The sequence below is a fragment of the Lipophrys pholis genome (assembly GCF_963383615.2).
Source record: "Lipophrys pholis genome assembly, chromosome: 9".
NCBI classification, from domain to species: domain Eukaryota; kingdom Metazoa; phylum Chordata; class Actinopteri; order Blenniiformes; family Blenniidae; genus Lipophrys; species Lipophrys pholis.
In genome coordinates, this window is record NC_137639.1 from 15,256,858 (window position 1) to 15,791,118 (window position 534,261).

Sequence of the window (534,261 nt, forward strand, 5' to 3'; positions counted from 1 at the left end):
GAAATGTAACTCTTTTTTGGAGTAACATATTTGGTAACTGTGTCGTTACAATCACAGAAGGTATGAACAAAATGTTGCGAGACACATTCAGATCAGTGCTGCTTAGGTCGAACTTTTAAAATGTGTGTAAATAATGACAAAATAAGATGTTTTTTTGCTGGAAACATTTAGCATAAGCACTGATGTGTTTTTAACCCTCTGCCTTGGAATAGAACCTCTGCCTCACAGTTACTGCACGAGGTAATCTGATTGATGCTTTAATGTTGAAAATCTAAATAAATAGGGAAAGTAGTAATACCAGTACCGATCATACAGGTTTTTGACCAATCTTTGTTTGCAAATATCACATTACATTGTAGGATTATAGTACAGAATAAAATGTGGGTAAACTGATTTTATAACCTCACTTTACAGGAATCCATTGAGAAATGTGTTTCATTAGGACACATTTCTAAGCAGTGCATCATGAAATTTTGCCATTTTATTCAGTTTTACTCTCTTCCAACCAATTTCACAATATATAAATAGTCATTAATGGACATTTTGAATTGCCCTTTAAAATGTCCCAGAGGTTGACATTTTACTTTTTCAAAGATTTTAGTGCCTTAGGGGTGAGAAAGTAAATTGAATTTTCGTTCGTGGATTACAAACTAAATAATCACAGTCTAACTAATACTTACTTTCAGATCTAAGAATGCCAACATTTACGATAACTGTAATCTGCTTTGGGTAACTGCTTTCACATACATTGTGTGTTTCCAGTGATGCCAACGATTGTTTCTGTGTATATCAAAACAAGAAGGTAATGCTGTGATTTAAGGAAGCATGTTCTTTAAGGTAGTTGTGACAATTAGACTTAAACCTTTCTGTGTGCTCATTATTGAGGTATCTCCAGCAGCCGGTGACTTCGGGTTTACATTTCTCTGAATCTGTTCAGAGGTTTCAAGATCACCAACCAATAGATTCTGTCCAGTTTGATTCATTTGTGCAAAATCTAAAGTGCTAAAAGGGCAAGTTGTGTTTACTGGAATGAGTTCACCATTTGCAGGATGCTGCATTATGTTTAAAGCATGCACAAATTTAAGTCTTAAGCCGCAATGTCTTGAATATTGAGCTATTCCTTTAGGAGAAGGGAATATGTTGGAGGGTACAAAACTGAAATATTAATCTGTTTGACTTGTTTCCTCTGGAGTGAGCAGAGCCAGATGTACAGTATATTGAGCAGCCCTTCACTTAAATCCTTGAGGGTGCTCACATTGGCCCTCCCTGCATCAGCACACACACACACACACACACACACACACACACACACACACACACACACACACACACACACACACACACACACACACACACACACACATTCGTCACACGAACCCCCTCATCTCACCGTTGGTCTTGATAGCCTCAGATGTGATTTGTGTATTTCAGTGTCAACACAGATGGATGAGGCACCTCACCAAGGCTGTCAGTCTCAGTCAGTGGGGGACATTAAATTATCACATCCAAGGCTGTGCTCTTCACGAAAGGGAGGAACACTCAAACGCAGCGTTGGTTCACACAGCTGCAAATGTTCCTGTGTGTGTGTGTGTGTGTGTGTGTGTGTGTGTGTGTGTGTGTGTGTGTGCGCATGCTCGTTTGTCGCCATGCAAATGCTTGCGTGGCTCATGCACACATACCAGCTTCATATGTTACAAGTGAGAATGTGACAGGAATTTCAATATTAGATTGGTAATAGTGTTATTAACTAATGAACTCAAAATGTAGTCAGAAGGAAATGATAGATCTCCATTCGGCTGTTTAGTTGCTTGGCTGCCCGACTTGTGGGCTGGCTGGGAAAACTATGCTGACCTGGGCGCATCCAAATTAGATATTGGCATGGTTGTGTTTATTACACAGTGGGAGAGCTGCTCTGGCTCAGCCACCCTGCTGCTCTAAATCTGGCCAGCGCTCGGCTCAGCAAACACAATGCAACAGCAGGGAGACAGCGTCTACACATTCCCATTAAGCTGCAGATAATAGTGAGACAAAAGTTCAACCCCCACATTTGTATGCAATTTTCAAATCTGGAATCGAGTAGTATGTTGGGTTTATTGTGTGGATTTGCTCGTACTCTGTTAGATTGTTGGTTTTGATGTGCGGTATCAATATTTGGTACGCAGAGTGCAGAAATCATTCCCAGATTGCAAAGTGGGGCACTGTCATGGTTCCACATAAAAAGACCACTTAAAAGAGCTGGAATCAAAATTCAGTGACTTGTGAACAAAGCACATGTGATCATTCTTTTTAAATATATATATATATATATATATATATATATATATATATATATATATATATATATATATATATATATATAAAACAGAGAAAAATCTGACTAGTCACATCAGTCACCAGCAGCACTCCTCATAAATCATTAATAGGGATGAAAGAGAGCAGAGATGGAAAGAATGCCAGAAAGCAGCAGAAGGGACGATAGGGTGGGTAAAAGAGGGAAAAGTGGGGTAGGATGGACAGAGAGAGAAGACACAAAAAGAAAGGGGAGGTAGAGAATGAGGATGTCGCCATCATTCCCCCTCCCGGTCTTTGATCAGTGGTCCATGGGGCACCGAGGCAGTCCTGATAGCTGGTCCAGGGCTCCTGAGGAACGCAGCTTCACATTCCTCATTGCTCTTTCCCGGCTTCTGCAAAATCACTTTTGGTCTTTCAGACACACCAGCTGTGAAAACACATCATGGCTTACGACAAGCCAGAAAAGACCTGGCTAACGCACTGCAGTGCCATTGTCTCACAGGTCCTCATTCCCCGCTGCAGTTCCTCTGGGAGCGAAAGCTATTTCATCCTCATGTAATGTTTTCTGTTATATTCTAAAATGAAATTCTTCTATTGCTCTGTTGTTTAACTCCCACAGGAGAAATCAGCCGTTAGGTTCAGCTGTGGGGGAGCAGTCTCTGTAGAGTCGTCAGCAGGACCTGATTTTGAATCAAATATCACATTTATCCCAGACACACTAATATTAAATCTGACAAAACCAATTTCTCGCAGATAGAATCCGCGGTCGAGACAAAGACCTGAACCCAAACTCCAAGCATCAATCCTGCATAACAGGATGGTTGAAGATTACTGGTACAAGGAACTGTAGTTGTGTAACTATAGTGTTTTTAGTGCTACAGTTGTGTTTGGTTGACATTTTTATTAGAAGCATCATATAACTAATAGTTCACACAAAACAAGCATCTCGAAGCTATGAAATGAGAGCATGATATGAGCAAAATCAGAGTCTGATTAGACATAAGAATCAACAAGCAGTGCATATGGAGGGTGTCATCTTTCATCTTGCATGATTTTCATTCTGAATGTGTGACTGTCAGCTGTCCTGCATTATTTAGATTATAAAACACTAGTATTTGATGAGTTTCTCATTCTGCCGCGAAATACCATTTCACGGCAGAATCAGGATCATTAATGGAGGGAGATTGATTTTCATCCCCCTTGTAATACAAAATATGTCAGGAGAAGAGGAGATGATTTAACCAGATCCCACCAAATTACTTCTTTCAAATCACAATTGTGCTTTTAATTTGTTCCCCTTTGTAGATTTTCTATCACCAAATGCAGAAAAAGCTCGATCTCACTATGCTGAGCCTTCTACCTTGTATACGACAAGCATTAGCCTGTGACTTGGACCTCCGCGGTGACCTTTAACAGGCCGTGTGAACTGACAGGAGTGTCTGTGTGGATGAAGCAGTTCAGATAAGATCAGAGTGGAAAGCTGATTTAGTTGCTGCCTTATAAGTGAGTTTGAAGCCTTTGAATTTCATGCAACGGAACAACTGGGAGCCAATGAAAGGATGCGAGCAGCAGGGTGATGGAGTCTTTCGGGCTGGTTAAAGACCAGAAGCCGTGTTGCACCACCTGCAGGGGTCTGAAACTGCAACTACTTTCAAAGACTTCAAAACAAACCGCATAGAGCATCTTCCATCTTGCCAACTTTAATGTTTCAAAGTGCAGCTACATCTGCTGTATTTTGATCGTGTTTTTATTTTGAACTTCCGAACAATCCCACATCGTACATGCGGGTTTATTTATCCTATTAGACATATTAATATTGAATAATTAGAAATAACATAACAGTGCTTATAATAACATATAGAATATTTTATATATACTATATATAATAGAATTCACTATTTGCCTGGGAAACAATTGTGCAATGCATTTATCTCTAATGTCAACATGGATAGGATTGTATTAAATATCTAATTTACAGAAGAATTACAATGTCTACACTGTTCATTCCAAATGAGTGCAGCAAAGAACGTGTTAAGATAAGCAGCTTGAGGATCCTCATTAAATAATCATTTAAGTGTGATATTATTATCAGTGTTCCTAAAATGCTGAACTTTAAAAGTGTCAGTCATACATGTTATTTTCTCTCTAACTCTGCCCTTAGAGTAGCGTTACCCAGCATGTTTCAAATGAGGCCCTGCTCCAAAACATATGATATGAATGAATGTATCATATCAGGACCTGCAGAGGCAAAGTTTGATGATAACCTTCTCATTTCAATTGTGTACATATTTACAATAATAAGAATGCAGAGTTTGCAGGTTTTTTTTCTATTGACGCTTTATTGAACTGGTCAACATCTTTTTTTCAAGGATCAGAGCGTTGCCCTCAAACAGCATTGCAGGATTCTTACAGAAAGGAGTAGAACAAACAGACTCTGCAGCACTTCAACAACAACTTCCCTCTCAATGTGGAAAAAAACCTCAGAATGTGGGTCTTGCTCTACCACAACCTCTGAGCTGGCCGATCAACATTACAACTCTAAGAAGGTCTGACAAAGACTTAATTTAATATAAATGCTGAGAAAAGCAAACACCCCCAGACATGCAGCCATCATGACAATGTTTAACAGAGGAATGACCGAGAGCTTCCTGACAACTGCACTTCATTCTGGATGGTATCTGGAAAGCAGCTGACCTTATGTCCCCGCAGAGCACTCTTATAACCCTTAATGTCTCTTTCCCAAACATTGCTGACATATACAAAATTGATATGTTACTAAGACCTCAAAAATAATAGTACGCCCCTGACCCCCTCCTTATATTTTGCCAGAGCTTTAATGCACAATTTCTCAGACTCTGCACAGACTTCCTCTTCAAAGCCATCAGGATTTCAAACTTCTTCAGGAAAATGTCTCCTCTACATTACGTAATGCTTCTGGCCGCCTGACGACAGAAAACAGTGTCTCTCTTTCTACGCGGGGTCAATGAGAAATTTTAAATCAAATGTAAATGAAATCAATTAGTTTGGAGGTTGCAGCTTGAAGCTCTAAGTGTATAGCATTCATACTTGTACACCAAGAAAAAGGTCGGTGAAACAGCCCTCAGTGATGTCGACCTCAGCCATCACACAAGCAGCAAGCCTCCATGACCCTAAAGGACTCTTTAACTCCTGGACGTGCCCTCAGACAGGCTGGGAACACCCTGAATCAAAACACCTCATATAAAAACATGGAATAAACTGAATCTTGGTAAGACACACGTTGACATGTAGGACAACTGCGTAGAAGTTATAGCTCAGTGATCCACAGTGATCCTACATCTTCCTGAGGGAGGCCTATGAAGATGTAGGATCCACAGTGATCCTACATCTTCATAGGCCTCCCTCAGGAAAATTCCTTTCCCACCCCTGATCTGAATATTGAGTTTGTAGATTGGTAAGAGCATTGAACATGTGACTATAGTTGCAGGTTAGAGCCCCATCAGGGGTCAAGAAGGTTTACCTGGATCAGAGGTTTGCAACCTTTATGACCAAAAGAGCTGTTTTTGTCACTTTCCACCAAATCAAGCAGAACTGGAGCTGCAAAACATGTTTAACTTCTAAAATCGGACTAAAAGCTTCTAGGTAGGTTTTTTTTTTTTTGTTTGTTTTTTACATGGTTTTAATAAATGTACAAAAATTGTATCTTACATTGCATTTATGAAGTCTCAATAACAATTTAGGATAGTGAATATTTTCTTACATTTTTAGCACCAAATTCCACCCTTAGTTTTCAGACAATTTAGCCATTTTAGGAGTCGTAACAATTCTTTTCGATAACTTTTGTGAAGTAGTTTTGCCTGTATTCTTTTTCAATTTCAGACTTTTTTCTTTTAAAAGTTCTAGTCTTTTTTTTTTCAAGCGATTTAAGAAGTTTTTCCTCATTTCTTATGGCTTTAGTTTTTTTTCTCCCCCATTTTACTTGTTGTGCCTTTTTCAAACTCTTTTTGTTTTAGCTAAGAGATAAAAGGTGATCTTAACCTAAGTTAATTTGAACTAAAAGCCTTTATTTTTTATTTTTTTTTTTAAAGCCGCGAGTGTTGATCTTTACCATCTTTACCATCACATCTGATACGGCTCACCATAGACTCAGTACCCTACAGAAACGCTACACTCGTGGGTCTGCTTGGTTAACTCAGCAGAGAGAATTCAGACCTCCCCTAATCTCTGGGTGTGAATGGGTGCACTTGGAAACCCCGCCCGGCTGGGAGGTGACAGGAGCCAGTGGGAGCGCACCGTGCGCCGTGGAGGAGCGAGCCGGAGCGTCACTTCATCATCAGCCGTCGTCCTGGTGGGACGGCCGCAGCTCGGCTCCGCTCCGCCTGCCTGGATCGCCGTCTCTCTTCCAGGCACCACTCTTGTTTTGGAAGCCGCTCGTGTTCCAACGCTTCGGACGACTGGAGGAATCGTCCGGTGGACTGCGTGTTAAAGCGGGAGGCCGGGACTGATGGAGAGTCGTGGATTTTCCGGGGGAGAAGAGACACTTTGAAGACAGCGGCGCTAAAGCTAACGGGCTAACTGAATGTTTTCACTAACTAGCATGCTATAGCTAGCCCATTCCGAGGCTCTTTTTTGTTGTTGTGTCGGCTAAACGAACAGTCGTAAAAAAAAAAAACTAATTGAAAAAACAACTACAAATGTCCACACGGGGCTTGAAGTAAGAGCTTCTTGGCGGCTTTTCGAAGCGGATTTGTTAGAAATGTTTGGACATCTGTGTCCCTTTGGGTCCTAATTTCCAGAGTCGGGACAATAGTGAAGTGTCCAGGCAACAAGTCTGGCACACTCCGTTACTTTAACATCAAGTTTGGAGCCATGTTGGGCAGTGTTATTATCTGTATGTGTTTGGTTAAAGCCGAACAGTCCGTGGTTTGAGGGTTGTTAAAGTAAAGGGAGGAGCGTACAAAGGAAAGTGTGATTTGAGATGCACAGATTTGAGCGCACCGGGTCCCTCCACTAACCTGGAAAACCTGTTGTCAGCTAGTCGATACCATTATTGACGAGGAGACGAAGTGGGTGAACATTATAAGTCGCCCACATGCGTTGGATCAGTTCCCGGACTCGTGAAAGGCATCTGAAGCAGAAGGAGGGAGACGTGAGCGCACAGCCCTTGCAGCCCGGGGGAAGATGGCGGAGCGATCCCGCAGGAGGTGGTGAAGCCAAAACTTCAGGACTTCTCGGATTTATCGCCAGACATCTTATCACAGATCTTAGGACACATGCAGGCCAAAAAACGATACCTAATCCTGTTCTCCGCCGGTGCCTGTCTCGTCCTGTTGTTTTGCTTCGGGGGGATCCAGGTCCCGCTGTCCAGACGGGGTCCCAGCCGGCGTGATGACCGCAGCCTCGGCGGCTTCCAGCACGGGGCGCGGTGGCGCCGCTACCCGGGCTCCCTGCAGCCCTTCAGCTCCTGGGAGCAGGGCCGGAGCGACGAGCTCACCGAGCACATATCTCCCCGGCAGAAGAGGGACACCAACTCAGGCATCTACACGGGCAGACGCTGCCGGATGGACTCCTGCTTCGACTTCTCCCTGTGTGAGAGGAATGGATTTAAAGTTTACGTGTACCCCCAGCAGAAAGGGGAGAAGCTGTCAGAGAGTTATCAGAACATCTTGTCCTCCATCGAAGGCTCCAGGTTATACACACCGGACCCGGGACAGGCATGCCTGTTTGTCCTTAGCCTGGACACCCTGGACCGGGACCAGTTGTCGCCCCAATATGTGCACAACTTGAAAGCTAAAGTCCAGAGCCTTCCTCTGTGGAACGGAGGCAGAAACCACATCATCTTTAACTTATACTCCGGCACTTGGCCGGACTACACAGAGGATCTTGGCTTTGACATTGGCCTTGCTATGTTGGCCAAGGCCAGCATTAGCACGGAGAACTTCAGGCCTAAGTTTGATGTTTCCATCCCTCTCTTCTCTAAAGACCACCCAAGGACAGGAGGGGAAAGGGGCTATCTGAAGCACAACACAATCCCCCCTTATAGGAAGTACATGCTTGTTTTTAAGGGGAAGAGGTACCTAACAGGAATAGGTTCAGACACTAGGAACGCTTTATATCATGTCCATAACTCTGAGGACGTGGTCCTCCTCACCACTTGTAAACATGGGAAGGACTGGCAGAAGCACAAGGACGCACGCTGCGATAAAGACAACGCCGAATATGACAAGTGAGTAATTTCTTTCCATTCAGTGGTTGGCCAAACTATTTCAGACATTTCATTCACTCCGCACAAACTGTAGGTAGCTGAGGATACGCACTCTACTTTTAATGTTTGTTACATTCATTTGATTTACATTGAACTCAGTTCCAGTTATAAGAAAACAAAGATTGTATGAGGTTCTTTCTCTTGTTCCTATTTAACCTCAACTGTTACTGAGCTACTGTTTTTGGTTTTCCTGTCACATGAGCGACTGTAGTTCCGCCCAGCAGTACCTCAGAAGCAATTTATTGACTTTTGCCGTTTCTAGTATTTTTTTCCCTTGGACTTTATGTGCTTCTGCCTTCTCCCCTGTCGCCACCATTTTTGAAACAGTTAAGATTGTCATTTAATTAAAGCCTTTAAATTAGCTAATTGCACAGGCTTTGTGAATTGTTTGCCATTCATCGCACTTTTCCTTAATCTAAAAGTCTGCCATTTTGGATGTGCAGAGCACGAACGCACAGTGAATGGAAACCCAATTTGTTGCAGTTCAGTCACACTTTAACAATTTGTATGTCGCTTTATGCCAATGTCGCAATAACGATAAACGTGATATATTGCGCAGCCCTGTTCTTATCAGTGATAGGGTGTTTGATTTGGTTTGGTTATGGCTTAATGTTATCGCCTTAGAAATGATCGTGTGTGAAGAAAGTGTCATTATGCCTTCCACAGACTAGAAAGTGTGATCATTGTGTGAGTATTTCCTCGTCTGAAATCTGTTGAGCGCTCACATTTCTCGGATTTGATTACCTCCCATTTCGCAGTTTCTAATTTAGTCGACCACAACTTTTTAGTAGACGGTAGTAATTTTTCAGTCTAATATTTCTCAATAACTGACTGCACTGACCAAATGTGACATAACAAGGCTCAGATAAGTGGTTTTTCTTCACAAGAGCTATTGTAATGTCATTCAGTTGATATCACTGTCTCTGGACAACTTGCTATTCAGCGGTGGAGTCATCTCCTCCTTTTCCTTCACTTTGACAGCTCCACCATTCTGGCGGTAATTATACTAATCTCAGTACTGTCTCAAGTCTTTAGGTTGTCCTAATGTAGAGACACATGCCTGTCCCTGCAGTTACTTTGATGCTCGGTTAACAGTGATATTCTCCCAGACTATCCCCCATCACTTTCAAATGCATTACTGCATCCGAAAGCTTCTCTGATCATCACCGATCATACTGCAGTGCCGTTCTGTTTGCTGCGCTTAAATCTGATGAGCAAACTGGCGTCGGTCTCCCAACACTGGCCAGTGGGATTGGTTCTGTGTCCCCTCAGACTGCCGTGTTGTTACTGGTGACTGTGTGACGCTGGCTGTTTGACTGTGGCTCTTTGGAGTGGATTAGTCGGGACAAAGCTCTGGTGCCAGTGAGGGGAAGCCACTCTGGTCCCTGTTTGCTCAGTCATTTCCCAGACTAACCCGGCTGCATCAGCCAGGAATGCCTTGGCCCCCCAACCCGTGTCCTGCGTGACCCCCTTGTTGTATAGGGCTCTTGTTGCGATTGACCCCCCCACCCCCCTTCATGTCAACTCGCGTCAACTGTCAACCATGTTGTTTAAGTCGCAGATATTTCCGCAGAATATCTAAGTGTCAGTTATGACAGCTGCCTGCAGAGATCATCCTTCCATGGAAGTCACAAGCGGCTTCGGATGCGATTTCAGATCAGGATGTCTGAAATATTTGTTTGCCTCGGTTCCGTACAAAGTTGACATGTTTGATGTCGCACTGGAAACTGAATGCGCTGTGTGCTCGCTCACCTAATACCAACTTACCTAATTCAACATATCATTCATACGGCGTGAATTATCTGCTCTCTCTACAACTCTTTGCCAGCTTGCCGCCTGCTGCCAAGAAGCGATTTCACATGGTGAGATGAGTGGCACCAGAGCCATAACCCAAAAGGAAAATTAATCCTCCTGTCATTAAGTAGCATTGGTGGAGGATTGGGCTTTGAGTATATCTATCCCTTACCAGCTTGGCCCCATTGCATGCTTGCAGTCTGCTCAGGAGTTCTCAGTTAATATTTGCCAGTAAGCCACACTGCTATCAATCAGCAGATTTTGACTTTATCCCCGGTCCACAGTTGAATTCCGGTTATGTTAAGCAAAATTAATTCACTGATCCTAGCATCACCCTGTCCTTGTGCAGGCTTAGCTACATCCATCAAGGAAATATGCATGTCGGTGAAACGACTAGAGCCAAAACGTAGGTATTTGCGATACGTGAGCACTTTCCAACCTTTGTGGTTTATAAATGGTGAATTTTCTCATGTTTAACTGGATAAGTTGGTCTGGGTTAGGATTTAAGATTTGTGTTCAGTATTTAAATACACCATTTCTTGTTTGTGATAATATTAAACAGTTATTAAAATCACTGCAGAGTCAGAAAATGTGAATATGCCGACTCTGCGAATTAAGATCAACCTTTTATTTATTGTCTTTTTTCCCTCATTGCCAATACTTTGCTTCCTTTTTTCCCCACTTTGTTTCTAACTGTACTCCATAGGTCGTTTTTCTGGTAAATGTTCAATACATACTATGGAGGTCTGTAATTACTCAACACGTACTTATAATTTTTGCAGACTTGTTTTAACGGATATAAATAAAAACAAGTTTTCCGTGTATAATTACGATGACAAGCACATGACAAATTGAGGAATTGAGACGGACTTGTTTGAACAGTCATTCATTCCCACGATGTCTCTTTCATCACATGCTTTGCTTTTTATTTAAACTGAGTTTGTGTTTATCAAAGCTATTCATAATTGTTTACACAATTTTCAGTCTCAACTGGTCTCTTTAGTAGTAGATTGTGGGATATGTGATGCGACGTCCTGTCTTAGCCAATACGTGCAGACTTAGTTATTTAATTGTGACTACATCATTTTACAGAATGAGATTGAAATGCATATTAATGTCTCCAGTAATACTGGGACATCAACAACATTGACATGTGCGCAGAGTGACGGGACTAGTTGGAGGAAATGCGTCCCCCATGCAGCGCTTTCTTTGTGGTTTGTGTTCATGAAGGAGGAAAAGTGCATTAGTGCATTTCTCAGCCAGATATCATCCATTTTTTATTAGAAGTTTGTTTGTACCGGACCTGATAAAAATATCTTGCAGTGCACAGGGATTTTCCACAACACTGTTTGAGGCTGTTAAGACTGCGGTGTGCTGTCTTGTAATTAAGATAACAAGGATAGTTTTAAGTATTGTGCGTGTTATCTTTAAAGTTTGTGACGGGGTGAATTTAATGATGTCGCTCAAAACAAGGTCTGAAGCACTGAATTTAGTATTTTTGTAGATAACCATCCAGCGTATGTTTAACACCATCGTATTGGCACATGTAGGCTTCATATTCATTCTAACCTTTGCAAAATGTCTTTTGTGTTTTTATCAGTTAATTGCTTTCTGGGCTTTACTAACCGGTACTGGAGTGATTCAGAAGTGGTGAAAAGCTGAACGTAGACCTGCCCCATAACGGCAGCCTGGCACCCAGCTGTACACGCCTTTCCAAAAGAAGTTCGACTTGGCACAGTTGCTTGTGTGGGTGGGACAGTCATGAAAGAAGCCAGTTTCCAGGGAGATCTGTGTTTGTTTTTAGGTCATAATTCAATTTGAAAGTGAAGAATGTCACTGACTTGTACTGGTGCTGTAAACAACTCACTAGTTGGCGAGTAAGCTGCTTGGAAGATGCTGCAAATTGGGTGGGGTGGGGGCATAAGCTGAGCTCTTCAAACCAGTTGCCTAGATTAAGCAGCTGCCTATCAGGCAGATTGAGACTGCAGTTAAGACATTAAGACATTGTTTTCAACACTTGAATCTTTTGTCTGTCAGTGAAGTTTGGTGTTTCACTGTAACTGAGAGCCATTGACGTGTTGGGATAGTGTTGTGGGTGAGAGGGTGTAGTCTGTGCTCGAACAAGATGGAAGTGATAGTTTCTATGCCTGGCTGTGGCTCTTTGTGCAACAAATGCCTCTTAGCCTTTCCCACTGACAACAAGGAAGTTGTGACAGACTGAATGCAGCCCCTCACCATAATTACCATGTAATAGCCATGCCATTTTTATGTAATCGTTGGGACTTCAGCCTCCAGATGTTGGCTAAGAATGGATAGCGGTATTTGAAGCAATGTATACCCGTTTATTGTGCATCTGGAAACCAAATGACATTTCAATTTGCCCAATTTAATGGCTTGTCATTTTGTGTTTTTACTGACACATTTTATTAATTATTACCAGCCTGAGATTTTGTGATTAATAGTTGAACAATGTGCTGCAGTAAATATAATATCAGTTTGTAATCACTGAAGTGTTTTGTTTGTGGCAATAGAGCTCTGCTTTGTAGGAAAATCTGGGAAGAAATGTCATTGAGATTTTTGATTTCCTTCTGTCCTTGATTGATAATTGCTTCTGCTGTTCTCATGTCAGAATGCTGTTGACAGTTCAACTGCAAATAGAAAAATGTCATGCTGGTTTTTTTTGTTTGCAAAAGAAGAAAAAAGAAATCGGTGCCTCAAACAAATACACCAGCACAGACTGTTATTTCATATTTGGCCTGAACAGGCAGGAAAAAAATATAGTACTTATTCAGAAGGTCTATCTCCTCAATTATAGATACCCTGTCCTTGTGCATGAGAATAACTGCACCCTGTTGCCGATTGGCTCTTTAAAAAAAGTGTTTCTACTTTTCAGAGCCAGGTCTGTGTATGGACACCAAATTTTCCTGTGTGTATACAAAAATTTGATTTTTTTTTGAGTTCTTGGAATGAAATATTTATCATGTACCTGCTATCTACTGGCCATTGGTGAGACTGCTTTTTGTTTCTCCCTCCCCAACTCTGTCCTTCGGATATCTGCACTCAGTCACTGTGCACGGGCTTGTGAAACAGCCAGAGGAGAGAAGAAAAGCTACAGCAGGAGGCAGGTCAGATGCAATTTTAACCTCAGACTGAAAGCCCTCTCACAGCTTGTTTCCAATTAAGAGGCCCTGCCAAGTGAAAGAGTATGAGCAGGATGGAGCGAGAGGTGAGGGGAGAGTCGCAGCAGTGGGAAACAAACTGAGAGGAAGTTTGGGGGGGGGGGGATAAGACACAACCACAAAGAGAACACAGCGAGACTCATAGAAGCGCCGAGATTGAAGGAGAAAGTGAAAGAGAGTGGCAGACAGAGGAGAGAAAAACACATGCCAGATATCCAGCAGTAAGAGGTGAGCGCAGTAGCTGGCTGGATGCTGACGTTGGCCTGTTAGGTGTATTTATAGACTTGCACGGTTTTAATCCTCAGTATTGGCCAAAGCCCCCGGCAGAGGGCTGCTAGCCAACTTGATGCAGGCTTTACAGAGCTTGGGGGGGAAATGATAATGGTTGGGGGAGGATGGTCGATCTGAGTTCCTACACAACAACTATAAATGTCTTTTGCCACCGTGTTATCAACACCTTGTATAAATTGCTTGTCTTTCCTTGAAATAAGCTCGTTGTGTGTTTTGTTTGGAGGAGCAGTGCTAATTTTGTTGGTCTCTTTGGTATGTCTCCATCTTTTAAATAAATAATTGGAATCATGTCGTTGCATAAATTTTGAATGAGGTAAACATAAGGTTCTTCGTGTACCTTCAAAGCTTTTATGGCCTCCTGATATAGCATCATAAATCTTGGTTTAGGTAGTTGACCTCGGCAGATGAAGACTTAAACTTTTGTCAAGTCATACTTTCAGTCAAATGTTCAATTGAGAGAAACACAGATGACGCTCAGTGACAGGATGACATGTCACGTCGACATTCTCGTTCTATATTAAAAAAATACCAAGCAACACAGATAAGGAAACACTTAGCCAGCTTATCTCATTTGTTTGTCAGCCTTGAAAAGAAAAATGCAGTTTTGTCCTCGAATAATTTAACTGTACACAAAAGAGAAAAATCTACCATAACGTCGTGACTAATAGTACTTAGGTTGCCAATTTTACTACCTTGACCTTTTAAAGTGTGGCCACTGAAGACCCCTGAATGTATGTTGTTGTTTTGCACCAAGATGTTAACAGCAAATCATTAAAGTACCTGGAAGTTTGTTGTGGGGCCTCCATGGATCAGACTTGTATGTCTCGCACTTGCCACAGATGCTTGATTGGATTAAGGTTTGAGGACCTTGAAGTCTAAGAAAATGCCTTCAAAGTGATTGGTGTGTTCCTCAACCCTCTCCTTAACCATTTTGCATTGTGACAGGGAACATTTCCCGGCTATACATGAACGGCTATAAGTGCTCTGCAGTAATACTTGGGTGCGTAGCAGATGTCAAAGTGACAAAAACATGGATGACAGAGTGTGGATGGCCAGGTAAGCATTCACACGTGGCCAACCACATGCTTCCTCATGCCAGGCCATATTTTCCATTGCTCTGCTCTCTAGTCCAGATGTTGACGTGCTAATTGGTGGTGCTTTGTGATAGACTGGTGTCAGTATGGACACCCTGTTTGGTCTGTCCCGATGCAGCTGTACACAAAATAGTTTTCTGATACCTTTGCAAAACCAACCAGTATTAATTTCTATGATTATCAGAGCGACTGTAGCTCATTGGTTGTATAGTGTGTTCCATCACCCTGTCACCAGTTTATCTTTTTTTTTTTTTTTGTCATCAGTATTTGGACCTTGTCAAACTGAAATCCTCATACATTTTGGCTATAAAACATAATTATATTTATATATATATAAGTGAAATCGGTAATATTGATAATAATTACTGAAGGTGCTGCTGACCACGACATCGTAGGGCATTAAACTTCATCACAGAGCTGCAATGTTATGGTTTATTATGTGATTTAATTCTCAGAACGGATCCCTTCTTCCTGGAGGGTTCCTGTTGTTACCATCCTCTGTGAGTCAGCTCTGCCACCAAAGTATAACTGTAAGAACCTGTTCTGTCGGAGAGAGCAAAATGATACCCAGGGCTGTGAAGACGGTTGGTAAGAGCAACAACTGTTCTGACTCCAGAAGGCTCTCAATCACATAATATTGTTTGCCCAAGCTGCCGAACAAGACAAGGGCGAGTAGAAGAAAAAAAAAAAAAAAAAGAAGACGGTTGGTAAACCACAAAACCACTCAGCACAGATCACATGTCCAGTCTTCACTGGCAGGGACCTGGAAAGGGCATATCCATGACCACACAACCACTTTGGAATTGCCTGTGTTTAAAACGTCATCTCTGGTATGTTGTCCTTGGCCTATGGCGTAAGAGAGAGTGCAGAGGTCGTAAGACAGGTTGCAAACCCTTGGATATCAACACGGTACGCTTCATGAGAGTCAACAGTAAATTTTCCTTGTTCATTGAACTGAAGTCAGACATACGGTTTTTCAGTTTAGTTTCTCTTGGCTTCTGCTGTGGCTTATCGTTGTGAACTTTTGTCTGTAAAGGCTTGTGTTGCAGTATATTTACAGGATAGACTTTGCTAATACACTGTTGCACTAGATTACCATATTGTAGCCCACCACCCAATACAGTAATGGCAGTTGCACTAAATGTATGTGGCTCTTGTCTATTGTGTTGTCAGTTTGTCCTGCATGACAACAGCATTTGTTCTCCTCACTGGTTATTCTCCAATGTACCTGTGGCTCTGTGAAGTTATTAGCCGGATGGATATCAGAGAAAAATGCTGCCACCCTCAAACCCTGACAACAATGGGGAGATGAGCTCTTCTGACTGCTGTGACTAAAATCAGGCTGCATATCTTTATCTGCTGATGTTCATCTTCCTGAAGGATGACGGACAATAGAACAGGAAATGTGTCGCTATGATGCACTGAGATTTCCTCATGCCTCTGTTCTCCATTTATCTGAGGATCAACAATATTTAAATTTTTGCTGATAAATGTTGTACTCATATTTTCCAGTGCTTTTGGCTGATGACCATTGCCGATATCAAAAGCACATTTTGTAGCCTTTTTGAAATTGTAATGATCCACTGTAGCATGGAGACATTAAAGACACAAAATGTCTTTACCCTGCTATGATCTTGTATCTATATTTATGATATTCTAAAGGGACATTACAAGTTTTTCCTAACAACTTTCTCAGACTTTTTCTTTCAATTGCTTTGAAGAATTTATCCATGCAGTGCCAAACACCATGTATGTGCCGATATCCTGTTAATGATTACTACATGCAGGTGAATTTATTTAGGTCATACTCCCCGTGGATCATAGTCCTCTGTTAGGGGGAGTGAAGGGCACCACAAGATGGATGATATACAATTTCCTCTCGACCTTAGGGATCAGATATTGCTCATCACGCTTATAGCCATGGAAGCAAATGATAGATAGTGGATAACTGAGCAGCCAAGCTATTGCATAACCTGTGTTGTTCTTCTACATCATCAGATCATGTTATGAAAAAATGACTGTTGTGACTCTGACTCCAGATAGAGGCCTTTGGTATGTGAAACTAACATAACAGCATGTATTACTTGTTCGTGAAATGTTATCATATTTGAGTGAGGCTGAGAACCGATGCCGAGTTGAATCACCTTCTCTCTATCACCTTCCTTTTTTTTTTTAGTACTTTTTAAGGACGAGCTCTATAAACGACCAGTTCTGTGTGTCCATATATGCATACACGTGTGAGTTTAAACAGGAAACCTCAAGAACTGTTTTCCAGATGAGTTCAGACTTCTTGCTTTTCAGTTTATTGCCATGTCATTTACCACCAGGGTTTATAGTTTTGGGTTCAAGGGTGAACAGAGGGAATAACTATCAAAGTTCACAACAATTGCCCATTAATTGTTGCCTGTGTGCAGAAAGTACACGTAGGCAAAGAAACCTCTGTTTTTATCTTGCCTTATGGAGTGTAACTTTTGATGCCGAATTAAAGATTAGGCAAATTGTGCAATTAGTGGTGGCCATCTTGGTGTTGTATGTTTAAGTACTTTAGTGGTTCTTCTGTTTTCCGCTCACAGGCAAAGAAACCTCTTTCATCTTGCCTTATAGAGAAAGTGGCAGTCATCTTAGTCTTGTATGTTTGATGTGTTTGAGAACTTTAGTGGTTCCCTTTGTTTGGTCTCTCTGTTTTCCTTTCACAGGCACTCTCTGATTCAAATTCAAATTTGGTGTATTTGCCTGAATGGGTTTTAGCTGCACTCTCACTCTCTATTGAGACCACTCGTCCAGGACACAGGGCAGTGCCATTTGTTTGCCATGCGTTCCTCTCTGTTAGCTCTCGTTCTGACGGGATGATGTATGTCTCGTCCTTGGTAGCCATGTGCAGGTGATGTATTCCACTTGGAATCCCGAGAGAGTGAAATGAGGAAAGGGGTGTCCACATGCCAGGAGCAGTCTGTGACCTATTCATTCCATAATAAGGCAGAAAGTAGGAGGTGATGCCAGACCAGCTTGGATGTGATGGGGTCAGCGTGTGGAGAAAAACGAAGCCGAAATGGTAATGAAATGTAGATGTCCCTTGACGGAGATGCAGATGAACACTGTGACATTTGTTAAGGGTGATAACGGTTCCATTTCCATCTTAATGGTGGCACTTTCTACACTTGGGGCAGATTAGGGAGGTCTGCAGAAGTTGCTGATGTACCATTGTGCAGAAAAGGGCTGTTGCCTGCTGATGTGAATAATGTGGTGGGGCTGGTGGTGTCAGGAAAATTTTGGCTCCATCTGTGCATACCTTCACTGACACACAATAGGATGTTTAAGCAAGAAATGATGCAGTGTGTTTTGTTTTAATATTTGACATGTTTTAGTAAAGCTATGTGAAGTGCTGCTGGTGGGACATTTAAGGACAAAGATGGAACTGACTCATCAGTCAGCAAGCAAGTGTTTGCGTGACCGGTGAGGCACATTTAAGTCCTTTCAAACACTCAGATAAGTTGCTTGCTGGGTTTGACGAGGGCTTTCTCAATTATCCCTCATGTACAATGAAATATGTTGTGAGAGCTACATGCAGAATTAAGTACCAGTGCCAGTCAAATCCTGTGGGCTTTTAATCCCTCGGTCAGAGGAGAGAGGAGACCTGCAAAGCCACAGACGTCACGTCTGTCATTGTTTGACTCCTCACCACATAGTATTTTATGTGGTGGCATGTGCCTTTTTTGGAGTGTAGTTGAATGATGTATTTACTGTCTTTACCATTTCTGTGCTGCCAGACTGGTCAAATTGATTTTGTTGTGTTTTCTCAGCTGTAGAACCCCATCATTATGTCAGGCCAAGGTGTGCTCTGTTAATGCAGTCACTCTTGGCCCCATCAGAAAATTACCAGCCACTGTGTTGCAGTGTTGGATCTGTAGTGACTTGGCTCATCAGATAAAAGTGACACAAACACACTCACAGACACACACAGATATGCTATCTCTCGCTTTCCTCTTTGGACTGCACTCTGTCAGATAAGAGCTTTAGCGCAGCACTGTGAGGGGATGGGAAGCTCTAGTGCAGCTGATGATAACCCTGAGTATGCGATCGTCTCAAAACTCGTGTGAAATGATGGCCTTAGTCAACCTGTGCTTTGTCGCAGTCCCAAGCAGACTAAGCGACCGTCTAAACCTACTATATTGTGAAATTAGGGGAATTCTATCAAGATCAAAGCCAACAAAATAGCTGGAAGATAAAAAAAAAAAAAGAAAAGAAGGGAATATCCAAAGTTATTTGCTTACTCAAACCCAGTGCAGCTGTTTCCTTTATAAACCATTTTCTGATGTCTTACTAAATGGGCAAGTATGAAAAGTTCAAACTGAACTGAAGATTATGATTTGGAGCCCACTGGCTGAGCTTTGTGCAACATCTTTCGTTGAAATCTGTGACTTCCCCTTGTGAGGTCACAACTTGTGGGCGAGACGGGAAGTGTTGTCTTTGATCTTTCCTGCTGCTCAAACTAATTACCTGCCTGGGGCAGCAAGCACTGCTGGCCATGGAATTCATTACCAGATGATAAAGCTTTGTTCTGGGCCGGCGTCTCAGCAAAAATCCAGAGGAATTCAGCCGCCTCACAGAGTACTCCAAGTTCCCTTCTGAGATCAGGTTAACGATTGTCTAGCACTGAGAGTCTGGTGATGTGCCGAGGATATTTGTCTTGCTATCCATGTCCGCCTTAATAAAATATGTTGACAGGGACGGAGCAGGGCTGAGCTTTAAGTGACTTACAGTAACTATGAACCTTGCCGCCCCATCTTGTCTTCTCTCTGTCCTTTTGACCTCGGAAAGTTTTAGACAGCACTTTCACGTCGACTCTTTACGACTGTCATTCTCTGAAAAATAACCGAAGGTCTGCATAGCTTTTCACAGTGAAATTTGTTCTAATTTGACTGGCCTTATTTTTTTCCAACTGCATGAAAGCATTTGCAAGATGAGAAAGGAAATTAGAACCTGTCAGCTGCATAAAATATTGTATCTTTGCCGACATAACTAGCACATTAAAAAATATTTTATCAGTAATATTTTGGCTCACGGCGCTTATATTTTAAATGTATCGTAATTGGCAACTTACGTGAAAAGGCATAGTTTTACACTTTTTGAATCGTAAAAAATATAATTGGTCATTTTTCCCCAGCGTAGATTATGTGATAGTTTCTTTCACCCTGTTGAAGTCAAAGGCTGCTAACGGAGAGGACGCACTCGTTTTTTTTTCTTTCTATAGTTGGCAGTTGTCGAATAACAAAAATCGTAATTTGGGTAATGTTTGACAATACCCATCTTGGTCAGGATGGTTTGTTCGGTTTTGCCTCTTTTAGCGAACTCGTAGCCAAAGGACAGATGCACGAAACGTCGATTGGATTGGATTTTGATCAGCAGCACTTAAATACTGCTATTCGGTTAAATTTTTACAAAACGCCTCGCTGGTCAATACAGCTAGCAAATGTCATGCATTACACACGCTATAATAGTTAAACTGCTTCATATATATGCAGGAATATTGGTTGCCATGTTTGAATGGCGTCAGCCGGAATGAGACCTTAAAAAAGAAAATCGCATAAATTGCTGTACTGCCAGTAAACTCAACAGCAGACATGCAATACTGAGACATCCCCTTCTTTATCTTTCATCTTGAAAAGCATTACCAGTGTGTTAGCCAAATGCCACAAATTTCTGCTCGTTGCAGCAATTTTGTATCTCCTCTGGTAAAAACTGTGGTATTTTTCACTTTTTTTCCGATCATTACCACTGCCGTCACCCTGTAATCTCGCTCTCTCTCTCTCTCTCTCACTGAGGCAATGGGCCTTCGCTCTCCTCTGCGGTCTCGTAATTGTGAGGTAATCATCTTTTCCCACTTGAGAGCTAAAAGACTGTGTTTACACTCCGCTTTTTTGGCGGCGCGTCTTGGCGAGACACTAATTTACTCTCAGCAGCAGAATGAAGTCGCTCTTCTCATTACTTCACACTGGCTTTGCACTCGCAGCCCTTCAATTCCCAGAGCACTTGACGCTGGTCGTCATCATCAGCAGGTTGGATAAACCACTTGGTTTCTCCTTTTTATGAGTTGTTGGTAAACTGCATCTGCTCTCAGATGTTGGTTGTCAGAAATCGGATGCCATCTTCAATGTTTGAATAATAAGAGCCAGTGGGATTAACTACCTCTGGTTCCGACCTTTTTTTTAATAAGCTATTAACCTTGCTCTGTGAGATCTACAGGAAACACTCCACCTCTGATTCAGAGGTCATGCTAACTTGATATTTTCTGTCATTCACCGAGTTTGTTTTATTTTTTTTATATTTTTAAATCAATGACAGAAGACCTGAAAAGCTGTCTGTCATTTTGAAGGATTAGATTACTGAGGCGGGTACATTCACTGTGACTCCGTCTGTCAAAATGACAAAGTAGAAAGTCTAGTGCAGCGACTGCTGTTCTGTGTGACGGTGTGATTCACTCACACCTCATAACAACTCCAACAACCAAACTCGGTAACGGAAAATGTTTATTCTTAGGGGGTCTTGAAACGTTGAAGAAGAAAATGTAGTGAAAGCTCCACACTGCAAGAAAACCCATTCGATACTCAACTTTTGTGTTCTTTCTTGCTACTGTAAAGGTTTTTTTTTTTTTTTAAATATAAACATCAAGCTCTCTGCTTTTATTTTTTTACCCTTTGAAAATCACCCTTTTTATTGCTTTCACAGTTAAAATCACTAGATCATTATGATAATTAATGCCTTAAAATACATTCTCCTGTGGATTCACATTCATACATGCACATGTTAGTAGTGTACATGGCCCAGGATCTCAGCTGTTACATTACCCTTTAAATACTGTCCAAAATCACACCCACACATACGCGAACAGAAAAATGCTTCAAAACAGATTTGCAGCCAGGCCTTATCTAAATCCCTTTCCCTGCGTGATGGGTATTGGATCAGATCCGATACCGCCCACACGTCCATTTGATGTTTTGCTGATAGCAGACTCATGTTCTTAACTGAGATGGGTATTACAAAGACCCCTTCTCCCTATAATGGTGATTGTCAAAATTGGTTTACTATGAATGAGAAAAGCCAAGAGTAAAGTTACGTTTTTTTTCTTTTTTTTGGGTTTTCTTTACTGTTTTGTTATAAAAAATTATGAAACTGATCAAATGTTTTTAATACACTGATATTGCCACACACAAGCCACCTAATTTAAACATTCTTTTTATTCCTGGTTGCTATTAAATTTCCATCTATTGTCCTTCCATATCCCTATGTATATGTTATCCTCCCATTTCCCAACATCCAACTCCTCCTTTCATCACATTCCCTCTTGCTCTGCTGCCCACCCTCCCTTTCACGTCTCGGGTCCCATCTATTCGTCACTTTTTCCTTTCCCGTTTCCTTCTGGCTCTCCCTCCTTTTTTTTGTCATGCAACCCCTCTCGCCTGCACTATCTGCGGTTTCACATTTTCCTATCTCTCCCTCCCTCCCTCCAGCCATTCATCCACCCTGCTTGGCCCGTGAACAGAGACATTCCTGATCAGGACTTATCTCTGTTGCAGAACAGCCTCTGCCTCAGCATCACCATCTCTGCAACTGTCTCCTATGCAGCACCGTCGCGCGCATTACTCAACTACATTCCTTATGCTCAGATATGGTTTAGATCAATCTCCTTGACTTCCGTCTTGTTTGATGGGGGTTTTTCCTTCATCTGTGTATGCAAGCATTCAGTCAGTCAGACATGTATATGAATTTATTTCTTTTATCCGTTTGCCTGCCAATCAGTTCTTAAAATAGTTTTGATGCAGCCGAGTTGGATCCATGTGTGCTTGTTCAGTGAAATGTGGTTTGGCTTTTCGGGTTACTTGATTGGTCTACATCATTCAGGCCTCCCGCCATGTTTGGATACATGATGAAGACCTCATGATTTTATATCCCTCTTAAACATTCTCAACTATCACCAGAGGTCAGTCAACTTTACAAGCCGGCACTGACATTCTTACACTAATGGTCGTTACATTAACAAGTCCTTTCATTATCTTAAGTTTTCCCAGTTGTGGCGCTGGTATCCAGAGAGCAGTTCAAAGCATCGCTCACATCAGCCTTGTCAAGCTGATAGATGGCTGATAAGAGATATGGAAAACATCTTTAAGAAATCAGTCAAACTCAGCCGCTTTCTTGTAGTAAAAACATCTTTTAGATAAATATGATTCATTTGGTCATCTTGTTTGTTCAGTTTAAATTGTGTTAGTTGATGGTTTGTATTGACGCAGTTTGGAGAAACACTTTTTTACAGATGACATTTCTGCTTTTAATTTTTTTCCCCAAAGGAAAGGGTGCATAAGATGGATGCAGTGTATGCTCGGGGGGTTGGGGTGATAGAGTGCTTATTGTAATTATGTGAATTAACCTGGGGTCATGTAATGTGGTGGGGCTCGAGATCCTCCTCTGTGTGCCTGTAAATGTTTTATGAAGCTGTCTTTGAACTCATTAACTGAAGGAAGATGGTTCAGCCCAGGGTGCCTTGAGGAAATGAGGACAGGCTTTGTCTTGTTTTTTGGGGGGGGGTTTGGGGGGGGAGACATATTTATGTTAACTTTCCCTTAAACCATTGACTCCGAGGGAACCGAATAATGCTTCTAGAACCCCACTGTGAAACAATAGGGGTTTTCTTTTCCTGAAAAATGATCAAGTTTAACAGCCAGAAAGTTTGATTTCTTCAGCATATTTACTGCAAATGAACACATGCAGCGATTGTAGTCGAGCTAGATAGAAACTTTTATTGCAGTTCAGTTAATATCTTTGATTGTCGGAAAGAAGGCTCATATAAAACTAAATTGAAGTTTCTGTTTCTTCCAACAGTCCAGTTTATTTTCTGATCGAACTATAAACTGAAATTACAGCGATGTGGACCGCTCCGCTTAACAAATGATGGTGAGAGGAGATGCAATGCCCTGGCGTGCTATAATTTCCTTGGGTCTCTTAGTATAGACTGAGAGTTGGTGTCCCTCCTCAGTAATAGTTTTCAGAAGTGTGGGACACACTATGATGTGACATGGTCTCCTTTCATTAGGAAAGCTTAGAGTAAAAGACACATTTGAATCTTCTGCTTCAGGTGCTCCGGCACATCCACACCTGGGTGACGATGTCAACTTGTTTTCTCATCATCAGCACTTCTGAACAGGTTTATTTCAATTACGTTCTTGTTTTCCCTGAAGCTCATCTGCCATCTGCTTTTTTTGGTTCTACTGTTATACTTATTTATCCCTGCTTTAGGCTGTGTTTGCCTGTGCCAGTGCTTCAAAAAAGTTTCACATCAGTCATGGCTTCAGGTAAAACAGTCAAGATTAACTATGTCATTAAATACAGGGTAGCGCAGTGAATCCCATTCATAATGGTCTAAGCTGTTAATCTGTAATGTCTCATCCGGAGGCTGCTTGAGTATTTTAAGCTCTCGTAACTTTAGGCAAGTTGGTGTAGCACTCTGTATAGTCATTCTGTCCACCAAATGGTTTGCCTTTAGCTCTGGAATCTACTGAATGTCTTACTGGAATAGGTATTGCAGTGTAAATTGAACCCAGAGCCACATACACAAAAATACTACTTTTTCAGTGGGTGGATTGGTGCATTGGATTGGTGTACCCTTTTTGCTGCAAGCTCAATAAAACCACAACTATCATATAATGTTTCCACATTCCTCAGGGATTCGTTTCTATGGAGGTCTATTACATTTTTCCGATACTAGAAGCCAGCTTGCTTTCACATTGGAGTGTGTGGGATGCTGTTGTATTCAATATCAAGACCATGTGTTTGAGTGGCTTGTAATTTTGCCTTTGCTTGTCTGAAAATATGAGGTGTGTGAAATTATAAAGGGAAAGACTTGGAGCGTTTTTTTTTTTCTTCAGTTTTTGCATGACAAAGTAAAGGGTCTTATTTTTTCCTCCCGCCTGTCACTGTGTGTTGAACATGTTTTTTGTTTTTTTTTACCCAGTGTGCAATCTTGCCAGGGAAGAAAGCAGCTGGCTCTACGAGCCACAGCTCGTGTCTCAAACTGATCTGATGTGTGTCATGATCAAATTAAAGCTTTATGTGTGTGTTTGTTTAGTGTGTGCCATTCTTGACATGGGTGGCTCTGGCTGTGTGGGGCTTGGATATAGGATGCAGTTGTCAGCTGCAGCGTCCCCCCTCCTCTTTCCCCTTTCTCATCCGATGACACTCACTTTCACTCAGGGCCTTTCAGGCTGAAATTCCTCTGGCTTGAACTCACGATCCTGGCAACAGCCAACTGCCTATCAACTTGGCTGAACTGTGACAGAAAGGGAGGAAGCAGAAAATTAGATATGAGGTTCGTATGGAGTGGGAAGCGGATTGTGAAAGCGAGATTGTACCAGAGTTGCCTTCAGAATCAGCTCTGAAGTTCTTGGTTGGGGATGGTTGAAATCCCTGTTGTGGCAGAGAGTGCATTTGGCAAAAAATCTAGCCAAGCCTGCTGTACAAGTCGCAATGACCTGCTGTTGCAACCCCTTAGAAATATGGCACTTTGTTAGACACTTCTGTCCTGGACAAAAGTAAGACCGCTTACCTGCCTTTGTTGAAAATCGGTCATCATGTTGCTTTCTTGGCCTATCATTAAATATCGAGTGTGAATTAAATCATCGAACAATATGAGTGAAAATCACATTGTGTGAATTACTTTTCTGATTTTTGGGATCATGTTAGGATTGTAAGACCTTTGACCCTCATTAATTCAATAGAGCACCCCAATGTGGCTGCAGCCCTGCATCCTCGGAATAGGATGGATCAATGCTTTTCTCAAGGGGATTAATAAAGTATGAGTTAATATAGTTGTTAAATTAGTCTTTTGGAATCACATACCAAGCTATATGTATTGAGACACTAAATGAAAAACCTCACTCTCACATTGCTATGAAGCCCCTGCCTTCTGCACCAGGAAATATGCAGCACATGCAGGGATTCAAGCAAAATCCAAGCCTAATCTTTGATGACAACAGACTAAATGAAATGAGTATCCTGACTGTACTGTACATATATTGTCACTTTAAATCTCTTCAGCATTTTTAACCTAAATGCTGGCACAGCTACTCGCTCATTCACTCTCATATGCAGTTTAGTGTACAGAAATACCCACTGCTCTTACAACACACTCCTTTCACCTCTTTTTATCTTTAAAACAGATGTGAATACTGATGAATATGAGAATCCCACTGCTTCCTTCACCAATAGATCATAAAAAAGTACATTTTGTACAATACATTCAGAAATGACAATAAAGACTTGAATTTTGCCGTTTCATTGCTTCTGACTTTCAATCCAGGATTACATTCTAAAGTGATTTTCACGGTACAATGCAGAACATAACTAGCAAAGTTAAACTCGAAGATGATTCCTCTTGTTTTGCTTCATCTCTCAAAATTTAATAAAAGAAAAGCTGGATTTGTTCGGTATGAGTTGATCACCTGATGCTGTTTGCATTCTGGAAAAGTTCCAGTACCAGTTCTTCTCCAGACGTTTTTGGGATAAAAATGTTATCTCCATCCATCTTTCCGTCGGTATTCATGTAAAGATTACTACTGCGCGACTACAAGGTGGCGACTACTTCAGCACAATACTAAATAGTCTGACGGTGTGCGGTTGCTGGTTCGTTCCCGTCACACCACTTGAAAGTGTCACCGGTGGCTGCGCCGCCCCAGGGCAGAGGGCAGTTTGGGGGGCGGAGGGGGGCAACCCACATGAGCAGTTTGACTTGCCACAGGGCAGCTGAAGCGAAGCCTCCGTTGACGGCAGTCCTCGCTGTGAGTTGTTATGTTGTAAATGTGTGTGGTCTCTTGCACAGATTATGAGAGACAAAAACATTGGCTGTTCTTCTGAGTCTCCTCCAGCACTTGACAAAGTGAGCCGTGCATTTCTTCTTCTCGCCATCCACTCCTTGTTGCTAGGAAACTGCTTGATCTTTTTTTTTTCTTGACCCAGCTCACTTCTTGCTATTCTTTTCTCCTTCTGAATCACACTGTGTTGCTTTCCTGCAATAATAATAAATGACATTTAATTAAATCCATGAATTAATAGATTTAGATGGAGGTGGCATATCAGTAGGTCCCTTGAAGCTTTAAAACTGAAGACGTGCCATTTTACTGCCAAGTGCTTTCAAATTTATATTATTTTCCTTTTCTTTTTTTTCCCCCCTACAAGAGACCAGGAAAATTGAGACATGTACTCGGAGTGGGCTATTTCATTATTGATCTCAGCAGTGATGTTAAAATAATGATGCCGCATTAGTACGGTTCACTCATCTCTCTCCTCTTGTGGATGCAGAGAAGTGTTTGCATCTAGAGTGAAACTTTGGAAGGAGTTCATGCCAAACGGCACTGCTGCAGCTCTCAGTTTTCATGTTGGTCTTGAACCTCAACACCTGAAGTTAATTTTATTTTTTTTCCTAATCCATTACAATTTGCATGGATGCAACACTAGCACTTCACGTATACTAATTACCATGGTGTTACTCTAGTTTTGGCCGTGTGGGTTGCAGACCTTAAATGTCAGCTATGCACCTGATCTCTTCCCTTCCTCCCACATTACACCCACTGTGTTCAGTTGGTATATAAAGGCAACAACGGCTGAGGAAGTGGCACCCACTTGGAGCTGAAACTGAAACATTACAAGTCATTCCACAATACTTGGATGTTTTTATTTACTTGAATCCACTCGGTTCTCGTCCGCTCTCTGTCACTCAAGGGTACAAAGTGGTCACACGACATAACTGCCAGTTCAGAAAATCTGGTGTTTTCTGACCAAGAGGAACTGCATGGTCAGGAAATGTCAACATTGTGGCCGCCCTGATTGAGCAGTTGGTCGAGTTTAAATCCTCAGTGAATTCTGCAGCCACCACATGCATTCGGTCAGTGTGTGTGCAGCTTTACAGACGCATTATCTGCTTTTGTTTGAGGGGATTTTTTCCCCGTTGTATATTATCTTCAGCATAAACTGCATCAGGCAAAACATGTTTTAATATACCTGTGATTTCACTCACAAATCAGTTGGTTTTCGATGTAGATTGACAGGATTCAGTTTAAGCTCTTTATGTTGATATAGCCTTTTGCTATCTTTCCATCATACTATTTTTAATATACCGTAAGTAAAACATCAGTTTTAAATTAAATCAGGATGTTGCAAGAAAGATCAAGCTAAGCATTATATTTTAACTGTTCTATTACTCTGACCAGTCATTTATTTTTCTCACCAGCAGCCATCTGCATGTTGGAGCACTGAAAATATGGGACAAAGCAGGATTTGCCTCATATCATGCACAGTTAATTGCTGACAGTGCCGCGAGATACAGAATGGGACTAACTCTTCGCTGACATATATCCACTTTTTTTCTCTCTCTCCCTTTTTTCTCTCACAATAAGCTCTGTCTGTTGTGAGCTGACATGCGGTGCACTTGAAAACCGTGCAGAAAATGCTCTCCAAGACACAAGTTGGTTCAAGAGGAAGATGTTTTTGAACACTCATCCTTAACGTCTCCAATGACATGCAGTAGCATACTGTGAAAATGCTCCTCCCCACAGGCAGCCATCTGGAAGAGTAGGGAAGAATGGAGGTATGTGGGGAGAGGAACATCTGGTCTTCTCAGAGATTGCAGTGACAGGAAATATGATTAATGGGAGATTTACACCCAGCCAGACCCAGATACTGCACCTATACTTTGGTTTTTATATAGGCCTGTAAAGCAGTCAGTTATTACATGTCTGTTTGGATTATTTGTTTGTTGTCCTTAACGATGGCCATGTGATGGAGCCAGATTGATGAATTAGTTAATGGAGCTGGAGATAAGAGTAACATCTGTGATGTTACCGAGTTCATAATACGGTTTTAAAGTATGCAGACTTTAAAACCGTTGTAATACTCTGGTCTACTAATGTATCCTGTGTTAATAATGGATTTCACTCTGCATCATAGTGCTACATCTGCTATATCGGGCTTAACTATTATTCATGTGCTTTTTGTGGCTGTTAAGCTCATCCAAAGTCACGGTGTCTAGCTGTTAATTGAACATAGTATGGGGGATTGTCCAGATGGGAATTTCAACGTCACCCAAAACTGATTGAACAAGGTGCTCGTTTGTGTCTCATATACAATAAGGGGCAGGCTTACGTGATTTTGCACTAAATTACTCGAAGAAAGAAAATACTTGCGATGTATAACAACAACATTTTTAGTGTGCAGATTATTGGATTGCATCAGGAAGAATTGATAAGTAGTAACACTCGAATATCTACACCGAAATTGGCACAAACCGAAGTACTGTACACGAAGTGGTCAGTAAACCAGTAGTGACTGAACTTAATAAATGTGTTTACAGAGTTTCCACAATAGACTTTGATAATTTAAGGCCTGAATGGCTCGTTTAACGTAAACATGCGGAATGGTCACAATAACATGGAAGGATATTTATGGCTTCACTTATTTCCAGAAAACTAATAATATTCCATAACACTGCAAAATGAAGTATTTGCTCATGTGAAAATATTTACATCGTGATTTGACGATACTGATGTGCTTTTATGTGCTTCACATGCTTATCTTTTTTTAATTCTCACATTGGATTATTTCGTTTATTGTAATTGCTTCAGAAAAACGTCTATCGAAACTAAGTGCAAACAGCAACATTGATAATGCCGGAAACTCAATGAGCAATAGATTTTAACAAAGCATTGGCAGAAGAAAAGCATTGGTTTTACCTTTGTGCATTCGACATTGCATTAAAAAAATAAAAAAATCTGAGTACAACCATCCATTAGTACTTGACAAATCCCCCAAATACTCTTCCATATAACGCAACTACTTTCAAGCAGCTCTAATTGAGTGCTTGGCAGAAAAGTTCGATAATACCCGGTCGTGGGTTTGATGATTTACCTGTAAATGGTTATTGCAGTGGATCGGCCAAATGGTCATTTGTATGGTAATTTCTAAAGACAGCCCAAAGCCTTAAATTGACCTTCTCTCCTTTGCTCAGCTTAGTGGCTTGATTAAAAAGAGCCCACATAAATATCAAAGTCCTTTCAAGGGCTATTTTATGTTGCTTGGAATGCAGTTCGTGTTTCTGCTCATGCCCCAATCTGCTCGTGCTCCGCTTTTCTCAGTTACACTTTAAGTGTGTGTCTTGGCTGTATAGAGACCCGAAGAGTTGAAGTGGTTGAGTTGATGATCAGGCCTGTACAGGACTACACCTTTTTTTTTTATCGACACTTAGCTGCACTCTTAATGGAGCACCCCGGAGTTAAGCCTCAGGCATAATAAATCAGTTCACACGCACGCAATACAGGAGGGTCTTGGAAAATAGCCTCAGGCACCGGCGGTATACAGTTTCATAAGTTTTCATGAGCCACTCCAGCCTTGTTTTAATTCTCATGCGAATGTTAGTCGGACTGCAAAATGTCCCCCCAAAACATCGAGCAAAAGACACTTTTCTCGTCCTCCGTGAAACCCAACCGAGCGAACAAGAAGAAAAAAGGCACACATTTTCGCACTCTCTCCAGCACTCACGTAACATTGACACCGAAGGAATTCCAAGCAGCTCCTTAATCCAAGCAAGTGCTGACTGAAGCTTAGATTGGATGGAGGTAAAGCGAGTGATGTTTAGATGTACGGGTGAGAGGGCGCGGGGGTTTAAATATAGGTGGTGAGAGGGAAAGGGAGGGGGGGGAAAAAAAAAAGCTTACATCAAAGGACAGGATTTTATTTTTTTTTTCCCCTGAAATTACAGACACTTTCCAGGTATTTCATTGTGAAAGAGGTTATTTTATGTTTCTGCTGCTTTCCAGGGAATGTTTAACAGAAATCTTGGGGTTGTCTCCTCAAAGCTAAAGACATTTATGAGATATTAATTTATAGATCTGTTGTAACAATATCAATGCTTTGTGTTTCTGTTGACATCTTCTGTTTGTTATATGTATACGCTTATGATGGGTTTCTGATTTCTTCTATTTTCTTTTGCTGTTTCCTCTTCTTCTACAGATATGACTACAGAGAGATGCTGTACAACTCCACATTCTGCCTGGTTCCTCGAGGACGACGACTGGGGTCTTTTCGCTTTTTAGAGGCTTTGCAGGTCAGTGACTCTTACAGGTGTTATTTATTGCTGCTAATCGCAAATATTTTTAGTTCTTAGTCTTTTACACTGCTTGTACTATCGTATTTAGTCAATGCAGAGCAAATCATTCATATTCTTGAAGAGTTTGTGCGTCATTTAGATCCAGTCAGATGCTGGCCGACAAAATTGTATATCTAAAAGTACCTCAGTTCTCCGGTTGCTCACTTGGTTTAATAAGAGACGCATGCAGGAAACTGCCAGGAGCAGCCGGACATAAAACTTCGGGTACAAGTTGGACCACGAGGAGAAATTTGTAAGTCTTGAAACTGTGTGTCTGGTCATCAATCAGTGCTTGAAAATGGGACAATTGAATGACTGAGGTGCTTCCTGTGGCTTATACTCATCCACTTCCAGTCAGTTTAGCGCTGTGCAGCTGGTAATACTTAAGCTTCCTCTGACTCAGTGCAATCACTGCTGTTCCTGCTGTCTTGTTTCCCTTTTTGTTTGCGTCTTTCTCGACCCTCATTCTCCTTTTTTCCATTCCTTTCACTTTCTACACCCACGTGCTTCAATAATGTATGTGTGTTTGAGCACTGATAGATTTCCTGTGCTCTTCCTCATTTTCCTAGCTGTTTGTACTCTCCTCACATTTATGATCTAACTTTGAATCTTTTATTGGTAGAAGTTTTCAGGTCTTAAACATAAATATTTAAATTCATTTTTTCATACACAGTATGTGAACAAGTCCCCATGTTGTTGCTATTTAACCAATTGGCTACAGTGGCCGTTCAAATATATAATAAACATTTAATGGTAGTGGTTATTTTATAGTTTAATAGAAGCAATTACTTCTTCCCTTGTGGCGCCCTGTAGCGGCAACACAGCAGGTGAAAAGAAGCCCATTTTTATGTCATGATGAAATGAAAATCAGCCATCAGCTGGACTATTTCCTTTTTGTGAGTGACATTCGTGTCAGACTCAAGCAAACAGAGGTGATGGTAAAACCAACAGAGGAACAGGGATGGTTTTTTTTGAAGAAGATTGATGGCTTCAGAGTTTACAGCAGGAGACGGGCAGCGCCGCAGTAGGGAATAAAAAAACAAAATAATTACACCACAGGGGAGCAAGGAGTGAGCCAAAGTGAAACAGTGGACTGATGACCAGATCGACACAGGAAGCAGTGTGGCTGGGCTTGAGTTAGTATGCGGAGGTTTACTGCCGAGTACGGCTGCTACATGGCCGAGAGGCAAGAGCGTGTCCGTCAACTCACCAGGCAACAGATCTGAGAGAAGACGCGAACAATGAATACAGTCAGTCTGTGATTATTCCCAATGGCCAAATGGGATTCATTGCTGTGAACCAGTGTGCAATGAAGTACAGACGTTACGCAACAAGGCAAAGGGTTATTACTTCTGCATTTGCAAACGTTGTTAACCAGAGTGTTGTCAAGTTGATTGCTCTGTGTGAATACAGAGGTAAAGCACAGCAGCCTTTCAGCAGATTGCTGCCTTCACTAATGACACCGAAGAGATTAGACGAGCTCTGCAGCACTGATGCAGGAATGTTTGTGCCTGGACATACGTGTTTGTACAGTGTGTGTTGCGACCAACGGGGGAATGGTACCCTGCTTAAAAGATTATGGGGTCCTTCACTGGAGGTAGGGTTCTGTGTTGCCCAGCTTCACACAGGCAAACACATCCATTGTTCTGCCTACACTCAGAGACGAATGGGTGAGTAGGCACACAAGGACACATAAACTCTTTAGTGCAATTTCCACACCACTTATTATATTGATAATTTTTATGAAGCTGTGCTGCCTCATCAATTTGAGTTGTTCATCCAGGTGCTGCCGTAACTGACTGCGTTCATCCTGTTGTCCAAACTGCTTGATTTGATTGGACGATAATTTCGTCTATTTTTCTTTTTGATATTGAGTGTATCATTACTGATTGTGACTAAAGATTTATTCAACTTCTGCATACCACTGACTATAAACTGTTATTGGTATGAGTCCCGTCGGTTATTGTCTTCAGTTTGCCTTGTTAGCCAGACACACATGTTGTCCCTCTATATGCTGTCACTTTCGCAGGCTGCTTGTGTGCCAGTGATGCTTAGTAACGGCTGGGAGCTTCCCTTCTCGGAGATCATCGACTGGAACACAGCAGCTGTGATCGGGGATGAAAGGCTGCTATTACAGGTGGGCCACGTTGAAACATGAATCAAGAGACCTAACGTAGTTTCATCAGCAAAATCTGTCCGTACTAAACTGACACATTACCAGTTCTATTTCTCGCTCTCTCTCTCTTTTTTTCCCCCTCAATATCCATGCTTGATAGACCACAGAAAGTTTTCAATCGTGGTCAAATACACTCGACATTATTTATGTAAAAGTGCAGATATTTGCATAAAAGGCTTTGGTGATAAGTAAAGAAGTTGAATTGATACTTTTACAAAGTTAAAAGAAATATATATATACTCAAATACTAAAATAAAATGTTTTCTTTGCCTATTTATGCACACACAGCTCTACATATTTGCACACCCTTATTGTAACTATTGTTATAGTAATACTGTGTATGTTGGTATGTATACAGAAGCTTCATATCATCAGCAATGACACAGATCTTGATTTAAGCCATCATACCATAATGCTTTTATGGCATTCATAGTATTTTATGTAATAAAAATATTTTTAAAGGAGTCTGTGTATATAATCAATATTAATGTAACATAATCTCTCATAAATTTGTCAATTCAGCTTAAATGTTGATAACTTGTGATCTTTTTACTGTAACACTGTAGTAACAAGGCCCTTTTTTGATTGGAAGTGAGATTAAGTACATATGTTTGTGATTAATAAAGAGTGGGCTCAGAGTTAAAATGGCCAGAGAAAAGTAAAACCTCAAGTAATGCTGATAAAAATCTACTTGAGCCTAATAAAATGAAAATACCATGTTGTTGCCAAATCTGTTAATGAGGCAGATGGATCTTCCTTCTCATTTGTACAAATGAGCGTCACTTCTATCCGAAAAACATTAAATCACACATTTTCTTTTCATTGTTAGGCAGCATTTGTTTAAGTCTTGACTTAATTTGAACTGTAAAACTTTTAGATTTAATTAAACAATAGCTGACACTCAAGTATGGTATAAACTTGATCCTGTTGTTCTTTTGTCTGGACCACATGAATAAATAAGTTAACCCGTGTTACATGTTGTTGCAGATCCCCTCAACAGTACGCTCCATCCACCAGGATAAGATCCTGTCCCTGAGACAGCAGACACAGTTCCTGTGGGAGGCTTACTTCAACTCTGTCGAGAAGATAGTACTGACCACATTGGAGGTACACACACACACACACACACACACACACACACACACACACACACACACACACACACACACACACACACACACACACAAAAGACCATGAAATATCTTTTCCCAGGCTGCGTAATGAGGCTAATTCTACCCAAAACGATGCATGAAATGTTTTCTTTTGGGTTGATCAATAGAAATCTGTTGGAAGACACCTCACATAATTTCCGTTGTCCTTGTTGTCTTCTTAATGCTGGGATATTTTCAAGGGCAGACTGCGTGTGTGCAGACTTTACTATCATTATTTACAGTGACTCTATTCCAGACCAGAGTGAAAAAGGAGAGGGATGATCTATATTGTCGTGCACTGCTGTCATGTTCTTTTGGCTGCATCCTGCCGTGGCTCAGCTATCAATCATTTTAGTAGTTTGCTCCTGTCAGAGTCCATTTATGTGTATTCTTCCTGTAGCAGGCCGTCACACTGCTCCTGGGCTAGAATTACAAACAGGCGAGACGAGAGCAGAAAGGAATGGAAAAGGAGACGCAGACAAAAACCTGCCTCGTCGATTTCTAAGCAAGGCAGCTTTTTTTTTTCTTTTTTTTTTTTTTTCTTTTTAATGCAGTTTAAAATATGGTCAAAAATTTACTCGTCTTCAAATTTGCTTGCGAGCTTTGCTACCATGTCCACATTTGTCAAAATAACTATCTGAATCACAAATGGAGAACACGCGCTTATCAAATCACTTCCTCCTTTTTTATTCTATGGAAGCCTTATCGCTGACTGCAGCGGACACCGTTAGCAGCTCTCCTGAGATGAGGTAGGGAGTCTGAGCGCAGGAAGGCAGAGCTGGAATTTCTCTGTCAGCGCGGTTGAGTTACCGCTGCGAGAAGCTGATCTCAGATGTGTTTACACTCGGTATCAGTATACTATACTACAGCATGTGGCCAGTTGCATTTCGGCTCCAGCTGAACTCTCCCAGTGAGCTTCCGCGGTCTGTACGTTGAAGATATTTTCCTGCAAACATGGGAAAAGGTGAACCCCAGGCATCGGTCTGTGACTCCGTGCTGTAAAAGAAGTAAACATGGCACTCTTTGATCTGTCTTCACCATAGACCGTGGCGAAGAAGAAAAAATGGGCTGAATATTTTAACGAGTTGTCTTCTCACTGTGTAGGAGTCGTCTTAGTATTCTAGTGGGAGGCAGATAAAAAGGTACCTGTTGTTAATGTTATATTATAAAACGAAAAAAAAGATAACTTAAATTTTTTTTGTTTTGTTTTGTTTTTTTGATGGCATGAACAATGATTTTGTTTAAAAGTACCCTTAACTTGGCCTGTCACCACTTCCAAATGGGTAAAAACACATTAAGTCCAAACTATTATGCTCTAAAATGTGATTTAAAGACTCTTCTCAAATATACAGATGCTTCTCTATTTCAAAGCTCAGGTTCCACTGAAGATTTTATCAAGTCAAGCTTGCAAATGGAGTCTTAGAATTTCCCAAATGTATTTATTCATTTAAGTATAAAGGACCTGTTTTCACTTTGCCGTTTCATGCATGTTGTATCCATAATCAATCATAATTAAAAATTGGAGTCACCAAAGTCTTGACGGTTTCTAACTAATAAACTTGGTTAAGCAGCCGCTGTTTCTAAGGGCCTATGGCACTTGAGCTCTTATAAATGCAACCCTTGCTGAATCCAACAGTTGCATCGAGAAATAACACACTTTATTTAATACGTGCAACACTGAAGCGATGTGAATTTTGCATTGGTCTAATTTAAACAGGCAGATTATAGACGGCAATGTTTGTAACACAACCCTAAATAGGCTATCGTGAAGAATGCAATGAAATAGAGAATAAATAATGGGATCAAAGAAATCGGTTGTTTCTGAAAAGACATGACGTGAGAGCGTAAACTGTTTTTGTTTGGGTTTTTTCTTTTTCTTTTCTTTTTTTGAATCGTCCCACAGCAGTAGGTAGCTGTCTGTTTGAAATGTGCTCAAGATAATTGGAATCTTGTGACCCCCTTTTCTTCTCCGAGTTGAGTAGAAATAAAAGATTATTGCTCAAGTGGGTTTAATCAACTAGCAAAATGTAGTGAAACTTTAATCTTGTCCTCTCCCCTCCCAGATCATCCAGGACCGGGTACTTCTGCACACTTCAAGGAGCAGCCTGATGTGGAACAGTCTTCCTGGAGGTCTTTTTACGCTGCCTCAGTACTCCACATGCCTGAGAGACTTTCCCTTCTTCTACTCGAAGCTCGGTCAGTAAATGAATCATGCACATGCTAAGAAACATGTTCGTGACACACCCTTAGGTCTCTTTAAGTCATTTCTATTTCTGAATAACCCGGCAAACAGCTGGTGTGCAGCAGCTGTTAAACACTTATAAACCTGTAAATTACTGACAAGCTTTGTGATCTGTGTTTATTTTTTCCCGCCTTGATTTGTCACTAAAAGGCACCAATTAGACCTGCCTTGTCAAACTTCTGCTTGTTTAATTTGACACGCATGTGACTTGTTGACACTGGGATTCAGTGCGCTGTCACTTTTATCCTTTGCAAACGCAATTAGACGTATTCACCTAAGATGTGTTTCACGTAAACACCGCTTAAACTAATCACAGATGCATTAACCTGCCAAATGTGTTGCAGATTAACATTTCATTTTGGTTTGGAAGATCTGGTTATACTGATCAAACTTGTAATTGCTAGACAAGAGCGATTATTAAACCCTGAATATAAGCCTGTTTTCTAACCAATATAAGTATCTGGTACAAGGTGATTCTCATAGTTGAATGCCTTATTGATAGATTTGGATGGTTTATTAACCTTTGTATGTTGTATTGTGTTGTTTTTTTGTTTGTTTTGGGTTTTTTTCAGGTGTGAAGCCATACCCTAAATTTACGGCGATAATTCATGTGGTCACCCCACTTGTCTCTCAGTCCCAGCCAGTGATGAAGCTGCTTGTGGCCGTGGCCAAATCCCAGTACTGTGCTCAGGTAATTTAAAAGTTCTACACAGAACAATGAACGACACACTTGATGTTCATCTGATAGGGGGGGGCTCCGTGGAGCAAGTTTATGAAACTGGGAAAAAGGATTCACATCTGAAAACGGAAAGTTCCTAACGCTGCAAAGGGAGAAAAGTTTCTTTCGAAGGAAGCAGAGTTGGTTTTTAGCTCAGTGCTTGAAGACGGCAGTGTGTGTGTAGGGTTGAGTCTTCTTCAGGACGTCTTCAGGATTAACTTGTCTAATAATTTCCTGGAAAGACGGGACCGTGTCATCTCTGATGGTGCGGGGGAAGGTTGCTCACTGGTGCTTGGAAGACACAACAGCTGTGACCCTCACTTCAACGGCTTTGGTTACTCCTGCTACCATTTTACTAAGGTGCCTGAGGCATATTGATGGAGGTGTTTGAGGAGGGAGGCAACCAGAAATCCTGCAGGACTTTAGGAATCGCGTCCATCACCAGCTTTCTGGGCTTCAGCTGGGAGCTTCCCGCAGCTGCTTGGGCGATGTTCCAGCAGTCTGTTCATAATAAGGCATGTCAAGCAGCACTCGTGATAAATATACTTTTCCTTTTAATGTTTTATTTCCATCAAACAAGTTTGCAAAGTAACGTGACGACTCTTCATACCGTCATGGACTCAGAGCCCCATGCGTCCGTCAGCAGACTCCATGGATGTTTTGCTTTTGTAGGTCTTCGCGCAGAACAGACTCGGCGGGCGAGTAGTGATGAAACGTCACGGGAAACTCAACAGTGGGCTTGAGAGCAAGAATATTATTTGTTGAAGGTGAAGAGTCGGAGTCCAATGGTCAACATTCTTTCAAAAACATTTTCAAATTAAACATGCTTTGGATACCGAATGGTTACCATGGTTACCCAATATCGAGTCTTGACCTTTATTTTGACCTTCTGCAGACATGCTGAAATTGTGGAGTTTTTCCACCAACACTTGTGGGAGATGGAAATGTTCCAAATGTTCCACACATTAAATACATCACATAACTGACTGAAATGTTGCCTTTCAAAACTTTCACTCCCGTTGTTATAAAAGCAATAGTGTTCAATTTGTCTTATGTTATACTGTGGGCTTCATTAGCCTCCCAGGCGGGAAGGGATCGGCTCAGAGACCTTATGTTGGACAGCCCTTGCCAACAGTATTAAGAAACGCTTTCAATGGCCTGTAAATAAAAACCTGCATGAATGCACCAAATGTGGGGACAATTTATTTTTCATATCTCATTGTGGTGGGACATGAGCTTTTGACATCCGCTTCTCCTCCCACAAAAAAAAAACAAAAAATCACAATGAAAAAGTAATTTCCCGAGCTTTTCGAGCCAGACAAACACTTAGTTACTTCAGGTTATAGTAACAGAGAATGTCGCTTATGTCTTTTGCTTTTTGTGTTGTCTGTCTTGAGAGTTATAATGTTCACTATTGCAGTACTATTGAGGGCCTGAGGTTTGCAGCTTGTTGACTCAAACTGAACATTTTGCAACCATGTGTAATATGCAGTATGCATTTAGCCACAGTAATTGCTTACATGATGTGTTTTGGAGATACTCATTTTTAAAAAGACAACCTTTTAGCCTTGACTTGCATCATTTGTTGTGCAACATTTTTGTGAAATCATACAAGAACACTGCAAAATACTGAACTGGAAATCAATGGTTTCATACAATTTTGCCGAGACTGCCGAAACATGTGAAGCTCGTCTGAATCTGAGTTCAGAATCATCACTAAGGTTTTACCCATTTTCCCTTTTCGCAGGTGATGGTGCTGTGGAACTGTGACAAGCCTCTTCCTGCCAAGCACCGCTGGCCTGCCACCTCAGTCCCTGTTATTGTCATTGAAGGTGAAAGCAAGGTAAAAAAACCTCAGCCGTATACCGGAGCCTTGTAACATTACTGTTGGAGTAGTGTGTCCTTCCCCAGGAAGCTTAACTTTGAGATAGAGATGATAAAACAGCAAGTGTTGGATTCCTAATCATTAGATCAGTGCAAAAATGCAACTGTGCATGCTTTCATGTTCCTCTTTTGATTGAGGACTGAACCGTCTGTAAATGTGAGCAAGCAAGAAACACAAATGCACACCCTGATTTGCAGTATAAAGTGTTCTGGTATCACAGAGGTTGTTGCTGCAGATAAAAATCCACATGCTACCTCCATTTCAAACTTGTGTTTACATCAATATGCATACATTTCTAGAATCTAAAACCACCCCGTGAGAATTTGTCATTCAGTTATTAGCATAAATACATGCCAAAAAACCAAGGCAGCGGAGCTCATCTGGGAGGGAAAACACTCCACTGCCTGTAGATTTTCTATCAGTAGTTTGAAGCTCATCAGTTAAATGCCGTATTTGTACCGTCATTGGCGTCGTGTCTGACTCCTGATGTTACCGCGGCAAGATCAAACAACTTCGCACAAGCCGATATGAAGAAACTATTAGCGCTGGTTGTCAGGCAGCTGCATATCACTTGTGCTCAAGTGGGTTCTGTTTATACCGCGATAGTTGGTGTTGGACTGCATGGTAAATACTGTTTACTCACTTCCAGCTCCCAGTCCCATTGTTTGTGTGTTTTGCAAATCCCACCAGGTGATAAGCAGCCGCTTTCTGCCCTACAACACCATCCCCACTGATGCTGTGCTCAGTCTGGATGAGGACACTGTACTTTCTACCACAGAGGTAAATGCAACAAAACGTTCAGGGATATTTCAACATTATTTGATCTAGAAGTTCTTAAAAAAAAAAAAAATTATTCTTCTGGATCCAGGTGGACTTCGCCTTCACCGTGTGGCAGAGTTTCCCTGACCGCATCGTTGGTTATCCGGCCCGGAGCCACTTCTGGGACAGCAACAAGGAGCGGTGGGGCTACACTTCCAAATGGACCAATGACTACTCCATGGTGCTGACAGGAGCCGCCATCTATCATAAGTACGACCGCTCTTGTTTTCAATTTGAATTGATAATGACACGCTTGGTTTTGTAGTTGTCTGTCCCCTCCTCTCACGCTCACTCCTCTCCCTTAGATACTACCACCACCTGTATACCACCTACCTTCCAGCCAGTCTGACGACCATGGTCGACCAGATGTCAAACTGTGAGGACATTTTGATGAATTTTCTGGTGTCGTCCGTGTCCAAACTACCACCCATCAAAGTGACGCAAAAGAAACAGTACAAGGAGACCATGATGACACAGGTAAGCCTCATTTACCTTGCCCTTTTAGAAGAGATGCAGCATGGTACCCCTGACAAACCGAGCACTTTTCTTTAGTCTTCCAATAGAGCCTGTTGTTTGAAGTCGTTATAATCATTTTCAAGGAGTCTGAAAGTTCAATATGCTCACTGAAGCGTCATTCATTTTGTTGATCTCTTTTCTCCCTCACCCTGTCTCCATTCCAACCGTCCCCTCTCCCTCTCCCTCTCCCATCACCGCCCACCACTTCCCGTCTCCAGAGCTCCCGTGCGTCTCGCTGGGCCGACCCGGACCATTTTGCCCAGCGTCAGACCTGCATGAACAAGTTTGCCAACTGGTTTGGCACCATGCCGTTGGTCCACTCTCAGATGAGGCTGGACCCTGTCCTGTTTAAAGACCAGGTGTCAATACTACGAAAGAAATACAGGGACATAGAGAGGCTATAACCCTCCTGAGCCCCCCCGCTCTCTGGACACGACAATGAAAGAGTGAGGGGGCGGACCTATAAGGAAGTGCAGAGCCTGTCCATAATCGTGTGGCTGGCTCAGTGCAGAAGCAAATTGGATTAGGTACAGAGAAAGAAAGAGAGAGAACAAAGCAGAACAGATTTTGAGACCACATTTTTTCTGTCTCCGTCACTGTCCATCAGCTTCTCCTGTCTGTTCCTGCTCTTACGTTGACTGAGCACACACACACTCTACTTTATACACAATGACGAGGGACACCTGAGGACTCGGGGACGGCTCCACATTGAACTGAAGAGGTCGTGGGAGTGTCCAAGCACTGGCCAACCACTCCCAAGTCCAACCTGCTGACTGTTGTGCTCGCTACACTACGCACAGGTTCTTGAAAGTTTTTTGCTGACAGAATATTATTGATAATTGTGAAGAGGATAACACTATTTTGGATTGTGTTTAGCTATTTTTTTATACAGTGAGTGAATGGCCAGCACTACTCTCGATATAATGTCTTAACTCAAACGAACTGGGGTGGACACAGAGACCATGGAGCCGTGTTGGGGTTGTTAATCTGACATTCACAGTGCCTCGCAGTTTAATCTCGTGATGTTGGGATCTGGAGTCTGAGAGAAAAGACATGGTGCGCAACCAGCACCGTGGTCTCGCTGCTTTTTAGATATGATTTGGGATTAACTTCACTCTTAACGTTGCCGAGTTTTGTAGTAAACTCTCCAGGTCAATGGTCATATTTTTTGAATCGAAATGTAATAAAGCAGTTTATATTGAGTTGAATGAAAAAGAAAAAAATGATCCCCATGTGCCAACGATCTTCAGGAGAGCTCTTTATAAAATGAAATAAATGCAGGATTGAACGAGTAATTACTTTACTAAAACTTGGACTTCCACGGTTCAAACGAGTTATAGGGCCGCACCATAAGTGTAACAACAGTTGGGGAGTATCCATAATTCAAATCAACTCCTGGAGGTCCTACATCTTGAGAACGCCTGCTACAAGTCCTGATTTCATGCTGTCCTGTGACAATTTCACTGATGACTGACACGTACTCGGAGGTTTTCACCGAGCAAAACTTACCATTTCATTCCAATTTTCATTTGCAGCTGTGATCCAACTCACGGCTCCCACCAAGTATTTTATTACGCTGCTTAAAAGCTCCATGTCACTCATGTGGTTTTGTGCTTCCACCATCTCTCTCTCACGTGTGGTCATCAGAACGTCACATTGGTGTCGTGCCACGGCCCTTGAGCCACCTGCAGTCGGCTGATGAAAAAGAGGGATGGCAAGAAGTGTTTTCCAGAAGTGACGTCTCCGTCGCTCCCTTTGAATTGGTCTTAACTCGGAGAGACATATCTCGTGCGCTGCGTTGACTGGAGAATGTCTGTGGAACAGGAAGTTGGGTTTTTAAACATTCAAGCTCTGTTTCTGTCATTTTTTTTATTTTGGTGTCATATCATGTTTTGTTTTGTTTTGTTTTTCCCCCTTCAAGAATCTCAAGTCCAAGATGGTTTCAAAACGTAAACATTGAGTGAGCTTTCCCTGCCATTTAAATCTTGGAAGAACTTCTATACAAATATAACATCTTTTTCTTTCTTTTTATTCCACACTGCTGGGTTACAACTGTACTTTGATTCAAGGAATGCCACGCGTTCTCCAATTCATTTTGTCCACCAAACATTTCTGTTCCATGTCGAAAAATTGAGATGGAGAGGAGGGGAGCGCTTTACGCAGGAGAGAAATCTGCAGAGACGGCCGCGGCTCTGTGTTTTCACTTTTTGAGAATGTGCTATCAGCTTGACAGCAAATAAACAATCCTTGTATAAGTAAACACAGTGCTATCAAGACAGCTGTGTATAGTCGTAAACAGAACCACATTTCAGAGAAGGACTTGGTGCAATATTTAAGATGACACTTTCCTCTATCTTGTTTCTTTTCTTCTCTCGAGGTGGCGATGCAGAGGGCAGGGGGGGGGGGGGGGCTTTAGATTGATGTGCCTTCAGAAGAAAAACTTTTTTCATTTATCTGCCTTGTGCAAGTAACGGGTCCCTTTTTCTTTTCTTTTTTCCTTTTTTCTTTATCAGCATCCAGCAACACATAACAGCAACCCTAAATGATACTGTGTACCACTGGAATGCTACTAAGACTCACGACCGCACAGCTGAAACTAACATTCCTGCCTTTTCTGTTAAAGAAGCGTCTTTCAAGGTCTCGTTAGACTCAACCCCAACACACACGGCCTCGTATTAATACACACGCGAGGTCCCAAAACCCCACCTCCACCCGTTCCTCACACTCATAGTAACACATGTAATCCACATAATTCACATGCACGCAGTACTTTTCAGACAGGACTGTGTCTCAAAGAATTCTCTGCCTGCTTCCTTCGCTCTCTCCCATGACTGCAGATCTTATTTTAGAGAGATAAAAAATGGAAGAATCGAGGAAACACCTGATTTTTGTAAATGAATTTTATAAAAACAAATGAGGGGGGGGGTGGGAATCAACAAATAAACTTTTTGACATAAAAGGACGTCTTTATGTTTCTTCACATGTTTGAATGTTTCATGACTGCAGTGTGGTGTGACTGATATGCTCCCAGACATATCTGCAACCTATTTACCGTAAACACATTTTGTGTGTTTGGTTCATACCTCCGTGTGCGTGTATGAACTTTGTCCCTTGCCAAGAAACTGCAGTGTTTACATAAATCTGTGTGAGGATGATTGGTTTAGACACGCTGCATAAATAACAGCATCTATCCAGGATGATCCCGTGGTGCATGAGAGCTGCCAACTCAGCTGGAGCAACAGCTACAGAGGAGATTGCAGCCCCAAACGCACACACATATATAATATATATATATATATATACACGTACACCAAACTCTCAGAGATCCGCCCGATGCGAAAGCTGGACGAGTGCCCACTCAGGATGAATTATCTTGCGTCACGCCAAAAGGAAACCATTTGGACAGTCACACAAACAGGACATCCACTCTGTGTGCTGTGGTCTAAATCAGGAGAGGGGGGACAACAACAACAAAAAAAGCACACGATCCAGATGTGTAGTGACTGAAAATGCTCCATTTTAGGGGGAATAAAATCCCTTCACAGATCTTGCCGCTTGAGAGTTTCGCTGCACCCTGGGGGCCCCGTCCACCGCCAAAGTCTTCTGGTGTAATTTAATGGTATGCAAATTAGTGCAGACTTTCTTAATCCTGTTGGTGAGATGTGCATCTGCAGTGGAGATGGAACTCCGTTTTGCATGCAGGACTCCTCGCTGCTGTTGGATTGACTGGGGCGAATCCGAGCCAAACCGGAGTTGCTCCCCTCTGCTCCTGTCAGCCGTGCTTTAGATATCGCTGAAACATGTTAACTCAAACCTTGGAAAGGGAAGAAAGATTATTCTCTGCCGCTTTTGGATTCTTTTGATTGTATCCAAACCGTCTATCTTGGTATGTGGGGGATTTTTCCATCATGGCGGCGTCTGTCTTCGAGCGAATTAAAGTTTCTTTTAAAAACACACACCGTGCATTATGAATTCTTTTATCTTGTACTTTGGAAGTTTGAATTAGTTCTGCAGATTCTTTACCGTCTGGTTGGTTTAGCTTTGAACAGTGGTTTCATTGTGAGCATTTGGGCTCTGTAAACCAAAACAATGGATTTGAAATGAAACAATCAAGACTCTGCTTTAACTTTACGCCCCAAATCAGGTGAATGACGTAGGGATTTCAACTGCCCTTCACATTTGTCAGTGGCCAAAGGTTATTAGACAGACCAATATAGTGGAAGTGTGTGTATGGTGACTTTCTCTTATGGAGGTTGACACAGGACGTCTTTGCAACCTCCAGTCTTGAATAGACCTCGTCAGATGCTGCTGGATGGACGTGTTGTTTTTCCTCAAAGTTGAAAGTCTGGATCTTGACTGATTGGCTTCAAATTCACTGCAGTGGTGTAAAGAGCCAAAATGCAGAACATGTGTTCAGCGTTTCAACAGTCGGTGGATTGACTGTATATTTGGGAGAGAAATATTTTGCTTGTTCACTATTTCAACTCAAAGATGAAATTGCTCCCTGATTGTGTCGGATTTAATTCAAAGGCGCATATGCTTCACAAGATGTAAATATGCACTTTTGAGTGGAACCGTTGCATTACTGATCACCCCAAGGGTCTCCCTGCGGCAACGTAATTGAATCCATAAAGATTAGGAGCATTACGGCACACTGATAGCCAGAAACGATGCGTTTGGCAGGATTCAAAGAATCCAATGCTTCATTATACACCCTGATAAAAATCTGCCTCTCCAAACAGTCATATCCTCTGATTAAGTTCTGCCTGTTTGTCTGCATAACCATGTACATATGAGCGCATCCAAAGGACAAGACGTTTTACTCCATGCAGCTGGGTGGATAATAACACGCTCCTGTCTCGGTATGTCGGGATAATCAGATGTTCAGGCTTTGTGACTCACACCTTGCACATCAAACAAAGCAGCTCATCGGGACCGAGGCTCGGCACAGAAGAGGCTGCTTTCTCTGAGGCTGTTGAGACGTGTTTGCCACATCACAACGCCAGACAGCAATCAACTACTATCTGGATGAAATGATCTTGTTAAACAGATGGGAGCCAAAAGCCGCGTCACCACACAGACATGGCAGTGTCAGAATGTGTTCTACCACCACTTTCCTCGCGTGCTGCGGGAGGCAATCTCAACGGCGAATCGTGCTTTGGTCTCTCCTAAATCCATTTGCAAGCATAGAGTCATATTTGGTTGTTTTTCTTGGATGAGAAATGAATAAACTGTGAAATATCCAATAAATGTCTCATATAACATGATTCTGCATTCCATTTGTACAAATATATGGTCACACTGAGGGAATGACCTCTCTCTCCCAGAGGATAGTCACTGCCATTATCAGAATTATCGAGCCTATCGAATGTCACTTGTCCTCCATTCAGACACGGACCTTCGCCTCATGCAGCTTAAGATTATTGTTCAAATTGAGTCTTAAACAATGCTAATAAGTCGAACTCGGTACAACAATGATGTGAAGCTCAGCTGCTGGTAAATCATAAACATGCCCAACTGGCAGCAGCTTTTCTGCAACAGCTGCTGTTGCCTATGAAACAAATCCGCTTTAGTGCATTTCACAATTTGATTGTAGACAAATCAGTTTGTCTGTCGGGCATGTTCCTCATCTCTCTATCTAATATACCGTTGGGAAATTGGTTTTCCAGTCTGCATGGATGACCGGCTCGCAGCTAGGATTGTTTTTGTGTGTGTGTGTGTTGTTTTTTTTTTCATATTGGATGTGTTAAGCTTTGGTAGGGGTGTTTAAAACTGTTTCCTCCTGCTTTAAACTTCTTTTCTGTCTTGACATTTTCTTTAAGTTGACCTGACTTCATTGATTCTTTCATCCATTTAACAATAATTTAATTAATGAATTAGTACTCTAAGATAGCTGAGCTCCGGAAAAAATGGGGCAGCGTGAGTGACACCGAAGGCAGAAAACTGGGGCACTGAAATTAAATGAAGTAATTATTAATGGCATAATCAATTATAATACTCTAATTAATAATTTGCCGCTGCCTGTGTGTGTGTCTCCTGATATGTCTTGTCAAACTGTCATTGAAAAGACATCAACACAGAATAGACATGAAGAGTATGATGGGATTGGAAATGCATCCATGTGTAAATGTATATACTATATGTAATATAGACTCCTTGAAACAATGATTGATCAATATATACATAGAGAGAGAGAGAGAGAGAGAGAGAGAGAGAGAGAGAGAGAGAATAATTATGCTCGTGACAAAAATCTTGACTAAAATCTGGTGTGGGGAATTTATTAGATTTGGATGTATACTCAATGAGTGAATTTACTTGTGTATTTTGCGTCCACAATGTCATTACCAGTGGCTGCGGTGATGGTGTGTGTGCCACAGCGCCCTCTATCTGCACTCCGGGCTCACAGCAGGCAGTGAGTGTGCGCCACAGCGCCCTCTACCTGCACTGTGTGCTCACAGCAAGCAGGGTCTCGGCGTCAGACTCCTCCTCCGCCATGTTTGACTGTAAACATCCTGCCGTTTTTAAAAGGACAGCGCTGAGCGGGAGGAAGGCGACTGGCGCCATCTTGGCTGTTTTAATGAGTACAACAGGGGGGCATTCACTGGGAGATATAACATAATAATTGGGATTTCACTCTAGGAGGGGTACAGTCGGTAAGTGTGTTTGCAGCGGAATTGTTTGTGCGTAGTTTTCTGTATTTTACGAGGCGAAGTGAGCATGCATGTTTGAGTTTATTCGCCGCGGCCTTTACTGTACGAAGAGCCGTTAGCCAACAGCTAACGACAGCCTCGTACTGGCACTGAGGGGGAAAAAAAGTATTAGCGAGCTTGAGAGCGCGTTCTTTCCCTGCGCTTCACTTTGTTTTCCTGACTCCAATATTACTACTCTTCCGCTACGAAATATTTTAACTTAATCTTAATTAATTTGCCTTAAACGTACGTGTGGACCGCCGACGCATTCATAGCTCCTTTTGTAGTTAGCTGGCGGCTAATTTAGTTCATCCCACTTCATGGCGCCGACTACTTACTGGCGTCGACCAGCCTTTGGCGCTTTTTACGTTACAAGCTTCGCGAAGGCCAATTTCACTAAAGTCTAATCAAAAGAGCTGCGAAAATCTGAGTTGATTGTGTTTCCTAAAAGTTGAAAGGATCTTTCGTAGGAAAACGTGCGTTTGTAGTGTTTGCCTCCAGGAGTGGGAAAAAAGGCGGAACTTGAATGAAGTCAACGCTTGTTTTGATCGCGACAGAATAATCTGTTTCTCTGGATTCGTACATGAATATGTGGATTTCTTCCAATTTACCATCACCGGATAGCATGTAGTGGTTATTTAGTTATATTTGAAGGATGTATGTTTACTGGAGCTCGTATGGCACCTCCACCCCTTTTATAAGCTCTACCAAGTTACTGTTAATTTTCTGTACAGTAGTTCAAATTCTGCTCATTTATCTGCCTTAAAGGGTTTTTCAATATACGGGACAGCTAACTAAATAAGCGGTGTGCGATTATTAGAAATTCAATTGACTGCGTTTTTGAATAAAATTGACTTGCTTGTCTCTTATCAGGTGTCAATCCACTAATCAACCAAGAATAATACAATTAAGTTTTTGTTACTTGCCTCAGTTCAAGTTGTACCACTTGAATCCATTGAAGATAATCACTGGCTTGTTTGAACTTGATATTCAGGGTATGGAGCAAGTATTCAGGGTATGGAGCAAGTTATGTTTTCTAACATGTGGTCCAGGAAGCCTATTGTGAATCACAAGTTCGTATTCTGGGTAGTTTGTAAAATAATTTCTACTAAATTAACCGCGGCATATTTTTTTGGACACCTGTTGTTATATTTTGTTCAAGTTAGTTGAAAATGGTGTCCTGTGTAGTTTAAATCACTGTTTTGTTTTGCTCAATTGACATGTGAAAGGTTTTCACACACTTTTCAATCATGCTTTCCAGGTACACCATATCAGTGTGTGTGTGTGACCCAGGGGAGCCAGGGCAATGTTCTACGCCCACTTTGTCCTCAGCAAACGTGGGCCGCTGGCCAAGATCTGGCTGGCGGCCCATTGGGACAAGAAGCTTACCAAGGCCCATGTCTTTGAATGCAACCTGGAGAGCAGTGTGGAGAGCATCATCTCGCCAAAGGTAATGGGTCAAGTATATGTCTTTGTGTACACTTTGTATTTTAGGGGCAGTGTTGTTGGTTGTGGGAAGTGGTGTCCATCCTATTTATCAAACACTCTCCAACTTGCTTTTTACTTGTGTCATTTCTTTAATGTTATTTTTATTAAATTTTTTCTTGTAGGTGAAGATGGCTTTGCGTACATCAGGCCATTTGCTCCTTGGGGTGGTGAGAATCTACCACAGGAAGGCCAAGTACCTGCTTGCCGACTGTAATGAAGCCTTCATTAAGATCAAAATGGCTTTCAGACCAGGTGAGGAGAAGTGAAAGTGCTGCTGAAAACCAGTTGTGGTTTTTTTTTTTCATGGAAGGCCACAGAGTTATTTTTTTTTATAAATTTGTACTGGATCGGGTGGTTACTTTTCATGAGTCACCACACAGTGGACGACGGTATGTGCCATCATCATGTTACTTTGTGCTCAGGTGTGGTGGATCTACCGGAGGAAAACCGAGAGGCGGCATACAATGCCATCACTTTGCCGGAGGAGTTCCATGACTTTGACCAGCCACTACCTGACCTGGAGTGAGTTAATTACTTTTACTACTATCATTTTACTGGTCTCTCTTTTCCGTTTGTATTGATGTTGTTTATGCGCTTGTTTGTTTCACCTGTCATGTTTTGTCCGGTGCATTTCTGCATGCTGTCCCCCCCAGAGCTTTTCACTAACTGTGTCTAATCCAGTCACAGTATTCTTGTTTGAATCAGAATTCTTTGCTTGCTTTCCACAAGTAAATTTATATTTTGCTGCTAGTTTAGATGCCTTTTGTATTTGAATGTGTTAACCATATGTACATCTAGTTTTATCTGCCATCATTCCTCCTAAAAGCCGGCTAACACAACTTACAACTCCACAGTACCTTTCTTTTTGAAAACAAGCATCTCTGGGTACATAATGTCTATGCTTGATATTGATAATTGGTGAAGCCCTTCCACTCATCCGTCATGCATCTTTTCATTGTTATGTGTCTTTTTGAACAGTGACATCGACGTGGCCCAGCAGTTCACCCTGAACCAGAGCAGAGTAGAGGAAATCACAATGCGGGAAGACGTCGGCAACCTCAGTCTCTTGCAAGACAATGACTTTGGTACGACACAACTGACATGCCGATATCTTTCACCACATCAGCTTCATATGAAAACATCACGCTGCATCTGTGGAGTTATGAATTAAACGTGTTTTAAATTACGTACATTTTTGATAGAAGATAATATCAAGGTTATGTGAAAGAGGCAAAGTACGACTGTTCACATGCTGTATTGATGTGATGAACTGCTGTGCTCTTCAGCTGACTTTGGTATGGACGACAGAGAGATGATGCGTGACGCGAGCACGTTCGAGGAGGATATCATGCATGGAACGACGGCCTCTAACCTTCTGCTTGAGACTGAGCCTGGACCGGCCAATCTCCCCGATAAATCCAACCACATGGAGTATGATGACTTTGGGGATGGTTCACTGGGCAACACTGATGGGGGAATGCTAGGTGAGTGCAATGTGACAGAGATGTTATTTTCACTCAGCAGGACTACTGTGAAAGTTGAAGATTTCATATAACAATTTTTCTCTTATTTATCAGTCGACAAGCTTCTGAGCTCTGAAGATGGAGGTGGAATCTTTGATGATCCTCCAGTGATCACAGAAAGCGTCATGATGCCTCCAGATCATGGAGATGATGAAGATGACTTTGACAACCTCCAGTCACGTAAGTAAAACTGAATTAGGAAATCTGCGCGTTATATTGGCAATCAGAAATAGCAAGGAACGCAGAGAAATGACATAAGAATAAAATAATGAAAGATTAGAACGGGACCAACCAGAAAACTAAATGGTGAATGCACAACAAGAGTAAATAAAGATACAGTGCAGCTCCAATGAGTGATTGCATTACAAAAAGGCAGAAACAAGCAGGTATTCATCTTTTTTTTCCAAAAAGTAACTGATAAAAACCTACATGGTCGGGTGTCATTAGTTGTGTGATGTGTAATGAGCTGCTGCTTCAATTTGAATTGTATTTCTTTGTCCATCCAGCGGGTCCAGACAGCCCAGATTCTTGTCCAGCAGAGACTCTGCCAGCAATGGCTGACCACACCGAGCAGACCACTCTGGTTCACAATGAGGAGGAGGCCTTCGCGCTGGAGCCGATTGACATCACTGGTAAGAGCCTTTGCTGGAGGGAATGTAAAGTTGTGTTCTTGTGTCAAAGTTTTCATTTGTTATTTCTTTTGCTACACATTGATTAAGAATTGATCTGGTGGAAATACTGATATATTCTGTTCTGTGTAAACATGGTGCTACACTTCCTGCCAACAGTCCTATAATCGTTTCAGAGTGATTGCCTGCAATGTTATGAATGAATGACATGTTGAAGAAACAGCATTTAGCAGTACATTAGCAAAGCACTTGAGTCCAGCGTGCCGTTATTCTTCTTGTCACAACTGAGTTGATTGTACATGAAACATGACTGTTTTGTTTAATGAACAAAAGAAACAACTTGTGGAACTCCCTCTCGAGCAGGTTTGTGAAAACTCGGTCCTGGAGGGCCGGTGTCCTGCATGTTTTAGTTCTCCCTGCTTCAGCATACCTGAATCTAATGATGATGTCATCACCAAGGTTGTGAAAAAGCCCAATAACGAGCCCTGCATTGCAATTAGGTGTGTTGCAACTGGGGGAGCGCTAAACCCTGTAGGACGCTGGCCCCCCCAGGACCGAGTTTGGACACCCCTGCTCTAGAGCCACAGCTTTGGTGAAGTGACAACCCATGTGTTTTTCTTCTTGTTTGCAGTGAAAGAGACAAAGGCCAAGCGCAAGAGGAAACTGATTGTCGACAGTGTGAAAGAGTTGGACAGTAAGACCATCAGGGCCCAGCTGTCCGACTACTCAGACATTGTAACCACCTTGGACCTCGCCCCCCCCACCAAGAAGCTCATGATGTGGAAGGAGACAGGCGGAGTGGAGAAGCTCTTCTCTCTCCCTGCTCAGCCCCTCTGGAACGCCAGACTGCTCAAGGTATCAAACCGCTGCCATACCTTTTGATGTATTGCAGAATAAATGCCTATATGCATTCTGAAGTGTTTAAAAAAAAATTAAGTATAGGTGTCGGCTGTCTGACTGGAATCACTCTCAAACACTTCAGTCTGCTGCTCCAAATAGGTCAGCCGGAGTCATGAAAGAGGAGAGAAGAGTTGTAACATTGTCTTTAGCATTGACATTCTGATCGTGTTTTACAAATTGGAGCAAGAAAAGGAGGTGGAGGAAATGATGGTGTTTCTTTTTTCTGTCTCTATTCCCTGTTCCTTCACGCCCTCATCTCACCCATCCTGAATACTGAAAGGGAAACGTGTCGATGCATATTTTATTAATTTTTTAGTTTTTTCTTTGTTCTTATGTGAGTTCTCTAAAAACTGAATAAAGTCTAACTGTTAAATATCTGTCAGATGTTCACGCGCTGCCTGACACCTCTGGTGCCAGATGAGATGAGGAAGAGGAGGAAGGGCGGCGAGGCAGACAGCCTGGACGAGTTCCTCAAAGAGCTGGAGAACCCAGAGGTTCCTCGGGACGACGTCATGAGTCAGCATAGAGACGTAATTGGTAAGTCAGGCTGGAGCTGGTGTGAAGGTGTAATCAGTCGGAAGGTCCTAACGGACACCTTCGTATCGCCTGCACGCGTTTTGACATCTCATTAAGTTTCGTGTCTCTTTTCAGACCAAACCATCATGGAGGAGCCCAGCATCCTGGCAGCCTCCACGATGGAGGGAAGCAGGACAAGCTTGGATGAAACTGCCATGCCCCCTCCTTCCACTCCCCGCGGTGTCAAACGCAAAACCCTTGACAAAGAGAGCACCCTTCCAGTGAGTGCTCATCATCTACGTTTTATTTGTCTTGTCTGGGAATGAAATTTGCCAGTATTCTTAGTATGGAAGTCTTCAAAATGGTTAAACTCCCAACAGTTGTTCAAGTTATTACTGATAACACAGCAAATTAACTCCTAATTAGTTGCTGCTTTTCTGAATCTGTAAGTTCAACATGCTTGATGACTTCTATTTCACACTAGATTTTATACGCTTGATGCCACATTTCCTTTCCCTCTTTCAGATGGCTTCGTTGGAGCAGCAGCAGGTGGTGGACCGCTCTGTCCTGTCCCAGAGGTTAGACATGCCTCAGGTGGATCTGCCCCCAGAGGAGACCAGTGTCAACCTCACACAGCTTGTACCCGAGCTTGACCTTCTTGGTGAGAAAGAAAAAGACAAGAAAGGCGACAGCGACGAGGAAGAGGTAAGGCCGGGGGGAAACTGGTTCTTATGTCCTGATGCGAGTCCTGACAAGTTGGTCCTGATTACTTTTCCTCTGGTTCTCAGGATGAGGAAGGCCAGGCTGGAGACCAGGATCAGGAGGAGAAGAGATGGAACAAGAGAACCCAGCAAATGCTACATGGTCTCCAGGTGAGGAGCTGTTATTTGCAATGTCCAGGAACCAGATTTGACTTCGTCTGAAATGGTCATCTTTGTAAATCTATTTGAATAATTGAATTGCTTCTTTAAGAATTTTATGAGCAGTGTTTATTTTTTCCTTTTGGGATGATTTATTTAAAAAGAAAAAAAAGGAGTGCACCAACTGGCTCCGAGCTCTTTTTTTTGTCTCGATAGAGGAATTTTAATCACTAATTAAACTTGAGTGCCTGTCCTTTGTCCCACCAGCGCGTCATGGCCAAGACTGGTGCTGACTCAGTCAGCCTGCTCGACTTGTGCCGGAACAACAACAAAAAGCAAGCAGCTGCAAAGTTTTACAGTTTCCTGGTCCTGAAGAAGCAGCAAGCCATCGAAGTGACCCAGACGGAGCCCTACAGCGACATCATCGCCACCGCTGGACCAAGATTCCACCTTATTTAGACATCGGAAGAACAGACAAACACTGCTTGCAACAGACATACCTTTTTTTTAAATTACTCGACTTTTTTGCCTTTTTATTGTGTTTTCCTGTCGACCCTTGTTCTGTTATTTTTTTTTTTTCTTCTTTTTCCCTGGGGAAGGGGGAGGATCTAGTGGGGGAAGGGGGACAGAAATCTAAAAAAAATAAAATAAAAGAAAGGATTTTACTGTACTACAAATGGAATTATGCAGTGTTCTCGGTTCAAAAGGAGGAAGAAGAATGTTAAACAAGTATATTTATAAAGCAACCTTTTACAGTCACCAGTTTAAAAACTTTGCTTCATTATGTTTTGTAAGTAAAATTTCTGTTGTCTGCTCATTCCATACGTTTTGTACCTTTTTCCCCTCAATCAACCGAAACGTTTCAGATTTTAGATAAAGGCCCCTGTATTTCACGTTGAATAATGAACGGACTCTACATGTTCTGGAAAGGTACTGTTCCTTTACTCCAAAGTGTAACTTCTCCCACCGTCTCCTCGTTGCACTGATTCCTCGATTCAATCAATCCGACAACAAAAATTCGTAAATCTCATGATCAATATCATGTCTCAGATGTATAATTCAAGCAGTTTTTCAACTTTATGTAAATTTTTTTTTGTACCTTTTTACGTTTATGCTTATTCACCTTTTTGCATTATGTAACTAGGTAATGTACTTGTTACACGATCCCACCTTTTTAGTCTTGGGGTCACTTCTAGTTGTGATACATCTGTAAAGATTTGAAATAAAGTGTTTTAAGTACTTGGATAAGTAATGTGTTTTTTTTGTTTTTTTTTATTTGAAGACAACTTGAATGAAAATATAAATTTGGTTTTCATGACTCGATTTGTCAGGAGCAGTGGTTGACTTCGTTGTATTTTGGGATTGTTAAAGTTGCAGTACTTCATTGAACAACTGCAGATTTTAAGCCAGTGGGCTTCTTGACGAAGAAGTCTTACATAATTAAACATGAATTAGCTGGTGGTATTATGTGTTCACTGTGGTAAGAAACGAAAGGAATGTTCTAACATCACATGCTAATCTACTGGGTGTTTTAATCCAGCACAAAAAAACCTAAACATGACATGTTTCAAAATCAAGGCTGAATCTGTCCCCGATGTCAATGACACGGCACTCGAGAACTTGAAATTTGACAGAAGTAATGATAAACTACATTTATTGAAATACAAGCTGACTTTGTGCCCATCAAAATGACACGATCCTTGTACTGTTTCCATCATTATATTTAACTTTAGTTTTAGTCGAAATAGAGCAGCAACAAATACCAACATGCCTGAGATGAAAAATTCATGCAGAGGGAAGAATATCAAATGAGAGATGTTGAAAATAATGTTGGTGTTAAGATTTAATCTGAAAACATCTGAGTGAGGTGTGCTAAATTTTGCCTCCAAGAAATGCATTACATTCTCCCACAATCAAAATCCAGACTGCAGTCAGTGGAATAGATCTTTTTTTTTCCTGATCTTTGATAGTCACGTGGTGCTCACAATCTTTGTAAATAGTTCAATAACAAATGTATTTTACACAATTAAAAAGGTTAATTGTTGAGACTCATTTACCTCTGTGTTATTCTGTTACTTAACTTCAAAATTACAACCGGCCTTTTAAGAAAAACTATCATGACAATGTTGCTGTCCTACCAGTTGCACGTCAGTGTTTTTTGAGGTGGGATAGGAATTAACAATTATGGAAAAAAAAAAAGAATACATAATTTGAGTATTAAAACCTGACTTTTTTCATTGTGCAATTACTTTCTAGTGGTGCAATTGTTTTTGTTAAATCAAAATTCCGGAATGCTTCATATTTTTAAGGCCCCTGCGAGCTTGTTTCCACACGGACAGAAAAACTGGACGTGCATTCACCGGAAGCGTCCGTTACTAAGACGTTCCTCCCTTTTCCGCGTGCGGCGGCTCAGATAGCTTCTCGTTCACACCCCGGAGCAGACATCACCACAGACATGGCTGCTACAGGCGGGACTCTGGACTCTCCGGTCAAACAGATCCAGATCGAGGGGCTGGTAAGTGGCAGGGTTATGTTGTGGGGCTCTGTGTTGTTTTTCGCGGAGTTTAAAGGCCGCGGCAGGAGCTGATGTGTGAATGCTAACGTGTGAGCATCATCATGGCGGACTGAGGCCGTTTCACACCACTATTGATGCCTTTGTTTATTTTCGTTTACTCAGTTAAAATAAATCACACATTTGTAATTTCAGCTTAGCTGATCAACCGATGAACCGGTCAGCTGATTTAATACGGCTATGGTCGACATCGACCTAAAGTTAACTGTTGTTGAGTTCGCATTCAGCCACTTGGGCTATTTATTTATCTAACAGTGGATTTCAGACCTTGTTTTTTCTTCCCTCTCACGTTTGCTATCATTTATATACTTTTGGGAAGAAAAAAAAAGGCTCTGCTTTTTAACAAAAGTGAACTGGTATTAAGGCTACAGAACCATGTGTTCTGTCCCAGGCTGAACAAAGGCTCTGTGCACCCCTACTTGACCGAATGAATGCGTGTAATGTACGTGTAATTACCACATGAGTATTTTGGTATAATTAATACATCTTTCATCACACACGAGTGTATATAGCATTGTGCTTATTTATATCGTGTTCTATCCAGTGAATTTCAATATAGAGTTCTATAGAGGTCCTGATTGATTTGCTGTTTCTTTAGACAGCTTCATCTTCTATACCACTTTATCCAGTCTGGAGTCACAGGAGCCAAGCTCACCTAACTATGGGTGAAGGCAGGACACACCCTGGATAGGTCACCGGACCATCACACACACACACACACACACACACACACACACACACACACACACACACACACACACACACACACACACACACACACACACACACACACACACACACACACACACACACACACACACACACACACACACACACACACACACACACACACACACACACACACACACACACACACACACACACACACACACACAGAGAGAGAGGCCCGTACAAAATTGCAACTTCTTACAGTTCATTTGCCTCAATCAGCATTAATGCATTTCATCTCCTGTGCACTCACAAGGTTATGAAACTGAGCTGTTACAGCTTTTGCAACATTGAGCTTGCCTTAGGATCAAGTTCAGATCAGGCGCAGCTGTTTAAACATGGTTGAGGCTTTTGTTTGTGTTTGGTTAGTGTTGCTCTGTGAAGACCCCTGCCACACGCGCACACACACACGTTTATATTAAACCTTAGTAACTTGTCCTATTGCACTGTTCTAATAACTTTCAACAACTCATCTCCTTTTTCATATTGTGTAGTACCTCGGTTCAAACAGCAGAGGACAAACTTACTTCACCAGGGTCCAGCTCCATCCTCTCGCTTCCTGCCCTCAACTGTACTGGACACAAAGTGGCTCATTTTGCTGGTGTGCCTGAACACAGCAGCAGCACTTTGACTTGCCAGCTGCTACTGTGTTTCCTTTCATCTTGCTCATTAAAGTTGCCCTCAAGTCTTGGGCTCTAATTTCAAATCAAAATATTTCACCTCGCTGGATGTTGTTTAGACCACAATTTTTTTTTTAACAAGCCTTTACAAATAAACATGTTAATTTGCTACACCCAAAGACAGCCATGAACCGTTTAATCTGCAACCTCATTTGGGTTGTGACATCTGAAGGATGGGTGCCTGTTTCAGGTAGAGTTGTGAAATACGTTTCACCTGAATGCATTGATATGCTGCAGTTGCCGCTCAGTTGCGTCATGGCCCGCCTGTCAGAGGTTTAGCTGGAGGCTTGCCTGTAGATCACTGCTGCTGTGTAGTAGTATTGGATTGTTTCTTGCTTTTGAAAAGATTTCGGTATTAGATGTTGCCACAGGAGTGGAGTGCAGAACAGCAATGGGCTCTATTAAACACCCACCGAGATCACACAATTGCTATTATGTCTGAAAAATACCCTATTCATGTACTCTGACGTACAGTGCGAGTCAGGCACGGGGCTGATTTTGTGTTTCGGATAAGAGAGAAAGTCTCGACTCGTTCCGGAGGATATTTTTTTGCCGTTGTGATTCTTAAAGCTTTATGGGATTATTAAAATCCAGAAACGTGTCAACATTAGATTTAACTTTATGTAAATAGTAGGAGTCTTTTTCTATGCCGTCTTTCCGCTGAGGTTTTTAAATGGGCCTCAGGTCTCGGGGGGGGGGGGGGGGGGGGGGGGGGACTTTGTTGCGAAAGCGCCGCCTGGGTGAATAACAAGGATCTCAGGTGGTAACTTCCCCGTCAGTGTAGAAAATCGAACTATTTGCTCTCGATTATCTCGATTATTCTTCTCGGTAGTTCAAATCTGCATTTTACTGGGTTATGTACTTGATGTCTTTTTTTTAGTCGGCATGTTGTCCATTGAACGTCGTCAAGAGTTTAGGTCAAAGAACAATTGGAGCGAGTTTTTATAAAATGTAATTATAAATTCTTGTCATTATTAGTACCATTCAGAACATTTAGCCTATCAAGTTTGATGTATCCAAATGCTCTCTAGATGATGATGAACTTCATTGCCGACAAAATGGCAATAGTTTAAAGTACTTTACGAGATGATTCTATAACGCTCATGTTCATGGCTGCTACGGGTCTCAGCACAGGATTATCTTGAGACAAAAGCTCATTTGAAAATTGCACACGCTGCACCCGAAACTGCACATTTACTATATTGAGTGCAAGCTTGCGGGCAGCGGCCCAGATGTGAGCGCAGAACAATACAATTGGATGCGATATTGGTGCTGATCAAGTGGCTGTCGTGTGCAGATGAAGTTTGGTTCATCACTTCACATTCGTTGCAGCCTCTCTCTCTCTCGTCGTTCTTTCTGCAAGAGTCATCCAAAGCACACGTGAACAGAAGTTACAACCATCAGTGTAACAGTTTGGTTTTTCTACTGATTGTAATAGTAGAAACCACTGCAAGGCCCGTGCAGTGGTTATTTCTTTCTTCAACTGGATGCTCTTTGTTACCAGGACTGGCTCAGCCTTCCATTGACTCTATGCATACAAACAAGCCTCTGCCTCTGCCTCTGCCTCGCTCCATTCTACTCTCTCTGCAGGTTGAGGTTTTGTTTTACTTTGTTTCAGTCAGCCAGCATTGACAGAGCTCTGAAGGTAAAGTTTAGGGCCCAGCAACATGGCGAGTGACGCATAAATTGCGCAACAAAACAAATCGATAATGAAATTCGATGCCAACACTTTTAATAATCGAATTTTGTCGAGTCGATGTTGCAGCCCTATGTGACATACTGACCAGCTGATCCAGATATTTTTTTTCACATCACACGGCAGTTACTCCGGGTAATATCTGAGTAAATTCGGCAACGCGAGTGTGAACGCAGCATCACTCGAAACAGATATAACTCTGTTAACACTCTTTTAACCCCCCCCCCCCCCCCCCCCCCCCGCCTTTCACAGAGGCTTTAGCTGCCGGCTGCTCCGAGTCAAACACATCTCCAGTCCTGACCAGCTCCCACTGAGTGTGTGTGTCTGCTGAGCTGTACCACTCTCCCCAGGGGTATTTTCAGACAGACTGGTGACATTAAAATGCCCCCCAAATCTCTTAACGGTGTGGTGACTCACTTGAGTGAAATAATCCTGCTTTCAGGGGATGTTCAAAAGTATGTTTAGGATTTATTTTTTTTTTTTTTGAAAGCAAATGTCTGGCTGGCCGAATTTCAGGCGATCTGGAGTGACCACTGAAAATGTTTACACTTGAAGAGCATTTGGTTGCTCTGTGAAGAATGGGGAGGGGGGGTTATGCACACCAACAATAACCTCTCTATATTTCAAATAAGTGAATTTTAATTTGAAAGAATAATGTTGGCATTTAAAAAAATATGATTGCTGCAAATTGCATTTGGCGGCAGCTAATAAACAGCAGAGTAGGCGTCATGATTTCGGCTCCATTTTCTTTAAAATTTTTATTATTATATTTCTTTACCCACATTGCAGTAACACCTCCCACTGGCTGTTACCAGGGTCACTGGCTGTCATATCTCTGTCTTGGACTACTCCACAATAGAAGCCAGACTTGGCCTAACAAAATCAAACATGTTAGAGACGGAGCCCTCCAAGGCAGCAGGCGAAGGCTGGCAGATGAAGTGGGAGTCTGCGGTGGCCTTCATCCATGGCTTAACCCAGCAGATGACTCACGCCACACACACACACACACACACGCACACAAAAAAGTACTTTTCTGTCAAGTATATCACAACGTGCCACATAAGAGTTTGTCTACACTTGACGCAAAGAAACAACAACAAAAAACGACCTCATTACGCAATCGTCTCCCGCATTGTACTTTCTCATAACTTGAGACCCATCGTTGTGGGAATATAAGCCCCTTTTGTGTGCGCAAGAAAGAAGATTTATGATAAGAATTAAAGGCAGCCAACAGGGGATTTGGACCACAATTGGTTTTGCACAATTCAATTTTAAGCTTGTTGATTTATAATACGCTGTCCACATATCAATCTTGAACCTCTCCACATGAGGTGAGCTCACTGGGCTAGTTGTCGCTGAACTCGATCAATAAAATCATATGTGCGTGTGTGAAAGACTGAGACAGTCGTGTGTGTGTGTGTGTTTGTGATTGTAGGTTTGCAGAAACCTGCTGCTTTCCGGGCTTTGCGTACAATGCCTGATGGAATTTACTCCACACCAGGAAGCCAGCTTTCCAAATCCACTGAAACCTCCGTGCTTCCTTTCTACGGAGTCACCAGTTTCCTTGAAATCCTCTCCGAATTTAGCTCTATTTGTTTGACCTCGCTGTGGTTTTTCTGGCCCTTTTGGCCAATTGTCCATCTCTCACCACCTCCATTTCCAGATGGACACTATTTTTGTGTGCGATGAACAGATTGCGAAGAGTTAGATAGCTGAAAGCATTGTGTATCTGTGCTATCTGCTCTCACTGATGGAGGGAGACTAGAAAAGCTATTTGCTGGCAGAAAAAGGAGCCAAAGCTCAAAGGGGAGCAGGGGGGGTTTGTAAAGCAGCCAGGGCTGCTGATCCCGAGGACTTCTACTGTAGCCCTGTTCTCCCCCTGCTGTATCCCTCCTCAGTCTCCCTCGCCATCCTGACTACTCGCCCGGCTATTGTCCTCGCCTTCACCTCATCTCTTCCTGCTCTCTTTTGTCATCATTTTCTTCTTTCTCTCTAGTTTCCATGTTGCACATTTCCACTGTTGCATTCCCGACTTCCTTCTCTCATTTGGCCCCACTCTGCCACCTCCTCTCATCGAGTTTTCACCCTCACATTTTTCTCACTCCCTCTCCGCACCCTCCTCCCCTTCCCTCCACCGACCTATTGCGCAGACCTTCCTCCCCTCTCACTCAGCAAAGCCAGTACGGGCAGGCAGGAATGAGATTTGTTTTTCCCCCCACTCCACCCCATGTCGTCTCTTTTCTCTTGCCCCAAGCTCTTTTACTTGTTGCATGACAGGCCCAGCGCTCCATTGAAATAAATCATCTCCCAGGACAACGTGTGTGTGTCTGTGTGTCTGCGTGCATCTGAGACCAGTAAGGACTCCCTTATGATGGTGTTTTGTTGCGTGTGTGACTCCATGGCTGCCACCCTGTGTGTGTGTGTGTGTGTGTGTGTGTGTGTGTGTGTGTGTGTGTGTGTGTGTGTGTGTGTGTGTGTGTGTGTGTGTGTGTGTGTGTGTGTGTGTGTGTGTGTGTGTGTGTGTGTGTGTGTGTGTGTGTGTGTGTGTGTGTGTGTGTGTGTGTGTGTGTGTGTGTGTGTGTGTGTGTGTGTGTGTGTGTGTGTGTGTGTGTGTGTGTGTGTGTGTGTGTGTGTGTGTGTGTGTGTGTGTGTGTGTTATTAATGCCTCTGGCTGTGACCTACCCACACTGTTATCAGCATGATTTATGCTCTCTCCCTCCACACTATGCTTCGCAGCTTTTTGTCCTTTTTCTGATCATTTAGAGGCTTTGCTTCATTCTCCACTTTGTGCTATTGCTTTTTTTTTTTTTCCTGGTTGGTGCTTCTTATGATAGGCTCAAATCACATCTAAGTATTGTGTGTATGTCTGTGTCAAAATGCACAGTAGTCTTTCCTTGGCATCCTTGATATCCATTTTAGTTACATGGCATCATAGAGCTTAAACCAGCTCTTAAATCAATTGTGAGTTTGTAATATTTGCCCAATTTTGTTTGGTATTAATAATTGAATTCATACTCTGATTCATGGACACGGAGCACAATATCCTTCAAGTCCAAATACATCCTCCAAAAATTGGTTTGTACTGCTGCTTCTTCTCTCGTCGGTGCAAATTGCTAAGCTGTATTAAATACTAACTTGCTTTTTGTGCACACCCAAGAACAGCGACGCACCAGTGCCGGGGCCTGCTGGTGGAGCTTCCACTGCGGGCTCCAGCGCTCCACCACAGCCAGTTATTGTCTGGGCAACTTATCCCACAATTTCCTCTTAACATAAAGAGGGTTTTGGGCAATTTTGCACTTTTATGTAAGAGCTTAGTGGCTGGTGAAGAGTACAGAGCAGTTGTTTTTTTCCTCTCTCCTCTCCATGCAGTTCAGTTCATTTCAACGCGGTGGGAGATGTTCTGGGACACTCCCCGCCTGCTCTGACTGCCTCAAGTCAGATGGAAATTTCAATTTGTACTTTTTCAGATAAGTAAAAGAAACAGTTTTCAGAATATTTGAGGAAATGTTTTCGAAGCTTTGGGCCTTGGTGGGTGGCTCCCTTGGCTGTGGGTGAATCAGAAGTTGCTAGGTAACCCGCCGTTAATTTTTGCGCCGTGCTATGAGCTGGATCACTGCAGCCGATAAGTTTTAAAACCAGTTTCTAACCTCTTTTTTTTTTCTTCGTTTTTTCAACAAAGCCACATAGGAATTGTTTAGACTCTGTAGCGTTGTTAACTTTCTGCCCGGAAAGTGAAAACTAGTACGGATGGAGTGGGACCGGTTAATCAGCCAGGGCACTATGCCCCTCTGGCTCAGTGAATTTTGACAGGAACCGGGGAATCACAGTGCACAAATGATAAACAGTTTTGAATGATACCACAAAGACGGATAAACCCCTTGATGGATATTGAGAGCATTTGGATGTTGAATGGAGCCAGTGAGCCAGCTATGGGTGGGCTAACCTTTTTAAGTGCCGTCCCTTCTAAAAGGCTGCAAATCGGGCCAGCGGCAAGCGCTCGTTTCCACGACAAATTGAATCACTTCCAATGTGGTACAGCAGTATTTATGTAACTTCTGCAGCACACCCAGTTCATCCTTATGATCCATCACAGCAAAGGATATTCACTACATGATTAATCTGTGTGCTGCAGGGAGCACAGTGTGTGTGTGCGCGCGTGTGCGCACCGACCATATCACCTTGATTTCAGATGATCAGAATGGATTCGGGCTCCGTCATCGTTGTACTTTCAAATTATAGTCAAGACATTCCTAGATCACACTACAGGTTTTAATGATCAATTAAAATAAAATTAATGTTTGTGTGGTTGTTCAGGTTATGGGGCCACCTGTGGGGGCCACATGCGCAGGCGTGACATCATGCACAGTTTGCCTCGTCCACAGAAGTATCGTGAATAGATGTAAGCCTGGTTGTTAAATGTTGAAGTTGTGCGATTGGAGCCATCAGATCAGATGATTAGCGGGAAAGAACTGTGTACAGGTTTTACCAGCGGTTTTTATGTAGCCTTATTAATGACATAAGCATGCATGTAATTTATCCGTCTTCCATTCTATACCGCTTTATCTTAAGGTTTTTGCAGAAATATTTAGCACATGCTGTTAAAAATGTTTAGTGCTGCATGTTTGCGCTTAATTAAAAATTTCTTTACCTTAAATAAAACAATATATCGATTTTACTTCCCCGTAATTTTCTGTACATTGATGTGAGCTTAATGTCCACTGTGAAGGTGATAACTTATTATCAGTAAGTTTAAACTTAACTTCGGACATTAATTGGAGTGTGTAGGAAAGCAATAGCAGAAGAAATGAATAAATCTGTAAAAGAAGTCATCTGTCTTTAAAAGAAGGCGCTCTACCTAAATAACTAATTGAGTTGGATAACATAAATCAAATAACAGGGAAATGCACAAACAATGGGCTCGAAAATCGATGAGCTCTGGGTCAGAGCAGGAAATCACTTCTGGGAAGCCGTTAGTGAAAATAGTTTAAAGCTTGGACGACTCCCCCTCTGCTGGCTTTTCTTTTGCGGTGATGCTACTCCTGTCTGATTTCACAGGTGGTGCTGAAGATCATCAAGCACTACCAGGAAGAAGGCCAGGGCAGCGAGGTGGTCCAGGGCGTTCTGCTGGGGCTGGTGGTGGAAGACCGGCTGGAGATCACCAACTGCTTCCCCTTCCCCCAGCACACCGAGGACGATGCTGACTTCGATGAAGGTAACTCGGAGTGGTGCCTGCACGTCCTGTTTTTGTATTCCTCTCCTCCTGCACACTCGCAGCATAACATCGCAGCCGCGTCTGAAATGAATACTCGTCAATGCCACTAGAACCGTTGTTGAAGTGGTTGCTAAATATATGAAAGCGGGTATTCGAATGCATCAGTAACTTGGGGGCAAATTCTAAAGCTTCACCAGATAAGAGCTCCTTTGTCATTTAAATTCAACTGCATGTCAATATGAATTGCAAATTTGGATGATTGAGTTTTTGATTAGAACAGAGTTCTTCAGTTGGTGGACCAGATGGCACCGCAAATATTAACTAAAGTCATTACGCTGACAAATGTGAGCTGCTCTTGGGTGGAAATATTGTATAGCTTGCTGCTATTTCTTTCAGTCGTGTCCTTTTCTCTTGAGGCAGAAAGTTAAATTGGATACTGGTTGAGTTGTTTCATTAAAGACAGCAGAAAAGCGTGTGAACACAGTCCAGAAACCCTTCTGGTAGTTTGAAGTCCAGCAAAACTGAGAGCAAACCATCCACAAAGAAAGAAGCGGCAAAAAAAAAATTTGCCTCTTAACTTACGGATAAAAAAAAAAAAAAAAAAGCACTCTTACAGACATCCGCTCTAATGTGCTAACTCACCTGAGAACACCTTTCACGCTGCCTGCTCATTGACCGTACCTGATCCAGAATGAACAGATTCTTTTCTGCGGTTTGTTGGCTGCGTATGGAGAAATACTACAGCGGTACAGAAAGGTTATTGAAGACATTTGTTCAACTATGCTGATAATGAGCTTCAGATGTTGCCTAATTCATAAGTCTTCATGACGGTTAAAAACAATTAAAAAAGATACACTGGAAGTTATCCAAAGGCGAACCCAGAAAAGTGTCCATGAGCGAAACCTAAAAAGTGTAAATGTCTGTGGTCGAGCTGTCCCTGTCCTGTTCCTGTGACTGATTAGACCCAGTCAGCAATCGGGAGTGTGTGTGTGGGTGTGTGTGTGTGTCAGTGTGTCATCCTTTTCAAAAACCTCTGTTGCCAATAAAAATACATTCCTGTCAACAGCTCGGTAGAAGTCGATGTCTTTTCTCTTGGATGTGTGTATGTGATGTCCCCAGGATCCGTCTTTAAACACAATGCCAACATCTAACTAAGCTAACTAGCTGTCAGGTGTCCTGCGATGGCGCTGCCTTGGTTGATGTGTGAGGTCATCGGTGCAGGGCTGCAGTCCCATAGTCTTTGTGTTATAGGTAGGGCGGTTCAAGTATGTATGTGTTTACCTTTTTTTCTTTTTCTCTTATCAAACACATATACCTTTTTCCCCTCCTTCTTTCTCCTTTCAATGTTTGGTATCAAAGGATGCCATGTCCTTCGTCCTCTGCCCATTCCCCTATCACGCCTTGGCGTAACCCGCTCCTTGTTAGAGCAACACAATTAACTACAAGCCACACATGCTGTGGGATGGCTGGGTGGATGGAGAACGGGTGTGGTGGACGAAGGAAGGGGAGGACATCCCGATTTTAACAATCCTTGACCACTAACGAGCAACTCTCAGAAATTCAGCAGGATACACGAGCACCAAAGGTGGCTGAAGGTTATTAGTGTCAGGTGTGTGTGTGTGTGTGTGTGTGTGTGTGTGTGTGTGTGTGTGTGTGTGTGTGTGTCATGGCTTGTTTTCTTGTTGACTTTTGATGTGCTGTCATTTCCCTTACAGTTAACAAGGGCTGAGGTGAGTTGCACCTCGCTGTGAACCTTGGAAATTCAGAGCTACAATCGAACTCCTCACCGCAGGGATTGTGATCGAGCCGCAAACGGTGACAGGCTTCACATCATCTGACAGTACAGAACCAAATTAAAAAGGAAAATTTGATAGAAGTTATTTATGTTCGGCGCACTGTTTGTTGTCGACTCCTACTCTTTTGGACTGCACCACAAAGTAGCTGACCGTGTAAACTGACAACCCTCCTGTCTGACATCCTGTTTCTGTCTTTGCCACAAGAAATTCACGCTAAATTTGATCCACTGATTGAAATCCGCGGAAAGACAATTACTGGGATACGTAATAATGTTAGACAAAACATGAAACAGGATGTTATGCTTCTACATTTGGACATTTTGTTCTAATTCCCCCCCAGTCTGAATCATCTACCCACACACATAGCTGACCAGCCAAGTCTCCACTTCAATTGCTCTCACCCCATCAGACTCAGCAAGTGGACCGCTCCAGTACCTCTCAGTGATGTCTTTGCAGGACTTTTACAATCTGTTTAAATTAAAAAAAAAAAATTCTTCAGCTGGAATAACATTAGTAACGGCGAGTGACCACCTTAAACTAGCAGGTTAAACTGTCGTGGGGGATGTAATGTCGGTTGTTGCTCAGTGTTGCTTTGGCTGAGTTGATTGTTCCTGGAAGTAATGTTTCAGTCAGAACTCCATTATTCTCTACAATGCAGTCTCTTTTTTTTTTTTCTTCTTCCTCCAGAGAACTTGGCAGGAGACATGAAGGTCACACACACACACGCACACACACACACACGACTCCAGAGGCACAGTAGGAAAAACAGTTTTTTGACAGCTGTATAAATTTTTGATGCGCTTCCAACCGATTATGTTTTGAACCTGTGTCTTTTGTATCTGTAACCCAATCTCTGACTATTGTATTGACTCTCTGGAACATGTCAGCTAATCGTTACACCCTTAGATAAAGAGTTTGAGACTTTGGCTGTGGAAAACTCTCTCACACACACACACACACACACACACACACACACACACACACACACACACACACACACACACACACACACACACACACACACACACACACACACACACACACACACACACACACACACACACACACTCAACATTATCAGTCAGTCGGGGTACATGTTGCCTCCTGGATCTGCTTGTGTGGATGTGTTGGTCTCTCTCCCGTTTGAATCTGAGTAGATTTGGCTTCTCTGACGTGTTAAGCATACATGGCGTGGTCCTGTTACACTGACTCACTGGCTGCCGAAGAGCTCTCTGATCAGAATGACTCCTCCACCCTGTCAGTGATGCGAAGACAGTCGGGATTGTCAGCTTTCTGACAACGGGTCTTTTCCGTGAGTTTGTGGGCAAGCCTTTTCCCGTCCGTGTCGGTGTGTGTGTGTGCGTGTGTGTGCTATGCTGTGTTTCCATCAACAGGTGCCAGTGTGGAGCTGTACAAGCAGGCCACTCAGTGGCAGCAAATGTGACCAAATCGAGTAGGGTAGGGGGGGTAAAGGTAGAGAAAGAGTAATTGAGTGCGCACAGTAGAATCTGCTGCAGATTAAAAAAAAGAAATAACCTTGGCTGAACCCCAAATCCTCCCATCTCATGTGTCCTTGCACACTCCGTCCTTGTATCATTGATAAAATGTATAGTGATAGATGTGTAGAACTGCAGGCAGTTACTCTTGGCAATTTTGTGAAATAGTTGCACTCAAGGAACATGTTAATGGTGCATGTGGGTCCCCTTCTTTTGTTGGTGATGTCAGCAATAATACAAAGAGAGCCATCCCGGTTGAGGGATTATTATAGATGTGGGCATACAGAAGATTTACATCAGACCATGCACAATAACAATTGTGAATCTGCTATCCTGACATGCACACGCACACAAAAAAAACCACCCCATGATTTTACAAGAGGATTTGCATTTATCAGGTGCAACAAGAATTTTAAATCACTTTTTCTTTCCGATGTTGGATAACACTACATAAACTGATGATATGATGGTTAAGCAGAATGCCACAGTCATGGTAATCCCACAGAGTATCGGCAGTGCTCATTTGAAGGTGCTCGTGTGTTTAGTTCACAATATGGATTTTCTTCACCTCTGCCCTCTTGTCACCACATTCGCAGTGTCACCTTATTGAAATGTCAGTGCGTTTCACATTTTGACAGCGTGTGGGCGTTTTGTTTTTTGCCTTCCTTGCCTGTTTTGCTATGCACCTGTCTATTCGTGTACAAGTTTACAAAGACCGGTTTTCAATTTTTTAGACTCCCACCAACTGCTTCTACAAAACCTGCAGGCAGATTCTCTCAATCCCGAGTTTGAAGCGCAAATGCAAACAAAGTTCGCTGCCCTTTTTCACAACGTACAGAAGTGACACAAGTGAAGTGATGCAGCAGGATTTCTTGCTGGCTCAGCACAAACACAGATATGAAGAAAAGTAGCGCAAAACAAGTCAAAAGGGGAGTTATTTCCTGACAATGGAAGCAAGAAGTAATATCGTATGGTCCAGCATCTCTTTGTTTATCCCCTTTGGATTAGTCTTCTGCATTATCCTCATATTCATATTTTAGCCTTAATTCCACACACTATGGGCAGAACACTGCTGCACCGTAACTCCTGGCCAGAATTCTGGAGTTTAGGTTTCTTGCCCACTGGTTTTGATGAGGGTGGGGGCAAGGGGTGGCTTTCACTATCCCCACCTCAATCTCTTGCTGGTTCCAGGGATTTAGACCACTGATCACGAGCTCACTTCTCTAACCGCCTGATGAGCCACACATGCGCGAATGGTCGTGTATCGGCTAAAATGAAGCTGCCACAAAACCCAAACCTTTATTTTCTTCTGTGTGTGTAATCCACCCAGGGCAGCTAGTGTTGCTGCTCCTCTCCAGCTAAATGACAGCCGGCCTGCGAGCATTACTCTGCATTTGAGACTGAAAGTTACAATGTGTGAAAGATTATTTGGACACATTGGCGATTGACTCTCCTAACACATGATTTGGCAACAAATTGCCAAGCTGCTTAGTTTAACAAAACCATTATTTCTCAGTCTTTATTCACAAAATAAAGTTGAGTTTACAAAACACTCAGGAACCAATCATGATTTTTGCCATTTACAATGACGAATGTCGCCCGTGGCTGATCATATCAGCACCCGCTAATTAAAAGTGATTCTGACTAACTTGACGATAGGCCAGAATAAACCAGGCTGTTGGCGGGTTTGTGTGCTCTCCACAGTCTATAGTCTGCCAAAGATCGTTTGAGGTTAAAGAAGCTTCATGTGGCTGTACCACTATACATCCAGCAGTCAACAAATCGTGCCTGGAGTCAAGCCTATAGAAGCTGACGTGTCTTCTGCGGCTGACAAACATGCAAGTTGTTTATTTTAAATTTAAGATGAAAGTTGAGTAGCTTGCCACAATTAAAATGCACCTGCTGACATTTGAGCGTGTCTGGAACATTCTCAATTAGTCTTGAGGTAAATCAGGTATGGCTTGGACTTTGGTTCCGTCGATACCTGATCTATATAGACTTTTAGTGGTGTCAGCCTCACTGAGATGGCATTCTGAATACAGACGTTAAAAAAAGGGGGGGGGGGGGGCTCACTCGGCCTCATTGTTAATATCAGTTGGTTAGACAGCGGGTGAAGTTTGTCTTTAGTTTACGGAGCTTGATAGGGTTACTTTTTTTGGCTTGTAAGAAGGGACAGTATGAAACTAACCGCTGCTCGGTACCACTTCTGTTAGGAATGTTTGCTATTCAACCCATGTCACTAGTATTCAGCAGCAGGAGGAGGTATCCTGAAGGTAGAACAAAATTAGACTGCTCTTTCTCCCTCCCTTCACTCCCCAATAGCTCTCCTTTTCTCTCCTCCCTTCTTTTCCTTGTTCCCTCACTCTCACTGCAGGTTAGCGGTGCCCCCGCCCTCCTCTACCGCCAGTTCCCCTCTTCGTCTTCGGCAATCACTGGCTCGGTTTCCTTCCTGTTGTGGTACTCTTCATCCACCCTTTTATCTTTTATCCTCTCCTCCATGCCTGCCATAACAATGGGAAGATTAATTAAGAAATAAACTGTTTTGAAGAGAAATTATGAAAGCTCCCAACAAATGTCCTGTTGGGCTAATTATGCCCCAGAACTAGAGCATTTTATTTTTCGGGAAATTATGTCCTCAAATAGTAGGCAGTGATTTATTATTTTTATTTTTGGTTTTCTTTTTATGGATAACTGCGCTGGTGCCAAACAAGGTGAATATTTGAGATAATCCCTGCGTGATTTGAAGAAAGTGATCACAGGCTGACAGTAGTTGTTGTCAAATCCTCACAACTTTCTGAGTTTAATGCAGGTATGTTTTTGTATTTGATAAATTGAACTGTCATGTGTGTGCAGGGCAGTATATGTAGGTGTTATAAGAAGTTATTCACCCTTGAAACTAATTCTGAAATACCCCGGCCTCTCCTTCTGGCTGTCCTGCTGCCCCATGCCAAGTAACCAGCTCTGTGCCCAACACAGGTGGTAGGGGCTGCCAGGCCCCCTATCTGGCCTTGCATCGTGCTTTTGTTTGGCCCGGAAGATGGCAACAGTCGTCAGGCCTGTGAGACAAACAAGTTTTTAAGGGTGCCTTTTTTGCAAAATGGCCTTTATTCAGTAATTGGAGGCATGTTTATTTTTTTCTTCTTTCAATTTATTTATTTATTTATTTGCATTTTTAGTGACGTGAAGGCCGAGCCAAGGAAGTTTTTATTTGGACTTTTGACATGAGACTAGATTACAAGGTTGTAACTATTCCAGGTCTAATGAGACACTTAATTAAAAAAAGACCATGAAAAGTTCTCTTGATGTACAAACAACCTGTAGTCATTAACAAGGTTGATTTTTGCTGATTGGCACCCTCTTTTCAGCTTGTTGTTTTGTTGTTTATGTCACTCCCGCTGATACTGTTTGAATTACTCAGCAAACCAATTAGCTACATAACTTCAGATGGGAGGGAAGATGATTGGAATGCGAGATAAAGAAAAAAGCCTCCCTGCAAATCTGGCTGCTCAGACGAGAGCACTAAAATGAACTCAAGATGTCGAGCAGGCCCTTCCAAAATCTCCCTTATTTTTCTGTCATCATGAGCCACCACGACTTGTCACATGCTAGAGTATGGTCATACTATCAGTCATTATGTTTACGTTACACATAAACGAAATTGTGTTCATCCGACTAAAACCACATTTTGAAATTACACGTAAAAATGGAGCGCAACTGCAAGCCCACATTTCGAAGTTTGACTTGTGCACCCTGATGCCACAATCGCAAGTTGAATCACTCCTGCTTTTGTTCCGAGCAGTCAGACATTAACGTGGCGTTAAAGCTCTGCGCCAAATCACCGGTCTGATCAGAAGCTTGTGGCTCGGCTACTGCAGTCTGCACTGGCATAGGTCAAATGTAAATGGACCGATACTCACTGCTGAAGAGTGTACATTACCACCGACCTGAGTCCATAGTGGCTACGTGATTTTAATAATAAACCAATTATATTTTCTCCATGTACACCGCGACATAGGCAACAGTGTGAGATTAAACAGCTTAATGAAGCTACAGCCATCCCATGTAAATGTATTGAACGTCTGTTGTTTACACCTGTGGTGATGTGTACGGTCGAGGAGCCTTAATAAAATACATCAAACGCTCTGTGTGTGTCTACACTCCTGCAACTTCCAGAGAACCTGAAGACAGCTGCATTTATATTCCCTACACACCAGTCGCTTCATGTGGCTGCTTGATTGACATCTTGGAAACTCTGCTGAGTTTTTAGGGTGGGACAAATTGCATTTTTACCATTTATATTACCATACAGATTGAGGTGACCTGACATCACTCCAAGCGAAGATTCACTCAACTTCAACTTGAGCTGATGTCTGATCAAACAGAATAAGTGAAATATCTGTGTTTGTGCCGGCGATGTGAGAACAATATTTATTTTCCCTTTTTTTATTGCAATTGATCTGCTCCACCAACACCCGGTGGCACACACCTTCTGCAGGAAGGAAGAGGCATAAGCAAATTTTGCTTAATTCACTCTTAATTGGCTTGTTTTTATTAACTTGTTTGGAAAAGTGATGTAAACAAATTACGGCTTTTGCGTCCTGCAGCCTCAGAACCCTTTGTGTTTCCACTTTAGAATTAAACTTCACAGTGGCTTGTAAAACATTAAGTCTCGGCATAGACAAAGTGACACACTGAGCTCGCTGCAAGTACCTGATGGTGCCTCTAATCATTCTACTTGTCTTGGTTCGTGTCTTGCATGAGTATAAAAGATGCATTAGTGCAGCTCACACAAATGATCTAAATTTTAAATTATGCCGTTGTGACACAAAAAAATGGTTCAAGTTAATTACATAGAACAATTTTTCTTTTGTATTAACCAAACTTCTGTTTTAGCCCACTATATTTAACTCAAACATACAAGCATTGTCTATCAAAACCACCACCGGGTGCTACACAGCATAATCATGATCAAATACTCACCATATTATTATTTTGTGTATATACACAGTTGGCTTAAAGATTAAATGTCTAGATCCTCACTGGTTGACACCAGAAATAAAACTTTTTTTTTTTTTTTTTTAAACCAGTTGGCATTTTGTTCACGTACAATGCCACTTGCCCATATTCGGGTCTGCAGAGCCAACCCCCCCCCCCCCTTGGGAGTGCAGTTTTACAACCGTACTGTGGGGAGTTGGTGGAACATCCTCTAACAAAGTACAAGGTAGCATTGAGGCTGCGTTAGGAAAAAGATGGCTTATAATCATTCCGCTGGAGCAAAGAACAAACCAATCAACTCAAGCATTTGGATGATATTATGGATGAACCATTTGCTGCTAACTAGCTGCGGTCAGAAACAATTGATGTTGGCCAGTGAGAAATGTGACTGGGTTAATGAAGTATATTACCCCTGAGTACACAGTGCTACATTTGGACTGCGTTCAGAACATTTTCCTCTCTCACCTAGTGTTACTGTTTCATTTAAAAATATATATATATATTTTTATAATTGACAAGTTAATACAAAGTACCATCCCTGTCATAGCTGTCAGATGTCATAGCATTTGTTCTCTATTACAGGGTAGACATGCCCCTTCAGTGTGCTGAGAATCTTCTGCGCTGCCTTGTTGCTGCTTGGCAGCAAATCTGCATCATCTGGCTCTTCTCCATCCGTCATTGTCCATCCAATGGTGCTTGACACCTCCACTGAATATTCGCCATCTCCTGAAATGTTAGATGACTGCAGTCTCCTTGTCTCTTTTCTGCACCCCCCCCCCCCCCCCCCCCCCCCTTCATTTTCCTATGGCCTCTTTGGTCTGCAGCAGGTGTTCTGTTATTTATGAGATAGCTACCTTGCTCTTTGTAATACGGAAGGAACCAAATTTGAAATGGATGCAGAGCCAGACTGGAGTAGCAGCCAGCTCCTGGCCCTGCTTCAGACCCAGCAATGCTGTGAGCAGATTTGTAAAGTGCTCACCAGGATGATGTAGGAAGATGTTTTCTGAAGTGGAGCACCCACATCATAAGGTGTGATTAATGTTAATGCGCACCTGTCGGTGCAGGGAAGTTCCTGTAAGTCAAATTCCCGCTGAAGGATAATGATACGGTGATCACCAAACAAAATTAATCATCTTCATAAAATGTAGCTCAGGCATGTTGTAGTTTCAAAAGATTCAAAGTTAGATTTAGTCTTTGCTCAAATGTTCTGCTCAGTGTGATTTTTTTTTATTTTCTTTTTTGGTGGGGGGGGGGTTGTTAACTGCATCAAGACGGTGCAGAAATGACTAGTGTCTACAGAAGGTGGTGTTTGTAAAAACAAAAAACAAAGTTAATCTTCTTAAACTCTGGCTAAGTGAAGGAAGTGAAAACACAAACAGAACTAATTAAGGCCAATTATATCAGCATTTTCCTCCAGTCGGGGCTGCCGGGTTAGTCCTCACTTTTCGGAGCTTTAATTGTCGTCAGTGGCAGACATGTTCTCAGTGGGTTAATTGAAGTCAGGGGGATTAAAAATGCCTCTGCCATGATCTTTTTGGTCTTTCCTGTAAATATACTGCTTGGTATGCGGTGAGGTGTGCACATATTGTGTTTAAGAATCCGTGTGCTCTCATTCTGATAAGGTCTACCTTGGGGTTAGCCCTTCAATAGATCACTCTACCTGCCCCAAATAGGAAATTGATTTCCTCCTTTTTTCCTTGCCCCCTCCCCCCTCAGTGAGGCTAATTACAAATCACTTGGCACGCCACCTTTAAGGGAAATCTCTAAACATTAAAGATAATATGTGTACTGTACGAGGATTTTGGGGGGCACCTTGGTTTTTTTTTTTTCCCTGAAAGATTCTCCCTCATTGTTTTTCTCCCGTTTGTCCCCAGCCTCTCACTTTTCTTCAGTGCTCATATCTATCTCTCCATCGTAGCTCTCCGGCTCTCTCCAACTGTAGTGTAGATCTGAGACTGGCTGTTAGCGGCGAGCTAGGCCTGTATCTGCTTTTGAATGCTCACCTGGCGTTATAAATCAAATGTGTGAGTCCCTCGGGTGCCGTCGCCATTGCCATCAGTTCCACTGTTTTATTCATCTGCTCCTTTGTCTCATCACGATTCTGCCCCCACATTATATTTTGTGCGTGTCTGTGTGCGGATAGAGAGGGGTGGGGGGGGTCAGAATGCATTACTGCAGACTGCTTTTAAACCAGGTGGGCTGTAGGGAGCAGAGGGATGGGGGGGTAAGAAGGATGTGACAAGAAGGAGCGAAATGGGGGAGGAGGGTTAGAAAGGCTGAGTATGACAGGAGCCAGAGGAAAGGAGGACTGGGAGGGCAGGTATGTGAGGAGGTGATGGAGAAGAGTGAAACCAGAAAATGAGAGCAACCGAGTAAATGATTGAGAGTTGGAGCACAAGAAAAGGGACATAGAAGATGGACAACCAAAGTAAACAGTGGAGAGATAGTGGCAGAAAGTAACAGGTAAAGATGAGGGGTGCTTCAGTTGACTGTCACCCAGGATGGTGTAAGCACAAGATGAAGAGGATTTTCATTTTCATTTTCATAAGATTGAATGTGTGAAATATTTCCCTGCTCCGAGCTGCTCTGATGGGCTGTGTTAATCACAGATGGGCCTATGTTTTCTCATGCAAGTTTTATTGTAGCAAAGTTTTTTTTTTGGCTGTTTTGACACAGGGGATGTCACATGGGAGACAAGGGATGTGTGTGTTGGTGCAGTTAATTGCCCCTGCATAGATACTCCATCCTGTATGAAAGTGGTTATCTGTGAGTACATGAAGCGAGTGCATTTGTTGAACCTCGTGTAACCAGCGGGCAAATAACTCATAGTATTTTATGAGCTGACATGCAGAGTTTAACAGGAATGGTTAAGAAGAAGGTCATTTCTGTTTACAGCTGTTAACATTTCTGAGAAAACTCAACACGGCACATTGGAACATTTTAAATTATTTACACGTTTTATTGATTTGAATGTTTTGTTGTTTCTTGGCTTTTCGGGACCGGATAACCTGCAGTCGACAGTGAATTGCAACGGCTCTGTGGCCTTTATACAACACACGCAAACACCTCATTTCCCATACAAGCTGATAAATCCAGCATTGATGTGGGGACTTCCATTTTGTTCCATTCAAAAAAGATGAACCAGGGTTTGCATTGATGGGGGCAAACACGTAAGGTTTCCACTGCCATAATTGTTTCCTTGTACTCGCTGGGGGAAAAAATAACAAAACCCTGTGTCAAGTGGTGCTGTCAAATGTGCACATAGTGAACTTGTCAGTGTGTTATGCACACAAAGCAGCTGCCTCACCATGCTCTTGCTGTCTCTGGTGCATCGGCGCCTCACTGTTTGTGTTTGTGCGCCTGTTTGTAAGGCGGTTTGTGTGCCAGTCTGTACACACACACGTGCAAAACGGAGGCAGCTCTCCGCGGGGCTTGCTTAACTAAGATTAATTGCACCAAATCCACTGTGCCAGGTGGAACACGGACCGCGGTGGGTGCACTCTTACAGACACTCACAAAACAGGCACACACATCCCATTATAGCCTCGCTGCTGAAAATTAGCCTCGCGCCTCTCCTGACACCCGGGACCAGACCACAACTCGATACCACCATTTACTCGCCAACAAGTCGCACATTTATCACCGCTCCCTCCTTCCAACGGATGAATGAGCAGACGGACAAAATGCCACTTCAGAAGGACAGGCTACCTGCTCTCTCACATCAGCACCGGTTGACCTCAACAGTGTTGGGAGAGAGAGAGCGAGAGAGAGCTTCTTTTCTGTACGGACATAGTGCGTCTGCAGTTGTAGCGGCTCTGCAGGATCACGTGGACTGTGACATATGATACAATTTCTCTGAATTAGTGGGAATTAAAGGTCAGTGCAGCCAAGGTCGGTGATATATTTACTGCACTCTTAAGCACAGGGATGATTAGCCGTAAAAATGAACAGCAATGTTGATTAATTTCCTGTTAGCATGGCCGTCCACATGGAGAACCCCCCCCCCGAATGAAAGCCGGCTCATTGCCACGCTTTTGAGAAATGCTGATTGCCCTGTCGGGTTACACCTGTCCTCGTTGACAGTGCCATTAAAATTGTTCCGACGGAGTCAGCGTGCCGGAAATGATGATTTGAGAGTGAAATACGGTGTAGAAACAACCTATGTGTCACATTTTGACAGCAAACGTGAATCAGACTCGCGCTTCCTCCGGCTGTCCCTCGAGCAGAAGATGTTTAACTACTTCAAGGACATGATGATGATCATTTGGGTGTTATTATTCACTTATTAATTTATATCAATTTAGACTTTAATAGGCAAGGTCGGCCCCTGACTCATCACTTTACGGTACACACACACACACACACACACTGCGGTGTGCTCACTTAGCAAATTGCATTCCTTGATGAAAGACTGGTGGTCCACCTCCTTCCCCTGCTTGTACCTTTTGCACCTTTCTCCTTTCTTCCTGAGCATCTCCATTACAGCCTCTCGTGTAGCTCGTGGTGATGTTGAGCTGTCGTCCTCATTAATCCTGTGGCTGTGTTGATATGCAGATACAGTATTTACAATATTTCTTATCTGTACCTCTCAGCACTGTAAGATCAACTTGAGTACACTTTCATCATCTTAAGAATTCACCCCATTATTGTTATCGCTCCCTGCTTCTGCTGCTCCTGCTTTATATAGTTTTTACCAGCAATTTGAGTAAAACGACAGACCTGATGTATTGCAGCTCTTAGTGACACGTCCAACCAGAAATATACAGTACCTGTTCCGGAACGTCACAATATTTACAAAAGAGCAAAATAGAACCTCTGTACAGTTGACTAGACACTGTTATTCTGGAGTCATTCTGTATGATAATATACCATTTAATAGACTTTTTTTTTTCTATTGAAGACACACTTGAAAACTGCAGCTTGAGAAATAGCCTAAAGCTAGACCGTCTCATATTCTTATTATACTAAAAAAGAAAAAGAAGAAAGAAAAAGATTTCAGGTTTTGTGTGCTCAATAAATGATAATTTAAGCAAGTTATATAAACAAATGGAAATTAACTGATGCTGTTTTATAGCATATCATGAATTCTATTTAACTTGAACCATTGCATTTGTACCTATATGTGTTGGCTGTTGTAGGAAGAGTGTGGAATTTTGAAATAGGCTCTGTCACCATTTATGATTAGATAGATTACATTTGAAAATATGCCGTCTGTAAATATTTTAGTGATTCCCCACTTCTCGAGTATTTATTCTTGTATGCCCACGGTTCAGGTTTTTGTTTTTGTTTTGTTTTTGTGCGAAACTAGTTCACCAACTCTTTCAAGGTTTACCTATTATCCGTCTTGGCTGGTTTCATCCTTCAAACTATATTTTTGTGAATATCACGCAAGACAATGCTCATTCTGTTTAGCTGTTTCAGAGGAGGAGTTGAGGGGTAAAAGGATTTTATGCAAGATTGAATTGTGTCCTCTGATTTGCCGTACCTTCTGTAGCTGCTGGCTGACGAGCACTAACCTGCTCAAAGAGGTGGTTGTATGTATGAGCCGTGGTGGTAAGGTTTTATTATTATAGGTATGCACGAGAGACAGAGATGGTAAAAGAGCAATTGAGGGCAAATAAATCAATTCCAGGCTGGAGCACGCAGCAGTATAGCTCGCCCTGGGCCGATGTTTGTTAGCTCAAGGCCTAATTGGTGTATTGTAGTGTATTGTGCCAGTGGGACAAAAGAAGTGAGCCCAAACTATTGTGACTTCACTCTTCACCTGGCAACCTGTTCAAATTTTCAGTTAATGGCCTCTCATAGAAGAAATGAATTTACCCTTTTAAGAGTTTGTTCATAAATGAAAACAGATATGGATTATTTGTCAGTCGCACCTAATATGCTGCTGCGTCCTTGAGAGAATTCAGTCGGCTCTTTGCCCTACTAGTTATTATGTAGATACAATTTCCACTTTTCAATCTGATTACGTCACAGCTCAGGAGGATTAATTATATTGACCCGAAAGGCACAGGCTACCAATGAAACATTGGGTCTTCCGCTATTTGGGAGTTGATAGATCACCAGTGATTTGTAATGAACTCCAGCGGAGGAGAAAGGTGCATTAAAATCATCAGGCATTCTCTGTTTCCGCTTAGGGAATCTTAGCGAGTAGCGAGGTTAAAGGAGAATGGGTAAAGAGGAAGGCAGCACACGAACAACAAGGCAGAACAGGCACCTAATTTCAAGGCCTTCTAACATTCAGATTTTCTTAGTTTTTTTGGAGTCAAGAATGGCACGCTGATTTTTGCTCGGCTGCATATGGTGTTAAGTCTGATGTATTTCTAGAACACTTCATGCTTGTCACTGAGGCTTTTAAACAAAACGGCAAAACAAATGTGTAAACATGGAGAAGGTGAGGAACCACTCTTTTCGGAGACTGCCGCCGAGTAAATGACTGTCAGAATAGAGTGCAGGGTAAAAGTGGGTTGTCAGCTGTGTTGAATGAATGGGTCAAGAGTGTGGACTCATTAAATTAGGGTTTGTGTGAGTCCCGGGGCTAAGGAGAGAAAAGAAAAAAAAAATAGAAACAGCTGTGGTGCTGCACCCTCAGTCAGCACGAACACCGGTAGAATAAAGACCCAAAGATTTGTTTGGTTTTTGTCTGGCCTCTGCAAGTATTCATGGCATGGCGAGATGAGCATGATTCACTGTCAGCACGGAGTGAGGAATTAGCCATTTAGTCCAGTCAGTGAAACGAGCGTCCATATCAGTCATCTGAAGTCACTTTTCCTCTGTTTTAGTGTCAATTCTAAGAAGACAGCGATGGCTGACAACAAAGTAAAGCTCTACATTGCATATAAAGATGAAATACGATAAGAAGCCAAACAACACACTTGACTTTGACCACCGATGCGGAACATCACTTTTAAGAAAAATCTCACCTTTTTTTTCTTTTCTTTTTTCCCCTGAAGCCTCAAAAGCTTAAACTACCCTTGATCAGCCTTTTTCCACATTTTAACTTCAATGCAGCAATTTAGAGATTTTTTTTTTTTCTCTTATTCAAAGGATAATCAGTGTATTTTTTTTTAGGACGGTCTGATTGGCCCATCCATTCTCATTTGAAACTATACAGATTCCTTGTTCACTGAAATCAGGTTAGGCCAGCGGAAATAAAAAGGTAGCTCTCCGAGCATCAACCATTCAACGTCATTTAATTTTTTTACTCATCTACTTGACTTTAATAGGTAATAATGGAACAGTGTGCTTGCATGTTTGTGAGTGCGAATTAGTTAAACCACAGAGACTTTCCAGGCAAGACCCCCCCCCCCCCCCCCCCCCCGACATCCCGTCAGTGTGGTGATTAGAATGTGTTGTGACACACAGATACATTCATCCCCACATTCGAAGACACACACTCGCACACATCCCACTGCCCGCACTGTGAAGTTGTGGCCTGCAGCATCATGCAGGGTCTAATGCAGTTCACCTCTTGTGTCATTGAGTATTAGAGTACGGGCAATCTATCTGGTTCACGGCAGACACACATGCACACACACATGCATGCACACACTTGAACTGCCTTGTTGATTATGGCTCTTACTATTACTGCCCAAGGTGAGGAGACTTGCTCCCAGCTGATAAATACATCCACTCCTCGCACGCGCTCATGTACGCAGTCACACGCTGTCGCTTTACAGCGTGCAGTACACGATGTCCCCATGTCCCTAAGCAGCACACATCTTTTCTTTTCCGGCAAGTTTTCCGCACATTTGAGCACACACCTGCTCGCAAACAAAAAGCGCGGCCACATTTTGCTGTGCCAAGCTCTTGCGCTTTACCATCACGTTTGGTTTTCTTCTCCCAATTCTCTGTTTCCCTAAAGTGAACTCATGGTTTCACACACTCTGCTTTATACACACACATACATTTTGTCCCCGTTGAAGGCATACACATCAACCACGCTCTTTTTCCTGTCACACACACACACACGCACACACTAAGGGAATGGGCAGACTCATTCCCCGTCTGGCCCCGGGACCCAGATTGATTGATCGGATAGGCGGCAGGGCAGCAGAAATGAGTAAGGAATAGCAAGCGGGTGGTGCACGCTCCAACCTCCACGCCTTGATGATATTGTTAAATTGGCTGTTCTCAGCCTAATGCTGCAGTTATGTCGGCAGAACTTTATTAGCTGCCCTGGTACTGCAACATCGAAGAAGGAGTGCTGTTTCTACCTTTTTATTTTTTTTAGGGCTCCCATTAAAGGTGTCAGACTTTTCTCCCATGGTGTGACCTACTCAAAGCTACTGTTGAATTTCATGGACCTGCAACCTGCTGTGGCTTCTAGCGTTGTTTGAAAAACAAGAGAAGAGGAGCAGAGATATCCATTATGCATCAGCATCTTTTTTTTTTTTTTTTTTTCCATCCTCGTTGATTAATTCGTTGACTATTTCTCAGCATGTGGGGTCACACTGGTCCCATGTGAGTGGGATGTTCTTTCATTCAGTCAGTCATCCGGGTAACTCTGTGGAGGCTAGAGGCTTACGGTCGCCTCCTCCCCAGTGTTCGTTGAAGAAACATTAACGCATTTATCACTCTTCCGATTGCCTTTGCCCAAACACTGATCTCTCTATCTTCAGCCAAGCAATGAAATTGCAGCTCCCTTCGCTTATTGGCACCAGAAATATAAGTCGGTTAGTGTTTTATTCGTGTAAGGTTTTGCTTAACTGTCATGTCTGGCACAGTTTACCTGTTATGATCGTGCCTGGTTTAAGAAGACAAGGCAGCTTATCACAACAATGACCTTAACTTAGTTTAAGGTAATCCATTCAGGAAGTTGACAAGCCTGAAAACACCATGCCAGGACGATAAACCATAACCTCAGAGTACTTCAGCAGCATTTAAAATCTCTCAAAGTTGTGGAAGATTGTGATGAGACTCTTCCAAGGACTCTTAAAACACAAAATATTTACAATACATACCTATATAATTTGCTAAGTTTTTACCGTTTTGGCAACGTTTTTGCTTGTCACACTAGTTGACTATACCGACTTAAAATATTCATTAGTTTTGTTCCTGGCAACACATTTCTAGGGTAACTTAATACAGAAGGAATAAAGGTTTCTCTTCGGCTTCATTATTTCATATTTCACTTTAAAGTATCAGCGAGTCTTTGTGATGCTTACACAATCATTGAATAATTAATTGGCCACTCATTAATGTGAACGCATCAGGCATTTTTGTTTTGACAGACTAACTTGAGAGCGACTTCTCTATTTGTTTTTACCACGGTAGTTTTTTTTCCCAGATTCTTATCTATAAAGAAGATTTGAAAAGATTTTTGTTACCAGTGAGGGATTAGGCGGCAATAAAAATAATTGTCTTTTTACACCTACCTTTTATTCCACAGATTGCGAGATATCCAGAGGCTTTACTACTTCAATATATTGCGGAGTATACACATCTGAGATGGTCACACAGTTTGTTTTTCTTCCGCTTTTCTTTTCCCCACAGCCGTAATTCATGGTTTTACGAACAAACAAGGTAGTGATCCTGTGGCATTTACAAGGCTCTGTGCTTTGTATTAGATCTGTGGTGGATGAGCTGGCTGAACTGCCACTGGCCTGTTGTCTCACTCAGCCGTCTGAATCTCAGCCTGAAAGTGCATGTGTCTCTTTCCTTTTGACCTGACTGCAGCGCGTAGTCGTCACTAAGTCAGCTAGTCGGCCGCAGTTTGTTGTGGAAGCACAGTGTCCTCCAGACAAGTATGGGATGTTATTATTTATTATTTTGGTGCAAATGAGTTAGAAGGGTTGTGCAGTATATTTCATATTCACGTGCGCATGGGAATCATTCACATGTGTTAGTCCACCGGTATTAAACTCATGCATGTAAATATATAAACGATACTTAATTTGAATGCAAATACCTTTTGATACGTATTGCTAATATGATCATCCATTATAATAAGTACATGAAAGTTATGTATTGTCTAAAGTCCTTAAGATTTCTTTGACTCAGACATTGTCTGAGTAACACACACATTCTCAAAGCCAGAGCTCAAATAAAACTTAAACAACTGTAAAATGTATTCTCTGCAAATGAACCTCAACTTTTTAGCTTCATTAGCTCCGTACTGAAAAGTGGTTTCTGAACATGTTGCTGTTCGTGCAGAATCGACTCTTAATTCCTGCCAACAGCTGCACTCTGTGCATGTGCCCTGTGCTCAGTTGCTTTGTGGCTCTCAGTTGCTCAGTTGACCCACCAGCTTCAGAAAAGCACTGCAGAGACCAGTGCTCTTAAACCTTTTTGGAGCCCTCTCTGTGCTTTTGAAATTCTCAGCACTTGAAAAAGTCATTTCATAACCTTCCCCAGATCCGCGTCTTTTCACAGCCGAGTCTTCAGATTCTGGTCGTCAGTTGAAAAGAGCCTGGCTATATAAATGCATCTTGAGGATGCTCGGAGAGATTTTGACCCAGTTCCCCCCTCCCCCCCCCCCCACATTTTAAAGTGTGTCTAAAAGAAATCACTGATGATTATGTAGCTAAGCCATAATGTCAGACGAAGGCAAAGTCTGCGACTTTGAAGTCCTCCCGAACACACTACACATTAGCAGGCTAATCGAAAAGCAAAACAAGGTGTGGTGAGTTTTATCGGTTATAGTGAGGTGTGTTGGTGTAAAATGATACAGGTTGAGGGAGTGGGTTAGTTTTCAGGAGACACTGTCAGTTTTTAGTGGTATCACATGAAAACATGCTCAGCTGTTCAATGCATTTCCTGATCTCGCTGTCGTCTTATCTAAAGCTCCTCACTTCCTTTGACCACCGGAGCATTACTGGAGAAAATACCCTTGCATTTACTTTTCTTTTGTCGGGGGCTGCTTGTATTTTGCTCTAGTGTTCATCAATTTGTATAGAGTGAATACACTCCTATTTACCACATCCACATCATTGAAAATGTTCACGTCGTCTCGTGGCATCATTTGTGTTTGAATCGAGCAGAAAACCTTGCCTAAATCAGAGAGCCACCTAAAATGTGACTTTAATATAATCTTATAAAACAAGCTGTTTTGACTCGGCCTGTCAAGATAGTGCACACACAAGGGTTATAAAGAGCTGTGGAGAGTTGTCGATCAGATAAGGGAGGAGAAATGGCTGATTAGTTTTGCTGCCTCTGTTGTCAATCCTCCAGCTTTTGCTTCAGAGACAGATCACTTTGTGCACAATTTCCCTGCTAATGATAGGGTGTAGGGGCAGGTATACGCATCAGTGGAGACTGAGAGGTAAGCACCCATACTGATGGGCAAGTGCAGAGACAGATGCAGTAGTTAGTTGCCAGGCTGCATTGCCTCTCCATTGAGCGTGGTGTATTTTGGAGTCTGCTGCTAGCCTGCCCCTGGGCAGAGCCACTCTCTAACATACCTATTTCCCGTCTGTCACTCCTTCTCCCTCTGTCTTGTCTTCACGCTGTGCGTTTTGCATCCAGGGTTACCAGTCTCCTGTCCCTCCCCCTCTACTTTAGTTCCCACACACCTCTCATTCATCACTGTAAAGTCACATTAACATGCTCGATTCTTTCCCCCACCTGCCTTTACCGCCAGCTATCTTTTTTTCTTAATGAAGTTTGACATGCACGCACGCGCACACACACCTCTTGTGATCCTGCCTCTATGGTTAAGAATCACAGCTTAAGAGACAAACACACACGGTGTCGGGGCACCACCTGACACCACCACCATTTCTTCTTCCCGTGAATTACTCCTGCCCACCCCCATATACCGTATCTTCGACAATTCTTCTCCTACTCTCTCATCCGTATTCCCTTCTCCATTTAATCAACTTGCTTTTGTCTCACTGACCATGTCAATCACAAAATAAAGGGGCTAGATTAAAGGGGAAGATTGGTACATCTACCGCGTCCCTGCAGGACAGGCTGTGAATAGGACCTCTGTGTCTTTCTGCCCCATTCAGGGTTTCTATCCAGATGTTCTTGAAATCCGGGGGTATGTTATCAGAAAAGAGGATAAGCTCCTCTTGGTGCACTCCTGCAGGTGTCTAAAGTCTGATGGTGAGATAGTTTTCAATCTCTTGTGCAGCATGGGGCATAGTTGTCTGTGTGTTGGTGGTTTGCTCTGAGACATGTTCATGGTGATTATTCGGCATCGTTATTCATGACACAGATTGCTTCAGATTCCACGGCCGATATTAACATAGCCCCGTCTTTGTGAAATTGCAGCATGAACTCTGCAAGGTCAAAAGCCTACAAGTGACCAAATAAAATGTTAATACATTCCGACTGAAGTTGCTCCCTGCTTTACATAACATCACCACCAGGGGTCGAATTCAGGCCATTAAAAAGAAGCCAAAGGAGAAATGTCATCCTTGTAATAAGTGGCATTACATTTTTCTTCCCTCGCTCCCCTTTCTTTCTCTTCTCTGCCTCTGCCCTTTTATTCTTCCTCCTCCTCCTCACATTCACACCTTGCGCCTGTCTTTCCGACAGTCTTCACCTTTCCATCTTCATTTTTTTCCCCTCTTTCTATCTTCCCCCCCTTCCCTCTTTTCCACTTCCCCAGTTTGTTCTTTTTAACAGCCCCAGCAGGAGAGGGATGCGCTCTACAGTCCGGGGTCTAGGGGGCCACAGCTGCCCAATCACAACCTGATTTATCAACCTCCTCCAGCTAGCCTGCATACAGATACAGTTTTGTTCACTTGCTTGAGCTGTTACTTACAGCCAGCAAGGCAGGTTGTTTGTATTTCTGGCTGTGCATCCTTAGGATGTGTCTGCTGTAATGAAATGGCTCCTCCTGTAATGTATCTCGCCTCCTCTGCAGTAAGCGAAGCCTGTCTGTATCCATCCAGCTGCTTTTTTTCCCTACCAGGATATATTTACTGACATAAGGAATGAAAGGCTGACTGGTGATCCCGGCTGATATTTGTTTTAGAAATCTCAACCACAGGCACATGATAACAGAAGATTAAACCTTTGTTTTTCTTAGTTTCAGTGCATTTGTCCTTCACATATCTCTTGCTCATTGTTTCACTGTATTTTTCATGTCCCCACATACTGCTTGTGTTCATACAGCTTGTCCAGGTCCAGATGGAGACTAGATAATGTGCAAATCCAAACAACAACAAAAAAAGAGAGAGAGGAAACTGGTTTAATTGGAATTCATTCTGAATTAATGTTTCTTTTTTGTCCTCTTTCTCTCCCCCTCCCTGTTTTTTCTACCTCTTCCTGCCTCTAGTTCAGTACCAGATGGAGATGATGCGTTCTCTGCGTCATGTCAACATTGACCATCTGCATGTGGGCTGGTACCAGTCCACCTTCTATGGCTCCTTTGTCAGCCGAGCACTTCTTGACTCTCAATTCAGCTACCAGCATGCCATTGAAGAGTCAGTTGTACTCATCTATGGTAAGTAGTACTGCACATGATGACGCTTTTTCTTTTTTTTTTTTAAACTCCCAATGAGGGCATTTTCATCCAACATTTACTTAAAATGTTTGTGACAAATCATCCAAACAAAGTTTATTACAAATAATTGGAATCAGCACAAAGTAACTGACATAAATCAAAATGATTTCACGAGAAATCTTGTTGATGTAACTAAACTTTTAATGTAATCAAGATAGTGGTCACCTGATATGTAGCCCCACTTAAATTTAGTGTATTTTGGGGTTGTCCAAAGTTCTGATTCAGAACTGTGAAGAGAGCTCAATCCAACTGGGTGACGACTTTCAAAGTGTAAAACAAACAAAAAGGAACATTTTACTGTGGAAAGTAACTCCTGTTCTGAACTAATCCACTAAGGGGGAGCACTTTATGAGTAAGAGTAGAAGACATGACTGATAACACTGAGCCCAAGATGGATGTATATGAGAGGTCATTAATGCAGCAGTGAAACCTCGCTAGCTTCTTTAAAGGGAGTCATATTATACATCTTTTCAACAATTTCACGTGTGTGTCGTTGGACCAAAAATGTTGTATTCAAAGTTTATTGTACAGCAAATCCAGCTGTTCCTTGATTTTCAAACATTTCAATATTTGATAATATGAGCTTCATTCAGAATCTGCTGTGTCTGTGTGAGCTCGACTGGCTCCGTCCACACATGCCCATCTTGAGAAGAAGAGGAAGTACTTCCTCTTGTGGTGCCATGTCCTAGACCAGAGCTGCCTAATTGTGGGAGGGCCTTCCTTGATTGGGAATGGCTCAACCCCCAATGGCATTATATATGGTGTGATATTTGATTCTCTCATTGGAGCACACACTTTTTAAAAATTTAAACAAGCCAGGGAGAGAGATGATAGATTTTCTTCACTTCTGGGGTGTCATTCCAGGTATGGTGACCCATATTACTTTTGGAAAACCATAAGAAAATGATTAGGACCACTTTAAGGCTGCAAAAATGGTCAAGATGTTTCTGCAGTGAAACTCGTATTTTTCATATTTTCTTCCTTCGTGCCCAGCTGAGATCAGATTGGGCTGGATGTGGCCCCTGAACTCAAATGAGTTTAAAACCCTTGGCTTCAACGGACTACACGGGAATATTTTTTTTTCACCATGTTTTTGATAAGACTAAAGAGGAGATGCACTGCTATATTGTTTACCTGTCACACAAGCATTCAGCCTTTCACAGACCAGCACTAATAAAAGAGGCTCAGGCCAGTTGGATGGTGTTTCAGGAAAGAAGGACAATACCTGCTAATATCTGAACTAATACCCCCCAAAAGAAACGAAGCTAACCTTGCACTTGAAACAAAAAAATAAACTGTTCTGCTTTACGTCGTCCCCACTGGGGAAAAAACCCCACTTCTGCAGTGTTGTTGTTAATCTGCCATTTAGGGTTCTTTGTCATTCACATTTCAGACCTGATTAAAGTGAATAACTTTGACTTGTGGCTGTTTAATCAAGAAGTATCCAAGAATAGGACTGCCATCGAGAAGTCTTAAGATATTCTGCTGAGGTTCACATTGGAAGTGTCTGAGCAGTAAATCAGTCTGACAGATGTAGGGAAGGATTAGTTGAGGTAAGCACAGATGTTTTAAAAACAGTCTAAATCTAAACATCAAGATGGTTAGAATTAGATTTTCATTTTAAGATGAATTCCTGTAACGTCATCGAGCACACTTCAAATAGACTGAAGGGCTTGAGAAATGTTTGAGTACAGATCTGCCGTAATGCCATTTCACACAGCTGAAATGTCGATGTGGATGACCTTCCATCAAACCGCATTGTGGCGGAGAAGATCAGCGTTCATACGCTGACAATAAATCCCGTTGATGTCGATGCACAGATAGCAGAAAAGGAGGAGTGGATGGGATTAAAAGGTAGCTGGGACACTGATGGGACATGAACGGACGTGATACCACAGCCTGTTTCACAATAAAACCTTTAAGAGCTGCCCATGATTGCAGCAACACCAATGCCAACCCAGATGGTGTAAGCTTTCAAGTGAGAGTGACATTAACATCTACGTGAAAGAAAATTAAAAACCTGTCGCCACCAAAAAGTGTTCATTTTTACACCTCGATGTGTAAATAAATGATCATTCATGACCACCCCAAGTGGTCATTTAGCTTGGAAGCACTCTGACCCAGTTTTTTTTATTTCCAAGGGTAGAAAAGGTTTGCAATTCTGTAAATGGCAGCAATTTTCACTTGCCTTTTTTTTTTTTTTTTTAGTTTCTGTCTTGACTCTTGATACTCCAACACGAACACACATGTGAGACTTTCTCCATCTGAAGAGATGCAATCAAGCACAGACAATGTCAAAGTGACAGATTCTATCATGGCAGTATTTTCTGCTCATACGGCACACTTCATAATACGCTGAGTTTTCTCCACTCAGATTTATGAGCCGAAAAATAAGAGTGAAAATGAACACGGGTGACACAAGAAGACTTACAGGCTCACTGACCTGAAACCACAATCTTTCATTAAAATGGCTCAGTTTATCCACTCACTTTAAGGCATAAGAGGGAGGCAGCAAACAGAGTAGATATTTAAAAAAAAAAAAAATAAATAAAAATCCTGGAAATAAAATGCTTGAAGTATTCAAGAGTGTGAAGAAACTCCCCCTACCCTGTCTCATCACTCAAAACTCACCCCGGGCTGTACAAGCTGTGGCTACATAGATTGGCTTTAACCCGTTTTACATATGTAACCCTGTGATCTAGCGCTGCTACTCAGGCAGGCAATCAGTCAGCCTGTTCTCATTCTAAACGGTGGGCTCCTGTTAATGTCAATCAATAATGCAGCGCTTAACGGATCAAAGCACCTCAAAGGAATTGGCATTATCTCTGTCTGAAGTCAAAGGGAAAGAAAATTGATTTCTTTTTTGTTCACTTTGTCATTAGCTCACTGGTCATTTTATGCCAATGAATGAATCAATCGAGCGCTCAACTGGCGGGTTAATAGCTTCCATCCAGTGACAGCTTAGAGGTTGAGTTAGAGTGGGTTGTTAAGTCAGTTAGTTAAATGTGTTTGCCACAACAGCAGATTTCTTACATTGGCTGAACAGTTGAAGTGGCACGGACACGGCTTTGCTTAGACCCTTATTGAAAGCAAACCGTTTCGTGATGCCATATCTGTATTGGTGAAAGACTTGTGCAGTTACGTATAAGGTTTGCTTTTCAGTCACAGCTTTCCTGAAGCAAGTCACCTTTTATAAGCATTCGTACATTGTGAGCAACAACGTATAAAAGTAGCAAGGCAGCAATTGCATCGAACAAAAATTTTCTGTCATGAATTAAAAAATGATTTTCCAACAGTGATGAGAATTTTGAAATACGATTGCAGAGGGTCGATCTTTTCAGTCACCAGCATCACACCATTTAATCGATCAGTAAATAAGAATTTAAGGTCAAGAAAGCAAAAAGACAAAATAGAAATACATTTTTGCAACAAATACAAAAAAAAAAAAACCCAGATACATTTTACAATACAAAGGAAAACCTCTAAATGACCCCCTAAAATATTGTGCAGAATGTTAACATAAAAATATACAAATGATAAGCCTCTCCCCAGTCAAACCTGAATAAGTTTTGCAATGAAATGAAGCTGTTGCATAGTATATTTTCAGGAATCTATCCATTCAGCTGCTCTACAGCTTTACCACAAATCTCCTCTGACTGTGGGTGAAGGCAGGTTACACTCTGGACTGATCTGTAGTCCATCACTGGAGAAAAACAAAGACAAACAACCACATACACACATTCAAACCTACGTACAATTAAAGGTCACCAATTAGCCTCAAATGCATGGTTTTGAACATCAGGAGGAAACTGGAGTACCTGAGAAAACCCCATGGGCGCGCACACACAGAATATATAAACTCCACACAGAAAGGTGAAGTCTCAACTCAAACCCACAATATTCTTATGATAAAGCAAGAGCGATAAGCATCTCATCACTTTACTGGAAGATTAATTTTTATATCATTGTGTGCCAGCGTTTTACAATAATATGTGCTAACTAATTATCTCTCCATCATGGCCCCTGTTATTGGGTGAGATATATCAGAACGGTTTGTGCTAAAATTTAATGTGGAAGCAGAAAAAATGCAAAAGTTGTAAGAATTTGGGAGACTTTTGACAAACGGCTGGAGCGTGATGGGTCGGACCATCTCCAATAAATATTTATGGATAATAGTCATTATCAAAAGTGGTTGCTCGTGACTGTTTATGAGCAACCGTTGTTGATGCGTGTGTTCCCAAAGAAGTCTTTCCTCAAAACTTCTAGGATCTGTTGACAACATCTTAGTTTGGATCTTGGAATGGTTTGTCGGTGTATTACCACATTCAAGTGTGATGCTAGTTCACTCTTTTGTTGGCTCTCAACTCAACTCAAATTTTTTTTAACTGTGAAATTATCATGTTATATTTGTCAAACTTAACAATTGACAAAAAACAATATTTTTACGACCATGCTCGTCACAATGACAGTCGATGGGAAAAGTGCAGAACAGCCTCTGCTACTAAGGTTTTTGTACACCTGATGATTTGGTCCTTGTTAATTAGAGCTTTCTCTGGGGACTATTGAATATCTAGTCAATTTAGCTTCTTTTATTCCCAAGTGTACTAAAACAGAGATATTTAATCCCCACGGGTTTTGCTTTGTTCACCTGCTCACCCAATCGTCTAACAAACCTGCCTTGTTTGCGAGAATCCTCTTTTGCAGCAATCTCCACAACTGAACTAATCTACAGTGAAAATGTGTGCATCTTAGGGTCAAGACATTTTCAGCTTAGGACTTCAAGCCTGAGCATTCAGAATTCGGTTAGCGGCCTTCCAAATGCATGTAAGGCATATCTATCGTAAAGTATTGGCATCAGCAGCCACCCTGTAGTGATTGTCTACATTTAGTCTTGTATGAGCCTTGATCAGCCGCAGGAAAATAACCCATCACAGTGAGCTGTTTAGGAAAGGACTAAGCTACAGTAAACTCTGTGGTGGACTGCAGTTTGGTGGCGTTTGGCTTGTGCCGGTGATTTCTCTCTGCAGGTAGTTTAAACGCGAAGTGTAACTGAGCTGCTCTAGATATTTTTTAGTAAATTTTTTATTTTTTTTTTTTTGAAATGCTACGTAAACCCGACACATTGATTTCACAAACAAGTATGTTGAGTTGCTTTTTTATATGTAGCAGCAGTTCCTCTTCTCCCATCTCTCCTGCTCAGAAGTGTTTTGAGCCTGCACTGGAGTGCAGTTTTTCAGACTAAAATAGAGAGATGATATTAACTGAGGGTATCAATCAAACGCAAGGTCTGATGGGAGGCACTGTATACTCCCCGATTGATATTTATGGTATCTCTAGTGAGCGCTCAACATTTTCTTTCCTGTTTCTTTTAGGGTCTTCAGATCAGTTCGGTTTGTTTTTGTTTTTGAAAATGTTTTCACATGTTCTGTAAACAATTGCCACACAGTTGCTGCTGTATTTGATACCCAATTGTGATTATGTTGAATTTAGTTTTAGCGTTTGTCAGAAATGATAGTTAAAGTTGCTGAGTTTTGTTAGAAAAGGATTTTGCATACAGTTTGGGGCTTCTCTGTATCCATCATTAGGTGGCGCAACATATTAGGAAATGTTGTTATATATATATATATATATATATGAAATCAGACAGTGCTCCCCTTTCCCAATATGCCTGTTCACACCCACATCTTACATAGAAATATAAACAAGATAAACAGGTGATTGTTGGTAGAGTGTTTTCCTGACATAAATGTGAGTGAACACCCAATCGAAAATTGAGATCCTGCTCTGGACTCGGATAAAAGTTGAAACATGACTCAAACATTCAAAGGGCTGCCTGAACCCAAACGAGGAACACTGTTAACTACACCTTCTAACCCAGTGACCCCCAATATTTACCCCGTGGATGTCTCTTCATGATTGTTTTTAAGGCTGTGGACCCCTTCAATTTTTTATTAGCCAAAACATGAGAATAAAGCCAACTGCTGGCAGGCACAGGAACCTTCAAAATCACAATAATGGGCACTTGGCTAGGTCAGCGCTAAATCCTTAAAGGCTGTTATTTTCACTGGCCCGTGCAAATCTAAGATTGACAACCTCAAAGCAGACATATGCTTGATGCCCCTTTTCCTTGGACCCCATAGTGGGAACCACTGCGCCAAACCACGAGGCCCATGGTGCTAAAACAACATTTATTCTTCCCCGAGCTCACGTGAACTGAGAGAAAGAACAGCATAATAGCAGATAATGGGAAAATTTTTACACAGCACTGATTGCATGGGACCAACAAGACACAGCCAAGAAAATGTTCCACTTTTCTCCACAAAGCTTGATTATAAAAAAATGGGAGAAAAACATTGCTATGGCTTTGTAAATCGGGGATTTAGGTTTATGCTGATTTGAAAGTATGAGATTCAAATGACAGGTTTGATTGTTTGAACTTTGTTTTTGTTTCTCATTGTAGATCCCATCAAGACGGCTCAAGGCTCCTTGTCTCTGAAAGCCTACAGACTTACCCCGAAACTCATGGAGATCTGCAAAGAGAAGGATTTCACACCGGAGGCGTGAGTAGTTCGATGGCAAAACACACAGTCACTACTTCTTTGTACACTGATAGCATGCAGAATCACAAATAAACTTTAATCAAAGAGGCAGTGGTGGCCCAGAAATTAGAGAAGGGACTTGGCAGTTGGGATCCCACTGCTGACAGGTCACCACTCTGGGTCCCTGAGCAGGACCCCTGACCCCCAACCGCTCCCCAGAGCGCCATAATCAGGCTGCACCACTGCATCGTAGAAATAGGATGAGTGAATGTGGAAAAAACTAATTCCCCCAATAGGATTAATGAAGTATGACTAGTTAAGTTCAGTTTTTAGGTTACCCATGTACAAACACACAGGCTTGTGTTGCTCGTAGGAATATCGAGCATCAATTTTGTGCCTTTTCACTCGTCCAACCTTTGTTTATTCATCGGATGCAAATACGGCCCGACACGTCCACAGGGGAGGCATTTAGTAGCAGTTGGAGATGGATGCTGATGATGATGATTTATCAGCTCGCCCTTGCCCATCAACCAAATGTACCATGTTTACGCTCTTTCTGACCCCAAGGCTTATCCTAATTGCTTTTAAATAGCGGCTAAAAATGAACGTAATGAGGGGTCTTTTTACCAGGCATTTCAGGGTAGTCCTTGTTCACCTACTCATACATGCATAAACACATGCATGAGGGTACAACCTACATGCTCCCACAAATACAGAACAGCCCAATAGAGAAATCCCAGAGGCTGTCAGAAGCTCCAGCTATACATTTTAAATCCACTAACAGGAAGCGTACAGCCGGGATGAGGGCATTTTAACAGTACAATATCATTTCTCTCATCCATTTCCTGAACATTTCTCCACCTTATGTGTGTCTGTTGCCAGCTGCTCTGATATTGACCCACTGTGTTTGGCCCACAGTCAGGATCCTTCTCATTTCTGCAGCTTTTCATTAGTTCCTATGATTTATTATGGCTACAATCTGTGGCTATCAGTGTTCCCAATAAGGCCATGATTGAAAGAGGGTGGCTCAGGGCAGGAAAGGGCAATGTCACCACATTACAAAAAAATCTTGTTTCTATCCTATTACTTTCAGAATTCACCAGAAATATGAAGAACAACTGTTCCCCCCCCCTTTAAGATGCAAAACTTCAAAAGTGTATTATTGTTTTATACACACACACACACACACACACACACACACACACACACACACACACACACACACACACACACACACACACACACACACACTACAATATGAAAGAAAAAAAGAGCACTCTCTTTCATGTTGGTGTATTTGATGTTTCGTAAGCTTGCATATATTGTGCACCTTTTAGAAATGAAAGGCGTGGATAGATGAGCGTTGAATAGACCTATCCCTTTGAACTGCTCTCCAAGTCCGCTGGGCTATAGAGGCTGTGGTCAATAGAGTCCACTTCAGCACACAATCTGAAGCATCAAATTAGTCTGCCTGTGGAGTCAACCTTTGGCTCCGTCCAGCGGGGCCCAACTTGGAAAGAGCATGGCATTAAGTGTGCCAAAGTCCAGTATGGTTGAGCAATTTGTCCCGCCTAGAATGTACTGTCCTTCTGTTTCCTCGCGGACACCTTTTTATTTCACTCCGCAGGCCATTGAAAAGGTCACAGTATGCAGGAAATATTTTAATGCACTCCAGATTGATAATTGTGCCAAAATCTTTAACAAACAGTATTTATATCATTATGGATTTTCCTTATAGACTGCTCCTACCCATACTGATTTTATTCCTCCACGTTGAGAGGTCGAGGCAGCATTATCTTCTTGCATTGTCTGAGAGTCACTGCTTAAAGTTTGCCTCAGGTGAGCCTTAATTTAGAATTCCAAGCATCACTTATCAAAAATAACTCTTCAAGAATCAAACTATTCTCCATGTACCCATTTATCACACAGAGGAGCATCATATAAACATCTCTGGTTCTGGTACAGTGCACATTGCAGATTAATGCAGTGAATATATTGATCCCATAACAAGCAAGGCACATCTAACAAGCTGACGTTAGACACTCACAGGCATTAGTTTGTAGCTCGTGCACAATGCCCGACTGACGGGCTGAAACAAAAGCAGTCAGTCAATGTTATTAGATTTATGGGAGACATTAAGCAAAGTTTGAAGTTTCATTCTTGTTAACAGGCCGCTGTCAAAGAGAGAGCGAGCGAGAGAGAAAGAGGTGTAGTTTTTAGCTCCTAAAAAGGAGAGAGAGAAAAAAAAAAAGGTGGTTTAAAATTGTCACCACTGATTCAGACTGGCTGTCATGTGTTGTGTCATGCCAGCTGTCCTCTTTAAACCACTTGATGTCTCAGAAAGAAAATAATAATTTTCCCTCCGGTTATAGCTGAGGCTTTCCGTCATCTTTCTACACATTAAAAAAAAATGTAATGTTAGCTTTGGCTGTCCAGTAAGTAGTCCATCAATATCCTCATGACATTCTTCCAATAATACAAGAATTCCAAACAATTCCATAGAAAAGTGGAATATCCACATGCTGCTCAGTGAAAACTGCTGTTGATGTTGATGTTCATGGATATAATTCTGGAAATGCAGCAATCATGTTGTCTGTTATTCATTCTGACTATGACAAATTTTAATTGCCTCCTCTGTCTCTCTTGCTTTGATCCCCCTCCCTCTCACCAGCTTGAAGAAGGCTAACATTGGCTTTGAGCATATGTTTGAGGAGGTGCCGATTGTCATCAAAAACTCACACCTCATCAACGTAGTGCTGTGGGAGCTGGAGGACAAGTCCACGGTCGCTGACAAGCATGAACTGCTCAACCTCTCAAGCAGGTTAGTCATGAGCTCATGCAACCATTTACCCAGAAGGCCCAAGGCCAGGAACCTTGGTCATGAAAAAGGTGAATGCTATCCGGATAAGTTATTTCAAACAGGCTTTTCCTCCAGAGATGAGGCATTTACAAGAGGTTTCTGCATGGTCTGCTGGGAAACTGTGTGGGTTTATCAACATCTGTCCTCCAACCTTCAGCACCGCTGTAAATTTTTAATCTAATACTGACATTGCAGGGAGCCGGTGGGTGATCGAGCAGATTTATTTGCTGTGGTTTCAGAGGTGATCTGGGTTCTTCCCCCACGCTGTATGTAATCCTGGTACTTCACGCCCTGATTTAAATCTGATGATACTGTAGCTCATTACTTTACGTGCAAATAAGTAGTCCCTCTGTACTGGAAATGCTTTGTGTTAAATCATATTGGTGGGCAGCCTTTGAATCTTTTCATTTAATGACTCAATAAGGTCAATAACACACCCTACTGTGTGGTCGGCTTGTGAATGGAACCAGTAATCTCATCCTGGAAAACAGTTTGAGGGAAATAAGCTCATATTGTACAATTCAAATTGCTTTTCTAACTAACTATTTATAGAATGAAGACACTTTTCAAAAGCATCTTACCAGCTCAAAAACGCATCATTGTATCTCTTTAAGCCCACAGGCTCCTTTTACAGACATGACTTAAAGCTACTGCTAAATTAAAATTGATTTGACATTAGGGAACTCGCAGGCATTAATCTGTGTCTTACATGGTTCTAAAAGGTACCGGATCGGAAGAAAGAATAAGCTTTGTATTGATGTATTCAGGTTTATGCTTACCTCGCACAGCCCACACATCCCCACCACCCCACTCTACTCTTGTACTTGGCTATATGACTGTTTACAGGTTCTTCTCAAGAAGGCCAGTGTTTTGATTTTATTTTGTCCCTCAAAGGACCAAATCCAAGAATGAATTTATTAAGTGGCAATTGTTTTCCCATCGAAAGATCACACTTCTGTGCAGTTGTCTCCTAAACACTATTAGAAACGAATAAAAGAGCCATATTATTACTTTGGATGACATATTTCTTCATTATAATGAAGCCCAAGCACAGTTTACTTTGAAACAACAAATAATAACAGCAACTGCAATTTTGATCTGTGGGATGTTTATGCTCACGGACCCAGTTGCGTGCTCTCGCTGCTTCGTTAGCTCGCGCTACCATTTGTCATTAGCCCCAGAAATGACCATTAGAAATGTACATTGTCCGGGTCAGACGCACATCATTTTCACACGATTGAATATGCAGAAAATAATCATGAGCACAGGGTCACATTTGGTGCTTTTATAAGCTGCTGGAGAAAGGACAACAACAAGCTGTGCGGCATAATTTTCACTGCCTGTGTTTGCTATAATGAAGGAATATGTCGTGCAGTGAAACACTATGACCCTTTGTGTGTTTTCGTAGTTTTTAGAGGCTAATGAAGTTTTTTGGTAGACAAACACAAGTTTTACGAGACCAGAGCTCCACAGAAAATACTTGGATATAGCATAAATGCTTTGTTGATTTTGGTGTTTTCAGTGGATTTATCGATAATAATAAAACGATTAAAATAACACCAGTCTTATCCCTTCAAGCTTATTTAAAAAGATTAGACTGTTGCACCAGATGGGCAGGCGATAGGCTACAGTATCAGTGCATCTCAAAATGTGTCTGCTTTGCTCGCTGTGAAAACTTTTCCGTACCACAATTGAAAGTGCCTTGTTGCGCCACGCATCTCTGAGGGATTAAAAACAAACTCAAGCCAGTGTTTATTGTTTGGGCAATTGCCCACCAACACATGCCACAACGCGGACATGTTTTGACCACTTGTGTGATTTCACAAACTTGTGCCTTTGGGATAGCATTGTGCGTTCTATTGGGATATCCAGTCTAAAACTCGGCGCAGCAAATGTCACGCCTAAATGTCAGAGCATATACATTCATAAATGTCTTCAAAAAAAACGGGGTCTGCCATCTAACTTGGTCTGCTATCGCTAATGAGCACAATATGAACAAATATCACCCCACCACATCAACTCGCTGCCTGGCTCTTTTAGTGTTGCATTTATATCTCCGAGGCTCTTAGCATCAGTCTCAGGAGAATTTATCAGCAATCATTTATGGAGATAAACCGCTGCAAGTGGAGCAACAGCTGTGAAGCTGCTAATCAAAAAGCTTCCCAGGGGCAGGTGTGAGAAATTAGCACAATAACGACTCAAAGTGCTGATTTACACACTGTTGGCGCGCAAAAAACTCACCGCGCTGACTTGTACACTGCAACGAAGCACGTCGGGAGTTTGTTGTGAGTCTTCTCGTCTGTGTCAACTTCAACACTAGTGAGCCACAACATAAACGAGGCCCTGAATGTACACGGCTCTGTAAAATGCATACGCTCTGCCAACTAACCTTGGCACCAACACGAGTGATTTGTCACAAAATTCCAATAGACGAGGCAATCGCCTCACCTTTCTTGCATATTGTTCCATTTTCCAAATGACTGGCCTGGAGTTGAAGTATTGCTTCTGATATCGCCCGAAATGGGGCAGGAGAGGAGCGGCCCTCCCCACGGGTTCCCTGACATCATGCCAGTGAGATGGCTGGCAAGATGAAATTGTTTCCTGAAGTTGTCAAAGTGCTGCACCGCTCCGTCCTTGTGTTGGATTGTCCCGTCCATCTCTCTACATCTTCCACTGACAGCCCTACCCTCTTCTCCTCATTTCCACCCCTTTCAAAAAAAGTAAACGATAATGGCTTTTATTTAATGTTTTTCCTTTTGTCTCATTTTCCAATCTGCAGCCCCATTTGTCAATGTCATCTGTGTCTAAGGCTGAGTGAGTGCGGTTTCACTCCAGCAAACAGGGTTGTTCTTACCACAGATGATGATGTTGATCGTAGTGATGGATTGCATGAATGTAAATTCATCGGTGTAGCCCTTTCCCCCCTCAAACACCCTTGAAACGCCTCAGTATTTGCAGTGTCACAGGCAAGACTATATTTATGTCAGGCCAGAGTTTCATGCGCGGTCTTCACTCTTGTTGAAATCCCCACCGTGGCGTAACCCAGATAGTGCATTATAAATCAACATCCTTTAAACCTCATGTTTACTTTCGTTTTGTCTGTATTCACTCCATTATCTTTGGTCCCTGTCGGATGTAATTGGTCTTCTGTATTGTAAAATTGGACACTGGAAGTTGGAGTGTGTAAACATATCTTTCACCACTACCGGGTTGCTTTGTTAATATTTATTCAATAAGTGGAAAGGAAGTGAGCGCCAGGCAGAGCAGGGAAAAGAACTGTGAGACTTTGGGTGCTGTGGTGGACCGGAGGTTAGGCCAGTGATGCCAATGAAGAGAAATGACTGGAAACCGTGTCACAAGGGAGGTGGCGGTGATAGAAATGCTGCTGGGAATGAAAAGCTCTTTGGGGGGACAAAATGACCCCTGAAATGAACTTTTAGAAAATATATTTTTTGGGGGGGGGAATTCCAATAGTTCTGTCTTCTTTTGCCACTGAAGTAATGATAATGTGCAGGAAGCAAGAAGAAATGGATTGATATTGAAAATGAGTGCTGCTATAGGGGTTTCAGCCACATAGGGTCTGGAAATTTATGTTAAACCAAAGCAAAGACACATCTGTCTGGAAATATAAATTTGTATGTGTTTTTTTTTCTTAGTATTTTGCCCAGATAATGCTATACCACTTACATAGGGGCAGTTTTCAATATTGGAGATTTAACGTCCTCTTTAAAACAAATTATTCTACCACAGATGCAAGCCAGCAATCCATATTGTGCCCTAGTCCATCAGTTAAAAAGACTCCATCAGAATAAAACGCTCGTTCGAAGAATGGAAGTCATTTCCTTGGCAGCTTTGTTCAACAACTCCCCTCTGAACTTTCAATTTACTGAATGTCAGCCAATTTTGTTCACGCATCAATACAATTTTAAAGTTTGTCCTCTATTGTCCTCATCGGATATGAGCATGTAGGCACAAGCACACCTACAGTGCGCTGTGCGGGTTGCCATTGAACTTGACCTTAAAACGGAATTTGTGATGATAGGAAATCTCTTGATAGACTTTGATTTCTGATTCAGTATTGATCGGAAAGCTTGCTGACCTGCCTGAATAATTTAACCCTTTGGACTGGACACTGTGAGGAGAGGACTGAATTATTCAAAGTGTAACTTTAACAACCATGTACAACACACAGTGATGACGAAACATGCTTACACCTGCTAAAGAACTGAACATATTCCAATTTTCTCATGCATACCATGAGACCTGACGAAACATTTGTATGTGTAACACATTATAAAAAAAAGAAAATCTGAAGAAAACTGCGTAATTTTTTTTGTTTTCAGTACAAGTTTTCAGTCTTATCTGAAAATAATACATTAAAGTATTCTTTTAATAAACGTGATTTCCTACACAAACTAAAAATAACAAAAGAAAATACAATCAGCTACAAAAGAAATCAAATCTGATAAGAGAATACCACCAAACCTAGCGCGTTGAATCAAACCCCACACACACACACACCCTAGCTCAAACATTTGACACATCCATAAACGACAGATGTTTTGAAGGATCCCACTCTGAGTTAACGATTTCCTTTGCATACATTATACATGCACACCACACAAATTAGCCTCCATATCGCTTGATGAAATAGTTTTAAATGGGCTTTCGTCAGCGAGAATCAATTCTGACACAGTCAGAGAGACACAGTGGGGAAGTGTTATGCTGAGATTTGGTCCTGAGCCATCAGTTCTCATGTTTACAATGGAGGGTTGACATACTGATCACAGAACAGCCCTCACAGGCAAACATGACTGTACTGCAAATAGTTCAGACAGACTAGAATATGGAGATAGCTGTATGAGTTCCAAAATATTAGTTTTCTCTTCTTTTTTTCTTTTTTTTTGAAAAGCAAAAACATTGTAAGTATTAAACTAATGACAATATCTATTAAGTAACATTTTGTGCATACATCACCACAATTGTGCAGTTATTTAATCACTGAATAAACACTGAATTAGAATTTTGAGACTAAAACACTGACAGTGACACAGATTGCCAGCGTCACTGGAGATACTACTATAAATCATCATCAGCAGTGTGTTCCTGCGGTTACCTGTATGTTCCACTAACCACTGCGAGGTGCGTGCCTGTGTGCCCGCATGTGTGCATGTAAATGTAATTAAGTCGTGTGCAGATTATTCACCAACTAATCATTTTATCGTACTGTTGGTGTGTTCTTGCAATAGTAAAGTGGGATGATCAAAAGTCTTAAAGATGTGCATATATTTTACACATATACAAGCATTTAATTTTATGCACATGGTTATAGGCCTTTAGTTTTCTGTGGGGAAAGAAATGCATCCACATATTATTTTTGGCATCTTGTTTATGGTTTGACATTATAACTACAAGCGGTAATGCAAATGAGGTAGCACAGTATGTTTAAATGGTAAAAACCAATAAGGTAAAAATATGTAAAGTGCAAGAGTCAGAACTGCAGGGCTCTTGGTGTAGGAATATGATTTTAATCGAAGCTTTTCCATTGCAGTTAGCAAGTCATTATTTTGACAATTCAGTTTTTAGTTAGATTTTTAAATGCCATCTTAGCTCAGAAAACTAAATGCTTAGCCGATCAAATTAACTTCACGAGTCATTGGGGGGGCACTTTACGTCTTAGGGTAGATTCACACCAGTTGGAGTGAACCAGAGACCAAATGCCTCATTTATGCCACAAGTTTGAGTTCTGTAGCTAAAAATAAATAAATAGCCTTTTGCAGAGAGTAAAACATGTGAGAGGCTGAACTGCTAATTCTTATGCCGCACTGTTAATGTGCATTTGGTTAGTTATCCGAGGTTCAGTGAAGAAATTGGATACAACAACTGCTATTATTATTGGCCAGAAGCCTGTCAGTCGCATTGTTACCATGGCAAAATTTAGGCACACCTGTGATTGGCCGAGAGCGGAAAAGAGGCGGGCTCTCCAGGTTAATATTTATGATGAATGGCTTTAATAGCAGATATCAACAGATCCTGGTTCTAATAAACCTCAACAGCAACACAAACATGTAGAATAAAGAGACCAGTGCCACTAGAAACTGGTGTGTACTAATTTCCCTCAGGAGTGTTTTAGCTTTTTATTCTATTCCAGTGGGAAATGTCACTTTAATGAACGGATGAAGCTGACAATGTTTAGAGTTTTAAAAAGTTTTTAACGTTCCCTTGTTAATTCTATTTAAAAATTCCCATCCCAGTTAATTATTTGCACTTTTTTCTCTGTTCTGAGACTCACACAGACTGAGCAGTCTTGTTTAAATGTTTCAAAATGAGTTGATTTTTAAGTGATTGCAGATTTCACCTCAGCTCATTTTATTAACCTGTTTTGATAATCAGGTGATTGTATGCTGAATGCTGTTGCCAGGAACTCAGACTGTGGTTTATAGAAATAAATCAATATTTTCAGGGTCTCAATAGTATTTCAATTCAAAATTTCTGTCCCCTGGGGCGTGACAGAAAATAATTGATAACCAGTGCTATATGGCAACCGCAAAGGCACCTATAGACAGTGCAAAACCTTTTTCATTTGCAGTAATCGCATCATAAAGTCATTCAGCTCAGTTTCTCTCGCTGTGAAGCCATATATAGATGCTTTGGTGTGACTCTAAAACCGGGTCAGATGCAATCATTTTTGCTCAAATAATCTAAGCGCTATATATATATATATATATATATATATATATATATATATATATATACACACAAGTTCAACAATCCCATGGATAATTGAAAGTACTGAACATAAGTGTGAGGTAGGTAAGAGGAAAAGATCTGCTGTGGCCATCCTCTAACATTTTTTTAAAGCGATTTAAAAGGTAAAGCATTCTCGATACCCTTTCAGAGTGCTTCGGTTCATAAAGTCTTGGTTATATCAGTTCAGTGTCCTGTTTCCAACTGTGGTGGTGACAGCATCATGGTACGGGCTGCTTCTCAGCAGCAGACAGAGTTATTGGAACTAAAAGCTCAAGCTGAATATGTAGAACTCAAACAATTATAGAGAATCAAGGCAATTTTTCTGTTATCGACTGACCTTGCAAAAGCCCAGATACAAAGTGCAAATAGCAAACGAAGGCATTTCAAGGTCTCTTAGCACACTGTTAAAAGAAGCCTGATGGGATTTTCCAAGAAATGAAATTGCTCAAATCTAGTTGTGACAAGCAGTATCAACGTCAACAATCGCAACTATTGTTGTGATCGCTCTTAGTGGGCCTCATACAGCATGCTCGTTTAACAGTGTAAATATGTACTGAAAATTCCATAGGTGAATTTAAATAAAACTGCAAAAAGTTCTTCAAAAATCCAGTTTGTTGTTGTGGGTCACCAAATATATATAAAGTATATGCCCGTTTGAATAATTACCAGAGAAAAATCTGATACAAACAGTACCCACACATGGCTTCGACAGATTCTGGCATACACCGACTGTTGTTTGACAGTGATGCTAAAGCAGCTGTGGGGTAGCTTAGTGTTTTCTATTTCAGTTTACTTGGTAGAATATTTGTTTGCAAGAAACTGCAGAAGTTATGTGGAGCCAGAAGAGGATAACAAAGAAGGATATTGATTTTTGAAATTAACTGAAAAACGTGACGACAGAGTGAAGTAACTGAAATCACAGGAAAGTCATTCCACTTGTCCTCCACATATTTACACAAGCAGTATAACACACTGTTACATCAGCATGAGTGTGTACACATCCAAAGTATACTCGGGGCTGGCTGTTTTGGCGGGTATAGTTGTCGTTAAAATAAACAACACAGACCTGTTTTTTCGCCCCAAAACAGGTTGCATTATGTAGCATCCAGACATTCGGAAATGAAGCCATGTAATCCCACAGAGGGAAGCTGGAGAGGGACACAACTTGAAGTAGTGCACTGCTGCCTTGTCAAGGGTGAACTTAAGTCTGTAGTGGAAGAACCTGTTAAAATGAGGCTCAGGGGAGCGCGGAGAAGTGGAATTCTGCGAGCCTGACGTTGTCAGCATGGCACTGTTTAGAAAAGATGAGCGGTGTGATGCCAGATGCTGAAGTAGAGGGGCAAGAGGAAAGGTCTTCAGCACCAATGCTGCAAGATCCCAAGAGAGGAGTGTGACTGCACATGTCCTCCAGAAGGCAGAGAGTAACATGACCGGTTGAAGGTGATTTCAGAGAGTAGGTTAGACTAGATGGGAGCGTCAGACTGTTTTTTTTTTTTGTTTTTTTTTAAAGCAACGACAAGTCTCTGAAGGGACATCTTCAAGCTGGAAATGTTTTCATTTCATTGCCGTAGCTGCCTGACGGATAGGAACATTTTGTGCTTTTCTCAATATTCAAGATGGGCAAAGATTTTTGAAAAGGAGAAAAGTGGCTCCACAATCATTGGAATTATTGTGGTAGTCATGGTATTATTGCGTGATTGCGAAGATTTTCATGTAACATATGCTTGTGTGTTTAAATCTGGTACCAGCGAGTGTCATTTGTAATTACAGAGTGCAAATCGGCTACACTAAGCTGCTGACAGAAACTGCATAGTTTGGCAGGCTTTGCCACGAGAACCATGCATTAGGCTTTTCAGCCCCAATTCTGCTAATATCATAGGAAACACTGAGAGGGGCTCCGTGTGGCTGTTGCTCTGGCACCAGGGCAGGTCATATGCTTGCATTCAATCTCCTTCTAGTCCTTCTCACATGTCCAAGTGTCCTTGAGCAAGAAGCTGAAAGGACAATGTGTTGCATGGTTGCAGGTGGTACATGATCAAGTGTGTGGATGAACGGGAGCTTTGTGCTTTGAATGAAATTGCTGTGCAAACGCTATCTGCTTTGTTTCAAGCAATCTTAAGTGGCATTAAAGTGAAATTAGGATGAGTCCAAGATGTTAATCTAGGCTTACTGGTTTGTAAATTGCATGAATAATGTATACCATTGCAGCACGAAAAACTTTTTGAATGACACTCCCAACAATTCTATTCCAGCAACCACTTGGAGAAGAGCCTCCAGCTTCTGATGGACAGAGTGGATGACATGAGCCAAGACATTGTCAAATACAACACCTACAGCCGCAACCTGAGCAAGCAGCAGCAGCAGAAGCACCAGGTAACTCTCGTGCACATTCACGCACACACTCGCTTTCGTGAACCAAAGTGCACACGCCACCTACACTGCAAGCTGGCACCACGGCAACCGCGCAGAAATCAGCTCAGCGGCGTGCATGAAAGGGAAATGGAGACATGCGCGCACACACGCGGGGGCACTCGCAAACAGATGCACCTACAGCCACAGTCCCAGCATGAAAACAGCATGTATATCTCAGTCAGACATGGACACAAGCAATTGTCGCTGTAATCACAGCAGGCAGGCAGCAGAAGCACCAGGTAGCACAAACACACAGACATGCACGCCCCCACACAAAAGCACAAAAATATGATCCTCCAGGCTCATACATTAATGGACATGCATCCACTGAGAACACACAGCAGTATCTGCAGTATACTACCGGTAGTAAATATACTATGAATATACTACATAAACATTTACTAACATCTCGATTTCTCTGCTGTAGCGAGAGGACGGAACAAGTTTAGTAGCAAATGCATTGGTGTCACACACACACACAGACACACACACACACACACACACACACACACACACACACACACACACACACACACACACACACACACGTGTGCACACACAAGTAATGTACACACTTGTTTGGTTATCTGTCGTTTACTGCTCAGTTTTTATATCCATAAAATGTTTTTAGGGTTCAGGTACACCAGAAGTTTTACACGTTTTTATGAGCTTCTCTCTAAAGCTTCCCAACACAAACCTGTTTTTTGTCTTTGTTTGGAGGTGCTTCTTTGGCGTTTTCCGACGCGCAGCATTTTCTTAATGTATTCTTTGGTCAGTGATTTGTTTTATACCAACTTGCTATTGTATTTTTTTTTCCTTTTTGGAGTGATTGACAGTGCAAGTGTTATATTAACGTACCCAAAAAATTACTGGGGTCCAAAAGGCTTATTTGAAAGTACAGTGGTTAAATTGAGTCTCTGCTGTTGTTCTTGGACAAACATGAATTGATGGAAAATGTCTTGTTTTGAGTGGTATGCCATCTTTATAGATGAAACCATTATAATGCCACTGTGCAGCTGGAAACTTGTAAAAGTTGCTCACTTCTGAATTGGGAATAATGGCAGAGCAGCAATAAACAGCTACACGGTCAACTTCTGCCTGATGTCCCAGAAAATGTCCGGTCAAATTGTATAAGCTCACAGACAGATAAAATTGTCCTTTAAGGGTCAATATAAGTTTGTTTCTTGTTGTAATTATATTGCTATTATAATTCATATTGCTATTACTGATGATGGTAATGGTAATAATCATTCAGATGTGAAAATGCTGCAAGTTTTGGAACTTTTCTGGAACTTTCCCAGCATTTTAGGTGTATTTCTTGCACTTGTTGTGATGGACGACACTATCAGGGGACAGCATGCTGGTCTGAGATTCGGGGAAAAGGACAAAATAGGATAACATATTTATGTTCATTAATGACTACAGGTATTTTCATAAGATGTTGAAACTGTGTGAGATTGAATAAGAAATTATTAATAAGGCGAGTTTAAGCGGGCTGCCTCTCTACTTAACCTTTAAAGCCTTTAAAATCAGCACGATCTAGGATTTAGGAATATTACATGATTAGAACCTTAAATTCTTCAACTAATCTTACATTTCATAATGCAATATTGATTTATTGGCACTACAGTGTTGATTCCTACTGGGGTTTCAGTTATTTTTAAATTGATCGGTTCATCTTAATTGGTGTGTGTGCTGTGGCTCTCAGCTCTGTGTGTCAAAATATCCAAAGTTTGGTCCAAACTTGACTTCTGCCCATCATGGAAAAAAAACCTCCCATTTCAATAGATGGAAGCCAGTTGGATTTCCCAAAAAAAGGCAAGTTGGTTCAAAAAAGAAAAAGGTGAACCTCGCTTGTCGTTTTTCCTGACCAGATAAGCATTGCCGTGACATCTTCCCAGAGAAAACAAATCTCTGCAGTGCTTTAACAACACAAGCTGCATTAACTTGAGAAATGTAAATTAGAACAAGCAAATCACCACACCCACTAACATCAGCTTTGAGCAAAGACACTGAGGCAGGCTTAAAAGGCTTTTCCGTTAAGTTTACACTAATGAGATCAGAAATGACTGACTGTGTAATCTGTCAGTGTTTTCATCCCTCACTTCACTGGAGTTGCTGATGTGTGCCCACAGCGGATCAGCATCACCTCCATTTCAGACATGATTTTCCATCTGCTACTCCAGTTTTTTTTCTGTCTAGGAAAATGCAATTTCCATCACTACATGAGATGACTGTATGATATAGGCGCTGCAGTGTTTATCTTTGTGAAGAAGAGCAGGATCAGAAGGTTAAATGCCAGTGGTCATGCACAGAGTGTCTTTGAATATACCCTTGACACAGGCCGCAAGACTGATACATGTGATCTGAAAGCTGGTGTTTGGAAATAGTCTTCAGTTTCTAGCTCCTGTTTCATACCAGTATGAAAGATGAAAACTCTTGACGTCGCCCTGAGACCAAATCTAATGAAAATCAACTGTGTCACATTGCTATTATGTCTTCGATGGACGAGGGTCTAATTGCTTCATTGTTGGTTAAGGATGGACTGATAACATGGATCAAGATGGAAAACACAACATCCTCCCTTGTCTGCACAAGATTACATTATAGTGAGTTTGGTTAGGAGGTTAGGTTATGTCCAATTATTGTCCGAGATCAAGAGAAACAAACTTATTGACTCTTGCTTGAGCAGAGATGTCAACCACACACAGATGTTAGACATAAGCCACAAACTTAAATTAATAGTATAGATTCAATAGTATAGATATTGGACTGCCAGACTAGTCTATAAGTAACTAAGTAAGCTTTTTGGAGGGTTATAATATCTCCAAAACAAGTCTCTTTGGCTATGATGCAATACTTGGATGAATCCAAATATATTGTTGTGGTTTCGCAATGAGATTTCAAGGTCACAATGACATGCTGATTTGCCGCCAGTGTAGAATGAAGCAGTGGCATTATAACGGGATAGGTACGCTAATAATGAGCTTTCCCACAAGAGAGATACGTTTTTCAAGCTCTCTTTGGTTCACCTCTCAACTCTTTTGTAATGGTTTCTCAGAGAAAACAAGGCATTTTCAACCATAAGTGACTAAAGAGGGCTTAATGGTTTCAAAACAGTCACCTTAAACTTTGTTAATGTATTGCCTAACAGTTGCAATCCATTTCTTATACGAGCCTGGACCGACATTGATGTCATCAGCAAACTTGCTGGTTCGAAGAAACACACATTCATGAGGCAATAATTCTAGTTTATATACCGAGGACGTGTCCTGAGTGAAATAAACAATCACTGTATTGGCTGAGGATTCTTACTGGAGTGTATCAGTAACAGTCTCCAAACACAAAGTCAGACAACCGAGGTTTTAAATGTCTCACCCTCGAGCAATCTATGTCATTTGCTCTCAGGGTGAGTTTCTTTGACCGGAGGCTTGTGTAATCTCGCACAGTAATGCTTCTAAAATCGGAATGAGTGATTAAATGAAATGAATTACCCACTCTGATACCTCAACCACAGGTAACCTTAAGCAGCAGTTGAGCCGTGGAGATAGAAGCAGAGTCAATTTGCATATTCATGGATCTGCATGCACCCAGTGAAGGCATCCGTGCAGAGTTGCACTGAGCCCAGTTCAAGGTGTTGGAATTATTTTGTTTTTGAGTTAGGAGGGAAAACTTCTAAATATGTGTTTTTCATCAGGAGAAAAGTCTTTTTAGGGTATAATCAATTCCGGGAGAAGAACTTTAATAACAGAGGCTGTGGCATTTTGCAAGCAGAGTATATCTGTGACCATGTTTTTGTGTTTTGCAAGGACACGGAGAGTCACACACCACCTACGAGCACGGAGTCTGGCTGAAACACTAAACCTGAACAAAACGTACACAAAATAGTGAGCCACATACCATCTGCATCTTCTACAGCCCCGGTAACGCATGCAAACAGTCACGTTGATACACGTTATTCAGGAAAATGGAAGTGTAGAGACACAAGGTGACTCACTGGTGCATGCGCACATGTACGCCTACCTTAAAACAACCGTGCTCAGTCATTATTCCCAGCAAATAGAAATGAGAAAATGTCTTGAGTATTAATGTTGATCTGGGCCGAGTCATCATTATCTCGACAGACGGGAGCCAAGTTCACACACATTAAGCAGTCGTACAACAAATGTACATCATTGGCCACAGGTACACCGCTGTGTACACTCTAAGAAGAAACGCACACGCCTACGCTTCTGCACAAGCCTGGGCCAGTCACCCACACTCCTGCCATTATGATCTATCGTTTTCCCCCATACTGTCCTCCTCATCAACACAGACCCTCCAGCCTTACCTCGACACATGAACAGGTACTCAGGCTCATGTCATACACTGCTTCATGTAGACAGCCCCTTTTAATGGTGTCAGTGTTTTTTACTTTTCACATGATTCTCTGTGATGAGCAAACAGGGCGTGCAAAGGAAAGTGAGCCTCTATTAAACCTTTCAGACATCCGCAGTACTTGCTCCATGTAATCTTGTGCTATTGACCCTGCTGCTTCCCGGACAAATGGAACCTTATTAATCATCATAGAAAGTTGCAAAATGGCACTGTGCTGCAAGGGCTCCATTTTTCACTTGCAGCCCTCTGGATTTCATATATAGCTGGTTCCCAAGCAAAATCTATAGCCAAGTTATTCATTGTAACCGGAAATGTACGTCTCACTCCCTGACTCGTTCACGCTGTGTTTCTTTTTCTTTTCACATCCGCAAAGCCAGACAGCTCAGAACAATGTGTTCATCCCCAGAAACGAGGAGTCAGGATTTTTACTTTGGACGAGATTTCCGCCACAATTACAAGGTTCAACGCCCCATTTCAGGGCCTTAATTTATATTTGCTTTGAACTGTAAATAAACACATTAATTGAAAACAAAGTCATGGCTGAAGCCGGCACCCTAAATGGCAAAACCAACACAAAATTCACAGGGAGAAAGGTCATCACTCAAAAACTTGTGCCGCGTTTAGGTTGGCATGCCAAAAGGCAGAGGCAAGAGACCAAGCAAAATGCTCTGATGTTGTTGGCCTCAATCTAAAAAAAAATAACAGACCGATAGAAAAGCATGGAAAAATTAATTTTTTAAAAAGCAAGACCTGAGCCCTGAGGGGACCCGGGGATAATTAGACCGAATCCAAAATGTGGTCGACACAAGCAGACCCTCAGAGAGAACGGCGAGCCGAGCTGCAGCACGCGATTCTTCCTGAATTAACAAGCAACTGTGGTTAAAACAAAACCCAAAACAAAACAAAGAAAAAAGCTCAAAGATGATCATATTCTCTCAATACTAATATGAAGTGATTGAAACTAAATCCCAGAATATATTTAAATCCTTCAGATTACATTTTTAGAAACAATTGTTGGTATAAAAAATTCTGCACCCAACTCAACCTCACATTTTATTATTCATTTGATCTCTATATAGCAAAATTAAACTGTCATTTATGTATATAGTTGCACCATTGTGATAACTGAATTTTCCCATGTGGGATGACTACAGTCTTATCTCAACATTGGCTCATATCTATAGATCATCACACAGTTGGAGCTGTTGGTGTGTCAGTTTGGATGTATCGTGTATTTACACACAAAGACCTGTGAAAGTGAAACAAGCAAACTGCTGTAATAGCATAATGCAAATTCTAACGTGTTTTTTTTTTTTTTTTTACATGGTGCGTTAGACAACATTTTGGAGATAGTCTATCTCTGATAAAGACTCTGCTTCTGATAATATCTTTAAGCCATCAATCTGAGACTTTCCTGTAGATGAGCCAAGTGCTAAGTAAACCCATTTCCTTCAGCAAGAAAAGACAGGAGAGTTTGTGGAGAAAGAAGTAAAATGAATCCAATAACATAGAGAGGTCTGGCTCCAAGGAAACAGGATTATATTCTTCGAAGCCAGAGCTACATGACGTCCTCACAGCAATCCGACTCGGACTTTATGGCAGGAGCTGATATACTGCTGTTCTCATAGAAGAGACTGAGATTATCAGATTCAGCCGCTAAAGGTGTTTTGGGATCACTGACTCGTACATGTGCTCATGTTCGACCCTAAAACAAAAGGTTGCATTTGTGTTATATGTTTGGAGGCCAACGTTGTTTTTTTTGTTTTGATTTCTTTTATTACACATGTCTATGGTAAAATGATTAGTGAAGTGTTTGTCCTTTCACCATTCTGAGTGTTTTACACACCCAGCCAGTCTGATCGGAAGCCATCACTGTTGTTGCAGCACAAGTCACGAGGTGTTTGACATTGTTTTACTGAGAGAAAAGAAAAGAAGGTAATTCCTAATGAAAATGCTTGAAAAATAAACAGTTATTTGGCACTGATTAAGGGATAAATTAACAAGTACCTCGTATTCACAAGAAGGAAGTGAGAGGATGTTTTTCTCCTTTTAAGCTTTTTAGATAAAAGTATGAATACCTGGAGTAATGTTTCAGAGTACTGCAAGGTGGATTTGTATGTTGAAATGTTTGATACACCCGAAATTAATATAAATATTCATATATTCAGTGTTATAATTTCTTGATTTCATTAATTTCATTGCAAAGCTGGCCTCGAACCTTACTTACTCTGTATAACCTTCTTTGCTGATGACCTTGGCCTTATTGCAGGCATTAAGAGTAAACTCAAGAAGATTCATGTTTACTAAATCAGCTCTGAAAATATCATAAACATCATCCTTAAAGAAACGCTCGACCATCAGCATTTTTAAATACATGGTGCTGTAATTACAGTATCTCAAAAAAAAAAAAGTCGGATCAAGAATCGTCTAATGTTTTTGGTATGGCAGGAGCAGATAAACCAGCTGGGAAGTTAAAGTCAAACTGTTTATTTCTCTGATATTTACATCTCTCCTCTACAGCCTCAAAGCAAATTCTGTCAGGCTTTGGACAACCAGCGTTACTTAAGACCTCTGAATATCAGCTACAAAAAGCACACAGTAAAAGAATTTGTACATCAGAAAACCATCATAGGAACAGCACAACAAAACGTCCTTTATGCATTGTCAACCCACTTGAATTGAGATGGTCCTGGCAACTTTATTGCCGTAATTTATTACCAAAGATATCGTCCTAGAAGGAACTGTGGAAGCAAGACGAGGAAGAAGCCAGCCAAGGAAAGACCCGTTGTCTTTGTCCGACCTGAACGGCGCCCCGAAAGGCTGAAACATGCTCTACAGGAAATATACGGACTGATACGGACGCAGCTTTCTGGCCGTCTTCTGCATTGATTATGTGCGTAATTTGATTTGTTGCTGCGGAGCTTTTGGCTGTTCAGCAATTGGAGTTATATCACTGATAACCTGTGGGGGCAGTGTTGTGCATAACAACTCATGTGCGACCAGTACTTTGATACGCACATATCAATCATTGACGTGGGTCGAGCAAATTCCTTTACAGAGAAGGTGAGCAAAAAACTCAATTCATTAAGTTTTAAGTGAAACCTATAAGGAAGTTTTAACAGATGTACAGGGATATTTTAGAGTTATTGGATTATAAAAAATAAAATAAAAATGTACTTGCCAACCCATTTATGATTGATGTGAGATTGTTTCTGGTACAGGATGATAAATCAGACAGTGATGACACGATGCTCTGTTGTACCTTTATATATGAGCTTTTTTCCTGCCAAAATGTTTTTGTGCCAGTCAGGCGAGCTGAGCTAATATTGCCTCAAGAAAATCCATTAGTTAAGAAAGGTTTAAGGTGCCACTGGCCTGTTCTGTACAGAGAAGTTAGTGCATAGTTGAAAAGGGCTTTTTCAAAGTATGGTACAGTACAACGGGAGCATTTTGATCGGGCACGCTGTGACACATTGACAAAGGAATATAAAGACTACGACAAGTTGATTTGAACAAATAGTGTTTTCAGTTTCACATTGTTTAGCTGAGCAGTTCCTGTCAACTTCAGTCACCCGTGCAGGTGCGTTGTGGGATGTTTGGTTGAAAGCGCTCAGAGTCGCTCCCACGCGGTTCTTCTCCCTCGTCTGCTGCAACCTCCTAGTCTGCTGGTCTGTGTCAGCCTCTGCTCCATCTTGCCAAATTAACAAGGCATTTAGGATCTCGAGAGACCCGGCACCTCACTGATTTACCGACTGTCAGCCTTCCACAAATCACTCCATCCCTGGCAGCACTTATAACTTGCGTCTTTCTCCCGGAATCCACTATCTCCTCTTTCATCACTGTGGTTCTCAACATTTCACTTCCTTCATCTTCTTGCCAGTCTTTCCCTTTTGTTTTTTTTACCCCCCCCTATGGCAGCTGCGACTCGGTGCTCTCTTCATTACCTTCCTATACAGTATCTCTTTCGTCCTATCAGTTTGCCTTTTCAGATACCCCACTTCCTGACTTTGTATTGGTTTTCACTTTCATCACACCAGCTCTCTTGTTGTGTTTTATCTTTACATTCTCACTTTGTCTGAGCCCCATTTTTTCCCCTGCCTTTCCTTTCCACTGTTATTGTCTTTTAACCCATGCTTTTTGTTTGTCTGCTTGTTGCTATATGATTCCACCGCCACTAAATGTCCCCTCCTCTCTCCTGTGCCCCCTCACAGTACCTGCAGCGGAGACAGCAGGAGAACGTCCAGCGGCAAAGCAGGGGGGAACCCCCGCTGCCCGAGGAGGACATCAGCAAAATGTTCAAGCCTCCCCAGCCCCCACCACGCATGGACACGCTGCTCATTGCAGGTAGGCACCACCACCACCTCAGAGACCCTCTCCGCCCCTTCTCCCCACGAACCCCATCAGCCGCCTCTGCTCCCCTCGCAGGAGCTCCAGTCCTGTTTTGTAATTATCTCTGTCATTATCTTGAAATTCCATTAATCTAAAGTTTATTGACTCAATCGCCAACTCCTCCGCCCCTTTCCTGCCGCCTCATGCTGTTCCGCACTCCTCCGCCTCCCGACAGGGTCCCAATCCCTTCGCTCTTTCTGTTCGCCACTAATTCGATGTTTAGTCGCGCCGGTGTTTCCATTTTCCACCACCTCCGCCTGCTCACATTGGGCACAGATGCAGACGCGTTTTGTTTTCCCCCATGTTCGTACTCACATACGTATGTTGTTCGTGGGCGAGTGTTTCTCTTTGTGTGCTGATCCATGTGGTGATCTTCCAACAGGGCAAGTTAACAACTACTGCCAAAACGTGAAGGAATTCACCTCGCAGAACCTGGGGAAGCTGTTCATGGCGGAGGCTCTGCAAGGCCACAACTAAAGCAAACGTCGGGCGGCACAGACCAGAGGGGGAAAATATCTGAGATGCGAAACTACCAGAAAACAACTGGAGGAGCCATCCGACATTGTGCTTTTGAAAAATATTTCATTCATTATTGTTGTTCCTGTGATCAGTTTGAGTTGAATAAAAGACTTTCCATCTCTTCATCGTCTCCGGCTCCTTGCATGCTCTCACGGTGCAACAGTCCTCTGCTTTTGATGATAATGTTTGCAGCATTTTGTCCCTCACAGGATGAGCATTGTTTCCTATTTGACTATACAGAAGGACCTGGTTTTGTTCATGGTAATGATATGCAGAAAGCGAGCTTAGAACATAATCACAGAGGACAATAGTACTTTTGTTACTTGGTGCCCTTCGTCGTGCAGTTCAAACATCAAACAGGTGGAACCAATTATCAGGGAATTTGTGCGTCGGTTCGCATGGTGGGAACAATGATTGCCTTGTAAGAACAACTGTGAAGTATGAGAGAAAGTTGAGCATTAAATGAAATGCCAGTGACATGCACCCCCCCCCTCCCCCCCATGTCTCATTACACTAAATAGATTTCTAATTGGGGTTTTTTTCCTCCTCCCTCAAAAATGACACACAAACATCTTATTCAACTGGATTATACGTTCCTGCCAGAGTTGTATCAAGTAGCACCTGTTTATTTTTAAGATTTCATTTCGAGAAAATTGGCTTGATACAAAGAGTCATTCTTTATTTTTTATTTTTTGTTTATCTTTGAGTTGTTGAGATAAAACTGCAGGTGTGCGAAATAACACGGCGTCTTATGGGGGTGGGTGGCATTCTGTATCAAGTGATTGAGTGTGCATTAACCAAAACAGCATAAATTACTTCCAAATGAAAAGTCAGATAAATCAACAGATGGAAATGTTTTTGAAATGTATTTTGGAGGAAAATAAGACTTATCGAATGCACTTTTTTTTTTTTTTTAAAGGAATAACTGAACTTTTCAGTGACTATAAATGTGAGTAGTTTAAAGAAATGTTTTAATCTTCAGTGGATCTTTACAAAATGATAATACTAATCACTGAACAAACAGATCACTCAGAAATACTGAAATAATTGACTTTTGTATAAATTTGGAACCAGTTGTTTGTGCCACTTCCCCTGTTTAGAGCGATCCTGATGGGGGATAGGCATCGGCTTGTCTGCTTTCGAGGCTGCGTCTGTCTGTCATAACATGTTTTAGATTAATGTGTTACTTTAAAAAAATGTATCTGGAGTTTTCCTCTTCTCACAAACATTAGGCTCATTTTTGAAAAGTGGGCAGAATTCTAGCATAGTTAAGCCTTTGTATGCCTTGTGAGGGATGTACTAATGATCACAATGCTATGAGTGTTGTATTTGCCTTTCCACGTGTACTTTTCAATTTGCGTTCTGTTACCCTTCAGTTGTGGGGGTCTGGGTTTGAATCCTTATGCAGCAGGAAGAGCAAACCATGGAGCCAATGTGCAGAGAATTGCTGTACTGATCTTTGAAAGAGATACTAATACTCTATTGTTCCTCTACTGAAAGGATAGATTTGACATGACGGCAGGATTTGGGGTTTTTTTTTGGTACTTTTTAAGACTGTTGGCACAAAAAGAAGTCTTTTCCCTAAATTTTAGGAGGTGGAGGCTACTCCTCATGCTTACGGTAATAACATGTGACCACCGAGACAAAAGCAATGATATTGCTGTTTGCATTTTTTTGTTTTGGTTTTCGATTGTGCTGTACCTCCTCTGATAAGCTAGTAAACAGTAATAGCTGAAGTCGCACAGATGGACATGAGTTGTTGTCATGAGAAGCGAATCACAAGGATATCAGTGATTTTATTGAACCTACCCAACCACGTCGCACAAATCCAATTCTCCTCTGCCGCCTTTGGGATGCCGGTCCTCTCGACCTGAACAGAAACGCAATTTGTAGTTGTATGTTTGAGCAAGATAAACCACTTGATATCACTGCGCCTTTCCAGGGAGTCCTGGGTAAATATATTCATTAATTAAAAGTGAGTCTCGCAGATCTACGAGGCCGTACTCGGCCCTAGTAATCCTATTGAGCTAAATGTTAATGTCATGGTAAGAACACGCTGCCTACGTCCTGCTATTTAGCACTGTGCCGTGTTTGCCACCTTCCGCTACCAGCGAATTGTCATTGAAGACCGACTCAAGAATCATGAACGGCTCACGGCTTAAAATTGTTGAAATTGCTGCAGTAAGGCACACCTAATTTCAGCTTTGTTGCTAAAAAAAAAAAATTTAAATAAGTCACTGGCAGTTTTTTATATAAAGCACAATACTAAAATCAACCAACTCATGAAATTCTACACATAAGAATGAATGTATGAAGCCAATAGGAGATATTCAGGCAGTATGTGGTGTTCAGATGTGCAGGTTTTTGACAGTGCATTACAGCAGATAGCAGAAAACAGGCAGCTTCACTCAATCTATGTAATGCACTGCTGTGGACAGGGTCAGAAATAAAGCACTCAAAAGCAAGTCCTATGTAGGCTGCTATATTTAGAACAGTTTCCGTTTAGAACAGCACTCCGGTCTGACAGGAAACTGTGGCACCATATAAGTATTTAAAGCGAGCAGATCCTATTAACCAAAACAGAGAACACAGGACGAGCTACTGATTCATTTGAATGTGACTTTTAAGAGACACGAGACTGGATGCTTTGGTGACACAAAACCAAAGTGCACAAGACTAAACTGATCAAGGCAGCAATAGACCAGCAACGCTCCCATTTCCTGACAAGTAAAATCAGTGTTTGTCAAAAGGGTTTTGTGCTTTGAAGAGTCGATGGTGCTCTTTGGAAAGGGTTCTCTGCAGGCGAGCTGATTGGGTTTCTAAGTAGGGTGTAAATCTGAGATAGTCATTTTAAAAGTGCATTTTGTTACTGAACTAGTGAACGGTGCAATGTTTCCCTTTCAATTGATTGACTCTATAAACCTGGGGTCAAACGGATTTCAGTTGAGGGGCCACACACAGACCCAGTTGATCTCTGGACCAGACCAGAACAAATATGATTCTAATAACATCGAAATAATGCAAAGGTTTCTCTTTTTATTATGGCACAAGCAACTGTGAGTACATTCTTAAAATGTTAACATTTTATACACTTTATTGCACAGTTTCTAGAAAAAAAAGAGCAATCTGTATTCCTATTGACCACTGAGATTATACAATTTATGTTATGATTTCTATATCGGTCACAAAACCAGGATAGATTCGATGACAATGTGATTGTGCTGATAAACGTAGATTTCATACAGCATTTTCTTGCAATCCTAAATTGTGATTCCCTCTCAACAAAAAATTGAATAAAAGCAATAACCCTTCCCTTTGCAATGGCTACACCGTGCAGTTTCATCATACTGGACCCTCTAAGGCGACGTTCACACCGCAGGTCTTGATGCTCAATTCCGATTTCTTGCTGGTATCCAATTCTTTTTTGGGCGATCATTTCAAACGCGACCCGCCATATGAACGTGATCGGACCGAATGTTTTTGAGCCCCAGGGTGCGCACGCAGAAGACGACGGGTTGACAGATGCGACTCACTGTTTCCAGCCCAAACAACATAAAACCCACACACCTCAATAAAAACCAGCCCAAACCTCAGCCTGTTTGGGAATCATGTTAAAACCCTAAAATCATTATTCGTGTAATAATGAACACGCCATGAACACACAAATGCACAAAATAAACACAGTTAAAAGGAAAGAGAGTTTGGCTTCCCCAGAACGAGGCCTAAGGCTGGTAATAAACATGTTTGACACCCTGCTGTGAACTGTGCTTATGCACTCAGTCTTAACAGGCGCATCATACAATCCTAATTTAAATTAGAGGCAACCTTTTGAAACATATATATATACATACACTTCTTATAGTTCCTTTCAGAACTATAAGAATATGTATTCTTCAGTATATTCTTTATTGTGCTCAATAAGCACATCTTCACAGCAGCTGCTGTTGTAAAATCCTGGCTTGATGGTTTATTCGCGGTGTCAGTACACGGTCCTGCAGCTGGTTTCAGTCAGTCATGAGCTGTTCCCACCAGCAGCGTCGCAAAAGCAGAGCTGCTGTTTACAGTGAAATTTTATTTTCACGTCAGGATTTTTGATTCTCCACCTCCTTCCTTTTGCCGCCTCCAGGCATGTGGACCGCTTTCCTGAGGGGTAAAAAATAAAAGTTAACTACCGTTAACGATATATCAATTAAGGGAAAAATGTAATTTAAAATCATGTAAAAAAATTAAACCTGAAAGCACATTTCCTATGAATATTAATGAATTTATGAAGCAACAAAATAATGAGTCAAGTTTCCAGTGTTATTCATTGTGATCCGTTGGTGGAACCTACAAAAAAAATGATTTGAAATGTTTCTGCTTGCTCGTCCATCTGTGACAGTGGTATTTACGCTATTTCGCTCATCAGATGACTTTTAGACTTCTTTTGTTCTTTTTCCGATCGTCACCAGTGCGAGGCTGACGCGGCGCCTTGCAGTCTGTCACCAGTCACGTCCTTGAGCAAAACTTTAAAACCAGCCCCCTCCTCCTAAATCCCTCTCTGCGTGAGAGCGTCGGCTAAATACCTCGCATGTAACCATAAGCTGTTTGGGTGTTGATCCTCTTCACAGTGTCATATATCTTTAAACTCCTCTTGAAGCCATGAAAACCCTGCTCATTTGCTTAACGTGTCAACAGTGCCCACTCCACCCTGTGACAGGTAGCGGGGCGACGCTTCCTCGTGCTTCATTTAATAAAGGATCTGCCAGTACACGGTCTAATAATTACACGGTGGTTCTCTCTTGCTGCGTGCGCCGCTGCTCTACCTCGACCTGTGGTTAAACAGCATCATCTAATTCAGCGGATGATGTTATTTAACTTGTCATGAGCTTCGTCTAGTCGAGTAATAACTTGTAGTGCTTTTTCTTGTCATCAGCACAATGTCATTAACAATAATTACAAGTCAACCAACATGATAAACGCTTATTGGAACAGCGACACTCGAGCCGGAAATGATTTCTTCCCCAAATCATAACATGTTTCCCCGACATGCCGGCAGGATGGGAAATATTAATTCACCACGGAGGGCTCAGTTGATATTTATTAATTAAGGGATGTGCCACTTTGACAGGCACACCTGTGCGTGTGATTGATGTTTCCTATGATGTGAGGCATTTCCACCTAGCAGGTATTGATTGCCTTTTGAGTAGTGGCTTCTGAACCTGCGATGTTTGTGATTCTGAAGCTGCGCTGTAGGCTGGCGCTGCCCTTGAGGGCTGACTGGGGCACAGCCTCCACTGTCCCTAATCCTGAGGTGTGTGAGGAATTACAAACCATATAAAAAAAAAACCCCAACAACAACAACATCCTGAACAGAACCCAGAGCGTTGCGTGAAGCCGGCGAGACACCGCTCACCCCTGCAGAGGCGCAGACACGGTGACAGGGGTTCGGATGGTATTTAAAGTGACACTGTTTTGATTGTAGTGGAAAACAGTTTGGACCGAATCATGTAGTCAAGGCAGGGCTCAAGGGCAACGGAGTCCAGCGCCTCCGAATTACACCTCAGTAATATAAATCATGACATTAGCCGCTAACTGTACGTAAGTAAATGTACAGATGGCGGAATGCCACAACATTATGACCACGGACAGATGATTATCTATCATGGCACCATTTAGTAGGTGGGGTAAAATCTGACAGCAAGGGGACATTTGGTCCTCAAAGCTGATGTGTTCCCGCAAAGACCTCAGAGAGTTTGACAAAATTGTGATAGCGAGACAACTGGGTCAGATCATCTCCAAAACTGCAGCTCTTGTGTGGTGAGCCCGGCCTGCAGTGGTCAGTGTCTATCAGAGGTGGTCCAGTGAAGGAGAAGCGGTGAACCAGCAGTTAGGGTCGTGGGCGACGAGGCTCATTTGGTGTTCCCAGTTTGTTCCCGGGGCGCAGAGAAGGTCCAAATATTACAGACAATGAAGAAGTTAAAGCTGGTTCTTACAGAAGGTTAGTGGACACCATGTCATGATGGGTCAGAGCGGCTCTGGAAGCAGACTGAAGATGGCCGTAATGTTTTGGTTGATCGGGGTGCGCACCTTCATGACATTAAATCAAAAGTTAGGGAGGCGGACACAGTCTTTACATTTAAGACCAGACTCAAGACTTTTCTATTTACTAAAGCTTACCACCACCACCACCACCTCTCTCGCTACCCCAACCTCTCCTGTTGCCCCTTCTTTCTACCTCTACCTCTCTGTACCTCTCAGCCTCTCTAACTCTACCCCTCTCTCGAACACCCTCTCCCTATCCATCGCTCTCTACCTTTCAGCCTCTCTCCTTCTACCTTTCTCTCATCAGCCCCTCTGTACTTCTACCCCCTCCCTCTTCCTGAACCAGGGTCAGTCGCCTCTGAGTCTAGTTTCTGCAAAGGTTTCTTCCTGTTCGAGGGAGTTTTTCCTTTCCACAGTCGCAAACCAAAAAAAGGAAAAATCTGCTTGTGGAATTGTTGGGTTTTTCTCTGGTTAAAGCACCGAGAAATGACTGTGTTGTATTTGATGCTATATAAATAAAGTTGAATTGAATTGAAGGTTATTATCATAGCTTGTACTTGGTCACCCTTAAAGTAAATAGGTAATGCTTTGATACATTATCGGTCTCAGCATCTGGATTATTATGAAAATAATTATAAATGCTGCGTTTATGAGAACGATGGAAATATGTTTTCTGAGGCCAACCACAAAGTTGGCACCGCAGTGTGACATTATATTTTTGGGGATTTTTTTTTTGGGGGGGGGGGGGGGGTTCTTACCTAAAATAAGTTTTCTCATATATATATATTTATAATATGTAATAGTTTTTTTTAAGCAACATAGTGATTAAATCAGTGTTTGAAGTCCAGACGTTGGCAGTGAGTTATTAGTTAAAAAGGTGATCATCATTGACATTTCCACACCTCCTCTACTAAACTTCACATTTTGTTTTCTAAATGGATCTACTAAAGTCTCCTCTCTCCTAGTGTGACCTCAAAAATATTGTTAACCAGTTTTTGTCAACGTGTGCGTGGAGCCACTCTGTGACGATGCCGGAGAGCTTCAGCAGAGGTGTAGCCTTGGGAAAAATAAAAGATCCTGTAGTTTGCTAATTTCAGCAATGCTTGGGGCAAAAAGCATCATTTATAGTACCTACAGTGAGAGGATAAAGAGGCGGATCGCTCGATGGTTAATGGAGGGCAACACTTTGAAAACCCCTGCTGTAAACTGATGAGTCTGCAAGTCTGAAAGTTTGACTTGCAATAGTTTAGAAGAGGGTACAACAGGGCTGGAAAGGAAAGGTGAATTTGTCCATCTTGAAGCCGATGTTCCAATATCTCCCCGCGTACTCATTTAAACACTTATCAGCCTTCACCTTCTTGAAGGCCTCAGGAAAGCTACGGAATCAGTGTTGAACTCAATCATGTTTTATGTTGTAGAACGAAACACTCAGGATGGCCACATGGTGTACAAGCCACTCAAAATAAATAGGCCTAATTGATTACAGTTCCTAATTACTTCACTGATCACTGCTAATAAATAGTACCTATAGTTAGTGAAGTTGGTGCCATGTCTACCATTATCTTGATCTCACAAGTTCAGGAAAGAAATAGATTTGAAAACTGAGAATGAAAAGAAGCAGCAACCAAACAGTTGACATGCAATTACAGACATTCAATACATGACATTTAAAGATAAAGTTATTCATTTATTTTTTGTCATTCAAATTATTTTTTTCAACATAATGTCTGAACAAACATTTTCACACGTCACAGATGTAGCCTAAGCATGTTATTAGCCTGTTTAAGGGAGTAAAAAGAGTCAACAAATTGGTAGGACACAAGGGAAAAAAGTGAAAACAAAACATGAAAATAATATAACATCGATTACATTTTTTTTTTTTTTTAAATAAGACACAGCTTAAAGGCAGCCCCAATCCCTGGCACCCCTCATGAATCATACATAATCAAAGCGTTCATAAATCAATCACATATATAAACAATACCTATCCTTCCCACAATGCATTGCATGCCTTATGTAGTCCACAGAGACGTCCCATATCTGACTCGTTTTATTTTAAACATTATAAACCCTGGCAATCATTTTTTCAAAAGCAACTCTACCTGTTATGATTTCAAACCAAGATAAGGTTATTTAGTCATTTCAGCTTATGACATACTGTCGACAGCCTATAGAGACGTTATTGTTATAGTTCTCATGTCGCGAGGAATACAGCTTTGGGATATTGCTCATGTTCAGGATAACAACTGAGTGAACAGGAGAGAGAGAGAGAGAGAGAGAGAGACAGCAGCTTTGTATTGTTTGTTTCCAATACAAGATAGATCATTTACTACTAATCAGCAGTAACTAATACATCACTACAGAAAAGGGCTGTATTAACACGTCTGTGTGCAGTTATGATTTTTTAGGAGAGGCAGGATATATTAAAAGAAATGCAAACTAAAAATCACTGTGAACCTTTTCTATCTACAAGAAGGCCATTGTACTACATACTGCAGCACCAGACACCAGGTAAAGCAAACACTGGCTCTAGATGTGGCCTTTTGCGTTGTTCCAGCGGTCATCGGTGATTTTAAAGGGAACGTGTGGGGCAGCTGTGCTCAGACGGCCACCATCTGCAGCTCCACCTCGTGCCCGACGTTCACTGCTGTTCATTATTGAAGTCCATTCCACACCATACCTCTGCAAGCTTCATATCAAACCAGTTTGTGTTGAAGGCTGATGCAGAGTCATAAAAACGTATAATTAGATGGCATATAGGCAAAAGCACGGATATTCAAATGGTATTTACGTGTCAGCTTAAAGTGGCACATGAATTATTCTGCACATTGGAGACATGCTTCACTGGATAAAACACATGTTTGTGTGCTGTGGGAGATAAACATTCAAAAAATGGTAATGTCCTCGCAAATGCAAAATCAGGTTAAAATAAAATCGTACCTACTTATTTTGCGCACGGTCTTAATCACGTCAGCTGCCATTCACTCGAAGTTAATGAGCAATCCTTTGGTGCGCATTCATTATGAAATCTCGAGTGTGTGCTGCGTGACACTCAAAGATTGTGTTGGAAGGCTCTTGCAGCCGTCCATATGTCGTCACGCTTCACCTTTTGTTCACACTCGAGACGTTCACGTGGATTTGGAAGTGCAGACTGTCTAAGTTTCGTTGTCCCACTTGTTTTGAAATGTTAAGTGTTTGGTAGAAAGAGATACACAGAAAGTCACAACAGCAGCAGCTGTATTTGTGATTCTCTCTCTCTCTCTCTCTCTCTCCCTCTCTCTCTCATTCCAATGCTATCCTGCTCAATTGACCGTGAGACTGCTGTGAGTCGGTGGAAACGAGGATGACATCCTCAAATTCCAGGCGAAAATGTTTCACCAGCAAAGACTGCGCAGAGAATGAGCCCTCTGCTGATGCAATCCTTGTGCTTAAAGCTTCACCTTTTAAATCCAAAGTGATTTCATTTGCTTTCCCTGCATAGGTGGGGAGACAGGGGGTCAGATCTCCCCCCCCCCCCCTTCCTGGAATATCCACTACTGTGAAAAAGTTTCAAACTGCTGTGTGTGATGTGTTAATAGTTTGGACATCAGTGTGCTTTGAAAGGAGCTTCTCGGCACTCTTGGACACAGTTTCTTTTTTCAGGGGACTTGAACAAAGGTTATTTTGAAACGTCTTGAAGAAGTGAACAGCTCTTCTGTTGTAGTGTCTTTCAGACCTCTTCATGTAACCCTGGACAGACTGGATTGTGCTAAGATCAGGGCTCTGTGGGGGCCCCGCCGTCACTTACGGGATCACTTGCTCGTCTCTACCCTGAAAGTGGCTCTGAATAAACCCTGGGTGTGTTTTGGCAGGCCCATTGTGCAGTGGTGGTTAGTACTCCCACCTCAGAAGAATACCCCTGTTTCAAGTTATAGCTTCAGGCCCCTTTCCATGTGGCGTTTACCTGTTGTTCTTTTGCGTGTGTTGGTTTCTTACACATATTGTGCCACAAACAAAGCAAAGAGTTAATTGATGACATTAAAATGCCATGCTTGCCCTGTGATGGGCTGGCGACCTCTCCAGGATCTCATCTGCCTTCGCCCTTATAGCTGGGATTGGCTCCAATGCTCCACAAGTGCTATGAAAAATTGATGAGACACCTGTTTGCTTGGGATTTGTTTTGTTCTTCGGTTGTAGAATACATCAATAACCAATCAGACACCTGCTTGCATGACATGATTACATGAGAAGAAGGTTTTGTCTTTAATGTTGTTACTATGGTTGTTGTTTTTTCAAATAAAATGTATTATTATATTGAACAAAAATATAAATGCTTTACATTTTAGAGCGTCCTTCCTTTTATTGTGACACACCTGTGCAATAATCCTGCTGTCTAATCAGCATCTTGATATGACACACCTGTGAGGTGGAAGGATTATCCACAGGAGAAAATGCCCACCAACACAGATTTAGTCACATTTGTGAACAATATGACAGAAATGGACCTTTTGTGTTCATAGAAAAAAGTCGTACATCTTTTAATTCGGCTCATGAAAAATGGGAGCAATAAACATAAATTATGCATTTTTATTAAGTGTATTTTTCTTTTAGTTTTTTTACATCAGCATATTTTTTTTCTAAAAATAGTATCGTATATGATAAATTTACAAACTCTCTTACTGATAATATCCAATGGTTGTATTTTCAAAGCTTCAAATCTCTGGGAACCTTCACAGTGACCGTCTGTTACCAGTTTTAAAAAGCAACTTAAAATGTTTTTATTTAAACATTATCTTAAACTGTTATCTTGACATTTTTGCATGTTTTTCTTGTCTGTTTTAAAAAAAGTGTCTTATCTTATATTATTGAACTGATAGTATTAAATCTTAGGCATTTTTAAATAATGAATTATTATTATTATTATTATTATTATTAATAATAATAATGATAATAATAATAATAATAATAATAAAAATAATAAAAAAAAAAATAATAATAATTTTATTATTATTATTATTATTATTATCATTATTGTTTTTTTTATTAATTATTATTATTATTTGTGGGAACTTTCTGTTCTGAAATCCCACCCTTATGTTTTCTTTCTTTTGATTCAGTATATCCCCAGGCATTACCTGAACTGCATGTATGAGCTGAGCATGGGAACCCAAAAAGGAACGTGGGCTTTAGCTGCGCAAACAGCGGGGCGTTTTGCATGCTGCAATAGGAGAAAATACTTAATTAGGATTATGGGATTTGTCTCTGCACCTTCAGATTCCTGAGGAGGAGGCTGGGAGATGTCAGAGGGATATAACTTTGGTCTCATTTAATCAGTGAGCATGGCCCGCACAGCTCTGACCCCAGCAGTAATTTATTACTGCTCAAACAGAAACACAAGCTCTTTCACCGGGCCTGCCGCCGCCCTGTCACTGGTGATAGAGAGAATCAGTTGGCTGAATATAATGAAACCAGTTATTTCCCTGTCAACTGTGAATACTTTCTCTTTTTTCCCCTTTTTGCTTTCTCTCTCTCTGCCTTTTTTTCATGCCACGAATATCGCCATGGCAACAGTGGATCATGTATGGAGTAGCTGTTGAGGATGTAAAGTAGTTCCTGTGGAAAAATAATCTTGCAAATCCTCCAAACAAGAGCAGAAGAAGGCCGTTGCAGCTGTAAGAAGAGGTGCGGGCACGGTTAGGGAATTCAGCATTTATGGGATTATTCACACAAGTTCAACACCATCGGCATTTGAATGCATCTTTTTTGCATAACTCTGCTCTCTACCTGTCATTGCAGTAGCTCTATATTTGCCTTATCTCTCTTTTCTAACCTCATGGTCAATAGATCTCCACCATGATTGGCAACTGTATAGATTGAGAGCTGTGTTCTAGTTGCAATTTGTCTCTGCCTGCCACCCAATTCGACGGCTGTCACCCGGCAGTGGCACAAATCCCACAGGCCATTATGAGGCTGGTTTAATCCCCAGAACAGCAGCAACAGAAGCCTTTCAAGGAGGGTTTCAGAGCATGATACCCTGTCTGTCACATGCATCTGTGGGCTTCAGGCAAGGCTACAGTGCCTTGTTGTGATCTCACTCCATCACTAATGTCTTGTCTCATCCCCAAGCCACAAAGACAAATGCAGTGGTTAATGTCCTGCTGATGATCAATCGCACGTTGCATGTAATTTTCTGTTGGGGTTTATCTCTGTGCTCTTGCTACTTAACTTTGGTATTGGTTGTTGCACATAATAAAATGGTGTTGTTTTTTAGTATCCTGGTTGTTGAGGTTAAGGTGGTAAAGAAATGCCAATGGCTGTATTCATCTATTATGTTTGTTTGTGTAAGTTCCTTTCTTTTTTTCCTGATTTGCTGCTTCTAACTACCATGTGCTTTTGAGTGTTGAGGTATTTTTAGGATGTGTTTTCCTAACTGGATTGGGGTTTTGGCAAATGAAAAGCTTTGTGCCAAATTTGCTTAACGTGAACTTAGAAATGAGCCGAGGTTAAGAAAATGGTAAGAAGGGATATTAAAATCAACCAAAAAGTTCACAAACAACCAAACTATGTTTCAAGTGTGACAGTTGTCATTGTAATGAGACTTGAAGAAATTTGAACATCTTCTTTGTCTATGCATCCAGCCACCGAGACGCAACATGGCTTTGGGATGAGTGACAGATGTTATTGATGAAACGTCTGCTAGGCTAAGCTAAAATAATAAACTGCTGGCTCCTGCTACACAATTAGCATACAGATATGAGACTGCTATAGATCTTCTCATTCAAATCTCAGCAGGAATGTGAATGACAGCGTGTTTCTTAAATGTCATTCAGTTCTTTTAAAGCAGCAATAACCTTTGATGATGAAAACTTTGCATTGTGCACGTCGCTGTGCCAGGACCGCTGATTTTAAAAGCCTCATTACGTTAGGTATCCTCACAGCCTGTACTCAGGTTATCCTCATCCCACTCTCAAATTACATTTTAACAAGTGTGCAGGCTTCAAAATGTATTATTCTAACCAGGAACTATTATATGTGGAGTTAAAAAGTCCAAGAGAAAAGCATGTCGAAAATTGTATTTTTAATTTTTTTGGTGGAAATGTAGAAAGAGACGGGCCAACTTCAGGCTACCTTTTTTTTCCCGAGGACAAGGTGTTTGGTTGAAGCTGTATTCATGCTCATGGAAATAAAATGTATACTGTAAATACATTATATAAAATATATCTTTTTAAAGAAAGAGAACACAATGGGGTACCTCGAGCAAGCAAGATGTCTTCCAATTGCAAGGTTGGTGGCTCAATTACCCATCACCTCCTAACCATATGTCACAGAGTCCTTGAGAAAGACACTGAAAAGCACAGTGCTTCCAATGGAGTTGGAGCACATTACATGGCAGCCATTGTCATCGGTGTGTAAGTGTGTGGGTGAATGGGTGAATGTGCAGGGCTTTGAGGATTCTGGAGCTTTAGAATGTCTCATATGAGTAAAGTACATGTACTAAGTCCACATTTCTTTCGGACTAAATGCATTAATGAAAAATCCCGTCACAATAAAGCCATTAAAAAAGCTTACATGCATTTGTTACTGCAAGTGAGAATAAACAAATGATTTTATCGAAAGTGATATAGTGCTACTTAAATTGTGCAAATAAAACTTTTTATTATTGGGAGGCCATTGCTCCCCCATGTTTTGACGTTTGTTTGTTTTTTTGTTTTTTCATGAAGCCCTGAACCCCTCTGGAATTGGTCCCTATGTTTAGACAGACCTCTCCTTTATGTATCAGACATGGTTTAATCCTCTTTAAAACAGTACCCCAATGACAATCTTTCAGCGAAATGAGCCCGAGCTTTAACGTCAACCCTCGGTTATATTTTTGGTCATGCCACTTTCTATCCGATATTGTAACTTTTGTTTTTATATCACTTGCAGCACATGGTGGTAAAACAGTAGCTCTCAAACCTCTGCAATTTTGGGCATAGCCAAGAACGAAAAAGGGCTTTCTCGCCTCCGTGAAAATGCAATTGCATTTTCAATCTCTGCTTGTTCACCATCTTATGAGGCTTAACTGGGAAGGAATTAGGCCTCCTACTTACTCTCAATGGATTTGGGAGGTGATGCTAAAATCATAGTTAGAGAAAGTTTGTTGTACAGTACATAGATCAGAGGACAAGGACAACAAACCATTCAACCAAATGCAGCCATCTTTTTTCATTGAAGACGTATTCACACAAACATGCTTGAATAACAGTGGTGACGAGCCCGTTACTTTAGATTCAACATAAAGGTTTAAACTTCACAAAGAATGACAGTCTTTTTGCTGAAGATCACACTCTGTCACAGCAATTTATTTTGAAAGCAAGTTTCTTTCAAGCACACGTTCACCCTCAGATTGCTGCACTCTCCTCCTTTTGTTATTATTTGTGTGTTGCTTTTTATTCAGTGTCAGACACATTGTTGCCATTGTGGCTGAAACCTTGAATTTTAAGTTCAGGCTGGTCTTTTTTTCCTTGCTTGCTGGCTTATCATCTTTCCTCTCTAATGAAGAAAATGAGAAAATGCCAAGCAGACTAATTTATTATAATTCATGATCAGCTTCCCTCTGTTCCCCTTGGTTCCTTAAAGTCTGAGGATGCCAGGTTGCCCCGGGTACTGTGATTGATGGGATGCTTGTGACCTACAATAGACAGACCCACAATTAAAGCGCGACTTATCTCCCAGCTGTGAATCTGAAAGATAAATGCTGATAGCACCCTCCCCTTTGATGTTCAATCATGCACTCCACGCCTTGGTCTCAGCTTGTGTCCTTAGAATGACTGATGTGCATTTGAATATTTCTCTCCAGCAGGTAAACATTAACATTCACTTCACTTATTCTCTCACTCCCTCCCTGTCTTGGTTTAATGCAGTCTGTCTGTTGCACACAATGAAAACCAGCACCTAATTTAAGAGTGTTCATTTTCCCACCATATAGAGGACTAACATACTGAACATCCTTTCAGTTCGAAAATATTCATCACATTGTATGAGACACGGACAGTGTTTTTCACCATTTGCTGTTTTCTTTCCACGATTCTCTTCTTTTTATTATTCATGACCCTCTGAGCCTGATTTTGGAATCTACAGCCACTCATGCACTCTGCTGTTTTTCCATAGACGTGCAGGTAGATGGTTATTTGGCATCTCTTCTGGTCTTGGGACACACGCTTGGCCTCAGAATTTTCCTCTGCCAGCTTGGTTGTTTTTGCCCTGCACCACATTTTCCTCTTTTTTTCCATCTTTAATAGAACTCTTTAAATCGATTTTGATGCATTCACAGATTGTGGCCAAGCATTCGCAGATGTTGATGCACGTCCTTGAGAAACCGTCTTTTTGTTCCATTATGCAGGATTTTAACGGGAAACTTGTTTTACCAGAAGTTAGAGAATATATTTCAAAGGCTTTGTGAGAGACATCTGTCTTCTCTCCCTTTGCTTTGTATCGACTGCTCAGCCTGTGCAATTGAGCAATGATACAGATTTGACTCCGCTGTTGTACCTCTGTGGCTTATTTATCATATTGTGCTCGTTCGACTTGGAAATGGGGTTCTTTTCTTTGTGCACAGTCATCATTACTGATGCACCCTTACAGGCATCAGTTTAGCTCCACCATCAGCAGTGACAGGTGCATCCACAGAGGTGATGATTCACATGATTTTTGTTAGATCTCGGCACTGATGCTGAACCTAGTGATTCAGGCTCTTGGATGGTCCACTTGACTGGAGAGCACTGGCGGGTCCAGTTCTTCAAAATGAAAAAGCCAGGTACTTGTCCATGTTTGTCTGGTGACATAATTCACTTTATATAGAGGATGCTTGTAAGGAGCTTTGACGTGAGAGAAAGGCCTGATTCCACTGCAAACCACTCTGAGGGAAAAACTCGCTGATGACACTTCACATTCAAAGTGCTAATAACACTGCAAGGTTTAACACTCTTTAGGCGGACACCGTAAGGCCAGAAGCTCCTCCATAATGTTACAATGTGGAGTGCACACTCTTTGCAAAGCACTCACGTGGATGTATACAGTATACAGAGGAACGATACATGGCAAGCTCCAACTGTTCACATTCACATTAATAATAGGACAAATGTCTCAGCTTGTGATCTTTTTTCTTTTAAACTCATCTTCACTCTGTTTTATTCATCTTCATATCTGCCCCAGATGAACTTCGTCCATTCTGAATATCAAAATACACTTAGTTTACCAAGTGGACTGGTGTTAATGAAATGAGCATTTTACTTGATGAATTCTTGTCAAGAACAATATTATGGAACCAGTTTACTGTCAACAACAATGACAGTATGTCAGGAGTCCCCGTGATGGGACGACCGGCTGGCTGATTGGTGCCATTGTGTTGAAACATGTTGAAAAATTAAATGCACACAAAAGGGTTGGGGCCCCCAGAGGGGCTAAACGCCCCGGCCACAAACCATTTGAAAGGATTTATATTCAAAAGACATCCACAGTTAGCCTTAGCTAAACAGCAGATCCACTTTGAAACTGCCCACCATAAGAAAAGTTTGGCTCACTCATCTGCATTAATGTAATTTTGATATAGGAATGGATTTATGTTACGATAACTCAACTGAAGTGAGCATACTTAAATTTGTGGATCATTTTAGGCATTGCCATCGTAACTCTCATGAGTTTCACCGCCTCGTTTCCTTTCAGTTGACCTAATATGCTATGGCAGCCATAATCTGGCTTAAGCAGTATACAACTAAATACCTATTTAATTTCCACTTAGTTAATCAGTTATTAAAACGCCTAATTATTCTTAATGATTCTGAAAATGGTACCAATTTGATGTTGGTCGAGTATTTCTAATGACTATAAAATCACGACTGATCATTAAATTGTTTCAGTTAATAGGCTTAAACAATTAAAGCCCCTCAGTTCCTCAACTGGATTGTGTTGAACTCACTCTTCAGATTCAACAGGGTATTGCAAGTTACACTTAGAGGACCACCCCCAAAGTGTTCACACTGGTGCTGTACCCCTAAGTAAAAAGAAACATTTGAAATGTTCAATTTGTGTATTTATTTCTACATCTTGCTTCGGTTGGCGGGTGCATTTTCCACTGTAGGTTGGACGTGTCTTGTTAATTGAGGAAAGAACATCGTTCTTATTAACATCAGCTTCTTCGGTGCAGTGAGTGAGCTACTTAACATAATCCTAAGCAGCTTCACTGGTGCAAAACGGGAACAACGCTGTTTTCAAGATGGTCACCCCTCACATTGATTTCAGTTCTCATTGTGACAACATACAGAAAAATCCTCAAAGTGAATTCAATGACCTAGAGTAATCCTATACATCCTGATTAATCTGCTTAGGGTCGACAGTTTTTCACCCTTATTGTTCAATGAAGGGCGGCAAATTTGCACAATGATTGACCTTATTTCGAATCAATGACAGGCGACACATGTGGTGGCTCATCACATCACAAAGGGGGTCGTTTCTACACAAATTACGATAAAACAATTAAAAGATTTGTTTTCTCTCCAGATCCTGTGCTGGTTTTAACTTCAGTTTTTACCTGCAAAGCATTTTGACTACAACAGATATTGAGGATTGGGCCCTGAACCTTGTCATTTGATGCCCATTTATTTTCTCCGAGGGAAGCGGGAAGCCCACTGACATTCAATCACATTATTTTGGCACAATGATTCGCTGCCTCCACCTGTGACCTGAACCACATATAATACAGTGCATGACAAATGCTGTGTAAATCAAACGACCACGATACATACACACAGATGCCAACCCAATCTCATGGTGAGAGTCTGATCAGCCGCAGAGATGATCACGTGCAGATGAGAAAACAAAGCAGGTCGGGAGTAAACACTGCGGGCCACGTCTCATGGCTTCTCTGCAAGTTATCTAAAACTTATGACAATATTTTAATTCAATTTCTCCCGAGCCAGCTGCAGGGCAATGCTGCAACTCTTGGATGCAACAGCCAACCTGTTATTGCGTGAGTGTGATAGAAAGTAAGCTCATAGCAGCCATAACAGCCTTTTTAGGAGCACAGTGGCCCCCAGGTAAGTGATTTAGAGAAAATCAGGTTGATGCTCTTCAAAACCCTCTGCCACGGAGACACGGGCCAAGGCCAAGCAGTTGTAAAAAATTTTTTTTGAAAGTGTCAGCATTTTCCACATCGCTTACCCCTGACTCCGTTGGAATAAATTCTCACGCAATTTTCAGGGCTGAAATTGGCCATTCCTTGTGCGCCTTTTCACTCGAAGACCTCTAAAAAATTGTCTGAGGGCGCCGTTTGTTGGCCACCTGATCCATAGACTCAGTGAAGAGAAATTTCAGAATCTTTCACTCAGAAAGAATTGGCTATGACGCACAGGACTGGTTCGACATGGTTTCTGCACAATAAGGGAGCATATCTGATGTGTTCAGGCTCACTGGACGCCGAGCCTACATACTGTCTATGAATGGGTGCACTGTACCCTGCAAATTAATAGAAAATACTGTAACTAGCATTTTAGCAGAATTGCGTGCTATTGTTCAGTCCTTTCACCTTTACGTATCACAAGATCATTAAAATGACAGATTGCGACCTTGTGAAAACCCAGACAGAGATAACCGATGCAGTGATTGAAGAAGATAATTGGTTGTCAAAAAAAAGTCATAGAAAGGAAGGAGAGGTGGAGAGTAATGGACATGACATTAATATAAGTGAAATACCAGAGGCCTTTCTCTGAAAAAAGGATTTCTCTTGGACTGTAAATGTGAGAATGAATTTCCAGCTAAATGAAGCGGGGGAAGGTGGCTTAGATTATCAAGTCAAAGATTTACACTGAACGACATCTTGAAAGTTCAATTGCCTGGAAAAAATATTGCGCAATATAGAAAAGGACTGAAAAATACAAATTTTCTGTATGAAAGAGAATCTTAACCCAAGCGACCCTCCCAATCCTCCAAAGTTTTTTCAGATTTGACCAAAGAAATTGCCCTTTTCTAAGACCTTTTGTAATGAGGAAAACCATGCAGAGGGTAAAGGCAGTGTCGTAAATTAGCTTCCCTGTGGGTTGTCAGAGCACATCACATTTTGATGGCTGTCCTTCAGCAGTTTGAGCCGTCTCCACCGCGGCCCTGAGACCACGGTCGGTCAGTGATCCTGGACTTTAAATCACTCTTCACACTATTCAGAAGGGAAGCAGTGACATCTTAGTCCTAATATTTACTGAGCAGATGGACTGCCTGGAAAACTTGTAGAGTCATACAGAATAAAAAATATCTTAAAGGGCTTTTCTGTGAGCTTTAAGCCTTATTTGTTTCATGAGTTTGCTGAGTGCACCAATGATAGCCATACATTTGTTTTTCTTCCTTTTTGACTCATAATCTCTCACCACACCAGGGAATCAAATGAGGGAGAAACAAAAGCTGAGGAGGTAACAGTGTGTAAGCATGGTGAGTGACATGGAACATTATCTGAATTCTTAACTGTGAAGTTAAAATGGTTAAGAAAAAATAAGCTTTGTCACAGCAAAATCACTGCCAGTAACAGTATTGCTATTTTTGGTTGTTTTTGTCCAAATATAGGAGTAGCTGTTCACGATATAAATTTCTGCCATCATAATGTTTATCTGAGTTAATATATGTGATGGTAGCTGGGACATCTGCTACCATGTGTGCTATTTCAAATGAAGGCTGGAGATACAGTTTGCTCATTTTTGCCCAATTTCATGCACACCTGTTCGTCTGCCTGCCTGTTTGTGGCTATTTCCTGCTTTGATGGTATCATTCAGTCCAACTGAGGGATTCATCTGTCATCTGGTAGGTTGTGATTTGTGTTCCTGTGGTTAGCTGCTTGCCAACAGTCCACAAAAAAAAAAAAAAAGTCCTGTTGTAAGCCAAGAAGCTTAAAGCTTCCTTTTTTGAGCATTAGGAATTTTGATGGCGTATGTGCAAGTGAAAACCTGTACTGTTTATTGAGTGATATGAGTGATACTAATCTGAAAGGAGTTATTTCCTCTGCACCAGGCTGTCAGTCGGTTGGCGTCACGAGTCCAGCCTTGGCCGGAGCCTATTCTCTTACTGCAGGATGATTAGTACTGTGGCAGGCTGTGGTCGGCAGCCCTGTGCTGTTTCCTGATAAAGGGGTCAGGCTCTGGCATACACCAACCATCAACCCACCATGCTGCTGTCGCAGTCTTCCTGTCGGTCAGCTCCCGGTGAACAACAACAGGTCGGCCCTTCACCTTTTCACCGCGCCACGTCTTCCACAGAGCTGCCTCTCCATTAGGCAGATGCTACTGGTGCTAGTGTAGCGCGGTTCAAAGCATCTCTGCACTGCTGCAAGGGATTTGAAAACTGCTGATTAATCTTAGTCAACATCAGAGCAAGAAAGCCGACATTGCTGTCCGCCTGTAGCCACATTCCCTTCATTGACTGCAGAGGCATATGAGACCGCGCAGAGGGGGACGAGAGTTACTTAATTAGATATTATATCAACCAGAAGTAGTTTAGAGCTGAAGGAGAACATAACTTTTGTTGGTGAGGGTGCTATCGCAGCAGCATGATGAGATAAAATGGATGTGATTCCCATCAAAGAGCAAGTTTATTGTGTTTAGAATGGTCGTCTAAAAAGGATTGAGATTGGAAAAAGAGATGGGTTTTCATCTTTTCAGATGCATCTAATCAGATTCCAGTGGTGTTTGGGAAGCTTTTTAAAATAATTAATGTCTGAACAAACACAACTTAAAGTAAAAATGTCAGGCAAAAGCAGCTCAAATCCCAGCAATACCAAAGTTTGCTACTGAGACATTCCCTTCAGTTCTTCCCAGTAAGGATTGGATGTGGGGAACACTGTAGTGCTGAGGGTCTAATTTTTGTCACCTCTACTGCTTCTTGGGTGGGCACATCGGCATAGTGGTTAGCACTCTTGTGTCATTGGGAAAATTGTCTGGGTTGGGCTTGGGGGGGGGGGGGGGGGGGGGGGGGCTTTCTGTGTGGAGATTTTCATGTTTTCCCTGTACTCTGCTTTCCACCCACAGTCCAGAGAGACACATTTGAGGTTAGCAGCTCACTCTAAATTGCCTGTAGGTGTGAATGTGAATGTGCTCATGTGTGTTCGCCTTGTGATGAACTTGTGATCTGTCCAAGATGTACAACGCCTTCGCCTGTAGTCAGCTGGGATTGACTCCAGTGCCCTGCAACTGTTAGTTTGATAAAGTGGTGCACATGATGGATGTATGCATAGTTATTTCTTTTTCAAGGCCGGAACAAAGTTTGAAATATGCAGTACACATAAGAAAAGATTTGCAATTCATAGGCCAAATAGCCCCCTTACCAGAGGACTTCAAAGGACTTTGTTGGATCCTGGAGGAAAAAGGTTTGATCTGAGCTGGTTGTTTATTCACAGATGGGAGCTCAAGACTGAGGAGCAATATTTAGAAGATGGACAATCACTTTATCCATCCACCGAACATGTGAAGCAGTTGTTCCAGGTTACCCAGAAGGCTGCTGGAGGGTCAGCAGCAGGATGGCTTTCATCTGCCAGACCTCATGTCCTTGGTTCCATAACCTTGCAAACACACCATGAATTTCATTACGTACCTCTTACCCTTGACGTTACAATGACAGTCAGTTCTCCCTGAGGAGGTTTTCTTTGAGCAATATCCGTCAAGCTGCAGACCCATTTATCCAGAGAATTTCTTTTTAAATTTTAATTTCTACTTAGAGATCTAAACTTCAGTCAGAAATCAGCTCGATGTAAGTCTTTTGAAACTTGCAATATTATTCTCTTCAGGGGACCTCAAATTGCATTACATTTATTTCTATCGATCTTAATCCAAACTTAACCATACCTGCTTTCCTGATCATAACTCTTGTCCCAACCATAACACTGACCCTAACATTAACTTCCTGTCTTCACCTGAAAAATGTACAAGAAACATTATTGGCATTATCTGGGCTCAGGGGCTTTGTTGTGTGGAGTCTTCGTGTCCTCTCTATGTGTACAAAATGGGTTTTTCTTAGTACTTCAGTTTCCTCCCACAGTCCAAAATCATGCATTTAATGTAATGGCTAATGAAATAATAATTCTGGCCATTCTAGCCAACAATGTATACAATAGCTGAAGATTTTTTTTACAACCATGAATGAAAGAGAGAGAGAGAGAGTTGCAGAGTACATATCTTCAATAACATTAATATGACGACTTTCCCATCCACTATGCTTATCTGTGTCATGATACACAATTGATTCCTGTGTTATTTTGTTATATATCTGATGTCGTTTCTGGTTTCAGGCTCCTTGACGTCTCCTCCTCACGTCTGATCGTTGTTCCCCACCCTGATAGGTTTCACCTGTGCCTAAGTGTGTGATTGTCTTCACCTGTTGGCTTGGGTATATACTGCACGTCTACTGTGTGTTCCGGTTGTTGGTTTGTCCGTATTTCCGGGCTTTATAGAGCTTCATCATTATCTCCTGTGATCTCGAGGACTTTGGGATTTTGGTCTTTAGGATTTTAGATTTTTCATGCTGGAAAAAAATGAGCCCGCTTCATCTATAGCAGAGTCTGGAGTTTGATAAGCAAATGACACAAAACCTGAAAAATATGCTTTTATTTCCAAGAAATGCAGCTCTATGTATTATAGTATTATTGGCTGCAGTTGTCACACTTTGAAAGATTTTTTTTTTAATGCTTCTTGAATCATCTAATTACGTATGACATTATTGCCAAAATCTCATTACGATAATGGATCAAATATCTTATTACACTATTGGCAAGTAGTTACTTTATGTTCTTTATTACATTGAGAAAGACCCAAGTTATTACTTTATTGGCAGGTATTACATTATTGGAAGTTACAAGGGGTCTGCAACTTTTTTGATTGTGAGAGTCATAACGGCCCTCTTTCCATCAAATAAAATGTATCCATGGCAACAGAACTAACCACATCTTTCTGTTCATTAAAAAAAAGCTTCTTAGAAAGGTTTATAAAAACTTTTTGTATTTATACTCTAATGCTGTGGTTTATATTTCATTTATGAAATTGAACCAGTGCAATTAAGAAATACCACTTCATCACTGTTTTAGCTGTTGTTTTCAAGGTCTGTACAAATATCAAGAACTGAGTTAGTCATTAGTATCATAATGAATCTATTCTCTAAATATTAGACTAGAACAATAAACTGCACCCTCTATTTTTCTCAGGGAATAGTTCGGTTTTTAGGTGTTAATTTGTTACCCAATGATAAACTTTAGTTTTTCATTCCAATAAAAGTTTCTCATTCCAAAATAAATCTTTGGCAGATATCTGTGGTGGCATTTCTCTCTTTATGTTGGCGCCCTTCTTGTTCCTTCTCGGGAATCACTCCAGAGAAATGTTTGTGTTACTTGCTCCACCTCGCACAAACAAAACTGAATCAAGGTCGTTAAGGAGGTCCAGCGTTCTACTGATGAACACCTTTTAAATACATCAAACTATTCCAGCTGGCCAATTATATTCAACTGATAAGCTCTTTATCTTGATTTTGTTATGCTTTCAAAATGAAAACTGGTGCCTTCGGTAACTCATTTTACTTTAAGACAATGTTGTGATATTTAGAGGGCATTTAGGTTTGACGGACTTACAGGAATGAAAAGTACTCGCACACACGCTCGTACGCGAACAAACACCCCAGCTCAGTTCCATTAGTTTGGCTGACTTTTCAGAATGCCCTGCTAAGCATTATCTGAGGCTGCCTCATGGTTGTTGCTAATTGATGTAGCAGTTAGTTCATTATTTTTGTCTCCCATGGCTGCGCAGATATCTGATTCATACATACACTCTGCATTTCATCAGCACGATGACGCAGCCATGGAGCCAAACATAGGAATTTGAGGTTATTAAACAATGCACGTGCAAACTATAGATACTTGTGCGATGTGACAAAATATATTTTGTGTTTCCTAGTTAACAAAGAGATAAAAAAAAATAAAAAAAAACCTATTTTTTTTCACCCTGGTTTCCAATTTACCAGTTAAACTATGCTACATTCTGAATATCATTACTGGCAAATCTGGGATTCAATTAGTGATCTAAAGATGTAGTGAAATCTACATGTTACATTTCACAATATGGTCTGTACCACTGTTGATTTTAATGAGGATTATTTAGGGTTCAGATGAAGCAAATGTCTTATGCAGTCATGTCACATTCGGGACTCTTTCTCTTCGTCGACTATCGGATCCCCAGTGTATCGTATGTTATCATCGCGACTGATCCCACATGGTTTTTGTACTCTTCAATCATGAGTACTACATCCGCCCTCCTCAATAACCAGATATTATCCCATTTGTAGCTTTTACTAGCCAACATAAAAATAGAGCACCGGAGTGATTACTCAGAATTATGATGGTAGTGGTGATAAACATTGGCCTTGCCCACTAAAGAGGAGCAGCAAGGGCCAGACACAGCAGCCATTACAGGACAGTAAATTGGGGAAATCCCGCGGCTGCTGGGATTACATCAAGCATGCCCAAAGCAACCTTTATTTAGTACTTGTGTTGGAAGTTTACTTGAAGCATCTATCAGTTATCTAAGGGACATCTAGAATTGCTTCTCAATAGCAGACAGACTGAAATTACTTAATTGGAATGCATTATTCTGTGCATAACTCTCACAAATGATGCATTAAAATGCTGTGATCAACACGTAATAGACCTTATGCCACTGGCAAAAATTCACTCAAGCAAAGGAGACTGTACGCCTCTGATAAAAAGCAGACAAAAAGAAAGACAATTAGGACGTGAAAAAGAAATTACCAACCTCATTGATGGCCATGAATAGAGTCCCCGAGGAGGAAGAGGTAAAATGTAACGCTTCGACAAAAGGACATTAACACAGATCCCTTCATTACTTTGAGTATAATGACCCTCCACCAACCCTCCACCCCCCACCCCTCACCCCGCCCCCCCCCACCCTGGGCTTAGCCACATGACCCAGCAAGAAAAAGAATTTACAATGGTTTTGCAGCAAAGTGTATTCCTCAAACACATCACTGCGACACCCAGACATTGTCAGACAAAGTGTAATACGCTCTGATGGCACTGTTGTTAATTAATCCAAAGACATTATGTGCCTGAAGCTGATTGCACCTAGCTCCTCTTAAGTTAATCTCATCCTAATTTATTGTGTGAACATTTATGTATCACTGAATTAAAAGTGGGTTACACAGAAATTCAAGATTTATGTGGAATAACTGATAACTGGGTCATACAATTGTGTGTCAGGCCCAAAATAATACATACAATATAACAATACAACATGTTAACACTTCCAGTTACTTTCAGTCACAATGTGCTTGTAACTGTTCTCTTGTGACGCATGAGCAGCACGATCAGGACTGTGTGGGTCAGTCTGATGACTGATTCATTCATTAAGTTGGATTGAAGTCACATTACTCAGTTGAAAGTCAAATGTTGGCGCACACTTGTTGAAGGTTTGCTTGTGTTCATTTAGGGTCTCAACTGACATCTGTGTCATTCACTTTATTACAACAACAATAACAACAACAATAGTAATAATGCAGTTTAAAATAGTTGCTTCCCATCAACACATACGTGATGACATGTTGCTTACAATACAGTTAGTAAATCATTTTAATTCAAATGATCACATTATAAATGGGTTTAATATTGACTTGAATACCTTGTGCAAAACCTAGTGACCTTAACTATCAAGCAATAAATCTGCTATTGGCCTCATTCCAAAGGGCAAAACAATGTCCCAATGAGCACTTTGAATTATTCTTCAATAATTACCTATTCATTTTTAATAAAGCACTCAAATTAGTCTATAATTTGCTTTTGGCTTCCTTGGCCCTCATACTGAAACATCACAGACTTCACTCTTTACGTGCACCCAGAGCTCCATATTGATCACCTTGAAGGCAAATATGAGAGACGTGAAGCAAAGTTTCTCATTACGGAGCTTGGCTCATCGAATGTAATTATGACAGACACTCTAAAAGTTATGCAGCAATTAAAACAAAGGCCATAATGCAAGCCCAGCCATCAGAGAGCATGGTTACTATCCATGTGACGTAACAGTGTAAATGATTACTCTCCTGTATCTCCTCTTTGCTTTGGTCACATTGGGAACAAGCGCTGCTGGTGAGTGATTAATAATGACTGAGCCTAATGAGCGAGAGGTGAGCACTTCACGTGTAAAACATGTCTTTACATACTAATTATGTAGGCGCTCATTTCAATAATAAAGAATGTATGTTCTTGAATCATGTCTCACACACTGGAGGAGGGGATTTAGAATTTGAATAAAAAGCCTTGACAGAATCGTGTTCGGGGCAATCAAATATTTGAATTTCTTCTATGAATATTTGATACGTAGAAGTAGAAGTAGAAGCGAATGATGTGTGTGTGGGTGGAAAGACAAGCAGGACTTTTATTTTAGTGACTAATTTTCTTTTAACAGCTTATTCTCTGTCACAGCCGTCAAAGTACAAAGATGAGACTGTCACCGATTTCATGATCAAGCATATCTTCCATTTTCAACCCACATGAAAAGAGAAAAGGTCCATGTGCATATAATTTTTTGAACATGTCTCGTTTAACTCGTTAGTACTTATCTGAATTTACCTGAGGACAATTTCACAGCTTTGTCTTTTACCCCCCCCCCCCCCCCCCCCCAATGTGATATACCAGGTAACACATGAGAATACAGCGTGTCTGTGTCGTAATCCTCTCCAACTAACCTTTTTTCTCTCTTGCAGAGTCAGCCAAAGCTCAAAATCTCCTCTGATAACCTGTTATAGCCTCAACCAAAGTGCTGCAGAGCTCAGTGGTTCCCTGCACAATGGCACATTGACGATGCCTTGAATTTCCCCCGCCTCCTGAGAAAACTAGATGGAGGTTTATGAAGGCATTCTTGCGATCCTCAGTCGCTGCGTTTACATGGTCACTTTATTTTTCTCTCTGTTTGAGCGCTCACGCTGTTCACTTTACACAAACACTGAACATAGTGATCAGATGGATGTGCCTGATGTGAGTGTCAATCCCATAATGCTTTGCGCTGTGGCATTGACTGATTGTGACGTACGCGCATGATCCGACAGCAAGCTTTAGCTGGAAGTCCACCCGTATTGAAAAATGATTTGGTTGCTTGACTAATACTTTAAAACTACAACACTAAAGAAACATCCTCCTCGTTTTGAGTTCAATGGGGAACAAACAATCATGTGTTTGTAACCAGCACCGTCTTCTTCATCCAGAAGTCGTTCTTTTACATTTTTCTCTAAACAGCATGAACAGTTACGTTATCTGACAGATATGCGCAGTAAGGATAGTTGAAATCCAACTCGGGAGACATAATTGAAATGAATGTGTGCATGGAAACGTGAATGTGCTCAGAATGAGGATCGGCAAAAAAAACCCCACTCATCCTGTTTGGAATGAATTCCTTTCTGAATGGGCCTTAATGGATCAGAATCTTTCAAGACACGTGTTCACATAAAGTAATTTAATTCTGATCAGGCTTTCATTTTGATTATTAATAGCAATTTCTTGTCTAGGCTTAGTAAATCATGTGACTAGTTGAATCTTTGAATTCATTTTCTTTTCCTGTAGAAAGTCTGCAACCACAGAATCCGTTCAACGATTTCTCTAATAAACTGCTCAGAGTGCAAGGTCATCCCTATTTCAGGCTTAACTTGAGTGATGGAGGGAAGATGTGACTCCGAGAGCGATGGAGAGAGCAAGGTGGAGGACTGGAGTGCCCTTGTGGTTCCAGTCGCAGATGGACAAGATGAGAAGGGAGCACATGCACAGCTGAGGCCTTGTAACATCGAGCATCATAAGACCAGGAATCAGTGAGCCCTGGCTCTGCACTGATGACACTGGCTTTACCGCCACTCCGTCATCCGCTGCTCTCACCAGAAACCCCGGGGACGCCACTCGCTGAGCACAGTTGCATCAAGATTAAAGGCACTTTCCACTCTCAGATCAAAAGTTTGCAAGCCTATGCCAATAGTGTCTCCACTGGAGTGATGATGGTGTAATTTGGTTAGCACACAAATGTCCAAAGCGGGAAGCGATGGGAAAATTCAACCTAACTCAAAGCATATCTGAATGATTTACATTTTCCAATTAAGCTGTGTTCATTAAAGATGTCGCCCATCTGTTTTGGCGGAGCTCTTTAGGCTCCATTTTACTGACCAGCACCGTTTTGAACAAAACTTTGAGAAATGATCAGATTTGACTTATTGCTGCTCCAAATTATCATCGTAGTTATAAGTTTAAAGCAGTTTTTAGAAAGAGTGTACTTTATGACAGATGGATTGGTTTGACCCACTGTGACTGCAACCTTTTCTAAAATCCCTCTAAACCTCATGCATAAAAATCCTGTTTGTCAGGTCCTTAGACGGGGACAATGAAAATGATCCTTTAATGGGGGGAAAAAAAGAATAAAGGAGAAGCCAGTCAGGCATAAACTCTTGTTTGTCCACCTTGCATTCATCTTATTATATGCTGTGTTTGATGAGTGTATCCGGTAAATGTCTAGAATGGAAAATGGTAAAAAAAAAAACTGCCAAAAGTTATCTCTGGGGCTTTACACTCCCTGTGAGATGAAGCACAAAGCATACTCTACCTGAACTCTATGGAGTACAGACAGACTAGTAATCTTCCACTGGGGCTTCAGCAGGAAGCGAAAGAAAGCACACAATAGCATCATCCACTCCTGATCCATTTGGTGAAGGGAGAAGAATGAGAAAAGAAAATGAACACATTGCCTCAGCAGTTACACAGAATGGAAAAAGAAGTGGAGAAACAACTTCACAACACTGAAATTCTTAACAAGTCCACTGCTGTGTATCGACTGCATCTGAGCCTGTGTGCATGGAACAGTAATGGCAAAAGACATACGAAGTACAACATCAGGTGTAAAAAACAAACAAGAAACTGACTGTCTGATAAAGTCAAATTAGAATTAATTGACATGATGAGACCACACTACCCCCATAAAGATCTTTATATTTACCTCAAACACGTTTATGGACCGTAGGAGAAAACCAGAGTACCCAGAGAAGACATTCACATGAGAAGTACAAGCAAACTTCCCACAAAAGACCCCAGCAATGAATACTACCTGATTGCTAGTGACCGTACATCAGCTGACGGAACATGAATACTGACCTCTTCCGATGTTGTTTGGACCGGTAAGTGATAAGCTTTTACCAACATCACCATGAAGAAATAGACTGTGGAGGGTAGGAGTCCAGATCTTTTAGCAGCTTTGTCAAATTAAGTACAAAGGTAAATCATTTTTAACTACAACGAAATTAAAAAAGAATACACGAATGCAAATGGACTGCTTATGTGCAGGGCGCAGCAGAAGAAGACCAATGTCTTGTATGCGTCTAATGAGCGTTAAACTGTAGAATAAACGCCAAACTACTAGAAACCAGTATTTTCATTGAAGTAGAAACAACACGTGGAAAAAAGAAATTGGGACTATCTTACTTCATTTTGCATCGGTAGGTATCATGGACATGTTTTTTTTTTCTATGTAAACTCTTTTTTTTTTTTTGTCAATGTAAAACTTTTTCAAGGCATGTAGTTGTATATAATTGGATTTAATAGTATGTTTACAAATGGTTATCATATTTTCACCCTAAAGCAAAGGTAAATATTTGGGATTGCAACTATCTAAAGGTTGTATTGCTAATTTGTCTGGTTCAACACAGTCATGATCATATTTGGCGGCGTCCAATATTGGTCCCCGCATTGAAATGTTTGATACCCTATTCTATTGTCTGCAGACCATTCCTAATAACTTTGAATTTAAAATCTCTTCTTCCTAACAGCTGTCTGGATCCACAAACAATAAAAACATGAGCTACGATACAGCATTACAGTTCAATTCGACTTATGGTTTCCATCTTATTTTATTTTAGTCTTCCTGTAACTGATCCTATATTTATCGTTTTAGATGTGTCTTGTAAAATCCCAAATATCCTTTTCCTTCTCTTTTTGTTTACTTTCTTCTTCTCAAACTTCTCAAGGAACTGTCCTCTGAAACGTCCCCCCTACAGTTTCTTCACAAATTGCATTCTTTCCACAATACACCAAAAAGGATATTGCGAAAAGGCCAGAAATGATGGAAAAAGTATTTCACAACTACCTTCGTTGCAGGGAGTTTTAGAAAGGCAACACAGAACAAAGTAACTCCACCGACCAAAGCTAGTTTCCAAGGTAACAGCAAACATCCCCGTTTGGATCAAATGGCTCATTTCCACACCTGTACCGTCGTCCTGGCCGTGAAACTATGTATATTTCAATATACCCCCCAAACTAATCACCTCAAAGCAATCGCCAGGAACAGAGGTGACCATGATGTGGCCGACACGACACTCTGCCTCCTCGTTAGTAGTTTCACACTGATAGAAAATACAGGCTTGCTCGTCGCTGCCACTGTGTCGTAGCACGAATCATCCGGTTCTTGTTCTTGCTTTCTCTTTGCGTACCACAGTCCACATGTAGCTGTTGTTAGACTGTGTGTGTGTGTGTGTGTGTGTGTGTGTGTGTGTGTGTGTGTGCCTGCGTCACCTCTTATTGCGATTGCTGATTCAAAGTGTCCTCAGGTGGCTCTTTTCATCCCTGTCAGTTAGATTATCAAACCTGAATGCCGTCTCCATATTGACTTACTGCCGTGAGAGGAGACTCCAACTACCTGCTTTAAGATGCTGAAAGAACCAACATCAAGATACAATCTCGATGATTAATCAGGGAATGGAGTTCGTTTAATGAGAAGATCTATTTTATAAAATCAAAAAGTGATATGAAAGCCCGACAACAATGATTTTATTATGCTTCAACAGGCGTTTTGACTCTCAAATTGACAATAAACTTCCGTGGGTACACAAAATGCTGATATATTGTTGAGGCATTATTATTATTATTATTATTATTATTATTATTATTATTATTATTATTATTATTATTATTATTATTGTTGTTGTTATTCAATCAATCTGTAATGTATTCACAATAGCTATAACACAGATAAGAAATTGTTAAATACATTACTTGTTTTGTATTTGATTGCAGCAACATTTTCTGAATCTAGTTGTAAGGATATGATTTCTTCAACTGTTATGTTGTTTCACACTCTAACACTGACCTTTTGAGATGTTAAAGAAAATTGTTTCTATATGCTCTTTTGAGCATCTCAGGCAGGAACTGGCAGATGTGTTGGTGTTCAGGTACAAGGAAGGTGCACATTCCTCTCCTCATCTCATTAATGTTATTATTATGAAGATAGTTTCAGTAGAGGCTTTAAAGTGAGCAACACTGTAATTATCTCTCTTTTATTTTTGCATGTACAGAAAATGCAGTCAAATGTACTTTGGATGAAAACTTTTCTGCATTTGTGCAGAATTTGGCGTAACACCTGTTTTTGTTTCCCAAGTGTGTTTCCTAAAGTCAGATTTCCTCATTGTGTCTGGTGTTCTGGTGAATTTGATGTCTTCTTCTTTCTGCTGTTACCATTCATGTTACAAGTGTTTATTGTTGTGTGTGTATCTGCTTCCACTATGTATATATTCAGACATGTATAAACATATACATGTTGTAGTTTCTCTTTAATTTCTAGTGCTCAATCATGTCTTGTTGAAGTATTTTAATATCCTCTTCATATTAATATGCCGGCATGCTTGTTTTCATAGTTTCATGTTCCATGTTTGTGGTGTGTATCCAGCTCTCCCTTTCTTTCCTCTTGTTGTTCCCAATGCGTTTCACCATGATCCCTCTCTGATTGTTGTCAGCTGCTTCTTGTCTGGCTCCCTGCTCCCTTCTGTGCGTCAAGTCTCAGCCTGTCCTTGTGTCCTTGTCATTCTGTCTGTTTATTTTCTGTCTCCTGTCAAGCAACCCGTATAGTCTGGTGAAGTCTTTTCGTCTTGTTCCGTTTGGTTTTTCCAGTGGATTATTGCTTTTCCTGTAGATTTTCTTTTTTCTCTCCATGCCGGTTTTGTTACATTGCTAATCTAACTCATTACCTTATCTGACAAAAGACAGCTAATCCGTGTCAATACTTTGGTCCATTGTGAACACACCATGAGAATAAGATGAAGAAACAGCAATAAAATGACTGAAAACAAAAACTGTAAACGTGCACACAGATCCTATATGCAAGCTCATGCTCGTCCAAGGCCACGAATACGTCTCAACTCCTGTGGAGGCAGGCTGAGGCCAGCGAGACGGTAGACCTAAAGCTATCGACTGGCTCAGGGCAACAAAGAATGACATCTGCTGTACGAATGTTTTCATCTATGATAAAATGAAAGAGTAAAAACGTCCTAATGTTATTATTGCCTTGTGCTGATTGTCAGTAGCTGCATAGTGAGTAATGATGAGCACTCTTCCTTTACAAAGAGAATATCCTTGGTTTGAGTTCAGGCTTGGAGGCCTTTCTGGTTTTTTATTCTGCTGTTTGATGCTAACGTGTGACTCTATCTTGTCTATGGCTAGGATTGGGAGTGTTTGCTCAGTGATGGACTGGTGATTTGTCCAGGTGATGTGTACCCTGCCTCCTTCCATATTTAGCTGGAGGTGGCTCCAGTGTCCTGCAGTCCTAAGGTAGACATAGCAGTATAGAGGATAGATGGATGAGTCCTTATGATTGATTGGACAGGTCAAACTTCAAGTTTTGCTATTTTGTAACACAAACTTTTTTCTTTTTTTTTTTAAGTTAGTGTTTGATGTTTAAAAAAAAAAAAGAAGTTAATTAGTGTTTTAAAAAAGAAATGTCTGAGTTGTGTAATAATTTCAAAGAAAGTAGGAGTGTCTAATTTATCTCTCATCTTGAAAAGATAACGTCATTTTAAACTTTGTCAGTTTATAATTTAAGTAAACTTTTTGTATATCACTATATCAGCAAAAAAAGATTAAATTGAGCTCAGAACAACAAATTACAAGACTGATAAACATTTGACCTTTGAAAAGATTGTGTGTCTCATCAGTAGTGTGTAGGTGTTTGATCTAATGTGACAGCATAATGAACAAATGAGCACACCACAGTCGCTACTTTCTAATTCAGTTGTTAATTCGACTTAGCGCAGATATGAACTTCAAAATGAAGAATACAAGTAATCCCACATTACCCAAACTGTAACAAAAGCACTCATGTTGGTCCCAATGCCGACTCTTAAAAAAATAATTGAACTTCCACAAGAAGACGAGTTAAAGAAAGTGTCCAGGGAGTTCAAATGAGAGACTTTAACTTTAAGAGTTGGGTAATTTCACACCATTCTTTCAGATGAACTTTAGACTGAGATCTTGTCCTCTCAGAGCTTGAAGACAAACAGTCTCATGTCCCTGCAGACTTTATCATCTGTCTGCATCCTAACCAGTTGTTTGCTCAGTTACACAGTGAGCCACATGAAGGTCAGCGTTGGCTTCACCGGACGCCTTAAAGATGGACTCAATTGCTCTGAGAAGTGACACAGGCTTGGACACCAGCCTGAAATGTCACACATATATTCAGTTATGTGTGATATCTTAACCTCATTCACCTCATTTTATCAACTCCACAAGGCACACTCCAGAGTTTTTTTTTTAAATTCCTTCTGCATTTGAAATGTTTTGTATCAAAGCATTTGTTAGAAACAAACTTTATTTAAAAAATAAGAAGCTTTGGCTGTTTGACTGTAAATGAGCTGTAAAAACCTAAAGCATGGAGGTCAAAGGGATACATCCTGATAGTATGCTGCATGCTGATTGTGTGGAAATAAAACAGTGAAATGAAAGTGTCCCACAGAACAAAGCCACCAAGCACTCTTATGATACTTATTGATCTTACTGATTGTTCAGATGGTTCAAAAAGCCTTTTTTTGTCATTTCTTCAGTTCCACATGACTTAGAGCCGGTCATTGTGTGTTGCAGGCTTCTTAATCAAATAGGACATATTGGAATTTAATATGAATGTTCTCGGGTCAAAAGTAACTGTATAGAATTATTTTTTTTAATGTTTTCTTCCTGCAAACTTGGATTAAAAAACTTCAAATTAAAAACTGAAGGGCCAAAGTCGCTGATGGAAAATGAGTCTGGCCATAAAGGGGAAACTTTACTTTAATTAACCCAGGAGTAATCTTCATATTCTGCATGCCCTCCATGTCCTCTGAAACAAAAAACAAACGCCTTTTCCAGAGACTTCATTGAATTTTAAGCACAAACCACATCCATTATTACCTTTTCTCAGTGACAGTTTTTCTTTCCATTGTCACCAATATAAAACATTCTTTCTTTTCAGTCAATCTGTCAACACAACATTCACAAATCTAAAGGATACATATGCCATTTGTAAAGCTTAACCTTGTGTGTGGTATTTTTATTTGTTTTTTCTGAGATGTCGCCATTTCACATTTCCATCTCAAGATTACATCTCCGAGAGCCAGTGATCCTCTTTGGTGTCTTTCTTTTTATTTTATTAAAAAGAATTTTGTATGCAAACAGTGATAAAAAGGACTGAAGACAGGACAATGCCGCATGCAGGAGTAAGGTGGGATTTCTTGAAGGGAGAGTATCTCCCTTGATGATCTTTAACCACACAACTGCGATCTTTTCTGACAAATGATCTCAACGAGATTTTGGTTTTATGTCCTCACTGTTTTCCTGCAACTAACTTTCTGTCTGCAGGTTAATTACTCAGGGAAAATGGTCACAGAATAGAGCAGTTATTTATAACTATCTACGTATTTATCTTTTTCCAACCGTTCCCAGCTCCCAAACACAGGATACATAATGTACAGATTGGCGTTTCATCACTATATCCAGAGGAAACCCACAGAGACGCAAACGTAAAGGAAAAAAGAAGTTACAACACAGCATTTGAGCTTGTAGCCAGAGTACCAAAAGTTTACTTAAAAAAACTATACAACTGTGGTCTTTTACCTGGATTGGTAATACTCAACCTTCAGCCGGCAGGTGTTGTACTTGGTGCAGATGCACTGCAGCTGCTGTCACTGAAGAGCCTTTTCAATCATTTGTTTTTTCATGTTTGTCAACCACTGTGATGACTGAGTTTTCCTCAGTTATAGTGTGAAATTGATCCTACTCCGTAAAATGTTCTCAATTTCTTTTGTTCTTTTTAATATATCTAATTTGAGACTATGATGTATTTTTCACTAGGCTATAGCTTTAAATATATTTGGAATGAAGATCAAATTGAGTTTTCGTTATCAAATTATACACTTATTCGCTGCACAGCATCAAGAAACAATAGATAATATGATAAATAATAGTTTAGGTCAAGGGTGTCAAACTCATTTACAGCCGGATTACACACAGGCCTATTTCAGTGAAGAATACAAATGCAAGATTGGAAAGTCTGCATTTACTCAATATAAAGCTTTTCACCAAACCTTAACAACCTGAAATTTGTCAAGAAAAGTAAGTGCACTATCAGCACAATGCCATTTATAACATCTTCTTCAAAATACAGTGTAATTTCCTATATGTCCTGTAAGGCCCAATGCGTCCTCTCTGAATTCTGGTGCCATCGAAAATGCAACAAACAACTGGACTATGAGTTTTTGAGCTCTCTGTTGAAAGATCCAAAATCTGTGTTTGTTGCGACGCTTCCCTTTAGATGACTGTCAGTAAAAGGCTTTTGCTTCTCAGTTCTTGAGATTTCTGTGACCTTCAGTCTTATCACAAGCTCAACCTCACTGTCTGGCTTTGATGCTAAATTTACTTCCCTGGCAATAAGGCACCAAGCTTTAACCACTGATCTATCAAGTGCATTGTTTCCAACCACATCAGTTCTGTGGCATTGTGTTGGTGTATCTGCTTCCCAAACGATGTGATGCGAAGGAAACTACTTTTTAAAGTATTTGTTAATATCTTCTGTGTTAGCCTGCAGTTGTTACTGGTTTCCATAATCCCCTCATAGCGAGAGACAGTCCCGGTTCGAGTCCAGATATGACTGATGAAAACCTACATTTCTCTGTGGTGTTTGCATGTTCTCCCTGTACTGGCATGGGTTTTCTCTGTGTACATGGGTTACTTGGTGACTGGAAATATACTTCAGGTGTGAATTTGAGGTTATGTGTTTGTCCTGTGTTGGACATTTGACCTGTTCAGTATCTGGGATCATTTCCCCTCATACTGGATGAAGAGGTACATGGATCCTTTTGTTTTCTTTACACTTTGCAAGGTGGACCGTCCAGAGGGATGGATGTGAACTTAACCTGGTGGTTCGGTTGTGGCCGTATGGTTGACTTCCCCAGTTCAGGTGCAACAGTATAAGCTGAAATGGTCTTTACAGGACTCATGAAGGAAAGCGTTTGGATTGTTTTCCATCAATGCCATTGGTCTATAGAGTCAAAACACTCCCACTGCTCACTACTATCAAAGACACTGAGTACCTGAAGACTTTTCAGTTTGACTTCATTATTAACAGCCTTCCAAAAAGACCAAACAAAGAAACAACAAAACAAAACAAAACAAAACAAAGTTTTACAAGTTTTCTGTTTTATTCTTCTTTGTGGTAGATGGCATTTATATAACACCAGAAACAAATTATCAGCGGAACAAAGAAATGCAGCTAGAGTGTGACATTAGGTGGTCAGAGCGAGCGCTGTAATTCTGTGTGAATCATAAATGATTCAACCTCTGTTGAACAACTTCAAAGATTAGTGCAGTTCAACCATTGTAAAGGCTGTGAAATCTGACAACACGGCCAAATCCCAGCAACAAGGTCCTGCACAAAATAGCCCGCATTCTTCCTAGCGTGCATTATTCTTCCAACAACAAAGGCCCAGCAACTGATGTCAGGTAATGGCAGATTTTACAGTTAGCGTACCGTGTTTGTACGCGATGGATCCATTTTTGAACAAGGCATTTGGTAAAAATATGCATATGATACGGCTTGCTGATCAGACATGGCTGTGTACCCGGCAGATTTACTTATGCAGGGATTGTAATTGCAATGGGTTTTGGAGGCAGAGTAGAGAATACAGCAATCTAAGCAGGTGAATTGGCAGCTTTACCATGGCTACGCTGAGCAGACTGCTAAATAAGGTTTTCTGTTGTCCAGTGAAAGAGCCAGGACCGTGGAGAGAGAGAGAGAGAGAGAGAGAGAGACAGAGAGAAAGAGAGAGAGACAGGGAGGATAGGGAGGGAGACGGAGGTAAGATAGACGGTGAGCGTGGAGCATTGAGGACAATAGAGGGTAAGAGGGAGGAGAGAGTGTGTGAGACAAGCACCTTAGAAAATCAAGCAGCCAGTTTATTCCCCAGAGAGGCCGCAAGACTGGCTGTGGCTGACTGATCCAGTGCTGTGCCGCACTGTGTGAAAGGGGCCAATAACAGGCTGAGTAATGGGATTGTGCCACTGCAGATTGTGTGTGAACAGGTTGGGTCCTTGGGTGTTCCCACATGTCAGGTTAGCATTGGCCTGAATGAGACCAGACTGAGGAGTCGAGCCTGCTTGTTGTGCTCACCATCTATCGGCTTACCAGTCCGGCTGTAAAGGATAAGACCGGGGATATTCTATATATTACTCATTGTCACATGAAAAGGCCACAGGCAACAATGAATTGATCCCGCTATAGCAAGCATTGTCTTTTTAGTCAAATCCTGATGGAGCTTTCTCTTCTGCTTCTAGAGGACTTTACTTTAAAAAAGAGACCTGAGGATCTCATTAGTGAGGCTCACAGTTTCACTGGGAGAAGCTCCTCCATCGTAGCGTTCAAACATTTAGTTTATTCCAGTGAACTCTAAACTGACCACAAGAGGTGGAGCAGTGGTTATCAAAGTGTTGGGTGGCGGGATGGTGTGGGAGGGGCTTCAAGGGGTTGTTGCACATGGGAAAATGAAGGCTGAAGGCTATGGGAATATATTTTCCCAGCATGAAATTTTTCTTTCTTATTTTTGGAAAGAAATCATAATCAAAAGAAATTAAATAAAGGGAGTGATTATTTTATTAAAACATTAATGGAAAATGCATGGAACTGAACATATTCTAGGTGTAGGTTAGAAAAAAAATTGAATCATAAAATAACCCTAGGTGCAAAATTTAAACAGCCACAGAATTTCTGAAGTGACAGTTTGCTATTTTCTTGTCAGAGTGGTCAACAACAGGCTAAAGCAAAAATAAAATTCAGAACGAAACAAAATGTAAAAATGTATTGACCACACCTGGATTTTCTCTTCATACACCAAGGCCTCATCCTCTTGTGACTGATTGAAAACATATTACCGGTACATGTGGAGCGACATAAGCAGGAACTACATTCGATAGAAAGAAACAGCCACATGTTTAGTCTACAACCACATATAAGCCGAGGTTGCAACAACGGCTATGTTCGCATGAAAATTCAGAGGAAAAAACATGCATGGGCCACTTTACACAGCACTGTATTTCTTTGCACACTCTCATTTGTCAAGGTAAGAGGAATAAGGTTAATTGAATCAGGCCAACTTTACATATAAGCAGCACATTGTATTCAGGAACTTCTGTAAAACATATTTCACTGAGAGGAGATTTTATAATTTTTTTGTATACATTTCTTTTAACTACTACCCTCCAGCAGAATATTAAGCAATGGTCCTCGATGCATGTGTTAATGTTATTATAGTAATCATGACTCCATGCTGCATTGTGGCCTATGTAACAAATGGACAATTGATTTATTTTTTTCTACAACCAAGTGCTGGCTGAAGCTGTGTCAGTCACGTCGGGGGTTTAAAGTGAAGTCAGCTCAGTTTTAAAGAAATGAAGAGAAAAGAAAGACGGTTTTATCTTGAGAGTGATTGTAAAAATCTGATTCCATGGAGGTTGACTTTTAATGATCGGCTTGACCCCTGCTACAAATAATTACAGCCAAGGATCCCCAAAACTAAATTATGATATCACAAAATCAAAAATAGAGAGTTGGTAGGTTTGCATCTGAAAAAAATAATGGGATTGCAATAAAAGCCAGATCTAACTAATAATCTGGCATCACAGCGTATGTGCTATTTCGTCTATAATTCTTTGTGAGCCCTATTTACGACATATTATAATCACTTTCCTCCTGATAGATCTGATGGGCTCTTTAGGCCTTTCTGTTGATGCATGTGTGTTTTATGTATGTAGCAAAGTAGAAATGCTGATAATTACCACATTCAAAGGCTTCTGTGACTGTCCTTTAAAGGATGTTGTTGTCACCGTAGGCTTTGTATTTGTTCTAGAGCAATTTCCCGGGCACACCATGATATTGATACTGGTGACTTTATTTTGCTTGATTGTTGTCATGTCTCACACAGCTCCACAAGAAATCCCTGTGGCGTCGCTCGCTAACCAGCAGTTAGCTAAATGACTGCTTTCTTTGTGCTTTTGGAGCTTGTTACCATAAACCTGGCTGTGGGAGACTTTTGTCACCAGAAATACATGTTCAGGTTTAAGCTTCATTCATTACACAACAACTGAGAGAATACACAAAGTCTTCTCCAAACAATATCGCTCACGCACCGTGTTGAGCACGGCTCAGTCGTTTCTTCCATTTTGCTTTCTCGAGGAGAACAACAGCAGCACGATCTGCTGAGGGCAACTCAAACTGGACATTTGTGATAAGACGTTCTGCTACAAATAATGTTGAATTTTAAATTCAAACACGTTTCTGCACATGCTGTTTTCTGATGCAAATCCGCATTAAATGGTTGGTGGGAATCAAACTCCCAGGCTCTGTTTGTCCGTGAGTATGTCGGTCCGTCTAAAAGGATAAGATCATCATCTGAAGTGAGTTGACGGGTTCCATACTGATGTGTGGCTTAGTTACTGTAGTTCACACAATGTCAGTCTGGATTAGAGCAATCACTGCTCAACATCCCCCAATCCTGCTTTGAAGCCCTCTTGCTCTGCGTCCTGCCGGTGCTTTAGCTCACATTTAGCACGTCCCATTGCATTAGTCTCACTCTGTCCTTTACCTTGTGGCTCAGCTCGAGATGCTGCCGCCCAGCCATTTTACATTTCCCCGTCGCTTCTTTGATACTTGTTCATCCCAATCAGCCGCTCGCTTTGTGTGCGTCCCTGTGTGTCACAGTGCAAGAGTTAATTGTATCTGATGTGATTTATCAGGGCTTACAGCTGTGTAAGTCAATTCATTTAAGGAGTTCAAGGTGTTGCCAATGCTTGAGTTGAAGCGCGTATGAAGACAATAAACAACCTGACAAGACAAGTAAGTAGCCAAGTATACATGGCTGTGCCATTTTAATACCAACACCAAAATGCTCTAATGAGTCCATAGAAAGAGTTTGAAGCAATACAAAGGATTAAAAGAAAATATAATTTTAGATTTTTGCTTTTTGTACAGGAATCCTTCGCTGTATTGCTGTGATATTGAAGTTCTGACTTGCTGTGAGCTAAATGTTGGAAGGACAATGCAAGTCTTTTTATTTGTCTTTGTAGTCCCTTGGCCACATACCACCCTTTATCTTGAGGGGGCTGGATCAGTAATGTAACAACCCACTAACACAAAGTTTTGACCAACTCCAAATGTTTTTCTGCATTTTAGTGCAGATGTGTAAGACTATTATAAAAAGTTAACATTTAATTGAATTCTTTTGACAAAATCACCTTGAAAATCACCAATGAAAAGAAGTAGAACTACAATATAAAATACAGGGAGATGTCACAAAACAAAGTCCTCCATTTACTTGGTTTTGTATATTTGCTCTTACACTGCTGGTTTGGATACTGAAGATACTTCACATTAAGGCAGCGAGTTTCACTCCTGCATCACTGGTCTCTCAGCTCGGGTGTTATGCTACATGTGTCCATAACTCCTACTTGAAAAAATAAAATCCATGGTACATAAATTGCCAACAGCAGTTACTTTTATTGTGAAATGCCAGTCAGTTTCTTTGTCATTTTTAGAATTCACAAAGTCTTTCTGCGGGCTGCAACAGATCATCCCCTGGGTGGGTTTTGGCCTTTGGGCCATATGTTTGACACTCCACGGTATAATGTATTTCTGCTAAAAGCAGTGACATTACAGTTACTTTCTAATATATTATTCCCCAAACTTTTGGCTCAAGACCAAAGCCATGATTAATGCCTGTGTTTTCCTTTTTCAATGAATACAAAAGCTCGGCGATCTGCTGCTGGCTGGAGAGAGACGGTGAAACTTCTTCAAAACACCTTCGTTTCCCTCCAAATTTCTGGCCTCTGACGTCTCATTACTTTGGATTAACTAGTCACTGTCCTCTGACAGCACTGTGGGCACTACAGATGATGGCCTGAGGGTTTATTCATACCCTGTGGCACTTTCCTATCTTGCCCTGGCAAGTCACTGAAAGATGGAGAGAAGCAAACTGACGAGCTTTACTGGATGCAACAGCCTCACACCTGATTTGCTCGTGACCTCGAACATCTTGTTTGGAGTTGATGTGTTTTTCTTATGTTGTGCTTTTTTCCCCCTTTTTCTTTCCATTTCGCATCTAGTCCTTGATGCAATTGAGAGGATTCATATTTTTTGTCTCATCTCTTCACATTGTGTTCGGGCACAGTGTAACATGGAGTGTAGAAGTGGTCTCAAATGACATTTGGCTGAATACAGATTAAAGAGGGAAAAGGCATTACCTTGAAGTCATTGATCAACTTAATACTCTGTGTAATTGTTCTGCTTTTGTAATGAAACCATGATAAAGGGACTTCCTACAAGGACAATAAATCATGAGTTGTGATCACTTGCTGTTTTTTAAGTTTTCCTACATTTGTCTTTTTTTGAGGGACACATTTTTCTCTTATTTTTCAATATAATAACCTTTTTGCACAGCCACTGTGTACTCTTTGCTCTCTATCAAGCTTGTTCTTCAATCCTTCACTTTGCAAGTGACCGTATTTGGTAACTTCCACGTTTGTTAATGCTGCTTATACTTCCTTAATAAAATAAGTAGTACAATAATAAATGAAGACGGTCACAAAATGCTTGTGATTGTGATTGAGATGTGCATAATTTGTGGATTTTATAAAATTATGACAAGGGTGAACATTTCTGCCTCATCCTTTCCACTATAGAAGGAAAACTGTTGTGTTTTGGCCTTTTGTTTTGGAAGAATGTTTTCAGTCAGTGCTCCCGATTGAGGCTTTGAATTGTGAAAATGTGGCTTAAAATAGCCTCTAACAACGCCCTGAAATAGAATTGATTTCATTGTATTTCAGTGAGGGCCATATAAAGGTTTAACATTCAACTATAGCATCCTGTTTCTGCAATGTATTACATTAGGCAAATGCTGTCATAGCTGGATGTTTTCACTCTCTGATCAAATATATATATAGACAAATAGGATACATGGGTCAAATGGGTTCTGGTAATTTATATTCAAAAATGTAAATATTGACATTGATTTATGACTAGATGGTAGATTAAAAACCAACAAGATAATATTTAGCATGTAACATTTGCAATGCAATACAAGAAAATCTAAATAAATACTATTACCGAGTGTGTAAACAGAAAACTGCTTCTAAATACATTTGCTATAAGGAATAATACATCACTCCAGTGTTTTGAGCCTTTTTATGGCCTCAAGTGGCCAAATAGACTGATTTATGCAAATGTAATGGGGCTCTCGCTCTATTGTATACATCAAAGTCAACTTACTCAACAGAAGCAGTGCTGTATGGCTGTGCAATGTCATTGGTGTCAGGGGTGTTTTGTCAAATATAACTAATTATTCAGGTGGCAACACTCACATCCGACAAACTAAGGGTGTATGAGTGTGAAAAAGACAAGCATTAATTACTAATTTGAAAAAGTTGGAAGAGCACTGATTTAATTAGAGGCAACGCTTCATCAGAATCACGGCTGTTGTTGCATAATGACATTTATACATATTCTGGGACAAAGCAGGACTCAGTCCACAGTGTAGTGGACTGTGTGACAGGACACATGGCTCCAGCAACATCAGTCAGTGGCAATTAGGCTGGTAGGCGGATACATTTCGATATGTCCAGAGAAAGATGCACCCCCCACCCCCCTATAATCTGTCCTTCGCACTGCTCATTATGGCTCAGCCCCAATCCGCTGTGCTGAAAGTCATCATATTTTTCTGGCGGTCCAGATGAGCCAGGTGCCTCAGGCTTGCTGACACCAGTCGTGTCTCTGGTGAATGAAGTCGCCTCAACACGGAGCAGAAGTTTCCTCCTCTCGGGTTGAATGGGACTGGAGGGAGCACTGCTTAGTTCCCCTTGTTTAAAGATAAGATAAGGCTAACGACTGTAATAGCTCCTCAGGGAAATAGATACTCGGGATAATAGAGATCCACTCCAAGCATCAGTCCAGGTATATTGGACAGAGCAGAGGTTTTGGGCTGGGGAAAAGAAGCTCTGCTTTGCATTTCAAGTCACACTAATGACTGCAGTCTATCAACAGTCATCCGGCACGGGCAGAAAATGTCTCGCCCTACTCCTTTATGATTTTTCTTTCTTTGCATTGTCTGTCACTCTTTGTTAAACAGTTTTTTTTTTTTTGCTTATTGACGGAAAAGAAAGAAATCTAAGATAGATGACAAAACTCGATTTTGAGGGTGTGTAAGTTTTCTTTTACTCTATCTCCCAAACTTTGGAGCTCTTTTTGTTTTTTTCTTTCATGAATTTTTCATAGAGAACAAGGTTCATTCAGCAAAGTCAAATCCTCCCCAACAGTTTTGTACGCAGACTCTCAGGGACACAAGTTAAAATTCAAGATGAAAGTCTATCTATTCAAATGCCAAAGGGCTTGGAGGTAAAGGAAATGTGAAGCACTTGTTCTGGTGACTTTTGACTGATGAGCACTGATTGTCAGCCCCCTGCCTTCATTACAGTTTAACGGCACCATGAGACTCCCGCTGAGTCACACCGGGCTTCTGTGGGCTTTTTTCTGACTGTTGATAAAAATGAGTGGGCTGAATAGCTTCAAATAACACCATTAGAAATCATCGCTCACACCCTCCTCCTAATGTTATTCTAAAGGGCACCAGCCACCACAATAATATTTTCCACACTATTATATCAAATGATTCAAAGGCAGGCAGTATGGGAAATAATCAGCAACAGGGCTATTACAGCAATTTGAGGTTTCCCTTCAATTACAAAATGCACAAACCACCAGTAATCTGAACTTGATTACGATCATTTTCATTGCAATCACATCTGTAAACAGAAGCAGTCCATTATAGCACTAAACATTAGAGGGAAGGAGTAGAGAAAAACAGTTTTTTTAAATTGTGTTTTTCCCACCACTATATAGCTCTTAGCCGGTTGCCACTCATCCCTTCTGCACATCTATCTATCTATCTATCTATCTATCTATCTATCTATCTATCTATCTATCTATCTATCTATCTATCTATCTATCTATCTATCTATCTATCTATGTGGGCTTTCTTAATGAAAAAAAAATGCAGTGATTAACAAATCCCACAGTATATACATAAACACGGCTGGCACAGAAATCTGGCAAGAATACTTGGATTGAAATGAATCAGGCCAGAATTTAAATCATACACAGAACTGAATAACATTATGCAGAATGAAAGAGATGACCGTCTTCACATGTTTCATGTTAGGAGCAATGGAGGACTTATTGTCCGTTGGCTCTGTAGCATAAAATGAGAGGATTATGTGCACATTATAACAAACCAAAACTTTACCATTCTTGGACATTAATACAATAAAAAAGAGGACAAAACAATTTCAATTTTACAGGCAAACAATTCTGAGAGTACTTTTTCGGTATATAGCTAACTTAAGGTCACTGCCTTCTTTCTTGTCATGAATTCAGATTTTATTAAAAAAGTGGATACAACAAATATAAATTTCATCAAAGTAACTATACTGACCTTTCAATTATATAAATATCTAGAGAGACAGTACAGTCACAACCAAGAGTGTCGGGAACTTCACAACATTTATATATCACTCTTTACTAAAAGGAAAACATAAAATGAGGAAAAATCCAAACAATAAAACATATTTTGATCAAAAGAAAGTTAAGTGATAACTAAATTGATCATACCAAAACCTGGGAATTAATAACAAAACTCATTATTATACAATTCCAGTTTTTATTTAAGCTTACATTGTTGTTATTGGAGGTGAATGTGCCTATTTGGATGATTTGACTACATCTTGTTTACATGTATTGCTCAAGATGAGTTGTTATAATGAATTCACCAAACACAAATTCCCTTACCTTTAATTTGAACCTTGTTTAGGTCCATTTAGCCTCCTTCCTCTCCTTCTCTTGCTCACTCTTACAAGATACTGGTTTAACAGTTTGAATCGCACCCGCAATCCAAAACCTTTTGAATATTTAAATATAGAAACCTTTTCTTTTTAACCCCCTTCATCTGAGTTTATTTCAGGACATTGTCACTCTTGCCAGGCTATAGAGATCACAGGTCTAAAATCAGAATCCCCCTTAAATGCAGTCACTGGGTTTTGACCTTGTCCTTTGCATGATGCTCGAACTGTAAAATAGCTTCGTTCACTTTTAGTGGCCATTGAAGTGAGGACGCTTGCCAGAGTGTTGCACCAGAGGCAACAAGTAGTGTCATGGGACACACTTGCTGTGCCATTCTTCATGAATGGTTTACTACAGCCACCCATCCATCGTGATCTCATGAGGGTGCGCTGTGAGATTTGTGTGTTTGTGTGATCTCTGCTTTCCAACCTTTAGTGTCGGCATAGATGTAAAAATCGCTCTCAATAAAAGCTTGTCCAAGAGAAAAGACCCCCAATGCAAGTCGCTCCTCTCAGCTTCTTGGATAAACATTTCTTCAAACTTTGAAGCCGGATCCTATTAACCTTCACTTCTTTTATAAAATAATTTATTCATTTTTGGTGTTATATAAAGGTTGGAATTTTTGTCTAATGACTCTTTCATTAAAGTTGTGTGTGTGTGTGTGTGTGTGTGTGTGTGTGTGTGTGTGTGTGTGTGTGTGTGTGTGTGTGTGTGTGTGTGTGTGTGTGTGTGTGTGTGTGTGGTCTCACAACAACAAATCTGGGTTACTGTGTTCCCAATTTGGATATTCAGGCTGCTCACTGTAGAGTGAATGTCAGTGCTCTGCGTCACACTCGCTCTCACTCGCTCCAGCTCTCTGGCATTTTATCTCTGCAGTCAAAGTCATATGACGTATAACGTTACAGTAAAATGTTATGAATGATGGCTGAATCCTGGCAAATACTGAGACAGGATCAAGATAAAACTGGACTGGCACTATTTAAATGTGACACCAAAGTATCGTCCATTAGAAGTCACCCTGTCCTCAATAAAACATGTATTTTTTAATGCCTGCCTCTGTTTGGTCACTCTTGCTCATTCCACTCCTCAAATTGTCTTTGGCATCTACGTAATCCAAAGAGGTACTGCAATACAAGTACGAGCTGCCAAAAACAGAGCATTGGACCTGAGGTTGAGCACAATTTAGGGATGAGTAGGCAGCAACATAAAGGCCAAGGAATGGAAGTGTAGTCTATAACTTGTAATTATGTGTTTCTGTCTCTCTCGCTCTCCAAATCAATAACCCTCATACCCTCTTGGTCTTTTTATTTTAGAAATGTCTACTTTCAGCTATTTCAAAAGAGCCATTTTGCATCCTTCACGGTGTAAGCGCAAAGCCTTACAGTGAAATACTTTGAACTGTGACATTACCATAATAACTTTGGGGATAAATAATGTCCAGAAACAAACACAACCTTAGCTGTGAAAGCTGGCAGGCTTTATTGATGGCTCGGGCTGGACACTGCATACTCAATCAATCCCTTCGCTGGCTTCTCTCGTTCACTTTTAAAATTATCATACTCGACATGCTGTGTCATGGTGATTTGTTGGATGAAAATGCACGACCTGAAGAAGAAAGATGTTCTTTATTGCTCTGTTATTACTCTCAGAATAATGACTGATGAATCCTGAACAATACAAGCTTTGTGCAACGGACTACATATCTAATTTATTTTATTTTGAATTTTTTTTAAATCCTCACCATCCGGCAAAGCACATCTCAAACATTCACACCATCCTCCCTTCGCAATTGCCTTCAGACTGCTGAACTGGAAATAATGAGTGACGGAAATGAGTGAAAAGGCAAGAAATTCATGTACAGTGCACCCACACCTGATGCCATGCCACCACATGCAGCTGCTGCTTCAGCAAATACTGATTCTAACAGCCTCCAATGAAATCTCATTCTTCGCTGCATTGTTTAGATTCTTCCACTGTTCATCACATACCTGTTTTCCTGTTCTACAGGTTGACCGCTCTAACTTTGGAGTGCTTATCTCTAGTTATTGTTTGTTTTGCTGTCAGTTTCAACAAGGGTTAACCAAATCCAACCTGATTCTTCTGGAGCCAAAAAGCTAAAACCCTCTGCTTTGTTTCCTTCTGGTTGACACAGTCTGACTATTGTGACTCGCCTGGTAGAATCTCAAAATAAGGACTAAAATGTCTTTGGAGCTCCACTTAATCGCTTTCTCTCTAATGTGGAGCGATGCGGGGAAACGACTTTTATGGCTTCATCATTATAATGCCCTCCTATAATGTACAAAACATTACCAAACTTCAGCAGCACAAGACAAAGCTCCTCTTTCCTCAGTCGATTCCAAAAATGAAGACTCTGCAAGAAAATATCGCTTTTTTTTTCTGTGCCATTTGTGAAAATCAGCCCAGGCCTCGGGTGCACAGACACTCGTCCCATAAAATACTTGATAAAAGCCTCTAAGTGGGACTGGGCTGGACCGATTGCATATGCAACACCAGTAATGGTGAATTTACTTGGCCCACAGGGGAGTGATGCTCCCCGTCTGTGTAATGCTTTGATCACCACAAGACACCGGCAGCACTTGGTATGTTCCCTACCTTTAAGTCACCCTATGCCACTGGAATATATTAACATATATTCCCCTTTCAAAGAGCTGTTGTCTTCAACTGCATGGCTGTCGCTCAACAATGTCTTGAGACAAATTTCTCTCCTTTGGTTGCGTGGAAATCCTGACGATTGCATGAAAGCTGATGTTTGGAGCTTTTGATATCATTGCAGCTTACTGTCACATGAGCATTGTGGTGATATGACAACTCATAGATGCTCAGTGAATAATCAAGACCTTGAACTGTTTGACAGGCCTTTTTTAAAAAAAAAACTTTTTGGACTATTCATCAAACCTCCTGCAAGTGAGCATCACTTGGTTTGCGTTCCCATGCAAAAGGTTGCCATACAGATGCCCTCGTTTCTCACTGACTTGACACTCACGAAAGGAGCACACACATTGGCAAGACATGTGGTTATCAATAATTCCCATGCTGTATGTGTGACTGTATCCATCCCTACAGTATTTTGCACTCATAAATATGTAAAATACAAAGCATTAATTCCTCTGAATGTGTGCCCTTAAGCAACGCCAAGTCTGATATGCTTATTTTGTAGTGTAGAGGTGTTGGGTTTTCCTACAGGGGAATTAACTTAATATTTCTCAGGGTTTGTTTATTTAAAGTCTGTTTTTTGTTAAAATGTTGAAAATATTTGCAAATCTTTACTTTTTTTTTTTTTTTTTTGAAGTTGTGAGTATAGTCCAAAGGAGCTAGGAGTTCTTTGACTTCTCTGCTAACGAGTCCTTTTGCAAGAGAAAATATGTCCAATTGTGTGTATCGTTGACAAAAAGCTGCAGCCTCAAGGACTTGGAGGAGATTTACCTGGTAGTATTTCATGTGCCTAAAAAAAATGGCGGCACTGTGATGATCTGATATATTTCACAGGGTTTCATCATATCGTCAGGAGCTATGTTATTGTGCATGTGTCTGATATAATAATTTTCAAAATATTTGTCACTTCTACCACTGTGCCAGAATAATTTGATGCTCACATGCCACGAAGTTGTTGAAAAGTCAATATTTTGAGTGCCTTAAGTGAGAAGACTCAATAGCAAATTGGACATATCCAGGGTTTAATCAAATGCCTCTCTTCAGTGATGACACCGCCCCTGCTGGGAGACCACCGTGCCCATGCTGAGGAGACCTAAAAAACATTCACTGCCACACAGCTCACTGCATTTGCACTTGAGGACATTGCTGATTCATGCAATTATGGCTTGGATGAGGAAAGTCGATAAGTTTCCCGGTGGAGACGTACAGAGATGGCTAAGGTCACACCTGTAATCATGAGGGAGCAGCACAGTCCATTGACACAATGATGAGACTCCACAGACAGTCAGGCGGGACTGAGATGGGACCTGATTGCTCCTTATTGGAAGATGGAGTCGGGGCGTTGTGAATGCTGCTGTCACACAGATGGAGATATGCACCACTAGTCTCATGTTTGCTCAGGTCAGGACTTGTCACCAGCAGGGCTTGTCTGGGTGGCTTCAGATGCATAAAGGCCACAGGAAACCCTCCACAGATATAGGTGGTCAACTAACTCAGGGTTATCTTCTCTGGAAATAAAAGAAATAAAGCAACAGCGATTAAAAAAAAAACATGGTCGCATGAAAATAGTAAAGCAATAAAATGTTGCTGTTGAGAATAAAATTGTGTAGGACACAAAACACCACAATATAGTGAAAAAAGACAGCTCAGATGAACTGTTTCCATGTTCCATGTCAGCCTGACATTGTTGAAGTTAGCTCTGTCCAGTTTGCTACTGCAAGATATGAAGACTTTTGTTTGTTTTTTTATTTTTGAGGAAAAAGCTTGAAATGTACATATTCAACTTTCAGAAAAGCTTTGATATGATTCTGTGTGAAAATAGAGTCCTCCAGAGAGCAAGGGTTTGCTTCACATTTCATACAAATAATGTAAAGCTGGTTTTGTCTGCAAAACCAAAAAAAAGAAGAAAGAAAAGAAAAGAAAAAGAGAAAAGAGAAAAGACCTGCAGACCTGGGCACCAGCTTATTTCAGAGTTGGTAAACTCCACGGTAGACCTGCATGAAATACATGGACTTCAATAAAGGTGCTTCACAACCTTGAAATTATTTCCTTTCTTTTTTTTTTTTTTCTAGAAAAGACATCTAGATCGCAGAGATCCTGAGAACAATACAGTGCTTTTGCATAAAAATGTCAAAAATCTTTTGACTGCGTTGGTTTGATTTATATGATGTGTTGATAATTAATTTTCTTTCACTTCTACTTTTAGCCAAATATATTCTAGTGTGAGTATGCATTGAGTTACAAAGGATTTCAGCATATATTTCATCTGTTGATGTTAAAATGTATAAGAGAAGACATTTGTTACAGTCATAATATGGAGTTGTGCTTTCTCTGGGTTCTGTGTTCATGTGTGAGTCCATCCCCATGATGGGCTGGCAAACTGTCCAGGGGTTATTCTGCCTTCACTCAGACCCTTGTAAATTTAAATTGGCCAATTTGCCAATTTTAAGACGTGAACAAGGAAAACAGAAATTGATCTGGCTCTGGCTCACGTTGGTTCCTTTTAATAAATTTTTTTGTCAGTTTATTAATAAGCACTGCTCCTTTAAAATATATTAATAGATTACATCAAATAATATGATTGAAAGTTAAGATATAACGTGAATCGTTTTATATGCAGTATAAAAAAAGACAAATATGCAGCAAGCTATTTTCAAACGTATTGCCATCTTACAGGGTGTATCAATGTCACAAAGTCTTAAGCATATTGTATGAACAAGTCATAAGAAATGACATAATTCTTGAGCATCCCTTGTTTCATGCAGAATATGGGAGCTTGTTAAAGCTTCCACGTCTCAGCAGCAAAGGAAGATACAAGCTTCAGTTGAATGTACCGTCTTCGTATAAAACATGGGGTGACTCAAAGACGATCAGCAGGAAGTGGTGTATTTTCTGAAATCTGATGATTTAGTATGATCTCACCCTGATAAATTTGCTGGCGAGCATCATATCGATTTGAAATTGGGCATTTTCCACACATAAATAACTCTCTCCCACCTGGGTGATGATGAGAGCTGTTACTGGTATGACCTGAAAACAGCTTGTTGTAACTACATTCTGGAATCTGATGGGACGTCACATCAGGGAGTGGTGTGTGAGCGGTTACCTGCTCCGCCGTGGCCTCTTATGTATATGATTCATTAGATGGCGCCCGGGATTTCACCGGGCTTGTCTGTCGACACCGCTACTATTACTCTTAACAAGCGCTCACTCGAAAGTCATTATGCGAACCCCCCCCCCCAAGTCGCTGTCATTTGGAGAGGCGGAACATCCTTTTCTTGTTCTTCCTCTTTTCCCTCGCACTCGCATATGCTGAACCTGATGAGAGGAAAAACCATATATCTTACAGCACGACTTCCACTAATAATAATCCAAGCGCCATTCTTACTTTAGCGGTTTTATGTTTCCTGCTGTGAACTAGCACACTGTCGTTAGCTCTTTTTCGTCACGCTCGGAAGGAGATTTACTCCAGAGAAAGGAGTGTGGTTAACTGCCAACACGTCCCGTGTTTGGGCTGTGGTGGAAGAAAGTAGTCATAAACTCTTGTATCTTGCTGGAGTGTAAATGAGAGTTATCATTGCAATGAAAAGACATTTGCCTGCATTACCCTAATTAGATTGTCGGATTAGACACACAGCTTATTTTTTTTTAAAATTGCAAATGAATTGGGTTTTTATGTGCATATAAACTATGACTCACGTCATCAACCATTCAGTAAAAACACTATTATTTATTTTCTCCTCTTGGGTTGCAGACAGCGCAGAGCTTCATTAAGTCAAAGCGTCAGCATATTTGTCTTCGTACAAAAAAAGGTGCCAAAGGAGAGAGGAACCCTTCGTGGAATGGGACTCAATAATGGTGGACTGGTTCCATTTATAAGCTTGTTAGTCAGGTTTTTGTGTGCGTGTGCACGTGTCAACTCAACATTTTGTGCATCAAAGTCCCACAGCAACTGCCGTGCAGATGACAAATATCGCAGGCACCATGTGTTTTGCCATACCAGTGAGTCCGCCATGTTATTATTGGCAGGGAAGTCTAATGAAGGATCGCGAGAAGCATGTTCTCTCTCATAATGATCCCTCTCAAAGTCATTGCAGCACTTATTTAAGAAAAGACTTCTTTATGCCAACACGAATCAAAGTGATTCCAAAGTAAACCAAAACAGGTGTGAGATGTTCATGGGAATAAATTATTATTATTTTTTTTTTTTAATTGGCCCTTATTTATGACATAGTTGTAGTGACACATTTGTCAGCCCATCAGAATCTGCTCTGGGGTGTGCACTGAGCAAACAGCAGCGAAAACTGGTTGAATTTGCTTCATGTACAGCTCTCCTGTTTGTCATTTTCCCCTCATCAAGATGCGATCATATCGCATGCCTGTTCAGCACCTATGCAAAGCCTTTAGCTATCATTTTAAACTGTACTGAGCAGAAGCTATGCTCAGTTTAACTGCCTGAGACTAACAAGCATATTTGAGGCGCTGTTGTTTCACTTGGAAGGCGGTCCTCTTTTGATCTGAGCAATAATCTGTCTCCCAGAGTCTGTGAGCTATTTACAGAGGAGATTTATTTCACTGATTCGTGGTGTACAATGAGGCATCTGCCTCTGCCAACTCAGGTAGAGGAAGGATGTTTCAGACAGTGGTTCAATGAATCTGTACTCGAGCCTCTCAAACACAATGAGGGGGGGAAACAAAATCAAATAGTCCACTGAGTGTCCTCTATATTGGTAGATGTGTGCAATCCTTGTTTCAGTGAATTCAGGTGGAGGGAAAATGTCCATTTATGAGCATATCCAACGCTCTTGGTTGTCAGTGCTGCTGTAAAAATACCGCGGGAGGAAACTTTGGTCCATTTTCTATCAACAATGGACACAACAGTGTTTTCATCTGCTCCGGTGTGACTACAAATAAAATAAAAAGAGCTTTGAGTGGAATTTTCCATTGGATCTGTCTTTGCTTTTTATCTTTCTTCTCCAAAGTGAATTACACCAGCCCTGAGCTGTGTCTGCCAGGGCTTGAGAGATTCCCGGGCAGGAACAGTAGAGGTCAAGGTGTGAGAGCAATGCCATAAGCACGACTTGAAATTCTGCCAGTGCCTCTTTTCCCACAGGCTTGCTCTCACTTCCCCACTTCCTTTCTCTCTCTCTCTCTCTCTCTCTCTCTCTCTCTCTCTCTCTCTCTCTCTCTCTCTCTCTCTCTCTCTCTCTCACACACACATACATCCACATCTCTCTCCCGCGTACCGTCCCTTTTCTGTCTTTCTCTCACACATTCCCATTTCTCATTTCTCACACTTCTTTCAACTTTTCCCCTGCTTCTAGCTCTCTGTATAGGAGTCGGTAGGAATTGGAGTGACTCACATCTGTCTCTTCTATGACACATCTCTTGTTGGACTCCTGATTCACAGTCTGAGTGCATAAAATTCATTCATGCTTTTTGTTTTGAAAGCCATTTCACTGGATAGTACGTATGAATCTCTATGTGTTTTTGAATCAGGATTTTACCAATGCATTCAAACAATATTAGTTAAAAGTTGCAGCTTTGGCCATTTTGAAAGTTTTGAAAGTTGTCTTCTGATAAATAACGGTGTAATGGTTGTTTCCAAAGGCTCTAACCCTCAACTTAACCCTCACCATTTTTCTTCGCTCACTCTTTGTGTCTCTTTCTCTTTCACTGTTCCTTTAAGTTTAAATTATTTTTTTAATATACGCCCATGTATTTATATCACAGTTACTGCAAGTAATTAGCATTTATTAGACAATAGTTCGTTTGAACAGTATAAATTGAGTTTGTTTAATTATTGATTTTGCAAACTATTTTAAAATTATACACAGTGACACACAATCTTCAAAAGTCTTATCGTTGACAGAGGGGTTTTATTGCGGTATTTCACCAAATACAGTTAACAGTGGTGACAATTGGTTGAAGACTTTTGGCAAAAACTCCATAACATTTTAATAAAGTCAGTGTTGTATAGAGTGAACCATTGGCTTGGGGACTATCTATATCTTTTATTGTATAGTTGCACTCTGTGGGGAGAGGATCATAAGTTTTAGCAGGACAGGTCAGGCCCCAGGACGAACCAAATATAGCATAGCTTTCAATCTTTAGTTTGTGTAAAAGTCTGTGCCAGCCAACAGTCAAGAGAAACTTCCTCATAAATCTTATCACACCGTACTGGTCAGGCACTACAGCCAGTTAAACATCTTGCTTGCAGAGGTATTACCCTTTGTTTTCTATAATTGCTTTTCAACTTCAGAGTTGTTACGGTGGAAGTTTATTTACTTTGTTGACTGCTGCTGGATGGGGCACTATATTCTTTATAAAATCAGAATATACTGCAGCTTTAACACAAAAAGCGCCAATGTGACAGAGAATATCAGCAGGTTTTACTGAGAAAATGGTCAAACAACTGTGCAAACCTCCCGCATCGTCTTTGATAAAAGTTGAAGATACATTCTCCAAAGTCTAAGTGGCTGAACCATTTCCCAACTGTCCAACCTCTCTTAAACACTTCGAAAGACTTCTCCAGGTACAGCATTTGGCTTCAGACTAGATATTCAGATGTTGTCTTCAGAAGTGAAGCACCTGATTTTCAGCATCTCAAAGCAAGAGTCCACCGATGTTGCCAAAAAGATGTTGGCAGTTGTGGAAAAGAGTTTCCAAATTCTTCATGGACACAACTCAAATACACAGCTCTGCTACTTAACCCACAAACGCATGTTATTTACAAACACAGCACAATTTCAAAGAGAAATAAACAGACTTTGCAATGGTATTGGATTTACTGCCAAGGAATTGGAACAATTAATTGTGTTCACTACATAGTTTAGAAAATCCCATGGTTATTGTTTGCTTTGATTCCCCCAAGGAGATCCTGAATTACATGTTGGGAAAGACATTCCATTTTTCACTCCACCAATTACCTTTTTTCTCCCTCAAACATCTATCAACAAAAATAATGTCAGTAAAGAATCAAAGACATTTTATTCTTTCCCTTTAATTTTTTGACACTGTGTACAAAGCAGAATGATGATTTGAAACTCCAGTACAGGAAATAACCAGCACTCGTCGTGAAGCACATTAATATATTTTTTTCCATTTGCACTCAACTATTTAACACAAACTTGACAGAATTACTCTGGGAAACCAAAGCCATTTAATTGTCTCCTGCATCCTTGTTCATACCATGTTCTGCTCTAAGCTATTACATCCAATTTCCACCCTGATGATTATTATGTAGAAGAGACTAATAGAATAATGGTGAAAGAATGGGAGAGTGCAGAGGTAATTAGGAAGCAGTGGGTCATCTCGTTTGCCCAGAGGAGGATGCAGAAGGAATTACCTGGTCCACAGGCAGAGGAGACATGCAAGAGGAGGAAAGAAGCAAAGAAGAACATGATATAAATGTGGGAGAATTAAAAGAAGGGAAGTTATAGAGGAACGGAAAGAGTGAGGCTCCAGAACAGGGGTAGAGTGGAGACTGAAAAAAGAGAGGAAAAAGGGGACATGAGAGAGGGAGGAGAAAAATGAGACTTGTTTCATTTTGAAATGATGGAATGTGTTCCTCGCCCCATAGGTCTGTTCAATAAGCTGCCTTCTGTTGTCGAGCTCTGGAAGAGACGGGGAGGGGGGGAGAACGAGAAAAGAGGGGGAAACAGAGGTGTGTGTGTGTGTTTGTGCGGGTGCGCATGCATGCGTGTGTGTGTACCCAGCTCATAATTCCATAAAGAGCATTAGTACACCCACTCTGCTGCCTTCAATGCTGTTCACTTATCCCACTGCATGGCTGATTACGATCAAAGACAGATTAGCAGAAAGATCTCTGCAGTCACACAGACAACAGAAAAAAAAACTAACTTATATGCTAACAACGTTCTGTTATTCAAGCCAAGGATTTCTCTTTTTGTGTTTTAGCAATTAATAACTATTTTGGGTGAAACCGTTTCAGTCCCAGAGCGAAAAATGGGAGCATTCAGAGATAGATGCAAACCCTCTTGAGAAAGGTTTTGATCATTTCCATACTTTCATAATAAAATTGTAATTTTTTTTAGGTTTAAAGCCACCATATAGGAGAAGAACAAATTCGATTTATGTACATTAATAAATAAATACCATCATCAAACTCACAATGTATCTAATAGTTACAATCATGCAGATGGTTTTTGTTTTGTCCCCTGACATCTTTTGTATTTGCATTTGAATTAAATTTCACTCTTGGTGCAAGAGAAAATTACTCACAAAGCTCAGATATAACCTTCCTCTCATGGAACTAGAGCAGTGTCCTAAATTCACAAAATATTCTGAACAACCCAAGTTGCAGACTAAATGTGTTTACATTGGAACGTTGGGGGAAGAGGGAAAAAAACCCAAACACAATTCAGTGGTTGTGAAAGTGTTGGACCGGGTCACACACTGGAGTCAAGATGCAGACTGTAAACTGAGACCTACCAGATTTCAAATAAAATGTGTCCAACATGAGAAGATTTATGATTTTCCTAACCAAAGGATTTCAATAGCCATTAAAATGAGGTGGTTGGGCTGGGTGTATAACGTGGCTTAAACATAATGAAGAAGGCTCATAGTCCCAGTTAAAAACCCCTGCAATTGCCCAATTACCAGCCATGGTAAGAAATAAAGAGACTTCCCCCTATTTGATTGAAATTAAAACTAATTGTGGATAGTGGTGAACTGCTGCGGGAGCACACAAGCAAAATATGCCATTTAATTTTTTGGAGAAACATTTGTTTAGTTTAATTAGCCATGGCATTCTCAATAGACTTATCTCATAACTTAATTCTACAATTTCCTATTAATATGAAGATAAATAATGCAAGATGCTCATTTCTTGTGCAAACATAAAGAAAACTGTGTACTATAAAGATTTAGAGCCTGATCTATAAAAACAGGTGCAAATGTGATATTGCGCAACGCGCATCTAGATATTGGATGGTGATTGACCACTGCAGCTGAAGACTGTTTCTTATAAACTTGAAAAAAATAAATAATACAAAGATCACTGTTGAATGAAAATGTGATTTGAAAATATATACATACTATATACTGCAACTCTTCAACCAAACACCTAATGATTTGAGCTTTTATTTTGAGTCTTGCTCATTTTTGTAGTTTGCCTTCCTGGATTTGCATTCATATGTGTGGAATATCGAACGTGCGTTGCTGATTATTAAAAATACTGGGTGGCGTTTATGATATTGATTATTGTTTTGTTTGTTGAAGGTAATGTTTTTATTGTGTTTGAAAAGGAGGTATAATCCAGTTCAGTCAATAATTGCTGCTAATAATGTAGTGAGAGAAAGATCGTCAGCTGCAACTTTGGTTTGCAGATTTTATCCTAAAAAACATTTTATTACAAGATTTTGACTTTTTTCCATCTCCCATATTCTCCACCCCCACCTTTCTCCACCAACACATGCTCCAAATACTCTAAGTTGAACACGAACAAACTCACATTGAAACAATATCAGTACGAGTCCATCGATCTCATGTAAACATGGTCTAAATTACACAAAGAAACTCTTTGTAATACATCTTTTTTTGTGCATGATGCACTCATACTGTTATTCTTAAACAATAATCTCCCAAACCGATGCAAACTGAAAGTGCAACGTAGTTACATGCATTCTTCATCGGAGATCTTAGTCAATCAGGCCATTTTGTGAAGAAAACACAAACAGGGTATATGAATATAAATATTTGAGTTGTGGGTCATCTGCAAACCTGACACTTCAGATTATGCATTAGAAAAACAAAAAGAACCTCCTCACACAGTAATACGGGTAAAATTAACATACAGTATTTACAACAATGTAGTCTTTATTCCAATTTTTTTTCTTTGTGCTTTTAATATAGTAAGCAAACTGCTTCTGCGCCTCTCAGCTGCCTATAGTACAATGCCAGGCACTAGCCTGAGTAATTGACCTGTTTCATCTCCTCTCAGACTCATAAAGCTTTTCTGCAACAAGTCCAGCTTCTTCTCTGTCTCTTTATTGTTGATTCTTTATGCTTCCACCCCTCTCAGTTCTTTCCTTCAACCTGTCAAAGTAAATTGTTGGCCACAGCTGAGACTCGTGCTTCCCACGGTTTTTTTTTTCCCTCTTAAAAGAGAAATTTGATTCCCACTGTCACTAAATGGGGCCTCATGTGGGAACAGTTGAATTGCTGGGTTTATCTTTCTTTAATTGACCTAATTATGTAAAGTATCCAGTGGTGACTTGTCCTGTGAATTCGTGCTATCTAAACAACAATGAGCCATGCAGATGAAAACAAGAGATGGGTCGCAGCTTGCCGTCGGTCCTCAATATGTTTTATACATGATTTGGACATGAAATCTGGTCTGACCACTGACCTTCAAGAAAAATCTTTGCATGCCAACTCAGTCCAGTAGAGATGTGCCAAAATGTTAAATTCACACCTCATATGGATTATTTCTCAATCTCAAGGAGGCATCCTAGATAGGGAGCCTTTCTAGGACACATATGACATGTTTTAATGAGTAGTTGTTCAAAGGGCTTCAAGGACAGAATCTTTTGCTCGGATAATTCTCATGGGTCCACCAAATATATCCACACACCCTGAAAACACCTATAATCCTATGTGGAAGTACAAGAGTGTGACCTTTTCCAGAATCATTTATTATTAAGAGTAAACATAACATACCTTGTATTTTTTACAAATCTAACTATTTCCTAAATAAACAGCTTGGTGTAGATGCACAATAAACAATGAAAGAACATGCTACTGCAACGCCCCTATGATTATATGCAAGTAATTTATTTCTATGCATACATAATTTTGAGTTAAAGTTCTGAAGGTTCAGTGGGTTTTGTGATTCTTACTTACTGACAGCAGTCAGAGGGATGCAATGTCTCTGTGTCCAGTGTACCTCCAGTTAACTTCAGCATTAGCTGAAGCTGTCACCCTGAAGGTCACTATTTTAGGTAACTCCTGTTAACTGGGTGAGGTGCACCTCATTGAAACTTAACTTTGTCTTCCTGACACCCAGACGGCTCAGCTCATGTGTCACAACATTCCAATAATAGAGCAAAGTGCACATTATTTACATGCCTAAGAAAGGAAGACTGTCAAAAGTACCTGGATTAAAGTAGTTGATTAGTAATCTTTAGTAATCTCCGCCGCGATTACAAAAACAAATCCACAAATGAACTATTATGATCTGTTTATAAGAATTCAGTTTGTGGATGAAATTAAGTCTTTCAAGAACGCCTTAAAGAGTTTTATTTGATCTCCCCCTTGTTACTTGACAATTCCTTTAGACAGTTGTTGAATGAAATCCTTTAGATGAAAAGTCTTGTTGTCCTTAAATATTTTGTTCCATTTTAGCCTGTTTTCCTGGCCCAAGTGGGGATGTTCTAATATTTGATGCGCCTTCATGTGTCTTCTTTCAAGAAGTGGTATTAAATGCACATAAAAGAAAGAAGGAATCACAATTTGTCATTAAAAAGAAGAGGAACGATGTAAACCCTTAAACTTTTTGATTATGTGTTTCTTAAATGTAAGAAATGAAAAAAAAAATGTCTGCATGACCTGACTTATTGTAATAATTATTGAGGTGGCATCTCACAAGTGCATTCACCATTGTTGCCTTCTGAACCAGCTTTACCTCTTCATTCTACCCTCATTCTCTCAAAGGTAGAAGTGGAATAATAGTAGTTGGAAGAGGTTTTCTCTGGGCGCTTTGCCAGGAACACGTGTGTTGTGTGAATTACTGATACTAATTGGTGGAAGGATGTGATGTGATCCTGAATAGTTATCTCTTGCTTGGTGTGAGCCCCGTGATTGATGACCTGTGTTTTAATATCAGCTGGTACACGTTCCAGCTACATGTGTTAACATGCTGAAAGGCGCAGGTGTAAACAATTAAAGTGAACAATGGCTGAATACAATTCATCTGCTTCATTTTCACACTCCTTTTTTTGTGCATGCTGGCCCATTGTTGGAGCAGTTCAGGCTTATAGGACCACTTCAGCAAAGCAAAGTCATTGTTAATACTGTGATTGACCCCTCTCTTGTCCCTGTGTTGAATCCATTTTCAAATATTATTATAACAGAAATATGTATTTCTTTCATGTAACTGCCTCAAAATAACATTGATGGTTCCACGCTGATCTCTTTGCTCATAAAATTAATGGCTATTACCTTCCCTGAATTTTAAGGTCATCCAGTGAAATTAATTGCACCTGTGGTCCTCCCAGGATAAATCTGACCTGGCCGGCACCAGATGCTGCACTAATTACATATCAGAGTTTTCTGAAATTCGGAAATATACCTGTAAAAAATTTAATTCAAATGTGGCTTTTTTTGTACTCAGGAATGCCATATGGCTTCATTATTAATCATTAAATAGTATGGTCTGATCAGCATATAACCTCCGAAATCTGAACAGCTTGGTGATGAGCCAGTTTAAATTTAGTGAGAAAATGTTGATACAGTTGCTAGTTAAAAACCTGGTGGTGTAATATGAAGAAAAGAACTTGTTATTGGACATATTTAAATGTTCACGCATTGAAAGCACTGCGACACATTAGCTCTGTGTGTGTGTGTGTGTGTGTGTGTGTGTGTGTGTGTGTGTGTGTGTGTGTGTGTGTGTGTGTGGTGACTGATTTACATTTTAAATTAATCTAAAATCCCATCAGTTTGGTGGAGATTAAATTTAGGGTCACCAATAAACTGCACATGAATATCTTTGGACAGTGAGAGGAAACCAGAGCAGCCGGAGAAAACCCAGTCACACGCGGTGAGAAGACAAAAGAAGACCTGTGAAGCTCTTATATTGCAGATGTGTCCTTCAACATACTGGGAATTAATTGTTACCGGTAATTACCGTAAAGAGCTACCATTGTTGAAGCTAGTGTGTGTGTGTGTGACTTTACTGCAAGTTAAAAAATAAATACGCTGGTAAGTAACAATGGTGTTATTCAATAAAGTCTCCATAATGCATTTGATGTGGGTCTGTCAGTCTCTTGACTGGATTACTGATGAAGGAAAGTTTGAATGTTCTTATTGTGCATGTGTGCCTGTTCTTTTTCTCCCACAGCCCAAAGACTGGGGTTATATCGGTGTGCTGGTGCCAATCGATGCAAAAGCTCTGTTTTCTTATATTCCCACTTAGTTTTTTTTTTCTGTGCTTATTGTTACAGATTCTTAAAAGAACAGTAAATATAGCATCCAAGCAGATGAAAATAATAAACTGTAAAAAGGGGCCAATCGAGGTTCTTGTGGTGTCCTAGTATGCCCTCAAAGTATTTAATACACTTACTGCAGAAAGATAACCAGAACCAAAAATACTAACACCATTAATGGAGGTTTATATTTGACTATATTTGCAAAGCGAAGTAAACATATTGAGAAAGCATCAGTATTTTTAAAGCATTGGCCTTGTATTGATTATACTGAGCTCCTCATTGGCTGGTACTGGAGGCCCTTGACGCAGTCGATGGATAAAAATTTCCCCTAACTATGAAGGTCAGTGAACATGTAACACTGATGTGAAGTCACTTATAGGCTTTAATGACAAGAGGTGAGAGGATATGTTTTTTTTATGTATAAAAACTAAAGCATGATTCTTGATTGATGAGTAAGTAGCACAAATTGCTTTTTCTGTAACATTCTGTTCTTGGTTAGGAGGGTTATTTTATATAATTTGTTCAGTCAGTTTGACTAAAGCTCACTCCTGCTCCCTGCTTTCAGTTAGTCAGATACCCCGGTTAACCCAGCTGCATTAAGATTCCAGTCCACCGGTCCTGCATTATGTATTCCAACATTTAAGTAATTACAAGTGTACACGCTTAAAATGGCAGCCCCAGCTGCTGGATCCATCATGCATTCACCCTTTGGCTGAGGTCACAGCTCGGCGCCGCAGGCTATACCTGTTTCTAACTACACCATTTTCTCCTTTTGTCTGGGACCTACACATCTCTCTGAACCCGGTTCTCCAATCTTGTCTCACTTCATCTCCACATGCATGAACAAATCTTCAGAGACAACAAATTTGCCTGCTGCCGTTAAAGCAGCGGCTCTGACACCAGTCCTGGGGATACCTGACTGCAATTAAGTCTCCTGCGCAAACTGCGCAGGCCAGCCTCCAACATGATTGCTTACAGAATAGTACAGCAAGCTGCTCCAGTAACAGTCATCCAAAAATGGACTTCTGTAAGATATGTTAGTGGGTATTGGTTCACAGCATCACTTAAGAAACATTTTTCACATCTGACTAATGACAGCTCAGCTTCAAGTTTTTTATTACAGAGCACAATGTTTTTCCTCCCCCAATGTGTCCTAAATGGTTTTCAGTCTGCCTCTGCAACTCATACTCACATTTTGGTTTGTAGCAGTGTGAGTATGTGAAATTTTTTTTTTTAAAACAGTTTGCATGGTGGTGTAGTGTTTAGTGCTGTTGCTTCACAGGGTACCTGGTTCAAGTCCGGGTGTTTGTGGGTCTTTTCTGGGTGCTCTGGTTTAGCTGTAAAATCGAGAGAAAGAATCTCTATTTGGATGGATCCAAAGTTTTCATTGCGGAGTTTCAAAGGTTGTGGTGATGAATAAAATGTATGAGAGTGGACTAGAGTTTTGCATCACGACACAAAATGTACCCAAAATTTAAAACACAGTGCTATTTCCCCGTACTTTCAACGAATTGTCACTTGTATGCACTCAGTGCTTTATCCTAGTATGTAAAAAGAAAATCCTTTGTACACATGCCCAGATGTTTTGCCACAGATACACGTTATTGAATGAACTCAAAGGGCTTGTGCATCTAAAGTACATTTACATCAGACTGGGATTTACTGCTTGAATTAGTTCAAGCGAAGCTGAGAATAAAACTCAAAAGAAATGAAAGACACATTTTCATATGGTACGCAGAGACAATCATATAGACTGTGGAGGGACACATAAAAGAGGACCTCTGTCTCGCTATGCACAGTGATTTAGTGTTTATTTACCTCTTGCAGTCCATGAGCAGTAAAAACAGGTCAGTGGAGTTTCATTCTAGGCAAAGGTCTGCTTTTATTGTCACGTTGGCTGAAAAACAAAGATGGCAAAAGGACTAACTTTCGCTATGCATGTACAAGAAGAGAAAAGACTGTTTGGTACATTCCAGAACCAGCAGTATGGCTCTAAGCACAAACACTGCAAGGATGGAGGATTGGCTGTGTGTGTGTATGTGTGTGTGTGTGTGTGTGTGTGTGTGTGTGTGTGTGTGTGTGTGTGTGTGTGTGTGTGTGTGTGTGTGTGTGTGTGTGTGCGTGTATAGGATGTAAAGTGATACACGGTTTTAATGCAAAAGTATTCATAATCCTTTACTCTGCTACTCCTAATAAAGAAATCCAGTGCAACCAAATGCCTTCAGAAGGCACCTAATCAGTAAATAGAGTCCACCTGTGTGCAATCTAATCGCAGAATCAATCCAGCTGTTCTGTGAAGGCCTCAGACGTTCAGTGGAGAACATTTTGGAACATGCAGCATCATGAAGACCAAGGAACACACCAGACCGGGCAGGGAGAAAGTTGTGGAGAAGTTATAGAAAAGCAAGGGTAAGTTATAAAAAAAAAAAAAAAAACTTTGAACATCTCTCCCGCGCACTGTGCAATCCATCATCCAAACACCATGTCATCATTTTCCTTCCACTTCACAATGATACGGGATGCTGTGTTGGTCTAGCACATAGAGTCTCAGTCAAATACCTTTACATTTGTGATTGTAATGTGACAAAATATGTTCAAGGGATAGGAATACTTTTGCAAGGGGCTCTATATTTTTGTTCAAAACACTGGAATATGATTCACGATGCTGCTGGTGGATCACAAACTGTACACTCACCTAACCTGATGCCTTCTTTCCACTGCATCAAGTCATCATCTGTGAAGTTAAAGAATTTAGAAAGAACACATTTGTTTTTAAACGTGGGGAAATAAAAGTTAATTGAGCAATGAAAAATATAAATGTTCAAGTAATTTACAAATAAGTAAAAAAAAAGAAATGTACTTAAGTGAAGCCATTTTGTAAACCACTTCAGCTCAGTCGACCGGGTATTTGTGCAGCGAGACGCACGCAAACAAGCAATTTACAATCGCAAACCTTACTTTGGATTTGTTGAGGAAACCAGATTATCGTGGAGAAAAGCCATGCATTCTCAGGGAGAACATGGAAACGCCATACAGAAAAGTCTGCAAGTCCAGCACGTACAACTATATGACTGACTCAAGTATTGTAAGAATATATCTCGACTTTGCTGCATCCCACTTTTGCTGAAAAATTAGCAACATGGTTAAAATGTGTAATAATGAGCCAAACAGCCAATATCACTGGTTGTTGAATCAATCAGTGTATATCCACTGACAAGATTCCAAATATGTATTGACATTGTCACAATATTATATATGTATATATTAGTCATGCAGCGATGATATAAAGTATATGCATTTTGGCTTTTTGTGCTATTTTACTCCCTTTATAAACCTCTCCCGATATTTGATTTCTGCAGTTGTCATTTATTTGTTCATTTTGTGACACTTCTGCATTGTCTTATTTGTAGGAAGCATGGAGGCGGTTCACTTTCTTTGTGAAACAATATTTTTTCTTAGCGGTGGCACAATGAAGAAGTATTTTGAAGGGGGGAGAAATAACGACTGGCGCATTGAAGATATTCTGGCGGACACAAGCTCTCAACAGTTAGAAAAAAAACCCTAAATACAGACATGATGCAAAATAGCAGCTGTCGAAAAACACAATAAATAGACAAAAACAAAAAGCCCCCCCCCCCCCCCCCCCGACAATATATGTGTGTTTCTTACTGTAAAAACTTGAGGGAACTTTGAAAAATGAAAATGCATGAGATGCCCAAACTGGGAAAAAAAAACAAACCATGGCATCCCAGCGAGATCATACATAATACAGGATATACTAACATAAGGTTGTGGGAAAGGAAACAGCTTCAGAACTTTCTCAGTGGTGCTATAGGGAGGATTTTTTTTTTTCTCCTCAAACTTCCTTTTCCTCCCTGTTCATTGCAGTCACTGGGCACCACAGGTGGCAGTCACACAGTTGAAACTGTCAAATTCAGCCACATTCTTTGGGGAAACCTATTCAGTGTATCCAGCGGTATGCTTTTCACTGACCCAATCAGGCATGAATAATTGGTTCACAATCTCAATTCCTCTCAGATTTACAAGGGTAAATGCCCCCTCGCACACTTTCCAGATATATTTAGCAAATCTTCAAGAGCCTTGCTTTCAGTTACCCCATTCCTCAGTTTAACTGTTAAAAGATTTGACTTTATGCGTGCCCAAAGGGGACATTTTGTTTCCTTTTCCGTGTGTGCCTATTTTTTAAAATCCTGAAAGCCTTCATCCTTGCTGTTCACATTCTTCTTGGTTGCATTGGCTTTAAGCCTCAGAGACACTCGTGCAGAGAAAGTTGCTTCCGGGTCAGGGGCATTCCTTGTCCCAGCAGGATATTTTCCTGAGAATTTTTGTGGACAAAACAAAAAAGAGAAGAAAAAAAAAAGTCTCACAATAAACACAAGAAATTCTAAAGGGACATTTTAATAAGTGAATGAATTACCTCTGTAACAGAGGCTGATTATTTCTAAATAATCCTAATTAATAATAAAGATTATTTCTAAATTGAATAAATCAATATACTGAAGTGCAAAATTGAAACTTACAGTAACATTTCATATGAAGCCTAATTGCCAGATATTTTAAACATTCCTTTTGATTGTCAGTGAATTCCAACAGCCATGAATAATATTTCACTGAAAGTGTCGCACTCAGCTGCCGAACAAATATATCAGGCAGCACCATATAAGTATCTATTCGTCAGACACAACGTGTCTAATTGGTCTTTTAAAGGGCAAACCCAGGAGTGTAGAGCTCAGGTCATGATTGCTCCAATTTGGTACTTAAGCAAAAGGGAAAAATGAAAAAGCTCACTTTTCGGACCACCCTGTTAAATCGCATTAAAATGGGATTCAGTCATCCTCCATAATCGACGTGCACGCCATTTCCATATTATCACAACAATCTGTGCTGTATAGGTGTTATACCTTCCCCTGTGACAGTGATTCTGTGCAGTGAAATTATTATTCAGGTTCTCAATTGAGCAGGGATGAAAACAGGATGTTTAAACAGAAGGTGTAAAAAAACAAAACAACAAAAACCCCCATCAAATTTTCTATAAGATGCGTGGAGAGTGATAAAGTTTGTCTCAAGGGAGGCTTTGCATCACCTCCCTTAATCCTCTCTCCTGTTTTGATCTAATTGCTCTTAAAAAATTTTCACATCTTTTTCTCTCCGTCCGGGACTCGTTCTATTTGTTCACCAAATCATTTAAAGAGAGCAGGACCATTTATGGCCACGCCGGCATCGTAATCACCAGAAGGGGTTCAACCTTTGTACTCCTTAAGTTATGTTCTTGTGGGCACTGAGGCATTACAGCTTATTTCCACTGTAATTTACCCCCGCTGAAAATATAATCTTAACACTGAATAGGTGCGATGAAATTTTGAGGCTTAAGTCCCAGATAATGCCTAAATACACAGATACAGTGCACAAATAGGTGTCTATGTTCAAAGCCATTTCAAGAGAATGGGGCAAATGGGCCCGCTTTTTACACTTTTATGCGAGTACAGCAAAATAAATGCAGATCTACCTCAGATGGTAATTGTTCTCTATAATTAAGGTTGCTGGGCATTCGTGTAAGCTATAACAAGGAACATGTATTCAAAGCAGTTTGGGAAGTGTGACCCATTTCTTTGGCAGAACTTTCTCCAACGTAGGATTAAGTGTGAACAACACTAAGCGTATAGAGGTACAATGTTCTCCTGTCCAACAGTGCGGAAAAACAAATGATATGCGCTATATAACAAGGTTAACAAGTCTAATCTTTTTTTTCCCGCTCTCTTGGCCATTTCATCAGAACATGTTCAGCGACCACCTGTTGGAATTCAGGCACAGATGAGTTGAACGTTTGCAAAATGTCCCAGTTTAGGTTCTAAATTTATCAACATTTACAACAACATAATCTGCTGAAAAACAACATGGAGCTGAGTGTCATGGGCAGTGTGTGTCTGTGTGTATATGTATACATACATACACCAATCCCTTCCCTCTGATCAAATCATCATACATCTGCTCCATGATATGTGAAAATCCCACTTGACTGTGTATTTAAGTTAATTTCTTCAGAAGACAAATGCAATTATACGTCATTACAAACTGCTTCACACAGCATTTTATCTCCATTATGAATTCATGGTGTGTATAAAACTAAATTCTCACAGTTATCTAATTCTATTGCAGCATAATGAAATCTTTAGCCAACACCTGACACAGCACAATTGAACGATCTGACCTTCAGTTACCTGCCTCTTTTACCTCATTTTCTGTGTTCTCATCCATCAGAGATGCACGAAATGAATTACATTTATGATCACATTAATATCTTTGTGTAGATATGTGCGGTGAGTCATCTCGCCCACTCAGTCTTCCCAATTTCAGTTCTACTCAGCTCATAGCGTCTGGACAAAATGGGCTGCATTTTCAATAGAATGTGTTCTTTTTTCTGTCCTCCTTCCTTCCTCCTTAGAGCACAGTCAGATTTCCGAGTATCATCTTTTCCCACCTTTTCAGATGTGAGCATATAATGTAAATTGAACACCCTCGTATAGTTAGAAGAAGCACGGCAGCAGTTGTTCTGCACAGACAAAAATAAAAAAAAAGACGGTACTGTGTGTTCCTGAACTAAGTATCATTCATATTTTGTTCTTTTAGAGTTTATTCATAATAATCTGTCTTGATTGATATCAGCCTAGTTTTTCATAATTTCATCTATCTATTAATCCATATAAGACTATATTTTTAACTGAATAGTTGATAAAAAAAAAAATCTGTTAAATGAAGTAATTATTTTTCCAAGTCGGTTGATGGAAGCTCTCACAATGTGTTTTGCTGACGGCAAAGTAACACTTTTTTTATGGTGTAATTTCACTGAGCTATTGATCACTTTTAGTTTGAGGAGACACAGTAGCTCTGCCAGACAAAGACGGTGGCAGCTGAGGAATGGAACAAGCTCGGGTGCAAGGGGCTAAGTCGACTGCATGCAAGGCTGCAAAGCCAAGAAAAAGCCCTTGAACCATCGTTTGAAGCAGGAAATGCTTGGAGCCAGAGCCTCACGTAAGTCATTGACCTAGAGGGAATGCAGCGGGCCGCTCTGACAGATATTTGCACTTCACCTGCCGAGCAACATACACTTGCTAAGCTGCTTAGCAGGATACTTGATTTGACTCAGCTGTGCACTATACCCTGCAAAAAGTAAGGCTCACCCCCAAAAAGAAAACCAGGTGTCTGAAACGTTTTCTTTTTTCAACACACCAGTCTGCTCAAATACGCATCACCACTGATCATGGATTGTGCAAAGATGACGCTTAGAATTGCTGATTGACTTTTTTTACTTGATTTGTCAATACAACCCTCACTATCTTTGGAGATGATACAGTTTGTAAAGTCATATCTGGAACAGGCAACAGAATATTGAATGCTTAAAAAATAAACTAGGAAAGATGATTTGACCACATCAAAACAAAAAGCATCTGTACATAAAATCATGTTAATGCATAAATTCGCACCTTCAAACCCTGAGAACTTGTTATTTAAGCATAGCAACACTTTAGTCAGTGGAGCTAAGTCTGGTCTTTTACAGTGTGATTAGCCTTAGCTGTCATGAATACCAGATTATGTTATGGACTGTCAGGAAACCTCTCACTCAATATCCGAGGCATATCCTAATACCACCAGCACATTCCTACGTCTGTAGTCCGTGCTCACAATCAAACACAGCATTTATTCCCCTAAAAAAAAAGTGTTTAAGGTGCTTTTTCCCTCTTTGCTGAAGCGAATCAAAAAAGCTAGCGTTTGCTTATTCTCTCCTCCCCTCTCTCAATCAGCAATTTTTCCCTTTGATCTTTTATTCATATGATTAAGTCTGTGTATCACCAGACTGTTCATTCAACATTTCAATATATGATGAGACCATCTTTGAAGTCGGGCATGCGGCAGTGGAGCCACTTTGACAAACAACTGCTTTTTTCCCGCCTGTAGTTTTACCAATTATTGTTGGGATGGAAATGTTTTCCATCCAGCTAATTATACAATTTAAATGTGTTGACCTTCACAGCAAACGCACTCAAACCGTTTTCCATGTTGTTCGTGGAATATGTATTGATTTATTTTTTCATCTTAAAAAAATAAATCCATACAGATACATTCCAGAATGAATTATGGCTTCCATAAACATATTTATTTACAACCCTATCAGAGTCACTAGTCATGACATTTTTCTTCTTACACTGACTTCTTGGACCATCAAATAATTATTTTTCAGCTGCTTATTATAATGCTTTACCCTCCTTTGTGTCTCTTGTGCAGTGCAAACAACCTTGATTCATCCTAACTCTGCCCTCATTTTTGCCTGTTTGTCCTTTTCTGTCTTTATCTGTGCTCTCTTTAATTTACATTTGTTTTCTGTCTCTCACCTTTATGTTTGCCACCATCCCCCCAATCAATAATGTTAACCCTTGTTTTTTCTGAACTACACGCTCTCCTCTTTCCCGCTACATCTACCTCTCTCGTCCTTCAATTTCAGATATTCTCACTGAAGATAAAAGGTTTAACGCCGTTTAACGTCAGATGTGTGACGTGAACAAAGCACTGAAGAGGCTCAGTCAGCCGGGATCTGACTGAAATATATAAAGCCTAATGAGAAAAAAGAGTGGAATGTGGAAACTCGCATGTTGTGATAGGGGGAAGGTGGTGCATTTTCAAAACAGAGTGTATGTGTTCTTCTGTCAGCAATGGGTCATCAAGGGGAAAAAACAAAATTATGTAATCCACATTTATTCAGCTTTGCTCCAGCTAAAAAATAGATCAGAAATTGTTTTTGATGTCACTTTCCGTATATATTTATTCAGACTGAACTTTTTTTCATCATGACTCATAGCTCCAAGGGTTGCTCTCAGCTAAAGTGCTTGCATTGCAATGATGATGATCTTGCTAGGCATGTCAGTGAAACTGTCAATGCATATTTCTGTCACCTTGCCACCATGTAACCTGCTACAGGATGAGGCGTGAAGGTGCAATGTTTGTCTCACCGCAAGACCCACACAACTGAAGCTGCATAAATGGACGAGCTCGCCTCCATTTCGAACCCTTCCTCTATCTTTAACCTTCTCGATTTCACTCATAATTCAGCCATCATGTCCAAACACGGGAGTGGAGCAAAGATCATCCCCATTGGTATGATAGCCAAATTTAATATGGTATATAAAAGCTCTCACGTGTATGCCCGAGCATAATGAAAAACACAGAGGAGTGAAACAAGTATTGTTTAGACTGGTTATTTTTTATAACTTAAAAAAATAATCTCACTCCCGCATACACAATTTTATCAACCTCCCCCTTTACCCTCCTGCTCATGAGCACACATAACCCCCCTCTATTCCTTTTACCTGCCCCCACTTTCACTTGCCCCTTGGGGGGCTGGAGGTAGCAGACCCCAAGCAATGGAGCAGCAGAACCCAGCAGTGGATTAGAGGTAGTGTGTGAGACAGGGCCAGATTCAGAAACATTCCTCTAGGGAGGTCGAGCCAGCTAATCCGACCCCAGTACTTACTCTATCAACACCCTACCAGCTGCACTTTGCCCCAGCACACAACCAGACATACACACAAACAAAATACAAACCAGGCGTGAAGATTTCAGCTTAGATACGTATGCCAAGCCCTGTACGGTCACAGCATGTGTTCATAAAAACCGACATACACCGAAGGGCACACGTGTTGCATACACACACATAGTTTGTCGCTTTTATTAGCACGTGCATGTGCATTCATCCATAAAATCCACAGATACAGTATCCATACACATTTAGACATCTGAAGAATCCCCACACAAGGTGCCCTCTGGGAATACAGGCGGCCTTTAACTTGTGTCTGACATGTCAACCTTCTCAAGAATCAGTCCTCATACATAGCCTCTGCTAATCAGAACACACTGCCCAGACTGACAAGTACAGCAGCGTGTCCCTGAGGGGAAAACAGCTGATGCAGTCGCTGTAGCTATTTTATTGGCCATCCAGTTGGTTGGTCAGTTATCTGGCTGGTAGAATGTTTGACCTGTATCTTTCTTATAAAGTGGTCAGTGCATTGAGAGGCTCATTCAGCAGATGAATTCTTTCTGAGTTTGACCTAAAGGGAGCAAACCTTTGATGAAACATGCCTCTGGACACAAAATGCTTAACCATGCTTACACATGGATGTGTGTTCAAGAGCATGCATGTTCAATTTGCCAGATAGGAGTTGCTGATATGGAGACGTGGACACACACACACACGGCCACAGATGCGCACAGAAACAACAGGAGGATCAGGCAGGAGGCTCTCTGATTGCTCATCAAGCAGCAAGCGAGAACTGGCGAGAGGCATCAATACGACTGAAGCCCACTCTCCTGGGCCCACCTGTCGATTACAGTGGTAAAGACAAGCTGCCTGGTGCCTCAATCCATTCCCAGCATTCTCCACTGGGCCTGTAGACACCTGAAGAATTCTGATGCCATAAGGGAATAGGGGACCTTCTACTTCACACTGCCGGATACACAGTGGTTTGCCTCTGCTGCATAAACCATTGCAATAAACAACTCTACAGACATATGGAGCAAGGATACAAATCTATCACTCAAGTGGTCACAATTCAGTTTGTATGAATAGAATAAGACAGATACATATCAAGCTGTCACCAACAATGTGTAGAATGAGGTTTCCACAAAGTGCCACAGTGCAGATTACTGAGTCCGAAAGGTCACAATAAATACAGAATAAACTACATATAATTCACGAAATCCAACTTTTGCAGCTATTTACAGCATAAAGTCCTGAATAAATCCTGTAGTTTTACAATGATATTCCTCAAAATTTTGCCTCTGGAGAAGAATAATGTTTTCTGAATAGATGGCCAAAGGACAGCAATCCCATTGCCCTCTGCTGCTTTATAATTAGACGAGATTAGAGAAGGATCAAGCTGTTTTCTCCCATTTATTCTCCCAGGAGACAGGTGGACATTGGGCAGTAGTTCACCCCATCTAGCTAACTAACCTTGGATGCACAAACAACCAGAAAAAGTGAGAATATGAAAGACAGATTTGCTCTTTGTGGTCACATTTTAGGTAAGGGACGAAAAATATAGCCTTTCTGGTAATCAATTTCTTCAGCGTTAATCCATATACATTTTTTAAAAATCACTGCATGTATAAAACCATTATTATGAATAAATAAACAGCGCATCACCACATGCTCCAGCAGGCGGTTTCAGCACCACGGACAGCTCTCCTACTGTAAGTTAATGGGCAGCACCTCTTTCTGGCTCCTGCTCAAAGACGCTCAGCGTTAATTGACTTGGTTTTCTTATGAACTCACCCTGCTGACTTGACGCTAATAAATCTTGCCAATAGGGCGCAAGTTATTGATTTCTAAATAGGTCACTGCAGCAACAATTATTAATTGAGCAATATTCAAAGACGAAGTTGTGCGCATCGCCTAATTGATTCAAACCGCGTCTGATTTCCAAGCTCTGTCGAAAGCTCTCAAGCAACAGGAAGCATGATTTGCTTTTTAAAGCCACGGAAAAAACAGTCGTGACTGTGCCACGGCAGCAAAAAACAGCGATGTGCGCAGTAAAAGCCACAACTCCGGGAAGAAACGATCTGAGTGTGTTGCAGACCGAGTGACACACACTCCACGTGCAATCACGGCCTCTCGCCTCGCCGCTTCCTCTTTTCTGTCACGCTTTCAAAGAAGAGGTCGGTGACTCTTCAGAAGCTAGATGGCAGAAGAGCCCCACTGCAGCTGAGCTGCGCTTTGCGCCGTCATCGTTCCCTTCTTTGCATTGCAAATTGCGCAGCACCATCACCCCCAATAACAGCTCCGCTCCATCTCCAAAATGAAAATCAGAGTTATGGTGGGACTGCCTACCAGGCGAATTTCTTTCATCAGTTTTTTTTTTTTTTTGCTTGCCTGTCTGAGTCTCACCTAACGCCCCACTTTCCTCTCTCCCCCACATGCATAAACCACATGCTGTCATTAAGAGAGTTAATTTCCTTCCCAGGATTTACATTCTTCCAGTAAAGACACGCTCCCCTCCTTCTTTCTTTACCACGCAAAACCCCCAGTGTTCTCACTTCATGATTTGTTGCCCACACATCAGCCAAATCATACTCACACAGGACACCCCCCCCCCTCCCTCTCTCTCTCTCTCTCTCTCTCTCTCTCTCTCTCTCTCTCTCTCTCTCTCTCTCTCTCTCTCTCTCTCTTCCTCGCTCTCTCCTCTCTCTATGCTTGGTTCAATTACCAATCGATAAAAGCTGCATACAAATTGTAGGCTAGACTCCTGTGCCAGTTTAATGGGGATTAAAGAGGAAATATGTTGAGCTGCAGATGTGCGAGCGCGCCGAAAGAGACCCCAACACTTGATGCCCCTTCCAGGAGAGATGGTTGAGCCCTCGTCCAGGTTGCTGTGGTCCTCTCCTAAAAATCAGTCTTGCTCACTTCTCTGCTATCAGCTGACATAGCGCGGCGGGCGGCTCTGCCTTTTCCTTCTCTGAGAAGGGAATCTACTTAAACCCCCACAGAAAGAGAAATTAGGCGAGAGGTTATAGATGTTTTAGTTGAGAACATGAAGGGGATTTACAGAGACGGATACTACGACGGATCTATTGAACTACGGGACGTTTTCAACAGGAGATGCGTTAAATGCGGTCGAAGGGACTTTGTTCAAGCCAAAACGATGAGGATTAGGACGGGAATTGTTTTTTGGAACCTCATCTTCTCACTGATGTTCACTTGTGTGAAAGGTACGAACCACTGCAGCAATTCTCCGTGTTTTTCTCACGCGTTCAGTGTGCCTCCGTGCGTGTGTGTGTGTGCGTGTGTGTGTGTGTGTGTGTGTGTATGTGAGTGTGTGAGTGTGTGTGTGTGCGCGCGCGCGCGTGCGTGCCTGCGTGTGCGTGCCAGAAATCAAAAGCTTTAACGATACAGACGTGCGCAAAATAATGCTGCCGCGGCATTCTGGATGGAGTTTTAGGGGACACATTTCAGCGGTTTTGCGCTCAATGCAGGCTTTGACTGAGTCGCTCAATAGATATTCTTGCGGTAGCCTACGCTTTTTCTAATAGCCTACGTGAGCTGCTTTGCTTAGTGGGCTAACTACTGAATTGTTGAGGCGCAAGTGCATCCACTGCAGATTTCCCGTAAGATGATGAGAAATTCCCGTTCATCGAGGATAAAGCCGTCCGTAATTTTTCCCTCCTCTCTGGGTTGAGTTTTCAAGTGTTTCTGTGGGATTTTGCGTCAGGCCAGTTTATTTGCACACATGTTCCTGAAACCATTTAAGGACTGGGAAATAAGTGATGTAGAACCAATTTGTCGAGTGGTGTTTATTGAACTTGCCAGAGCAGGCAGGTGTAAGGTGGGCTTGTTGGTATTCCAGTGGCTTTCCCAGGCTCTGCCTATTTGAATTCTCTCAGTAGATGGTGAGGTAACCGCTGCTTCCACTTCCCCCTTCTTTTATGCATCAGCTGAATTTATTCACACCAATGAAGATTTACGCACCACTGAAAAGGCACTTTTCTGAGACGTTCATTTAAAGGCAGTCTCTTATTTATTTGAGGAAGCAAAGAAACGAAATTCCTAGACTTTGCACTTAACGCACTGACCTTTTTTTTTTGCCTTTCTTGTGTAACATTTCATGTGCTTTGCATACTCCAGCCATTTATACAAATCAGTGAAAGCAATTGTTGCTTATCAGCCACATGGTAATTGTGTGCATAGCCTTTGTTTAGTGGCATTTAAATAACATTCAGCTTCACCGAAAGCTTATAAAACATGTTTGCTTTTTGTTTTTGTAAGAATTGGTAATATGCTGACGATTATTATAAACATTAGGTTAAGTGTGGGGCCAACAGTCAGCGTCAATATAAATGTTCTCTTCCTTCCAAAGAAAGAAGGGAGAAAAGAAAATTATTGTTAAAAAAAACAAGCAAAATCAAATAACATTTCAATCCAGTGACATTTCATGAGGGTGAGTGTAAGTTATCTGTTGAATGCATGTGATGTGTTTCTGAATATGGGCACTCTGATATCAATTTACATGCAGATTGTTCATCCTGTGAGTAATTCTCTCGTGTCTGTCTTTTGGGGGGTGGATGGAATGTGCAGCATGCAGAGTAGCAGCGCCCACCAAGAAAGAGCCAAGTTGAGTCGAGCAGAGTCGGGCACAGTGCTGTTTCATCACCACCCACATTGTGGCAATGTCAAACCTTGAGGCCACTGCCAATCCTCCTAGTTCTATTACTTATTAGGGAGCCATCCAGCCAGGAATCCAGAGGGGTGGGTGGAGGCTGAGGGGCAGAAGGCCTGGTTCTTCTTTTGGAAGAGGAGGAAATAGTGACACCGAGAAATGCAAGAAGGAAAGCCCATGGAGCAGCTGTTGTTCCTCTGCTCTGACAGTTGACACTGTGTTTTGAGAAGTAAAAAGATATCAACTTGATCTGGCCTGTGACTCACTTCTTCTGCTAAGATAATGATGCCACTGAAAAAGGACTCCTTTTCTCACAGAATAGCACTTTTCTGGAGTTTTTTCTTCAAAAACTATGAATTAAATCATGTTTTCAGTCAAGATTTTATGCCGAGGATATGCCGCTTCTCAGAGTTATCTTCATCCCCTGTCTGAGTCTTGGCACTATACTTGCAGCAAGGAGGAGTTTTAGTGACATTTAACAACTTAGATTTTGAGTTAATGAACTGCAGAATGATGTTTGAGTTGGAAAGAATATATAGGCAAATATATTTTGTCACTGCAGCATTCTGCCACGAAATAACTATGCATCCACTGCAACTGTGTCACATAATCCTTTGGGAATTTACAAAACTGCTTGACACAAACACAAATTTAAGACGCTACATAGCTGGCACAGGACTTTTCTAAATACCTGGGTCAAAAATAAACTAAGTCCTTTTTTTGTCATTTCTCTGCACATTTAGCACTCCATCCACTTTATCTTCTCTTAGCAGTAACAGCTGAATTTGTCCTTTTTTGATGACAGTCAGATTGTGTTCATCGATTGTAGAATGATCAATCAAGTTCACAGTAACGACACAGTCACAGCAGAAAGGCATCACATACTTGTGGAGGCAGTGGATGATACCACGTTTGAGAGTTGTGATATTTTCAAAATGAAGAATATCCCAACTGCAGTTATGGCCACAGCATCCTGCAGCTGCCCTTTATATTGTTTATGACTATTATAACACTGAAACAGATGGATGCAATTCAATTTTGTATTTGCATTTTTTATGGATTCAATCAATTGGTGGTGGCACTGTATGCAAGAAAAAATCTTCCGATATTAGATTTCTGTCAATTGGAACATTATAAGAAAAAAATAGACAGAGAATTCCTGATTATAGAAATTTGAACACCTGGAGTAAACAAACCCAACACACAGCCTCCTGTTTTTTCCAGAACAAAGATTAGCACATGGAATGACAGTGAACCATCAACGATGGTGAGCAGATTGTTCAAAATTGTCCATCTGCCCTGTTAAACCACTTCTATTTCTTACGATCCTAAAATGGTTCCCAAATTTCGATCTCGCTTTCATATTTTGGTAAAATATGTACATTTTAAACTTTATACTGTGCATTCACTAATTACTTGTAATCAGGTGGGCTCTACTGCACAGACTGTAATCTGGCCACTGAGCCCTTGATGAAGACTTTATCTCAATGTGATTATGTAAACAGGCTGCAAAGGCTGCTGGGGCTAATCAGGATTACAATTTGTCTGTGTAATTATACTCTATCTACAGGGAATGCAGGGCATTATCCCACTGCCCCTAAGGTTCTTGATCTCCATGAGAGTAGTAGTAGAAGCGGGGACCCACAAGGAAACTGGACAGTCTCAAGAAGAGCCACTTTGGTTTAAGTGGAATTAATAAGGAAGGTAAACTCTTTCCCACAAATCAACATGGAGGAATCTGGAACTGCAACCATTTCACCCACTGGATTCTTAAGGCGTATTTCATTGCTGATATCTCACTGGACAAGCCACTGGTGGAGCACAGCACCACTGGGCTCACCCACTGGATTTCTAGCCTGTGGCTTAAGTCCTTGGCCAAGCTCTCAGACGTCGCTGACAGGGCCCTGTGAAGGTTGGATATAGTTTGCTGCTTCCGATGAAGCCAGTTTTAATATAGGCAGCACTCTTGGGTTAGACAGATTGGCGATATAGCATACGGTGATGTAACAGGTTGAGAGGAGTCAAGGCTGTGAATTCAAGGTAGACTGTTTTCTGTAACTCAGGTGCTCTGTTTGCTGTGTAGGCATATGGACTCAGAAAGGTGTTGATAGTTATTTGGTTTTAATGATGTTGTGATTAGAATATTGAGTGGAGGACCCTTTTTTAAAAAAAAAAAAGAGACTTGATTAACTGTTGGAAGTGAAAATAAGTAGAAACATGAATACAGCAAAGCATTTATCACAAATGCACACACACACACAAAGCTCATGTATGAACTTGATGTAACCATGTATACCACTGTCCTTCACCGAGTCTTCTTCTACTGAGCAGACTGAATCTTTTGTTTATTTCTGTGGCTGTCGGCTCGATTTTCATATGTGACGGGAGAGCAGGCAGCGCCGAAGCATGGTCAGATTAACAAAGAAGCTTGATGGGAAGGTAAATGAGGAGGTAAACCTCCCACTGTGATTCCAGCACTTTTCTTTTGACAGAAATTAGAAAAATAGGGGAATAGCTGAAACCTGTTTACACTCTTTGCTCAATCGGTGTCAACTGTGACGAAGTGGCACCGGTGAACCTGAAATCTATTGTGTTGGACGCCAGAACCAGACAGAACAAAGTAGACTATGAAATCCAAAGTCCTGTCAGATCCTCACTCTGTGTGTGTGTGTGTGTGTGTGTGTGTGTGTGTGTGTGTGTGTGTGTGTGTGTGTGTGTGTGTGTGTGTGTGTGTGTGTGTGTGTGTGTGTGTGTGTGTGTGTGTGTGTGTGTGTGTCCCAACAAAATTTGATTGAACGCTAACCGATGAGAACTTGTTACTGTGGAGGAACAATTGAGGTTTCCATCAAGAAAGTAATGATTAAAGATACATTTTTGGTTAAAGATGCATGTTTGGGTTATGATTAGGCAAGAAGTAGTTAAAGCTGAAAATATCTAGATTTAGTATCACAAGTATCCAGATTGTGAATGATTTAGGGATGTAATGTTTATTTTAAAAACCTTTATTTCCAAAGAAAACATGTCCTACAAAAGTACAGTCCTATTCTCTTCTAGGGAATCCAAAGTTTTTAAAAATGTTGCATTGCGGAAAGTGGGATAGTTGTTTTCTATTAAATGTAAATCCACGTAAGGGTTTGTGCAACTTAATTAAAGAAAAAGTCGAAATGTGGTGGGAATATATAAGATTTACTTGTGCTTGCACATTTTTGAACTTCTTTCACGAGGTGTTTCTGCAATCCTAACTTGTAATAAGTGCCTATCGAATTTTCTGTATGCTCTTTTAATTTTCAAAGCTTATTCTGCAAAGAATGAAAGTCTTGAATGTGGCGTTATTGTGTAGGTTTCAGGTACTGTACGTACTGAAAAAAAAAGAACGAAACAGCTCATTGTCGGAGCTCGGGATCTCACTCTGCATCACTGCCTCACTTTTTGTTCTGGTCTTTCTAAAATGAATTTTACAAAAGCACTTTTACATTCATCGTTGCTCACGCATGTGCATAATATTGCACCGCCTATTTCAGTGAGTCTTTTCCTGGCCAAAAAGTCTTTTCTGTTGGTTCGAACACCCGCACTTGGATGTGAATACTCTTTGTATTTCATTTTCAAAAATACGGCTCAAATGTTCATCAGAGCCTTAATGCCAAAACACAATGGCACTGACACTGAGGACGTGAGTCCTGAGCCTGAACTGCGAGCAACTCTATTCTGGCATCAGTTGTTTTTTGTTCTTTTTAACTTCATTCCTCCTCCAACCTGATGCATTTGAAAGAAATGTCAAAAAACCTGCAGGACACAGTAAAATGAGAAAAAAAATGAACAGTAATTTGTTCATTCCTCATCGACCTCTGGGTTTGTGAGTGTTTGCCTTTAAACGCCTGCTTTGTGAAGTCTTGTTTTCAGTCGTATTCGGGAGTATATTTAAAGTGCGACACTGCAAAATGTTGGTTAAACAATTGAATCATGCAACAAATGACACAAATCAAAGCTATGACGCAAGGTCTAAAAGAATGTAAAAAATGTAGATTGATCATATAAATTATGGTTTAGGAACAAACTTGCACCTGTAGAACACCTCAACTGCAATAGCTTTGTTGTTCAGCACTTTCCTTAGACTAGTCTGCCAATACTTTGTGAATCCGGCGTCAGATAAATGATACACACTTCTCTGTAATGAAGGTTTGGGATGTTGTACAGTCTGAAATGCATAATCTTGGTTTTCTGTAAATAAAAAAGAAGCTTTTTTTAAAAAATTCACTGATCAAGTAAAAAAAAAAAAATCCCATAATGTTTCTCATTAGTGAGGTTGTAACACCATTACTTTTGGTAGGAACTGGTGAGTTACTCATCACCTTTCCTAATGATAAAAAAAAAAAACGCTGCAGAGTTGCTGTCTCTCTCTGTCCGGCTTCCTGTGATGATGTTGGCTTCAGTATTAGCCAAAGCTTTTGTCTTTATAGTTCCTTTTTTTCAACTTTCTGTTCATTGCAATGAAAAAAGAAAATAGTTAATCAAAGCTCAGCCAATGTGTCAACGCAACAACAACTGTTTGCGTGTCGAAATTAAGAGACGTTTTATAATCACACCTCAGCTACTTCTCCATGCAGCGAGTTACTTTTTACATTGAGTAACAAGTTAGTAACTACATTACTTTTTAAAGAAACTAATAAGTAACTATAATAAAGTACCAATTATAAACAATTTGCGGAACATTGCTCGTTCGAAGGATCACTTGAAGCAAATTACATAACCAAAGACAATAAAATGTAGGAAATATTTAAAAGGCAGTCTCTTAAAAGGCGGTCTTACATTGGGACTTAAGCCAAGAGATACTGAAAAACATTTTTAACTGGAAGCCAATGTTTACAGCTGAGTAATGTTTCACTCTAGTTGTCTTCAGATAAAAAGGAAAATTTTGCTTCTGTGTTTCTTCCCTTCTCCCTTTTCAAGGAAAGTGAAGTGTTGATGGTATTGTTTGTTTGGGAGATTGGAGGCTGGAGAGACAAGCATCCTATTAGATGTGTTGTTGGCTCACAGCTTTATGTTGTACAGCAGCTCTCACAGTAGTGGTCTGGCATCAGGTGCAATGTGGCTCAGCAGCACTTCAAGGAGGTATTGGTGTCTCGCCATAAAATACGTATCTGCTGGGAAGTAGCTGAAGCTCCAGCAGCACCTTGACGCTGGGAAATAGTTACAAGACTTGTCGACGCAGACTCACAACCTCTTGTGATTTCTTTGTGCGAATGGTGTGAGTTTGGTATGCGTATTAGTGCACAGGCCAACTGTGTTTCAGTGTGGCGGTGTATTTGATTTTAGTATTTTTCACCTCAGTGGCCGGCAATTTAAAACCACCAAATGGAATATTTCACAACCTTTTTCCAAATTGCAGTGACACACTCATGAGGTAATAGTCATTTGCTGGAGAGCCTCTTTTCTGTTTTTGTTGTCTGGAGCCTAGTTCCCTTTCATCAAGTGTGCAGACAGGCGAAGTGAGGGGTTACGATTATGCACATTTTATCAGTATGAATTGTGACGGTACAGCATCGCCATGCAGATAAAATCCTTCTCTTTGGGGACATCAATTTAAGATTTCTGCCTACTAAGGGTGGTGCCTGTGCCCAAACAGTCATCACTGTGATGTTCCTGGTTGTGCTGATGAAAAATAATTTTCTCTTCCCATTGCATTTTAAGTTTATGGCTCAGAGCACAGTTTGCCAGAGATCTAAGAGAAATGTTCCCAGACTTGTGAAAACACAATCACTGCTAAATATAAGTTGTAAGTGCAGTAGTAGCTCTGATTTGACGCGAAGCGCATCATCAAAATTCATAATCTGAAGGTATGACAACAAATATGCAGCAAAAGTTTTTGACAGTCTTTCTCGTTCTTATATTTCTTTCAGATCAAACACAAAATCTAATTCTCTTCTTATTCTTCAGGTTTTTGTGACAGATTCCATTTTGCTCAGGTTACATTATTGCCTGCACTGCATATGAAAATCATTTCCCAGAGCTGCTTTCATTTATCTCTGAAAAACTGTGCTCTCTGAAAATCAATAGTCGGCATCATCAGGACTGTCCAACGCTGCTATTTGTCTCTGTGGTTTTGTGAGAGATGCGGATACAACACTGAAACGGTGACTTGGCAACAAATGAAGCCTACCAGGATGTTTGTTGACCTTAGTTTTGCTTGGTAAGGGCTCCATCTTTACAGTCAGTGCTCTGTAACCAAGCCTCTGTGATGGATATCTCTATATTGGCTGACTCACCTTTAAGGTCAGTTGCAAATCAATTCAGCTTTTTTTTTCTTTTTCTTTTGCACTTTGGTGGCTAGGTGTGCTGCTATTGTCTATACCTCTTTGTGACGGGCCATCATTATGAACGATGATAAAATAGGTGTCCTTGAATAAGCATTCACTACAGCCATTTGTGAGGAAATGAAGTATCAAGCAGAGAGAGAGAGAATATTCCATGCCAAAAATAAGTCAAAAAAAGAATATGAATGTGCATACGTCAGTAGGATTGTGGATGTTGGGCTTTGAATTTGCTTGATGAAGGCTACATTCCTGCATGAAGGGTGAAGGCAAAACACTATTGAAGTGACTGTTTGTGTAGTGATGTTCAGTAAAAGGCCTGATACTTTCTTTGAGTCACAAATCTGGCGTTCTTTATTAAAACATTGTTTTTTTATGCCGAGATTTGTAAATTATTTGTTATTGATGAGAATTTGCATTGAAGTTATTCAATTATAAATAAATCAATGATAGATTTCTGCATTGTATACATATCTCTCAAAAGATTTGTAAGAAATGGATCATCAGAAATTCCATTAATCCACTTTTTCCCATCTTTAAATTGGTGCTTGTGCACTGCACTTAATCATAGCTTACTGAAAAATTTCTCAGTTTTGGGTGTCAGAGCACTGGAGCTGTTGCCAACTAACAGTGGGCAAAGGCAGGGTACACCATGGACAGGTTTCCAGTTCAACACAGCGCAAACACAGAAAGACAGACAATCGCACAGAGAGAAGAGAGGAAAAACATTCATGCACACGGCTCGCATGCAAACTCAACATAGAAAGACCCGGCCAGGACTTGAACACACGACCTTGTTATGAATCGAGAGTGTTAACCTGAGGTCACTAAAGTATCAGTCTGCTATGAGACTTTTAACATGGATAACAGAAAAATGAAATTACACCATTTTTATTAGATTTATTTTATTTTATTTTCCTTTCAAAAAAACATCAAGGGGAAGACACTCAAAAGTCCAGCTCTCCCCGAGGAAAGGCAAAGTTGGACTTAAAAGGTTTCACAACTGTGTGAACTTGTAAACTGGTCTCTTGGCTCAGTTCGTGACTCATGTGCATACTGGCTGCAGTGTGCTTGCATGTTGTGGGAAAACATTTGTTTTGGTCCAAAGCATCTGGTGAACAGTTGCTACTGTAGTGTACTTTTTTTTGGGAACGTTGTCCCTTTACGATGCCCAGTAGGCCTCCAGCCAAATGAGCTTACACAGTGCTCTGCAGTGGGTGTCCTCCTGCTGTTTTGTTTGTTTACGGCCTTGACATTTTTTTCCTTTTAACCAATTTTACCAATGAAGAAGCTTAAAATGAGTATCATGTTGCCTGACACTTATTGTTTTCAAGTCCTCAGTCTACAGTGTTTGTTTCTTTTTAAATCTACAATTTACGGCAAGGGCGTCAAACCCTCAGGAAAATGTAGTACAACAAGTAAGATCTGGAGTCCTATTCCTGTTCACAACAGTGTTTCTTTTCAGATTAATTTTGGCAGAATCCTGTTGCATTATTGTCTCCAGGATTTCCGCAGGCTTCAGTGTGCACACTTTCTCACACTCCTCGATCATGGCTTTTGTGCTGATGGCATTCCAATAGCAACAAGGGACCCACTATAAATCACACTTTTTCCTAGGTCTTTTGCTGGTCATGTGACTTATATTCAAATGCAACATATCAAAATGAATTAGTAGAAACCATCTGGGACCACAAGATGGTACTGCATGGCCGCAGTATGATGCTACAGTACCACTGAAAAACCTCCATTACTACTGTGTTTGACTTAGAGCACTACCATAATGTCACGAATGAGAAAAAGGCTGATAGCAAAATTTCAACAAAAAATTACTAAATTTCTGCAGCGGAGAATTGGAACAGAACCGCAAACAGAGATTCAGAGTCTGAGAACCCTGAGTGACTTGTAAAAATCTGAAACACTGTTACAATCGTGACGGGCAAATCAAGGGCGAAAAGCACAATGACCGGAGCTGAAGGAACACATTCCTAAATGGTTCTGTTACATCCAAGCACGAAAAAATACCTGCAACTTACACACCAGTGCAATTAATATATGTATTTATCGCCTTCATGATGCATTTTAGCTGCTACTTATATGACTTGTAGTCTGGAAATTACACAAGCTGGCTCTCACTGTATTATGTACAGTGATAAAATCTGCTGTTCTATACTTGGGAATAGCAGTTACTGTTTTATCATGTTAAAAAAACAAGACAATTATTCGTACAATTATATGACACCCCTGGTTTCCAACCAAAATATAACTTTGACAATAATATGCCATTTTGGACCATCAATGGACACGTTTATGACTGGCTTTATCCAACTGGTTACACTGATTGCAACATTTAGTTATCAGTGTACTGGGTGCCACTAATTATGCTGGAGAAAAAAACATTTATTTCAATATTACCGTGATAGCTTTAAGCAACAGGATTTGTTAGATTAAATCAAATTTATTGTCTTGTGCAGGCTGGCACATAAACTGGAAGACAATAGACAGTCGATAAAACACAAATACAGCACAATAGACAGATGATAAAGTTAATACACTTCAAGGGCAATATAGCAATTGGAGCGCAATAAATTTGCCAAACTAAGTGCTGCAGTCTTTCATCTGAATTCAACGGTTTCACAGTAGGAGAGAGGAAGGACTGCAGTTAAATCTGCTCTGCTGGATCCACAAGTAACTACCAGGAGAGAGCAGGTCAATCTGTGATTGTTTATCTTCCAAGCCTATTTAATGATGGTCTGTTCAAAAATAGTCGATTGGGACGGGCAATTTATCATATCTATCAGTAATCATCCATTACCCAGGGGTCTGTTTGTCACTCATAATAATTTGGATGGCAGTAAACGGCTGCACCTCCCCTCTCCTGCTGCACATAATCATTGCACTTTATGGCCCAATACAAATCTGCATTATTGGTGGAGGACAACATACTGCCTGTTTACTTGTCAGAGGTGCACCTTTCGTTTTTAAACGCCTGACCGTGTACTCGAAGGCAAAAATACGCTCCTTCATTTTCTTTCACGCTAACACTAAACCTTAAATAGCCTGTTTAGTCTCCAACGAATTCTATTAGGCTCTGAAATTAAAAGGATACTTTTTATGATGCTTGATGGATTTTTCTTCTTCTTCTTTTTTTTTTTTTTACAAAACCATTCTTACTCTCTGTGGTTCATGAGCTGATTCATTCTGTCCAAAATCTTTGTATTCACAGCAAGCAAAGAGATCAGGACCAGAATTTCTGTCACAGTCTTTGTATTATTGAGAAGTCCCACAAGGCTAAATGTGGATGCACTTTCACACAAACACACACAGATAGAATTCAGACTGCCAGATGCTTTTCGGAAACTCATCAGAGTCGGGGATGACGACAATTTCCCTGTCTGTTTTACTCAACTAACATAACAGCCTTTTCTCATCATCAAAGGTTGGATGTGGTAAAATATGGTCTTTGTCTGTATATTCAAAAGGCCACGGGTAAATGTAACTATTTGAGAAACAGCTGGGACCATTCTTGACTGTCAGTCGGCCGGCCTACCTGCTGAGCTTTCTGCCAGCATTGTACGTTATGATACTGAATCATATTTCTGAACCGTATTTTCCCCACTGTGCAATCACAGCATGTTGTTAATTTGGTTTCTCTTCACCTTCTATGGGTGTTGTTGCAGCGTGGCACTATAAGCGGTTGGGAAAAACTCCGGGGACTGCATTTTCACAATTGAAGTGATGATGGAGGTCGGAGGAGACAACTGAACAGTGATGGTGAAATTCAAAGAAGACATAGTGAAGGTGCCAGTGATAAAGATTTAATGCATGTCCTTTCTGACATTTTTACCGTACAAGGAAGCACATGTTTTCATCCCGTTTCCCTTTGAAGTTACAAGATGAATGTTTACGGGCTTCTTTTTATAGATACGGCTTTTATGGAACTGACAGTGCTTAGCATATTACAAGCTTTATGATTCACAGCATTGAAAAGGAGGATTCTAATTCATAATGGATAGCTTATAGAGAAAAAAAGAGAAACAAGGAATGCGATAGAAAGGTGGTGGGGAGGGAGTGAGGGGTGGATTTGCAATGCAGGGAAGGAGAAGAGGATTGAGAACAATTCTGGTAACAATTTGCTGGAGAGGCACTCAATAAACAAAGGTGAGTAAGATAGACCTGGTGAGAAAAAGAGAGGTCGAGATGGAAATGCAGTCAGTGAGACAAAGTTATAAAAGTTTATAGAACACTAATGAAAGTTAAAATGGATGCAAAGGACCAAAAAAATGACAGGGGGAGAAAGAAAATGTGAGGCAAAAAGGCGGAAACAGCAACGGCAGTGAGCCTTTGTTCTGTCATCCCCAGGACATCTGAACAATCAGCCACCCAAACACTGCGGAGCAGTTCACACAAACAGCATCACCCTGAATACTTTGCCACATTAGTCATTTAATGCTCAACAAACACTGAACTATTCCAGGCACTAATTCAGTTCTATGAGTGCTCTCTGTCAGTGGTCCCAACACAATAAAACCTTTCAATAAAGCCAATAATACTTAACTTTTTTCTTGTCTGAGACAAGTCTGTCTGGACTTCTGTCTAATGATCTTAAGCTCTGAATGCTTCAGTTATCCTGCTATATACTGTATATCCACACTAACTACACTATGCGGTGATTGTAGTTTACTTCTTTTACACTCATGGCTCTCGAGAGGTGATTAAAATGTCTAATTGCTGGTTTCATATATCATTTACTTGTGAGTTCCAGCTTGACTTGATGGGAAACGCCGAGTCAAGTTCCGTGTAATATTCTAACGGCGACTAAAGTATTCAGTATCACTATGTACACAAGGTTAGAGGTATCATGAGATTTGTCAAAATCAAAAAGATATCTTGTTGATGTTTATTTAGTTGCTTGGATAAAGTTAAAAAAGACTTGAGTGTACATTTTTCATGAGGCAACTAAATCACATTCCCCAAAAGTTCCTTCAAATCCCAAACTCAAAGCTGAAAGGCGTTCTCCAGGCTCAGGTCCACACCGAGATTTTACTGATCGCATCATTTTTTTTTCTCCTATTTTTTTATTTTACTGAATACTGAACTAAACTTTTCAAACGTGTGAGTGTCTATAAGCTTTTATAAGTTAAGAGGATGTTGAGAAACATCAGTATCCGTGTTATTAGCTGTGACTGTAATTTGTTTTTGTCTTCAGCCGAGGTCAATTTGAGTTTCTAGATTTCTTCCCATGCATTATTTTTACACACTTTATCCTGTGAAGCGTCACAGTGGGTGGCTGTGTGTCCCTGCTGACATTGGGTAAAAGGCACAGTTTTTCTGTGGCAGGCTGTCCCTCGCATAAAGAGGTGCACACTTTTAGTCAATGTGGGGTTGCTAATTAACCTAATGTGCATGTCCCTGGAGCGCCGCAGCACCCGGAGGGAGCTAATGTGGACAGAGGGGAGAGTCTGCAAAAGCCACGACTGGCCAGAAAGTTCAAACCCAAAACTGTTTTTTTGCTGCGAGATGACAGTGCTCCACTAAGCCATCCTCTGTTTTATAATTAGTACTCTCTGCCATTGTGTGTGTTGTTATATTGTTATGAATGGAAGAGGTGACTTTCAAAGTAAAATAAAGCAAGGCATCAGTATTCAAATCGTGCAACATTGTGCATGTTTGCCCTCATAAAAATCTAATCCCCTCATGGGACTGGAGTGAATTGACTTCAAACTCAAGGTAAAGTACAACAACAAAACTGTAGGTGTGCTCACTTTTTGTAATCAACATGCCTTTCTCAGATTCACTTTTCAAGGCCATTTTCAGTCGATGTGGGTGACACCGAGTCCTCAAGTGCACCTCATTAGCACTTACTTTTCTTGTAAACAAACGCAGACACACAATGACGGTGGCAGCTTTGTAAAGAATGAAAGCAAAGCGGATCAGACAGTAAACGTGACATGTTGATTCAGTGTATCACATATGAGAATTGTGGGACTAATTAGTAAATATCACACCAGTTCAGTCATGTATGCTGTACTGCCAACAAACAGGTTCTCATCTCCCATTAAAAATTCACGTTTTTCCACCCATACTCACAACTTGATTGGATCATTGATGAGGGCTGTGCTGGTAATTACAAAATCCCTGAGAGCACTTGAAAGCAGCCATAACGCTCCGTGTCACAGGTTGGAACATGTTGACCCTGTAGGCGGCGCGTCAATGGTGCAAATATTCCATGATTACCCTGTTTGCTCAGCAGTGGCGGAAATAATCGCAAGTTAGACATGCACACAAAACCTTGGCGAGAATTTATTCCTTCTGCATTTGGAGCAGCAGTTCATCACCTCGCTCAGCATTATGCGTAAAGCTGTATGGGCGTACTGAATTTATAATTCTTTCTTCAAAGAGGTCAGGACACTTGATCATGGGGGATGAACCAGTCTTGTTAAAGGTGTAAATTAAATGGACAATAAATGGAGATGTATGAATTCTGAAGCACTGGGCCTGGACATTCTGTTCTGTTGGTCAAGATCCTTGTAAATACCATTTTTGGAGAAATATTTTAGTGAATAATTCCATAAGCAATAGGATCTCCTTTTTGGTAGAATATTAACAGTTGCTGGACTTGTGGAAAAATAACAGAGTGAAACAGCTTGATCAGAGGGAAATTAATTGTCAGTTTCCAGTTTAGCATTTGGACTGTTTGCTTGGATCGGTTTATATAAGAAGAAGTTATTGTGGAAAGATTACTGCTGTCTGTCTAGTTAGAGGCCATTGGAGTTGCATTGCTGCCAAGTGATCCGTGTGTTTTATTTTCACCCGCTTTCATACTGCTGTGCGTGTGTGTCTGCGTGCGCGCGCGTGCGTGCTTGCGTGCGTGCGTGCGTGCGTGTGTGTGTGTGTGTATGGCCAACACAACGCGAAGCATCCTTTACCTACACAGTGTGAAAAGCTAATTACACCAGGAGTAAATTGTGGGGGGTAAACCATGCATCTTAATTAAGTTTGCATTTCATTAGACAACATGCAAGATAGCCTCAAATAAAAGGGGCAGGCGTCTTTTTGCACTGTGGCACAGTGTGTATGTGAATGTGTTCACGAATTGTTTGTACAATTATGCACAAACACATGACATGGACGTGTGGAGATGAATGAGAGTGAAGGAACAGGTGTACTACAAAAAGATTATGTTCTTGTGTGCGTTAAAGTTACTTAGCTGTGACACCTCAGTTTCAACCCCATAAAGATTAAACCAAGCACCCAAATTAGTGTAGTTTTCCCATGATGGTGTAATGTTTAACTTCATATGTCAAGATGATTGATTTTCAGTTAACCAGAACATTCAGCTGCAAGGATTTATCTTCTGTGGGCAGTAATGATGTGTCGCAAGCTTTTTGTTTGGTAAAACACTGAAAAACATCTTCAATGTGTTTTCCCCCTCCTCATTATTACAGCGGTAGGTGTTGAATCTTATTCTTTTTTTTTTTTTATTTGAAGGGGGAGAGAAAGCAGGAATGGGAACACAAAACCTGGCACTGAGTCAGCCGGTTGCCAGATTTTCCTCACAGCTTCTGCCAGCTGAGAACAATGAAGGATTTTCCAAACAATTTGTCCTCAGTTGAAGAAATATTGCACCTGAACTTTACACGCAGTTGTGATAATAAAACGTTACTCGGAATAGCATCTGTACGGGACTGCTTAAAACTTTTACTGCCATCCAGTTTATTTATTGTTGCTTGGATGCTTGCGCAAGGGAAAGTTTATCAAAATGAAATGCGTTTTCAGTAATGATGCCCACAATTTACTCCTTCTGTTTCTGTGATGTAGAGCATTAACTTTACTCTCCTTCGCCCAGTGTCACACACACTCACACACGCACAGTCATTATATGCAGCAGATCATGAGTTGTTATTTGTTCTCTGTCATTCCAGGTTTTATCCATACATGTGGAGGCACTTTAAAAGGGAGGAATGGGACGATAGAAAGCCCCGGGTTTCCATACGGATATCCGAACGGAGCAAACTGTACCTGGGTGATTGTTGCCGACGAGGGCAACAGGATTCATATAGTTTTTCAATCTTTCGCTGTGGAGGAGGAATATGACTTTTTATCTTTGTATGATGGGCATCCGCACCCGGCTAACTTCAGGACGAGGTAAGAGCGTTTTCCTTGAAACTTGAATTCTGTGTTTGAAGGCTGCCTGGCAGGCCGAGGCGGTGAGACATGAAGAAAGAAGCCTTCAATGATTTCTGAAAATATATTTTTAATGTACACAATGATTAGGACTGCTTATTTTTGTCACGGAAGTGCCTGGTTAGTGTGTGTGCTGTATGAGAACCAGCCTTGTGCACATTGCTTAAAATTAAGGTATGATGAGCTGTACTGTTTTCAAAAATATAGTCGGTATTTCACAACTCATTATAAATTAAACTTATTATTTGTGTCACTTTCAGCATGGCTGTCATTTGAGTTTTGACATAGAAGCATTAGAATAGCGTTGCTGGACACATTTAACTAAAATGTCAGTACTGTGGGGTCAGTATACTGTCTGACATAGTCATCAGATTCAGATTAATGAATGTGTCATAATGAAGCTGTGCAGATAATAAGCTGCACCTTAATATCAGGTGTGATGAAATGGAGACGCGGAGAAACCTTGCGATAACCCTCCAGGACCAGCTGTGACAATCTTTTCACTACAATCTAGATAGCATCTCTGGGGGGGGAGAAAAAAAACAGATTTATTAGAAGAATGAACAACAAAACTGCTGAGATAAATAGGAGCAACCACCTTGCATCAGAGGTGCTGTAAACACCATCTGAGGCTACTGAAGGACTGAATCAATTCAGAATTAATGAACAAGGGGCTTCTTGTCCAGTAAACAGGAGTTTAGTGAATTAGAAACAGGACTGCTCCTCAGTGGAGACAACAACATTGGAGCTCTGCCGCTCTCTAACTGGCAATAGTGACAAGTAATAAGCCCTTCTACGTTTAGTGATTGCGTCACTATTTTAATGAGAGTAATCCATTATGGCCAAAAGTTGTAGTGTTGCAGTAACACAATTGCTTTTTTGTTTTGTATCACGTTAACTGGTGTGTCTGTATACAGACACATCAGTTAACACTATTTAACATTATTTTCTGTAGAATCGAAGAACTGCCTTCTCAAAATTGGAAAAACATTTTAATGAGGAGTTTGTGTGTGAAAATCTGATTTTGTGTCTCAGTTTTTTCTCAGCTTGGTAGTAACACTGTTTAAATGAAGTATATGTTCTTGAGCAAAATTTTTAAAGTGAATGTTGCTGGAACTTGTACTTCTTTCAAACCTTCAGTAGTTGTGTTTGCACTCCTGTGCAAAGAAATCCTTCAACCTTGAGAGTTGTGAGCAGCATCCCCAGCATTTACTACTGAATGAGCATGCTGTGCTGGCTTCAGTGATGCATGGGTCAGCTCAGTAGCTACCGTTCTCTATTCAAATGCCTCACTGGAGGAGACAGTAGTGGGGGAAAAAAAAAAAACATGGACATAAAACACAAAGAATTCTACTTGTTTACTACAGTCACTGAACAGTCAAACAACTGTTTGCCGGCTACGCTTTCTGAATTCTCATAAAAGCTAAACCATTCAAGTGTTCTGGAAACTTTTTCTGCGCCCCTTTCATTTTCTGCTGCCCTCGCAATACTTGATTCAAGCACAATTTTCACCGTTTTGTTTTGTTTTGACTGTAACAGAACAGAATAGAATAGAATGCTTTATCTGTCATTATATAGTTGATATAATGAAATTGCAGGTGCTGCTCCTGTTGGCATCAGTACATTAATTCGTTTCATGCAACAGTGAGTTCACAACAGTTTCACAAAAAATTAATTCAATAATATTAGAAGAAAAAAAAAAAAAGATCCATCCATCCATCCATCCATCCATCCACCCACCCATGCTTGCTGGAGGTGTATCTATGAAACATGTTGTATGAGAGAGGCTCTCCAGGAACAAATGAATGAACAACATTTTTAGAGACAAAGCATAATATTGTTCATCAAAGTGATAAAACGTCTATGACATGGGCTACACACTCTTCTGTTCCACATTTGATGACATACGTGAGAACTCTTGAATCACTTACCTGTTGCCTTGTGACTGAAAATTCCATCCAAAAGCAGCACAATGTAATATTGTAGTAAGAAAAGCAACTATTATGTAGCTGCCCTTATGTCAGTGTGTTTCAGCATGCACAGGAATGGCACCGCTGAGATTTGAAAAGTTTTAACAAAGACACGGAGATTGTTTATGTGTTTATCCCATTATAGTTTAATGGTAGAGAAGAATTACATCATGTTGCACTCTGGAGGTGCAGTGTCTTCTAACAATATGTGTTGTGTTGGACCCCAGCATGATAAGCTCCAAGCTTTTTTTGGGTGTCCATTTTTTCACAGTTTTCTCATATGTCATGCACAAGTCAAAATAAATAAATTAAATAAATAAATAAACCATAAATAAATAAAATATATATATATATTATGTAGTAGCCCTTTACACACTTAGCTTGCCACCAAAAGAAACGCATAGAAGATACCGCCTTACTTCACCAACAAAATGTCACTCCCACTTCCTTATTATTATAGTTTTCACCAATATGTCCACAACTGCAATATGACTGATTGCTTTAATTCCAAAAGTGTTTACTGAAGATATTTATTCTCAAAGAAAATATCCTGTGGCTCGCAGGCATTTTACTAATCATGCTAATCCTCCTGCCTTGTGAATATCGTCAATAATAGTAAATAACACAGTCAAGGCTTCTTAATATAAACTAATTACATGACTTTTTCCTTGAACAAAATAATGGATAAAAGAAAAATGGAAATGTCAATTTTTCATTAGATACATGAACATGTTTGGTACCTTCTGCATTTATTCTTGTTTCTTTCAAACTAATGACAATCAATGACAATTACATTGTTATGATAAAAAATGATGCTGGTATGTTTTCCATGTTTGCTCCGGAAAAGCAACTTTTCCTTTGAGTTAATTCACCTGGTTAATGCATTTAACATGGCAAGAATAATCATTTTAAAAAACACTTGAGTAAATCATCAAACTATACACACATTTGTTTTGCCTACATATGCCATATTTAACTTATTTTTTGTGTGTAAAGAATACAATATGGAGTAGTATAAGACTGGTACTGATTAGTTTGTAACAAATCATTTGAAAAAATCCAGAGAGCAATCTATCCAATCCAGAAACCTTTTGTGAAATTTAAAATAATGTAGTATGTGGGATTTTAGATACTTTAATGGTTCTAAATATATTTCATCACATAGAAATGGCACATCTATATTATTTACATTAAGTTCAGAGTATTGAAATAGATCCTACGTTTATACTCCTGGGTCCAGTACGTCAACCAATGCTCTATATAGATTAACAAGACAGTGTTTTTAAGCAACGCATGTATTTTACTGATATATTCTCAACAAGTCAAATTGCAGGTTTTTAACAGTAATGCCAGTATGGGCAAATCAATTGTGCTATCTACGCAAATAAGGGACAGTATGGCTGCCTATACTATATGTCTTCTCATGTTGAACAGTTACAAACCCTCATTATAATCCAATTTTCAGACAATACAAATATTGATTTGACTGAATAACCACAGTTATCAGGAGTGTGCAGGGGTTTGATGTATTGCTGAATTTTACAGCTGGCAGGATTGGCGCTTAAGCAAATACAAATTCTGGCACTGTAACCCAGCTTTTACTGACCAGCCAATAAATTTGTTTCACCATATGAGGCAACATTAACAGCATGTGTGATCACATATGATGTCTGCCAAAACGTATTGACGCAGGCCCCTTTGACAGAAATTGAACTTAAATTGCTGCTATTAAAACATCATCTGTTTCCAAAATGCAGGCTTGAGTCTGCGTTGTTGTACTGAGGCTGAATATTCTCGATTGGTTCAATTATAGGACACGTTTGCGGCATGTCTTCTCGATTTTGTCAGGATTATGGAAAGCCCATGTGATGGTAATTGCTCAGAGACTTAAAAGTGCTATTTTTATTTTTCACATAAGCAACATGTGAGAAAAGTGACGCACAGTCAGCGAGAGTCGTCACAGGCCTTTCAGGAACATCGACAACAGCATTATGCAACGTAGTCTTTAAAGTATCGAAAGTGATTCATCTACTAAAGTATCAACAATGATTCAGGCTCTTGAATTATCCCCCTTTATAGCCACTTTTGCTATACATCCTCCTCTGTGTTACCACATGACCTCGGTCCACTTGGAACTGCAGCTGACGAGAAACATAAACGATCTGGGAGAAACCATTTGGCTCCCTCTTCCTGAGTGTTTCACTGTGAATTGCCGGACCCCACTTTCACCTCTGATGGAGCATGCTTGTGAATACAAGTGGATAATCAGACACTAAGATGTCTTTAAGAAAAAAAGAAACCTCTGACAGGTTTAAAAGCTGATGGGTATCCCCGCTTCTCTATCAACCCAGCCAAAAGATAATCTTCTCGTAATAGACAACACTCTTATCTATAAAGAGAGGGGGTTTTTTTTCTGAACAATTTGGGTTGACAAGGAAGATCTAAAAGCTTTGTGGCTCAATTCTTTGGATTTGAAACTCAAAATGATTCTTCAAAGTAGGATTCTTTTTTTTTTTTTTTTTTTTAAGTAAGAAATGGGACAGTCTATACATGCTGCAGGTGTGGATCGTGAATCACACGTTAAGATGATACGTTTATGGATCTAGTTTAAAAAAAAGGCAAGCCAATTATGATTGGCTGCTATTTTTCATCATTTACAAGATTTCAAAGTGTCATTGATCTCATGTTTGTGCTCTTTTGAATAAAAACAATGACAGTGTTCATTAACATCTCCCAGCAATGGTGTTCTATTAAATGTGACTCAGTTTTCAAATGTCAAAAGATTTGAATCTAATAAACTTGCTAAGATTTTGCTGGGAATATGAGAAACATGACCAACAGCATTTGCTTTAATTGTTTTTGTCATTGTAGTTTTTAACATTGATTTTTACACGATTGCATCACAACAGATCTGCCACACTTTAACTGTTATATTACAATTCTAGGGGGCTTTCTCTGTTTTTACTGTGCGCTTCACGCACAATTACAAGTATTCTATCCTATGCTATATACTGTATTCTGTATATATCTCCACCTGTCTCCATGCCAAAGTGTCCTTGAGCAAGACACTGAACCCCAAAATGCTCCCAAAGGAATGACAGCGCCTTGCATGGCCGCAGCCTCCATTGGTGCGTGAATGTGTGTGTGTGAATGAGTGAATGTGATTAATGATGTAAAGTGCTTTGGGACTGCTTACACAGTTGAAAAAGCGCTATATAAGTGAAGTTCATTTGCCATTCACCGTTTATTCTATTATGAGCAACCTGTGTCGCACTTTTATATTTGCTAAAACCTCTGAATTAGTTTCATCAGGAAGATTTGGCCTTTTAAAACCTCTCTATATTCCTCCATGAACAGATATTTAAATTCCTGTCTCTTCATTTATTTCATTCCTCAAAATCACCTTCAATTTTGATGTTGTGGCTTTTGTCCAGTTATCTTTTTGCTTCAGAGCCCATTTTAATTCCACGCACTTTCATAATGAGTGTAAATCAAGATAGTTTAGAATAGATTTTGCACTCCCTAACTTGTGAGTTACAAATCAACTCCTAACCAATTTCCACAATTTCTTAAAACTCCATTGTTCCTGCTCGTCTATCATCACTCTGCTCCACAACCACCTACCCCTAGAAAGTAGGGAGTCTACTCCATACTATATCCTGAGTTCTCACTCACATTTCTTATTGCAGTGCTCCAGGCCTTTATTTTCCATGTGCAAGAGAGAGCAGATAGTCGCCGCAGTATAGCAAATAGGGACTAATCAACCAGATTATATAGTGTGGCTAAAGGTGTAATGTAGCACAAAATGTGCAGTCTCAGCTGGAGTCCATGGCAACAGCTGGGCATGCTAAAGGAAGTTGGCTCTCAAGCCAGCGTCGGCTGAGAATCTTGTGTGGAGGATAAATTGTTCTCCATGTCTCCTTGTCTGAAGACAAAAGCTTGATCATATATAAATATGCCAGAGGAAGACTACAACCACCTACGAATACAAGAAGACGTGCCCCTGCCACCTTGCTGGTAATGTGACCTGTTTCAAAGAAGGCGTTATCTTCCTCTCCAAGTCCGAATTCTGGCTTTGAGGCTAACTAAAAACGTGCATACTCTTCAGTTCCGAGGGGGAACATGTGACCTTGTTTGTAATTTTTGGAGCGGCAGCATACATTCCCACTGGCTGGCTGAAACTTTAGATATACTGACACTTGCCATCTCTTGCAGCACTTCTCAGTCAATGCTGATTTGTGGCTAATCTTTACACTACACTGCCTCGCTTCCTCATGTGCACCGAACACAGCACTGAAGATCCTACAGGAACACGTTCTTTTCTGCTCCGAAAGACTGTTACCTTAGCATTTTTCTTTTATCGACTGGTATGTGTGTATTGGTGAAACAAGTTATGTTTCCATTTTAAGTTCAATTTAGGAGTGTGAATGTAAATGTGAAAATGTTGCCAGTTTTTATTGTGTGCATTATATCGCAGCTTTCAGTTTTATTTTCTGGCATGGACCCATCTTTCTTGTAATGGTCACTCGTATTGCAGGGAGAATGAATGCTATACATATTTTGATTTGTGGTAGGCTTACCATTTTTCATCCACAGCGCAGCCTTTCTGCAAAACTGACCCGCTGCCCGTGAATGCAGCTCAAAGTTTATTGATTCTAGAAATAATTTACACATTTTCCAAAGATGACAATGCATTATACAATGAAAGGATATTTAAGTTTTAAATATTAAACAGTGCATTGTACTGATATACAAGAATGGAGGCTCACAGTGGTTTAGGGGCGAGCAAACTTGCCTCACAGCAAGAAGCTTGGCTATAGCTTCTGTGTGGAATTCTAATGGCCCTGTACACTGAAAAAAGAAAATAGTTGGCTATAGTTGGGCCAAACTCAATAAATTGCTTCACTTGGTAACATCTGAACGAATCTAGTTATTTCTAATTCATTAACTTCATTAACTTGACTTAGTTAGTTACCAGCACCCTAAATTGACAACGAGATGGATGGATAGATGGATGGATGGATGGACGGATGGATGGCTGGATGGAAAATGCCAAAATCTTCAGGCTCAGATTCATAGATACAGAAATGGCAATTAAGCAGACTTGAGTTTCGAATGGCTGGGAATGCCTCATTTTAATTGTAGGAAAGATCGCGACAGCTTCCAAGTTCCTCATCATTGTTTTTTCACACAGAGACAGGCAATCATCCACACCTTCTGCCACTTTAGAGTCAACTATTGACCTTACAGGTACCCTTTGGGCTGTTGAAGGAAGCTGAAGCACCAAGCGTATACACAGTGGTAACATGCAAACCCCACAAAGGCTCAGATGGTCCTTGGTATTATGAGGTAATAATGGTAACTACTGCACCACCATCCCTGTGCTATGATCCATTGTCATTTTATTTTACCGAGTTCCATGTGCCATAATTATGAAGTATCACACCATGATCGTGTCACATCATCATGGCAGAAGGCCGTTTGAGTTCACCAGGAGTGTTAATGCCCACAGGACTCCTCAGTTTTACCTGTGGTCCAAGAGAAATTATGGACGGATGAATGATGGAGTTCTTATATTGTATGACAGCAAAAGTCTTATAATCTGGTCTTCTTTCTTCTTTTTGGAGCTTGTCTGTACTGATAACATGCTGTAAATTTGCCCAAATTAAATTCTGTGATGTGAGCTAATCCTCTCAATATGAAGGTTTTTGATGTAGTTGCCACATTGCTGATGACTGTTATTGACCGAAGTTCTTCCCCTACAACAATTAAAGCAGAACACAGCCCTTTTAACAGGAAAAGTTTATTTCTGAAAAATTAATTCGAAAAGTGCTTTATATACAGAAATAGCAGAGTGATTAGTGTTTCATTTATCTTCCGAAAATGTTGCAGCAGCGGCACTGCGCTTGTGGTCAGCATTAGGTAGGATGAAACACTAAGTGAGGGGTGCAGCACTGTGTGGGATGAGCATATTTTTGTCAGCAGTGCGTTGCAAAACTCTGACTAAAGCTGTGCAGTAAATATATTAAATATGCATTTTTATTAATTCAGCGTGACTCTCCACAGGGCTCCCAAATGTACACTGAAGTGTTTGTTTACAGAGATGTTGGTTCAAGCATCTGTGATAGATGGAGGCTGCAATGTTATGCAGCGAGAGAAAACACAGCCAGAGTGATGTCAGAGAGGTGGCTGTGCAGAATGAATGTTTTGACAGCCGCGGGGTTGCTCAGTGATCTGAGCACATGTACGGTATTGACTAATAACATGCAGTAAGAGGTATGGGTGTTGACCTGCAAATGTGGCATTTTCTGGACTCGAATGATGTTTTTACCATGCCTAAATATATCAGGGTTGTCTCTGGGTGAACGCCATTCAAACCCGTTGATGTGACATGAGTCTTTGTTTGAGAAGAACATACTATTCAATGACAAATAACATGATTCCCATTACTCATATTGATGTAATTTTGTTCCTTCAATGAATGTGTATATTTTGTGCCAACATGCTGAAAACCTTTGTATTTATTGTTTGCCACCATAATAGGAACATAATGCATCATTTCCCTGCAATTCAGTGGAATATATATATATATATATATATATATATATGCCCGTATCTCTATCTGTATTGGCATCAGCAAGGGGCCACACGAGTCGGAAAATATTGCTTTGTCAAATGTTGGCAAAAAAATTCAATATCATGGATCCCAAGAAAAGAATGCCGCTCACTGGAGTGCTGTGTACCAATGTTTTATAGTCAGCCAGCAGGGAAATAAATATATGTAAATGTTTTCCACCAAGAATCCACCAGGGAGCGATATAATGGAACTGTTCTACCAAGGCATCTTTTGCCGAAGAACAATAAATTCAACAACTCGTGTTCAAACTATGAACACAATGTTATTTTTATGGCAAATTTAAAGTAAGTGAAAATAGTATGCTTCAATTGATCGCATAGCCCCTTTTGAAATTAAGTCACATGCACCACTGACTTCTCCGATAGCATATTGGATTCAACGCTGCGGGTAACTTCAACTCATGCATGTTATTCCTATAATTTTCAGGGCTCAACAACAACAACAACAACAACAACAAAAACCCCAAACACTTGAACTTGCGATGACAAACGCTAACATTTTCTCAGAAATGTTTGACAATATAACTGTAATAGAAATAGAAAGAAGAAAAATGTAATACAAGTGAACATATACAACCAGCTGCCATGCATGACTGAGAATTTTCAGGAGTGATACCAGTGCACCTGAAATTTTGTGGACACACATGGAGAGAGCTGGTTGAGACTGGAGATGTATTTCACTGCATCCCGTCGGAGCTGCTGCATTGTGCTTCTGTGCTAAGCCAAACAGGGGCAATCTAGACCTGTGTTTCTCCTTCCTGGTCCTGGAGTATGCACATCCTACATGTTTTCCTTGTCTCTGCTGACCCAAAAGAACGGCTCATTATCAAGATCTGTCGAAGCCTGACAACATCTTGTTTACTTGCGCTCGCTGTGCTGTTGCAGGGACACGTCTAACATGCAGGGCAGTGCTATTCCAGGACCAGGGCTGTAAAACATTGCTTTAGATAATACTTTTGGTTCTACCAGCTCCATCGGTGTTTTTCAGCAGTTTTGGAGAAGTGACTCAGTTCACTTCTCTTCTTAAAAATACGTGTCTAGTCTATTTTTGACAGAAGTTTTATGGACCAGAATGAGCCAGACAATCAGTCAGACATAGCAACAGCATCGAGAACTTGGTGAGCATCCAAAACTGAACCCTGTGTAGTCCTCCATCATAAGGCCAGATGAACAGAGTTGAAACTAAAACAAAACAATAAACACAATTGGAATGGACAAATTAACACTTTCAACTGCTGTTATTGATTTGTGAAGGACACAGATGTGACGCTGATAAGAACGATAGCAGTTTGTCTGTCACATTCTCACCAAGGACCAATAGACTTGCCAAATAACCGTGTAACGGCCAAAAATTTTATAATATTCAATAACATAATTTTGGCCACTGTGAACATAATCAAGCCAAAAATGTAAAAAAAAAAAAGTAAACCTGGAGAACATGCAAACTCCACACAACCATGTCTTTGACTCAATCCTTGCATGAATCCATTGCAAAGAACATTTTATTGTCTGCAATTATTTGTTATAGACATGAAGTTTGGATGGTTTAAGCATTGGCTTTTATGGAGCGTTTCAAGCATCACTTGTGCTTCAGCCACAGTGTGCAGACAAACTGCTGCAGTGGAAATGTAAACAGTGAATGTAGTCAAACATATGAAATATAACCCACCAATCCTCTAATAACTGTAATTATGCAGACAATCAAATAAAGCTGACTGAATAATGTGTGCATACATTTTTCAGACTGCAAAGTGATGAATAACCTTTCTTTTATAAAGCAGCGGGGCACAAGTTGATCTTACGGGTGTATCTCAAAAAGTTGGAAGATCATTGGAATTGTAAATATTCTGTTAGTTATTTCTGCAATCGTAACATAAACTTTCAGGCATGAATAAATGATTGTTAATAACAGCATGTGCTTCGGAGATAAGACATATTAGAATTATTTTCATGATTTATAAGCTAAATGGATAATGAATAAAACAAAAAAGGCTTTGTCATGTGTAATGAATGTAAAATGGAAATTGTAATGTCCTGATTAAATTATCGCACTTATAAACTTACAGACTGACAAACTTAAACTTGACAGAGATATTTTTTTTTGTAAATGTACAGCTTCTGATATATATCTCAGCTTCTGCAATATTTGACCATCTCAGATTATATAAAATGATGTTGTGTAGGCTAATTTACCTAACATATCAAGCGTTTAGGCGTAATTTGTCATCCAATAGGGTTAACAGTTTTCCCTGCAAGGAGTCCGACATGATTGATCACTCATCCTGGAGCTGATCCCAGCTGACATTGGGTGAAATCAGGTACATCCTGGGCCAGGTGAATAGTCCATCTCTGGGAGAAAAAAAGAAAGACAGACGATTACACTCACACCTATGGGCAATTTTGGGTCATCATTTAACCTTAAAAAAAATAGTTTTTGGACTCTGGGAGGAAGCCGACGCAGACAGAAAATCTTCCCACGCAGAGGGAGAACATTCAAACTGTGCACAGAAAGGCCCTAAAGCCCAGCCTTGAACCGGGAATACCCCAGCTGTGTGATGGGAGGGCAAAATGACACCACTGAGAGTCTCAGAGATTTGAAATGCACATAGAACTAATGCAGTCATTCATAGAAAAAAAAAAAACAGGAGAGGCAAAACAAATTTTTGCAATGAAACAAATGCAAATAGCAAAATTTTGGAGCCTGAACCTCCAAATAGCAATGCAGTTCTTGGCGTTTTAGTCACACTTTAGTTTTTTTTTTCCTCCAAGTGGTGGGTTTTCTCATAATGTGGGACTCTACTGTGTGGTGCCAGAAAATGATAATTCCACGAGTCTTTTCTGCATCCCCAGGGCCCAAAGTGCAGATTCGTGGAACTCCTGCTTTCCTACAATTAATTCACTTCTCAAAAACAAAAAAAAAACAAAAAAAGGGAAATAAAGAGACACAAGCCCTTTTACCGCTGCTGTTTTTCTCACCTTTTATTAAGATTTGTAAGGAAAGATGCATCGTGTACTTTCCCACCCTCTCCTCCAGCAATGACTCACATTTCCATATGCTAGCATTTGCAGTCATTTAATTTTCTCTTCTTTTCTTTTCATGCACCCAGGTATTATTTCAGCGGGAATAAATAAGAAAGTGAATATAATGACAGACAACCCTCCTCTCAGCTTTTCTTATCTACTTTCAGGATATTTATAAATAGAAACCTTGATCAAGATTAAAGAGTCCTCTCTTTTATTAATGCTATTAATTAATTAAGGCAGAACATTCAGAAGGGAATGAGACAAAAGCGACAATGAATTTTTAACATGAAAAAGAATCGACATTGCCATGATGGACCTGATTAGTGTGTCTCCCCATTGATCTATGTATTCTCTTTGCTCTCTTGAAGTTATTTCTTTCCTGTGTCTCTCACCCGGTGCTGCTCTTACATTATGTTCAATCCCTCATGCCTGAATATTTCTTGGTTGAAGCACTCATTATTGTCCTGGAAATATATGTTGAGGATAGTCGAGTGAGAGTTAGGGTAATAAGGGCTTTTCTTCCAGCGATGCCCTGCACAAATATTGTTCGCATAACGGGGATCTCCTTGTTATCATTATTACGGTGTCAGACGTGTATCACAAGATATGGTAATAAAGACTTAGTTTTTGATTTGTAACTTAACTCAACTACGTTTCTTTTTTTTTTCTTTTTTTGCCGCAGCACATGCATTAATTATCTCTCTGTCTGTGATGGTCCACAACTAAATCCCGAGCGACACTTTACAACTGTGCCTCTCAGAAAGTTTTCCACTTGTAAAAGAAGGCTCTCACAGTACTTTAAGTACATTTTTTCACAACTTAAACACCATCTGGACAATGTTGTTTTTCCTGCAGTGGCCAGAGTGATGAAGATATGAACCTTGGGTCTTTTCTCTGTATGTACAGTACCTACACTTGTGAGTTCAAACAATAGCCTTCGAAAATGCAGAACATATTGGACAAGGCTCCTTTTTTTTTTAAAGTCTTCTTGAAGAATATTGACATGGATTATCAGTTGTTGCCATGTATTTTTTTCTTTTTTGTTTTGCTCATAACATAATGGCCCCATTTCTTGGAAATTGGCAAGAAGAGCCGTCAGAATTATGTCTTAAGCCCTTAAATGTCTTTCAACCATTTGTCAGAGGAAGACAAATCTGTTTTTGACATTCAAATTGAACTTTTCTTTTTCTTTTTTATTATTTGCTGTTATTAAGTTGAATCTTAAAAGCAAGAAATTACTGGTCATTCAAATGCCCTTTAAAAACCGAAGGCATTATGATCGGAATGGAAAATAATGTTCTTTGCAGAAATGTAACTGTGAATATTCAGACATCATGGTGACTGTTTGGCATTTGAATCACTAGTATCTCAGTGTTTCTTTAGTATGAACCTGCTGGCAGAGGAGGACTTTCAGTGTGGAACTTGCATGTTCTCCCGAGGACTTCATCAATTTTCCACAGGCTCTCTGCTTCCCTGTAACGATGCACAATTCTGTTTGATGACTTAATAGTTGAATCTGTATGAATAAATGTGCGTATGGCTAATTGTCTCTCTGCATTACCTTTGTATGGTTTTCTAAGCTGCCCGGGCTCAAGTCGTATGATTTTGGATGCCCACTCACGGTATCTTATTTTAGTTCAATCAGAAAGGCTAAATTAGAAGCGAAGAATTAACAGTGCACACAATTTATATCAGCAACATGCTAAAAAAAACAAAAACGACAACAAGAACCTACAAACATTTTCCATTTCCTGAGAGTATAAAAAGCACAATTGTTTTTAGTTCAAATTAAATGTGTTCATTCTAAAGCAGATTCAGGAAATGATATTCTGCTGTGATGGTTTAAACTTTGAGCATTCTGAACAAAAGTACAGCAACTTTCTGAGCAGTTTCTCCATCTGTAAATATATGAGCACTGCCACAATTTCAACATGGCCCTCATAGAAGATGGAAAAATAATCCCTGAAGCGTTTCCTTACAATAGTTTCACGTTAACCTCAGACCGATGTTTTCAGTGTTCTTGCATTTGGCAGACTGCTGGCCTAGACTTTGGTCTATGCTTTACATTATTTATTATTAATCTTTTCGAGGTGAAGGGTCTCAATTCAGCTGTTAACTTGTTGACGAGCGAGAATAACAAAGCGATCCCACATACCTGAAAAAGCATCCCTGGGAAATATACAAAGTATCTGCTCATGTCTCCGTGTGAAAGGCCTTCAACAGTTTACTTTCAAAAGATGTACAAAATATTACATTTGATGTTGTTGACTGACTCCATCTCTGACCGTCCAACACTGGGCAGGCGGAGCCTCAAAGGACTGTACCTCCAGTAATGCTCTTGGTTCTTGAGAAACTTCAGTTTTAATTAAATGATGTTACTTTACACTGTGATTGCACCGAATCACAGGCTTGAAATGGGATCGTGCGTGTGTGTTTATTTCTACAAAAGTCATTGTCCACACTTGTTGTTTTTTTTTTGTTTTTTTTTTAATTATCCCTTCCACTAATAGTTTTATTTTAAGCGTATCCCAGCCTCACTGTGTGGAGGTCTGTTCTCAAATGTGAATGGAAATGTCACATTGAATGTCAAATGTTGAAACAAGCATACAGTATATGCACTGCTTAATTTCCCTCTGGAGCTTTCAGTCACAGACGTGAAGGCCAGTCGTTGATATGCTGATTTACTGATGTCGAATATGAAAAATGTTCAAGTGTGTGTGTATATGTGTGCATGATACAGTTTTGGTTGAAATATTGATTTAGAAAGCAAACCATCAATATTGTATATTCAAGTCCAGTACCTATTCCCCTCCGTGAGAGCCATGTCTGTTTTTGAAAACATTCAGCTGCACCTTATACTCAAACCCTTATGAAATTTTGTTTTCTGAAGCTCACTCAAAAGATTACAAATCTGCACTTCCTTACCTTCGCTTCATTTCAACTTCATTGGATCCACATTGAGACTTGTATCATAAGTCATTCAAGTTCTGTAGCGTTGGATGGAATAACAGCAGGAACGTTAACAAGTAAGAATTTGAAGTTTTCATAGAGCCTTTTTGTTAGTGGTTATTATTATTATTATTATTATTATTATTAAAACCCCTGGTTTCTCCTGAGAGTTTTAGGTGTGAAGACATACATATTGGATACTTGACCAGGGTTTCAAATGTTATCTCCATCCATCCATCCATCCATCCATTTTCTCCCGCTTATCCGTTTGCGGGTCGCCGTCTGAGCACTGTCACCCAGATCACATTGCACTGATTAAGAACCTTTCCTGCGGGCGGTGAGCCCACAGGAAGGTGGCGCCCGGCGCGGGACATTAATCCACTACCTTGAGATTGCGAGTGTCATGCTCTACCAACTGAGCTAGCCGGGGCTCAAATGTTATCTGTTGAGGTGAAATTATAAAAATAAATTGACATTAGAAATATTTTATCTCCCCAATGTTACAGTGCACATTGATGCTTTGGTGTTATAATCTCACGTCTTATTTATTCCCATGTTTCATTCTTTATTTAAACGAATGATTAGGGTTAGTTTCACACAGCTTTCTTTCTTTCTTGTCCTCCTCCTTCATGACGATAAGCCCTGCCCCTGATTGTGTCAGGTGTGCACTGTGTGAGCGTGTGTCTGTGGGTAAGTGGATTTCCTGTGGATCTGTGACATTACCTTTGTTCATCTATGTTATTATTTCACCAGAAAGCTGAATGTACTTACCTTTTTGTGAGTAGTGTATTATTAGTTGGTCTTAAGCCTTCAGCCTCTTCCCCAGGAGTTTCCGTTTTTCACCAGAACATTGCTTGTGTTTACGTTTTTAATTTTCATGATTCTTTTTGTTACACATGCATCGCTGCAGTTTTAATAGAATTGAGTCCTCTGGGATTTTTTGTGGTCCATATCCATATCCATATTTAATACAAATCTCTCTACCAACCTGGATGGCCTATTTTGAATTTATATTATAGTATAGCAACTCACTCCACGTCACTCTCTGTCACTGTGCACTAATGTAAATTGTTGTACTCAGCTTTACTGGACAGAACTTGGAGATTAATTGACAAGTGTAGTTATCTGTGACATATGTGCGCCCCTAAACTGTACTGCACGTCAGGATAAAAAGTACTCGAAGGCCTCTTTCATAAAATTGTTGTGGGACATCAGGCTAAGGGTCCATACCAGGTGTGAGCAATTGATTTTTCCAAGAGGGCCACACGAAGAACTGCGGTTATTGTGGCAATGCAACGTGTTGCAATGGTTTTAATAGACTGCTGTTCCTGGTTTTCTCACAACTTGTTCATGGCACCTGGACAGAAATGTCTGCTCATGTAATGTTTAGCAATTATTGCGTTTGGTCAGAAATTCACATTGGGTGTGGATAATGGTTATATAATCATTTATCAGTTGTCTACAAGTGCTGTATCTGTCCACCTTAAAAGGAGCAAACTATAGCTTTGATTTTCCCCAGAGGACAATAATCATGATAAATGTCAAATGTAAGTCAGGATCCACCAGGAGTCTCCCTCCCTTCCGCCGCCTGTTTGAGATGGTTAATGTAGTTCAGCAGTCTGTAACTTTCATCATCAACAGAGCCATTTTTGTCACTTTCCACCAAATCAAATTTAACTGGAAACGTGACACAGCTTATACCGTTTCATGTATATGGGTTTGATGGAATTACAAAACAAACCTTTTCAATTATGAATTATGATGGTAAACATTTCATTACATTTCCAGCTGTTTTTGTCCCAGACTTTAGTGGATTGATCCTATTTTTTTAAACAGATTTTTACATTTTAGCTGTTTGAACCATTTTGGATCTTTTTAAAGCAGTTTTGCACATGTTTTATTTTTCCATTTATGATTTTTTTTTTCTTCTTCTAGAAATATTGGTGCTTTTAGGGCTGTTGTAAGCTATTATAGCACTTTTATTTATTTATTTTTTTTCATTCTTGTGGTTTTAGCTTTTTCTTTTATTATTATTGTGCCTTCATTGCGTGTACCTTTCAGCCATAAGTTAAGAGTCCTTTTAAAAATGACTTTTGTGTAAATAGAATCAAATCAATATAAATTGTTTATTAAAGTATACTTTTCTGAAGGCTTCAGGGAGCCACTACATAAGGGTTGAAGTGCCGTATGTGGAGACCCCTCATCAAAGTGGTGGCTAACACAGCAGTGGTAGTTTTATCCCACAGCCGCAGAAGCCTTGCACACACTTGAAGGATGAGAAGACCATTTCAGAGAATGTTTGAGCTACTGTAGAGCGGCTAGAGGAAAGAGGCATGTGACTGCCTTTTTTTTTTTTGGGAGTTTGCCAAACGTGATTCAAAGACTCTGAGAACATTTGAGGTAAAAACAACTTTAGAGTGAAGTTTACCAGCTATTCCTAAATCCATTACTCAGTCCCAACAGAAGTTCTGAGTGAGAACCTGCTCGTTTCAAGGTGAGGCTCTCGTCTGCTAATGTGAGTAAAAGTGCAATGTTGACAGTTTTTTGATGTACAACTTTAAAAAACCTGAAGACTGCAGCTGTCGATGTGTAAAAGCAAACATTTTCTGGAACTGAACTATTTATGCACACAGATTTAAGTAATTTGCCGAATTACAAATAATACTAATAGCTGTGTCTTCTCGCAAATTTGTGTTAAAAGGATGTTTGAAATATCCATATTTGCACTTTACGTCATACATCTGTAAACCAAAAAATTACCTTTTTCCCTATTTTTACTTTTTTTCAGGGGGGTGGGGGGGTGTTGAAGTTTATTCCAATTTTTGTGCTACACTTGACACCAAGTCTTTTCTTCCCATGAGAATTACTTGTAAATGTCAGATGCAAGTGGATGTAACTATGATACTGTAAAAAAAAAAAAGTAAGATTGTAGCACGCTGGCAATTCACACATTTACAATTCAAGTAACAAGTTTAAAAACGTTTTTACTCTTGGAAGAAAGAAAAATCAATTAATAGGATGATTTGACCTTTTAATACTGCAGTTATTAAAATGAAATGTCAGTGTCTGGAGCTTCTGTTATGATTTAGGACATGTCAGTACGAAGTAAGTCTATTAATCATCCCCTGCTGTTTTTCTTTTTTCTTTGTATCTGAGGCAGCCAGCAGGAGGGCCATTGTTCACCTTAGTAACCGTCTTTATTTCACAACAATAAACCAAAGGCATTCATGTCACATTAATTGTTGCTTACTTCCGATCACTCAAAACACTTGAGGTCTCTACCCTGTTCAGTCTCCCTTTGTTCTCTAGTCCCTCACATAGAGGTTAAGAGCAGTCTACCAAGAGGGAGAGGTGGGCAGAGACGGACAAAGAAATACAAAAAAGGCAATGGCACACCGACTGAGCCAGCAAGACAAGAAAGTGCAAGCTAACGTGGAATAAACAGCCTCCTGCAACAAGAGACAGAGAGTGGAGAGCTGGAGTAACGCAGAGGGAGGGCCAGATGGAGGCAGACAGAGAGTGAGTCTGATAAATTGAGGAGCATCATTCCTTTCTCTTCTCTGGCTATGGCACGTAGCTACAGTGACACACTAATCAGATGGCAGCAATGTCTGACAGCTACCTTGAGGGCTGATGTAGGGTGTTCAGGTGGAAGGAAAGGCTGCATCTGTCCGGGCAATTATTGGTACTCTGTTCCCAGTCGCACACTGTCCTCTTTTCGCCGCTGGTGTTTCTGTGATCCATAAACAGGGGGCGCTGCCGTTGCTCAGACGAATGTCGTCTCGACCCACAGTGACATCTTTGACTGACATTGAGCCGCTTGTTGATGTGGAACACCTGGTACCCCTCGGCGCCACTCTCGCACAGTTTCTGCTCGTGGAGCTGCAAAACATTTCTTTTTATGTGCGTTTGTGAAAAAACCTTTGATCAGTTTTCGGCAAGCTTCTGAGTCGAGAATGTACTTCATGCTTACTGCATATGCCGATGCTGTTGAGACCGCAGCACTTGTTATTTTTGTTTTGGAACAGGCTTTGATCAAACCTATCAAAGGGTTTTAACAGAATTTGGTTCCGACTTTGTCTGGCCTCTGACGTATCCCCTCCATCACTATAACATGCTTAACACAAGTTACAGATCCTGCTTCAGCTACAGTTACTGGCCTTGTTTTCTCTGACTCATAAATTTCTCTGTCTCCGAATTATCATCTTTCTTTTGTAAAATTAAAATCACTTCTACACCTTTTAAATGCTGTTCAGGCTCAGTATTCACTAAACACACAGAGATAAAATACTATGTTTTTTTTGTCTTAAATTTTACTCTTATGTGTAATGTAGCCTTTGAACCCCCATAAGTACACCATGCAATAAGCAAATTGATTGCAGCTGAGTGCTACAAAAATGAAACGAACACTACGTGCATTCCTCAAACTTAATTTAGTTCTAAAATGTTTTGAATTATTGCTGACACATTAGTAAAATATCCATAATTGCTATCAAAAGAAACTTCGTAATGACAGTGTCACTTTTTTATTTTACGGAATTATTTTACATAGTTTATATTCAAGTGGTGACACTGAAACCACCTCGCCTTACTTCTCAAGCTACAGTTATAAAGTAAACTCCATCCCAGGTCTGGTTGATACCTCCCAAAGGGAGATTAGGACTTGAAGTGATATTAAAAAATGTTCTCCTTTCTTTTATGGTATAATCTCCAACATTGCCATTCAAAGGAGACCTGCATGGTGCCTTAGTCACAAGTTCCTTGTGTCCTTTGGAGACAGCAGGCCCCGTGTTGTTTATCTGTTAATGACGTTTTCCAACTATTCACCTGATGCTCCTGTTGCCAAAGCAACAGGCCACAGTGAATGTCAGATGATGGAAATGTCTTTGTTGGCTTTTTGTTTGTGCACACACTTGGGTCACAGTATGTTTCTTTGTTTATTCTAAAGATTCCTGGCAAGATGTTAACATACCAGATTTCATCTTTAAGACAAACAAAACAATGTATAACATCAGACAAGCCAGATAAGATCAAAGACTATTGGCTGGCAATTAATCTCCTCAATATTTCTTTATTTATCCATAATTGTCAAAAATCGTTTTCATATTTTTCCTCAAATGATATGTAATGTCAGGGCAGCATGAACAAAAGTCACTGAAAACCTCTTTCAGAAATATATGATCATGCATTGTTTATGGTGTTTCAAAGTATTTTCTGGGACGCTGCACATGTTCAGACCCCTGGCTGGTTAAAGATTGTTCTTGTTCGTTTTATGATTCACATTGCGCTGCAGAGCAGACCTGAGACATGACCTGTCTATAACAGGCGTAAGAGCAAAGACTTATGACCAGCCCTGCCAACACTGTCACCACCTAATCCGTGTCCCTGCCAGCCTTGGAAGAAATGTCTTCCCTTCATGTAGACTAACCCGTTGATGTCCTTATCTCGGTATTTTGAGCCAAGATGACCACAGTGCAATCTGGAAGGATTTAGTTCAGGGTGGGCTTTAACTGTGCAGCTTTAAGTTCATCCACAGCACTTGTGATCATATTTTTTTCTTTTTATTATTTTGTGTTTAATCATGACTTCAGATTGATAAAGATTTATTATACATATTGTTGTGGCATTACATTTCTGCATCATGCTATTGTATAGCAGCACATCCTTTGTCTTTCCCCTTTGCCCTATGTCTGCGGAGTTGACTCATAAAACATAAAGTTTGCACAACTTTTCCTTTCATATCCAGATGAATTCAGGGTTCATTTGTTTCATTTCTCCAGCAGCCATTAAAGGTCAGGGCTCCATTGTCTGTGAGCATGTTCACCGCAGGCATTGATTGTTCTGTTCTGTTCTTTTCTGGTCAGCCAATAATTAGTTCCCCCATGGATCCTCCATCCCAGACTTTGAGTAAGGAGGCCAATGATGATAAAACTCCCGAGCTTGATTTCAAACTGTGATTCAGTGAAAATATCTACCTCCCACACAGGATTAGCAAGTGGGCCCACCCAGCCCCTGTCCTCCTGTTGAAATGGCAGGGAGACTTGCTTGGTACGTACTTCAGTGGACAACACCAAGACGAAAAGGAAAGGCCAAGGCCTCACACAGAATCAAAGTCAAATTTTCATGTGAAATTTGAGACGTTTCAGCACAAATGTTTTAACTACAAATGTGTTTTTTGCTTTGTATTGTCTGGTACAGAATCTAGTCTTAATCTGTTTTATTTACTGTGCCCTCCTAGCAGTGTTTGGGCCTTGCAAAATGCATGGTGATTCCTTTTAATATTTATATTCAAACCACTTTATTTCGTGTCTCTTATTGTTTTAGCCATTTAAATTTCTGACTAATTCCATTGGGTTAGACACAGCCCAGATTAGTGCACTACCCCTTTTCCCTGCGTTTGCTGTTATTTTTTAAAACACAAACAAAGATAGTTATTGTGATACACAGGTTTGCTTTCACTTTCAATTTAACCACAGTAGCATGCAAAGTCACAAGGGTCTGTTGCAATTAAGCCTCTAACAAGGTTTTATTTTATGTTTCCTGTCTTACAAAAAAATCCCATTATATAGCATCTGTATTTTTAGCAGTACCTTGACAAATACTGAGCAGTACCTGCAAAAAAGGGGTACTTATTCACTGCACAGTTCACAGTGCTGTAATTGGAAATGCTATTGAAATCGTAAATACAGCGCCGCCTTCTTTGGTGTCACTGAAACAGTTTCAGTGTTTTCACATTTGGCCTTCTACGGGCATTATTTACCTGCTTTAATGTCAAGTAGATTGTCAGTCACACAAAGGGCTTAAGAACTGGAGCTATTAAAAAAGAAAAGAGAAAACAAGATGGCCAATGAAAAGGAGACATTTAGTTGCATGCACAAGTTTAGTCCATGCTATGCTGCCTGGCTCACAGCAGCAGAAGGTCGATAGAACATCAGCAACTGCCGCTGAGGAATGGTCAGCAACACATCTTGTTTACAACGTCGTGAAAGTAAATGGATCTGTTTGGATGTGCACCTAATTTAAAATGCAGTAATGAAGCCGTGTGTTACAATGCAGCTGGCAGCCCTCAAACAACGTCCAACAATGAGGACAGCTCCCGCTCGGGTTTTGATTGTATGGCGCTGTGTATATTACTGGTGGACGAATTACATCACGAGTCTCCGCGTACTTCGGTTTTATTACACCCACAATGCTACAGTGCTCACATTCACCTGTGGTGGGAAGTCTTTCAACAATCATTATTTTTAATAAGTTTAGTCGTCTTGGTGTGCTGCGTTTGAGCATCATCGCATTTTATTGTCTCGCAATTGGAATCAATTAATTTGAAGGGAGCCACTTTCCCAGCTGGCATATCCAGTCAGTGCTTCACAAGTTGGTATTCTGCGGGAAAGTGTTTCACTTGTGTTGTCTAAAACGATAATAGTTCATGGGGAGAAAGGTGTAATTGGTTACATGTGGCCACAGTGAACAGCGACGTGCTGATTGCTCTTTAGCTTGCATTTAGTGTATGAAATCTCCCAAATGAAAGTGTTTTATCTCGGTAATAATTTTCATCAGCGTGATGGATATAATCATATCTGGTTCATTTAAGCATTTGTCTTACTTTTTATCAAGCTTTCACTAACTGCACAATGTCATTATGGGGCGTAAATGTGATGATAGGACTGAAATCACACGCTGAGTTCTGAGGTCTCTCTCTCTCTTATTTGCAGGTTAACAGGATTTACCATCCCGCCGCCTGTGACCAGTTCTGGCTCCATTTTTTCACTGAGGCTTACCAGTGACTTTGCAGTAAGCGCGCATGGATTTAAAGTTGCTTATGAAGGTAAGGAGAGCGTCATTTCCTGTTCTTTGTCTCTCACTGTTTTTAGAAAAAGAAGCATCTTACATTAAAGATGACCAAATATGTAATCCATTTAAGAGACCACAATGAGGAAGCTTCTCATAAATTGGGTTATCGTTTTAAAGAAAAATCCATCATCCAGGATGTGGTGGGTAGACACCATTTGTTCTTAAGAGAGCGGCATGCGATCATGCTTAATCCACCTGATTTCCTTGTGGACTTCCACTGTTGAGTTATGAAAACATTAGGTACTTCAATTAAGCAAATTAATCTCATATTTTCCAAATCAACATCCCTCCCCCAAAAGTCCTGAACCTTTTCTGTGACTCCAGAGGTGCATCTGAAATTGCATGGCAGATGGTGATGGGAATTAGTTGAGCTAATGGATGTACTGAGTTATCTGTGTTGAAGCAGCGCCGAGTGCAGCGGGGAGCTGTCTAAATATGAACTATCCTTCTGTGACCATCTTGCTCCCTCCTGCTCCTTTCAGGTGAGCCTCTTTGCTCATCCGTCTTTGTTTTTTCCCCTTTTCCTTCTTCTTTCAATATTCATTTGATCATTTTGGTTTCTCTTCCTCTCTGCTTTCTTTCAGCCAGCTTGTCTGCATCACTTTACTTCACGATCTTTTAGCCATTTCGTCATGTCCACTTCCTGTCTCTTACATTGTCCTTTACCTGGAATGACTCCACCACCTTCTACCCTAGACCTGGCCAGTCCAGGACCTCGCTCCTCTCCGTCTGTCCATTTGTGTTCTCCCTCTGTCCCCTGCTTGGCTTCTCTTCCTCCCCTGTCTCCTTTTATCTTGTTCATAGTCTCCAGCAGGTTGCAGGGTTGAATTAGATCTTGTTCCTTTTCTTCATCTTTTCAATATATAATGTATCACAGAAATTCATGGACGTTATCTTCTTATATAGCTGTGAGACATTTTACTCTCATTCAGTATTGGAAAAAAGTAATTTCAAATAATATTTTTCACAGCGAACATTCCACAGACTTGTTGAATTTTCACTTTAAAAGTGTAGGAGTCAGATTTACTATTAAGACAGAAATGTGATAAAGTAACACTTAAATCATTTTCTTATGACTAAAGCACACTATTTAATAACCAGGTGTGCAAACAGTGTGTACAGCACACATTGTAGACGCTGAAAGTTTCTCCTCTGCTTGAGTCGTATTCACTTCTTTCGGTTATTTGACTCAATGTGTGAAAATACGAAAACAATTTTTGATGTCAAAGCTGGAATACCAACTGATCCTGGTGCTTGGGGCAACTTTACACAAGTGTGATGTCGGAGCTTAAAGCCTGCAGTGTCCACAGATACAGTTTGATCTTGGGGAGCTATACTCAGAGGATATCTGATATTTCTTTTATGCCAAGAACCATTTAACCAATCCGAATGAAAAGTTTTTTGTGAAACCTCACACAAAGAGGGAGGGAAAAGTATTGGGACATTCATTCCTCTGTCAATTTCTGCAGCCACATATTGACAATTTGACTAATTCAAAATCAAATATTGAATTTAAAAATACAAATGCTGAAGATAGAAGCCAGCTTTTTCCAAAGGCCCATTTACATTTTTATTGATTCGATCAGAATTTTGTAAATTTGCATAAAGAACACCTAAATACATTTCATACCTCTTTGCAGTAGGCCAAAGCACCATTAAGGGATTATTGCCCCCTTATGGGAAATACCAATCTATGAAACATTATCAATTGAGATGGCACACTTGCAATTTTCAGAAAGGGAGATGTTTCATTTCATCTGCTCAACAGGTAAATTTGATATTTTCACGTACAAAAAGTGTTTCGTTCACAACATCGCGTTGTTGAATATTTCACCGTCATCAACCCGTGATTGTACATTTACATTTTTTTCCCAGGATCCCTCATGAATGACATGTATTAGTGAGAAACTGTGCTCATCCATAATGCATTTCCCAACCACATAAGTCGCAGTCATTGCTGTATACCTTTCTCTCTTGTTATGCTGATATGGTTTGCTAAATCCTGCGCATGAATATGTATATGCTGCGTATTCCTGTGGTGGAAAAAGTGCGACGCTTGTAGACTCTCCGAGATGATTGAATCATGCTTGCAATTAGGTGGATTTGAATCCACGAGCATGCAAAGGACACAATGAAGGACACGACCAGATGGAATTTAATTTCTCCATGGCCTGTCAATCTTTTATCAAGCGTGTTGGCATACCAACCAGCTTCAACTTTCTGTGAGTTGTATGACTGAATAGTTTTAGCTTTCCTGAACCGTCACGACTCTGTGGACATGATTCTGCAAACCTAACGCTAACAGGGTCAAGTTGCATTTAAAAAGCAGTGCAGATATTTTTCTGCAACACAGCTAAACAGAAGCCACTGGTGCTGTCCCAAGGAAAAGGGATAGGCTGCAGTCAGATGCTCATCTTCTCAGCTGTGTGAAAATCTATCTCTGTGCCCTTTGTTGAAAGTTGATAACAGAAAACAGTGCTCAATTCTATCTAAAACCTGCCTTGTTGCCATTTCAACCTGCAATTTTTTTATTTTTTTATTTTTTTTTGAAAAAGTCTTTCAAAGACAGCTGACCTATAAAATGTAATTGCATCTTTTCTCCCCAAATCATTTCATGTCCGTCTGCGGGGAATGCAAAGTGTGCACCGAGTTGGAAAAGTATGCTTGTGCGTGCCTGTATGTGCTTGTGTCATATACCAGCTGCCTTTGCCTGTGATCTGACATAGGTTCAGTCAGTCCATATTTCCCCTCCTGCATAAAACGCTCAGTTCAGCTCAGCTCTGCAGTCAGTAAAGCAGCCAGCCAGCCAATCGGCCGGCCAGCCAGCCAGGCAGGCAGGCAGGCAGGCAGGCATGCATGCAGTCTACACAGACAGCTCCTGTGGGGAATGTGTACTGCTTGTGTGCTCACAAACACGGCCACTCCGTCAAACCTCCATCTTCTTCAAAGGGCTACAGAGTCATTAGATATACAGGCGAAATAAATAGCTGAACCCCTGAGAAATCTCGCACCCAACTACCTCATTTACTAGTTCACATAACTCACTCTTTACCACTATCATGAGGAATAATGCCAGCCGGTCTCTCTCTCTTTCTCTCTCTCTCATTGTGTGCGAGTTGTAACTAAAAATCATAGCTAAGTGTTTGTTATGCTGAGTATATACTGTGATCCTTTGAAGTCTGCAGTGCTTTCTTTTGAAAAAAAAATAAAGTTGCTTATATTAAGATAATGTAGCAATGATTCAAAGCACACAGTTGTAGTTTACAGTTGAGTCATAGAGGTCTGACTGAGTTAGAAACGCCATGCACCATGATGGTAATGTTTAGTTTAGTTTTATGTTGCATATCAAATAGTCCTTGCTGATTATAATGTTGGGCTCCATATGTTTATATTGAGTTCACGTTGCAGACTTGCTGAAGCTATGCGAGAATAAAGGCACTCAGTGGGCCTCATATTAGCGTTGTTGGATTATTTTTCCCCACCTCAAGTTAAGTTTGTCCATAATTTCAAGTTTAGCACAAGCCTCTGGTATTTAGGAGCAGCTGTTTTCTCTCGGTTCAATTATACCAACAACTTATTTAGAGGCCTCCAAACAGCATCTCACACTCTCAGGATTGTATGTAAAACACTTGATTTCTTTAGGGGGTTGTTCAAATCCTAACAAAAGTGGAAATCCTTTTTTAAAAGTGCCTTCCCCCCCCCCCCCCCCCCCCCCCCCCCCAGGTTTCACACTCACTTTTTCAGCTCAAACCCGCACACGGTTCTATTTGTACTCAATCACTTTCATCACAGTGGGGGGCCTCATCCAGAGCAACTGCTTCAAATATCTGCAGCCTGTTATGTGCATTATTTCAAGGGTCCGTGTCTGAGACACTGCTTATGACTTTCCACACACCAAAGGGCAGTGAGTCAGAGCTGGTGTAATTACAGCCAGGGTGCATCTATTTCCTTTTAATTAGTGACCTGGGGTTAGTTTCTTAAAACACTTCCTCGTGAGAATGGGAGTTATGTTTCTCCACTGTCATGCTTTCAAGAACACCTCCCAGTTACATTCCTTTTTTCCTTTCCTCCCTGGAGTTAGACGAGTGTTTCTAAAATCACATATCATATGGTGTTGTTAGCTGTATGAACATCTACTTATTTGTTTAATAGTATGCAAATTTAATTCTTTGCTTGTTTTTTTTTTTTTTATGAGCCTGGTATTTGAATGAAACACACATTTGCATAGAGCATCACTGGAAAGTTACCGAAGACTCTTGTGCATTTTGGAAAACATGGCCTGAAAATCTTTGAAAATAATTTATACCTTATCACATTTTTATTTGGCTGAGTGCAATCTGCCCGATGTCCCAGCAACATCTGGCTGCTGAAATTAGTGCTCTGTTGAGGCACTAGCTGAGGTTCATGGGGTGCAGTCTCTTTTTGGGTATGATTTGTAACAAGCGCAACAGTGCACTAAGTTCTGAGGTTTTAATTTCGCTCAGTCACGTTGGAGTCACAGTACGCTTCGGTTGAAAAGAACTGGAGTGAATGATTGTGGCGATACGAAAAATTCGGAAAAGGCCATTTATTTTGAATTATTGAAGTATCAGTGATGTATGACTGGCACCAACTGATGAGTGTAACAGGTATAACAGGTACAGATCTATTGTGTTGAAAAGCTGAACTTGGCTTTCGTCTGAGAGAATAGACTAAAGGTATTTGCTTTACAACATTATGTTGTCCAGGTGTTTCATTTTTGGGGAGAGTAAAACTATCTGCTCTTTAGATACGCCAGTAACAATTTAGAAAAACAGACAAATTTTCAGACTTTTGTTTGGCAACAGTTTTTTGTATTCATGATCTTTTCTTTTTTTTTCCACCTTTTGTGGTTCTGTGATTGAATTCAGTGCCAAACATGGTTACATTTCTAACCTGCCTTCTGTTCTACATTATTCCACAAGACAGGTGACTATTCAGCCCCTATAAGTATAACTTATGTTTTTAATATTTCATAATGTGCTGTTTTTTTTAATGAAGTGGCTCCTAGAAAGGGAATGATAGGTCATCTAATATTGAAAAGAATGTTACGGGTATTGCAAACACTTCATCTCTTATAATCTCACTCCAAACTGGCTGCTGTATGGTCTAATATTTTGAGAAAGTCTTTTCCCTTCACCTCCTAAATCAAACTCATATCTGTAATTTGAAGTGCAAGGTGTCATACATTGGTTCTGTGGTGCATGACATTTTTTCAGTATCGTTGGCAGAGTTCTCCACCAAAAAGTCAGCCAAATAATGTTTGCCAGCCCAGCCCAGCAGCCAAGTTCCAGCTTCATTTTTTTTTCTCTTATTTTTAATTGGGTTGTGATTGTTACACAGCCAAAGCACTTTGTCCTTTTTTTTTTTTTTAAAGTTACTGCTACTGTTTGCAGTTAATGATTGGTCAAATACTACTCGTGTGGTGCAGGGAAACAGTTTTTCTGATGTCAAATTGAGAGTAACAACTGGTTGCATACAGCACAATTCCTGGCTCTTTGATTTTTCTGTATTGCACATATTCCTTTTTTGTTTTTTTACACGCGTCTGTTTTCAGCTCGGCAGCGTGCTGAAGTTAAATCCAAGCATCACACTGTAAAGCCGTATTGTCGTGACGTTGTAGATATTTAGATTGCCTTTGAAGTGCTTTGTCACACTTTGTTGAACTCAAAAGATTTGATATATCAAACAAATAAATTTCAATTTCATAGGTTCCCTCACCGTCCCACAGAGACATATTTTTTGTTTGTTGCTGTGGATTCTGCACGGCTGTGTGGAGTTGGAGCTCATAATATGTTGCTGCATCTCACAATAAAGCAAGGCAATGAAAAAGAGAGGAAAAAAGGAGCAGGTTAGTGGATAATGAATGAGGTTTGTTCATGTATGTTGATGGCTCTGTAGAGACTGTTCTTTAGGATCTTTTTTTATCCACTTCCATACAGTTTTATCCAATTTCAGATCACTGAGCAGTGTAGCTTATTGCAACTGATGATGGGCAAAGATGGGGAATTTTAGAGACAATAATTAACCTCAAACTCTTCAAAGGTTTTGGCAGTTTAATAAAGACTAGTACTGTACATCGGTGGCATTTTTCACTATGCAGACAAAATTTACTTGGGTGACTTTGGCATAGTCTTTCTGCCCTATTCTTTGTTACTCTGTCTTTTTAGGTGAACTTGGTCTGTTTACCTTATTCCTGTAACATCAAACAGGCTGACATGGGTAACCTTTACCAAAATGTGTGTAAACATTAGTTTACATATCTGCTGATGCACACTGTTGTAGTTGCAAATGAATGTCATAATTAGGAATCTGGCCGTCCCTCCACTTTGCTGACCTCTGCTCCGATCATAAGTCAATCATAGACGCCTTTCACTCGTCATCTCTACATCAGCTTCGAATCATTAGCACTGCAATGTGTGTGTCACCATTATATTCGACCCACAGTTTGCTGTCCTTCACAAATGACTCCATACTCGGGCTCTCAATCACTAATTCACATTTATGGATTCATTTTTCTGTGCATTTTTGTAACTTATGCAAATAATTGCAGGGATCAGGTCTAAATCATTTTTACAAGATATTGAGTGTTTGTACATTGTTTCTTAATTTAGTAATATGCTAGTGTATATGAAGGAACTAACTAGATTGTTATTCTTTTTTTAATGAAAAGGCAATCAGGTATCAGCATTTTTTTTCCTATTTCTGTTGCCACGTTCCGGAGATCATAAAAAAAAATACGAGCACATGCTTTGCTCCCGTTTGCAGTCTGTTGTTGTTTAATTTTGCCCGTAAACATAAACAGCCGGCAAACCATGATGAGGATTTATATCGCATTCATTAGGGATCATACGTATGAGAGATGCGTTTTTGAGCATCTGCAATGTAAAGTGGATTAGTAATTACATTTCAGGAAACATTCCTGGAAATTACCATTGAGAAACGTGACTTTGGAGAATCTATCAGTGAACCAGGGTCTCACGTATGCTCCTCACCATTTCTCTCAATCCTAGATTTACTTTGCATGCTGTTTCAGTATGCTTAAAAATGCATTTCTTATTCCTGGCCTGCCAGTTGGAATAATTAAGAATAAACAGATGGCACATATCACAAATAACATTTTTAGCTTGACTGCTCAATCAGGCTGTGTGTTTAGTTATTGGTTGAAGGAATTATTACATACTACTGTCAACACGAGTGCTCTGAATCAGACACGCATAGTGATCACTACCTGAAAGCTCAGTCATAAAGTATTCTTTTTTTATAAACATGCAGAGCACTTTGTGCTACACACAAAGTATGAAAAGTGCTCTATAAAAAAAAGTTTGATTTGATGAAAATACAATGTTGATATTTGTTTTTGATATGAGAACTCTTGAGTGAAGAGAACATGCTCGCATATCCACCAGGCACTTGTGTATTAAACCTATGTATTCCGGAATGATGCCTCAATACTTTGCTTTTAAAAATTAGACTTTGTTGGCAGCAGTTTTAAGCAGCCTCAAGTCCAGTATAATATTTAGTCTGTAGTCTGACATGCATATGTTAAAAGTTTAGTTGTACAAACTCAGGTCAGACCCCATCCTGCCTCCAAAATGTCAGTCAGCATTTAAAGTCGGGCAGCTGACATGTGCTGTAATTGCGAAAGGAAATTGGTCCCGATGAGCTCCTTTTGTTTTGCGTTTAGCCTTGGAATAAAAGGGTAACAGATGAATCTTGTGCTGGGAAATGAGAAGAATGGAGTAAAATCGCACACTGAAGGATTGTGTTAAGCTCACATCTCAATATAGATGATCAAATTTGTTCTCCACTTTAACACAGTGATCATACCCAGTGCATTGCTAATGTTAAGTATTTTTCATAATTTTTAGAAGTCTGAATTTTTTTATTTTTTAAATTTAGATGTATTGTACTGTTGGGGTAGAGATGGCTTGGGTCAGTGTGCTGATAGATTTTGTGCACCGGTTACATCCTCTTCCTTTTCACATTAAGATACTACTTGTAAATCAATAACTGATAAATTGTAGTCAATTAAAGACTTCCTAATTTATGTGAAAAATATGTAGTATATAAATTTTAACATTTCATTTTATAAAGTTTCTTTTCTCCAAGAGGATAATTTGCACAATTAGTATTGCTCTTTTTGTTATACTCTAGTCTTTCATTACCCTGCAGAGCTTTATTAAGTGCTTAATATACCACGAGAAATAATAAAGATTGTAATTGAATAATATAACTTGAAATGTGTTTGAGTCTGGCATGCAAATATCATACATACATACATAATGTTAATTCCCCAGGCGAGTACATTCAATTTGATGATAGACTTTCATGTACTCAGCTGTTACTTGAAGAGACTTAGATAAGCAATATACTGAGAATGCGATATTCCACTTCAAAGATAGTGCATGGTGTTTATACAGTGAAAATATTCCTCATGATGTGACAAAACAGAAAAATATTCAGCCGCACATTTGAAAAACATCTTAATACAACCAAATTCAGAGCTATTTATTTTTCTCAGTTTTCTTTCCAATTTCAAACGATACTTATAAAACTGATGACTGTAGTCTTTATTTAACATAAAGATAGAGCTATAGTCTGCAACATATAGCAAAATAAAGTCTTGTAGCTCCACAGTCTTTCTCTTGCTTCTGTTCGCAGTGGAGTTATTGAAATGCCAGTGTATCAGGTTAGCTGGCAACATGACAGACAAGATGATGTGATTTCGTTTTGCTTTTCTGTTTTTGAGTCTTTTTTCGTTTTTGTCCCCCTGAATCCTCTCATTCTGATTCTACGTGGTTACCACTTATTCCTTTCTACTCCGCACCGCTCAGTTGAATGCCAAACCTAATTCAGCTCTCAAAAGTACAGCTGAGTTTCACGAAGCTTCATGAAGCAACAGTGAACATGGCAAAACAGTATAAGAAACATGGAGCCAGATGTTCAATTACTCCTGAACCCCTTACATTTTGACAGTATATTTCAACAGGGCTCCCATCTCCCTCAAGGGGCCTGCAAAGTAATGTAATGAGTTGTGACTCAGTACTGTAGTTCATTTAAGTTACAACAAAAATGTAGTGCACATCCAGTCTAATCTTCTTTGAAGAAACATTTATAAATGTCATATAATTTTGCCACAACAATGAAGTATTACAGATAATTCAGGTACATAATTTGATTCTACTGCTCTTGTACCTCCTTTTTTATTACAATGTTTAATTTTCTTTTCTAGTACATTGCACTCACGTACTCCCCACATTGCTCCTTACCAATATAGATGTATGTTATTCAATGAGTTCTTAAAGTAAGATGGGTAAGACAACCGCGTGATAGTTTGAGACTCCCTGGGCAGTTTATTTAATCTTCTCACAAATTAATCTCTTCTGTTATGAATGAGTATCTGAATAACACATTTTCATGCAATTTTGGCAGATTTAGTTTTTTCGTTTTTGCTTCCAGTGTCTTGAACTCCAGAACAAAAACGACAATGCCACTTCTGACATGTCAAGAAAATTTTGTCTAAACATAATGTATTTATGTCTACAGATTAGGTCAAGCACATCTTGCAACATTTACATTTTTTGCAGTACATTGTTATTCTTATCTGCTTTCTCTCTCTTTTCCATTTTTCTAGAGCTCAGAAGCAGCTCATGTGGAAACCCAGGAGTTCCACCCAAAGGAATACTGAATGGAACTCAGTTCAACGTCGGTGACAAGATACGGTACCGATGTGTCACCGGCTACGTCCTGGACGGACACTCACTCCTCACCTGTGTGAACAATGCGGCAGGTGTGTCGGTGTGGGACTTTCCTGTGCCAATCTGCAGAGGTAAGGATGTCTTATCTCTTAAGATAAGTCGCTAATTCTTTTACCTGCATGTGATTAGGTTTTTTTCCGTTCACTGCTGTACAATGTGACTGCAGGATATCATGGAGAGCTCTTGATGTTATCTTCATATTTCAGGGATCCCATAAGAAATTCAAAATGAGCTGGTGATTGGTTTCTTTTGACCTTCTCATTGGAGTTCTTCAAATTCCTTAATGTTAATTGCTTTTTAATGATTGACAGTTTGATAGCTGTGTGACTGGCAGACTTGTCTGCACCCGTGATGTACTAAAGTCTGGCGCAAGTCTTCATTAGAGCACTACATTTATTTGCAATCTGATGGGATGGAATAATTTTAATCACGTTGAAGAAGTTGATTGGAGGCTCCATGACTCAAAAGGTTAATTAAATATTTATTCCTGTACAGCCAGTAGCTTAAATGCACTAATGCTGTAAGCAGAACTGGCACATCTACTATGTTTGCAGCTCCGTTTGGGCTATAATTTGACTCCTGTCAAGTTGGAGAGTGATAAATCCAGTCTTTGTGCATCTTTTTCAATTTGTTCAATCACCTGTGATGCACATCCTGATTTATCAGGTAATGATGCACAAGATATAAGGTCCCCATAGGAGAAGGCTCAGACGGTAATCTCACCACTTCAGAATACTTATGCTATATTTCAGTTTGCATATTCAGTAGAATAAGTTTGGATGTACGGTATAACTGCACAGTAGACCCGAAACTAATTTATAGTGAGGTTGTTTTTTTTTTGCACAAAAATGTACAAATCCACATTGCTTGAGGTATTGCAGTTTATATGTCTTACACTTGAATTGGTTCATAGGAGTTTTTGCATCATTTGCCACACAAAAACTCCCTCGCATAATCAAAAGTGCTGCTATGCCCTGGACTTGAACCCTTAAAGATGCTGTACATCGGTATTTCATCTCTGCAAGGGTTTTATGCCCAAGTATCAGGATCACAGAGAGTAAAGAAGACGTTACAGTGCAATGACGGTTTTAACTGACAGTTTGTTGATGAATGACCGACTAGTGCTCTTCATATCATGCTGTTTATTCATTTCTGTGGTAGAATGAGACCTATATCTGGCAATTCAGGCAGCTAAGGTTTTAACACATAAAACTCATCTCCGAGAAAAGATGAAGCCAGAAATATTTCCTGGATAAATCATTTAGTGGATAAACAGAAGATTATGCTGGTGGAGTTGAAGTTATGGAACTAGTGGCTTTGTACATCAACTAATGTGAACCTTCAAAGTTGGCATGTGTATCTTAATAGATGGCAAACTTTGCTCTGAATGTCATTTGAATCAGCGTCCCTTTACCCTCGGTCATTTTGTGCCAGAGACAAAAATACCTGACAGATATATTTGTTATTTTGTGAGTCCGTCACCACTTTATACAGAATCCTGCAAGCTCATAGATCCTCAACATTTGCCAAAAAAGGCCTGACTGAAAGCAATTCCGAAGTTACTTTCCTTCATGTCCAATATGATATTCTTCTGAGTTGTTTTGTTATTGTGTAGAGATGAACCTCAATCAAAAGAACTGTCCTCCGCATCTGCTCTACTGATCCCAGCTGATCATGAATGAAGGCAGGGTACTTTGTGAATATCCTCACTCAGTCATTTTCACATCTCGTGGCAATTTAAACCCACCAATTAGCCACTAATGCATCTTTGTTTGAGGGAGTTAAAAGGAGTACTCAGCGATAACCCACTGGAAGAACATGCAAACTCCGCAAAGAACGACGAGGCTCCTTCTTGCCATGAAGTGAGAGTGATTACCACTACACCATTGTTCTATTAGGAAATAACCATACAATGTTTCACTGAATCACAATTAATTGTTTTGTACTATTGGAATGTTTTCATTTAGTTTTATTGGATTTTCTTAATGTAAATTGTTTATGTAAATGACCCGTATTGTTTTTGTTTTGCTAGGAAGCAGGGAATAAACTCATGTTTAATTGAATGAATTAGACAATTTAGTTGTGGACAACTAGGTCTAAGACATTAAGAAACCTTCCAAACATAAGAGACGATATATGAGCAAAAATAAAAATAAATCGCTATCACAATACCATCCCCACACACCCCAAGGCCAGCAGAGCAAATTTGCTCATGTCAACTCATTCCACAGTTTGAGGCAAGCAAGTGGCTCAGCATATGTTTGAGAAATGACATGCTTGGAGGAAAAAAAAAAGACAAAAAACTGCACATGTAGGATTCCTTTCCATTTAAGAATGGTGTTAGCCTCTATTGCCACAGGCCAGAAACATTGCTCCTTTTCAGGCCTGGGCACTGCTTGAGCCACACTCTCTCTCGTCTAAATCCGGGCCGGCTCCTGTATACGGGCAGATGGTCCTTTGATCTTATTTCCTCAGAGATCCTGCCCTTTCTGCTCATCACCAATTGTTTCACACTAAACACACACACAGCAACACAAAATCTCCTCCCAATCCACCGTCCACCCCCCGCCGCCTCGTAACACCTCAGTCTTTCATCCTGTCGCCTTCTTTTGTTGCCCTCTTTCTCTCTTTCATGTTCCTCCCAGTTCTCCGCTCCATTCGCGTCCAACTTCCAAAGTCCCCAATGTTTGTCAAACCTTTGCGTGTCTGCGAGCGATAGAAAGACTTAGAAATGGAGGAGAAAAGTGCAAAAGAAAAATGCTATATTTAAAGCGGCATAATGAAGATGTGTGGTTGCAAATTTGAGTAATATTATACCTAATTGCTTAAGCGTGGAATTATCTGATATAAATGTATTTGCTGTGAAATGTCAACTTGAATTTAATTAAATGTGGTCACTTGCAGAGTTAACCCTGGAGGCACAACTATAGATGGATAAAGTGCTTCAATTTAGTTCTTCTTAGTCCTTCTCCAAAAGATGCAACCCACACAACCCCATTTATTCATCTCTGTTATAGAGAAAAGTACAATTTACACATTGATGGATTGAAGTGTCGGTGGGCATCACACGAATTCCATTATGGTTTTGTGGGATTTATTGAATCACCATGAAACTATTATTTTCCTAATGTGCTCCATGTTTATGAATGTACATCAAACATAAACCTGTGCTTTGGATCTGTCCCTGCGGATGGTAACACAAGACGTAGATTAGGAGATGTACGTGCCAAAAAGACGGACAATAGTGGACTGAATCAACCCCACACGGAAAGGCAGCAAATGGAGAATTAATGGCTACTCTAATTGTGAGTTACTACTGCTCCTCCCAAAAGCCCATTTTGATTCCTTCCATTTAAATAGTCTCTGGACATTCATTAAACCAGGCAGCGAGACGGCAAACAGGGACAGCACGGCAACATGAGAATATGCTCTATTGATACACTGTCATTCTTACTGCCAGCCAGTATCTGACAGAATAGAAAATGAAGGCACAGTAAAACGTTGGCTTTTGAAAACATTTCCTTGTTGGGTGAGTTGATTGGACTAAACACGCAGCTCTCTCTGCAGTGCCTCTTAAACTCTGCATCAAATTGAGAATTTGAATATGAAAATGTGACTTGGACTGAAAATTCTCGCCATCGGCGAATGGCCAAGTGAGTGCTAAGTCGTCCTCCGCAGTCAGGATTGATATAAAAATAGCCTAATATCTTCACCAGCAGTGACTGCAAAGCATACTTACATAAAATCCATAAGTGTGGAAAGTGTTTGTCTTGAGAATTGGGTTACCAGTGCAAGGCTTTTATATTTAGTATGCACTGATTTCAAAATAACATTTAGATGACAATGAGGGTGCCTGCATTTCATGAAACAAAAAGGAGTAAATCCCATGTGCTAATCCCGTATTACAACTGTGGCTGTGGAGCCCGTTTGCTCATTGAATCATCCTTGTCTTCACTCATAATTCATTTAAAGTCTGAAATTACTCTGAGATGGTCACTTTAATGAAATGACCTCCAGCATTATGCGCAATGCAAAATAAATCGTATCTCTGCCAACCCGGTGCAGATCCTCAAATACCTCAACCCTATTTAAAGTTTAACATGACTTGCAACTGAGCAAATGAGAGACTTACTGTAGACATAGTGACTGCTTTTGCATTAACACAGGGATTATTACAAAGGAAAAACCTGAGGTAGTGTAAAAAATTATACATGAGTTCCTTCCCTTCTATCCTTGGGGGTGAATATTTCTAAGTAGAAAGACAAGTGTTGTATATCTGATCAAAGTTAAGGGGAGAGAGGCTTAATCCCTCCTCAAGTAGCATTAGATTGCTGATGCTGGGGATGTAAATGAGCTCAGCTTAAAGCAGTCCTAATCCTCGCCACCATCTTTTTTTTTTTTTTTTTTAACACCACCAACGTTTTTAAAAGGGAGAGGGAGAGATCATTTTTAAATCCAGAGCATGCTCTAATGATTTGCTTAAGCAACACATTGCCCAGCATTCAGTGCGTCTTTCATGTCGCTCAACCTCCTTGGCAAACTCTACCTTGCATTCTGCCATGCGTCTCATTGAAACACTGCACGCACTGTATGCACGGAACCTGTGAGGCATTATCTAGTAAAAGCCATTTGGAATTTTTAAGCTGCAAAGCGTTTTTTTTTTCTTCAGACAGCAGTGTGCCTGTGCATGATTTACAGCACTATGCATGGATGCTCCCCAAAGAAACCACGAAGAAGCCCGTCTCGCTGCTTCTGTAGCACAATGAATTCCTCTTAACCATCTACCTAATTTTCCTGTGCAATTTGTCTACAACTTTAGACACATTAATGAGTTATAAGTGAGGTTATTATGATTAAATGTGGTTGTGGACATATATCTTATGCTGTCAGAAAGCCCTCTGCTGAAATATTGGTGATTAATCCGCAGCACATAAACTCGCGAATGACTTGCACCTTTTTTTAGTTGCTTTAAAATAGAAAAAAGAATTAAAGTTGCTTCCACACCACTGCCATAGCCACCATTTCCAGTGGATAAAAAAAAAAAAAAAAAGCTTTCCTTCATTACTGGTCACTCCTTTTGTCCATTGCTTTTTGCTGCTACCTCTTGAGATGAATGATATTTGCCAATGATCAGAGCAAATGTCCATCATCATAGAAACCACTTCAGAGAAAATCATAAATCAGCTTTCCCCCACAGAAGCCTATCTTGATGTTCAAAGATCTGAGAAACAAGAGGGGCTTTCATTTTTGTTTACAGTTTGTGCAAGGAGCTTTTTAGTGTCTCCCCCCACCACCCCCAGCCCCCCATCTCTATGATAATGTCAGTGGTATCATTTTCTACAGTGGCAGTTGTGTGTCCTCTGTGCCTTTTAGTCAAAACCCAGAACATAAACACTGCAGGATGACAGCCTGCGGTTTTCGCTTAGTGCAGAAACACACCGCAAGGTCTAAGTTAATTTACTTTTATCTACAGCACTGTGTCTTACAGCTCTGTGTTGATATTTGATTGATTTATGTATCATGTTTCATCGCATGATGCCTGAAGGCCCTGGCAGATGCCCTGCAGATTCTCAGATAATTGCGCGAGATATATTCCTTTCACGTTGAACAATATGAAAATATGGACAGCTTTATGCCATAAGTGCATATGCAATTTAGCGAAAGCTTTTATCACACAGCGCTGAAGGGGAGTTTAAAGAAGTGTTTAGATTTGAAGAACCTTGGAATATGCAACTTGTTTTTTCTCTCTTTCACTGCAGTTTTCTTTTTACTTGCAAATCAAGCTTCCATAAGATGCTGGCTTGTTATGTTGGGTGATGAATTGTAATGAATTTTTATTCATCACTGCCAGATGTTTAAAACTTAATTTACTGCATGTGTTTGTACATGTACCCTAAACAGTTGTGTCTTCATTAATTCATGGAGCAAGGCTATTTTAGTGACACGAGCTGATGTTACAGCAGATATCAATGTAATTTGGCCCAATCCTTAAAATCCTTTTCGGCAACCTTGTTCAAAACAAACAGCATCTTGTGTTATTCACAGAATTGTTGCTCAAGTCATTTTAATGTCGAACTGGGACACTAAGTTACACGTTTCAACATGCTGTTGTCACAAGAATTTTCTGAATGTGTTCTTCAGTGCAAGCCGGGAAATTGGATTCATTCTTGTGATGTTGATTAACCAAAAACATATTTTTAAAGCAGGGCTGGTCATCCAAATTATAATTACTTACATTACTGTAGGAACGGCTATTATTTCGGAACTTATACATTTATCAGTATTTTCATCATTCACATCTTTTTCTATATACAAGAACAATTTAAACTGTTTGTCTCTTCTGAAATCGTAAGTTGCCACTGAAAATGTAATTACAAAAAATACAACTGTTAAGTGTAAACTGTTCCACTAGATTGATTCATTTAACTTTAAAAAATGCCACATTGTATTTTTTTTTTTGTGTGTATATTTTTATTGTTTTGACAATATAATCTAGTATAATCAAATGTGGGCAAAACTGTAATGAATACTGAGTGATTTCCTATTTTTAAATAATACATTGTACTTTTCCTTAATTACTATTAGCAATATAATTCGAGGAATATACCACTAGTTGCATTTAAGTAAGAAATTGCTGTACTCTTTCTCCCTCTGCTTGAAAATAACAAATACACCAGTTTGTGTACATATTTTTTCATTGCAGGGGGTCCAGACTTTTGCCTTTCCCTTATGAGATCTAACAAAGATTGAATTGAGATGATTTGGATTTTGCTGTTTCAGACATAAGACGATTAACTGCATTGAAGTCCATGAGGTCATGATTTAAAATCTGTGGTTTTATCTGTCTTCTGACAGTGTGTCTGCATCCTCCACACCACATCTACATTCAGCATTTATTTTCGTTTACAGACCAATTATTTTCCCTGTACATAAATGCTACAACAACAACAGCTTGCATTTCGGTTTGCTTCATTTAGTCCCAAAATCACCTGCAGTGTACATAGATGTTGTTCAGAATAACATTTTTATATTTAAATGTGGTTTGAACTATTGTTGCTTTCCGTTTGTTGGAAAAAAAAAAGTGTAATGGAACACTATTGGTATCTTGTATCTTGTGGGGACTGATTAAAACTGACTCGATATTTAGCATTTCATGAGCTCTTGAGCTGGTTACTGTTGTAAAATGAGTTAATCTGTTTTGACTGGACAGTATGAGTATATATGTGCAAAGGCATTTGGTTCAAATCCCCTTATAAGATGGTCTAAAATGAACTCGTGCTTTTTCAGTGCTTTAAATGTCCAGCCACTTTGAATACAGGCATATGTGATTCAGTATGGCTACTCATTAATTTTACATTTCCTGTGATACTTGTTCTTTCTTGTGTCCAACTTGTTTCCCATTTTACTGTTCCCTGTTGTCAAGGCACTTCTGGAGCACAATAATTCTCACTGACAGCCTCACTACATAATAGACTACCTAAGTAATATTGAATGACCCTGCTTTAGGAATGACAGTGGAAAGCCGACTCATATCCTCGATTACCAATTTTACCAGCTTATAGCAAGCAGTGTGTGCAGTTGTTTGTTTGAATTGGATGATGAGTGAAGGAAAAAAAAAAAAAAAATGTTTTTCTTTTAGGCAGAATCCACCACCGGACTATAATAGCCTTGGCAGATATTGACCAGACATTGAGACTTTGAGACCCCTACTTTCTGGATGAAACAGATGAATTCATTCATAAAACATAATAAGTTCAGCACTGATCCTGTTTTGTTATTCCCACGAACTTACATTATACTGACCTCTGAGTAAAATCTCAAAACTTTTAGATTTTACTTTAAATTTGAACAATCATTTCAGCTCATGCAGGTAAAAGATTTTCAAGTGTTGTGGTGAATCCTGAAAAGGTAATGCTGAATACTTTAGCTTATGAGGCTGTAATATTACAGCCATAGATATTGTGGGAGTGATATTAAAGTGACTCCTACACTCATACTTGTGTTACAAAAGTAGGATTTACTGAACCTATTTTACTTTATTTCTGGTATGATGAAGTGAAGTAGAGGGGAAGTTCTCATTTTATCTGTTTAAAAGGCAGCATTTGTTTCATTCTCCACCATTCACTCAAGAGAGTGCAGATTTAAAAAGTTCAAAGATCATGATCAGAGTCGAGAAAGCACACGTTTACTCCCTTATTGTATTTGTGTGGAAAATGTAAAGCTTCTTTACATGGCGGAACAATTCCATTCTGGTAAAATTCAATATAAAGCAGGAGAAAAGAACAATGTGTCATTTGGGATTGAATTGTAATTGTTTTTTAATCATATTCCTAAATATAATTGGCTATAACATTAACCAAAACTGCCAAAACCAATTAAATGAAGTACTGGGAATACAAAAGCACTGAAAACACAATCCATTACCATAATCGTAACCATTACCAACATCTACCATTGTAGGCCATCAACATTTTATTGGGTTATAAAACATTTTTTCATTTAGTGTCAAAATTGAAAGTCTGGTGTTCTGATATCGATAAAGAAAGAAGGAAAAAGGATGAGACTGAAGCTGAGGCAGAATGTATCCCTCAGTGAATAATAAAAGCTTATATGTGAAATGTTTAGACAAAGGATGACTCAATCTTGAAGAATCTGCTCATGGAGGAGATGACTCTGACCTCTTAAGATGTTTGTGTTGAAGCTTGCGGTTAGACTTTCTGACATTTTTCTTTTCCTTTTCCATCCGATCAACCAGTCGTCTCTTTATTAGTTCATTAGAAAAGTCCAATGTTCCTCTCACCCTTTCCTCTTGTGCCTTTTTGTCCTCTCTCTTCCCCTTGTCTCTTTTTCTTTTCTTTTTTTTCTGTCTTTTCCCATCCTCTCCCCTACACTTGCTTCCCTTCTCATTATCTCTTTGCCTCTCCAACACGTCTTTCTTGCTCAATTTGCCTTGATGGTCATGAGGACGTTTCACGCTGCCCTCCTGTCTATCATCAAGGTTAAAAAGTAATACAGCTTCTCTGGTCAGATTCTGCAGCTCTTGATATTGGATTAATTTCAACTGATGGCCAGTAACTCCACAAATCCTTCAGTTACCTCTTTGAAATGTCATCTTAGATTTATGGAGGAAAAAAAATATATTCCTCACTTGGGGTTAGATTTAAATGTTGAATAGTATGACTATAAACAGAATCATATCATATTTCCACTCATTTTTGCATAGAGGGCTGCAAGCGTAGAACACATGAGCCTCCACCAAGCCCGCCCTTGGTGTCTCCTGCAAATGAATGTCTCCCCTGAATATGAATCATGCATGTATGGACAACATTGATGTCTCACACAGTATCAATTTCCCATCTCTTCCCACCCTGTAAAGACTTTGATCAATTGCTGTACTTGTGCTAGTGTGTCAAAGGACATGCGTCAACCTAACTAGCAACTCTTCTTCGACCCCCTTTATCTTCTTTTGAATTTTATACATCCACTTCCTTGTTCCTTGACCAATCGTGTAATGCAGCATACACGAATGTTCCAAGGCTGGCAGCTCTGACAGCCCAGAGTTTGAGCACTGAGCCATCAAAGGTTTCGCCTGGCACAGCTGAGTGTCACATATTAGTCTTAAATGATGTGAAAACTGTGAAAGCCCTGCCATCATTAGAATTCTTCAGGGAGAAAAAAACGGATACAGGGATAGAGGGGAGGGTAGTGAGCAATAATAGAAATATTGGAGAGGGCTCACAGGAGAGGAATGGGAGTCGGACTACCAAAGCAAAAAGAAAGGGAGCAGGCCGATGTTACGGTAGAGTGCATTAACATTCACATGATGTGCTGTGCTGTGCTCACAGTTGAGAAATTAATCGGCATTATAACTCCCTGTTTATTACTATTTGTGTATGTCTCGGAGTAAACAATGATGAATTACTGACTGATGGAGAGAGAGAAGGGAGAATCTTGCATCAAGAAATTTTCATGACTTACTCCTTTGCATGGAGACTGCAGTAAAGTAAGCTGTGACAGAATGAGCACACTGTTAATTTGCAAATTGCGCTGCCAATTGCTACTCATCTGAAAGCCTCATGATTCTTGTCACTCTAAAGAAAACACAAGCAACCTTATAATTTTCTGTTTGATATCATTAACGTTTCCGATAGTCAGGCAAGATTCTGTTGTAGAAGTTGGACTCGGCGATGTGTGAATGTGTGAAAAACAAAATTGTGTTGGAAGCACAGGCTCGGTGTGCAGCTCCTGTCTGTCTGTGGTTTGCATTTATCTGAGGGGACAGAAACATAATGTTTCATGCCTCCAACCACTTTTCCAAATGTTGAACTTTGAGTAACAGGTTCAAAATAACCTAGGGATCCCTTGTCTGTTTTACTGCGCCTAATCCCATTTGCCCTGTTTTTTTTTGTTTTTTTTATCCTTTGGTGATTGACAGCGGAGGACACATGCGGTGGTACCCTAAGGGGCTCCAGTGGGCTCATCTCCAGCTTCGATTTTCCCAGTGGTGACTCCCCGAGCACTGGCGGAGGTGGAGGTGCTGGAGGCCTCGGAAGCAGCGGAGAGTGTAAATGGACAATACTGGCAGATCCAGGAGACACCATCTCCCTGGTGTTCACAGAATTTCAAATGGAGGAGAAGTCTGACTTCCTGGAAATAGAAGGATCAGAGCCACCGACTATATGGTGAGTTGACCTGTGAGAAAATTAAAAAGTAGTACTTGTCATATGTTTTTACTGTGATCGGAGATATGCACGTGCATTTGTTGTTGACAAGACCTTGGTGGCAATGTGATCTTGTGGAAAGTTACATTGTATTTGTTGAAATGCAAGAGATGTTTTCACAACTGATTGCAGAACAATGTGCGCTTGTGAAACATCTGTAAAAAAGAAACAAGATTTTTAGTACTCCAGTAAAACTCTTCTTGTGGTCCATATTCTGTTCAAGAAACAGGGCTACCAAATTGAACATAAACCGAAATCTCAGAGACATTTATTCCTGTTGGTTCATTTTCTGAGTATGTCGTCAGTTTTTATTGACATGTTAAAGCCGTAAATTAGTAGAACGTTCAGTATTTCAGTCGGGGCTTAAAGACCAAAAGGTACAGCTGTCAAAGTAGATAATGATCAATTCACTCAAGCAACTTATAGAAGAAGAAATACAAAAACATCCACATGTGAAAGAAGCAATTAAAAAAGAAATCTAAATGATTTAATTATGAATAGAAAATTATAACAATAAAACATTAATCAAACAGTGGAATGAAATTATCCAATCTCTCCTTGGTGCCTACGGTGCTGTTTTATCATAACAACCACATAAAAACAATGGGTCCAGAGAAGAAAATGGATTTGCATTGTAGATTTAATGAGCCATGAGATTTGTACTTGCTCTCAAAGCTCACAGTGAGACACAGTGAGACAAAGCTGTATTACCTGAAGTTGATGTGTTAGTCCTGGTGAAAAGGCTTGCGACCATGTCGTGCACATTTTAGCATTACTTGCAAATCAGCTGCATGTATTGGAAACTGAAGTTAGAAAACATCGGACCGCAATACAAATAAGCCTTTAATGAATTTTCATGGAAAGCAGTGTGCAGAAAGATTTTTAAATACACCTCATGGTTCTAATTGAATTAAATCAATTCAAAGAGATTCCTTGTTGCATAATTAAGAATACACTTGAATAACCATTTATCGACAGGGTTTTGTTTAAAATGCAGACTTGGCATGGTTCAGTTTCTGTCTTTCTGCATTGGGGGTTGATGTTGAAGTCATTTCTAACCGTAACAAGGATATATGAAATGGGTTTAACCCTCAACCTTCAGCCTAAGGTTATTCATCTCCTTTGCGTGCTGTGTGGATGGGAGTATCAGCCCGCTTTATGTGATCCTGCCAGGCATTAATTATAATTGGCTGGAAGAAACCCCAATCAATCAGTGAGCTACAAGCTCTGTTGTCCCTGTGAGTTGTCATTTGGAGTCGGAGGGAGAGAGGGAGGCAGACACTGTGTCAGTGAGAGACCGAGGCAAAAGGAGAGGTGCTCCGAGTGTGGTGATGACTGCTAAGTATTGTATGTTGACGTAGCTGAGAAGACTGTGACAGGGAGCCGATATGGGATGACACTGATGTGTTTTGACAGACCATCAGGTAACCCTCTTCTCATACGTATGAGAGCTTGGGAATTTACTCTTTCATTGACATGAATGCAGTTTCCATTTTAAAGCTTCCAAGCTGCAGCTACCATTTGTTTCAACTGGTCATGAAGCACTTGCACATGTAATATTGACAGTACACTATGACATAATGAATTATTGACAACAGTGTTTGTTGAGAGATTATATTGTTGGTTTGGACATAAAGCATATCTACTATATTTTGCCAGTTTTTTTTGTTTCTCACACACACTCATAACTAGTCGCGCCAACATCTTGCAACCTATTTAGCAGAAAACGCCATAAGCAGAATTGAAAGAAATGTTGGTATCACCTCCTATAATAACCAGTTTCTGAAATTCTAATTAGACAGTTTTTATATGCAGCGTTTTGCTTTATTGAATGAGTGTTTCCTGATACCTGTCTGAATGTCTGACTGCTAGTGGTTTGGACAATTTTGACATATTTCATCATAATTTCTTCTTACCTTCAAAATTAAATTATATGCTGTACATATGAAAGATATCGAAATGATGATTACAATGGTGATACTATCGGGTTCTTTGTAATTCCTTTACCTATTAATAATATGTTACAATATGTTTGTATATTTTCACAACTGTCATAACTTACATTTGAATGAATGCTTAATAACCTCAATATACTGTTGAATTATTCTTATGTTGCCCATTAACAAGTAATTAAAGGTTGTTAAATGATTATTGGAAAAAAAAACAACCCACGTTCAACTTCCCCACTGGTTTCAAATCAATTATATCCATCTTTAAAATGACACCAATTACTTTTTTTTTTTTTTTTAACAGGTAAAACAGTTTAAGAAGCTCAACTTTCCTTTCTGGAAGTTTTCCATGTGTGTTTAGTTGTTACCGTGCATCCCTTTTAGTTTGTCGATGACGTTCTCGTATGTCACTAAATGTCAGACGCTGTCAGACAGAGTTTTAGTTTTAAGCACCGCAAACCAAATGGGGTCCCAGAGAGCGATGGCTTCAACTTTCCCCGGTAAACACATTCACACCAAATGAATCCTCCACACGCATAAAATTCATTGCGATCACTCGCTGACTTTTTATGAATGTTTCCGGCACGCGCAAGGCCGTTGGACAGCTAAACTTTGAAACACCCTAACATATAGCACCAGCTGCAGGTGCAGACAAGAAAACTGTCAATTTACCCTTGGAGGTTTTACAGCTGCTCAATAGTGATTGACAGCCGGGAAACTCAAATTCTGCTCGATTTAACATCACCTGTTCATTTTCTCCGGGATTTGAAATGTGATCCAACTTGTTATCCTCACTCAACCTGTCTTATTGCGTCATTTGAGAGGACACACGAATGCAATAGAAATAAAAAGCTGCAAATTTGAAATTGTTATTCCCAAACTGCATATTCTGATATATTTCCCCAAAAATATAAATCAGCAATGTCAAATTTGCTAACCGCATTTCTAAAGATGAAAGAAAACATGCTCATTTAACCAGAAAGCCAATCCTAGATAGATAAATCTTCAAGCTATAAAAAAATCCCAAGCTATGGGCCACAATATGTTTTTCTGAGGACTCTTTAATGCCTTTTATCCTTTGATCAATTGAAGATTTCTATCAGATCTCTGCAAATGAGTTTATCGATTTCATTGTTGTCAGGCTAGAGAAGGTTGATGTGAGGTTTACACATCAATCATTGTGAAAATACAGATTTTTTTCTTTATTTTTTTTATACAAAAGCCAGCATTGGACTTGCGCGAGGCCTTGGAAAACAGTTCTTTACTCTTTTGACCTTTTATGTGATTGTTCAGCCCTGTTCACAAAGGGCAGAAACGACTAGTTGTAGATTACTTGTCAGTCATTATTTAAGAACTGAACCCACAACATTAAAGCTGAAAAGCTTTGAGACTACTAGACCCAGTCTTTAGGTATACTCTTGGAAATTTGACCAGACTAGGTTTTTATTTTTGTCTTTTTACTATTGTTCTTCTTATTGACCACTATATTTAGTTGGTTCTGCATGTAGCCAATATATTTAACCTATTAGACTGAACATATTAAACCTGAGATTTTAGTTGTTGTTACATCACCAAACAGTTACGGCATTTTTCTGGTTGGTTCACAGAATACAAACAATCATTTTCCACCAGAGGGGCTAAATGGTTGTCAGAGGAAAATTACAATTTTCGAAGAAGCTTGAAAGCAAGAGGTGCCCTGCAGCTAAATTACTTACTTTGACTAAATCATCATGTGTATCATATTCAATGACTCCATTCTGGGATTCATTATTGATAATTCCACACAAAAACAATCCACAAAGAATCTTCCCAAACGCTCTGCTTTAAAACTCTTTGTTTTGTCAATCTGGGGGAAAAAAAAAGTATGTTTGATTTAAAGAGGTGCTGGCTATAATGGCAACGTGTTCATTGTTCTCTGTAGCCGGCGTGATCAGGATGGAGCAGAAGGGGTAGACATCATTGGCTCCTTCCTTATCACATAAAACATTCCTTCAATTATCCTTCAATCCCTCGTGTCAGATTCTATAAAATATAGGTGGGAGGAGAAGACAAATTCACCTAGCCCTATCTTTTTGACATGTAAGAAGTGATCATTCATTATCTGCGGTGCACTTACTCCTCGCTCGCTTCTCTGTGAAAGTAAGTACAGACACCAGAGATTTCGGCTTATCACTTTGGCCTCGAGGCCACACTTGGCCACAGTCCCTGCACACTGGGACTCGTTAGGTTGGTATTTTGATGAGATTGCCGCGCTCTCTTCAACCTCCCATCCTATCAAATCATGCACATTTCACTCTGAGAACTTCACGAAAACCCTCTCATATGCTTCGCAGACCTACGTCAAAAGCATCCACCAATAGCCCATGAGAAGCCGCGAATCAATGACATGAAGCAAATCAAAACTTGGATGAAGCCAAGGAATAATCTCCAAAAAGCCACGCTGCATATCTATGAAGGAACAAATACAGTCTGAATCTGTCTGCAGAGAGAGAGTGGCAGTGAGAATCCATTTTTTTCACCCCATTGGACTGTCTCATCTTTTGTCACTCAATAAGACAACTGTAGACATCACTTTCTTGTTCTTATTTGATTTGTAGAAAATGGCCTCCCATCTTTCCAATTAATTAACTTATGCTCACTATAGTTACATGGACATGCTTGTGATGTGCAGACATTTTTATTGCGAAGCAAATTTTTGGCTGAATAAATAATGCACTAGTTACTTTGCTTGTTATTTTTAATGACACTTTTAACCATATAGGTCAGTAACAAACTACAGTCAGTATTTGCTATTAAATTAAAAGAAGGAAAAAAATTTGGCAAGCTATCCATTAATTTTCAGTCAACTGCATGAAGTGTTTCCTCTCTGACAGCCTTCAGTTTTAAAAAGAAACTCCGTGTTAATTACATCCCAGCACCAGAATATTGTGATAGCCACCTATGAGTGACCTGGGCAAAGCAGCAATCCCATTATAATATCCTGTCTACTGTTGTTTGCTTTGTGCTCTCATTGCTTTATGTTGCTGAGGGACTTTTGCATGCAGGCTGCTATTGCATAATCTAAAAGAGTGGTTTGAGGCACATTGATGCAAATTCACCCAGCGGAGTAAATCCTTAGTAAGGTGTCATTAAGCCCTTATTTAGTGTTAATGGTGCATCATGTTTCACTTCCTCTGCTACGCTTTGCCCTTGTGACAACAATATATTTACCTCGACTAGCTTTAAATATGTTCCATCACTACTCTGGAACTTGGAGGCTGCTTGTTACTTCTAGATGCGTACAGTTTTATTATGACAATCCATTTTCTCTTTGGCTTCCAGAGGATATCTTTCCATAATTTGTAGCTTTCGCTGCACAGTACACAGAGGGAGTGTCTTCTGGTTCCTCTACCTGAAGGCTGTGCTTTTTCATTCAGCCCGTATATTGGTGTCATTAGCGTTTCATCAATGACGCAATGAGCGAAAAGGTCAACTTTTGTGTGAAAATCAATTACCTTTTAACTCCTCTCTAGGAGCTGCCATCATCTCCCCTTGTGATGGATAATTTGGTTTAAACAGATCAGTATTTAAAATTTGCATTTAGTTTGCTCATCAGTTAAAATAAAATATGTGACAGCCTATAAAGTGATGGAAACTCGGGGCTGAGAAAGTTCCCATTTAAACACCTGGGTCTTCTGCTGTAATCAAAATAAGAAAGACTCAAATGTCAAGAAGACATTTTGTTCTGATGCCGGTTCTTCACTCTAGTGGCCACAAACTGGAAAAAAGTTACTGTCGCAATTGTTTCTTTACAAGGTTGTCTTCCTGCCTCTTCTGCTTTCACTAACTGACAATTTCATTTCTTTCATTTTGCCCTTATCTCTCTGCCCCTCAGGTCTCTCCGTGGTAAATGCCAAAGAGTTACAAAGAAAAGTAACCTTAAACACAACTGCACACAACAACAACAACAAAAAAAACCATTCACGTTGGTGGGCACGCACGCTCACAGTTTTTTTTTTTTTTAATAAACTCAGGCTATCTGGAAACACGGGGTTCAATTGCACCGTGCTCTTTTCCCATCTCTCCCAAGCCACTGTTTAATAGATATAATGGCATTGTGCTCTATTGACTGTGGTATGACGGGGAACGCAGTGGTGGGATTGCAAGGCAATAGGAAGACGAAACAAGCTGAGCTGGTTAACCAGACAAATGAGAAGACCTCTGGCAGCTTTAAGTCACTTCTATTATACAGCGCCCTCGATGCTGCGGCCACGTGCCGAAAGGAAAGCTCTGATCTAGAACCAGACACGGACACAAAGGTAGTCAGGTTTCACACTGGGACTTTGAGTCACAGAGACAAGATGGACTCACAGTTGCCAGACACGATACATTTCTGTTTTTCTTCTTCCCTCACAAATTCATCCATCCATGTTTCAAAACTGTGTGAATGAAGTTACAGAGTCAAATCAAATTTTTTTTTTATTTGGTTGCACAGCTGGTTTTAACATGAAATCTTGTTGGACATAGAAAAGTTGTTTAATAAAAACATTTAATTGAGCCGGTTTATTTTATTTGCAAATATTTGTTTGTGTCTCAATCGAAGTCTTGACATTTCTTCCTGAGATTTGTATCCACTGATTTTTCAGATTTGCTAATGTTGTGTTTTCCATTTTTAATAACGGGAGCAGATGAGAAGTACTCGGAAAGCTGCGGAGATGAACTAAAGTCAAAACAGACTAAATGTGTTTTCTTTCTGACTCTTCACGCTCAGGCTTACTGGAATGAATATTCCAGCACCCATCATCAGCAACAAAAACTGGCTACGGTTGCATTTCGTGACGGAAAGCAACCATCGCCACAAAGGCTTCAGGGCTCAGTATCAAGGTAAGACGTGGTTCTTTCATTTGCACATTGTAACCGAGGACGCCCCTTACTTAAACGGAAAAGGAAAAACACACTGTAATTACAAAACATGTTTTTGATCTTTTTTAACTGAATATTAAACAGTTTGATTAATACCCTCTGTAGAGGGCACAGAGGCTTTTCCTGCTTCAAACCATTGACTTCAAAGGACCCTGTTAATCAAATATTTGAAAGATAAATACTGTATATACTTCCCCCTTGGAAAAATTCTGCTCTGTTACACTCAACTATTCATTACCCTCAGATTGTTCTCTGGCATGACTTAAACGTCAATGTGTATGCTGCATATAGTCTCTCTCAAATCCTGGGCCTTCGCCAGATAGAAACCCGGCCACTTCACAGTAAACAGAACAATAAAAACCTGGAGTAACAGGCATATTGTGCACTCTACCGTGAATTGAGTCATGAACTCAACTACATTAGAATTCCCATTCCTCATTTGTTTCAGTGTATTGTTGTGAAGTGATTAAAAGAAATTGCAAATGCTATTGGCCAACGATTTCAAGTCAAGACAAGCGCTTGGTGAATTATACTTTTGAGCATATAATCATCATCTGGTCACAAAATCCTCTCACATCCTGTTTGTGTAACATCTTGAAATAACCAGTTCACCTCGTGGGTGGCTCGGAGGAAAGGCATCATCCCGATGTTTTAGAATTCAAATAGCCTTGTTTTGCTTGATACATCACTTATTGCTGTCGGCTCTTCTATTGATGACAGCCACTTGCATCACCTGGCTTTTGTTTGCAATCTGGCCCCAACTGTGTTTAATTAGTATGTCTTAAGATAAGTACCATTCAGTCCTTTGGCTGTTTTTTTTGATTCTTCATAGGATTTCTCCCTTGCAACTTAAAATTAGTTAATCTGCCTTCACCGATCGATTTTCGTCCACTGTTTTAAATGTGGGGATTACACAAACAGGCAGACATTGAAAACCAGTTCAGGTTTTACAAAAGAACTAGGGTGAGCCTGGGGAATACATCACTGCCAGTGGACTCGATGCTTTATAGAAAAGCATGCACAGCATTAGCAATGACAGTTTGATGTTCTTCACAAGACAAGAGAAAGAAACACATGTACTGTATCTTCTCACATCTAATACTGTAACTTCTTTTATCTAATGAACTCTTTCTATTGCTCTCGACCAGTGAAAAGCTCTGGAGAGCTTAAATCCAGAGGGGTAAAATTATTACCAGGAAAGGACAACACTAACAAACTGTCTTTGAGTAAGTCTTTTATTTTTCTTATGCAACTGTTTTCATTGTTTGGATTTTTATTTTTGTTTATGTAGGACTTGTGTTTTGGGTCTTTGTTTCTTTTTCATTTTTGTCTTTTTTTGCTGCCTCATTCGATGAAGGAATTAAGCTACAGTACTAGATTTTGCAGAAGTGCAGTCTCTCTTTCTTTCTGATGACCTCTCCCCTCATACTATGGGACATCCCACCCTGACAGAATGATTTTCTCACTTGCAGCAAAATGCTTAGTTTGATCAATTTTAGTTGGGAGGAACTCCTCAGTCTGATTTTATCCTTTAAGTAGCACATAACATTGACTTAGATTCATACACATGGAAGTAGTCGAGGCTGAATGACCACTCACTTGTCAGATGATTTGCGTGCACTTCGGATGGGAGTGAATGCATTTTAATTGCTTGTGGAGCTGTGTCATTGACATAAATCTGGAACACAATTCCCTTTAACTCAACAGTGTCCTAAACACTTCGATGATAACAGGTTGTAATCTTTATTACCTTATGTGACATAGCAGCAGCAAGAAACATGAATAATGCACAGGACCATAATCTTCTCCCCGAGACAATGTTGTATATCATTAATAAGACTGAGGGGATGCTTCATAAGCCTTGTGGATTTATTGCGTATAATTGAACGCATAACTGTATTGTAATTTTGCAACAATTAGTTCAAAGCTGATTAACTTTCTCAAAGACTTAAAAGAAATAACACTTGCTGGGAGAGCTTCGTGTGTGTGTGCGTGTGTGTGTGTGTGTGTGTGTGTGTGTGTGTGTGTGTGTGTGTGTGTGTGTAACTCAAAATATTGAAATAAACCTCAATATAATGCTTCATATTTCACAAATTTCCAGAAGAGGCCGACTTTCATTTTTGGCTAATAATGTGAATAACATGAGCCTGTTTAAAATAATGTCTCTTTCTTGGTCTAAGCCAACTCTGCATTTCTACCACAGTCGAGGCAATGGTGAATATGAAGCACATCTCTGAGGCATTATCGAGTGCACTTAAATTGTTATTTTGTAGGTAGAGTCAGACTGAGTGATTATTGTTGCTCTTGCAATTCAGAGTTGAAGGTTATTTAATCCTCTTAGTCCCTATTGGACCTAGATAGATTTTCCTATATTTCGCCCAGCCTCGGGAAAGAGAGTTGCATTTATCCTTGGTACGCACATTGATATTACAAAGCACAAGTCTGATTTCACAATGGTCCTGAAAAATAACTGGACGTCAAACGTGTTTTACATCTGCAGATGACATTGGACTGCCGAATGTCTCATTGTGTGAATCCCAGAGCTCAATTGTTTCCAAACATACTTGTTGAGCAGGCAGAATTACTGTATCTACTGTCGAGGTGCTTTTTTTTTAATGGCAGTGTCTCTCTCTCACGGAATTGTTGGTTCTGCTCTTCTCTGTTTAGTGAATGAAGGAGGAATCAAACAGGTGTCTAATTACTGCCCTGATCCAGGGGAGCCAGAGAATGGCAAACGGGCTGGCTCTGACTTCAGGTAAGTTGATGTTTTGCTGCGGGAGCAAAGATGCTCACATCTCTGTGAAATGAAAACAAAACAAAAGCAAGAATCCTTATTTCTTTAAAGACATTACTCGAAACCATCTGTTAAATTGTACCGACACATTCTATAAGTCGATTGGTCCATATGAATACATTTAAAAGTGTTTACTGGTCACAGTTTTTCAAGTAATAATGTGCCTTGTAGACAGTTTTCATTCAACCAAACCATGTCCAACCTGTTGCCTGGGCCCCATAATGGGGACATGTCAATGGTCAGAGGTTTGGTCTGTTCTGTTTGTGTTAAAAACCGAATGAAGAACTTTCTATTTGAATCAAGAACAGACCTTGGAAACTGTTTTCTAATTATATTTTTTCGTGGGAAAAATGTAATACAATTTGTAAAGCATCATTTAGTGGTCTTTTCGGGAAACAGCACTTTGGAGTATCTTTTCTGGAATGTAATTTGCCTCATACTTAAGTAAGAATTTCACAATGTGATCTGCTTCGAAGCTTTGAAATACTCTACTATTCTACTCTAAATTGGTACAAAGTAAGCCAATGATTTGAATTGTTATTTGCAATGTTATTTCTGTTTGGTCTGCGTGTAGTTAACACACAATTCCTTTTCTGTTTTAATAAGTATACATTCCCTTTTCGTAGTTACATGTGTTTGTCATTGTGTGAAGTTTATACTTTAAAGTCGTTTGCCTGAAAAATGTGCTTTGAATTTAGATATTTTATAGAGGAACACTGACTCGCATACCTGTTGATAACATTACAACTACATGTTGAAAATAGTACCCAATACGTGAAGTAGTTTTCTTTAGAGGAGGGTTTTGTCTTTTACTGTTTCAGTGACTCATAGACTGAACTTTTTCTTTTAGAGGAAAACTAAGGGGCTCCAGAGAAAGAGAAGGTTGGAAACTATTGACAGTACGCATATAGTGTTGGATTTTTAGATCAGAAGACAAAACCTTAAACTTGTAACCTTTTACCCGTGTTTGATTTAGTTATGCTTTACTTCACGACAAGTACATTGTAAAACACACAGTTTTCACGCATCTACAAAGACCCTTCCGAGTATTGAAAATTAGCCCATTTTGCCTGGGCCGTCAGTTACCTGCCACAGTTAAATGCACTCTGAAGTCCTCGCACACTTGAGTGTGTGGTTCTTTGTCCACCGATGAGGTGAAATAAATAATGAATTTCATATTTTGTCAGGAGTCATTTTCGAAGAATTGATTGCTTTTTCAGGCGTTAATGGTGTTTGTTATCTCCTCAGCATCGGAGCAACTGCTCAATTTACCTGTGATGAGGACCATGTGCTGCAGGGTTCCAAAACGATTACCTGCCAGCGCGTAGCCGAAGTCTTTGCCGCTTGGAGCGACCACAGACCCGTCTGCAAGGGTGAGCGAGGCTTCCGGAGAGCTAATAAAACAGTTTGATTAAGGCAGTGCCTCTGGATATAGGCTCTATGCAGATCGAGGAAAGTTCATTTCTGTTAATTATGTATGAAGGCCTCTGCAGCAGCACTTTACTTTTCTATTCCAAAACGCTCTGCATGTTTTTCTGTGTTTCATAATACCTGGAGCACCTTTTAAAAATGTGATTAATGGAAATGCGGCTAATAGACCTTTTCTCAGCTTGTGCAAACAATATATTACCTTTCAGCCATATTACAATGCAGGAGTTATTCCTCTGCCTTCTGAGTGCAAAACCATCATTATTTATTGTGAAGTTCACTGTGATGTTTTGTTCAGTTAGGTTTCGTAAAGATTTAAATGGTATGCCCTATAAATCATTATCTGTCTGTACAGATAAAAGGTCCAATTTCCCAATAAAGTATCAGATTTATTTTCACTTACAATCTCATCTGTACATCACTATACCAAAATAAAGAGTAATCTTTATATTTGGTGAATTATGAAAACATGTATGTACTATTATCCATCTTAAATGGTAATATCTAATGAACCATAAAACTTTGTTTAATGTTATAAGGCATATGTATATGCTTTATGTCATCTTTCATCTTTGTCATCTTGTGTTGCAGTGAAGACATGTGGGTCAAATCTACAGGGACCTTCAGGGACGTTCACATCCCCCAACTTCCCAATTCAATATGAGAGTAACTCCCAGTGTGTGTGGATCATCACTGCCAGCGACCCCAACAAGGTGAGTTTCACTGAATAATTTTCATGCCATTTGCTCGTGCAGATGAACTAGTTTGCATTTTGTGTCACAATTTGGCTCAAAATTTGGAGCGGTTATCTCTGCTGGAAAGGCACTTTTTTTTTTTAATAATGGGAAGCACTGCCCCAATTTGGGCCATGACCATTAAGTGTAATTTAATCCATGTGAAGTTATGTTTACAATTCCTTAACATTATTTGAGATTGTACTGCTGCTAAATAAATAATACTAAAGCAGAGAAATGTAAACTTTGATTCTATTCTGTAATACCCATTATGAATGTTATCATTGCTTCTTGAAAATGAGTCATATAATCTTTGCTATGATAACATTTGTGTGACTTTCTGAGCCACCCTAAAGATAAAATGTGAAAAAAAGCCATTTAAGTCCTCTTAGTTTATATATTTTTTATTCTTATTATTCTTATTCTTATTCTTCTTCTTATTATTATTATTATTATTATTATTATTATTATGTGGGGATTTTTTGTGTGAAGACCCAACTGTTTATCAATACTTTTATTTAAATGCTGATATATTTCTCAAGATCTCCATCGCAACAATATTAAAGCAGCCTTTTTTCCCCAAATAAGATTTTCACACAGTCCATATAAAGATAAGAAGCCCAACGAGCCCAGTGATTACTGATGTTGGAAATAATGAGCAAAGAAACTGTGGTGTGGTGCCAATTGTACCTCCACTCCCATTAAGATAATAAATGCTTGGCTACCACTTGTTAAATGTCCCTCTGAGAAGTCACTTTGTGATATGCACAGTAGTTTTTTAATAATGGTTTCATTTTCTAGATTAATTTATTGAAGAAATCCAAGAGCAGATTTACACAAAGTTTAAGTAATACTGCGTATCTATCTATATTCTTTTGTGTATTTTAGAAATTATTTCACCAGCGTAGTTTGTCATTATTTAGTGAAGCCAACTAGGTTTTTTTTGTCCCAACAGCACAGGATCCCTCATCTTTTTGCATTCTGAAAGCTTGCAGTTTTGGCTTACTTATGCATGCATGCGTTTTCCCAGAGTTTTTCAGGGTTATAAAAGGTCACATAGAATATGCATGCATTTTAACTCATGTCCATTGTGCCTAATTGATGTACATATCCTCATTGGATTGAATTTTTAAGCTTTAACACTCCTTCAGTTTGACCGTGACTGTATGGAAATGAAGGAAACAAGTCATTTTTCTCAATCATCTTCGTTTAACACACACAGTGAAAAATAGTGACTGAATGAGATCAACGTTTCCCCAGAGTGATGAGGTCAAAGCAGTTTCCCTAATGGTCATTACTGTTCCCCAACACAAATTTATCTCAATTGATTATGTGTCCGGTGAGTCGACACAGGGGTGTTAGCTAAGCACTGTTCTGCTAATAACTAATAACTAACCAACCAGCTCTTGTTCAGCGCTCACAAGGACTGGCAAGTGCCACAGCTTTGTGCCACTGTGCACTCTCATAGACAAACAAGCCGCTGACTTGGCACTGAAACTTGGTCCATTAGTGTTATTATGGTAATTATGCTTATGTGTGCGTCGTAATGCGTTGTTGCACATGAATATTGCGCAGGCATTGTCCTCCCCATGGCCGGAAAGAAAGGGGGAGCTAAGGATGAGCAAGCGGCCATCATATGCTCGTCATCAACAGATGTGACACTGGCGTCATTACAGGACCCTTCCTTTCATCAACAGTCCGTGCAGGCGCCGATAATGTGCTGTTGTTGTGAAACGTCTCGGCAGTTTTACATGATTATCATCAGTGTAAGCAGCTGTTGCCAGTTTGATGGTTGTATATGTTATCTTTGGAGATGCTCTGTACATTTGTCAAGCGAAAACTGACAATCCAGTGACAACCAACAAAGTTATCTGAAGGGTAAATGCACACAGGCAATTAATAATTTTGGACTCCTTGATGTGTTTGCTGTGATTGGCTCTCCAGTTTTGATTTGTGCTCTGAAGTAATGTAAAGCGATGCTTCTGTCAGTTTGTGAATTGCCTTGAAGGATGTTTCCGGTGTCCTTTGTTTGTCGGGTTGTGCTGCATGGACACACGCTCTTTGTCAAAGCCGTGTTTCATAAACAGTCAGGAAGTTGATGTGACTCGACTTTTATGTTTGCCTTCTTTTTTCTGTCGATTCAATTTTTTGGTTTGAATTTGAAGGGTCGCTTCTGAATAATATCCAAAATGTTCCAGAATATTTCTTTTGTCACGCAGCTACTTGCCTTGCTTTTAAAAAAAAAAAAAATTATAGAGTTCCTTTAAACATGTTTGTTCTTTTGATTGCAAAGCATATGACATTAGAAAGATATTTTCAGGTGTAGGTTTCCCTTGTCCACTTTAGATATCTGACACTATGGATTATATTGTACAGGCGATTGATAATCATCTAAATCAGGGGTTTTCAAAGTGTTCAAATATAATACAATATATACTCTTTATATAAATGAAGCCTTTAATAATCTGTTTTATCTGTTTTGAACTAGTTTTATTCTGAAACTTACTTTAGTGTTTGTTGTCTTCGGCTCCCCATTAGTTTGATAGAATAGTGACAACTGTCCTTCCTTGGGTCCAGAAAAGTCATACGCATGATCAATCAACCAAAACCAGGACAAACCTCCATTCATAGTCCCAATAGGCATCTGTTTCCTTTCCCTTTGATTTCTAACACATACAAAGCAAAATATATATATATATATATATATATGTGTGTGTATATGCACCTCTTTGCTTCACTAAACAGAATATTATGGTTCCTCCGAAAACGGCCTGTAATTTTAAATGGAAATCAAAATAGATATCATTTCCTTTAATAATTTCCTCTCGCTCTCTCGCTGTTAATCATTTCAACTTGTTTCGAAAACAGTTATTCATTTTATCATCAACTCTAGTTTTTACAATAATTTCCTCTCTAAGTTTAAAAGGAAATACATGTGTGCGTATACTGTCAAAGCTGTATGGTAACTGAAACTGTTGCTTTAATGGGAGATACTCCCAAAATACTGTTGTGAAGGTTTGTTATACTCTTCAACATTCATCAGTAACGGATCTCAATCTGTCAAAGTGACTTAACATTGTATTTGTTAACAGGTTATTCAGATCAACTTTGAAGAGTTTGACCTAGAAATCGGGTACGATTCCCTAACCATTGGAGATGGAGGAGAAGTTGGTGACTCTAAAACAATTATTCAAGTGTAAGTACAGCATTACTACTACCTACTGTTCTATATATTTTATATTTATATCCAAGCAAGTTTGGGAAAGCAGGGGCCAATCCCAGCTGACACTGGGCTTGTGTACATCCTAGGTTGTTAGTCTTTCATAGATCTAATGCAGAAAAATAGACAATGACTCAGACACAGGCAGTTACACCTCTGGCAGGTTTGAACTTGACAAATGATCTTTTTGGATTGTGACAAGAAGCCAGACGTGTGTGCAGAGTCACAATATCCTCAATACGCTGCACCACTAATATTGGCTATGAATTGTGCCACCATGCCTCCCACATGGATATGGAATATTATATTTTATTGTAAAATTCAATTAAAAGATAAAGCATTTCAATTCAGGTGAAAGCATTTCAGACATTATTTTAGTAATTTTATTAGTTTTTGTGAACCATTATTAGGTTCACAAAAACCATTTTATTATTTTTTTTCCTGGGAAACGTGAGATGTGCTTCAATGCCATTGTGACTTTTTAATGTCCTCTCTGCAGGCTGACTGGGAGCTTCGTCCCAGACCTGATTGTCAGCATGTCCCATCAGATGTGGCTTCATCTGCAGTCTGATGAGAGTGTGGGCTCAATTGGCTTTAAGATCAACTACAAAGGTACACAGACTTTAGTGCCGATATCATCTCTCGCTGCTCTCTGTATCTGTCTGCTTTCTGACTATCTCTTAGTGAAGCAACAAGTCTGTTTGCCTCTCTGCCCTCCTGTCTATCTGCTCCTTTCCTTTCGAGAAAACTTTCTCAACCTCAGTCTCGGCCTCCTCAACTGTACCTTTACAGATAATGTGCAAAAAAATGTTTTTTTTCCCACAGTGCTTTGCTCAAGTTAATCTTCTACTATTCCCCTTTCCCTTTTCTCCCTTGGCAATTCAACCATCCATCTTTCCTCTTCTAAATCCTTCACCAACAGAAATTGACAAAGAGAGTTGTGGCGACCCTGGTACTCCTCTGTATGGCTACCAGGAGGGCAGTGGGTTTTTAAATGGAGATGTTCTGCGTTTTGAATGCCAGTTTGGATTCGAGCTCATCGGGGAGAGGATGATAACCTGCCAGAACAACAATCAGTGGTCAGCTAATATCCCCATCTGCATATGTGAGTCACATTCACACTCTTTTTCTTTCATGACAGCAAATAAAGCAATTACTTATTCACTTGGAAAGTTCACAATGACACTAAGCTATTGGGAGATTAATTATAGCATTGCTAATTGAAGTTGCATTGCATGGGTTGTCAGGTAAATGGAAAATTGATCATATGTTGTTACCTACGCTATATAGGGCTGGTTTTGAAAGAGAAGAAAGTTGGGTACTCCCTGATATTTTGCATTGATGCTCCAGAGAATGCAATCCGCACGATGTTGTGTGTTTCCTTCTGTTGAGACAACTAGAACTCTTTCTCTTAAGTTCAATATTCCCAACTCATATCAATGACAGAAATGCAGTTTCTATTCCTTCAAGTTAACTGCATCCTTTGAGACAGTGTACGGCATTCCTGAGCACCTATGTTTCTATATGCCTCTATTTTTGTACAGCTATGCGGCAGCTCCAGCTGCCTTAATGTTTCTCCAGCTTTTCAGTGCCCATGGGAATAGTGCTGTCTCCTGATTGCTGAGCTACTTATGCAGTACTGACATTGTTCTATACAGATCTTTGTCCCTGATTCTGTTATGGCAGAATTTGCAGTGCAGACTGTCATGTGGTAGATGAGAGTCAATGTAAAACAAATTGCCTTGCTTGGAATATTTAACTTTTTAATCAGCACTGATGTATTTTGCCCTATCATACAGTCCCCTGTTTCTCCAACTTCACTGCACCCATGGGAACAGTGTTGTCTCCCGACTACCCAGAAGGCTACGGGAACAACCTCAACTGTGTGTGGCTGATTATCTCTGAGACTGGCTCCAGGATCCATCTGGCCTTCAATGACTTTGACTTAGAGCCGCCGTATGACTTCCTTACTATCAAAGATGGGGATCAGTCGGGAGTGACAATACTAGGACGCTTCTCGGGGGCTGAAGTACCTTCTCATCTGACATCCAACAGCAACATACTGCAGCTGGAGTTTCAGGCTGATCACTCAATGTCTGGTAGAGGGTTCAACATCACCTATAGCAGTAAGTGACTGTTTGATCAATTATTTTACAGTAATCCATTTTTAGGCTATTCTTCTTCTGCTATGGTTGAGGTTGTTGCCATAATGACTCGTCTCTGTGACACCTTGAATGTTTGCACTTTATGGCAACAAACAAACAAGAATAATGCGGTGTAAAAATTTTAATTAGTTTACAATGTGTGAAAAAGGATGCACTGAAAATTGTCTCCTATAAAATACGTGAATTTGTATGTTCTCAATCACGTAGCCTAGTCTACTCCTATTTTGTTCCTTTATCAGCAGGTGCCTAGTCAGAATGCATTTGCTTTGTTGGCTCCTTTCAACACACCTTAGCACACATTTCAAGACGTCAAAGCAATATTCCACCAATAATTAGACAGCAAAAAGTAAAATCAAAGTGCCTTTGACATGATTACATTACAGCCGAGTTATAATGAGTAAGCTGAGCTGAGCAAATTTATTTTGACACGTGTTTAGAAAGATTTAGGAAGAAAAGTGGCTACGCAGCAGCCCAAGTGAGGCTAATAGTTCCTTAACAAAAAGCACCATTTATACAGGAAATATAGGGCCTAACTCTCTGGCCTGCTCTTTATTTCTTCACAACAAGCTCTGAAGACAGAGGCTTTTGTCGACCTCAGGTGTGAGAGCAGACCTCTGTAGGATTTTCTCCCTCCCTTACAGACAGTTACATCTATTTCTCTTATCTCTCCACAACTCAACGACCCCATTTCTCATTCACACAAGAACTTTTGTCACCACATCTTGTTCTCTTTCTTCTCATTACAAGCGTTTGGGCGTAACGAGTGCCCCGACCCTGGTGTACCACTGAATGCGAGGCGCTTTGGTGACAGCTTCCAACTGGGGAGTTCCATCTCTGTAGTTTGTGAAGAGGGCTTCATCAAGACGCAAGGCGCTGACACCATCACATGCCATCTGGAGGAAGGCAAGGTGATGTGGAGCGGGCTCATTCCCAAATGTGAAGGTACTGAACTATAATAGCTCCTTAAGTGTGTGGTTGTTGAACAGATAAGTCAGCTTTTGAGATAGAATGAGAAAGAAAGAAGCGATGAATCTGGATAAAAAAGAATAAAAGTAAGTGGGCTGTGCTGAACACAGAGCGCGGTCCAGCCAAAGCAGGCTACATTTATTTTCAGGTATGTTTGGTACTCTTGTACTTTTGGTGACTCATCTTGTATGTGTTTGCTTTTAATACTGTTTTATGTAGGTTCAGAAGATTGTTGACCTTTATAACAACAATTTTCGTGTCTCCTCTCCTCTCTTCTGCTTTCCTCTCTGCTCCTCTCCTCGTCTCTTTATCTCGTCCATCTCACACAAAAAAAACAAAAAAAAATCCGCACTTCTTCACCCCTCCAGCTCCTTGTGGGGGGCACTACTCAGGGCCATCTGGTGTCATCCTCTCCCCGGGGTGGCCAGGATACTATAAAGACTCCCTGAGTTGTGAGTGGGTCATCGAGGCCGAGCAGGGACGTTCCATCAAGATTAGCTTTGACAGGTCTGTATGACAGTACTGCAACAATTCAGCCGTGGAGAGAAAGCGATACACTCTTCAATACACAGACGACAACTGAGAGCCACACGAGTACTTTCATTTTATTGACACGTACTCTACTGCATTTAGGTACTAATATGGATGTCAGTGCATTTATGAATGTCCTTATAAACAAACACAAACTCATATACAGTTAGGGCACATACTGTGTGTGAGTACAGAAACAAGCTTCTTATCCTCGGCGCCAGAAGCCTTTGTGTTCGAAATAGAACGTCAGAGAGGGAAGAACACAGACCTGGACCTAGTTTCCAAAAATGTTGAAAGGCTCAAGTAATTCTTTATTTTGCTTCCTGGCATTCACTGCCTCACAGAGGTGCCGGAAAACGGAAAACATTTCTTTCTTTAAGATCTTTATTCCCTAACAGTAAAAGGAGAAACCATGAATTGTACGTAGTTTATAATCATCGCTTTTTCATTGCAGACACACTCCTTTGTAAAAACGCAAAGAAATACTTTCTCTTAGACTTTTTTGGGAAACCAACCAAAACCTTTTTACCTTTTCCTGAGCCCATTTTTATTTTTTTTTTAAACTTAGTTGATGAAATTTGTGATGGCACTACACTGAAGGTAATGTGCATAATTACTTTCATTATTAATCTTAAGAAGCACAGTTGTCCATCTTAAAATGCCTGAAGTTTCTTTTTCAATTGTATTGATCATTATATCGAAACTCTATGTTCTTGTCTATTCTTTGGAGATGTAGAGACCAGAGGGAGCTCATAGATCCATGCCATGTCACTTTTCTAAGAAACTCATTGATCTTAGGTGGTTGCAAAAATTGGAATGCTTGCTGTGCGAGCTGCTTCTTCTTGTGTGTCTGTAAGTGTCAATTCTGGAACTACTGTCTTCTCTTTTCCCTTTCAAGGTTTCAAACTGAGCTCAGCTATGACTTTCTGGAAGTGCACGATGGTCCCAACCTGCTGTCTCCTCTGATTGGCTCCTTTAATGGAACTCAGGTTCCTCAGTTCCTGTTTAGTACCAGCAACTTTCTGTATCTGCTATTTACCACTGACAACAGTCGATCAAATAGTGGCTTCAAGATCTTCTATGAAGGTGAGCGCATGCGACTATTATCTGCATTCATGATGAAGCATTGACCTCGATGGGATATGGTTTTTGAGCTTTTATTTTTAGACAGTACGAAGTGCTCATGTTTTAAAATACATTCAATGTTGATTTAAAAAGATTTTCAAGCATTTGAATCTGGTTTGTCAAAGGAGAGTGTCACTGAAAGTTAACCTGCTTTGCTTTTCTTTTTAAACATTTGTGCAGTTTCGTTGACTGTGTCGACAATAGACTGTGTGGAGGATGTGATTCAGGTGGATTATATTACAAGAGGTTTAGTATTGTCCTAACAACTTCAATTAATGAGTTTCATTTCTAAAGGTTGAAACTAAATTTATTAGGATTAGGTACGGGGATAAAAATTTAAGAGTGAGACTACATCATTTCAAACACTGTTGACTTTGGATAGGGAGGCAGAACAAGGTCAATGCTGCTGCTGTTAATCCTATGTTATCTACTGACTGTTCATTTTTCACAGTTCACAAGTTTTTCAGACTGATCAGGGAAAGTTGTTTGAAGCCGTTAGCAGCGAATGAAGGTTGGGGAATGGCTCCTCTGTGAAATAAAAGCCAGATGTTATAGAGGAGTCAGTGATGCACGGTAATCAGAATCATTGGCTCAATACTCCTTGTTCAGATCTTTTCATAAGGGAGTGTTTGGACCGTGAATGTATATAGTTACTGTTGGCACTATTGCATAATTCAGCACTGTTTCTCTGTGTTTTTTTGAACTTCCTAACCTATGTCATCATGATGGTAGTTGCTTGTTCCCAATCAGAGGTAGCATATTAAGTCATTTTCTATTAATTGTTTTTAGCTTCACATAGTTGCCTTTCACCCTATTATTCTTCTTAAAGCTGTTCTGGTTCCAGCATTTGAGGATATTCTGGTATCTGGAGGATTGGACATTTTTTTGGTGATGTCTTTGTCGGGGGTGTTTATTTGGGCATGCTTTGTCACTTAAGAGTAGCAATTCTATGTTCTCTTTTGAGTGGTTTCAATTTCAGACTGACTACTTTAAATCTAAGCAATAATCAGCAGTTGAACATGATTTGATAACTGATCTTTTGGGAAGGAGCTTTGAAATGGTCGATAAACATTATACAGCCTATTTTAGAAAAATCGGCCGTGCAAAATTCAATACTATGTGCTCTAATCTGTACATGTAACAAATAAGAGCAGTTTCTATGAGGTTGTGGGAATATTATCTACAATGACTTGATTACAAACTGAGTCATGATCCTGGAAGAGGGGAGGGACCCGTTGACTTTTAGCTACTGAATGTGTTCTTTTATTTCATTGCCTCTTGTCATGTGAAACCCTCGCTGTGATTTTAAGGATACAAACTGAAATGGAAACTGCCTAAGAAAATCTAAATGTTTCCAAACAACTATTGGTTCTCAAAGTGTTTAATTTTTGGAGGAGGTAATATTGTGAGCTCTTTTTTATTCCACTTTCCACACCGTTATCATTGGAGTGCGGGTGGGTATTGAATGATATCCTGGACTAATCGTGATCTATTTTCACAATTGTTTGCACTAGGACCATTACCTCTGTCACTCCAATTTGATTCATAAGACAGAGTTTGTTATTATATCTGTATTATTGACTGAAAGCAGGCCTCAAGTGCCTTTGTCTTATTATGTTTTGCTCTCAAGTGCATTTCTCTTTGGTTGACGAGGCTATCAAAAAGCAATAACAGTATGATCATATTAGCCTCTTCCACAGCTATTTAAGACATATCTTAATGTTGAAATGCTTTAGGGAAACCAAGCCCACTTCATTTGTAAAATTGGTTATACAAAATAATGTTGAATAAACATGAGCACCAGGACATTGTGTCAATACCATTGTGTGCATCAAACTAAGATGTAGTCCTTTGGAACGAAACACATCTTTCAAAATTACTTTGTGCATCAATGTTAAATGCACAGTAAAGAACAACGTATTTAAGAACGACTCAATTAGTTAAAAGAAAGATTAGATAGCTAACGTCAAACTCTTAGACTCCAGAGCCCACTGCCGACAGTGTTTAACATATGCTCTATTTCTCAAACATGCTCAGGGAAAATGTATAACTGAGTAGAAGCAAATACTCTCCGGAGAAAGCTCTGGGTTATTAGACAGGACTCTCCTTTCAGCCTGGGCTATTCAACAGGGTGGTATGTCAATAATGTATGGCCTCAAATCCTGTTTGCATAACTGTGCTTTTTTGTCACCAATGCCCTGCTGTATAATACACCAGGAATTCTCCATGTGGATTAGATTCCCCTATAATGATGTGTTGGCTCTTTTTGAGATTGTATTAGATCTTACCTCTGACTTGCTGAAGATGAGTATATCTGATGCTATTAGATTATGTCGTGAGTGCAATTTGAAATGTGTGTGCCCTACATTTTGTGAGATACATTAGGTCGAGCGTACAGCCACTGACACCAGACATAATGAACAGTACAGACGAAAAAAAACTGTATGGTTAGTCGTACCTAAAACAGTGATCCCGATAACTTCAGAAACTAATGCTTTCATGATGGATGTAAATGCATGCACAATTGCAAAGAGAGACCTAAAAGTATATGACGGGAAAATGCTGTCTGAGAATTGCCTGCCCACTGATGACCTGACGTCTCACACAACTGTTTAAAATCAGCGTAGTTTTACTGCACCAAAAGCAAACCCTATTTGGAAGTTGTCCAAATGGCACTCTTGAAAATCACAGGGAGTAACGAGGGCATCTTTTTGTGGCTTACTAAAAATTAAGCTGGAGCTGGCAATTCTCTAAAACACTCTATGAGCACAACCAGACGAGAAAACTGTCTTACCTGAAGATGTTCTCCAAGCGCTTGCACGGAACTGGAGGAAGAGTATTTGTATGTTTACAGCAAGGTCAGACCCCCCCCCCAATTGTCGCTCCCCATGCAACTACTGTTCTGTACTCCTCCACAGCGTCGATCCACTGTCAGCTTCTGACCTTCACTCCCTGGATGATGTGATGACTAAAGCAAAAATAAAAGCATAGTATGAAGATAAAACTATTAAAATATGTGTGTATGTTGACAAATCTATCAAGGTTATTCAGGTAGAAATTCATTCTGAAGTGTCAACTCAGGAATTGTCATAGTTTGAATTGATGCATTTTATTGTTCACACAAAAGTAAACCCTCAATATAAACAAGGACTCTTTTTAAAAGTCAAAACAAATCTAAATCTCAAAGTCTCAAGAATTTACTTTCTGTAATAGGCATACAACCTCAGGCCTTGTTCTGTTGAACGCAACATTTTTATCCATTGTCTTTTTAGATAAATCCGACCCAGATATTTCGGGGATTGTAAAAATAGAATTGCTGTTTCATGTTTTATAAATACAATGTGACTTTGATATACCTCTGTAGCACACAGGCCATATTTTATTTGCATGCATGAGGCAGACCGTCTCTACCATATAAATAGTTCAATATCAACCTGTAAGCTGGGAATAGAAAGACTCCCTTTCATAGTACTACTGTATTCGATACAGAGTGCACCCCGGTACACAACACAATAAAAATGTATGACTCAGTCCTTGTGATCATAAGTCACAGTAACAGCAAAGTCCACGGGCGAAAAGACAAAGACACTCCATCATGGTAGTGGACATTGTAAAGATGACTTGTTGTAAAGTCCACAGCTGTAAATTTAGTTGCAAGGGTAAGTATGTGTAGTTATTTCAAACATGTTTAAGAAATAAAACCTGTTTTATTTGCTCCAGTCGTCACATTGGACACGTACTCCTGTATGGACCCTGGGATTCCTGTGAACGGCGCTCGCTTAAGCCATGACCTGTCCATCGGGTCCACTGTGTCCTTCCAGTGTGACCCAGGATACAGGCTGAGCCACGAGGAACTGCTAGTTTGTGAAAAGAATCACTTTTGGAGTCATCCGCTTCCCACGTGTGACGGTAGGTGCACAGAAATGTGTAAGCAGTAGCATAGGTACTTTAAGTTACACACATAACACAATTCACTTTTTTATGCATCATGATTTTAATATTTCCTTCTTTAAACCTGTTTTAACATCACGCCGATGGCAGTAAAACCTAATAACTCTCTTTCGTGTCATTTAGATATTTAGTCATTAATGTGTTTGATGCAGCAAGAGATGAGCTAATAAGTACTTCACCCTTAATTATTGAACATAGAGACACTGTCATGCACAACATATATAAATTACATATTGTGCATTAGTATCCTGGCAAATTACACACAAGGAAACTACTTTGTTCTTGTTGAGAACCAACATAAGCATAATATACTGGACATCGGTAGCCTACAGCAGGTTTGACCAAACAGAAGATCCACGTGTCAAAGTGCTTTTTATTCGGCAAACACACACGGTAGCTTGCATAGATTTATTCAGATTCTATTTACCATGTAATATTGAGGAGAGATTATGCTCTGCTTCAATGCATAAGGTTCAGCACCATCCTATAGTTTTAATATTTCATAGTATTTCATTCTCTGTAATGTAGCAACAGACTAAAAGGCAATTTTGGTGATTACTGTTGCTGTGTACACACCGTAAACGATGTCCCTTGGTTATGGCTCACTCGGCTACAACAAAATAACAAATGAATTACATGCAAGGGTTGATGGGAGCACCATGCCATGCATATGTTACAATGCCATGTTAAACAAGTTCATCTCAGTGGTATTTCTCAATATTCATATTATATCTTGGAGTGTTTTCTAGCCTAGGTGGTTGCCAGGCTGGTGCCAAACACCTTGGCTGTCTGCCTGTGGAGCCTCTAAAGTAGATCGTTTGCCAAGCATACTCATCCACTTTTAATGACTTTATGTAATTTTGGCTCATTAATAAAATATTTGATATAATTTTGTTGGTGGATAAGGATTCAGGCCTTGATGTGTTGTGCTTGCCGGAGAGCCCAAGGGTGGAAGGAGCGAGGATAGGGTGGGGGGTGCAGCTGTGGAGCCGCAGGCGTCTCAGTGATCCTCCAAAACATCATCTGACATTTATTACTTTGAAAATATGTACATGCACGAGGGCTCTAATGCTAATATTTGTCAACGATAGCTGTTGAGGGATCAGTGCATTTGGCTGCAACGCCACCGTGGTTCAGGTCAAAGAATAGACGAGCAAAAAAAAAAAAAAAAAAACAGTAATCTTGTCAACTTTTATGAATGCCTTTTAATATTTAAGGAGCACAGCCCTTCATGTGACCTTTGTATTGAAATCTATTGACACTGTGAGAAAACACTTGCAGGTTTAAACAATAGCCAATCACTGCAGTTAACCTTCAGGCATGTTGAGCATTAACCTCCCAGCCCCCAGCAGCCAGCAAGGGGAGGGATTTATCTCATTAAGTTCATTTGATGAGATAAGAAGCTGTCTGGCAGTAAATTATATCAACTGTCAGCTATTCATGAGTCTTATTATTGAGGTGGCATGAATGTTGTTCCCTTAGAAAACATATCTTATCATATCATCTTTAAGTACTGCACCTGAGTGTGAGAGAGCTGGTGGAAATGGGATAATCTCTCCTTACCTGACTGAAGAATAGTGAAACAGTAATTTTCTTTCTGGAAGAAAGTCTGAATTAGCTGGAAGTTATTAAAAAAAATAAAAAGCTTCAATCCACTAATCTGCTGAATGTGCTCAACAATTGCAGTGTATTGTGAGTAAATTGAATGGATGATTGTAGTTTCTGACGATGACTTCCAGTTTAAGATACCGGTAGAGAGAAAAGTATAGATGGATGGATAGAATTAATGAATAATTTATTGTCCTGTTGGGCAGTAGGGCTGGTATTGGAAAGTGGGAGAGGAAAAAAACAATGTGTTGGCAGAATTACAGGTACTCATAAAAATAGCAGGACAGGATGTGATATGACTCAAATGCATTATTCATCTAAATCGTTCCTCTTTCTTCAGGTGAAGGATTTATTGGTTCATTTATAATTTTTCTTTTTTTTTCCCCTCCAGTAACAGTTATCATTCATTATCTTCCTTTTTCTATTCAGCATCATGTGGTGGGGATATCAGGGGACCTGCAGGGATCATCTTATCACCGGGCTACCCGGAGCTGTATCCCAACTCTCTCAACTGTACGTGGACTGTAGAGGTCAGCCATGGAAAAGGTAGGACACCACTCTTTTAAAATGATGCTTTTCTCACCACTGTGGCTCAGTTGGAAAAGCAAGTTGTCTTGCAATGCAAAGGTTGGTGGTTTGATTCTCTCATGACGCACTTCCCATTTTTCTGAGGTGCCCTTGAGCAGGACATTGAACACCAATGGAGTTTGAGCGCGTCGTGTGGGAGTAGTGATCAGTGGTGTAAATGAATGTGTTTGAATAGTTAACCGTGGAAATGCACTACATGAATTAAGTCTATATATCATTTTTCTATTCATACGTACGCATCTAATGCAACTAAAACACATTATTGGGTTTAGTCATAACTCTTTAAGGTGTGAACTTTCAAACTACAGCTAAGTTAAGATAAATGTATTTTAGAATGCTTAACTGAACTTATATAATCCGTACGGCAGTGACACATCAGTCGCAGGAATTGCCAAATTATGTAATCATAAATTAAAGGACGCCCCCTCAGCAGACCCTGAAATCATCACAGGGATTTATTATTATAAAGTGAGGAGTGTGTAAAGCATATCTTTTGCTTGAGCAAAGATCATTTAAATTTGTCATAACTGGCAACTGGCCAGAGTATACGTATGAATAATATTATACTGTGTGGCCCTCGCTTATTAAAACTCCCCGTGATTGTGTTTTTTACTGTGCGAAGGTATCGGAGGATTTACTTTCATGTGTGACTCTTCTTTATCAGTAGTTCCTTCACTTCCTATGTCTATTTGAATAGATTATGAACAGTCGGGTGCTTTTACCCGTTCAGAGAATATTTCACTCGCTCTGAACAGATTTGGCATTTGAGTGACCCACTTGCTAAAAGAATTCGGGTGTCTCAATTTTCTCCACAAGCGACTCTTCTTTATTAGTTTAATTCTGTTATCACAGCCCTCACTCTGTTATGTGATCACTAACCAGTTCCTTAACACATCCATATTCATTATCATATGAAAACCACACTGAGCTTATCTCAATTTCCTCACAGCATCATCTTCATACTTTACTGGAGTGTTTCTTCCTGTACCTTCCCAGAAGGCTCTTTGTACTGTCACTTTGCACTTCTTGTAGAATACCAGTTGATCTTATTGTCAAAGCTGGCTCCTTTCTTTTCTCTGCAGACTTACCTTAGATTGTTGTCTCACAAACACGTCCTTTTGTTTGAGTTGGAATACAGTTTTTGTCATGCTCAAACAATGGATTTATGTTGACATTTTTATTTCCTCAAGTAACATTATTGTCATTCTTTGTACGTGTTTACTTTGTGCATTTGTGAATAAACTGACGAGCAAGACATGCGGAGTGAGAATTTCAGATTTTCCACACCTGAAGTAAACATCTGTTGTCAAGGGATGTGATGAATATATATTTTATATAAACTTGTATTTCCTTCATACATACAGGTTGGCAGTCATTGACTAAATTACATCTGAAGACTCTGTTCCAAGATGTTTAGGCGAACAGTTTACGATGCATAACCAGGTACAGTCTCATGCAAAGAGAATCCCTCCAGGTTATCCAACTAAGAACTAGTTTCCTCGATTCATTATCTACACTTGTGGGAAACAAAACCAATTGTAAGCTCATGATGTCAAGTTAGAGGTTATGTTGTTGTGTACTCTCCACTCACACCAATTTATTTAGGGGTTTCCCCAGAATACCTTCTTATCTGTCGTAATTGTTTTATCCCAAAAATAATACATGTAAGATAAAAACAAATCGTTTCGTTAAAACCTTTGGAGCTTACCCAAATGTGAACCTTCAGACAAATTAAAATGGAGAAATTGTAACAGGTGCAACACTTGTTAGCAGTATAAAAATACTCCAAATTCACATTTGCTTCTTAGTATTTGAAATTCAAAAGGATATTAAACTAAAGCATACAGCTTGGCATGAGACAGAAGCATGTGGTGATGCCCATCGATCCTCTGACGCTGATGGCAAGCGCACTCTCTCTCTCTCTCTCTCGGTTCTAACTGGCAAGGCAGCAAAATGAAATGATAATCCCCTTGTCCATATGTGACGTTTCAATCTTTTAATTGCCGGGGGCATGCTATATTTGGCTAAATGATGCCAAAGTCACATGGCTAAAGTAATCAGTGGAGGTGCGTTCGCAGTAATACCCCAAACGCTACAATTATATTGTCCCACCGCTTGTTTTCCTGACGTTGAGTCGAGGAATTAACTGGAATAAAACATTCTTGTTATTTATTCCCTTTTAGGATTTTAATATTCTGAATCTGAGGGAATTACACCAGACTTTTTCCCTTCTGATAAACAACAGAAATAGCTGCCCAACATACTGGAAAATCTCCTCACATGACTGATGCTACATTAGTTGAACATTTGCTTTATGCTCTGTAATATAATTACTGTTTCACCGAGCACAATTAATCATTTTCTTTTTGTGTAATCTTTTTCCGAGCAGTTGGGACTGTTCTTATCAAGGGAACCAAACATTGTGGAGGACATTATATAGACATATTCAAACTGATTCAACAGATGGCCTTGAAATGGCGGCGCTGATTGTGCTGAATGGCAGCCAACTCGCCATCATGGATGGAGAGACTATGTATTTGTTAAATCAGTGCTAAAGTGGGATGGAGAAGACATGTACTGTCCATGCAGATTACAGAAGTTGATCTTTTTTTTTTTCTTTTTTTTTTACTGGAAAATGATAGTGTTTATTTTATGTAATGTAACAATAATTTATAGCATTTCTTTACTTTTGAAACTGTGAGTGCTTGATCAGTTTATAATATGCTATTTTCACATAATTTGACAAGTATGTTATTGTTGGAAGAAGCAGTTTGTTTTGATTTGTATTGTTGATTGTCGGGGGGGAAAAAAGGGCTGTTTTATAAAAACAAACAACTTATGCTGAAATCCAACACAATTGATCATTTAGTTTTCTTTCTGTATTGTTGTCACTTTTACTATTTGTTTCTTTCCCTTTTGTTTTTTTCATAAATGTGACAATGATTGGGAATAATCTTGTTATGCTGTATTGTCTTAATGCTATAAAAATAGTTGTTAACTAAAAATTCATTCGGTCGTTGAATGACTCGCAATACCACATGCATTTGAAGGTCATCGCATTCTGTCGTGTTTTAATTTGAACATCTGTCTTCATCACTAATATAAATGAGAGAAAAAAATCTAAACAAGTTCACAGTTGTATTTTCAGTTTGAAGCTTTCTTCTCGTCTTGTCGACGGGTCTGTAACATTTTCTTTCCTCCAAACCTCTGACAGAGAATTGCCTTATTTTTTCTTCTCCAAGGTGTCCAGTTCACATTTCACTCCTTTCACCTGGAGGATCACCATGACTACCTGCTGATAACTGAAAATGGCAGTTTCGCTCAGCCACTGGCTCGACTCACTGGCTCAGAGCGGCCTGCACCAGTTAATGCCGGCCTGTATGGAAACTTCAAGGCCCAGCTACGCTTCATTTCTGACTTCTCCATATCGCTGCAGGGATTCAACATCTCCTTCTCGGGTATGAAGGCATCTGTGGGTTCTGTCTGTAGGAGGAATGGAGAGTGGAAAGTATTGGTATAGACAGAATGGGTAGTGAAGGATTTTTTTTTATAGCGGACTGAGTTTGAATAGTGTGGAGGAGGCAGAAGGGAAGAGTCGGGAGCTGAAATTGTGGTGGGAGGAGTTGTTATGGACGGGCAGAAAGCAAAAGTGAGAGACAGTGATGGGCAGAGCAAAGCAGAAAACATATATTTCAATGATGACATCAAAAGCTTTGAGCCTGTTTAAAGCGGGAGTAAAGTAACATGTGAAGAGTGATTTGTCGGTCAGAACAGGATCAGGCTTAAGGTAGACCATGCCTCTGGGCCTGTGCTGGCCAGGGGAGGATAATTAAGAGACAAGGAGGTCATGCAGGTTGTGGATGTCTGACCATGATGAGAGTGACCATCAAAGCATGCTGTGTGGGCCGGTGTCCTGAGGACTGAGGAGACAGGGGGCAAGGGAATAGAAATAATGGGGGCCCCCATACAGAGACTAAAGAACAGGGAATTAGAAAAGTCTGGAGATGGAGACAAAGAGAGAAGGAAGCTGAGACAGATGGTGATGCTGAGTGAGCAGGGTTGATGGAGAGGGTGGAGAAACAGTGAGGAAGAGCCACGGTGAAGTAAAAAAAAAAAATTGGGGGGGTGGGGTCTATTTCATGAGCATTCTGGCTAAATGTTTGCCTGCTGTTCGCTGAAGTGAAGCATAACTTATGCAGTCATGAATATTCATGAAAATGAGTGTGTGTGTGTGTGTGTGTGTGTGTGTATATGTGTGTGTCTCTGTGCGTGTCTGTCGCCCTTGCATTCTGTACAATTAGCATCTCTCGGTTTCATGATTAGAATTAATTTTTTAACCTTTACTGACCTTTGGAAGTGTGCCAATAATCACCAGTCCAGTGCTGCTGTAATATTTAGCTGCATCAATAGGCCCAAATACTTCCATACAGATAGATCTACATGGGATGAGACAGAAGATGATGGTAGGAAGATGTGATTCTTCTATTGCAGCCTGAGCTGTATCTTCTCACAGGGCCACCGATGGAGTATGTATAAAAACATTGCATGGAGGGAGGCCCAGTTTTTAACGAGCCCATCCCTCATCTAGACATTCTGGATTCAAGCTTCGGCACATAGGCCACCCCGATGTTGTGTCCTGCAGCAAAGCTGAGCCTTCCTGGAAGCTACAGTCTGTCTCTGTCTCTGTCTCTGTTTCTGTCTCTGTCTCTGTCTCTGTCTCTGTCTCTGGAACAAACTGTGCTTTCCTCTTTTTAGGGGAGCAGAGCAATACAAAGTTTTTTTCTCAGGGAGTTATGACCAATATAATTTCTGCCACTTTGATATTTTCCTATAACGTTTTTATCTGCTACAACTGACATTTTGGGTATGTTGTGCACAGAATACAATCTCGAACCCTGTCAGGACCCTGGCAGCCCTCGGTTTGGCAGGCACACAGGCACCAGGTTTGGCATCGGAGACTCGCTGGCGTTCTACTGCAACACGGGCTATCGTCTACAGGGGGCGAAGGAAATCGTGTGCTTGGGAGGTGGCCGCCGTATGTGGAGTGCCCCTCTGCCAAGGTGTGTGGGTACGTGGTCAGCTGCTTTTATTCCGTTTCCTTTACTGTCTGTGGATGTGGTGTTTGTACTCTTTGCCAAAGTCAACTAATAAATGTAGTTGGCTCAGATATAAACATTTTGTTAGATACTCAAGGACTCTGTGAGATTGGATTTACATCAGTAGACTACAATTAAAAGCTCAGATCTGTGATTAAGTGAAGAGTTAAAGCCATCCTAGGAGATATCTTTATCCAAGGGCAGGCGGTGAAGGGCAGGCATGTCAAGGGAGAGGAGTTTAGGGATAGTCTAATTGTACTGATTCTTCACCTCTCCCGTCCCAGAAGTCCAATCACAGTAATTATAAACAAAGATTCAAGTTGGAACAGATGAATCATTTCTTTTAAACTCAACCTCACACCGAGCATTGTAGTTCTTAGTGATTCCTAGCATCGGGATACGAATCTTCCAGTTTTGAACAAACTAAAAGTTCTGGTGCACATAAATCAAACTGAGAGAAGCAAAACATGTGCTCATGTCCCTCCTGTTCAAACTCTGCACTTGTTGATTCAGAACAGTTAATTCTGAGCAATAATCCTCAGCTGTCTCGCCTTGGCAAGCGTGCCCGTCAGTGTTTTTACACTGAGCATTTAATAGTCTGCTCACTGTTTCATAACGAGTCGGTGCCAGTGTATAATGATTATTATGATACTGAAGTAATAATAAAGAATTGGACACTGGCTTATTCAAGTTAGGCATTCCTATCATACCTTTATCTCTTAGTAACGTGCTCTTGACTGAGTTTTGTGGTGTCATTTAATTTCAGAGGGTTGAAGTGCGTGCTTTGGTGTGACTGATGTGTGTTGTCTCTGTGTTTGTCTTCTTACAGCGGAGTGTGGATCAGTGGTCTCCAACAATGAAGGAGTTCTTTTGTCCCCAAATTACCCAATGAACTATGACAACAGCCACGAGTGCGTGTACAGCATTCAGGTGCAAACAGGCAAAGGCATCAACATCACTGCCAGCAGTTTTCAGCTTGCTCAAGGAGACGTTCTCAAGGTAAAGACGCAATGCAGTCCCACCCTTTTGTTGATGGAGAATAGATAATCAACAAATGAGCAGAGGAATTGTTGTCCTTAATACATACTCGCATGACACAAGGCTCCACTGCTTCTCATTACACAATTTTGGAATTGAGAAAAGATTTTGTGCTAAATTATTTTGCTTTGGAAAACAGAACAAATGTCAAACACAAGCAGCAGCTTGTTTTTTTTTTTTTTTTTTTTTTTAGGGAACGGACGGCTTCACTTCCTTGCTTAAGGGCATTTTAACAATTCTGGTAAGCATCACAGATGTGATGCAAATGACTTTGTGCTTCCCAACTCACAGCTGGAATGCACTTCTCTTTGGATACGGACGTCTTGTCTAATGCTCCAATTAACAGCGTTTGTAGTCTACTATCTGTGTTTCTAGTAATGGAGTTTTAGACCGTAATCTTGTGTACTTAATCATTTTGTGAACATGGGAACGATGGAAAAACACACTTGCACGCCTCAATTGCCTTGAAAAAAATGTGAAAAGGTCACAATTCAAAGTATTTGATTACTTGTACAAACGTGTCAGTCAAAACCACGCGAGCAATACAGCTAAAATAAATATCTAAAGATATTAAAGGGTTATTTTATGTTGTGCTTTACATTTCTTTAAAACTTCAACTTAAGAATAAATATAAAAAAAAAATAAAAAAATTATTAAACTTACATTAGCTCCCCTGAAAAATCGGATTAAACATATTTACGTTTTGTAAAGATTCATGTCCACATAAAAACTGTAAGTGCCTTATTTGAGTGATTACAAGACCATCTTTATATAGCAGGATTTATGTAATTAGAATTCAGAATATTATCGGCCGTCTCGGACAGAAGTGTCAGACTCATTTTAGTTCAAGAGGCACATACAGATCGGTTTGAAAAAAGTCAAAATGTTTGTTTTAGGGTAAAGAATTGAGAGTACATTCTGAAAATCTTCAGATTCAGTGCACTTTTTGCTAACCTATTATGAACAACCTGAGTGTTTACTGAAAGTGAGCATTCTCTTTACTCTAATGTTTTTCATCAGACTCCTTCCCCACTTCTCAGCTCACACCTTTCCAGTCTTCAGCATCGACTTTTCCAAACACTCACTTGCACAGTATGGATTTGATGTTCAAGCTATTTTTCCAGCATATGTGTTACCATGGCTGTGAATAATATATATATATTTTATGTTAGAATTGATCCAAAAACACAGTCAAAAGGTATGTCGATATTTAGGTCCTGGTTTTCAGGTCGATGCTGAAATGTATTCAGATCATGAAACTGAACATGTTTTGACATTTAAAAAAAAAAAAGAAGATTGCCTTGTCTCTTTTGTAATAATTGATCTGAAACCTTAACCTTAACTACTGTGTCTTACCACATGAGCCTCTAATTACCTCCACACGTTAAGCCGAGGTAAAAAGTACCGACAATGTAGCAATAGCTGGATTCACCTTGGTATTGGAAAAGAGATCCGTCTCAATATTGAGGTTTTATTTAATTGCAGTTCGTCAGTCATTTTTATCATTTACAATGTCACACTGTGGGACAATTTTTAGCTCACGTTTGGCTTTATTTTGACACCACTAATCTGGTAAGGTGTAAGCAGCTATTAAAATAGGTTTAATCAAACCATAAAAATACACATTTTTAGACATTGTGCACTTTTGCTGATTTAGCGTCACAAGTACACAGAATCATATTTATAAAAAGTATTTTATGGATGATAATCATTCAAATGTACAATTTGAACATTTAATTTTGAAAGAGACACCATAGAAAGATATTTTATGGTCATGGCTTTTTCATGTTCACTCTCTTTCACAAGTGTTAATAATAAACTTTCAGTAAATGCGATCTCCTCCATGCTTCTTTCTCTGGCCAACTAGCTGTACGATGGAAAAGATGGTGCCTCTCCAATCCTTGGCACATACACAGGTACACTGATGCAGGGTCTGTCGCTTACCAGCACTTCCAACTATCTGTGGCTCGAATTCTACTCCGACCACGAGACGACGGCAGCGGGGTTCCGGCTCATATACCACAGTAAGTCACATTTCATTTCCCTGGGGGAGGAGGGCCCTAAAGCTTTTCCAAATGAGTAGATTTAGCCTCTCTTCAGGAGTCAGGCATTTCAAGTAGCTGAATTTAAAAGAAAATTTTAATTGACCCTCACCCTGCTTCACTGTGTCTTTCACTGTCGGGATATCCATTAAACACAGCATGGTGTTTCTGCTCCATTCCGTCAGGAAAATGAGCTTTTTTTCTTCTTCTCCTTCTTTTCTTTCCCTCAGTTACAATGTGAATTCCCTTACTCTCTTTTCTTCTGCTCTGCACTTCTGCAATTAGTATCCATGCCTGCCTAACTGTACCTTGTTAAAACAGGCGAATTATTGTTAGGATGTTTGAAATCATTGTGCCATTGTGTGTATGCTAACATTGTGGAGGTGACTGCAGCGTGTGCATATACACATGCGTGACTGAATATGTGTATTGAAGTTTTGGTTACCGCTGTAAATGGGCCCGTAATGGATGGGTTTTGTTTCTTCCCCTAATTGGCTTGCCGACTGTGTGTTGTTGCTAACCATTTTTAATTTATTACTGTGACGAGAGAATGTTCTGGTGACGCTGCATTTTGCAGTCTAATTTAAATTGTCTTTGTGTTACACCTGCTGTTGGGCTCTTTGAGTTTGTTTTGTCTGAAAAGTTGGTTATCCGTTGAAATGTAACAGTGCAGAGTTAGTAAGTCCTTCTGTTTTGACTTTGGAAGAGTTTTGCAGTGTGAAAACAAAAAGTTTTGACAGAAATGACCACGTGCCGGGTGCAACGACCAAAACAATCGATAATTCTACATTGAAGTGCAGCTTGGCAATGCCCAAGCATAAAGAAAACTTTACAATAATCATGGATTTGTGCTCATTTGCAGCAACAACAAAAAAAAGCCATCTGTGTCTCAATGCAGGTGAAATTAGCTGTGACTAAATGGCTTAATTACAAGGTACCTTTTCAGTTACAGTATAACCCATAATTAACTACCATATATTTGGTTTTCATTTAGGACTTTTTTTCTCCTATTCCAGCTATGTGTTCAAGGTAAATAACGGTGTCGTATACCACCTACAATCTATCCAAGATTGGTCTTTACTTGGTTGCTTCAAACAATATGAAGATATATTCTCCAAATGTTAAAGATTGGCTGACTGAATAGCCAAAGAGCAATGTGGAGGTGGAATATGGTCAGCTTAAATCTGGGCTTAAATCGCTCCCTGTTTTCATGACTCTTCCACCAAAAGAGCGCAGGTAATTCTGTAACCGTGAGCAGTAACTGCTGGAGATTTATACTGGGCATGACACTTGTAATACTACCATAACATCTGGCATGGGCATGGACCTCGCTCTGAGAAGTGACCATAAATCAGCACTGCTGGGTTTATGTGCAGCCACCATTGCTGCATAGCAGAACACTTATGTTTAGTACCTGAAAGAGATGGGAAAAAAACAAAAATATATATATATATATATATATAAAGGCCATGGTCAAGAGCCTACAGCATTTTCACAGCAACCGCTTGTTGGTGTCTTGTTTAGTTAATTTCTTCTCTAATGTGGTAAATTGTTCCAAGTGTATGAACTGTTTCTTAATTGTAGTGAATGTTCACACTCAATTGAACATTTAATTGTGAATGCCTGATTGGGCTCTCTGTCCAAAAGGAACCTCAGACTGCCAAGTCATAAAATGGCACTGTAAGACTCTCAATTGTGCTCAACCGGAAATGAATTCTCAACGCTCAGTCAGTACCCATTTACAATGCAGATAAACGGGGACATGGCACTGGTTTACACAACTCTTTAGTGGGTGGGCTTAAAAACTGAAGGTCACATAATGCATGTCAAAAGCGGCTTGCAATAGGCATCCTTCAAAAGAAAGCAATGAGGATTAAACATAATATAACACCAGGTATAGGAAACACAAGCCCACTTCTTTCTTAATGTCACATTCATCTATATTTAGAAATCTGCTCAAATGTAAAGTTGTGTTCATAGCAGGAAATAATTCACTTCTAGGTAATATATAAAACATATTTTGTGGTGTGAGAAAAAGGTATTTTTTAAAACTGGTTGTACATCTGAAACGTATATCTTTCAGTGTGTGCGGTAGATTTGTGGAAGGGTTTGGCAGATGAGCCTAAAGGAAGCTTGAATGTAAGCATTTTCAAAAAAAATACCCAAAACAAAACATAAACCCCTAAATTAAGAAAAGTCTGTTCTAACGAAATTTGTCTTTATTTTGCATCACTGAAAAAAATGTATGCCTCCAGTAAATAAATGATTATAAAAGTTAATGGAATAAAAGTGAAAAGGGGCTGGAATATACAAGTTTCACATGCAACGTCTCCTTTTCAAACACTACAAGTAATGGATTTCTTCCTAATTTTCAAACTCTTCTCTTTCCGCCACCTCTTCTCACGGTCTTCTCCATGTTTTGCTCTTGTCCAGGTTTTGAGTTGTCACACTGCGACGATCCCGGTGTGCCCCAGTTCGGCTTCAAGATCAGTGACCAGGGTCACTTCTCCGGCAGCGCCATCACGTTTGGCTGTGATCAAGGTTACACTCTGCATGGCAGCGGCATACTCAAGTGTATGACTGGGGAAAGAAGAGCGTGGGACAACCACCTCCCTTCATGTATAGGTAAGCCTTTCTGCCTTTGTCTGTATTCCTCCATTTGATCGGTCTCAGTCGTTGCTCCCGCATGTGCTGCCTCTGCTCTTTTGTCTATCATGTGGGTCCACTCTTCCTTCTTTTTCTCCCTTCCATTTGTGGTTATAGATTATTATTCAGAACAGGCACAATGTCAACATTGCTCAGCTAGGTGTTAATCCTAAGGATTTATTCCGACATGATTTCTTCTTAATTGAACCGTGTTGAAAGAAAATGCTCTGCTTGTCATTTTGTAGGAGAATATAAACAGCCCCGATGTTTTATTGTGAATCATTGATCTCTCTGTGTGTTCTCGATGGAGGACTGGTTTTATAGAATCAGAAAGTGCTTTATAGGGAGGAGCTCTGAATTGCTCTTGCGCATTCACTGTGTGGCTCTGGTTTTGCTTCATGTGGCTGTGAAATTTGAATGTTTTAATCCACAAACAATCAGCTTTCTTTTTTTTTTTAAGGTAACTGCATAATTATCAGAGTATTCATGTCCCATTGAGTCATGGGCATGAAACACAGTCCCAGCTGTACTTTCATATTCAGACCATGCTGGGACAGAGAGACAAAGAAATGATAAAGCTATTACCTGCACGGTGCTCGAGTCTGGAAGCTGTTGTGAAACGGTGTCTGTTTCTTGATGTCTAGCAGTGATGGATTAGGGTAAAAAATGATTTACAAATTCTGGACGTGTGCAGAATTGTACTTTAAATGCCAGCGTGTTGCACCACCTATTTCTGTGAAATATATCGTCAGTTCAGGCATTATGGTGCATTTAACACAACGACACCCACAAAAAAAAAAAAAAAAACCTGAATCAGGCTATTGATTAAGTGTTTAACAGTGCCGGATCGCTGAATGGTCAGTGTTAATGTGAGCTTTGTGTCTGTGAGCTGCATGTGGAATGGACTTTCCAGCCGTTCCTCCACGGCCACATGCAGACTTCCATCAAGGACTTTTCCACTGGTCCAGTGTTATGATACTGATTATAGCCCACTACTGTAGCAATCTAATGCGATGTTCCTATTAATTAAGTGCCGCTAACTCTGCAGTATAGATAGCTCGGCGATAACCAGGGAAGAGACAACATAGATTGGATGATAAGCTATCCCTTTAGTCATTAACAGTTGTAGCAATGTCCTCCCTGTAGTCCAAGGCCCATCTTGTATATTCTCAGGACACAGTCTTTTTAAAATTAATTAATGGCATCATTAGGAGGCATACTTAGACACAAAATAAATTTGGTGTCTCTGTGTATCTGTGGTCTGACAAGATAGAAACAACCTCTTCCACTTTCATTACCTGTCAGCATAGTTTGACCATATTTTCTTTATTTGTATGTGTATGTATATATATAATCTACACTCAAATAAACTTTCCTCGACAACTGTGGTACAAAATAACTTAAAAGATGTCTTCTGCAAACTGCAGCAACAAAATAATAGTTTTCTTTTAAAGTTATGTCTCATTAAGTTCAATTTGCAGATAGTGCCTGAAAATGTGATTTTATTTTTTTTAATTTTAAATTTTTTTTATCAACTCCTCTGAAAAGCAGCACTTAGGATTTGGCATTTTCTTTGATTTCCCTCTGTTTGAGAAAAAGATTCATAGCATTCTGTGCAAAGCAACAATTTGAATAGACGCTAAATAGACCTTGGAAAAACAAAAGGTGAAATTTTCATTATTCTAAGAAACCCCTCCGGGCAGGAAAGATGCGACATGAAAAGTAGACATGTTTTTAGACAGTTTGGTTTTCCTCTGCAAGTGTGGCATGCTCATTAGATTATTTTGTGGTCGTAGAGCTGCACAGAGTTTCAGTTTTCTGCACATTTGCTTGGGTGGTCATGATACTTTATTTCTCACGATGCCAGCTCACTGATAGTATTTTATATTGATTTTTTGTGTGTGTGTGTGTGTGATGCAGCGGAGTGTGGAGGCAGCTTTAAGGGAGAGTCAACAGGCCGTATTCTCTCTCCTGGGTATCCCTTTCCTTACGATAACAACCTGAGATGCACCTGGACAATAGAGGTCAACTCTGGGAACATTGTCAGGTAATACACACTGAGCGGTTTACCCCGGATAAAAGAGAAAACCTCTCAGACAGGAAAAGCTATCGCCGTTTCCAAACTGTATTAAATACTTTGTAAACAATATTATATTGTGCAGACTATATAATGGAGTTATCAGCAAAATGGAAGCAATGCAATACTCATTGGATTTATGATAAAACTCAAAAGTTTGATTGGCATTATCGAGATACTGCAGTATAAAGAAAAAGCCTCTGAGGATTCAGTTAATTGCATCCCGAATTAACTGAGGTTATCGAGGTTGTGCAAACTTCCAAATATTTGGAGATAAAAAATGTTTTCATGAGACCTTATAAAGATTTCAGACATAAAACAATTCTCCTTTAAAGTTGGGTTTCATCAAGAGAAACGATCTGCAGTTGCCCATGATTGTGAGAGAGACTTGTAGACTCTGTGACAGCACCCAGGGGAGTTTTCCTAGGACATTTTTTGTGAGTTTTTTTTTTTTTGTTTGAGCTTTGAGCATTACTGTGAAATAAAACCCATTTAGACTTAGAGGTCGGAGTAAACATGATTTCATAAAGTCAGCCACACATTCTTTGTCAGAAGAATTGCTTCAGGCCATCTCTTGATGAGATTGCAAATAAGTCTGTGGTCTCATACTGTACTTCTAACTGAGGCAGAAATTGACTGATGATACCAAATCTCCACTGAAATGCCCAAAAGCACAGGGGCACTGTTTCTGGATAGATTCCTCTTTTGAACCCAATTTAATCTTGCCAAGTTCAGCAGCCTTCTCTTCTGACCTTTTTGGGACCATTTGTATTTGTTTTATTTAGGATACAAACCATTATGAACTCCGCACAGCCTGAGTGACAGAAATGATTTCACAATTACATTGTGACTCGACTAAGATGGAGATCTCCGGTGTTCACCTCTTTCAGTCTGCAGTTCCTTGCATTTGACACGGAGGCATCCCACGACATCCTGAAGGTGTGGGACGGGCCACCAGAGAATGAGATGTCTCTGAAGGAGGTCAGCGGCTCGCTGCTGCCAGAGGGAATACACTCCACTCTCAACGTCGTCACAATTCAGTTCGAGACAGACTTTTATATCACCAAGTCTGGTTTCGCAATCGACTTCTCAAGTGAGTATATCAATTTAAGTGCACGATTTTCTGTTGGTGTGTTTATTGCTTGCTTTCTCAATAATGAGTTGCTTCACAAGAGTTGAAACGATACACATAAAAAGTATGCAAAAAAAAATATGTGGTGCATTCCTGTGTGATTTTTAATGTTTTATTTACTGACACCTGATTTGGTGCAGAGTATGCTTGTATAAAAAATATATTTCAATAGGTGGACTGCATGGGAGGACTCACTTTAAAATCTTATAGTATCTATATGTCTAAAAAAGCTCTTAAACAGTGTTTTTGTTCTCCCTCCTGTGTTCATGCATCCTTCAGAGTTTTGTTTAATCTCATGACCGCGTCCTGACGAGCAGTAAAAGTCCTACTTTGCTGATTATCTCCTTTCCAGCGTTTGCAGCTGTTAGACTAATGCAGTCTGCTTTTCCTGACTGGTTTCATAACTAAGCACCTGGAAGCAAATGGGATATGAAATATCCCATTTATACAGTCCGTGATGACTTTCTACATGTTTTGCTTCTTTTAGAATACAGCCTTGGCAGCCTAACGTGAAAATCAATTTTATGGGATTCACTGCACTGCAAAATGGAATTGATTTTGCAGATGCATACCATACTTATCTACCCCGTTTTCTTAGGACTACCAATTCTCATAGACAAAACTGTACAATAGAGAGAGAAATATAGTAGCAGTTGTCTTGGAGGACAGTAAGCCTGTTGTCTCAAGGAGCACTCAAACAGTCAATGTCCAATTTACTACACTTGTACAAGGTAATGGGATACAATACAACAGCTCTGTCATACTTTTGGCTTCATTAAGCTTTTTCCCCAGATTCATCAGAGGTTTATATCGAAGTATGGGTCATTGCAGAGGTTTCAAATGCACAGCCTTTGTGGCAGAAAACGGCAAGAAGAATTAATGTGCTTTTTTTTTTTTTTTAAATAAAAGTAACTGCTCTTTCCTATTTGTACACTGGGAGCACAAATCTGCTAGGAGGGCTGGTAGTTGAGTACAAGTTCAAATTAGGGCCCTCTTGCAAATGAAATAGAATTAGCATGAACGAGCAACAGAAATTGCCTTGTACTACCTTGTATTTGCTTCCGTTTCCTTGATTCAGGTGTTTAAGAATGGCGGTTGGTCTGTAAAGATTATAATGTTTACAGACCAACAGCCATTCTTACACTTTTGAGCTGTTTAAGATACTGGAGATTTTCAAGGATTGTTTCAATCTGTTGCATACATTTAACTTCCATAATGAGTGCCTCACTCTTTGATATTTCTAAAGTTACTCCTTATATATCAGAGAGACCCAAACGATATCTCAAAACAACCATGGGGATGCATTAACGATCTGTGTGTATTGTGATTTGATATATTTCCCAAGACCTCTATCCGCAGATACACTCCTTATTTTATAGCAGTTGCAGAGCAATTTTATGTGGGGGATCAAAATCAATTTTTGTAGCACTAGAAGATGGACAAGATGTATAAGTAACATGCGTACGTCCTTACAAACCCTTAACAACACACTGATCGCAGAGGACAGGATCTCTGGTGGGTCGTTTTTGTATCATTTCCCACCATCATTCATATTTAAGGCTTTTATTCAGACAGACACAATGTTGCTAAGAACGTATGTCGTACATAACATTGTTTTGACACGGGAACTATGGAAAGACGTAAACGTCCTCAGAACATAAATATATTGATATCATATTATTCAATAGTGAGAAATATCTGTAGAAATATCTCCAGAAATAACAAGCATGCGTCGAGTATAAATACGAAAAATCGGAAGTGATCAGAAGTTTGCTAGTTTGAACCCCAAGTCTTAACCCCTCGACACGTATAGAGCCCACTGCTGCGCTGAAGTAGTTGGGATAAATTAAATGCTTAAAAAAAAAAAAAATCTATGAGTTAATCAATAATAGTAACTGAAGTAACGTCTGGAGATAATTCAATATGATCTGAAAGGAGGCCTCTGCTTATGTTACATGAAATGATGTGATACTTGACTTACACCAGCTGACTGACAGTTTGAACATTTCCCCGAAGTCTTTTTCCAGATCTGTTGGATGTTTAAACTCTGAAAGTCAATACACTTTATTTAAATGTTATCATTTCCTGGCATTACTGTTAATTGAATTGTAAGAGCCTGCTTTGTGATCAAGAAAGCGGCAAAGACACTGTAGGAGTGACGTATTAGAATGAAAATGATTTGATGTGGCTCCATGTGAGCAAAAGATTTAGTGACAAAGCTATTATTTGTGAAATATGTCAGTCTAAGTCAAATATTTTATAAATTGTTAAAGACATCTATTAATATCTAACAGTCTCTGAAAATTATAAGCACCCAGTGAACCGAATGAAGTAGCGCCTAAGTATGTGATGTTCGTTACAGTTTGTGAAAGTAGAAATGATTTTCACAAGCAACTCTGAATCGTTAAGTGTTGATTCTGTCAGGATATCCATGTCAATTTCTACTGATCTGAAGTATTTTTTGGTTGTGGATTTAATTACAAGGATGCAATTACATTTTCACTCATAATCTGTTGTTTCAATTTGAAATAATCTAGTCAAATGTATTGTACCAATTATCATTTGTAGTTTACATTATAGACCCAATGACTATTAAAGCCTTTTACTGTCCTGTTTTGTATTTTTCCACGTTTTACTTCACTACTTCACTTGTTTTTCTTTGAATGTGTTTGTGCTTTGGAACAAACACACTCGCGCGCACACGCACTCACGCTAAACTTCAATAAACGTAACAGTGTTAAGTCTCTCAATACACTCTGTCAAGATGGTACAATTGAGAAATCCATCAGATTTTACCAGATAATTCTCAAAGTGGCGGGCTGCCGCACAGCTGTGATTTAGAGAAACAGATTAGGAAAACATGCCGGTATTTTGACTGATATCAGTTCGTAATCTGCTCTGTGCTATAACTCTGTTTGAGCTGAAGTTTGCGTTTAACAGCTGTCTGCACGGTGATATGAAACAGTGTGCGCGCGCGTTCTCTCTCTGCACCGCATCCACATGTGCATCTGCTTTGTGTGTCTGACTCACGTGTGTTCTGCCCTTCAGGTTCGCTCGCGACGGCCTGCAGAGATCCAGGTATTCCCATGAATGGCAGTCGTAACGGAGAAGGGCGGGAGCCTGGTGACTCGGTGACCTTCTCGTGTGATCCGGGATATGAATTGCAAGGAGAAAGCAGAATCACCTGCATCCAAGTGGAAAATAGATACTACTGGCAGCCCAGCCCTCCAGCCTGCATTGGTGAGCGAGATGGAGGGAAGGGTGGTTTGCTTGGAGGAAATCGAGATGGGCATATGGTTTGAAGGTGGGAAGAAGGGAAGTGTAGAACTTCACAAAGAAAGATTTGGGAAGACAAAGAGAGAGGGAGCTTTTCTTTTGACTGGCTGCAAGCAAGACTGTTATTCTCCACCAGCGATGTCTTAGAATATGTTTAATGCAAACAAAAATCTTCCGGTATGTTTGAGATGATGCCAGCTCTTATGTGGACAAATTCACTTCTGTTCCAGTTTAAGACTCTGCGCTCCACAGTCTCACAGCATATTGCTTTATTAAGGCTTAACAGCTAATTACTTAACAATGCAATTACAAATAATTACACTAAGTAGTTCCAAAGAGGCCCGTATATCCTTGAGTTGCAGCCAGCTGGTTCAATTTATTTATTTTTTTGTTGCATTTTTTGGGGAGCAGTAGAGATTTGCAGGTCTTACAGTGCAATCGCTCGATCGCACAACTCGGCGTAAGGCAGTGACACCGCATGTGAGCAAAAGCGTTACCAAATAAAAAAGCGTTGCAGTCATGATATTAGCAATTTGCCAGTGACACATGACAGCTGTTGGATGAACGAAATCAAGACGTGACAAGTACAGCCATTCTTGAGGCTTCAAGTTTTAAGTGAAAAAATATCCCTTGACATACTGAGCTAATGAGACATGACATTAAAAATCATATAACCATAATCTATCTTGTTAAGTCTTCGACTTCGAGCAGAACTATCCATATTTATCAATCAATCACTGACACTTTTTGGGAAAATGTGTTATCTTCTGCGTGGGAGTTGAAAAAATGGCAGGCACATTTAATAATTACATTAAAAGTAAATGAATTGGCGTTTAAATATGTGGAATGACCCCTTTAATGAAATAGACGCTTGTGTAGATGCTCCACAGTTTATCCACTTTAAACAGTTGTGCACTTAAATATTTGTATGTGTGTATTTATTATTGAATATACAAATTAATGTCTATGCATTGATGTATCTCAGACCATTAACTGAACATATTTAGTCTTGAATTACAGCCAGTGTTAGAAAAGTGGAGACCCCTGTAAAAAACGAGCTGTTGAATTGACATTTATTTTGAATTACATTAGATACAAACTGAGATATTTAAAGCTTTGTTTGTGTTTATTCGGAATGATTTGTTAATGCAGAAGCTGCATATCAAAGTATAAAAATAATTCCGAAACTCAAATGTTTATAGTTCTTAACTGAAAGCCATAAGAATTACAGCAGGCTGATGTTTCAAGTTGCAGCCATATGTCTGAATGTTTCAAAAGAATTATACAGAGTTTACGTAATCATGCTGCATATATGACGCATGTGAAGTCTCGTCCCTGGTGCTTTTTGCAGATAAAACAATATTATCTAATGCTGTCCATATGCTAATGTTATATTGATATCAGAATGAATTCAGTTTATCAAAAGAAAGGAAGGGAATATTAAAAATCTTGTAATCACTGCTTACTCATCAATCTCTTCTTTTTTCATGTCTCAAGCTCCTTGTGGTGGAAATGTGACTGGATCTTCGGGATTCATTCTCTCTCCCAACTACCCACATCCCTATCCACACAGCAAAGACTGTGACTGGCTTATCGCAGTCCACTCCGACTACGTCATATCGCTGGCTTTTATCAGGTAATAACATCACGCAAAAATGATTTAGACGCTCGTCACATGTGCAGATGATTGAAGTCATTGAGAGCTATTTTTAAACACAATCTGGGAATTTGATGAGTTGTTTTTTTAAACAAAAGAGGGACAGAATTGAAAAAGCCCTCGTATACTGGGGGTGGGGGGGAAGGAGTTTTGTCTCTTGAGTACATGCTCCAGTAACCTGCAGGATGAAGCTTTCCCTAAAATCGTGGTGTGTTTGTAACCTGCCTGAAACAGAATGGACTCGGTTCTCAGTGGATGCACAGCGGCTCAGCTTGTGCCATGGAATTGCTTGTTTTCTGCTGTGGAACCAGCTATAACATCATAGTATTGAGCAAAGTTGGCCATGTGTATTAGGCAGAGACCCTGAGTTTGAGCCCAGGTGTGTTGCGAGATAGCGAGAGAAGGCTGCTGTGCCTCTCTGGTCGACAAACACAAGTCAGGTATTCTGGCCACGTGGCTGAAATGTGGCAACTCAAGATTTGTGGATGAATGCTGCGTGGTGGAACCACATCGCACTTCAAGCTTGTGCCCTATACTGAATCATATCCAGACGATGTGCGATGCATTATTAATTGTAATCTAAGCATATCGCAATACCAGCAAAGCAAACTCGGTGAGGCACTGTAGGGCACTTTCCATTGGTCGTATGCTTCTGAGCGTCGAGTATTATTTTTGTAGTCATTTTTACGAGGCTATGCAACTTTCTATATTCCCACACGTTTCTCTGTTCTTGAGGTGAAGGCGCCATTTTTCTTTTGCAACTTTGCCCTTCGAAACCAACATCTAATATAGTTTGCACAATGCTGCCGTCTCTCTTGGGAATGCCAAATGAAAGGATGGAGTTATGATTTTAAATTGGAATCGCCTTGATCCAACTCAAATGCAATTATCTCCAAGCTATTTACATTTTTGTCATAAACCAGGCTCATTATTTTGAAAACAAATGTGCCCCCCTCTCTTTCTCCCTCTGTCTCACTGCAGCCTGTGATTTGATATACAGCGCTACAATATGAAACGATCTTTTCACACTGCATTGCCATTGCCGTCTGGGAAGATTTTGTGCCACTGCAGTGTCACAACAATTTAATCTCTTCTCACCTCTTGGGGGAGATATCTTTTTTTATCTCTTTGTCTGGAGATGCAAAACAAATCGCTTGGCATGACTCACTTCTAGCTTTGCAGTGCACGCTATCATTTTGAAATCCTAATGCAAATCTCCCATACAATCCGTACAATCTGGTGGTTAAGACTCGGCAAAATAATGACTGATTTATCTTTCATTTGTCTGTTTCTCTCGCTTGTCACAGCTTCAGCATTGAGCCCAACTATGATTTCCTGTACATCTACGATGGACCCGACAGCAGCGCTCATTTGATTGGCAGTTTTCAAGACAGCAAACTTCCTGAGAAGATAGAGAGCACTTCCAACTTCATGTACTTGGCATTTCGTAGCGATGGCTCCGTAAGCTACACTGGCTTCCATTTGGAATACAAAGGTACTTTAAGAGCTGTGCAAGTCGGACACTGAATGCATTTTCAGGGAATACATATCCAATAATATTTAGTTTGATACCATATACAAATAGATGAGTAATGTGTCTTTGAAGTAGGATACTATACGTTGCTACATTTTGTACCGTGTATGCCATCTGTTGCCATAGCCGGTGATTCATTCTCCTATATTTACACATGTTTATGTTACTAATTCATTTTTAATGTTGCTGTTTTGTGTATAGTGTATAGTTCACACACATTTGTTTGACTTAACACCTCAGTCATTTGAGAAGATTCTTGTAAAAAGCTTTGTTTTTTGTTTGATTGGCAGCAAAACTGCGGGAGGCGTGTTTTGATCCGGGGAATGTGATGAATGGCACACGAATGGGTACTGACTACAAGCTGGGATCTATGGTGACATTTCATTGCGAGGCTGGCTACCTGCTGCAGGGCTACTCCACTCTGACATGTGTCATGGGCAACAGCAAGAGACCGGAGTGGGACAGAGCTAAACCGAGCTGTCAAGGTGAGAAACAACATTTAAACAACAGCAGATGACCTGAGTGGCAGAGAACTGTACTCCAGCTGTTCGCTCAATATTTGATACTACATGATAACAGGATAGAGCTGGGGCGAAGCAACACCCAGGATATGGTGTGAACTCGTCGAATGGAGTAAATGGAAAAACAAACTCAAAAACTGATCACTCAGATTATCACAGATTGTACATCCACACATTAGTTCTTCTTTCAAAAACAAGTAAATCATGTTGTAGCTTCTAACTGGCACTAAGATCTAGAAGTGACAAATGTAATTTGTTACTGTACTTTTTTAGGGATATGTACTTATTTTTTACTTTGACTCTGTACACTTAAACACAAATATTTTTAGTTTTAATTTATTACATTCTGGCAAACTGGCTTGTTACACAAATTGAAAAATGGTTTTATGCGAAGACGTCCTGTTTCCATTTTAAAACTGAATGTCTTCCCAAAATAAATGATAAATGTGCTTTATATAACCCGCAGCCAGGTGATTACATGTTATTTTTTTCATTCGGACAATGGATTTTCTGAATTCAAACTATGATTCAAGTCTAGTCATGATGTGTGTCTTTACAAAGGGATTAAACCTGTGTGTGTTTACATATAAATGTTTGTTTTTACTGTCTTTAGTTCTGTTTAAGTAAAGAAGAAAATATTGTCTTTACTTATACAACCTCTGCTCAAAATGCAGTCCCCTGTGTCCATTCGTTAAGAAAGGGCATGTTTCTTGTCTTTGACCGACACGCAAAAACAAATTACATCCACCCAGAAAAGAAATTCTCTGAATTGTATCTATGTTAAACCCATTAGATGTTTTCAACAAATCTAAAATACCACAGATGGTTTTCAACAGCAACCTCCTCTTCTGATCAAATAAGTTATTTTTTTCTGCTGAAAAAGATAAAAAAAGGACGTTGTAGACCTCCGCGTACCAGCATGTTATTTCAGGGTATTTTCCAATTAATCCCCAAAATCTGATGACCTTAAATAGAAAGCCTGCAGTTTCAATTAATCTTAACAGAGTCCTGGAAATGATTAGAGTGCAAAGGCAATGTTGATGCACCCCAGATATTAATTGGGTTTTATGAACAAGAAACAAAGCAGCCTTTCATGCAAAGTAAAAGCATAAAAGTTGCTTCATGCATATAAGCCGTTTCATCCGTACAATCCGTTTATGACATCTAATGTAACTGTGTTTGAAGCACCTTTGGCATTAAATTGTTCTTGGGCGTTTTGAGTTTTATAGGCCTCCAGTTTCAAGGTATATTTGAAAGCCTGTAATATATCATAAGTTTATAAATTTTTGCCAAATCAATAGAGATAAGTACTGAGGAAAGTTTTGATTGGTGTCAAGATAGCTGCCTCCTGCTCCAGTGGTATCACACCGTTTTTTAATATTTGTCAAAGTGTTTAATCTGCCAAGGTTATATTGGAATTCAGCTTTCATTTTCAGCGGCGAGGAACGGAAGCACAAAGTCTCACACCGGGGAACTATTCATTACTTTTACAGTTGACACCTGTGAAGCTGCACTGAACAGCCCTGGGGTTATGTACTCTGCCAAAGGGTCCATCAGCACCTCTCTAAGTATTTACACTTTTAGACCAAATTTCAACTGATGAGGTAACTATCTGAAGGCTAAATGTGATGGCTTCAGCTGCGCCAACATATGGCCAGCTCCTGCTCCTTTACATTATTGAGCAGTGAGCTAAAGTTGTTTGTTTTTCCAACAAGCAATGAAAGCGGAGCACTTGGAAAAGAGCATCACTGGGCAATTTTAAGCATGGTCAAACACTAAATGTGCTCAAATCGAGTGTCGAGCGAGACATATGCACTTCCCATAGAAACCATGCGCAATCTTTTTTCAATGTCTTACAGTTTAACCGTTGCAATACTAAAGCAGCTCAAACTTTGAATATTTCTATTAGTTTGCTTATTAAACCACCTGGCAAAAATTGTTTTGTGGTTGCTTTGTTTGTAAGACTTTGTTATTCCAGGATTGTAGGGTTCGGTGCTGGTCTTTGGACGTTTTAATATAAGAGACTTTACGTCACTCTATCCGATACTCCTGATACTGTATATTACTGCTGTCCTTACTATTTTCGTGTCTGCAGTTGTCATGAAAATATCTAAAGAACTCCCCAAGGCCTTCAAAAATAAGAGTTAGACAGGAAATATAAAGAATCTCTCCAGTATACTGGAATGACATAATTACACTCTGAAGAAATGCTGACTGGACAGTATGCATTGATTTCAATTTATTCCATATAAGTCTCGTGATGGGGTGAACCAGCCAAGAACCGCTTCAAGCCCTATAAACATTTCTTCAAGAATTCAAGACTTTGCCTCTCGACCCTGCAACCTGTTTGGGGTCAACATTTAGGAATCTACAAATCAAATTTGACTTGTATTAATTTGTGCCATGAAAAAGCTTTTTCTGTCCAAACATAACATTAGAGCCAAATTCCAGGCTGCCAGGACAGATATCAACAAACACCAGACCTTCAGGAATAATATGGTCTGGACAGAGAGATTAAATGCAGAGCCAAAATCCAAAAGAACCAACAATTGACATGGGGCTTTTTTTGTAAACTCCAAGCAGTCGATTTAAAATATTGACAAATTTCTCATAAAGAATGACTTGTTTAGTTTTTCATGCATGAACAGCGCTATGGAGTAGAGTTTTGTATTTGGTTTCCATTTGACTTTGACACTGGTGGTGTGTGTGTGTGTGTTCTTTTTCTTTTTACAGTACGTGAGGCACTTAGTGCTATAACCTATGTATGAAAAGTGTTATATAAATAAAGTTTGATTTGATTTGGCTTGCAGCATCTCTATCTATAAGAATTGGAAATCACATGGATCCATATGACATGAGTCATATTCCCGCCAACCGTGATGTGCTGTTCACAGCTGCTTGTTTTCCATATGCACACAGCAAAACATAAAAATGATGTTTTTAATCTTTGAGGGCCAAGCAGTGGAGTACAGGTTAGCAATCTTAATCACAGTGAGAACATCTCCCTTACAATTACTCCGGTAATAGGTGTTGTGCCCACCTTATGACATATTCAAAAAGACTTGAGGCTGTAATTACAGCCCAAGGTGAATCAACCACATATTGAGCAAAATCTGTCAAATATGTAACATGACAAATTGTGGGGGAAAAAGTGAACCACTGTGAATACTTTCCTGAAGGCATTGTACACCTTATATAAGACTTAATTTCTAATAATTTAAGTTGTTTTTTAAATTTTTAATAAATTTGCAAACACTTCCCCAAAATGTTTTTCTTGTTGTTATTTTGGGGTATTGTGTGTAGAATTTTGATCAAAACAATAATTGAATCCAATTTGGAATAAGGTTGCACTTAACAAAATGTGGAGAATGAAAAAAGGCTGTCTAGACTTTCCACATTCGTGCTGCTTGACTGACTCTGCATAGTAGCCCTGTGATAATCCTGGCATCGTCTCGAGCCCCACACAACCAGAATTTGGATAAAACTGTCTTAAACGAGTGGCTGTATAGATCGGTCTCTGATGTCTGGCCTTCAATTTTTCCTAATAACAGATGTTTCATATAATTCATCATCTGACCAGAAACATTTCACCCAGTACATGCAGTGTGATTTTGTACAATGCTAAAATATTCCTATTTGGCCCTTTTCTATGTCTAAAGGAAGTAGATTAAATGGCTGGGTCATGTAATCCATTTCACTTATCGAAACCTCTTTGTTCACAACTGTGGCTCTATTTTCTATTCTTTTTTTTTTTTTTTTTTAAATAGTTTTAATAATTCTGCTCATTATTTATATTGCACTTTACATTAGTATGTCTCAAAATGCTAGTAGACTATTCAAACATATCAAATCAGAAAATTGATCACCAGAAAAATAGTTTTGTCTTTGGATTTTAAAGATAATGTGTGAATATAGTATGTATTAACCTTGGTAATATAATCACTCCTACTGTGTAGTCCTTTTCATACCCACAAAATATGTGGTTTTGCTGAATGGTCGCTTTCCCCAGCTTTACACTCAGCTGTCAGAAAGAAACCATTCAAGCATGTCTTGAGAATGCCTTATTTTTGTTGGTGCTATTCTCCCCTGCTGCAGATTGGCAGTGCAGTGGCCTCACCTTCTCACCAAGCAGCCTTTTTGAAATCCGTAACAGTCCACAGCACCTTGTCTTCCTCTCTGCCTGACAAATTAGCGAGAATTACAGTCCCACTTGCCTTCATCACACATGTTTGACTACATGCCTCTTGCCGCTGCCACCGCCAAAGTTGGATAAATTGCTGATCCGTCTCTCTTTCCGTTCACACCTCTGCTCACTTCTTATGTGCTGCTCAATGAAACGGGAGCGACATGCATTGTGCGGGCCACCGGGGGTTCAGAGCAGCTGGTGACAGCTTTGCCACGACAAATGAGTGTGTTTGTTTACAGTCGGGGCTCCCCCACCTGATGGCTAGGTCTGTGAGGTCTGAGGTAACTGCATTAGTGAGCCTCTCAGCAAATTAGGTACATCATTAACAGCTCAAGATAGGACTCTACTATGTGACACAGGTGCAGGACAGACCACAGCTTACATTAATGAGCCCAATCGCCAACTGAAAGCAAATGTTTGGGTGATACAAGCACGGAAAAGGGTACGGTTTCTGCCCAGAACTAATATTTTGCTATAGCAGGTGCTGGCTACCTCTCATGAATACTATTTGTGTGCCTTGACTTCAGCTACATAATCTGGATTAATGCATCTTAATATTTGTTTACAAAACTGCAATCGTGAATTAATCTATCAGATTATACATATTTTATCTTAGAATGGGAGGGAGGTTTGATAGAAAACCTATTTATGGCTGAATAGTTGAATCTGAATCTCTCAAAACATGCCGCGGGGCGACACGGGCTGATTAAAAGTCAGAGGCGACCGGAACATTTGTGATTGCGTGTTTTGTTGATTGATGGTGTTTTTTTTTCTTATTTGTAAGGCAAAAAGTAGTTTTCTCCTCATAGGTTGTTCCCCCGTGGGAGTTTAACCCTGTGAATACAACTTGGGCTGTCTTTTTTTTTTTTTTTTTTTTTTTACTGTTTACAGTTTTCTTTCCTCCTGAAAATGTCCCCTAAGTGTGTCTGAAATGTCAAATTATTTTTGGCATTTCGGCCAAAATTATATTTGTCAGCAGCTGAAAGTTCAAAGGTGGCTTTTTATCTCATTTTCTGATATGAACCGCTTACGTTGCACATGTGCCAGTTAAAATGGTTTGGCTGATTGTATTTTATTGCCTTATTTCCCCAGGTATTATGAGCTGGCTGTTTCACATTTGTTAACTGTGCCTCTGTCTTGCTTGCCTTCCTGTTCCCATAGCTCCCTGTGGAGGTCACTTCACTGGTTCCGAGGGAACTGTGCTATCCCCAAACTACCCACATAATTACACCAGAGGCCAGAGCTGCGTCTATGACATCTTCGTCCCAGGAGACTTTGGTAAGTATTTCAGATAATTTTTTTCTTTGAGGTGCAGAAAATTATTACTTATATTCTGTTTGACTGCACTGTGGTGTAGTAGCACAGACACATTCTCACTTCAAAAGTGAACCAAGGAGAGAGGGCCGTGAGGGAGACGTGTTTGTGTTGTTTTTTTTTTGTGCGTTTTCAGTTAGTAATGAGGATAGAAAAGATCCTGTGAAGTAATGGAGGCATACTCTCCAGGCTGGTCAGAGGTGAGGGGGTACTGCCAAACAAAACGCTCACACTTCCATCATTCATTTCCCTGTAGAGATTATGTTTCATGCTTCTCAGTGTTTTGTACATTTGGATTGATGTTTGATGCTTACAGTCGCTGACACTCAAGTTAAATGTCTGCCTGCTGCTGGAGAAATGGTCGGTCCTTGTAGACTTTCCTTGCATCTAAAACTGAATTTGCTGGAAAATTTGTTTTTTATCAGTAAATGATAATTCAGTGAAGGCAAATGCTGGACTGTATATGTTGACAATATGTACACGCTACAATTTCCCAGCTCTGCTGGAGACTGCGGCACATGTTCAGGCACATGTTACGCAGCTGTGAGAATGACAGTGTTTGGGTTCTAGAGGTATCAATACAGAATATGATCCGGGGAAACAAAAATTGAGTGTGTTGACATGAAAAATGCTCTGTACCATAGGTAATGGGCGGGAAGGTCAAGCAGCAGAGGGCTGTGGGGAGTATATGAAGCAAGCAAATTCTCGAGAGCTCAGTTTATCCAAGCACCTCTCCATATACATAATTCAGCAAAGATCTCCGGGAGACCTTGATGCCTTTCTGCTCAATATTCCATGTTAGTCATGAAGACCTGCTGAAAAGTAGGCAGATGTTTTTATTCTATTAAAAAAAAAAAAAAAAAGAAGCCTTGTGTTTATGAAACACAGATTAATCCCCTGTTTGATGATCCAGTCCGACACTTTACGGATCCTGTTGCCTTCTCCCACTGCTCATGGAGTCCAGGCACCCACAGGTCCTTTTTTAAAAACTTTTTTTTTCATAAATATTGCATCCAAATGCAGTCTTTGCTTAAACTGCCTGCCCAAGCTTAATGGAGTGTGGAAGCCGCCAAGCAGCATTCCCACCTGGGCCTGCTGAATCTATTCCATCGAGTGTAGAGACAGAGGCTGTTGAAAAGTCCCTCTGATGATGAGGGCTTCTGTGGTGCAGCTTGGAATATATACTTTGATTTAGTTATCCAACCAAGCAACTGGAGTACACAGATTCTATCAATGAATTGAAAATGTCAGAGGTACAAAAGCAGTTAGAAGCGATCAAAAATATATTTGTTGCCCAGAAAGCAGTAATCAACAACAATTCTAAACTTCAAATTACATACATACTTAAATATTGTACATATGCTGGGCCGGGGTTTGTCACTTTTCACCAGATCAAATTTATGTGGAGCGCAAAACTCGTTTAACCTTCAAAATGAGTCTGACACAGCTTAAAAAGTTTCATGTAGAATTTTGATATACAAAAGTTTGCATTACTGAAGTTTCAGTTGCAATTGAAACATTTCAGTTTCAGTGGGTTTTTTGGACCTGATTTTAGCAGTTTCACCCTTTTTTTCCAGCCTTCATCTTTTAATAGACAATTTTGACATTTGAGCTTTTTTAACCCTTTTGGCTCTCTTTTAAGCATTTGTGCATGTTTTTCCCTAACTCAAATTTTTTTGAAGCTGTTTGTGCTATTTATGGTGGTTTAAGCTATTTTATTTCCCCCCTTCAGTTATTTTTTGTTCGAAAGCCCTTTTTAGCCACAAGTTGAGAGCCCTTTTGAAAATGACTGGTGTGTAAATAAGCTCAAATGATTATTTATGTATAATTGTCTGATAGCTTCAGGGAGCCAATACAGAAGGGCTAAAGAGCCACATGTGGTTCCAGAGCCGCATGTTGCAGACCCCTGGGCTAGGCTTTAGTTACAACATTAAGTGCACTAACATTGAAACCCTGCCATTGTAAAGCCCTCAATTTGGGTTTTTTCCTTATGTGGCAATACGCTTCCATTCCTCAAATATGTATTTTGGCTTTTTTTTTTTTACTTAATTTTTCCCCTCAGATTTAATTAAAAGCGAGCACAAGTACTGCACAAGGCTCAAACAGCTTGTGCATTTTATGTTTTTGACCTCCAGATAGAGGAATATAAGGAGAGAAATTGTGTTTACTCTGGAGCTTGCAAGCTGCACCTAGCCTATAGGCAGAGTGATAACAGAAATCACATTTCAGTGTATAGTTTACAGGTAATTGAAATTTGTAAGCGCCCGTGGTAGAATGTCGAATGTGCGTCTTGGGTCTGTCCCTCATCTGACCGATAGCATACCATAAGCCTTTCGGACATAGTGTCAGCTTGAGTGCACTGGCAGGGAAAGGTCAGTGGGAAATAGAATCTCCTGACCGTGGCCCAGTGACCTGAGGGTTTCACACCTGAGTAAGAGAATTATGGGGATTCAATGTCTTTTGCTGTCAAGGTGTAGCCATAGGTGTTTGCAGGAATTAAACATGGATGAACGTATCGTAATGGCTTTGGTAATGTTTGAAACACACTTCTGTGTGGTACAACTCAGGAAACTGTACTAAAGAGAAATTTTGCATTGTGGGGGAAAAAAAACCTGGCCTTCATGGTTGTTGAGGAGTCTGATTATTGTAGGGCTTCTACTGGTTGCAGCAATAAACGCTCTGTGGGAGTTACTGTATCACAAAACATAAAAAATAAAACAGTGATCAGCAGATTACTTGTTTAAATATCTGCTTCAGGAATATTAAAGCAAATCCCTAAAGAAAACATAATTATTCTAAAATGGGTGCTGTATCAGTAATATTGCCATGATACAGAGACTCCACAACATTATGACCACCTGCCTAATATTTGTATGGGTTTCCCCCTCTGCTGTCACCACTACCCTGACCTGTCTGTAACCTGTATATTAGCAGCAGATACTTAAAATCCTGCGAGTTTGGTTCATACACTTTGAGAACAAAGTGTTCGCTTGCTGCGTAGCATACATTACGCACTAACAAGTGCCTCAATAAAGAGATAATCAGGGTGATTCACTTCTTCCTCATCTGTCAGTGGTCATAATATTATGGCTGATTTGTGAATTGGATGTGGATACTGTAAATAGCTGGGACATACACAATATCTTGTCATGCTCACAGATCTTCGAGTGGATGAACTAACAATGCAATATAGCACATAGTCCACTTGAGATTTTCAATTCCATGACATCGCAACTTCACACTCCACTTTCCTTCATTGTCCTCCTTACATTCAACTCCCTTGTTTTTTGACTTCGTGGCTGACTGGAGAAGTACCGACAGCACACTCTGTCTACAAGACTAAATACAAGCGATAGTGGCGCTCTTGTTTTCCTTACAAGGGCAAAGGATTCATTGTGCCTTATTTGTTATGTGTGTAAACTGATACAGGGTCAGTCAGATCAAACCAAGTAGTTTCTACTGAGTCTAATCTTGTTGTATTGGCCAAGTGGGCAGCTGCGATGCTATGCTCAGCAATTCAAGTACCTTAGGAGGAGAGTTTGAGATTCTTTCTAAAGACAAGATTTTTCAAATCTAATAACTGTGATATAATCGGCTACATTGGTCTGTCCTTGTTTTTTAATTTGCTTTGAGTTCTTCTCAAAGAAGGTTGTGTGGTATTTGATTTTCTGACAGGTTGGCTGTACAAATGTGATTATGACTGTTTATGAGGAATTGGCAATGTTTATTCCCTGTGTAGGATGTTGGCAGATATTTTGTTTAGCAGGCGGATGGTACAGGTTGTATAGATTTACCGTATTCTGCAGAAGCTGCCATTGTTTATGTCACAGATTCAGAATGAAAGTGCACATCTCCTTTGTGTTTCCCTCTGAACAGCAGTTTTGCCAATGCTGTATTTTGCACCTGATATAACATAATGTATGCACATAATAAACACCCATCCCTAACAACATCAGGCGGCACCGTGTAATCTAGAGCAATTTCCCCTGAAGCATCACCTCAATCATATAGATATATTTCAGTCTTGCAAAGAACTTGCGGCTCTGACATGATGTGCATTAACAATTTGGAAAATTGTTCTCTTCTTAAACTTTCAGTAAACATGTTAAAAAGGGGATTTGTTTACTGTAATCCTATTGATAAATCATAGAAATGATGGGAAAACCGAGCTGTGTTTAAAGCTTGCTGTCCATGTAGTCAATAAAAAGGCTTTCCATTTATTTGTGAGCCATCATTTCTTCATGCCTCCACATTCGTTCATATACTCTGTGCATGGAGCAGTTTTGCTTTGCACCATTCAAATGTTATTAAAGTACAATGTGCATCTGTCTTGCCCTTTAATGTTTAATTATTCTGTCAGAAATAATGGATTTAGTCATATTTCAAACAATAACTCTGCATTCTTCTGTAAAGAGATGAATTATTCATAGAACTCAACCTTTGCCTTGGGCAAACATACAGATATACGCTGCCCCACAGGAATAAACTTTGGTTTTTGCCAAGTTCAGCGGCGAGTGTGTAGCTTTTTCTTTTGTTTTATACTTCCTATGGCCGCGGCATTTTCTTGACTGAAATAGGGAAACTCGTTATATCCTCACTGTGTGCCAAATTATACAAGAAATGGATTGCCAAATTTCTTTTTTTCTTTTAAGTGGATGTTTACTTTTGACAAAAATGTCAAACTGTCCTCTTAGATGGGCTTTTTCTTCTGCCTAAGTTTGTATATTTGCCTGCAGGTTTGTTTTTTCAGTGAAGTCTTCATTTGTGAGTGTGGTGGCTTCAGAGGTGAGCCAAAGTCTTCCAATTAGCAGGACCCTTCATGGCATTTCTTGGATAACTACTTTCTTTTTCCATTCACAAGGTAAAATGTGCTTTTTTTGTTTTGAATTGGATGCTGTATGAAAATTCAAGATGAGGTGTGGAAGCATTCACTCCAAAACCATTAAAATTGTATAGAACAGTGTTTTGTTTTTTTGTTTTTTTAATCCATTTCTGGATCCCCCAAAAAATCTCATTAAAATTGATGTTTTTCAAAACCCATTTGTATGCCTGACATGAGATTTTGAAGGTGACTCCCAATACTTTTTTTTGCAATACCATATCACTGCATTTCTGGTTTAACAAGATCATTCAGCAAATAAGATGAAAACCACTATATAAGTGAAATCCATTTACCATTTACAAAATAAGCAAAATCAACACTGCTTTTGTAGCTGTGGTTAACTTAGCAAATGCTCCATTCATTCCACGATGCACCTTCAATGGAGGGATTCTCATAAAGAGTCATTGGTAAATTAGATTTCATCAAGACAACATTAATTCACCTGTTTATCTGCCTTGGACTTTTTATAGCTCTGGTGTATTCGTCTATATGATGCTAACAACAACATATGCATAATGGTTGCCACAGAATGTGTCAGGAGGCGAGACAGGAGCACTGACAGATTGCTGCAATAAATCTGGGCTGTAACAAGATGGACAGAGAATGAGTGCGGAAGAGAAAGAGAGGCTGTGCAAACTGAGAGGCAAAATAAGTGGGTCTAAATCCACGGAGGAGAGGCACATAGATCTTTGGTGAACGTGAAACTCGGAGACTGTGATAATGACTGAGAAAGTTATAATGAGCGAGATGTAGCATGCGAAAAAGAGAAATGGAGGGAGCAACAGGGCAGTGCTAAGAGCAATCATAAAAACATTGACCCCGGGGGCTGATTGTTGATTCATCAGCGATGTTTGTTGAAGAGTAAGATTTTGCCTGAAGCAAGCCTAGTGACATACCACACATTAACAAAGCATGTGTGTCTGCATGAGGTTACAGTATGTACCCCTCACTCAACCTCATGTGAACTGTAAACGGTGGCCTAGTCTTGACTTGAGCCAGCACTGATGTAACAAAGGCTCAAACCAAAGTGGATATAGGTTCAAGAGGTTTTTGACTTAGAGGCAGAGGTTGAATCCTCCAGTTCATAGGACATCCGGGAGAAAAACAACATACACATTTTCCAGCCTTTTTTTTGGCTCTCTATGGACATTAGTGGCGACAGCTTAAAAAGGATGACGAATTGAAAGATACAGCTATACCTGTGGAGGTCTGGAGCTGAGAGGAAGGGACAGTGGACATTTGGTCCAGATTGTTTGAAACCATCCTGAAGAGTGAGAGGACGCCTGAAGAGTAGAGGAGTGTACTGGTATTGAGCTTCAAATACAAGGGTGGGAGTACATCAGGACCTCCGGAAATTAATGGATGTATTGACAGACGCCACAGGGATGCTTAAGCTGGGATTTTCAAACTGTGGGACTAATAAAGGATTATAAGAGTAGAAGAAAATGGAGATCAGATAAGGTAGAAGCCAAAAGAAGCCAGTCTTAACACAAACATTCAATTTTTTTGTATTTGAGATAATGGATTGGGGCCTTTTGTTTCGTTGTGAACTGGAAGTGTTACACTTAAGTAATGTTTATGCAACATTTACTTGTTTCTCTACCCCATAATTCTTCAAAGAAATGTATCATAAAATGGAATAGTTGGAATAATTTTGTTAAATACACACTACAGCTGTTACTTAATACAAAAATTTCAACAGAGTAGCTGCAGCCCACATACAAGAGCCAGAGCATCTGTCTTCTACTTTTAATGCAGAAGTCTCCAACAGTATCATCATTTATATTCCTTATGGATCTCAAAAGCATTTAATGATAAAATCTTCAAGTGGGAAATTCCCTTAGAAGTCCAATATAGTGTGAAACTAAGCATATTGTGTATGTGATATGAGGTTAATAGCAAACGTTTCATATTCAATGGGAGGCAACTCTTCTTCACTTGGATTTCAGCAGTACGCATTTATTTGATTTGTTTTATTTGTCTGTTTGACTGTAACGTTCGAAGGAAGAAGCACACATGTACTTGTATTATTGTGCTTCGTGTGCACATGTGGGTGTCAAACACCTTCTCACAGGGAAAGTGGTGCATCACTTTCACTGATGCAGCAAAGGAGTCAACAAGTAAAAGTGGTAATAAAGAGCAACATAGAAGAATAGTGCCACTGAAATGGAAAATAATGGAGACCAGTCACACGTCCTTGTTCCCTTTTAGCTCTCACATCTCTCTTGACCAGGATGACCAGCTTTCTCTCCCCTGTGTGGTCCCCCCCCCCCCTTACCGAAGGTAGAAGCCTAATGGACTTCATGCAGGTTTTGCCAAGGTGTAGCCACATACTTCCTGCCAAAGGAGCTGATGCAATTTCTCCGTGATAATGGGTCATTAAAAATATATGCGTCTGTGCTGTCATATAATCCCTTTGGTTTCTGTAAATGAGGGTTGTGTATGCTGTCACAGTACAGAATCTCAGAAGGCCTGTGCTGCCGCAAAGCAAAGACGACAGGTAGCTCCTCCATAATTCATTGCCAGAAGGACAAACACATGCTTCCATTTTTCTTACCTTTCACCAATGCCTGTGCTGTGAGTGTCTTTAACACCTCATTTGGGCTTTGTTGCATACTTTGCCTTAAGGCACATGTAGCTAATCCGGTGGCTGTGGGCTAGAACCAACCTTGTGTTACATTAGTTATATAAGCAATGTCCTGAGCAGCTGCCTTTTCCAGCAGAGTCCACTGTTTACCTGAGTGTCTGTACACACGCAGGGGCTCTTGTTCCTCATCGATTCTTATTTATAGTCATCAAGACCATGCAGTTTGATGGTTTAGCGTTAAGTCGTGTTTACACATGCATGGTACATATATGCTTGCATCTATATTTATGAAGGAAAGGGTAACAGATACTGGATTTAAAGAAAATCGACAGTGGTCACTTTTCATAGTACCAAGTACCTACTACATATTAGATCCACATTTGTAAAACACAAGTTTTAATGATAAAAATGTTCTATGTACCAGGAAACAATGGCCAAAGATCTAAAAGTAACAAAACTGAGCTGCCAAAATTTTTCTTGAAGCATTTTAAGCAAACATTGGCTCTGTGAGGAACAAGTCTGGAAGCAGGTAGCGCCTCTAAAGTAATCATTGTATGGGAGCCAGTGCTTGGTGCTAATGTGTAGAAAAGAGGTGGCGATTTCAAGTTGCACTGGCAAAATGAATGTGACATTTATTACAACCAAACAAAGGATCAATGAAATTGATAAATGATGCAAGCACCTCCTTTGTATTTTTCTGGGTTGGTGAAATGAAAAAGTACACTAATGTAGGGTGGAAATAGTTTTTAGGGTTGAAGTTACTTTCTCTTCACCGTCAGACAAAATCCCTTTAACACTTTTCTGTAAGAGTCTTTGCTAGACGGAGATAGGGGCCCAGCAGAAGTAGCCATGGCTCACTGGTTAACTTCAAACATGATCTCGCTGAACCTCCTTTTACCTGACTTTTATAAACTATTTCAGATAAATACCAAAACTGTTTCTGTACTGCTGGGAGTTAATGGTCTGGCACCGTTTTGTTGGTTTTTGGCTGAAGATGAATCGGAAGGAACAGACCTGAAATGCTTGAATGCCTCGACGGTGTGCTACCATTTAATGTGGGATATTACAAATTGTGCATTTCAGCACAATGGTGTCATGTGAGATTAGTGAGTATTGCTTTACCTGAAAATGGGAACATAAAGAAGATTTGTTGGGGTTTTTTTTGGTTTTGTTTTAAGTGAATGTTTCTTTTGTTTTACAGCGGTAAACTCTGCCAGAGACGGTCTATCTTTCTGAAACAGGTGTCACAATGATGAGCTGAAATCAACTGAAACTGAGTGCAAAAACGACATGATGGAAAGGAGTAGCATCATCCAGAATAATTACTACTGTCAGGTGCTTTTGTATTATGCGTATGGTTTTAATGGCTTTGCTGGCATGAAGATGTTCATGTTGGGTAACATAAGTATGTAGATTTAGCTGGATGAGTAATGTACAGCAAGTGTTTTATAGCCAAAGGTTTGTCTTTTTTGTTCTTTGATAAAACAGGTAAATGTTTAGACCAACAGTCGTGTAATATGGGTCAATAGTTACAGGCTTTACAGATACAGCCTTTCATCACTGCCTATGTGATTTCACATGATAAAGTAAATTTAGTTCATGACTTTATTTGACATTGTGTTTTTGAATAATATTTCTTCGTCACATGCTTCAATGTCATTTAGTCTACTTTGTCTGTTGACTGTATGAACACAACATGATATAAGCCTGTCTCGTTGTGTGTTGACAGAGATGATCTTTGATTCCTATAACTGTGGCTAGAGGCAATGCTGCTGATGGATACAACATGAAAGCAATCCACCAGCAGATTGGTTTGTTGAGGTTAAACCGCAACAGGAAACACAGATTTGCTTCCATGCGTATTACGAACTTTAGCATTTCAAAAGGGACTTACGTCTCATATGTTGCTGCGTTCATAGATGCTGGTCGTCAGTAAATGCAATGTTTACCAGCGTTTTACGCAGAAAGAATTTCTGCATTCAGTATCTCCCCAATAGCACTTCTTTAAAAGGATGTCACCGAACAGTATTTCTTTGATTCCTGCAAGTGCATGCAAAAGCAAGGTAATATAGACGAGAGCATATCAGCCTTTTTTTTTTTTTTCTTTCTCCTGACTGGCATATACATGGGCTTTATGATAATCCCTCAACTACACGTAACACACAAGTGCTGCAGTGGGCTGTGCTCATTTATTCACCAGGCAAAAGATCAAATAGCAGAGGAAGGAGACTGAGAGAACCTTTCAGAGATTATGACATTTTTCTTCCTTGCTGTATTGTAATGATCCTATCTGCACCATATGCCCTTGTTTTTGACAGGGAAGGGACTCTATTCCAAAAGCTGAAATGATAAAGGAACAGAGGTGCGAGGATGAGAAGTGCAGCCAAAGTTTATAGAGCAGAGGTGGTAGCATTCAACCAATCAGATATGTTGTCTGTTCTACAGCATTTTTGGTTCTTGCTTTCTGTTGATAGTGGAGTTTGCTTCCTCTTTGATTGTCCCAACTTTTAACAGATCACAGTCACCGTAAGAACCAAGTCTCACATTCTCAGATGCTGTGACCTACTTGCTCATCAGATTACTATTATGTGTTGACATAAACCTGGTCACGACATGGAAGTTAAAGTGAGAAGTCTTCTTTTAGCTCCTTTAATACACTGACACAGTGACAAATCTTGAAGGAGACCGACTTTGGTGCTGCAGTACTTCAGGCATCAGACGGATGTCTCTATAAAAAAAGTGGAACTACCATTTTCCTGATTCAATCTTGGTGTATACATGGCAAGTTGCCTGGAAATCTCTTACAGCAATCCCCCTTGGTAAACACCACCATAAATTGTTCGGAACAAAGAACGCAGTATTTTCCTTACAGGAAATTGAAAGACTAAAAATAACGACAAAAAAGCAAAGATTTTCCTATTTGTGCTGTTCAAAATATAACGTAAATTATAATTACGTGACCTGTCCAGGTTATTTGTTCAGACTCTGTATAGAGGTAGACCTGGACAATAATACCTGATGTTGGTAACCAGTTTAGTATCTGAATTATTTGTTAATTGTTGTTGGTTCTCCACTTTTTAATCAGACTTTAATATTTTGCAGTTAAACTTACATCATACTGTTAGCACCGTTTAGTCATCGGAACTCTTGATTAAATAAAGGGTTGATTTAGGAATTTCAATGATCTGGTCCTCTTTGATGTCTTTATCTCACATTTAATCATGTTGATCTTTTTAAATATTAGGAAGGCAAAACAATTATTTGGATTAATTGGAAGAATTTCAAGGTATCATGGAGTATATGCACACCTTTGAATGCTATCTATATTAGATAAAATTAATTGAAGACTTGAAAAATAAATTATTTTTAATATCAGTCCATCAAAATAAATGGTTTATTATGGTGTCTATTTTACCACATTTGAAAAGGTGGTGCAAACTGGCTCAGCCATCAGCAGATATGCTGCTGTTATTGTGATGAGAGACATTCATGTTGTATTGGTTTGATATATTTATTAACTTCCTCCACATGTCTATCATGTCCAACGCCACATTTTTGCTGGAGTCTCAGGGCTTCCTCCAATGTGAAGTGATGTGACGTTTCTATCAGATTGTTCTTGTTTAACCAGAATCTAATGCATTCAAGACCCTTATCTGAATACTCATGTTTGTACCTCATAGCACTGATGTTGTTGTTCTTAAAAAATCACATGCAAACTGTGTGTACACACTAATGCAGGACCCCGCCCCCCTTTTTTTTTTTTTTTACTGAGCACCTGGACTGCCTTTTCCACTCTGTTATATGTCGTGATATTATTGAATATAACCCCCCCCCACCCCCACTCGGTATCTCTATATATCAATTCTACATTCTGTATCATGTTCACTGAAGCATAAGTGTGCCCATATAACAGAGTTGTGTTCTTTTTTTTCCTGTACCAGCTGTACTTGATCTGCATAACGCAGCTGCAATTGTTTTTCTGACATCAAGCTGATTTTTGTTGTCCTCAGTATCCCTGAGCCCTGAATAATTGAGAGTTGCCATTTAGATTGTAGCAGGGCTGTCTGTCAATATAAAGAATCAAATCTTGACTATGCAAGTGAAGAATAATAACCATGCACAGCAAAGATTGATATATTATTAAATGTAGCTGACTTCCCAAAGTCACAAGCTTAAAAAAAAAAAAAAAAGAAAATACAGAGAAAAACAAGTCAATTCAATACAAGTTGAAAACCCTTCATCAGTCTGAAAGTGGAAGCAATAAAATATGCAGAAGGGAAAAGGTCTGGAGACCGGCATATCACCTTGTCTGTAATGGTTTGATGTAACAACAATTCAGACATATACAGGAAGATTTTCTACGCTCAAATTCAGCCCAATTGATCAAACTCAAGACTAATATGAGTGGGTTAACATTGGCGTAAAAACAACTGGGAAATATAAAACTGGGACTTGGCAGATCGCTTGAATACTGAATATGCTGAATCACAGAGCGTGAAGAACAAAGGCCTATCCGAAACCTCCTGGCCTTGCTTCTATACACTTCAAAACAAGGTATTGCATTTAATAGAATTTTACTCTTGTATCATCTCTCTCTCTTTCTCTATCTATCTATCTCTCTCTCTTTCTCTATCTATCTATCTATCTATCTATCTATCTATCTATCTATCTATCTATCTATCTATCTATCTATCTATCTATCTATCTATCTATCTATGCCTTTTTGAGTGTGAGGCACTTTGGTGGATGCAAATATTTTGGTAACTGTGATCTGAAAGAAGGGAAAAGTTTGAAAGTGCATGATCTTAGTCTCGTGGCATAGATTTTTAAACTAGACAACCTGTATATTTAATTTAAGAAGTAAGAGACATGCTGCATGAAAAAGAAAGTGGGGTAGATTTTCTGAATGGATTTGCCTTCCAGGTCACACACATTGTGGGTTGCTGGGTGCAGTGGAGATACAGTATTGACTTGGCACATATTGCTGCCCATATTACCGCCAGAGCATTAATCAGACACAACATGCTTAGACATTGTTACCAACCAGGTGCACACAGTCACTGTCACAGTCTGCTCTTTTTCAACTGGATACTTCCAGCAGGATAACACGCCTTGTCACAAAGCACTCATCATCCCGAAATGGTTCCAGGAGCATGACAGTGATTTCAATGTACTTCACTTCCCTGCACTTTCTTCGGATTCCAGCCCTATAGAGAAGACCTTTGGGGTGTGGTGGCAGGGCTTTTTCACAGGTTGAATGTGCTGGTGAATATCTGCACAAACTGTGTCTGACAACCATCACTTTGTTGAATCCCCACTGTGGTAAATCTGATCTATTTTGAGGTTGAAACTTTTGTAAAGTGTAAAGGTGTAAGGAAAGTGTTTACTGCTTGGCCGCATTTCTCAAAACACAATTTCCAAAATGACTGCTTTCATGTAATTATTAATCATCACCTCAGTGGTAGATGTCATAGGGTATGAGCGTCTGTGTGTTTTTCAGTGTTTGGCTTCACTAATGTTTTGGCTGATCAGAGATCTCACAGAAGAGCCTTCCTTTGTGGTAGTATGGAGCGCTCGTGGTTAAAAAAGGTTGTTTGCCATGGCTATACCTGTATAATCAATTCCATGCAGATATATATTGGATTATAAAATACAGAAATATGCTAATATTATGATCTGCTACCCTGAGAGATACATGAGTAAATTTAATGTAATTCCAGGTGAAGATTCAGACTTGAAAAGATAGTTCGTTGCCCAAGTGCATTCATGGTGTTACACTACCATGACCGAGCCCAGAGGACAACAGATTCATCATAGTCTTGCATAAATTAGGTAACAAGTTTCCAATGATTTATTGACTTAATATGCGGACGTGATTACAGCAAAGCAGCAGATTGGAGTCATGCATGGCTGCCTTTGGATTAGAGGCAGAAATGAGCGACACCGTGCGTGCAAGTGTGTATGCATGTTGTGTTTGTAGGCGTGTGCTCACCAAGAAGGGGGAGTGCAGCCGGTTCAACAATAACACGCTGTTGGTATGCTAATACCACAGCAGTGAGCTGTCCCTGAGGGTAAAATCATCTCTTATTCACACTCTGGTTCAGCCATAGGCATGTTCCACGACTCAACAGATAAAGAAAAAGGTCTGTCTGTGAAAGTGTATTTCCCCTTTTCTTTTTGCCCCTCAACTTTTTTTTTATAGCTGTCGATTTTCTTTGGCTGTTGTGTTCTAACTATTGTCACAAAACACAAGCAGTGAGGTATTTTATGATCAAATGTGTATGTAGGCTTCTTTCTTCAATGTTGGGTCAGTGACACCGCAATGAGTCCAAGCTCGGGTCTCTTCAGACATTTGATGCTGCATTGACTCAAGTGGCTTTTAGGGGTTCTTTAGTCCCTGGATTTTGTTATTTACTCTGCCTTGGCTCTTTTCACCCTTGGTGTCTTCCTCAGTATTGTGCGGGGTATAAAGGTTTCACCCTTGTGCCATGGGAGAGCCATACAGCTACAAAGTGAAGATGACAGGAAGCTGCTCCATAATTCATAGCCAGAAGGACAAACACATGTTGTTGTTTTTTTTATTCGGTTTTTTTTTTACCTTTAGCAATTGCCTCTATTAATGATACAGTTGTATTTGTTTTCCTATTCAGGTGTGTTTTTGTGTGTTTTGCTTGAAGGTTTGTCAATGTAACCTAGAGTGGATGAACTTGCTTTTCAGAAGCGGTGTTAGCCATTTAAAGCATTCTCCTCTTTGACCCAGTTATAGTTAACCAGGATGTGTATGTACCAGTTAGAGCCACGATTTTCTCTTACTTTATTATGATGCAACTCAGTTCTATTAATTCCACTTTTTTCTGTTCAGTTTGCAGTTTATTTTAGTCAACAAAAAACTTGTATTTGCTTTTACCAGTAATCACACCAATGATAAAACATTTTCATTGCGGTTAATGCTTTACTGAAAGCACGCATACATACTGACTTTTCTTTTTGGTATTTAGGAATGGTATTTGTCCATATAAGCCCACTGTAGAAAAACTGTAACGCATATATTTCTAATCAATCACCATTATATGATGGTGTTTATTGGCACTTGTTTTTTTCTTTTAGATTTTCAAACAGCCAATAAAATTGATAATTGAAGCTCAGTTGAGATTCAATATTTTACAACAGATTGAATATTCATTATCTTGGTTCAGTCACTTATGTGAAAGATTTCTTTATTTTAATAATTGATTTGTTTGGTGAAACTTGTCAATTTTGTGTTCAGCTTTTGATGAAACCATGAAGCAAGCTCTTCTTCTTATGATAGGAATAACTCAGGGAGTTTGCATGTTCTCCATGTGCATTGGGTTTTTCCAGACTATTGCGGTTTCATCCTCTAGTTCAAAAAATGTTCGAGGTTCAGCCCCTGCGACCTTAATGTTGATAAAGTAACCTCTCAGTTGGTTTTGATAGCGCCCCCTGGGAGGCTGTCCTGTGTATTACGCACAAATAAACAGCAGGTGTTGCCTGAAGATAGTTTTCTTGCATGTTATATTTTCTTACACAACAATCAGTTGTGTACACCACTTCAGTTACACGCACCACAATAGGTGGTGTATCCTGGTATTTTGCATTGAATTGAAAACTATTGTAAACTCCAATTAGCCCAGGATTTTGAATCACACACAAAAAACTCTGAGCAACATCGCAATGTTGTCATCTGACAATTCTTGGGGGGTTTTAAGCAATGAGAAAAAATTTAATAGATAGATGCAAAAGAATATGTCACTCTCACAAGGTGATCTTTAACCTGAAGGCAACAATAAGGTTGTAATCCCAATTGTGGTCACACACAGACATACTACAGCACTTTTTTGTTGACCGTCATGGACAACTACACTCGTATAGTACATGCAGTATCATTGAAGGAGTGATCCATTTGGCTCTATTTATTAATTTTGTTGGTGAATCTGATTATTTTGAAAGGTATGTACACATTGATGTTATCAGGAATACTTAATTAGAATGATACAAGGCACTTTTAAATTTCTAGAATATATTGGAATGCAAAGCCCAATAGATATACATTTGTCTGGAGGCTGCAGCGTTACCAGGGTCTCTGAGAAGCATCTAGCCAATACAAGTGAGTGTTTAATCATTGATTGAGCCATTCTGCACTACTTTAAACACACAATGACAGACTGTCACACACTCATATTCGCCCCCAGGGGTAATTCTAGAGTCACTGATAAACCTCAAACATGTTTTGGGACTTTTGAGAAAACAGTATCCAAAAAATCGTGCAATCTCCACAAAGAAAGGCACAGCCAGGACACTAACTGGGAATATTCTCACTGCAAGGCAAGAGTCAACCTATACAATTGTCAAAATCATTCGGCCATGCCTGAAAAATTGGCCGTGATATATATTTGGCCATTAAAAGACAATCACTGTACTGAAAAGTAAACTATGTCAGCAAGTGACAGTCACTTAGGTTGAATGATTGGTGAGGCTACTGTTGCTGAAGCTGCTGCGGGGAAGGTAATATGTAGAATGGAGGAAAGTTGGCTTCATAGAGATGTCCAACAACGGGATATCTCACTCACCTGTCAAGCAGAAACAGAGCAGTCTCCACAGGGATCTTTGTGCCTCTGAGCTTTCTTGGCCATTTCTTGTCCTCCACCTTGTGATTGTGTTGTGGCGTTCATCACATTATCATATGCCAGATTTACCACCTCTCACCCCCGCTGTCCCCTCCTCACTTCGGCTCCTCCAACTTCTTCCACCTGTCCTCAGCAGGAGCACAGATGCCTTCTGTTGCTGATTGGCTTGAGCGATGCTGTGCGGCTCAACCTCGTACTTCATGTTCATTTTTGGTACACAGAGCCAGGGCTGTGTATGGATTCCAGGTTTTTGTTTGCAGTACATTTATTTCAATAATTAATCCATCCTGTACTTTTTTTTACAAGTTGTTCCAATATGTATCACAAGAATAAAGCAATTCATGTACAACAATGACAAACTTAAATAATACACTGAACCAACAGCTAGCTGAATGAATGAAGGTTTAGCTTTCATTTATGCTTTGAATGAGAATTGCTGACTCCACCTATAAACTCCATTATAAGACCCTCCTGAGTCTCCATCTGGAAGCATACTCAATGCATGACATTTTGTCGCCTAGGGTGACGTTTCCAGTGATCTGCTGAGTTGACTTTATTCATTCATTCATTCATTTTATGCTCTCATGGATTGTTTGTTTAACACTTGAAATAGAAGAGACAGCAACACACACCCTCTTTAAAGTTCAGGTGAAATCACATTTTATCATTTCCTATCCGCAAATCTTATGCCGTGTGTTTTTCTTTAAAATCTTAGAATGAAAGGAAAGGATGTGTTTTTTTTGTTTTTACTTCACGATAGCGCCCTCCTTCTTTGTGATTCAGTCAGTATGTTGTTTCTTTTTTCCATCTGGCTTCATATACGTGTAAAACCTAGTAGGAGTTCACGTATAGCTCCCATCCAGTCTGAGAAACAGTAATTGTGACTCATTGTGCAACTTAGCTTGTTTAATGAGTGATCTAAAAGACATTCAGAGAGGATAATTGCCCTGCAAATAACAATTTGGCAAATAGATAGCAAATGCTTTTCTTAAAAATATTTATGTTTTCATGCCGTTGTGTTCCTTACTCATCAATACCAGTTATAACTAAGCTCTTCCTGCCCACAGCTTTTAAGCTGCAGAGTAAATTCGTTTGCACTTTCTCTTGTTCCCCTGCCGGTGCCTGTGCTCACCTCGTCAACTCCTGTCAGTGTCGACTCCTACAACCAGAAGACCCTCCAGCAACACAGATAAAAAGCACCATTCCTGAAATTCACAAAGACCTTTATTGGCGCTTATACGCACTTTTGACTTTAAGAATCACATACTTAATTTTGTCAAGCTTATTCTCCTTAAGTTAAATGTTGTGAGACAACTGAAGAAAACCCACACATTTAAAAGTAATGTGTCATAGAAGTCCATCATAAAAAGTGTATATGAGGAAGGTGATGTGAAATTGGTTTAAGAAATGGTGACCTGTGTTCAGAGTAGACATTGAACCAAAATCGGTTTTGCTTAGGTTTGTAGGACATTTCTTTTTCAGTATAGCAGTTATAACCTTAAATGATGTAGGCTTCTGAGGCTGTCGATTTGATCCATTTTTCTCACCTTGTCCGGGTTTCAGAGTATCGTTGAACAAGTCACTAAACCCCAAGTCCGTCCCGATTTAGAAGAAACACCTTGCAATGCCACTTGTCGGTGTGGGAATGTGTATCTGGGAATGTAGCTGTGGTGACATAGACCATAAGCAATGTGATGGAATACCCAAATTATTTAAGATTGGTTGATTTGAGTTATTTGATTGCAATTATGATTGGAGGAGGTGTATAACCCTGCTTAAAATCTCATCAGAATTCATGAAAATGGCACGCTGGATTGCTTCACTCGACCGTTACATCACATCCCCACATGACGTTTGAGTGCTTTGAGAAAATGGCAGCGGCTAAGCACAAACGGTCGATGCTGGAGACGATGCTGCACTTAAACATACCATCCCTTACTCTAAACAAGGAGGAAGTTTCTTCAGTGTTGCTTTGTCAAAAGAATTGTAAAAAGAATCTCGACAAGCTTGATTGGTTCCGTTAACAAATCCATCTTCAATACTGTCGAGTTTGCATTTCACAAGTGTTCACCCCAGCAAAGCACAGATTGAGCCACTGACTTAATCTCATTATATTGTTGATGCATATCGATTTGCACACAGGTGTGATTACGTCATTCAGTATTCTTGTAAACCAGCGAATCAGATTTCTCAATTGAAAAGAATTCAGTCACAAAAGTGACCGTGTACACATTGTTAGTGTAAAGTACTTAAATACTGCTGGTGATTAATGTGCTCTATATGTATGTGACATTTGATTATCATTCAGGTAAACAATATCTTAAAAGATGCTTTACTTGAGGATTTTAGTAATTAAAATAAGACGCAACTGAGCAGAAGTCACACATACTAAAGTTTAAAGTTGACAAATGAAATATTTTAGTTTTATTATGTATAGGTTTAGAGTATTAATAGTTTTAAAAGACTCAAAGATATGATTGCTTTCACAATGGCGGACCTGGTAATTGCTGTATGGCAATATTTAAATCATTCTTGCTGTGTGTGTCTCCTTCCTCCTTTGTTCCAGTGCTCTTTGGACAGTTTGTGGTATTCCAGACTTTGAACACTGATGTGGTTGAAATCTATGATGGATCCTCAACAGATTCAGCCCTTCTCTCCTCCATATATGGATCACACTCAGGTAAACACATAACTCACTGACCCTGTAGCACACTTTCTTCATTTAGAGCAATGACCCCGTGGACTTAAGTGGTCACTTGACAGATGAATTATGGCATTGTAAGATGACACATGACAATTAGTGCAATTGTAATCAAGTGATTATTTTCCCGGATAAATGACATATCTGAAATCCCAGCAGCCTGTGCTGTCATCATTATTTCGTTCTCCTTTACAGTCGGTAATGATATTACATCATTCAATAATGATTGCCATTGATTAAACTAGTGTGATCCCAATTACATCCAAAGCAAACTTGCTGTTGTAAATTGTAACACTTTTGTTGATTAGCCTGTAACATGATGAAAAAGCATCCAAATGAATTGCATCTACTTTGTAGCCATACCTCTGAGGATATATGTAGATAAAAGTACACATCACATCAGAAATTGTATCTAAATATACAAAACAGAACTGAATCAACATTCATTTTGCTGTGATTAAGAGCAACTACATATATTTATGTTTATGTCAGTTCTTTTCAGTACATTCAGTATATAAATCTAACTGTAAACAGCACAATCTATAAAATATGGATAATGTCTCCTTTGATTTTGATCATTTAGGTGAGACGCTCCCTTTGAGTTCAGGAAACAAGATCACTCTCAAGTTTACTACAAATGGAACAGAGACAGCCAAAGGATTTCATTTCGTTTACCAAGGTAAGGTTGCTTTTAGTGCCACGTTATCAGAACTTTGATGTCCAAATGTGTTTGGTGCATTATCTGCCTTTGCTCTCGTAACCCCCTCCAAAAAAAAAAAGAAGAAGCTGGGGTCTCATCATATTAAGGGCTGTTCACCAAAGTGCCACTGGATGTGGCTGGGCATGGCTGAGCAGGGCAGAATGATGTGGAGTCAAATAGCCTAACCTGGCACAGCAGACAAGAGTGACTAATGACGTGCGAGGACATTCACAAGGGCTCTACTCTTTCATTTGGCCTCCTTTGTCTTGCCATCTCTCCTTCTCCCTGATGTGTTTCTGCCAAGCGCAACCCACCCACCAGTCTTTGTCTTTCTTCTTCTCTCACACTTGCTCCCTCCTCTCTCATTCATAGCTGTCCCCCGGACAAGTGCCACTCAGTGCAGCTCAGTCCCTGAGCCCCGGTTTGGGAAGCGGATCGGAAACGACTTTGGCATCGGTATGGCGGTGCTGTTTGAGTGTAGTCCAGGCTACACGCTGCACGGCTCCAGTGCCATCAGGTGCGAGGCCGTGCCCAACGCTCTGGCCCAGTGGAACGGCACTGTGCCCACATGTGTCGGTAAGAGTCCTCTTTTTCCAAACTTGATACGCACCTTCTGCATGCGCTTGAACGCACACACACACACCCAGTCCCTCAAAGGTGGCGCAGGTGCACCAAAGTGGTTAATGTCTGTTTTTACTTGCGGTTATTTCTCCTTAATGTGTCTCACCCAGTGGGAAGCAGCTGCCTGTCTTTGCTCTTGGTAGATCAGACAAGAAGAAAGAGGCAAGGGCAAACAGAACAACAAGTTATCACATCAATTTTCTACTTCGACAGCGGGTTTGGTCTTCCGCACCTTCCCACACTAATGGGAAAATAAACAGCAGTGTAAAGAGAACATGCCCAACAACAGCCGATTTTTACGTAGGACTCTAAACTTTGATGCATTGTATCCTCGCAGTCCCTAATCTAATAAAGTTCACCTCTGCAGATTTAATACAGTATCACGCCACATGTAAATAAAGGCAAACTAAACATTAAGAAACGACAGTGATTTATGAATGTTATAAAACATATCACACAGTAAACATTTTTCTTTGCTCTTTCTTTGCATTATGACAAACTGGTTTTCTTTTCATTGTGGCAAGGAAAGTGATTCAGTTTTCTGAATGTACAAATTTTCTATTATTTACTTTCCCCACTTCCTAAATAGAATCACAATGCTGAAGATTGCGGAGCATATTCTGTCAGCGAACTCAGTAATTCTTAATTATTATTGGGGCAATCATGACAAATTGTTTTGGTAATAGACGTTGTTTCCCTGTTCTACTGGATTGCTTGATTGTCAAGTGCATGAGCTGATAATTCATGTGAATAAAGAAATATTATGCTGGTTTGACATTTAGTGTTATAATCAAAGAAATATGTGTATTTCTCTACTGATGATAGCTTTCACAATCACTTTTTTATTATAACATTAGTTCAGTGGACAACGTGAATGGAATTTAAAGGTGTGAACAGAGTCGCTCATACTGGAAAACCTTCAGAGGGTGATCACATCAATTTGTCTCAAACTTCAGCACTGCTTCCAGTAATCGAGTAGCTGTCTGTCCCACAGCTGCACTGCTTCGGTTTGCTCTCAGATCTGACTTGTATGAAGAAGAAGCTGAACTATTTTCAATGGAAAAAAGCATTCACCTAAACCCATGGAACCAACAATCACTAGTACTGATCACATAAGAGGTGAAGTGTCAATGTTGTGTTCAGTTTGTTCTGCTCTCCAGTGACCAAAAACATCAGTTATTATTATGCTTATTTTGCGGGGGGGGGGGGGTTACTTACGAGAGATGTAACTACATAGAAAATAAATTCCAGGTTGGGTTGTACTCGAAGTACACCATCACCATGAGTTGGATGGGTTTGACTACTTATTGAAAAAGAACAAAAAAAAGATCTTTGCAGTGACGTCCAACAACAAGCTGCTACTTCAATTTACCAAACATGATACAGAAACCTACTCATGGACACTCCACAAACTGTTAGCTTCATCTAAGAACATTACTACAGTCTTCATCTGCTGTAGCAGCAACCACATGTACCTTTGGAAAGCAGTCAACAGTTACTATGGAAACCAGCAGATCTGAAACATCAGCTCTGTCACACATCCACTCCGCTTCTTTTCTATTTACATGTGGCGTCACTTGCGCCACCACTCAACTAGTTCCAAAATCATACAATACAACACATCAAGTAATATATTTCTAACCAACGCTCTTCAGGATTTTGACCACGCCTTATTTTGCCTTGTTTTTTTTAAAGGACACGAAGTCTTAGATTGATTGCTTTGTACGTCAATCAAATGATACACATCTTTTGATTGGCTTGTGAGCTACCTGTGATGAACTTACTGGGCACAATACATATTAAAGTCACTGGGGATGAGGACGCAAGATGAGGCTTAATGAAGATTCAAAGACACGCGCACACAGAAAAAAGAGCCCGTTCTTGTTGACGCAATATACAATCATGCTTTCTGGATCCAAGAGCCACTTTTTGGTTTCACATTGGGTGCAGACTGTCTACTAAAGTGAAAATACCAGCATGAATAATCACACACCACCTTTATGAACATGAACAAATTTGTGTTTTGCCTTCACACTACTGTGCATGCATGCATGGGGGCGGGCGGCGACATGCACTTAGTCTCACAAAGACACCCACATGTCTACCTCGGGGAGACACAGTACTATGGATGAAGTAAGGCGGAATCTATTGAAGTCGGGCCTTGTGCCAACCAGCAAGTCGTCCCAGCCGATGAGTGCTAGAGATTTTAAGCCAGGGTTCATGCAAGTTTACTGCCAAGTGGTAAGGGAATAGCAGTGGCACGCGCAGTTCCATTTTAAACACAATGATTTTTATCTGGAGATTGAATCTGGCTGCAGCATCTCCCCCAGCGGCAGTGTACTCGTCCAGAATAATGGATATAGTTTCATGGAAGCTTCAACAAAAACACTATGCTCAATTACTCAAGCCCTTTTTATGGGATATGACGGCATCAGACACCGTTATCCCAGTGACGTACCTGCATTTCAAAAGATATATTTCCATCTCCTCATCTCTCAGTGATTGACCTACCTCACCACGCAACACTTGTTTTGCTTTCAATTCCACAAATACAGAGCTTCTAAATTGGGGCTTTAGCTGGCAAGCTTGTACAATGTTGTTTGGTGATTTAATTAGCTTTGCCTGAATAAATGCATAATGTTCCTGTGGACTCTGTTGAATTTTATGGTGAATAGTTGACTTTTTTTTTTTTCCATTAACAAAGGAGATTGACTCTTTAAAGTATGACATTATGCAGATCTCTCAGGTTCTCAGTGTCAAGAGTTAAGTGGTAGACTCTATAAATACAGTATGTGCTAATGCTACCAACAGATTGCACAAATGAACACGGGTCTATTTCAGATTTAAAACTATAAATCAGTAGATGAGTATAACCTTGTGTTTGGCTGTGTCCTGCACAACTGATAGAACAGGTACTGCGGCTCTCACGCATACTGTTGTAAAAAAAAAAAAAAAAAGTCCTTAATGTTACATAAGCTCACAGATTGCCATGATTCATACTCGGTGTGCCCACACAATAGAGCTTTAACAATTTTTATAAAGGTCCCAACAAGTAATGATAAGCTCTGTGTATTATTATTATTATTATTATTATTATTATTATTATTATTATTGTTGTTGTTGTTTTTGTTACTAGTAGTAGTTTAGAAAGAACCCTTACTGAATTTTGGTGAACTATAATTCAGATGTGGTCTACATATGAAATGTGTTCATATTTCATTTTCCTGATACTCTCTGGACTATTTTTAACAATCACCTGGCACACACTGTCACACTGGCTTTGATCCGCGATTTTATACACAATGTTTTTCCTGAGGATACCCATGTGGAAAAACCTGGAAAAGAACCCAGCTTGTGCTTCATATATAGTTTATTATTCTCATACTGAGATTAACTCTCCAAAGTGTCCACTTATGCATTTTTTAATATAACATATATCCTGTCTTCCTCAGTTCCTGCATTATGAATTTTTTTATATTTTACAACTTTAATAGGGATCTTATTTACAAGTTATATGTAAAATATATTTACAAACCTTGATAATGTACCTGAATCTATTCAACGGGAAACCGTTGCAGCGTTATATCCACAGTCGGTTCCAGTTGAACGGTCGTATGTGATGACTTTGGGCTTACAATTCTACTGTGCTAAATATTGTTTTTAACTTTTATATCTACAGTCAAATGTGTTTCTGCTTCACTGTGTATCATGACACTTAGGCAGAGATTAAAAGCTTTTTTAAGTAGTACATTTATTTAAAATAAATAAATAAATTTCAAAGGATACATAAATATTAAGAATGTTTATGTTTGGTCAATTATATATTTGTTCCCAGAATAATTATTATCGAGGGACCACCTCGGTATATCTTCAGACTCCAATTATCCGGTGTCATACACAACATCCCACAAGAAATTTAATGTATCACATACATTCAAGGGGCTTCAGGATGTGATATTCTGGATGCAGTGCTAGATTTTATGAGCTGACCTTCACTTTTCATTTGCAGTGCAGAATTCAGTTAAACCAGCTGGTATCCAGGTGTCCTGAAAGAATCTCACAACATGTGTCATACAATAGCTGAGGCAGTCATTACTGTGGTGGTGATTATATGGCAGTGCGATGTCTCCACTGTGCAATTGCACCAGGAACAAAGGTAATTTTCTCAAATGTGTCATTCAGAATGAAGGGAACAAAGTACTCACTTTCCCACCATTCTCTTAAGTGTCTGCAGGAAGGTATCACCTTTTAATTATTGATGAGATTCATCTTGTGACTCAGTGATAGCTGAAAATAAGAGTTTCTTTCAGCCATTTTTCTAGCTTTTGTGATAAGTAGCATACTTTTCTTTTTCCTCTCATTTGCTGTGCGGCTTCTCACCTTTTACATGAAAACCTGCAGTGGCTGATGCATATCAACAGCTGTGATTATTCTTGACCTGAACAGGGTAAACCTATGTCCTTGACAAAATAAGAAATAAATGTCTGGTTTTTCATTGTGAGAGCACTTTGTAATGTTTTGATGTTGTAAGGATTCCTTCTGAATTACTTGCATTGTAAGGAAACATATCTTTTTCAACAGTCTGTTGCCTGTATGAACCAACAGACCTACTCTATATAAAAATTGAAAATGAGTTGTTCTTGTTTTATATTTGGGTGTATGAAACAATTCAAAAGATTCTGCTATACTAGGTTGGTTAGGCACAAAAATTGATTACAAAAAATGGAGCCAAACACTGTATAGAATATTGCTGGCTGGATACTGTAGACATTGGCACCAATCTGAAAAGCAATGAAGAAATTGTTGCCATTTTGTGATGCTGTGTTATATAAAACCATGCCCAAATATATTACAGGCCCTGACAATGTCAGCACAAGCCAATCAGTGACTCCAATTCAACATTCAACCAGTATATCAGAGGGTTGCCACATCTATTGCTAAAGTTTACTGGTAAAATGTAATGGTTATAAAGAAGGTTCAAATAGCTTTCACAGTTTCACAGAAAGATGGTATTTTACATGTCTTGTGATAGTTGATTTTGCACATCAAACTTGTGCTGTTTACTTTTATATAGAGCATGACATAAGTGGGTAGTGCCGTGATCTGATCCCATTAGTGTGAATTAAAAGAGACATTTTGTAGACAAAAAAAAAATCTTCTCTAGCTTCCGGCTGCTCTTTTCAGAGGTCGTCACAGTAGATCATGTGATAAACATGTTTGATTTAGCACAAGTTGTATTCCAGTTGCTCTTTCTCACACAAACCTAATCAGTTTTGATAACAGTAGAACATATTATAATGCTCAGCTTGAAAAGAAATCATGGTGTCGCTACAGTAAAAAAAATAAACAGGTCGTCCTTCCGTCCTTTAATCCATCTTGTCCAGTCCCTGTGTCAGTGTGCGACTGGACAAACCACTGAACTCCATGTCGCTCCCAATGTTGTGCAAAGCAGCTGTCACAATGGGAGTGTGTGAATGAAAGGGTGCATGCGACTGATCAAAACTGTGTTCGGACTAAAAATACAGTAGACCGCCATTTAATAAAGGCTTTTCTTGCCTTTGATTCGATGGAATCATTTCACTGTCGCTCATTTAAAATCCATTTATACTGCTCATTTATAAAGGGTGGAAAGAGGCTTTTAAACGCTCGTCCATTTGCTGCTTCCTCCAAAGTGATTTCCGCCTACGCCTGGCTTTGCAGGTGCATTTGTGACTTCAGTTCGCCTGAACTTGGTCATCACTAACCAACTGTCTTTTCCGCTCTATTTCTCAACATGTTATCCTTTTTCTAGTTCCCTGTGGTGGAGTGTTAACGGACCGCAGAGGCACCATTCTTTCTCCAGGATACCCAGATCCATATGCCAACTATCTGAACTGTGCTTGGAAAATATCTGTTCCCGAAGGAGCCGGCATCCAAGTAAGAAGACTGAGACACAAATCTCAGCAGTGCCATGTTCGACAGGAGATGAAACAATGATTTTATTTTCATTCTTTCCATAAAGTATGAACATTATTTGTGCAAGGCCCCACTTAATACACATATTACTTATTACTTTTCAAATCTATGTATTGTCACGTTTAGCATTGTTATTAAGATATATTTCTCTCTCAGATTCAAGTTGTGACCTTCGCCACAGAGCACAACTGGGACTCGCTAGATTTTTTTGACGGCGTTGATGGCAATGCTCCAAGGCTCGGTAGCTACTCAGGTAAATCTGATACAACTGAATTTTTGTTGTCAGCTCCCACTTGAATTTCAAGCAGACGTCACAAGGCCCCAGCAGCAGACAGATGTGGTGATGGAGCTGATGACATTTGGCATGTCCTTTGAGAATGCGGTCTAAAAACCAGTTACAGGAGTCAAAGGAGGGGAAAAATCCCTCCTCCTTCACACAATGTCCCTGTCTGCACAGTAGAGATCTTCATAAGGCAAGCCTATTTCAGCCTGAAATTTCATCAATGTGGCGTTGCCTCAGGGCTCACATTATTGAAAATAGCACATTTGCCACATGGCAACCCACAAGAAACAAGCCATCACATTGTTTTAGATGCTGAATCCCAGCATAGAAGGAACTGGTGAAGCATAATGACTTCTGCTTCGATATCAGCCATCAATTTCATGAGATGAGATGTCATTTCTTAAGTGGTGGATATCTCGTTTGGGAACAAAGCTCTGTAAATGGTAAAACGGCTCCAGAGTACAGCTCTAACAGCAGGGCAGCTATTGAGTGTGAAAAGGCTGAGGAAATTTAAACAGATATATATATATATATATATATACAGTGTGTGTGTCTGTGTGTTTGTGTGTGTAAAAGACACCATTCAAATTGGTGAAGGTGTATACCTGAATAATATAAAACTATCTCTGGCCTTGGTCTTTCCACATATAGAATCTATCATAATGGGCTGGAGTTGTACCTCAGGCTTGCATTAGAGAGAGAGCATTCAAGGGAATGACATTTCAGATTTAAGATCCACGGGTGTGAGGAACATGATTTACACCTTAAGCTGTGTGCAGACTGTATGTAAGGTCAATGAAGATTTTGAGTAGTGCCATTGATAGATTTTTAGAATACAACTGAGGTGCTATTTATGTTACTGTAATATGCACGTTCACAGGTTTCTGGAAGTTAAAAAGCTGGGGTCTGAACCATTTCTGGCCGTCAATGTTGTTTTGTATGTCACACAATGCAGGTACAACCATTCCCCAACTGTTGAACAGCACGTCCAACAACCTGTATCTGACCTTCCAGTCTGACATCAGTGTGTCAGCCGCTGGCTTCCACTTGGAGTACACAGGTATGAGGAGAGACGGTTTGTCTGCCTGCCTGTCACTTTGTCTGTTGTCAGTTTATTTCTGTGTCCATCTGCCACTGGCTTCCAGCTGCTACACAAGGGTACGAGAAATAAGAAGGACAGCTGTTCTGGATGGCACAGCCAGACCTACATAGGGATTATGTGAGGAATGAAGTTGGTGGGTAAAGTTTTCTTGTGATTCAAAGTCTTTGTATCTGCTTCCCTGGCCTTCCAGCGTGGTATTCCCTGATGGTTTTGTTTTAAAATGTTTCACAGCTTGAGGTTACTGGACCCGAATCCCATTTCATTTAAGGACTGAATTTTGCTCTTCTCTCAGTGGACTATTCACTTAGGGGCATATTTGCTGAGGAGCATGCTAAACATTTACCGTGCTCAAAATTTAAAGAGTGTGACTGGCCCCAGTGGAGTGACTGATTTACCAAGACCTCCCTTTGAAAAATTGTGTAAATGCAAATGAAAGCGGTAGCTGCAATTGATTCATGAGCCTTTCAGCAGATTCTTAATACCACAGTTCAGCCTTATTTACATTTCTGCTTTTTTTTTTTTTTTTTTTATTGTCTCCTAATGTGTAATTATTTGTCTTCTAGATAAATATTAAGTCTGTATTTTCTCTCTGCGCTTTACATTTATCTCCCCTTTGGCTCAGTTTTTATCACAACCTGCAACATGTGCAGCTGTGACTGTGAGAGGCCAATTGTAACTCACTGTCCCTGATCCACAGAGATGGTAGAGAAAAAGTACAACCACAGAGGGAAATTAAGAGTGGACAACTACTTTATCATGTCAAGATAGTGTGCGAAAAGGATGGGCCACCATGACAGCCCTGCCTGTGTATCCAAGTCAGTTTCCATACACAGCACCACTACAGAATGATATTCTTCTAAGTGAAGTAAATTCAGACTAACAGCCGTTTTCCACAAATTTGTTGCAAAACAAAACCGGCATGAAGAAAAAGAAAAAGAAAGTTGTCACTATATCTGTCCTCGCTGTCAGTCTGTGAGCGTCATACCACTGTTGTGATCGACTTCACAGTCATGTCTCTCACAGTCACTGCTGCGTTTCTCTCGCTTCGAACCACTCTGTAGTCATGTCTCTCAGTGGGCTCTTTCCTTTCTGTACCGCGCACACACAAACACACACCACCGACTGCTGAGAATCCCTCTAGTGCCATGTCTTGCAGTCAGCCATTTCCTCTATGCGTGTCTTACACTGCTGACCTTTTAAAGTGTATTCCCTGATGCTTTGAGTTAACCACACTCCAACCAAACTACCCTCTACTTATTCCATTGCCATTCACAATAGTGAGCATACCAAGCTTATGGTTCTCCCATTTTGGGTGATGCCGAATAGTTGTGCATTTGGATCCAAACTATATATGCTTTAAATGTGCCACTTATTTTTCTACATGTGCCAGTTTTTGCCTCCAATTAGAGCCCCAAATGCTCAGTGCTGTGGGAAGAAAACGGCAACAGAGATTGGCACGGATCCAGCCAGTAAACCATCTGTTTTTAAAATGTTTCCTTTGGGTAATTGCTGCAGTCCATTGAGACCAGCATAGAAATCCTGTATACCACCCATGTCTACAACATCTGAAGCACCAAGTGTTTTAACCAGCTCTCCCAAGGCAAAAACTATGTTGTAGTTGAAAACAAAACTGGTGCATTCTCACTGCCAATATGGCATTTTCATCCCAAATAAAGTCCCACAGTTGGCTTCAATCATTGCAGTCTGGACAGGCCCGTGTTCTTTCCATGTGATCTACATGGATCGACTGGGACAACTGAATGAAGTGGTTGTAGATGCCGTGCACATATTTCCATCTACTGAATCTGCATACAAACGTGACTGTTTTTCTGTTCTTTTTCATCTCTATAAGCACTGCTAAATCCATCACACTTCATTTAGGCACTACTTTCACATGGAAATACTGAATGGAATTGTTTTCATCTGTGTGTTTGTAGTTCTATCTTAAATGTCTATTTGCATCCAAGGCAAAACGTTAAAAGAAAAAGGTTTGGTTTTTTTCTTTTTAAATCTAAATGCAAAAGTAGAAAAAGCAATTCAATCAGGAGTATGAGTTATCCTACCGGTCATTGAACATAAAAGCCGTTTCAGCGTTTCATACACAGTCTTGCCATGTGTTGACTTTGTCCTGCTTTACCCAGAATGGAAAGTATAATTTTAAATGTGTTAGAGGCAGAGTGACAATCTGGATAAGTTGAATTAGTCATTCTTGGAAATTACACCACCCACTGCAGATAGTGCGAGGTATTAGCTGATGTATTAGCTGTAGTGGTAGACATAAGAAACGGAGAAATACAAGCCTGTTTCATTCAGAACATCTCCTGTTTACTGGTTTAGTAGTGTGTGCCTCTCATATCAGGTCAGCATGGCCTCATAGCACACAGCTCAAAATCAAATTCTAGCCCTTTCATTTCAGTTTTATTTTCTCTGATAGAAAAGAAAAATCATCGACGAAATTGCTTTAGGTGTTATTTTTCACTTAATGATGCAGGTCATCTCATGTTCCAAGCAATTACACTGATTGTTATATATCATTTTGGGAAATTCTGATTGGATAGTTAGTTATGAATAATGATCAGTACAAAGATACAACTATTAAGACATTGTGGATTTCATGTCCGCTGAAGCATCACCCTAACTTAATTTGTGCAAGGACAAGGAGAAGGTGATGCTGGTTTGAAAGCCATGTGGAACGACGTCATTTCAATAAAGATATTTAGATGGTGAATGTGACTAATGATGTCAAGCGTTTTGGGACTGCTCAAGCATTTGAAAAGTGCTATACTGTATCGGGGAACTCTGTTTGCCATTTTTACCATTTTTCCAATTAGGCACTTTAAACTGAAATGCACTCGGTTGTGAAAATAAACATGTAATCATCCACACTGATGTGTCCACAAGTGCAAACACAGGATTTAACCATTTGTATTGTAATACTAAATCATTAGCAATAACATAGACCATAATCCATTGCGTATGAATTCTTTTCTACATTAAGATGAGAAATCCGTGGTCGAACTTGATGTACAACAATATGAATTCCATTTGAAACTTTTATGTTGTCATTCACCCAATATTGATGTAACTTGAACATTCTTGACTTTCTCAACTTTAATGTGCATGACATTTCCGTCTGCTGCTTTGATTCTTCCACTGTAACTCGGAATTATCCTCAGAGGTCAAAACAAGCCAGGTTTAAGATCCTGAGGACAAATTACAGATATTTGTTTTTGCTTGTAGGATTTAACTAAATTAAAAGTTACGTTATCAGAACAAACTCATACCTCGAAATGCTACTTATGTTCAACAACACAATGCAAATACTATGCTACTCACTCTGGTGATCCCTATGTTGAAAATTGTTGTGTTGGGCCTCATAAGATTGAAGCTGGACTCATAAGTTTCATAAGTTTTCAGGTTGACTTCAGTGATTCTTGTCACACGAGCTCTTATACAAAGACATTTCAATGCTGTTTGAGTCCTGTTTGGTGTATTTCTATCGGAGGACTTCTTTTCAACGGAATGAACTGTTCTGTATTGGTTAGACTATATTTGCTGTTTCTACATCTGCTTGATGACTTCTATCTGATTTGATAGGTTGTATAACTTCATTTAGTTTTATTTATTTATTTTCTTATTCAATATTTCATAATGGATATAGAAATATTGAAAAGGTTGATTCAAAAACATGTTTTAAGCTGAAAACTGGGGCTAATCAAACTATCCGCAGCAGTACGTTTGGCTAGACGGTGAACTTAAGAGATGACTGATGCCAGACACCATTAAAGTTCTGTTGGCCAGATAGAGTCGGCACACCATCCTGTTTAAAATATTAAGTGCGCTTGACAAGGACGGGACTCCTTCCAGACCAGACTGCAAATGCAGGCGAAGGTATCGACCTTCTCACAGCAGGGTGACAACACTTCCTGCCAAAATGTATATTCTGACACCATGACTGGAGACCATCGAAACCTCGACGGGAAGCAGTGCCATATGTTAGTGGGCACCAGCTATTCGCCTGCAATTCACTCGGCTTTTATTATTATTATCAATGCTGGAACCGTCATTGAAGGGCATTAAAATGCACTGCTTAATGGAAGAGTTCAGAGAAAATAGTCAGGCTCAGTCATCCTCAGTGTTGGGGAGGCAGATAATATTTTAAATAAACTGAATAATAATCGTCCGTCTGACACATACTTTCATGGACTGCATCACCAAATTTCCTTGAAATCAATTAAAAATCTAAAGCTGAATAATTTGTCCCCTATTAAACCCAGCATTCAACAAAACTTCCCAACTTCACATTTTCCACCCACTCAGCTTGTACAGATGGTCTTTGGCTGAACTGCTTCGGCGGCTGCTTTCTCATTGCTTCCTGATGTGTACCTCTCGGGTTGCAGTCTCCTCCCACTCAAATGTCCTCTGTGACTTTCACAAGATGTCGAGTTGAGTGGAGGGACTGCTCTTCCCATACAGAGACATGAAGAGTTGCTTGTGGATTTTTCCACAATCTTTTGTGGCAGTAGTGTTTACATTTATCCACCCACCTGCTTGTTTAGACATGTGTGAGCCTCAATGTGAATGCTTTGACAATTAATTTTTTTTATTTTTTACTGTTGTTGCTATGCGCACGTATGTCCCTCGAACTATCTCTCACTTTTCGGTCTACTAACTGATTATGCATGAAAGGGAAACCTATATTTGGTATTCAGCGTAATTCCCTCAGTTTTTCAGCTCCCTGTTTCAAAGGGATGAAAGTATTCCGATTCAAATAACAGATTATGAAATGCTCAAAAATTATCCTACTTTTCAGAGTAAAATCATTTTAGCTCGTTCCATAATAAAGTAAAAAAATGAAATGTTTTCTTCAGTGCCTGTGGATATATTTTATATATTTAGTCACCTCGAGGGCAAATGAAATTGAGACTTGGCACTATTTTTTTGTCATTTTCTTCTGCGAAAGTAAATTTAGCATAGATTTTCTTAAAATGTCCGACACTTTTATTGCCCAGAGCTGGCATCGTTGTTGCTTTTAAGCCATTAAAAGACACAAAGCCAGGCTTCTCACTACCTGGCAAGTGGCACTGTAATCATTTTGTTTCAGCGGAGCTCACTGCGTCTGTCAAGTAATACTTCAGGGATTGCTTTGTAATTTCACAGTGATTGCTTCAGATCACAGTCAGAAGGATTTTGCGATTACAGCCACGAGTAGAATAGCTTTATGGCTTGTCCCAGTTTCCAAACTGTATGATGAGGGAAAAGGAAGAAAAAAAAAAATTTACTTACTCAATTATTATGCAATTACAAGCACATTAAAATGAGGGCCTGTAATTACATGGTAAAACATTTGGGTGTAATTTAATTGTTGCCTTTCTCTTTAAATATTTGTTGATTGCATGTAAATATTTCCGTGAAAGAATGTTTAACACTGTAGCAGTATGAAATCTGCACTTTCAGTTTTTAATGGACACGTTAAACAGAAGAATGATTGCTGTCCACACTTGTGTGTTGTGACTCTGTCCTAAGCAATAGGTTTGGATTCGTGCCCAGAGCCGCTGCCTCCCAGTAACGGACAGAAAGTGGGTGATCGCTACACTGTGGGTGACATGGTCTCCTTCCAGTGTGATCAAGGATTTTCATTACAGGTAGGTGAAAGCTCATAGCTTCTGGAGTCAAAGTTTAGTGGAGAGACGCTTGCTTACTCTCAATTAACACAGTGGCATAGTTATGGACAATAAGCAGGCGACGCCATTCAACATTTTAATTGGCATGATTTTCACAGTATCCTTTAACATTGCACACGTTTGGCTTTTGTTTTTGGTTTTTGCTGTTGGAATACAGCATTATACATTCCTCTCAATACATCAGGTAAGAGATTTAGTCCATCTAAAAAAAATAACCATTTAACATTAGATTACACCACTTTTACTGAAGGAAAGGAATGGATACTTTTGTGTTTCTGTTCCTGAAGTTGTGCACCTCCTCAACATGCAATGGTTGTATTGAAAACAGAAACACAGATGCAATGCAAACATTACAGTTTAACAAACTCTTCTCCATTTTCTAAGTAGAAATGGAGTGTTTAATGTATTGAGGTATTAATTTGTGGAGGACATCCGGGTCATATATTCAGAAGTAACATATTTCATGAACCACATCAACTATGTGGACAAAGTTGTGAACTTCATGAGAAGTTGTTTTTTTTTTTTTTTAAAAGGGCAAATGGACCTTTTATGGAAAATAATATTACATTTGGTGACGAAGCACTTTTTCTAAAGTTTCTCTAATGTAAACTAATACAAAGTGGTCAGTACCTAAAGTTTGGCTCAATTCAACCACTTAAACTCTGACTGGAATGAATTGGGACTCTTTTTGAAAAAGCACTCTGAAAATGTTATTCCGGTTGATTTATGGCATTTTTAGTTTAATCTTGGAAAATCCCCAAACGGTTAACTATCTGATCAAAGACAAGAAGACACCCACTGTCTTGGCATGAATCAGGGATGAATCGCCATGTAGCAGGATACACATTCTCCAAATACTGAGTCTCAGATGCTTTCAAACCCCCTGAAAGCCAGAAATTGGTCCACCCAAAGCATTGGCTCCCTCTAGCATGAACAGAGCAATTTTGTCAAGTGCCAGGAAGATCACCATGAAATGTGCGGGAACCCAAACAGCCACTTGCCAAAAAGGGTGCAGACAGAAGGACAACCTCATCAAGCCAGGACCCCACAGTGTCCGCCCACCTTCTAATCAGTGGTCACTTGATCATGGATGATGACGTATGTGTCCTTGATAATGGGCAACGCTGAATTGAATGAGACATCAAAAACACCTTGTACATACAGTATGTAAAGCATGTATCCCTGCACTGAGAGAGCGCCAGGTTTTTTTTTTCTCTATTTTACAGTACTGTGAGTGCAGCTATTCCCCAATCCTCTGTGAAGAGTACACAGAGCCATTGTAATTAATGTTCATGGCAATTTGCATATGAAACCAGTCACTGGTTTTTGCAGTTATGCAACTGTGCTGGTTTCACTCGTTATGCAACGGTGCTGTTTATAAGGTTGGGGATACTTGCAGTCGGCTGAGACTGACGTCACTGAGATGAGTGATAAAACAGTCGTTCTATAAAACTTTGGATCCAGTTGAGCTGATATCACTTATGACAGATTTAAAAGAATACCCCAAAGAACGAGTCTGTCAAAGCAATGCTACAAAGTTGTGTTGTGTATAACATTCTTGTGTGTGCGAGGGGAACAGTGCAGGAAAGAAACGTGAATAGAAATGTGTGGTAATAGTCTATGTATCTCTGCCTGTTTCTTCATTAGTTACCATGTCTGTGTGTACCTGCACTGTTTGGTTTTTCATGTCCTTGTGTGCCTCTTAGAAAGCAGCTTTAAGTTCTTCTAAACCTCCGTCAGTAGACACTGTAGAAGGGGCGTTTTGAGCTGCAGAACCTTCCAAGGCCACAGGCGATGGATTGTGTTAACAGTACCCTCACTAATCCCACACTGAGTTTGCTTCCCAACTTGGGCATTGACTTCTTTTCACATTCTCTCTGGACCAGCCAGAAACTTCTCACGAACATCTTCAGGCTGAGTGTCTGAACACTTGAAATAGATTTTCGGCTCTTGTTGAAACAAAAGCGTAAGTGCTGGTGAGCCCTTTAAGCACAGGTGTATGCCTGTGTGTTGTACAACAGCGTATGCACTTTATAGAGATCTGGTGTTAGTGTATGTTTTGTTCAAACATCAGTTTGCAATTCAGCCTGAAAGTTTTCTGAAGCTTTTGGTGAACTGAAATTTTGATGGATTAGAACGGCATTGCTATGAATGTGCCACCTCAATGGAAGATTGACTTTTTTTTTTTTTTTTTTTTCATGTAACATTAAGCTAGATTTAAAGAAGTGGATGCTTTCCTTGTTCTTTCAGGTACTTTTACAACCTAGCTAGCGGCAAAGAGGTTCTTTCTACTCTCAATAGCATTGAATATTTGGACTGAACACAAGGGTTTTGAGAACTCCCTGAAAAATGACACGGAGTGCAAAATTTCTTAGCAAAGACATAAAATGTGCCTGATTTAAGTTTGATCTCATTTTTCACACAGCACTATTGTTTACATTGATGGTTTGTTTTCTTCAACAGGGTAATGCATATATTACCTGCATGCCTGGTCCTGTCAGAAGGTGGAATTACCCCGTACCTCTGTGTTTAGGTAATGTATTATCTTACACAATCTGACATCTCTTGTGAACAGGGTCTCAATGAGGTGCTATTGTAGACAACATAACCATATTTGCAAATGGCAGCTCAAGCTCTTTCTTCAGTACTTTGCTTTTCACCTTTCCTCAGTGACTCATTTGTCTTTTAATCTCCATATTCTGCCTTTCCCATATATAATTATTTTTGCTCGTATTCAGCGACGCAATAGATCATTGGCCTCACAGAGGACTTGTTATTGTATTAAAGAAAGCAACAATTTTATTTGAGGAGAAGTGGAATGATGATGGTTAGGTGTGGATGGCTTGGGTGATGGGTATTATGAATTTTCTCCTTCGCCTTCAGTTGAAAATCAATAAGGCTTTGCACATTCACAGTGTGATGTTTGATTTCTGATACACCTGATGAGTCTGAAGTCTCCCCTGATGCTACCCGTGATGTTAATTGCCGTCCCGGTGGATTAGAGAATACTGAAAAAAACACTGCTCTTCCTCCTTGACACATCACCTTCCCATTGCCCCCAATTACACATGTATACAAACACACTCAGACATGACACATGATCTGAAATACACCCTCACGGTGTCTTTAAACACACTGACAATACTGCATGCTCGCACACAGCGCTCCTCATGTAAATGTTCTTTCCCCACGGTTTTCACAGTTCACTGCAGACATAAATCCCAGCTTTACTGTTGACAGGCATGTTCTCGGATGCCCGTGTTCTCTCGTTAGCTTAACTTCTGGCTCGCTTACCGTACGTGCACTCACCCAAACGGCGCAGGATCCATATTCACTTTGTTGCCTGTAAACCCACATCAAAGTGAGTGCATGCTTCTCCGCAAACATTATAACATCCTCCTAAGTGCACCCACCTCCCCTTTTCTCTCCCTTCATACACAAGCAGATCAAGCAGGTTTCTGCACACCAGCAACACAATTAAATCGCAAGATAATTTTTGACTCATTCCGGCCTTGGTTTATGTTCCCCAATGAAATGGCAGCAATACCCCTGTGTTTCCCACCCGTTGCCATGTAAATGTGCCTTCTGGGAAATTAGTAATTATTGTGGTGCATTCTTCAGAAATTCTATGCACCCGGTTGTTCAGGTAGGACTGGAGTATGTGTCACAGGAGAGGACGATGAGTGTAACCTTCACACCACACTGAAGTGTTCTCTAAAGTGAAGATCGGTAGGGGTTTGCTGGGAGGAGGTGAAGTAATCACCACCACTGCTGAGTAAAACGGTGTTGGTGCATTGAATATCGACTCCCTCATTTATTTTGATTTAAAGCGCCACCGAACAACGAACGTGCTAAGTCTGTTATCTTCTTATGAATGCCCTCATGTAGTATAATCCATACGGTCAAGGAGAAGTGCATGCATCAGTCAAAGACATGCTGAGATGCAAGACACCCTCCGCATCACTTCCATGTTTAGAAGGGCTGCTCTTGTACGCAGCTCTTTCTTGTGCACATACACAATATTGTGCACATAGTAAGAGTCTAAGGCCCACAGAGAAACAATGCTCTTTGCCCTCCCTCTTTATTAACGCCTCTACTCAGTGTTTGTCTTTGTTTTTCCATTGAGTTGTTTTGTGAAGAAGTGACATGTTCTTTCTCCTTGGTTGGTCTCCTTCAGCTCAGTGCGGCAGCTCTATGACAGACTTCAGCGGCGTCATCCTCAGCCCTGGCTTTCCAGGGAATTACCAAAGCAGCCTGGACTGCAGCTGGAGAGTTCAACTCCCGATTGGCTTTGGTGTGTATACCCATACCCCCTCACACCCCTTCCCACTGTCTCACCATATTCCGTTCTTTCTTCTACTTCCACTCTCTTCTTTTTTCTTCTCTCATGTCTGTTGTGCTGCTCTTCTGTGTCATATTTTTTACCCCCTCCTTTCTTCTCCCCTTTTCCTTATCATCTGCTTATTCTCCTTATCCATTATCCTTCCCAGCTTTTCCCATATGTCTGAAGCAACATACACATTCACTCATTTTTAATGTATTCATATATTTTTTAAGTTGGCTCTTAAATTGCCCTTTCTTTTTGCTCTTCAGGGATCCATCTGCAATTTCTGAACTTCTCCACCGAGCCTGTTCATGACTATTTGGAAGTCCGCAGTGGGAGCTTTGAGACAGGAACAGTGATTGATCGGTTCAGCGGTCCTGTGGTGCCCAACGCTCTCTTCAGCACCACCCACGAGACGACTCTCTTCTTTCATAGCGACTACTCCCAGAATAAGCATGGCTTCCAGATTGTCTATCAGGGTGAGGAACAAAGACTGGTAGAGTTGAGATTGGGTTTTAATCAAGCAGCAGCAGAACTGAAAGACAATTGAAGAGTTTGGCAAACAGAACACAACAGTCCGTCATTTACTTTGGACACAGATCAGGGACAGAAATTAGCCCTGCCAGACAGATGCTTTCACTGAGATTGTAAAACTACAAAAGGTTAGAGAATAAAGAGCCAGAAATCATTGTAGACATCCACTGAGACGTTTCATAGCACGAAACCTTGAATAGTAATAATGTATATTGATGGAATATTATGTTTTAAGCCGATGTCGAAAAGAAGCTTTTGTACGACACCTTTATGTTTTGCAAATCTTTTGCATAAAGATCGATATGCTCCATCTTCTCAAGGTTTAATAGCAGCACCTCACACGCCAGATGTTGACTCCCGTAGGTCATATCTGACCTTGTATCGGGTTTGCGCATCTACTATTTGAAATCTACATCCCATAAACACACACTGTTTTGTATATGTATAACTTTTTCTCTTCTTTTTTTTTCCCCCTGTAGCATACGAGCTACAGAGGTGTCCAGATCCACGTCCGTTTCGTAACGGCATAGTAATTGGTCAGGAGTACAGTGTGGGGATGACCATTTCCTTCGAGTGCCTGTCAGGTTACACACTTCTTGGAGAGCCTTCCCTCACATGTCTGCATGGAGTCAGCAGAAACTGGAATCACCCCGTACCTCGTTGTGAAGGTGACTGACTCGTATCTTCAATAAACCTAGGTGGAGTTTTTCTGACTGAGATTCTTTTCCATCGGCATTTTCCAGTAACAAAAAGATCTTTGAAGTTATTCTGAATTGAGGAATATAGGTTCTTAAGTCTGCTTGTTGTCTTTTTTTTTCAAGCACATTAAAGAATTGGACTCCAACAATGTAGCACTAATGAACTGAACTGTGAAGTATTGCCACCCTATATAATGACGCCTTGATTAAGCATTTGTAAGTCTTTCTTATAAAGCTTTTTGGTCTGTCTGCGTCGTATATCCCAAGGTATCTCAACAGATGTCACAGAAACAAGCACAATTATTAACATATGTTTCAAGTCCACCTTGTGTCATATAAGAAAACCATATTGTTGCTGTAAGATTTGAAGGACTTTTTATAATCCCGAGACAGTGAGTGAAAGGAGGGATTTTCACTTGCAACTGTTTAACAATTCTCTTTTTTTCCTCTGTACAGCTCTCTGTGGTGGGAATGTAACATCGATGAATGGCACAATTTACTCTCCAGGACACCCGGCAGACTACCCACATTTTCAGGACTGTGTGTGGACCGTCAGAGTATCCCCTGGCTACGGCATCTACATAAATTTCTCTGTCATCAATACAGAGCCAATCTATGACTACATCACTGTGTGGTAAGTGCTCTGTGTGACATTGTTTATCAGTCGTCTACTCATAGCACTTATAAAACAGTTGTCTGTAAGCAGGAATGAATATGATGTTTTACCGGCAGTGTCTCAGAAGCAGCTTTTCTCAAGCTGCGTCTGTGAGCTCTTCAAAACCAGTCGCAGATTTTAGAAGCGACTTAACGGAAAGCCGCAAGTATTTATATCCATGGGAAATGTAAAAGTTGCATCAAGTGTGTAGCTCATATACTGCCGTATCGGTGATGTGGTAACTCCCAGGAGATCTGCAGCATTATTCTTTCCACAAGGAATAACTGGAGAGTAGCTAAGATTTTCACTCGGTGTTAAATAAGTTGTCCCTTCATTTCTAGGCAAACTCAAAAGCTGCTCAAAGGGGATTTAACAGTTGACAAAGCATTAAGGCCACAGGCCCGTTGGACAAGTTGTGTTTACAGCTGAAGAGGGGACATCTGAATGAGATCTTTCAACAGCCATTCAAACTCGTTGACCTCTGTCTTGACATCTGTCGCCCCGTAGTTGTTTGTCCGAAAACTTGCTTCCTTACAGCCACTAAAACAAAGCAGATTTTGGTGAACTGAAAGATACTGAAGCAAAGTCTGAGTCATCATGTCCTCCTTCTACTCGGCAAACTTATGGCAGATGTTTAACTCCGGACTCCCCAGTGATTATTACATAAAAACACAAATGTTTACCAGCAAGAAAACATCCACTCATAGTCACCGGGATGTTTGTTAGCGTGTAGAAGCAGTGCAAACTTTGTGATCAGACACACTTATACAGCAGTAAACAATACTACCTGCCTCCTAACTCTCCAGCAGCTGCCTCTCATCTTCCCGCCTCTCCCTCTGCCTGTACTTTTTTGGAGCTTCTTAGTTGTATAGTAAGCCTCGGGCTGGCATGGAACAGTCCTCATGGGTGCTTCAAGAGGGAAATGCCTTCCAGCGTGTGGGGCCGTCATTCATACAATGGGAGGAGGGAGCACTGGTTTCAAAGGAAATGGCACATAAACACTCTCTCCTCTGATGGTAACATTTCATTTGCCTGCCCGGTTGCAATCACCCATTCTGCTGATCATTCTGAAAAGAAATTGCAATAAGATGTTTTTATTTGTGTGTGTATTAATAAGGTATTAAAGATACACGTGCATGAAACAATAATATAGTGTTTGCTATTCTGCTGAGTATGGATAGAGCTACCTTAAAGTGTCTAGAATAAAATACAACTAACATATACGTGTTTATTTCTGTTGGGGTCCATGGATAACTCTAGGCATGCTTTCGATTTGAAATATTGGGATTATCATCTGCAGCTATTGCAGCTTTCACATTGATGCTTTCACCATTTTTTGCTTATTGTCTAAATTAATCTCTTAAGACTAATGTTTAAAACAATCATGCAAGATAAAAGCATTCCTTTGACCACTTAATTGTGCTCTGGCAGCCACTAGGGGAGGCCAATACTGGGTTGGCTAATAGGATCAGGGTTTCACCCTTGTGAAAATGATGATAATATATCACATACATTTTCTTCCCAGCCCACATAAGCAGATATAGTTCCCTCTTTAGGAGTCAGCACCAAACGCATACCTCATAAATGGCATCGCTGCTAATGACAAGTTTTATTATTACCCATTGATTTATCTACTCACCCATCTGCTCATCTTGGGATGCAGGCAGACATGCAAGTAGGTTTGTTACAGTATACCTGACTGTTATAGAAAGTTTTTCCCTGACAAATCTAATATGTAAACAGTTAAAATGTGCTGTATAATAACAACATAGAAGTATCTGCACTGGTGACATGCCCATTGTGTACTTTGCCTTCATCCACTATTAGCTGGGATCAGCTCAAGTGCCTGGTAATCCTCAACTGAATAAAGTAATATAGAAAATGGATTGATGAAATATTTCTTTGTAACTAACGCAGCACCTTTTGTACATCTATCGAGATATATACCAACATTTTACCACAGGACAACATCTATTCTCAGCCACTTCCCTGTAGCTCCACCTGGGGGATCCTGCGGTCCTCCCAGACCAGCTGGAGTATATAAATATATTCTGGGTCTGCCCCTGAGGTCTCCTCCCAGTCTGACTTGCCTGATGTCACTCCACAGGGAGATACACCCGAGGCGTCCTAATTAGATGTCTGTGTTGCCTAAACTAGCTCTTTTCAAAAGGTGCGCTGTAGCGGCAGATCTGCTCCAAGCTCATCCCAAATACCTGCTTTCCTAGTCTGTGACCCCAACCTGCTCTGCCTGCCTTTTTCTGCTTTTTACTCGCATAAATCAGGAAGTGCACCCCTGGCTTACCTCCATTTTGAAGATGGCATTCAGTGCATGCCATTTGTCAGTTCCACATGTCATGGTGATCTCATTTGGGAACAAGGATCATAAACACTTAAACTCTTTCACTCAGTCACAGCATCAAATGCTAGTGTTGGATGCTTGTTGGATGTGTTGGATATATACAAAATTGTAGATTTTTTTTTCAAAATCAGGATGCATATTAAACAAATTTGTGGAGTTGTTCATCTTTTTTTTTTTTTTTTTTTTTGGACATCATACTCAGGAAAGAGAAGAGTTTTTCCCTTCCACACACATGTTCACCCTTCACAGATAACAGCTATCTCTCAATTAGGTCTGAAAAGTTAATTACAGGTCGATTACCTCTGGTTAACGGTGCAACAATTCTTTGTACATTAGGGAATTCCTTCAAGGCTTTAAGGTTTAAACGCTGATAAAGTTTTAGTGTCTAAACAGTTTGATCCTTTTTGAGTGATGGAGGCTGAAGACCATTCATAACCATGCAGGTTAAAATGTCCATTGACAGAATAGCCAGCGATGAAAAAACAAAACAAAAAACCCCTGCAAAAAACAGTTTTGACAATATGAACATTTCCTAGAAAATCCAGTTTTCTTTTTGCTTCCAAAACTTTACTCCTCATCAATACGTAACATGGCTGCAGGCTTGAAAAGTTTTAGTACTCCACCGTCTCATCAGATAACACATGCTAAACTTTGACACTGTTGATTAATATCAGAATGGCTGCTGAGTCCACAGCACTGCTGGGTGATAAGTCGACTTGCTCTTTGATCTCACCGAGTTATTATTGCTGTTTATTCATAAATCATTTGCTGTCTCTCTCGCCTTCTTCATTTCACTCATTTCTCCCCCCCCCCCCCCCCCCCCCCCCCCCCCTCTCTCTGCACCTCTCTGCAATGCTATATTACTAGGGATGGACCCGACCAGGCGTCGCCTCAGATCGGTCAATTTAGTGGTAACTCTGTACAGGAAGGCGTGTCGACCACTGCCAATCAAGTCCTCATCAAATTCCATAGTGACTTCAGCACGAGTGGATTCTTTGAGCTGCACTATTACGGTAACCTCTCCTCTGATGCTAACTAAGTAGAGACCTTGTCTTCACACTGCTGTAATGATCCTTATTCATGTGATCTTTGGTTCTCTACATTCCCGGGACCCTGATTTAATAATGAACATCACAAGGGGAATGGAGAAAGATTGCCTCCATATTTCTATATTGAAATGCCTTTAATTTTCTCTTTTTTGTTTGGCCTTTTCATTCTGCTTCTGATATTGCTTTCAGTTCTGTGTAATGATAAATGATGAATGCCTTCTTTTTCTTATTTTTTCCTCTGCTCTAATAAAACGCCCATCTGAAAAGACGTTGATTAATAATAAAATGTTCCCCAATTCGGCTAAATTAGTGATTGGTTTTTGATGATCATGAACAGCGATAGGTGGCAATTTATGATCTAATCAAGTTTCAGTGTGATGGGCGAGTGAACACTGCTGCAGCTGGATTGAAGCACACGCAAACACATGCACACGCGCAGTGTGTGTGCCTGTGACTTTATTTTTCTTTTTTCAAACGCATATACATGCTCTGATGCCGGGTTCACTGTTTTTCCACAGCTTATCAACTGAGGACATGTCAGCCGCCCCCTCCTGTTGCCAATGCCACCGTCCTAACCGATGATGACGAGTTCGAAATAGGTTTGTCTTATTTTATTTTACTTGTTTACTGGCCAGCAACAATGTGTATTAAAATCACTTTATGCCGGACATTAGATTATTTGCTTGGACAGCCCTCACAGACTGGAAAAAGGAAGAGACATATGGAATGGTTATAGTGATTGATTCATTATTTCATCACACTTCTTCCTCAAGTCCTTCGTTCATTCATTGAAAGCATTGCATGTGATTTTTGCTTCTGTTGATACTCTCTCCTATAATCAGTTTTTTTTTTTTAAAGCTTTGACATTGTTAATAATTCCCCAGTACGACACACGTGTGCCACAACATTTAACATTTTATTTCACCTGCATTGTTCACTTTACTTTTTTCTCTTTCTCTGCTTTTCTTGCTTATAATTTCTTCCTTTTTCTGAAGTTTTCATATCTATCTGTGTGTCATGCATTAAAGTGTTTTGTTGGAGGGCAGGGCTAATTAATTCTATTTTTAAGCTGTTTGTATTTTCAGTGTGAAGAAGTGATTAGCAAAGTGAAGTGGAAGTCATATGGCTTGTGGCGCCCTGAGTTTGTGTCTTTGAAACCGAGTGCAGTTTTAATTTCATATGTGTGCGTATGCTTGTGTACGCGTTCGGGCTTAGTAATGCAATGAAGTGCTTTCAGTGCTCCAGCTAGCTAAGGGGATGTCAATCTTCATTAGAAAATATGTAGCTGATTACTGTTTCAAGTACTGGTGCAAAGAAGTATTTCACTCACGGCACTTAGAGAGAGCGCGCGCACACGCGTGTGTGTGCATGTGCATGTGCGTGTGGGTGAGATAGGTGGGCAAATGAATGGACAAATACATTGTTAATGCTCTTTTCTTGTCTGTGTATGTTGTTTGATTGTGGGTGTAAATTGTCTCACAGGGGACATCATTCGATACACATGCCTGCCAGGCTTCACCTTGGTGGGCAGTGAGATTTTGACCTGCCGACTTGGAGAGAGGCTACAAATGGATGGACCACCCCCAGTCTGTCAAGGTTGGTTTTATTCCGTGTGAGATAATTAGTCTGCGGGTCTGAAATCGCAATTTTGTGGGGATTTCTGAGCAGTTCCACCTATCTAAGGATCGCTTCCAGAATTTGTCCACAATCCGTGTGTAACCGTGTTGACCTGTGATTGTGGAGCACTCAGTGATAATTTCACAACTGCCAGCAGGGTCCCTTCTACCAGGCTCCCAATGGGACACCGCCTCTCTAATTTCACAGTGTCAGAATACCGACCTGAAATCAGAGACTTGCTTCCCTTCAGAAACATTTGATCGTAAAGTGTCCAGTCACAGCCCATATGCAGAATCCATTAAAGGTTGTTTTTATCTATCAAGTACGCAGGTGTAACTTTTGTTGTTGTCGTGTTCCACAGAAAAAGGGAATTTATATTCTTATATTTTCTACTCCCACTAAATGGCCTCCTGGGTATGATTGATGTGAGATGTCTTCCTGCCCATGTTTTTTCAGAAGTAGATTTCAAACAAAAAGCAAAAGAAAGGAGTTGTTTAGACTAAAAAAACAAATGCCATCATCCTGCTTGCCGTGCCCATACAGCGCCGCTGCAGACAACAGAGCACTCTGAAACCCTCTATCCCCTGTGGATAGACGTCTTTTGAAGTGCCCTGAAGTCCTTTGTCTCCACGTCTTGAGTTGATGAGCGTTTCTGTCTTCTTATTTCAAGGAACTGTGAGTAATCGCATTGGACTTGTGATCAAGGCATGACAGATACTCGACAAACTCAAACGGCATTCATAAAGAATCTTAGAATAGAACTAGTGATTTGGAACGTATTTGCTCATCCCTGGCTGCTATTATTTGATGTCTGACTTGATATCTTGGTCCCCCCCCCCCCCCCCCCCCCATGGTGGTTTTGCAGCTGACAGTGTTTTGTTCTCCCAAGCAGGAATTCAGCTGATTTTAATTTACTGTGGTTGGTTTCACAAATACAGTGAAGCAGCAAAATTTCAAAGTCTCAGGTGGAGTGACCCAGCTAGTTAAACCAGGATCTTGAAGGTGTTCATTCATTATTAATAAAAGCTACGTGTTGGTGAATCGTTCCATTGAACTATGCACAAAGGTCACAGACACATATTTGATCAAATTTACTTTTATGCATTCATCTATCACTGGCTTCAAATCCTGAAAATGCAGTCAACCTTTATCTGTGCAGCAATGGGATCACCTAGCATTTCTGAGAATTAAAAATTTATGGAGGCACATGCGGCACGACGTACGATAGCAATCTTTTTTTTTAAGCGTGTTAGCCATTCTGAAATGAACAGAGAGGAGACCAAGGCTACAAAACCAAATTGATCTTGCATACAGAAACACCATCACATTGCCCAGTACCCATCTGTGATGAGAATGATTACATTAAAAAGTTCTTGGTGCTTGGATTGATGCAGATCAATAATCACGTTAGTCGTTTGGTAATCCATTTTTTTTTTTCATACCAGATGAGTCCAGTCAGTCACCCAAATACATTTAAAAATATTTAAACTCACCTAATAGAGTTGGCTCAATTTCTCATGTGTCACTGACTTCAAGTAGCTCTGCCAAGACCAACAAGCTACTATCAACAGAAGTTGACATGTTGTACTTGCAATATTTTCAAATTCATTTTATTTGCTCCTCTGGAATCCAGATACAAACTCTGTGAAAACTCTGTGATCTCCTGAGATGTCCTGGTCTATTCAGAGTTTGGACAGCGTATGCTCTCCTACATTGCCGATTGTGTTATAATGTGCCAAAACAATTAAATGTTCCATTTCATCCAAGTCTGGATGAATGATATAAGCTTAACCCATCTTCTATGCTTACTTGAATCAGATTAGGGTTATTGGGAGCTGGCTCCCTTTTCCAGCGTACTCTCCATGATTGGCGTGGTCCACCTCTCGGACAAGTCACAGTCCATCACTGAGCTAATACAGAGAGCGACAAACACATGCATGCACTCGTTCCTTCAGGTAATTTAAGTTTGAGTTTTTAATCAACCTGTAAAGCATGCTTTTGAATCGTTGCACAAAACTGGTGTACCTTGAGAAATCCACCACACACAAGACAGGAATAGGCACTCGGAGACCATACAAAGCTCATACAGGTGAAGTGACATTGAATGTGGGGGTCCCAGGCTCAAATCCCTTTTGGGGTGAAATGAAACAATTATCAAAATCTATGGTGCAAGATGCAATGGCTTTCTCTGGTAAACAGAGCAGCCAAATCAACACTAATAAAAATGACAAGTTTGAGATTAAGTTTAGAAATCTATACATATTCATGCAAAAAGTTGTGCATTAAAATTATTGTTGTTGGTGATGTGCATGAGACAATTTGATCAATTTACAAAACTGCTTCTTGGAGGTTGCTCCAGGCATCACATTGGCATAGATTGGTCCATGTTAGGGTTATGATTTTATTGTTTGACATTTTCACAGATAGCCTCATTATAATTGTCAAAAATTCATTAAATGTTCTTGTGTTGGCTATGTGATGTCCTTCCGCCACCTCGAGCATGAAACTAATTGCTCTCCTTGGGACATGTAAAGTTGAACTTAATTTGAGTTGACCCACTGTTCACATCCAAGAGACTGCTGCAGTAGGCTTTGTAAAATGGCCATGTCCTGTCTGCAAGTTGCCGACAGGACAAGAAAGGGGAAGTCTCCTGTGCTCCCGAGTATCACGTTTGTTTGCCGTCAACCTTGCTGTTAATTGTCATTTTATGTTTTCAAGAGAACACTGAAATTTCCTTGTATGGCTAAGCAATGGTGCTCCCAAGTACCCCTGGTTTCGAAGATATTTCCCCAGGCTCCGTCTGTTTTCTGAGACCTATAAGGAAGTTGATGCAGTCGCTTTGATCAAGGATTGAGCCAAAATTTAGCTGACTGCTATGTTGGGTGAACCATCTGCCGCACTAAGGTTCAGTCTGACCCAATATATTTTATTTTATTGCTCCTGTTTTTGCTGGCCTTCGAGCAACTACTAAGTAAATCGTTGTGTGCAAACCCACCCATACAACTTTGGTTTTGTAATGATGTCACTTATTGCATGCAGACTAAAACAATTAACATATGGTGTTTCACACAAGGAGCTGACAAATATCTCACTGAGGTATGGATGGTGATCTGCATTGCAAGTAATAGACCTGAAGACAAAATGCACAACATGAGCAGCCCCTCGGTGGCTTTGGATGGATGTTATGATAATTTGCAGTTCAATTTTTATTCCCGTGGGATAAGTCTTAAACTTATTCAAAAGATCCATTTAAATTAGCAATACTTGCGTGTTGTTTATTTAGTGTTGACAAGATTTCCCCTTTAACTAATTGTAATTAAAATGGGATTACTTTGTTCTTTGAGATTTATTTCATGGATTTACTGTATTAATCTTCAGGGGATGTGGATGATAACAGTTGTACATTCAGTGATGTTTATATAATTGAGCCAGATTGCTAATGATCATATTTTAGTGATGTTTGTGTTATACAGGTGTAAAGAGGTCTGCATCAAGATTAAGGCAACACCAACACATGAATGGCTTCTATGCTTCCATCTGCTGTCAAGTAGTTTCTTATCAATAACGGTTCCTTTTGGAACTGATCCTAACAAGTTGCTACATTGAGGCATTTTAAGCCGCTTGTGATTTATATTTTAATCCCTGCACTTAAAGTTTCAGGCAAAGTACTTTAAGCACCCGACCATACTCACTGAATCGGACGTCCGTTTGTTGCCTGGCTACATTAGTTTAACAATTACTGAAGGCTCAATTATTGTATTGACAAGCTCTCCACTGCTTTATAAGAGGACATTAGACCTATCAAGAGAGTGTGTGTGTATATATATATATATATATATATATATATATATATGTGTGTGTGTATATTTCATCTTCTGTCAAAATACAAAATTATTTTATCTGAAAATTTTTTACATCTTAAAAAACTGTTGTTTCTGAGAAATGTATTATAATTATCAGTGATTCTCGACATTACAAATTGCTTCATGTTCTCCAAATAGATTGTGTTCAGAATCGTTGCCTCTCGAAAGGATACCAGGATAAATATTGACTTTGCTGTGTAGAAATGGTTTGCTTTTATTTCATTGCTTATTATAATTTCTTTTTTGTTTGGATTAATTAAACAGCTATTTACTTGATCTCAGTGCTCACCGAGGATGTCTTTGTTTTGAGATTTAAGAAATGCTTTGTGCTTTGGTTTTTGTTTTGCCGAAAATTACTGGCTTTGACTTTGGAGATCATATCTGCCTGTTATCTTTGAGCCAAAGGCTTTTGTAGTTCAGCCAGTTGAAACATACGCAGTGAATCACCAGCAGGAATATTCACATCACTTACTGCTTTTTGCGACTTTGTGCTCTCCTTTGTAAACTTTTGTTTAGTTGTTTGATAGATGTCTGTATCTTTTCACTGACCTTTTAGACTGGAACTGTTGTTCACATTAACCTTTTGTATGCATCAAGTGACCAGGAGGAAAATCTTGTATTTCCAACTGGGAAAACAAAACAAAAACCCAGAACTGTCATTATTTCAACATGTCAGCCAACAGAGAACGAAGGCAATGTTTTTATCGGATGCACATGGACTCAGACGATCGCCCACGTGTGTGCACGAGTCTTGTCGTTGATTTAAAGCATTTGTTTGCTTTGTCCTCTAAATGTAACCATCCCAATCATGTATGTTATTCAACTTTATTTCTACCTGTAGCCTGAAAGCCATTTAAAAATGATCAATAATAAGTGAATGATCCCCCACAAATGTAATCAGCTCTTGGACCTCAAACGAGTACAATAAAGATGTAAGCATGGACAAAAAAATGAAATTACATGCTGACGCACACATGCACACACATGTAGTAGTCCAACGTTTAAATATAATATAAGTTGTGAAAATTTAATATTCTCTCAATGGGATCATTTTCTCCATAAATATCTTCAATAAAACTTCGGTAATCATGACATCTCATTCTATACTGTATATGCTACTAGTGTCCTGCAAAACTGATTGATTTATATTTAAATAATTATTTGGACAAAAAGTAATGATAATAATTTAACCTTAACAGTTAACCTTAACGGTTGACCAGAAAGCTACATATTAATGCAGGAAATAATTCACATTTTATGAAATTCAACATCCATGTTCCACAAATATGGTATATTCTTAGATTTTGGACTTCACAACAATTTAAAAAGAAAATATCAAAAAAACAATAAACTCCCTTTTCTCATCACTCCTTTTTCAATGCCTTTCACTGTCATTACTTAAACTCTGAATGCTTTTACATATTGGGACTTAAACAAAAGAACAAGTCCTCGTCAACACATTTATATCTGTGAACACGGATAAATCTGTCTCACACACACACACACACACACACACACACACACACACACACACACACACACACACACACACACACACGGACCATTTGTCTATACAAAGTTAGCCGCCCCGCCCGCCCGCTGACTATTATTATTTGACAGATTGATATCTGGGGACCCTGATGACAACAGCAGACTCAGCCCTCAGGTGCAATATCAGTCTGCCTGAAATGTAATTGTTTCATGACTAGTTATTTTTTGAATATAATTTCTGCTGTCACAGTCAAGCACTCCTTTCTTCCCTTTGTGCCCGTGATCTTGCCTTTCTTACCCTCCTTTCCCTTTCTCTTGCCTCTGCCTCTTTTCTCCCGTCACCTCTTTCCTTGTCAGGCCAGCATGACTTCTTTTCTTCTCACCTCAATTTCAGTTGCTCTCATGCCATTTTCGTTCCCTCTGACTGCCTCACTCTTAATCTGCTTCTGTCCTTTCAGTCCAATGTCCTGCCCATGAGGTGCGTTTCGACTCAACTGGGGTAATCTTGAGCCCAGGCTATCCAGAAAACTACCCCAATCTGCAGATGTGTTCCTGGCTGATAAATGTGGAGAAGGGTTACAACATCACTCTGCACTTTGAGCTCTTCCAGACAGAGAAAGAGTTTGACATCCTGGAAATATTTGACGGTGTGTAATGCTGAATACTAAAGACATAATTCAACTGACATTATTGTGACATGAACTTAAGTCAGCATTGTGCTGCTTAATGCTTGTTTTTGATCTGACCTGATTTTGATTTTTTTCTGTATGTGCTTCTTTGTGTCTTTGTGTTCAGGTCCCAACATCTACAGTCAGAGCCTTTCATCCCTGAGTGGTGACATTGAAACACCCTTCAGCCTGACCACCACAGGCCACCAGCTCCTGCTGCGCTGGTCCTCCGACCACGGCACCAATCGTCGCGGCTTCCACATCAGATATGTGGGTGAGTATCAAAGTATGTATCCAGCTTATAATCATATTCTCCTTTTTTATTATTGCTGTTTGCATTTGTTTTATAACCAAATTGCAGACAAGTGATAAAAGTCAGGGGTCGACAAACGTGGCCATTGGTATTTAAAAGCACAGTGTGGAGGGAGTTCACCTGAACATGAGGCGACATGGGTCAAATATTCATTGACACTTGTGAATACAATGTGACCCCATGATTTTTATCACATTGTGACATATTTAATGGTATTTTTTATTGATCTGTTAACGTTGGTAAGTTTACATACGCACGTACAAACAGGAGGCAGGAGGAAAGACGCTGGCAGACTATGAGGCTTCACACTCCTTAAGTTCAAAAGGTTTTAATCCTTCATTGGCTCTTTAATAAAGCAAGTGGTGCCAAGCAAGAGTAGTGTTGGGATCTCCTTCCATTTGAGATACATCAATAATAATGAAAAAAGCACAAAAGATGTAAATGTTTAATGTTGTCCCTCAATTATATTTAATACACGAGAGTGTGTCCTGTGAAAGCAACTCGGTGTGATGAATTTTGTAAAGAAAACTCCTCTTTGACTTGATTGACTTGAACAGCAACTGACTTAAACTCCGTCGTGTGTCTTTTCGTCTTAAATCCCTGTTCCCTTTCAGTCATGCTGATTTGAAGAAATGGCTGACAGCAACGCAGCCCTCCTTTGGATTTTATGTCCCTTTGGCCATTTGGTGGTCATATTCCTGAAATCAAATTTACTTTTTTGTGTTCGATGGGCTGTAAGATGAGTGAAAGGAGGGCTGTGGAACAAATAACTGCAGGATGCACCAGTGCTGCATGTGCTAAAGCAAATTGAATATGTACGTCCCCATAGGCCACTGGAGGAATAGTAATAATGTGATTTTGAGGACTATTTTTTTTTTGCTGCGTAGCACGGCGCCTGAGCACTAAATAGATGTGACACTCTTCAGGCATTTTCCCTTACTATAGCGCTACATTTAAAATGGAGATGTACTGTAACAAAATGTGTTCACCTAAGTCTTTTTGAAGAGGTGCTTTGTTAATGCCGCTCATCGTCTTCTCTACAATATCTGTTTTTTTCCCCCTCTATCCTCTCCCCTTGACTTCATTCCCACCTCTTGTCTGTTTCTGTCTTCCCTGCTTGTCCTGCCTTTTTCCTCTGCCCTGCTGTCCTCTCTCGCTTTATCCCTTTATCTATTGTAGCAATGTACTGCAGTACCCCCGACTCCCCGCAACATGGCTTTGTAGTGAGCCAGACCGGGGGTCATCTCAACAGCATGGTGCGTTGGGCCTGCGACAGGGGGTACAAGCTGATCGGAAAGGGCACAGCTGTGTGCAAGAAGACCACCTATGGTTACCTCACCTGGGACGCGCCAGTTCCTGCATGTCAAGGTGAACTCATCTGCCCTGGCAGCCTTTTATATCCAACTTCAGCCTACCTGTTTCCCCCCCTGTTCTTCTGGTCACTGCATCTGCACTGCTTGTCTGAGCACGTGGGCAGACAGGCAAGCGCTTAACTCACCCGCGTGTCTTGGCCCAAGCCCTACTCCCTTGTTGTTAGCAGCTAAATTGCATCCAGCCTGATTGAGAGCCGGTACTCTGTCAGGTGGAAAAGAAACAGAAATCAATCCCTCCTCCTCCTGTCAATATCCGTTCCTTCAAATTACTTGGGCTAACTTGCCATTAGAATGCAGTGTCTGCTGCGTTTGGGTCTCTTTCAACTAATTTGGTTCTTTGATGTGCACATGTGAATTGTGTGCATTTGTGTGCGCTTGACTGCATCCACTTGCACAGACACACACCCTGAGACAGCAGGAAACATCAACAGATGTTGTGCTCATATGCATTTAAACATGATGCAGTGAAAAAAAGAGGTATGCATGTCATGTACTTTAAATGATTTAAGGTTTCACACCTTTGATAATTGCACCCAGCATTTCTAACGCATAGACACCCAGTCCTGTATGAAACATTCATACTTTTAAGCTGTTTGTTTGTCTTCTATTTGATAGCAATGGTTTCATTGCATTGAGTTCAGTCGTCCCTACTTTATAATAGTTAATACAGTATGATGAGAATCCACAGTACATTAATCCTCATGCATCTCTGGAAAAAGCGCAATGACTTATGAGTTTGAGATCCACTGACCTTTTAAGCTTTGATGAGTTTGAACAATTTATTCTCCCAACATAGAAACATTTCCATCTGCAGTGTAGGAAAGTTCTCCCCACTTTTGTCTAACATCTGTTCAGTTCTCACTCAGCAGTACTCAAAAATCGGTTCTCTCCCAGAGTGGTAAAGATCTGTGTGACCTGTAGCCAGATTCTTACCTTCAATGTTTGATAGCGTTCAGTCACTATTACTGCTTCACTTTAAGATATGTGAGTTTGCATAACCGTATAAATTTAGTGGCGCTGCAGACACGACTCCTCCTGCTCTTTTTCATTTAACCTGGTGCTGATGAGAAACACCTACCTGCATCCCGTTTGGACTGAGCTCTGAGGCTACAGTAACCCAGATTCACTCCGCATACAGCTGTAAGGACACATTACTGTGTGGTAGTAGCGTAGCATGCAAGAGCTTCCTACTCCTGTACCCTGAGAAATAATGTTGGTGTGAAAACAGGTCATTGTATTAGTTTGACAGACTTGGCCAGTGTTTGTCAAATATTCACTGATAAACGTGTTTATTTCTTCCCAAAGGAAAGTGTTTAATCAGATTGACAGCTTTATTGTCTTGTGAGAATTCCTATATTACCATATTATAAGATTTACAGTAGACTTTCACTGCTCCTTTGAGAATGCTCGATTTCTTTCCCCTATGGCCAGTCTTTGATATAAAATCTTTGATTTCTCCAGCTACCTTAAGAGCAGTTTTATGCATTGAAAGAATTGTAATTTGTAGAGTACGACACATTATTATGTAGGATTTTACTATGACACAAGTAATTCTATGCCATGCTCTGGCAGGTTAAAAAAAAGTTTTTTTATTAAGTGTTGTGAACGTCTAGAATGTCAAACATGATTTTTATTACTTAAAAAGTGATTTCAATTGTAGCAACCCATAATGTAATAACTTAAATGTAATAAAAGTTCATGATCTAATGTAATAAAATCATGAGTGCTTGACATAACGGCTTTGCACATAGTGCAATTTACATGATAAGCATTACTGCTGCGGCTCATAATGTAATAATGGTTCATATTGAGAGAAAAGTGTTGCATTATCATAATTTTTATCTCTGCCATTTCCACCAAGGTGGAAGTAAATGCTTTTACCTCTGTATACATGTCAGTCATCACAATCACACTATTCTTGCAAAACATCGTGGAGCATTAGCCAGCTTACAATACAGTATATCCAACCCCAATATGCAGTGGGCCACATAAATGAAATAAAATAGAAGCCTTGTTGTTTAATGTGTCGTCTCCCCCATCAGTTAATCCATGGTATACAGTTCATAAATACACACATTGTCGACAAGAGTCCACTTCTGTGCCAAAGTCTGTGTTGGACTATGATTTGGACATGGGTGGCATCACAGTAGCCAACTTGATGTTTAAAAGAACATTTTCTTTTTTCACTTATGCTAAAATACATGCAGGGCAAATTCTACAATGAAAACTTTCCTAAGATTTTAAGAATGGTCTTTTTCAAACAAGTGAGCACTTTTCTCCCTTAATACAATTGGATGAAAACCTTCTGTTTATTATGTACAGTTTCTTTCCAGTGGTTATCTCTAATGCAAGTTTATTAATGCAGAATTTACTGACAATGTGCATTACATGCTTGATACAAGCAGCATTGCATTTAAAAAATAAACAACGTTTTAGAACCATGCAATAACGAACCAGCACAACAACAAAGTAAAATCATAACTCTAAATAAATATAACTAAATACAATGTATAAATAATACATAACCAGCAAAAAACTACTTCAAAGAGCTTTCAAGAGGAGAATTTTTTGACAGAAAACATAATTAAAAGATTTTATACGTGAGAAAATCTGTTTGAACGTTATCAAAATATTGTATCTAACAACTCAAAATTAAAAAAAAAACAAAAGCTCATTCTCTCTGGATATCTTTAAAAAGCTTTCATAATTATATTTCCTCATTCTGATCAATACATAGGTTCAGTGCCCTGAAAAAAATAAATGTATTAATCAGAAAAGGCATGTATTCTGCAATTGTTATATACTTACTTCTTTTACAGAAACGGGATGAAGCTTGATGTTACCATATATGAATCCTTTTTTTCCATAATCATGGAACCATCCCCCTGATTATGATTCATGCTTTAATCCACCTGGGATTTTTTGATTAAGTGCTTCCTGATGTTGGATACAAGAGCACTACTGCATCCAGCCCCTTTGTTGAACTGACAAATATAAATTCTTATGAAGAATGACTGTCAAATCCCTCGACAGGCAATACTGGACAAAGGGTGACAGTACAAGCTGCGGCAAGTTAGAGCTGGCAACCGAGACAATGACAGGGTCAGCATGAAATAGGAGTTTTAGGAATGTATCACCTGCAGATGAAACAACATTAGGACTTGTGTGACAGATTGTCTTGGGTTTCCATGTGCTACGCCAGTGTGGTCGCAATGTGTGACATTGCTGGAATCATATTGCACTCGATACTTGATCTTGTATTCTTGACAGATCTGCAATTCTTGGTACAACTACACCCGTTACAGTATCACTTTGACAAAATAGAAACTTTACTGACCCTCACCAGCATTTTGTCCTGAAGGTTTTAAACTGACGGTGGTGGATTTCCCCTTGTTATGCACAGACAAATGTAATGTATTTCAAACTGCTTCTAGATCTACAGGATCCAGAAGCATTTTATAATAAGATAAATGTTTTTTATCATCCATTTAATATTTCCTGACTACTTCTTGTAAAAATCACTGAAAGAAAGACATGTTAGATAAAGAAAGACGTTTATTACCATTTCAATGTCCTAAGAATATGTAACAAAAAATGCCCCCAAAAAAATTCATCTCATAAAACACTCGCCCATTGCACTATACATTTGATTTTCTTCCTGTTGAGTGGTACTTGGTGTAGTTCGCCTGAGCGAGCAAACACAGTATGTATCGGTTTGAGTTCTGGCTGCAGCTCACTTTGTTTGAATGCTGCTGTTATTAATGTCATTAATTACACCTGCGCTCTCCCTGCTGCGTCATCGTAAAGTGAATGCCATTAATAATAAGGTCTGCTGTCTGATTCTAACAAGTACCAGTGAAGAGCGTTTGCTTGCTGTTCTGTTTTCACTCCCTGAAAATGTGAAACCCGACCGTCAACTCTTGATGACAACACTTCCACGTGTACTTTTTCCTCGCAAAAACGTGACTGCAAAGTAAAGGTTGAAGTGCCTAGCGGGCTTGTGTTTACCAGGCATCAGTCCTGGGAAGGGTCTTGTACAGCACATAAGCATGTGTGTCGACAATGCTCCTCTCTCTGCCTGCAGCTGTGTCATGCGGTGTGCCCAGCGCGCCAGTGAACGGAGGTGTGCTCGCTGCTGATTATTCCGTCGGCACACGGGTGACCTACTTCTGCAACGGTGGCTACCGACTCTCCTCCAAAGAGCTGACGACCACAGTCTGCCAGCCAGACGGCACCTGGAGCAATCACAACAAGATACCCCGATGCATCGGTGAGTACAGGAGGCTGAGGGAGAATGCGAGGGGGCAAAGAGGAGAAAGTGTGATGGGGGAGGAAGAAAGCCACACTCTTCAGCCATGCAGAGTTGAGCGATGACAATAGAAAAGAATTGTATTTTCATGAGGACATCTTCAAACCTTAATAGGATTTATGTAAGGCTTTAATTTGGATAGCTTTCCCCTGTGTTGTGTTACTTCCTCTGAGGCTACTGCATATATAAGAAGCCAAGCCTTGTGAAGGGAGAAATTGAATGATGGTGATGATAGGAGAAAGTCATAGAGATGACACATATTTGTGGTATTTTCAAATTGAACACGGTAAATGTAAGAGTTTCCAAATTCATGAGAGAGCTTCTAGAATATCAAGTAATTTTCACAGCAACAGAAGATGTCATTAAATCTGGACTGCAGTCCGACGGATGCACAAGCTCAAATTTGTCTACCAAAAGCCCTGGGATGGATGGATGAAAGGGAGAATAGTCGTGGAGAGGAAACAGTGGTTGGCACTGACTTAATCGTTGTACTTGCCAGTGCAACTCCTTTGAGTTAGAAAGTCAGTGTAAAGAATGATTGACAACATTGTTTTCATCTGAGACTGATGGTTATTCCCTGCTGCATATGTGTCTCACACTAAATTTGGAAACGATTTGTTTTGAAGCTCATTTGGTTTTTAGAGAGTGCCAATTCATAAATAGCTTGTTTGTGGAAGAACATTTGTAATACGACAACACATGAATTAGCTGCTGAAAACGTTCCTTTGCAGCTCCTTGTATGTTTTTTGTTTTGGTCTCAACAGGCTGTTACTTGTGTTTACAGGCTTTGACTTTGCAGTGTTTGTACAATGGATGAGAGATGAAATTAAAATAACAACTGGTGCATGTCAGTAATCCAAAACTAACATCAGTCACTTCCCACTGAGTCTTTGTTATGTTTTTGCTTTCCAGTAATGACGTGCCCCAGCCTCAGCTCCTTCTCTCTGGACCACGGGAAATGGAGGATAGTGAATGGTTCACACTATGAATATGGAACAAAAATCATTTTCACCTGCAACCCCGGATACTACCGTGTTGGTCCCGCCCACATCCAGTGCCTGGCCAATGGGGTGTGGAGCTGGAGGAACGAGAGACCTCGCTGTAGAAGTGAGTGACTGGTTGGAGCAATATAGAAACGCTTGTTGGTAACACATGTAAATTATTAGGGATTTTTTCGATTCCGATTCCTTTCTGTTTTGCTTGATTGGTGCAATATTCCAAAACGTAAGTAAACATGTAGCATGGAGCCATATTCCACAAAATTCCTGAGTTTCATTTGTGCCTCTGGATGAATAAAATATGAAGTGTTTTGTCATAATTTAGTCAAAATTACAATATCTGTCTTCCCTTAGATTCACTCTATTCATTGGCTGTAACACTGGAGGACTTGAAGTATTCAAGTACTCATTCTTACCTCACTTAACCGGTAGCTCAAAGATTCAATTTTGTGCTCTTAACCCATTCCCATCTCAGCCCAGTTTAAATAGTTTATTGTGTGAAGCAGAAATAAAAGTTTTCCTCCGCTGCCATGGGAACTGCCTTTTGAGTGGGAAAAGAGCTGAATAGCCCGTGTAATGGCAAAATGAGATGCCAGCTCGCATGATGAAATGTGTTGGGACAAAGGCAAACACCATCCTTATCCTCCCCATGAAATAGCACAGGTCACTCCTTTATCGCATTAGGGTCGGTAAGAAGGGTGTAAATGACTGTTCTCTGCCATTGACTCTGAAGATGTAAGTCAACTTCCGCTTTCTCTCTCTCTTTTTCTCTCACTCTCCTGCTACCTTCTCCCTCTCCTTCCTCTCTTTTTCTTATCCTCCTCATCTTGTTGCAGTAATTTCCTGTGGCGATCTTCCCACTCCTCCTAAAGGGAAGAAAATTGGGACTCAAACTACCTTTGGCGCATCAGCCATTTTCAGCTGTAACCTTGGCTATGTTTTAACTGGATCTACTGTTCGAGAGTGTCTCCTTTCTGGCCTTTGGAGTGGGATGGAGACTCAGTGCCTGGGTAAGCAGGGTCTAAAAGTTTGCTTTGACTTTTTAAAGGACGGCTTTGACCTGGGTTAAAAACTACTGCCAGTCTGTTCAGACAAAGTATGAGTTTTTTTTTGTTGCGGTCAACATGCCCAGAATAGAGCCAGATGGGGAGGCAGAGGGTAGCTATAATTGCCTCTGTTGCCTAGCGTGAATGTCCAATGAATGTAAAACATTTAGAGGATGCGTGGCTCTGACATCAGACTTTGTACCTCGAGATGCCACTGAAATATGTCAGACCGTTTCAGACCTTGATGATATCCGGAGGTGCAATTTGTTTTGCAAATATGTGAGCACTTTTTTGGCAAGTACCTGCAGTGGATTAAAGCAGGGCTCCATACAGCAAATCCTTTAAGTCAGTGCGATTTGGTGTTTGTGAAATGTTAATTTTGTGAGAAAGCAGATGTAGAGCCGCAGCTTCCCTGAAACCCTGAAACACTTGCCAAGCTGTAACCACTCCATTTGGACTGTTGTGAAGGATATATAAACAAGAAATTGTGCAATAGCTTAGCTTACCATAGCTCATCACAGCTCTGTACTGTGGAAGAAAATGAGACATACGTAATTACTTGAGGTGCATTCAAACCCACGCAGCAGCAGAATGTGAAGGTTTTCTTGGCAGATGCATTAGTCCATTTCTCAACTGCGTGCCACCACCACTCAGAGCCCTGCTCACGATTGGTTCGGTTCATTAAAAAAAAAAATGCACCCATCGCTTATTTAGTGATATGAATGACGGGGTTAACCTAGACTGGGACCTCTTGGTATAGTCGCCTACTTCAGCATTATCTTCACCAAATCTGGCTGCTCTCAACTTGAGTGTGATAATAAAATGCTCGGCTGCGTTTCTGGGTGCAGGAGTGAATTAGGGAAATCAGACTCGCAGTCAGTGGCAATTTCCCAGGTTTTAAGTGGCAGTGGAAATCTCAGCAAGATTCCTCCTCTCTGAGAAGGGATTTATTGTAGCTGAAAGTAATACGATTATGTGCAGGAGCATATTGCACAGGTTTTGAGGACTTTCACATGCGTTGCCCTGTCTGCCGTAGATGGAAAAAAAGGGAACTTATCGCTGCAAGTGAAGCTGCGGCCAGTATGAATTTTGAAGGAATAGTTCAGAAATAATGAGCTGAAAAATGCTTTTCCAAATCCAATATGTTTCATGAATACACTAACTGATTTTGCTTGCCCTCATTATAGTTCCAAGACCTTTTAAAACACCAGTTTCCTCATTTCTTTTCGTAATACTGTTGTCAAAATGCAAAGTTATTCAAACATGATATCACAATCAAAATTGTGTTTCTCCCCCTGCAAACATCAGCCATTACTTCAGTGGTACCCACCGCACACCATTTCTCCCAAATGATAGGCCGTAGAAGCAAAACCTTCCGCCACATGAATGATTGATTAATTTATTGTGATTTGTATTTTCCAGTGTGATGCTTCAAGAGATTTACCAGCCATATGATGTACTGTTTCTCATCATAAAAATTCTGTCACCAAATTAAAAATTGTTTATCTGTGAAGAATCTATAAACATTACCCAAAAAGAACCCTCATTGTGTTTTTGTTTTTGTTTTCCTTTTCTTTTTTTTTTCGCCCCCACTGTTTCACAGCTGGCCACTGTGGCGTTCCTGAGCAGATTGTGAACGGACAGGTCATTGGAGAGAACTTTGGTTACAGAGACACGGTGGTTTATCAGTGCAACCCAGGATTCAGGCTCATTGGATCCTCAGTGCGGATCTGTCAGCAGGACCATAACTGGTCTGGAGCGCTCCCAGTTTGTATCCGTGAGTACTTAAACGCCACTTCTCACCTTTTAATTCTCCACAAGTAGATTGAGGAGTGTGTGCGCATATGTGCTTATGGCTTCTTTTTTTTTTCTTTTCGGGGGGGGGGGGGGGGGTGGGTTAGTGATAAGAGAAACTTTGTGGCTCTCTGGAAAAAAAATGAGAGCTGAGTTCAATTTGACATTGAGTCACTCAATACAAAAGGGATTTGCATGGTTGCATGTTTATGTGATAACCAAGGAGAAGTGTTTCAAAATATGCCACAATAGTATTATCAAAATATGCCGGAATAAATTAAGCTGTTTTCAGAATTCTGTCAATAAAAATGTGTTTAAATTCCTTTGGTTCAATGGCAGATCAGCTTGGATTCAGCAGAGAGCTTTAGGGTATTGGGGGGGAGGGAATCAGGAGAAACCTGGGGGTTAGAGTGATGCCTTTTCTCAGCAGGACATTTTCCCATTAATTCCTGAGAAGGAGTCCTTATTAAATGAAATAACTGGTGGATTAAACTGAATAACTTCACTTTACATTTTATTTCTGGAAATGTTGTAGGTGTAAAGGAAATGAATTAACATCGTACAAAATTCTCAAAAACTATGTGTAACAACAGCAGCAGACTACGTCTATGTCTACGTCTATGTCTACGTCTATGTCTATGTCTATGTCTATGTCTATGTCTCTGTAGATATAAGACTTGCCAAATGGTTCAAATGAAAGACGTCTCACGAGCACAAAATAATTATGCTTTTCTTGCCGATGGAGATCATCAGCTCTTTATATCATATCTTTTAATGTGGAAAACATCCAAAAATCACGCAAACAACTACAAACCTACAGACTGCAAACCTGCCAAGTCAGAGTTGGTGATTCTGGGAGAGCACAATGTGGTTAAAACTTTGTGAGAAGGGGCTCATTGCTGCATACTTTCAGGAATGCCTGCTTTAGTCTGATAAACTCTAAAATCATCCAGGAGTCGATACTTGTCCTTGTAATGTGATTTGCAATCTCCTCTTCACCTATTGATGCTCCTAAAAGTGCTGTTTACTCTTTTCCAGTTAAGCCCATGTCTTGAGTATTAATTTCCTATTGTCCTTTGAGGTTAATTATATGATAATGACTTTCCTATGAAAGTAGTCACTGTATGTGACCCCAATCATTGTTATTGATATTCCCCTCTCTACAAATTCTCCATGTTCCTCAACGCCTCTTATTTTCTCTTTGCATCCCCTCCTGCTGCCTTTTCATGCTCCCTCCTCTCTGCTGCCTCGTGCTGTTGTGACACACCTGGTTGACATGTGTCGACTTCAGCCATCACATGCGGCCACCCCGGTAGCCCTATCTATGGCCGCACCGTAGGCGATGGCTTCAACTACAATGACGTGGTGCGCTTCTCATGCAACAAAGGCTACACCCTGGAAGGACCTTCCACAGCTCAGTGCCAAGCCAGCCGTCAGTGGAGCCAGCAGCCACCAACATGCAGAGGTAAGGTCCAGTGACAAGCACCTGCAGACTGAATAAATATCTGTCATTTTGAGCAAAGTAAAGTTTCCGAAGGATGCAAATGTACCTTGACAGTCGATCTCAGCTGCCTGTGCTGTGTTTACCAAGGCTTCTGACCAGAGACGTTTCCTCTGGAGTCAGATCAAATAACAATCAAAAGTAAACATTTTGAACCGGAAGATGCACACACATGCATATGCATCATTTCCAGTTGTGAGGATCCTTTTTTGAAAAGTGGTTCTACAACGAGAGGCTTTTCTTTTTTTTTTTCCCTTTTTTTCTTTCTCCCTGACGACAGCCACTTTCATCTAATACTGCTTCGGTGAATCAGGCTGGTCATAAATGGATCACGTTGCTGCCAGCAAGCATAAATAGAATCCAGCGCGTGCGTTGGAACAGAATGAGATAGCTTTTTCAGGTGCTTTGCGATTATTCGGGGATCTGTAGCTAGGATGACCACAAGAATTCAGCAGCCAGCAGATGTATCATGATCATTCAGGTATCAGCAGCCAGTGAATGCCAGCTTGCAAAAACAAATAAGCAGATTGGATTGAGGAGCATCGAACCTCAATTGATTCCAGTGAAAGAAAGCCACTACCTGCTTCTGGTGCTCAGATTTGAGCATGAGGCAGCAACATCTGGAGCCTTGGCCTCAGAGCAAGAGAAGAGAAACAACAATAATGAGCTTACAGCAAGATGTATAGAAAGGAAGGAGCGAGTGGGGAATTGTTTCGACAATTTTACTGCCAGCTTGTACCAATGTGCTGGAGGGAGAACTTACTTTCAAGGCAAGAATGCATTCAGTGAATAGATTCTCACTGTGTGTGTCAGATGATGGCTGTTTTTTTAGTTTTGACCAGTTGTGGTTTGCACAGGTTCAACTCATTAGCAATACCTTCACCACCAGCACTCCGATGATAGCGTAAAAAAAACAGTTTTATATTCTTCTAGCTAGAGATGGATATTTGAAGCTGATGTCCTAAATTTAAAGTAGGCCAGCACTGAAAGCTAAGAACTGTTTTCAAAATTCTATTTGAAGAAGGTAACATCTTCAAAACCATTATTAAAATGTTGAATTAAACAAATGAAATTGAATCATCTCCAGTCTGGCTTTAATTGGTCTGCTACCTCTGGATCTGATAGTCCAAAGCTAGATTTGCCAGACTTTTCCCATTAATAATATCTTTCCACCTGGCGTATGTTTCACTGGCACTTAAATACAAAGAGATACCGTTTTCATTAGTGTGAATAACACCTCAGAGACAGACCTGGTGAAAGATCAAAAGAGTGAAATCACATTAAACTGCCATGACTCCCTTTGTCAAAATATGTCTGTTTGGTCCCACTTAAATTTTCTCACATTAAGCCAACTTTGTCACACATTTGCATTATTGATTTAATTTCATGTTGCTGTGAACTTAATTTCACCCTCTTGTGCGTTGCAGCTGAGCGAACCACACAGTGAGCAGTGTGCATCTGGAACCGCACTGCTCCTAAAATGGATGCTCATGAATTTGTGCCTTTGGTGTTCAGAACACAGGATTGAGTGATATCATTATTATTGACAAAGCTTAATATAGCCTTTACCTACTTGCCCCCCATTTGGGAAAAAGAAAAATCTTTAAAACCCACTGATGAGGTCATGTCAACTCTTCTATTATTAACTCTGAAGCTGACAGATAGCTTTTATGCAAATTGAGCTCCAACCAAAATAAAGAGATGGCACAGATTCCAAGAGAGATCCCAAAACAATATGATTTGATGAAGTAAATCAGGCTTCCACAATTGTTAGAATTACATGCTTGGATATTTTAATAATTCCTGTCCAAACATGTTGATGTATACACTACATGGGCTTTCAGTTTATATCCCATATGTAAATTCAAAAAAAAAAAAAGGGGGAACACGTCAATGCCAAGACAAAACCTTGATCGTACAACTGGAATATTATAATCTCATTAAAGATACCTCTTTGTTGTATTTCATCTCTCGAGCCTCCGTTGTACATTGTACACATTTTAATGCCACAACAACGACGTGACCAGAGGTCGTCAGTTTACGTGAGCTTGGCGTGAAAACGTGGCCAGGAACTACATTTTCCACTTTGGCTTGAGTCAAAGTTAATGTCTTGTGAGATGCATCACAAATGAATTTGTTTTGTACTTGAAAGCCATAATTAATTGATGTTTATGAAAAGTGGGCCGTGTCGGTGGCTCTAATCGGAAGGTGTCTACTCTGACGTGTCGGAGCTGTAGAAATGAAACACGAGCAGTTAAAGAAAAATGCTGCTGCTTATGACCACAATTGGCAGATGCAACGAAACGTAAGACGGCAAGTCAGTGAAGAAAATTTGCTCATAGTGATCATTTATATTTCTGTGAGAAAAGTTGATGTGGCTCCATAACACACTTCTGTTAAAAAAAAGAACCCATGAATAGATGTTTAAGCACTCATGGCAACAAGGATAATGGCTAAGGGCAAGAGGCCTTTTTTTTCTTCTTTTTTTTAACATTTAGTTGAATAGTTAAATAAATTTGAAGTTCTCACAGCAATTTGCTTGAAAATATGTGGGCTGAATTATCCTTGCAGCAATGAAAAATTAATTGCTATCAGTTCACAGCTCTCTTTATTCTTTTGTCATGATCTAAATGTTTGAGGAATTAATGACGCTGCAACTGTCTTTTCGTTGTCTTTTAACACAGTGGTTAACTGCACTGACCCAGGAATCCCTGCTAACTCTATCCGGGAGAGTAAGATTGAACATGGCAATTTCACATTCGGCAGCGTGGTCTTCTACGACTGCAACCCCGGATATTACCTGTTTGGCTCTTCGGTGCTGACCTGCCAGCCTGTGGGCCACTGGGACAAACCTCTACCAGAATGCATTGGTACGTATGGTTTCTTCATACCTTGAAAATCAAATGAAAACTGTGTAAATATTTGTGTCATGTAATTAAGGATGTTTTAGAATTTATGGATTCTGTGCATTTGCTTCACCAGTATTCTGTGTTGTGTGTTTTACCTTAAAGTCACATTAAGGTCAAACACTGGAGCAGAGACTCGGGGGGGGGGGGGGAATTTTGAAAATATGTCTCATTCTTAGACAAGTATCCCGAATCATGTTGTTTTCCTCCAGACTTTTAATGGTACAACTTGCTAAATACGATCACTGACAGCATCTGTGCAGGGCGGGATGCCCCGGTGGGTTATGTTTATGTTGCACTATTGAACTGTTGTTAGGACCTGTTGTTCAGTACATAGCTAATGTCTCCTAAAACCTAAACATTCTACATTACAACAAGTATCCATGAACTGCAGGGGTTGTCTAAGGTGCTATTGTGGCTCTGGAACACCTGGTTGAAAGTAAACCTCTATGTTTTTGCACACAGACTGGCAAACATTTCTTTTCATGGTAGAGAGATGACGCACTCCGTTCACTTCATCAAACGGAACAGTAATTAAAGTGATCCACAGGAGTATCTGTCACAAATGTTTATTTGCTGCTCCAGGCATCACTGACTCACTGTTAGGAAATTAACTTTGCAATATTACAGAAACTTATTTTGCATTATGGCTCTAAGCTTAGTAAGCACAGCGTTGTATAAATATACTTGAAGGTCAAACAAAGACTGAGACTAGAGGATTCAATGTACTAAACTTAGCCTGAAAGAATGCCGTTACACATTTTATCATGATCATATCTCAGGTTTTTTTTTTTTTTTTGTCTTCAAGCTCTGTATACTCATGCTACAATAAACAGTGTAGTCTCAGCATTAACTTGAGTGCTTTAGTGTTGACTGTTGAGCAAACAGACATTTTAGCTCAAGTACCCGGTTGCAATCATTCAGAGGTAAGTGGATACTTGGTTACTAACTGTTGGGCAGCTGTGTCAACATTAGTTTGAGGACAAAAGCTGGCACGCAGCTCATGGTTGACAGTTAGCATACAGACGAATGGGAAGAAGACTGTTGGAATGATGGCAAATATCTCGAGTTGTGGAACAAAGTTTTGCGGATGGAAAAAAAAACAAACTAAGATGAACTTCAGTCAAATAATAGAACGGGGTGGTAAATGAATGGCTGTCAGTAAAACTGGCACACTAGCATTTATTGACTGATCCATTGATTTCACTGCTCACCGAAGCGGCAGTATAAATGCAGAGGTCTACACGAGCCTTCTGTGTGCTCAGATTCACCCGAATGTGTCGAAACTCATTGAACAAAATCGCGTCATTCAGAATGACTATGATCCTTGAAAAAATTCTCCATAGGAACCAGATGGCATTTATGGTGACGCCATCACAGATTCAGTCAGTCACATGATCTGATGGATTGCACTACACGCTCTAGATGAAATTCAGAACCAAAATGCAGGAAGATATCCAACAACCTTGATAATGTTGGACTTCAAGGTGTATCTGTCACACTGCTCTTTCAGCCCTCAACCTTTACCACTTTAGTATCCTTAAAGAACTTTTCCTCTCTTTTCTTTCAGTATTAATGTAAACTGCTCACATTGAAGCTGAGTCTTGGCACTTTAATGAAATACCCATTGTGTTATTTTTACCAAATACTTACGGAAGAAAAAAATCTAATCAAATTGCCTTTTTATCAAAAGTGATGGTAAAAGAAATTGGAGCAGTTCTGAGCAAGCCAACAGATTTCTGTTAAACATATGAAGACACATAATCAGCTTAAGTCGCTCTTTCCACACAAGCTCGTAGATTCAAAGTTCACATCAGTGCAGTGGACTGGTAGCTGCTTCTGACAGGGCTTAATTTGTTTTAGCAATAGTGCATAGAGTTTGCATGCGAGTTGTAGAGCTAATTTAGGGAGAGAAAAAAGAGTTTTATTTTTTTCAAAATACATCATACTTTAAATGACTTTTTCTGTCTGCACCAGTAGGAATATGATGGTCTTCCGTACTGAATCACTCAACAGTACATACAACAAGTCCCTCATGATATTCTCTGTATTGTTATTATGCAGAGATGGACTGCGGGAACCCAGGTACACCTCCCCATGGAGTCTTGAGAGGGGACAAGTTCACGTTTGGCTCAACTGTGCGCTACTCGTGCCTTGGAGAACGGCAGCTCGTAGGGGACTCTTCTCTCACCTGTCAGCTGAACGGACACTGGAGTGGTCCCCTGCCCCACTGCTCAGGTACACAAATGCACAATCTCACCCACACGCGCTCCAGCCCTCAATCAAACTGTTAGAACTCTACTTCCCTTTGTGACTGTCTTTTGGTAATATATTCAACTCTATCTGATTTGATCTTTACTTTTTACACAGACACTGTAAATAAAACCACAGGCTTGGACTTAAGTTATTTCCCATGAATTAAAGAAAATAGTCACAAAGTTGCATTTACTTTTAGATATTCATCACTGAGAATACTGCCATCCCCCTGACAGTGAATTAAATAGAAAATTGCTTTGGGTGATTTTATTTTAAATTCAACACAAACAACTTTGTAATATTTTCATTATTCCAGAGAAAATACACAGTAAGCCTTTGTCATGGGGACATTTCTGTTGCGGTAGGTTGTTCCACTGGAAGTCATTTACAGTGTCTGGTTTTTGGAGATGAACAAAGAGTCGAGTCTCCAAAGAGACAGATTGCTGTTAAATTGGTTAAATGTCATCTCTCGATGCTACTAGCAGGGCAAATGGAACTCCATTCATCTTTTTTATGTTGGATTGTCAGAAACATTTACAGAAATATCCAAACTCGTGTGAGTTAAACCAAAGCTTGGTAACACAATAAGTAAGTCAGCAGAGTATCCAAAGGTTCACAAACACCACACTGCATCAGCGTAGGCCCTGGTGCTGATGAGATATTTGGTAGAAAACTGAGCCAGTTTAAATCTCACAATCAAGGAGCCTGAGGAGGTATTTTAGTTTTGTGTGTGTTTATTTTGCATTTGATTTTTCACTTTTTACATAAGTACTCCCGTCTTCATAATTTGACATATCTGTAATGGATGAATGTTAGAAAAAGTGCACTCGTGTTGAAGCAGTGCCAAACCATGGAGAAATGATGCCAAACGCATCACTTGATTCAGTAAAAGCGAAATGTGATTTAATGTCTCAGCCAAACAATGTGCAGAAGCAAATGTTATTTCCCAATCAGCTTAGTTTGAAAAATTACCCCTGACATAACCTAAAAGCGGGCTCTCGCGGATACAAGTTGCACTTTCCAGGTCCTGTTTTCAGCACATTTAGTTCCAGACTTTTCTCTCGACATTTTCTGAAAACAGGAGGAAAAAGTGTCTTATAGTGTATGTCTGCAGAACAACAAACTTTCCCCCCTTAATCCCCTATGTGCACTTCCTTCCCATCACACTTAAGCATTCCTGACCATTTAAGTGGATCCTTTTTACTGAATGTTCACTCAGTTTGTTCAGCTCACTGACCCAAACGTAATGTTTGTAAGCAGACTTGTATGACAGTTATTTTTTTCCTTCCTCTTCAAAAAGGGAGTCTCTGCTCACCTTCAGTATTTAGTATTTACTGAGAGAGTTGCAAAAGCAGGAAGTAAGATTCCTTCGATGGGAAGGAGAGGCACATCGTCTGAGGCTTCAATCTATCTTCCTCTGGTTTCTGTTCCGAGTTTTAAAAAGATGGTGCAATGGATGCAGAAATGTGCTGCGAACCGTCTTGTTGTTTGAGCCTGAATAATAATGTTTGTGCAACATAATAACCCCATTATCGCTGAAGACTCTATTAAAGCATGTAATTTTAATGTAGTTGGTCAGAAAGAAAAAAAAAAAGCATCACAAGTTTATATTTCCTCATCATCAACAAGGTTTTAAAGGCAATTTGCAATCTGTTATTTAGATGATTTGATCAGCTCCCTGCTGCTATGACAAATGAGCCTCTCAAAAAGCGATGATTTGTAATTTTGCATTATATTTTCTTCCATCATTCACTCGGAGCTGCTTGTAACCAACACAAGCCCTATTGCCTCCGTTTTGTTTGAGTAAATCTTGTTAATTTATACAACTCCATTGAAGGGAGAGAAAAAAAAATCCCATTTAATACCAGAATAGATTTAGTACATTTAATTTAAATTTTCCCAATCAGCATCAACTCATCCCTGAAAAAGTATGATAAGTAAAGCCAACAAGATTCTGTTCCCAAACATTCTAATTGTCAGAGCCGTTGCTGTTTTGAGACTAAATCGTGGAGAAATGTATGTCGCAGAATAACAGTCCTGGGTCAGGGACCACATGATTTAATCATAATAAATAATGATGTAACTCACCAAGCAAAGGGAAATTGATGTGCTGAAGTTGAGTATAAACATAAGTTTATGGTATGAATTTTGATTACAAACAGTCCAACTACAAAGTCTAACCCAAAAGCATTTTGTACTGACACAACAGTTTTCCCCCAAGAGATACTTTCAGCAAAGCTATTTTTGATTTATTTCAACACTAAAAGTCAAGTCACACAGGATTACTGCATCACGGTTTATAATTACCTATGAAATCAGCACCCTTTATTAGAAAGACTGCACTATTGTAGATCACGTGTTCATCACTAAGAGGCTTGATGGATTTAGGCAGTAAACATCTGTTACAGCTGCAGCAGAAACTACAGCCACAACACAGCTGGAACTACTTTTTTTTTTCACAGAAACTGAAGATGTGCTGCTGCTTAGATTAGTGCAAGCGAGCATTTCAACACCTAGTTAGCACTGACACATTGAGAAGTAAAAAGAAGGAAAAAAAGAAAACCTTCCACAAGTGATGCAATAAGTACCCCAGTCTTAGTAAGATGAAATGATCTGTGTGGAAAGTGCTAATTATGTTCAAACGTCTATTTTCAATAATTCACTTATCATGTTTTTTTTTAACTTATTTGAATTTTTTTCATCTTTCAGCAATTGTGATGTTTATATGCTGAAATAGGTTTCTGCGTAGTCTTCTGACAGCTTTATCTGCAGTTATGAAAAAGACACATTGTAATTCTCAGTGTCCGTTCATCACCAGTAGCAACAAAATCATTTGGACTAGGAATTCCTTAGAAGCCTGTCCCAGTGTCGGCGAGCGGTTCTCATCCATGCATCCATCCATGCATCTATCCTTCCTCTCATCTGTCTCCCCTTGTTAATTAGTAAGACAGGGCTTAAAAACTGCTTGCCAAGCCATTCCCCCTTTGTCCTCATCTGTTGCATGGCTGAGTTGAGGTCCTTATTATTTTCTCACAAAGGAATCCTGGTGAACGGACATTAACTCAGAGTCAAACTAAATCCACGGCCATCCCAATTAGCAAAATTATGGTTTTCACAGTGCATGCAGAGTCGAGCTCCCTCACCTAACCAAAGGAGACTAATGAAGTACCGAAAGCTGCCCTCAGACCTACGCGAACACAAATGCGCAAAGCCGCTAAATTTTATGCATATTAAGCTTGCAAATGTTGATGTGCATGCAAGTACATCACACACAATCACGTGTGTCAAATTCACTTTTTATGCACAGTACATTCACGTGTGTACACTCATGAATTGCTGACCACGTCCATGCGCAAGCTTATCGTCTCCAGCTGTGAGCCCTTGACCAGACAGATGCAGTTTGTGCACATACAGTATGAGCAGTGGGATGTGTGTTGAAGATATGAGCTTCGTGTTTGTGCAGCAAGGCTTTGTCAACAAGTCCAGTATTACTGCAGCTGTTTGCGGCTCTGTACACAGAGAGCAGACGCAAGCACAGAGGGAATGATGCAAAGGGTGTGTGCATAGCTCAAGAAACAGCATCTTAAACCAATCCAGTAAAGCTAGAGTATCCCATACAGAGGGTATCTCTGTTGATGGATTCATTAGAATGCGTACATTTTCGTGAATCTGTCTGTGATAGTCTTTCTTCCGAGGACTTTTTTTTTTTTTTTTTTTCCCCCATTTCGTTCTGCCACTAGTTTCATTTCTGTGAGGAAGAAAGCAGCAGCAGCAACAACTGTGGAAGGGGTGGCTGGTGTTATGTGCTTTTTTCCATTTGCTCAGAGGATGTCCCAGGTGAATACAAAACCACCCCACTGCACCCCATAGACTCCATTCTGGCATACACCCACCACTCGGCTTGGCTCACTGTTCAGCACATCATAAAATCTTCAGTAGTGATGGCACTGCCCTGATTCTATACCTGTCAACGCTCTCATTTCCTATGGCTCAGAAGGCGAACATGTCCTATTTCTTTCACCCACTGGGGACAATGCAAATAGGAACGTGGAGATAATTAACAAGAGACATTGTGTCTTTCATCTAATTGTCCTCATAGTCATGCATGGCAGGTAGTGCAAGGTAGTTACACTGAATTATTCTTCCAAAGGAGAAAACACAATAGAGATAATTCAGGATTATGAAATTGCATTTAGCTGCAGAGGTCAAATTACATTCATCATTTCTCATAACCACAGTTGGTTGCCTTTTAATGCTGGCGCTGCTGTTTTTATGGACAGAAAGCTCCCGGTGTCAAAGCAGTGAAAAGTGTTGGTCCTCGAGGTTGTTGGCACGGCGACAACTGCTCATTGGTGCATTGTGTTGTTATTTTTTTAAAGCATCTTTCCGGAGGACTTAAAAGTTGTCCACTTTTAGTCTAAGCTCTCCCTATATTGTCCGTTTGCTTGACAAATAATAACATTGTGCTGTAACTCACTGCCATACTAACCCAAAAAGATCAATGTGCTGATGTGCACCGACACTTGAAGTGGATGGTTTCCTCTGTGTTTTCATTGCTCCGTGTCTGGCTCTGCAGGGGACTCAACGGGCACCTGTGGGGATCCTGGCACACCTGCCCATGCCAGCAGGGAGGCAGGAAACTTCAAGGTTCGCAGCAAGGTGCGCTTCACCTGTGCAGTGGGACATACGCTGTACGGCTCCGCGGAGAGGATCTGCTTCCCCAACGGGACCTGGTCTGGCAAGCAGCCATTCTGCAAACGTAAGGAAATCTTTGAAATATTTATGTCGTATTAGTGTCAAGCACTTGAAGAAAGAGCAGATAGGAGTCACGCTGAGATGTAACACACATATTTTCTCACGCACAAGCGCACATTTGTGGGCTGAGATTACACCGGGTTCAGTATTGAATCTCAATAGTTTTTGTGTTCTGACTAGATTTAGAATTTGAACTTCAACCTTTAAACTATCAAAATTCTTTGTACTGTTTTTGTATTATGTGATTTATTACTCACAAATGAAAATAGTTGTAGTCTCAAAAAACAAGTCTAATGTCATCAGTCTGGGACTTAGAAAACTGCATCACTGGGGAGGGAACCAGTGTTTTTGAGACAACCTAAAAACAAGATGTTAGAATATTTTTTCTTTGCCGTTAAATCTAAAAAAAATGTACAGGCAAGACACTGAACACCAAATTGCTCCAAATGAATGGATTGAGCATTTTGCAGAGCAGCTGTCACTGTTGGTGTGTGAGTGTGTGTGTGTGAATGAATGAATGTGTCTAACAACGTAACAATCTTTCTGGGCTGCCTAAGCAGTGGAAAACTGCAGTATAAGTGAAAGCCATTTACCATATCACTTCCAGAAACTACTGATGATGCATAGGTTTCACTTTGTATTCTCCACACAATCATTGTTTCCAAAGAAAATCTTACACAACTTGCATTGGCTTCGTCCTCCGAACAATGGAAATGGTACTCAGCCATATTTGATGCACACGTAATAGTGTGTGTAACATATTGACTGCATTCTGCAACATACACAAATTATTGCGAAAGCTTATAAACGCAGTGTTGCACCAGATGGATAAATATCTCCCTGCTGCAGTCTGGTTTTTTTCTGTTCAGCACATGGTGCTGTGACTCGCTTCCAGACTGCAACCAAAAAATTCATTAATTCTAGACACCTAAAGCCAAGTTCTTTTTGGATTGTGATAAATGAATCATTGTGGATTTCGAAGATATTAGTTCATGGAACGCCAGCTCTACATCTTGCATAAATTACCCCCAGGGGTCAACCGGATATTGAGGCAAATGTTTGACTGCTTCTCCTCTCCTCCGCTTACTGTCCGCCAGCTTGGAACACCGCCAGTGTCATTTTTAATATAATAGGCCAATGCACAGGCTCTCCAAACTACTCCCTTTGAATGTGCCTTTCATTGTATGTGTGCCTTGTTTCCTTTTTTTTCTTTTTTCGGTTGCCATTAATTTCCCCTAATGTTCGCCCTTTTTTTCCTTTCTTCTCTTCTGATTTCTCTTAATCTTGTTGCCTTGCCGCCTCTCTGCCCTGTCCACGGTCTCCATCCATCCCTCCTCTGTCTCCTACCCTCTGTGTTGTTCAGCCTTTGCCTGCTTCTCTCCATTTTTGTTTTTTTTAGCTCCACATCTCTCTTCCACTAGCTTTTTATCTCAACATCTCCCAGCTGAACCCCTGATTTAAAGATTGTTTTAAACATCCCTCCACCTCAGTAGGGATGAGGCGAGAATTCACCAGGGCCCAAATGAGTTTCAGTCCTGTCTGTTTGTGATCTAAAGCCCTGTCTAGTGTGAAAGCCGATCCATCCATTATCAACAGGCTTTTACAGTCTCTGGAAAACAGTCGCTGTGGATATTCAGCCTAATATCCATCTCACAATACCATCAGGATCTGTTTTGTGTGTCTGCCATCATATCTGCCTTGAATTATTAAAAGAGGTAACCACACACGCTCACGTACTTTATTTTTGGGAAATGCACACAGGGACGTAGTGTGTGTGGGTGTGTACGATTTCTGAGGTGGTTCCTTTCTCTGTGTGTGTGTGCAGTCACAGTACAGTATTGTGGGACTGAGACTGACTGGCTGTTTGCACCCTGATGAGCTTGTGTGTCTGCTCATGTGGTAATTGAGAAATCACCACTGCACTTTCAACACGCCCGTCTGCTACAAGAATTCCTATTTTGGATTTTCCAGGCAATTAGGTGATTGAGAGAGCAGATCAGTTTTGTAATTAGACATGATTTGGTGCAGAAGAGAAGCACGTGAAGCAAACTCTGTCCTCGCATGTCTTCAAGGATACATTTTAGTTAGCTTATTTTTTCGAAAATGCAAAAAGATAAAGATAATACGAAGCCCAAACCATTCTCTCCTCTTCATCTCTTTCCTACCAATAACTACACATTCCTTGATTCTTGTTACATTTAGTGCTGAACCCTGAGTCCTTAAGCAAGAACGGCAGGATTTTACTTTAGCCCCTTAGATCATCTTATGTTTCGGACAGTATTAGATGTCTTTCTGGCACCTGACAATATACAAGCTGCACTTTGTGTAATAATGACTCATCAATACTGCAAGGCTTTCTTCTGTACCACTGCGGCAGCTCTGCTCATTAGCCTTTCTTGATAAAGCCGTTATGCTGTATAGATTTGTGTTTCATTACTGGCGACTTCACAGCTTCTTTAAGAGAAAAGACATTTGAAGCACACATGCATAATGGAGAGCCTCCGCACACATGAAGGGATCCGGTCCAGCCTTGACACAATATTACACATGATTGTTAATCAGAATAGAGGAAGGAAAGAATAATATTCAGCCATTCTAATGATAAAAAAAAAAACTGTGATGTTCCTTTATTTTTTTTATTTTTTCCATGATACAGGAGGACTAATATATTCACAGCTGTTCAATCACTTAGACCTCCAGAAGCAATCTTGCAGCCACCTTGGGGGCTTCTGACCTCCAGATTGTTAAAATAAAAAATCAATGACTTTTTTACACTTTTGACTTTCACATCCATTCTCTTCTCCTTTGCGTTGCAGCGGTGCAGTGCGGGAACCCTGGTACCCCAGCTCATGGGCGTATTTCCCGTGTGGATGGCACAACATTCTCCCACTCCATTCTCTACACTTGCATGGAAGGATATTTCCTCACTGGGTCGCCCACACGCCAGTGTCTGGCCAATGGCACGTGGTCTGGCACGCCTCCAAACTGCACAAGTGAGTTTTGCATGCACAGAGACGAGAAAGCAAAGGGGGAGTTGCGTCTCTTGGTATATTGGATTTTGTTTAAATGTCCATTGTGATGCATGTGGGGTCCATAGTATGAATTCTAAAGGAGTATACAGTTCTTTGTGTTAGTGTCCGACCGGTAAGATTAGAATCGTGATTGGTATAGAATTTATTCTCATTGTTTCAGAGACAACAGGGAAGCAGCTCAAAGCAGTGCAAAATGATAAAAAAAATATATATATATATGTATGTAAACAATGAATAAATGAGGAAATGGAGAAATGCTGGACTACAGACCTTGTGGGTGTTTACGAGGAGGGCCAGTTGAGGGTTAGAAGTCAGATTTACTCTGTTTATTTGAAGAGTCTGCACCTCCTTCCCAAGTGAGACATTTAGCAGCTGATGTCCACGGTGGTTGCGATGCTTTAGGATACCACCTGCCCTCTTTCCAGCTTGTGTGAATCTATCTGACGAGGATTGGTCTGCAAGTCCTACTTTTTTATACGCTGCACAGAAACATAACGATGTAGAATGCATTCATGAATACTGCTGTGAACAAAGTGACAACACAGCAGAGGTGATTGTTGATCTCATTCAGTTCTTTCCACATTAACGTCAGACACACACTGTACACATGAAATAAAAATAAAAGGGTAAAAGTTCATTTTAAACAACACAGTCATTTTCTCCTGTCGACGTGACGCTTGAGTGCAAAGTTACTTTGCAGTGACTTTCTGCCAATAGCTTATGCATGTCAGTCACAATAAATGTGAGGATGACAGACAGAATGTACCACTGTGCAATGCATCACTTTACAATTAGACATGATGATGAAACTTTCTGAACCTGATGTTATTTTTCCATTTCATCAACAAAAAAAAAAAAAAAAAGGCACAGCGCAACTGAAATGATACATTAATCTCTCAGAGATTTTCTCTCAGTGGTGCGTCAAAGCTCTCAGGTGGTTTAGTGTATGCGTCTCAGCAAATGAGTCTTGTCATAATTAAGAAGTATACCAATCCATATTCAATTTTCACCACCACGACGATCAAACTAAATCACATTGTTCTTTCTGAAAATTATCACGATCTCTCTTCCTAATTCTTTGTTGCTTGCTATTAGATGACAACAAAAGGTGAATGATATAGACATTATTTTCATGTTTTAAATTAAATGAGTCTCTGGAGTGACATTCATGGGCAGGAGAGAGACGGATTGAAAATTGAATTCAATAATAATGATTAACCATGCAGAAGTCAAAGTTAGCTTGTTTGCCTCTTTCCTCCAACTGTAAAGCAAGCTTATCAACAAACTTATTCTGTCTTATAATATCCCTTCACGTGAAAGTTTAGTGGTCAGTTCAGGGACATGGACACTTAGGATGCCAGGATTGACTCACTGTGCTTTCATTAAGGAGGCAATCATTTTCACGGTTCATGGGTAATCGATCATGTAGGTGAACGGATCAAAGTCACAAAATGATCTCAAGGAGAGGGGCAGGGAGAGTTTCTTTCCTTGTATTTCTCTTAACACTTTTGGTGATGGATTAATGAAATTTATCGAGCATGTTAAGAAATTTGCAAATTAGCTGGACTGCATTGGAGGGGAGACTTGCCCAGTTGGCTGTGAAGACAAGCCATAAAGCACTTTATAAAACAAACAGTAAACGCAGTTTTCTCAGAGAGACTATTTGTATTGTAATGTGCTGTTATTCAGTTGATTTATGTAATATAGTTTTCATATTCTTCACTTCTCTTGTCCATGCCTTTCCGGCCTAGTTTCACAGTGGTGTGGGATTCCCCTCCTGGGACAGCCAGAAGTGTTGGAGGACACAATTAAATGAAGACTTCAGAGCAAAATGTAAATTAGTGCATTTAGAGGTGACAGACTGGTTTTTCAAGTAGTTTAATTCATTTTTGAGCGCTTGTATCCTGAATAACCACGTTTAAAGGCTGGCTAACATTGAAAAACCTAACATCCTCTGCTCTGGGAGAGCTCTTCATGCTCAAATACTTAAAAAAAAAATACTATAATTTTCACAATCCAGCATCATCACTTGCATGTCAAAAAATATTATTTCAGGGTAAAAGTTTTTATGAAATAACCAAATGCAAAATAAATGTTTTAGTTGAAAATCAAATCAATAAAATATATAATGCATACTTTAGCAAAGGCAGTTTTATAAAGTACACAAACACTGATTTGCTGCTTTAACTTGATTCCAGTAAGTTTTGTAATGTTTTGTTACAGATAAGAGTACAATGAAAAGGCCGTACACTGTGCCGAGTTGTTGAAATCATTGGCCTGCAGCTTTTCTATATTGTGCTGGCTTCTTGTATTTCCACGTCCATTGATGGACAGGTACATGTAAACATTTATGTAGACACAGTTTTATTTTACTTTCCTCTTTTCTCTCCAACCTCTGAGGCCACTACTCAACCTCCTCAGTCGAAGGGTTTATTTGATACCAACTGAAATTTTTATGAGCTGTCTTTTATTCATGTTAGCTGCTTCTGGCTTATGTTTGGAGGGACGTATCATGCTTAATTCAAGATAATGTGTGATTTTGGGAGCTTGGAGAAACAAAATAAAAAAAGTGGATCGACTATGTGGTACAAACAGACTTATGCGAACTCTGGTGGAAGTTCATCCAAAAAAATCTGCCGCTATGACAAAACAACTGGTAGATTGAGGGAAAATGAACTGACGGTTTTGTTACTGTTGCATTTGCCACAGATTGAAATATATTGGGCACATTGCTCATCCTTGAAACTTCCGTTTAAAAAAGTAAATCCAGAACGCATAGGAGCAAATTGGACCAGATGACGACAGGCCTTGTGCAGTGTTCGTAGTGTGCAGTGGTCAATATCTATCAAAGGTTTTCCATAAATGAGAAGGCGCTGATTTCCAAGACTCACTGAAGCATGCGGGGAACAAATGTTTGAGGTGCGTCCTGATATGAACTTGTCTCAACCACAGTTGGCACGTAAAGCAGAATAACTCAACTGCAGCTTGCTTGGATTCACCACCTTATCAGTAATCTGCCCTGAAACCTTGGCCCTTGCGCCATTCAAGTGGATCCTGTATGTGACGTAGACCACTTGCCTAAATGTTGTGGATAATGTACACATCATCAGCATTCAGGCTGCTTTTAGTAGAATATCGCAACCTGTCGCAGTGCTAAAAAAAAGTCTAAAAATAATTTGATAAACACAAGAATAAGTTGAAGAAATAGACCCAAAATGTTATTATTGCATAAGTGGTTCACAAATAGAAACTTAATGGTTTGGAAATGGTCTAATTTTGGATTTATTTCAATATCACTGTGTAGTTATTAAGCTGTTTATGATTAACTGGTATTTATGATCAACCAGAATATATTTGATCAGGTTAAAATTTTCATTGAATCTATAGGAGCTTGTGGCCAATGTTCTACATGCTGTTACTTGAGCATTATTATCTGATTCACTGTCCTCTGCTGTGAGACTCGAGCGTCAATAAGCTACCAAGACGACTGTGGCGTATCAGTGATGATAAGCTGTTGATGATATTAAATGGAATGTTTCACGTCTCTATAGTGATCGTTATTCTTCAGAAAAATGTTTCAATCCCTGTGGTGTTCAGTATAGCTCTTTTTTCATGTTTCTAAATATAAAATGTAAAACAAGGACTTGTATCATGACTTAAGACTGAGACGTTTGGAACCTATGTGCAGATGTAGCAAAGCCACTAATCTTTTCTACTGAGTTAGAAGGGTTAGAATGTCCAAATGAGGTCACGGTGGCAGTACATAGAGTGCTGACATCTCTGTCCCCAGCAGCCAGACCAAAGATACAATCTCCCTAGCAGGTCCTGGGCCAACCCCACGGGGCCTCCTCCCAGTCTGTAGCGTCTGGTAAACCTCTAAAGGGAGGCAATACGAGGGGGGGGCTACTGGCTCCTCTGAATGGGGAGGAGTATGTGCTCGAATGAGAGTCTCTCCTGGATGGTTGCGCTCTTCCTCATGTCACATAAACTGTGTCCCACCACCTTGTAGCGAAAAATCACTTCAGCCACTTGTATCTCATTCTTGCGGTCATGACTCAAGGTGAGGGTGGGGATGGAGAACAGCAGAAAGCTTTGCTTTACGGCTCAGCACAACTCTATTCCGGAACAGTGACTGTCTGAATATGCGACTGATTTCACCATCCTTCCTCCCATCATTCATGAACTCACAAGTTGAACTTGACATTAATGCCACTGAAGATATTTGGAAAGACTTGTTTTCGAAGATGTGTTCAAAGATAGGAAGGAAGTGTAAAAAAAAAAAAAAAAAAAAGTTATCAGAAAAAGGATTAAGATAGAATACCTGAAAGTATAATACAGTATTGATGTACAAATACCTAATTTGCAACTTCTGCTTAGGTGTGAACAATTGTTTACTCTAATAGAAGTAATAATGAGAGAAATAAACTTTCTACAGCCTTTCATCAGTATTTTTTGATTCATTCGTATATTGTTGCTTAAAGTCTAAAAAGGGAGCTGAGAATGGGACGACAGGTGTGCAGTGCTTCTGATACACTGGAAATTGTTCATAGTTTCTGTAAATTCTAGTTTCTGCTTCAGTTTGGGGCTATTGGGGTGATTGGATAATGGTTTGCTGGTGATATTTTCAACAAACAACTACATGCTATATTACTATATCCCGTTTTGTGTGATTTCCATTTGTGAGCTAAACTGAACTGCCAACAAAAAGTAGTTTTAGTACCCACAATGCCTCTGCAGTCCCAAGGAAATCAGACAAGGCTGACAGGTTAGTTTATTTTCTTGCATGAACAATTTCCATATGCACCGCAGCCATATTATGAAACTCTGTGTATCAGACATCAAAAATACCTTGCGCCAATTGCACAGCAATTTATTCTCCTGACAGATTACAGGATATTGTGTCCAGATACCTTTAAGGGGGATGTAGTACGGAATTCCAAGTGAACTGCAAAGACGTTCAACAAATAGCAATTCATGTCAGACACGCATCAGACCTGCCTGTTGTCTGCAGGCTGTTCACTTACCTGCAAGCCTTGTTGATTTGTGTCCATTTGTGTCTCAAATTCATTGTTGGAGTGGAGAAGAAGTTGCGATCCTAAAACCAAAACCACAATTAGCGTCGGAGGGAAGACCCTGATTTTTTCCCCCTGTGCACAGAAAAAGTAGCTCTGAAATTAATCCTGTCAAAGCTAGTTTCACCCAGTGACGATAAACACGTCCAAGTGTTGAAGTCCTCTCCAGAAAGGGAAAACAAACAAACTGAAATTAATTCAAGGGAGGAGGCGTGAGTCGACACGACCATATGCATCAAACTGGCTTTGTACATTAAGGTGAACAAGTCAGGAAAGGTTCTGCAATAAGTGCGTGCAAATTGGGGCCTACGAGATGAAACAAGAGCGATGAAAAAGCAATCAAATAAAGGTTGGCAACTGTAATCTTATCAGAGATAGCACTGGGCTAAGACCTGACAACTTAGTGGGCCAGCATTCAGCCATCTGTTTACTTTGGAGAGACTGTGCCACAAGAAGCAGCCAAGATTAGACATAGAAAAGAGGAGACTTAAGAAAAAAAAAAAAAAGGAAACCCAGGAGGACTCTGCATCATTTCATTATTTTGGCCACGTTCCCTGCTTAAATTAGTCAAGTATTTCTATCAATCACTCACATTTACACCTGCGTGCAATTTAAAGTCATCAATTACCCTCAAGTACACGGATACCAGAGTACCTGGAGCGAGCACGTGATCTCCACATATTGAGCCCTACAAGCATCACTATGAAGTGAGAGTGCTAACCACTGTGGAACATGCGGTTGTTTTGCTAAACTGGCAAATACATTTTAGAACAAAAATATGTTCCGAAATCTAATTCTTGCTGATTGTGTTTCATGACAAAAGCAGGCATCCCTGACTTTTAAGTCAATGAAACACCATACTGTGTGTTGTACGATGATACATAGCTGTAGCTTTATTATCAGCTGTGGATACTCCTGATATTTTCATCAGATATCCCGGGAATCATTTTTTGTATAGTGCTTTTTTTTTATGCCGACAAATATTCTGCCAGGGAGCATCTTAAAAATACTACATTATGCACAATCCCTCTATTGTGGTTACCTTGATTACATTATGCACAGCAAGCATCAGGTTACTGAGAAGAAGAAAAAAACAGCAGATGTTTTGGCTTCATGCAGTTTACACAGGAACTGATTTTTGTTTGTATGACGCTGCCTTGTCTGTCTCATGTCTCACATGTGTTTTTTAGACTGTACACTGCAATCTCGGAACATTGTCTAAACACCTCGTTGCATCCTCACAATGGGGACCAATAATGTTGTGCACTGATTTCATGTTCAGTGTATGAGAAGGATTGTCGAAATGGAAAAGATTTGCATGTTTATGGCTTGTGAGTGCAATTCAGGAAAATTGTGCTTTGACAACTGAGTTGTTTGAGTGAACCAGAAAAAAGAATTCCTGCGTTGGGCATAACAAAACATTCAAATGCGAGATGGTGACATCAGTGGTACTAAAAAGCAGGCAGAGAGGGCAATGAGTTTGCTGAAAAAGGAAAACTGCACAAATCAGTTGCTGCACCTGTTTTTGCATATAAAGGTCTGTACATACGTCCATAGATCTTCTATACAACTGGGACACACGCACGCACGCGCGCGCACACACACACACACACACACACTCGGAGAACATGCAAACTCACAGAAGGGTCTCTAAGTGCAAACTCCTACTGGGGATGTTCTTGCTGTATGGCGCTAATGCCCAGCCCAATGCGATACAAATAACGTGAACACATTTACTTCATTGTTTGGGGGTGTAAAGATGCAGCCAAATTTAATGTCCAGTCACGAACCACCCAACGCCTTACAGATATTTGTAAAGTTACCATCCTCGCACATAAAATAATTTATTATCTAACTGTAAAGGCAAATGGCAGGACAGGGTTATGATATTTTGAAATTATGCTTTTGTTGAATTTAGATATGTTGAATTATTTGAACCAAGGTGGAAAGCAGTTAAGGTTCCCAACAGTCTCGTCATAATGACTTCATGTTTCGTGACGACGATTTATTTTCTTAGTACAGTCTTTTATAAATTGTACTTTGTTCAAAACTACCAAAATGACAATAACGCAAACATTTTCAAGCTTTTGGGGACAAAGCATTGCAGTGCAGTGGCTCGCACCTTTTCTAAACAGTCTTTCTGTTTGATTCTCTCTGTGCATAGTGTGAACATTGTACTGAAAGATATTGTTACAGGTCCTACAGCCTCCCCCACCAGTCCACAGACATGTTTATTAGTTTTTCTTTAAACTGACCATGTTTGAATGTGGGTGGTTGTGTGTGTTCTCCTGTTTGGCCTGTCTAGTGTGTAATCTGTTTTTTACCCATTTCCAGCTGGGATAAACCCAGCTACTGGAATATCAGGGATGCAGCCACCCGTGAATCAAGTCTGGATAAAGCAGGAGAGATGGATTGTCATGTTTTACCACTGTACTTTTTGCCACACATAAAATACTGTAATCATCCATCTGTCTGAGCTCAGGAGACAAATTATAGTTTTGACAGTGGAATGTTTGTCATTGATGCAGATTGATATAATTCAGTGGCTTTGCAGGTCTGGGTTTATATTTCAGCAGATTTGAACCTTTATCTAAAGCCAAATGCTGTGATGTATTGGAAATCTGTTAATTTTATTGAGATGTAATAAACTTTTTTTTTTTTTCAATATAGGAAGGTTTCTCATTTTCATCAGCTACACACACCTGCAGGATTTAAGTGGTTTCCTCATCATTGCACTCATTCTGCTTTGATTCACATTAAATGTTCTGACCTTCTTGTGGTTAGGGCTGGGTTGTATTTGGTAGCAATTTTCCTCACTGTATATGGCACAGCTGTTTCAGACATTTGTGACAAATGCTGTTTTTAGCTAAGAGGATAATTATTAGTCCCCAATGGATAATTAGTAATCATTGCAATGCAAGCACTACCCAACCTTCTTGCTGATGGTAATTGAACAGGAAATAAAAGCACAGGGCTATATATAAATGACACTAGTGGAAAAATGGAAACCAATAGCAATTAAGACAGAAGGTTAAAAATAAAATATATCTAGAGAATAGGACCGTCTTTCTTTCTCTCTGTGCTCACTTGATAACCCTTTGCTCGTCCTCTGATGGGATTCATGTGTTAAAGGAGTGTGTTTCAATAGACACTGTTGAAATGATTTTGATGTTCTATTTTCAATTTAGTTCATGCAATAGTTGACCCTGTTACTTCTCTTTTATTTCTGATGACAGTGATCACCTGTAGTGACCCCGGTATTCCAGCCAATGGACTCAGATTTGGTGACGACATCGCGGTTGGCCACAATGTGACGTTCATGTGCCAGCCGGGATATGTGATGATAGGAGGGGACAGCACTGTCACAAGGGCCTGCACCAACAACGGAACCTGGAGTGGAACCATGCCAGCATGCCTAGGTGAGTACCACCTACAAGTACACATTCATATACAGCCTCACGCACCTTGTGCTGCACTCGACGGTCATCCTTGATAACCATCAGACTGTGGTACAACAACCTTGGCATGCTGGCGCACTGTCATGTACAATATACAGTCCACACTTACACCCTGAGATCTAATGAGATTAGGAAGGGAGGAAGGTGATGCAGGACTTCCTTTCTGGTCAGATAGTGTCATACTCTTCACTTAAGTGCTCTGATAACGTGGGTGCCAGTGACGCATTACTGTGGACGTCTGCAAGACAGTAACACGGGATGTGCTGATATTTGCATGCACACAATTACACACAGGCCCACATCCACAAGCAATTCAGAATCTCTCTCAATTTTTTAGGTTCACATTATATTGTGTATATATGTTATTTATGTAGTCATTTCGTATCAATACAGCTTAATTCATTTCATACAAGCCCTTGTGTTTGCACTACATCTCCATTATCTTTGCACCGATGTGGTATTTTCATTTCATTGATGGAAAAGACTGCATTGCACACTTACATTATGGGAAAATACATTAAAACTAATTCTAACCAATTTCTGTAGCTCTTGATCGAGGACAAAATGACTTCACCAGCATAAAGAGTTGCACCTGTGGTGGTGCAGAGCCAAAGCCGAAAGTGCCTCTGACACCTGATGATGGATGACGAGCAAGTGCTCTTCATCACAACAAGAATCCCTCTAATTGTACTCCCAACAGTTAATCATAAATCCTCTCTCTCAAAGTTTGTGTGCACTCCACTCTATGATTAACATGGAATTTGGGGAATCAGCAGGAGGATGCAGTTCTCGTAATGCCCATCACTCTGTGATTTATGATGCTCGAAAGGAGACGCAGATTAGCATTACTGTGGTTGACGCCCAAAAGTCAGTACCACGGAGGGAAGATTACCCCGCGCAGTGAAAAGTTGTTAAAGTACACCAGGAAAGGGAAGACTTACAAGGTAAATGGTGGCTCCTTGTTGCTAAGGAACTGTTCCCAGGCTGCTGTCTCGGTTACAGTGACATGAGCTGGTGTTATATTTGATTCGTGAGAAATAGTAAAGGACAAGCAAAACGTGAGGAAACGAAGCACCAAAAAAAAAAAAAAAAAAAAAGAATGGCACACTTGCTGATGAAATATTTGTATAGTGATATATATGCCAATCAAATACAAAAAACCTTAATAATTTAATGGCTCTTTTTGTTCTGAGATATGTCCTATTAAAGTATGGTATTTGAAAGCCAGAAGTAGTCTTCCCCACGCCTCAGCTCACCCCAGGAGTTATGGCTTTAAAACGTTCACCTCATGACATCTTCTGGCTCCCTCTGCCATCTTGCAAAAAGTAGACAACACTCATTGTAATATTTCATTAGTGTACTTTATTATTTAGGTGCCCTGGTCTGTGGGGTGTTGCGGTTGTGAGGGAGGGAGAGCGATCAAGAGAGAGGGAGTGAAACAAGAAGAGATTGTGTGTAGAAGTTTGCACGTGTATGTGCACAAAAGTGTGTGAAGCTCCTAACCTCCGAGCTCTAATCCCTGACAGCTACCGCAACAGCTCAGGCACTCGGGGCCCCAGTCTGCTATGCTTGATGGGGGTAATGTGGAGGGGGGGGGGGGGGGAGATCAGAGCGCTTAGGCTGCACACACACACACACACACACACACACACACACACACACACACACATCACATAGGGGCATTCATTACAAAAATATCTCTCTTATGCATACATAGACACAGATGCTTGCACACGTTTTATCCACTACTGCTGCTTGAGTGCTGTCAGCTCATGCTGACCTGTATGCATTAGTCAGTGAGCCACAGGGTCCCTCTTGCCTTCTCTCTCTCTCTCTCCCTCTCTCTCTCGCTCTCTCTCTTTGTGCCGCTCTCACTTTTCTGATAGCACTTATTTCTCTTGCAGGGTAAATGAATAAAAGAAAGGCAAGAGAGAGAAGTGTGATTACTAAGTGGGTGCTGCACATTAATTTTGCCATTTCTTAATGCAGATTGGGTATTTAGGAGGAATACAGCGGTTTAGAGCATTATTTCCCTCCTGTCACTGCTCTCTTCCTTTACTTTGGTGTCTGTCGAAGCCTATCTGGGACAAGCAGAAGAAAAGCACAGTGGTAATCATAACTTTTTTCTCTCTCACTGACAGCCAATGCAGCAAGATGTCTTCTAAAGTGATTGAGGAAATATCTATTTTCCTTTCTTTTGTGTGAAACAGTGCCTTTTGGAGTCAGACTGTCTTTGTATTTTGTATGATTGGGTTTAAGTCGAAGGTGCAGCAAAGCAGCCAGGATGAGTGGTTTAAAGCTCCATTGATGTGTGTGGCATTTGTCTTCTCACTAGATATTTGGATGATGTGTCACGGAGAGAGAGAAAAGCTAACTTTTTTGGTTTGGGAAGAATTTGGAAGATGGTGAAGCAATAGAGAGAAATGGAAGGAATAGAAAAAAGTGAAGGCGACAAAGAGATTTTACATGTGCCAACTCAGTGCGTAGTTCTCACACGTAACGGGCGAACGCCAGTTGTAGCCGCGACATTTGTGTGTGTGCAGATGACGCATCGTAAGCCTCGCCCGGCAAGGATTCAGTTTGAATCCCAGGTTTGGCATGTTCAGCTAAGAGGCACTAATGCTGCTTAGAACTACTTAGGAAAATGGGGACACTCTCTACTTCTCATTCAGTTCTGCCCTGCCACCCATGCCTTCATTTTTCTTTTAGCTTTCCATTTTTCCACAATACGTGGAATTTCTGATGCAGCACGTATGGGATTAGCAGGCCTACTCCTCTAATCAGCATAATTTGCCTACTTGCATGTGTGTTCTTCTGTTTTCTTCCACCCTGGTTTCCGTCACTGTGACACACTGTGAAATAACTTTTACACACCCAAGCTGGCTTATTACTTTGCAGCATCCAGATGGGCATTTTAGTGAGGTGGTTTCAAATGAGGTGCCTCGGAATTAAGGCTCCAGAGCCACAACATGGAAATCCCCAAACTGAAGGCACTCTTTACTAATTCATTAACATCAAAGTGAAACAATTTTCAAGTGAAGCCACATCTCCTCGAGAAACAAAATTACATTAACAAACAAAGCATTAAAAAAGAACAGATTGAGACATTGCTGCAGTTTCCCCTCTAACTTTCATTGACTCGCCATCACGGCCTAAATAACTTTCCAAAAATAGCACACATCTAAAGCATCTCCATACTGTATCGTGGCGGAAAGTGTCCATATGGGAATCTTTTTGGATCTAGTCCCAAACCAAGAACAAAACACACTTTCACCTCGGAGAGAATGTGTGAATATCCCATTGTGGCTTGCTCCACATTTATTGTAATTTGTTATGCTGGGGAAAACTGACATTACAAGAAAGTTGTCCATAATGTTCCTACTTTATGGAAGGATGCATGGATGGATATTTCCTTGATGTAGTAGGAAAGATAATTTGTCAGTCTCCCTTAGTTATGACAACAACAAAATCTTTGAGTACAACATATGTTTTAAAAATGAAATACACAAATTAGAATGATTACACCAAGCATGACTCCCAACATAAAGTAAATGCTGATATAAACCAATACAAGCAAAAGAGAACTGGTAAGACTCAATATGGACTAAAATGAGAAAATGACCTGTAATTTGCATGAATGCTTTTCAAGTTGTTTTAGATCCAATACTGACTGTGGTTTATGAAATCTGTTGCCTTTATTCTCGCGATGCATTACAGGATTAGTCATCTTTATTTCTCATCTGTTTTAATTGAATTTTCGGCTTAAATACACCTCAGAAATGTCACAGCTAAATTATGAATCGGGGCCCAAGGCTGACAAAAGGTTAAGGATATGGTCTCAGCAATTCATTTTGCACAGATTTTCCATCGAGCCAAAGACAAATATAGGTGGAATAACTGATTTTGCCCACCGGATTTGTGAGGTCAAATTGCCAGTCATAATTTTAGTTTGGCATCAGTTTGGGTATGAACATTTCTGGCAAGTGAAAAATACGACAGTGAGATTTTCGTTGTGGAGATTGAGGTTGCTGACCGGGAATTATTGACACACAACTGGTGTTTCTGGTGCCATTGACTGCAGACTATGGACATTAACTTAAAATGGGCAGTTGTACAGTTTAGATAAATAGATGTTTGACGAAGTGTTTTATACACAATTCTTCCCAAAAGAAAGTAAAACTGAAGGAAATCATGGGTATTAAAAGAGGATACGTTGGTTAAAAAAAAAAAAAAAAGAAACCCAACCACTATAATTTATTCACGTTCTTAAAACCCATGTCCCATCTGCATCCCCACGGGTTCATCTCCAAGTGTGTTAGAACAAACTCACAGCTTTATTATGCATTCATTTATTACATTTGTTGAGCAGAAAGTTTACGGCTTAAACAGACACAAGATGTCCCTTCATTTTCCACAGAAATTATTCAGTATAATCCAAACAGAAACAGTTGAAAAAAAAAAAAAACCCTCGCATTCAAAACACAGACTGTTTCTCGGGGCTACAGACTTATTTTTTTTCGCTCCATCACGATACACACTGTGAAGAGTGATAATTTAGTGCCACCTATATTGCTTCCTGAATTCTGTGAAATGGCACTATAAGCGAATACATGCAGTGCGATAATAATTTTGACAAAGTGTGTTCATTTTCAACCAGCACGTAAATTTACCTTCAGCCCTGCTGTGTTTTAAAGCAAGCGGCACTTAAGCGCTGTGGGGCTTTGAAATATCCTACCATTTTGAATATAAATGGGAAGATAAAATCGATGAGACTGAGAATTTACTGTGGAAAAAGTGACTTCATTACACTATTTAATACTGTTTAACACTGCTTCTCCCTCTCACCAGCACCACCAACATTTATCAAAATTTTAATTAGAAATGTGAGGCCCAGGGTGTTGCCATACTCTTGTTAATCCACATAAATCAGGGTAATTCTCTCTTAACACTGTCTGTTACCTAGCAGTCACAACCAATAGTTGTTTAGTTCAATTGGCTAAAGGTAGAGGAGAGATTTGTAATTATATTTCCTTTGTCAGTCTGAAACTGTGGGGTACCGTACTTTCTTTTCTTTTTTTTCTTTTGTTTTTACAATCATTGAGTTTTCTTGTTCATCCTTCCATCTATCTGCCATCTGTGTATGTACTTGTTCTAATTTAAGGTAATGAGATCTGGGGTCAATCCCACCTGACAATGAGTTAAAGGCAGGATACACCTTCAACATGTCCAACTGTCACCAGGCCATCACGGCGCGGCGGCAAACAAAATCCATCCACTCTGACGCTTGGGGCAAATCGATGTCATTATACTATTAAAACATGCAAACTCCACACAGAACGGCCTCAAGTCCAGTGTCAAACAGGTCTTTTCACTGTGAGGCAAGACTGCTAAACTCTATTCCCACGGGAGATAGTTTGACTGTTGTGGTATGCCTGAGCAAGAGCCATATACTGTTTGATTTGAATTTCACCCTTAACTCCAACTCCCTCATGTTTGTAGACCTTTTACTGCTGCAGGCAATAGCCAGCATGCAGCAATTACAGACACATCCCTTCTCAGTGGACAGGCTCTATGTGCTGTCACAATTACACAGTCGAAATGCCTCGAGTTAGAAAATGTCTCTTTCACTGTATCTGGCTGCTTTCTAACATATTGTGTCTCATGACTTTGCCCCCATCTACCCCCACAGTGGTGACCTGTCTTACACCCCCTCCAATTCCCAATGGCCTGCTGGAGGGCTCTGTCCTGGAGTGGGGCACCAGCGTGAGCTACAGCTGTTTACCCGGCTATGAGCTGTCCTTCCCCGCTGTGCTTACCTGCACAGGGAACGGGACATGGAGCGGAGACCTGCCTCAGTGCCTGCGTGAGTCACCGTTTCCTACGTTCATCATAATTACAGTGATAATTATGGAAATCACTGAGAAAATGTCCTAAATGTTTACATGCACATCGCGTTGGTCAGATTTCTGTTGCTTCATTTTTTTTCCTCGATGTTTCTGCCTCAAGCCTATGAAATGCAGAACTCATAATTAGAGTCTGACATCCTGTTGCGTTCACTCTTCTCTGTCGTTTGATCAGGAATTTATATTGTATCTTTGGGGAAATCAGTATAAATGATTCTTCTTTGCTTCATGTATTAGACGGTGAAAGTGCTGTTGTTTTTGTCGTGCCTGAACTTTACAACAACACTGAATACTGAGAGCTGTGATAATCTGTTCAGGCAAGGTTGTTACACTTTACATTTTTCTTTGGGGAAGTCGGGACATAACGGGTAATTTCTCAAAGGTCTCCTGAAAGCAATATACCTCCATGTTATTTTACAATGCGTCTCCTGCATTCATTACCGTGGTTCTAAGTTGTGTACTGGAAGGTAAACCACCTTGCACCAATTTTGCTGCTTGCCCCTGTAGGAGGTAATTCCAAGTCAATGAAATTAATGAAAGTCATGAATAAGTAATAGAACCAAACATCAAGACCAGAGTGGAAAACCTGAATTACGATAGAAATAGAATAGGACAGTCCTGCAGAGACACTGAACAGAGATTATTGGTGTTGCCCCTAGTTACAACATCAAGGTCTCTTTTTTTTTTTCCTTCTTTTTTTGTGGTTGTTTGCAAGTCAATCAAGCTTAAGTCTTCGTCCCCTTCCTCTGGCAACATAATGACTTTTTTATGAAACACTGAAAAGGTTGTTCACAAAAAAAGCAAGTACAGATCCTGGTAACACAGAACAAAACTGAATAATTTATTATTGCTACCTGAAATGCAACCGCTAATTTACATTTTGATTAAATAAAATGTGAATTGACCTCTCGCCCTGGAGTGAAAGCTGCTGTGTTGATGATGGAGACAATGATCAGAGTGGAAACGCAGGAGGAGTGTCTGATGCTCTTTACTGCATTAAGCCCCTCTCAGAATTGTCTTTGCAAGCATAATAACCACCTCTGGGATGCATGACTGCTCAAGAGTGTCTCACTGTCATTGGAATCATTTTTGCGTTATATCGCTAGACAGAATCGAAATATTAAAAAGGGTAAAGTGCTTACACGTGTTTGTTTCTCTCCGAATCAACTGTCTTGAATATTATTGCAGACAAAGTGTAATAAAACAAATGTCACTAAATGTAAGAATGCGCAGCGCTCCAGTCACTGAAAGATGTGATATATAATCTTGATTTCTGAAGCATGATTACTTTGACTACACTGTATTGATGACTTTTAGTAATATGTAAATTCAAGTATGTTGCGTGAGGTTACAACAATCTCAAACCTCACGCTGGCCGCTGGGCAACTATAAAAACAACTCCATTTCCTTCTGTGCTTTTTTCGTAATTGATGCTAATAACTGTAGCTGATGCTTGTGGCTGTATCCAGTCGGCCAAACACAGGCCCAGTTGGGCGCTTAACATCGGAACGGCAGCTGACCGGCTGGCTGTGCTTGTGACTATTCAACTAAAAGCACAGTACCTGAGCAGCCATTTCCAGCTCTAAATCACCACATTGCACTTGTTTATGGACATTCAAGTAAGTCATTGTGCGCCCCACAAATGCATCTACTGCTGAACTTTAAATGATGGGTTGTTCTATTGCATAATGAGTGCCTTCACAATGCTCCGATGGGTAAAAGATGTAATCTGGTTTCAAAAGAACGGGTGCCCCTTGGTCGATGTACCATGCTTAAAGCTGTGTTAGTGCAGTTATGACGAGCAAGTGCCATTCCTCAACACACTGTGCAATCATTTCTTTCCACATCATTTCTAACAAAGCCACCTCCTGCAGCAATATGAGTAACCTTTATCTCCCATGATAGCGCTTAGTGTGCCAAGCCAGAAAAAACAGTTTTTGACACAGTAATTACATTTAATAGCTCCGTTAGTTGTGACATAGAACCAAGGTCCTGATGATTGTGCAAAATTGGCATAAACTGAGTGCCCTTCACTGTAAATATCATTCAAAAATAGATAAAAAAAAAAAGAAAACTTTGTTCTCTTATGCCATATATACAAAGTCAGTGGTAAATCACTAAGGTTTACTAAAGCAAATAATTGGGAGGGAAAATGGGAACAAGGGGAAGAAAATGCTGATCATATTTAGTGTGAAAATGCCTTTTATCTATGCATTAAAATGTCAGCACAGCACTATCTACTGCACTCTCAGATGGTAGTTACTATACATCCTCAGGACATTAATAAGAGGTAAATCCTTAGTTGGTATCAATCCTCACTGTGCCGTTATGGCACTGACCTTTGCTATACGTACACTCTTTTATGTTTTTAAATAAGTACATTAGTCATGCCCTTGTTGTTTTTTTGCATCCACAGAGGTGTAAACAGAAATAATGCTCAAGGAGAAGTCAGTACATTACACTGTGGATATTCTTCATTAAAAAGCTGAATTTAAGTGAAGCAAAATGAATAATGGGATTACTTTTAGCTTCATCCAGCATAATTGTTATACACCCTGATAAGTTCATTAAAATAGTTTAGTGCAGTAGGTTTTAAACCACAGGACTGCTGTTTGTTAGCCATACTGTGTGGTTCCACTGCTGTAGATATTAGAAATACAGTATAATTGTGTTTAACAAACACTTCTCCAAAATGTCGAGCATCCAATGCATCTGCGAGAGTAAACATTTTGTAAATACTATGTCTTTACCTCTATATGCATTTTTTGCCCAACAGGATTAAGTTGTACGTCCTTGTTTCTTGTAAAAATACCTGGAAAACAGAGTGCCACCACACATGTCCGTAGCGACATGTGTATGATCCCAACTTTGAGTCTGGTCTCAGCATACTGATTACTTGAAGCATTGATAATTCATCAAGGAAGGAGAGGGAGCGAGTGTGAATTTGACTACTCTTTCTCCATTTCTCCCTCTTCCTCCTCCACCTCCATGCACACACTGGGACATTAAATATGCTGAGCTTGGTTTGGCCTAAGGCCATTTCTCTTATATATCCATAAAACACTACATTATTTCCCTGCGGCTTGAAGTTTATGACTGATGTGCATGTCACCTGTGTGGCCTGTATTGTTAAGCTTTCCGAAAAAATGCTGCCTGAATACTAAATCTTGCAATGCCATTTGAAAAGTGACGAGAATCATGGTTTTTCAGATCCACTTCAACACTTTATATCGTTATTTGTTGTCATATCAAACAGGGGCAAACTATCACATTCTGAAGAGGTTGCAAGTGACAATGCACTCTGTACAGAAGGGATTTATATTACAAGCAAACATTTTTTATTTAATTTATTTATTTTTATTCCAGGAGCTGATACATCTGAATGCAAGGATTTGTTTCTGAGATAACAGTATTTGCAGTAATGGCTTTATTTAGTCATTCCTGCCTGCGCTGGATTCTAATCTCCTTCTTCACTAGATAGCTTTTGTGTCAGTCATCGGCTATGTGAGGACCCTGTGGGTTCCTGACTTCTAGAAAGAGAGCAAGCGAGAACTTATCTCACTTTCCAGACCTCCACGCAGCAGCACATGTCAGGTCTGGAGAAGCAGCCTGCCTTATTATTGGCTTGATCCCGCGGTGCTCTGGCTGCGTGACTGAATGCTGTGACTCTCATCCTCGCCTCTGCTCTCTCTCACGCTGATCACTTCTGAACCTCCTGCAGCTCCTAACTTTTTCTACTCAGTATGGTTATAGTGGATTGATGAATGTATATATAAAGCGTGTGATGGGTAGAACGATACATTAGGCAACCGTAAAAGGGTCGACATTTCTCCCCATCAAACCCAGTCAGCTCAAATGATTCTAGTCAGTTTGATTGGATGACCATAACCAATAAATTGAAGCAGCTGCAGCGATAATCTATTGGGTTTCATCCGCTGAAGCTCTGACTTGGGTCCCATTAAAGAAGCAATATCATCCAAGAGGAGTTGAGAGCAACAGTAACAGCAGATGGCTCCAGTTGAGTTAACCTGGAGGCTCTGTCAAATGAATTAATATTTCACTTGCTAATTATTCTGATCTCAAATTGAGAGCCATGACCTTCCTCACTCCCTGTTTGCTACCAAGATGAAGACGTGCATACCTGCTGTAGCAACTCACCAGCAAGGTTGATTGTTGGAAACAACAAAGAAAAAAAAATGATTAGAAGGAGCAATTCACCCTGAAACAGGAATGTCAATACATCTGCACACATGTAATAAAGATGGGAGCCACAGACTATGCACCAAGCACGATATCCGCTCAATTGAAATGATTCAGTCCTTGTAGACTTTTCAAGTCATACAATCAGACAACGGTTTTAGCAGTGGGGGCTCGAATCAGATGTCATAAAAAAGCATTTTTTAAACCACAAGTCCTGCAGCAATAATGAAACCCCACTATAGGCCCTTTTGATCTCATTGTATATGAATACAGCAATAGCCCACACACCCTATTAGTTATGAACTGGCTGAATAGTCTGTTGAATACTGCAGATGAGTGACAATTGTAAAATTAAGGCAGAATAATAGTGCGGCATGTCACACCAAGGCGGTGCATATAATGTTTCTCCCATATACATCATATAGTGTACATGATATACACCGGTGCATTTTTGTTGGATTTGTTGGCTCTTTGCTAGCCATGTCAGCATTTTCACATTTCTGTTTCTCCAGCCAAGTTCTGCGGAGATCCTGGTATGCCCCCCAAAGGTCGGAGGGAGGGCCACAGTTTCATCTTCAAGTCAGAGGTGACCTTTAGCTGCGGCGCCCCCTACGTCCTGGTGGGATCACCAACACGGATGTGCCAGGAGGACGGCACATGGAGCGGTTCTCAACCTCGATGCATAGGTATCAAATCTTAGTTTGTGTCCTTGTATTGCAACTCCACAAAATAACAGGGTTTCTGATTGGGATGTGTTTTCAGTTAACCTTTATGCAAAACCACATGCAACAGATTTTTGTAGGGACATTCAACATATTAAATTTTTCAAGAGTCATCAGAAATGAAATCACTAACATGAATCACCAAACGCAGTTGGAGGTGAAATGTAATCAATTGGCCACTTTCATCTGGTCCTGATGTAAGAACTCAGTCAAGAGAATGGTGTCAATATGACAAGGTAATTCTCTTCACCTTACCAAATCATTCAGCAAGTGTGCTTTGGTACACGGTGCTTTGGAGAGAAATGACTTTTTCATTATCTGTGATTGCCCCTTTGTGATATTCTCACTTTTGCCTTCTCGTCATGTCTCATTGTCACCGCCATCTCTCATTACAGAGCCCACAAGAACAACATGTGAAAATCCAGGGACTCCCGAGCATGGCTTCATGAATTACACAACAGGCTTCAAGGTAAAATCAACATGTGCTCCAATAGATACATAGGATTGAATGAATAATATAACATACTTCACCACTGTCACCATTTTTTTTTTCTTTTTTGAATCCAATTCAAACACACAATATTCCTCGTTGGAATTGTTCTATGACAGTTTGCTTTGTTTGGTGAAGTGGTATGTTGTGTTGTCCATCTTTTCTATATACTGCATATTAATACGATGTTAAAGATTGTTTCATCTCCGAAAGATACAATTTTTCATATCCTACAGATAACAGGCACCTTCGTGTATTTAACAGTTTTGCAACATTAAAAAAAAGAATTGTGTGCAGAATACCAGCTATTGCACCTGAGAGCCTGAAGTAGATGAGTGTGAACCAGAAGCATCAAATCAAAGTGCCATTCAAAGTTTGCAGATTCACTGTGAAAACTGTACTTATCTCTCTCTCAAACGGGCAGTTTCCAGTGAATCTTCCAGGTGGAATCATAATTTATTCCTTTGGATGATGTTAGGTGGGTGCAATGATGTTGCAGTGAAGTGTGTACATAACAGTCCCATGTGGCTGCAGAGGAGAAAAGTTTAGATTTCCTGTATCTTCGTGGAAACACATGGCATGTTTCTGTGTTAATGATAATGTGCACTCTATGCAGTGTGCGGGTCCGTATAAAATGAGCGATACAAAAATGCATCATAGTATAAATAAAATTGATATTATGACCATTGGCGTGTGCTCAGTAGGCCTCTGGAGAGCTTTCTTTCAGCCTGTGAGTTTCATTTTCTTTCCTCTCTGTTGCTTTTAGAGTGTCACTTGCAAGTTAAGTGCAAACAATTTCTCCAAAACATTCAGCAGAATATCTGATATGAAATTTGTCCCAAATGAAAGCAAAAGCAGCTTATGTGGATCAGTGCTTGTAATGACTGGAGGCTTGCATTTTTCTGCATTACTGAACTACTTCACCAATATTTTGACAGCGTTGAGTGAAGAAGACCCACGTCGAGGCTGCCTTTAAAAAGTCATTTATTTGCTATAACAGACGGTCTTAAGATTTTTACCAGAAAGTGATGATTATGACTTTCAAATATCTGTCTATCAGTTTGAGACTGAGAACACTGGACATTGCCTCCAGGAATAGTCTCCATCTGCCTCCTGACATAACAGATAATCAATTAGAAAAAAAAAAAACTTTAGAGTGCTTTATTTTTTTTCCCAAGCTCTTTAGATTTGATGCTGGGAGCCTATTGGCATTTGCATCAGTGTATTGACTCTGTCTACTTTGTGTGCTGTCTGTTTGTGGCCAGGTGGGCAGCAGAGTAGACTTCCAGTGCCAACAGGGACACATACTGCAGGGCTCCACCACCAGGCTCTGTTTGCCCGATCTCACCTGGACTGGCATCCAGCCTACCTGCATCCGTGAGTGCTTGTTCCTCGTGCTCTCACTGTGTCTTCAGATCACTCTCATGTCTCAAGTCTTTCACTAACCCGTCTGGCATCCTGTCACTGTTTGTCTGCATTGCTGGGAAATCGAGACTCTCTCTTCGTGATTCTCCTCAACCACCTCCCCAACCTGTCAATGCCTCTTTAAAGTGCGAGTTCTCTGAAATGCTCCATCCTGCCACAACCTCTGACCTCTCACTAGATTGCAGCTTGTGCCCCAATCAACCTGCCGTCACTCTGAGAGTGAAGTGATTACTGTCTTTCTGTTTGAGCTACCTCAACTGTTGACCATCTCCACACTTGGCCTGTGCAGTTAAGGCTTTTTTGCTTACCTGAGATAAGAGGTTATCTAAGGCACGAAGTATTCCAATATATTGTGTTGGAAACTTGTTGAGCTGCAACATCTTTCTATGAGAATATTCCCACTTCAAGTCTTGCTATAAACTACACTTTATAAAGCACTTATAGTATAAACACTTAAGTGAAGCGATGATAGGCTGCTCCAGATGATATTTTATAATCTTGAATTTATAGCCACACAAATATGTCACAACCACTTGAATCAGGGAGGCTTTTATGCTGAGGATGCAGAAGTACTGTACTATCCCCCCTTCGGTATTTGCTGGATCTTCTTTTGTGTGTGTGTGTGTGTGTGTGTGCGTGCGTGCGTGCGTGCGTGCGTGCGTGCGTGCGTGCGTGCGTGCGTGCGTGCGTGCGTGCGTGCGTGCACATGCGCGCGTGCGCAGTTGAAATTCTATTAGGGGCTGTTTCAGAGTTATTGCGTATTATTGAGTATGTACCTGCTGTCTTATTTTTTTTTATTGTGTACATACATTTTATTAGGAGCACCTAACAGTATGTCACTGAAACAATCTGGGAATCTTGGAAAGTTGCCTTGTTCAGGGTCATTCAACGGTTTCAGAAAATCATTTGGTTGTGCTTTGTTTTGATTTTACAGGTTGTGATTTGATGAAAAGAAATACTGAAAATGTTTAGAGTGGATGTTTCTGATTGAGTGCAAAGAAAGAGCAATTGCATGTCCTATATTTTCTAGTCTTATCATTCACAGAGATCATTTTGAAGTAAAAAAATTTGAGCAGCAGACAGCAGACCACAAAGCAAAAAGCACACCTGTCTAGACTTGTCTCCTGACAGCTCCCAAGCCTCAGCTCCCCTACCTGCTTCTTCAAATTGGTGACCCTGTCATCCTGCTCTGCATGGACTGATTCAAGATATCCTGCACATCCCCTGATTCCTTAATGACACGTATTACCAGTACCCTGATGGGTACCTTCAAATAAAATAGCCGTCAGAGGGAAATTTCCGCATAATTGCAGGTTGGAGCTCAAGAAACTTCTGGGCCTGGCACATAGGATTTTCTTAATAACAAGGGAATTCACATCCAAAGACCTGTATAAGTTTCAGCTGCCGTGCGAGGTTGGAACAAAATCCTTTGCAACCAAATGAATCTGCGGAGCTGGACCTTCACTTGAACCTGCATTTTCAAGGAGAAAAGTACCACTAAATAATAACAAAATGAAAGCTCGACTACAAAACAAGAAAAAGGGGATTTAAGGTTTTGTTTTCGAGTTTAGAAAACAAAACTTCTAAGCTTTGTTTTGTTGATGCGCTTTCAAATTGTAAAACACCAAGATGTCTTTTTTCCTTCAAGGACAACTATTAATGCTTCAACTTGTGTTGTTATGGAGATGAAGGTCAATTTTCCACTAATGTGAAAAAAGGCTTAATATAGAAAACCTTTTCACCAGCATCTAATGGTGGTTCTGCCTTCTCTGGATAGATGGATGGATAGATGGATGCTTCACTGATCCTGAAGGAAATATAAGATGTATAGTCGGTCCTATTTGCTACGACTGTCCTTGCATCAAGAAAAAACATTGTGAAAGACAAATGAATAATTTAAATCGATATATACATAAATCATCTATATTATTGCAAGTTCTTAACTCCGGCAGTACCATTGCAGCATGTTCTCTCATAATGTAGGGCAGCGACTCTCAACTATAGAAATATTTCCTCTTGTTTTTAATGCTTTACTTACTAGTTAATAGTGGAAGGAAGGGAATGTCAATTACTGTGAAATTTCACTGAGCTGCTTGGAGCTGTAATTTTCAATGAGAAGGCAACATGGGGCCTCTTCTTGTTTTCCGCAACAGAAAAAAATGCCACAAGATTTTCTTCACTACTTTGCTGTGTGCATTTGCTTGAATGAGTACATGACAGTTTTAGCAACTGACCGCGCCGACCAGAGAGTAAACGGAGAAAACTGAGATCAAAGTGCACGGCAACAGGTGTATTCTGTCTGTAAATGTAGTTTCAGCTTCAGTCGCTATTAAATAAAGATTGTAGGTCCTCACAATTGAGTAGTCCACCCAGGCCACTGAGTCAGGAAGCTAAAAAGGTGTGTCTGGGACACAACCACAGTGCTTTACTGTAGGTCGATGTATCCCCCGCTACCTTCAGAGCTAACCCCCTTGCCAGTTGAGTTGAGAAACACAGGATTCTGTGGATTGTCTGAGCTATAATCGACTTCTTGAAGCACAAGTTAACCTGCTCCTTCATTCAGTGTTTCGTAAATGTGCAAAATACAAGCAGCAATACTATTATAACGCTCTCTCTTCTGCTTCAGAGGAGAGTTGTGAAGACTTAACTCATTCAACTTATTTTATAAGCCAATTGCAGCTCAGTGTAACAATGTAGGGTTTTTGTAATTTATTCATCAATAAAAGTGACCAGGGGCCTCATTTATAAAGGTTGCTTACGCACAAAACAGGTCCTGAAAGATGCGTACGCTACTTCCCACGCGAAGTATGTGATCTATAAAAATAAACTTTGCGGGAGAATGTGGCATACCGATTCGCCAACTGTGAACCTTGCGGACGCACATTTTGGAGATGGTGATGTGGAGAATTAAAGCCAGATTCATCTCATACATTTAATATCTTCAAATATCAGACTTATATGTCCACGTAATCCTAAACAGCCAAGCTGCAGTGTTCTAAACGTGTTTATTTAGTGAGCCATGACTCCTGAATCAGCAGCACGATGTTCATATGTCAAACTTTCATCTTCAAATGATCTAGAGCGCTGGATAGAACTGATCGATTATCAACTGTGCCAAGGTGTGCAACAATCAGCCTAATTTCAGAGTAAGCATATAAATAGCAGGGCGGCAGCCGTGCATAAAGCTGCACTATGGATGTGCTGCACCGCCATGCGCTCTGGACGTGCGGAGCGCACCGGTACTGCAGACAAACGACCTCCCCGTCACCCACCTCCTCCAAATCTAGTGAGGATACAACACAAAGTCCACTGAGCCTTTTTACAAGTCCCTGTTCAAATCTTTAACTCAGACATTTAATAAACAGATAAAACTCTACCTTATCGGTCTGCTGTCGTCTCCACCAAAATGTCTCCTTCCCTCTCCGTCTGGCCCTGGCTCCGAACTCGCACCTGGTTCTTTCCGGTGGAAAAGCCCCCTCAGTGGCTCTCACACTAGATACAGTGGTGACAACACGCTGCCGATCGTTTTTTGTTTTTTTCTTTTATTAGTGATTCCACTACCGTGACCACCAAGTGATATCATATTCCTGACCTCCACCTCCTCCGTGACGATTTCGCCGTCCGTGAAATTCTTTTTCTTCATCTTTCCTGTCAGGATTTAGCGTCAAATGTCGCCGATCAACAGGCCGATTGAGATGCAAAAATATTGACGAGGCACATTGCATTGACAATTTATGTTAAAAAGTGGGCGTGTTGAGGCCGGGATATGAACTGCGCAACCTTCCAGGTGGACTGCGATCTATAAAAGCAAAGTGCGTGCAGATGTGCGTACGCACAGTTTTACCGATCCAATTTTTTGGGGGGGCGCACGCCATTTTCAGCTTTTGGGCGCACATACATTTTTAGTCGGAATCCTAATCAAGGTTTTATAAATGAGACCCCAGGAAAGTTGTGTCTGTAAGTTTATGTGATGAGTGGCCACCTTAATTGTATAAGAATGCAATGAAATTGTGTTCCCTGGATTTGCAAAATGAATATTATAAATCATCTTGTTTGTTCATGCAAATTCCATTGAGTGCAAATCTCCCTTCTGGCTCAAAACTCCTAAAGTTTCGCTACGCATGCCAGTTCTCAAGCTAAGCTGGAGTTTTTAGCTCAAAGCAGAACTTCCTTTGTTTCTAAAAAAAAAAAAAAAAAAGATAATCAACCATTAAGAACCCAATGCAGAACAACATATAGCTTTTTTTTTTACTGTATTATTAGAACTTACCTACCAATTTCTTATTTCTACATCTATTAATCTCTTTTCCTGATGTACATCGCACAGACCTCAAATGTAGATTGTTTGGTTTAGCTTTTTTCATGAATGAGAAAGAAGTTTTCTTAAAAATCACTCAACTGAGTGTGGTCCGCATGATAAAAGAAACAGTGTGCGTTTCCTGTAACGTTTCATAAATGGAAAACAGGATATTAAGGCGAACTAGGGTGTCTTTAAAAAAAGCTGAGCATAGATTTCACCTTCAAGTAGCAGTAATAAAAGCACAATTATGTGCCACATAGCTATTTTTTGATAGTGTTCAATTTTGCAAATGGAAGAAAAAAAAATGTTTATGGCTCATTTTTTTCAGCCCCAGCCGAGAATTTCTCGGTCAAACGTTTTAGCACTGATGCATGAAACCTTGGGGAATAGTTGAGCGGGTGAGAGAAACCGGGGGAAATCCCAGCAGTCACATGTGATAACTCTGATGAACAGAAAATGATATATTTCACAGATATTTTGGAGTTCTTAGTGTTTGTTCTGCACTTTTAATCAAGTACATTTTTGCTTCGCGTGTGTCTGCCGATATTATTTCAGGAGCTTCTGTTCTCGCACTGATCCATTGTCTGAAAAACGTGTTGACTTTCCTCTGCCCTTGGCCTGTCGCCATGGGATTAAGACAGAGAAATGTCTTTGATAGTCCCTGAATTCAGTTTTCCCCCACCATTGCAAATTACTTCCCAAATTTGGCAAATATTGGATGGACAAATATTTTTACCTTATCGTAACGGTTTACAGATTATAGTTTTTCATTTTTTAACTTTTTCAGACCTCTCCAGCCTAATCTTAAGGTCTGACTGTGAATATATTTAAATTCACCAGGAGCAGCAAACTTTATTTAACAGGTTTCCTGCACATTTGCAAGAAAAATCTTCATTACCTGCATATGTGCTGCTGATAAAAGAGTTGACCTTAATTTATTTACTTTACATTTAAAACAAATGCAGTGCACCTCACTTAATGACGAAGTGATTTTTTTGACACTTGAAGCTTCCTGCATGTTTTTGTCTGACTGGACCGAGTCTGTCCATGAAAGTAGCTCTAAATCAAAGCTCAAAGTTTCATTAATGGAGTCCAGGTTGATTAACTCCAGACTCCAATTAGCTTTTGTTGATGTCTTGTAGGCAGAGGTGAATGAGGTGTTCATTGTGGACAAAAACTGTCTTTAAGTAACACTGGAGAATACATTTGCATAGCCTGATGTCTGTTTCTTATTGCAGCGAATGTAAAAGGATTAGATTTACCTCAATGCAGATTGAAAAACAAGCTTCCGCTTATTACATATTACAAAACAATGCATTCATTTACAGCTTTTTTCACTAGTGATATCTATAAATGTTTTTAAACGATGTGGATCCAGGCCCCATGGGCCTTTTGACTTATTATACATTGTGAAAGAACAGCAGTTATGTATATGTATTCGAGTGCTTCTGTATGGATCCAACACCCCGTGTTGACCCTCAGTCACAACTGGGCCATAAATCCTCTAAAATACCTTTCTCTGTGATTAAATGTTCCTCTGTTACTTTCAAGCTACTTAAATGGATTTAAAAGTGAAGCGGACCACTCTCACTCTGCTGGCGAATGCAAACAAAAACAGGGATTAACAACACAATAAACGTGATAGATGTAATATAAATGGATTTTTGGCATATTATATTACGATAGTGTGGCACTGAGAGGCACCAGAGAGATTCAGGGTGCGGCACAGCAGCGGGGGTAATCTGGGGGTCAAAGAATGACTTTTTGCAACATGAGGAAGGTAAAACTTCTGAGAACTTTGGAATTATTCTAATAAAACACACAAAAGTGTGAAAGTGGGAAAATTTGAATTATAAAATGAGTATACTGCAAAACCGCAGTCGTGACAACAGTTGTGGTTAAGTAAATGTTATATATTCCTGGCTCATAGGTTCACACTCCAGATCGCCTGATTACTCTGTGTTGTCACAACCTTTCTAGTGTCTTAATGAAGAATGACACTGTGTTCACGTCAGCAGTGGAAGTCTGGGATTGATGGCAGAAAGTACTTTGGGGATAGCATCAGTCTCAACATTGTTTGAAACTGCATGCAAGCTTCCGTCAAGCCGCAGTATAGCTTCTGCAGCTTTATGCATCTCTGCATGCTAACTAGATTGCTGCTCAGCAAACGGCGAGGAGGAAAACATTGCTACAATTCAAAAACTTAACTTTTAGTCCTCCTGACTGCGGCCCGGCTGTCACCGAAGCCGGCCAAGTCCCTCATCTCTAACAGAAATCCATCAGCAGGGCTGTCTCGGTGTGTCTGTCCCTATCTGCCGCCGCCTGTCTGTACCCCTGCTCCCTAACTAATGCACTCTGTCTGTAGTGGAGATACCAAGTTGAACCGAGAACATTACATGTTGCTGTGTGACAGGAAAAAAGTGCCCTTTGAGGCCTCGTGTAATCTCAGGAGTGAGGCCGTTAGAAGTGTAAATAAACATGGGCGCTGTCAGCAGGACACGGCGACGGCTACGACATGCCTTTGATTCAACAATTCATCGGCCTTGTACGTGTCTTTAGTATTCAGAGTCTACAAAGTCTGAAGCTCCTCCGAACTTATGCCGACAGATAGTCATTTCAGATGAGTTGTGAAGATTTGCAGCGCAAGGGGGAAGTTGTTTGCGTATTATACATTTATCTCTATTTGTTTAAGCCTCAGCACTTTATATCTACCATTAGCAGAATGGGGTAGTTTTTCTTTTGACTTGCAAATTTAATAAGAAAAACACATTCGATTTCCGAGTTACAGATTCATCACCTCATCGAAAGAGCTTAGGCAACACGCACAGAGCCGTCGTCCTTGTGCTTTTCCCGTCAATCTCTCCTAGTGTTCTCTCTCTTTGTAACCGCATGTTAGATGAGTCAGAGCATTATCTCACAAGATTTCAGTACGCCACTTTCACCTTGCCATGCCGGTTTTATTTCCAGTGTGAGCACTATTTATGCAGGCATGCATAAACACATGTAACCTTATCCAGCTCAAACACCAGCCGAGGTGACATCCACCAAGAGGAGTTTCCTCATGTATCCTCGTCTTCCACAAAGCCCACAAACGGGGTTTTATCCTGGCATTGCTTCAACACCCTATTGCCACTAATGTCATTAGGATGCCATGAAGGACCGATTTGGTACTGTGACTCCGTTTGCAGCTGTCTCCCATTTGACAGCTGGCAACGTATTATTTCGCTCACAAGCTGCAAAGATATTCTACTATTTTCACAATATTGTTTGTGCCACAGAGCCTCAGTGTTCAAACCCTCAGTGTTTTTGCTGGTGCGGGTTGATTTGCATAAATTTTTGTTTTGCAGAGAGTTTGTTGATGTGAAAAATTAAAGCAAGTATACTCGGCCTACTCATGAGAAAAAGAAAATATTCAATATGGTCTATAAGAGGCCCGTGTTTTGGCAACACAGCAGTAACAGCTTTTGTCATCAACTTCTGATTCAACCAGCGCTGGCAAACTGCACTCTTTGATGCCATCTTAACTTAACTCTTCACAAGCGCCATGCTTTTCAAGTAGAATAGTAGAGTAAGCTTGAAAGACAATGCAGAATCACAGGATTTTGAGATGAATGTTTTTGTTGTTTTTTTAATCAGTCTACTCTGTAACTGATAATGGCAAATCATAAATATATTTTATGAATAGGTTTTCACATCCAAACCCTATAAAGTTATTAGCTGCTGCTCTTCTGGCAGACATTACAGCTTCCGGTGTCTGTGGGTAAATCTTTGCACGCTGCTCACATCAGAGTTTGGACAGATTCCCCCATCCCCCTGGCAAATCCTCTCAGGTCACATTAGATTATATGGGAAGCAATTGCGGCCATCCACAGGTCTTAGTCCATTTGCGCTGTGGGACGCAAGTCTGGGCACTTGTCCTGGAGCCGCTGCACATCATGGCTGGATGTCGTTTTCACACTGAAACTGAAGCAGTTGCTCCAGTCTTGGTTGTTTTTTTTTCCACACGTTTCTCAGTGTTCCATCTTATATGCTTAAAAAGCGGCCCTGTAGCTACCACCACCATGCTTTGCCACAATAGTGGTGCTGGGCCTTCGGAAAACATGCTGCCTATTAAGCGCAAATAATTATTCAAATACATTTTTGACTAATTGGAATTGGAATATTTTTTTTCTCGTGCTCACAAAGTTACTTTAAAAGCTTTTCATGGATTTTAAGAAGGCATTTGCCTTTTACAGAGAGTGCACTCTTGCATTAAGTGCTTGATTAATGGAGTGCTACTCAGATGGTTTTCAACAGGTTTTTCTCCCTCTCCAGTCGGAACTTTTGAGGCCCTGTTAGATTGATCGATGAGTTTTTGGCCATCTCCCTGACAGAGACTGCACATGGTCATTTATTTAACTTGGTCAGACAGCCAAACTTGAGAAATACTTATGTTTTCAAACGTTGTCATTTCTCACAGTTACAGAGAGCTCAATGTTCCTGTGGGTGCCCTCGGATTTAAAAAGGCTCTCAGTCTTGACTTTGTCTGTGCGTTAGTGCACTTATATCATTCAGATCCATTGTGACTTCTTTGGACGTCATCTCTCCATTGTTGTTCTCTTATGCAGTGTGAATTGTGTTATTTTCACACACCAAGATGTGTGAATGTCTAATCTATGCTGAGGTTGACCTTAATCAAGTTGTGAACAGATCTTAATTACCATATTGGGTCAAAATATAAGACAGGCCGTTTTTTGATGTTGACTAGGTATGAAAAAGCGAATTTTGTTTGGTTTTCAGGGGCTAATAATCAGCTACTGGTGTTATGCTGAGGTGCATCACAACAGTCTGGACCTCATGTCAAACGTTTCGGAATGCTGAATGATGGCAGTGAGGATGAGCTACTATGGCTGGAAACCAGCAAGGCTAGGGATCTGTGTAACAAATATACTAATAATACACACCCCTGGTGTGTCCATGCATGTCCAGTTGTCAGTATTTAAATTGAACAAATATGAACAAGATTTGATCTGCAAAACTTTTTTAAAATACAAGCCTTCTAAAAGGAAGGGGTCCTCTTATAATCGAGAGCTTGTGTTTGAATAGATGCAATACTGGAGAGGCCACACTTAAGCATGGTTTGCAGCCACAGTAAAGCCTCTAAATACAAGGTGTTTGCCTCGTGTATAAAGGTTGTTCAGAGTAGACTGATGGTCGAAAATATGTTTTCAGTATAATTTGCAGTACTCAAGAGCGAATCTGAAAACACAATGATCTAAATACACTCTGAAGAGACTATTTGATTCAGATTTTGTTGTTGGTTTTCAGCGCGCTCACTCTCTTGAGAGGTCTGACCATGACACAGTCTGCACTCAGAAACCTATAATTTTAGTCAGCACTCCGCTTCCTTCAAGTGGCCGTGACTGTGTGTGACCCACCAACCTCTGCGCACATTCTCATGATGGAAAACACTCTCGCAAGATTTACGGTGACAGTTAGTTCAGCACTATTTTGCGAGGACACCAGTGGGTTTAGTTGAATTTGCTCTTGCCCTTGAACATTTTGATTATTTCAGGAAACACAAAGCAACACCAGATGCTTGGTGTTGTCAGTGACTGGCTGAATTATATTGAGTCCAGCCACACCTTCTACTGCACTGGCACAGCATCAGATGATGAGACGAGAGCTGCGGTTCAGGTCATTTGGCACAGTTATTGTTTTGACTTAAGTCATCGTATTGAGAAAAGGACTTGCACTCGACTGCCACCACCAATAGCATCTTTTCACTGCTTATTTTTCTTCCATCCTTGAGGCGGAGGATTATCTCACATCTATCTGTTTACTTCAGTTTATTTGTACACTTAGGTGTGTAATCTTGTGTTTGTGTGTCCATTCCATGTGTGTCCGAGCGCTAATTTATGTATGCTCACAGGCTTGCCCTTTTCTTGATCCCCAGCTCACTCCTGCAAGCAGCCGCGGAGTCCAGCCAACGCCGACGTCACAGGTCTGGACCTCCCCTCCTACGGTTACACCCTGGTGTACTCCTGTCAGCCGGGTTATTTCCTCTCTGGGGGGTCAGAGCACCGTGTCTGCCGCTCTGACGGCAGCTGGACTGGCAAGGTGCCTGTGTGCAGAGGTACGTGTTTGGCACCGATCTGGCTACAAGAGGAAAAGAGTCTAGGTTATGTTCCAGAAGACGCTTTTGTGTCAATGCAAAAAGGAAGCAAATTACTTCTTTTTTTTTTGTTTGTTTCTGGCTTACATTTGAGAACACATTTAATTAATCCTACATTAATTTTGGGCGTGTTGACAGTCTTTCTGTAAACCCAGCTCAACGTATTGTCATTCAGTTTCATTTCTTATTTGAAGTTACATAGATGTTTATGTTTGTCCTGAGCCGCCAGAGATCTTAAGAAGACAAGACAGAGTTTAGTACAAGCGACATGCTGTATTTAATCAGTGTTTGCCTCAGAAAAACCTTCTTGCTGTTAGATTGTACTATGAATGACGACATCTTGTGACATGCATATTCATGTTCTTCTGTAGCCGGCTCGAAGTCACACGAGAAAGCTGTCAAACCTGTGCCAGGGACACCGAGCCCTAAAATGACTGGTGAGTATTGAATTATACAAACTGTAGAGATGCTCCTGTTGGAATCAGTAATGAAAACAAACAGTCTTTTCTTTTTTTTTTTTTCCTCCTCAAATCTTGGCTCATAACCGATTTGTGACTTTTTCCATAGCTGTTCTTTGTGTCATATGCAGTCAAGAAGTTTGTTCATATTTTCTTCCAGGAACATAAAACGAACAAATGTTTGAATATAATTAGTTACAATTAATATAGCAGGTAATGTCAAGAGGCATACACACTGCCCACAATATTTTGATTATTACTATATAATACAATAGTGCATGCTTCGCTGAAAGATATCACTTCATTTCTCTTGTCAATGTTAATAAATACATAGATATTATCGCAGCTATTACAGATATAATTGTGACTGTGGGTATGATTTTTAATGAAATGTTTTCTTGCAATCGCACTCATGTTATAACCATTATATCGATGATTGAGTAGTGTACTGGTAGATTTTTGTTTATAGGTTGAACTGGTATTATTGACTCCTCGCAAGTGTCAGCTGGACTTTGCTTGGTCCTTATAGAAAACAGTATCATGGCAACATGATAATAAAGTCATATGGATAATATCACCTATTAAACAGAGGCTTTGGGATTGTGCTAAAATGAGTGTTTTCATTGGTATAGTTCAACAGTCTTTCTAAGACTTTTTAAATTTGTGTCAAGGTAGTGTGTACAAGAATTTTGTGAATGCACCTCAGCTAGAGAAGAAAAGGCACTTAATTTTACCCAAGAAGATAAATTTGGGCCGTAAAAGGATGCTCTGACACCCCCCCCCCCCCCCCCCCCCCCCAAAAAAAACAAAAATCCTCTTAAAAGCAGTAACAATGAGCAGCTTTTTACCTCTCGAGTTCCTGCCTTACTTTTTCTTACCTAGCCAAGTAAATACTAAGTAATTATTCTGACTTTGATTATTTTCACTGCCTGGTATTCAGTACATGCACTTAGCTGGTTCTGCTCTTAGGAGCTAAGAAAGTTCCTTTTTCTTTTGCCAAACTCAAGAACTGCTTAAAAAAGTTCTGTGGATTTCACGCAGCGAGTCGGGAGTTATCACTCTCATAATGTATTCAATCATCATTAACTGAGATTGCCAGAGCTTATAAGGAATGTAATAATATTCAAATTAAATGAACAGATTGTTATCAGGTGTTTGATATGTTGATTCCACTGCATATCTAATTACCCTTTCGGCTGTGTGGGTGCAGGATTCAGCTTTAAAATAAAATGCCAGGTTGATATTTAAAGGATAAAACTCATGGCAGACACTGTTAGTTACCTGTGCATTCATTTCCATATGATGTCATTATGATTAATGTCATGACATTACTAATGAGACCTTGTTTTTTTGTTGTTTTTTTTACCAGTTCCTGATGATGTATTTGCCCCTGATTTCATCTGGAAGGGTTCCTACGATTACAAAGGCCAGAAGCAGCCGATGACTCTGACAGTCACCACCTTTAATGCCACGACGAGGAAAGTCAATGTAACTTTAACCGACAGTAGCATGGAGTTTCTGCTCTCTGGTGAGTCATCTATAAATCATCTGTCTTCTGCCTCCGTTCGTCCACCTCCCCTCTCCTCCTCTCACTACCTCCGTGTGTCACTTCCATTTATTTTGAGGGTGCCTTGTGTCAATCAGTCAATCACCAAATGATCTCATGCATGAGAGTGGAAATTAACTATTGGATCTAAAGACGGATGTATTAGGCTGCACGGACTGACTGACTGACTAACTGCCCACTCAAGAATCGCTCGTGTCCTCCCCTCCCCTCCCTCCCTCCCTCCCTCCTTCCCTCAACTGTCTGGCTCTTTTTTCAATTTCTCTTTATTCTGCCTTTATGCGTTTCCCTGCCCCCCCCAACCCCCCCTTTTTTTTTTCATCTTCCACACTTGTATGGCTTCATTTCTTCACTGGCATCATTTCTCTTTATTCGACTTCTTGTCCTCCACCTTGTAGGAGTCTACAAACGCCAGGAGGCTCGGTTAATGCTCCTGCTGTACCAGATGAGAGCACTGGCCCACAGCTCCTTGAGCAGGATTAGCGATGAGACCTGGGCAATGGACGGATTTGTGAGTACACACAGAAATTTGTTAGGCCTGACCAACGAGCTTTACAAAATAACCAGGAGGTGCAGTCGCACTTTATTTAAAGTTACGCTTTATTTTTTATTTGTTTGTTTTATTCTGAAAGACAAGCGAAATAGTGCAGGCAGATGGACTTGTACTACTTGGAAGCCAAAAAAAAAAAAAGAAGCTTTTTCTGGACCGAATCAAACCAATGTTTACTCATTATTAGTCTGTTGTGATTCCACTTTGAGAGCCAAGACATGGGGGGAAAAACATGATACAAGAGAAGAAACTGACAACAAGCAGAATAATAATTTCCTGGCTCTCAGTGTGCTTTTGTTTGTATAAATTTACATTGGCGATGCATCAGATCTATTGTGCACTGTGTATGAAATATTGCAGTGTTTCCGGCAACATGCTGAATAAGCTCCGGCATACACCTGACATCTAAGGGACCTGGAACAACAAGCAGAACAGTTTCTGTCAGTGGAAGTGAAGTTTCTTTTCTAAAATAAACTTCAAGGTCCACTTAATAACAGCTCGTGACAGGTGACTGCTCACAGAGGAGCTATTGATAGCGTGGCGCACCGCGTCGAGAGCGCAGTTTCACAAGCAAAAGTGTTATTTTTGAATGTAGCATGACAGAGTGCGGTAACTGTCATACTAAATACAGTGGATCTGCAGTATTTGATGTGGTGTGGAGTCAAGGCAACATTTTCCAAGGTGTCTCTGAAACAGGCTTTTTTATTTTTTTTTATGTACATGAAACAAAAACATACAGTTTCTTGAGTTGTGGGTTTTATCTTTCCTGCTAGGTTTCTGCTGAGCCCGAGGGTGGCAGTTATGTTTTCCAGGGATTCATACAGGGTAAAGATTATGGACAGTTTGGACTACAGCGACTTGGTAAGCATCTTCACAAACACAGTGAGTCACTCATTAGTCACTCATTCTCATCTCCACAATCTCCCTCCACAATTATAGAAAAGAAATCATCATATTTAAATCTGTTCGCCACTCAAATTGATTTTGCTTGTTGTTGCATGAGCTTCACTGTGCCGAATCGTGACTTGAGAGGGATTATCTTGACTCATGTTGAAGTTGAATTTAGGATGCAGAAACAGACGCCAAACCCGGGGGGTTTCCACCTCTAAATTGAAGAAGGGATGAAAAAAAACCTTCCAATAATCAAGCGTTAATTTGGCATCTTCGAAGAAGGGGTCTTACATAATGCCAATATATAGCGGAGGGAGGTTCTGGGGCTAAGGACCCACCCCTTTTCCACCATCATAGGTTGCAATTTCAATTCCCCATGTCCACATGTCGAAGTGTCTTTGAGCAAGAAGCTGAACCCCATATCACTCCCGATGGATTGGGCGCCTTGCATGGCAGCCGTCTCCATTAGTGTGTGAATATGGGTGAATGTGGTTTATGGTATGAAGTGCTTTGGAAAGTGGAATCCGTTCACCATCACCATTCAGTGCTGGAGACATTGGTGGTTGGCAGGTGTAATTCTGACAGTGTTTACCTAATGCAGATGGCACAGGACACTCATTGAATGACACAATTCATATCCACAAGTGGATCTTTAAGTTTCTTAAATACATGCTTGAATATGCAATTATGATATAAATGAATGGATGGATGGATGGATGGCTGGATGGATGGATGGATGAATGAATAGTTTATTTTTGTTCATAGTTCAACACATAGAAAATCCAAACTTTAACAAATGCTGTTCGTTCCAAGTGAACGAGACAAGGAATAGGCATGAAGCCAGTGGCTTATTTATGCCTATCCTATAAATTCAATGGAATAACCTACAATATGTGCAACTTACAAACAAAAACCCCAAACCAACAACAAAAGATCTAAAGAACATAACAATATTACAATTACTGCTATTAGCTTTCTCTCATCAGTCTGAAAAGTAAAACCCCTAATTATTGAGTATTTAACACCTTTGTTGAAAGTCCACAGTGAGCTACTATGTTTAAATTCGTCACTGAGAGCGACTATGCAATCCATTATTAATTCACCCTATTGTATTGAAATTAATGTCAAAAAATTGTAATGCAGTTGCATCTAACAATATTGAATTATTTTCAGAAAATATGAATTACAGAATGTGAAAATGATAGAAATGAAACACTGTTGCGTGCGTGCGTGCGTGTGTGCGTGCGTGCGTGCGTGCGTGCGTGCGTGCGTGCGTGCGTGCGTGCGTGCGTGCGTGCGTGCGTGCGTGACACATCAGATTTCATGCTGGTCACGGATGAATCATAGATTGCCCTCTTTCATCTCGCTCCTCACTCAATTTCAGTCCCAGCATCCTAAATCTTTGGAGTCAGGCTGTGTTTGTTCTACTGTTGCGTCGTCTGATCCTGGAATTACACAAGCGGGATGTGTAAACTCCAACATTGTCCACAAAAAACATGGTTACAGTATTCATTTTGAAAACTTTGTTTTGAACTAAAACTGCACTCAAACTGGGGCCCCCCAGAATTTTCTAGCATTGCTCTCTAAATTGTAGGTTCAATGGTTTCCTCCTATAATGGGAGTGTGAATTAATCTGTTCCTACCTCATCAAACTATTCCCACCCCATCCTGCTCATTGCAGGTTTCATTTGTTTGTGCTCAACATCTCTGCTTTTATCATCGATGTGATCCACCACCGCGTCACAATCACAGTGATGCATATCAGATTGATCATTACGGCTGTCAACTTTACCAAATTGCTGCTGTGTTTCGTACTTGTCAACATCGCGATCATCTTCATCATTGCCGTCACAGTCATCATCATCATCATCATCATCATCATCATCATCATCAACGTTGTCTTCATCATCATCAGATACGTATCTTTCTTAATGTGTACATTTGAAATTCTTCAGCTGTTTTGTGCACCGTCTGACGTCAGTGTGTTTGTTTTGTTCTCCAGGTTTGAGCGTGAGAGAGAACGTTACACTCGCTGACCCTGAAACCAACAGCTCCACAAACAGCAGTTCTGTTGCTGTCGCTATCCTTGTGCCTTTCTTTGCTCTCATCTTTGCAGGACTCGGTTTTTATCTCTACAAGCAGCGGTACGTAGTGGAGCTTGCCGTCTTCCGTGATAGCTCGAACTAGCTGTAGCCTATATCTCTTTATGGAAAACACTTGGTACATTTTACAGAGGTGGTCATTTGCTAGATGTTGTATTTAAAATCGTAGATGTTTGTCGAGTTGGAGCTGAAGCAAATCTAAATCCAGATGAAATAGATGATGGATCAATCTTAGATTAATGGGACACCCACAGTTTTTTGTCAACAGATTTGGTCTTAATTATGATGCGGCACATCTATCAGTGGGATATATGAGAAGTATGACAAATAATTCACAGCTACAACTGTATATCTTTATTTAAAGTTTGTTTTGAAATACATTTAATAATTCCATATTTAAACCATAGACTCCGCCCTCCCCTCCCAATGGCTTATCAAGTTATTAATTTATTTATTTATGATGGTGCCCCATGGGCAGCAAAGTAAAGGTACAGACCCTCACGTTCCCCATGTCTGATGTAGATTGTAAAATGTAGCCCACTTTCATAGCCTGTTTTATCGCAGCAAGGTTCCTCGCAGTATCCACTGGTGTACATGTGTGAAACTTCAAAGCGTGATGCAATATCAGTCAACTTATTAGACATCAGCATACGTCAGGCGGTTTTAATAAGAATGGCTTTGATACAATATGTATCATTGTATACGTTCATGCCCGCATGTAGTTCACAGCATGAATTTGCACTGTCGGTGAATGGATTTCTCCCCTAATTTAAACAGATTACCTCTGAACAGCACGTAACACGTGGAGTATGCGCCATGCAAATTTTGCACTCATTACGTTAGTTACCAATGAAAAGGCATAGGGCTCATCCGGCTGCTCTTTTCAACAATAATTACCACTCGCCTCATTTACCTGCTGCAGCTGTCCACACCAAAGATAATGGAAACATGTTAATTTGATTGGAGGGAGGGAAGCTAATTGGGGTACGGTGTCTCAACTAACATGCAACCTTCCTTCTTTTTTTTTTTTTCCCTTCCGCAGGAAAACAGATAAAGCGCAATACACAGGATGTTCTGTCCACGAGAACAACAATGGACAGGCCACTTTTGAAAATCCTATGTACAACACAAACACAAAGGCTGCTGAGGGGAAAGTTGTCCGCTTTGACCCGAATCTCAACACCATCTGCACCATGGTTTGATATCGACCGAGTTGGAGGAAAAACACAGGAGGAGAGAAACACTTGAAGAATACAACTTCTTCACACAAATATATATATATATAGACATATTTATATTTATACTTTCCCAGTTTCTGAAGACACACAGCAAAGACACAGAATTTGCTCAGAAGCATAAAGCACACTTTCAGCAACACTTACGGTAGTTGCAAAATCGATCATATACAGAAGATAAAGATGAAAAAGGAGAGGAAGGGAAGGTCCCAAACCTTCTCAGATCTTCTCGTAGTATGGTGAGGAGAAGGGTTTTTGGGTGGGGGTTTTTGCACTCTGTGAGTGTGGGCTTTCTGAATAAAAGAGCCTCTGGCATATAAATAAAATGGAGTGTTTTACACTCTGTAGTATAAATATAGTGGGGTTATTTCACAATGCCAAATGAAACGTTAGCGTATTTCTGTAAAGAAAAAAAAAAAAATCCAAATGTAGACCTTTTTTTTTTGTGTTCATCTAGGATTTGTCCTTATGACAATTATTTTCTGTTATGGAGTTGAGAAGCTCCTCGACTGTGAGTTGATCAATGTAATTTGCTTTCTATTTTCCAAGCAGCGGGGTGTGAAAGAGCAGATGAAGTTGTGGAAAAGAAACTGCTTCTCTTTGAATAGTGTCGGTGCTGTAGTCTGCTCAAACTTATATGCTCAATTATACCTCTTAATTGGACGGTACCTCCTACTGAAGAAATATATGGCCAGGGATTTAATTACTGAAGTGCAGTGCAGGTTTTCCTGCGCTACAGGGAATCCGGGGGCTTTATTGTTCCGGTGCAGGTTCTCTGACAACAATTGAGTGCACTTTCTCCACCAGAGATGTAGTCAACATTAGGGTTTATTATCAAGCAGTGTACAATTAATTTGTTTTTGACAGAAATATTCATTAAAGATGACTTTTTAAAGTGCTCACACGCCTGAGAGACTAGTCAAAGACATTCTGTACCTTTCAGTATATTATGGATAAGGGAATGGATTTAACTGTGCTAAAAACTGACTTGTCTTGTGGTCATTTTTCTTGCTGTGTTTATTTTTATTTAAAAAAAAATTTTTTCCAGTACAGCATCACTACCAAATGAACTAAATTTGGAGTGAATTAACCCCAGCCCCCGAGCTTGTATATATCATGAATCTCAAAGTAGGCGTTTTGTTGACTTCTTTCAGTTTGTATTTAAAAGAGATTGAGAATGGCAGTGCACAGAACCTACAACAGGCCAGGCTTCCCAAAAGAGCACGTACGAGCTGGACAATTATTCAATATGAAGATACGTCTAAGGTGGATTGAAGATTGCTTTATGTTAACATTTTTCACTGTCTGCCTTACTCATAGTAACTACAAGACAGACTGGGCACGTAGCACATAAATCCTGGTTTTTATAAACCGATGCTGGTTGTTCTTTTGGGAAACCTTGTCTCATTTCGTAAATTCTTGATCGACAGTCCTACTCTGAGGCACTTGATGAATACATGTCTTTGGCCTATTTTACTAGCACCCTCTGATATGAATGGGTATTTCAATGTCTTACAGAACCATCAGCTTCTGCCAACAAATGTACAGAATACATGAAAGAATTTGCACACTTAAACATAAGCCACCATCAGTGTTGTACTGTCATTCAAGACCAATTATATTTCCAAAATTCGACACTGTCATCACATTTCTACATCATTGCAGTGCCTTGAATACTGTATGGGCATACGTTTTTTGAAGAAAACATAACATTAAAATGCATTAGTAAAACTGCACACTTGTGTGATTTATCTGCACAGTTTGCAATGATTTAGCGGAGTGATGTCAGATGGATTATCTACGAAGAGGCCTCAATAAGCAGCTCATAGTTTCATACCTGTGCATGTTGGCAAAAAGTGATCCAGTATAGCAATTGCTGCTATAGTACTTTGTACCACTCGGTTGACTCTTGTCATTGCTATTCCATTTTGTACATTTATACAGTTTTGATACTTGATGGCATTCTTTGGCAAGATGTCTTGTGTTATCAATATGTAATATATTTTGCGAGATCATATTTCTTATCACCAAGAAAAGAGATGCATCTTCTAAACAACAGTATAGTCAGTCTTACATCAGAGTACAGTAGAATGCTTTTAAATGTACCACACAATTGCTATCCCATTCAAGAACTTCTGTATATGAATATGTACATAAGACAAGCCTTTTGTAAAGAGATATATTTTTTATGCAAATAAAGCATTTGTAAGTTATTGAATATGTTGTGTAAAATTTCACATGTAAATGTCATGTAATATCGAAAAAATTTTGTATTTTTTTTCTTTATCAGCAATGTATAAATCGTTAATTTATATATAAAATGTAAAATAATGACCCTGTGTTGCTATTCTTTTTTGAGACTTATTGCCCTCGTTTTTGAAACTAGAGGAAGCTTTAGTTTCCCAAAAACAGAAAAGAATGAAGTTTAATGTTTCCTTTTGCTTATAAACCTGTTTGTTTGTTTTTTGGGGGGGGGGTTCAATTATCCATCCAGGAAATCCTATTTTTCTTTTAACACTGCCTGTAGCACTATGGCCAATAATGTTTAAACCTTTCAAACATATTATAAATGCATGAAATGTATGCTTTTACTTACAATTAACTGTATTACATTACATACAAGGTTTTCTTTTTTCTGCTCAGACCTCAGTGGGATTTCTTCTGCCTCTCGAGTGCAAATCACTGTAATTGTAGTATGGGCTCTTACAAGTGGGATGACATTTGAATGCACTTCACGATCAACAAATATCTATTACAAGTCTCTATTTTTCTTCCCACATCTTCTGATAGAGCCATTTCACGGGACATTTTTGTATATTACCATTTGTATATTGCCATTATTGAACATGAGACAAACGTACAAAAAAATCAAGCAGCTTGAAGTGAAAGTGGGCAAGCAAATTTAACAAATTAGAAATTACAGAGATGTGTAACTATTGCTTTGTGGAGTAAATTTATAACGAACCGTATTGAAATAAATAAAACCTGCCACACTGATGATTGTCAAGGTGGCAGGTTGAGGATGATGCGAGATGAAATGAAGCTTATTGCAGCTGTCAAAGCAGAGTTAGACAGCGGGAGTGTGACGGAGGTCATGTAATGCTGGATAACAAAAGTATGATTCGTACAACGTGGCGCTAAATGGCAGGAACCGGTTTGATCTCAGGCTCAGGTTAAGCGTATTCTTTAATGTCTAAGCCTGGGATTTATGTTTGGATTAGGAATATTTGCCAGGAGGATTTTCCATTGAACTTGCTTAGAAGCCTCATGAAGCAGATTTTGCAGAGGACTTGATGATGTAATGTAAGCTGGTGTTGGGCCAAGACGTCAAAAAAAGATTGGGGTGTTTGCCTGGCACAGATGCATGCTTATTGAAATACACTAATGGCTGCGTCTTCTGAACGCTGACTCAAACCCATGTTAGCTTCTGGAACAGTGGAACAGCATATTCTTCATTCGAGCTGTGCTTTCCAGGTCAGACAATCGTCTAAGGAACCACCCTGGCGCTCGGCGGCGGGGTTTCTGCTGCTGTTCGTACCATGTCATCCCGACAAATGCCCAATTGAGATCTGGTGACTGAGCAGGTTAGTGCAGTAAGCTGATTTCACTGTCCTGTTCATGCAGGCATTTGTTGTCTTGTGGCGTGGGCATGCCACTGGCAGAGAAAATCAATTTGCAGAGGTGCATGCGCGCTCACAATGAAGGGATGTTCCTGGCTGCCTCTGATGTGCAGATACCCCTTGGCGTTCTTCTGTTTTCATCAAAGCGGCTGAATGTGTGCCGTGAAATCACACCCCGCAACAGACCCTGCCAGCAGTATTGACACATTGTGTCATAGATGATTTTTTAGTTTATTTTTTTTTAAACATTATTGCTATATTCATCATCAAGAACTCTTGCTGATTTGACTGTGGAAAGACTCCAAGGCTGAGTTTTTCTGCTCTTTATCTTGCGCTGTGTAACATCCCATGTTTGCAGAGTGAAGCACAAGTCAGTGAACTTATTGGTTTTTCTTTCCCAGAACACATCAAAGCCTAATGAGTTGTGTGTGCTTCCATGAATCTTTTGGCTCTAATGTGCTGGATTGTCAACTGACTAACTAGCCCCTCTCTTGCTGTATATTTCAGTCTCCCACTAATGAGCCATTTTCAAGCGCTCTCATTGGCCAGATGTCCTCAGGGTGCTGGACGGTTCATGTTACACATGGAAAGTTGTTGAGAAAAGAAAACCTCGGGGAAATATTAGTAATGGATGCACCTCGATGTCGATAAAAACACTCTGGATTGAGTGTCAGTATCTCGTTGCGAAATTTTTTTTTAAAAACTTTGTTTTCATGATCACTCACGATGTGCATCAACACATTTTTGACCCTAGTCAAACCTCGGAGCTATGTTTTTCTTTTTTCCCTTTAAAGATTTATTTTTTTTTTTTTTTTTTTTTTTTTAACAAGTAAAAATCCCTAAAGATTCATAAATGGAGTTACAGCGTTTTCTCCTCTCATTACAAGGAAATCCATGGAAAGGTTATGTCTCAGAAAGTTGGCTGGAATTTAATATTCTGTGAACAGTTTCCAGGAGCAGGACCTCAAAAAAAAATCTGAGTTTATAATATAAACTTTTTAAACCTTAAAGGGGATAAATAATGTGAATTTCTCTGTAACCATTTCAGCCAAACAAATTTTTTATTTTTTTTTATTTTTTTCGCCCTTGTCCTGTTCGGCAGCTTGGGCCAACAATATGATGTGATTGAGAGCCTTCGGAGTCAGAACAGTTTTTGGTCTTGCAACAGGGAGAGACCTGGAGTCTCCTCCTGTTGCCTCCTCCGTCAGACGTTGGCATGGCTGCCGTACACGACCGGGGGGGAACGCACAAAGAGAGAGAGAAGAGAGAGAAGAAAGTTGAGGGGGGAGGGGGGAAGGGGATAACATACAATATCCTTGTTGTGCTACATATATTATTTGCAGTTATCACACTGATCCAAATACTTTCCAACTGTTTTTTTATTAAACCAGCCTGAGCAGCTCTATCTAGACAGTAAAATGATTTCTCAGATTAACCAGCCTGAGCAGCCAAACAAATTTTGAACCCACACTTGATTGGCGTAAACTCTGTGGAAAAAGCCCTCATTACACAGAGGTGGCTTGCAGCGGATATAATTTAAGGGATGTTAAAGTCAGGTCAACGAGCTCGATCGGTGTCGTCACAGGAGCGACTGAGGGAGCAGAAGTGTGTGTCAGAGGTTGGAGGGACAGGGTTTCTGCTGCATGTGTGTGATATACTTTAGATGTCTGACACCCTCTTATCATGAGAATATCTCATGTAACTTAATGCTTCTCCTCAGCCGCAGTGTCCCGAAGTGGGAGTATTCAGTTATGGTGTTAAGAGACATATTTGTAACCTTACCTGGGAGCAGGGAGGATAATGTGCTCGGCTCGTTTCGAGGACGCGAGTCAGACAGGAAGATGAGGCTCTTGCTTGTTGTCGTCAGGATGAGGTTGCGAGGCAGCGAGCAGAGACTCGAGGAGAAACACAGATAGAGGCAAGACAGAACCGGGCAGGAATATCACTCAACTAAACAGTTGCCGCTTTCATATTTCAGCTTTCTTTTTTCTTTTTTTTTTTATCTCGTTTAACAAACGGGCTGTGCTTGCTAATTAGTGACATTTCAATGGCAGATTGTGTAATCTACAGACAGAAGCAGGAGGGCGACTTTTCCGTTTCAAGGCTGTCGTTCGTTGGCCAAACTAGCCGGCTGTCTCAGACTTAGCATGCGGGCATGTGGGAGCGTCATCAGTTTGCACTAGCCTCTATGCCAAAAGTCTAGTGCAATCAAAACTATGAAGGACATTTCAAAAGAATCACCTCTGGACATTTCTGAGACATTGTTTGCAGCGTTTGTTTGCATCTTCTTTCAACCTTCACGTCAGACATTAATTCACTTGCTGATCAAGATGCTTTTCAATGGTCATTCGTTTAAAAAAAAAAAAAAAAAAGCCAAGTTCCATCTTGGCCACTTGATTTTCTGGATACCATGGCCTCCTCTCACAGTCAAAAGACTGCTTGTTGGTTTCTTTTGTGACTCCAAATTTCTCACAGGTGTAAATTTGAGCGCGTGTGTTTTCGCCTGAATCTCTGAGTTTTCGATGTAATGGACGTGTGATCTGTCCAGTCTGTACCTTCACCTTCACCCATTGTCACCCAGAACATGATAAATTGATAAAAGATCAGTGGATGGAGTGGCATGCACTCTTAGAACAGCCATGTGGGCCCAGGTTTGAGCCACATCACTGGGTTTCTGATGTTCACTCATTTGGTGACTGTAAACTGGCCTTTAGTGTCAATCTGTACGAGTGATTGTCTCTCTTTTTTTTGTTGTTTGTTTGTACTGTGATGCGGTCCTCACAGATTGGCAGCTGGTATCGGCTTCAGCCCCTCATAATCTAAGCTGAACAAAGCTGGTATGAAAAATAGATGTGGAGCACATGGTGGGTGTAGTTGTTAGAGCTCTCGCTTCACAGCAGGATGGAGTTTTTCAGTGTTTGTACATGTGTGGGTTTCCTCTGCGTTCTCCGGTTTCCTCTCAAAGGGCAAAAACATGCGTTTTAGGTTTAACGCTTGAGATTAGATATGAGGGTGTGAATGGAATGGTCTTTCCCTCAGCATTCGCTCTGTGATGGACTGCCCCTTGATTGTAGTCAGACCCCTGAGTTTGAAGCGGTATGGAAGATGAATGGCTTGGTGGGCGGGCGCTTTACATTTTACCATCTCTTGAATGACAATCGCATAAATATTGCTTCAGTTGGAGCTCAGCTTTTTTTCTTGAAACTTTTTCTTTGTCAGTGTTCAAAAGTAGCCACGTAAAGATTAATTCATGTGTTTGAATCTTAGAAGTCATAAACATGGCACCAAAGTAAATATACACAGTGTGCGTGTCATACCATTGTACTGTCAATACAAATGACATTCTAATAGGTTGCTTTCACAAGCACTGATTTCTTTCCACCATTTGAGTGCATTTTAGTGAGTAAATTCTGTTTGCTTTTCATCGTGCTGCAGACATATTAGCCAGGACCAGGGCTTCTGAATAAGTATAGATGATACACATTAAATTGTCAAACCTTTGAGGATTTGACACTTCAAATTTAAATGCTTGTTTTGATGATGATGATGCAAACAATATTTTTTTTTAAACGATGGCATATGTGGGAATCTGGATGTGAAACACTAAGAAAATCAACTTTATATCAGCGCCACACTCACACTAGTCTTTGCCCACACTCCCCCGGACATGCAGATCGGAGATTACCTGAGCGGGGGATTACGAAGCCATGAGCCAGATCCATACGACCTTGATATTGCATCAACTCAGTGTGAATGCTAAAACTCTTCTCAGCACATGACAACTTCCATCTAATTACTCACAGGGTGTCCAATTTAATAGGCCCCCTGTCTCCATCAATTAATTGCGGAAATTTTCTAAATTAGCTTCTGATGTCTTGTGACATGCTCCTGAAGGGAGCAGATTTAGTCTGTGTAGAAAAAGAACGGGGCGGGGGGGGGGAAATCATCTGCGCACAACTGAGACTTATTTTTCTCTTTCTTTGAAAAAGATGCTTTAGATGAGCCAATCAGATGTGTCACGTAAGGCATTCCTCACAGCAGAAAATCACTTCTCCCACAAGGCAAATCCTTAAAACATCAAATTGATGCCGGTAATGTACTCGGCTGTATGGCGGATGAGCCTTACAAAGGACAACAGGGTGACTTTAAAAACACACAGTGCATCATTGTCATTTCATCAGCTCTCAAAGCTTCAATCACAGCAGTCATGAAAAAAAAAAAAAAAAAAAAAAGAAGAAGAAGAAATCGCCTACGCTTCCCAAAATTCCCCCCAGGAAAAATCCAGAGAAAGGGAACCCGCAGCAGAACCGCGGAGCCTTCTTTTGATCACTCTGACTAGTGAGCGAGTAATTGGACTTCATAATTGAAACAGCATATGTAATATTTTATTCACAAGGTCCAGGACAACTAAACCACATTCCTTCTCTCTCTTTGTTTCTTTGGACCTGCTTTCTTGGATTTTCCTCTGACGGTCACAAAAGCCATCTAAACACACGTCCCGTTGGCTGTAGGGTGAGCAGAAAGGCAAGAAACGCAATGCATAAAATAATAGAGGGAGCATATTGTGTTGTGTAGTGCATAGATACAGCATGTTTGTGTTTGCTTTCCACCCGCAGCTAGTGAATGAGCATTTTTGTGTTGCTACTAGTTTAGTTACTTAAATATGTATATGTATTTTTTTTTACAGGGCAGCATCCTGAGAACTCCTGCCTCAAGAATGTCTCCAATATAATTCCAAGTTGGTATTGACAAACGTCTAGTTACGAGCTTGTTACCGTAACCTCTAAACCAAGGTGTCAACCAAATTTAATTCAGGGGCCACATTCAGTCCAGTTTGATCTTGAGTGGGTCTGGCCAAGAAAATAAGAGCCTATAACCTTTTTATAACCTCAGTTTTAGTGTGTGGGGGGAAAAAAAACACTTTTCGGAAAACGTTTAGGCTTACTACACATTTTACAAAGTCTATGCTGGACAACTTTTTTTTTTAACTATTTGTCACAGTGATTCTTTTTAGACTACCACGTTTTCACTGCTGCAAAGAGCATTGTTCACATCTTAATCAATGTGCAGTTGAGCAGAAATATGTATAACACATTAAACATATATGAAAGTATTCTTCACACAAATAAGGAGTAGACATCAAAATAGTTCATTTTATTTAAGATTAAAAAACTAATTGGATGAAATAATTATATCTTAACAAAATAACACATTAAGGAAAATAGAATAGAAATACTTTATTAATCCCAGAGGGTGGTTTTAAATGTATGTTTACCCTTTCTTTGTTTTTCTTTTTTCACCCCCAAAACATTGTTAAAAAGTATTTTTCTTTACACTTTTGAAACCTTGTAATCAGCACTGACTGCTAAGTACCTAAACACATCCCGAACATCACGCCAGGAGACAATAGTATAAATGAATGAACTACAAATATGGCGTTTTACATGGTCTAGGTTTAATTTGAAAGTTAATATGACCAGTGTTTCTACATTTTCTAAACTCTTTGTTAAAGTGACAGTGTTTTGATAGAAATGTTGCCTCCTATTGACAGCAAGCAAGTCTGCCTATAGGCCAGTTTTTTGTTTGTTTGGTTTTTTTTTTACATTGATGTTCTAGGACATCATTGTCCCATTAATACATCATGTTTATTATTTTTTTTCTTTAACATTTAAAACCAAGAACGTCATAGTAAGTCCAATCAGCCCCTAAAGACCATTTATGCTTTTTTTCCAATACCACTAGAATTTGTGATTAACTCTGAAGTGAATGAAAATTGAACATTAAGCCATGTGTTTAAATTCCACTTCCTTGCAATAGAAGTACACTGGAGCTCACACTTACTGATCAGAATATTTTCACTGCCACGTCCAAAGAGACACATATGCAAAAAAGAAAGAAAGAAAAGGTGCAGTCATGAGCCATGAATTAATTTGTGACATTTCATCTTGTCAGTGAAATGTTGGAGTAGGATATATAAAACCTGTCAGTATAAATCATACGACGCTGACATTTTAAGATTTGTTATCATGCATGCTCTAAAGGAAGTGCAACTCATTTTAACCATAAAACTGAAGGGGAGGGGAAAGTGGGCCACATGTGATGCTATCTAAGCATATGATTGAGCACATTTGTCCTGCGAGGAATAATTACATGGTCTTTGGTTGATGTTAATGTGCCACTGCGGCACCCGTGGTGACTTCTGAGAGAGGATGGCTTAGGTTGTCCATTAAACAGCACGCAGACAAAACACGCTGCCGTTCATGTCAGGGATTTGTGTCGGCTAAGAGGCAGGTGTAAGTAGAGGTTTATTTATGTGGTTTGTTGGGGGGGGTTATTTCCTTCTTCAGCTCCATTCAGCATTCGGGTCACTGGCTGTGAACTTAAAGATGTTTCATTGGGGGGAAACAGCATCAGGAGTAGTGAGCGCGAGTCGCTATTAAGAAACAATTTTTGTGTCAAGGTTCACTGAATGTGTGTGTTTTGGATGGCCTCCTGCTCAGACAAGCTAAGAAACACCCAACAAACTAGACCGCGGGATTCAGGAATAAATTGTGCTCTTCTGTTTTGTGCTGATGCAAGGTTTGATTTATGATTCAAATTCATTTTTCACCATTTAAATGTCACTGAAAAAAATTGAGACTCTGCATAACTGCTGTGGTTTTTGGTTTTTCTATGTAAATGGCTGTATAAAGTGAGGAGTGTGGGGGTGGTTACAATCTCTTCAGATGTCAGAGACAGTTTGATGGATGACCCACGTTGTCCCTGCAGTCTGCTGCCACTTCTGTTTGGCTCGTTGCTCAATGCTGTGCGAGCTGTTTCCTCAGACCCATGCAACATTGTATGAACATTGGTTGTGATCACATCTAATCAAGGGTTGAAAAGCCCTAAATTAAATCCACAGTGACAGCGGGTTTCCCATGGTCCAAACTTTTGTCGCTTTCTGTGCCGACTTTGGTTAAATCACAAAATAATCAAAGCCCACCGGTTTATGGAAAAGAATCATTTGCATGGTATCGACTAAAGTTAGTCCGTGCTTTTGTTTCCTCCGCTTTCTGAAGCCCGTGCCATCTGGCCACCGTCTCCTTGTGTGTGTGGTCATTTCTGTGCTCTGTGCCACTGTGTGAGATTTGCATCATTTGCTATTGCGTCTCACAATTGGAGCCATATAGCGAAGGTCACATTCATTGTCCTGCTGATTTCTAATGTACTCCAGCTGCCTCTGAATACATCTGTGTATGCCGGATGAAAGCAAAATACGAGATTTTTTTTAATTGTTTTTTTCGAGGGAATTACTCATTCTATTCACATAACATGTGTGAAATATCTGCTCAATGCACTGAGAGAACTACTGAGCTGCGAAAAGCTTTGTGTTCACAGACTGTGTGATCATAAACATGTCAGAATAAATGTGAAAGAAAAGAACATCTGCACTTTGAAAATGTATTTTTTTTAAAAACCCACAAGTGCTATACTTGTGACAAGGAGGTCATTAGAGTAGGGCAGCAAATGTCACCCACACACACACACTCACTCACCTACATACTTTGCTTTCCCTTTAGAGAAAGAATAAGTGAAAACCAGGGTCCACCTTAACTTTGCTCAGTGTATTGATTTAAGCTCTCTAGCTTTGTTGTTGTGTTCCTGCACTGTCAAACACAGCTGAGTCGTGATTTTTATCGGAGGGGAGTTAACTGTATTCGGGTGTGTGTGGTGGAGCATACCATGTGTTAATTGACCAGGAATTCACTCTCACTCTTTGTTGAATTCAAGTATTTGCTCCACGTGAAGGGGGATATGCGTAAGTGTGAGTTTGATGGTATGAATATGATTTTCTTGTATATCATTTGTGTTGTGTGGTTTTTAAGAGTAAGAAATCTGAAAGATTGTGAAGTGGGTAAGATCCAGAGGGGAGGGGCTAATCATATAAAAGCCTGTGGTCTCCAAGTCTCTGGGTGAGTGAGACTTGAGGGCACCAAACCAAAGACGCAAAAACCTGTGAGGGACTGAATCCTTCTGGACAGAGGGGGAGGAATCAAACCTCAAATCTATAGCGCCGCTCACAATCATAGTACCTGCAGTCTGCAGGTGCCTGTTTCTGTACTCACTCCTGGCACATAGCTGTGGGCACAAAATAAAGTTCAAGGTGCTCTGCTTCACCTGCTCGGCTGCAGACAGAAATGTCCTATGTCATCACTATATGTCTCACTCGTGTCTTCGCAGCCATGATGGCGCCTGGTGAAACTCAACAAAGGAACACCACAATGAATAATATTAACTGAAGGAGATTTCCCATGCACTCACCAAGGCCTCCTTTTCGCTGCGTATAAGTTGTTCTTAACTCATTTTCTTTTCCGTATGGCGGTCCATTGAGCACCTGTTCAGTCAACTACTGCTCACAAGGTTAGCATTGAGGTTTTTGTGAAAATTCCTCTTTCAGAGTAGGATATCAGTGATCACCTTTGCATAGTTTTGCTATGAGCTTGGCCTCCAAAAGATTCTACTTGCTGCCTAAGATAACAGAGAAAGAAATTTTGATGTTTGACTGTTTAACCTTTCTTCTCTTGGTTAACATTTTACCACTAAGGCCTGGCGTATCTGTAATTTTCTGGTGCTAAAGAATGAAATATTTGCCACTTATTTAAAAAAAATTTGTATTGCAGTTTTACATGCAGTATCTCTGTAAGGTCAAAGAAAGCTATGCAGTTTTAAAGCTCATTTAATTGAACATCTTTTGAACATGACTTGATAAGTAAGATAGTTTATTATTGGGGGGGGAGTTTAACATGCAATCTATATCTTTAACTTCAACAAAAATGTGGAGACTGAGAAAAGAGTATATGTTCCACATCATTGCTTAAATTGTGTGAAGTTTCAGTTTACAGTTTGAATTCTGCTTCAGTTGCATCCCAATTACTTTGGATATCTTTGTATCAGCTTCATTGTAAGTATTGAGTCCAGTATGGTAGATTTGGAAGTGTTGGAGTGTTTTGGGTGTTACAGGTGTAACAGATGTGTTGTTTTGTTCAGAGAATCACTTCTGACTTGCGATATCACCAAGTTGTTGGGGTTTTTTCTTTTTTTTCTCCTTTTTTGTGTAGAATCCCAAGCTGTTGATACTTGACAACCAGAGGAGGGGAGTAGAGGTGAGCTCCTGGATACTTGTGATGCTGACAGTGACAGAGTGACAGGATATCCTGAAAACATAAACTTTGTGATATCAAGAGTCAGGAATGAACTCACTGCAGCATGAAATGCATCCAGTCCTTTGACAACATCCTGAACTGTTGGTTCTGGGGTCAGAAAGCAAACTGCAGAAGTTTTACGAGTTGACTTTCATACTTGAGTTTGACAGTGATTCCTATACATTAAAAGAAGCATGATTATATTGCACTTTAGCCTTTTGTTGAACAGACTTTATAGTTTATCATAAACTCTAACGAGTGGTGACTGAGCAGACCTTAGTTTATATTCCTTCTTGTATGAGCCTTACCCTGATTAATTGAAAAAATAAAAGGTGCCCTTTATTGCACAGGTTTCAGACAGCAGACAGCTATTCCTGTATCCCCACTTAACTACTACATTATAAGTAAGATTATTAACCAAGCAGGCAATGTGATTAAAGTAGGAGAAGAACCGGCTGACATTTGACCACTGACTGGTGGCGGCAGTCGCTCCTCCTGTCAGCCATAACAGCAGTGAAATGCCACTGTCAGTTATTGTTCTGTGGTTGTCATGGCTTATGTGAAATCCATTTTCTCTGTTTGAATACACTCTGTCAGGGAAGAAAAGACCCAAACTCAAATCTTCTCTGCCCAGTTTTTGACAGGGAGCATCTGACAGCAAATGGCTGTATTGGCCTCTTCACAGATGAGACTTCCATCTGTCCGTAGACTGCCTGCTGTCCTTTACAATGGCTTCATTTTCTTTACACCACTTTGCTGTTACTTCTCTCCTGTTGTTTTGATCATCTGCCAGATAGGAAAGGAGAATCTGACAGTCATCTCGGGCGTTTAGTGTTATGGTTTCAATGACGGTGTAGAAGACTATTGGGGGGGGGGGGGGGGAACAAAATCCTTGTTGGATCTATTTTTGTATGAACATAATTAGTCACGAGAGTACTTATACTAGCTTTTCTTTTTTCATACATAGAGTGCAGTATGTAACCGAAGCTCATATTCAATCACTGATATTACCTGAATTGTTGTTGGTTGTTGCAGTTTGCATAAATAATCTCCGCGCTCATGTATTTCTGTAGCAGGTGTACCATCACGGACATGACTCTTGTCATATAAGCACATAGTAACTTAAAATAGCATACAGCTTTATTTGTAATGATCGTTTGGTAAACTATAAGGACAAGCCCATGTTAAGCAGACCCTGTTCATTTGTTAGTTGAAATTCCAGCTCTCTTTCAACTGCAGTGGGGATGCTGATTCCCACAAACTCTTGCATCCGCAGGAACAGTCTGTCAACTTCACTCGCTGCCCCGATAGTGCTCACAAACCACCGTTAAACAGAAGACAACTACAATATCATGTTGCATTTCCCCTGGCCCACAGCATGCAGAAAGGATAGACAGTGAAAAAGTAGCAGAAGGTTGAATTTTTTATTTTTTTCCCCAATGACTTCTCTATTGAGTTGCATCCTAATTGAAGAAAAGATTGCAGAAGACCTGTTGGATCCTGCCTGGACCGACACAAGTTTAGTGGCGGAAGAGTCTTGATTTGGTGTTACCTCCAGTGCGGGAGGGATCTGCACAACTTCAAAAAAATAAGACTGAAATTCTCACTGCATGTCTTTAAAAAACTTTCACAATGCAGTTGTCTCTTCCTAATGACCACATGGTACCAGTGTTCTGTCCAAAAAACCATTTCTATCAGAAAAAAATTACTAGTTCTTCACTTTGAATGACTTATATTTGTTAGTTTTAAAAGAAACAAGAAAAATCTGGAAGCAGCCATATATAGTTACTTGCACTTAAAAGGTTTAGTGCAATGACGACGGCTTTCGACCCCGAGGGATTTCACACAGCTCTAGTCTGTATTTGACCTGGCAGCATGTACCCAGCCTGTCAGACACTGCCTTGGCTTTGAAAAAAACTTTCCCTCCATCCTTTTTCAGCATTTTGACACTCCGCTCTATCAAAACTCAACATCCAGCAGAAAAGTATGCAGTCACTCGGGTCAGATCAAACTTTATGGACTTTGATTAAATGTTCAAGGTCCTCCATTAAAAATGTAGACATTTATTTTGATTAGATGTTGTGGTAGAGATATACCGCAAATGTCAGATTCATCAAATGCTACAAATATATTTCAGCAGTATTCATAAGATAACAAAACTGTGTTTTAGGAAGTGGATATATTTGAGTTCATAGTCAGTTATTTAGTCAATCTGATCTGAACTCTTAGTGTTTCATCATGGAAAACAAATCCTCAAAGCCACTTCTATCATCTTTCCACTTTGATGCAAGTAACAAATAACATTTAAATGACTTGAGGATAGAGCTGATATCTACAATCGCTTCAGAACTCCAGAAATGTGGGTCCTGGTCAACAGTATCAACCTAGAAGTGTTGAATAACAAGCTGAGTGCTATTTGTGGCTGATTAATGCAGTTATTTCTTTGATTAACAGTACTGATGGTTATATATTGCAGTTTTGTTGGTAAAAGTAACACAATGGTGTGACAGCACCCTGAGCAAAATAAAAAGTTCATTTGATGCCGTCTTAAAGTAGATATGCGTCACAAAGGAGTCGGAGAGAAAAAGAGTCTGCAGGATTTGTGCCCTCCAGGAGATATGTAAACATCTTGTTGTATTGTTTGTGGTCATTCTTCCCCACATCCTGCACACCTTTAACTTTCTCTTGATTAGCTTCCAAAATCATAAGGAGTATTTTCGTGTTTCCTCCTGATGAGATCTTGTGTCAGTGGTGGCCTAGAGGTTAGAGAGGCAGACGTGGGGTGTTTACAGGTTTGAATCCCACTGCTGATGAGACTACCACTGTGGCTGCCTGAGTGAAACCCTCAGTCCCCACCAGCGGTAGCCAACATTATTTATCATCTATGTTGACAATTGTAACTGTGAAAAGGATGGATTCAATGCAGACAATTCATTTTAACAAAGTAGTTAATAATGCATGCTTTCTTTATTTCTTATACATCACCTTTTAATAACATTTGCATCCTTGTGTTTCATATAGGTAGGTGGTTATTCACTTCACTCCAGATATACGGAACTGAGCTGTGATTTGTTGGAGTGGATCTTTTCACCCTTTATCCAATTTATCCCCTTTTTTTCCTCAAATACTTTTTTGGCACAGGATAGATAAAATCCTTCTTCCTCTTACCACTTCACCAGTAGACTGGATAAAACATATGATTGTATTTTTTAAAATCTCAGTAAAACAAGGGTGCCAACTCTCACACAGGAGTGGCAGTCACACCAATAACTAGAATTGTATGTTTGCATACAAAGTATATCAAACCTTTCAGAATTGTCTTGGTTACAATTTTAATACAGACTTTAATGTCCTCGTCCTCTTCTCCTGCCATAACGCGTCAACCTCACTAACTTTCAAAGCATTTGATATACAGGATTTTAGCCCTTAGACAGTGATGGACGCTGATCAGCGTCCATCGCTGTCTAAGGGTTAAATCATTTGAGCAGCTTGTCTAACAACACAGCACCTGTAGGTGGTTTGTTAAACACCTCTTGGATAATACTGTTCCTGGCGTGCACCTTTTGACCTGCTCAGTCACGAGTCCACAGATCCCGTCCAGGATGTTCTATCTTCTCTCTGAAGCCACAATTCTGCTCTTATGCAGAACTGGGCTGTAATGCTGAGAGAGAAATACAAGACCACTCCACCTTTTTAGGTCTATTCCCTGGCAAAAATAATGCTGGCGTATATTTGGATGAATACAGAAGCTGATGCTGGGTTTTCTGAGAAATTCAACATTTAATAATATTGTTGGTTGCAAGTTGAGGAGGACTCTTTACACTGGACTGCAACTGTCATAACTGTTATGAGTTCTGGTTGATTTCAACCTGTTTAATCATTCCTTATCATTACATTTAGAATACAGTCTAAAAATGTGTCTTTTAATACTTTCAAATTTAAAATGATTGTAATTCCTTTCTCATCATTTTATGTTAAATATTTCAAGGCATTGTGCTTTTTCTGCTGTTTCTTCACAAGTCTCTGACTGGATGTAACACACTGCCTGTTAAGGGAAAGGCTCAGAGAATAGTACAGAAATGAGACATGATGTGACACTTTACATGGTGCAGTTAGTGCTCATTACTCATTTTAAAAGGTTGATCTCTGGCAGTATCCAGCTGCTGCTTGTGAGCACAGCTGCAGCTGCTCCGCCTGGCTGTGACGGGTGAAGCCGTGACTGGATATAGTTTTTGTTCAGACCTCATCTGCTGCTACCGTTCAGTCTACGATGCCACGGATGTGTCCTGCTGTGGCTATTTGAACCTGTGGTGCCTCTGTGACTGATATGTTCCAAACACATCCCAGGGGTTCACAACTACAGGGGCTTTATTACAACACTCAAGGCAGCCCGGTTTACATTGCATACACTCACAAGCAATGTGTGTTGTCAGTCTTATACCTGATAAAAAACAAACGTGTCGAGCCAGAATCGGAAAAGCCAAAGCGCGCTACCATGGCAGCCGCCGCAATCACAGTGACAGCTGTGTCATCCCAAGGCTGCAGTCTTTATAAGAGTTACAGTCTGACTCTGGTCAGGGATAGAGCTGGTAAACCGCCTCCTCTGGTTTTTATGCTAAATGCTGTGCCGCAGACTTGTGCCTGAGCAGACGGCTGGTTTTTCCACTGACTCTCAATGTGGTCGCAGACAGTGGTGCTCCACTACATAATACATGATGCTGTGTCATAATACTGCTCAGCTTTCCCTTTGGGTGAGAAGGAAAATGCAAAGGTTAGAGGGAGGTAAAGTGATAGCCATGGCACGTTAACACAAACACTGTCAGTTGACCTTTTAGGTGCTTCTTAAATGAAGCACAGAATATGAAGCCAGCCATGACCAACTCCTATTTCTACTTTGCACTGAAGCTGTCCCTCATAACACTTGTTCTGAAAAGGTGCATAACCATGGGAAGGATTTGTCCCCATTTAGTGGGGCACCAAAGCAAAGAGTCCATTGACCTGAAGTAGTAATTTCCAGAATCGCTGAATTTAACAAGGCAAAGGCACTAAGATAACACAGACTCCTGTGGTGTTGCTAGATTTAAATCTAGATTTATAACCACCAGCAGAGCCTTAATTCAAAAACAGAGAAAAGGGTGATTAAAGAAGTCGGGAAAGAGTCCACAACAACCACCAGTCAGCAATGAAAGTGTTGGAAGCTGGAAAGCAGCTCTGTAAATCAACTGTGGGGAGAAAAGAATGCTTGGCTTCTCCTCGGAGAACTCCAGGTGTGGGTGTTTGTGTGTGTGCGCACATGAGGCCGGGTGTTGCTTCGACTCTCTGTCACTGTGGAGCCCGAAAAAACTGAAATCACTACTTCATGTGTGGAGTTAAATATACATTGTGGATGGCCCCACACCCATGCACATGTATTGGAGGGTCGATGTGATTAAATAAAGGGAAAGGATAGGATCCATAACGTCTACAACAAGCGTGGAAATGTTTGTGTGTGCGTGTGAGTCTTTTAAATAACGCCATGATGACATTTCCAAATAATAATCCAAATAATCCAAATAACACATAAAAGTGTTGTGCTAAATATGCTTTTATAGGTGTCCAACTGAATTGTGATTATTGCAAAATTGGATTGGGTCGTTCATTTGATGCCATGGTTCTCCAAACGTGGAGCAGAAACAGCCTGAGAATCAGGACGATGCCTTTTCCCAGCATTTTCTTTCCCTTTTCATTTTTGACAAGAAATCCTGATAAAAAAAAAAGATGGGTGGAGGGTAACAACAATCACAAAGTTTAGTGAACCGGCAATTTTATGCTGAATTGGTTGGTGAGCTTTAATACAAAATCATAAGTGGACGGACAGTGACAACCTCTATATAAACACTTTTTCAATCCAAGATTAAAAGCCTGTATCTTACACAAGAAGAGCTCAGCCTTTTAGTACCTATAGACCTCAACATCCATTAACCATTATGTCTTATAATGTGAAGAAACATTACAGGATTGGGTGTTCGACCATAGAATAGTGTTGGCCTTGAGAAAAAAGGGGGACTCGTGGTTCAAGCCGTGCGTGCGTCCGTGCGTTTCCATCTTTCCATACATAGATGATTGTGACACTATGAAAGAAAATGAATGGATTCAGTACGGAGGATAAACGTATTTGAAGTGTCTGCTGCACAGCCGATGATACTCCTCAGTTAAATTTCCCATTGAATATGTTTTGACAGAAGTTTTTTGAGATAATTTATGGTAACGTAATGGAGCATTTCACTGCAGACGAACGTAAACTCTGACTCTAACAGGGACAAATTCATGTGCGATTTGGTGCTCTCTGCTACAGTAGTGTAATATATTAAATCAACTATGGATAACAGTCATTTATTCACTTAATTATGTCCATTGAGTTAGTTTGAGTGCAGCTGTGCCTTTTGTATCGCACTCATTTGCTTAACAAGATAATGCAAGTCATTCTGAAAACTAATGCAATGCTGATTTGGCCCTCTTAGCAAGTCAAAATATTGTCAGGATTCTTCATTTACTAAGTGGGGAAGGAATTTCTCCTTCAACAGAGCTGGACGAGCTGATATTAAATGAAACACAGTGCAGGGTGTCTCATTATTTAACACACACAGTCTCCCTGTGTAGTGTTGTAGAACTCTCCCACCAGCCATACATCCTGCTGAAATTCTACATTAGCAGCTTCAGGAGGGTTGTAAATTAGAAATGAAGAGGCATCCAGTGGCACAGATCCACAGACCTGCGCCGGGGCTCTCCGGGGCCACACAAAACACCATTTCAATTCTCCAAATAAATCCTTCTGTGGCCAGACTGGCCGGGAAGCAGTAATTCACGACTGCATGCAGCGGAAAGAGAGACTCACATGATGGCTACATCTCTCCTCCGGTGACACCACAACACTCCCCTATGTGGTCCTCGGCCCCTAAAGCCCCAAAGAGCGTCGTGGCACTCTGACAAAACAGAGCTGTCAAAATCTGTCTGCATCCAAAGAAAAGACAGATTCACACTCACATCTTGTGTCTGTTGTTCTGTGCAACTCGCTTCTTGCCTGCAGTTTTTTTGATTTATTCAGTCTTTTTTCTCTCTCTCACTCTCTCTCTCTCCAGTCTTTTCCTTTACCAGATAACAGTGTTGGGAATAACACATTATGAAGTAACACGTTGCTACTTTTGGCAGTAACACAGTAACAGAATACTATCAATAAATTAATAACTCGGTTCCAGAAGTTTCTGTGAGCTTATTTGTCACTTATGTCATCGAGGAAAACAGCTGTAGAGCTGTTTTCTGTCTGTCACACTCGCTCCCTGTGCCATCTGCGGGTTTTAGTGTTAGCCAGCCAAAAGGGGGGGGGGGGCTTCTTTGTTTTTTTTTAACTCCCAGTACCTGTGATGTATGCACATCCCTAAATGAGCGTGAGCTTATCTTATTAAGAGCTGTCTGCTCCTGTCTGCTGGTTGGTGGTTATCTCATCCGTTTTGTTGCTTTCTTGTTGTTGTCCTCATTCATTTCTTCTGTTCTGCCGGGATCATCCTCGCAGGAGCGCTCACATTTGAGAATACTAAACTGTGATAGTGACACAAGCAGACTAAAAATGATGCGCGGCATCATTAGATTAGGTCATTAGATTGACCCACTCGGGGATGTGTCGCAGAAACAGTACAATAGAAATAATGTGCATCTTGATTGGTCATGAGTTAATTTTCCATTAACTTATAACTGTAATCAAGTATTTATTTTCAGTGCTTTGCACATATAAGACAGATATCATGCCTCCTTTTTGTCCAGGCTTACTTTCCCCCTTTCTGTCTTCCTTCCCGGCCGTCCCTCCATCCGTCCCGTGCATGACGGTCTGGACACAGCTCCCCGCTCTGCACACATTGTGCTCCATGTGGCCTCGGCCGCTTGTGTTGCTTCTGTTTGGACAGCGCTGAGGCAATCAGATCTGTGTTAAATGTGGCCTCACACTGGGCTCCACACTGATTGGTGTGTCAACACAGGCTGGATTTCAACTGCCTGCTCAAATGTGACCGTGTTTGTTGTGCCACCCATTCAAATCCGACTGAGATCTGACGAATAGGTGAGAGCAAGCTCATCAGATTTGAGCAGGCAGTGTAAACCCAGCCTGTGTTGACTGACACACCAATCAGCGGAGAACAGAGTGAGAGTCTGTTGTTTTTTTTTTTGCAGGAAATCTGTCTGTACCTTCAAATGTGACGCTCACCCCGCAGAGTCTTGATTTTCTTCTTGTTTTTGCTTAATTTTTTTTATTCATTGCTTCCAAAACCAAATTTAAAAAAAAAACATGCCTTTGTGTTTGCAGGACTTTGAAAGAAACTAAAAGATCCCACGTAGGTGAGAGAATTGAAGGACTTGATCTCGTAGTTAAAGTGAAGAGGCTGCTGGTTTAAGAGCTCTCTCTGGAGGATTTGATGCTGCTGGTTGGGTGGGGAGGTGGCAGCCCGGGAAGGCAGAGCACCACAAGCAAATCACTGCAATTAGCAGAGCAAGCACATGAGACTAGTGCCCCCCAGTGTTGACTTGTTGTATAAAAAAATTAAATAATACCGGTAGGATGTTGAGAAATATCTGGATGGAAAACCGTCAAGGGGGGGAAAAAATTTATTATAACCATAAATGCAAATACAGTGAACTCAATTGCATCTTGTACATCGATGTCTTTCAGAGTCGAAGCCGAGGCCACACTGCTGAGTGTGTGCACATTAAGAAGGCAGCCTTTTGGGTTGTTTTGCTGGAATGCCATTCAGAGGTTAAGCATCTAATCGTTATGTATGTGATCACTTTAATAATCACATCAAAACACTTTCTGTCTGCTGTAATCAAATGTAATCAAGGCTAAGAAGTGGAAATTATAATTCACTCGAGCGATGTTTTTATACTGAATTGATTAATCCTGGACTGGTTTCTGATTCGAGCATGACATCTTCTTTATAACCCTTTCAGTGACAGTTCCCCACAGGGAAGCAACAAGACTGTACTGACCTACATTACATGACTTTCAGTTATTCCTTTTTAACTCTTCACCGTGATCCCTTTGTATTATAGCCTTGCATTTTAACTCATTGGAGAACTTTACTTTTACATGGTGCAGATATTTCAGACTTTTGAAGATATGGTTTTCAACTACGGCTACTAGTACGATCATGTACTTGGTGTTGTGGGCTCATCGTTGGGTTTGAATGCGAGGCTCTCTGCTACCTGTACATGCAAAGTGCTAGTCCTCATCAGATATGTCTGAATGAGAATCAGCCCAACTCCCTCGGCATGTAACAGAGCGACCGGCTCATGTATGAACATATTGGTTTTATTTGGCACCAGATAATTTGCGTGGCAAGGACGTAGTCAATGTTTAACTAAGGTGAACCACGAAGGTCACATGACCTGGGGGAAGTTACATTGTGAATGTATGATGCATTTACTCGGAATTACTATTGCAACCCTTTCAAATACAGCAGATTAAGAACACAACATGTGTGAAATGTAGATCGCGTCACAAAAAATAATAAGTGTTCATTTAATTTGTGAGCCTGAGTGAGTGGTTGGTTGGGGGGGGGCAAAGATAAAGACACAATCTGCTTTGGCTTTGAGGACGACCTCAAAAAATGGTCTGAATATCTCATTGAGAATAATGAGGGATATACTTCCTTTTCCCCGGCGCTGAAGTCCTGTCACTGTGGGAACCAACAGATAGCTGTTAGACTTTGCCCTGCAGGGGAACCAGAGCTACAGGAAGAGCAGTGGAGCAAATTCCTGGCTGCCGTGTCAGAGGTAAGACACGTTCTAATAAATCTGAGTTGTGATTCAATGATTCATTTGAACGTGCCCAAGTCCGGAGAGAGACGCTGGTCACTTATTAAACACTTGTAAAATCCTTTCCGCTTCCTCAAAGAGTTGTGCGTTTATCTTTTCGTGGAGTTGATGTTCATGCCTTTTGTGGCTTTGTAAGCGAACAGAAACAAAGTCCAATTTTCAGCCTTGAGCTAATAGTCTTATTCTTCTCTGTACATCACACATTTTAGTTTCGGGAGTTGAGCGTGAGAAAAAGTAAAAAAGCGATTATTTTTAATCTGGTAAATAATTTATTACTGCCATTGAGTGCAAAAGTCATGACTAATTACTGACATTAAAGGAAGTGAATATTGTTATTCATTAAACCATGCAGGAATTAATGTGCTGTGCTGATGTTTTTTTTTAAGCGGCTGTATGTACCCTGTAATAACTTCTTATCTACAGCCTTTGCTGTCTTTGCTGCATTGCTTTTATTCCACATCACACAGCATTGATCACTGCGTAGCTAATGATGACATTATCTCTTGGATGTTTGTAAAATAACAAGGATCCGAACAGTCAATGTTTTGCTTCCGTGTCTTCAAATCATATAAAATATGATCCCCGAGTTTATTATGTGCCTGTCCCTCATTATTGCAGCTGAATTTCCGCTGACATCAATTAACTACAATCTATTTGCCTATTAAATATACATACAACTCCATTAAATTGAGGTTTAAAGTCCATAATTATGGATGTTAGTCATGGATGCCTCTGTGTTTGTGTGATGCATCATTTTGTAATTACCCATTTTATTTGTTCCAGTCTGACATTGCCCCCATTTGCCAATTTAACATCACTGATGAAAGCGCTGACACTGCCCAGACGGACACTCTTGTGTCTCGGCCGTGACCTCAACTTAACCGATTCCTTCCCCTGTCACTATGTCTCCGCGGTCGATGGAAAGATTTGCAGACTTCTGGTGGAATGGACCAGGCTCATGACAGCAGCAATGGTGGATCTGGACCTCACCCTCCTCCCTACAGCGCGCAAGACTATGCCCAGAGTTTTTCCACGGGGATGGGCTATCAGGTCAGCAGTACTTTTTAGCTTCAAAGTAAAGATAGGTGAGATACTGAAGCGCTTTTTTTTTTCTTTTTTTTTTTTACTTTCATTTTAGATTGAACGTCTGAGTGCAGTTCAAGCCAGAATTACAAGCAATTAGGCTTTGATCATGGGATCATCAGAAAACATTCGCTAATGACAATTTGCAATGTCTGCACACATTTTATTATGCAGAAATGACTCATTAAATTCCATTAATTCACTCCCCCAAAAAAAAACACACACAAAAAAAAAATTAAAATAAAAAAAATCCATTAAAACTAGTCACTTGACTAGAGGTTCTTTGAAATGTGTGTTTTCTTTTCTGCGTCGGACGATTCAGGTTGGGAAAGGCCGCATAGCGGTGGTCTCCCCTTCCGCACCCTATGATAACCCGGAGCATCCTGGGGGCCAAGCGGCACTCGGCGGCCAGCAGTACGGTGAGGCTCCACCGGCGTACGCTCCTGCCTTGGAGGCCGACGGCTTCAGTGACCCGGCCATACGAAGAGGTGAGAGGGTAAAAAGGAGTGGAGCGAAAAACAGAAGCCAGAGAAATGAAATGTTTTTGTTTGCACCATCAGGGACGAACAGGGATAAACAATATTTATACTCCCTCATTTGCTTCGCAGTGTTTTCCTTCAAATTGATTTGAAATTGAAAATTGTTCCCTGGTCTTTGTGGCGCCCTGCCGCCGTTCTTCACCTCCCACACGGCACAAATCATTTTCAAATGAGAGGGTGAAATGCAGGGTTGGTAAAAACCGAAGCATTTTTACCCCCCCCCCAAAAAAGAAATGCCGTGCAGCAAAACAAGCCCACCTGCCTGTGTGAAGAATGTTGTTGTTGTCATCGTACGTCTCTCGACCTCCCTGCCTGTCTCACATCGCCTTGTGACTGCATCCTTTTTTGTTCTGCACAGGTTTTATCAGAAAAGTGTACTTGACCTTGATGATTCAGCTGCTGGTGACTGTCGGGTTCATCTGCATGTTTCTTTACTGGTGAGCCGCCGTTCACACAAGGGAATTCTTTCTAAAAAGAAGAATAGAGAGAAATCCATGTCGGGTACCCTTCTAACTTTGCACCGTTTAGAGTAGCCTGTGAGCGAGTGAGAGCATCATCGGAGCGGCAGTACTCGAGCTGCCCCTCGCAGATCCAAGCGTGCAACTAACACTGTTCAAATTCTTATGCACTTGTGAACTCGTACACGATGGTGCACAATAAAGGAGCATTTCCTCGCTGTGCTTTGTATAATGGATGTGGTGGATGGTTGCTTCAGTAATATCATCCCATAAATTGTCTTGAGTCCCCTTGTGCACAAAGCTCCATCCCGTGTTAATATTTAACAAAATCATTCTACCGCTTCTCTCAAGTAAATGGAGGCTCAATAACCCCCCCCCCCCTTTCTCTGTCTCTGTTTTGCTTCCCTTTTTTTCTTATCAAATAACAGGGAAACACTGAGGGAGTGGGCATACGAACATCCCTGGTTCTTCTACACGATGATGTAAGGTTTAAGTCAGATTGCATAGGTGCACAGCATACTCTTGTTTTTACAGGTTTCCTGTTTGGTGAGTTGGCTAAATGAGATTGTTGCACACAGAAATCTCTCCCAAGTAAATCCAAAACAGTCATTGCAGTCTGGATCCCCGATCCAAGAAAGTGCATGCAACACTGTGTATAAATAATGCATCCGTGCATTCATGTATTGAACGCAAAGCTCCCCCCCCCCCCCCCCCCCCCCCCCTGTTTATAGCCTGTTTGTTTGCTATTTACGATACACTCTATATTCTATGTGAAACAGGATAGTAATGCTGGCGCTCATCTTCACCCTGTCCTGCTTTGGCAACCTCCGTCGTCGAGTCCCCATCAATTTTATCGCCCTGGGCCTGTTTGTGAGTAGAGGCAGTACCAGCCAGGCATCAAATTAAATCGCCATCACACCTGCTCTATTTCACAGTTTTTTTGTCATGTATTTACTTTCCATTTGTCTCTCCATTCCCCCTCCTCACTCTCTGTCTCTCTCGCTCAGACTATCGTAGAGGGGTTGATGCTCGGCTCAGTGACAGTGTGAGTGTTTGTCCCCCCCCCCCCCCCCCCCAACACCTGATGCTGACTCATTTACACAATAATAATCCCTTCTGATCCATATCTGATGGCGTGTTTGATGCCAGAGAAGGAGCCATCAGACCAGATGAGATGTTATCATTGGTGGTTTGCCAAATTTAAAAAGAAAAAAAGCATATGGAATCACATTTTCTGGGGTTTTGGGCTCAAGATAAATCTGACGCATCACAAATGGTTCAAATCCAATTTCTCTCGACACACAAGTTACCTTTCTTCTATCTGTGAGACATTTCTTTTTATAGCACCCTCTTGTCTGTCAGGGGGGGAAAAAAAGAAGACATCAGTTGAACCCGGGATATCAATAAAACATAGGAATTATCATATTTATGGGATATTGCTATAACTGAAACAGAAACTGATAGGAAATGAACGTTGGCAATGCATTATGCAGCTCACGTCCAGCGGGGGTCTCTGTCATTGCTCTTGTTGAGACACATAATACAGACTGTTTAATGAAAAAATTGTTTTTCCAAAAGAAAGCAATGTTCTTCTTTTTGGATGGGACAGCGCCCCACTGTTCCTGTCTGCGATCTGCCTGCTGAGTAGTTAAGAGATGACACAACATGGTGCCCCCCCCCCCCCCCCCCCCCCCAACCCCTTCTTTGCACATTTGTTTGATATTTCTGTCTGCAGGTACTTTGAGGCAGAGGCAGTTTTGTGGGCGGTGGGAGCAACGGCGCTCGTGTCCTTTGCCTTGAGTGTGTTTGCCATGCAGTCCAAGGTAGGACCGGTCACACACTCTGAGCTCCGTTTGCAGTGCAGTCGCAAGTGAAATTCCATAAACCGCGGCGACTTAGTTTTGCAGCGCGTGGTAAACGTGCACACGCCGAGCTGCGTTTTCCTGTGCAGTCGGAGGGAACGTGCACAGCTGAGATGCTGCGGTCAGTTTATTTACTTTCCCCCCCCCCCCCCCCCCCCCCCCCCCAACCCCGCAGAGTTTTCCTTAATGTGCCAGCAAAAGGTTTAAACCTCTTGATGGCTTTGCTGCTCTGGCAAAACTGTGATTACTGCTGAGATCAGGTTATTTGTCTGTCAACCTAATTCCTCATGTCCGGCGGTGACACAGCGTTAAACCTGAGTCGCTGCTGTCATCGGAGCCGAGCGAGGCGCCCGGCGCAGATGTGGGGATTGAAAAATACTCGGGATGCTTGATTTGTTAAGTGACCCCTCTTCCTTTTGTTTGTTTGTTTGTTTGGGGGGGTTTTTTGTGTTTCTCTCTCTTCTGATCACATCTAATGAATTAAATCTGGTACAAAGCCTGAAAAGGGAACATGTGATGCTTCTTCAGAAGGCAGAGTTTGATAACAAAAAAAAAAAAGAATTCATATTGGTTAGGAAAAAATAAATTAAAAAACAACCCCAAAAATACAAAAAGGGGAGAATGGATCAGAGTGACACTGAAGTAGCTGTGAAATAGTGTTCTGGAACTTTTTTTATTTATTTGTTTATCTCTGCCATTCAACTGAACCCAGAAATGAAAAGATATAATACGGCAAACTTTTCTTTTTTTTTTGCAATACCTATTAAAAAGGTATTACTGTGTCTCACTTCTTGTAAAGTGTATTGGAACCTGATTCTCACCGTCCGTCAATGAGAGAACAGTCAAACTGGACTGCTTTGCATTTCCCGGCCACCCATCAGCAACATCAATTATAATCCTTCTCTTTGCTTTGTTCCGTGCTGACCTTTCTCTAACATGCTACTCAGTTTAGTTCATATAATACAGCCCGTGCATGTACGGGTGATAATGTGGGTTGTATTAGCCAGAACAAGCGTGCACAAGTCAGGAGACCTTTTGAGAGTCACTTCATTGATGACTTGGCATGCTGCTTCGATAAGTGGCTCACATTCAGAACCAAAGTAATCACACAGTCAGCGGGGGGTAATGCAAAAACAGACAAGTGAGATAATTGACTGCCATGTTTAAGCTGCATTCAGAGTCCCCTTTTTTAATTGTTCCGAAATGTACTTTGGCATCTTGCACATTTTTGTGTGGCTTTTTTTCTGTGTGAAGGAGCCGCAGACATTTATTCTTTCTGCTTAAACCGGATAAAACAAGCAAGCAGGTGTCTAATGATGGAACTGAGAATATCTCTGGGCTTAAAAGCTTTCTGCTCATTATTCATCTGCAGCCAGACGGCACATGCATCAGGTTTAAATAGCTGGCGTACAGAGGGAAACTGTGCTGTAAAAGTGACCTTACCCTCAGTTCATAATACAGTTTTATCGGGCTGAGCAAGTGGCCACCACCTAAAACACTTTGAGTTTATTTTTACGACTTCACCTTCATCTTACAGTTTGCCGCCACTGATCGCTCCGCAGGTCACGCCGTGTGCGGAGCCCCTTCGTCTCTGTCGCCGTGACATAAATGTCACACGGACCACCTTGCGTGTCCGGCTCATAGCTCTTCATGTTATGAGCGTCGCCGGCTCTTTGCTGTCGCCGCTCGCGTCTTTGTGCTGTCAATCTGAAAAGGGCACGCGGGCCAAAAGGCTGCGTCTCCACCTGTGAGGCGGCTCGCTGATGAATCATCCGAGATCGTTACATCCCGGATTGTTTGGAGCTGCGCGTGTGTGCAACTTCAGTACGTCTTCATGGTTTTGTAATCTGCAGCGCCTCGCAGCACCGCTGCAGTTCGGACGACCTTGAGCGCCCTGGCTTTTATGGCACTGATGAGTGTAAATGAGAAATGTTCTGTCTACAGTTTTCTGTTTGAGAGGCTTGTCACACTCAATGTCTCTCTCTCTCTCTTTCTCTCTCTATCTCTCTCTCTCTCTCCCAGTGGGACTTCACTGCAGTGAGCGGGAGCCTGTGGGTGTTTGCCTGGACTCTCTTTTCATTCGCGATGCTTTGTGCAATTTTGCGATCGCAGGTAAATCAAGGTGCTCTGTTTACACGCGCGTTTGCAGCGAGAGATTTAGAAAAGAACCGCAGCGGTGTGCATTCACAGGCCGGCAGTATATACGGCCTCGTAGCTTTTATCCCCAGAATGCACTGGCACTGACCTGTGTGCTGAGCAGACTATAAAGAGGAGAGCGAGCTCACCGAGACCTTGCCGGAGTTACACTTATCTCATGCCGACGCATATAAATGTACACTCTGGTTTACTGGGACGGCTGTTCGGAGGTTTTAGGTTTAAATATGCAACAGGTGCTCACAGGAATAGATTCAGAATTTAAAGTGCTATTTCGGTGCAGGCAAAGTGGAAGGGAATGAAAGGCTTTATCAATCATATCTACTTTTCAATGCATGCACACCCTGTCCTGACTGTGTAAAGGATGTATTCCTCAGTTCATTTCTTTACCCTGAAAGAATGCAACATATTGACGTCAAATGAGTGATCTCCATTGTTGCTAAGAAAGCTTTTGCTGATTTTGTGACTCATTCCTTCGCAGTATCTTTACATCACATACGCCTGCCTGGGAACCTTGCTGTTTTCTTTGGTAAGTACACACAGACCTCCCGTGACACAAAAATTCCGATTCTGCGACACACTCGGAATCAGAAACAGAATAAGAATGACCTTTCGAAATGAAAGAAATCAACATCAAAGGCTGCTTAATGTCAAGTGAGTGTATGTGATGTAAGATTTGACCTCAGGGCCAGGCAGGCTGCCACTGGTGTTTGTCACAGTGGTTAGTGTAAAGAGAGAGACTCAGATGTCCTTGTGCCCTTTAATTTCAATTATGCACTGCTTAGCAGCAGTGGGCTTCATTTTCACAGCCACCTCTCTGTGTGCCGTTGGCATTAACAGCAAATGTTGTGACCCATCCCATCAGCTGGTGGAACAAACTGCGGCTGCACACAGCTTTAACGGGCTGTCAGCAGCAAGTCACAACTTATTTCCAGCCGCACAACTCCCAACGACCCGATTATTTACACGGCCTGTTTATTTGCATGGGCCCGTCTCTGGATGTGAAAAATACCGCCTGTGTTTGGCTCCAGACTGAGTCCGGTAACCTGCCCGCTATTTCCTTGCCCCCCCCCCCGCCTCCCCCCAAGAACGTGCTGCCTTTACACATCGGTGGCGTCTCACGCCGCTCTGTCTCTCTGCAGTACTTGGTGGTTGATACGCAGCTCATCCTGGGTGGGAAGCACAGAAACATGGAAGTTTCTCCCGAGGAGTACGTGTTCGCCGCACTCAACCTGTATGTGGACGTCGTCTCACTCTTCCTCTTGCTGCTGCAGCTCATCGGCCTCTGTCGCTGACACCGTGAGGCTGCAGAACAACCCTCCCTCAGCACGCACACACACACACACACAAAAAAACACACCCACACACACACACACTTGAGTTCATCGTGGGCTGTCCAGATGTCCGCTTTCATATTTAAGAACACCCAGATGTCTGCACGTTATTTTTAAGTTTCACCTCTCATTATTAAACAGCAGTGGCAAACAATTCTACTTTGAACTTGTACTCATGCTCCTTACTCTCACATCGCCGGGATTCAGCTGGATTTTAGAGGATTTGTACTTTCCGAGATATTGTACTCACACTTCAGCACAGGTTACACAATTACAGTTACATTACTCCACTCAAATTCACGCATTGCTATTAAGTACTTAGTATTCACACGTTTCATCTGCATTTTAGAAGCAAATGTATTCTCTCAACAGATGATCCATAATTTCATCAACATGTGGTTAGAACAGTGTCATTTTATATACTTTGTGAGAGAAACGTGCCTTGAGAATGCAATACAACATCCAACAGTTAAAACATAACTAATACTACTGAAGTAGTTTCTCAGTAAAACACTCTGTAGCTATTTGAGTTGTAATTTTGAGTAATATAAAGACTGAAGTTGAACTGGAGTACAGGTTTTTGTAACACTTCTGAATCTTTTATTACTGTGTTTTTTTGTATCTGTACAAGTTGTCAGAGTGTTACTGTACTACAAAACAGTTTGACAGTTTATCGGGGGAAAAAGATTAAAAGTCTCAGCCAAGTCTGGACCTTTCTTTACACGTCTCAATAAAATAAATCAAATCTGATGGAGATTGTCAGTACGGGCGAATCAGCATGTCCTCAATTTGTCTTTTGATGGCCAACAACTGGTAATCTTCCGAGTTCCCAGTTCCGTGAACGCAACAGAAACTGACATCCGGCGATCAAACAGAACAATACAATACAAAGTAAAACTCAGCACATCGTTTATTGGCATCACACACCAAACATATTTTTTTTTGTTTGTTTCATAAAAAGAGGGAATGTATCAAGTATAGACTATGAAAGTGCAAATAGCATTTCAAGGATTAGTTGCTTTACAATAGAAAAATCTCAATGAGTTACAAAAAAGAAAAAAAAAAACGTTATATGCCATTTGGAAAAGAAATCACCCGGATGTTAGAGGTGACGTACAAACAAAGTAGAAACTCCATTTAGACTTTAGATCCTTTTCATGCACAACGTAGTGTTCAAACTAAAAGGGCAACAGATGTTATCGCTTCTGATTAACACTCCTACATTAACCAAGTCCAACAAAGTTAGCTCTATTAACCATATGGCACTCACAGTTTCACAACTTCAAGACACTTTTGCAAAGCGACCGCTACCTTTAGACGTAATGTTGCTCTATACGTCTGCTAGAGGGAAAACGTTACTTACTTCAGGCTATACATAGAACTCTTAGAACACGAAGCAGTGTCTGTTATTTCACGCGGGTCACTCCCAGCCCCGTTATTCAAATGAATCAAGCGGCTTTTTCTTCCGCTCTTCAAATAAATACCTACTTTATATTGCAACTTTCCTCCGTTTTTAGCGTCTTCATGTAAGAGAGGTCACACACATACAGCAGGTCGACTCATTCTGAAGTCAGTACAGTGATTTTAGTGTTGGAACCACAGGAAAGCCCATCTCTTTCTACATGTGGGCCCCAGTAGAAGCTTTACCACACAACAATAACCGCACGAAGGAAATCTCTCTTCAAAAATACTTGGGGAGCAAGATTCAAAACGACGACATGATCTTTTATACCCTATCTCACCAAATCATACAAAAGTCAGTGTTATTCATGAACAAAATACCCAAAAAAAATACACACACTACAATTATTTTGATTGAGGAAAAAAAAAAAAAAAAAGTCACTATAAAACACTATGTGAGAGAAATAACTTTAAGGTAACAGGTGTTTTCTTTTGTTTCTACTTCACACTGTGTGTAATTAGCACTCTATAATATGTGAAGAAAAAAAAAAAAAAAAGGACTTGAATGACGGTGATTGACACAAAGGCACTGTACCTCTAACCGCGTAGAGAACCTTTTCAACGACGTGGATTCCCCGTGCGGCCGCGATGCAAGCACACGTTCATGAACCCTCCACGCGTTCCCTCTACAGTCCGGGACATCTGCAGAGATCTGAAGGAGGCTGCGCTCATTATTACACTTAAACAGGACCCGGAGATAAATGACTGCGACTTGTGGCTTGATTAATGAATTCGCCCAAGTATGAATATGATTGCCTGATTATCTCTTTCACTGGCTTTCCCTGCAGTGCATAAACAAAACTACTGGCTGTTACTCTTACTTACTCCGTCACGCGCCGCGTTCGGTACTCAAACATTAGTTTAAGAGCAGCTACAATGGGATTCGGTATACGCTGTCACCAAGGTGTGAACTGAATCACACTGAGCAGCCCCTCTGGGCCTGTCAGCATTTGTTGTTTTTGAAGATCTGAAGACTCTTCCTATTCAAAGTGTGTTAGGACCAAGCCTTTGAGATGAATAACCATTGTCAAGTCCATTTTGAAATGTTTTTGAGCAAGCCACCTACTTTTCCTGTTGAATCATTAATCAGAGGGCTTTTTCTTTTTTTTTTCCTTCTTGTTGTTGAATGTGAATGTTTAGCAAATTACACTTTTTTGTGTGCGAACGGGCACACGACAGCTTTCAGCCAGAGCGATTTGAAAGAATCACTCAGCTGCAACCTCAAATGAAATATGGCTCGGGAGTTTCACATTTTAGGTTTAGCTGAGTCGTTGATAAGTAGGCACAATTTGCTTTGAAGGATCCACTTGGTGACTGCAAACTGTGCTTCTGCTAATCAGTGTTTGGCACCTTTATATTGCAGGCAGATGTGGACAGGAGGGAGTACTGACTGCCTTCTGTAATGTTTTTTTTCTTCGTTTGTTCCCCCTCACACCCAATTCAGACTGATACAGTAGGTTTGCTCTCGTGAGGGGGAAAAAAAAAGAAGCATTTGCAAGGCTTTCGGAAGAAGCAAGTGGTTTATAATTTATCAGCACAGGATATGTTATAGGAGACACTTCCTTGAAATGGGTAATTAAATGTGATCTCTTTAGTTGGTGCTGTTGAACAATACGGTCGGCGCAGGAAACAAAACTGCACTGAAATTAGGAGTGGAAACTTTCTCCCTCACTTTCCGGCCGAGCGTGTCTGAAACATTCTTCTTTCTGTTATACATTCCACCTGAAAAGCGACTACACTTTTCCCTCATCTCTATTTAGTTTGCAAACTAAAGTGGTTACTTTGGCCTTCTGAACAAGCTCCTTCCTGTCTCACCCAATCAGATCACACCAAGTGCACTTGTTCTTCCCACTCGGAGGAGCTGGTGCTGGGCAGCTGGTCGGACACAGAGTCACATCGTGGACTGTCGTCCTGGCAGACCTTTGACCCTCTGCGCTCGCCGTGCTCTCCACTGGTGTCAAGGTTTGCCGTGTAAGGTAGCGGCATGGTGGCCAGCCCCCCCAGGTCTAACTGAGTCGGCCTCTCAGCGACAGCACACTCCTTCTCCTCCTTGTCACTCAGTCTCTGAGAGCAGAAACCCACGTCTGCCATCACCTCCGGAGGTTTCCTGCTCTCTGTGGGGACGGCGACCCCACCATTCTCATCATCTTGCAGGCTGCCTCCCTCGCCTGCGTGGAGTGAACACAGGTTTGAGTCGGTGTCCGAGGAGGTCGGGGTGACAAGGGTGATGCCTTGAGGATTCATGTCGTGGAACCAAGCCATGATGTTGCCCAGCAGGTTAGCATTCGCTGCTAAGGTGGAGGACGAGGATGGGTCATGGCTGCCACATGTGGTTGAGTCTGTGTCAGTGGAAGACGAGAAAAGGCCAGTTGAGGAGGTGCTGCCACCTGAAGCCAAAGGTATGGGCACAGGAGCCCCAAACGCCCGGCGTCGGCTCTCTGAGTGCTGCACAGAGATGGAAACGCTGGTGGCGGCGGAGTACTGGCTGCTGATGTGCCCAAGTTTCGCCAGGTTATCTCCCAGCTCCAGCAATTCGGAGCTGCTCAGAGAAGCTCGGGGGCGAATCTCCACACCTGGAGTGGTCTGCTCGAGCCTTGAAGGCAGGGAGGTGCCAATGGCGCCGAGGGACGCCTCATTGGCAATAATCTCATGATTGGGCCCACCGCCAGCCATCCCAGAGTCTTGCAGCGACAGCTGAATTGCCAGGAGGATGTTAGGGTCGTCGTCATCCAAGGACCCGAGACCCTGGAAGATAGACAACATGTAGTCGAGTTACAACGGATTCAGACTTGGAGTTCAAATGCTACCAACTTTCCACAGTGTGACGGCAGCAGCAGGTAGAAACTGCAGATGTAGACGAGGAAAACATCAGCTGATGCCATGTCGACATTTTGACACAAACTCCTGCAAGCAATGACAGGTGTTTTATAGTTGGGTTGCTGTTTGCTCCAAGCAGGATTTTGAAGTTTTACATTTATAAAGAGTCCCGCATGGTGAAGGATAAGACTGGCGATATTGTATTCTTTTGTTAACAAGTATGTCAACAGTGTCTCAGAACACTTCCCAAGCCACTCTGTAACTGTCAGCCTCAAGCCCGTTCATTATGAACGGCTCCTAAAAGGACAACAAAAATCCTAAAAGAGCGGTGCCCTTCAGTTCTTGGTGAATACTACTCAGAACAACGTCAGGGGATTAATTTCAGCTGCGGATTCAACGTGCTGGTGATCATCTTTGTTTGTAGGATGGAATGATTGTGAAGGACAAATGTGTGGCTCCACATGACCTGACTTTGGATTCTAGATTTTAGAGCTGGGAGATTTGAACAATATTCATTATCACAATATTTTTCATTCAATTCGTTAAACATATTTTCTTTTTATTTGACATTAGTGATTTTAAACATTTGAAAAATAAAAGAGTCTTAAGTGTTTAATAACAACTAATATATTTTGAACAATATTTATTGATAAAAAAAAAAAAAAGCCAGTTGAACAAAATCCAATTCAATCTGCATTGTATTAATACATTATTTCCATCCATTTATCACCATGTTGCACAAATGAATAATGGCTGATAATTGTGCTGCATCGGGTTGGAGGGAAAAAGCCAAACGATAACGGCGTGGAAACACATGTGTCACAGCTTAATGTACGATATCCAAAACTTTGAACGAACCCTCAATGCATTATATGACATTACCTATTACTGTGAAGTATTTTGTGACGTTTTCAGTGCAAAATCAAAAGCAGGGTTGCAATATTTTCTAAAGTTTCTCTAAATTGCATTTAGAAAAAAAACTAAACAGAGCAGAACTAGCCAAGCTCCAGAACAGCATCAGTTTCAAACCGCAGCCTTATCGAGCCATAATACTTTTAGAAAAACCTCTCGCAACCAGATCAATGCTGTACTTTTCTGATACTGTTTGAAAAGTTTCAAAGCCCCACAGTCTTGAGCTACAATGAAATGGCTGTGAACTCACCATCAAAGGACCCTGCCGGCGTCCACCTCCGACGTCTTGTGTGTCTTCGCAGGAAGAAAGGAAAGAAGAGATCACGGGAAAACTGAGCCATTAAACCATTATATGAAAAGCAGTTGAGGCCAATGCTAATCATCACATTTACTAAAATCACCATCAGTTCAGTAAATGCTGCAAAATGGATAATAGCAACTTAGCAGAAAGTGCACCTTCAGCATTCCCAAGGAAAATTCATTAATTCAGTATCTTCTCCAGAAATCAATTAATCCTTCTTGGCACAAGAGAGCCTATTAGCTGGCCTCAAAACTGCATGTTTCATCTATCTTTTACTGCACATGGCCAAAGACAAGGCACCACTGTGATGGGCAATACTGATGGATTACAAATATCGGCATATTGAACTTTAGCAGCTGTGATTTTCCAGTGCTTTGACCCTAATTTAGATTCTGTTAAAAGGAAATGCATCAACATTTGGGAAGGTTCACTTCATCGAAGTAGTGTAGATTTTACAGACACTGTTTGGGGGCTTAGAGTCTTCTCTATCAACACAGTGCCATGAGGCAGGCACACGATTGGTCCTATGTAGTTACTGCAGCGTGGTAATGAATCCACTCCCACACCCGGAGCCATAAAGAACAACCCTCAGCTACACGATGAGCAATAAGCCCTGCAACAGATGGTACGGATGGAAACGCGGTGAGACCTCAAATCTGCTTCGAAAGAACAAACCTGAGAGGCAGCATGAGAACCTGTCCGTGGGCAAAGTGAAAAGAACTGCTGATTCAAAGGCAAGAGGTGATCACAACAGATGCTTAGTGTGTTTGTGTTTACGCTTTGCTTCTGCAATCACTGTACATGACATTGCTTTTCTGTTTCACTTTACTGTTTGATAAGCTCGGCAGTTTGCAGTACTGTTGGTGCTAATATGAACTATACATCACATAGTCAATCTCTTTCCCTCACTTGCTGATAGCAATCTTTGATAAATAACTCCACCAGCCATCTACTTCCCCACTTATTGCACCTTGGGTCACGGTGGCTGTACAGAAAGCGAAGCTCTTACATTCCCGTCCGCTGTAACTTCCTCTCGCTGTTCTGAGAACCTCGAGCAGCTTCCAAAGCAAAGGAGAGATATAATCTCTTCAGCAGGTTGTGAGCCAGCACTGGCCCCCTCCTGGTGCACTTCTAATGGGAGTCAACCATGTGGGCGTCCTAATAGACGCTCCTCTAAATGTTGAGGTGCAGCAACTCGACTCTGAGTCTTTCCTGGATGGTTCAGGTCCTCTCTGTCAAAAACAGTGAGGCCGTTCACGCTTTGGAGGAAGCTTATTTCAGCTTCACTCTACAGCTCACTTCACTTCAGCAATCTGGTAATGCAGTCATTACTGTGGCCGCTTGTTCCGATCTGCGGCGGATGTCACAATCCCTGCTTCCCGCAAACTTCAGCACTGCCCGCCTCCTGAGGGAGCATGCCATTTTAACTAACTCAAGTCAGTTTTCAAACGCTCCATAAATATTAAGCTGGGTCGAGTTTAGGTGAGGAAAGGCCATCGTAGTCAGCGTTCGGTCTTTTTCACTGACTTTTTATACCCAAAGCTTTGAGGCGCCGTTGGACTCATTATCCCGCTGCAGTGTGTACTCGTCTGTACAAAGATGCAGACCAGAGGGCGAGCCATGCCAATAAAGAATAGAGAGCTACTTTCTCTTTAGTCACGGGGTAGCTGATTCCGTGCAGGTCCTCTGCTGTAGCAAAACATCTAGAGACTTGAATATTCCCAGCACCATGTTTCACTGTGGGTTTGATACACTGCAGTCTCACTCTGTTGCAGTCATAAATCTCTGACTGGGGTTCATGAGTGAGAAGCACTTTTTCGACTACCCTCTGTGTACGGCTGGTGTGGTTTGGCCTCGTTTCCCCTCCTGAGAAGAGGTCTGAAGATGTCTGCGACAACAGCTAGACGGTTTTCTTATGACACAACTTTTGCTGTTTAGTCTTATGTCCTTTATTCAGCAAATTCTGCATTTGTGACAAAACTCCCTCGGTTCGCTCAGTGAACAAAGCCTGGTGTATCGATGCAGCGATGGTGTGATCACTTCTAAACTGCTTTCGGGAGAAGCGATCCAGTTTTCAGTGTTTTGAAGTGCTGTGCGCTGCGCCCTCACGAAATCATGAGTCTAGTCATGATTTGATGCTGAGTAAATCCCTTTCTGCTTTGAATAATAATCTGGCTTCTGACACTGGTTTCTCACTGTCACAATAGGACTTTGTAAGGAATGTCCTGAGAGTAGATTCACTTGAATAAACATGTGATTAGTAGATTAAATCTATGAAAGTGCCAGCTGAATGCTGCTTTAATTGAGGGTGGAGAAGAGTCAACCTGGTTGAATAGCTTCGCTAATTTGACAGCTGATTTCAAAGTGGCAATCAAATGAGGAGTTAACATTTAGGATTGCATCATCCCGGTATAGAATGTTTTAGTAAGTTTATCGACTGTAGCTGTACATAGAAAGAAGTTGTTTCTTTCTTTATAAAGGCTTTGCATGTGAATCTAATTAGCAGGAAAAAAAATGGGAGTGGAGGGAGCGTCAGGGGAGTTCATATCTACTGCGGTACCTAAGGTGCTGTCGCTGAGGTCGTCGGGGTCGGGTGTGTTGCTACGGAGACTGGACACGTCTCCTCGCCTCCGCTGCCTGTGTCTCCGCCTGTACTGGAACTCTGCGTACTCCTAAAAAAAAAAAAGCACACAACAAAAAAAGGATTCAAAAACCCTCAGAAGTTCTAGTTTATGTTTCTTTCTTTTTGCTCAACATGGTTGAGATATTATGCTCAACATACAGCTTTCTGGACAAAATAAAAGTGATATTTGGTCTAAATGTTGATTGGTGACTCAAGTAGCAAAATGTGGTCTGAGAAGAACAGCAGGCAGGCTTCAGACGCTTTCATCTCCAGGCCATAACGTGAATCACTGTGTTTCTGGGATGAATTTCAGCCACAATGCACACACCTAGTAGGAAACGGCAAATTCACTAACTTGAGGATTTACATTTACATTCCTGACAAACATTAATTAAAGAAAAGAATGTTTAGTCCAGGTTTAGTTCTCGTGAGCATGAAATAATGTACCCCTAAAAGCCACATAACAAAACCATATGTTCTGTTTAATGCAGGTCGTGAGATAAGTGTAATGCACTTCATTTAATCTGACAGACAGAGACAGACAGACAGACAGACAGACAGACAGACAGAGAACAGAGAGAGAGAGAGAGAGAAGAGAGAGAGAGAGAGAGAGAGAGAGAGAGAGAGGAGAAGAGAGGAGAGAGAAGAGAGAGAGAGAAGGAGAGAGAGAGAGAGAGAGGAGAGAGAGTAGAGAGAGAGAGAGAGAGTGAGAGAGAGAGAGATGAGAGAGAGAGAGAAGAGAGAGAGAGAGAGAGAGAGAAGAGAGAGAGAGAGAGAGAGAGAGAGAGAGAGAGAGAGAGAGAGAGAGAGAGAGAGAGAGAGAGAGAGACAGAGACAGAGAGAGGAAAAACTTGCTACTTTGGAAATGTTCCCTCTGGGGAGTCTGATGTAGAATTCATTAATATAATTTGTGTGTTAAACAACGAATCAAATAAAATTATAAACAAGTGTGTCAAATGTGTCAGAACATCTCTAATTATGGGAATATCAATGGAGAGCAGAGTGTAAATCATTAATTATACACTGATAAGAAAAGACTGGTAATGCCGTGGTATTCAATTTGCATTCACAGCTTCAAAAGTGAACCAAAAGATAAAAAAGAAAAAAAAAAATTACTCTGCTATCTTAACTAGTTCAAATTGTGTGTCCTTTTATTAGAAAACAGATTTCCATAAAGTCTTTCACAGTATCAGGATTCTGATAAATGAGATGGTACCTGTGATCTTTAAGTATAGGAAAAATTTCAATATAACCATTAACCCTTGGGAGTGACTGATGAATGCCAGACTGCATGGAAAAAGTTTACATAGAAGCAATTTTTGACAAAATCAAACGATCGACTGTAATCTTCAATCAATCATCTCATTCATTTGCAAAAGTCACTGAGTCACATTCATTTATAATCAAAGCCTGCCATCCAAACTCTTCTTTCATGTTTCCAGCACACTAAAAATAGCCCTCTATGAAGTCATTGTAAGAAGCATGGAGCGGACCATCTGTAGCTGTGCCTGTGAGGCAGTGTCATCCAGCTTTGATTATTTTTATGGTGTTCCCATTAACCAGTGCAGCTGAGGAACACGCGCTCTTAATTAGGGGACATTTTTAAAGACTCGGCGTTCAGCATCTGTTGGTGGTGTTTAGCATGAACTTCGAAGATATACGTGCTCAAAAGTATTTGTTGACAACAACAGAGAATGGTGCGATTGTTTGTTATTCTAATCCAGGATGGGAACAAAAGGTGGAGGTGAGAGAAGTGTCTCGCCTGTATTTACATTGATAATTTGTTCTTTTGAAGGCAAACCGGTCTTTGTAGCCTCACTAATTCTTTTCTCTTGCCTTATAAACCTGCAGGTGCTTCAGCTGGCTTGTGTACTGCATTTCTCTTAGGGATCGTTATCCGTACAGCACAGCACAGATACACATTAAGCTCTGACAGTTATGCAGTAGTCAGCACGAGAGACGCACTTTAGTTACTTTAATTCAGTGAGACTGTGTTCACAAAACTTTTATTCTGCGGTGGAGAGGCAGAGAGGAGAGATGTGATGGCAAAATTCGGAATATCGGGTGTGTCAAACTCATTTTAGTTCAAGGGACACGTGCAGCACAGTTCGACTGCATCTCGCAGCAAAGATAGCGAGTTAAATTGCAAAGTTGTTTACATTTACTAAATAACCTGAAATTTATTGTTAAAATTAGATGTAATCTGATATTCTACCAGCCAAGTCTCTTCCTTGGCCGAACAATTTCTGCTGTTTCATGACTAAGGACAATGCTGTCATCTGCTGGTCACTTCTCACTCACATACTTGTGTCCCTCCAGTGGACGGATGAGGAATGACTTGCTATTATTCTTCGGGATTTTCACAGTATCCAAAGTCATTATGTGGGCCAAATTGAACCTGCTTTTCATGATTAGCAACATATGAAACGATGAGAAAACTCATCTTCATCCTCTTGCAGGTAAACAAGCGACCGAGGTAGGTTTGCTACCTATTAATAATTCATTAATATACTCATATTTCAAATTAGGCGGAGTCAATGCACTGGATCCAGGATTGGATGTCAAATATCTGCGCATCACTGGCTGTTTACCCAGTAAATCTTAAGTAAACATGCGCCGCTGCACGGTGCAAAGCAGGCAGCGGGGGGGAGGAGGAGGAGGAAGAGGAGGAGGAGGTTTCAAAACTTGTTTATCACCCTGGCAGACAGGGCTGATCTTCTCATTTGTTTCCCTAATTGACCTTTTTCACAGCAGACATTTTGACTTGTCACAGTGGGGAAAGTGCAGAGGTATTAATGACGGCTACATCCCACTTAGGAGAGGTCCTGCTCTTGTGCATGCTGGTTCACTGGCATGGCTGACTGGGACACTTAATGGAACTGAGCAATCATTAAGTCCTGCCTTCCCCGCTGTCACAAATCAAAATGTCTGCGGTGAAAAAGGTCTGCGGGGAGACGTTGTGCATTACATGAGTTAAAAGATGTGCACGAAATCCTGCAAGGCTCATTTCTCGTGTAAAATGGGCATTTTGATGTCGTGTTTTTAAACAGCCACGTGAAGCAGAGAAGTGATTTGGTGCTTTTCAGCCGAGTGAATTTTATTCCCATGAAAAACCTGGATGTTTAAGAACTGCCACAATGTATTGACTTATATGCCATTGCGTCAAGCTGGGCTGAAAAAGGAGGCAGGTCAATACTCAAACCATTATGTGGTCGACAGTTTTATGACTGTAAGTGTTAACTGCAAACACCTGATACTAATGTGCAATGATCGGGAGTAGCCTATTTAGGTGTTTGCCAGAGGACTGTGCTTTTTAGTCATTCCAAATGGGTGCACAGGGGAACACTGAACCATCTGGCTCGCTCCACTGTGTTGAATAACGCCGTGATCTTTAGGTCATCATGGCTTGTCAGTGTTGTTGCGCCATGAAATTCCAACCAGCAACGTCAAGAACATTTCTACACAAATACTGAATTCATGCAAAGGCATATAGTGGGATATCACATTTTAAGGATAAAAAGACATGATATAATTTTGCGTTACCTGCCATATTGTACAAAAACAGGAAACAAAGGTTTTCAAAGGATGGCCCCTGCAACCCTCAATCAACCTCCCTGAACCTCTTACACTGGACTTGCTCTCACCAAGTAAGAATTGTTTACTTCAATTCTTTTTCACATTATATGATATACAATTAACACTCATATTCCCATGATTCAATGTTCTGGTTAAAATATCTATTGATAGTATATATTTCCTCTCAATTTCATCCCAAAAATAATGAAGCCCTACCTATTTACTACTATCTGATGTGTTACATGGGAGCACACCGATGAGCCACTTTCAGACCGAAATATGAACGCGTCAGCTTATGAGCATGGCAAGGGTAACTGCAACTTCTGCATGAGCTCCTCATCCGATGTGATTTATACTTTTTGTAGCTGTAAATAGGTTTTGCAGCTTTATATCCATTCACCTATTGTCTATACTGTTATACCGCGATCCCAGTTGACTAGAAGCAGAATGTAATGTACTGAAATGGTCATCATGCCACAAACACAGATTTGAAAATAATTATCTCAGCAATCAACGTACAATGTCAAAACTTGTACAATTTGCAAATTTGTGGCTTCAGCACATTTATTCTTTAACTATACACAATTCACTGAAAACTATGGAAAGTATTGTTCTGTTACCTCAGGTGATGCAAAGCCTAAGTACTCCCAGTCCCACGGTCCGCCAGCAAAACTGCAAAGTCAGCAAGAGAGAGGAAAGACTTTGTACGACATTGTGATTAATAGATGAAACTGTATCATTAATTGGTCACACCTGATCATTTCAAAGGTCAGATATATTACACACGGAGCAGGGTTTTTGTACGAAACTGATTACAAGTTGGCACTCAGCAGCTTCCCGTCGGTGTCTCACCTGCGCCTGGGGGCCTCGGGAGAGTCGTTGGGGGCCACTCCTCGTGCGACTGAGGCCAAGAACTCCTGTCTTTTCTGCTGAACCAGGCACGCCGCACGGATGATCTTGTGGCGCGGAGTTCGCAGGTAAGGCCTGTTCACCTTTTGTGCTAAGTCCTCGGTCACCATCTCCAAATCCGTCTGACAAAAGAAAGAAAGCTGGCTGAGAGATTGTTTTGGGTTTTTTTTTTTTATCAAAAACTTTGCAAGAGTGAATTTAGGGTATGATTACACAATCTACATTTTTAAAAGGCCTCACTAAACTTTCTGTTCGCAAACGGGAGTGTTCAAGGATAGAGAGACGTTAAAAGTGGCCCGACAAGTGAACTATTTTTTAAGGAACTGTTTATGTTTCGACTTCACATTGCATTAATTTTACAAGCCTTTAGGAAGCCCTATGGGGACCTTGCTCATTTATTTTAAAGTGTCTGAAGTATAAAACACAGCATGAAAGTACAGTTTGTACTTATACTGGCAATCATTAAGAATTTGGTTTAAATAAATGCTGAGATGTGCAGATATAACTGAGGCAGATTGTGAAGATCATGAGGTAGAAAGCTTTAGTCCCACATCTCTAATGGCCCATATAAGACTCACTGCTGTGAACATTTGTCTTTCTTCTCAATAAGTATGCCTGAAACCTGCATAAGCTCGTAGATCTCTTTCTTTGTGCTTTTGGGCTCCAGAAAGAACCCGTAAGGATAAGAGCACTTGAGGATGCGGCGGGTCTTTAGTAGTTCTAGGACGGCATCTTCAATGAACGTGGTGTCAGGCGGGCCTCCTTCTCCTGTGAGAGAGAAGAAGAAGAAAACTGTCAGATAACCTAAAATGATCGTCTGCTTTACTTCTTTAAACGACTAACCTTATTCCAGCCGAACTTACTTGAAGCACTGAATTATGACATTTGTTTAAAAAGCAGGTCTAATGTGCTAAATTTAGTGTTACTCCTGATACTTTACTATATTATGTCTAGAATGACGGGAAAAGAGGTCAAACAGCCTCTTTAGGATTTCATCTAAGTTTCACTCAAGTGAATTCGAACAGTGTCATTTAAGCATTTTGAATAAATACAATCTTTTAAAACATTCAACTCCATTTAGGGAGTGAAATGTTCTAAACATTGATTTTGAGATGATTACTGAAGTAGAAACGAGTCTGAGATTACAGTATGTAAGGGGGAACTACTCAACCTTAGGGCTGACTCAAAGTCGTGACAGCTGAGTTTGTCATTTCCGTCAATGGAAACCAAAATGGGTGCTACCACTGCAATAAAGATCTAGTTAAATTTCAGCTGTTGCCTATCAGAACAGAAACTGGTGATGCTGAACAGACTGTAATTGCCTGTACAGATTGGTGTTTTAAAGGGCTCGAGATGAGGCTTATTCACAAAGCCACACTTTCTTGTTACTTAGAAGTGCCTGGTGACTAATAACTCTACCCACTGTTGTTAATACATTATTAAAGCACCTTGGTGTTTTCTCCCTCCTGCCTACTTCTCAAAGCTCAATATCAGAGGACTAGATTAAGATGCGTCTAAATGTGTAATAAAGATCGACACTGTTATGGCAGACTGCACACTCACTTCCACTCAGGGCCCGACTAAGCTGTTCCATCTTCTCTTTGGCTGTTTTTAACAGGCGCTGCTCCAGCTATTGTGAGGGAGAAAGAAGCCGTTAGGTTTTACTGTTTACTGGAAACTCATCCTGAGGAGCCCACCCAACCAAACAATGGAGACGCATCCGAAATACGAGATTACATAAATTAGCGAAGGTGAGAGCTGCAGACTATTTTTACAAGGCTTTGTGATGTGCAGAATACAGTCGTACTTTATTTTCAATTCTGTAGTTATGAAGTTTATTACATTGGGCAGTATGTCCACCTATGAGGTCGTGTACCAGCTTTCTGCTCGGGTGCGGGGCGCCGACCGACCGCATTCATTGCATTTGTACACTATGCAAAGCAGACATCATTGGAAGGCAAAGCCAGACCGGTTTACCTGATAGCTGTGCTCATGGTTCTTGAAGCGTGTGTAGTAGTGCATAAAACGGTCGAGTTCCTGAAAACTCTTGTGCTTCTTCTCTGCCTGCGAAAGCGTGATGAGACACCAGTCACAGTCAATAATCTCTAAGCATGTTGCTCCCTCTCATACAGAAGCTGTAAATAATGTGGCCGTGAGAAGTCAAAGTAAGTAGTGCTACTGGTAAAGTCTCCACTTGTGATTGCGATAAATGCAAATAATGAACAGTTTTTTAGCCAGGGAGGATGTACTATGGATGGCCGAAGACCATCTTGCATGTTTTCTTTTGCTTAGGTACATGCAGACTAACGCTTGTACTCTTCTCGGCTGTTTGCATACATTTTCACATTTCCTCATGTGATATCACTGGAGTCTTTTTCCATTTAAAACTAACATGCATTATAAAGAACAGGAGGCACAGCATTTACTGTGTGCCGTCTTAAAAAAAGATGCTCCCTGAGAAACACCAGCCATAACTCAAGGCTGTCATATTTTATAAAGGATACAGTTAACCATGCGGGAAATATATATAGAAAAAAAAAAGATGAAAATATGATAGTGCTGTGTGCCCGTGTGCATGCGTCTACCTCTTCAGTCATCTCCTTTGACTGCTCCTCCACCTGTTGGATGACCTCGTAGCGCGTACAGCGATAGTAGCCCCCCGTCGACGAGCTGTGCTTTTTCCACTCCTCCAGACAGATCCAGCAGAAGTCGTACTTACACTGCAGGAGCAGGGTGCAAAGGGGAAGGTTCAGTTAATTCTGTTCTGGTCAGATAACACTTTAAAGAAAAAGGAAAAAAAAGAGGATGACCATTTGTTGATACTGGTTCAGGTGTGCCAATTAATTTTAGATGTCATGGCACACTGAAAAAACACTTGAAAATTTGAGACCACCCCCTCTGTGACATGCGACACACACAATTCAGCTGTTTATTTGCACCTGATTACTGCCGCCCGATGTTCATTAAATGAACAAGTGATTTTAATTCAGCTGGAACAATCAAATAAGAGCAGAAAACGATAGAAAAGTTGTTGCCTCGGAGGGCCAGTGTGTGGGATTTTGGTGGATCTATTTGCAGAAACTGATTTGGTATTCAAAACAGTGTTAAGTCAGGGGGTCAGAAATCTGAACAGACCTCCTGCTGCCTCAGACAGATTTGACTTGGAATGTTTGCATCTTTAAACATGCAGGCCACAGAACAATCTGGGATCATTTTAACCATGTAACATACAGGGAAGTCAATAGTAAACTTTCTGAGAAGCACTTAATAAATTCATATCAAGGCCACTTTTTTTTTTTATACACCTGTCACATCTCAAACAACAAAGAGGCAATAGAAATAATTTCCACAATTGGCACATAGATGTTATATGCATGTACTTTGAAGCAAATCCAATATGGTAAGTTGAGAAGACTCACTGAGATCTATTGATATGACATGGACCCTCCCGTAGTCTATAACCGCATAAAAATAAGAACAGCTGCATTTATAATTTTTTATAAAGAACAAGTACTTTGTATCTAGATGCTAAATAGTTCATCTCTATTAGAGTACTCTCATACAGTAGTCCAGAACATACCATTTCCCCTCTGTCATGTGTGTGTAATCTTTTTATAACACAGAGACCTATAAGAGGAGGAAAATTCACTTGGTTGCAATCCGTAACAATGCTACTCAATGACACTATATCCTCCAAACATTGCATTGTACTGCATAACAAAGTTACAATTAGGAGCAAGAAACATCTTTGCAAAGTAATCTCGACAAGACCCTATGACTCATCCTATTTATCAATGTTTTTCCTTTAAAGATGACAATTCACAAGAGACGTGGCATCTGTTTGAACCTCTGAGTGAATCCTCGAAGCTGCTGCCACTAGAAGGCACTCAGACTACATCTGTGATCAGCAAGTTCCACTGGGCAACAAAACACTACAGCCTCTCCAATCTGCAGACTATTTGGATGTAAGTGATTTTTCTCTCCGTGACACAAGTGCTTCTGTGGGTGACAAGTTAGCCAGAGTAACAAAAAAAAACAAAAAAAACAGCTGAGACCAGTGTTGTCCTGGAAACACAATGTTTACTTGACACCTGAGAAGAATCAATAGCAAGTAAAAGCTGAACTTGGGGAAGGTGTGAATGGAGGGATAGTCAGACCGTAAACAACATGTGAAACAGAGACTCGAGATTAAAAATGTGCGAAGCCATGCCAGATAGAAGAAAATGGCAATGAAAAGACAAAGGTTCCTTAGTAACGCTGAGTCCTGTGTTTCCAAGCAACAGGGGTGAAGCCATTTCTTAGCGCGTAATAACAGGTCAAGAGGCTGGGCCCTCCATGGCCTCTCAGCCCGTGAAAGCTGTGCCATTTCTCCCAAACCAATCTTCATCTAGAGTCGGCCTCTTTAACCAGCAGAGACGGCGGCAGGGCTGTCACAGAGACAAAAAGATCCAGGCTGCATGTCTGTAACGTGCTCCCTTTCATGCTCTGCCCTCCAGCAACCGCGGTACTAACAGAGACACAGGTGGGCCACATGACGGTGTCTATTTAACCATCTCAACTCTCTACCTCCACCAGAGTCTTTTTTTTGGTTTTTCATCTCAGTCACCTCTGGTCCACTAAGACATAAAGAGCACGCTCGCACGCACGCACGCACGCACGAGTAGCTTTGAAGCTTTCTGATGGATATTTTTTTAATATGACAGTAAGTGTCTCTACAGCTTCTGCTTTTGACAGCAGGTCACCACAGCAAGTCATTCCAACTTGCAGCATAGGTTTGGCAAGTTTTTACACTGTAAAACTCTTCCTGCCACAGCCTGAATTCAAACCCTCGTCAAGGTTCAAAGCGTAACCTCATGCCCCACCTGAGGGAAAGCACTCCTAAAACTATAGTTTACAACACAATAGTGGGTGTATCGCAACCAACACTGTGATAATGGCCAACAACATAAGTAGAAATATAAAGTGCTTTGAAAATTTTAGAACTGCAGCCAACAAGGTCATGATATGAAAAACAGACTTGGAAATATAGGATTTTTCACTTTTGCGATTTCCTCATTAAGTACAGTAGATGGTATAGTCATTACATTCAGTCAATGAGGATATATTGATGAAACACTCTGGCTGTAAACTTACTTCATGACATTACTGGTAAGTTGTTACATTATGGGCATTATTACATTTAAATATTCAAAATTCTTACATTATAATTTGGCAGGTATTCCATTATTGGTTGCTACAAGGTGAACATGCAATATGCAGTAATTCTGAATACTATGATAAATATAGTTTTTTGGTTGTTAGATGTCTCCACACCTGACTGCATCGTCCTTGTGAATCCCCCTGGCAGCATTTTAAAATTCAAAAGATTGGTTGATTTTGTTCGGCTCTGATTTCCTCCCTGTGGGAACCAGGTATAAAATAATTAGCTTGTCAATCGAGTGAAATAGTTGATTTAGGTACCCTCAAAATTCGATGAATTTCTTGCCGTTCATAACACTTTTCTTCTATATTAAAATATCTGTGATTTAGAATTTGCAGGGCATGAATGGTCAGTGCTTGGAAACATAGTTTCTCACAGTTCAGTCAGTCTATTTGCGATACGGATACTGTCCATGCTGATCTCACGATGTTAAATTTGAGATAAATTGCGCGGTTCACAACAAGAAACTATAAACTTCTCTCGGAATCCAAAGACTTAACTTCCAAATATTAAAGTGCTGGCTGACAAAAGAGAGAAGTTTAAAAGTATCTCGTCAGACCTCACTGCACTCACAAAGATGGCAATCTGCCCAATACATTCTGAAATATCAAACCTGAGATTTAGGCTTGGGCTCGATGCAAGTGGAAGGCTTGTAGAAAATCAAAAAAATGGATCATTCTGGTGTTTGAGTAGCACATGTGTGCTTGGTTAATTTGGCTGTAAGATTCTGATGTGTCTTCCTAGATTCTTACTCGGCGAATAAACTTTATTCTCAGTTGAACTGCCTGTTACCACGAGCCTCTCTTGGCTATATCAGCACTGGTCTTAGCCAAATGTGGTATAAATGGTTGAAAAACCAAATAACGCACAAATGAGTAACTCAGTTGCCTATATAACATTTGTTCGCCCATTATAACAACATGCTTCCTCTGTAAATGGTGGAGTTGCTTTTAGATGTCAGTATAATTGAAAACACAGTTTTACATTTCAGGCAATCACAGTTACACACAATCTACATGGTTTTATTTCAACCCAATATCAAAAACTGCAATTACATTTAATCTCAAAACACCAGCACACGGCTCTGAATATTCTTAAAGCAAGTTAATTTCCCATTGAGAAATATAGTTTTCAAAGCACTCAAGTCTTTTGGGAGGGAAAAATACAGCAGCAGCAGCAGCGGCAGGAGGAAAACCTAGGTGTAAGGGGTTTTTTCCGAGCAAGATGTTTTTTTTCTGAAGTTGTTTAAAGCTCGTGATTAAATACGGACTCGTTCTCCCACATTTTCAAAAGCCCAGTTTAGACTGCTTTCTCAAAGGGAAAACAACCTAATAATAGTTCTGGCAAAAGCCGGTGAGAGTCACTTCATTACATATCACATTAGTAAGACAAGTGTAAAATCTCCTTAACTCACCTTCGCACACTGCATGTGATTACAGCCCTCGTTTTTCTGTATTGGAGATTTGCAGTTGGCGCAGGATTTGGAGTTAGTGAGCAGCCATAAGCAGTTGGCCGCGTCCTCATAAGCTTCACTCACACCAGCCACTTCAACAGGAAGAGAGGAAAGTAAACAGAACAAATAAAGGCATAATGAGACAGAATGAGAATGGCTAGTACTACAGCATCAAAACAGAGCACTATACTGAGTGGGAAATTGTCCTGCCTGACTAATGTGTATTGCTTATATATTTTGCTAACATCTCCCAAGATGCTCATGCGCCCACACACACACATGCACAGACAGAATAATTGGCTATTATCAAAGAACCTCTGATGGGCTGTTTGAAATGCCAAGATAAAACAGAATCTGGGGAAATCGAAGGGGAAGATAGTTTTGAAACAAAATAATTGCTTTTATCTTCTGACTGTCACATCAACAAAGTGGCACTTTGGAGCGACTCGGGGCACCTTAAATCATCTGTTAGATTGCCCTCAGACCAATTACTGCCTCTAAGCATTGCATACTCTCACTGAGTAGGTTGTTCATTTTAATTAATAATTCATCATCAACATGGTGGATTTTAATTGGCCCAGCGCTAAACTGTTTGTAATTACTGTGGTTGAGTTGCGGGGACAGCACCTCGCAATCAATCAAGCTTGCAGCCCCCAAAAATGTCTGGGAGAGTGACAGGACTGAATTACAAGCTAAACATATGAGCTTAAACGACAAAGTAGATAAATACAAGAAATGGATTGACTCCTACTGCATAAAACTACCAGCCGAAAAGAAAACGGCATGGGCAACACTCACATTCCTCTGGCCTCATCTCAGTGACTTTCTGGAGCCACATCTTCCAGGTCTCACAGTCACAGGGCTCGTGGGCCTCACCCTGACACTCCCTGGAATAATGAACACACAGAAAAACAACGTCGCGATTAGGCCAGCCGCTTTGAAAATCACAGCAACAACAGAAGGGTTCACTTTTCATCTTCACACATGTCATGTTGCACTGACGACTGACCAGCAGAAGAGGTGGCCTTTGCCACAGTCTACAGCAGGAGCCCGGAGGAGAGGAAAGCTCAAAGTGTCCGAGGTTGAAGTTCCCGGGCCCTGCGTGCTCAGGCGTACTGCTCTCTCACAGCCGGCTTCTGGACACCAGCGGATTGCTGAATTGTTTTCAACAAAAGCCTGTCAACCGAAGAAAAAGAAAAAAGCAAGAATAATTCATATGAGTTGGCAGTCCAACAATCTACAGTTGGCTTAACAAAACAATGTTTTTTACTGAGAAAAAAAATGATATAAAAAGTGTTATAGTGATAGTGATAGTGTACTTTTAATAGATTGGTTTATTTTGAATACATAAATAGCACAAAGGCAGTATTGTTGTTAAATTACAATAGTTGTTAAAATATCACAACCATAAAAGATTTGTTAATCAAAGTGTAGTAGCTGTATAGTTATTGATTTTATCTAATTAGACCTAACCACATGTTTCTCTACATATATTATGTTAACATCTAATGAATGACACTGTGCTATTAAAGTGAAACCTTTGTTTCAAATCAAAACAGATCTCGAGGTCACTTTGTGACTGATTTAGAGGCACGAAAAACAAAAAATGTCAACAATGACAACTCAAAAACACTGGACATTTTGTTGAGTGTTCATCTCTTAATGAGGGCATATTATGTCGATCTTCTACAGGATCATGGCTCAGGACGCGTGTGTTTTATATCCCACGTACCTTGATGTCAAACTGGAGGTAGCGCTTGTCCATCTCTCTGGAGACCACACTCTCTATGACCTCCACAGGCACCAGCTGGTAGCAGTCAAACGCCGGGCAGAATATGTTGTGCGCTTCTCCTTCTTGAATCTTTAGATTCAGAAACCTAAAGACAAGCAAACGCATTAAGTAGAACGTTCATTTAAATTAACGACAGTGGTTTGTCATGTTGTTTGAAATAGTAAGGGAAAAAAGATGACGGTACATATTAATTCTTATATTTGTAAGTCTCACTTCACTTATGTGGAATAATTACATTAAATATTAACACAAAATAAGTTTATTGTCATTTACTGATAAGCAGGAAAGACATGACACACAAATATCAAATATCAAATTAATGAATGTACAATTTAGAGTAACTTTGAGAGTAACACTGAAAGTTCAGTGACAAAGCGTTACACATTTGACTCACCCTTCCCAGCATGCTCTGCAGAATTCATGGCCACACGACATGTCAACGGGCTCCTCAAAAACAGAGATGGAAGACATGCAGATCCCACACTGTGAGAGAGCACACACACACACACACACACACACACACACACACACACACACACACACACACACACACACACACACACACACACACACACACACACACACACACACACACACACACACACACACACACACACACACACACACATTACCAACTGAAGTGTAAACAGCCCTTTACAAAGCTAAACATTTTGCTTAAAATTTCATCCTAATCAGGCATTCACTCAAAATGATGTGATTAGTGTCCTGATTTTTAATATCGAATGGAATCTCATGGATGGGAAAGTTAAGCTTGTATCATTTGGATGTGGGAAACTGCTTAAGTGTATGAAATTAGACACAATAGTGGCCCTGGAGTGCTGGAATTATGACTTCTGCCCATTGTGAGGCTCACGGAGGAGATTTGTTCTGTCATCAGTTGCATTTTCTCACACCCACACAAAGACCAGCCACAAACAGAGGACAAACACAAAAGCCTTGTTACAGTGAGAGACTGACCCTCGCAGAAGACATAAAGAAGGCAGTGTACTTGAACAATGTAAGTATTGATTTGTGAAAGAGCACAATGTGATATTATCAACTGTAACCTTTAAAAGAGCCCTTGAGTACACTCGTTCGATTGGCACAGTGCCGGGTGAGGCATGCCTTCTCAGTTCCAAGAGGTTGCTGTCAGACAAATGCAAACTCTGATTTCTCGTGGAGTAATTGATTACTCAAGTCTGTCAACTTCAACTATCATTTTTCAACAGGTTACTTCAAAAAGATATGTCCTCTCATACTCAACTTTTCAGAGACTGACAAAAAGCTACGTTCACAATGGGCAGGTGTCAGAAGCATCATAAAAAGTACTACTTTCACACTTTAGTGCATGGTGTATTTCTTGAAAGCAACAGATCATAGTAATCACTGTTCATGAATTCTGAATGACAAACCTTTATACTGTTCATTGCAAATTCTGCAGTCTGCTCTTTAAATGCATCCGGTTTTGCAGGTTGCTACACAGTAAAGTTATCAAGATGAAGTAACACTTATTTGATGTAGAGCACTAGAGTTGACAACCTGGCGTGATAGCTTCTTAATGCACGAGAGCTCCTTTTGTTAGCCTTAATGTGATCTAACACTCCGTGGTGGTTTCTTTTAACAGACGGAGGTCTAGAGGTGGCTGTACATTGTGTGACTTGTGCTGTATTAAAGAAAGATGGATAATCATGGTACTACATTGGATCGTGGCTGACATGGTGTTATGTTGTACAGTGGTGTGACGTTACACTATGTCTGTGATGGTGCGACCACAGACAGATTTAGATAATCTTCCAACAGTGTCAAACATCTGAGTGCAAGCTACAAGCTTCAGCTAATGACAACCTATGAATATGTAATGAGCAAAATGATACCACGATGCATCAAAACATTTCAAACTATTCCATGTTTGCCTCCAAATCAAGCTTTTTTTTCTAAAACGACGCCACTCATGGGCCACTTTGTTTATTTCATGGTTGTACGGGCAGTGTTCGTAGATGATATACATGATAATGTTCTTGCATATTCAAGTATGTAGTAGTACTTGTTGCCGATTCAATAGAGGGTGAAAACGTGGAGTTAAACTGAAACTTGCTAGGGCTGAGTTTGCACAAGCCCTAACAAGAAAAATTGCCAAAATCATGTAAGCTGATGAAGACCGTCAGCCTGGAATTTTTATTTGGGTAAAGGACATAATGTTGTATTAGTTGTAATTTTCACCTTCGCAATTTGTCGGAAGACGGCAGAGGAAATGTCCATGCATGCTTGTTAATTATGTGGAAATCTCAGACAAGGTCAGATTTACAGGCGGGCAATTTAACTGAGGGTGTGTAAGCCCTCTTCCAGCAGGGAGTCAATAGCAGTCCATGATAACCTTGCCTAAATGCAGATTCTGAGAGCACAGTGTCAAAATAAACCATCCATTAGGATTTGATGGAATATTAATATATTTATAAATGTCTTTGACCAACAACAGCTTTGTCCAATTGGTTAAACAGCTACAACGACAGGTATTTATCCCTCCATAAGCCTGCCATTCATTACAGTCCTGTGGGAAAACCTTTAACTTTTAACATTTAAGTTTGATGCAGGAAAAAGGTTAAAAAGTAATGTTATTTTTGTTTACATTTTAAGTTGCCGTCCTGGGAGGGTTGAACCTTAATAACATACTTAGATGAAAATATTAATTTTATGTTGGCTCCCTGCATATATCAAAACGAACAAAGCAGCGGTTCTCCTCGGAGTCAACGAAGGCCTGCATTCGTTTATGTTTGCAGCGCAGACCACTAGAATACTAATGACTGTGAGCAAAGTAATGCTGGGTAAAAGTGAAACATTATTTGGTGAGACAGGTGTGATAGCAAAGATTTAAATAATTCAGCGGAATCACTTCAGGAAACGTGTGGCATCGAAGGGACTTGATTTAAACAAACACCTGTGTACAGTTTTTATAGGTACACTGCCAGTTACAATTTGTCTCTCCTTTTCCAGGCTCGCAGCTATCCCTTGTTCCTATAGCAGCTCTGTGGTCAGGAGAACATGCTGCTCCCTGAGGCTGCTCGCGCTTTAATTTCATTTGATTGTTCTGCACTGATAAGTACAGTTAAACAGACACTGTAATAATGGCCTCATCAACTACACCGGCTACTGTCAATTAAAGTTCTCTCAAACTTTCTTAACTTAGAAATACTGAAAAAAAAATAATACAGCCAGTTCAAGGCATGGTCTCACTTTGTGCACATTCATGTCAGTGCTGTCACCGGGAGGCACATATGAATAGCATCTCCAACCGCAGCCGTAAGGAGTTATTGCCATGCATGATTTAAATGTCTCCCTGCTCCAACAGAGCAGATTCACAAGGACGATGCATCATCAAGCTCTGCGGAATTGTGATAATGTGCCGTCACTGCAGTCAGGTGTGGAGACATCTAAACCAGGAGCAGAAAAAGTACAGTCTTGTAGGAAAACGCCGCCCTACTTTTTCATTTTTATGTTTCCTACAAATGAAGCTTAACCTTCAAATTTATCAGGTTAAAAAAACCCTGACTCATTTCATTTCTTTCCTGTTAGGGGACTTCAGGACATCCCTCACCAGAGCAGGCTCCTCGTCAGCAGGCACAAGGCTGATTTGGTCCGGGGAGGTGATGGACGAGCGGGTGGTGCGTGGCGTTCGAGGTGAGGGCAAGGTGTCCCATGCATTATAGCCACTTGGAGGTGGATTGGGCATCTGCACCCCTGAGCGTTGACAGCAATCCTCTGCATTGGTCATCCAGGCTTCTAAGAGCTTCTCTCTGTCCCAGTCTGGTGCAAAAACAAAAACGACTCGTAAAGAAACAGACACACAAAATATAGGACAAAACATAAAACCCACATAAAGTAAAGTAAGTAAATGAGAATATGATTCACTATGAGCTGACTGTAACAATAAGCTGTGATGAATTGGTTAAGAGTCGAGAAAGAAAGTAGACAAAAAAATAAAAAAGGCTACAGGAGATTCCTATTCTGAAAGAACTCTACGATCGTCTAAACAATGGAGTTGTCGTTATCACTCTCCTCTCACAAAGAGTCCAGATGGAGTCCGGGCTTTAAGGCTTTTCTTTGCAGAGTTTGCATGATCTTTTAGTGTGTGGGTAATCAGATTTTCTCCAACAGTCCAATAAGGTACATCATTCAAGGTTAATTGGTGATTCTAAATTACCTGTGGGTGTGACTGTGTTGTCTCTGCCTGTGTTTGCCCTGTGATGCAGAAGCAACCTGTCCAGAGTGAACCCTGCCTGTCGGCTGGGAGCGACCCAGACTTGGATAAAGCAGTATAGAAGACAGATGCAGGTAAACAATGGAGTCAAATTCCACTGCATATCCAATCGAGGACATAAACCCTTTGTTTTTGTTTTTTTGAACGGTACAATATATATAAACGCTGCGGTCCTGATGTTTATTAAGTCATGTTATGAGAAAGGAGGCTAAGCCCTGTTACCCTGTTACATGAAGGGTTTTTAAATAATAGCTCTAATCTAAAATCACAGGAATGGTAACAGCTCTGATACAACTTTAATTCAGCCTGTTACAAGATTTGTTCTCAACTAAACACCTGTTTCTTCCAATTAAAATCTATTTCCCGCCCTGCAGCCTGTCTTGTATTTGCTGGAAATCAGTTCAACATAAATCTACCCAGAATGGCAACAGTGCCATCAAACCTTTCCAAACGACCAACAGTGAAGACCTGCTGCCATCTGGTTTTCTGTTTTAGAACAGCTCTTCAATCTCGTATTCTCACAAGAAAGGCTTTGAGAGCCTTCCAGCACAAATACTGAACGACTTGTGGACTGTGGCTGAGCCCAAATATTCTCCTCTCCTAAAATAAGGAAAGTGACCCGGTCAACGGCGCAATTAGGCCTTTATCAGCCCCAAGACACGCTTCACCACCAATCAAATGCCTCAGACTCTAAATGGCCTCGTTTAGATAATGACTGTCGCAACAATTCCCCTTATTTCCATTCAATTACAACTAATCAGCGAGTGTGACCCTATCTTCATGCCTTTGGCCATTAAAATGAATCCAAAATTACACGACTTCCCAATTAAGTCCTAAAAATCAAAAATTAGCTGGGAAATACAAGTTCTCAGAAAGAACAGAAAGATGGATTTGCAGACTATACAACATTCAAAAAAACAAGAGAAATGATAAAAGAAAACTCAAAGCATTATTATCGGAATGTGAAAATTAAAAAGTGAGGAATTTGCGAAAGTTTTCGGAGGACATGAATAACCCACAAGTCTAAGACCTCCCCCTTTTAGCACAATCCTGAAACCCTTCACTCTTCCTAAACAAACAGCCAACACGCTGGTGATCTGTTGAATAAATCCAGCACCACTCTGGAGCTCTCAAAACTATGTCTCACGAGCACAGCACACACAGCAACTCAGCTTGTTTGAATTCCAGCATGAGGCAGTGTAAGAGTCAAAGTCTAAGTCATTTTAAGTGTTCGACCAAACTGTGAATCAAGTCTCATTAATCAAGCGATCTTGGCAAAGTGTTGCGTAAAGCTGGTGGGACAAATTGCTGCAATAAAACGGGTCAAATCAATGAGCACATTTACAAGACCATGAACATCTTAAAACTGGGAGCAATCAGGTTGCTGTAATAATCAGATTGATGTGTTTACGTGCGCCGCAAAAATGCAATAATTGGAAAACTGCCGGTTTACGCGTCAATACGTACGGAGTGGCGTTAGGCTCAAACTTTCCATTATTCTCGAAATATCTGTTCTTGTCCTGTTGAACATGGCAGCGTTTACTTTCTTTTAGCTTTGATGAGTTGGTCTCCTCTTCACACCAGAAGTGGCTCTTTGTTGACTTTCTACTGCTGCACAATATGTTGGTTCTCTTTAGTCCTCCACTCGCATCGGAACTATGTCCCATCAAATTTTCTAACTATTCTTTTATTGGCACATGGAAAAGAACAAAATGCATCAGATTAATGGGTTTATATGCACAAGGACATGAGAATATTGTGCACAAATCTAGGAATGTTAATCAGATTTCTGATCATCAGATACCTTTCTTAATCTAATAAATATCTTATTGTGCAGTTTTCATGATCATTTCAATAATGAGACGTCTCCAGATCATAATTTCAGTCTTCATGTGAACCGATACGTCCAACTGCGGACAAATCCAAGCAGTTTAATCACATTTTATAACACTGCGGTGTCCAACAATAGGGCCTGGGAAATGTGTGTTTGACAAGAAGATCCAATCTGAGAATACCGTCCTTGCAAAGTTTAACCGTGGAAAGAGTAACTGTTGTTCCTTATGTGTGTAAAGGGTATTTCTGTTCTGTGTTAGTAAGTATAGCGGACATAAAACAATGACGGTTAGGATAACCTGACCTTAGAACGTGTGAAAGAATTGACAAGTTTTGGCCAACATCAGTTTAAAAAGAGACGTTGTTGCAGACGTTAAAAAAAAACTAAACAATTCATATGTTGCATTTTCGGTTGTAGTGAAGTTTAAAAAGAGAAAAAAATGGAATCAAATGTTGGGCATTTAACAGTAAATTGACAGTTAAGTTAAGTCTAGAGTCTAAATTGACTTTTAAATTATGTTGTCACACATTATTGTGCAAAAATAAGAAAAAGATAAATGTGGAGTTCTCCTTACATGCTACCATTTTAAGGTAAAAAAAATGGACGTACTATGTGCATCCTGAACTGAAATGTGTCTGACAGCATTAATATAACAAAATGTCAATATATCAAGACTAACCTGAGACTCAGAAAACTTCTGCTAACTTATTCATACTTTAAAAAAACTACAACCACACAAGTTATTTGACCAGCGAACAATCAGTGTTTGCTTTATGCAACTTCCTGGAGTGAGCAGCAGTCTACTGCACACTATACTTTCTAACAGGAAAGCAACAGAAAGGGATGAACTCAGGAAATAAACAAGAACTACCATTGAATAAAGTTCTTCCCCCATGACAATACAGGTCTACACAAAATTATACACAAAAATGCATCACTAGGATTGTTTGGCCCGGATCTGTGTTGAGGGCAATCTTGTTTAAAGTACTGAGGTTGTGAGTCGCCTGCATAAAATATGCATATAAAGAGGTTTTGTGCAAAGGACACAGCAAGTAGAGTTACGTTTAGTGCAGGTGGATAGAAAAATCTACACTGTCAGGTTGCATTCTTGAAGCATGTTGTGTGTCGTTTCCATGGGACAAATCTCTAACCGAACCACTAATTTCAAAAGGCAAAGATAAACTGTGTTTTTCAAGATGTTCCAACAACTCCTGTGGGAATGGTCATTTTTCCCAAATGTTTCCCCAAACGTTACAGTTTCCTTGAAACAACATCTGGTAATGAGAGTTATTGTGCTAACACATTTCTACAGAGAGTCAGTCACATAGAAGAAGTTAGAACACGTCCCACGTTTTACTTCGCCAAAGCAGATCAGAGAACCAGTTTAGTGTCAATATCTACAGTAGGCATGTACATTTGTCCTCGTTTGGCTGCTACTGGCGGACCCATGAGAGATCTATGGTAAAGAATCACAAATCAAATGGAATCTAGTACACATGATGCATTTAATACAACTGCTTTGAAGCTTTATTCTTCCTGTGTAAGAAATTCATTGGGGAGGGCGAAACTTTTAGGACTGAAAAGAGTAGAATCTGAATCACTATCACCCGGACTAGACTGATGCAGGGCAGGAACAGAAGCTTATCAAAAGCATGTAACGTACAGGCGGCTCAGCTCCCCACAGCAGTCCAGCTTTCATGTGGCCCGCTCAGAAAATGAACTGCCTACCTCTGGATGAAGGACAGATTGACAGCTGTCGTATATTAACCTCTAGTGTTTACTCTTGGCAGTGTTCTCTTTGTCAGAATGCGACGCTCACCTCCCAAAAACCTTAAAAGGCCTTCACAAAAAGCTGTTTCTTATGAATATAGTAAAATTATTGAAATTAAATCACTTTTACTGTCTGCAAGCTGTAAGCCAGTTCAAAGAGGAAAGGCTCTCCTTATAAAGTCTCTTAACAAAGTGGATGTATCTTCATCTGAAAGAAAGAAAAATCAGCTTCTAAAAGTGTGCCTTATCAAGATAAATTATGGTTTGTTTGGCGAAAATAAGAGTATTTATCCTTTCACTAACCGTTAAGAAGAGTGGTAGAACTATCAAAGGATGGCGTCAACTCACTAATTGCATAAACTATCTTTTCAACGGGTCTGCAGCATTTTGAACGAAGCTTTGAGATTGAATGAAGCCATCAGTCTGAAAGCTGAAGCTGAACCTGAAGTGGGCTTTAAAGAAGGTCATTCGAAACGCCTGATAACAGCTCTGCTTTTCATTTAAAATCCACTGAGATTTGAAATGGGCATAATTGTCCTTAAAAAAAAAACGTTGCTCCAGAGGAAATTTAGCATGGATGAGTAGATAACATGAGTGAACTTGTATGATGAATGGATGGGTGAATTTTGTTCAGTTATTTGAAGAATTGTGTAAAGCTTTGGGGTTTTTTTGCAGCCACAAAGTTTAACAGAAACAAATGTTTGACGGTCGAAATATTTTCCTTAAAAAAAAAAACCTACAACTGACCTATCAAGTATTTCATTCAGCAACCATGAATAAAAGCAGTTGTTGTTCGTCTATATCTGTGCGTGTGTCTTTAATGGTACCGTGGGCACGTAGCAGTGCTTCAGCAGTGAAGAGGGGGGCTTGCAGCATGTCGGCTGTCTCCACTATCAGCATGTCCTTCAGTCTCCGCAAATCCTGAGGCCGCAGGCCCTCATACAGCTAGAGAGAGGGTGTTAGAAACAGGAGAGCAGAACAAGTGTTTAATAACAAGAGCCATGGTGGGGAGGATGGAGTAAAGGCAGAGAGAGAGGCAAACAAACTGTGCAGATGAGCAGAAAAAAAGTAAAGAAAGGGGCAATTTAGGATGAGTTCGGGGGAGGACAGGGAAGAGAGGCAATGACGGTGGGAGTAGAAACAAGTGACGGGAGACAATAAGAATAACAAGGACCTCGACTATAGATGATCACTGACACATGACTTAGCTGGACCCAGTGAGCTCACAGACTGATGACAGGGAGTCACGTGCCCACATGGATGACCTGTATTGTAGTGGTGTAGCTCAGTGGATTAAAACCCTGACAAACCCTGTTTTATTCCATTTTCCACAGCTTGGGGGACAATAGCGAGGGTTGGTGCAGGTCACAATGGAAGTGACGCCCGCTGAGAGTGACAAACAGAAATGTGTGTACCCACGGCCTCTTGGTATGTTATTCTGTACCTCTCTTCGGTCGAGAGCGGCATACTCTGCCTCTATGCCCTCCGCCTCGGGGGCAAGCGAGAAGACCATCTGCGACTCCAGGCGCAGGGCCAACTCCTTGTGGTGCTGCTTTTCGGCACAGTCACATGGAGTCTCGCGGTTCTCGTTCTCCGCAAACAAGTCCGCCTCTCTCTGCACCAGCAACTGATCAAGCAAAAAAAAACAAGTGGAAAATACAGCTTTGAGTAATTGGACCCATGCTGCATTGAAGAGCAAGAATTAAAGTTACAATTTAACTGGCTGTAGCTACAGAAGAGGTGGAGAGGTGGAGTGTTCCAAACTACACATGTAGTCAAAGGAATACAAAAGAAAAAGTTATGATTGTTGGAAAAACTAATGTAAATGATTCAGAACATATAAGTGAACAGTTTAAAAAAAAAAAAAAACGGATCTAATTTTTCCACTGATTTAGCAGCCCACAAAGCCCTTTACATTGTTACTCACTCAATCATGCACTGTGAGCAGCGTGGAGTTCAGTGTCCTGCTCAAGGACACTTGGATGAGGGATCGAACCTATAACCTTCTGACTGAGAGACAACCTACTCTAACCAACTAAATAATAGCCATCTAATTAGCCTCAAACACATGTGTATTTGACCTGTGGGAAGGAAATGCAGAACCTGGGGAACAAGGGAGAAAATTCTAATTCCAAACAGTCCAAACCAAATGAAAACATATTTCCTCTGAGAGAAGCATGCTGACCACTGTGCGTCCTGAAGAAATAAAGAAAATGAAATCATGAGAAAAATAGTCCATACTTAAAAGGCACTATGTAGGTAGTAGGTTGTGCATGTACTTTGGATTCTACCTTAAATTATGTTTACCATTCTTCCTCCTGCACAATGACAGCAAACATTTTAACAAACTCCGGTCTTTAAAAGGCCGACTGTTGACAGTCAAAACGATTTGGCCCTGGGATGTGATGCATTGATCCTCAGGGACTAATAAAGATGCATTATGTTGCACAGCATTTTCAAAAACACACTAGGGAGGGCTTTGATGTAATCATTATGAGCATGTGAATTATGGTTCCTTGCCCAGGGTGGCAGCTACAGCCACCACAAGGTCACACACCAGGAACTATTTAACAAATATTCCTTGTACAAAAGGGCAGATGTTGTATAATTAGTGGTAACATCAGGGTTTCTCTTGCCTCCTTCATCCTCCAGCTACTGTAACTGCCCCTCTCTTATTGACACGCATCAGTTTCCATCCAAATAATTTCTCATCGACAACTGAAAAGCTTAAAAAACATGTTGAAGACTGTACAGTCTCACCTCCACACATGTCTTCATGCCTGAAGCAGCAGCGTAGTGCAGGCAGGTGTTTTTCTTGTTGTCTGTGGCATTGACGTCGGCGGCCTCGTACTCTCCATGGTCCAGCTTGGCTCCGGTCCAGCAGAGGACCACCTGTAGACACTCCGCCCGGCGATACTCGTCTTCGTAGGGCCGAACGATCCGAGGCTGCAGCGCCCCCTCCGAGGTCAGGATCTGAGGCCCCATGCAAAGCAGGTGCAGGGCAGTTTCATTGTGCACATTACGCTTGTTAGGATTGCCATCTTTGCTGAAAAGAAAAGACCTGAAACAAGAAGGCAGAGAGCGAATGAAGGTCATTCTAATGTTTGGGATTATGCAAATAATCCAAGATGATGATGGACTCTTTAATAACTCAGAAATTGTTTTACTCTTTGAGACAACAAACTGATACACCTGTATCCTTTTTAACAACATAAAACAAAAATATGACAATAAATATAGCCATTGACAGATCAAGAGGAAGAAACCACTTTATTGAAATGTTGTACTTCTCAAAATAATATATATTTTTTAGGTAGAAAGACACACATAATGCAAATCTATTAAATAATTTTTCCATAAAATCAGTCTCAACCCTCAAATTTCCAAGTAGGAATGCAAAATGATAAGTTAGCGGGCAATAATACCATCTAATTGAAATAAAGAGAAGTGCGAGGTTGTTCACTTGTAAGATAGGAGGTTCTTGGAACAATGTCCTATTCCAACCCAGCATGTTGCATTCCTGAGTGGCACTAACAGATGGCTATGTGCAGAGACAGATGGGACAGAAGCATATAGAAGCAAAACATGAAAGATTCTTTCTTACACCACAGCGACACAATGATCAATGGAAGCTAATGATCAACAAGGGGTGCTCAGAAGTGCCCTGACACAAAGATCAGAACAGAAGCCAACCAGAAAAACTTTAAGACGGAACTTTTGAACTCAGAGCTGCTCGCTTCTTTGATTTTGACCGCTTCGTGTGCTCACCTGAGGAGGCGCGTCATGGCGTGCCGGGCAGCATAGTGCAGAGGAGTGTTGTGCTGGTACGACTCCCCGTATGTGGAGTTGGGATCCAGAGCCTCCTTAAACTGCGGGTTGCTCTCGAAGAGATGGCAAGCCAGCACCTCATCCCCGTTGATGAGCGCCTTGCGGAACTTGGTCGCCGTGTTGCCCATTTCTTCCCCCTGCCGCGGGCTCAAGCTCTGACTGACGCAGCAGCCTCGTAACTCGTTTCCAGCTCGTTCAGGTCCAGTAAGCCAGCATGCTGCACGTCCTGCACAAGAGACGAAAAATAAGGGCTGAATTCCTTAATGGATGTTTATACATCCAGCAAGGCCTTGAAAACCTTGAAAATGGATATGGCGCTTGCTTGAAAATACTTTAACTAGTTTATATTAAAAAAAAAAAAAGAAAAAGAAAAGCAGCCGTTCACTCCCTCTGAATCACAAGGACAGAAATTCCATCGTCAAGGTTGCTCAGTCTGCTCTGCCACAAGCTCCTGTGTCAGCATCACCACCGCACTTGTAAACCAACTCCCCCCAGTGTGACCCTTTTTTTTTTATTTTTTTGTTTTCTTATTGGAGACCTAAACATGGTGAGAACAAAGCTCACACAGAGATTAGGACAAGACTTCCTCTGGCATCACCAGGAGCTTCCGTCCTCCCTGTGCCAACAGCGCCCGTCCCACTGAGGCCAGGACTCATTGTGAAGCGAGACATCCTCAGCTGAAGAATAACACACAGCGAGTCCGCATCCCGCTTCCACCAGAGCGCCATATGGTCATGACTGTTAGGGCAATGTGAGGCTTTTATGTATTTTTGGTGAGCTACAGCTCAAATCTACAAAGGATAGTCAATCCTTTTAGTCCAGTGCATGTCCCACTCATCACTTTGCAAACCTGTATGTTTAATGTCACATTGGTTGAGATAAATAAAAAGTAATAAATGCACATATTCCTGCTCCAGTTAATCGCCGTAAAGCATGAGAAGGCAGTTCTGATATTGACCGCTGATTACTTCATGCAGTTTATGTAAAAAACATTTAAAAAAAAAAAAGTTTCTGGCAGCTTGATCCACTTTGTTTATATAACTATGTACTTAAAGGGTGAGTGTAGTTCTTTCCTGCATGGACAGTGTCATCATGTAAACAGTGCAACCAGTGGTACAAGTCAGCTCATCTTGCATTACAAAATGTGTGTCAACTGTGTGCCATGTGAGGACAGGTCCACTGACACAATAAACACACACTGTCCCACCCTGACCAGCGCTTGTAAACACTTGATCTTATGCTCGTGGATGGTGCAATCTCCAAATGTATAACTAATTAACCCGGCTGACAAAGGTTAACGACACCCCCCACCACACACACACACACAAGCACACGCACACGCACACAACAGTCGCCACACACTTCTCACCGTGGCTCTCAAACAACGCCAGCCAGCCGTTTAACATTTGCAACAATATCGGTAGTTTACTGCCACTTGTCACTAAACTGCAGGCCTTCTCTACCCCACCCCCCCAGTGTCGTGTGGCGCTTACCATCCTCGCTAGCTCGAGCCGACGGCAGCGTGTTGCGTTTAATGACCAGCCCTCTTTGTCATATTACTGCTTATAACGCAACACCTCCTCCAGGCACTGACCTTAACGCAGAGACGGCTTGCAAACAAATCCCCGTGTTGACAGCGCGAGTTGTAAGCACAGTAAATACAATGTTGCTCGCTCGCTATATATGTTATTCAAAAACATATCAAATTCTAAAAAAAATAAAAAATAAATAAATAAATAAATACACCATGACGCGAGCATCTGCGTGGACGAACGTCAGCGCACGCGCTAGCGGGAGAGCTAATCGCGCTGCTAGCCAACTTCATGCTAGCCGTAGCACAGTTATTAAAACTCTGTAAACAGTGACAAACAAAAGTGTTCCGACTTACACCGGGGGGACACGTCACGCAGAGGAAGGCGTGTCCGTGTACATCGAGCGTTCGCGGCAGGCGCAGGAAGCGGAGCGTCTTTTGGTTGAGGCGAAGCAAACCTTGTCTATAAATAATATGTGTTGCCTCTGTCAACTCTCCAATTGAGTCTGCTGCCTGCAGCTCGGGTTGCCAGGTTTCAGTACAAACCCCCCACCCCCACCCACCCACCCACCCCCAAAACAGGCGGAGAAAGATGCGGCTCTGTGGTTCTTCCAAAGCCAAAAACCGTGAAATGCGACTAAATAACAACTGCTAAACTCGGTCACAGTACATACTAATGTACGGAAGGATACTCTTTTTTAAAGTTTCACTGTGGAATAGCTCATGTCAGGGATTTTACTAAATTCGAGCAAATGGGCTTGTTTTGTGTCTTTGTTCTTTATTTTGATCTTTACTATTCATTCGGTCCAAACATGTCAAAACCGTGGTATGAAACATAATAAAAATACGTACAAAAAAAATCTCTTTAAACTAATAAGAATTCATATTCAACACACTCTCGCTCTCGCTCTCTCTCAAACTCTCTCTCACATACATACAAACATACATACATGCATAGACATGCAAAACTCTGTGTAAATAAACGTATTTATGAATATACGTACATATATACATAATAAATAACGGTGTACCCAATGGCATACATACACAAAATATATATGATTTATGTGTATTTTTTGTGTATTTGTACCCAATGGCATACATACACAAAAAATACACATATAGCATATAGTTCTCGTTTAACATGTCTGAAAAAGGGTTAGGAAGAAATAATACTTAGAAGTTGTCAAGCAGCTCCAACAAGTGAAGAGGAAGAATTCCCACTGTTCCGTTGCACGCATGTATATAGAGCACTTACTGTATGAAACGGATTTTGGTCGGTTTTGGTAATAGATTGAGACGAAGAAAATCTATGGGTATGGAGAAGGCTGTTGGTGTAATACCTAATAAAGGCCGCTAGAGTGCGACAAACTCCGGAAAAAGTAAAAACGCTGTTAACGCTTGCCGTGATGGTTTTTTTTGTGTGCGTACCGCTCAATATTATATTACACACAATATTTTATGAATGGTTGCGAGTAAATCCTTTTTTTAAATTTGCATACCAAGCCTTATTGTTATGGAGACATTTTAGATCATTAACTGCAGTGTCTCAACGGGATCAAGAGATTCATTAGAAATAATTGCTTTGCATACTCAATAGAACATATATGTCTTTTATTATCAAATATCCAAACTTTGCAATGAAAGTATATACAGCATGTTCCTTTTACATCTAGCAGTGCACACATTCAGAACAACAGGCATTTAATATATAATCTGTAAACACACGGTCTTGGATGTCTGCAATAATAAAACATACAGAATACAGTTTTAAAAAAAACCTTAAACATGTGCTTTGGCACTTTTAGAAAACCAAATACACTGTTGCATCAATCGCACTTAATTTAAAAAAAAATCACAGCCAATGAAATGTAGGTGAAGTTGATGTTACACTTCTCTTGACATGTAATATTATCAATCCTCAATATTGCCTGTATCATTACAATATAAAAAGGGAACAATTACCACCACCAGATCAAATTAAGAGGACTGATAGAAAAAAAGGGAAAGTTAACTTGTTTTATTCAGTGTGTGCAGTTGAAACATACACTGACTGAGACCCTCTTTTCTGGAGATAAAACACTCAGAACATTTAGGGATTTGTGTAAAATGAGTAGTAAGCGGCCATGGCTTTAGATGGAAGGGTTTCCTTGCTATAGGAGCTATTGTTGGTGACAACCGTAGCTAAATCCCCACACTTAGTGTTGGTGGCTGGATCGTCTGTGCTCGGCCCATTCAAAGACAAACGCCTCCGTTTGCAGGCCATGGAGTAGCTTTCGGCCTTGTCTAGGGGGAGAGCTGGTGGCTGTGTCTCCGTCCAGGAGGAGACGAGTGCGCTGCTGCTGTTCACATCCTCCTCTATCTGCAGTTTCAGTTTGTCAGAGTCTTCTGGGAAACCAGCAGTGGGGCTGGGCCTCGGAGACCACGGCAGGCTGGGAGCCACTTTTCTTTGGTATGGTGCTCTGGGCCCCCACCCTGCAGACATGGTGGTGAAAGGGGAGTCTGGGTAGTAGCTCAGAGCATGAGACGTTTGCATGGACAGCGATTTGATACCATAAGGAAGCAGGGAACTTGAATATTCCCCCTCATAAGGTGTGAGATCTATCTTGTTGCTGCTGCTTGTGCCGTTCCCCCCCTGCTGCATGGAGGTGACAAACCACCTCTGTGAAGCGCCGTCTTCTGTCTGAGGTGAGAGGAGGCTGTTAGTCTGCGGGACGGCTCTCTCGCTGTTGTAGAAGCGATTCTGTGGAAGGTTGTTGACAAACTGGTCCTGGAAGAGGGGCTGCATTGTGTAGCGGGTGCCGGGCACAATCTGGTGGGCACGAGGAGAGTCGGTTGGAGATGGTGTGAGGCGGTCACTCTCTGGAGTTGTGTACATCCTATAGGAAACACAAGCCAAGAAGGGTCTGACACAGGAAAGGAAAGTTTTCAAGATGATGGGGATGGACATACATGGAATTAAGTGTTCTTCTGAAAACAAATACTTATTCATGAACGTTACAGAAAAAAGTACTCACGAGTCATAATTATCTCTGAATCCTTTGGCAAATGGGTTGTGGTCAATTTTCAGTTGTGTAATCTGAAACATAAGGAAAGAATAAAACACATGAGTAAAAAATAGGAGAGCTCACAAGAATTTTACAATTCACTCTTAATACATCATAATTTACTTGCAATAAATCACAATACCAAATGGAGAAAAAAAAATACATCTTCAAAGCATAATCAGATGAGCTCTTCAAACCATGTCATAGTTGGGAAATAACCCATACTTACATCAGTGTTCTGGTAAGCAGTGACTGCTATAAACTGAGTCTCTGGGAAAGTGAAGCACTGGGTCTTGACTTCACTGTTGATCTCCTCCACCGCCTCATCCGTCACCTCCACGATGTGCAGCCGCGGCTGGTACTTATGTAGAGACTGCAGGACGATCATCTGCACAACAGACACAAAACAACCGTTAATCAGAAAAAGAAAAAAAAGCACCTAACTAGTGATTGATGCTTTGCACAAGTACATTTAAAATGTTTTATTCAAGAATTTGAAATGATTCTGCATATCGTTTGATTGAAATTCTACCCTGCAAATATGAAGAACTACAACTACTGCGTAGAGCTAATAAGAAATAATAATTAAAAACAATTAAGAACATGTGAAAACAGTAGCGCTCATTAGAAATAAGGTTCATTTGATAAGAGTACAACGCCGGCCAATTACCATATGAAAATAAGCATGGAAAACAATTCTATTGGGTTCTTAATTATTATTAGTATTGTATTGATGCGTGTTCTGTGGTGATTAATTGTGTTGGGTCGATTTTATCTGAACCACCACTGTACCTGGGATGTATTGTGATTGGTCCCTTTGTTGTTGGTGAGTTTCAGCTTGCTGAAAGAGATTTCTTGTCTCATCCAGTGCGCCCCTGTGTTTGGGGACTCAGGGTGGATATACATTTTATTGCCTGTAAAACAGGAAAAAAAAAAAGTAGTTTATTTGAATACAACTTAAAAATAAATCACCCTTTTAATTTAATATATACATTAGGATATATTTAAAGTTATTTATTACATTTATTTCAATCGTTTTTTTCCCCCCCAAATTTTAATTCAAACTAATGCCAAAAAAAAGGCGCATTATTTAGTTTAACACACAAGAACAAATTAAAAGCAAGAAAGGAAGTGTGGGTATTAACCTTTTTCAGTACCTTGGCTGCTGCTGTCCGCCTTCCCACAGGTGACCCACTTGCCGCCCTGGAACCTCCAGTGGTTCGGGTCTGCCAGCACCACCTCCACGAACACGTTGTAGTGCGCAGTCAGGCTCAGCCCGGCAATGTTAAAGCTCAGGAAAGGAAACATCCGTCTGCACACACAACATCACAGGTATGTTCTATTTAACTGATCTTTTCCTTTTTGGGGGGATTTGCAGTTCAAGTGCCCCCCTCACCTGCCCTGCTTGGTGATGATCATCTCGGTCTGGTGTCGGTGAAACTTGAGCCACAGCGGCCGGTTGCAGAGGTAGACCTGGGCCCTCACTCCGGGCCCTGTGCCGGGCAGAGCCATGTTGCTCAGGGCGGACCCAGAGCCGGCGTAAGACGGGTAGAGGCAGCCGGGGCTCTGCCCGAGCTGGTAAGCCGGGCTGAAGTGACTGCGCCCGGATGTGGATGGGGGGAACCCTGTCGGTGGCAACACGGAGCTCAGATGGAGAGATGACGGATACCTGCCGGCTGGGGACGCGTTGTAGACGGAGCCGCTGGGAGTGTACGGGATGAAGGAGCAGGGGTTGGCTGATTCCGGGCTCGGTTTGGAGATCGGTGTGATGTAGTACCGATCAGCCCCCGTCCCGTGATCCGCGTACCTGTTGCTTCCAGCCGGACCGCCCCCGTCCACCGGAGACTTGCGCCTCTCATCCGCTGCGTCTTTTGTGGACGAATACGTGCTGCTTTCTCCTTCACCGCTCAGCATGACTGCACTTTCTCTAACTTCTGCCCGGCCTTGTCTTAGACGCAAGTTCCACACGTCGATTCCCCCCTCGGGTTGATGTTGTCTTGTATTCCTGCAGGAATCTGAACTGCTGACAAGACAGAGACAGTCTGCTATGAAGCCACCACAGCTGCTTGCATTTAAAAGGCCTGACCCCGCATGCAAATGAAGTGAGATGGTTGCTGATATTCAACGCAGTGTCTCGGTTCTTTATGGGCACTTCAGTGGAGTTAACTGAAAAAGAAGAAGAAATGCAACATCAAATTCCAACGCTTAAATTTAATTAATCTGCAGAAAGTTTAATTTGATGTTCGCCAGATTATTGTACTCTTAATTTTTTTATTTTTTTATTTATTGTTAATGAATAAACGATTGTCTAGAAATATCTATTTAAAAGTAAAACATATTGTGCTTTATTGCTCAAATGTTCACGTTTTTCAAAACTAATAATCAATTTGTATCAAATGGACCTTAACTGAACTTGATAATTCTTGTCATCCAAATGAATCAAAGATCAATTAAACCTGAGGGAGAATTACTTAAAAGTGGGAGCCTGTTTACTGTAAATCGTATGACAAAGTTGAAGTAATGCAGATATTTTGTGTGTGTGTGCGGGGGGGGGGGGGCGTCTTCCAAGGTGTGAAAAGTAAACCGAAACGTCGCCCACTAATTATGAGAATATATTTATGACATGGTAATGGTTCTTTAAACTTCATACAAAACGGGATATGAAACATTATTTTACATGTAAATATATATATATATATATAATATAACATTTAAATAACAACCGCGCGCAATAATGTGTTTAGTTATCTAGTTGCTCGATAATCCCATCATCATTCAGAAGTAACGAATTTGCATTCATTCAATTCTGGAGTCCCCGCGGGAACGCCGACGTGAAAAGGGGAGATAGCCAATTATTTTTCCGTTTGAAAAAATCCGTGACGGTTCTCGGAACAGACAGTCAGATGGTGGGGGGGGGAAAGGAGAACAGTTCAATCTAAACAAATCGAAAAAAGAAATTGAAATTAAGATCAACGTAAATATTTATTTTTAGGAAATCTGACGTATTGTAAAACACACTTTTCACTCATTCATTATACTGCAGAATGTAAAAAACAAGTCCGACTTTGTCCTTAAAAAAAACAAAAACAAATGTCAGTTGATAATTACCTTATTATTGAAATATATTGAAAACCCATAAACTTACCAAGCAGTTATTTTCCAAGGTCCGTTTGTAAATCAATCTCAAGACTTGGGGAAAAAAAAAAAAATAAAAAAGTACTAATAACTTTGTGGGACTATATCAGTGTGCGAAATGCTGAAATGTGTCATCTCGGAATGGGATGGATGATTTAGAAGGCGGGCTGGTCTGAGTTGAGCGGAGTTGTGCGCTCCTGCGCTCGCCGCTGCTCGCTCCTTGTGGCCATGACTCACAGAGAGCAGCTTATTATCAGACTCCCCGCCGATCACTGGAGGCAGGGGCGGGAGGGATCCTCAGCATCACGGCCAAGGTGTGGAAGAGCGAGGAGCGAGCCTGCCCCCAAATCAAGTCACTCCCACTAAAGACACGACTAGAATAACACTCCAGTCGGAGTTTGTTTTTTTTTTTTTTGGGGGGGGGGGGTTAATGCTTATTCCCGATGACTTCAGTGTGTTTTTTTGATAATGCTTGTACCGTTTGCCTTTGACAGCTGCAAAGATAAAGTATATGTAGAATTGAAGAGCCACAACCCAATAAAATAAGTCAAAGTATTAAAGGGGCGCAGTTTTTATCAGGATATATAGGTTATAGTGTGTGTGTGTGGGGGGGGGGGGGGGGGGGGGGGTGTGTGAGTGTGTCTGTGTGTGTGGGTGTTCACTTTTGGTGGACTTTGAGAACCATCATTAATTTTGACTGACTACCCTGATTCACCCCACACACACACACAAAAAAGTACAATAGTTCTGATCCTGGATAACATTAGTCACACTTTTGACTGCTAAATGGATTCAAATCAGACTCAGCCTCTCTTGATTAGTTGTCCCCTTTTTGTCGGATCAAAGAAACCCAAGGCCTTGAATTATGCTTCATTGCTGTGTTCGGGGCACACCTTTTAACAAGACCAGTTTTTCTCCTCGACGCCTCTCAGCCGCTGCTGTTTTGCTCCGAGGAAAGTTTCCATGATAAAGGCAATAAGAGGATTAGCCGAGGAGGTCGTTGCCCCTAAAGTAACATCAAACAAAACAAATCAAAACAGTTTGAACAGCAGACAGTCTCCAGCTAATACGCTTCTGATTGTTCTGGCAAACCTTTTGACTCTTTTGTCAGGAACCAATGCAAATGGGGGCAGGCGTTCACAGATCAGGTATGAATAAGTGTTGTTGATGGCCCTGAACTTACTTTGACCTGGAAGTATTCTTTCCTCACTCGTCTTTTCCAGAGCAAGACAACAGCGTGAACTGATGGAGCCACATGGATAAGGAGCAAAACTTTTTCCAAGGTGTATGACCAAGTCCGGGTTGACCCGATTTGGGATTGCTTTAGGGTAATTCTTACATGGGCAAATGAGAAGATAGCTAGACTCGCCTATTTATTTTATATCAAATAAATCTTTTCGCATTTGTCGCGAATGTAAATCATGTATGGAACACAAACTAAAGTGAACAACATTTTCTGAGTCTTTCTTTTCCTTTTTTAGGCAAACAGCTGACACCCACCTAACGTCACATGCTCCGATGGCTGAAAACTATGAGTCAGAAGTGAGAAGCCTGCCTCCAAAAAGTTTTTAATGAATGTGCTATATAAGCGTGTTTGCCCCCAATGGTGCTGGGACTTGCAAACCTTCTGACACATTGAGCACTGGTAAGTAAAAAAAAACAAAAAAAAAAAAACTGCTACATTCACATTCACATTCAATATGTGTATGTCTTCTACCTAAAAGTCTGGTTTATTTGAAATGAGGGTACTGTTGATGAAGAGCAATGCACAGGCACAGTTTGAGACGCAAATCACATTTGCACATGTAACTGCTTAAAGACAAACGTTTTAGATTTGAGTTCAGTGCACTGCAGTCCTGAGCCATTTACAATCAAATATGCAGCTCAGACAATTTGGATGTCAAACTTTCCCATCTCCAGAACAGAAACAAAGAGAACCAGAATGTAGGAAGAAATGTGCCAAAAACATTCAATGCATTAATTGAATTTTGTGATCGAACACTTCTGGACTTAACCTTTAGCACTTTTCAGCATTTTATAGTTGAGTTGAGGCTCAAGCAAAGCAAAAATACAAATTGAAGCGTAGAACATTTGATCGCATGTACCAGAGCGTTACTTTAAATGAAACCCTTTGAGTCTATCACATATTGCTGTTTGGCTCGTGTTTATTCATTGGGCAGCCAGTTTGTGGAATGGCCTCAATCCTATTTCTGCCACGCTCAATGAACAGCTTCCCCTAGCTGTGCCTGCTTTTTGACACGTCTAAAGGGCTGTTTCTGACATCTTGCCATCCTGCCGCTCGCCCCTCCTGCAGCGCTCATGCCAGGCAGGAGGAAAAAGCTGGTGACCTGGCCATCGCTGCCCTGCCCTAGGCCACTGCCGCCCTGCTGGCAGCAGAAGGTCTGTTGGTCTAAAGCCATGGCAGGAACGTTGCCCACCGCAGCTTGTGATGTCACGACAGACACACTCTCCAAAGGGAGATCTGATTGGTTTGGGGGGGGGGTTACCTTTCTGTCTCTCTCTGGGAAATACCCTCTCAACAATTTACAGACATACAAATCAAATTAATTGCTATTTTTAATTGAATGTGATTCCAGCGTTCTGCCCTCCCGTAGCCATTTGACTGAAAACCATGTTCACTCTTCATGTGGAATTATCTACATATGTAGGAGTTTGGTGAGAATTAAAGGGAATACATGAATGTCTAATTTAAGCTTTTACAACTCATCTTTTACTTCCTTTTCCTAATGAGTTGCCACTGCATAAACACATACTTTATTTGAGCACACTACATTTGCCACGTTCAAAGTGAACTTTTGTCCTCGGATACACTCACAAACTTCCTCTCCCACCCATGAGCATCGCCAAAATATTACTAGTAGGAAATAATGCAGACGATCGCACAAAATGAAATGCAAAACAGTGATGGTGAAATCTCAATGGGTGGATAGTAATGGCGTACCCTGGCTGGTTTATTGATTCTGACAACGAATCACCGCTGAAAGACAGAGTGTACACGAGGATGTTTTTACATAGAGTCCACATCGTGCGCAAAAAACAAAAGGAGGAGATGTCTAAGAAAACCACTTCCTTGCTTCCCCCTATGCTTGCATTTATGGTTCAGCCCTACATCCTGTTAAGAGTAGCAGCAGGAGTGGACCATCACATTTGGTGCTCAGCGTGGGGGCGGTTGGTGAACTGTCATGTTCCAGCTATCCCATGGAGATACACTTCTGCCTCTCTGTGAAGATTTGGTGTTTTCTCATTTGCATTTGCTAATGAGATCCCGTTTGCATGACTTTATACTGGAAGGCTATCTCTTCTTGTATCCCTTTACAAATAGAGGAAATGGATAAGGTCCCATTTATTTAGCATTTATTCACCAATTAGTCCCATTAAGATAAAGGGAGTGATTTTACAGGAACAATCTGGCAAAAAAAAGCTGCATGGTAATGTAATGATGGAGACCATTTAAGTACCATGTTTTGGAGGTTTGTGTGTGGGCTTTGCATTCCTTCAGCTTTTGATTTTCAAATTTGATGAAACACAGGAAGAATAACAAACAATGGGATGTTTCACATTCAAAACGAATCACTACAGAGTGGAGCAACAGCCGCAACAACTTCAGAATGATCCCCTGAAGACACAACCATCGTCTTCTTACCTTGGCTGATCTTTAAAATGTGTCTCAAAGTACAGTCCTTGTTTCTTGTGGCCTACTGTTGGTATTTAGTACAGGAACTCGTACCATTTCATCAATAATATTTGCCCTTGCCAGTTTGCCCAATCCCAACTTGACACACAAGATTCACCCTCCCAGAAGCTTTCCTCAGCCAAGACCAATGACTTCCAAAATCATTTGTCTGTCAGGAAGTTCTTGAAGTCTCTGGCCAATGCCAATTAAGGCCTGTTTAAGCACTCCCTCGTTATTATCACCCAATCTGTAGTGTTATGAATATCTGCCCACCAATCTGCCAGTGTCGGCAGCCTTGAAGTAGAGTCACAATAGGATCCCAGGTCATCGCCCGTTAAAATGCTGAACGGATCCTCAGAGATGTTGGAGCAGTGGAAGCCATAAAAGAGATAAAGGCAGCCAATGAACATATTTTGCCATGTGCTGTGTGAATGCACCAACACTAGAAAATACTAACTCTGACAAAAAGTCTCAAGGTTGAAATTATTGGCCGCAGATCTGGGATGTCCTGAGCTCAATCACCTAGATCAAACCGAGGTCAAACGCATGGCCCACGAGCCAAAACCTGCCGGCCAGTGGGTCCAGTCCTGCTGGCAGGGACCTATAGTGTTAAAATAGAAAAAAATCATTTGACTGCAGTTTTCAGTAAAATGAACCCAATTTTGTCTTCCGTTCCTTGATGCTTGTGAAAACAGGCTTGCTGAAGGTTGGACAAAAAAAAAAAAAAGTGACTTTTGCAGACATTAATCTTGAGAGACATACCGTGAATGAGTTTCAGATTGATGGTATTGTTTTTGTGAAAAAAAAAGAAGAAAAAAAAAAGATGTTATTCAATGTTAACATTTTTGAAATTTGCTCCAATAGCAATTTTGAATTGTTGTTGTTATGCTGCCTTTTTTTTTTAATGTCAGCTCCAACTGTCCAGGACATGGCCCCTGAAGTAAATTGAGTTTGACACCCCAGACCTTGAATTATTATCATGTTGGTTTTCTTTTATTTCTTTTGTTTTTTATCATAGCACAATATGGATCTAGAATAATGTTGTATAGACTCAACTTCTATTTGTCATAGCCCTGTTTGTATGCATAATGATGAGATCTATTGAGGAGGAAATGCCTGTCTCCCACTCAGAATGCACATAGAGTCAACAGATGTATACCTACACCAATGTAATATTGGGTGAAAAAAGCCATCCTTATATTGTTTAGAAGAGTGTCCCTCTCTCCAGTGGGGTGGAAAGAATATTTTCTGCATTATATCCCCTCTCATAGCAGAGAGGCGGGACCCTGAGCGTGTTTTTCCCATATGAGGAATCTGCTGAGTGTGGTATCACATTATGATTAACAATTTAACTATGATCTCCCTTCTTTCCCATTGTTATTCCACAGATGACTGAGAGTAAGCGCAAAATACCAGCGATGGTACGCAGGCTTCATTAGATTCATTGATTGATTTATTGTTTTCCATGGTTGTAATCACTTCCCCTGAGGTAATTTGCGAGCTCTTTATGGTTCAGAGGTATAAGCCTGAGAGTTAATTAATCAGCTTTGTTTGGAAGTTTGGAAGCAGAAATGGCCCCGCTGAATCGAGCAACTGTCACTGTGCTTGAGAGTACCTTGTTTACAAGGACAAAAGATCAAAACCGTGCAAGTAAACAGACATAATCGTGTTAAGCTGATTTCGGCATTATTATTATTATTTTTTTTTTAATTTACCTCGATCCATCTTCATGTGTTTTTCTTTTTTCCCTTTTTGAAAATCCAAATGGGAGATTTTGCCAGACATGCTTTGCAATCTTGATTTAAAAAAGAAAACTACACACAACAAATCATTGTGCAATACAAAATTACGGTGGAACTTTCCATCCAATAACGACTCACGACATAATACTTGTATGACCAAACTGTCAGTAAACTGACATACAATTTTCTGGCATTCTGTTTTAAGAAATATTACACAATTACAAGAGACTTTTACAGTGTCTTTCCACTACAAGACCCTTTTTCTTGCTTTCATTCGTCACTTTAATCATCGTTCATTGTCCCCAAAAAGGTAAAAAAAATCCAAGTAGAAAAGAAGAATTGAACCACCCATGAATCATGTAATGGTACATTTGGGTTCTGACCCATTTTTTCAGTTAAGCGAAAGTCTCTCACACACACACACACACACACACACACACACACACACACACACACACACTCACACACACACACACACACACACACACACACACACACACACACACACACACACACACACACACACACACACACACACACTCCTCTACAAAACTCTTAATATTGTCTGGTCTTTGTGAGGCCTAATTGAGGTTCAGGCTTGCTTTAATTGGCTTTTCAATGTGAATGAGAACTGCTGTTTATGGGTTAAATGCATCTTAATCAGTGCTTTAATCCAGTCATTAGCAGAGAAACATGAGGTGTTGAGAGCAGCGAGGAGAGGTTGATAATTGAGAGGCTGTCTCCTTGCTCCCTGTGCCGCGTGTGTGTGTGTGTGTGTGTGTGTGTGTGTGTGTGTGTGTGTGTGTGTGTGTGTGTGTGTGTGTGTGTGTGTGTGTGTGTGTGTGTGTGTGTGTGTGTGTGTGTGTGTGTGTGTGTGTGTGTGTGTGTGTGTGTGTGTGTGTGTGTGTGTGTGCGTGTGTGTGATTACTCTAGCAATACGAGGCGTTAATCAGGAGAAAGGGGAGAAGACAATCTGGAGTAGAAGGAGGAACATTTTGCTAAAGTTCACAATGTCAGTGAGAATTTAAACAGAATTATAACATATATAATCATTGGTTTTTTTTTAACATAATTTCCTACACATTTCCCGAGGTTGTAGATAACTGTAAGCCGACATCAAAATATAAAATAAAAAATGTGATGGTGAAAAATATTCCCCTCCACTGGGTAAAATAAAGACAACCAGAAAAAAAACAAAAAACCCAACTCAAACAATTCAGCTTTATATTTGTTTTATGATGGAAATATAGTTTGTATCAAAACTGGTCGTAAAAATAGATTGTTATTGTCTACTAAACACAACTCTCCATACCACCCCAGTCCTCTCTATTGTTCAGCTGCCACATTCTCACTGAGTTTTTCTCGCTGTATATTTTAGCACCTACGCCCTGTGCGAGGCCCGTGTTCTTCCGTACCCCCACTCCCACTCCCACACACACATACACATACACACACACACACACACACACACACACACACACACACACACACACACACACACACACACACACACACACACACACACACACACACACACACACACACACACACACACACACAGGGTTGAATGAGCATGTCTATATTGAATAAACATACTGCTTTTTAGGTAGGCTTGTGATTTGCATCGTCCTTTGTGGGGTGTATTTTTCACCAATCTTGTGTAATTTATCGTAGACTGAAACGCACCTTCTGATCCTATAAAAGTACTGTCAATTGCTCACAAACACTCACTAGTCACTTTCTGTGAGAGGATCCTTGGCAAAAGAAAAAGCACACCAAAATAGCCCATTTGGGAAATTAGATAACTAGAAAGGAGGTGCATTGTTGACATGTCTTTACTGAATTTACAGTTAACACGTATCCAATGTAAGTCCAGTATTGATAGTCAACTTTCTGTTATTGCACCACTTTTAAAGCATCGAGCTCAACAAGCTGGCTTAAACTAACTTAGGAAGTACACTGTAATACAGACAACCGAAACACATCATTTATTCCTGTCTCTGTGCACATATTCCGACTTCCCTGCTGTGCATGTGTGTCACTGCTATGTGTATTAGTGCATTACCTCCGGGTGTGAAGAGCTCGATGACAAGCTGAATACTCTGGGCCAAGCTCGACCTCACCCAAAGCTGCAGCACACATGACTTTTCCTGTGAAAGTGCGAAAACATTTAGGCTTTCACAGTCCTTCACAGACACTTCTTCTCAGGTCAATGGGTCGTGCACTCGCAGATCTCAAGTCTGACCCAAAAACAGGCAACATCTCTGTCTATCTCTGAAGGTGACAGAGGGGAGAGAGGATCAAACAATCCTGACTTTCTAGGTAGTGGCTAAAGATTGACGTCTTATCTGCAACATGAGTTTACTGAAGCATGCATGCAATACGACAGAAACTAATAGCTTAATAATGTCATCATAGTGTCTGGCTTATACTTTTGTGCATTTTACAAGTCACAAATGTAATTTTACCAGAGTGTACACATCAGCGCTGACTCTCACACATGTACACACCGCTGCACATACATGCTTACAAAAACTTCTCTTTCTTCTATCCATTAAAAATCTATCGATCTTGTGCTCTGCCTTCTTTGCTTGAAGGGTTGTTTTTTTTTTTTTATGTCATAATGGAAAGTCTCCCTGGCCATTTCTTCAGCCTATTCTTCATTTGGAGTAATTATAGATGGAGAGGTAAAAGATGTTTTTTCCCCTTTCTTTTCTTTTCTCCTTCCTACCTATCTTCCTCTCCCCTGCGTGCATTCAGAGCCGCTCTCACCACTGCATTCTTATTAGGGACATGTCTGAAAGGCTCTCCGCAGCATGTGGTGTCCTCTGACCATCCGCTATGGCTGCTTTTTGTTGGCATTAACAAGCCAAGCAACCAAGGATAGCTTTTCAACAGGTACAAACTTTTCCTTTTAGATAATTAACTGCATTCAGACACTGAGCGCAGTGTAGGCAATGTCGGTACAGAAGCCTGGAGGATCATATTCGAGGAAAAAGGACAGAGAAAAGGGAAGAGAGATGAAGAAAAAAAAAACTTGATCAAAAGACAAGATGTTCTCTTTGGTGTTGTTTAGTGCTAGGGGGATTCTATACCAAACTCCTATTCAAATGGCGTGGTCTCCTTTTCTGCTCTCCTCTTCATCCTCATCTCGGTCCTCTTCATCTTTTCATCAAGATGGACCGTGTAATGAGGGAAAACTTTGGGCATTGTGGAATGGTCAAAGGTGTGCTGCCTTAATGAATGGAAGAAACACAAGAAGGGCTGTCCCTCGTTCCTCTTTGCCTCGCCTGCAAAAAGCCACAGGATGCCTCCTGAAGAAGGCCTCCTCCATCCACTGCCGTCTCATCTCTTGTTAAAGGGGGCATAAAGCGAAGGCAGAGGGGAAAAGTAATTTTCTTCTCCTGTCTACCCATTCTTTTGGTGGGTTTCTTCTACTTTTTGCTGCGTACTTTTATAAAGCTTATAATTATCTTGGCGAGAGCCCCTCAAGTGAGAACGAATGGGGTCTTTGTACCCTTCTCTCTTCAGCCCTCTCCTGTTTCTGGGAAAAAGAAAGTCATATTAACATTTGGTCTTTCCCTTTTACAGATGCAGCGAGAAAGCCAGATGCGTCCTCACAAAAAAAAGAAAAGAAAAGAAAAGAAAAACGAGATAGAAAAAGCTTTTTAACAACTTAATTCTAAAAAAGTATTTTTAGAATTCTGATTGAACATGACTGAAGCTGAAAACGACTGAAAGGAGCTATCAAACTTTTTTGTTGTGCTTACCATCAAATCCAAACTAATTACATTGTTGTAATGAATGATATGTAAAACGAGACTGTCAGATCAGTCGCTGAATTATCTTCATCTATGCCTCCTTGTAACACGTTCACATACATGACAATCCTCATCGATCTGGTTTATCTAAACCCTTCCTCTGCTCGTCGACCCCTCCCTCGATCCTTCCGACCTCCATCCCCAACTCTTCTGGCTGATTACTCCTAATGTAATTTTAATTAAAAACTGTGGTGTCAAAGGGTTTAGCCTGTCTGAGAAGCGGGTGCAGATTGTGGCACAGTGGCAGACCCCTTCACTTGCTTGAGAGGAAATGCATCCTGACATTGTTCGGGTGGTGCCAGCAACACCAGAGCCAGGATGAGCAGAACGGCTTTCTGGAATATTTAAATATTGTAAAATTTACTCCAATGAGGTGACAGAAAAAGTGCATCATTTAAAAAAACAAAACAAATCCTTTAATCTTTCATTATATGGCTGTTTTTAATGTGTCTATTGAGGTTTCATAACATGCTACTTACGTTCAAAAAGATGGCGATTGAGGTCCAACACACAGAAAATGTCACTAATGCTAATGTCAGGCCTGTATTTGCTGTCTATGACCTTATCAAACAAACATCCATCACTATTTCAGGAGCAAGATTTACAATCCTGAGTCCAATACCTCAGTAATAATATGCAGCAATATGAACAGGTGAATCCATCAAGCTGCGACTCATTCTGATTTCATGATACTCGGAGTTGACATTGACAATAGTTGCCGCAGCCAAATGTCACAGAGATGACCTGCGGAAGGTGCCCCACAGCAGGACTCAACAGCAGAGGTCTGCCTGTAGGTTTGTAATCCCCTCGCCCGAGCCGTTGGATTATCTGCTCTCCATCGACCCTGAAGAGGTTCCCTATGGCTCGGGCTTAAACACTTTCTAAAATCCCATCTACACACCCCATCTGCCGGCTGAGCGATGTCTTGGAAGTCACCGATACAGAGGAGTGGGGACGGAGGCAGCAGAGCAACACACAAGGAAGCCAGACTGCGTCTCATCTTTTCTCGCTGGGATCTGTGCCACACAAGGAAGACATCCTTTTGTAAAAATAGTCTACATTTTGAATAACACAAATCAAAAACACTGAATAATCATTTTCAATTCTGAGATTGGTTATTCTTTCAACTTCGTTTTTTTGGGAAATCCCCGATTTTCACAATCATTGGTGTACATTATTCCGCCAAGGATTACTTCCATACTTTTATAAGCAAATCAAATATATCATATATCAATAAATAGTTTTTCTGAAGACTGAAAAGTGGAAGTGTGTGTTGGTGATCCTCTAACATTCTCTGACAGGGCCCTTGCTTCATGGCCGTCAGTGGACAGTTGGAGGAGCTGGTGGTTGGCCCTGAGCAGTGAGGCATGTCGTAAGGGGGTTTAACTTTGCTAACCTCCTTCTGCCAGGTTCATGGGGCCCTGCTGCTTGGGTAATATTGGATCAGTGTTGGGAGCCCGTGCCTCTGCCATAGTAGCCAGCACGCTATCTGGGGTACCGTGCACTTTCTACTACGGCGCCAACTGGATTTGATGGGGATTCAGTTTGTGTTCTATGTGTTTGTGGATGTTACTAAACACTAATTTATCCTTTTCTCATGTTTTAAAGCTTCCTGTAGATAAAGACAGTAAGGAACAGTTTTTTTTTTTTTTATGTATCATGAAAACCTATTTTTACACAAGTTATTTCATTAGGTATTCTTTACCTTTAGAATGGCTTCTAGTTTATACAATTTCCCAGCAAAACATCAGAAGTAAGCAAAAAGTACCATTGTTTAGTAGCTGTTTTTCCCTGCGCATATCGATGCACTGCATTCAGTTTGAAAAGGTGGAGCAAGGGCCGTCTGAAACAATATTCAGGAAGTGGTATTTTAGGAATCTTTGTACATGTGGTATTTGGTGTTCGTGTTCACCTGCATTGATAGAAAAATAGAGCAACCGAACTCACAATTTACAAAACTAAAAACGTACTCATTTATAAAAAAGATGGACATAATTTTGTAATTTTCATAAATGAGAATCAAGTTATGTTGGATAAACTCAAATTTAGCCGAAACTTTATGTACAATCTACATTTTATTGTTGGAATGAAACAGATCGAAGAATGTGACTTTAGTTTTAAGGTGATATTTGAAATACAACTTTTATCAGATTTGGTTAATTGGTTGTGCAATCATGAGCTCATTATGGCCCTGTTAGAAATATTTGGCAAGTGGTGCAGTCAAATGAGATTTAAAACCTGCAGATGCACGCCTGGTGTCAGACAGGATGGAAACCAAAGTTTGTGCTGTCTGGGTTTGGAGATGTGTATATCCATCTGTCTGTGGGAAAACACCATAACACATGCAGAGTAAAAGCGACGGCCTGTGGTCTCTGTTTGTTAAAGGAGTGTTCTTTTGTGCTTGTAGAAATCACAGTTTTGTTTTTCTGGCCGTTGAGTTTGAGGTGAAAAAGGTGTACTCCTCCACAGAAGAGACTGGCAGCTCTAGGGCTGTGAGGTCAGAGAGCCGTGAGAACCACCGTATGTGGGTGAGTGTAAATTGTGAAGACGCTCTCGGTGTGTGTGTGTGTGGTTTGGATGTGAAGGTGAGTAGCTTACATCTGTTTGTTACTGCAGTCTGTTGTTCTAACTTCAAGGTGTATGCGAGTGTGCACTGGTTCACTGTCGCTATCTCTTAGATTGAGCAGGTGGGCCATCGTTGTATGGGCTCTAGACAGCCGGTCTGCCATCGAGCCGACTGTGGTCAGGCTTACTGCGCTCTACGTGCAGTCTGTGGTTCCGGCATAGAGACTCTGTGGTTAGATGTCTACATACTTTCAGGAGTATTAACATTGTTGCTGCAGATCTAAATAACCGTTTTAATAAAAAGTGTTCAGTTGCTTTGAAAATCAAGCAGATTTGACCAAAACTGACCAACCAAAGATTTTAGTCTGACCTGCTGGATGACCATCTAAAGTGTAAAGATTACATAAAAACTATTGACTTAAAAAAAAAAAAAAAAAAAAGGGGGAAATGAAAACATTCATGATTGGACGTTTTATTACTTATACACACATTGTCCATATATGTGTGTGTGTGTATATATATATATGTAATAACAAGGCCGACATGTCAGTCATGAATTTAGTTTGTTTTATTTTAGTCTGAATGTTTGAAGATTTCATATCGTGGGTGCGTGCGTACATGCGTGTGCATGAAACAGTCAGTTTATTTCAATATGGAAGCTGTGCCTTTCAATTCTGTGTGCTCTGCGAGCTCTCTTATGCACTATATTTGAAAGTAAAGTCTAATCTTTCAAAGGTTCCCAGCTTCCTGTGAAAATTTGGGGTAAATTTGAATTTGCCAGCTTCAAAATGGAACTTTCTCATTGTTTTTGTTAACCTATCTGACAATTGTTGGCTTGAGAAATCATTAAGACTGAGGCCCCTCATCTTAAACTGAAAGTCCTTGCCACATTCGCGGCTCACACTGCCTCTTTAATACATGTATGTCATGTTTTTATAATTGATTGTACTGAATGAATGAGGAAATGTGTTATGATCACAAGTGCCGTGATTATGTCAACTGTGGCAGCTTGTTTGAAAGATCATATGTGGGTGCTGAAGATTGAATTTATTTTCCTTTTAAAAAGACAACACTCAATTGGTTATGCGAATTGTTTGAGGCACCTGAGGTCCTCGACATCTGTCACACAATGCTTAAGGTGTTCTATGAGTCTGTGGTGGAGAGCGCTATCCTCTATGCTATTGCATGCTGGGGCAGCAGGCTGAGGGTGGGCAACCCCAACAGGCTCAACAAACTAATCAGAAAGGCCAGTGAGGTGGTGGGGGGGGAAGATGGACTCTGTACAGGTTGTCTTGAGAAGAGGTTCTGGTCCAGACTGAGGTTTATAAACAGTGTCTCTCACCACCTCCATGAGGAGGGCTGTTGTGTATTATATTACGCTTATTCAGTATTAGACTTTCTACACATTAATGTTTATGTATGTATGTACATCAAATTTACTTATTTATTATTTTATTTTATTCTTTCTACTTCTTTGATGTTATGATATTCTATTCGATGTGGAGGGCCGCACAGTGATGCAGTGGTTCAATGACCGGCTGGGCCTTTCTGTGTGGAGGTTGCATGTTCTCCCCGCGTGTGCGTGTGTTCCCACCGTTCAAAACATGCCGCCGAAGTGTGAATGTGAGTACTCTGCGTTTGTCCTGTGATGGATTGATGACCTGTCCATTGGGGTACCCTGACCCCGCCCTTAGTTCATGGTGTGCTGCTACCATGAACCGGATAGTATGTAGAAGATGGATGGAGTCTGTGGAGAACACTGTAAGGAATCACCCCTATTTTAGTTTGTTGTAATTCATTAAGCGAAGACTTTTTCTCATTGTACTTGAACATCTATGCAATGAAACACGAATCATTTGGATTAATTTATCCATGTTGATATTAGGCTTTCACTCTATAGGTCCCACGGACTTCAGAGCAAGGTGAGTTGCTCCTGGCCTCTGATGTAAATTGAATTTGATAGCGCTGACATACATCATAGCACGGGTCTTACAAGGACTCTTTGTCATCGTCGATGGCATTGGCTCGGTTGGTAAAGTGGTCATCTCTCTTTCGGAATGTTACAGGTTCAATTCCCCATCCCTTCCCATTCTCATGTTAAAGTGTCCTTAGAGACACTGAACCCCAAACTTCTCCCAATGTATGGACTGAGCATGGCAGCTGCTTCTAATGTGTGTGTGAATGGGTGAATGTCATTAAAACTGCAAAGCGCTTTGGGGACTGCTCACGTAGTGGAAAAGCACTATATAAGTGAAATCCAAGGTTTGTAAAATTGTCATTAGTGCGTAGGTACATAAACAAGCAAACTTGGATGGACAGCGGGGACATTTGTTCAAATGTTTGTTTCTCTTCCCCCAAAATGATGTATTTTAGTTATGACCCTGTTGAAAAGCTACACAGACAGTTAACACACTATCCCACTACTAAATGATGCAGCCTTAACAGTAACATATCAAAGTAGATATTTCTATATGTTTAGCATTGAATGGTTTCTACGAGTAGGTGTGTGAAGGTGTACAACTTTTTTTCATTCATCATGAAGTGTTGTTTTTTTATTGTAGTCCAATTTTTGATAACAGTGCAAATATAGAAATATATTTAAAAAAAAACAATCACAAAAGTATATCGTCTTTCCTGTACTTTTGCCGTTTATATACAAAAACATAATTTACATTACTTTGGCGAGAGCGGCTGACCTTGTGCACGTGACGTCACTTTGTGGGACGTTGGGACTTGTAGTTTTCTTCACCGCGTCGTGACGTCAGCGGAAGTTGGTGCAGCTCGACAGGGGAGGTCACATTGCTTCAGTTTTGTAATGTTTTGAGATACACCGCCTCAATGGAGTCAACAAACGCAGGTATTTAACCCTTTTTTTTCGTTTTTCTTAAAGGTTTGCATGTTTTTCAGAGCACACCTTTAGTGGTGGCTAAGTATCCGTGCTACAGTTTTCATGGAAGGCTTTGTTTATGTGGCTACAGTATCGTTAGCTGAGTCAACACTGTCGAGTTTACATATTGAGGATAAACAAGTGTCAGTAAATCTGTTCGTATAGTATTTTAGAGCCTTGTTTTAGATCCTGCATATTGTAACATCGACAGAAGCATTGTCTTTCGTCCAACGTGCCATATGCTAACAGTGGATTTTCTCTGTTTGCATCATCAGAGGAAATCAAGCTGAGGCATGTGGAGACGGATGTCTTGATCCCGAAGATGATGAGGGAGAAAGCCAAGGTGCTCTGCGTGGAAAAGGTGGAAGGTGTGTGATGTTGATTCTTCGTGGGGGTGGTGATTACACTGTTACCTTACATTTACCATTAAGGCCACATCCACACGAGCCAAAACGATCTTTTTTCTCCCCTGGGTTCTCAAAAAAAAAGAAAGAAAAAAAAGAAGCTCAACACGAGGCTTCAAGGGCATGCAGTACGTATGCCAGGCCTTTAAGGGGCGCTGTGACTCACCAAACACACCAAAAACGCAGAAGAAGAGACAGAGCACATAGAAATTTTGAAGTAGACCCCTACTCATAAACCTGATACAATTTCTATTGGTGTATGGCCCTGCTGCTATAGCATCAGTAGCTCCTGCAGCTCGATCAGAGCTTGTAGTCCGTGATTGTTGTGGTTATTTGATGACATTGCAAACTGCGGTGGGAGGCTTTTTTCCAGAGATGATCGTCTTTGCCGGCACACGCCAGGGTTTTCAAATTTCCCCAATCTGGGACCCGTGTTCACGTTTCGAAAACACCGCCACGTATGGATGACAGGCCAAAAACAGCCCTTTTACATAAATCGGCGTTCTCGTGTGGACGGCCCCTCAGACAGGGGTCATCGACCTTTTTAAGACTGAGGGGCCGTCCACACGAGAACGCCGGGTCATGTAAACAAGCTGTTTTTGGCCGATCATCCATAAGTGTATACCCCGAGGTGTGGACGGCAAAGATGATCATCTGTGGAAAAAAGATGACAAAATCGCCCCCTCTCTCCCCCCACTGCCGTCTGCTATGTCACCTAATAACCACAACAATCCCGGACTACAAATCCAGTCAAGCTGCAGGAGCTACTGAACTTGGCAGCAGGAGGCGCAGGGCCATAGACCTCATAGTACTCAGACTTGTACGAGGTTTATGAGCAGGAGTATGCTAAATTTCTATGTGCGCCATCTCGTCTTCTGTGTTTTTGGTGTGTTAGGTGAGTCACAGCGCCCCTAGAGATCTGCCATATGCACTGCATGACCTGAAGCGTCGTGTTGAGCTGTGTTCATAGTGAAGTGCGGACCGAATATTTTTTGAGAACCCCGGGGAGAAAAAAAAGATAGTTTTGGCTCGTGTGGATGTGGCCTGAGTGACACAAAGGGCTGCTTGTTATAAGCCTCCAGTAAAGTTGTTTACAGCACCGAAAACATGCAATACCATGTGTTTATGTTCATATGGTGTCTACATCAGAAAGTCAGTAATAATTACATCACTCACTATTGTCTAAATACTGTGCTTTATAGTTGAATGCATGACCAAAATTGCAAGTTAACCTTAAAAAAAGACCAGTTACAATTCTTGGACTGTTGACATTTTTTAAAAAGGCAGGGTTTGCTGACAACAATTTTCAGAGCAGAACATGCCCCGAGGACTAATCACAAGCCTAGAAGCTACAAGATGCAGAAATCACTGATAGACCTGCTCTACCCTCACTGAGACAGGACCTGAAAGTACCACTATTGCCACTCTGTAGTATATATTGTGCTTTTACAGTTTACTCCATAGAATTGCACCGCATTAATATGGAAATGTCTGTCATGTTTGGTTTACAACCACTAAGTCCTCCACCATAGGATTTGATAAAGCTGAATAAATCAAGACTTAAGTGTTGTTTTGATGTCCTGTCTCAGTCAGTCTTGCATTTTTAATGCATGAACAAATGCAATTTGTTGACACAACTGCATTACAACTACGAGAGCAATCTAATTTGAGCTGATATAACCTCTTTTTTTCATACATTCTGCATTTACCAAGGACATTATATTTAGTCCAAAAAACACGCCTGTTGCCCACAAGTTGGAATGTGGATGTGTGTTTGATTTGTCTTTCTATCGGTGTGTGTCCTGTGAAATTGTCCAGGTATACCCTCCCCTCACCCAGTTAGCAGGGGTCAACTCCGGTATCCTGCCACCATAAACAGAATAGATCAAGATAGAAGGATGGATGGATTTTTATTTAGTTTAGCTTTGTGCTGTGGAGAATTAGATTATTAACACGGCAAGTGTTGAGATATATGCTTTCACTGATCTAATTGTTCTTGTGGTTGTCTTTGGGACATGAGGGCAACATTTAAATTTATTTCAGACACGCACTATGTTTATAACAAAGCTGTATTAGAAATATGAATATACATCAACCCAAAGTATGACTTCTATTTTTTTTAAATGCAGTTTTCAGTCAGCTAGAATTACCATGATTTCTGGACTATAAGCCGCTACTTTTTTCACACGCTTTGAACCCTGCGGCTTAAAGCTCCTATTGTTTTCAGCACTTTGAGATTTACCAATGTAAAGTGCAATAGAGATTATTATTATTATTATTATTAAACAATGGCACGGCTAATTTATGGATTTTTACAGGGTTGCTGATACATGGGTGATGCGTTCAGGTGCATCATGTAACTCAGACTTTTCCTTTCTTTTGTTTTTTTACTTTTCAAAATTGGTCCATGCGGCTGATATTCAGGTGCGTTCAATAGTCTGGAAATGTCAGTATGCAGATTTATAAAATGTGGTAATATTGAACAAATTACAAAGTTTCTTGCGTAAACCATTCAAAAGAAATAACTAGGGCCCACCAAATAAAGCCCCAGATTTTTTCCCCCTACTTTTACACAATCTGTGTTACTTATTAAAGCAGGTTCGTGTCAGTCGGGGAGCCTTTGTCATATCGAGTCATTCGGCCTTGTAAATCAAAACTAAATCCTGATTAATCTCAATTGACCAGCACAATGTAAATTATTCCTCAATAGCGTTGCTTTTTTTTTTTTTTTTTCCAGACCAATTTTACTTGTACTGCCTGTTTAATTACCACAATAACTCATTTGTGAAGGATGAGTGCAGTTTTGTGTCTTGTGGAGCTGTCATTACAATAACACTTTGAGAATGCTCCAGCTGCACTAACTACTTGGAGTTACAGAAAAGCTTCACACCGGAATACAGCAGCGCACCGTTCTTCTGTAATTTCGTGATGTTATTGCTGTCAAGATTATGACGCTTTGGAAAGGTGTGAAATGAAACTGAAAAGCAAATCATGTTTGAAGGTCTCGTTTTGCTTAAAATCCACTTGTTATAGCCTATTAACCACACGTTCATCTGAGTTTATGGTACTCCATATTTATTTAATCTCTCTTAAGGTTTTGTTCGTCTTTCTTTTTAAAGGCACGTCTTTGAACCGAGCTGCTCTCGATGTGTCACCTTACGATAGCGGGAGCTACTCCGATAACCTGCTGTGCCCTCGTGTATTGTCGCTATTGAGTCGCTGGTCTTTTGGCTGGGTTTTGCGGTTTCTAGAAATTTGACAGCAGCCTGTGAACACCGGAGGTTACGGGACAGACAATAGCCGTGTGGGTACTGGAAACCCCCCTCACGTCCCACTCATTTTCACACCTTTATCATCCCCCGTCTATAATCTGTACGGGCCTCCAGCATGTGATCTGCAGATCTATAAGTTTATTTTCCTGTGTCGTCGGTCTCCGCATACATACCTCCAAACACCCCAAAGCTCACGCAGACAAGTGATACTAACCTCTTTGTAGTATTTCCTTTACGTGATTTTTCCCACTGCCTTCATGACTCACATCGGTACTCTGAAATAATTTGTTAAAAAGACATGAGATATCTGCAGATAATGATTTAAAAAAAAAAAAATAATAATAAATTGTTTCACATTGGTTACTGGTTAAATTTGTGTCAACTATAACATCCACAACAAATAATAAAAAAAAAAAAGTAAATGTCAATTTCCTTGACTTCGTACTTTATAATTTATTCATTATTCAGAAAAGCACAGATCATGCACAAAGCCTATTTTCTGTTATGGCTAATTATATATCAGGGGTTTAGACGCGTCCTCCTCTTTTAAAGCCTCAAATCTGCCTAAATGTTTCTATCATTGCTTCTGCTTCCCACAGACTGCCAGACTACACTTCTGCAGCTATTAAAAAAAGCAACACCACACAACCAACAGTGGAGGTGGGGAGCACGCTTTTCTTCAGAAGGGCCTCTTCTGACATGAATCCAGTCTCATAAATTGTCTTTTGGTGTAGCTGCTGATGTGCGCTCAGGAAGGCAGCCCTCTGCAGCCTCTATTAGTACCAGGGGACAGGGATGAGGCGCTTGTTGATTAGATTAGTCGCACTATTCTGCTTCTCTAAATTGGTTCTGCCATTGAGCTTTTTTTTTTTTTTTTATATAACCCCCCCTCCCTATTCTGCATCTGCATCCTGATGAAAGTGTCTGTGTGATAACCATACTGATGCCACTGATAAAGGTAATTATGTTGTCAGTCGTTCAACTGGAGACACGAGAGGGCAGTGAGTTTTAATTAAAGCCCTGACAAAGAGCTCGCTAACAAGGTGACGACTCGATCTTCAGCACCTTCTGTACAGTGAGGACCTTGCATGTTTACCATAGAATAAAATATAAATAAACAATTAAAAAAAAAAAAAAAAAAAGGCTAGTCTTTGGCTTTGTCTCTGCATAACAATATTTATTTGCTCAGCTCAAGGCATAAAAAGTAGTCAGGTCTATGCTGCAAGTTGCAGTATTTTGCTGTAGCGACCCCTGGAAATGTGAGCAGCCTCGGTTTTACATTATTCAACAGTGACTGAAATAGATCAGAGGTAAAGACTCTGTGGCTCTATGAAATGATAAACAACTTCGCTTTGAGAATGATTTTCTAATAAATTAAGACTCTTGATTTAGGGGCCTCTCATCCACTCCCCTAGAAAAGCCCACAGTGGACACCTGTGTCATTGAGTTTTCATTAATAACTGTGTGCCACACAGAGCTCAGAGAGGTGGGGAGAGATGATATAGGCGCGGCGAAGTGTCTTTCCCTTTCATTCGTCCGTCAGTATTCTAGACCACTTCATTCAGGTTGCCGGAGCCGATCCCAGCAGGCTGAGGGTGAAGGCATGAAGGCAGGTTAGCTCCTGAATGGATCACCATTCCAAACACAGAGAGACAAACAGTCTTTCACATTCAGTTAAGACATTTAGAACCTCAAACGCACGTTTTAGGACTACAACAGAAACCTAACGACTAGAGCACTGCGCTGCCAGAATCTATTATTATTATAATTTTTTAAAACTTTTTTTTTAATTGAATACACAGAAATAGCACACAACTTCAGGAGATGCTTTTCATTACACTTGTCTGTTTTCTCATGAAATCAAAACACGCTATTCTACCTGACAACACGCCTCCCTATCTGTACATGAATACCCTCATTCTTGATCTTCCTACAAGATCGTTGCATTTGGCCTCCATTAATTAAAGTGTAGACATTTTACAAAATCTCTGTCTGATGAAACATTCTTGACGAACATGCCACAGCAGTAAACATTTGTTTACAATGACTCTCCTGCCTGTCAGGGTCACAGTGTGAATCATGCACTTGGTTCTCGGTCATCAGAGACACCGGTCGCCAGATATTCCCACATCTTACTCTCCTTATCACACAGAGCCTGCGATTTCTAGAAAAGTTCCCTTTTCCTCCCTGGTTATTATAAATGAAGCTGTCGAGCCACAGGCCTCGCTGGGCACTGTGATCAGCGAAGCTTAACCTGTGTTTCATTCTTAGGGCCACACGCCTGCGTATACTTGCCGGTGGTTCCATGACAAATATAATCTATCTGTGGTGAGCATGTATGAAGAAGGAAACATTGGTTTCAGTTTGATAAGTGTTGGCGGCGTGACCGAAGTTTCTTCTTGTGGACATGAGGCCCATCTCGGTTTACCTGTGGCGATTTGTTTTCATGTACTGGCAGGAAATAATACACACACTGACACTATAGGGAAAGGAAGGCTTCGGTTTTAGGCGGGTGTTTGTGCTTGTGTTTGTGAGGCTGTTTTAGCTCAAATTAAGCCCTGCACACTTTATGTAACTCGTTTTTTTTCTTCCTCTCTCTCCTCCACCTCCCTCCAGCCTTCAGCCACTGCTGTAAAGAGTCTGGCTTCTTCATGGTGTTTAAATGTCGAGAGCAAAACGCAGCCCTGAAGGAATGCCTGACAGTACAGTGAGTATTTCCACTTCCCCGTGGAGCACTCCACGGTGACACAGTGAGATTGTTTCTCAAATGTCTCATTGGGCTACTTTATAGAATGTTATGACATAACGTGAACTTCATTTGTTGTGGACGGAATCTATAATGTAATTAAATGTGGAGAAGGAGGAAAAAAAGTGCTGCAGACTGTTCCGCCTCCATCAGAGTGACGACGTTGTGGCTTCTGTTTTCCCACCAGCTACAAGGATCCCGCGTTTTTTGAAGAGTGCAAGCGGGAGTACATCCAGGAGAAACTGGAGTTTGAGAGGACTGGGATTCCAACCAAGAGCAGGAAACAAAAACTGCCCACCAGCATGTAATAAACCAGCACGATTGCGAAACATCTTCTAAACCCCCTTGAAGACGCCCAGAACCTGTGTCAAGTCTTCCTCACTGAGGAAACAGGGCAACAGTCTGGATAAGTTTATTACTCTCACAGCTTCAAGCCTTTGTGTGTGTGTGTGTGTGTGTGTGTGTGTGTGTGTGTGTGTGTGTGTGTGTGTGTGTGTGTGTGTGTGTGTGTGTGTGTGTGTGTGTGTGTGTGTGTGTGTGTGTGTGTGTGTGTGTGTGTGTGTGTGTGTGTGTGTGTGTGTGTTTTTTTTTTTCCATCTTTGGAATAGGCGACTTAAAATGTGATCATACCTCAATGATGGACATTTTTTATTGTTCGGTATGATTTTTGAAAACGTCGATGCAGATGTTTTGTGCACATTATTCTCAATTCAAACAGTTTTTCCATCACTTGACTCGTCTTTCTAGTCGCGGATCTTGTCGTCATGACGCAGCCACGTATTGGAAGATCTCCAGAGTCATGCGGCACTCGTGTGTTGCTGGTCGATCGATGGCCAGTTCCTGCTGGTCACTTCAGACTGCTTATTATACACGCAGCTGACATGATTGGCATGAGAGTTAAAGAAACTTGTGCAGAATTCAGATCAAACACCTGATGTAAGCAAGAGAGAAATCCTGTGTGATGATGATGATGAAGTGATGTTGTAAATAATAAATTCTCAAAAGCAGTGAACATTGTGTGTAATTCTTTAGAGACTCACAATCACAACTTTTCACTTGTTTTCCTACTTGCATATTAAGTAAGCTCTAAATGAAGTTATAATTAGGAAGAGCAAAAGATCTGTTAGGACGCTCATCAGTCTGCACTGTGAAATGGAAGAATGTGAAGGAATAACAGGGAGGCCGGATTTTAGGAGATAAGCATGAACACTTTAATGAATTTTGATCATTTTTATTTCTTTCATTCACGACAAAAGAAATTCACTAAGTGGTCTTGCAACCCCCAGCACACGGTGTACTTCAGTTTAGTTCATTTGGGATATGAAGAAACTGAACGTTGTGAAGCATTTTCTTTTCAACTTAAGTAGCTCTGAAGTGAAATTTGTAATTTTCTGATTTTGACCCACTTAAATTGGTACCAAAAGAATTTCCAAAATAAATGAATCGCGCTCCGCTGATTCCTGATTAATTAAACCTTTACAGTGTTGCACAGTTACTGTATGTATTTATTTACTGATCTTCTGTCTTTCTCTTATTTAACACATTCTCTGAGCTCGTTGTAAGGAGGCGTTGCTTTCATAAACAACAAGGCTGAGTTATTTTCTGACTTTCTGGTGGTTGATTTGTCTCGTTTTCTTTAAGGTGGCTGCTGAATTGACATTGGCAGTATGTGAACACACGGTAAGACGTGTGGTGGAGGCTGGTTGATCTGTAATCATTATAAACATATTGACTTGATGACATTGTTGAATGTGGCACAAATACCTGGTTTCATGTCATAATATTGACAGCTAGATTTAAAAATTAACCTTTTATGGTTTAAATATGGCTCAATAGGGTACATATTATTTGCATCTGTCAACATAAATGAGAATAAAAAGTGATAGAGCACATTTCCCTTTAACTCTGGCCTCCATTGTTGCGTCACTTTAACGTTCAACTTTTAGGATTGTATTTATCTCCAAGAACAGATTTACAAAGTAAATAACATGGAAATGACATTCTGTTCGTTTTATTTTGTTTACACCAAACCTACAAAACCACAGTACACCATGTAAGTATTTACAGTCTTCACACTGGCTTTCACAATAATTGCAGCCTGCACCTAGTTTGAAATAACACAGAAAGAGTTGTGTTCTTCAAAGGAAACATTTGCATGCACTCATATGACTAATTGAGATTTGTTTTTTTTGTGGTTTTTTTTTTTGTGTTTTGTAATCAGAGTTGTGGGGAAACCAGGGCACATGGATAAGACTTTAGGTTAAGAAGTTAACCCTGCTTCTCTTTCAACATTAACTTCGGTATCTCGCTATGGGACACGCCCTCTGCACCAGTCCTGACTGGCAGACAGACGTGACATTGACTCCCAGGGGTGGGACTTCCCCCTGCTTTAAGAGCCCTTTGTCAGCGTCATCAGGAGATCCCTGCGGAGAGGCAGCGGCCATGGCTGGCCGCATAACATTGGCGATATATCTCTGTGAGCCAGTGTTTCCCCGGCCATTGTGGAGCTATTAGAATCGGAGCCAGGTCCTTCTCCCGCACTCTGGCGAGAGTCGGAGTGATCAGCTCAAATGGGGGCAAAGCGTACAGGAGAGTTCGAGGCCAATCCTGCACTAAGGCATCAATCCCATCGGAGCGCTCTGATTGGTCAGGGGATAATACAGTGGACACTCAACATTGTCCTTTGACGCAAAGAGGTCCACCTCCACCTGCCATATCTGGGCTTCCACCACGCTGTGGAGCTTCCAATCTTTGTAGCGAGGGCACCCTCTGGACAGCAAATCTGCCCCCCTGTTCAGTACTGTGAAGATGATGTGGCCCAGCACAGACAGGGGTCTGTTGATATATACCACTGTCGTGGTATTGTCTGTTCTGACCAGCACATGCTGTCCCTTCAGGAAAGGCAGAAAATGCTTCGGTGCCAGTGAGACAGCCAGAAGCTCTAAGCAGTTTATGTCTTGTTCTCAAAGTGGAGGGTCTTCTCGGCGTGGAGGCAGGGCCGTAGCTACCATCGAGGACACCAAGGTCTAGACCTCTGCATGTTTCTGATGTGTATGGAATTAAAAATAGTTAAAACAATGCTTTGGAACTGGGTGGTGTTAGGAGTGGATTCACACACACATCCTGACAACATATACTGAAATCATTTGTTTTAAATGTTTTTGGTCTTTATTTCGGTCGCTATTTGGGATAATGAGTGGTGCACCTCCGTAGTGCAGAAACTCTGGCTACGGCCCTGGGTGGAGGGTCTTGTTCTCATTGTGGAGGGTCTTATTCTCAATGTGGAGGGTCTAGTTCTCATTGTTGGAGGGTCTTGTTCTCATTGTGGAGGGTCTTGTTCTCATTGTGGAGGGTCTTATTCTCATTGTGGAGGGTCTTGTTCTCATTGTGGAGGGACTTATTCTCATTGTGGAGGGTCTTGTTCTCATTGTGGAGGGTCTTATTCTCATTGTGGAGGGTCTTGTTCTCATTGTGGAGGGACTTATTCTCATTGTGGAGGGTCTTGTTCTCAGCACAGAGGGTCTTATTCTCAATGTGGAGGGTCTTATACTCAATGTGGAGGGTCTTATACTCAGCACGGAGGATCGTATTCTCATGCTACACCCTCTTTCTCTGTCACCTCCTGCTCGAGCCTCTCCTCAAGAGCTTCATATGCTTCACCCTCCCGTCCTCTCATTTTCCAAGGTCCTGGCTTCTTATGTCAGGCAGCTCTACAGAGGTGCAGTACAACCTTGTAGAGCGACTGATTTGACTCACTTTAGGAGTTCAGCAATGGTTTTGTCTCTGCCATCGAGCAACGCCCTCAGCTCGGTCACTTCTTGTTTGAAGTCCTTCTTTGAGGTGTCTGGCTGTCTGAAGATGCCCCGGTTGCCCTCTGCCTTTCTGAGATGCACTGGGAACACTCATTGGAGAATTACCTGGTCATGGCGATGAAGTGTATTAGTGAGTGCAACAATACAACGATGCATCTGTGTGATGTGATGAAGAATGCCAGGCTGAGTAGCACAGCGAGGGGTCTTCTGCCTCTGCAGTGGTGAGTTTGGGCCATTTTTCAAGCGCGTTTTAAAGGAAACTACAAACGTGGCCGCTACTGTGTCTGAGCATAAAGTTCAGCTATGTTGTGATTTTTGTATGAAATCCAAAAAAAACAAACGACGTCCACTAACGGCAAGGTCGATCTAAGCCACGCCCCATGATGCCACACCAATTTTGTTTGAACCACGCCCCCATCCAGAATGGAGAACAAACAGAAAAGAAATCACTGCTCGCCTCCTTTTCAGTCTGTTTACAGATGTTTATACAGAATTGTGCGAATGCTGGAAGAATCGACACAATCAGTGGCGTGTGTGAGGGGATAGTGGTGTGTTTTAGAGACTAAAGTAGTGTGAGAGGGACTATAGTGAGGTGTGTGAGGGACTTTCCTCTTTCCAGTCTTCTTTGCGGTTATTGGCTGTCTTCTCCTACAGATTTGATCTGATTTGAACCATCCCAGTGCCTAAATGTGCAGCATTTTCATAACATTCCAGCGGCTCTATCTTTTCGATGTCATTTTCGTTTGAGAGTAAAGAGAACTGAAGGTTGACATGCATACTGAAAACAAGCCTGACCTCCCACAACAAACATTCTTCACTGGCTCCTGTACAGACAACCAAATCATGAGTGATTATTAGAACTCTAAACGCATTTTTTGTGTGCAACTTATTCAACTTAAAATATGACTGTTTTAAAGTCCTATCATAGCATGGTTTTAGAGCATGTTCACACATTATGAACTTATTATTCTTGAGAGAAATACATTTGAATGACAATAGAATATACACATTTTAAATTTACTCTACCAGAATCCGCACGGGAAAAATAGAAGATTTAGGACCCAGTTTTATTTGTTGCTGAAATTTGTGGAAATGTGTGGTAATGGTTTTGTTTTCATGTATTGGTTAATTCTCTGTGCAGGAGTAATACTTTTTATGGGAAGTATATTTTAAAGATTTTTTTTCCGGTGCAGTAACTTACATTCAATAAGCTAACTGTGAAAAAAACACACAGTATCCATCCATCCATCCATCCATCCATCCATCCATCCATCCAGCCAGCCAATCTTTGAAAGAAAGCTTTTTAAGTGGTGTTGTCTTCATTTTGAATTGTGATAATTTTTTTAAATTAAATACAATGAAATTGTAAATTTTTCTGCTAGTGTGATTCACATTGTGAAAACTTCCTATAAGATATACTTATGTAGGATTTTATATAAAATTCGTAATTTTAGCTTCAAAGTTTCTGCTTCGCCCTGTATATATTAACATTTAATATTTGTTATTATTACTTACTTAACCTTATTCTGCTGTATTGATTTTTTTGTTGTTCTTTTTCTGTGTGGAACTATTACAAGAATTGTAATAATAAGATTTGTAATTAATCCGTTGGGATAAAGAAAGTATTTCTTTCCGATTTTATAAAAATCAAAAATACAGTCAATCAAAATTTCCTTAGCTCAGATGTATTTCCCACTTAAAAAAGAACTACAAAAACAACAAAAAACAGGTGCCGTTATGATAATAACCACTTAAATGCTTGAAAGTCAGAAACTTGTAAGTGTGGAAATAGCTGACAAAACCATTTTAAAATCCTGAATATACACCAGGACGTTTTGCAATTCGAGGCACGTTTTATTTGATCGGAGTGGGGCAAAAAGGTGGCTGTTGCAGAAACGTGCACCATAAATTGGAAGTATGATTGGAAGTCTCATTGCCCCTATCCATCCATCCATTAATCCAACTCAGGGTCAAAGAAGGATGGAGCTGATCCCGGCTCAATATGGGGTGAAGGCAGCGTAGACTCTGACCGGCAGTCCATCACAGGGCAACCACAGAGAGAAAAACGCACCTACGGGCCATTTACACGCACCACGTTTTTGGACTGTGGGAGGAAACAGACGTAAAACCAATGGACAGGCAGAACAAGTAAAGTCTCAAGTCAGGGTCGTTCCTGCTAAAGTAAAAAAAAAAAAGAAGATGCAAATACAAGTGCTTTCATTTCATTCATTTAATTGATCATATTTACAAACAGTCTGAAGTGCAGTAAATCTAAAATATAATCCATATCTACTGTACATTGCATTTTGGTTTGCAAATTGTTTACAGAAGTATGAAACTACTGCTGTAAAATAATTCTTCTTAAAAATCAAGAACATAAAAGACCACAGTTATGAAACAGATTGCAGTAAATGGAAGAAAAAAAAAAATTCAACAACACAAAACCTTGTTTTTTTTTTGTTTAGTTTTTTTTACAACCATGGGCCTTTGTGCTTTGTGCACCTCTATGTCAAGTCACAGCTCACATTTCTTCAGGTTTACACATTATTGTCACGCCACCAGTGAGGCAGCTCCTACATCACATCACAAGTCTTGTGGGTGGGGCAGGAGGAAAAAAAAGAAAAAGAAAAAGAAAAACCTATTCTTTGGAGTGCAAAAACCGTGTTTGGCAGAGTACTGAAGCCCACCATATACATTTCTACAAATATGCACATTCTTCCTTTTGTGTGTCTTATAAGCTAATACATTTAATTTGTACATCCTTCAGATTATCCGACACTCCAAAAGAGAAATCAATTACAAACTTCCCTTATCACTTAACAGCAGGATTAATAACAGCACAGTGCAGAGCTTCAGTAGGTTTTCTATTGTTGAAAATGTCCAACAACCTCTATTCAGCCTCACCGTGAGCTCAGTATACAGGGGAGTATGCAGACCATTGTTCCTTCAAGATGGAAAGTGTAAAAAAAGTTCCTGCAAAGCTAAATTCAGTAGTCTGAGGAAAAAGGAATATGTGACAACAGGCAGGTTTAAAGAGGCTTTCCAAACAATTAACTTTCACCTTTTCTGGAGGAGCCGAGTTTGGAGTTGGTTTTCTTTTCCAGAAAGCATCACACCGCATCTTTCCCCCATACACACAAATAAATTAAAAATACTGCATTCTCAAATATGATTCAGTAAGCATGGATAGATTGACAGCCTACCTTGATATAACGATCCATATGTACTTTGTGGGGGGGGGAAAGAAAGAAAAAAAAAAAAAAAGATTTGAATTTGGTAGTTGTTAAAATTTTGGAACCAAAATATCAGCGATTATCCTACAGTTGCAGTATGTCTGTCTCCATCATAGTACAAAAACAAACACATCGAATCCTTGTACCAAGACGTCTCCGTCACACAATCATGACACGGACATGGGATTATGTATCTTGTATAATTTACAGTGATCGAATGTAAAACGACTTGCATTGGAGGGAGTACGGTTATACAAATCCTAGTACTATGCTGTGGCTCCGGCCGTCACTGGCCACAGTATATGGAGAGAGGGAGAGAGAGAGAGAGAGAAAGAAAGAGAAAGAGAGGCCCTTTGAGCTCTATTAGGTTTATTACGATGAGATACAGATCTAGGCGGGCGAAGGATTCCCACACACTGATCTGCACACACAGGCACACTGTTTGATGTACGTATATATAAACACACACGCAAATTAAACTGCTTGTATGCATGCTTGCGCACACTTATGCACGTGCATACAAGGACACATACACATGGACAAACTATTCTGTTGAGGGTCGGTCATCAAATTTTCCTCTGCAAAATCAGGTAAGTTCACCGATGCGGTGTGCAGAGATGGCATTTCAATGAGATTAGTCTTTACCTCGAGAAAAAAGAAGAAGAAGAAAAAAAAAGGCCTCTTCTGGCCTCAGTTAGATCCCACAAGCAGTAGGTCCAGTCTCAGTCACTCCGAAGGAGTGGTGTTTTCAACTTAAGGCAGGTTAGGTGGTAGCTATGTGGCAGGGTCGGAGAGTTCACTTATTCTTCCATTCAATTATTTTCCACCAATTTCATACTGTGTTTGATCATTTATTGCCCCCCCCCCCCCCCCCCGATGTGGTTTGTCTTAATAGGGCTTGGCCCACTCTGTATTTGGGCTTCTGGGACTGCAGTTCCCCATCGAGGACGAGGAGTTGGACGCAGCGGCGTGTCCCTCCCAGAACATGGCGTCACTAGGCTTGGGCGGGCTGGGGAAGGAGCGCGAGCTGTCGTCCAGGGAGGCCTGGTTTATAGGAGGCGGGGGCAACACCACGGAGCAGGTATCACTACCGAGCAGAGCCTCTCCTGAGCAGCCCGGAGAGGGCCAGGGACCGTCGTACCAGCAGTCTTCCCTCAGACTGTCCGGCAGCAGGTTTCCTGACTGACCAATGACTGGGGGACCGGGACGACCGGAGCACGAGGGGAGTGGGGGGGCACTAGGGGGACGAGGCACGGACGCCCGGGGGACTGGGTGGTGGTTGTTCTTTTCCACATCATCCAGACACTGGATTGGAACCGTTGAGGCAGCTTGACAGAGAGAAGGGTGGGGAGGATCCAGAGAAAAAGAGAAAATGAAGGACAACCGAGTTAAAAAAATAAACAAAAGACTGCAGCAGATGTACAAAGATTTTTCAGAATAATTTTTTTTTTTTTTATCTAGTGAGACCTGTATACACCGACTGGTAATGTTGTCAAACTTGAATTTCATTTATATCAACGATTCTTTATGTTTTATTTAATGGTGGAAACCCCTTTTGAGGATGGAAATATTTAGAGTTATCGTGTCTGTAGCGTGTTAACAACGTGTAAACCTCACAAAATCTTCTACACAAAATAAATTGGATTTAAAAAATTCTACTTTTTTTTTTTTACTTTCACTCGAGAAACAAAAATCTTTGTTAAACATTGTCCCCTGGCTTTAACAGCCGTGTCAAAAATTGGACACGACAGCATTGATTTCCATCTCGTATTGTAAAACTGGTTTTCATATTGAAGTCCTAAATGTCCTGATTTTTCATTATGTCACGTTTTTTTTTTTTCACTATTTCAATGAGATGTTTAGAAAAATTTAATTTTTATCTGCACCTGAACTCAAAAACACAAAATCATGAGAGATCAAAGCATTACGAGTAAAGTATTGTTTATTATCCATTTTTTAATGACTATTAATAATAACTTTTCACTTTATTTATTTGTGAACATTTGATATGACTTAACATCCACGTTGACCAAACCTGAAAAAGTAAATAATGGGGAAATGCCAAAAAGTTTAATATATTTTTTGTTAAATTATCTTTAATCTTCTTGTTAATGTTTTTGTAAAGGTTTTACAGAAATGTCAAATCCACCTGGCAGCACGAATGAAGGCATCCGCTTTTATATTTTGATAGATAAAAAAAAAAAGAGACTTTATTTGGCACCATGATCGCACCTCTGCGTTTGTTTACACGTGGATTAAGGTGGAGTTTGTAAAGACCTGATATAATGCTAAAGGCGCGTTCAACAAAGCCCTTTGATCTCTATAACTGGCTCAAGACGGCGCGGTGAGATGAGAACTCTCACACTGAGCAGCGGGCTACGTATTGTGCAAGAAAAGCCCTGCACAATGTAAATGTCACTGCCTTGAGAATCAGTAAATATTCCCGCAAATAATTAGGTTTTGTTCTCAAAACAAAAGCTTAATCAAACCGGCTTCTATGCATACACAAAGCGCGTCTTTTATATTTTGCATATCCGTACACAAGTCTCACACACACACACACACATCGCTGCTTTGCGATCAAATCATCATCTTGAGCGAATAATAAAGTTTAAATGAGAGTGTCTGCTCCCGCTTTGTTTCCATACCTCTCCTTCCACACATCATCTATCCATCCATCCCTCCCCGCTATGCTTCCATGAGAAGGTCTCCTGAGTCTAGGATTTGAATAAAAGTGATTCCAAAGGAGGAACATTAGAAGAATACAGATGCACAGCAGGACTGAATAAATACATGCCCCCTCTCCTCCCTCTCCCTATTCTTTGCCACTCCTGCTTTCCCTATTTCACTCTATCCGCCTCATCAAAGTTACAGGATTACCCTCTTATTCAGTGGAATAAATAGGCAAAGATTTATTTTCTTGCCATATTTCGTTCTCTAATTTTCACCTCCAGGTCTCCTGTTCTGACACTCTGAGGAACCGACGCCAGAGGTAATCCCTCCTAAGGGGAGCATACATCGTCTCAGAGGGAGGGGAACACAGAGAGAGAGAGAGAAAGAGAGATCATTTCATCATGTCCTTTAACAGAGTGTTTGAGCACTTTCACAATATCCCGTCTTATCACTCTCTTGTACAAAGTGCAATGAGAAGTCCTCTGAGCGAGGAGCACTTCTTTACAGAGGCGCTGCTGGAACCGAACAGAAGCGGGCGGTAGGAAAGCAAAGCCGCGACGCGGCGCAGTCTTTCGCACACTTGTGTCCTCGTGAGAGTGTACCCGGTTAGAGTTCAGAATGGAACCGGGGGGGTTTGCATGTTTTCCCCTCGGGCGTCGGGGGTTTTCTGCAAGCAGCTTCCTACCCCAATCCAAAACATGAATTTAATTGATAACTCTAAATGTTTCTGGTAGATGTGAATGAGAGGGCGTGTGCGGATGTCTCGTCTCCGTTTGTGTCCTACTCTTCAGGGCAAATCCTGCCTTCAGCGTTCACCCATACAGTACAGTAGGGTCAGGATGGGCATTTGTCGGAGTGGCTTTTCATCGATTCATCTAGCATGCCCCCCCCCCCCCCCCACATTATACGTACAGGAGTGGTATGAAAGAAAGCAGAGGAGCAGAGATGTCCGTTATCACATATACATGGATCACATAAAAATAATTGGTTGATCTTTAATGAAAACATAAACAACAAGAAAAAAAAACCAAAATCTGAACTCTGCCACATGTGTGTCTCACCTTGTCTTGTCTCATTGACTAAAGGCCTGAGTTTCCTGATCAGGCCTGTTTGGTGCTTCAGCTCGGAATGCAGACGGTTGACCTCACGGCACAGCGACTGGTATGTCTGCTGCACGCTTCTCTCTCTACAGGTGAGAAGAACATTTCCATAAAAGTTACGGAGGAGATTTCACATTTCCTCAAAGTTTCTGCTTTTAGCAAAAAAACCCCAAAAAAAAAACACCAACAACCGTTTGACTGGATCTCGCGCGGTAAAAATCCTTTGTGAGCCGTGTGTCCGACAATAGCTTCTAGTTTCCTGACGGCCCCACCATACAGCAGCCTGGTAAATGGAAATTTCGCAGGACACTTGAACAAAGGAGCCTAATTTAATTCAATCTAATTTAATTCCAGACATTGCTGGAGCAGCTTCTTTCCTGTGATAACTGTATTCCTGCTATAGGATTTACTACTTTGCTGACACACTTAGCACCATCACTGACTGTGCTGATCTGGAGTCTCGGAGTTTCACAGGTGCTGAGCATAAAATCACTTAACAGCATAAAATCACTAAGGCACATTTACACCACATTTGAGGTTTGCGAAGGAAAAAAAAAAAAAAACTAAAACACTCTAAAGGTAATCTAAATCGATTTAACCACCTAGAAACATTGAACAGGATGAAAAAAAAAAAAAAGATTTATTGGCAAATTTGGAGACTGAAATGCTTACAATCTGTCCCATCCACGCATTATGCGAAGATGCAAAATCTCATCAACACTTCCTTTACGTTGTAACACCTGTATCAGCCGACAAAACCGTGAAAAGAAAACCGGCACAGTGAAACAAAGTCATTTTGTAATGTTAAAACCGAATGAACGACAAACTGAAGTCCCCTTAAAATCCCCCCAAAAAATCCTCATTTACAGGGCGGCACGGACAATTAGCGCAAACCTTTCACAACCTAAATCATAGGACACTTTTCAATTATTTCTCCCAAATATAATGTCACAGTCTGGCAGACAATGTTTATTTATTTTTATTTTTTTAAGAAGGTGATTGGCAAGTCTAAAGATCTGTGATGTGCAGATGTATAAAGCGGCACCCTCCTCTAGTGGCCAAAGAGAATAAGTACAATCTGTGGCGAAGGCGTGTGCTGCTTTATAGCAGTTCAAAAGAGAAATATGCCACAACAAATGTCCATAAACGTTATCAGACATTTCATCAGCTTGAGCTGTATAACAAAATGCCAAATACTCCGGAGATGCAATGTTTTTTTTTTGACTTTTTAAACCGGGGAATGAAATAATCAATTACCCTTCAAGCATTTCTTTCATACCTTGTATCGTATTTTGCGTCACAGGTCTGGTCCAAGTCTGGTCCATTAAGGCCGAGGGGTTCCTCCTAAAACACAGTCATGTTATTGCAAACGGGAAAATCCTCATTACGAACAAAAGCAGGCCTCCTCGGTTCGCGTTCATACGGCAGAGCAGAGGTGTCCACTCCTGGTCATGAAGGACCTCGGTCCTGCAGGTTTCAATGTGCTGTTGCTCCAAATGTGTCGTCAGGAGGTTTAGCAGAAAAGCCTGATTACTGTCCATTTTGATGCGGTTATATATTGAAAGCATGCAGGACTGAAGTTCTCTGGAACCGCGAGTTGACACCTCTGATCCCCATTATTCTTAAAATGGGTTTTTGGGGATCTGGTTCCACATCAGTATCCCAGTTTCCACTCAAAATGTCTTTCTCCGATGCTCTCTGTTCTCACACTGACTTACCACACTCTTGTCCAGCAGTCGGCTGTTCTCCAGCGTCACTCTCTCCAGCTCCTCCTGCAGTTTGATGATCTTCAGCTCAGTGTTGGCCCTGTCGACCTGCCAGTAGTCTTGCGGGCTGTTCAAGCTCTTCATCACTAGACACACACAGTTTAAATGAAGTACATGAATATCCGACACATGTAGATACATAAAGTGATTCTTATAAATGGCCTATTGTTGTCTGAATGCTGAATATCGTCTGACTCAAGCGAGAAGGCAAGTCGAGTAATTCATTTTAAGGTTTGCGTGTTGTACTTCGTACCTTGGCTGATATCCATCTCTGTCCTCAGCTGAAGCAGCTCCAACTCTTTGGCCTGAAGCTGCTCTGTCAGCAGCCGCTCACTCTCACTCTTCTCCTTTTTCTGAGACGGAGAGGCAGAAGGTGAGAGAGGGAGAGTCAGTCAGTACTCCTGCCAGTGCACAAAACTGTCTTCCAGTTGAAATTACAAGTAGAACTCTCTTTAATCTCTGTAAACTTAATAATGATTAGTGTTTTTTTTTCTTTTTTCATTTTTTTTTTTCCTGGTTTGCAACATACTTGATCTTTGTGCCTGCCTGTAGTTTCAGTTTGTGGGATATTTAGATAAGTCAGTGAACGCACCAGTTTGTTAAGCTCCATCTGCAGGTCCTCCTTCTCTATATAGATACCTCGGTAAGCACTGAAGGCCTTGTTCACATACTGGGGACCCTCTGACGGAGGAGCATCTGGCCTGAAGTGCTAAAGAGAAGAAAAAAAAAAAAGATAATGTAGAAAAGAAGCAGGTGTTTTTTTTTATTGATCTCATTCGTTAATTTCTTCCCCCTGTCAAAGCACCAGTGTATAAAACAGGATTTTTAATTAAGCATGTGGCTACAGGTCAGTTATACGCCAATGTTTTCACCTTAGACTACCAATCAGAATTGAAACCCTTCACCTTTTCCTAGTTACTGTAACTGCATTTCAGGAGCCTTTCTCCTCTGCTGTGTTTTACTCCAGCACAATGTCTGCTCATGCCAGAATTCTTTTCAGCCCTCCTTTCTGTATTAGAGTCGGTTTATTCCTCATTGTTCTACAGCCTTGACTATAAGCCAACGATATTAATGATGCTGGCATGCAGACCCTCCCACAGGCAAGTATGTTGCAGTGTGGTGTTGAATACGCTGACTTTTTCCTCAACTTTTTCCAAGCAGTTTTTGTTCGCCCACAACTCTGATGTCCTGCAGAGAAAATGCAGATTTCATTCATCTTTGTCCACAGCTCTCTCTGTCCAACTCCGACTTCAGCCAACAGAATAACTTCTTTCGATTCATTTTTTTTTTTTTTAAAGTTTCCGCGCGTGCACACCAAGAAAAACGAAGCTTTCAATATTCATCATCGACGCCATACCCCAAAACATGCCCCTTGTATCACGTCTCCATCTATACCTTGTCCTCTAGTTGTTTAACCCTCTTCCTCAGGAGGGTGTTCTCCCGCTCTGTGTCTCTTAGCCTCTTCTTGATGTCCTCATAGGCCGTGACCAAAGCGAAGTGGGAAGCAACAGACTCATCGCCAGCGCACACTGAGACTGGACTCTCACCAGCAGCAGTGTAGGCAGTCTCATGTTTAAGGATACAGATGTCATCATCCACTGCCAGGGGCTCCATGTCTGCACAGGCCTACTCTGTAGCAGATAGAAGACCTATAGAAGGCAAAAAAAAATATTATTTCATTTTTCAAAACACATCCACGTAAAACAGACGGTATGACAATAAGTTGAGCAAACAACATCCCAGTGCTTACATTTCTGTATTTTTCACAACACAATGACCATCTGTAGGTGGCACTCTCCTCTTGTCTCGGGCTTACCGAGAGATGGTCTGCTATGTGGCATCACTACTGCACAGAAACTTAACCCAAAATAATCTGGATTTGCTGTGGATTAACTATGTATAAAATCCACTTTTTGGGCTATAATTCACCGGTGCAGTTGGTGCTATTGGCTGTTAAGGTTGTGAATTACTAACAATAACAAATGCATTCTGTTCAATTATTGTGTGAGCAGTATGTCTCAAGAAATCAAAATGATTTAAAAGTATTACACATCAAAAATTGTCAAATATTAATAAGAATAATCTAAATCATTGTCACAATAGTAAAAAAAAAGACAATCACAAACAAAAGACTTCATCTGGACATATGGATTCGAGTTTACGTTCTTCTTCACTGTAAAGACATTTTGTGTTTTGTTGCTCCGGCAGATCGTTTATTTATTAATCACAAAACACCGAATACTTCATATTTTAAGAATCGTGTTACCCGTGTGACTGTATGATGTATAAAAGAAGGTTACTCTGGGAAATAGTTAACTGCAGTTTCAAATACAAAGAGCCCTGGAGAGCTTGGATGGTTGACTGGATAATCAAGTACAGAGCAATGTAAGACATTCAGACTGGTTTGTGACACCCAGCAAGATTCTTATGTGGAGAAACACACACACACACCCACACACTCCCACGGGTGTGTGTGTGTGTTTTCTGGGAAGCCGCTAAAGCTAGTTGATGATGTCAGCATGCAATGATGCAGCAAACACACAGCAGCCAAGTTTATTACCCTGAAGGCCAAAAAAAGAAAAAAAAGTTTCCGCGCGTGCACACCAAGAAAAACGAAGGCAAGTGGAGCCGCTCGCTTCACCGGACGACCCTTGACGTGAAATCCAAAGCGACCTCAAACAACAACTGAAAGCGAAAGTCAACGAGAAACCACAAGATGTCAAGGGCGTCATTTTGTTTGACTTCATCCACTAGAAAATGAAAGCGAGTGAGAAACAAGCTCAGCGCGGCAACGTGCAGTCGCGATGTTGTACAAATAGGGACTGAAAGTAGCGATAATCGACTTGTAAACAATCAATGAATCCCGACCGTGTGCGACGCTATCGTACAAAGTGTTAGCTTCCGTGAGCACCGTTGACAGCCGAAAAACAGCAATTCGAGACACTGCTGAATTATTCTCCGCAGACAAGAACGCACTCATTAGACGGTGACTCTTAAAGCTCAAACACAAACGTGAAGAGCGACGGCGATCGAAATGATCGATCTGTTATGATGATAACAGCGAGCTAGGGCTAGCTACCATCTGAGGCTAGGTGAAGCGAAAGCGGTCCAGCGTCTTTCAGTGTTCCACTAACCGTGTTAGATGCTCGGTTCAATTGGGGCTTAGGCTGCTACGTAGGATTATCATTTATCCCTGGATGGAGGAGAGCTATTTCCTGGAGGAAAACAAAGAAAGGAGGCTGGAGCCTCGCTCAGTCTCTGAACTGACAGCTGAGAAAACAAAAACTTCCGGGAGTCACCCGCCTGTCCCGGTTCTTTCACAATAAAAGCACCGGGACTCCTCAATGCAGAAACTCGAGACAGATCAGATCGGACACATTCAGATCAGAGACAGCTCTTGTCTTATCATCAGAACTTTTTATTTAAAGCGTGGACTGAAGCAATCATCTAAAAAAAAAGTCTGAAAGACATTTGACCAACTGATGATCTATGTGACAAATCCTTTGAAACAATGTTTTGACTGTAGTGTAGACCTTGTTTTTATGTTTTCCCAACTTTTAAAACTATTCACAAATATATGTATATAAATTAAAAAGGGAAAATAAGTCATCTAGGGCCACAGTGGTTAGGGCGCTCGCCTCACAGTGAAAATGTCATGGGTTCAAATACCGGCTGGGCCTTTCAAGTGTGGAGTTTGCATGTTCTCCTTGTGTGTGAGTGGGTTTTGTCCAGGTACTCCGGTTTCCTCCCACAGTCCAAACACATGCCGGTGAAGTTAACTGGTAGCATTCAATTGCCCTTAGGTGTGAAAGTAAGTGTGGTTGTTTGTCTCTCTGTGTTTGCCCTGTGATAGACTGGTGATCTGTCCAGGGTTTCCTGCTTCCGCCCCAAGTAAACTGGGTTCGGATCCGGCGCCCCATGACCCTGCACAGGAATAAGTGGTATTAAAATGGATGGATGGATGGATGTCAAGTTGCTTCTTATACTATTCTTTATTCAGTTAAAACCACCCTCTTTTTTTTTTTTTTTTTTTTAACAAATGGTGTTTATTGCACAAATGTACATGTTCTGCCTCTATGTGCGTATGTTTTCTCTGGGTACTCTGGTTTTCCTCCCACTGTCCAAAAACATGCATGTGAGGTTTGACCCTAAATTGCCCTAGATGTGAATTTGAGTGTGTGAGCCATCTGTTTCTGTGTTAAGAGTGTTTGCCCTGGTGGCCTGTCCAGGTTATTCCCTGTCCTTGACTGTAGTAAACTGGGGTCGGCTCCAGAAACCCCACAACCCCGAACAGGATAAATTGGAATAGAAAATGAATGGATGGATATATGGATGGATGGATGGATGGATGGATAGATGGATGGATGATATAGACATAAAGAAATCCTTGAAAACAAAGTGAAGTCGGGGTAATTTTGACTGTAATGTAGAACTTGTTTTTATTTTATCATATCTTTCTAAAACTATGACAAATATGTGGGAAAATCATGTATCATCAAAACAAATCCAGTATTGTGAGTTGACAGGTGCAATATTAGATTTTTCTTTAACCAATAAACAAACAGTTGTTTCTCATAATAAACCAGTACAAATTGCATATTCATATACAATCTACTGAATGCATTATCCACCACAAGCAAGCAAAAAAACAAAAAAAAACTAAACTAATCATGATCAGCCTTCCTTTTGTGTTTGTTTCTTAAAACTGTACCAAATAGAAATGATTAGAGCCTTTAAAGACTGTTGGACTTTGTGTCTGACTCTTTTGAAACTCCAAAAGGTGAACACCTTTGGGCCTCTGTAAGCTGAAGTCCCCCCAGCCTGGACCAAAGTGGTGGTAATATTGGAAGAACACCTGTAGTTTACAAGAGTTTCCTATGGGAGAAGTAGCTGCTGGTAAGCTCTAATGACTAAACAAACCAAATTAACATGAGGAAATACAATTGTTTATACGTAAACATTAGCTTAGCTCCCCAATTAGCTTAGCATCAATTGCGAGCAGGCTCTTTCTGAGTGTTATGAAAAAGTTTCAGTACTTTAAACAGTTTGGGGATAATAGTTGGTGCTTAGTTAGGGTCTAACTGGCTTGTAACCACCCAGGCTTTAAAGAAAATCTGCTGCAATGAAATAGTTTCACCAACGTTTCTCTTGCTGGTCAGGGCTGTTTAAGAAGCCTCACGAGTAGGCCGCAATGAGAATGAAAACTAACCAACCTCAGAACATAATTTGTTCTAACCACCCAGTTTAGAACTGAGATGAAACATTGGGATATTAGCTGCATGATTGTAAGTTGATGACCATAAAACTTGCCTGTTTAAAAATCGGTTTAATACAGTTTCAGAAAAGAGCAATTAGATAGTTATTTAGTTCTCTATATATTTTGTTGAATTTTGCCTGTTGTTCATTGTCACTGTAATTAAATTGTATCATAACTCCAGGTTTGAATAAATGTTTCATAAACACATTGGTAAATACATCAGATTAAAAGTCAGATTTGAGATATTAAACTCTTTTCTTTTTTTGTTTTTGCTCTAGAAGAATCGGTCAAGGCCTGTAACATAACGTGATGGCTCGCAAAGAAGATGAAGCCAGCAGGTTGTTAAATGACACCTGTTACCGTGAGTCCATCAAATATATTTTTATTGATTTCCATGTGATTGCCATGTGTGAGTTTAGATTTGTTTAAAGTTTTTCACATTGGAAAATTATTGTCGCTCTACTTTTATGGATTCATAATCATGTTTCCTTATTCAAGTATTGCATTTGTCTTGGTTTGAGGCTAATTATCATTTCATTTGAAGTGGCATTTTCACGATGCACAAAAGAAAGTGGCTTTTCTTTTTTCAGTACACATATTTTTCTTATTTTGATGAATGTCTACCTGCATAGGTGCCTGGATTGTTGATATACTGAACTGTGCATGTGCTTTTAAAAAAAAAAATCTAAACTATGATTTCATACATTTTTTAGCATTAAGCTTGTTGATGTTTTATCATAGCTTTAACAGGTTGTGTTAATAATTTGTATTTTCTCCTCTTTAAAAAGACATTCTGCACTGGTTTAACTGGGACAATAGCCTGTGGATGTGTGTGTTCATTCTGTTGCAGTGTTGTTTGAAACAAACTGTCTAATGGACGAAATAGAGGAGATGATTCATTGGTGTTCGTGTGTAAACCACTCCGACCACAGAGAGCACAGAATGGTACGTTTCCTGGCAGGAAAGTGAATCCTCAAACATCACAAAGCCTTTTTCTTATTATCAGTCAATTTACTTCAACCGCATAAAAAAAAACAAAAAAAAAAAACAACTTCTTTCAGGCCTCTTGACCACATGGCTTCTTGAGGCTTCACTTCCTTTGTTTTACCTTTCTTTCCTAATTCTTCCACTGACAATGCAACTCTGATGTCATAGGCCAGTCAGAGAGCTCTATCTGTTGTGTTCATTTCATGTTGTCTTCACAACACATAACGAAGCAGACAGGACTAATACATTGGCTCTATAATGAGGTCAGAAGTGGCTGGGTTACATGAGTTTTCTCCAGTTGCATAGCAACACAGATAATTTGCCCTCTTAGCTCTTTGTATATGTAAACTGAATTCCCATCAACATAAATTGTAGTTGACGCAGAGGCTGACTAACGGTACACTACTTAAATGTAACTGTGCAGTCTATGCCAAGCCTTTCTGCATCATTGACTGTACATGGTGTTCTATCAAAGTGATCGAGGATCAATCAGTATGTCATTAAATATTTTGCTGCCGCTTTCTCAAAAGACAAACAAAAAAATATATGTTGCTCTGACTTTTGGCAAACGATAAATGAAACCTGTTTCATTAGGAATAGGAAATAAAATCCTGTTTATATTTGAGCATTTGCCTAAATTAAAGCTTTTCTTTAGTTAGAAACGGTGGTGAAAGATTCAGATTGCAAACAGCTTCAACAGCCACATGAAGTTCAAGCACAGCTTGTCGCTACTTCTTCTCATTCTGGCTGCAGCCCACTTTGATGTTGTTTCCCACCTACACAGGTAACCACGGTCTCAGTTGGTTCTCTAACAAGGAGAAGGGCAATTCGCGGAAGACCTTTGTGTCTCGCAGCCTAATTTGCTATGTGGTGCTAGAAGACAGACGAAGCTCTGGAAGAGAGGGCTGTTTATAGATCAAATGTCTTTCTGGACGCTTCGAATAAAACGTATCTGAAAAATAAACGCCTTTGTTTATCACGCTCTGTGACAAACCGTATAGCAATAGCCTTGCTATTATTATAGTTGCTTAGGCATACATAGCAGGCAGAGGGTTGACTCATGGCGGTGTGTTGTCACAACAGATTCAGCAGCAGGAGGACCTGCAGGATGGAGAGGTCTTGATTATCGAGGGCTTCTGGTTTGAGAGCGCAGCGAGCCTGGAGGAATTGCAGAGGCTGAGTTCACGGTCTGGGGTAGGAAAACACCAGCGTGACAAATGACTGATGGCTTACTTAGTGGGTTCATTGCGCAGGACCATCAAGGTGAGATGACTGACGGAGGTAACAGACTGAGGCTCAATACTAACAAACGACATGATGACGGGAATGAGGCCAGCAATTTGCTGGTGTTTGTCATTGCAACGGAGGGAATAAAGCAAGATGTCAGCTGGTTCAAGTTTTTGTTTCAGTAAATGTTCCAGTTGTTTCTTAATGCTGTTGAAGTTGTTGATTCTAGGAATAATTGTATTAGTGAGAGCATAGTTGCAAATTTTGAATTCGGGACAACGTGTTCACTTTTCAGAAAATGGAGTTACAGTGTTTAGGAATCTGGATTTTTTTTTTTTCATGAGGAACTTCAGGCTAATTTAAGATGTTTATTTTAATTATTTAATCATTATTGTGTCTGTCACTGTTGTCCAACCAAGCATGGTGCAATTTTATATTGTTTTAAATTGTACTGCAGATGTACAACACTTTGTTTCAACCATAGTTCATAAATAAAAATGGTTTGGTATGTCAACAAGTTCCACTTTTGTTTTGTTTTTTTTGTTTTGTTTTTTAGTAATATTTGTGTTATCTGATGGCTCAAATAGAAAATTCCTAATTTCTAAATAATGTGAGCACAGTGGGAATACAAATGAGTTGTCCTGCTTAACAAAGCGTGCCTCGCCTTGTTGTTTGGTTCTGAAATGAACGGAAACCTGTTAGTAGATTAACAATTGTCAGAGCGTCAACATAACCAATTAACAAACTCCCAATTAGAATGTCAGATGAATGATTAAACCCAGAAGTTTACTAAACATTAACATACTAAACAGACCGACATAATATATGCAAATAAGGCCATTATTATGCATGTGCTAGTTCATTGCCCAAATGAAGTGCTTGTTTGGAGCACTCGGGATATGTTTGCAAGCATGAGCTCTATGACAACATATTACAGAAATAATGGTCACTTTAAAGGTCTCATTAGTTTTACATTTGGCCAAAAGCTCTCGTGTTTACAGGAATGCAAAGAGAGCTGGGAACAGAATTAGCGGCCATTCAAACACTCTAAAGGAGTCCCCCCCTCCATATTTACAGGAACAGGAATGATGATTTGACAATGAATTGTTTGGACAAACATTGTAGTATGCAGCCTCACAGTCACATTAGGCACATAAACATATGCGTCCTGTAATCAGGCCGAGTGGTGAAAAAGTGTGGGGGGAAAAAAGACATTTCACAGATGCTGAATTAGTGATGACTGAAGTTGCAGATTGACTGTTGATTGGGATGTTGTTGTTTTTTTTTGTCCTAAAGTGCCACATGAATTATTGATGTCACAGCTCGTATGATTAGACTATGGTGGTAACGGCCAGGAACATACAGCAACAATCAGCCGCTTGGACCGCAATCATTTCTGATCTGAGCCTCTTTGAGCTGATGCGAGTTCAGTCACCTCTTGTAATGAACTGTTCTGTGTGCTTTCCTTTTGCTTGATAGCTGATTGTTTGCATGGCCATCTTGTGTCTGTTTCTGACATAAACATCTGCTGCCAAAAAGCTGACTGACGGAACACAGACTTGAACCAACGGCAAACAGATGTCTGCCATGATCTTTTTCTACCAGAAGAGGGTGCTGTTTCTTATGTTTTGATTCGGCCTTCAGCCTTGTGCATTAGGCACTCACAGATTTATGTTGGATAACAATGAGACATTCAAAAGCACATGAAAGCCACTCCAAAGAGGTAATGTAGCTGAAGGTTGGACTCTTTGCTTGTTGTCTTTCACAGCCTTTTAAAACCCTGATTTGGAACAAATGGAACTGGGTACAGACACGCGGAGCATACCCACCTTTGTCTCATGGAAAACTAGAACATATTCTCCTATTATTAATCACCAGTGAGACATGTATGGATGATGAGGTCACTGTATACCCTCTGTGATCCTTTTCTCTGCAATATAACACCCCATCAAGTACCACTGCGCTACTGCAGTTAAAGTTAAGATCAATGATGCCAGTGGTATGGTCATATATCACACTGCTGTCTCAGAGTTGTTTCACACTGCTGAACTAAACTGCACCAACACAAATTACACCTACTGTAGACATAACCTCACTATTTCTCTCACTCCCTCTCCATTTCACAGCACCGTGGAAGTTCGACAGCTGCGGATTGCATGTGGCGAAGGCTTATTTCTTGTTAATTGTGTGTGTGCGTGCGTGCGAAGCTGCCGGGTAGGAATGGTGTCATTAAGTCTCTTCAGAGATGGGAGTCGCGGCTTTATATTGACAAAGACGCTTGATGAGAAAGTGGCTTGAGCAACAATTGCAGGCGCTGTATCACACACTGTGCCGCGTGCAAGATGCTTCGCCTTCAAGCTTTTTCCTGCATGTGGAGTTCAGGAGACCTCCACTGGTCAAAGCGTCCCTGCCAAACCGACGGTGTGTTTTTGTTTTGTTTCTTGTTTGCATTTGAAGTGTACTTGCCTACTTACTGATTCATTACAGGCCCTGAAACTCTCCCGCTCAATCAGGAGCTGGCCTTCTTCGCACGGCACGGAGGTCAGACATATCCAAGGACCCAGCGATGTGGGTTGCTACGGCAGAGGGCATCCCTGTAGACTGGGGGAGCATAGATGCGGCAGGGTATCCAAGGCCCTGCCTTTGTTTTTGCCGAGCCAATTAGAGCGCGATAGCATCTGCTGTGAAAGGAGAACAATGGCTTGTTCACTGCGCTTGAGTCTGTGAGTATATATATATATATATATATATATATATATATGTGTGTGTGAGTGTGAATGTGCATAAAGTTTGTGTGAAGATTTGGCGGAAGGCTACTTAGTGTGTGTGTTTTCTAGCCACAGTATATAAGCATTTGTTTTGAATAGCAATTGGAGAGAGGCGTATTGTATACAGCCGAGGAGAGGAAACAAGGAAATGACGGCCTACAAAGTATGACAGACAGCATATGGCTTCATCCGCTGTGATTCATTTAGACCCACCCCGCCCCTCTCACGGACGCACATACACACATATACGCGCGCAGGAAATCACCAGAGAGGCAAATATAAATGAGGGAGCCTCCCTGCATTTGTGAGCGAGGCACATACAATGCTGGTAATTAAAAAAAGTCCCTGCTGTTGAGTGACAGTCCGGCTTCCGCACAGTCATCTTGTGTCTTCACTTTGGTTTCTGTGAAAGTTTTTGACAGGAAGAGTGGCGACAGTTTCACAGTTAGCCGGAAAAGTTCATCCATCCAAAAGGACTCCCGGAGGTCATTAACCCCTACCTGCTGCTGTCTTGAGTTATACAGAGTTTGATGACTCTTCTTTTTTAGCTAAGGTGTAAAAAAGAGAGGTCTAAAGGATGTGCGTACGTGCGTGTGTGTGTGTGTGTGTGATTGCCCGAGTGTGTGTATGCATGTTCAGCAGCGCTTGCTCGCACCCCTGTCTTGGCCAGCCGGTGCTACCATATGGCCACATTTATCATGTATCTCGCTATTCATTAAGACTGCCCTTGCTGGCTGCAGAGGCACTGCTGGGGGCCTCAACCCCACATTCCAAACACTACGGACAAGCGCGCTGCAGTCCACTGTAGTTTTAGAGGTGAATTCTTTGCAATTATGCACAGTCGAACACCTTGAGCCAAAGCTTATTTTTCCTTTACCCTCATTATACATCAAAGGAAAGAGTTGATTAAAGTGCATTTTCAAACTGTTTATGAATAATTCAAACAAGCTTGTTTATCAAGTCGAGCTATCTAGTATGCGGCTCTGCAAGGTTGCAAGGACCAGACGTCTGTGGACAGTCTCCCACGCCGTGCTGTCCTCATGTGCTGTTAGGTTGTTTTTTTGGTACTTGAAATTAAAAGGAAAAAAACCAAAATCTATTTTTGTAAAAATCTTTTTTTTTTACTCTCTTTATTCCATAAAATGTGTCTGCTGTTCCATCGCCTTACACCAAGTGCAATCAGTAGATTTCTTATATTTTAGGTATCTTGCAGCTACATGCAGTGGCATATCGGATTCTGCTTATTGAGGTTTCATTTACAACGAGTATAGATCCTCAAAATGTTTTGCACACATCTGCTTTTATTTGTTGCAGACTTGACGGTCCACAATGATTACGAAACAACATGGCATGCCTTCATTTGTAATATCAAATCCTGTACTTTCTGACTTTGCGATTTCAAAGGCTGATCGTTAATTGCTGTGGCCCTTAAACATGTTTTGTCTCAAAAGAAAAATGTATATTTTTACAGGACCGATTAACATTTTCTTTATTGCTTCTACTTCAAACGGTACACTGATGAACATACCATTCTTGTTTCCTGACGTAACTGTTGCTCCAGATAATAATTACCACCTGTGTGGGGGATTGTCTTCAGTTTGATCTCCACGCCGTGCGCTGCATCAGACTGTTTTGCACTGTGCATATATCCTTGTTTTCACTTGTGAGAATTCCCTTCTTGAAGGTAAAAGCTTAAATGGTCTTTACTGGTCAGACCGTCTCGTGACAATATATCGCATTCGCTCTCTCTCTCTATTGTTAATGCTTCCTCGACAAAAGAAGTAGAGATGTGATGACGATAAATTCACGATATATTGTGCGTGCCTTGTCGTGAGTAGAAATATTTATATTCACTGAATCTGCTGAAATGTTGAGCGATGTCAGACCCGCTTCCCAGAGCTCTGTGGAACTTCCCACTATCCCAGTGGGGAACTCTCAATTTGACAGTATCGAGATGTATTTTTCCCCATTGGGAAATGGGATCTTTCCCACCTCAACTTTCCTGATGAACACACCGACATCTTACTTCCACCGCTCACTTGTGTCATTGTGAATCTCCTCCGGGGATGGAGAAGGTTGATCAACATTTCGAGCGTTTCAATATGTCCAGTTCATTCATTTTTGGTTAGAAGAGAAAGAAATGTCGGGGGAGCGATTTGCAGCGGTTTATACGACGGATGGATTTTCAGTCCATCGAGACTTTTTAAAAGAAAGACCTAATGACAGAAACACATATTGTTGATTCTGTGTATACATCATGTAAAGAGAACTGAAACAGTTTTGGAGAGTTCAGATCCTCTTATTCGTTTTCCTTAGACGATTTGTCTGTTTATGTGGTTTTCCCTCTTTATTGGTTAGTGGAAAGCGTGCTTGGAATGTGGCGCAGTGCTGCATCCCGGCTGGATTTGAACCGGGGATGTTGGGATTCTCACCTTTACAATTGCACCCATACCAGGGGGCCTGTGACATTATCATTTTTATGGGAGTAGTCATGCCATGAGCAGTGCTGGAAAATTCTCCCTGATGGTGTCGAGGCACAGCTTGCTGGTGACGAATTGAAGAACATTAAGCCTCGCTAAAGATCTGGATGGATGTGAACTGGAGCAGGATTTGTGGTGAGCTCATCGGATGGACTCATTAGACAGCTGGCTCTAATGAAAATTGGAAGTGAGAGGGTGGAGATGGGTTATGTCAGTCCAACACCGAAAAAGGCAGCTCACCAGATTTCCAACGTGATGAGGAAAGGTGGGGCACATTTGGATTGGAGTGAGGAGGCAGTCATTTCAATGAGCTGGAAAAAAAATTTGAAATAGATTATGGGGGGTCATTTTGAACACAAGCACATTGTAAAGGATGATCTTTTATTTCGACTGGCTTTACGCAGCCACAGGCGGGAAGTCTTAAAAGTCCTGTATTGAATTACATGTGATTTGTGCGCGTCACCGTTTTCAACTACTTAAGCTGGTGCTGTGCCCCTCAACAGTCTTAACTATTGCCTCAGGTGAAGCGACTGTGAGGCCAGCTGTTGTTTCACTGCGTTTCTGTTAAGCATCAAAACATCAAACACCAAGCATGACTTAACTGCCCTCAGAAGATCAGAGCCTGTTGTTGTGCTTGTCATTTTTTATCTTGGGAAGAAATCGTTGCATTTCTCCCCTATTCTGCCGAACACTCCTGATCCTGCCTGTCTGTCTTCCTCTGTCTCTTCTTGACAGTTTGACAGTGTGACAGCGGTGCAGAGACGTCCTCAGTCTTGTGTGGGGATGTCAGCCGGAGTGAGATGTCTGTCTTGGCACCACTGATTGCTCGGTGTGTGGGTGTGTGTCCACGCTCGCGTGAATGAACGCTTGCGTGTGGATCCGTGAGTCGTGCCTATGTGTTGTGTATAAAAATCTGATTTGCCACCAACTCTTGCATTACTTGTGAGATTTCAGGCTGTGAGTCTGCAATCATTTATTTACTTAATTATTTTCCCCGTGGGTGGGTAAAAGATATAGGGTGGACTAATGACCTGAGCAGGATAGTTTGCAGCGTTGTATAACTCAAACCACTGAAGGAGGGTCTTGCCGTTGCTTGAATGTAGCAGGAACTGACTTGGTAGGAGAGACGTTTCACTTAATTAGACTTACTTTCTAAATGTTTCCATGTTGCATCACTGTTGCAGGTATTCAGGACACAAACTGAAAATGGTGTTTTTCAGTGCACCGCTGCAATGCAGTAGGAGGTGAGACGTAGCTACTCTGGATTCACAGTATATATGCATCGCGCTTTAGTTCAGAGGGACAGCATCAGATAGAGAAATGACTTCAAGCTGTGGCACAGAGTATTGAGTAGAGGACTTCAGGAGCAGCAGCAGACAAGTTATTCTAAGGGTCAGGGGACGTCTTTCTCCGGCAAGATCTTTTTTCATTGGTTTTTTTTTTGTGAAGGAACGACATACGTCCACATACTATAAATTTTTATTGAAACGCACTTTTGTTTTTAGAAGGGTGCCTTAAGTTTAATGAAGACGCCTTCAAATGATAAAATTCTGTTATCATTAGTGCAAGACCATAAATGTAATGATTGCAGCAGTTGCAGACTATAAAGACTTGAGATGTCCCGCACGAGGAGCATTCTGATTTTATTGCCTTTGAATCCCAACAGTTGTTAACAATGGTATCTTCTGTGTAAAAAAAAAAAATGGGGGGGGGGGAGCTGTGACTGAGTGGGGGGCTTGCACAATTTAGAAACTTTATTGAAAAGATTGATAAGAGAGATTAGTGAACTCGTCAACAGGTTCAGAAAATCGATATTTGTGCTAAACGTTGAATGTATGAATGCTTGAACTGCCTTTGTTTTCCTCCTGATTTGAGACTTTTACTGTAGAAATCTGAAACGGAAGGTTTAGTTAGAGGACTTGAACTTCAGAAAGATTGTAACTGGTGATGCAGATGCATGACTTTGTTTCGGCACTGCTTAGAAATGCAGTTGCGGACTAACCTAGCGTTAAAGAATGTGGGCAGCTCAGAGGGATCGTGGGATATGAAAGCAAGTGAATTTATGAGAAGGAAACTTGAGTAACAGACTGTGAATAACTAACCATAATGAAATAAAGTGCCTCTATGCTACATGGTACAATTCCAGTTAAGCGTTCAGTGCCAATCAGTCACACGGACAGGGCAAACACGTTTGATTTCAAGAGTCAGAGAGGAGAGCTTGGGTGACTTTGTATAAAGGGAAACAGTCAGAATACTGAAGTAGCAACTGTTTATGTTGGAACTGTGAGTATACATTGGAGACCCAGTTATACTCCACACTAAATATGCAGACGGAGGATAATATAGATTCAGCAAAATATGCATTTGTGTTAAATGGCCAATTACTACAAAGCAGAGTGTCAAGCCGCTTAAGATTACAGTGAAATGTATAAAACCCCACCAACTCCACAGGAGCAACCATTTGTAAGAGTGCAGAGGACAATCTTCTCTTCAATTGAAAGAAAGCTCCAGCATTACTAGAGTTAGAGGTGATTACGATCTGTTGTAATGCGCTGCATCCAGTACAAAAATCTTAATTTGATTCATAATTTCACAATGATGTCACGTTGGCAGGTGGTAAGGGATAACCAAAGGGCCCCTTGGTTTTATACACTGATATAAATGTCACCCATTCAGGAAAGAAGGGAGAGAGAGAGAGAGAGTGGGACTCGTCCCCAGGTAACTGAGACTGTCAAAGCAGGATGTGATCCAACAGTCTGCAAGACCAATCTGTCAAAATCTCATTGAAATATAGTGGTGTCCTTTCAGGGCAGTGGTAGGGGAAACACTGGGATCATATTATATTTAACCAAGTTTGGGAAGTATGCTCAACAGCTTTCCTCACAATCTTCACAACAGCCAAATTGTAATATGCTTTGGAGGTATCAGGTTAATTTCAGGGGGCCTCCAGCTTTACTCTGGATGGAGCCAATAAAAGAGATATCCGCTGTTCATTATTTGCGTTGAGTTACAGAGACTTGTAGCTACATGTATTGAAGAATGCTGGTCTGTGCTATACTACCTGAATATTATCAATCCATTCATTGTGTCCCTGCATGAACAGCACAGGCCTAATGTCATCTTCACGGACGACAATGCTCGAGCGCACAGAGGTGGCATCATAAGGTGAATGGCTGCAGGAGACTGGGGAACCTCTAATGGAGTGACCTGAACTTTCTGCAGACCTGAATCCAATAGAAAACCTCTGGGATCAGCTGAGTCGCCGTGCAGAGGCTCCTCTCTCCTTACCCCAGAACCTCAATATCCTGAGGGCTGCCCTTCAAGAAGAGTTGCGGCGCCATATCTCGGCAGACAATAAGTCGTCTTGTGAAAAACATGAGACGTCAGTGTGGAGCTGTAATGGATGCTCAAGGGCACATGGCAAGTTAGTGAGTCATTGGCATGTTATGTTGTGGTGTACTCTCCACTGCTGTTGGCTTTCGCGTCAATAATTGTTTGAGATGAGGAAATCACTATGGCGTGCAGCGACAGTAAATGTCCTACTTACATGGTATAACATCGCTGGAGCATGAACTTTTTTCATAAATATCACCTAAAGCCAAATATTCCCAAATAAGTATTATATTTCGATATTTCCATACTTTTCCCGACATTCATTTCTTGACTCAAAAAGCCTCAACAAGCTTTCTGTGAAAATGTTCTGATTCTTGAACGCAGCCATACTGCAGCTCATTTGTGGCTTTAAACCTTTATACCAATATGTTCTGGATTTACAGCAATTGGCCATTAGGAGGTCAGGAAAAGGCTACTTGGATTTTGTACAAGACAAATTTGACCAGAGAAACTTCTAATAACATAGTAGATTGGGGAGCTCCGTTATTATGAATCTAATCGCAGTGTCATGTCCTGACTTTTTATTGTATAGTCCTTTTTTTTTATTAAGGTTATTATTTTTAATAGTCGACTGTACCAGATATTGTGCTGTCCTTTGTTTATGCTCTGATTCTCCCTTGCTGGCTTCATAAAAGATGGTTTTTCAGAAATGACTACACTTCAGTTTTATTCACACCCTGGCTTCTACACTTAACTGGTTGGATCAAATTCCTTTTTTGTTAATAATGGTAAACAAGGCAGACAGTTATTTTATAATGAAATTGGGAAACAATCCTTGACAAGGAACTAGAGTAAATGAAATGCTATTAAGTGAAAATATTCGGATGTTATCTGGACAGGTTGGGTCGACCAGTTCAAGTGGGGTCTATACAATAAAGGAGCCGGCAGAGAGACGTGCCCGGGCATATGAAACCAGCACAATGAGAGGATGTACGGACACAGATAAGGATGCGAGTGAAACCATGACCTTGGCATCGTATTAATGACAGGCTTGATCGCATATAACCTTTGATGACAAAAGAGGCCCTCATGACTGCGGGGAGGGAAACCCCAGTGTGGGTGGCACCTTCATTGTGAAAATGATAAACTAATCAGGTTTATGAGTGTAGGGTTGTGCGTGAAGGAGTTTTTTGCTGGAATTTCCCTCGTCCTTGTATGTCTCTCGGCAGAATTACCCCTCAGGACACCTGATGCGTTCTTGTGCTTCAAATACAGTTTAAACAGGGCTGTGTCAGAGTGACAGAATTATTTGTCTTGCGTGTCTCATTGGCGGTGTTGTCCGATCACAGGCGTGCTCACATGTGTCACACTCACATGTCATGTCACACTAATGTGAAGCATTATAGAAAGCAGAGCCTGCTGTCAGGCCACATGTCTGGAAGTCTTTAAGACTTTAATATCACGTTTCAGGTCATTCTGTGGGGATAAATAAATAAACTAAAGATAAAAAAAATAAAAAGTTTATGAGACAAGCAGGCAATACAGCGGGCATGAGTTTCTGGCTTTTGCATTGTGTCGTTGCGTCACTTATTTGCATTTGCACTTAAAATCAGAGGTTAAAGATAATTTTGTCATATCCAAAACAAACTTTTGTTTTCAAAGTTTTGAGTGAATGTATCAACAATTGCAATCCTGTAGACATATGCAATGTTTGTGTTCATTTGCAAAAGTGTCTTGAGGTTGTAAATGTGTCAAAATCTGACAAATGAAAGTGCAATTTTCAATGTGCTTTCAGCGTCGAGTGCCGCATTGCTTTGGGTTGATTAGTGTACATATGTAGTAGGTTGAGAAAGACGTATTACT

General features: G+C 40.5%; 9 protein-coding genes across 10 annotated transcripts; 6 read left to right on the forward strand and 3 right to left on the reverse strand.

Annotated features, from left to right (window-relative positions):
* Nucleotides 1–6,654: 6,654 nt before the first annotated feature.
* Nucleotides 6,655–43,539, forward strand: LOC308114727 (exostosin-1a-like). The gene is made up of 11 exons (XM_080471836.1): nt 6,655–8,497; nt 30,942–31,035; nt 33,107–33,214; nt 34,241–34,360; nt 36,468–36,600; nt 37,219–37,337; nt 39,112–39,207; nt 39,940–40,029; nt 40,118–40,278; nt 40,374–40,545; nt 40,803–43,539. The coding sequence occupies exons 1-11, from the start codon at nt 7,545–7,547 to the stop codon at nt 40,986–40,988; spliced, it is 2,232 nt and encodes a 743-aa protein (XP_080327962.1). The 5' UTR covers nt 6,655–7,544; the 3' UTR covers nt 40,989–43,539.
* A 3,509-nt stretch (nt 43,540–47,048) lies between these two features.
* LOC308114097 (double-strand-break repair protein rad21 homolog A-like) lies at nt 47,049–54,430 on the forward strand. Its single transcript, XM_080470744.1, has 14 exons — nt 47,049–47,237; nt 48,535–48,723; nt 48,884–49,013; nt 49,184–49,283; nt 49,740–49,846; nt 50,048–50,245; nt 50,339–50,464; nt 50,791–50,916; nt 51,545–51,768; nt 52,197–52,350; nt 52,465–52,610; nt 52,855–53,034; nt 53,118–53,201; nt 53,457–54,430. The coding sequence occupies exons 2-14, from the start codon at nt 48,580–48,582 to the stop codon at nt 53,646–53,648; spliced, it is 1,911 nt and encodes a 636-aa protein (XP_080326870.1). The 5' UTR covers nt 47,049–47,237; nt 48,535–48,579; the 3' UTR covers nt 53,649–54,430.
* A 1,119-nt stretch (nt 54,431–55,549) lies between these two features.
* On the forward strand, nt 55,550–113,790 carry LOC308114424 (eukaryotic translation initiation factor 3 subunit H). The gene is made up of 8 exons (XM_080471292.1): nt 55,550–55,704; nt 63,922–64,078; nt 85,594–85,761; nt 92,282–92,381; nt 95,032–95,181; nt 104,223–104,343; nt 112,971–113,103; nt 113,531–113,790. Exons 1-8 carry the CDS (start codon nt 55,645–55,647, stop codon nt 113,623–113,625), a joined length of 984 nt encoding a protein of 327 aa, XP_080327418.1. The 5' UTR covers nt 55,550–55,644; the 3' UTR covers nt 113,626–113,790.
* A 73,575-nt stretch (nt 113,791–187,365) lies between these two features.
* On the forward strand, nt 187,366–412,082 carry LOC308114193 (CUB and sushi domain-containing protein 3-like; the record flags this gene model as incomplete). Its single annotated transcript, XM_080470880.1, has 70 exons — nt 187,366–187,543; nt 203,219–203,441; nt 225,772–225,884; nt 235,566–235,760; nt 246,125–246,371; nt 253,110–253,222; nt 254,410–254,487; nt 255,929–256,016; nt 257,304–257,428; nt 258,075–258,196; nt 261,310–261,413; nt 261,937–262,049; nt 262,360–262,542; nt 263,237–263,563; nt 264,350–264,544; nt 264,937–265,075; nt 265,998–266,185; nt 269,945–270,133; nt 272,213–272,329; nt 275,614–275,829; nt 277,251–277,439; nt 278,297–278,466; nt 280,373–280,529; nt 282,981–283,172; nt 285,114–285,240; nt 286,161–286,363; nt 289,451–289,642; nt 291,176–291,314; nt 292,643–292,830; nt 293,160–293,354; nt 298,738–298,854; nt 317,571–317,684; nt 318,289–318,384; nt 318,778–318,981; nt 324,818–324,942; nt 325,138–325,234; nt 326,220–326,324; nt 331,893–332,011; nt 334,514–334,583; nt 336,228–336,344; nt 336,644–336,853; nt 337,388–337,576; nt 338,063–338,240; nt 341,488–341,633; nt 342,188–342,268; nt 343,152–343,265; nt 349,099–349,287; nt 349,436–349,594; nt 350,801–350,989; nt 355,079–355,264; nt 356,216–356,410; nt 357,138–357,311; nt 358,951–359,124; nt 360,433–360,606; nt 363,327–363,512; nt 365,613–365,786; nt 370,381–370,563; nt 373,376–373,552; nt 381,900–382,082; nt 387,811–387,984; nt 392,737–392,910; nt 393,342–393,415; nt 394,702–394,813; nt 405,097–405,276; nt 405,687–405,752; nt 407,143–407,301; nt 407,736–407,848; nt 408,661–408,748; nt 410,781–410,922; nt 411,923–412,082. The coding sequence occupies 70 exons, from the start codon at nt 187,366–187,368 to the stop codon at nt 412,080–412,082; spliced, it is 10,872 nt and encodes a 3,623-aa protein (XP_080327006.1).
* A 22,591-nt stretch (nt 412,083–434,673) lies between these two features.
* Nucleotides 434,674–442,889, forward strand: LOC308114161 (protein lifeguard 1). Its single transcript, XM_080470842.1, has 11 exons — nt 434,674–434,715; nt 435,683–435,807; nt 436,163–436,328; nt 436,738–436,816; nt 437,266–437,319; nt 437,617–437,707; nt 437,845–437,882; nt 438,573–438,660; nt 440,722–440,811; nt 441,335–441,382; nt 441,996–442,889. Exons 2-11 carry the CDS (start codon nt 435,703–435,705, stop codon nt 442,146–442,148), a joined length of 912 nt encoding a protein of 303 aa, XP_080326968.1. The 5' UTR covers nt 434,674–434,715; nt 435,683–435,702; the 3' UTR covers nt 442,149–442,889.
* Nucleotides 442,890–444,638: 1,749 nt separating this feature from the next.
* Nucleotides 444,639–476,957, reverse strand: LOC308114509 (ankyrin repeat and IBR domain-containing protein 1-like). The gene is made up of 20 exons (XM_080471436.1): nt 476,807–476,957; nt 474,859–475,144; nt 473,851–474,151; nt 472,535–472,717; nt 471,918–472,035; nt 466,824–467,032; nt 463,626–463,714; nt 463,172–463,316; nt 462,449–462,615; nt 462,238–462,326; nt 461,401–461,531; nt 457,372–457,506; nt 456,764–456,850; nt 456,350–456,416; nt 455,409–455,554; nt 454,730–454,908; nt 454,498–454,549; nt 450,239–450,350; nt 447,628–447,671; nt 444,639–446,393 (listed from the first exon to the last, which is right to left on the reverse strand). Exons 2-20 carry the CDS (start codon nt 475,044–475,046, stop codon nt 445,473–445,475), a joined length of 3,363 nt encoding a protein of 1,120 aa, XP_080327562.1. The 5' UTR covers nt 475,047–475,144; nt 476,807–476,957; the 3' UTR covers nt 444,639–445,472.
* Nucleotides 476,958–478,053: 1,096 nt separating this feature from the next.
* LOC308114545 (eomesodermin-like) lies at nt 478,054–482,905 on the reverse strand. 2 transcript variants are annotated; one of them, XM_080471506.1, is made up of 7 exons: nt 482,642–482,905; nt 480,893–481,662; nt 480,654–480,808; nt 480,289–480,410; nt 479,726–479,884; nt 479,467–479,528; nt 478,054–479,328 (listed from the first exon to the last, which is right to left on the reverse strand). In XM_080471506.1, exons 2-7 carry the CDS (start codon nt 481,408–481,410, stop codon nt 478,542–478,544), a joined length of 1,803 nt encoding a protein of 600 aa, XP_080327632.1. In that variant the 5' UTR covers nt 481,411–481,662; nt 482,642–482,905; the 3' UTR covers nt 478,054–478,541. The 2 variants fall into 2 exon arrangements, with proteins under 2 accessions (XP_080327632.1, XP_080327631.1); XM_080471505.1 differs by having other exon boundaries at nt 480,642–480,808; nt 482,642–482,859.
* A 14,296-nt stretch (nt 482,906–497,201) lies between these two features.
* Nucleotides 497,202–504,772, forward strand: cmc1 (C-x(9)-C motif containing 1). The gene is made up of 4 exons (XM_080471101.1): nt 497,202–497,310; nt 497,616–497,708; nt 503,633–503,723; nt 503,950–504,772. The coding sequence occupies exons 1-4, from the start codon at nt 497,292–497,294 to the stop codon at nt 504,068–504,070; spliced, it is 324 nt and encodes a 107-aa protein (XP_080327227.1). The 5' UTR covers nt 497,202–497,291; the 3' UTR covers nt 504,071–504,772.
* A 5,015-nt stretch (nt 504,773–509,787) lies between these two features.
* azi2 (5-azacytidine induced 2) lies at nt 509,788–519,659 on the reverse strand. Its single transcript, XM_080471100.1, has 8 exons — nt 519,481–519,659; nt 517,742–517,995; nt 516,939–517,055; nt 516,600–516,699; nt 516,299–516,432; nt 515,860–515,924; nt 514,542–514,666; nt 509,788–512,135 (listed from the first exon to the last, which is right to left on the reverse strand). Exons 2-8 carry the CDS (start codon nt 517,958–517,960, stop codon nt 511,696–511,698), a joined length of 1,200 nt encoding a protein of 399 aa, XP_080327226.1. The 5' UTR covers nt 517,961–517,995; nt 519,481–519,659; the 3' UTR covers nt 509,788–511,695.
* Nucleotides 519,660–534,261: the final 14,602 nt, after the last annotated feature.

Bases quoted from the DNA above. Each gene is read 5' to 3' on its own strand.
- LOC308114727 (XM_080471836.1), top strand. From the start codon at position 7,545: ATGCAGGCCAAAAAACGATACCTAATCCTGTTCTCCGCCGGTGCCTGT. The intron at 34,361-36,467 runs GTACACACACAC...CTCCCCTCCCAG, and splicing joins TAGTACTGACCACATTGGAG to ATCATCCAGGACCGGGTACT. The intron at 37,338-39,111 runs GTAATTTAAAAG...CCCTTTTCGCAG, and splicing joins AATCCCAGTACTGTGCTCAG to GTGATGGTGCTGTGGAACTG.
- LOC308114097 (XM_080470744.1), top strand. From the start codon at position 48,580: ATGTTCTACGCCCACTTTGTCCTCAGCAAACGTGGGCCGCTGGCCAAG. The intron at 49,014-49,183 runs GTGAGGAGAAGT...CTTTGTGCTCAG, and splicing joins CAAAATGGCTTTCAGACCAG to GTGTGGTGGATCTACCGGAG. The intron at 52,611-52,854 runs GTGAGTGCTCAT...TCCCTCTTTCAG, and splicing joins ACAAAGAGAGCACCCTTCCA to ATGGCTTCGTTGGAGCAGCA.
- LOC308114424 (XM_080471292.1), top strand. From the start codon at position 55,645: ATGGCTGCTACAGGCGGGACTCTGGACTCTCCGGTCAAACAGATCCAG. The intron at 64,079-85,593 runs GTAACTCGGAGT...TCCTGCCTCTAG, and splicing joins CGATGCTGACTTCGATGAAG to TTCAGTACCAGATGGAGATG. The intron at 113,104-113,530 runs GTAGGCACCACC...ATCTTCCAACAG, and splicing joins GGACACGCTGCTCATTGCAG to GGCAAGTTAACAACTACTGC.
- LOC308114161 (XM_080470842.1), top strand. From the start codon at position 435,703: ATGGACCAGGCTCATGACAGCAGCAATGGTGGATCTGGACCTCACCCT. The intron at 436,329-436,737 runs GTGAGAGGGTAA...TGTTCTGCACAG, and splicing joins TGACCCGGCCATACGAAGAG to GTTTTATCAGAAAAGTGTAC. The intron at 436,817-437,265 runs GTGAGCCGCCGT...ATCAAATAACAG, and splicing joins ATCTGCATGTTTCTTTACTG to GGAAACACTGAGGGAGTGGG.
- LOC308114509 (XM_080471436.1), bottom strand. From the start codon at position 475,046: ATGGGCAACACGGCGACCAAGTTCCGCAAGGCGCTCATCAACGGGGAT. The intron at 472,036-472,534 runs GTACAGAATAAC...CCCTCTCTCTAG, and splicing joins CCGCTCTCGACCGAAGAGAG to CTGTATGAGGGCCTGCGGCC. The intron at 447,672-450,238 runs GTACCGCAGTAG...CTTCCTGCGAAG, and splicing joins CCTCAGCGACAGCACCTTAG to ACACACAAGACGTCGGAGGT.
- LOC308114545 (XM_080471505.1), bottom strand. From the start codon at position 481,410: ATGCTGAGCGGTGAAGGAGAAAGCAGCACGTATTCGTCCACAAAAGAC. The intron at 480,809-480,892 runs GTGAGGGGGGCA...TTGTGTGTGCAG, and splicing joins ATCATCACCAAGCAGGGCAG to ACGGATGTTTCCTTTCCTGA. The intron at 479,885-480,288 runs GTACAGTGGTGG...TCTGTTGTGCAG, and splicing joins CCAATCACAATACATCCCAG to ATGATCGTCCTGCAGTCTCT.
- cmc1 (XM_080471101.1), top strand. The intron at 497,709-503,632 runs GTGTGTGATGTT...ACCTCCCTCCAG, and splicing joins CTGCGTGGAAAAGGTGGAAG to CCTTCAGCCACTGCTGTAAA. The intron at 503,724-503,949 runs GTGAGTATTTCC...TTTTCCCACCAG, and splicing joins AAGGAATGCCTGACAGTACA to CTACAAGGATCCCGCGTTTT.
- azi2 (XM_080471100.1), bottom strand. From the start codon at position 517,960: ATGGAGCCCCTGGCAGTGGATGATGACATCTGTATCCTTAAACATGAG. The intron at 516,700-516,938 runs GTGCGTTCACTG...TCTCCGTCTCAG, and splicing joins AGATGGAGCTTAACAAACTG to AAAAAGGAGAAGAGTGAGAG. The intron at 516,433-516,599 runs GTACGAAGTACA...GTGTGTGTCTAG, and splicing joins AGAGATGGATATCAGCCAAG to TGATGAAGAGCTTGAACAGC.